This window comes from Syngnathus leptorhynchus, chromosome 9, assembly GCF_054491065.1.
Source record: "Syngnathus leptorhynchus isolate UIUO chromosome 9, UIUO_Slep, whole genome shotgun sequence".
Taxonomy (NCBI): domain Eukaryota; kingdom Metazoa; phylum Chordata; class Actinopteri; order Syngnathiformes; family Syngnathidae; genus Syngnathus; species Syngnathus leptorhynchus.
In genome coordinates this window covers 12,344,569-12,801,331 of record NC_141203.1, presented here as the reverse complement: position 1 = coordinate 12,801,331, position 456,763 = coordinate 12,344,569, and the positions used below count along the sequence as shown (strand labels likewise).

The 456,763-nt window shown below is 46.6% G+C and overlaps 47 protein-coding genes and 3 long non-coding RNA genes across 91 annotated transcripts in view; 25 read left to right on the top strand and 25 right to left on the bottom strand.

Annotated features, from left to right (window-relative positions):
* Positions 1–27,741: 27,741 nt before the first annotated feature.
* On the top strand, positions 27,742–54,351 carry myo1b (myosin IB). Of its 3 annotated transcripts, XM_085920417.1 has the most exons (32): positions 27,742–28,013; positions 31,310–31,454; positions 33,354–33,469; positions 37,978–38,072; positions 38,729–38,833; positions 39,835–39,881; positions 40,587–40,650; positions 42,234–42,332; positions 43,298–43,401; positions 43,536–43,683; positions 44,008–44,126; positions 44,426–44,512; positions 44,668–44,733; positions 46,308–46,412; positions 47,004–47,066; positions 47,137–47,337; positions 47,411–47,637; positions 47,710–47,910; positions 48,653–48,746; positions 49,365–49,514; positions 49,591–49,659; positions 49,732–49,818; positions 49,979–50,065; positions 50,443–50,529; positions 51,027–51,113; positions 51,786–51,860; positions 51,930–52,064; positions 52,173–52,279; positions 52,369–52,501; positions 52,575–52,727; positions 52,800–52,933; positions 53,014–54,351. In XM_085920417.1, the coding sequence occupies exons 2-32, from the start codon at positions 31,329–31,331 to the stop codon at positions 53,147–53,149; spliced, it is 3,507 nt and encodes a 1,168-aa protein (XP_085776543.1). In that variant the 5' UTR covers positions 27,742–28,013; positions 31,310–31,328; the 3' UTR covers positions 53,150–54,351. The 3 variants fall into 3 exon arrangements, with proteins under 3 accessions (XP_085776543.1, XP_085776541.1, XP_085776542.1); XM_085920415.1 differs by lacking the exons at positions 49,979–50,065; positions 50,443–50,529; XM_085920416.1 differs by lacking the exons at positions 49,979–50,065; positions 50,443–50,529; positions 51,027–51,113.
* A 5,453-nt stretch (positions 54,352–59,804) lies between these two features.
* LOC147051338 (motor neuron and pancreas homeobox protein 1-like) lies at positions 59,805–61,231 on the top strand. Its single transcript, XM_085921089.1, has 3 exons — positions 59,805–60,192; positions 60,601–60,764; positions 60,838–61,231. Exons 1-3 carry the CDS (start codon positions 59,805–59,807, stop codon positions 61,144–61,146), a joined length of 861 nt encoding a protein of 286 aa, XP_085777215.1. The 3' UTR covers positions 61,147–61,231.
* Positions 61,232–61,691: 460 nt separating this feature from the next.
* cfap65 (cilia and flagella associated protein 65) lies at positions 61,692–71,046 on the top strand. Of its 2 annotated transcripts, XM_085921088.1 has the most exons (34): positions 61,692–61,814; positions 62,330–62,422; positions 62,489–62,661; positions 62,735–62,837; positions 62,909–63,075; positions 63,146–63,354; positions 63,438–63,574; positions 63,643–63,868; positions 63,943–64,211; positions 64,286–64,462; positions 64,539–64,759; positions 64,835–64,988; positions 65,069–65,188; positions 65,270–65,527; positions 65,596–65,735; positions 65,802–65,886; positions 65,954–66,100; positions 66,161–66,326; positions 66,402–66,530; positions 66,614–66,827; positions 66,894–67,022; positions 67,130–67,220; positions 67,310–67,389; positions 67,458–67,524; positions 67,603–67,713; positions 67,778–67,969; positions 68,038–68,181; positions 68,261–68,386; positions 68,482–68,598; positions 68,702–68,869; positions 68,949–69,133; positions 69,206–69,334; positions 69,581–69,919; positions 70,001–71,046. In XM_085921088.1, the coding sequence occupies exons 2-34, from the start codon at positions 62,342–62,344 to the stop codon at positions 70,116–70,118; spliced, it is 5,172 nt and encodes a 1,723-aa protein (XP_085777214.1). In that variant the 5' UTR covers positions 61,692–61,814; positions 62,330–62,341; the 3' UTR covers positions 70,119–71,046. The 2 variants fall into 2 exon arrangements, with proteins under 2 accessions (XP_085777214.1, XP_085777213.1); XM_085921087.1 differs by having other exon boundaries at positions 67,603–68,181.
* Positions 71,047–72,785: 1,739 nt separating this feature from the next.
* On the top strand, positions 72,786–83,076 carry wnt6b (wingless-type MMTV integration site family, member 6b). Its single transcript, XM_085920667.1, has 4 exons — positions 72,786–73,517; positions 76,256–76,476; positions 80,658–80,953; positions 82,321–83,076. The coding sequence occupies exons 1-4, from the start codon at positions 73,438–73,440 to the stop codon at positions 82,780–82,782; spliced, it is 1,059 nt and encodes a 352-aa protein (XP_085776793.1). The 5' UTR covers positions 72,786–73,437; the 3' UTR covers positions 82,783–83,076.
* Positions 83,077–91,346: 8,270 nt separating this feature from the next.
* Positions 91,347–104,936, top strand: wnt10a (wingless-type MMTV integration site family, member 10a). Of its 2 annotated transcripts, none has more exons than XM_085920319.1 (4): positions 91,347–91,796; positions 93,102–93,362; positions 95,023–95,396; positions 103,576–104,936. In XM_085920319.1, exons 2-4 carry the CDS (start codon positions 93,212–93,214, stop codon positions 104,110–104,112), a joined length of 1,062 nt encoding a protein of 353 aa, XP_085776445.1. In that variant the 5' UTR covers positions 91,347–91,796; positions 93,102–93,211; the 3' UTR covers positions 104,113–104,936. The 2 variants fall into 2 exon arrangements, with proteins under 2 accessions (XP_085776445.1, XP_085776444.1); XM_085920318.1 differs by having other exon boundaries at positions 91,348–91,796; positions 93,097–93,362.
* LOC147051333 (uncharacterized) lies at positions 93,061–126,344 on the bottom strand. The gene is made up of 5 exons (XR_015067261.1): positions 126,286–126,344; positions 101,997–102,193; positions 98,712–98,829; positions 94,100–94,248; positions 93,061–93,890 (listed from the first exon to the last, which is right to left on the bottom strand). It is a non-coding gene; the product is annotated as an uncharacterized LOC147051333 (long non-coding RNA).
* On the top strand, positions 121,994–123,633 carry cdk5r2b (cyclin dependent kinase 5, regulatory subunit 2b (p39)). The gene has a single exon (XM_085920689.1). It carries the CDS (start codon positions 122,202–122,204, stop codon positions 123,069–123,071), a length of 870 nt encoding a protein of 289 aa, XP_085776815.1. The 5' UTR covers positions 121,994–122,201; the 3' UTR covers positions 123,072–123,633.
* Positions 126,345–127,600: 1,256 nt separating the features above from the next.
* On the bottom strand, positions 127,601–130,473 carry fev (FEV transcription factor, ETS family member). The gene is made up of 3 exons (XM_085920717.1): positions 130,295–130,473; positions 129,780–129,851; positions 127,601–128,779 (listed from the first exon to the last, which is right to left on the bottom strand). The coding sequence occupies exons 1-3, from the start codon at positions 130,377–130,379 to the stop codon at positions 128,205–128,207; spliced, it is 732 nt and encodes a 243-aa protein (XP_085776843.1). The 5' UTR covers positions 130,380–130,473; the 3' UTR covers positions 127,601–128,204.
* Positions 130,474–132,962: 2,489 nt separating this feature from the next.
* Positions 132,963–134,391, bottom strand: cryba2b (crystallin, beta A2b). Its single transcript, XM_085920277.1, has 4 exons — positions 134,234–134,391; positions 133,572–133,713; positions 133,343–133,485; positions 132,963–133,269 (listed from the first exon to the last, which is right to left on the bottom strand). Exons 1-4 carry the CDS (start codon positions 134,389–134,391, stop codon positions 133,122–133,124), a joined length of 591 nt encoding a protein of 196 aa, XP_085776403.1. The 3' UTR covers positions 132,963–133,121.
* A 5,860-nt stretch (positions 134,392–140,251) lies between these two features.
* On the bottom strand, positions 140,252–143,049 carry umps (uridine monophosphate synthetase). The gene is made up of 10 exons (XM_085920558.1): positions 142,833–143,049; positions 142,378–142,531; positions 142,189–142,313; positions 141,934–142,121; positions 141,764–141,861; positions 141,527–141,687; positions 141,337–141,454; positions 141,079–141,254; positions 140,860–140,974; positions 140,252–140,720 (listed from the first exon to the last, which is right to left on the bottom strand). The coding sequence occupies exons 1-10, from the start codon at positions 142,980–142,982 to the stop codon at positions 140,542–140,544; spliced, it is 1,464 nt and encodes a 487-aa protein (XP_085776684.1). The 5' UTR covers positions 142,983–143,049; the 3' UTR covers positions 140,252–140,541.
* Positions 143,050–143,257: 208 nt separating this feature from the next.
* Positions 143,258–163,372, bottom strand: fn1a (fibronectin 1a). 2 transcript variants are annotated; one of them, XM_085921167.1, is made up of 50 exons: positions 163,267–163,372; positions 162,745–162,894; positions 162,049–162,174; positions 161,790–161,927; positions 161,364–161,495; positions 161,107–161,244; positions 160,420–160,578; positions 159,893–160,084; positions 159,572–159,754; positions 159,324–159,500; positions 157,299–157,454; positions 156,860–156,988; positions 156,612–156,755; positions 154,457–154,578; positions 154,211–154,379; positions 153,926–154,111; positions 153,717–153,845; positions 153,548–153,637; positions 153,282–153,476; positions 152,346–152,624; positions 151,997–152,260; positions 151,820–151,914; positions 151,415–151,583; positions 151,254–151,340; positions 150,979–151,170; positions 150,267–150,539; positions 150,069–150,183; positions 149,856–149,932; positions 149,684–149,773; positions 149,328–149,594; positions 149,132–149,248; positions 148,886–149,050; positions 148,666–148,821; positions 148,484–148,597; positions 148,141–148,410; positions 147,806–148,017; positions 147,630–147,717; positions 147,316–147,498; positions 147,131–147,220; positions 146,857–147,048; positions 146,678–146,767; positions 146,309–146,417; positions 145,986–146,205; positions 145,745–145,915; positions 145,518–145,656; positions 145,265–145,432; positions 144,518–144,643; positions 144,332–144,438; positions 144,135–144,254; positions 143,258–144,056 (listed from the first exon to the last, which is right to left on the bottom strand). In XM_085921167.1, the coding sequence occupies exons 1-50, from the start codon at positions 163,301–163,303 to the stop codon at positions 143,988–143,990; spliced, it is 7,566 nt and encodes a 2,521-aa protein (XP_085777293.1). In that variant the 5' UTR covers positions 163,304–163,372; the 3' UTR covers positions 143,258–143,987. The 2 variants fall into 2 exon arrangements, with proteins under 2 accessions (XP_085777293.1, XP_085777294.1); XM_085921168.1 differs by lacking the exon at positions 163,267–163,372 and having other exon boundaries at positions 162,745–163,157.
* Positions 162,979–175,385, top strand: hao2 (hydroxyacid oxidase 2 (long chain)). 7 transcript variants are annotated; one of them, XM_085921177.1, is made up of 12 exons: positions 162,979–163,100; positions 164,322–164,460; positions 169,118–169,239; positions 172,138–172,304; positions 173,126–173,186; positions 173,269–173,421; positions 173,489–173,640; positions 173,886–174,175; positions 174,472–174,690; positions 174,799–174,957; positions 175,032–175,101; positions 175,183–175,385. In XM_085921177.1, exons 5-12 carry the CDS (start codon positions 173,170–173,172, stop codon positions 175,236–175,238), a joined length of 1,116 nt encoding a protein of 371 aa, XP_085777303.1. In that variant the 5' UTR covers positions 162,979–163,100; positions 164,322–164,460; positions 169,118–169,239; positions 172,138–172,304; positions 173,126–173,169; the 3' UTR covers positions 175,239–175,385. The 7 variants fall into 7 exon arrangements, 6 of the variants coding, with proteins under 6 accessions (XP_085777303.1, XP_085777305.1, XP_085777300.1 ...); XM_085921179.1 differs by having other exon boundaries at positions 169,114–169,239; positions 173,886–174,169; XM_085921174.1 differs by having other exon boundaries at positions 169,114–169,239.
* Positions 175,386–175,430: 45 nt separating this feature from the next.
* Positions 175,431–180,294, top strand: LOC147051327 (kelch-like protein 9). Of its 2 annotated transcripts, XM_085921169.1 has the most exons (11): positions 175,431–175,752; positions 176,203–176,241; positions 176,314–176,444; positions 176,530–176,711; positions 176,789–176,921; positions 177,001–177,197; positions 177,280–177,355; positions 177,442–178,008; positions 178,086–178,265; positions 178,435–178,548; positions 179,795–180,294. In XM_085921169.1, exons 2-11 carry the CDS (start codon positions 176,237–176,239, stop codon positions 180,289–180,291), a joined length of 2,082 nt encoding a protein of 693 aa, XP_085777295.1. In that variant the 5' UTR covers positions 175,431–175,752; positions 176,203–176,236; the 3' UTR covers positions 180,292–180,294. The 2 variants fall into 2 exon arrangements, with proteins under 2 accessions (XP_085777295.1, XP_085777296.1); XM_085921170.1 differs by lacking the exon at positions 175,431–175,752 and having other exon boundaries at positions 176,097–176,241.
* Positions 180,295–180,867: 573 nt separating this feature from the next.
* hsd3b1 (hydroxy-delta-5-steroid dehydrogenase, 3 beta- and steroid delta-isomerase 1) lies at positions 180,868–182,592 on the top strand. Its single transcript, XM_085921173.1, has 3 exons — positions 180,868–181,164; positions 181,264–181,428; positions 181,640–182,592. The coding sequence occupies exons 1-3, from the start codon at positions 181,011–181,013 to the stop codon at positions 182,446–182,448; spliced, it is 1,128 nt and encodes a 375-aa protein (XP_085777299.1). The 5' UTR covers positions 180,868–181,010; the 3' UTR covers positions 182,449–182,592.
* A 147-nt stretch (positions 182,593–182,739) lies between these two features.
* pla1a (phospholipase A1 member A) lies at positions 182,740–187,010 on the top strand. 2 transcript variants are annotated; one of them, XM_085921172.1, is made up of 11 exons: positions 182,740–183,591; positions 183,845–184,052; positions 184,143–184,320; positions 184,396–184,504; positions 184,575–184,676; positions 184,759–184,851; positions 185,140–185,304; positions 185,383–185,472; positions 185,830–185,935; positions 186,217–186,372; positions 186,704–187,010. In XM_085921172.1, exons 1-11 carry the CDS (start codon positions 183,528–183,530, stop codon positions 186,786–186,788), a joined length of 1,356 nt encoding a protein of 451 aa, XP_085777298.1. In that variant the 5' UTR covers positions 182,740–183,527; the 3' UTR covers positions 186,789–187,010. The 2 variants fall into 2 exon arrangements, with proteins under 2 accessions (XP_085777298.1, XP_085777297.1); XM_085921171.1 differs by having other exon boundaries at positions 185,122–185,304.
* Positions 187,011–187,012: 2 nt separating this feature from the next.
* popdc2 (popeye domain cAMP effector 2) lies at positions 187,013–190,230 on the bottom strand. 2 transcript variants are annotated; one of them, XM_085921182.1, is made up of 4 exons: positions 189,600–190,230; positions 188,434–188,542; positions 187,988–188,342; positions 187,013–187,477 (listed from the first exon to the last, which is right to left on the bottom strand). In XM_085921182.1, exons 1-4 carry the CDS (start codon positions 190,091–190,093, stop codon positions 187,398–187,400), a joined length of 1,038 nt encoding a protein of 345 aa, XP_085777308.1. In that variant the 5' UTR covers positions 190,094–190,230; the 3' UTR covers positions 187,013–187,397. The 2 variants fall into 2 exon arrangements, 1 of the variants encoding a protein (XP_085777308.1); XR_015067317.1 differs by having other exon boundaries at positions 187,330–187,477; positions 187,840–188,342.
* A 987-nt stretch (positions 190,231–191,217) lies between these two features.
* On the bottom strand, positions 191,218–192,540 carry cox17 (cytochrome c oxidase copper chaperone COX17). Its single transcript, XM_085920557.1, has 4 exons — positions 192,410–192,540; positions 191,776–191,895; positions 191,601–191,706; positions 191,218–191,372 (listed from the first exon to the last, which is right to left on the bottom strand). The coding sequence occupies exons 2-3, from the start codon at positions 191,886–191,888 to the stop codon at positions 191,622–191,624; spliced, it is 198 nt and encodes a 65-aa protein (XP_085776683.1). The 5' UTR covers positions 191,889–191,895; positions 192,410–192,540; the 3' UTR covers positions 191,218–191,372; positions 191,601–191,621.
* Positions 192,541–194,000: 1,460 nt separating this feature from the next.
* On the top strand, positions 194,001–198,881 carry hcn5 (hyperpolarization activated cyclic nucleotide-gated potassium channel 5). The gene is made up of 10 exons (XM_085920682.1): positions 194,001–194,648; positions 195,158–195,344; positions 195,771–195,875; positions 195,940–196,077; positions 196,165–196,326; positions 196,397–196,490; positions 196,579–196,706; positions 196,771–196,917; positions 196,996–197,233; positions 197,953–198,881. Exons 1-10 carry the CDS (start codon positions 194,416–194,418, stop codon positions 198,117–198,119), a joined length of 1,599 nt encoding a protein of 532 aa, XP_085776808.1. The 5' UTR covers positions 194,001–194,415; the 3' UTR covers positions 198,120–198,881.
* A 432-nt stretch (positions 198,882–199,313) lies between these two features.
* Positions 199,314–205,333, top strand: ska3 (spindle and kinetochore associated complex subunit 3). The gene is made up of 11 exons (XM_085920100.1): positions 199,314–199,562; positions 199,682–199,743; positions 200,033–200,204; positions 200,381–200,729; positions 200,821–200,879; positions 200,988–201,187; positions 201,254–201,379; positions 201,491–201,619; positions 201,706–201,755; positions 202,095–202,216; positions 202,396–205,333. The coding sequence occupies exons 1-11, from the start codon at positions 199,448–199,450 to the stop codon at positions 202,554–202,556; spliced, it is 1,545 nt and encodes a 514-aa protein (XP_085776226.1). The 5' UTR covers positions 199,314–199,447; the 3' UTR covers positions 202,557–205,333.
* Positions 205,334–205,458: 125 nt separating this feature from the next.
* LOC147051320 (uncharacterized) lies at positions 205,459–208,924 on the top strand. Of its 3 annotated transcripts, none has more exons than XM_085920104.1 (4): positions 205,459–205,602; positions 205,964–206,028; positions 206,384–206,536; positions 206,979–208,924. In XM_085920104.1, exons 2-4 carry the CDS (start codon positions 206,010–206,012, stop codon positions 208,232–208,234), a joined length of 1,428 nt encoding a protein of 475 aa, XP_085776230.1. In that variant the 5' UTR covers positions 205,459–205,602; positions 205,964–206,009; the 3' UTR covers positions 208,235–208,924. The 3 variants fall into 3 exon arrangements, with proteins under 3 accessions (XP_085776230.1, XP_085776228.1, XP_085776229.1); XM_085920102.1 differs by having other exon boundaries at positions 205,482–205,602; positions 206,186–206,536; XM_085920103.1 differs by lacking the exons at positions 205,459–205,602; positions 205,964–206,028 and having other exon boundaries at positions 206,144–206,536.
* A 1,185-nt stretch (positions 208,925–210,109) lies between these two features.
* Positions 210,110–219,476, top strand: lats2 (large tumor suppressor kinase 2). Its single transcript, XM_085920099.1, has 9 exons — positions 210,110–210,492; positions 211,701–212,302; positions 214,818–214,950; positions 215,057–216,609; positions 217,260–217,487; positions 217,580–217,934; positions 218,096–218,278; positions 218,348–218,454; positions 218,530–219,476. The coding sequence occupies exons 2-9, from the start codon at positions 211,946–211,948 to the stop codon at positions 219,031–219,033; spliced, it is 3,420 nt and encodes a 1,139-aa protein (XP_085776225.1). The 5' UTR covers positions 210,110–210,492; positions 211,701–211,945; the 3' UTR covers positions 219,034–219,476.
* Positions 219,477–221,485: 2,009 nt separating this feature from the next.
* Positions 221,486–237,338, top strand: xpo4 (exportin 4). Its single transcript, XM_085920858.1, has 24 exons — positions 221,486–221,574; positions 222,596–222,701; positions 222,779–222,920; positions 222,987–223,125; positions 223,209–223,325; positions 223,440–223,593; positions 227,579–227,691; positions 230,991–231,148; positions 232,176–232,350; positions 232,427–232,603; positions 232,677–232,819; positions 232,989–233,134; positions 233,258–233,435; positions 233,515–233,674; positions 233,745–233,914; positions 233,992–234,166; positions 234,270–234,476; positions 234,551–234,637; positions 234,713–234,893; positions 234,983–235,104; positions 235,179–235,309; positions 235,411–235,528; positions 235,597–235,689; positions 235,913–237,338. The coding sequence occupies exons 1-24, from the start codon at positions 221,509–221,511 to the stop codon at positions 236,108–236,110; spliced, it is 3,456 nt and encodes a 1,151-aa protein (XP_085776984.1). The 5' UTR covers positions 221,486–221,508; the 3' UTR covers positions 236,111–237,338.
* A 4,817-nt stretch (positions 237,339–242,155) lies between these two features.
* Positions 242,156–244,038, top strand: eef1akmt1 (EEF1A lysine methyltransferase 1). The gene is made up of 4 exons (XM_085919980.1): positions 242,156–242,416; positions 242,521–242,603; positions 242,717–243,009; positions 243,441–244,038. Exons 1-4 carry the CDS (start codon positions 242,264–242,266, stop codon positions 243,572–243,574), a joined length of 663 nt encoding a protein of 220 aa, XP_085776106.1. The 5' UTR covers positions 242,156–242,263; the 3' UTR covers positions 243,575–244,038.
* Positions 243,147–248,824, bottom strand: LOC147051316 (intraflagellar transport protein 88 homolog). Of its 3 annotated transcripts, XM_085919971.1 has the most exons (25): positions 248,499–248,596; positions 248,344–248,415; positions 248,192–248,251; positions 248,051–248,104; positions 247,848–247,914; positions 247,704–247,773; positions 247,547–247,637; positions 247,353–247,457; positions 247,174–247,276; positions 246,687–247,033; positions 246,529–246,599; positions 246,342–246,428; positions 246,133–246,232; positions 245,976–246,062; positions 245,610–245,796; positions 245,434–245,542; positions 245,185–245,335; positions 245,010–245,125; positions 244,688–244,740; positions 244,546–244,611; positions 244,362–244,468; positions 244,191–244,260; positions 243,982–244,077; positions 243,736–243,897; positions 243,147–243,599 (listed from the first exon to the last, which is right to left on the bottom strand). In XM_085919971.1, exons 1-24 carry the CDS (start codon positions 248,577–248,579, stop codon positions 243,773–243,775), a joined length of 2,475 nt encoding a protein of 824 aa, XP_085776097.1. In that variant the 5' UTR covers positions 248,580–248,596; the 3' UTR covers positions 243,147–243,599; positions 243,736–243,772. The 3 variants fall into 3 exon arrangements, with proteins under 3 accessions (XP_085776097.1, XP_085776096.1, XP_085776098.1); XM_085919970.1 differs by having other exon boundaries at positions 243,147–243,897; positions 248,499–248,815; XM_085919972.1 differs by lacking the exons at positions 243,147–243,599; positions 243,736–243,897 and having other exon boundaries at positions 243,992–244,468; positions 248,499–248,824.
* A 160-nt stretch (positions 248,825–248,984) lies between these two features.
* On the bottom strand, positions 248,985–249,804 carry il17d (interleukin 17d). The gene is made up of 2 exons (XM_085919981.1): positions 249,472–249,804; positions 248,985–249,386 (listed from the first exon to the last, which is right to left on the bottom strand). The coding sequence occupies exons 1-2, from the start codon at positions 249,792–249,794 to the stop codon at positions 249,071–249,073; spliced, it is 639 nt and encodes a 212-aa protein (XP_085776107.1). The 5' UTR covers positions 249,795–249,804; the 3' UTR covers positions 248,985–249,070.
* A 528-nt stretch (positions 249,805–250,332) lies between these two features.
* On the bottom strand, positions 250,333–258,986 carry ift88 (intraflagellar transport 88 homolog). The gene is made up of 26 exons (XM_085919973.1): positions 258,973–258,986; positions 258,270–258,377; positions 256,764–256,868; positions 256,596–256,658; positions 256,355–256,414; positions 256,081–256,134; positions 255,924–255,987; positions 255,761–255,830; positions 255,597–255,687; positions 255,408–255,512; positions 255,142–255,244; positions 254,633–254,979; positions 254,441–254,511; positions 254,282–254,368; positions 254,061–254,160; positions 253,649–253,735; positions 253,378–253,564; positions 253,191–253,299; positions 252,905–253,055; positions 252,730–252,845; positions 252,605–252,657; positions 252,431–252,496; positions 252,242–252,351; positions 251,245–251,308; positions 250,543–250,653; positions 250,333–250,481 (listed from the first exon to the last, which is right to left on the bottom strand). Exons 3-26 carry the CDS (start codon positions 256,842–256,844, stop codon positions 250,360–250,362), a joined length of 2,472 nt encoding a protein of 823 aa, XP_085776099.1. The 5' UTR covers positions 256,845–256,868; positions 258,270–258,377; positions 258,973–258,986; the 3' UTR covers positions 250,333–250,359.
* cryl1 (crystallin, lambda 1) lies at positions 257,025–264,060 on the top strand. Of its 2 annotated transcripts, XM_085919976.1 has the most exons (10): positions 257,025–257,317; positions 257,442–257,566; positions 257,682–257,789; positions 258,530–258,656; positions 258,937–259,098; positions 259,210–259,305; positions 259,392–259,490; positions 262,155–262,263; positions 263,415–263,521; positions 263,824–264,060. In XM_085919976.1, exons 2-10 carry the CDS (start codon positions 257,541–257,543, stop codon positions 263,926–263,928), a joined length of 939 nt encoding a protein of 312 aa, XP_085776102.1. In that variant the 5' UTR covers positions 257,025–257,317; positions 257,442–257,540; the 3' UTR covers positions 263,929–264,060. The 2 variants fall into 2 exon arrangements, with proteins under 2 accessions (XP_085776102.1, XP_085776103.1); XM_085919977.1 differs by having other exon boundaries at positions 257,025–257,566.
* zmym2 (zinc finger, MYM-type 2) lies at positions 263,351–288,098 on the bottom strand. 5 transcript variants are annotated; one of them, XR_015067244.1, is made up of 28 exons: positions 287,523–288,098; positions 283,561–284,166; positions 283,202–283,355; positions 282,908–283,056; positions 282,578–282,726; positions 282,317–282,479; positions 281,997–282,209; positions 281,448–281,598; positions 280,917–281,032; positions 280,683–280,811; positions 280,417–280,567; positions 280,143–280,315; positions 279,836–280,001; positions 279,635–279,663; positions 279,414–279,555; positions 279,222–279,343; positions 278,821–278,977; positions 278,475–278,660; positions 278,235–278,308; positions 277,788–278,078; positions 277,484–277,598; positions 277,173–277,403; positions 276,923–277,043; positions 276,491–276,672; positions 274,023–274,069; positions 273,906–273,943; positions 273,787–273,836; positions 263,351–263,495 (listed from the first exon to the last, which is right to left on the bottom strand). XR_015067244.1 is itself a non-coding variant. In XM_085919967.1 (25 exons), the coding sequence occupies exons 2-25, from the start codon at positions 284,149–284,151 to the stop codon at positions 274,047–274,049; spliced, it is 4,008 nt and encodes a 1,335-aa protein (XP_085776093.1). In that variant the 5' UTR covers positions 284,152–284,166; positions 287,523–288,097; the 3' UTR covers positions 273,492–274,046. The 5 variants fall into 5 exon arrangements, 3 of the variants coding, with proteins under 3 accessions (XP_085776093.1, XP_085776095.1, XP_085776094.1); XR_015067243.1 differs by lacking the exon at positions 263,351–263,495 and having other exon boundaries at positions 273,492–273,836; positions 282,908–283,086; positions 287,523–288,097; XM_085919967.1 differs by lacking the exon at positions 263,351–263,495 and having other exon boundaries at positions 273,492–274,069; positions 282,908–283,086; positions 287,523–288,097.
* Positions 265,148–267,161, top strand: gjb8 (gap junction protein beta 8). Its single transcript, XM_085919979.1, has one exon. It carries the CDS (start codon positions 265,404–265,406, stop codon positions 266,214–266,216), a length of 813 nt encoding a protein of 270 aa, XP_085776105.1. The 5' UTR covers positions 265,148–265,403; the 3' UTR covers positions 266,217–267,161.
* On the top strand, positions 269,968–271,548 carry gja3 (gap junction protein, alpha 3). Of its 2 annotated transcripts, none has more exons than XM_085919975.1 (2): positions 269,968–270,312; positions 270,407–271,548. In XM_085919975.1, exons 1-2 carry the CDS (start codon positions 269,968–269,970, stop codon positions 271,382–271,384), a joined length of 1,323 nt encoding a protein of 440 aa, XP_085776101.1. In that variant the 3' UTR covers positions 271,385–271,548. The 2 variants fall into 2 exon arrangements, with proteins under 2 accessions (XP_085776101.1, XP_085776100.1); XM_085919974.1 differs by having other exon boundaries at positions 269,968–270,333; positions 270,440–271,548.
* A 661-nt stretch (positions 288,099–288,759) lies between the features above and the next one.
* Positions 288,760–299,356, bottom strand: mphosph8 (M-phase phosphoprotein 8). Of its 3 annotated transcripts, XM_085920264.1 has the most exons (14): positions 299,093–299,348; positions 298,496–298,654; positions 297,503–298,357; positions 297,327–297,417; positions 297,013–297,249; positions 296,803–296,925; positions 296,256–296,344; positions 290,475–290,615; positions 290,332–290,418; positions 290,103–290,257; positions 289,872–290,023; positions 289,668–289,792; positions 289,503–289,586; positions 288,760–289,232 (listed from the first exon to the last, which is right to left on the bottom strand). In XM_085920264.1, exons 1-14 carry the CDS (start codon positions 299,192–299,194, stop codon positions 289,191–289,193), a joined length of 2,442 nt encoding a protein of 813 aa, XP_085776390.1. In that variant the 5' UTR covers positions 299,195–299,348; the 3' UTR covers positions 288,760–289,190. The 3 variants fall into 3 exon arrangements, with proteins under 3 accessions (XP_085776390.1, XP_085776389.1, XP_085776388.1); XM_085920262.1 differs by lacking the exons at positions 288,760–289,232; positions 289,503–289,586; positions 289,668–289,792; ... (2 more) ...; positions 290,332–290,418; positions 290,475–290,615 and adding exons at positions 290,630–292,710; positions 292,827–294,930 and having other exon boundaries at positions 299,093–299,356; XM_085920263.1 differs by lacking the exons at positions 288,760–289,232; positions 289,503–289,586; positions 289,668–289,792; ... (9 more) ...; positions 298,496–298,654; positions 299,093–299,348 and adding exons at positions 290,624–292,710; positions 292,827–294,930; positions 295,389–295,435; positions 295,760–295,854.
* Positions 299,357–299,477: 121 nt separating this feature from the next.
* Positions 299,478–305,374, bottom strand: LOC147051308 (transcription termination factor 2-like). Its single transcript, XM_085920270.1, has 18 exons — positions 305,224–305,374; positions 304,006–304,806; positions 303,366–303,501; positions 302,981–303,211; positions 302,769–302,918; positions 302,549–302,687; positions 302,378–302,480; positions 302,067–302,254; positions 301,797–301,950; positions 301,639–301,730; positions 301,452–301,537; positions 301,249–301,391; positions 301,009–301,176; positions 300,671–300,729; positions 300,438–300,591; positions 300,216–300,298; positions 300,016–300,090; positions 299,478–299,951 (listed from the first exon to the last, which is right to left on the bottom strand). The coding sequence occupies exons 1-18, from the start codon at positions 305,302–305,304 to the stop codon at positions 299,807–299,809; spliced, it is 2,988 nt and encodes a 995-aa protein (XP_085776396.1). The 5' UTR covers positions 305,305–305,374; the 3' UTR covers positions 299,478–299,806.
* An 8,217-nt stretch (positions 305,375–313,591) lies between these two features.
* LOC147051307 (transcription termination factor 2-like) lies at positions 313,592–320,396 on the bottom strand. 2 transcript variants are annotated; one of them, XM_085920267.1, is made up of 21 exons: positions 320,244–320,396; positions 320,060–320,165; positions 319,775–319,861; positions 319,353–319,422; positions 318,566–319,258; positions 318,256–318,484; positions 317,909–318,139; positions 317,703–317,846; positions 317,475–317,625; positions 317,304–317,406; positions 316,993–317,180; positions 316,714–316,867; positions 316,556–316,647; positions 316,369–316,454; positions 316,166–316,308; positions 315,864–316,091; positions 315,586–315,644; positions 315,353–315,506; positions 315,158–315,240; positions 314,956–315,030; positions 313,592–314,884 (listed from the first exon to the last, which is right to left on the bottom strand). In XM_085920267.1, the coding sequence occupies exons 1-21, from the start codon at positions 320,269–320,271 to the stop codon at positions 314,740–314,742; spliced, it is 3,249 nt and encodes a 1,082-aa protein (XP_085776393.1). In that variant the 5' UTR covers positions 320,272–320,396; the 3' UTR covers positions 313,592–314,739. The 2 variants fall into 2 exon arrangements, with proteins under 2 accessions (XP_085776393.1, XP_085776394.1); XM_085920268.1 differs by having other exon boundaries at positions 315,924–316,091; positions 320,244–320,360.
* Positions 320,397–320,797: 401 nt separating this feature from the next.
* Positions 320,798–326,395, top strand: cpap (centrosome assembly and centriole elongation protein). The gene is made up of 18 exons (XM_085920269.1): positions 320,798–320,936; positions 321,009–321,526; positions 321,731–321,959; positions 322,030–322,123; positions 322,185–322,278; positions 322,371–322,907; positions 322,988–323,633; positions 323,711–323,843; positions 323,915–324,080; positions 324,183–324,314; positions 324,400–324,504; positions 324,584–324,674; positions 324,755–324,885; positions 324,962–325,054; positions 325,146–325,286; positions 325,363–325,447; positions 325,520–325,640; positions 325,916–326,395. The coding sequence occupies exons 2-18, from the start codon at positions 321,272–321,274 to the stop codon at positions 326,106–326,108; spliced, it is 3,246 nt and encodes a 1,081-aa protein (XP_085776395.1). The 5' UTR covers positions 320,798–320,936; positions 321,009–321,271; the 3' UTR covers positions 326,109–326,395.
* rnf17 (ring finger protein 17) lies at positions 321,322–335,799 on the bottom strand. 4 transcript variants are annotated; one of them, XR_015067260.1, is made up of 38 exons: positions 335,585–335,799; positions 335,078–335,190; positions 334,908–335,005; positions 334,538–334,616; positions 334,156–334,245; positions 333,932–334,035; positions 333,560–333,728; positions 333,277–333,353; positions 333,091–333,165; positions 332,594–332,805; positions 332,414–332,512; positions 332,130–332,288; positions 331,882–332,053; positions 331,670–331,790; positions 331,404–331,591; positions 331,204–331,333; positions 330,935–331,091; positions 330,710–330,825; positions 330,510–330,627; positions 330,289–330,406; positions 329,970–330,194; positions 329,753–329,900; positions 329,559–329,671; positions 329,392–329,482; positions 329,204–329,325; positions 328,956–329,121; positions 328,769–328,880; positions 328,532–328,695; positions 328,312–328,431; positions 328,162–328,242; positions 327,986–328,102; positions 327,722–327,775; positions 327,445–327,555; positions 327,058–327,374; positions 326,806–326,992; positions 326,471–326,588; positions 324,177–324,218; positions 321,322–321,467 (listed from the first exon to the last, which is right to left on the bottom strand). XR_015067260.1 is itself a non-coding variant. In XM_085920266.1 (37 exons), exons 1-37 carry the CDS (start codon positions 335,640–335,642, stop codon positions 326,490–326,492), a joined length of 4,620 nt encoding a protein of 1,539 aa, XP_085776392.1. In that variant the 5' UTR covers positions 335,643–335,799; the 3' UTR covers positions 326,444–326,489. The 4 variants fall into 4 exon arrangements, 2 of the variants coding, with proteins under 2 accessions (XP_085776392.1, XP_085776391.1); XR_015067259.1 differs by lacking the exon at positions 321,322–321,467 and adding an exon at positions 322,206–322,301; XM_085920266.1 differs by lacking the exons at positions 321,322–321,467; positions 324,177–324,218 and having other exon boundaries at positions 326,444–326,588; positions 327,058–327,193; positions 327,254–327,374.
* Positions 335,800–350,334: 14,535 nt separating this feature from the next.
* LOC147051304 (rho GTPase-activating protein 20-like) lies at positions 350,335–362,621 on the top strand. Its single transcript, XM_085919846.1, has 15 exons — positions 350,335–350,613; positions 352,317–352,402; positions 353,868–354,044; positions 354,865–355,014; positions 355,377–355,418; positions 355,528–355,612; positions 355,705–355,782; positions 355,986–356,052; positions 356,261–356,449; positions 357,139–357,335; positions 357,569–357,733; positions 357,849–357,958; positions 358,042–358,231; positions 360,374–360,491; positions 360,581–362,621. Exons 1-15 carry the CDS (start codon positions 350,476–350,478, stop codon positions 361,894–361,896), a joined length of 3,108 nt encoding a protein of 1,035 aa, XP_085775972.1. The 5' UTR covers positions 350,335–350,475; the 3' UTR covers positions 361,897–362,621.
* A 1,741-nt stretch (positions 362,622–364,362) lies between these two features.
* On the top strand, positions 364,363–372,771 carry LOC147051303 (radixin-like). Of its 2 annotated transcripts, none has more exons than XM_085919848.1 (14): positions 364,363–364,593; positions 366,632–366,707; positions 368,516–368,599; positions 369,651–369,746; positions 369,823–369,945; positions 370,150–370,301; positions 370,376–370,459; positions 370,544–370,690; positions 370,939–371,035; positions 371,108–371,271; positions 371,349–371,640; positions 371,715–371,843; positions 371,999–372,214; positions 372,308–372,771. In XM_085919848.1, exons 2-14 carry the CDS (start codon positions 366,690–366,692, stop codon positions 372,470–372,472), a joined length of 1,767 nt encoding a protein of 588 aa, XP_085775974.1. In that variant the 5' UTR covers positions 364,363–364,593; positions 366,632–366,689; the 3' UTR covers positions 372,473–372,771. The 2 variants fall into 2 exon arrangements, with proteins under 2 accessions (XP_085775974.1, XP_085775976.1); XM_085919850.1 differs by having other exon boundaries at positions 364,365–364,593; positions 371,715–371,807.
* Positions 365,687–373,346, bottom strand: LOC147051302 (uncharacterized). Of its 2 annotated transcripts, none has more exons than XR_015067237.1 (4): positions 373,165–373,346; positions 369,640–369,692; positions 369,474–369,566; positions 365,687–369,393 (listed from the first exon to the last, which is right to left on the bottom strand). It is a non-coding gene; the product is annotated as an uncharacterized LOC147051302 (long non-coding RNA). The 2 variants fall into 2 exon arrangements; XR_015067238.1 differs by having other exon boundaries at positions 365,687–367,156.
* A 166-nt stretch (positions 373,347–373,512) lies between these two features.
* Positions 373,513–377,100, bottom strand: LOC147051301 (putative ribonuclease ZC3H12C). The gene is made up of 4 exons (XM_085919847.1): positions 376,520–377,100; positions 376,084–376,458; positions 375,886–375,992; positions 373,513–375,802 (listed from the first exon to the last, which is right to left on the bottom strand). Exons 1-4 carry the CDS (start codon positions 377,098–377,100, stop codon positions 374,637–374,639), a joined length of 2,229 nt encoding a protein of 742 aa, XP_085775973.1. The 3' UTR covers positions 373,513–374,636.
* A 2,612-nt stretch (positions 377,101–379,712) lies between these two features.
* il1rl1 (interleukin 1 receptor-like 1) lies at positions 379,713–383,232 on the bottom strand. The gene is made up of 11 exons (XM_085920967.1): positions 383,061–383,232; positions 382,704–382,956; positions 382,447–382,633; positions 382,152–382,302; positions 381,969–382,028; positions 381,521–381,644; positions 381,271–381,419; positions 381,066–381,203; positions 380,790–380,993; positions 380,575–380,708; positions 379,713–380,505 (listed from the first exon to the last, which is right to left on the bottom strand). Exons 1-11 carry the CDS (start codon positions 383,107–383,109, stop codon positions 380,218–380,220), a joined length of 1,737 nt encoding a protein of 578 aa, XP_085777093.1. The 5' UTR covers positions 383,110–383,232; the 3' UTR covers positions 379,713–380,217.
* Positions 383,233–383,431: 199 nt separating this feature from the next.
* Positions 383,432–387,370, bottom strand: il1rl2 (interleukin 1 receptor-like 2). 2 transcript variants are annotated; one of them, XM_085920970.1, is made up of 11 exons: positions 386,882–387,370; positions 386,255–386,468; positions 386,009–386,177; positions 385,771–385,942; positions 385,632–385,703; positions 385,437–385,563; positions 385,226–385,365; positions 384,970–385,116; positions 384,445–384,606; positions 384,184–384,378; positions 383,445–384,079 (listed from the first exon to the last, which is right to left on the bottom strand). In XM_085920970.1, the coding sequence occupies exons 1-11, from the start codon at positions 386,931–386,933 to the stop codon at positions 383,907–383,909; spliced, it is 1,623 nt and encodes a 540-aa protein (XP_085777096.1). In that variant the 5' UTR covers positions 386,934–387,370; the 3' UTR covers positions 383,445–383,906. The 2 variants fall into 2 exon arrangements, with proteins under 2 accessions (XP_085777095.1, XP_085777096.1); XM_085920969.1 differs by having other exon boundaries at positions 383,432–384,079; positions 384,184–384,606.
* Positions 387,371–387,530: 160 nt separating this feature from the next.
* On the bottom strand, positions 387,531–392,406 carry LOC147051298 (interleukin-1 receptor-like 2). The gene is made up of 12 exons (XM_085920966.1): positions 392,281–392,406; positions 390,920–391,006; positions 390,289–390,541; positions 389,978–390,173; positions 389,712–389,883; positions 389,536–389,598; positions 389,322–389,466; positions 388,854–389,008; positions 388,640–388,783; positions 388,403–388,576; positions 388,073–388,305; positions 387,531–388,005 (listed from the first exon to the last, which is right to left on the bottom strand). Exons 2-12 carry the CDS (start codon positions 391,002–391,004, stop codon positions 387,685–387,687), a joined length of 1,941 nt encoding a protein of 646 aa, XP_085777092.1. The 5' UTR covers positions 391,005–391,006; positions 392,281–392,406; the 3' UTR covers positions 387,531–387,684.
* On the bottom strand, positions 392,291–396,634 carry LOC147051296 (interleukin-1 receptor type 2-like). 2 transcript variants are annotated; one of them, XM_085920972.1, is made up of 9 exons: positions 395,479–396,634; positions 395,033–395,276; positions 394,601–394,769; positions 394,276–394,447; positions 394,062–394,139; positions 393,753–393,888; positions 393,527–393,672; positions 393,240–393,414; positions 392,291–392,408 (listed from the first exon to the last, which is right to left on the bottom strand). In XM_085920972.1, the coding sequence occupies exons 1-8, from the start codon at positions 395,561–395,563 to the stop codon at positions 393,254–393,256; spliced, it is 1,191 nt and encodes a 396-aa protein (XP_085777098.1). In that variant the 5' UTR covers positions 395,564–396,634; the 3' UTR covers positions 392,291–392,408; positions 393,240–393,253. The 2 variants fall into 2 exon arrangements, with proteins under 2 accessions (XP_085777098.1, XP_085777097.1); XM_085920971.1 differs by lacking the exon at positions 392,291–392,408 and having other exon boundaries at positions 392,568–393,414.
* LOC147051297 (uncharacterized) lies at positions 393,828–396,475 on the top strand. Its single transcript, XR_015067298.1, has 3 exons — positions 393,828–394,805; positions 395,039–395,300; positions 395,431–396,475. It is a non-coding gene; the product is annotated as an uncharacterized LOC147051297 (long non-coding RNA).
* Positions 396,635–396,839: 205 nt separating the features above from the next.
* On the bottom strand, positions 396,840–417,318 carry LOC147051295 (mitogen-activated protein kinase kinase kinase kinase 4-like). Of its 8 annotated transcripts, XM_085920958.1 has the most exons (32): positions 417,005–417,316; positions 416,694–416,759; positions 409,348–409,404; positions 408,074–408,199; positions 407,634–407,744; positions 407,469–407,559; positions 407,097–407,227; positions 406,952–407,006; positions 406,787–406,865; positions 406,543–406,718; positions 406,343–406,415; positions 405,622–405,832; positions 405,383–405,544; positions 405,222–405,308; positions 404,517–404,717; positions 404,044–404,187; positions 403,525–403,755; positions 402,948–403,057; positions 402,650–402,831; positions 402,453–402,541; positions 401,652–401,833; positions 401,458–401,575; positions 400,524–400,841; positions 399,855–399,969; positions 399,564–399,731; positions 399,233–399,376; positions 398,622–398,756; positions 398,445–398,545; positions 398,214–398,363; positions 397,988–398,147; positions 397,787–397,926; positions 396,842–397,609 (listed from the first exon to the last, which is right to left on the bottom strand). In XM_085920958.1, the coding sequence occupies exons 1-32, from the start codon at positions 417,059–417,061 to the stop codon at positions 397,526–397,528; spliced, it is 4,254 nt and encodes a 1,417-aa protein (XP_085777084.1). In that variant the 5' UTR covers positions 417,062–417,316; the 3' UTR covers positions 396,842–397,525. The 8 variants fall into 8 exon arrangements, with proteins under 8 accessions (XP_085777083.1, XP_085777089.1, XP_085777086.1 ...); XM_085920957.1 differs by having other exon boundaries at positions 396,840–397,609; positions 397,988–398,363; positions 401,652–401,830; positions 417,005–417,318; XM_085920963.1 differs by having other exon boundaries at positions 396,840–397,609; positions 397,988–398,363; positions 417,005–417,189.
* A 411-nt stretch (positions 417,319–417,729) lies between these two features.
* lonrf2 (LON peptidase N-terminal domain and ring finger 2) lies at positions 417,730–424,417 on the bottom strand. Its single transcript, XM_085920965.1, has 12 exons — positions 423,058–424,417; positions 421,223–421,341; positions 420,979–421,101; positions 420,743–420,898; positions 420,370–420,583; positions 420,186–420,285; positions 419,986–420,100; positions 419,738–419,859; positions 419,478–419,664; positions 419,266–419,400; positions 419,018–419,167; positions 417,730–418,918 (listed from the first exon to the last, which is right to left on the bottom strand). Exons 1-12 carry the CDS (start codon positions 423,761–423,763, stop codon positions 418,760–418,762), a joined length of 2,286 nt encoding a protein of 761 aa, XP_085777091.1. The 5' UTR covers positions 423,764–424,417; the 3' UTR covers positions 417,730–418,759.
* Positions 424,418–428,215: 3,798 nt separating this feature from the next.
* nms (neuromedin S) lies at positions 428,216–429,272 on the top strand. The gene is made up of 7 exons (XM_085920772.1): positions 428,216–428,276; positions 428,409–428,455; positions 428,538–428,585; positions 428,657–428,686; positions 428,788–428,841; positions 428,926–429,000; positions 429,240–429,272. Exons 1-7 carry the CDS (start codon positions 428,216–428,218, stop codon positions 429,270–429,272), a joined length of 348 nt encoding a protein of 115 aa, XP_085776898.1.
* Positions 429,264–436,072, bottom strand: pdcl3 (phosducin-like 3). Its single transcript, XM_085920463.1, has 9 exons — positions 435,972–436,072; positions 433,374–433,597; positions 432,920–433,107; positions 431,029–431,092; positions 430,710–430,830; positions 430,437–430,527; positions 430,170–430,313; positions 429,836–430,044; positions 429,264–429,752 (listed from the first exon to the last, which is right to left on the bottom strand). The coding sequence occupies exons 4-9, from the start codon at positions 431,032–431,034 to the stop codon at positions 429,607–429,609; spliced, it is 717 nt and encodes a 238-aa protein (XP_085776589.1). The 5' UTR covers positions 431,035–431,092; positions 432,920–433,107; positions 433,374–433,597; positions 435,972–436,072; the 3' UTR covers positions 429,264–429,606.
* On the top strand, positions 431,650–438,802 carry tbc1d8 (TBC1 domain family member 8). The gene is made up of 20 exons (XM_085920454.1): positions 431,650–432,182; positions 433,003–433,113; positions 433,196–433,314; positions 433,385–433,613; positions 433,694–433,934; positions 434,025–434,232; positions 434,302–434,499; positions 434,576–434,725; positions 434,808–434,958; positions 435,099–435,313; positions 435,387–435,504; positions 435,581–435,866; positions 435,981–436,122; positions 436,921–437,019; positions 437,082–437,150; positions 437,273–437,531; positions 437,724–437,789; positions 437,859–437,945; positions 438,026–438,150; positions 438,231–438,802. Exons 1-20 carry the CDS (start codon positions 432,056–432,058, stop codon positions 438,567–438,569), a joined length of 3,339 nt encoding a protein of 1,112 aa, XP_085776580.1. The 5' UTR covers positions 431,650–432,055; the 3' UTR covers positions 438,570–438,802.
* Positions 438,803–438,963: 161 nt separating this feature from the next.
* Positions 438,964–456,763, bottom strand: part of neb (nebulin) — a 42,566-nt gene continuing 24,766 nt past the window's right edge. The window contains exons 85-141 of the mRNA XM_085920453.1: positions 456,611–456,763; positions 456,416–456,520; positions 456,238–456,342; positions 456,068–456,172; positions 455,884–455,991; positions 455,661–455,774; positions 455,386–455,583; positions 455,210–455,314; positions 455,029–455,133; positions 454,845–454,952; positions 454,658–454,765; positions 454,477–454,584; positions 454,309–454,413; positions 454,112–454,216; positions 453,873–453,971; positions 453,687–453,791; positions 453,302–453,406; positions 453,112–453,216; positions 452,929–453,033; positions 452,618–452,722; positions 452,431–452,535; positions 452,249–452,353; positions 452,046–452,150; positions 451,400–451,504; positions 450,711–450,812; positions 450,529–450,636; positions 450,357–450,461; positions 450,168–450,272; positions 449,981–450,085; positions 449,741–449,845; positions 449,561–449,671; positions 449,378–449,488; positions 449,188–449,292; positions 449,004–449,108; positions 448,219–448,332; positions 448,035–448,139; positions 447,495–447,599; positions 447,262–447,366; positions 446,830–446,940; positions 446,168–446,278; positions 445,800–445,913; positions 445,622–445,726; positions 445,461–445,565; positions 445,169–445,273; positions 444,451–444,543; positions 443,806–443,898; positions 443,182–443,274; positions 442,592–442,684; positions 441,992–442,084; positions 441,476–441,568; positions 441,071–441,163; positions 440,606–440,713; positions 440,348–440,534; positions 440,160–440,252; positions 439,804–439,968; positions 439,635–439,738; positions 438,964–439,564 (exon numbers count right to left, since the gene is read on the bottom strand). The exon at positions 456,611–456,763 is cut by the window's right edge and continues 45 nt beyond it. Of these exons, the coding sequence (XP_085776579.1) occupies positions 439,391–439,564; positions 439,635–439,738; positions 439,804–439,968; positions 440,160–440,252; positions 440,348–440,534; positions 440,606–440,713; positions 441,071–441,163; positions 441,476–441,568; positions 441,992–442,084; positions 442,592–442,684; positions 443,182–443,274; positions 443,806–443,898; positions 444,451–444,543; positions 445,169–445,273; positions 445,461–445,565; positions 445,622–445,726; positions 445,800–445,913; positions 446,168–446,278; positions 446,830–446,940; positions 447,262–447,366; positions 447,495–447,599; positions 448,035–448,139; positions 448,219–448,332; positions 449,004–449,108; positions 449,188–449,292; positions 449,378–449,488; positions 449,561–449,671; positions 449,741–449,845; positions 449,981–450,085; positions 450,168–450,272; positions 450,357–450,461; positions 450,529–450,636; positions 450,711–450,812; positions 451,400–451,504; positions 452,046–452,150; positions 452,249–452,353; positions 452,431–452,535; positions 452,618–452,722; positions 452,929–453,033; positions 453,112–453,216; positions 453,302–453,406; positions 453,687–453,791; positions 453,873–453,971; positions 454,112–454,216; positions 454,309–454,413; positions 454,477–454,584; positions 454,658–454,765; positions 454,845–454,952; positions 455,029–455,133; positions 455,210–455,314; positions 455,386–455,583; positions 455,661–455,774; positions 455,884–455,991; positions 456,068–456,172; positions 456,238–456,342; positions 456,416–456,520; positions 456,611–456,763 (6,300 nt within the window). The 3' untranslated portion in view covers positions 438,964–439,390. The remainder of the gene's footprint in view (positions 439,565–439,634; positions 439,739–439,803; positions 439,969–440,159; positions 440,253–440,347; positions 440,535–440,605; positions 440,714–441,070; positions 441,164–441,475; positions 441,569–441,991; positions 442,085–442,591; positions 442,685–443,181; positions 443,275–443,805; positions 443,899–444,450; positions 444,544–445,168; positions 445,274–445,460; positions 445,566–445,621; positions 445,727–445,799; positions 445,914–446,167; positions 446,279–446,829; positions 446,941–447,261; positions 447,367–447,494; positions 447,600–448,034; positions 448,140–448,218; positions 448,333–449,003; positions 449,109–449,187; positions 449,293–449,377; positions 449,489–449,560; positions 449,672–449,740; positions 449,846–449,980; positions 450,086–450,167; positions 450,273–450,356; positions 450,462–450,528; positions 450,637–450,710; positions 450,813–451,399; positions 451,505–452,045; positions 452,151–452,248; positions 452,354–452,430; positions 452,536–452,617; positions 452,723–452,928; positions 453,034–453,111; positions 453,217–453,301; positions 453,407–453,686; positions 453,792–453,872; positions 453,972–454,111; positions 454,217–454,308; positions 454,414–454,476; positions 454,585–454,657; positions 454,766–454,844; positions 454,953–455,028; positions 455,134–455,209; positions 455,315–455,385; positions 455,584–455,660; positions 455,775–455,883; positions 455,992–456,067; positions 456,173–456,237; positions 456,343–456,415; positions 456,521–456,610) is intronic.

The window sequence follows — 456,763 nt, the reverse complement described above, 5'->3', positions numbered from 1 at the left end:
TCCACATCTTTCAAATACCGGCGCGCTGACGTGTAATAGCGTTTCCTGGGCTCGTATTAAACTGTGAGGAGCAATTTCAACAAAGCAATTTCAAGTTAATTTCCTCTGAAAGAGAGCAAGAAAGAGAATCCCGTATTTACGGCTATAGGGAAGCTGTGTCACAATGACATCTCGCCTTCACATCTCTTTTTCCTCTGCAGTATTTCCTGTAAATTTATTTGGCAAATTTGTCTCATCACAGGTACACTAAACAAAATGGCATATTCCATTTCCGTGCATCAGATACATTCTCATGTTTAACTCACTACTGCCATCTAGGGATGCATTCAAGTCTCTGAATGTGGACAAATCAGACTAGTTTGATGGCAAGGAGGGAAAACAAAGTCGCTAGACCCTCAGTGAAGCCTGCATGAGATTTTTGAAAGGTGTTTCTGAATGGACACAAATGGTGGCGATGCCAAGAACAAAAAACAAGCAGGTGGGGAATAAATGAGGGGAAGGCTCCTTCTTGTCACTGATTGAGATTTAAGAGGTGCGCTTCGCTCGAGTTGAAAGGAGCGAACCGGGCTGGTGCGTCAGCGGACCTTTCTGAAAGCCTTTCAACTCGCCCGCTTCCGTGAAAAGCCCATTAACGGCTTTCGATTAGATCCACGATAATTACTAAAAGCATTAATAATAATTTGGACTCTCCTGGGAGTAGATTTTGCAGAAAAAAAAATCATGATACCAAAAGTCTTTGAGTTTGCAGAGCAGTTGGAGTCAGAGGGACATAAAAGATTTTCCACGTTTTTTGTGGATTTTTACGATTCGTCACCGATCCAACAAAAGACGTATCTCACGCACGGCTGTAACCGAACTGTACTATCGTTTCCATCGACCGCAGGTGTCAAAGTCAAGGCCTGGGGGTCAGATACGGGCCGCCACATTATTTTAGGTGTCCCGCGAACACAAATTGTGCATCAAATTCATATGTCATAATTGGTTTGACTTTAAAAAAATATTGTGAGCATTTTTTATGACCATTCATTTTTCAAAATATTTTTTTAAATATTTGATTTGATTTCAATGTTTTATTTTTAAATATTTGAAGAGTTTTTGCAAACTCGTTCTACATCGGTTAACAATTTGAATGGGCCTTTGAAGCAAACGATGACCATGAAATAAATTTGACGCCCCTGCCATAGACTGACAGCGGCCTCTCTAATCTGGCCGACCTTTTTGCGGTGCAGAAGTGTACATTAATAACCATTAGATCCTGACACATCCTGACGACATATCAAGAGATTTAAATAATCAATGAGGAGACGCGGCTCTCATGCGCAAAGGAGCGTAGCCGCTGCATGAGATTTGTGCAGCCACCCGTGTTGGCACAACTACTGTGTAAATAATGAGACCTTTAAGAAGCAGGACAAACATACTGCTGCATTTACTGGAGAGCCGAGGTTTTTTTTTGTTTTTTTCTTGGTTAATGGAGCAACCAATCTGTGTTGAAGCACGACCGCAATATGTAAATAATGGCCGTAAAATGACTGCAGCGCTGACTTGGAAGATGATTTTTAATTGGCTCGCGGCATATATGACAAACAATATTGAACGGAGAACGGCTTTTATAATATGAACCCTGTACTTGTTTGGACCTTGTTATTGTTTTGACAGGACTTGTGACTTGAGATACGAGCGACTCGCTTTATTTGACAAGCTGATAGTTTTGAGGGTTTTTTTTTTTTTTTAGAAGTGAGGATTGCACGTCGCTTAGACTTTTCTTCTGCTGGCTTAATGCTTGCTTCAACGTGTAGGCGGACAATAACAGCATTATATTTTCTTTATCTTCTGCTTGGAATGAGCTGAGCTGAGAAATGAGACGCCTCATGATCAGTACACTTTTGTCTGCAGTGATATTTTTTTTCTCCTTCTCATTGAAAATATATCGCTGCGATATGAAATATTCAGCACCTGGATCAAATCTATAATCCAAAACAAGTTGAAGGTATGGGAAGATATTTGATGATTAATGGTGGCCCACACGTGTTTGTTAAAGGTTACAAACCTGGCTGCTTTTTACCACTTCTCACGCTTCACTTGAACAGCAATGAAGAGTAAGTGCGCAGATTGTTTACGGGAGAAGAGTGATGGCCTGTTGCTCGTCCATCACGCCGACCGTACGGAAACCGTTGCGAGAAACAAGCGCTAATTTCAACCGTGATTGATGTGAAGGATGTGGCCATTGATTTGTGTGCCGTGCAGCTTCTTGCCAATATCGGAACATTTGCGTTATTTGGCTGAGAGAAAATAGCTATATTATTCCAAAGTCCAGTCCATTTGGTAAGCTATCAACCGTGATTATCGTTCTTCTACTGCTGCAATCTAGATAGATAGATAGATAGATAGATAGATAGATAGATAGATAGATAGATAGATAGATAGATAGATAGATAGATAGATAGATAGATAGATAGATAGATAGATAGATAGATAGATAGATAGATAGATAGATAGATAGATAGATAGATAGATAGATAGATAGATAGATAGATAGATAGATAGATAGATAGATAGATAGATAGATAGATAGATAGATAGATAGATAGATAGATAGATAGATAGATAGATAGATAGATAGATAGATAGATAGATAGATAGATAGATAGATAGATAGATAGATAGATAGATAGATAGATAGATAGATAGATAGATAGATAGATAGATAGATAGATAGATAGATAGATAGATAGATAGATAGATAGATAGATAGATAGATAGATAGATAGATAGATAGATGTGTGTTGTTGATCCCCGGGAAATTCAGGTCTGAATAAGAAAAATAAGAAGGGAAAGAAGAATAACAACAACGGTAGCCAGGGCAACGAGCTTAAACGTCGGCAACGAGGACTCACAGCGTCAGGATTTTACATGAAGCGACAATACGACCTGGGATTTCACGGTCATGTTGGAAAATGCGTCACCACGTCCAGAAGGACATGACGGAGAAGTCGCAGCGATGCCTGCAAAATTGCAAAGCAAGCTGGGAAAAATCAATTCCAAAGACATTTGTAGATAGATGAAAAAGCACGGGGGTTAAGAGATAATCAGAAATGTACTAATTACAGTTAAATTGTGTTCTCCTCCAAATCAACCATCTGCTCGCACAATAACATAGCAGCATGGAACGCGGTCGACAACAAACCGGCTCGATGGGAGACATCCTTGAGTGGAGACAAATACATCAAATAAATGAGCACGCTGGGCAAAGAGGCGGTGGGTGGGCGCTTGGGTTTGGCCAACATATAATTACAATCATTTTGCTCCTAATTAAAATATGCTCTCTTTATTGCTCTTCCGATCCAAACGTACATTATAGTAAAAGAGCAGATGCTCAATGTATCACGAGGGAGGGATTTCACGTTCCGCACTGTGACAAATTGGTCACATTTCCGCACGGTGACCATACACGCTGCCGCCATATCTGCCGTTTTTGACCCAGTCGTGTTTCTATTTGCGGAGCCTCATTGATATGCGCCGGGGTTTGCATTGATAATTACCTGCTGAGCTCCAGATCGGTTCTGCAATTCAACATCTAATTCCACGGTGTCTGGCGTGTGCGCAGACTTCTAAAACCTGCATAGGTATAATATTCATAAAAGTAAGAAAAGACAGCCAAAGTGAACGCTTGACTAACAAGGGAAATGAAGCTTTTCTTTCATCTGCGCCGTCTTTATTTTGATTTTACACAATGTCTCCGGAGATACGGTTCATTTATAAAAAAATGCCCTAACCCGTGTCTGACCTCACGCAAACGACGGTAGTGTTGTGTGTATATTTCTTGACTTCCCGCTGAAAGCATTTTTACTTGCTCCTGAATCTGCTAGCCAATTCAGAAGAGAGTAGCTCAACCATTCTGGATGAGTTTTAAAACAGGTTTGGGGTCATGTTCACGCCAAAGTATATATCTGGGTGATGTTTTATCGAGGGGAAAAAAAAAAAATCCCTTCAGTGACATACTTCGATTCGCTCGCACGGTTGTAACGGAATGGAGCGCAAAGCATTCCCAGAAGACCCCATGCTATTTTGGCACTAAGTGTCCGTGGTTAAACAAGCACATGTTCAGACAGGTGCAATGGCCGCCAGTCTCTTTACCTTAATTACATCAGAACGACGTGATCTGTCTGAAACGTCGATTGTTGAAACGTTGATCTTCGGTTTACCGAAGATGAACCCCCAGTCGCCAAGCAAGCGGCTGAAAACGTAACTGGGCAATTACGCAAATTGAGGGAGTGCGAGAAAACCGAGTCTGTCTTTGTAAAATTAGAGCCGACAAATTGAAAAGTATTTTCTTGTCAATGACTATAATTAGATGCTTTCTTGTACACATGCAAAAAAGTATCTCAGATAATTAAAAAAGTTCTCCAAACTGACAAAAGTGCTGCCTTGGGAATACTCTGATTTTTTTTCCCCCGTTATAGGCGTTGTACACAGAAAGACGATTTCATAAAATCAATCCGAAGGCAGTCTTGACTGTCAATCATCATTTGTGTTGGAATAAAAACACCGTGCGGGAGACTAAGCTCTTATACGTAAAGCTGCTTTGCAAAGGGTTATTCAAATTTTCACCAACAAAGTTAAGTAGCTACAAGGACAGTCCATGTTTACTTGCCTCCCCGATGTGAGACTGAACAGGAATGCGGTGAAAGAGACAAAATGCCAAGAGAGAATGTCGTGCGTGGCTTGTTGGAGGACAAATGACTGGAGAGGAAATCATCCATTCTCAAACAGCTTTTTATCACAGCCGTATGAAAGGTCAGAAATTGATTCCGTCTGATCTGTGAGGGGAATCTAATTCATAGTGATCTGTAAAATTCTCCCTCCCAGGTAAGCGGCTTTGGAATTACATCTTGAAAGAAGCGGTTTCGCCTCCATGCTCATTTTGCTCGCGGACATACGTTCGACGCAAAGGTGCTACCGACGATACCGACTTGATTCTGTAGTCAAACAGCATTTTTTTTGTTTTTATGGACATATCTAGAATTCAAGCTCAAATCCAATCAAATCACTCTGCATCGGATTGTCGATACAAAGACTACTAGAAAAAAAAAACGGCGTTCCAGAGTAGCAGCCAGAGAAAGCAACCGAGAAACTTTCGGGGCCAGAGTCGTGAAACGCTTTGCATAACTGCAAGATGCTAAATGAGCCACTTAAAAGCCTTTTGTAAATGAAGTTCAACTCCCAACGTTTGGATGTTTTAACCTCCGCAGGAGTTGTGCCTCCCGGATATATTTGCACATCTGAAACGGAGAGTCGGAATTCTTGCCATGGGCTCGGATGCGTCTACAAACGGGCCATCTGTTTCTGGATAGCGAGGAAATGCAGCAAAAGATGAAGACAGGGACCGTGATCTCAGTGTTGCATCAGCTATTGCATATTCAAGGAGTCCATAGAAGTAGCTGCTTGCTCTCTGTCACATCCAGCTCGCTCGTTGTTTACTCTACTCCCCCCCCCTCCCCTCCTCCTCCTACCTTCTGGCTTTGCTGTTTATCTCCTATGAACTATGTGCACAGTATTTACGCAAGCTGACAGTTTGTGTTTGCGGCCCGACTCGTCGCCTAATGGCCTACTGTGATTGACGGATAGATGAGACGTCGGTTAACAATGTGGGAATATTTCTCTCACGCCTTACCTGCTCCGTTATGTTCTGGCAATATATATTGGTCTTCTGACAAGGACGGATGGGAGAGGAATTGAAATTTTGCAAAGCGGAACTATAAAAGTCAACATTTGGAGATGAATTACAATTGTGTCACAAACATTTCATTCTGATTAAAAATTTGGAGTTGATTAGATGACCGAGCAATGTTGAAGACTCTCCAAAGTGTTGAATATTTGTTATCATTTTGATGATCTTCGTATGATTATCATTGCGAGTGGTTGTAATTTCTCGAGTTGTAATTTTGCGTCAAAGTTGTTTACGCGAGCGATTCGATCCTGCGACCTCTGCTTGTTCAAATGAGATGTCAATCGCTCAAAGTGAGCACCAAGTGAAGATAAAGATTTCTAAGAATCAATACGACAGATGGCAGTAAATGACTTTAAGTGCTGTGATTTCTGTTTTACCTGGGAAAAGAAAAAAAATCAAAACAGATGGCAATTGTGAGTGTGCTCTGCCAGGATAACTTTTCAACTATTAACTGCTCTGTTACACATGATTTGTTCTTCTAAACCTTTGGAACCTTTTAATTAAATCAAATGAATTCGTCATAGCTGAAAATGAAAATAATACCCCAAAGTTGCTGATGATGACATAAAATATAAACATTTTAAAAAAAAAAATTCAGGTTGTTGCTTTTGTTGTCCTGCTTAAGGGATTGTCCTAAATAAAATGCAACATGAGGAGAATAAGAAATCCAACTTCCCTTTGTTTTTCCCGCCGTGAACACAAAACACAAATCTATCAAATAAAATTACTTTGAAATTTGGTTGCCCAGAGCCTGAGGACTTGCTCCAGAGACCCATTAACCCTAAAATTGGGATTAAAGAGATGCCTGATTGCCTTTGTGAGCATTTCCCGGGTGCCCAGAGATGGTTTTGCGCGTGAGCAGCCCACCACATTCAGTGTTGCGCGTAAAAGCCAGAGTCAAATATAATCTACCCTGAGGGATACCATAAAGGTTCCTATCGTCTTTCAAAAAATGTCATCTCAAACAAACATAAAAACAAATCAATATTTAGGAGTTTCCCCAAATCTAATTTCATAGTCATTAAAAAAGGATATATGTCCAGGTGAGACGGTCATGGATGGAAATCAATTTTAGATGCACGGATGTGGGCGGGGTCAGCCACCAAAGGCTAGCAGACCCTCGCTTATACTAAAAGTGAAATAATCAGCTCAGACAACTGCAAGCTGCCAAGGAGTGTTGCTCAATTCAAAAGCATCTTCTTTCGAAACGGTCACTTGGACGGAGGAGAAAAGTCCAAATAGCCACTTGAGCTCGGCTGCTGCCAAAATGATTGAAGGCCAACACGTTAGCCCAGACCTTCCAACCTTGGGGAATCGGTTTTATTTATTTATTTATTTATTTTCCTTACAGTGCTGCGATCTTCCTCGCTCATTTGTGATTCCAGGTAAGGCCGCAACAACAATCCCGAGTCCTTGGACGAATTGTGTTTACAAATCGGAGGCATTTAGTTCACATTACTTCACGGGATAATAGACGAGGTTTTCTCAAGACTAGAAGGTGTGCGGTCACAATGAACAGGTCGACTTTAGGACATTTCCATGTAGAGCTAAGTTGCATTATTTTTATGATATTTATGATTCATTATATTTCGTTATTATTATATTTGTATTATTTATAATATCATATATTTCTATCATTTTTATTTATTATTATCTTTTATGATTAGATTGGATCAACTCATGCACTGACAACCTAGTTAATATCTTTGACGGTCTATGGCACTGAATGAGTTAAGCGAAACAAACCAGTTCTGCAAATGAGTCACCTTTTAATCAAATTCTATCAATCTATCAATAAGGCGCAATGTCAGTTTTGAATCAAATGAAGTTTTAAGGCGCCATATAGTCAGAAAAGTCCGTCGTAACACGGTTTGGTCTAATTAATGATTCCCATTTCTTATACGGCCAAGCTATGGTTTTCAAAGATTAATGAGACGCGAGAAAGTACACACAGAAATAGTTTAACGGAAGTACATAATCGAGTATATATCCTGCTTAAAAATGTAATGTAATATTCATAAGCACGGTGCAGCGTGACGCGTGATATTACTCTTGCGCAGGTGAGATAAAAGAGCTCACATCAGCTGACTCAATGGAGTGTAGGCCAGAATGAGAATGCTCTGCCTTGTCTCCTCTTCTTAGACAAAGAGTTCACCTGGAAATGGGACTTCAGGGACCGCTAGAGATAGACTTTTGGAAGCTAAGCCTCATTAACATGGACATGCTTTGATAAGAAGAATGTGACCCGGGTATCCCTACTCACACTCGACGCAACCTAAGCTTCATAGAAAGAAAGTCACGCCTAGACAGACAAAACAAGTAGCCAGATATTTAGTCATACTTCGGACACGATAACCTTGACAGACTGATGCTATGACATCATAGAACTCCGCCCACCCGGTTAGAGGATTTTTATTTTAGCTTCATGTTTGGTCTATGTTGCTTTAGTCTTTCCCAGGGTTTGTATATCTGCTTTTGTCAGCAGAAATGCCCGGACTACGTTCTCTTTTTACCATTGGCTTCAAGGGAATTGGAAAAACGTTGACAAGGTACTGGAGAAAATTTTACGACTATTCAAAGCTTCATTAAAAGCCGCGCGTCACGTTGACATATGATAAGGAACCTTTCTCGGGCTGCTGCGCGCGTGTGAAAGGAAGAAAAAAGGCTTAAACATGGCCCGCTCTCCCATGACTCACCTGAGCACCGCTTCATAATTAATCAGCCCATAAAAAGTCTGAACAAAAGAAAAAGGAAGTGAATCCACCAAGGTAATTAGCATCTCGTTTTTAACCAGCGAGATCACAGCTTTCTCCAAATAATTGCCTGTAACCCCCCCGGAGGAAGGCTGGTGATCTCGTGTTTGTCTGTTTAGACACGGAAAGGTAAGTTGGCATCGACTATATTTAGATGAGAGCTTGATTTCAAAGACTCGGCTGTATGTTGGGAAGAAAGGTGAACTAGTTTGTGCAAACGGCCCAATATTTGCCTGTCACTTTAATAATTACACTCATTAATTCTAGACTTTTAGCATCTATGTAAGTTCAGTTCAATGCGGGAAAAAAAAAAATTGGAAGCCTGAACTAACAAAAGAGATTTTTTTTTTTTTAGTCCAGTGTGAATGGGACTATCTAGCTGCTTAAAAGTTGCGTTTGTCAGCAGTCCATGAGGTGTCAAAATGAAATGGCTTGATGCATCCCTCGTGCTTTGTTGAAAATAGCAGCAGCATTAGCACCCCCGGATTGAGGCAGGAATCCAGGGACTTGGCCACTTCTCATCTCGTGCATTTCAAGTCACGTGGTGGCCGCACCGCCCCATTTGGATCTAAAAATATGAGCTCGGAGGGCAAATTTCATGTGGCCATATTAAACATTGATTGCTGATTGAGAAAGCTGTGCTTGTTATATTTAATAGATGAATTCACACAGAGTGTGTTGCACCCCCCCGCTGAGCTACGGTACACAACAACAAAAAAACAAATAAAAGCCACAGAGTATATCTTTATTTTTACGCTTCTGGAACATTAATAAGGGGGGGGTCCCTGAGTGCAAGTGTCTGCACTTCAAAAAATACGATCCAAACAGTAAGCACTCCTCTCGCATGAAATAATTTTTTTTTTTTTTAGACAAATACTGGTGTGAAGCGAGTAGCATAATAGTTGCAGAATTTGTGATGGTGTCATTTTTTTTTTTTAGATAAATACTGGTGGGAAGCAAGTAAATAGCATAATATTTGCAGAATTTGTGATAGCTTCTTTTTTTTTTTAGATAAATACTGCTGGGATGCAAGTAAGTAGTATAATAGTTGCATAATTTGTGATAGCTTCATCCTGCTTAGCATGTCAAAAGAGGAGAACGACGCCAACAGGCTAGAAAGTGGGTCCAAGAGCTCCTCTGAAGCGCTAATGACTTAGCATCTCGCCTTCCAACCGCACAACGTATTGTCACGTTGTTGTATTTGACTCCCAAAAAAAGCTCAAATGCTGTTCCTCAAAGTGTCAAGAGCTTGTTAACCGCTTTTATTATCTCTGTCAAGGAAAGTATATAAAGAGCGACACTTTCAGAATATGATTTTCAAAGGGTTGTGCTAAAAGTCCTTTCATACTATTGATAATCCTGATTTGGTCTGCCGCCGTGAGAGAGGGTGGAAATCAAGGTCGACAGCCAATAAGTTTGTCGACCCGATAGTGACCTCATGGCAGCTTGTTTCACTCGAGGGACCTCGCTGCGTTGAAGGCAATTTTTCATGTTTGGAACGTGCTCGCCAATTACCCGCCTTCCGTAAAGCATCGTGTTTTATTGACTTTTCGGCAAATCTCTCTGGACCTCAAAAAAAAAAAACAATCCCAAATGATCCAAAGTGGCCAAACATACACACATTTGTGATTGACCTCAGTCTAAATGGAAACGTAGTATTTTTACCAAGTATTATTCTGATACTGAAAGCAAATCTCTTTCATTTTTCAATAATGTGTGTCAAATCATCAGCAATAAAATATTTCCGTCATTAAATCGGCACCTTTTCTGTGTGTTATAAACTTCATTTGCATAGAGTGGCATAGTAAGTGTTCACTTTTCAATCCTTTTGTTTTTATTTCCTCTTAGTTGTTTCAGAAGCTTTACTTCCCACGCTTGAGTCTCCTCATTATGCCGATTTTAAGTTGACACTTTTTACCCATCATTGCTGTGATTTTTCCCCCCCCCTCTAAATATATCGATTGTTTACCCTGTGAATTTAGTTTAAATGGTACTCCGATGATTGGTGTTTCTTCAATAAATTGCAAATTGTGCTTTTTAGTTCTTTGGAGTTCTTTTTGAGCATGAGCTCAAGGCGGTTCAACTGGGTTTTGACAATCACAAAAATAATCAGCAAGTATGGATATTGAACCGAAAAGTCAGTCAACGACGAGTCTGATCGTTGCTGGATTAGCAGCTAACCGCTAATCGCCATAGTGTCGTGTAAAAAATATCAATGGCATCATCAACGTTAACTTCGATGCAAAAGAATGCTAGTTGCTAACTCAAACAAGGCTAACGTGCCGAGCATCAGTACGGAACCGTTCACACCTCATTACACAAGAGGACATTTAAAAAGCAAAAAGTTTCCTCTCACTCGCCCCAAATGATTTAATATAACCCCTTCGTCCGTCGAGAATTGCGACAGAAAAGCACCACAGTCACCAAATGATATCAAACTTCCGAGTCCCTTAACTGCCACGTGTCACCGAAAGCAAGCATTCGCACGTGGCGCACGTCCAATTGATGCAATCGCATAGCAATGGGCCTTCATTGGCATGCGGGGCGGGCTTCCGTCATTGGCTCTGACACTCGGAGCTGATTTCTGTGACAGATGAAATCATGCGACGCTGATGATTCAATAGCCTAAGCGAGGGGATTTCACAATGCCAAGACATTAGCCAATAGGGACGGTTAGTCGCGCTGTCAACAAATGTTTTAGTACAATGTCTTTATGGACTCTTACGATCACCAAAACGTCATATCCGTAAATGAAATAGGATCGTTTGAATGATTTACTTTGTCATCTGTGCGGCGTTATTGTCATTCACAAAAAAATAGGAGAGAAGTTTCTGGTGAAAGCTGATATTTTTGAACATCAACTGACATTTCTTCTACTCGGTTATTTTCCTTGGCGTGAAGTGATGACTTCAAAATGAAAAAGCAAGGACGATTTTTTTTCCACGTCAAAACATGTCATCTTTGACAGTGTTGCATTTGAAATACAGAAGCCCATTTTCAAGCTAGTACTGCACATGAAGCATGAATAGAAACTTTATCGTGTCGAACGTTCTGTCCGCCCGTAACGAACGAAAAATATTTTGGACTATAGTGGCCGTTAATCGTCCTAAAAAGGTCCAATTTGTCTCATTTTGAATATGGTTCGCCCAGTCGACGGTTATCCAAATTGTGTATTTAAAAAAAAATAAAGAGCAACCTCATTATGTCTCTCTGAGGGAGACAACAAGAGACATCACAAGGGAAAACGCACTTGTCCAGTTTGATCAGAGTGGAAGCTGCCTGGCTGGGATGGAATCGCGGGGGGGGGCAGCAGGAACCCGAAGGCCGCTTAAGTCACCAAATGCGCAACTCGCGAATGGACGACACGCTTCTTGTGTAAGAAAAATCCCAGATTTCGGTTTTCAATTCACTTCTACCAAACGTTCACTTCCGAAACACGTTCAAAACGCTAAATGGATTTCATTTGTAAACTGCACTTCTTGTAATCAAGGTAGCAATGTATAAGTAGATACTTCAAAGCAATTACAATCAATTTTTATAACTGAGTCATGCTGTCAATTGTCTTTTGTACAAGAAAATAATCAAGTGGTCGAAAGTGTTTCATAGAAGTGATCCAAAAGGAATTTAATCAACCTCTGGCCGATGAAGTTCATGTTCAATCCATGCTGAGAATGTCGTTAACAAGTGACCAAAAGAAAGGCAAACAGATTCGCGTGGTCCGCCGACAACAGAAGTGACCGAGGCGATTGTTGTCAGCGCCGACCGCGGCTCCAGACGGTGGCCAGCAATCTCCCTCCGACGAATCCCCGCGGCGCCGTTCAATCCAAGCGCGCCGCGGGCTATCGGCGACTCCCGGCGATCTGACAAGCATGAAAGGTTGGCGAGGCGGGCGTGAGGTATGGCTTTCAAGTCTGCCACATGAAGGCAAAGAGATTGATTGCCACGGCGACAACAGTGATTGACTGCAAAAGCCACCAAGCCATGTCATCGGCGCCACGTCGCGCAAAGGGCGCCGGGTTGGCTTCCGGGTCACTCGGAGATTTAATGGGGGGACGATTTTTACGAGATGCGGTTGGTGATATATGAAATGGCCAGATGGAGACATGATAGGAATTGTTGCTTTTGCCTTGTGGATGACAACCTTTGTCAGTTTTCGAGACTCGACGTCGCCGTTGTGATAAAATCTGAAACTTGTAAACGTTTCACAAGAGCAAACAAGTACTTTGGCTCGACATGATGAATTTTTTTTTCCCCAGCTCTGTTTTATTGGTCCAAAATCAAGTTCAACTCTTCTAATAGGCCTTTCCTGATATTTTTCGGAACTCTTGTGCCGCAAATTTGACTGTTCGCGAGATATTGCGTCATATGTTTGCGCAACTCCACGCTGACCACGCAAGCGAGAAGCGCAACTATGGAGAATTTTTTCAAAATGGCCGCATTGCGTTTGATATTATTCTCCCGCATTGTGGTCGGGCCACGGCCGGTGTCACTTGAGTCGCTCGTCTCCGTCGTAATGACCTCCTCGGGGAGTCCGAACCGCCGTCTCGGCTTTTGCGAAGGACCTCACCACTTCATGTGACATAACGGAGAATAGCGAAGGCGAGCGCGGTGCCCTATGGATAAATAAACGATGGGGAGGAAAAAGAAAAGTAAGTGAGAAGCCTACAGGCCAAGATGAAATGGTCAAGCCCTCTCTCCGGGCAATGATGAAACAGAGTGGCGAAGAAAAGTGCCTTTGATTGTATTTTTCTTTTCCTCTCTTTCCCAGAAATAAATGTCCTCCCAAAAGAAACAGTGAGTATCCGAAGAAAGAGACGACAGCGGGGAAAGAAATTCTCCAGTATTCCAAATGTTAGTAGTTTTGAATCTCACGAGCCCGTCGCCGATTCCTGTGACAACAAGAGAGCGATTCATTTCAAAATGTTGGCTGGATACCCAGAAAAAAAAAAGAAAGGCTGACGATTGTTGCCTGCTGTTTGGTAAACTACCAAGTGTCATCTAATATGAGCTTAGAAGTGCTTTGTGAATATTAACAGCAAGCTCGAGGACTTTCATTTCCAAATTATTGATGTGCTGCAAAGTTTGTGATCTGAAAAGAAAAAAAAAGGAAAAAAAATTCCTCCCAGAATTTGAATGCAGAATAAAAAAATAAATAGTAAAAGTCACTTGAAGCCGGATGCTTCAGTTTTAGCATCGCATCCGAGTCAACGGCTCCGCTTTGCCGTTGCGGCGTCTCTTGGAAAAACAAGGCGCATTTGTTACCGTTTGCTGATGCGCTTGGCAGAACACAATCGTTGAACTCAATTAGAATCACGTCGAGGCTGTCGTCAAGCTGACGTGCGGCAACAGCCTCCGGATTCGGCGCCGCATCGACCCGTATCTATTATGCGAATAAAAGCTTCTATTTTTGGCCAAGGTTGTGACAGAGGCCTCATTTGACATCAGGCTGTTGGATTAACATTTATCCGTTTGGAGAAGAGCAGGGCCTTCCTGGCACAAATTTATAATACCGTACTTTGACGATGTACGTTAACTCATTCGCTGCCATTGACTCAAATAGACGTCAACATCTTTGACGCCTATATGCGTCAATGGCAGTGAATGAGTTAAAATAGACGACCATATTTTGCCATTGGGAGGCGTACCAGGGTCGAAGGCACACGACTCCTTAGCGGCAAGTCAACTTGATTCAACTTCCTGATATAAGGCGCACCTGATTATAAGGCGCGCTACCGGGAAAATTCAAGTGTGCCTTATATTCTGCAAAACACAGGAATATATTAAACCTATTTGCCCTCCCTTTGTAAAAAAATGGCAAACAGTCTATTTACAAGGACGACGACATTTCTGTAAACAGAGGATCAATTCGGAGCCTGCCAGGGCTTTGCAAACAGAAACAAACTCGACATGGATTTTCATAACCGCTGAGCGCCGCACGCACGCCATGTCTGTTTGTACAAAGGCCGCCGCCAACGCCGCCCCGGATGCCGACAGCGCCAGCCGCCTGTGCCTCGCTTTTCGAATGCCGTCTCAAAGTGGATGACGAGGAGTCGACGCCGCCAAATCACGATAACGGGACAAAATCCGAGTCAGAGTGAGAGGAATGACAAATTAATCATATGGGAATGTATAAATAAGGTCATCAAAGTGAAATGTTTTCTTTGCCGCTCCGAACGGAACAAAGATCCCAGCGATGCCGTCTGAAGGTTTTCCCCTCGTCGAAGAAGAATGTGGGGCAAGAAAACTCGTGCTTCTGGTTGTTTTCTCATGTTAAGTGTACAAGATGCTAATTAGCAGAGCACAATGCTGTCTATTTTTTCTTTTGCTTCAAGGAAGCGCTCTGTCATACATCGCATGGCAACTTTAAAGGACAAGATGTTTGAAATGAAGTCGTACGTGATTCCATTAGCGCCGCGGGTTAGCCGTTCGCCTGACAGACTACAACGGAAAACATGTGGCAATAAATATTTTGTATCCACGCCGCCCGCGGTGCAAAGAAAATCCGCTTCTGTGGGTTTTGTTGATTTTATTTTTTTCCTTGACGTAATTTGATTTAATTAAAGCGGAGGGTCTCGCCTCACACTATTTTTCAAAGCGATTCATCCAATCAAAAGCACACCAAAAAATCTCCAGCTGACTTGACATGCAAAATTCTTTGAAAACAACAAAGACAAAAAAAAAAACCTTTTCATTTTAGATGACATCAAGAGACCATTACACCCACTTTAGATCTCAAATAATGACATTTTTATGTTCCGAAGCACAACACGACATTTTAGAATAAGAAGAAAAAAGATTTTGCCCTTAAAGATGATATTCTCCATTGAATAAATATCACGATTAAAACTCCTTCAAATTGAGCAGGCTGTAAAGTAAATAAAATAAAAGCGAAAAACGGATACATTACAATATTTCAAAAACAAAGGCCGGTTTAAAACGGCAACCTTTTGGCCAAAAATGAATTTGCAAGTTTATCTTGAGCTTATTCCTCCTCTTCACTTTCTTTCCCTCCCCGCCCGGCGAGCGAAGATGGGATTTCAAACGACTCCCAGTGCTAATTATCAAAGAGGAGTTTTATCTTGAGGTGGATTTCTTTTACAAGTCAAATTAGAAATTCGCACTTAGAGTAGGTATACGTCGCTGCGCAACCAGGTTTCCCACCTAATTAGGGCAAAATAATGACTTTGAAAAGTTATTTACTTTTGCCGCCAATCTTGTTTACTGTTCTCGCACTTCATTATAAACTGCGAACAAGCAACGAAAGGAAACAAAAACAACCGTCGATACTCTGGTGCTTTTAAAAATATCTTTTTTGTACCCTCACTTGTTATCGTTATATCGTACTTATTGACGTCAATGTTGGCGATGTGTGTTTTATTGATTTATTTTATATAAGCTGTAGACGTGCGCACACACACACAACACATTGCAGTCATTGTTTTGGTAAGAATGGCTGTTTTTTTTATTTTATTTTAAATAAGTGAAAGAGCACTTGCGAACCTCTGTGGAATATTAGTATGCTAATATAACCGTACCCCCCCCCCCCTTGCCGTGGTACAGAGGTGGTACATAAATATGAAATGATTTTCGCCTCCCGAGATGGCAGAATATGATCTCTGAAATCCCATTTATTTTTTATTTCATCCTCCTGAATTATCTACAAAGCGAACGACATTGCGCACCGTAATGGTGCACTAACCTTGACGCCTTTGAGTTAAAGCTTCAGTGGCTGCAAAGCCGTCGCAGCTTAAATGTCACCGAGTTGGTCATTGTTCCGCTGTTGTTTTTATTTTTATTTTTTTTTATAACGTTAGCCCCTTTGGGAAGCCTTCGCTGACCGGAGCTTCCCCGACAAGCACTCACGACTTGAAAGGCGACGCGGCGCGTCCTTCAGCAACACATGACAGGGTTGCGTCCCGCAGTCTCGCTGTCATTTTTGGCCTTGCTAACGCTGACATGAAAGCGCAGCGAGTGTCCCCGCTTGACCAAAGCCTGCAGTCAAGGACTGCGTGAGCACCACTCAACTGGAGAGATTTTCTCAGAATAGACTTGAGTGATACAACTCTCAATACCGCCTGATGGGGTTGGCCCACTCTGAAAATAAATACCGTATTTTCCGGACTATAAGGCGCACCTAAAAACCTCAAATTTTCTCAAAAGCCGACAGTGCGCCTTATAGTCCGCTGCGCCTTATATAAGGACCAAGTTTTAAAATGGGCCATTCATTGAAGGTGCGCCTTCTAGTCCGGTGCGCCTTATAGTCCAGAAAATACAGTACATAATAATATATAATCATCAAATAATAAAATAATAATAAAAAACGGTTTAAATTCAGTGATACTTTCTTCCACCACTAGATGGTGCTGGCGTTCCACACATTGAACAGCACTGTTTAAATCAAGTGATACTTTCTCATGCCGCTAGATGGTGCGAGCGTTGAACATCACTGGCAAATTTAAATACAAAAAGCCTCCAGTCCATGAATCGTCCGACACGTTTTAAAATGATGGTCGTGTGCTGTCACCGTGCCATCGACCCTCACAATTGTTTTTTGTTTTTTTTTGCCAGTCCTCATCAAATCTAATCACCTGACTCTGCAGGTTTCTTTCGTCTCCACTCCTCCAAATTAATGAGTACCCCTCACGTATAATGACATGCAGCTCTATCTAGCCGAATATGACCTCTGAAATGCCAATTATCATTTATACATATCATAAGCGCCGGTATTGCCACTTACGACATGAATACGCAATTTACACGTAGGCAGGATTCATTGCAGCCCGCAGCGAGTCCAGTCGCGTTGAATTCAACTTTTCAAATTAAGAAGGAAGACTGAGCGGTTCCACAGGCACAAGGCTCACGTTAATGCAACTCAGGAGGTGCTCACCTGGCTTTTACAATGGTTTACTTCTTCATAAAAAGACCCACACGGGATCTTTCTTTCAGTCAGAGTGGAATTAAAGGGGTCAGGTTTATTTTCTACAGATATGTGTCAGAAGATCATTTAAATGTGACATGATGGATAAATCATATAAGCTGTTGTTAAGAGACTCAGAAGTTTGGCCACCGAAGCAGGTAGGTGTATTTAGAAATATCGATTTGTTCCATAATACACGACAAAATTGATTTTAATTTAATTGAATCTAATTTAATCTCATTACATTTTGCTTAAATTCACCGCACATTGTGCTGCTCCTTCCGATGTGTGAGCCTTGGCCAAGTTACTTAAAAAAAGCCAAGATTATCAAAACAAAGTCAACAAAAAAACAGATCATGACACATCTATTTTTTTTTCTCTTTTCAGGGGTTAAATGAAGCCCCTGTTTGAATCGTTGAAGGACCCAAAGCCTTTCATGAGCAAATGAGGGCAATATTGGAGCACAACGAAGAAGTGCGCCGCATGCTAAAGAGCCAATCGGGAGCACAGTGACTCAGTGTTCCAGGTGGTCTGCTCTCTTCCTTCCTCGCCGCTTCATTTGCATTCCGCTCGACGCGCATTCCTGGAGCCGCTCAAAGGTCGGGCTATGTCTTGCTCATGTCGTCACACTTCCCGGGTCCAGACCTCTCACAGATGGGACCGGCCCACAAGCGCCGTGTAAGCTACATCGTTAGCGTGCGTGTAACGGATGCGTTGAAAATCATGTTAGCCAAAAGTTGATAAGCTTGTGATGGAAACTTCCCAGTGACCTTTACAGAAAAGCATTACACGCTACACGCTGGAACGCGGGCATATAAACGGCCCGATAAAGAGTGAATTAACGTCTCGAGCTGTTTTGAATGTCACATTTGCTTCTCGCCGACCTTGCGTGAAGCGTTCGCCTCACATCTCCCGTCGATGATCGACGGCTGGGTTTTTGCTTTACGAGCCTTCGGCGCTCGCCTCGGCCCCTCCCTCGTATGTCATAGCAGGTGGCCAGCTGACAACCCGACGATTCTATCGGCACAAAACGTCTTCCTTTGTCTGCTATGAAATGGAAATCTTTGGCTCGCCTTTGCGCGACAATCATCTCGGGCAATGTATAAAGGTACGCTCGGATATAGGGCGTTTGCAACTTTAGCGTCGGCACGTGTCGTCTATTTGGAACGAAATGAGCGGGTAAGCCAGATGACGACGGTACAAACGGAGCCGCCAAGGCTGGGACGCATCTCATTGTGGAGGCAATGTGCCTCTCGCGCGCCTGTCGTGCCATCTGGATTTGTTTGGAGGAGCGCTGCGAGGCACATATTTTCCAAAGTGAAAATGTGTTTGCGCCGCATCTCTTTTGCACTTGTTCTCCACATTGCTCATAATGGCCCGCAGCATCCGACTTGCTTTTCGTGGCCTTCTGCGCGTTGTGATGTAAACAATCGTCACTGTATGTTATGATAGAGTGCAAGTTTTATTATGAAAACAAATTTACACGTTGCAAAATGTGTTTTTGTTTTTTTTAAAAGAGGCTGGAACGGTTTAAGGACATTTCCATTCATTTCAATAGGGAAAGATGATTTGAGACGTGCGTTTTGAGTAACAAACGTGGCCGTGGAAGGGATTCAACTCGAGGCACACCGTTATTTGTCAAAATTGGATGTGATCTTAATTGAACTGACAACAGTTTTCGATGTTTCCCTCCTCCGACATATTTGATTCAATCAGGCTCGCGCCACGGAATGCATTTTGAGTCAAGTTTTTGAAACACTTAGTCAAGAAGTAGCGTGAAATACCAGGGCACAGAACAAAGATCCATCCGCCTTCTATGAACTAGCATTCCCGTGCAAATGTCTTTCTTCTCCGATGGAGAGACACTAAATGAAACTGAACAATTGATAACAACCGTCTCAGTGGATCAAAGCGGAGATTTGCTCCAGGAAGTTTCCAGCAAATTTCCCTGCTGTAGCTCACTCAGCGTCTCCCGTGACAGCCAGAAGAGGAATTTCGGGACTAATTAACATGTCAGAGCTGGCTGCTGCCTTACGACACTGATTGGCAGTTGATCTCGGCTCGGGAGAGAAATGCCAATACGTTGGCGTTTAGGCACCATTATTTGAAAATGGCCGCCACTAGTTGAGTTAACCTTGAGGTAACCTTCAGCCTCGTAAATGAAGTCAAACCTCCCCGACCGATGTCACCAAAACTGGGAACATCAAACAACTGCATTCGTACTGCATTGCTTTCGACATCGTTGGCGTGAAAATACCCCGTGCGCTAATAATCAACACCAAAACAAATCAGCCCATCTGCTCTCATAAAAGTAATTTGCAATCAATAGCGAGCATATGTCGACCTATAAATCCAGCGACATTATGGAGCAGATTTAGCAGGAGCACTTTTTAGGCATGGGGTACGGCGATAAAACCGCCACGATTCATGTGCATAATAAATTGAATCTTTTGCTGCACGGTGGCAATGGCAGCGGAGACATTAGCACCTCCCCACCACCACCTCGCCCCCACCCTTGCAAAAAATAAAAAAACACTGTGTACTGTTTGCAAGCAAAAGCAGATTGATGGAAGACAACATTAAGACTGCATAAGTGCTCAAGTAGGAGATTTACTTCCAGTGAATTAGTCTGCAATTGTTCCACCCAAATGATTCCGACGTGACTAGTCGACAATCATATGACAAAAACACATGGCACAAATAAATGACATTTTGCCATGACCCATTTGTTCCCGTAACCTTGTCTGAAACGATATTTATATACTTTTCACACGCAATGACGTCATCGTCCGAGAACCACCGGCGATTGCGAAGGACAAGTGGAGCATACTAATGGAACACAAGCGGTGCTAATGGAGCCGGAGTAATACATATTGACGCTTTGGAATCGTTAGAGTGAAGCCCGGGTCTCGGCGTGGCGCGGGACACGGTCAAGTTCATTTTTCCACATCTGCGTTTGCTCTTCATCTCGGCTTTCATACTCCATTACGGCAACACCTGTGATGGCGGATCGATGTCGATACAGTCTTTGTCCGTGCGCTATTCTTACCCTTATCCTTCACCCCCCCCCTAATTAATCAGTGATGGATATAAGGTATCCACAGTATCAATAGGACGTTTGTCAGAATAATGGTGACCTTTTTTTCGTTCCAGGCTAATTCACATTACTGTGCACGGAATAACTTTTTGTGATACTGAACAAATGTTTTTCTTTTCAACCCTAATCATTCGACATCATTATCAAGCTTCTGTGCGCAATTATTTGAAAAGTTTCTTTTTAACAGAGAATCAGAATCAGCTTTATTGTTCCAGTACATATTACGGAATTTGAGAACAGGAGGAGGACAAGGACGGAACCTTGTGGAACGCCTTGGTTAAACATTGCTGAAGTGAATTTAGATTAAGTTTTCGGCGGGGGGGAGTCGGTTGTATTAAATGCTACGCAGCATAAATATAAAGACATTTTGAGATTTAATGTTTTCACTGGATTTGAGAACAAGAGGGGGACAAGGACGGAGCCTTGTGGAACGCCTCGGTTAAACATTGCTGAAGTGAATTCAGATTCCGTTTTCATTTTTCTTTTTCGGTTGTATTAAATGCTACGCAGCATAAATATAAAGACACATTTTGAGATTTCGTGTTTTTATAAAAGCACATGGCACCAATTTGGTGGAATAGCCCAGATAGATTGCGTAACTATTTACAAGCTTTCTAATGAGGAAAGAATACAAATACGATATGGTGCTTGGATTAATGGTCTGAGTAGTCTCTATGTGGCTGACCTATATACTATCCCAACATTTATAGCTCACGCCGGAGTAGGGACTTCTTTGATTGAGCACGGATAATGGTCAGGACAGAAATGCATTGTAAAGCACTATCGCGACCGCCTCGTAATTGCCTAATGACTTTAATTAAACTTCAGTCTCTTGTTCCTGACAAATCGCAGTGCCCCACAGGTCTCGGCCGGCTTTTCCTATAAATGGCGGCCCGTGCGGCTCGGTGCTGTCGTCAGCAGCGGTCTATTCAAAGGATTCAAATTGTCTCTCTTATTGGGAATCCAAACACACACACACACACAATTTGTCACCGCCTTTGCTAAATTGTCGGCAAGTTATCACAACAAATAAATCAGTACTCTCCCAAATAGCCTCCAAAGGCAAAGCATCGCCCAAATTAATTATCTGTTTATTGCACGTTGTCACTTCATAATTGCCTCCCGGTAACGTTTTTCTGCAGCCGTTGTGTTTCTTTCATTGTTACTCCGACAATGACCCACTAAAGGCGGTGTACGTTTTATAACCGCCGTAAAGAACAATCATGTGTATCGTGTGTATTTTTCATACCTAATTTGGATTAAACATGTTCTTTGCAGCGGCCAAATAATAAGGCGCAAAGGTATCAAATAAACGTTAAGGGCAAGAGCAGCTGAAAAGTGGAAACAGCGGCCTCTGCTGGTTCGTTTTATACTTACAAGGAGCAAATATAAAGAATGCGTTTTAAATGTGTTTTTAATTATTTAATTAGGAAACATTATTGAATTATTGAACTAATGCCAGTGATTATTCATGTAACCCATATATAGCAGTTTTTATGAATGCGTGGTTTCGCCATGTGATGGCTTTTGTTTTTTTTTGCATTCAAAATGCAGCTCTTTGACATTTTGCTGCAAGTGAGTGCTGCATCATTTATAAACAAATACTTAATTACATGCTGGAAAGGTCATCTGGGTTCATTTCCACTGATGAATTTATGGATATCAAGGCAAAAAGCAATAATGGCGAGATTTTCATGAGGAGACATGCTACGGGATTTGATTTTTTTTGTTTTTTCTATTGGGAATAAAAACACAACAGATTCAAGCAAAAAGTGAGAGATAATGGATCGTCCCAGTTGGGAATACAAAGTGGATTTGCGCTTTGCGGGCTACTCCTCGCTATACAATCTCCAGATCAATATCCGCCAGCTGTTTGTTTTCACGACCGGAGGCTTTCTCCGTGATAACGTATGGGTGTTTGGATAGATACGGCGTGACACGCTGAGACGACGCAGCCAGAACGTGGAAAATATTGGAATTCTAAATCCCTGCCGCCGCCGCCGCCGCCACCCTCACAGGCAATGCAACAGCCATGCTGTAATTGCAGAAGCTCAGCAACAGATCCGCGGTGAAATTATTCAATTTTGGTAATCTCCACACAAGTGCGGCGGGACACTGGAAGAAAAAGATTGCTTCCCGCTGATTTTGTGACAGGAGTGTTTGAGATAGCGAGGGCGGAGCGTCACGGTGGCTTATCTCGGCCAGGGGTGGAAAATGCAATACAAGATTTATTTGAGGGCAACTTCTTCATCTGCCCCGCCCGTGTTTACTTTGTGCTAGCAATGTCTACATTTAATGGAGTGAATTGGAGAAAGCTGGAACGTGCTACTGGACTTGTTTGGCTTCAAAAATATAATGTGGCAGTCAAGCCCGGTCTTGGTCGTATTAAAGGTCTTGGACTTTTGTGTGTTTTCCATTTTTTCTGGAAATGACTTTCCCTATTTCCTTCAATCCCAGAGAATGTCCAACGAATGTTTATCAGTGTTTTTTGAAGAATTTGTTTGGGGGGGGGGGGGGGGGGGGAGTCCATGCCCCCCCAAGCAAAAAGATTCTAGCTCCGCCAATGCATTTGGTAAAACAAGCACTATCTTCTTTTTCCAAGCACCCAAGTACATTTGTCAAGGCGTCGACCTAAACACAGTTAAGCTAACGTGAACTATAAAAATGTCAAATATATCAAAAATATAAAAAACAATAAAAATAATTGAGTTAAGACCGTCGCACGTCGTGCTTTGGAAGAATTGCATGCTTGTGACCGTCAAAATCCATTTAGAAGAAAAATTAAAGCGAGTCTGCTCTTTAACCATCTCAACCTTGTCATGTTTTTTAAATTTCATTTTTCTGATCTCGGTCTGGACTCCCAAAAGTCTTTCGCTGGCAAATAGTGGAAATGTTAAGACTCGGCTTTGAAAACATAATGCGCCATCTTTCATCTCAGCTCTGTTGAAGGATTTTTTTTTTTTTACGGGACCCCAGAAGCTCACGATCCAACGGCTATTGAAGGTTTAAATGAGTGTTTTACATCCGTCTCGTGGTAAAGGCAAGCTCGTCGTGGCTGGAGCCTCGAGAAGAACGTCCACTGAACATCTCGCCGCCCGCCACGTGACCTAACAAGGACTTTTGCACTCGCCCTCACATTTGATATGTGAAGCCGTCCATCATCCTTAATCTGACAAAGGGTTCAACTTATTGATTTGAAGAAGGACCAAAGAAGCCCACAGCTCAACATTTTGCAGAATGGCTCAGCGAACCTTCCCACGGTTCATCTTTGTTCGCAATGTGCTCCAAAAAAAAAGTACTAAAAAGTCTCATTGAAGAATGAAAACTTCTTCATGACTTTTGGAGTGTTGAACCGGTGAACAACTATACAGGCAATAAAAATAAATAAACAAAATGACTTTTCTCTCGACACCCACGAGACTGTTTTGAACCGGTGGCCTATATTTTGAAAAGAAGGAAACTTCAACTCGCCAGCGCAAGCAATTAGCGGCAGAAAATGTATTTTGGAGTACATACCTTCCTCTCACCAGAGAGCAAACTAAGATGCTAGTGCTCATACTAAAAAAAAAATCCAGAAATGAAACATTGAACAGTGTTGCTCTGCTCGTGTGTGGTGGAGTGGAATGACGATGGTGTCCGGGGATGTGTTGCGAAGGACACTGGTTGCCGCTACCAACTTAATGGGGGGGCGGGGGGGTCATTTTGGTGTACAACGTATCCTGATGTAACCTCTTCCCATCACATCCATATTTTATATTGCATGAAGCTTGAGAAGTGGAGAAGCAACTGGAAAGAGTAGGAAGAACCTCCAGTTGCCGCAGAGGATCAAGAATCTATGCCTGATTATTGGATCGTCTGTTCAAAAAGGCGCAGCTCCAACATTTGAGTTCAAATATCGGTTGCATGAAGGGCTTTTTATACAATTCTTCTCCTAAGGCTTCCACCGCATGTTCTATTCTACGCCTGCTCGCATTTTGATTGCGAGTCCCACCTTCTCGCCGCGTTTCTCAGCGGGTCTGCCTACGCGGGCAGCAAATCCAACCTGAGCTTCCTTTTGAAGTCCTTTCCTCATCGTGACGGGGGGTGTCGGGGCGCTCCGCCGCCCGTTGTGAAGCAAATAACCCGACCCGCGGCTTTATAATACGTCACGAGATGTGTTCGGCCTCAGACGTCATAACACGAGCAATGTCGCCGCTGAGATGGCAGCTTGCCACAATTCAATTGAAAAGCCAGTCGGCGGGCGATTTGAGGCGAGAGGCGTGGTACTCCCCGGCCCGAGATTGATCCTAAGTCAATGATGGGTCTCAAACAAAGCAGCTATTCACAGTAATTGTGGTCCTCAATTAAGACAGGGTACATTTTGTTCTATCGTGGGAGGAAAGTGGAGCACCTGAGGCAACAATGGAAACAGGAAGTTCCCAATCCTGTTCCAATGCTAATATTCGGCGCTCTTGAAATTGAGCACGGCAACACACGTAAGACAATCTGTGCGCCCTCTCCTATAAACTTGCCCACATGCTTCAAATGGTTTGATGTTTCTCGAGTGACCTAACAAAAGCGGAACGCCAGCAAATCCTTTGGGGTTGTTTGGCCAAGAAAATATGAGTGCCAAATACATTGGAACGCCTTGTGCCCATGTTTCAGACTTTCCAGTCTGGGCTCTTGAAAATTGCTTCTTCTTTTTTTTTTTTTTTTATTGAGTTTGGAAGGCTTTTAGACGAGGAAGAAAATGTCTTTATACTGCCATCTGCTGGAACTGAGGGAGAGTGATTTCATTTATTTGCAATCCAGCTAAACATTAAAAGTAAATCATGTAAAAATATCATTATTATTGGAACTGCTTGTTATTTGTCATTTTTTTCCAAAAGTGAAGCAAATCTTTGTTGAAGCTGAAATGTTTAATCTGATATTGTGGCAGATTAGCGAATAATGTTTCAGCATGCAATCCCATCGAGGAAGAAAACAAATATTTGTAATATGTAGTTCGTATTGCACTATTTCTGAAATCCTCTTGAACATTTTGATAGACTGACGACGTAACAAAGAAGAGAGAACCATTCAACAAATGTTTTCATCGCCCACGGAAAACGTTCCCCTTAGCAACATGGACTTCTTGTACGGACGCATCAAACCTGCTCCGTCCTCGAAAGAAAAATACACACAAAGGGGAAAAAAAAACAAAAAAATGTCTTCATCTTGCCGTCAAGCGAACAGATGTGTCCTCAGGTGCTCGAAAAACAAATGTCGCCGGTTGGGCAGGTTGACGACATCAATCAAAACAAAGTTTGAGCTGTAATCGCAAGCCATCTGGCATCTCAGCGCTTCCCGCTATGAAATAAACTTTTCTCCCAAACGCGAGGATGGAAAGAAATCCCCCTTATGGGCATAAATAACTGAGCTTTTCAAAGAGGAGCTAATTTTTGTTGGAAGGCCATCGTGAAGTGGATGTTTTTGGAGCGGTGCTCTTGGATCTTTAGAAGGGGACAGAGTTCAGACAAACTGTGGGATGCCAAAGCTGAGAATGTTCAACAGGGGAAATTAGAGTTGGAGTTAAAGGAAACTCAAGTTCCTTCTGGTGCTCGGCTCGGGTTGTTAATCGATTAATCGCCAAACTGCATTTATGGTGTTTTTTGTAAGCTAGTTCAAATGACCTATAAAAGTTGGCAAACACTAATTTAGACATACGCAGTGCTTTGCCGCTATCTTGTGGTATGGATATTTTTTGAAAATGCCCTCATATTGATGATCTGCAATTTCTATTTTGAAATATTATGGAGATGGCCCAAGTCTCCAACAATGAGCCCCAGTTTCCATAATGTGTTCCCTCTGACTTGAGTTGGCCAACTTCTGGTTTCCACGTTCTCCAAGATTTATGTTTCAGGTTGGCTTGTTAAATATTTTACAGCAGAATGCCGTTTTTATTATGCGTCGCTTGTCCATGCCAACCTTGAGAGGTTGGCAAAAAAAAAAAACTTTTTTCCAGGGAACTTGGATTTATAGAGTTTGACATTGCAGCATGGTGTGTTGAATTAAGGCTGCTGATAACAGGGGCAAAAGAAAAAAAAAAGCATGTCCACTAGATAATCTTTTTTGCGTTCTATCTGTTCAATCATTCTGATGGTGAGTAAAAAAAAATTAAGTTGGGTGAAGCAGAGGAGCTGCAAGAGAGGCAGCGTGCTTCGCACCCCACGGGAGAGAGAGGAGCATCTATAAGCACGGCGTGATGAGGTGTCTTCTCCAACGCAATCACTCAGACTGAGTGATTTCATTAGACTGAGGCAAGATGTATTGATTTCTGATTCGGAGCAAAGATAGTCGTACTACGACATTATTCACGTTCACGGACAGTTTGTACTGAAGCAAGATGTGTGCTTGTTGGACAGAACACATACAAATGAAGAACTCATTCCATTTTAGTTTGCAGGATAAAGATAAAAGTTTGGATCCAGAACTTTTTTTTGGGCTATATTATTGGAACAGTCCATCAATGTTCAGTCTCATATAGGTTGTAAAATCTGAATCATACTTACATCAACTCTCGGGCCTACCTTCTTTGTCAAAGTGGTTGTTGATTGTGAATGAAAGCAGACGTTGCATTTTGCCAATTGCAGTCAACATGGCCATCAAGAAGCCTTAGCAGCTGTCAAACCACAACACGCATAAAAACTGAGTGAGACATATGGATGACGCAAATGAAAGTTTGGAGTTGCGTTTGTACAATGAGAAATGTTTGATATTGGACATGCATGTAGCATGTTTGCGCCATAGTTGTCAAGTGTGCACATCTATGTCACAGGTACGTTTGTCATTTCTTTAAAACACAAAACTTCATTGAGATAAATAGAATAGGCTTACCTGGAGGTTGCATTTGATCTGATATCGATTACACAATAAACAAGCTTGCGTGCTATCTAGAAATAAGACACATGAGGGGAGTGTTGGGCAATGGTGACTACACGAAGGGGATGATGGATCATTAAAACGGTGCGTTCAATGTACCTCTGGAATTGTACAACTTCTACCGTGAACTTTCTTTTTATTCTTCTGTTTTCTCGTAAAGGTTCTGTTAAAGTGTTGACTTTGGAATAGCTGACTATATTTTTGAATGCTTGATTTCAGGTTATTCCCTTCTATCTGACAGACTGTTCTTGTCCGTGACATCCCCAAAAGCAATCCTTGACGAACACAAAGGAGAAATAGTAAATATCCTATAGCACCCGAACGCACCACTCCCCTCCGACTCCGGAGGTGATGAAGGGACGCTGAACTATCCCGGCGACGCCGCTTTGGACACTCCCCGTGGCCGGAGGACGCCGAGCTCTCGAGTCCATCCGGAGCTCCATTCAAAAGTGCCGAGAGCCACGTTCAAGCTCCCAGACAAGCTCCAAGAACCGAGTTTCCACTTCCAGGCAAACCCGGGGCCGCTCCGGATTTGGACCGCAATCATCTCCGCGGTACTACTTTTCTCCAGAAAATTGGATCTTGGAAGGGAGGAAGCGACTTTTGGAGAGTTAACCGGTAAGTTCGGCATCGAGCTCTGATTTCTGTACGGCGCCTACCAACTCTTTGCTTTGTTGAGTTGCTGCAACTTTTTGGACACTTTTCCAAGTCGTCTTGCTTGACGACTCATTCATTCCTCTCCACTTCGCCGTTGAAGGAGCGGGGGATGCATTCATGTTTCTTTGTGCTTCATATTAATAGATCGGAATGTTGGAGTAAAATAAGGGAAGAGATTGCAGTATTTTGCAGTTTTGCTTCTTGTTTTTCTGTGTCTCGACTTAATTGATTTCATCTGTCGTCTTTGTGTGTCCCACTGAGGAGATGCATATGCAACTTCAATCTTTTGCAACGTGGGCCCATTTGTTGACCTTGCGACTATTTCTGGCATGACGGAACTCCAAGCATGTGCGACTTTGTGCAAAAGAGAATCTTCTGGTGAACCCTGGAGGGTAAACATCCTTTTAGTTTGTGGATAAACCAGGAGAAGAGGCTCAATGATATATATCTTAATCACAACAAGGTCACTGACCCAAGTTTTAAGAGGTCTTTTTAATGTACTGGAATAAAATCGATACTTGTCGTGGAACGCCGGATTACATCACACATCCGTTTGCCCTGTGTGTATGATTTGAAGTAACCAAAGTGCATAAAATCTGCTCAGACTATACACTGATATCAAATCTATACAGTTGTGTGTATGCCAGAAACATCAATATTGTATATTGATCACTAATGGAAAGCAGACAAAAGTATTTTGATTGAATTCGGCCTAAATGAGGCATAACATGTTGAAACCGCAACTGCTCCATTGTAAATGTTTTCCATCTGAAGTCAACTTGAATTTTACAAAATTGTGTCGTGAATATCTCTGTTGACTCGGAGGTCCCCCCCCCCCAGCAAATCAAATATGAACTTTTTACCTGTCAAACAAAGCTGTCAAAGGTTTTTGCAGTTCATTATCTTTAACTTGACCAATCATTTATGACTTCTGGTGGCTTTGTGCGTTTGTTTTCAATCGATGTTGCTGAAGGGTTTTTCGACGGCTCGCTCACGGCACGCTCTGCGTATTTAAAGTCCCTCAGCCTGTTTGTCATGTTTGTAACTTGCCTTGCCAACGCGGCCATGCAGGTTGGTGTTGTGAGTGAGTGAGGCGAGGCGTGTCTCTTGTGAGCGCCGTTGCATCAACAAAACAAGAGCAAGAAAAATCTGTGCACTGACTTTATCAAAAGGCTGAATTTACATCCGCAAGTCTATTTTTTATATTTTAGGGGGGAGAAAATCTTTTAAGTGACACATGATAACAAGATGGCCAAACTGATCGGAAAATAAGAATAATAAACAACACAAGCTGTGACAACCATGAAGCAAACGCTAATCTCGGGTACAATTAATTCAAATATTGAAACATTTCTTCCATTTAAATGATGTCAACGTTCTGGCATGTTCCAACTGACTCTTTACTTTGAGTTGTTTCATTATTTTCGTAAGCTGTCTGAAGTTTTTAGATGGAGTAAACCCGATCTCATGATGAGGTGTTTGTGGTTGAATCATATTAACGGTGGACAGTTGTTTAATTATTTTCGTAAGCTGTCTGAAGTTTTTAGATAGAGTAAACCTGATCTCATGATGAGGTGTTTGTGGTTGAATCATATTAACGGTGGACAGAACAAAAACCAGCTTTGGCTTTTTTTTTTTTTTCCCGAGTGACATTTTCACAGGGCTTCGGGCAGCAAAACAAAGAGGGACAGTCACAATGGCCCGGCTCCTTTTAGCTTCTTTTATGTCATGGGACAAATCAAACAATAATTGTCTGCTCTCTCCTTTATTATTCTTATTATTAATATCAGCAGCAGTTATGAACGAGAAGCTTTTGTTGTCGACGTTGTTTGTAGAATCTGCTGTGCGAACAAAGTCATATTTGCGCACCTTAAACACTCCAATTGATCAATCACGCAATGGAACTAAAGCCACCAAAGAATGGCAGTCTGTCTGTCTGTCTGTCTGTCTGCCTGTCTGTCTACAAAAAAAGAGGCAGCAGTTGTCTTTTTGTAAATAATAAATGCACTTTTAATGGCCTTTCGCCAGGTTGCCCTCGCAGATTTGATTTGCCGGCGCTATCTGGGTCACCGAGCATGTCTCGTATGATGACGATGGTGCTAATCCGTCGCTAGCAGATTTCCACTGATTTAAATCTCGTTATTTTTTTGAGAGACTGTACGTTGGGCAAAAATTGTAAGGAAAGCACTTGGATCATGAAAAGGTTGATTTTTAAAAAGTCACGTCATGAAAGACAACATTGCGTTTTGCCACATTGGACATCCCAATTCATCGGAAGTCCAAGATTTATTCTTCGTAAACGATGCCATTTTGTATCTTTGCTATCATCTCTCCGAGGCCTGCTGCAGCCATGCGGCTAGCTATTTTGTAGCTTAATAACATTAGGCCCCTGAGGGGAACAGAAGCCAGAGAAAAAAAGTCAAGAGGAAGTCTACACACAGCCTTTTTTTCTTTTCTTCCAAGAACTGCTTGTTTGACAGTCCGAGCAGAGTTATGTGTCAGAAACCATTGAGGGTTTTTCCTCCAAAGCCTCGTAATCTCCTCCGCGTCATTTCATTACCTGATGCCTTTGTCTGGCGAGTTAGCATCCACACGCCTCCTGAGTGTCATTTTGAATTTGAAGGCCCGCCTTTTAGATCACAGCACCGCTGCTACCGAGACGCATACGGAAAACATTAGGCTTTCCATTTCCGCGTTTGTATGATGCCGGTCAACGTGGAGCAAAGCCCCCGCATCAATGTACGCTAGGCCCCTCTTTTTTGCTCTCCTATAGCAACGGGATTACTGGCCCAAAGGCATTTGAGGGCAACGCGGCGGCGAAAAGTGCCAGCCCCAGCATTGTCTTTGTCCGGGTCGCTTTGTAGCCGCGTGTTGCGGCCAGCGAGCGGACGGGTGATAAAATTGGGAATCCCGCGCTATTTTCTTGATTTATCAAACCCACTGACTGCAATGTGAGCATTTCCCATCTGAGTAAGCAGCCAGAGGTCAAACGTAGAAGTCATTCTCACACGCAAGAAAGACCAAGTCTTCCTTCTGCACGCAAACTATTGTTGACTGAACGATGTGCCCGATCCAGTGTTTGCTTTTCCAGCTAGGACTGTTTATTTACCTTGTTCAGAATTTAGACTGAAGTTTTGCCACATAGAAAAGGCAAAAGACAATGGCCACTCACCTGACACGGCCACCTCCTTCCAGATTGGCATGTTAGCATGTTTAGCATGTTTTGTTTATTTGATTTGTTGTGTTTATTTTCTCAGGGAGACAACACCAGACAAAATGGAGGTGAAAACGTCCCTTTTGGACAACATGATTGGGGTGGGGGACATGGTCCTCCTGGAACCCTTATCTGAAGACTCTTTCCTTGAGAATCTGAAAAAGCGCTTTGACCACAATGAGATCTACGTAAGTATGGAGTTTGTATTTTAATAAGTTCCCTTTTTGAGATTTCCAGTGTCATCATTTTCTGAACAAAGACTGGCGAAATCTATGCAGCCCAGTCAGTCGGTGTCCAGCAGCTTTTGTTTCTATAAGCAAAGCATTTCCTCAACTATTTTTATGCCTCATAATAGGGGCCGAGCTTCATGCTCAGACTGTCTGGCTGCTGGAGACATCAGCTGTGATGATTACACCTCCGCTCCGGTTGCCGTCGGCCCACGTTGCTTCCCGAGGGAGAACCAACGTCAACTCGCGCGCCAATGATAGCCGTCGCGGCGCACCAGATACTCGCTCGGTGTTTTTATCTTCCTGATGATCACGCTAACGATAATCTCAGAGCTTCTGAGTTTCTAAATAAAGACTTAAGTCTTTTTGGCATAACTGTGTTTTGATTTAAATAGCGTATGAAAATAAAGATTTGCAAGTCACGGCAACATTGGGTCAATAATGAAACAATTGAAGTGCGTATTGAAAAAGATGATAGCAATCTTGCTTTGACTGCAGGGCAAAAGCAGCCAAGTGGCTTATTTTTTGAATGCCATGATTGGAGAACAGATAAAGGAGCTGGCTTTGGCGTTTGACTTCATTTGGAAATAATAAAGAGGGCTGCAGATGTTCACTTCACAAAAACACTTTATTTTTTGATATTTTAATCAAACTGATGAATAACTCTTTTTGAAAGGGTTAGGGTTAGTAAAGTTAGTAACCCTAACCCAAATTAGTAAAAACTGTTCAAATATTTTAAAAGGACGAATGGTAATAAAAATTGCACGCAATATCTTTATTTTATTTTATTTTTAAAGTAAAGACAATTTCTAATTTTATTAATGACACACAGTTGATGCAAAATGTGTCTTTGCGGGCCACATAAAATGATGTGGCAGGCCGTATCTGGCCCCCGGGCCTTGATTTTGACACCGATGCCTTCGATTTAATTTGTTCTTTTTTTGCATTTATTCAAGTCCTTCCTTTAAAAGGCTAACATGTCTATTTTTGTTGACATCTTCAGTGGTGACTGATATTTGATGTCCCGTTTTAGAGCATCAAATGACGGCCAACACGCTTTGTACTCTGTGGCCATCGAAAAGCCTTGGCACCAGCACATGTCCATGTTTAGATTGCAGTCAATTATAGAGCTTTGTAGCGCTTGAAACGGCCTCCAGCTTCCTCCTGTGTGCTGTTGAATGAGAGGGAGGGAGGGAGGGAGGCTGTGGGAGGTTGTTGCTGCAGGCGGGGCCGCGCCGCACCACGCCGCGCTCCTCTCCGTTTGGAGTGGATTACGCAACAAACCATTAGAGAAAATGTTCAGGTTGATGTGTGAAAGTTGCCATCCAGACTCTGTTGCGAGCGTAGGCGTAGATAGCTCGCTGCTCGTGCTCTCGCCGAGCTCAAGTGTTCCATTTTGCTCAGACGTGGTGTCAATGTTACGTAAAGATTGATTTTGTGTTTGTGTGATGGAAAACAGAGGAAAGATGTGCTTTTTACAGTATGATTCTGTTTTATGTAAGTCGGCCGTTAAATACTAGAATAAAGTGTAATTGCTCATCCATTTCAGTAGGTGGCACCGGCACCGTCATTGTTGTCATGTAAATGAAAGTGATGCAGAAGAAAAGTTAACTTGAGGTATCCTAACTGGTTTAGCATCAGATACCTCTGGCTTGTGAGCTTTGGCTCCGCCCTAAATTCCTGTTTATCCAAAGTTTCACTTCAGGCATTGCAAGCCTCAACAATGTATTAGCAATCCCCAGCTGTGAAAAGCTGAGGCCAGCAGAATTCCTGCCATTGTTGTTCAACAATCAGGGTTTCTTTTTTTTTTTTTTTAGGTTCAGTCTACCGTCAATTAACCATCTGATTTCTTCCCCGCAGACTTACATTGGCAGTGTGGTGATCTCCATGAACCCTTACAGGTCACTGCCCATCTACAGCCCAGAGAAAGTGGAAGAGTATCGCAACAGAAACTTCTACGAACTTAGTCCACACATGTGAGTCCAAGCTACCCTGATTTTTCTCTTCTTTTTTTTCTCCCCCATCCTTTAACCCTGAAAAGGATGCTCAGCTGTATCTACTGGCAAAAGCCAAAAGATTAGCAAAGTGCACCAATGTGAGGTGGGGGTGGTATCAAAAGGGCAAGTCTTGAGTCAGACTGGACGGAGCTCCCCTGGCCATTGAGCTCTTTGGCCGACCATCTGTCCAATGGCAACCTTACGTCAGCGTTGCTGCGAGGCTGCCAAGACCAAACAAAGGCCAAGCGCTCGTCAATTAGCCGGCTGGGTCTCGCCTCTGAAGCCCCCGAGAGACAGATTGCAAGAAGGGGAATTACCAATGTCCCTGATAAATAGACAGAAGCCAGATTTGGTTGATTTGTAAGTTGGGAAGGAAACAAAACTGCTTCAAGCTGTTTTTTTCCTCTTCTTTGTATTTTGTGTGTGACATTTCATAAACAATACACACACACACACAAAAAATAAGAATAATGAAAAAATAGATATAATAATAAATATAATAATGATAATAGCAATAATAATAATGCAGCACTGGCACTTTTCCATTCCATTTTTTTAATGTTAGTCAAATCATTAGTCAAATTTGCTCATTTTCATTCAAATCGGTGGTGCCGTGCCATGTTGACAAAACCAGTGTAGCCGTGTTAAGCAAGTAAAGTACATGCAAATATCTTGCCGGCTCTTTTCCAGGACCGTCCTAACACCCGCTCGTCCAGATGATGCCCACTTTTTACCACTCACATATTGAACCATCTCAGGCTTCCAGATAGCTTATCAGATAACACCAGTAATTGTTGACGTATTGACTCGCTCGCATTTGACACCTCGGTGACAGCCCGGGAAACTTCAGTGAACAAATAAGAAGTAACAAATAACTTTGACTTTCTTTTCAAATAATACACCCGCACTCGAAAAGTCAATCACACTTACGCGTCAACCCGATCGCAGCTATTTCACAATCACTTGGAATTTCCTGGCAAAAGGTAATTAAAACTAGCCGAGTTGCATTAACCAGATGCGCCACCCGTCGGTTAACAAGCGCTCCCGAGAGACGCGGACCTTCTTTCCTCTTCTCCATGAAGGTCAACTAATTAGCCCGTGCACAAAATCTTGCAAAGCAGCTGTCCGTTGTTGCCAAGGCGAGACGGAAGGACGGCTTTGGAGCCTCGGGGGTTGGGATCCTGTGCTTGTTTACATTCGGGGGATTTCCGCCCCTATACGTCAGTTTTTTGCAGATTCGCAACCTCCCAAAATAAAAAGAATTTGATCATAAAAAAAAAATCACAGGAAGAATATTTAGAGCTAGCAAAACTGATATCTGGTATCTGGCCACCCTTTACGGCCTCTTGCCCAGACCTGAAGAGAAACTAAGCTCCAAAAAGTTCATAACGTGCTGCTGATGATGCAGTTTTGTTCTGAATCATAAGTCATTTCCTTGGCTGTAAATTTATGGCTGGGGTGAACTTTAGTCATTTACTGATTAATGGCACCACACCTCGCTTTGTCTTTAACCGCTCGTCATAGTTAAAGGTTAGAAATATATATACGGCCTTTGTTTCCTCATTACTCCTGGACTTTGTACCCAGCTTTTCCTGCGAAAATATTTGAGAGGAAATTGTTGTGTTCTTGCATTTGAATGTGCATCAGAAGGGAAATCAACCTGACCGCAACTAATTGACGGGCGATCATCGACCCGCATGAGAATGAATGCTTCGAATTCTACAAACCTTTCATAACACGGGGCTCTGTCGTGATGAAGGCTTATGTAATCACCGCGGCAACAGCCAACCTGTTTGTCGGTAGCTTGAAGTGAGCACTTTGCGAAATGGCATTTTGACTCCGGTGGGCGGACTGCGTCGGCGTGATAGCGATCATCAGCGAGCCCACTCGGGAATGATTGGCAAAGAGTACGCTTTGTTCCTTTTCTGACCGCAGATGAAAGTTCGAGACTTTCTGCGAGCCAGGTGATATGAATTCGACCTGAGAGAAACAGCCGGAATGGACGAGTCGTGTTCGGCTAGCTTGTGATTGGTCACGTGAAGTTAAACAAGCTGGATTTGGGAGTGATTGGTGTGAAGTTGATTCAATAGCCTGTGGAAATTTGCCCATGCCATTTTGTTCAAAGAGGGCCAATTGAGAGACACAACAGGGAGGCCGCCGCTAAACGGGCCATTACTTTGCGCCTTTGTCTCGCCGTTCAGCCAATGCCAACTACCCCATTTGGCACTAGAGAATGTTATCTGGACAAAATGTATCTTACCACTTTGCATGATGAAGTCCATGATACGTCTCTTTCGATCGTCCTCGCTATATCTCGTGGTGTTATCACCGCTGACCAAAGACTTTTGCTTTAGCGGCAGAATAAGACATTAAGAGCAGCACCAATGGAAGAATTTCCCCAATCTGACAAGCCTGCTGCTTTTGGGATCATAAAATGAAGTCTCCATCCTTTGTTTCCATTTCCTTGCCTGTGGCCCCCTCCCGTCCCCCAAGTATATCGCCCAGCCAGGACGTTAGGATTCAACCATGTGCTGCGCCATTTATGACTCGATGAAATCTCTCGACTCAGGCGTTCAGTCACATTCGGTATACTCGCTACTCAACTTTTTAAGGCTTGTCTGTTTCGAGTCAATTCTCAGTTCCGGCACACACACAAGTTTGAACATATGGAGCGCGTAGTAGCGCCGCGCAATAAAAATCCGAGGCAGTAGCCTCACTTTGCTTGACTCTTAATTAAAAATCCAGTCGAGGTATCGTGGATTCGTGTCGCCTGTTTTACAACGACACAAGCATCTGGGCCACATGTGTTCCGTTCCAACGCCACATCGTTCTTTGCACGTGTATCGCCCGGCCACCCACGCCGGCCGCTTTGCCCACGCTCGCTTTCATGCCTGCCCTGGGATCGGCCTCTTCGTCCACCTGGTGTTTAGGAAGGAGTCGTTTCCTCGGCTCTTGCGGCAGAACCGGGGCGGATTTCCTGCCTCGCGGGGAAGCGCCATCACTCGGAGATCACAGGCCGCTCTCATGATAGCGCCTGAAAATAGAAAAGGCCCGATGGTAGCCAACATCCTGTGCAGCCGTTGTCAATTTTGGAGATACGCTACTAAAAAGTCCAAATCCGATGAAATGGCATCTCTGCGCTCGTCCGGCTAGCGTCTATTGGAAGGATCGTGACCAAAGTCTGCAAAAGGAGACATTTATCCCCCGTATCCCGGTTACAGGAGTGGATTTGAGAACTGACTCAACTATTTTCTCCCGCTGATGTCATGCCGCTGTGGTTTTTGTTCACCGCTGCCACGTGTAAATCCAAATTATAGCCCGCGGCCGCGGCGTGACGTGCAGGGGGAAGCGCCAAGCACAACTTACGGGCCCGTATTGCCAAATTCACACACTTTTGGAGGTGTCTCTGATGATTGAATGTCATTTAGGTTTTTCGCAATCCTTCGCGGGTACGCTGGGACAAAGCAATTAGTCGAATTTGAGCTGTGATGGCGGTCCAACAAAACTGTGCTGGCTGTGACTCACGTTGGAAAAGTCCCTGGCAATAGACCCTCCCACCCTTTTTTTGTTTCTGTCCCGGTACCCTCACCCCTTTTGGCCCACACCACAGTTCTCCCCTTGGGCGGGATAATTTTTGCTCATTGTCGGGATCAAGTCAGGCGACAGAAGGCTTTTGACAAAGAAGACATCTGCCGCACTGTGCTGCCCTTTTCAGTTTTTTGAAAAGTGCAAAGTGATGAGCTGAGAATGGGAAAGATGTGAAGTTTGTCTAACCCAAATGCCACAAATGAAACGTCACTTTTGCCAAGTTGCTTAACGGTGACTTGAGGCGGGCTATGTCGGGATTACGGCCAAAGCTAGTTAGGGCCTGCTTTAGTAGAAGCTGGAGCCCCATTAGACGCAACTTTGTACCGTTGCCTGGAATGCTAACTGCCATCTACTTCTGGCTACTACCTTGGCACGACTTCTTAGAAGCAATTATTTGCTTTCCCTCCGGCTACCTCGCCTTGCTCACACAGACCAAAAACACGCCACGGTGCTTTGTCTGTCTGTTGAAAGGCTACTCTGCGGTTTCTCGTATGACCAGGATGGAGATGACCTCTAACCCCGATGCCAGCCAGCAAATTGCCAAAGCAAATTCTGCTAAATTCTAGTCTAGGATTTAAAACCAGTCGAGACTTATTCTCATCACGTCAGTCAGTTAGTTCGGACTCCTAAGCGGTTTCGCCGACAATGTGGCGAAATAACGTGACGCTCTGTTTTACAGATGCGACCTAATTCCGCAATATGCTCATATGCTACTAATTAGCTTCGACGCCATTCGGCCTGAGACAGCACTGTGACATTTCACTGAACCTCTTTCACGCGTCACCTTGCCAGAAATTTTGGAGACATTTCAAGATTTTACTGTGTGATCAAATAATTAACCATTTGTATTTGCAAATGATCAATTTGACTCTAACGAGTTGTTCCTTTGCGTCCCCCAGTTACGCTTTGGCGGATGAGGCCTACAGGTCACTCCGAGACCAGGACAAGGACCAATGTATTCTCATTACAGGCGAGAGCGGGTCGGGGAAAACCGGTAAGAAGCATTTGATATTCCTTTTCACTTCATGTTACACGAACGCTCCTGAGGGGGAATCTTGATTTCTCATGACTCCAAGAATAAACGAAGAGAGTGTCTCGGATCGGAGTGGGCCGGTAATTGGTTTAGTACATGCCCAGTGGGTGAAAATGTGCCTGCTCAGCTCGTCACGTTTGGGATGCGCCGCAAAGTTCCTGTAGTCAAAAGCATGCTTCCTATGCGGGGGGGCCTACTTAGATCAAATCTACAACTTGATGGCGGCGATGAAATGCGTGTTAGTACATGAATTGCATAAAACACTTCCTGTGAGGAAAATAGCCAATATGTAGATGTTGGCTGAAATCATAGAGGCAGACAAAATACACTTTTATCTTTGTGAATGTAAAACGCATTTTCAAGCCAGTTGCTTCCATTGCTCCAAATGGTTGTTAGACGCTGCCGTCATCTTCCTATATGATGCAATCATAGTCCTGTGAGAAGAAAGTCTCGTGTTTTGTGTGGATTTGCACTACATTCTGCCTGATTGATCCCCACCCATCCCTCAATTTTTTTTTTTCTTCCCCCCGTCGCAGGGAGATTGAAGGATAAGTCACGTCTGGCGACAGAGCGGACTTGATATATATCTGTGTGTGTGTGTGTGTGTGTCGTTCCAGAGGCCAGTAAGCTGGTGATGTCATACGTGGCAGCGGTGTGTGGGAAGGGCCAAGAGGTGAATAAGGTCAAGGAACAGCTCCTGCAGTCCAATCCCGTATTGGAAGGTGAGTCGTCTGGGCCGAGCAGCTCCGTCATGGACTGTCTGTGTCAAATCAAGTGCAGCTCAAACAACGCCGCAACTGTTTTTGGGACCTAATTGCTAACATGTGTAAATTTCGTGGAAGGATATTTCCAGTGTTGACTAGTATCCAGCGCCATGCATCCATTTTGGGAATGTGGAATGCTTGTTAAAAGGGATTGACTGATACGTGCTTCTGTTATGCGTGCCGTGGCCGCAAGGGGGCAGTGTGGCGCCCACCTGCCGATTATTCGCACATGATAAAAAAAGAAAGTTGTGACAAAGCTGCAATATTACTATTAATCTTTCAAAAAGTGGAAAGAATCGGTTTCAATGTGCGTGTTATTGTTTCTGCATATTTTGCTGCTCAATATGATTTGAAAGCATTTTGTGTGTACGTTTCCTTTAAGCTAGCTGACTTGCCACGCATTTGCATAAATATGTCATTTGGAGTAACTTAGCTTTACTTTGCGTTTAATTAACTCATTTGTACTTTGTACAAGTCAAGCTGGAAGGTGGACGGCTGTATTTTCCGTGGGGGGCAGTGGACAGGAAATGCCCGTGAAGGATGAGGCTGTATGCGAGTGTTTTTTTTTTGTCGCTGCACATCTGCAAGAGTTTAGCTGCCGCTTAATGCTTCAGAGGGGGAGGGGGGGAGTACAGTTAGCCGGCTTCACACAATGTGTGCCGTGCGCCTTTTCAGAATATTCCCCACTTTTTATTTGATGTTGTAATGTCTTGAATATAGTATAGGAATTGTTATTAGATTTTTATTTCACAAAAATACACAGATTGACATGAATATGGCGTGACAACAAGGTTCGGCTTTATCAAAGCCAGGAAAATCCAAGTACTTTACTTAATCCATACAGAATTATGAGGCGGATGCGTAGTCCTCGACTGATTGACGTGTAGGAGGTCGAAAGGTCAAAGTATCGGAAATATGATTGTCTAAAAATCACTCTGAACAATTTTCCTATGTTTCAGCTTTCGGAAATGCCAAGACGGTGAGGAACGACAACTCATCCAGATTCGTAAGTTTTCTTTAACGACCAATCTTGGAATTTGGGTTTGCAAGCCGTCTGTCTCCACGGTGACAAACATTAGTCCCGTTCCCTGTACAGTTATGTTTTTGGCAAAACAGGCTCCCCTATGCTTCTCACTAGCAGCAGGCTCAAAGTCTGTCAGGTTGAATATTTTCAAGTGACACACAAGAGTTTTGACTTCTTTCTTAACTCATTCACAAACAACCCAGTTGACATCTTTAACCGTCAGTGAGAAAAGTCATGAAATTCCCTTGCTGCACTCAAAACTCCATTTTACATGTTATTTTTTTTGAATGAATTGTTTTACTCAATTACAATATGAAATAACTAATCTCCATCGCCGCAATGAAATAGTGCCAGTGCTTAGCCTCAGAGCAGAGTTGCACCCATGCACAAGTATTATGACGGATTACGGCCCTGATCTGTTTATATTTAGGTAACCTTGGCATAAACCTTTAGATAAGGTCGGGATGACATCTCACCGGAGACCGGGTTATCTGACACAAAACGGTCTTTTTTAAATTTTGGGGATTTGGGTCGGAGGCATCATTAAGGTAAACTGTGTAACTTCTGAGACCTGGAGTAGCTTTTTTTGCATTAGCATGTAGCATTTTGTAACGCTGCAATTGAAAAGCTAAAATGGTGCGTGGATAAGATTGCGTCATGTCGTAACTGGTGCTCTGTGACCTACAGGGGAAGTACATGGACATTGAGTTTGACTTTAAAGGAGATCCTCTCGGTGGAGTCATCAGCAACTGTAAGTAAGCCAACTCGGTGACGTCGTTCAACCTACCGTCGTCGCATTCTTTCACCAAACATTGCATTTCATAGCCGCTGATGCTTCCCCCCCCCCATCACGGAAGTCAATTTCATACCCAGAGTGAACCCGGCACTGAACTATTCGGTTCATGCCTCTGTTTTGCTTTTATCTCGCCTCTGTTCACTTTTTGTTTTGTCTGCGACAAATTCCCCGCCAGAGGTCTCGGAAAAAAACAACGAGAGGAGGCACAAGCGACTCTCTGTTTGCAGGCCCGAGTTAATTCCGGCAAGAGGGAGCGAGTGTGAGCACGAGCCACCGCACGAGCATCCGACAACTTCAGACAGAGCAAGCTTATGGGCCGGCCACACGGGTCAATGTGGACTTTCCTTTTCAAAGCAAATTAGGGCCCTCTAATTTTGTCTCCTCGCATCAGCCACATCTATGTTCTCACCATCGCTCCGAATGGAGAGGACACTTTAGCTCATGGGTGTCAAACCCAAGGCCCGGGGGCCAGATATGGCCGGCCACATCATTTTATATGGCCCGCAAATGTATTTAATGTGTCAATTGTCTTCACGTTTAATCCAATAGAGAAATTGCTAACAATCTTTATGACTTTTCATCTTTTTATTGTTTTTTTATTCGTTTTGACTATCTGTGATTTCATAACTTATGTAATAAAAAGCGTTAATAGTCATAATGGCCCTCCGAAGACTACGATGCTTTAGCTCCATTTTGCTAAATGTGGAGTTGTTTACACTTGTGGATCACTCCTGCCAAGCGCTTCACAAGGCGGGGGTGGCCGACCTGATCCCCCGGGCTCTTCACTTGCATTGCGGCTGCCCACCTACTGGATGAGTCAGCGTAGGTCCTCTGAATGACAAGAGTCCATTGTAACTCCTAAAACAGTGAATATTTGTCAGCGCGCTTGAAAAGTTTAGCTCACAACAAAATTGAGCGACGTGTCGAGCTTGACCACCTACCTGCACTGTGCACCGGCACGTTTGCTCGCGAGGCCCCCAAAAGAGTATCTTTGTATTCACAACGGAATATATGCCTCATCTAATAATAAATAGGTTGGAGCAGAAGCTCCCATCCCGGCAGCGGAAAAAGACTCCAACCTCATACACGTTTTGGATCATGCCGGTCCGTTAAAAGAAGACTCCGTCATCATCTTTGCGGGTCAGCTGCCCGTCTGTGTGCGGAGAGTCTTTAATTAAATGGAACGCGGTGAGCACACGAGGGCTTCCCTTTTAATCAAAGTGGCAAGTGAGCTTCCAATGCAGATGCCGGACATCTTAATGCGCTTCCTTACACGTATGCGGTTGCAGATAAACAAATATTGCCTTGGTTGCCATAGCAACTCGACGACACGGTTTTGTCATTGAGAAGTTCAACCCGATTGTCCTTCCATAAATTTGCAACCTTCCAAGCATCTTTTATCTCATTCAGCTTCATTTTTATCACAAAGCAAATGTGGTGGACCAAATTGTTGGAGTCAGGCCAGGGGAAAAAAAAAATGTCAGATACTGTGCACTTTTGTTTTTTCTCAAACCAGCATTGTTTGCTTTTGTTTTTAGATCTACTGGAGAAGTCCCGCGTGGTGAAACAACCTCGAGGAGAGAGGAACTTCCACATCTTTTATCAGCTCTTGTCCGGAGCCTCTGATGACACACTCAGTAGGTTTCAAGCACACTGCACATTCAATTGGAGTCATGTGAAATTCATTTTTCTATTTTCCGTTTTATACATTTCTGAAGCACTTTTTTCCCTAAAGGATATCTCAGGCGGTCCGCAAAACAAACAATCTTTTTTTACAACTCACCCCCTCAAATTGTTCAGAAAACACAGCTAAGGATTCACAAAACATTTCCTAGAGGGGACGAGTAGAAATGTTGAAATAAATTCCATAAAAATTGGACTAGCACGGTAGAGGGGGGTGGTCCAAACATTTTTCGAGGAGGAAGTGCCCCAGGGGCCCCCCCTCTAGCACCGCCAGTGTTTTTTAAAAGACCTCACATCAATAGCAGGAAATAATTACTACAACTTAAAGGAAGCCTCAGGTAGCCAGATGTTCTTTTCAGAGTCTCAAATTTCAGCTTCCTCTTTTCATTCATTCAATTGAGTTGTCAGACAGTGATGGCGTACCCTCATTACTAACCTTTGAATTTCTTTCATTCATTTTTTGTGTACATAAAAGTCATGTAAATTTCCCGAAATATGGTGTGAGCATTTGCAAGCGCAGTACAGCTGGACAAACACCCGACGGACGGACGGACGGACGGACGCGTAAATGGCACACACCGTCTTCCGCAAAGAACAAAGGGAGGCCGTGAAAGTCGTATTTGCTTTTCATTGTTTGGAATGTCGTGCACAGGATAAGAACATAATGGCCATTGACTCCCGAGCGCGCACACATGAGAGGCGGATTGATTTGGTTAATTAGCGCAAATCCATTCTTGCGTCGTGCCGGTTCCAAGATGGCTATTTTTGAAAAATGTTCCGTGTGCCAACATGGCGTCTGCAGTTTTTGACGTACATTATCTATCGGGTTACTTTTGTCGGCGATTCTTATCTTAGCACGGCAAACTAAATGTATGTTTCGAAGCTGACCTCATTTCCACCTCGCTTTTGTGTGTAACAGAGAAACTGAAACTGGAGCGGGACTTCAGCAAGTACAACTACTTGAGCCTCGATTCGGCCGTGGTGAACGGCCTGGACGACGCCACCACGTTCAGGACGGTCAAAGTGAGCACAATGTTTCGCTCGCATAGAAAACTTCACAAACTATATATATATTTTTTTATTCTAGCTCGCTTGCTGTTGTGTTTACAGTATTGAAAACCTCTCTAATCAGACCGCATTTGATTTCCCATCCCCAGAACGCAATGCAGATCGTGGGCTTCATGGAGGACGAGATCCGGTCGGTGCTGGAGTTAGTAGCGGCCGTCCTGAAGCTCGGCAACATCGAGTTCAAGCCCGAGTCGCGGTGCAACGGCACGGACGAGAGCCGCGTCAGAGATAAAAACGGTACGCAAATTTGGACGTTGCGCCGCCGTTAAGCCGCCGCCCCCTATTGGCTTGATTTGAACGCCTCAATATTCCTACTATACGTTCAAACATTGTGGAAGCATTATAATGAGCAACTAAGGGAGATGCTGAGAATGGAAAACACAAATGATCGCTATCTGCCGAAATGTATCAAAGGTTGGAATCGGCGGCTGATGAACAAGCGGACATTCTTTCTTACCAATGCGGCTTCTTGCCCGGGAGCAAATTGAATTCTTTGCTTTGAAAGTTTCCTTCAAATGCTTGCAGCTGCTGCAATTGTTTTGTTTTTTGTCTGCCGGGCAGATTTGAAAGAGATGTGCGAGCTGCTGGGGATCGAGCAGACGGTGCTGGAACGGGCCTTCAGTTACCGGACGGTGGAGGCCAAATTGGAGAAGGTGTCGACCACCTTGAACGTGGCCCAGGTGAGAGAGAAGCCAGCGTCTGAGGGAAAGACGTTTGTGTGATCAGCGCTGGCTGACTCACGCAGGAGCTGTCACCTCGCATCAGCGTGACATGCAAAGCTCTCAATTATAGATGAGGAGTAGGCCTCTTGAAAATTCATTTGTGGGACAGATTTCAGAAGTTAGTGGGTTCATTCAAGTTGGACGCAAAAAAAAAAACATGTTGCTAACACAATCCACCCGGGACTTTCTTGTTAGCAAGTTTGTTTATGTTTTTATATTGTCCTAACATATTGATTTTTTTTTTTTTTTTCTTGCAGGCCTACTATGCCCGAGATGCCCTTGCCAAAAATCTCTACACCCGTTTGTTTAGCTGGCTTGTTACACGGATCAATGAAAGCATAAAAGTAAGAGATGCTAATGTGGGTTATTTTTTTTGTTTGTTTTCTTTTTGTTCTTCTTCAAAGTAGCCATTTTGCCGATGCAAGTGACAATGTGTTCAATATTGCATAAGCCGCTTGCCCTGTAAAATTCTCCTATTGAGTAAATTGTCCGCCCGCAGGCACAAACTAAAAGCCGCCACAAGGTCATGGGGGTGCTGGATATCTACGGCTTCGAGATATTCGAGGTAGGAAAACTAAAAGCCTTCTGTCTGTCTGTCTGTCCTTCCACCTGTGTCTCTTGAGGACAGAATGTGACCACGCATCCATTTGATCAGCTTTAAAAGGATTTTGCCGGGCCGGGGCTGTCCGTGTGGCTGGCGACATACCTGCGCGGAGCTTATCACCACAACCGTGGGCTGATAAAAGCATATTCATATTGGATTAGTTCAGCTTTACTGCTCTCAGGAGTTAAATCCTCTCTGGCCGCTTGTTGATTTCAACGCTAATATCTGCCCAGCACAATAAAACAAACTGACCTCGAAGACGCCGATCGATACATCATTTCGCACATGTAATAGTCTCGATTCGGGCCGACGCGACTTATGACATTTCGTTACGGTGAACAATTTCCAACTTGCGTACAAATTCTTGGAAACATTTTTTTGTCATATTTGTGTCTTTATTATTTCATTTTTTCCATTGTTCATAATGTTAGCATGTACAGTCAGTGTGTACAAATGTTTGGCTCCCTCTAGTGGTATGCGAAAGGATTACTGAATTGTTTCTTAGTTTTTAGTAGTGTCAAATTAATCGATCAACATAAAATTGCTCGACAACTATTTTAATCATTGAATCATCGTTGGATTTTTTGGGAATGTAGTGATGGAATTCATTTGAAAAGGGTTGGTGAGTGCAATATTCCTTCAAATGTGACACATATTCATGAAGTTGATGTCTTTGTCACGCCACTGCTCATTCACTCGACTCACTCTCTTGTCCGTTGTCTGCCGTCTTGGTGAACAGAAAGCCGTAAGTAACCCCAGCCCGCTGTTTGCTGTGCTTGACGCATGCTCCTCCTAATTCAACGACAATTCGGGGGGAGTGGGGGGGGCAGAGATGCAAAGGCAACTTTTGCATCGGCCGAGACGCGGCATCCACTCAGAATGAGGCTGGAGGTTGAGGCTGTTTTTGCTTTTCCTCATTTCTTTTCGCTGGGTTATCTTACCTGAACAGGTTAATCAAATGATGTCATCAAGCGGAGAACGTGACAAAGGAGGATGTTGTGAGAGAAATTTGGGGTTTTGGGCAATTCCCTTTATGACCTGCTGCCACTTGCCTTGCTTTGCTATCGAGTGACCTTTTGTTTTTTAGCTGCGAAGGCGACGGCGGTTTCTCTGTCATGGGAAATGGCTCGGCACGTTGCCATTCTTTTTTGTCAAACCTTGCCGTGTCCTTCACTCCATGAGCTGCTCTACTAAATGCGCCTCTAACCACCTTGTTGCTGTCGCTAATAATGTCTAACCCAACACGTGGCGGCGCAATTAGGGCCATCTGCTAGGAAGCGTGACGCTCCCCGCAATGGGTCGTAATTGACAACAGTCGGAAATGTTTCACAAGCGAATCGGGGCGCTTGCGTACGTGGATTTATCGTAAGGGCCTCCCGTCTGCTTGTGCTAGAATTTTTCACGGTAGTTCAAACTGCGTAGCATTAGCTAAGGATAGCAAAGTAGCCTGCTTTGTAATCAAATGTTGTACTGATATTTTCAGAAAGACTTTGAGATTTTTAAGAGGCTCCTTGTTTCTGTGGCTCCTCCCACAGGACAACAGCTTCGAGCAGTTCATTATCAACTATTGCAACGAGAAGCTGCAGCAGATCTTCATCGAGCTGACCCTGCGCGAGGAACAGGAGGAGTACATCCGAGAGGCAAGTTTTCAGATCCGCGTCGTCGCAAACGAGGGGAGGGGGGCGGGGCATTGAGGCCATCTCTCCATGCAGAAAGCGTAAAAGCCCCGCCCGTCAAGATCTGCTTGTTTTCAAAGCTAAGCGTCTGCGAGCGGCGACCCTGCAACTCGTCTGGCCACTTTCCAGCCGACAGCATGGGAAAATACCACAAAGCCTGTCGACAGGAGGGAAGTTGCACCAATCAGGAATGCGGCTGATGGGCCATCAGTGGAAGCCACGCCTTCTTTGCACCCCCCCCCAACTGAAGTCGTGTTCTCAGCCCATTAGTTGCTGTAATTTAGAGGTCGGCATAGAGGGGTTTTATTTTGAGCACTTTTTTTCTTTCAAAGCGGCTTGCGTGATGCCAAATATGCAATGTTGTCCCCATCGTAAAAAAACGCCAGCACGAGAACCCCCCCCCCTCCTTATTTGTTTACAGACGTAATGGAAACCGAGTGCAGGAAGGTTATGCTGAGGAATTTTTTTTTGTGACTGCAATCAAACCATCCGACTTTTTTTTTTTTTTCTTGTCCAGCCATGGTAACTCTGACCTTCATCTCACTTTTGTTGCAGGGCATCGAGTGGACCAACATTGAATATTTCAACAATGCCGTTATCTGTGACCTCATTGAGAACGTAAGTCCCGCTGTTGGAAAACAAATGGCAAAGAGCTGTTGGAGGTCATCTTGTGTTTTTGCTCCACCAGAACCAAAACGGCATCATGGCCATGTTGGACGAGGAGTGCCTGCGTCCGGGGACGGTGACGGACGAGACCTTCCTGGACAAGCTGAACACGGTGTGCGCTGAGCACCAGCACTTTGAGAGCCGCCTGAGCAAGAATTCAAAGTTCCTCAACGACCACAGCTTGCCGCACAGTTGCTTCCGCATCCAGCACTACGCCGGCAAGGTACGATCTCCCCCCCCGCACGGAATGGCTGAGCCCGATCAGACCCGTTGAGTCGTTTCCCTCTGCGGTGAAGGTGCTGTACTGCGTGGAAGGCTTCGTGGACAAGAACAACGACCTCCTGTATCGAGACTTGTCCCAAGCCATGTTCAAGGCCAACCATAGCCTGATTAAGGAGCTTTTCCCCGAGGGCAACCCGAGCAAAGTCAACCTGAAGAGGCCGCCCACCGCCGGCTCCCAATTTAAAGCGTCGGTGGGCACCCTCATGAAGAACCTCCAGACCAAGAACCCCAACTACATCCGGTGAGGTGATATCGACGACCGTTAAAATCCGATCGGGGCCCCCTGAAGTTGGGTCTCTCGTATTTGTTCCAGGTGCATCAAGCCCAACGACAAGAAGGCGGCGCACATTTTCACCCCGTCGCTGGTTTGCCATCAAGTGCGCTACTTGGGCCTGATGGAGAACGTCCGCGTGAGAAGAGCCGGCTACGCTTTCCGCCAGCCGTACGGGCCCTGCTTGGAGCGCTACAAAATGCTCTGCAAGCGGACATGGCCGCATTGGAGAGGTCCCGCCAGGTAATGGGCATGTTTATTCACAGTCGGCGGGTGGGGGAGCGGGAGGGGGCATTACCGGGCTTTTTGCCAGAACTTCCCTGGAGGCTTTGAGTGAAAATGTGCAGCCGTGGACTTGACATAGTCTGAGCTTGGGGCTACTCCCAGTGGAAAGAGTTTGTGAGCTGCGCTAATAGGGCGCCGCCGGAGCGCCGGGCTCCCACCTGGGAGTTGTCGGCGCAATCTGGTTGTGCTCTTAGAAGGGGCCTGAAATGAAAATGGATTCACAATGGCATGCGCATTATTTGCCTGCTGGTTATGCGGCATTTCATTTGGGATTTTCATGGCCTTGTGTTTATTGGTGGATCTCAAAGTGACACGGGCTCCCTCTCGCGGAGCCCAAATGAGGAATTGGCCGATTTTGAAAATCACCAAAAATCTGCCTTTTAAAAAAAAATATATATATTATTAATATTTATCTATTTATTTATTCTAAAAAAAACTAGCCATTTTTCACCACACAGTTAAATAAATACTAAATGACAAATGAATGTAAAATAATCAAATGTTCTGCTTCTAAGTCATATCAACATTTTGAACGATGAATAAAGTTGTCAATAATCACACAAAATGTATTTTTAGTGTGTCAAGTTAATTTTAAAAGCAGAAATGTTTCTAATATTGTGGCTCGTCGGTGTTTGAAATGTCGCCTGGCCTGTGATTGTTTTTTTTGTTTGTTTGTTTTGTTTTTTCCCTCTCCCCTTAGGGAGGGAGTAGAAGTCCTCATGGCAGATCTTCAAGTTCCCACTGAAGAATTCTCCTACGGCCGCTCGAAAATCTTCATCAGGAATCCACGGACGGTAAAACGAGCAAGCGTGAAGCGCCTCGCAAGACTTTGTGTTTTAACGTAGGAAAAGCCCGTTGTGGCAGAAGGTGGACAGAACGTACTGCCTGGGAGCGAACACGTGCTTCCGTTTAGCCTTACACGGGAAAGCGGCATCTCGAGTCAACTCTTGAGCTTGCTCGTGCGTGCGGCGCAAAAGTGTCATTTTATTGTAATCGCTTATACGAGCTCCTCCATCTCGAGGGCGGGTCAAAAAGAAAAATCAAACAAACAAGCCTTGCCAGATGAATGAATAGCACGTCCATATCAGCAAAGGACAATAAATGTATTTGTATAGCAGCTGAAGAAGATAAGGGATTTTTTTTTTCTTTTTATAATTTAGCTGCGGGCCAAGCTGTAAAGCGTCATTTTGTTCCCTTCAGGTGGCGCTTGGACTTTGTTCTTGATATCTCCGAATCAATATTTGCTCCGAGATAAACGTCGCTTTCCGCATCACCAAGACCGTAAAAGACGGGGCACTTTGCGACCTGCGTGTCAATGCCTCAAAATGATTTCAACAGCAATCTTCACAATTTCCTGCAAACACGGAGAATGTCTTGTTCTGATCCAATTTCCCCCTTCTCTTTGCCCCCAGTTGTTCTTTTTAGAGGAAAGGCGGCGGCAGTGCCTGCAGGACCTGGCCACGCTCATTCAGAAAATCTACCGCGGCTGGAAGTGCCGCACTCATTTCTTGTTGCTGAAAAAGAGTCAAGTTGTGGTCGCGGCGTGGTACCGGCGTTACGCGGTGAGAAACAAAAAACAAAATCTCTCCCGAACGGCGCCCAGACATGATTACCGAGCGCTCCGTTTCCATCTGACAGCAACAAAAGAAATACCAGCGGATCAAGAGCGCCACCACCGTGGTGCAGTCGTACGCTCGCGGATGGCAGGTGTGCGCGCAACTTTGCTTCCAATCAAACCAAGGAAGGATGACGCAACATGCTAAGGCCTCCTCCTTTCAGGCTCGCAAGCTGTTGAGGGAACTGAAGCATCAGAAGAGGTGCGAGGAGGCGGCGACCACCATTGCGGCTTACTGGCACGGCACTCAGGTAGCCCCTTCGCTCACCAAAACACCAAACGGGCGTGCCTTCTCCTGCGCAATTCCATTCCACTTTTTCCCGCCGGCGCCGCACTTTGGCTTTTTCTCGAGTCTGCTCTTTTCTCACGCTCTGCTCTTTGTCGCCAAAACGACCCCCGGCGTCCCTCCAGGCTCGAACGGAGCTGCGCCGCCTCAAACAAGAAGTGCGGAATAAACAGGCTGTGACAGTAATTTGGGCATACTGGCAGGGAACGCAGGTATTTCCACCCGGACGTCGTGTGTAGCCGTCCGTTATCGCAGACCCCGTCGCTGGTCTCCGTTTCTTAGTTTGTCCCTGTCGTCTGTGGAAGCTTGTCGGCGATGTTTGTTGGCATCACCTCGTGCAGTTCCAATATTCTGCCAGCAGAGGCGACGATGCCCATCAATTACATGTTGGTCCTTTAAAAAAGAAAAAACATTGTCATATCGGTCACGTGGCTTCCAAAGCGGCCGATAAGATCACGGACGCCGTCTTCCGAAGTCTTTGGCCAGATGATTTGGTCAGCCGACTCGGCTGGCCCCATTTGAATATGCTTTGAAAAGCTTGATTGAGGGATTGAAATGAGCTTTTGCCGCGCCGTTGGTTTCCTGTCAGGCTCGGAGAGAGTTGCGGCGGCTGAAGGAAGAGGCCAGGAACAAACGCGCCGTGTCGGTCATTTGGGCCGGCTGGCAGGGCACCAAGGTATTTGGGAAGCCTGTTGGATTGACTTGTCGTGATTTTTGTCACTGGCCGCCTCCATCCACCAAAAAAAAAAAAAATACTTCATGTCCGTAAGCCTTCTAAGCTCCACATCCATTTTTTTTTTTTTTCCTTCCCTCATTTATCCAACCCTAGTGACTGACGGCTTGCTCAGCTTCGCATGCCTCATCTGCATGACTGCGCCATGCACGTTTTCTCTCCGTCCTCCTTTTTTCTCCACAGGAGCCATTTGGAGGCCTTCAGGTGAAGTCACATTGTCACAAAGTTGAATATTTATTTATTTCCAGAAAGTCCTGGAAAAAAAAAAAAACCATTGTGCTCAATGCGTTCAGATGTTCAAATGTTGCGTGTGTGAGTGAGTGATGCAGTGTTTGATGTGTTCCCACCTCGGGCAAGGCGGCGTAACGTGGCGTGCTCCTTCTTCCGCTCATCTTCTCTGGCTTGGTTTTGTTGTGTGTCCTCGCCCGTCCCTTGCTTAGGCTCGCAGGGAGCTGAGGAAGCTGAAGGAAGAGGCCAGGCGTAAACACGCCGTCGCCGTCATTTGGGCCTGCTGGCAGGGACTCAAGGTACCTCGCAGCCCTCAGGCCGAGCCATCGTCCAACCTAGCGACCGCTACTAACCACCTCTCCTCACGTCTCCTTCCGCTGCGTGTGTCCTCGTTCAGGAAGCCAGACATCACGTTTTATTCATTTCGCCATCCGTGCTAGCTTCAACGCAATCAAACCCCATCGAGATCCGAGACTTTCTTTTTATGACTGTTCTTTTCTTCAATCGACTCGACTCACTTCGAGCGTACTATGAAATTGAACTTCAACGGAAAAGAATTGCCTTTTAGTTTAGTTCACTTAATGCTAGTGCAAACACTTTTTTTCAAAGGAGAATATTTGGACACCGAGTGCCGAGGCTGTCTTCTGTTGCCGTCTGTCATGCGTTCAACTAACCCCTCATGTCGAGCGACATTGTTTTTGTGTTTAACCTGCCATCTCTCTCTTCATCTAGGTGTGCGTTTTGTGTGTGTGTGTGTGTGATTGTCGCGAATGCCTCAAATGGTCCACGTGGACATTGTTGCGGTGTTAATCTTCCATCATCCTAATTGTTCACCATCCACGCTGCACCTGTTCACAACACACGTTGGCCAGGAAGGATTTTGTGTCTTCCTTTGTGTCCGTTTCACCCTGACATCAAAAAAGGAGCGGCGGATGATTGTTTTGTTTTTTCTTTGCGCTCGTCTTTGATAGGTCCGCAGGGAATACCGAAAATTCTTCAGGGCAAACGCGGGGAAAAAGATCTACAACTTCACCATTCAGAGAATCGTAAGTTTGATGCAATTACCTTCACAAAAGCCAATTCCGGCCCCGACGTGCTTTTTTTTCCTCTCGCAGATGCAGAAATATTTCCTGGGCGTGAAGAGCGGCTTGCCTTCCATGTCCCCCGTGGACAAGAAGTGGCCTGCGCGGCCTTACCGCTTCCTGGATGCGGCGCACGCGCAACTGCGCTCCATCTTCCACCTTTGGAGGGTCGGTCATAAATTGAGCAACGGCTGTCACAGCTTAGCTATACTTAGCATGCGATGCTAAATTAGCCGAAGTTTGCTGAAAGAAATGATCCCGTTATTTTGCGCTCAGTGCAAGAAATACCGAAGCCAGTTCAGCGAGGAGAGGAAGGCCGTGTACCAGGAGAAGCTGGAGGCCAGCGAGCTGTTCAAGGATAAAAAGTCTCTTTACCCGAGCAGGTACGGAAGATTCGCTCTTTGCTTTTCATGTTGAGGCGTGACAAGTCTCAATTCTGCGTTGATTGTTTTTTTTTTTTTTTTTGTCTCAGCGTAAGCCAGCCCTTCAAGGGGGACTACTTGGAGATCAGCAAGAACCCCAAATATCTAAAGCTCAATAATTGCGTCGAAGAAAAGGTTCTGCTGGCCGATGTGGTCAACAAGATTAACAGGGCCAATGGCAAAGTAAGAAACCTTCCAAAATGGCCGCCGCCCTCTTCTATTTGCGTCGTGTAAACCGCGTGTGCGTTTCCTTCAGGGCGCAAGTCGCATCCTCCTCCTGACAAAGAAGAACGTGGTGCTGGCCGACCAGAAGACGGGCCAAGTGAAGGCCAGCGTGGCTCTGCCCGACCTCATCAGCGTTTCCGTCAGCACGCAGAACGACGGATTCTTTGCGCTCAAACTCAAAGAGGTGGAAATTTGCGCCGCTGTGATGTCACAATTTGCAAACCTCCCGTCTAAAAATTGCGTGACTCCTCCGCAGGGCTCGGCCTCGGCCGTCAAAGGCGACTACCTACTCAGCAGCGAGCACTTGATCGAGACCATCACCAAACTGCACCACATCGGCTCCACCGCCTCCGACGACGGCGAGCAGCTCGACATCGACATCTCGGACGAGTAAGCCAGATGACGACTTTTGGCTTCGGGCTGCTTGACGTCTTCCCGGTTGTGTGACCTTGGTCCTTCCTCTCTGGCAGGTTTCTGGTTCAGTTCAAGCAAGACAAAGTGTGCGTGAAGTTCATCCAGGCGGCCCCCAAGAACGGCAACAGCGCTTCTTGTAAGCGGAAGAACAACCGTCTGCTGGAGGTGTCGGTGCCCGCCGCCACCGCATAGCCCCGAAATCGCCAGCACCGTCGCCGATGACGCCGCACTTATTTGGCTTTTTTTTTTTTTTTTTTTCCTTATTGTGAAAGCCCGTGATCGTGCCACAAAAAAAATTTGGTTCCATCTGCGTCTGGAAAAGAATTTGTCACGAGCGGCGGCGGCGCTCGCTCTGACCGATAACGAGGTTCCGAGCCCCGACCGGCCTCGACTTTGAGACGCTTTAAAGACGTCATGAGGGTTCTGGAGCTGTCGGGTCCGCAACTTGAAGTACTGCACTTGCTTTTGTACTTTGGTAGAACCAAAAAAAAACACCAACAAGAGAATTGTATTTTCTGGTTAGTTCCTAAAAAAAAAAGCACAGTGAATTATGAGATGATTGTTAAAAAAAAATTCATTCCTAATTCCAGTGTGCCGTTGACTTGTTGCTTAGAAATGCAGATTCGGATCATCATTGCCAAAAAAAGTTTGCAGATGTGCAGCGTATCGACTTTAGGACACTACACACGTGATCAATTCCCGCTTTATCATTATTATTATTATTTTTTTTTACCTTAGCCAGTGTGATCCATGCCAAGCTTTATTTAATCCACAACAACGCGACGACGAGAAACACGAAACGTTGCGAGCTGTTTCTCCTGTGCAATATATTTTTTTTCTTTTTTTGCTAAGCGGTAGTGCGCGGCCTTCCGCGGCGTGGCCTTTGCGTGGACTCGGTCTCCTCGTTAGTGAAATTGCAGCGTTTTTAACGATAGCTTGAGCAGATTTCTATTTTTCTTCTTTGCCTCCAATAAGCAAACGCTAAGCACGCACGTGGTGGTGTGTTTGATGAATTGCAGCAATTTTGATGAGGTTTTGTTTTTTTTCCAGCTTTTCAGGGGATCTTGGTTATTAATATTTACAATATGGCGTCACGGAGAATGTGTGGCTAAGTGGAGTCTTATTTCTTGGTACCTTGGTTTGTAGTGTGTACTTTTGAATGTCACCTATGATGCTGAGACTACTGTGTGTTGCTTTTTTGGGGGCACGCACCTTTTTTGCTTCACTCGCATTTTCTTCCCTGGTGTCTTGTGGCTACAGCTGCTTTTGTGCCTAAAAAGAAAAAAAAGATTTGTGTCCTGAGACAGAACGCAGAAATGTTCCAATGTAACATATACAAGCAATCTTTTTTTTTTTTTTTTAATGAAATAAAGATCAGTAATAAATGAAGGTTAGCATGAGGACGTTGTTCTCTTTCTGCGCCGTTATTTATGGCAGCGCCATTTGTGGGTTTCTCACTGCACATGAGGGAATTTAAATTATTGCTGAATGATGGATGGCTGTTCTGGATTATTTGGCAGCATTTGCTCCTGGCAAAAGTTGTTTCAAACGCATTCAAAAAGGATAAATAAAAAGGCTCTTCTTTTTCCCCTAATGGTTTTTGAGGAAGTCTATTTTTCTAGAAGTGTTTTATTTTATTTTCAAAGTTTAAGTAGTTAATATTTAACTGTTTTATTTTATGTGTCCTATTTATTTTTATGTTTTTTTCCTAAACATCTGTTTTTTTTATCCCTTTGATTTTAGTTGTCATTTTTTTGAGACTACAATCTAATTTTTTTTTTTTTTTTCCACTCGTTGAAAGGCAGAAATCTTACAAGACCATTTTCTATAGCGTAAAGAAAAGGCCTAATCTTTTTTCTTGATTCTCACCTGAATGTTTACATCTAGTACATGCAGTTGGAAATCATCTTCGTCCGTTTGTTGCCTTGGGGCGTTTCTGTGAAGCCGCCTCGGTTATTATTTATCAGCCTTGTGTCAACAAGAGGTTCTGCCGGCCGGTCTTGAGAAAAAAAAAAAAAAAAAAAACTCCTTCTCCTGGTGAACAAGACGAGGGGCCTTGTAGTCCGGCGGCCATCCAGATGTTTTCCATCACATCTGGGGACGCCTTGTCCTGGGTTACATTCCGTGGCTTGCTGAGCCCTGACTGCAAAGGGTCTCCAGGGAGCGGCCCTTTGGACTGGCCTAAAAATAGCTCGTCCACCATGTTGGGCTGCCCGAAGAACTGGTTCCCACCGTTTGTGGAGGTCTGGGAAAGGAAGGAGGGGGGCCCGGCTGGCCTTCCATCACACGTCTAAGCGGAGTGGGAGCTCACGGGGAGAGTCCTGCTACGATTCAAATATGCAAGACATTTATAAGGGGGACCGTTTCTTGTGGGGGTTCTAGAACAGGTCATGGGTTCAAATGGAACTACCAAAAAGGAGCCTGGGTGGTAGCTAATTTGTTTTAGGTCTTTTTTTGGGGGGGGGGGGGGGGGGGGGGGTCTTTGGCGTCACCTTGTGGAGCTTAAGTGAAATTACTTTTTAAAAAGACTGCAAAGTGAGATTATTGCACTGGGATACTCTGTTAGATTTTTAAACGACGACCTGAATTTGTAAATACCTGTCGGTAACACCATGACCAAGTCGTGATGACGGTAAAATGTCTGAATGGATGAAAACGTCAAGGAACACAGACTGCCTGCCTGCCTGCCTGCCTGCACAGCAGAGGTTTTTGTAACAGTACACTATGACCGCTAGAGGGCGTCCTTTGTTTTAGAAAAAAAGAAACCCGGGATGAATTTTCTACCCCATCGTTTTGTAGCTCTTTTTTTTTTTAAATGCTTTTGAAAAAAATAGACCGTCTTTTCAAACTTGTAGACTTGCTTTTTTAACAAATATAACAATTTATAGATTCAGCCTTAAGATTAAGATCAAGGCCTGGGCCTTGAGACTCTCAAGTTCTACTTCTTACCAAAGGTTTTGAGGTCAGGGTTCTTCCATCTACACCAGTCAATCATGCTTTTTTTTTTTTCTTTGGGATCGCACTTGGTCATGGCATTGTGCATGCGGCTCTGGAGGGAGGGCCATGTTGCCTGCAAGGACGTTGATTAATGGCAGCAAGTGGGTGGCGGAGAGTTTGTGTCCCCACTCGCCCTCGTGTCGTCAGCACACTCAATGGCTTCATCAATTTGTAGCCATTATCACATCAATATAGGCCAGCGTAGAGGAAGGAGGGGAAGTCGGGGTTAAGGGGGTGGTTAAACAAGAAAAAAAAAAAAAAAGACCCTTGCTGCACCATCTGTGGATTGCTGAACATGCTTCAACCAAGCATCTTCAATTGGATTGGTTTATAAAGTGATGTGGGGTAGTTGGAACCTTTTATTATTTTTTTAATCAAAATCTGAACATCTTGTTCGCTGTAATCTTAGCTGATCCGTTTGCAGTTTTAAGGATGGGGGGGGGTCACACTCTAAGATGCCAAAGGGAATTGTCAGCTGTTCAGGAAGAGCCTACTAGAACATCTCAACTTTATTCGGTGTAAATCCACATTTCAATCACGCTTAACGTGAGTTTGGATACAATTGGCTAATTCTGAGCACAGCCAAAATAATTCTAAGAGGGTGTGCAGACTTTTACAAATGTCCTAAAATACGAGCGGCGTCCATTTTTACAAGCAACCTGATATGTGCACCTTTGTGTGTGTGTGTGTGTGTGTGAGATCCCAAGCAGCTGCGATGCCAACAGCGAGCAGCAAATCGTTTCTCACAGCTCATTAGGAGCTTATCTGCCAACATTAGGGCCTTGCAAAGGCAGCGTTTGCAAACGCTCTGAGAACTTAGCCAAAAAGTGATAAGAGTGAGAGCGAGCTAATCATTTGTCACCGGCGACTTGCCAAATCAGCTCCTGCAAAGTCGCGGGGAGAGCCAGACTGCGTGAACAGAAGGCCGGGAGAAAGCCGACCGAAGGAAGGTGGCATTTAAGGGGCTCAATTAGGGCGATTGAAATCCGCCTCCTTCCAGCAGTGGGACAACATATATCAGACGGGGAGGGCCCCTCCTCCAAAGCTCGCCCTCTGTTCTATTGCTATTTACAATATCTGCCAAAAGTGTGCCGCACGATCACACAAGTCCAAATCTCGTCGATATTTTTTCGTGTTTGTGCACCCCGTCGTAATTGAGTCTAAAATCTGATGGGATGGAAGAGATGTTGTTCATGTAGCCGCGGTTAGCGCCGAACCTTCAGGCCGCACGGGGATCGTAAAGAGGTTATTAAGATGAGAGGCGCATCATTTGAGGCGGCCGTGCTTCACCACGTTTGATTAAAGCCAGCAGGCGAGAATTGGTGGGCGTGTCGGCGCGGCGTGCGGCTAATTGGACCGCCCCCGCTGTGACAGGTTGGACAGAACGATGAGGGAGAAATGTAAATAGCAGGAGGGACATCAAGGAGAATAATGAGCTCAAATGATGGAAATGTACAAATGGACACGACCTTGATTCTCGTTCTCTTTGAGACACGGAAAACTAGAAGGTCCAACTCCATGTTTGATAACTTCTGTATGTTTTATATTTTTGGACAGAAATTGGTGCTTTTTCACACCCTCCAAGATATGATCAAAAACCTCTTAGAACATCTCCCTGGAAATACTTGTAAAATGTCCGTCTAAGTTCACATCACAAAATCTGGCATTTGAACAGGGGTGTGTAGACTTTTGATATCCAGCATCCGAGGCCTCACGTTCCGATGTAGGACGAACACGCAAAATAATCAAAATAATCTATATCTGACATTTGAACAGGGGTGTGTAGACTTTTGCTAGCCATCTTCCGAGGCCTCAGGTTCCGGCGTAGGATGAAAATGCAAAGTAATTACGAGATGTTTCTGTCCCAAAGAGCAACAGATGTTGAAGGACTCTCCGTCGGCCCGTTTGGGTGCGCTAAGTAGCCCCGCGTGTGTCCGAGCCCTCCCCTCATTCACGCCACCCCGTTTAGGACTAATTAGCCGGGCGCTCACCCCATCCTCCTCCCGCTAACCTTTGCAGGTCTTACTTATCTCATTGTCCTCCGTCTCATTGTTTCCCGCGCTAAGTAATAATCATCCAAGCTCAGCTCCTCGGCCCGGGCTCCTCCTCCGCCCCTCCCTCCCGGTTGTGGTCATTGTGTGGACGAGAAACACGGTGACAAACGTCATCAATCAAGCGGTGGCGAAGCACGATGAACCTTGCAACCCGTAACACCCACCCGCTACCCGCCCACTGGCTTTTGCTCGTACAGGAAATATTCTGTCGAAAGAAAATCGGAGCCAGACAATAGATGTCACAATGGCAACTCAAAGAAGTTATCGGAACGACACTTTGCATTTTTCTCATCTCTTAATGTCTCTAGGGAGATGAATTAAATTTGTAGCTCACCATTTTGAACAATGGACTTTTATTTTTATTGCATTTGGCCTGGCCGACGTTGACCTCTTTCAATTTGCCTATGACAGGTCACAAACATTTTGGTGGGATTTTCTTATCACAAAAACCTGGCATTTGACCAGGGGTGTGTAGACTTTTGATGCCCACCGTGGGAATCTGCGATGGAAAATATTGAACAGGCTAAATATTTCGGACTATTGGCCCTGAGCATTTTTGGAGTAAATCGAAAAGAAAACTTCACATGAACGGAAAATCACTTTGGTTCATCTTTTAGCAGTATCTGATCATCGATTATCAGCGCGTGTGTAATACGATTCCGCTGGAGTTTATTACGAGGAAATTACTCGTCAGAAAATCGTCATGAGATGATACGGCGATAATGAAACTTGGTGGTGCAAGCACACACACACACACACACACACACACACACACACACACACACACACACACACACACAAACACACGCACCCACGAGAAGTCATCCAGCAGGTGTTGGCGTGTTTGTTCTTTGGAGCGGTTTTGTTTTCTCAGGCTTCTTATCAGTCCGCCATGAACTGCGAGGAAATCACCAGCGGTGAAAAGCCAGCCAGCGCGGCTTTTCAGGGAACCATCGATGGCAGAATTTGACAAAATGTGGTTTTGAAAGGAGTGTAGAAGTCGTGTATACTTGAATGCAACAAGTGGTGGCAAACCTTGCTCTGTTTTTTTTTTTTTTTTAGTCCTAACGTTGGCGCCTCGCTGAGGAGAAAACGAGTTTCCGGCCTTTTATGACGTGTTTGTAATCTGCTTGTTTGCATGTGTAGCCTCCAAGTTTGCTGATAAAAGGTAATGAAGTCAATTGAGGGCCTTCCGCAGACTCTAATTACGGCAAAATGGACACCATAGCAGTAAACGTGTGTTGACCCAAGAGAAACATGGACAGTGCTGTTAGAATAGAACCTTGCATCACCTTTCAAACACTTGCCATTTATTTCAATGATTTTTTGATTGATATATTTTTGTATTTCTTTCTTTATCCATTTACGTTGCATGACGTTTCAAACACTTACCATATATTTCAATGATTTATTTATTGATGTATTTTTGTATTTATTCATTTCTTTATCCATTTCTTTATTGTTTGTTTATTTAGGACTCCGCCAGTCAGTGACCTGAATTATTGCTTGATTCAAACTTGTCAAACTTATCAAACTTACAAATATTGCTCTCTGTAAAACTTTTTTTTTTTTTTCTTTTTCTCCTTCTTCCTTGGTACTTGCACTGAGCGTGTGTGCGCGGGTGCTTTTGTCACCTCTGCTCGGAGCGCCCGAGGGTGCTGGCCAATCACAATGGAGCAGACTTGATAGCTCCTGCTGCCTCTGAGGAGATGGGTGCGCATTTTTGGAGAGGTCCTCAGCAAGGTCAGACATCTCCTCACAGTAGACATTGAGTTGAAAGAGCATTCTTCGACAGGATGACCTCTCACCTGGAGAAATCCAAAAGCTTTCGCATCGAGGCGCTCCTGGCTCACCACGCGGACGGCGATGGCGCGTCCCCGGAGGTGGCCTACAGCGGCAGCCCGCGGTCTCAGACGCCCTCCCCGAACGCCAGCCAGGCCCGGGCGGGGATGACGCCCAACGCCGCTGTCTACAACTTTCCGCAGGCGGGATTCGACGGGGGGTTCCTGGGAAGGTCCGGGTACCCTTTGGCAGCTGTCGGCGTCCAGCCGCCCGCATTGGTATATCCGGGCTTCCCGCAGCTGGTCCAGCCGTACCCGGGTCAATTCAAAGCGGGCAGCGTGCACCCGCTGGAGCCCTGGATCAGAGCCGGGATGATGTTCCCCAGACTCGGAGACTATGGAGGTCAGTGCGTCCGCAATATTAGAATATTCGAACCCCCGCCCGCCTCTCATTTGAGTTTGACTAGATTTATTTGTTTTATTGATGAGATATATGAAATTGCGGTACAGTACATTTAAAAAAATAAGCAGCTGTTGGCTCAAATTCAAAATGCATACAAGACTTTCTACGACTTTAAACATTTTTTTTGCAGAATTATCAGAAAACGGTTTGATTGAATTGAATTATATATTAATATTTTATTGATATCATTTATATTATTGATATGTTGTATGGTATCCATTACAGTAGATTCAGTATTTAATCATCCAATGGAAAAAAAATGGAGTATATTTACAGCCATTGCAAAATACAAATATGATTTACGAGATATTTTAAAAATGATAAATCCACGCCGTGTCTCTCATATAGCAGCACCAGGCCAAGCCGCTTTGTTGGGGAAATGCCGCAAGCCCAGGACAGCGTTTACCAGCCAGCAGCTGTTGGAGCTGGAAAACCAGTTCAAGCTCAACAAGTACCTGTCCCGACCCAAACGTTTTGAGGTGGCCACCTCCCTCATGCTGACAGAGACCCAGGTATTGAAGGAGCATCCCTCATTGGAAAGTGTCACGCTGCTTGCAATCTTCAAAGCTCTTCTGTTGTCCCCAGGTTAAAATTTGGTTCCAGAACAGGCGAATGAAGTGGAAGCGAAGCCGTAAGAGCAAGGAGCAAGCCAATCCGGCGTCCCCACCGAGCGATGGCGAAAGAGCCGACAGTGTGCAACTCCAGGCGGACTCTCCCAGGTCCAGCCTGGAGGATGATGATGAGCTGGAAGGCCAGGAAGAAGACGAGGATGCAAGTGCGCTGCCCGCTTCTCTGGGCTCCCTCTTGAAGCGTGCCGGAGGAGTCACGGAGAACTACGGCTCCTATTTGGAAGAGGAGGAGGGAAGTTCAACAAGAAACAGGGTTTTCCCATAGTTCTGACTTCACTTTTGAGCGCTTGTGTGGGTATCTTGCTCTGGAGAGGACAATGAGCAGATTTCATTTTTCACAAGTCAGTCATTGGTGCTTCCTGGTTTGCTTCACAGGCCAGCCATGCTAAGATATCAAACATGAAGTATTTTGGGAAACCTTAACATATTTACAGAAACCTAAAATATTCATTTGTTTTAAATGGATTTGCATTTCAGGAAAATGTAAAGATACATTTGACACATATTTGATTGAATTCTACTCTTATGTGCTTCTGTTTGTTCTTTAAACTATTCTCAATGAATTTGTCTAAATAATTTAAGAGCCATATAGTTTAATATATTTTGACCTCGACTTTGCAACCATGCTTTTTATGTTTTCCTGTATGCCATTGTTTCAGAAATAAAGTTCATTTGAAGAACAAGAAACGAAGAATTCTATGGCATGCACGCACATTAATGCCAAGAAAACAACTTGTTGTTATTGTTTTGCGAATAGAAGCTGCGCTATTTTGTCCTTCTTGAGTTTCCGTAGTTTCTATGGCAACCGACAACGAGTTGTCAAGGACTCACCGTGGACTACAAATTCCTCTAGATAAAAGTTTCTATATATGTACATTATATTCAACACAAATGGAATAAGTTGTTGCTGTCGGAAACTTTTCATACTTGCAGGTAAGCGCGTGTCTGTGTCACTTAAACATATTACAGGTTTAACCTGTTTTTTTTTTAAAATTATGTTAGAATCCGCACAGTAAAATTTAAGTTTCGATGACTTGACTATTAGTTAATGCAAGGCAACGTCCGCTAAGTTAAGGACACAGATGTACAAGAAATAAAACATTTTGCGTGTAAAGATCAGAGCTAGCGTAAATGCTTCACTGGCTACTTAGCTAGCACTTCGGACGCCATTTTTTCTTGCCCCACCTTTCCTAATTGATCTGTTGGCGTTTTTCTCAAATATTTGCTTATTACGTTATTTTCAACGCTGGCGTGTTGTCGAGTTTACCGTGCCATCTTGCCTCAAAACATGCCGTTCATTTCTAAAAAGAATCGATCGTTGTTTTGCTTGCAACAGTTTTTACTGTTGTTGTTTACAATCACGTCACGCAAAGCGTGAATTTAACGAGGCCGATGACGCACATTATTCGGATTATTATGAAAATATCAACTATAACCTCTCATTTTAGTTGTCTGCAGTCATGTTGGCTGAGTCTGAGGGTCCAAAGACAAATGGGTCAGAAGGACTGTGGACGTCCTCCATCATTATCAGCAATACCAAAGTAAGCATGAGCCTTTCTTCATGCAGGGCTTCTCATTTGAATCCAATCTTTTTCCTGCCCTGGCAGCAAGCAGGGACTCAGCACAAGCGCCAGCGGCGAGTGCCCGTTCAGAGAAGCTGCTTCCTGGGCCTGGAAACCAAGCCCGAGCTGCTTTGGGAGGACTGGGATCAGGGCAGAGAATACACCAAGTCGCTAACGTTAAAGAACATTAGCCTCAAGCTTCAGAAACTTCACTTGAGGTCAGCCGCCGCTTTCTGAAGTAACAATTGAACCTATCCACAAGAGTATTATTTTTTTTTGGTTCCCTCTCAGACCTCCATTGACCAAATTCTTCAGCATCTCCAGTTCCTGCAACATCGCTGTGAGCCCAGGGACGTCTCTGACCATACTGATCACTTTTAAACCTGCAGAAAAGGTCATATATTGTGTAAGAGTGACAATCACAATGCGGCTCCCCCCGTGAAACGTCTTGTGTGTGTCTGTCAGTGTAAGTACGAAGACAGCCTTGAGTTTGAGGGCAAAGACGGTAGCTTCGAAGTGTCGCTTCGGGCCGTGGTCCCGTATCCGGCTTTGGAAGTGCCCCGAGCTGTTCTCCTTCCACTCTGTGCGGTGCATCAGTCCGTCACTGCTACTTTTCTGCTGAAGAACCTCAGGTGATGTCACGGTCTCTGAGGTCGACTTGAAAAATGGGATTCTGACTTGTGTGGAAATTGTGTCACCCAGCAAGCTCCGCACGTACTTCAGCTGGGAGTGTCCCGAACCATTTCAAGTGAGTCCCGAGGAAGGCGTGCTGAAGGCCAGCCAGGAGATTTCGCTCCTGGTCCTGTTCCAGCCGCAGGAGGCGCTGTTGTACAACAAACACGCCTTTTGTCGTTTTGGGGAGGAAGGAGATAAAACCGAGTGCTGCGCCACGCTGCGACTTCAGGGAGTGGGTACTGACAGCGCTCGAGTGTGCCAAGGGCTGAGCTGATTCGGAATGATTCACCCATCGCCTCGTGTCTGCTCTTGTCCAAAGCCAAGTACCCGTGTCTTCAGTTGAGAGGCCCGAGTTCCAGAGCCGATCAACAATACGGCGGTCCCGTGCTTAACTTTGGCTCTGTCCCCGTCGGGCAAAGTTTGCAGAAATGTTTTGACATCTGGAATCCCTCGCACGTGAGTAAGGACCGAATTGTGATTCCATGCTCATTTTTGACATTTTCAAAAAATGATGTCATTTTCAGGTGACTGCTTCTTTTTCCCTCACCCGCCTTTCGGGAGGGGTGCCCCTGTTGGGGTCCGACTTTGTCTGTGATGTCACCAGCGGTCGAGTGGCCCCGGGCACAAGCGTGACGGCCAAAGTCGCCTTTGCGCCGACTGTCGCCGGTTCTGTCTCTGTTGACTATTTGACTGCGGAATGCAAAGGGGCTCTCAACCAAACGGTGCTCAAGCTCATCGGGCACTGCGCAGGTACGATGACGCACAAATGGAACCAAATGCTCCAAGTTGTGATCTGCCTGCATTTTTTTTTTTTGGGTCACCAGGTCCCAAGTTGTCTTTTTCTTCACCGGTGGTTGACTTTGGCTGCGTCCAAGCGGGAGCCGCCGCGTCGCAGACGACGGAGCTGATCAATTCTTCGTGCGTCCAGGCGACCTTCCAGTGGGACCTGGACTTGGCCGGGCACAGCGTGTTCAGCATCCAACCGCAGTGCGGCACCTTAAACCCCAAGAGCCGTGCGGCGCTGACGGTCACCTACCTGCCCACCGTGCCTTTTGCCCATCGCAGAAGCGTGCCCTGTTTCATACTGCACGGAGTAAGGAGCACATTTGATTTGGATTTCCACAGATTGCAACAACCCCATTTTTGTTTTGTGTTTTTTTTAAATAGGAGCCGTTGTTCCTGGACCTGATTGGTACGTGTCACTCAGATCTCCAGAAACCGGCCGTACTTAAACCGGAACATTTAGCGAGCGGTCCAGATGATCGGTCGGACGTCATTAGCACCCTACTGCCGAGCAACAGCACGCAGTTGGATCCGCAAGCATTCTGCTTATCTGGGACCGAGGTGACGCGCCGAGCCAAAATCACGTCGGGATCGTTTCATTACGCCTTTCGCTCAGCTGGCCATTTTCATTTTCCAGAACTCAAGCCGCCTATCCAATATCTCGACGGCGCGGTCGATGACTCCCAGGGAAGACGGTGACGAAACGAGTTTGCTGTCTTCGTCGTCACCGTCCACACGCGTGTCGGTGGCGCCCAGCGAGCTGCTGTTTAATCAGGTCACCTCCTCCGTGCCCGTGTCGACGTCCTTGACCCTTTCTCAGGGCGTGGCCGTCACCAATAACTCCACTTCCAAAGTCACGTAAGATTCCCTCCGTCTTTCAAACTGGATTTGATTCCATTCTAAACGGACAAAATGGATTTGTTTGCCTTCCAGCCTGGTGTGGACCAACGCCCGCGACTCTCCGTTTTCAATCTCTCCGTGGACGTGTGACCTATCCCCGCTCAAGTCCACCTCGTTCAGAGTGACTTACAACCCGAAGGAACGCAACGCGCTGCACGCAGCTCAACTCGAGTGCTTCGCTTTCCAGGTATAGAAGAACTTCTCGAAATGTTTTGTTGAACTTTCCTCCAGCAGTGTCTCATTATTTGGTTAATTGCGACTAACTAGCTAGCTAGCGGGGGGCAGATGAGTCCACCCTCTTGCGTCATCGTCCGAGTCATCGGACACTCCTTTGAGCGTGGCAAAGAGCACTTCTACCCACAATGCTCTCTCGAGCCAAGTACAGTGGTAAGCGTGACACTCCGGGGGGGGGTGTAGACTTTTTACATCTCCTGTACTTACCATTGTGGTCTGCCTGGTTTGTCGCAGATGTTCGTGGGCCTTAACGTTCGAACCTATAAGACATTGCTCCTGCGCAATTGCGGCGAGCATCCGCTCACCTTCTGCCGGAGCCTCAACGAAAGCGTGGACCCCGTGACGGAAGCGTCGGTGTCCATCGTGCCGAGGTGCGGCTTGCTCCTGCCCGGGGCTCACCAAATCCTCACCGTCATCACCACTCCTAAGGAAGACTCGCCCGCCGAGGGAGTCAAGCTGCGCCTGCAGCTCAATTCCAGCAAATGCACAAAGGTATCGCGCAGATGTCGATATTTGCCGACAAAGCTTTTTTTTTTGGACGCATTTATGTCGCGCTTTAGGAAATTACGGTTATCAGTATACTGGAGAACATCAGCATGTCGCTCGGGGGAAGCGGCATCATATATTTCCAAGATACGTCGGTGGGCTCGCCCAGCAAGCAGACGCACCTCATCAGAAACCTCTGCCGGATTCCTCTGGGGTCAGTTTCTTTGCCTTCCCGTCTCACCTTCCTCGCTCTCGCTACTTGAAAATCTTCTCGTCACAGCTTCCGATGGAACATCCGCTACTCGGACCAGCATCTCATCTCCGTTCAACCGGACGCCGGCGAACTGCAAGTCAACGAGAGCGTGGTAAGAGACGCGGTCGCAGATGAAATCGTCAGATGTTTTTGTTCACCGCTCTATTTTGACGTTACAGCAGCAGAAATGGTCTTTTAATCCAAAGGAAGAGAAAACGTATGTCCTTCAACCCGCGCTAAGCTTCTGGCCACTGGAAAACCCCGGCTATAAAAACTGCATCGTCACCCTCAAAGTCATGGGCAAAGGCGCCAAAGGTTCCATCCAGGTGAGGCCGAGCGTTCAAAGCGAGCGCAAATGTCCGTTTGTTTGATTTCCGCTTTCTCAGGCGCTGACGGAAATCTTTGAGATGGGAGAGACGCTGGTGGGACGTGCTCAGTCGCTTGACATTCCCCTGGTGAACAACAGCACCTGCTCCATCTCCTTCCGAATTTGCGTCGAGCAGACGCTGCAAGACGAGCAACTTGATCAGGACTTTCAACCTGCCGCGACCGGTAAATTGCGATCGCTCCCACAACGGCGCAGCGAGGCACGTGAATGCATCCCCAGTTGGGTTTGATCTTTTCCAGCATTGCAACTGGACTGCACGGGGGGAACCGTGGCCTCGCACTCCACCTTTATGCTGCGAGCCACATTTCGGCCCGATCGCCAAGCCCACTACCGCTGGACCATCAGCTACCAGACACTGAGCTGCAGCGGTACGTCCAGAAACCACCCAAAAAAAACAGAAACAAAAAACCACACACGTTGCTCCCGTCTCATTTCATGTCTCTCGTCCAAGGTGTGCTGCTGTCCCCTCCGCAAGAGGTGTGCGAGGTGCGCGCCAACGGCGTGTTCCCCATCGCCCAGGTGAGCGACGTGGGCAGCGGCGGCGTGGCGGCGTATCTCAACAAATCCTACGTGTGGAAGCTGCTCTCGGTGGACAACCTCAACGCCCAGCTGCTCTCCATGCCCTCCCCCGTGGAGCACACCTACAGGAACCCCAGACGGCACAGGTGAAGCGCACCGCCAAGTCGGCCCGTCTTCCCGCCAAGTGTCAATTTGCCGGCTTGTGTCGTCAGTATGCGCACGTACCCGTCCATCCTGATCAAAGCCATGCTGGATTTCAACTTTGGCGCGGCGCCGCTGAATTCCGAGCCGTCGACTTTCGCCATGGTGTTTCACAACCCCGGTAGCATCCCAGTAGAGTGGTAAGTTGCAAAAGACTCGGAACGGCGGTCGGGTTCTGAAAATACGACCGGCGCGTGCGAGGGATGGCGTACCCGTTGACCCATTTGCTTCCTCTTTTGAAATCTAGGACCTTTTTGTTCCCAGACGACCAACAGGTGGACTTCAAGCACTGGAGCCGGGGCCAGGAGTTAGGTCGCAATGAGCTCGAGCTGATGCAGGCACGGCACGGCACAAATCTTCTGACCCGCGTGACGACGTCAACGGATTTGCACGACCGACGGTGTTTCATGTCAACGTCTATTTACAGATCGGGGAACTTTTCAGCGTTTCGCCCCTTTCGGCCACTCTGCTGTCCGGAGAGCAGAAATCAGTCCAGTTCAGCTACAGGTCGGTTTGGGTAGGGGAGGGGCTCTGCAATTTGGGACGGACCCATTCCAATGATTTTGCTTTGACAGCAACGTCGTTGCCGGGACGCATCAGCTACCGGTCATATTGAAAATCTCACACGGCCGAGAGATCTTGGTAAGAAATGCCTTCGCTCGCCCCTTTTTTTCCGTCTCGCTGCGGCTTGCGAGTTTTGAACGCTTTTGTTCCCGACAGCTGAACCTGCAAGGCGTGACGGTGGAGCAAGAGAGACCATATCTGTACTTTTTATCCCGCCATCACGTTTTCACTCCCATCATGATGGGGGGGTTGACGCCTCCGTTGCAGGTGGGAGAGAGACGTGAAATGCGGCTCGCTACCAAACGAGACCGACGCGCGTTTGTCCCGGCAGACGTACGAGCTTTACAACGGCGGCGACGTTCCCGTCCATTACGAAGTGGACGGCGACGTGCTGTCGCAGCTGCAAGAGAGCAACTTCAATCAGCCGCTGCTGACTTGCCTCAACCCGGCGGGAGTCGTCCTTCCCGGGAAGACGGCCAAGCTGGAATTCATTTTCTCTCCGCTGGAGGCCAAGATGCACAGCGTACGCCGCCGGGCGCCGACACCGAGACTCGGTGCGCTTTCAATCATTTTGTTCGCCGCCGCCGCCAGATGGACGTTCCCATTCACATCCGACACGGCGAAACGGCCGCCGTGAGGTTCGAGGGCCTCGGCTTCCACGCTCACGAGGACGTGTGGCCGAGCGGTGAGAGCACAGCCGCGGCCCGAGTGCGCAGGATCCCCCTCCCCGGGCAGGTGAGGATGAAGACAATTCATTTATTTGACATTCTCCACGCTGGCTCTTATTGAAAACCACAGCGTGTGCGCGCCGCAGCGTGCGTTCCTTTCTGCAGACAATATCGCTCTGGGGGAGCTCCCGGTGTCCTCGCAATCTTCCAGAATCTTCTTCCTCACAAACGTGTCCTCTGAAGAAATCTTCTTTAAATGGTGCTTGACTCAGGTGGGCGGGCTGCAGAAAGAAGCAATTGTTTTGAAGGAGCCAGGTGTCTTACCGGTTGCTTGCTTGGTTCTGTTGTTGTCTTTGGGCATCATAAGGTGATCCGGATCCAGCCTAAACAAGGCCTGCTGCGTCCGGGAGAGTGCATCATTTGTGTGCTGACCTTCATGGCCACCGACTTCCCGACCATTCATTATCTGGACATCATCTGTCAGGTTAGGATTCTTCTCAACATATTCAAGTAGATGATGATGGTTATCCAATTGTATTTGATTGTTATGATGACTTAAGTTCTGTTTCTTCTCCCGTGCCTTCCAGCTGACCGAGCAGGCGTCGCTGGTGCAATATTCGGACTCGCTGCAGCTTTGGGAGCAGGAACGAGAGCAGCGGCAACACGAGTTCACCATCACCGAGCGGGACCTGGCGGAAAGCCGGAAAGTTCCGAGCGACAAGGTCTCGCCGCAGACGCAGCTGGGCAAATACAAGGTGAGCGATGGAGCCCGGCGACATTTCCTTTCCCCCGAAAAGGGCGCCTGTTGAAGATCCGTGTGTCTTTTTCCTCCAGACGCTTCCGCCAATTTGTAGCCGGGTAGCGCGAGCGGAGCAGCGGGCTCAGGCCGAAGCCGACAAAGCGGCCAAACGCCCGACGCTGCCTCAGCCTTCCTTGCTGCATCTGGAGGTGACGGCGCGCACCTACCGCTGGCAGGAATACCTCCGATACTTCCCCGAGCGATTTAATAATCGCTTCAGGTAAGCAGTCCAACCTACAAAGTGTCTTTTTCTTTTCCGCAACATGATGTCGGCGGCGGCTTCTGCCGACAGGTGTTTCCAAACCATCAAGCCTCTGAGGCCTAAACTATTGTGCAACACACTACTTCAAGAAGGGCGCCCGTTGCAGAAGCTGGGCCCCGAGCGACACTTCCTCGAGCACATTCTCACTTCTCTCATCAGGTAACGTTGTAGGTCAAAGAAGAAAAAAATGTACTCAAAGAAACTATTTGAAATCAAACCGTTATAAAATATTCAAATCAAATTCTAGTCTAGTGTATTGGACTTAAAAGATAAATACAATCAGAGTACGGTAAAAAAAAACAAGTCACCGTAACATTTCATTCAGTGTTTCATTTTTCTACCACTAGAGGGAGCCCACGTATCAGTTTGGTCAGGAGCTGACAAGTTGCGTTTCATTCTCCATAGGAGCATACTGGATAACGAGGCCTTTTCCCAGTCTCTGCTCACTTTGGCATCCAAGCCGCTTTTCTACAAGCCCAAAGTCATCTTCTCCGCTCCGTCGTCAATCCCGCAACCCTTGATCGGGTTGGAGGAGACGAATCCCGAAGTGCACTTTTGCGCCGACGGCCCGGCAACGGCGGGAGGCTCCGGCGCCAAGCTGAGAACGGGGCTGCGCGCTGAGCGCATACCGGTGGACGTCTTCAACGATATCTTACTCAACACCCTCCAGAATGTGATGATGGAGGCCGTCAGAGGAGAGCTGGACCTCATCGAGCAGCGGTCTTCGCCAAACGTCTCTATCAGGTAAAGACACGGAGCGAGTGTAGAAAACAAATCAGACAGAAGGACAAATGGTTCAACCAAGACCCCTTTCCTTCCTTTTAGATCCAGGAGGCACGCCAGTGGCAAAGTCAAGAAGGACGACAAGGAGACAAGCCCAAAGACAGCAACGCCGGCTGATAAAAGCTCGTCGTCAACAGAGCATCACACGGACACCAGTTAAATCATTTGCCGTCTGACTTTGTTCATCTAACCTTTGGTGGACATGACTCTTTACTGCGGTTCTGCTCAGTAGGCCTAACCTCCCACGGGGTAAGCATGTCAGTAAGAACAAGTAAGTTCATCTCAACTCTTTTTGCAACGTCTATCACATTATTCAGGCAAAGAGTGTTTTCAAACGGGAAAGCAACAACATGCACATTTCAGGATCTGATCACTGTTAACGGCCGCGTTTTTAGATTTTCATCCACGTGTTTGGGGTTATGGAGGGCAATGCGGATGTGCTGCCACCTAGTGGTCACTTTGGAGAACCTCAGTCCTATTGACCACACAGGGCAGTAGTTGTGTCGTCGCTTTACGATGGTTTTTCATCATTGACTCGTTTTCGCCCAGTTAGTTACTCTTCATCATTTGATTGTGTTATATTAAAATGTATTTGTCATATAAAAAGTAAAAGGCTTGACTACGAGTAAGGTCGCTGCACCGTCATAACCGCACAAACAGAAAACTCAGATGACATTTTATACCTGTTAGTATTATGACACCCTTTAAAATATTTTATCCAAGTACTCATTCATAATGTGGCAAAATATAAATTGAACCTTATAACCCTGCATGTGAAATTGAATGGGAATGACCAGGACAGGTCTCAATTTGACATGTTCATTTCAATCCACTAGATGGCGTTCAATGCAAACAATTTTGGGATTACCTTGTCATGTCAAGTACAGTATTTTATTCCGGTTACCTTGGCCCATTCCCCTTGCATTACTAAAACTTTCCTAACTTTGTGGATACTTTCTATTTATTCTGTTTCTTTCTGTTGTGCAAAGGTGGCAGTTTTTTTTTTCCATAAATGAAAAGCAAGGAAGAATCATATTACAGTCATTCGATGGAAAAAAAAAAATCTCAAGTACAGGACAGATTTTGTCTTTTGGAGTCAAGCGGACAAAGAAGCAAGTCATTCAGATTTGCTTGGTTTGCAACATTTGTATCTGCACCTGCCTCGTAATCTAGTAGAGCGCTGTTTTGCAACTTTTATCACCAGACAGACATTTGACATTAGAGAAAAATCTCAAACAACAACGATGACCTTCAAGCTATTTTTTTTTTTTATTGCGTCACAAAATGTAACCACGCCAAAAAAAAAAACTGCGGCAATTCTGAAGGAAATGTTAGATATTTGAAAATGACTTTCGATCCTGCGCGTGACATCCCGTGGCACTTTTTGGGCTTCCCACCAATCATGTCGCTGACGGAAGAATTTCATCAGTCTGGCTTTTGCGCGGCGTTCCCAGGGACAGACCGCGTCTCCTTTCAAATCTTTTCGGGCCGTCATGTGTTTCTGCTTCAGATCTAATTGGGGCTGTCACATAAAATATCAGCTCGGATGGGATTCTTAATCATTTGTGATCATAATCGCCTGGGAATTTGTTTTGCGGATTTGGCACTGAAGACTTCCCCCCCTTCGCATTTTGTGCAGAGCAAAGGGGCACATGTGCAGTACAGAGGAAAAAGAGGGAGAAAAGTCTAGCTGGTGTATTCTGCTTGACGGTAGGGATCCATTTCACGCCCAAATGAAAGCAAAGCCAGGGGGGGAATGTGTGTCAAGCATGTGTGTGTGATAGGTGTGGTAGGACACGGGTTCGGCCTGTTAGCATTTGGGAGGGAGGGAGGGGACCCCCTTCATCACCCGGCCTGACGTTCCCCCGGTTCAGTCCGAGCACGCAGATCAGACGAGTCGGCGCATTATTGCACGTCATTATTTACCCTGATGACTCGCGTCCAGACATATCGGGCCGGTTGTTTGTATAGCTCGATATTAGAAATCGTACATTTCCAACATGTACTTGACCTCTGACCCTTGCGCCTTTTGTCATATTTGGTGTGAGGAATGAGAGGGAAAAACCTGGAGAGGAATGAAAGAGGATGACGCCCTCCTCGGAGAATAACAGACACGCAAGATGTGCGACTTTGTGTCGTCATGACAGCAAACAAGAAGACAGCCAGCCAGCCCGCGTTTGACTTTTTCAAGATACGCCTCGTCGTTTGCTTTACACTTTCTCCAAGTAGGAGCGTTTTCGAACCTTCCGTTTCCAACCTGTTCCGAGGCATCTCCAATTTGTTAACAAGGACGAGCGCCGAGGTGAAATACCACGTTTGACGCCTGTGTATAAGAATTCCATCCATGTATCTGGCGTATGTACGCTGATGATGGCCATCTGGTCAGAACTTGTGGAGTGTCTCCTCCCAGCAGGCAACTGGAGCTGTGAGCCAAGACCCCAGGCCCAACACCCTGCTGGACTTTGAAATCAGATCTTTATTGTCCATAAAGCCTCGGCCAAGTATGAAAAATCAGCCCTTCCTTACAAACACGCTGGTCCAGCAGCGAAGTGGGGGGGGTGGGGGGTGGAAGAGACATCGAGAGACAACTACATGTTTTGGAGATGTGCTAGCACGCCAGGGAATTGAACGCAGAACTCGTCGACACGAGGCGGACCACCCCTACGTCCAGGTGAAAGCAGTTTTTTTTTGCCGTCCTTCCATATCAAAGGTATGCCACACACCTGTGATGACGTCAGCCCCATTCCAGCAGCCTCCACCATAAACATGGAGTCACATTCTAGCCGTGTTTACACACACTCGTGTGTGTTTTGGCCTCCTGGTGGCCTTTTTTAGCCGGATCTCGGCGCGGCTAATTGCAGTGTCTCAACTCTCTTCTGCTCTTCCCTCTCCCCTCCCGCCCCCTTCGCGCTCCACCACCACCACGCCTGGAGCGACGTCACACCAAGGTGCGAGAAGAAGAAGAGCGCATTTTTCCTCCCTTCATCATCCAAAGAAAACACACTGACACACACCGTGGTCCTCCTCCTCTTCCTCCTCTTCCTCCTCTGCGCCCGCAAGACCCTCCGAGACTGAGTCATTTCCAAAACGCTAAAGACAACCGAACGGAACCGCAAATCCACGCTCTCTCTCTGCCTCATCCTCTAAGGACGTATTCTTTTTTGGATTGGGTTTATTATTTTTTATTTTTTTTTGGTATGTTCGGACAGAGCCACTTTTGGGTCGCGTTTTGCGCTCGGCGCGTCGGGGAACTCGTAACGTGACAGACAGAACCGGAGCGACAATGAAGCCTTTGGACCTGGGCTCAGTCACCTCTTGAGCGACTTTGCTGCGCATTAAGATGCGCCCGACGGGAGGGGAGCTGGATGATGAACATTGATTGACTTGACGTTTCCTGAAGACAAAAACAAGAGGAGGATTCTCTTTTGTTTCCTTTTGACATCTGAAAAGTAACCTGCAAAGTTCTCAAGCGCTCAAACATGACGGTTCGCCTGTCCCGGATCCAACTGGCTCTGTTCTTTATCTTGCTTTGCCCGGTCAATATCATCGGATTGTGGTGGTAAGTGCTCATGTCGAGTGATGATTATTGATTATTATTTTTTTTAAATATTTTTTTTATGGCTGCAACGCGACGACCTTGATTGGTATTTTGCGCGCACTTGCGTGGCGCACTTTTATGCGCAACTAGTTGTACAAAATATAAGCGAAAACGTCTAAATTTAATATGTTTTTTATCTATCTATCTATCTATCTATCTATCTATCTATCTATCTATCTATCTATCTATCTATCTATCTATCTATCTATCTGTCTAGCTGTCTAGCTGTCTGTCTGTCTGTCTGTCTGTCTGTCTGTCTGTCTGCATTGGTTTCATAAATGTACTTTTCATAGTGAGCTTAAGTATTTGGAGGATAGGAAATCAGAAAGAAAGAAGGGCGGTGATAGCTGTCTTCTCAGTGCCTGCAGTTGTGTTCTTGTGTGTGTGTGTGTGTGTTTTGGGGGTCAGAGTCAGGAATGTCAGGTGGCCCTTCAGGGCGCCGTGGATATGTCATCATAAAACAATCCGTGCAGGTTCAGCACGGCGCGGTGTGTGACAGACAGACAGACAGATAGACAGATGAGATCTTTTCAGTCTTTGTCGTTTGTCTCCATTCACACCGAGAGACGGACAAACGGACGAACGGACGTGCAATCTTTTGGGGATTGGTTCCCAGCGAATCCTCCCACTTGACCAATTTGATTCAAGGTCAGCGTGGGCTGTGCTGTTCAAGGAGACCCGTGCGCTCTTCCGTCCTGTCACGGGTGAGAGCCAAGTCGCACTCCTTTTGGCACGGGCCTATTGCAAAGTGATGAGAAGGCCTTGTAATCAACTCGCCGGGAAGTCACAACAATGTCGACCAGAGCGCAAATGGAATCTCTTACATGTGCTGATGCGGCAAAACTGGCCAGTTAGTGGACACAGGAAATTCAATTTGTCTGTCTTCAATAGAATCTGTTGTTGTTTGGAATATATCATGGATTTTTTTTTTTAATTGGATGAGTGCTCGACAAATTTTCGACATTTTAGCTTTGATAGTCAAACCTGAGTGGTGAAACTTTCGAGCAGGCCGTTGGGACTACTCATGAGGTCCTTGTTGCTGACCACGGGCCGCATGTTGGTGAGCGGCGATAGCATCTGTTTCCTTTTCATCCCCACTGACATAAATTGTCATCTTCTTTCAGCGCTAGACGGCGGAGCGAGTGAGCGAGCGAAGGAGAAAGCACACCTGCGCATCTGGCGGGGGGACAATGATGTGCTCTGTTTGAAAAGCACCGGGCGACCCGTCGTTTCTCGCTCGCCCCTCTCTAAAGTCTCTCTTTGTCTCACCCGGCCGGCTGAGGAAAAAAAAAAAAAAAACCCGTGACGTCCGTCCGTCCTTTCAGAGCCTCTTTGCTGATTAGGCCGCTCTAATCATTTGGCCCGAGCAAGGAGGAATGCCTTTGCTTTGCCCAGCCGCGCCAACTTTTTAAGAGGCTGCACGCAAAGTGAAGATTTGCCTGGATGAAACCTGAGGTGGGGTCGCACGCAATCTTTGATCCAGCGACCAATCGGGCTTTCTGACTTTTGCACTTGCTGCACGATACGAGTGGATCAAATGGCTTCAATATGAGCCAGCGGCGTAAATCATAAAACATATCAAAGGACATTCCAAAAAGCTTGCATGAGAAATCCCACTGTCGAGGCTCGACTTGTGTGGGTTGCTTTTTTTTTTTTTCATGATGTCACACTGACGAGGCATTCATGTGAGACAGATTTGACTTTGAAGCTCTTTCGGCCCCTAATTTCAGCTCCTGTAAATACCTTTGGGTTGTTTCATTGTCTGCGTAGGAGGGTTGTCAGAAATGACACTCGGCGGAACACTGACACTTTGTATCCTGACCATTGTGTGTGTGTGGTTAGCTGGTTGCAAATAGGCTTAAATGGTAGAAGGTGTCTGGTAGCTCCCATTTGATGTGATTAGGGTGTGCATACTTATGCAACTGCATTATTTTTGAGCTAACCTCTGGGAGAAAAAAAATGTACTCATCAAATGGTCAAGGTGATATGTCAAATGAATGGTTGAAAAAGTTTTTTTGAATCACATAAAGCTGTTTTTTGAACAGGGGTGTGTGGACATTTTCAACGATGTCCTCATTCTAAAGAGCTGTCTGTACTAATTGGATATTTGCTCACTCTTACACCATCCACATTTGTTTGAATTGAAGAATCCCTTTAGTTCTTGTTTATTATTTTTTTCCTTCTCACCTTGCTCACCCGTCATCTCCAAACAAGGGCAAGAATGCTTGGCCCCCCCATTTTTGGATATATCTCCCCTCCGCCAATGAACTCTTTCACCTTTCTTGGCTTCGTTTTCAGATTTGCTCTCGTGTGTCTGATTTGCCCGTCACAAAAAAAAAAAAAAAGATATTACCTTCTGGCTCTTTGAGGGATTGACTGGGCTCACATGATGGTGCGCACACGCACACGTGCGTCGTGATGACAGTGTGTAGATAATAAGTGGTTGTTGAGTGGCGCTTTGTGGAGCTAAGTAGCGTTCCAGCACCTGCTAATTTACACGTACGCTTGTGTTGATACATCTGTTCACACACATTGGACAACTTTTGGGAGATAGCGAGGTCTGGTGGGATGTGCGCATCCGGCGGGATTGTTTGTTGAACTTTCTGCAAACAAACGAATGATTTGAGGTGTCGGCGATGAAGCGAGACAAGACTTTCGGTTCCTTTTTTTGGCTGATGATGTTCTTTGTTGTGATTCAGGGCGGTGGGCAGTCCGCTGCTGATGGACCCCAACAGCATTTGCAGGAAGGCAAAGCGGCTGGCGGGGAAGCAGGCCGAGCTGTGTCAAACTCAGCCGGAGATTGTCAGCGAAGTGGCCAAAGGGGCCCGGCTGGGCATCAGGGAGTGCCAGTACCAGTTCAAGTACCGGCGGTGGAACTGCACCAGTCACAACAAGTACTTTGGAAAAATACTACAACAAGGTGAGTCAGCGTTTTTTCCATTTTCTGACAATCACACCATGGTTTTGCGGTTCATTCAAAAAAAAAAAAAAAAAGATAATAAAGCCATCTCCAGTTTTCCACTGGAGGGTTTGCAACCTTTGACCTCAGCAGACAGTCTTGCGCCAACAGGAGGTCAGATGTCTTGTCTAATGTGGCTCGGCAAGACAAGGGCGGCTTTTGTCGCTTGGACTCCGGGCTAGATCGGGCACGCTTGAAATGATCGGCTAATATCTGCTGCGAACGTCCCTCGGCATCTTCTCGCTGCTCTTTGATGTCTGACATGATTGCGTTCGAAAGAAATCTATTCAATCATAATAATATTACACCATTAAGGTTTTGAATCTTGGCTGCGATAAATAATAATACTAATTAAAAAATATATATAATAATAATAAGAAAAAGAAGAATCATAGGAATAATAAGAATAATAAGAATACACAATTAAGGTTTTCAATCTTGGCTGTGATGAAAAAAAGAAATTAAATAGATAAGACGGGAAGAGAGGGCAAGAATGTACCGGCAGAAGACAGAAGGGCAATTAATCACACATTCCTGGCTGTCTATAAGAAAAGGCAAATTGCTCTTTTGTTTTGCAACACTCGTTGACCTGCATCTACTTGTAAGGCTTTTGTTGATACGCATTCAAACAAGTCTCGCTCGCTCCTCTCCTTCAAATAGTTTGTCGAGACTTCAGAAAAGTTGCAAATGGTGAGCTTACGCTGGATTGTTCTGCTTTGGTGAAATTGGAGCAAATTGGACGCCCCAATCAAGAGATCTTATACTAACTGATATTTCCTGGTAAAAAATTGCCCTCCGCTTGTTTGTTGACGTTTCCCTCTGTTCCCCTTTTGTGCTCTTCCACTTGAGTTTTGTAGCTGCTCCAATAACTGCCGCTTCGCCACACTCGAGTCAAAACAAACACTCGCGCTGTGTTTTCGCTTTGTCTTCCCTGGTGTTTTGTTTTTTTCCCCATGAATATTATTGCGACGTTGAACAATTTGGTCCCGTGCAAAATATTTGTCATGATGCATGTGGTCTTTTGCTTTTTTTTTGCCCTTTTGAAGGGCTTACACGGTGATTGAAACATCACTGTAATCTCTTTCTGCAAAAATATCTGCGGGCTATCTTATAAACCTCGGCTAGCGTTAAGCATTTTGACCGCATGCCAACAAGTTGTGTGGATGTGGGCGTGTGTGTGTAAGGCGTGGATTCGCAATAACACATTTAATTGATTTCACAACATTATTTTCAGTCAATGTTGTCTTTCCCGATCATAAACCTTGACAAACTTTTTACAGCTTCCGCCAAGATTTATTTTATATGAACTATCTTTAAATCCCATCTACTCTTAGGCTGGAAAAAAAAAAAAAAACTTCTACTTTTCTACTAAACTAATTATAACCAAATTTTCAGTTTGAATGGTAAAAATATTAATAATAATAATTATTATTTTTTATTATTATCATTATTATATCATCTAAAACCAAAATTTAGACACAAATGGAACTTAGTGATGGGGAAAAGATCCTCGTGTCTCTCACGCACAGACATTCCACTTCCATCATGCTACGCAACACAATGAGCAAATAGGATTCAGTCGATATATCACGTTAGAAAAGCATCTGCAATGGCTTTCCCATGCTGATATGATTTGAATTTGGCCTGATTGAGATGCGCGTGGTAGGTATGGCCGTGCGCATTTCCACTCTCATTTGTCATCAGCGCAAATAGATCACACGCAGCTGTTTGGGGGAAATAAATCAAGCAGGCTTGGAAAAGCAAAGCCAAATATTAGGAACAATAAATAGACTACCTGAGGCTAGCCGCCGCAATTTCCACACGCTATTAACCCAAATCCCCATCCAATAAAAGTGTCTTTGCGAAAAGTTGTTTTCTCGGATGCCGAAAATACATTTAACACATTTGTATTATGTCAGCCCGGGTAATTCATGTTTTGACATCCCAGACCTCCCGGTACCGTTGCCCAAAAAGTCAGAGGATTGAAAGAATATGCATGCGCTAATTCCCGCAGAAGGGCCCTGTGGAATTAGAAGCAGACGTCGACAGGCCCAGACACCCGCTGTGGCGGAGAATTTGTTTGGAATTTATGTCTCCAAGGAAAATATGAAACAAGGCGCTTTGTATCTTGCCATTTTTTGATAGCTTCCACTCAGCGCAACAAGCTCCGACAACCCGGCGCTTTATTGCCGCTCGGAGACAAAAGAAGCCGTAAGAATAGAAAAGGTGGCAAAAGTAGTTGGAACTTAAAATAATAGTCGTTGCCATTTTTGTCCAGAACTGCTATGAGAATGCTTCGAGAACTTACCAATAGCTGAACAAAAACCTTTCTTTATGACACAGATGATTTGCTGATGTGTCAAACCGCCTCAGTATAGCACCAACTCGTGCAGAGGACGACTTACTCCACGCCATATCAATTAAGTATCGGTGACTGGTATCGGCAGCCTCCGCGAGTACACGATACCTTAAAAATAACACCAGGTACCAAATCTGTTAAAGATGAAACAGGAAAAACAATGTGGAAAAAAGAAAAGTAAATGAATATTAAATCTTTTTTGGCCCAGAGATTTCTTATTTTGGACAAATCATGAAGCCCTCACCACACATCCATCCCATAGTGGTCACCTCACCCTGTCCAGTATGTAAGCACACGTGATAGTTCTTTGCAAATGTATACACCGAGGCACTCTCCGCATGCGGCGGCTGTATCGCGCCGCCGCCGCCGCCGCCTTGCACAGCTGGTCTTGATATCGCAACGTTTTGCTCCGCGCCCGGCCGGTCTCATCGCACGCCACCCATTGTGTGTGTGCGTGTGTTACCATCCCTAATGAATCCCATTCTCCGAATGATGAGATATGGAGTTGGCAGGGGAGACGCTGGTGACTGCACGCTCGCCCCCTTCCAGCTTTTAGACATAAAAGTCACTTTGTTTAACTGCGGTCTTGCACACACGCACGTCCGTATTCTTAAAATGACGTTTTTGTTTTTTTTCTTAGCTGTAAAGTGTCGTTTCTGTTTGCAAATTCACACTCGCAGAAGCGGAGCAGCAGTGTTGTGGACGTTCACGTTTCGAGTTGTTTCGCTGACTGAGCAAGAAAATGCCAAGCGCAAAGTAAAAGCGCGAGGCGTGTATTTGGCCCGCTGCCGGCTCATGGGTCGGAATGGAGGACATGCTATTTTAACCTCCTCTTAGAGGAGCAAAGACGAAAGGGCCGTCCGTCTCCAACTCGGGGCCAGTTCTTCCATCACTTATCTGAACAACTTAAGGGGAATGATAACAAAATGACGGGATGAGGGTTTGATATGAGGCACAATGTTGGGTGAGCAAGTGTTGACATGATCAAGGAGGAATCTGAGTAACCGGAGGAATGATGTTCATTTGGCATTCTGGCCCTTCTCAGACAAGGAGGGAAGGAAGCACGCGGAAATTGGAACGCAGTAGAAAATTGGCGCGAGAAAAATAACGTGTTGAAATCGAGAGGTTGAAAATGTTCACACAATTGCACATAATCCATTTATTTGAGTGAGATGGTGCCAGGCATTATCCCTGTTTAAAGGTGGGTGTGTATACATATGCAACCATGTCATCTAAGTGGTTATCCGCTCTCATTTTTTTTTTTTTTTTTGTCAAATGAGTTTTACAGATTAACTTATAGTGTTAGTGAAGACAATTTGCATTCTAGTAATGACGCACGAATTTGATGCACACTTTGTCTAAAAGGATGTGGCGGGCCGTATCTGGCCCCCGGGCCTTGACTTTGACACCTGTGGCCTAGACGTTGGCTGTCAGTCAGGCAAAACCAAAACATTCCACCCATTGCGCAATGGAACTTTTAATTGAAATCACATCGAGCCAGTTGTCGGATTCTTTCCCAGCTCTCCACGTCAAGACAAATGAGCGGAGATAGCGCTGTGCTAATGATGCCAATGGGGCTGAGGACAGACGGCCATTTGACTTGACTTTAGCCCAGACAGGACAGCTCCCAACCAGAAATAAACCGGCAGCAGCTGTGTTCCGTAAATTGTGCGTCTTTAATCCTCTCGGCACTGCCAGTCCAAATGATGTTGAAGAATGGAGTCAGAATTGTGCCAAAGGGTCTTTGGAACTAAGGCGCCCCTCTGCCGCTTTCCCTTTCCAGATATCCGGGAGACGGCGTTTGTGTACGCCATCACGGCGGCCGGCGTGAGCCACGCGGTGACCCAGGCCTGCAGCATGGGGGACCTGCTGCAGTGCGGTTGCGAGGCCACCAGGAACAGAGCCCCCCCGAAACCTCTGTCGTCCGGCGACGGGGTCAAATGGGAGTGGGGAGGCTGCGGAGACGACGTGGAGTTTGGCTACGACAAGTCCAAGCAGTTCATGGATGCCAAGAGGAGACGCGGCAAAAGCGACATCAGGACGCTCGTTGACCTGCACAACAACGAAGCCGGACGACTGGTAAAAACGCATCGAATATATCAGCTGTTCTTCGCGGAGGATAAAGAACATACGCGTATGGTTATGACACTAAACGGTTTGCGGGAAATGCTTACGAGTTAGACCGGCACATAAATGCTACTTGTTAGCCTGTCCATAATGTGCTAGCGCTAAGCTAATGCAATGTCGTTTGAAAAGTATTCCCGAATATTCATTTGGATGCTAGCGCTGCCGCCCAGGTTCCACCTTTCGTTCCAAGAACTTCACTCCCAGGGCTCGCTTGTCCTGTGGAATGTTCCTTCATCCCGCCAACAAGAAACACATCGCCCCCGGCCGTGTTGGTGTAGCGCCGTAAAACGATATTCTGACGAGAATCGGGTTTCTGAAAGACAAAAGCAAGAACGTGCCACACTTTTTTGTTTTGGAGCCTCCGAGGCAGGTGTCCTCCACGGCTCAGCCAGACGCCCCAAAGTTCCTGTTTGTCGCCCGTACCGAGACCGTGTGAATTATGGACCTAATGGGTCTTAAATGCCGGGTTTGGAGCTTTTACATTGGATCGCCGTCTTGATTTAAAGTGCAGCTTTGAACATCTCCAAAGTGACATCACCTCTTTAGTCGTCAGCGTTGGCGATACCGGCAAAGGACGTAATTACGTTTGACTGCAGCCGAGGTCACAGACAGGTAGGGAAGAACGGGCGTGGATTTTGGGATATTTTCCAACTGTAGCATTAGCGAAGAAGAAAGCATTTTGAAATAAGCTGTTTTTGTGCATTCGTGCGTGTTTGTGTGTGTCGCCGTGTGTGATGGGTTAATTATGTGCAGTATAAGTGAATGATCTGTTGTCAAGGCTTGTTGGATGTAGGAAGGCCAGAGGCAAAATGGGGGGGTTAGAGAGGTAAATTCCTTGGGAGAAGCATCTGCTTTTATCTTACCCATCGAGCCAGCCAGCTAGTTTTTGTTGTTGTTTCAAAACCGTGCTCAGGGCTCACCGACTTTTCAGGTCCAAGGAGAGAGACGTGTTCAAAAAACGGCATTTCAAAAAACATCTACAAAGGCACACATAAAGTCTACATGCCAGAAGGTTTTTTTTTTCCATTTATTTTTTACATTTCAATCTGAATATTTAATGGAGAGGATGACATGAAAGTGTGTTGAATGTGAATGTTGATCCATCTGCTTTGTCAACTCCTCTTCAAAGCAGCAACTCAAGTTTGTCGGTTTTCGAAAAACTCCAGTTGTCTGCTTTCATTTGAACCACGGTCCAGAAATCAACACAGTTCTCTGTTCTGGATTATTTCAGAAATGCTCTTCAAACATCATTTGAAAGCAAATTTTGGAATTGTTTCTTTCATAGTGGATTGTTGTTGTTTTTTTGTGCCCCTCCCAAGGCAGTGAAGCTCTACATGCGGACAGAGTGCAAGTGCCACGGACTGTCCAGCTCGTGCACGTTACGCACCTGCTGGAAAAAGATGCCTCATTTCCGCGAGGTGGGCGAGCGGCTTCTGGAGCGCTTCAACGGCGCTTCCAAAGTGATGGGAGGCAACGACGGCAAGACGCTGATCCCCGTAGGGCAGAACATCAAACCCCCGGACAGGCAGGATCTCATCTACTCGGACGAGTCGCCCGATTTCTGTCTGGCCAACCGTAAAACGGGTTCGCTGGGGACGCGGGGGCGAGTGTGCAACAGCACGGCCATGGACATCAGCGGCTGCGACCTGCTCTGCTGCCAGCGGGGCTACCGCGAGGAAACGCTGGTGTTTGAGGAGAACTGTCTGTGTCGTTTTCACTGGTGCTGTGTGGTCCAGTGCAAGAAGTGCACCATCCAAAAGAACCTAAGTCTCTGTCACTGATGAACTGGAACGGATTCCCGTAACTTTTTGTAATGACTTTTTTTTTTTTTTTTAATATATTGAGATTTCTGTGGGTTTGTTGTTGTTGTTTTTTTTTTTTTGGGCCATTGTAAAGTAAGATCCAGACTGTGTGGTTCTCCGTATTGCACCTATCCTGCTTACAGCATTCCTTAAGATATTTGCATTTTCCTGGTCCTAAAAATGATTTCTGATGAAAGCTGATTAGAACATCTCAATAGAAGCTTGACAATAAAACATGTAGTGTGCAGCTCAAATTGGGATTCCTTCCTCACCTCTCATAGAACAAATATTTTTGCAACAAGATTTTTCATCCTAATTTGAAAAAAAAAAGCATCTTCTTTCCTCCAAAACACAGTCATGTCATCATCAAATAAAATGTAAAGATGTGAGGCAAAGACCTGCAGACTCAAATGAGTCTGCAAGTTGACACAAGTTGTGATTTTTCAGGAATTTGTTGCAGCGTTCGAATGCTTTAATCTAGTCGACAAAAATGAGGCCGGGTCCTCTTTTCCGATTCTGCTCCTCATCTCTGTTCTAAAATTGTCTGCGGGTCAAATGCCAACCTCCTTCATTTTGCTTTTGCGGTCATTAATTGTTGATTTTGATGCGTGGATGTCCGAGATGAGGATGGGAATGTTTACTTTATGACAAACAAACATCCACAAATGGATTGAATTGTGTCTTTGTGCACAAAACATCACTTAAAAAAAAAGAAGAAAAGGGCTGGTAGATCACGTGATTGTTTCCAGACATCGTGTTTTTTTCCCCCTAGGTGGCGCATCGACTTAGCAAGAGTAAAGAGGAGCAGAGCATAGGCAGAAGACATTGCGTGATATAAAAAATGACAAATGAGGGAGGTTGTTGGAACTAAATGAATGGCGGCTACAAAGATAACGAGAGAGTGAGCGAGACGCAAAGAGGACCCTGAAGAGGTAGGTAATGTGACACCAGCACTGGTGTTGGCTCGTAAGTGAACGATTTGGCCAAAAGAACGGATCTATTCAGTGAACGAGAGTGAGCGAATCACTTTCTTAAGAGATTCGTTCTTTTTTCACTTCATATGACTTCAACCAGTAGGTGTCGGTAATGCGCATTGAAGGTGGTGCCACCTCGCCGTAAAACAAAACGAAGAAGAAAATGCATTCACCTCCCGTTCACGAACGAGTCGTAAATTGCATTTCCCGTTCACCAACTGAACGGATATGTGAGCGAACGAATCAGTGAATGAGTCATTTGCATTTCCAGTTCATCGCGAGAACGGACGGATCAGTGACGGAACGAATCCAGACTAGTCAATGGAGACTATGCACTGACGTCACAGATCGGGGCGGCCATTATTGTTTGGGTGGCAAAAATCCTCGTCCGCTGCCACTAGACTCGTGAGGATGGCGACCTGGGAATTTCACATTAGATTGCTGGTTTGAAATTATTGTTATTATTGTTATTATTATTATTTTAATAAACATTTATGTTCAAACTTGTCTGGTGTTTTATTCCTTGTTTTTATATTCGCCAATTAAATTATAAAAATCAAACGTTTGGTTGACTGCTTTATATAACAATACGTATGTGTTTTATGTTGAGTCTGTGTCCCCCAACAACAAATGTCGGCATAATGGATTTTTTTTAACCTTTTATTCAAACACATTCGGTATAATAACGCCATCAACTACAATCCAACAAATACAAAATTAAAACATCAATGTCGGCATAACGTGTGTCGGCTGGCATAGCAGCAACGCTGTCTGTCACTCGTGAATCTTCGCGAACAAAGCTGAAAATGGTGTTGATTGAAAAAATGATTTTTCCCTAATAAAGTGGCCTGTTATTAGGTACACCCAAAAATGGCGGTGTACCTAATGGAGTGTCCGAGTGACGTCACGGATCCAACAGCCAATCAGAAAGTGGGGGGTTGTTTGGGTGTGGCACTTTTCACTTTCATTTAAATTTTGACCATGATTTTTCCCTAATGAAGTGGCCTGTGATTAGGTACACCTGAAAATGGCGGTGTACCTAATGGAGTGTCCTTGTGACGTCACAGATCAAACAGCCAATCAGAAAGTGGGGGGTTGTTTGGGTGTGGCACTTTTCACTTTCAGTTAAATTTTGACCATGATTTTTCCCTAATGAAGTGGCCTGTTATTAGGAACACCTGAAAATGGCGGTGTACCTAATGGAGTGTCCGAGTGACGTCACGGATCCAACAGCCAATCAGAAAGTGGGGGGTTGTTTGGGTGTGGCACTTTTCACTTTCATTTAAATTTTGACCATGATTTTTCCCTAATGAAATGGCCTGTGATTAGGTACACCCGAAAATGGCGGTGTACCTAATGGAGTGTCCGAGTGACGTCACGGATCCAACAGCCAATCAGAAAGTGGGGGGTTGTTTGGGTGTGGCACTTTTCACTTTCATTTAAATGTTGACCATGATTTTTCCCTAATAAAGTGGCCTGTTATTAGGTACACCCAAAAATGGCGGTGTACCTAATGGAGTGTCCGAGTGACGTCACGGATCCAACAGCCAATCAGAAAGTGGGGGGTTGTTTGGGTGTGGCACTTTTCACTTTCATTTAAATTTTGACCATGATTTTTCCCTAATAAAGTGGCCTGTTATTAGGTACACCCAAAAATGGCGGTGTACCTAATGGAGTGTCCGAGTGACGTCACGGATCCAACAGCCAATCAGAAAGTGGGGGGTTGTTTGGGTGTGGCACTTTTCACTTTCATTTAAATTTTGACCATGATTTTTCCCTAATAAAGTGGCCTGTTATTAGGTACACCCAAAAATGGCGGTGTACCTAATGGAGTGTCCGAGTGACGTCACGGATCCAACAGCCAATCAGAAAGTGGGGGGTTGTTTGGGTGTGGCACTTTTCACTTTCATTTAAATTTTGACCATGATTTTTCCCTAATGAAGTGGCCTGTTATTAGGAACACCAGAAAATGGCGGTGTACCTAATAGAGTGTCCGAGTGACGTCACGGATCCAACAGCCAATCAGAAAGTGGGGGGTTGTTTGGGTGTGGCACTTTTCACTTTCATTTAAATTTTGACCATGATTTTTCCCTAATGAAGTGGCCTGTTATTAGGTACACCCAAAAATGGCGGTGTACCTAATGGAGTGTCCGAGTGACGTCACGGATCCAACAGCCAATCAGAAAGTGGGGGGTTGTTTGGGTGTGGCACTTTTCACTTTCATTTAAATTTTGACCATGATTTTTCCCTAATAAAGTGGCCTGTTATTAGGTACACCCAAAAATGGCGGTGTACCTAATGGAGTGTCCGAGTGACGTCACGGATCCAACAGCCAATCAGAAAGTGGGGGGTTGTTTGGGTGTGGCACTTTTCACTTTCATTTAAATTTTGACCATGATTTTTCCCTAATGAAGTGGCCTGTTATTAGGAACACCAGAAAATGGCGGTGTACCTAATGGAGTGTCCGAGTGACGTCACGGATCCAACAGCCAATCAGAAAGTGGGGGGTTGTTTGGGTGTGGCACTTTTCACTTTCATTTAAATTTTGACCATGATTTTTCCCTAATGAAGTGGCCTGTTATTAGGTACACCCAAAAATGGCGGTGTACCTAATGGAGTGTCCGAGTGACGTCACGGATCCAACAGCCAATCAGAAAGTGGGGGGTTGTTTGGGTGTGGCACTTTTCACTTTCATTTAAATTTTGACCATGATTTTTCCCTAATAAAGTGGCCTGTTATTAGGTACACCCAAAAATGGCGGTGTACCTAATGGAGTGTCCGAGTGACGTCACGGATCCAACAGCCAATCAGAAAGTGGGGGGTTGTTTGGGTGTGGCACTTTTCACTTTCATTTAAATTTTGACCATGATTTTTCCCTAATGAAGTGGCCTGTTATTAGGAACACCAGAAAATGGCGGTGTACCTAATAGAGTGTCCGAGTGACGTCACGGATCCAACAGCCAATCAGAAAGTGGGGGTGAGGGCGGGTGTGGCACTTTTCACTTTGACAAGCTTTGACCATGATTTTTGATAATTTGATTTATTAAAAAAAAAAAAAAAAAAAGGATCAGTGTGTTTGTGTGGAGAGGACGATTTGTTGAACGATTTGTTTGAACAAATCTTCTGAGTGAACTTATTCTAAAGATTCTGTTCACTTAAAAGAACTGGAATGCACATCACTAACCAGCTCGATCCAACCGTGTGGCGCTCGTTCCCCTTATAAGGATTATTACACAAGTGAGAATGCAGTACATGGGCTCCCTCTAGCGGTGGCGGAGAGAATCCTTCAGTTGTAATGACTTTTTAAAGAGCCTCTAAAAAGGATTCGTTTCTAAATGATTGAAAAATGGATGAAGATAAACGCTGAAAATATGTGTAAAGATGGACGGAGAACATTTTAGAAAGAGAACCGTGCACGTCTCTAATGTAACTTTTAAGACTGAGAGGCGCACGCGAGGGTGTTGCTTCTTTTCGGGGTGAGCTCAGTGCTAAAACAGATTAATTGCCATCCAGATAAAGCCAAGGTTCAATTCAAGTGAGGTGAGGAGAGCCTGCATATTGCAGCTCCTTTTTGTCATCTCAGTCAGCTTTCTAGTCACACGTAGGGTTCGAACACAAATCAAATCATCCTGGACGCTCGCGCTCCCCTTCCTTCTTTTTTTTTTTTTCAGAGGCCAAGCGAGGGTTGTGCGACGGCTGCTTCGGCTCAAGGTCACGTCTTGGGTTTGGATTCCAGGCGTGGACACAAAGCAAAACAAGTTGAGCGCGTGTGAGCACATGTGTTCAACACAATTTGACTTTGGAGTCCTTACGATGGCTAACAATCGTCAGATATTGTTCAATTAATATTCTGACTTTCTGCTGTTTGCACACTTGCTCCATTTTTGCTCCATTGTTTGTTTGATTGATTGTTTATTTATTTATTTATTTATTCATTCATTCATTCATTCATTCATTCATTCATTGTATGTGCCTTCTTGTTTTTACTTTTTGTGTTATGTTATTGTTCTGTTTGTCCGTGATGTAAAATGTCTTGTCACCGTGGGTGAGTTGGAAACGAAATTTCGATCTCTTTGTGTGTCTTGGCATGTGAAGAAATTGACAATGAAGCAGACTTTGACTTGGATATCAGTTTGAAGTCGAGCGTCAAAGTTGAGAAGCAGCCGCTGAGTCTCTCTCGCTCAACGTTGTTCAGGTTGTTCCGGTGAGTGAACACAAGGGGGCGTCCTCTGCAAAGAAAAGTCAGCCTGGAGGACCAGCCGCTCGCTCGTGAAGATGACGAAGACGAGCTGGAGACCATGACGATGATGATGATGATGCTTATGTTATTCATAGGAAAGTAGAATAATGACAATTAAAAAATATATATCATGATTATCTCCAGGAGAACACAAAAAAGAAAGAAAGAAAGAAAGAAAGAAAGAAAGAAAGAAAGAAAGAAAGAAAGAAAGAAAGAAAGAAAGAACGAAAGAAAGAAAGAAAGAAAGAAAGAAAGAAAGAAAGAAAGAAAAGAAATTGAGATTGATTACACACACAAAACAAAAAAGTGAACAATTCTTATTCATGTGTGTGTCTGAAAAAAAAAAACATTTATCACAGCAAATCTGTCTTCTCCGTTCTTTCTCCATCTGAAAAGTAATCAAGAGCTTTCAACAAGGCAGTCAGTTCTCAGCACTCCGCAAACTTTCTTTCCCAGCAAAGACGTTTCAATCGATTTCAAGCAGACTGTGTGAGTTTTTCTGGGCCTGGGAACTCGCAAAACTGCCGCCATGAATTAGAATTTTTCAAAAAACAAGTGTGAGGCCGTTGTAGAAACTTGCATGCGTAACAAGCCAACAAATGCGTGCTGTGAATTGTGAGCAGGCACAGCTGCATAATATCGCAAGCATACGTTTCAATTTGCTGGATTGAGCCCCAGGGAGAAAGGACAAGTAGTTGGAAGGAGAGAACGGGAACATTTGCTTCTCTAGCTTTCTGTTTTCCAAAGCAAGGCAGGCCTGCTTGCTTGCTTTGCCGCTCGTCTCGTTCCGCACACGCCGTAACGCCAACAGCGACAAAGAATGTTCCTTAGCAGCGAGTCCGTCCGATGGCGCTCGTGTCTGCTTTGTCGAGAAAATTGAACTTTGCTTGAACTCCTTTTTTTGGGGAGCCACATCGAGCGAGGGTGGGACTGCGCTACATGCACAAGGTCGCTAGCCCCCGTGTAAGCAAAGGTCAGGAGCGGGGGCGGAGATGCGGGGGGGCGTTTGAGTCATCTGATATTCCCCTAAAAGTCGAAGGGAAAGTTTGGAATTGTGCTGAGTCATTCGATGGCCGGATGTAGTCACGATGCTCAATAAAGGCCAAAAAAATAATATTAGAATATAAAAAAAGAAAAGAAAAAGCACAAATAAAATTCTAAACAAAATAAGAAATAAATATATCAAATAAAACAGAACAGAATTGTCTGTTGACCAATGTAAAACTTTGTCACTTTGCTTTGTAATGACTTAGCAGGACACTTGATGACTGAGGTAACTGAGGTCAAAGGTCCAATCCATACATGTCCTCCCAGTCACAGCTATCAAGGGATTTTCCAGGGATGATTTTTCTTTGTCAGAGCGAAGGCCCCTCTGGTTCGAAGGATATCCCATTGCAGATGTTCAAGGTAGCCGAGGTTAAAGGTCACTATTGGCGTCATACAATAAAAAAATCACAGGTTGATAAATACACCGTCCCTAAAGAGGGCTACGCCGATTAAAAATCGGTCGTGAGTGTCTAAACTTGATACCCAGTTTTCACTTTTGGCGCCGGGTGGCCCTTGAAACCAAGTCAGTCCAAGAAATCTAAAAGCAAGTACGAGCAAATAAAAAAAAGATCGGGGCTCGCTTTGCGTAAGACTATAAACGATCTGCTCACGACCCCGAATGTTTACATGGCACTCGCAACCAGACTGGGAAAACGTAACTCGGCCGTGTCCCTCCCTGCAGGACAATTCGATTCATATTCAACCAAATTTGTCCATTCGAAAAAAAGCACTCCCGGGAATAGGCCTGTGTTTTCCTTTATTATTAAATGAAAAGTCGAGAGGCTTCACGTTTCACCGAGAGTGAGCGGCGTGAGATTAAACACGCATGTTTTCAATGGCTGCATGAAAAATAAATATGCTTCCAGCCCGTAATGACAAAGTATGATGTTAACCTGGCCGGCTCAAAGGTTTTTATGTCTCCAGACGCAGCGGTCCAGTTCAGCTCAGACTCGGACTGACAATTTTCCCACATTTCAACGTGTGCGTAAGAAATGGCAGCAAAACGTTATGCGACGAGAAGATGGCAACAAGAAGGAGGGCTCGCTCACTCACTCAAGCAACATCATCCACATCTAATGAAAGCCGCTGGTCAGAATTTGGATGAGCTGGATATATATTTGGGATGGAAATTTTCCAAAGCACCAAATGTGCCAGCGGGCTTTGCTTTGCTTTGCTTTGCTGACACGCAATCGCAGTCATTGGACACAACAATCTCTCAGCTCAATCCACAAAAGGCCATCACAGAGTACATTTCAACTGTTTGGTAAAGGAACAAGGAGTTGATTTGAGGGACTTTGGTGATTCTTCTGCGGATTTGTTGCTGAGGTGGCGGTGAGGTGTGTCTTTTATACTTGTGCTCCCTGGAACTGAGATAAGTGTTGAATAAAAGACAAAAACACACACAAGGCAGCTCTCTTTAAAATATGCTGTTGAGCAGTGGGATCACCTCACAGTTATTGCCAAGGGACCTGCTTAAGGGAGGCAGTGCCGAACTGCTGCCCTCTAGTGTTCTTTCCTTTCTCCTGCATGTGAATATTAAAAAATAAAAAATAAACATAAATAAATACATAACTAAATAAACACCCGAGTAAAGAAATAAACAAACAGATAAATAAATAACACCCGAGCATATAAATTAAATAAATAAATTAAAATAATAATAATAAATAAATAAATAAATAAATAAATAAATGCTGGTTATTAGGCTACATTCAATTTGGTACAATTTATTTTTTTTCAGTCATATTATTTCTACAACTTGATCATTAAATAGCTAAATTGGCACATTTTGCAACTCATATGGTAAGAATGAAGCAAAAAGTGGCCAAAATGGGCTCTAAAATTCCACTGGATTATTGAAGAGAAAGTGTCAGATAGTATAGCGCTATCAAAATCAGCTGACTTCATTTCAATCCCACCTCAAAGAGTGTTCACAGATCTCGCTTTTTTTTTTTGTCGACCCTCTGAAGTCATCCTCGCCTGGCAGAAAATATGAAGAATATGCTTCTCGAGTTACACAAAGCTTTCGGGATCTTTAAGCGCTGTCACGAATGACTAATTTAAAAAAATAAACTGTGCCATGTGTTGGTTGATGTAGTCGGACTTTTTGCACCATCCTCGAAATTGTAAGGAGAGCGCTGAATTGTTGCGCTGCAAGCTCTTATCTAATTTGGGATCTCTATCCTTTGCGAACAAGACATTTGACCTTCCTCGACAATCGCCTTCTTCAAGTGTGACGTAAAAAAAAAAAAAAAAAAAGAAGAAGTGGGCTGGCGGAGCGCGAAGTGCATGCAGCAGTTTGGAGGAAACATCTCAAGTATATCGTTGCTGTCAATTTTGCCGGTGCGGTGCGGTGCGGTGCTGTCTGTCTCTCCTTGCTCCTTTTGGGATGTTACGTGAGGGACTTTTTGGGGGACTCGCGCATGTGCACGCAGGTGTGTGACAAGTAGCGACTTTTTTTTTTTTCTTTCTTCTTCTTCCCACTTCTTTTTCACACGTCAGAGAATTGATGAGTTTCCCGCCGCTGGTGGCCACATGTGGACCGCAGGACCTCTCTCGTCTTTGACTCGACTCAACTTTGTGCTCGAAATATATTGGACTACCTCTTGTCAACATCCTTGTTTCTCTCTCTTCTTTTATTTTTGAAAACTTTTTTTTTTTTGGTCAACAATGGAACACTCATTGATCCGAGTCACGTGCGTCTTGGTGGTTTTCTGTCTGCTTGACAAAAGGTGAGTTCAAGTCTTTGAAAAGACACTTTGACGTGGTCCTCAAACTTTTTTGCAACCACAATTTAGCTCTCCCGGTTCCACCATCATGACAGCAGACAGTAACGTAGTAGGTCTAAGGGTTGATTAACAAAACGGGACTTGATAGGTGGAAAATAAAAAACTTATGACTCAATGAAAATACAACTGAAGTGGACTTGTAAAGTTTTCCTGGACATAAAAACTGATTTATTCTTATTTTTCACTTATTTCCTTTCTTATTGTTTGTACCACACTTGATGTTATTTACGCTCTAAACTGCGTCAGCAGAATGATTCAAGGTAATTTTGTGGGTAAAGTGGTTCAGATAATGGATGATTATATAACCATAAAACTGTTAGGTCAAAATTGATTTGGGAAGCTGCTTGGGTCACTTTGACCCCACCATTTTCAAAGTTTTGATCAAAACAACATAGAAAGTTGAGTCAAATTGTTGTTTTTAATTTTGGACCCCGCTTGGCTTATTTTTGTATAAAAGTACAATACTGGATGAAAACAGGTTTAAATAATCAAATGTTGATTATTAATTTTTTAAATGATTTTAAATGTCATTAAAGCCCGGAAATATGTCCATGCCATCATGAAAGGTAATTATGGTACTATTAATTAGATGATACCATTTTGTCAAAGTGCAAAACAAGCAACATTTTGAGACTGAGGTGTGCACCCCTGCTGAAAATTGATCATAGCAAAAATAATCATTAGGTCTGGGGTGGCTTTATTATCCACGGCCAATTACGTGGTCGGCCGTGCACCCCTCCTTCTCAAACAATGTTTCTCTTAATTAGACGTTACGCTGGGGAAAGAGCTGTCGAAACAAGCCTCGGCTCCGAGCAGGAAACGCAACAGGTAGTAACAGACGCCCAAATGGAATTACAGCTGAGGGCGCGCGATCAAAAAAGCAAACGCCACCATCACAGATGATCAACATCTAACGCGCTTTGATATCTGGCCAAGGTTCCTGTTTTTTTTTTTAATTCCGTAGCAAACACAAAAGCCGTTTGTTCTCTAATTGGCTTCCAGCACACACGTACGTACGCACGCGCCGATGAAATATGGGAGTGTGCAAAACTTCCAGCTGCATGTCAAGTCACAGTCAAGCATGTGCAGATGTGCGTGTGCGCCTGCAGCCACGCTCCGGGTCGTGTGTCCGGGCCCGCGCCGACACACACACACACACACACACTTGAGCATTTTGCCTGACATGATCCGCAGCTGATGTCGTTGACCCAAATGTGATCACATGACCCGGTTTCCCACGCAGGGTAGACTCCAACGAAATCTTAGGCCTGAAGCTGCCCAACACCGACCCCATCCTCAACGCCAACACGGTGTGCCTGACTCTACCGGGCTTGACCCGGCGCCAGCTCGGGGTGTGCATGCGCAACCCGGACGTGACGGCCTCAGCCATCCAGGGGATCCAGATCGCCATCCACGAGTGCCAGCACCAGTTCCGAGGGCACCGCTGGAACTGCTCCAGCCTGGAGACCAGGAACAAAATACCCTACGACAGCATCGTTTTCAAGAGAGGTCAGACGCGTGCGCTCGCTCCGAGGTTTCACACTCAACTTCACACGGATGTGATTCCTCCACGCCTGGGTGAAGATACTTTATGTTAGTGTCATCTATTTGTCCACAGTCAAAGAAGATCATGTTTCCTCTTGTTTGAGAGCGCCAGCGAGGTAGAGCCAATCACACACACACGTGGCTGGCGATTACCTCCGCTGACTCCCTTCCTACTTTGGAACCGCCGCCCCACGCTGCTTTGCTGTCAGCGGTTCGCACAAAAGATGAGCGGAGTTCAAAAGTTGGTCACCTGCAGATTACCAAACTTGGTGCAGATCAGTTTCCTCAGGCGTCGTTTGAAGTCTTTACAAGTTGGCTACAAAAGGATGAAAGCGGATCTCCGCCCCAGACTGGAAAGGGCATCCGCTCGCTTCCTTTTGGGGGTTGGGAGGGGGGCAAGATTGACGAGCGGCGCATTTTGCACACTTTTGGACGTCGAGTGCCTTGAAACCGACGCGTCCTGGCGTCCACGCCGCTCGGGAGAAATCATTTCTGAAGGGTTGATCATTTTCGTTAAGCGAGATTTGATGACAGCTTAGACGCTCCGTAATCAGATTTACAAGGCCATATCAGCTGACAAATTTCATAAGTGTTACAAATGATTCTATTTTTTTCACGATGATTTCCAAATATGATATGATGCTAAATATCTTGCATTAAAAGCCGCCTGGAGACAGGAAGAGACCGAAATAGGGGAATACCTCTTGCTTCTGCGACTTTGCCGTCTTCCCGCGGGCAGGGCAGGGCGAGCCTGCTTCTAATGCTTTTTACTTCCCTCGCCAGTGCGAAATTTCCTCTCAGCACTTTGCCAACTCTCGGCGGCAAAGGCCTAAAGCAGTTCCGTTGGTTTCTGTAACACAAAGTGACAGTTTCCCTTGAATCTTTCATTCATTTTGCCACTTCCTCAGCCATCAGTTCAGCCGGGCATGCCGCAGTCGGTGAATTATTTCTTAGATTGATTTGTTCCCTCGTTCCAGGCCGGCTCAGTGCCTGAAACGGGCTTTCTATGTATGAGGCAGAGCCTAAGTGCTATCCAAATCTCATGAGGTGGCGTGTGGAGGTGTGTGTGCCGGTGTGTGTGTTACAGTGGGAATCACTGATTAAGACCATTTAGCAAATACTGTCTTGTAAACCTTAAACGTCGACTCAATTAACACACTTTTTGCTCACCGTTTGGATTCACGATGGAGAATAGTCATAAGAATGTCTAAAAAAGCTCCGGCGGATCTATGCGAAGATAAAGAATCTATTTGGTGCTCGGTCGTCAGGACAGGCTCCATGTGAGAGCACAGCTGGCCGCTGACTGAATATCCTGCGATAGGCGGACGGAACAATGGCCGCTTCTTGTGCGTGTCCTCTGATGGAGGTCTGTTTAAGCTCAGCTGCTCCTCAGGGACAAAGCAAGGCTTAATTGTGGCTGTCCCACACGTTTTCCTGTTTTCCCGCTGCTGCTGCTATGTTGATTTTAGACCCAAATCAAATCATCTGCGTCTCCTTAGCCAAAGAGAGGAAAGTCCGTTTGTTTTGCAATATCGTGTCGTTAGTGTCTCGGGTTCAAGCGAATGGCCTCGATGACCTTTATGAGGCTGACAAAAGATTTGTTTGGGCGCTCTCGTCCCGACAGGTTTCCGAGAGAGCGCCTTCGCTTACGCCATCGCGGCGGCGGGTGTGGTGCACGCGGTGGCCAACGCCTGCTCCATGGGCAAGCTGAAGGCCTGCAGCTGCGACGAGAAGCGGCGCGGCGACGAGGAGGCCTTCCGCATCAAACTGCAACGCTTGCAGCTGGAGGCCATCAATCGAGGCAAGGGGATGGTACACGGCGTCATGGAGCACTTCCCCGCCGAGCTGCCGGGACCTCAGGACTCCTGGGAGTGGGGCGGCTGCAGTCCCGACGTGGAGTTTGGGGAAAAATTCTCCCGGGACTTCCTGGACGCCCGCGAGACCAACCGGGACATCCACGCTCGGATGAGGCTTCATAACAATCGAGTCGGCAGACAGGTGAGTCCACGGGAATGACAGTCCATAACCAGTATCGCTATCAATTTCAAGGACTCCGATACCAGCCGCTGATCACATTTTCGGTATCCGCACTTGGTATCAAAACGTTTCGGTATCTGTCTTAAAAAAAAGTGGCACCGTCCCTGCTCTTTGCTATTTTCTGTTTGGAATTGCAGTCAACCATAGTTTCATCCAACCCCAGCACGTGTGGAAAAATTGCATTTCAACAGGGGTGTGTAGACTTTTTATATGCGCTGTAGATGCACCCAAAATCCTTTCTTTGCTTTGCACAAACATGTCTTTGGTTCCTGTTAAGGTGCAAAACACCTGAAGCGCATCATTCCAAGATAAATGAAGGCTATAAACTATCACACGCGCACACACACACACACACACACACGCGCACACACGCACACACGCACACAATGAAGCGGCCGCCATTGGGAAAACAAGAAGTGGAGCCGCCACCTGTTTCTGCCGCTTGACGATTTCCAAATTATTATTTATCATTTGTCTTCCGAAAACAGGATTGCGCGATGTAGTTGGGCAAAAATAAAGATTGAAGCCACATTACAATCAAGGGAGTTCCCCTGAGGACGGGGAGCCACGGGAAGCATCAAGTGGTTCGACAGCTTCTCTTCTGACGGCTTTGATATCAAGCTCCTTCTCGTGCTGTCATTTGATCATTTGGATTTCAAGTTCCTGAAACATAGCAAAGCGTTTCCCTTACCTACGGTGGCTATTTAGCTTCAGGCCTGGTTTTGACGATCACATTTAGGTGGAACTTTTGTCATTTCCCCATTTGTCAGATAAAGTGATCAACTTTCGAAGTTGTCCGGGTTTTATTTCTGCCTGGTTTGCGGGCGTGCGCCGATGGTCACGTTCCGTCACCTCGGTTAGCGTGTCAAGACAAAGTGAAAGCAGTCGGCAGGGCGAAAACACATCTATACTTGACTTTTATAGTTGCACTTAAAGACTCTGTAAAGTGGACTGAGAGATTTGTTTTGAAATCGCACGTTTGAAGAGAAATGCTGAGACATGCTGTGTACTATGTGGCGGCGCTCATATGGGATGAAAAACCTCTAGCTAGCTAAATGGTGACTGCTCTAGTTAGCCAGCTCTATGGTGGCCGCCCTAGCTAGCTAGCTATACGGTGGCTGCTCTAGTTAGGTATAGCTAGCTAGTTAGTTAGTTAGCTATGACTACTCCCAGAAAATGCATCTTCACTTTCGTGAGTTCACTGGCGTTTAGTAATTCAATTTTGAGGCACCTTGACAAAATGTCTTTGATCAAACTAATCCCTCACTGCATTATATTTTGAACAATTTAAAACAATTAAGAGGCTGCTAATACTTTTTTCCCTAACTTAAATAAACATGATTGTTGGCTTTCTTTTCTGGTCTACTGCAATTTGAAAAAGAAATGTCAACCCGTATATTCCCCGTCTTTAGCCGTTGTAATTGAAGTATATCTTGACTAAGCTAACTTTGATAATTGGTTTGGTGCCCCAGGGCGCCGCAATTGGCGGAGATAAGCCGTGACGACGCAACAGAGCAAAGGAGCGGCTGTTTATGGCACATTGTTTCCGACTTCCTCCCGAGTCATTTGAGTCTGAATCTTTCCATCAGTTGACTTCTGGTCCTCTTGATTATGCAGACAAAACACAAGATCGCAAAAGAACAACATCGGACTGTAAAAGTAGAACTGTTGCCATTTCTGAGAAGGTGACTTCAAGTTTCAAGCAGCCCTGTGGACTGGGTGTCAGTCTTGTGTGGGGGCTCATGTAACATGTAGTCATGTCCTCACGAGCCAAGGAAAGGAATCATTTGTCTTGCGATGTGTAATGTTCTGAGACTCGCAGGTCAGTAGGGCTCATGTCTGCTGGGCCGCCCAAGGCTAATGAGGCGTCTGAACAATTCACTCCTTAGCGTGCTCTGTTCTGGTTTCAGAGATTTGATCGGAGTGCGCAGTTGGAATCGGCTCCAAAATATCCAAATGGTTATGACCTTAAGTTTGCATACGAGATGGGGGGGAAAGAAAAAAAAAATCCATTCCTGGAGGCTGTTGAATTATTTGAAACATTTCGACATCCTCAACTGCCAGCAAGTCAAAAGAAAGCGGTAACTAGGTTGTGATTTAGCGATTAAAGAAAGTCGAGTCGAAGGCATTTTTATCGATGACGTCATGCTTGCAATTAGAGGGAGTGATGTCCAATAACAGCTTCACATGCGCCAATTATTAGTTGAACCCTAATAAACAACAAATTATCATTTGTTTTTGTTTTTTTAAATCTGTTATCTGCCTACAGCAACACAAGAGCTCGTCATTAGCACTACAAGCTAACTAGCTAAAGCACCGGCAAGAATCCCTTCAGACGTTGATGCGACGCCGTTTCAATGCTAATACTGCTAATGCTATGCTAACTTATTCTTTGATAGTCATCAGTGTACAGGATATCAATCCTGCATTAACATACTATATGATCCGTATCAGTGACATCACGTCCAATGGGTCAAGATTTTAAAGACACATTGGACCAAGATTGACTTTTTGCTACGTCCACTTTTTGCTTTTGGTGAAGAACATTGGAAGAAATACCTCTGAGACCTCATACACGCACGCAGGCACTCAGCTTCTTGATTTCGAGTAAAATAGTCCCAGGTGAGTAAATAAAAAGAATGCCCCCGGTATGTCTTTCCCCCTCGACCCGCGACTACCACCTTGCTCCCTCCAGCCGCTCGCTCGCTGGCTCGCCCGCCCGACTCCCAAGCGGAGGAATGCGGCGGTTCTCTCAGCGGGGGTGTGCATGTCCCCTCATGCCCACCCCAGGGTTCTCACGACGTCCCGTCTTGTTTTTAGTCCTAATTAGTGGCTGCTTGCAGTTTGGAGACAGATGTTTAGAATCCTGCAAAAAACATTTTGGACTTCAAACAGCAAGGTTGGAAAGTGGAAAGCCTTTTGGGCCGGCTGGCCGAACGTTGCGTGCTTCTGATGCTTCTCATATGTTGAGAAATGAATAATGCCAGGAGCAGATGATTTTTTTTTTTCAAACAGGATGTCAGAATGTTATTAACGTACTTTACAGTAAAAACATACATATATATATATTAAATGCCACTCGGCTGAAATAATGGCTCCAGCCACTGAGCGCAATATTAGGTACACCTGCAGGATCTAATAGGATCCAGCTGTACGCACAATTCTGCCTTTGCAAAGATAATACGGCTGTTTATGTTGAGTTATTGAAATAAAAATGTGTTGAGAATTCTAAGGAGGGTTGTGTAACTGCACTTGAGCTTTATGGAAGTGACTTACATAACGTGGCGTGGTTTGAAGATGCAGGTCAAGTGTTTTGCCTTCATGGCCATGCACATTGGAGTCAACAGGATCTGAACGGGATCATTGACAGACAGCTCAGCTGCAACCATAATGCCTGAAAGAAAGCGGAAGGGGAAATATTTTTTATATTCATAGTTAAGTGTAGATATATGCATTGAAAATTGGGACTTGTTTGGAAATGACCATTCGTTCCAGCAGCCGCAAAACATCATCAATTTTGTGATTCAAAGGAAATTAGCACACTGTAAAATAATCTTTTATACAACTCAAACAATGACGATAAAGAATTGGGCATCACGCCTGCTGGAGTGCAACTCGGCCACTAGTGGGCAGTATAATCAATGCACTCACGTAAACAAAGAAGACTTTCACAACTACTGCCCGTGAGTATTGTCATATTGTCGGTCTATATGTTGCTGCACCGTTTGTGTTCGAATCACGGTCGTTATGCCTGTGAGAATTCAATTTGCAATGATGCGAAACAAACTTCACCTCCGAAGTGAGTAGGAATGGCTTTTTCATAACCGGATGATATACATCTGCGCATAGCAAGGTAGCACTTCACCGCGGCTATAAACTTCACAGCCAAGTGAAATAGTTTCAATTTTCACGGGCCCACCTCAATCATTCCGCAACACGCCTCCAAACAAAATGCTTGCTAAGCTCGTACGTAACGTGGGGGAGCTCTGCCCGGCCCGGCGTTTTGTTGAGTCCTGTATCTTCATTAGGCAGGTGGTGACAGTGCAACCGTGTACTTTGTTACTGGCAAACATTTTGTGGTAATTACCATTCATCATCAACGCTTGACTGGAGGCCAAGAGCCAGAGACGTTACGGCTTTTTTTACGGGAAGGAACCACGCGCTTCTTGTGTAAAGTGTCTGCTATTGACGATGCAAATGGATAAAGTCCTTTTGGCGCACTTCTCAATTAATCCGGTCATCAATTTCTTCTACTCAAATCATAATGTGACATCGTCACAAGGCGGCCGGATTCCACTGTTAGTTGATGAGAGAATTTGTTCTGGTCTCGGTTATAGGGGTTTGACCCATTAGTTGACTAGCTGACTTTGTACTGTGGATGAGAATATAGCTAAGCATCATTAGCTTTAGGTGTCCGATCGGCTGTCTCAAAATATTTATAACTAGTGGCGAGAAATCTTGCACTTCACAAATATTTTTATATAAAAATTCTAAATAATAAAACTAAACTAAATAAAAGAATTCCAAAATGATTACAATGAAACTAAACAGATTAAAAATTAAAAAATGAAAGTGATCATCAGCATGATTCATTGGGGCTGAGCTGTGATTAGTTGCGTTCATGAATTGACTCATGAATCGACTCAGCTGCCACCCAAGAGCCATTCAAAAGAAAAGACTGTGTGGTCGACTCCCTTGGCCTTATCACTGGAGCGGTTGATGTGTTTCAAACACACACACACACACACACACACACACACACACACACTCCACCTTTCGGACTGCACTTTCTCACTCACACTCGTGCATTGACACGAGCGCTTCATGGTAAACTCGCAACAGGTGGAAGCGCTTATGCTGGTAATAACATTTTATTACAGTCTCTAAATGAGAGTGGTGGACACTGAGTGGGCACACACACACACACACACACACACACTCGAACCCGCTGCACTCCCGGCCGTGCAGTCGAATGTGCGTGACTGCATTGGCTCCATATGCCGTTGAGCTCGCGTGAACAGCTCGTGCTTGTTTTTGAAGCAAAGCGTTTGCTTGGTTTCAAGTGATGTTCACGCACCGCTGCGGGATTGTTTGTGTGCTTTGCTATCGGCACGGCTCTCTGCCGGGCTTTAAAGCCAGCCAGAAGTTGTTCAGCGGGCGCTTTGGGGACAGCGGACACAGATTTTCTCTCAACTACTTAGTCACCATGACGCAGGGATTGACTGGCGATTCCGTTCCAAACACGCTACTGTGCAAGTGGAGATCTTTTTAACATATCTTCCCATGATTGACTTCTGCCATGTAGAGAGTAGGCATCTCCTGCGCTCACTTTAAAAGAAATATAACAAGATTGGCTGAGAATCAAGTTGGCAGTGTTCACTCCAACAACGGCGCAAACGCCCATTGGTGCCCACGGCTGTCTAGAAAAACAACAAAACAAAGAAGACTCCACCCAAAAGTGGAATCGAGGCGATCGGACTCTGAATCTGTTGCGGTGGCTGTTCTAAAATGACGCTGACAATATCGGTCTTTATCACGGGAATAAAAGATTCAACCTGGGCACGGTAACAATGCTTCCTCCCTCATTGTAGCAAGGTGAGGCCCCAGGTTAACAGGAATGTGGCAAGATTTCACCTTGGGCGTGCTGCCGTCACGCAAACGACGCAGAACGCCAACAGGCACCCGCATGCTGAAAACCGCCTCCTTGCGTTTTGCTTGTTGGACAAATAATCGCTGCAATTACTCAACGGCGCCAACGGGCATATCTCGTCGACGAGAGAGCAAATGCGCAACTCGGATCAATTCTTGTCAAATCAAAAGTATCAAGTACGCTTGAGCAGATTAGCAGTAGAGGTTTTGGAGTGATGTCATGAAACAAATGCTTACAATAACAACACTAAGTGAGGAAGCGTTACTTCTGAGTTCATTCGGTGATCGGCGCACAGTAGCGGGCCTCGGAGCCTCGCAGCCGGCCGCCAGCCCGACCGACCGAAGCATCCTGCATCCTGCAGTGGCAATCTGCTCCCAGCATGTGGCCTTTCATCTCCGTCTGGGCTTATTTTATAGACGCCTCTGTCTCACTCTGCAAGCCAATTAAAAGTCGCCAGATGTTTGTCTCCAACCGCGGTCCGCCAGGAGAAGCATCGTTTCGGTCGACGAGCATTGTGAAGCCATGCGTCAGAGTACTATCTCAAGTTAGGAACTTCATCCCATCGGTGACCCCGTTTGTAACTCCAAACGTTCAGAAATCAAATTAAGTTTACCGTTTAAATGCATGGAAAAGTCATTCATCCGTTCCACCCTCCTAATTATTTTCGATTTATATTTTTATATATATATATATATATATATATATATATATATATATATATATATATATATATATATATATATATATATATATATATATATATATATATAATTTTTTGGGGTATATTCATATATATATTTTTTGGGGGGGGTGAAAATAAATGCAGTTCAATCCAAAACTAATCAAAAAGATACATAAGCTATCAGAAAGTTTATTTTGCATGCAATGTCACCTTTAAAATAGCATCTCACCTTCACTAAGATGCATAACTTGACTTGAGATGTTTTGACTTGAAGAAAATGCCCCCAGCAAGCTTTTGCAGAGTGGATGAGCACCTCGCATGACATTCTGACACAAGGCTTGTGGAGCAAGCGCGGGCGGCGTTCTCATTTTGGACTACCTGTTGTACATCAAATGCCTTTCCTTTCAACTTCTTGCCAAGCCACATCTAAAAAAAAAAAAAAAAAAAACAATTAATAAATGTGTCCTAAACTAAACTCCAGTTTTCATGGAGATGTTGTAATCTCCTTTCTCAAAGCCAAAGGCAGAAGTTTGAATCTTGTTTGCTTTAAACCTCCAACAACAATGCTTGAGTTTTTTTTGTTTTTTTTTTTCTTCCCCACTGCGAGCGTACCATCAAACGGTAGCAATGTGGATGCAATTACGACTGCGACAGTAGGTCAGTCGGACTCTTTCAAGTCAAAGTGGGCTGGTGACTTTTTATGATTACAGACTTTGCCGTGTGTTTAAGTCCGCCGTGTTTGTGATTCTGGGGTTGAATCTGCCCTGAAAAACTCCAGCAAATACTGCAATCGGAACCCTGTGCCAACACTGCTAAAGTCATTACACTGATGTTTACCAAAAAAAAAAAAAAACCCTCACAGACGTACTACGTGCCCATCACAATGTCTTTTCAACACTCGAGATGTTTATTCCCAAAGCCGTACTGGTTAGTCTGGGTTATCCTGCGACGCATTTGTGGGCATCTTCCATTCCGTTTGTTTATTGGCTTGAACCAAAAGATTGCTCATTCTTTCCCATGCCTGACATTTCTGGCCAGTTTGATGAGTGATAGCGACAAAAATACATCCAAGGTCACGCTTACCATCAAGAATCATCCCATTGAAAAATATATACTGTGTATATATATATTTTTTTTAGTTTTGGAAAAGTTGCTTGCACATTGCCAGCACCACTTTGACTGAGCTAAATATTATTCAGTGACACAAATTAAATCTACCAAAAGAAAGAGTCAGCTCTTTCGCCAGAAAAAAAAAGCTTATTTTCTTCCTATTTTCAATGTAGTAGTCATTGGCAAAATAACGGTTTCAGACAAAAAAGCGGAGAAAACAAGCTTTTTTTGTGTAAAAATAAAAACTTGTCAAGTGAGTTGGTCGCTAAAATTGTCTTGCTTTACTGACATCCCAAAGTAAAAAAAATAAATATATATATATTATTTTTTCCTCTGCTCACCCACCGCCGTCTCGACAGGTGGTCTGCTAGCTTCTCATTCTTAGGCTGAGGCTCGTTTTCGCACTGACGTGACAAAACATTATTGACCTTGGCGCTGTAGCTCACGTGGGCGTTTTCCTTCCCTTTCATTTTTTTAAACGCTCATGTCAAACAGATAAATCAAACCCTTTCCCGTAACTGTTTCAGTCTTTCACCTGCTGTTCATTCATTCATCCAGGTGAGGAAATATGCAGCCTCTGCCTGGGGGCAACTTTTTTTCGTTTTGTTATATTTGACCTCGCAAACATCTCGAAGACATTTCCTCTCCAAACAACAATGTGAAATGTGACAAGGTCTTTTGCTCTCTCTCCTGTCCAGGTGGTGCTGGATCACATGAGGAGGAAATGCAAGTGCCACGGGACGTCAGGAAGCTGCCAGCTGAAGACTTGCTGGCAGGTGACTCCCGAGTTCCGGGTGGTGGGTTCCATCCTCAAAGAGCGCTTCCACATCGCCACCCTCATCAAGGCCCACAACCGCAACACCGGCCAGCTGGATCACTCGCACCACAACAACTACAACCATCACAGCAACCACCATCATCACCACCACCATCATCATCATCATCACCACCACCACGCGCACCGCAGGAGGCCCGGCATTAATGACCTGGTCTACTTTGAAAAGTCCCCCGATTTCTGCGAACGGGACCTTGGCTCGGACTCGGCGGGAACTCAGGGTCGCATCTGCAACAAGACCAGTCCGGGCATGGACAACTGCGAGAGTTTGTGCTGCGGGCGAGGCCACAACATCTTGCAGCAGACGCGGAGCGAACGCTGCAACTGCAAGTTTCACTGGTGCTGCTACGTGGTGTGCGAAGAGTGCCGGATCACAGAGTGGGTCAGCGTGTGCAAATGAGGAGGGGGATGGCGGGGCACCCGAAAGAAAACAATGGGGAGATGAGAAAAAAATTAAAAAAAAAACAACACTTTCAAAGACCCCCGTTTGGTTACGAGAAAGAGGCCAAGACTGTCTTTTACGCACCCTCGAGCGGAAATGCGTGAGGAGTGCCGAGAGCTTCCGTCGGAAGAACAAAATCCATTTGCAAGTGCGCACACGCACGACCTGCCCAACGCGGACGTGTTTTTCCATTTCTTAAGATACAATCAGGTTTTGGAAAGCAATAAATGCAAATTAAAAAAAAAATGATGCACCACACTCGAGATAAAAATAACACCACAAAAGGTTTGCTTCACAGCCACTACCATTTACAAGAATCTTACGTCATATTTCTGAATTTGTTGGAGCACAAAGACGTCGGGGTGTCAGTGTCGCCATCGTTTTGGCGTCTTTACGGATTAGACTTGCGTTTGTTCATTCTAGCGAGAAAGGAAAAGCAAAAAAGAGACCAAAGCAGAATGTACGACTTGTAGAGGCAGGGCTGGAAAGAGGAGTTTTAATAATACAAGATGACAAGCTACAATTTCAAGGCCCTGTAACGTGACAAGAAGAGTGCTAATAGTCATGAAATCATTTGAATGATTCAAGAAAAATACCAAATATAGAAAGTGAGGCTCCCTTCACTCCATTTCAAGTCTTTCTCACATTCCCCTGCGTGCACTCACAGCGCACAACGAGGCACTCTAAAGTGGAAGCACTTATCCCAATGTCAATTTGTTCTTGGCTTTTTATTTGGATTTAATTGTCTGTCTGGTTGACGTGCGTGCACTCACGGCCAACTCTGAAAAAAAAAAAAAAGCCGGAAAACAGTTTAGCGCTCATTGTCAGTCTTCAAGCGTGTTTGCAAGAAAATGTCCGAATTCCCTCGACAAGGTCTTTAAGACAGTTGCGGGCCAGATCTGATAATCTGATTGCCGCTGCTATCAGGGCCAAACAACTGGAACCTGCATTTCCTGCTCTTTTAATTGAGTATGGCGAAATCAAAGCGGGGCGCTTTGCCGTTTTGTCATGCCACGTTAGATCCGGGAATGGTTTCCAAAAGCGGGGTTGTAAATAAAGGCTCGTCACCGCATTGACACGCTAAAAGTAGCCTCGTAAACGCACCTGTGGATATTTCGTGTTTCCCCAGTCACGCTTTGTGCCCGTGTCCAAAACAAATCAGGAATCTTTCTTACTTTTGTTGGCTTTTGCACAAGCACGGCTCGATCCGAGAGGACTCTGGGAGAACTATTTGTGTTGTCCGAAATGTACAGTTTGTGTGTGTTACCTAAGTTATTAAGTTAATATTTGTAAAACAATAAAGATTGTCCTGGTAAAAAAAAAAAAAAAATGAGGATGGAATGACGCCAAAAGGATGCAAGAGATTTCTTGGTCACATTCACAAATATCCCGTTCACGTCACAAAAAGTTCACTTGTGTTTGGTAGCTTTCACTATACGCATTCTATTCCGATCCGGCCGTTATCCATCTCACTTTTTTTTCCTACTGTGACCCCAAAGCGTCCACAAAACTTCCTTCCTATGTATGCTATGTAAAGTTTTGTCCATGAAGTATTTAAGATAGAAATATTTTTATTTTCCTACTTTTTTCATTTGAGTGTGTACATAGAAATATGAAATGGTTTCTTTTTGACACAGGTTCATCCTTGCTTGTTTCCCTCCTGCTCCGGGAACGTCCTTTTTGTGTATCTACGTAGTGCCTCTCTGACTTAATAAATGTCAAATCTGCTGTCGACAAATCTCACTTCGATTCTTTCTTCGTCAACTCGCCGCTCATTTACTTTTGAAAGTAAAAAAAATGATATTCCAATGCGACATACATTTTTCTTTTCAGTCCGGGGTCCAGCTAGCATCACGTGGTCATGCTAGCTTGTACTAGTTGCTGCTTGCGTGCAGAGAGGAATCCTGTTGAGCCTCCCTGACTCATTTCTATCTCCCGCGCGCCTCCAGGGAAGCCACGAAGTCACCGAATCAAGTGTAACAATTCTCCAGATACGCTTTCAAAGCAAACAGCTAAAAAAAAAAAAAAAAGCGTTCAAGTCAGGCGATTCTATTCTTATCCAAAAATGGTGTGTGGAGAGTCAGCTTTCCCATTTTTGCCATCTGTACATCGAGTGTAGCATGTGTCGTGCATCTTTCAGTGCCATCAAAGTTTGATCACGCGCTCCTCATCTCATCTTGTTAAATAGTTGATGTGAGTGCCAAGGTGTGCGTGATTGTTTGTAAAACAACCCGTCTTTCCTTTTACGATCATTTGGAACAGGATCGGATTATTTGAAACTCTCGACTTGAGCTAAAACAACAATATGACGGTGAATGAGATGTCGTAATCCCTCGGTATGAACTCGCCTGTCTGCGTGGAAGAAAAAAAAAAAAGTTTTCTTTCTTTACTTTAGCGGAAATATGTGATTTTGCCAAAAATAACTTTGCGTGCCGTCAAACAGGTTGTCAGCGAGTGGATTCTTAAATTGCAAGCTCGCGTGCAACTCGTCTCCAAGCGCTTTCCATTTTCCACAGCTTGTCCGCCGACGACTTTTTGAAGGTGGCGAGTCGTGTATTTGAAACATTGTCGCGGCTTGTCGAAAATCGCCGCTGAGACTCGCGTCTAAAGATAGTCGGCGTGCGCCCTTGACTAATTCATCGGTGTTGTCGAGTCGCTTCATTAAAATTGGAAGAGCGCGAACACGCCACGCAGGTCCGCATGATCTCAGCGGGCCGCTCTCGTAGCGCTTTCAGCTTCTTTACAAATACTTGATCTGCGCTAACGCTACAGTTTGATCTGCGTTACTAATTCATGGCCTCTCCCGCCTGGGAAGGATCGAAAAGGAAACGGGGATCGTTTTCTTTTTTTTTGTGCGAGTTCTCTTATTCATTATTGAGCGAGGGAGGCCAACAAGAACATGCTTTTAACACCATTTGCAACATGTTCTGCTTGACCCAAGACGACATTTGCTCCACCGGATCCGAGTTCTACTTTTACCGAGCCTGCCGGCGGGGGCGGCGGTGTCGAGAAAATGCTTTTGTAAAATATTGATCGATGTAGGTCAAAGCTATAAATGGAAGAGGGCTAAGAAATCCCTGGCCGGCTGGCCGGCCGGCCGCACGCTGTCCGAGAAGTGTTGCTTGTCCACGGAACGTAAAGGACGTGACGAATTTGGGCATTGGAACTGCTTTTTCTAAATACATTAAAGTCTCATCCACCAGTTGGAACATCACAATGTCACTTACTTTAGAACGAATAAGGTTTTGGGGGGGATGGGTTGAAAAATGTCACTCACGTTAGAACGTATAAAGTTTTTTGGAGGGAATTGAAAAATGTCACTTTAGAACGAATAAAGTTTTGAGGGCTGGTTGAAAAATGTCACTCAATTTAAAACTAATAAAGTTTTGGGGGGTGAAAAATGTCAGTCAATTTAGAATGAATAAAATTTAGGGGGGGATTGAAAGATGTTACTCCCTTCAGAACGAATAAAGTTTTGGGGGGGAATTGAAAAACTGTCACTTAATTTAGAACGAATAAAGTTTTGGGGGGATGGGTCAATTCAAGCACAAAATCCTTCAAATTGCCACAAATGAGGCCAAGGTTGAGTTTTGTGAGGCTTTGCAAAACGCATTTCAGGCCCGATTCGGGCACATTTGTTGGGAACTACTTTTTCTGGCGCGTAACACGCAACGCCGTTCAGTCGGTTATTCCATCTCTGTCTGGCTCACTGATGTCACGGCAGCTCGTCACATGATGTTTGTGGAAACAGAATAAGAAGTTGTGCCAACACAACCAGGTTCGTGAAACACCTCGGGCCTTACCGCAAGCCAGACTTTTATGTCGAGGTGCTGTGAGGTGAACGTCGCCATCGGAGGTGTCAAAATTGAAATATGGCCACAAAGAAATGAACAACAACTTGTTGGAGTTCAGCTCAGTGTAATAATCACCGGCGGCCATGATTTGGCGATGAAAAGAGGTTTTTGAAGGAGAAACACAAAATGCCTCATTATTTATTCACCATTGCACAAAGTATCGAAAATGATTCGGTGTCGCCGATACCGGCTTGAATTTTACTCGGACGGAGAATCGTTTCATCGAACTCCATTTAACCTTGTCCATGAAAGCAATGTTAGGATTATTACACTACTCCCAAAAAATGTATCCCAAGGCGTACTGTACGTACATGCATGCAAATTTCTTTGGTATGTGATGCTGTCTGCACACACACACACACACACACACACACACACACACACACACACACATTTCCCTAAGCAACAATAGTAAGGTTGCCCTCATTTTCCTCGCCCTCTGTCAGCAAAATCACGGAGTCATGAAACAATATTTGTCAGCTGATACTTGACAGTTCATTAAATTTCCATCACGGGATCATAAATTGGACGGGGCGGCCGTGATTTGTACTGTTATCTTTCTTTCAGCGGCTTTCCGGAGTCATCCAAACGCCTGTCATTATGATAATTACGGCCATTATTGTTTTGTACTATTACAATTTTGTTTCTTCTTTGTCAGTCTCGACCGATGGAAGCAAAAGGCCGCACACGTTGCTAATGTTGTCACTTTTTTTTATTTTTTTTATTTTAGTTGATCTTGGGGGTGAGTTGTTAGACGAGGATATGGCCTGGACGTTTTATGATTTGGACCACTCCATTAACTTGGCTTGACTAGAGAAGAGGAATTGTTCCATATAAGTGCAACATGAAAGAATGATGACGTCATGTTGCCCACCAGAGAATGTGTTCCTTCGCAGGTGCGATGACTAAATTCTGCCGAGTCACGAAGCGCAACATCGAGACGTGGCGGAATTTGATTTTCGGCACAAAGCGTTTGAAATGAGCGATTTTGAGATGATTTTTGCTGACAGGAGCAAAAAAGCGCGACCGAGCATCTTGGGTGTGCGAACGAGCGAGTCGATTAGCTTCAATTTATTCAGTAGCGAGTTCTTTGAGCAGAAGCGGAGGGAGACGTTGTGCAGATATGCCTCCGGGCCAGTTCATTGCTGACGCTGTCCCTGCACAGACCTGCCATCCCGAGCTTACGCTTCATTCCTGGCATACTTGCCTCCTTTCCTTTCCTTTCCTCCTCTCCCGCGAAGCCGCGGGGCCTACAGCGGGGGCGGACGATTTTTTTTCCCCCGAAAGGGGCCACGAAAGTATCGGAACGGTCGACGAAGGGCCACGCCGACGTACTAACGTCATGTTGAGTCAATGTGGAAGTCGAGTCCATCTTTTTTTTTGCCTCTTCAGCCGAAAACGAAAGTGATGACGATGTCGTGCGACCAGGTCGTCGGGTTCCATCGAGCGGCCTGCATTCCCGGACGAGGGAGGTCGATGACATCATCGTCCCTGCATTTAACTGATGTCCAATGACAAAAATGCTTTCATTCATTCTAATAATGACTCGTTGTCAATAAATTACATGTTCTATTTTTTGGGGGGGGTGAAACATTTGGTACCTCTAACCGAAAACACAAACGCGATGACAGGCAGTTCCCGTCCTCGGCATCAACATCTTGCCGACATGGCAAGCGAGTCTCACTTGAATGTGGTTTGAGCGCATCCGAGAGCAACTTGGCTTCCTTTAACCGCACCGTGATTTTACTAAATAAGTCACGAGTAGGGCTTCTGAAAGACAAAAGAAGTTGAATAGTCCCTAGGTGGGAAAAGTCGTCTGTTTGAACAAATGCCAAGGAGCGTAATTACCCCCACCAGGATCATTTCCAAGTCTGACTTTCACAGTTTTGGTGATGGACAGTAATTACAGTTTGTGCGCTTGAGTGGAAAAGTGACGAGTAATCATACCTTGTCACCCGTGCTGCCGAAAAGTGCTTTGAAATAAAAATAACATATGTTAATGGCTCCGAAATGACTCTCCAGCTCTGCTGTGAAATGACGGCCATGAGATGGCATCATAGCAGTCATTCCTAAGCGTGACGCCTTCCAAGAAAAACCTTGTTCGGGTCTGAGGCCGAACGTTTGGACGGACGGACGAACGGACTGATTGTGTGAATGATGTCCGATCAAACTTTGTGTTCTTCCGCAACTTGGCAGGTGTGTTGAAATGTTGGACATCAAGGGCCCAGAGTGGTCCATCTCTCCTCTCCATCCATCCATCCATCCATCCATCCATCCATCCATCTAACCGCTCGCTCGGGCCATCCAGCGCAGCGCAAGCCTGTAATCTCCGCGCCCGTGCAGCTGCCGCTTTGCGGCTCCCAGGCAGCAGGGCACTTATTATTGTGCATACACACACACACACAAGTGAGCACACATTGGGGGGGGGAAAAAGTCCTCTCATGTGGTCGGCCAGCTGCCAGTAGCGTGCCTTCCCCTCACCAGTGTGACCCAAACACTGCCGAGGCTCCCGGTGCTGCTCCTTCGCTTTGGGGACTTTCCAGCCGAGGCGTGAGAAAGAGCCCGGCGAGGTAGCGACAGTGGCGGACGGACGGACGGACGGACGGCAGGGGAAGCAAACAACGTCAAGGGGAACGTGACAGAGCTTGATGACCGAAATGCTTTTAAATCAGTGCCAACATTGCACCAAATTGATTTTGTATCGAATTTCTTGAACCCGACTATTTGTAAATAATATTGAAGATAAAATGTCAACGTGTTACATGATCCATTTATAAACATGTCAGTCATGACTGGCAGTCAGGTGAGGCACAATATTCTAAGCCTCACCTTCTGTTTTTTTCCCCTAACTATTTGATTTTTTTTCTTTCTACTTGAGTCATTGTATTCTAAAGTAACTTTTGACTACTCTCCCCACCTCTGGAAAATTTTATAATTATCTAAAAAAAATATATGTTTTTTTTTTTTTATTTTATTTCGGCAAGTACATAAACAATACAATTTTTACAGCTACATTTCACCTTATGTTTTACACGACTTGTCACCGTCGCACTTGTCCACCATGCTCGGACGGACGAGAAATGAAAGTCAGGATTGCAAATGTGCGACGACGGGAGGCCGGCAGGCACATCTGCCGCTGAGGTCAGAAATCTCTTCCCATCGCAGTAACGCGAGGATGATGGATGCGGCACCCGCAGAGGTTTGCCTTGTGGTTCCCACCTCTAGAACTAAAATCCAGACTAAGTCCCTCTGATGTCTCTCTGGCAGCAGCGGGTCGTTAGCCCAGCAATATTTGCCTTTGCCGGGAATCGCAACAAAAATTGGAGGAAAAAAACCTCAATTAATTCTCTGCGTGGGGGAAGAGAGCTAAAAATGACAAGTTGTAAGTCAAAAAAGTCCGATTGGAGTGAAAGGCATGGAATAATAAAAAAAGAAAGATTACCTAAAGGTGATGTCAGTCCACACCTTTCTTTTAAAAAAGCAAAACTGAGCCGAGCCAACTGAACTGGACGCGTCGGTCATTTCTCAGCAAAAGTTCAACGTGTGCCAGCGTGTTTTTTATTTAGTGGCCCTTCAAGATGCTCTTAATGTGCTCGGCGCATCAACTTTGATGAAGAAACGCCCGCCTGACGCTAAATGATAGGGTGAGGCCTACTGCCATCAAATCAATGTGGACTTTGAGGACTCCCGGCAAATTATTAGTTCAATGGCCAAGACCGTCTTCGTAACTTATCCACTCAGATTTAAAAAATAAATAAATAAAAGTAGAAAGATCTCGTCAACATATCCGGACTGAAAATTATTTTGAAACCGGCGGTGGAACGGAACCCAAAATTGCTCAACTTCTGATTCACTCGAGGTGTTAGGTATCACAATTTGTTATTTATAAAAGTTATTTATAATCCATTCCAGGTTGTTTTGTCTTTTTTTTTAAGTCTTTCTTGGAAACTCCCCGCAGCTGTTGATGTTTGCAAAGCCTTTCACTCGATATCAAAGTTTACTGGAACGAGCGCCTGGACTTACGGTAAAAGTCTGCGGGGTGTTTGCGTTGAGTCATCCTTGTTGGGCTAAAGGGAGGTCAAAGGTCAAACGAGGGCCTACTTCCGGTCGTCCAAAGGGAAGATGACCGTTCCAGGTTCGGAGAAGTTCTTTTGGACTATTTAGCAGGCGGGACCAAGACTTAATGACACAATTGTATCCAGATGGAAGGGGGGGGTGGATTTCTCACAGGAAAGTTGACACGCTGAGCCACAGAGATGACAAATTGACCTGAAGATGTTGTTTGAGATCTTGACTCAATATTGCCCTTTTTTTTGTTAAGGTAACAAATGGCTGCAATGTTATCTGGGTGGCCAACGGGTTCTCAACAACGTTCCTCAACGTTTCGTTTTAAGCAATCGGGGGCTGAAAAATATCAAAAGGCCTACGCAGAAAAGTATATCAAATAATATTTAAAAAAATCATATGAATGAAAATATTCCTTAGTATTGAAAATAGTTTATTTTCTTTTATTTTGTATTTGTGTGGTTGCACGGTTACTCAGCTGGATGTTATTGGCCACATGACACGCCAATTAACACCCTCTCACAATCATGGGCTGGTTTATTGCTTAAATTACCGAGCGGCTCAGAGTTTAGGAGCGCTCAAGTAGGTTTGACCCCTTGTGAGGTCAAAGAGGGTCATCATCATTCTTTAGAAAATAACTCCAGGCTTTGGGAATCTCAAGTGGCTCAAACACCCACTAGATTTCATCAAATTGTCTCAAAAGTGATCCATAAAGTTTTTATCCATTTCAAGGAATTATTATTGTTATCTCAATGAAAATCTAAAATTCTCAATCCATCATGATGGTTGAGTGCTCTCCCCTTCTGCATGTGCAGACCTGATTTAGCAAAACCAACGTCGGAGGACTTCAAGCACGTTATCTAGCTTCAGAAAGGAGAAAATATTCTCCAATGTGCTCATATCATGGAGCTCGATACAAAGTTCACACGGCTCCCGAAAGATATTTTGGGTCAGATGTATGTGACATTCTTTCTGCATTTTTTTAACATTGCATATGTTGCGAAGATGAACCACAACCACGAGAACATCGACCAAGATCAAGCAACCAAATGTCGTCGTTAAAAAAGCATTACTGGGTTGATTGCATATGCTTATGGTCAGCCCAAGTATGCGACTCTTTGCATACCGAGCCAAGCATATTTGATTTTGTTCATCCCGCTTGCCTTTGCGTGTTAACGGGCGGGGTGGGGTGGGAGACCCCGATGTGCCCGTGTTGACGGAAGCAGCGGGCTCCAGGCATCATCAACAATGTGGCTCTGAGCTGCTATCGCCATCATTATGAAGTCGGGATGTTATGGGAAACGTTTGCTTCAGATACGAGAAGCAGCTCTTAGCTGTACCGCTATCACTTGTGGGAACGCTGACTATTTGTTTCTTGCCAACTGAGGTCAGGAATTCCCGTAGAATGGTAAAAACACAAACTGATTTTTTTTTTAATGTCGCCAAATAGTAGACACGCCTGAGGTAGTTGGACTGACAGATGTTAGCTCATGACGGCGTTATGCTATGCTATGCTAGCAGATTTTAGTGACATGAAACTAGATGGTTAGGGTTTGTTTCTTAACTTTAACCTGAACCCTTGAGATGAGGAATATTGAAGTACATTTGTTTCAAAAGCAGCGCTTTGCTTTTGCATTTCAATTTTTTTTTTTTACGAGATGCTACGCAAGGGCATGTGCAAGAGTTTTACAGGCACTTCATGACTTAACCGGTCCTGGCTCTGGAAGAGTTCACACCCTGCATGTACTGTTTCCAAAATAACTTACTATCTGATATCGATTTCACAACACGCAGCTCTGTAAATTGTGGCCAGAGCACATGTCGCGGTTCTCCACGCAGTTCCGCGGCCGTCCCCCCCACCCCCGGCCATGCCTGGAGCGGCTCTCGCGGCGGTTCGCTCCGGAGCAGCTGCGCGCGGCGGCCGCCAAACTTCTGGCCGCTCGATTGTTCGGCTTCCAAAAGTCAACCGACCTCGGCAAATAGTGCGCAGCTTTTCCAGGGATCCCAGGCTACCGGGATCAAACAGCGTCACTCGTAGACGGCCCCAGCCTTCAGGCAGGCAGGCAGGCAGGCAAGTCAGGCTTCGGCGGTCACCGCAGCTCTGGCCTCGAGGCCAGAGGAAACACCCTCCCTGCGGCTTCCCTCTGCTGACAAATATTAAAGACCTGCCTTTTCCCCTTTAGTTGTTTCTCCTCAGCATTTGCAAAGCACTTTGTAGCCATGCTAATGAAAAGAAAAGTCTTCCGGCTCAAATGGTTTTGTATTGCCCGTCTTTGCCTGGCCACGCATCCATCCATCCATCCATCCATCCATCCATCCATCCATCCATCCATCCGCCTGGCCCTCCGTTTCCCTGGCAGGCTTACGGGATTAGTGGACGTGTCTTCAAAAGGCAAGGCCGCATGCTTATTACAAACACGGGGATAATTGCACCGAGGGCAAAGGACGAAGACCTCACAACCTAAAATCACAGGACACTGGGCCGAGCGACGGATCACTTCTTTGTTACCTTTAGCCAAAGCCTTTAGTTTTCTCTCTCCCAGCCATTACACGGCCCATAAAACACTTGTGCCTAGGCACTCCCACCTTTTCTTCTCTCTGCGGCAAAAACATACAAATTATATATCGGAGTTACGGAACACTTTGGTGAGGAAGTGTATAAACACATTTAAGGGGGGGGAAATTGCCTTTTGGTCAATAGTCTGTCATGAACGTGAAGGAGAGGAGGCGACGGGTGACGTAAGGAGGTTCCTTCATGCTTAAGTACCATTTAGAGCAGAGAAAAAGGTCAATCCTTTCGGAGGTCAAGTTAGGAGAGCTGACAATATTCCGTTTACGACTTTCCGAAATCACAATAACAATAAAGCCCTTTGTGGATTTTTGTCCTCCCACCTTTGGCCGCTAGGTGGCGGCACACTATTGTGCTTCAATTGAACGGAGAAGAAAAAGCAGAGTATTTCTTATTCTCGTTATTCGCTTTGCATTCGTTTACGTTTCTGTATGGTTGTGGGAAATAGGATGGTATTTTTCTGATTCCAAAATATTTGTTTGTGGATTTGTGACGTCCATTTGATGCAACAAGTGTCACTTTCAAAAAGGCGTGATATAAACAAGCCGCAGTTAGATTGGAATGCAGACGGCTTACTGCCGTGGCAAGCGGTTGAGTCAAATTGCGCAACTCAAAAGGATGACATTGCACAAGTGTGTTATTAAAGTGTTATCCCATCACTTTAGAGTAATTGTGGTTTCTCAGGAGCGCCGCTTAATAAAAATTCTGACTTCACAGCAGCATGTCACTCAAGCAGAACATTTGGACAGGATTTGGGGAATGTGTCGGGGGCACTTTTGATGGTCATTGGGTCATCCCAAACCTTTTTGACGGGGTCCAACTCTTTCTGGCTTGTGCTACCGAGGCCGATGCAGGCTAAAATGTCCCGTAGTCATCTTGTACATGTACTCACTAGGGTCAAAGGTGACCTGGATCTAAAAAAAAAAATAATGACTACTGAAAAAAAAAAAAGACTGAAATGATCAATCAGGAGAAAGTTTCAATAAATAATCAAATACGTGCAGCCAAAAGTTTGTGTTGCTGCATGGGGCTTTAAATGATCACAGTGAACTACGGTTAGCTGCCTAAACACACTGTACAAACTCATCCCGTAGTATTTACTTTTACTAGAAATGAGCTGAGGAGGAAGGAGAGAGAGTGAATGTGACAGAAAGAGAGAGAGAGACTGAAAGGGACACCGCAAAGTTTGAAAATTCAGCTCAAGTTCTCCTCTTGTGGGAGAACACATCTGGAGAGCAGGTGTTGAAGCCAGTCGGGCTTTCAAAAAAAAAAAAGACGTGTAGGAAATAGCGCTCTCTGTTGGCGAGAGGTGCGCATCAATTTGGGAAAGAACCTTTGGATTAGAATTCCGTCAAATCCATTCTTTTGACGAGGAAAGCAAGAATGCACATCGGCGTGTTAACCCGCGCGCGACCTCGCCGCTAGCTCGTGAGCGCGCGTGCTTCGACGGAGGCTATTTGATGCCCTAAAAAGGCCTTGAAACTTACTCTTTTCATTGAACATCATCTCAGGGATTATCCTCCAATGGCATCATTTCAGCGCCAATGATTTCAATCTACTCTCCAATGTTTGGACTGCTTGTTTGATCACAAGAACCTGGACGATTGCTTTTCTTTGGTTGGTTAAGGTCGTGCATGCTGTAAAGGTCAAAGACTTCAAGAGGAACAAAATGTCAACCGCTCACATGACTAGTTTGTATCTCATCTCAAGAGATCAACGATAAAACTATGTAGATAAGCAAAATAATCAAAAAGCAACAGGTCTTTAAGTGTGCTAGCCTAATGCTAACACATAATGGGAAATGCCAAAGACAGGCTAACAAGTAGCATCCGTCCGGCGGTGTGGGTAATTGTAGTACGTAACCACACCGACAGGCATATATTCTTTATCCTCTGTGAAGAATGAATCGTATTACTGAGGATTAGATCATTTTTGTCACTGTTGTTTGTTGTCGAGTCATTTGCAACCACACACAGTGGGCAGCTTTTTAGAAGCTGCCGCTGATGATGACAATGTTACCGTAAATCCAGTGTGTTAGGAGCCAAGCCTCGCTCGGCCTGGCCTTGCGGTTCATGTTGCAAAACTTTGGAAATTTCATCAAAGGGTGCCACACAAACGCCATACCTGTTTTCAATGTGCTTTCATTTTGGGTCAAAAACGACACGAGGGACAAAGACTTTGTGAGAAGAAAGTCACAAGAAAGAAGACAAAATGAAAATAAACAAGCCCAAAATTAGAAGGCAAACGCTTGAAATGTAGAAGAGATTGTTGGTGTTGCGTTACAAATGACAAAGAACACCAAAGACGCAAATACGCCAATCGGACTGAAGCTATCAATTTGCCGCCTTCGCTTACGTTTCAAGCTTATCTGATGTTGAGGCTTGACTTTCTTTTTTTTTTTTTTCCTCAAATCGATGATCTCATCAAATAACTGGATGGATTTGCGGCTAGCCATGCTAGGCTAACAGTACGGCCGGCATGATCATTAGCCTTGACGTGGGCCGATATTATCATGTCGGTGGTTCCTTTGCTCATTTAGACGACAAGATCAGAAACAATAACAACTGGAAAAAAAAAAAAAGGTTTGGGGTCACCGGAGGACAAACGTGACCCGCAAAAGCCGAGGGTCATGGGAAGTTACAGCTCTTGTCTTGAGCCAACGTCAAGGGTTTTTTGTGAAATAGCCTGGACCGCTCAGACCACAGCAAAGCGCGCCACTCGGGCACCGCGCCACTCGGGCACCGCGCCGGGCGTCCGGGCCCCGCCGTTCCTTTGTGTGTGCGTGCGTTTAGGAGGCAAGAGAGAGAAGCAAAAGAACATACAAGCGTCCTCATGTCCTGCCTTGATTTGGTTTGATTAGATTTGAAGAAGGAAGTCAACTCGCTTGACTTTGAAGTGTGGCCAAGAGGGACACCAGAGGGAGCAGCACAATGCCCACGCATAAAGTGTTTCACTTCAATTTCAATTGTATTTTATTCAGTTGGTCAAAGGAAATACATTGAAATAATAGTGGGAAGGCTATGAAACACTCCAAATCAATTTCAGTTCAAGTATTTGTCCTTGGCTAGGCCCACGGGCTGCTTTCTTGACGTCCTATTTGTTTGGTTAGCTCTCATTTAGGTGGCGAGAAAACATGTGGAAGTGCTCGGTCAAGCTGGGAAAGCAGCGCAGCAGCGACTGCGAGCGATTGCGGCGCCCGACCGCAAGTCGCACACATGGCGCAGGGACACGCATGCAAATGTTTGACTCGATACCGTGGAAACAGCCCGTGTTTGGTCGTGATCGTTTTTTCCAGCTCTTTAATTGTGGCACGATGGTTTTCAGATGTTCCCGCGCGACTGATCACTCGGGGGCCCCGCTCGGCTCAGTCATGTCCTCCCAAACCACATCAAGCTGGGGGGGGGGGGGGGGGGAACGATAGCGGCCGGCCTCCGCCGCGGGCTTGAAGTCCACCTCGGGGGTGGCGCTGCAAACACAACAGCCGCATGAGCAGCCGCTTGTTGTGGAAGACTCCAAATGAGATGTTTTGGATTGTGACGTCACGCTTAGCGTAGGCCGCCTTTCACACATTTGCTTTGGGTTGCAACGCGCTAGCTGAGAGCAGATGACAACGGGCATGGAAACGGATATTTCACTTCATTTGAGGTGGTTAAGTCATGCTTACATTATGATTACACATTTGTATTATAGGTCAATATTTTAACAATAGTAGTAATGACCATGACGATGTCCTATTTTTCATTTATTTATTGATTGATTTAGTGGATTTTATTTTGTATGTATTTCTTTATAACATCTTGAATTTTTTTTTTTTTGTTTCCTTTTCTGTTTTGGAGGATCCTTTGAAGGCTTCACCAAACGGTAGCGTTTTCCGGAGCTACGTTTTCCTTTTCCCTGCCATGTTCCAATTTGTGCTGGGACTTGGGAAAGAGCTCCTAATCTCCCTAATGAAAAGTGTCCAGCACATATTCTCTGCACCTGTTGAAGCCCAGTGTGGGCGTAGCAAAGCCGCATTCCAGTAATAGAGCCTTTTGGTTGCTTTGATTTGTTTTCCTTGGCTGCCTCCTCGGGAGCTGGGTGAGCACTGTGCTGGGGCACATGCGAGCGTGCTGGCTTTGCTGTCATGTCTTCCGGCTTGGAGACACATCGTGGTTGGTGGGGCGGGGGGGGGGACCAGGCCCAAGGCAGACGCTTGGAGATACAATACTGGCCAAAGCAAGTTTCATTTGATCACATTAATATTGGATTGAATTGAAACTATATTTGTCTGTAATAACAAATAATGGGTTTCAAGCCACTTTGAAATGTAGATGGGATTATTTTGGGGAAAAATAGGCTCCCATCATAAGACGAGATGAAAACATGAAACATCTGCTGTGCATATTGCATGATCCTAGCGTGGAGCCGCTTAGCGTCATGATTTGAATCTTTTCTCTCGGTAGCTCCTACGGCGCATCAAAGACTTGACGCTCCAGTTCCTGTGGAGCAGGAAACTCCCGACAGTGTAAACACATTGCGTTGTGAACTTTGCCATTATCTACTGTGGCCTTTATGTTGGGGAAATGGAGATGTTGAAAGAACGTTTCAGTCAAAAGCGAGATGTGTTCCTTTTCGATCCCATTGGGGTATTATTTGCCCATTTTCTCAGAAATTGGCAGACTCTATCAAATTCTCCCCAAAGCCAATACTTTCAACTCGAAGTATTTAGAAACTTGTAGGTTTTAAAACTCAACCTACTTGAATATTTTGTGCTGCTCGGGACCTACAGCACTTCAAATTGACTGAGTAGAAGTCACAGGCCAGTATTTTCAGTATGAATGGAAAGGCGTGAGCGCTTCAATATGAAGACAACAGCGCCCTCTTGTGGTAGTAACAGGAAATACTGTTCATTTATATATTATAAGATGAAAATTACAGGGGTATGAGACAAAGTCAGAGCGGAAGCGCTGTGTTTTGAGGCATAAATTTAATTTAAATGAATCCATTTAATGATGTGATACAAGTACACGTACTTAAGATGATATGGCTTCGGGTGGCTGCAGATAAGCGCACCAAAGCTTTTCAACGCTTATCGCCACTTGTTCTAATTTTAACAGTGAAGCTGGAAAAAGACACGACTGCCACAATCGAGCACGAAGGAAGGACTATGACGCGTGTCTTGCAACACAAAGCCAAAGCTTGATCTGTAAATCAGTGGCGATGAATCGCCACCGAGGCAGACTTGCTGCATGAAAAGTCCAACTGCTCCAAAGCCTCCAGGATGTCATGCGGAGCGGATATGTGCTCACCACAGCTAAAAAGATCTTCTTCCCATTTCTATTCAGCTCAGTCAGCAGTGCGTGTAGATAATGCAGACATTATCATGGTGATGAGAAGACTGGCTCGTCAGCATGTGCTGGAATGACGTTATTTTAATGGCGTTGGGGTTGAAAATGATTTTGTGCTTTACTTGTCAATTGGGTTGTGCTTTATGGCTGGGCAATTACATTTGCGATCAATGTTTAGTTTTGTTTTCTCAGCAAAGTACACACAAACGTTGGTTTGTGTCGCCCTTTTTGCATAAATCTTCTTTGAATACGCTCATAAAGCAGCAAACACTGACCTCTGTTGGTTTCAGTGAGACATTACACCCAGTTACACCAACATGATTATTTTCCCCTTTTCATTATGCTATGATATATTTCTCTACATATGTTGTTTTATCCTGCCCAAAGCTTCCTGAATTGTTTGTTACAGCCGCCTGTTGTTTGAAAAGGCCACCTTGATGCTTCATCTCAGTGGCACATTGAAAACATCCCACTGTGGTCTTTTGTCTGAGCGCGATGAAAGCGTGGTCGGGCCTCTGTTCCCGGGTTTGGTGTGTTTGTGTGTTTGATGTTGGAACATGTGCATCCCAATCAAACGCCAGAGTGAAACAGGAAACACGGTGTGGCTGGCCATCTTTTGCTTTTGACATTTTGATTGCAGCTAGTGTCCACCAAAATCGAATAGTTTGTGAATTGCACCTCAATCGGTTCATGTGGAGTAAGAGTTTAGTATATGAGCTAGAAATGATGTCACCAACTGGTCAGATGATGTCACTGACTAGCCCAAACACGCTGAGCTTTGACAAAAAGGCCCTGAAACCTCGGTTCAACAATTACAACAATTAAATGAGCTTCTGAATCCCAATCCAAGGCATTTGCATGAAGACCCAAAGCGCTGGGAGCTGGCTTCAACGTGCAATTGGATGAATCTCGCTTCAATGTCCAGCCTGTGGGAGGCATTCAACCCGAGGCAGTTTGCCTCAAACGTCAAGACCAAAGTCAACAACCTATCGGCCGTGTCCAAAGTCAAGCAGATCCAATTCATAGATGACCCAAAGCAGTTTACGGCAAACGTGAAGTCAAAGGTGAAGAAAGTCACGCTGTTTTCCTATCTGTCTTCAAACTTACCAAAATGGAGGACTACTTAAAGAACACAAACAAATGGACAAATTCCTGATCTGACTTTATTGGACAGTTTGGGAGCAAAATGTCAGAATGAAATCAAATGTATCCGATGGCTAGATTGTATAAACACAATATGATTCATGTGGCAAGCTGACTGCAAACTGTTTCTGAAATATATTTCCAATTTCTGAAACGTTTTTTACATGACAGATGTACTTCAAATCCATTTCACCACTAGGCTTTAGATGTTGTTTGTCTGACTGGAAAGCCAGCGTGTTCTTCCCCAACTAATTGGATTGGCCCTGGAATTCCCTGACGCACGCATCCACTCCTGTAATTAGCTCGTCAGATTAATGACGTACTACTACACGGAACGCTAATTGGAGAAAGCCATTCAAGAGTTTGACTTGAAAGGCATGTCAAGATTATGTAAGAGACTTACTACTTGCATATTTTCTTCCAACAATATGATCATTGAATTTTTAATGACGTGACTGGACAATGTTTACTCTAAAAAGGCTGCAATTCAGTATTTCCATCCAGTTGTACTATGCAGCATCAAATAAGAATCAAATGATTCTCAAATTACAACTAATGTAATTTATAAAGACTCCAAATGCGCCTTTGAGTTTTAGAATGTCGGCATCTCAACCACAGTTTTGTATTATTAACTACAGACTATAAACCAATTTATGTTTGTATGCATCATGACCGTTGATTATCCCATTATGGGAAAGAGGGATCCAAATAGTCAGGTAATGAGTCTCAGGGCAAAGATAGAACGGGAGCTAAAAGAGTGCAGGTCACGTCTATATAGGCCATCAATGGTACTTGAGAGTCCACTGGGTGATTGGATCAGTCTGCAGCGTTCTGATTGGCTGCCCGACACGTCAATCAAGAGGCTGCGCCAGCCGCTTCGTGCAAAGCCACACTGATCGTATCGAATGCAGTCTTCCTCCAACCTTCTCAAGTGGACTAGACATCGCTTCGGAACAGACATCGAACATATTCATGGATTCCATAACGTCGTCGTGACTCTTCCACGCGTTTGTGTCCCCCCCCCACACACACACACACGCAGCACACCGCAGCAGAAGAACCACCTCCGCGGCGCTCTCCTCCGCAGTCATGGGCACCGTGCTCTCCATCTCTCCCGCCACCAAGAAGGTGATCGACGTAGACGACAAGGGCGACAAGAGCCTCAAGCGGCCTTCCATGTTCGTGTCGCTGTCGTGGAAGAAGCTGGTGGCCAGCTCGGCTAAGAAGAGCGCCAAGAAAGTCACCCCAACCCCCAACCCCAACCTGCCGTGCGCTCAGGTGGCCCAGCGCAACAGCGACAACCTACGGAAAAGCCTTCAAAGCGAGGAACGCAAGCAGAGAGCCCCCATCCCGGTGCCGGTCCCGACGGTGCCTGCGCACAATAACGGCGGCAGCAGCAAGCCACCACCACCGGCACCGGCGGCGGTGCAGAAGCAAGACAGCAGCCCGGCTGTTGTGGTGTCCCCGAGGCGGATAGTGATCCAGGCTTCCACCGGGGAGCTGTTGCGCTGCTTGGGGGACTTTGTGTGCCGCCGTTGCTTCAAGCTGAAGGAGTTAAATAGCGGCGAGGTGATCCTGTGGTTCCGCAACATCGACCGGACTCTGCTGCTGCAAGGCTGGCAGGACCAAGGTTTCATCACGCCGGCGAACGTGGTGTTCGTCTACCTCCTGTGCGAGGATACCCTGGACGAGAGCGTGGCCAGCGCGACCGAGCTGCAAGGCGCCTTCCAGACCTGCTTGTATCTAGCCTACTCCTACATGGGGAACGAGATCTCCTACCCGCTCAAGCCCTTCATGATCGAGGCCAACAAGGACGTGTTCTGGGAAACCTCGCTGAGCATCATCGAGCGGCTCAGCGGCAAAATGCTGCAGCTCAACGCGGACCCGCACTTTTTCACCGAGGTTTTCCAACAGCTCAAAAGCCAGCGGGACTGCAGCGAGGCCAACCTGGACCGCTGACGCTCCAAAAAAAAAAAAATGACAGAAGAGCGGCTTTGAATGTAAAGGGCCAATTCTAAAAGGCTGGATGGATATCGCTCAAGATAGCAATGCGGCATTAGTGTGTTTAGACAACAGGCAACTCGCGCATGCCATCAATGGTGTTGTCCTTCCTTTGTTTTCTTCCAAACGATTTTTTTTTTCCTTCATCAATAGCCTGCTTTCTAGCGCAGAGAGCGCTGGAGGAGCAGAAGAGATGATTGCGTTAAGCGCTCATGCAGGCTGAGCTGTCCAGGGTGCTGACCTCCACACACACCCACACACACAAGGGTGGGTGTCTTGAGATACGACGGTGTCTGAATGTTGAGACTGAAATCTGATACAGGCAGATTTTTGCTTGAATTGCAACAACAAAAACTCGTAAGTCAAGGCAGTCGTATCTCAAGGCACCGCTGTATTGAGATGAATGTATTTTGGTTGTTTTCCAAGAAAATCTCATACGTGCCAATCGTTGCATTGTCTTTTGCCTGCTACGATATTGTTTACATTGTTCATACGTTACGTGATTTCATTTGTGGGCCAAGCGTATCAAAAAAAAAAAAAAAAAACCCCACAGCAGAATGTTATTTTTCTGTAAATAGTGAATGTGAGTCTTGACTCTTGTGTCATTTGCACATTTCTACGTGATCAATGATGAAAGCAAGTTTACACGAAGAAAAACAAAGTGTAGCTCGGTAACATTAATTCTCCACATGGTTTGTATAATGTCGTGTTGTGAAGACATTGAGAAGAGCGGAAAGTCATGCTGCTATTTATTTATTTATTTATTTATTTATTCCTGATTTATTTTGCACAACGGTGAACAAAATGTGGACGTTTTGCACACAATTTATGGTCATCTACCAAAAAATGTCCCCCCCAGGCGCCAGATTACTTGCCGTTCATTTGTTACACTCGCAGCTATGAATGAATTTCGTACAGTTGGTTTTCCAAGGCGACTGGAAAGTGTTCATTTGTTCATTCCGTTCATTTGTAGTGAGCTGCTGCTAGTGATCCATCCGTAAAACAATTCAATCTCGCTACATGTTTATACAGTGCAGTTATTGTTTATGGTGAGCAGGGTGAAATAAAATCTTTTATTGATGGTCTCTCGCACATTCTTTTGTGGCGGTGTACACCCTGGACTGGTCGCCAGTCCACACACATTTACATCTATCTTGTCGTGAGAGCATTTTCTGAAGTTGCCTATGTGAATGGATTTGTGTGAATGAGGATGTCTGGTCCATGTGGGCTGGCGGCTTCCTTCATTTGATTGGCTACATTCTGCTGCAGTCTCAAAACTCCCCCCCCCCCCTTGCACACACTTTTTCACAGGGAGCCAGGGTTTCTATTTACAGGGCAAAATGGAAACTGCGACAACTAAAAATAAAATAAAATTAAAAAATGCATGAGTAAGTAGAACAAGGACACGGCAAGAACAAAAAAATGACAAAAACACCGGTTTGCCTTCCATAGAAATTCTGCACCGTGTAATTTTTGAATCTGAGATGTAAATTAGTGTCGAATACATCCCTTGCGAGACTTGTCTTGTTTTTTTGTTTTTTTTTCAACGCGCTGTGACTTCATTGCAGATTCTGCAGCAGTCTTATGTAAGAGGCTGCCTTCACTATTAGCATTCAGCCCAGGTCCCTGTCTGACGGTCCGTCTGTCTGTCTGTCTGTCTGCTCGCTCACTGCATTCTTCCTCTGCTGCGTCTCCATAGCGACGGCGACAAGTGAATGAGAGCCGGACAAAGTGTAAGCGCCTCAGAGCCCAAAGCAAGTTGATCTAGTGCACAACCTGTGCTTCAATAAACAACTCTGGAGATTCTCCAGATGAATCAAAAACGATTTGAAAAATCAACCAATAAAATCACTGGGATGATGGAATGGATCAACTGCACCACCACTACTGCTTATTCTATCACGATTCATCGTTTCGGGATTGGAACTGCGATGTGGTTTCGATTTCGTATGTATGTTTAACAAACGTAAACAAAGTAGGCGGACACTCGTTGGGATTATTTCTATTTTGCTAGCGTGCCCGCTAATCTCTTCAACACGATTACTGCAGTGTGAACGCACAGAGGTGACCTGAGGCTTCCCTCGTCAACTTTATTTTTTATTCCACTTTACAATTCTTTTCCTGGTTTTTGCAAACGTGACATAACTTATAGGTCAGCTGAGATTTGTTTCTCCTAGGCACACAGCACATTGGTGTGTTTTTGCCTCGATTTGCCAATGAATCATCAATCTGCGTCCCGATTCATTCATTCATTGCTTGTTGTCTTGCGTAACAGCTGAAATCCAGTCCAGCATTTTGTTAAAGCAAGAGGAGCGCTTCCATATTCCGCCCATTTGGGCTTTCATATTGCACCAAAGTGTGTCTTCTGTAGCCTGGAGCCTGCCCCAGATGTACAAATTTGCTTTTTTTTTTTTTGTCCCGTCTATTTCGGTGCTGTTCTAGTTAATTAACACAATCTCCAGATGGGCGACGGAGTGACTCACTGACTGCAGTGTTGACTTGACACACAGCATCCGACCGACACCGTTGCCTTCTAGAAATGGCGCTCGCGCACACAGACACACACGCAGACCTCGTTTTCCTTTCACGTAATATAAAATGAAAAATACCGTATGAATGCAAAAAGACAATTTTAGCCTCAAGGTCAACAGTGAGTCATTGTGCGTCCATGCGGCAGTGGCACAAAAGTCAAAGTGATTATTTGGTCAGTCAATCCATTATTTTTTTTGTATTATATTAAATATGTGTAATCACACAAACTAAAGACAATGGCAAAAATAATGCTCAGATTTTTTTGTTAGCATCCCAGACAAATCTGTTGTAGTACCGGGTCTGACCTATGAGGGGCAGCATGGTGCCACTGCATGGCATCCAAACTGACAGAAAACATAATAGAGTGTAGTTATAGAAGAAGAAATAGAAGCAGCTAGGCTAACTGTTTGCTTGTTTGGTAACTACACCATGGCTTTAAAAAGCTTCTCTTTGTACTGTGGCCAATCACCCAATAAAGCAGGACTCTGTGCTAATGTGCAAGCTAAGCTAGGCTAGGTTAGCCCTGCTAAAAGCTTCTGTTTCTTCATTCTACACCAGCAATGACTTTTTCCCGCATACAATCACGTCAAGACACCGTTTGTAGGAAGCAATGTACAAATAATGGCTACGTAGAACTTACCAGCCCAACAATGGAATCCGATTTTGGACTCTTTCAAACCAAAGCCATCTATTTTCTTGGTCCCCCTTGAGGGTCACGGGCCAAACCAAAGCCTTTTATAGAAAATATAACCTGGGTTGTACCATGTTTGAGCAAAGTGGAGGGATGATTTGCTCAGCTTTTCTTTAAAATGCTGGTTTATAGGCCACAATAGAATCAATTCTATTCAGGTTTTGATCAAGTCTGGCTTAATTATAGCCAAGCATGTTGCACAGATTTATTGTTTATTTTTTTTACCAATTTATAGGGCAACCTGACTTTGAACAAACCACATGAAGACAATTCTTTTTCAGACATTCATTGATCCAAATCACTAATTGCTCATGAGAAGAAAAAAAAACATGCAAAAATAACACAAAAAGTACAATTCATAACGTAATGATGATCTTGTCTCAATTGACAATGTTACATACGTCATGTGAAATAATAAATAATAATCGATTTTGATGGAACCGTTGTGCTTGTCACTAAACGTCGCTGGCATAGAACAATTGCGTTCTTATTAATGAGCATTTTAACATGGCTGAAAGGTGGGAAAAGCCCAAATTTACTCCAGCATTGTAGAGACTTTCTCCCATTCTCATTTTTTTTTTTTTTTTTTTTTCCGTCTTGGAAGCTGACAATGTTCTCCTTCCTGCACACCCACCAAGTGTTACGCAAGGGTGCTGATGAGCAGAGTTGCTTAGCAGCAACAGTTGAGGTGAGATTAGCGGCATGCGTGCAATAAGGATCACTTTGCTATTATTACCTCAAGATCAGGCAAGTCCTCCACCATGGACTTGGTCTCTTTGTTTGGCAGGACCAGGCAAAAGTTGGACATTTGAGACATTTCACATTGTTTGTGTGTGCGTTGGTTGAGTTGAGTGCAAGTGTCATTTGTGCGTGCACTGCGGGCATTTCGAGGTTAATCCGTCATTTGCAAATGCGTCGCTGCTCTATATCTGCTCTGTGGACACCTTGTTACGTAAAAGAACCTCCGGTGGTGAAGCGACAGCGCCACCACCTGGTTGCAGGGCGGTCATTGAAATTGCTACTCAAAGATGCTTTGCCAGTAGTTAAAAAAAAAGGATTAGGAAAAAGGAAAACTCAAAATAGACATTTGGATATGTCTTAAGTTTTTGGGAGAAAAAAATCTGGCGCAAAAGAAATGGTTTTGAAATGACAGAAATTGTATTAAAATAAGAAAACAAAGGAAAAATCAAAATACATTTTCACAAATAAGACACAAAATGCAATGAGGAATAAAAATGTAGCAATCACACTAAAGACACTAATAAAGACTTTTCTTTTTTTATATAAAGACACGACGATTTTCAAACCGCGGACCCCTGTAGGATCAAATAGGTAAGGCGTTTATTGTCAAGTATTTGCCGCAAGATGGCGCCAGTCGCCCGCTAATTCAGCACAGTCATTCGTTGACGTTTCATTGTCACTGAATCACATTCGGATACATCGTGTACGTACGTTCAAGTCATACAACAACAAAAATAACATTTTATCAAAGTATATTTGAAACAAACAATCTCCATTGGTGCTGTGCTCACTTCCAACATGAGTCCCTCATAAGTTATCTCCAACCCATTCACAGCTTCTTTTTTTTTTTTAAGTACTAAAAGGGCCTGATGTCAAGAGTGTACAGTGCTTAACAAAAAATGGATTGGAATTTTCAGCGCAACATGAAGTGCGTTCATGTAGACTTTCAAATTGAATTTTGGAACCACACCAAAATGAATCAAGCATATTCAAACAGGAAAGCCCCGTCAAAAAGTTTTTTTTTTTTTTTTTTTTTAGATTGTGCTTAAACACGGGTCCGCTGCACGGGTCACGTTTCCCCCCAGGAAGCCAGCCACTGCAAGGTGCGATCCTTTACCTGCGTGACGTCAGTTGTAATGGTTATTAATGTTGCTGAGCGTGTTGATGCCGTTGACGCAGCCGATGTGGCTCGGCGACACGGTGGCGAACGGCCCGGGGGGCTGCAGGTTGGTTCCGGGCGGGTGGTGGTGGTGATGATGGTGATGGTGGTAGAGGGCGGCCGACGGAGAGCCGGCCCAGTAGGAGAAGCCCGACGGGCCGACGGCGGGCGCCACGTGCAGGTTGAGTTTGGAGATGCCCGAGAAGGGGATGGGCGAGAAGTTGCCCTGGAACTTGTAGAGGGCCTGCTCGGTGGAGGTGGGCTGGCACACCTGAGCCAGGCCGTGGAAGTCGAACTTGTAGGCGTAGCGCTTGCCGTGCACTTTGGTCATGATGTTCTTGTCGTAGTAGTAGCGCAGGGCCCGGCTCAGCTTGTCGTAGTTCATGTTGGGCTTGCTCTTGCGCTCGCCCCAGCGGCGCGCCACTTCGTCCGGGTCGATCAGCTTGAACTCGCCGTTGGTGCCCTCCCACGCGATGCACGACACGTTGGTGCTATCCGACAGCAGCTCCAGCAGGAACTGCCACAGCTGGATCTGACCGCTGCCTGCCACGTCGGGAAGGGAAGGGAAAGAATAAAGCAACTCCGTTGTAATTCATGATGAATAGGAATTGTGACACATAGAAATAATGATGATGACTGGAAGTAATTAGCATGATAAAATAAGAAATATTTCTATTACTATTATAATGATGATGACGACAATAACAATTTGACTGTTGTTGGAAATAATGTTAAAGTTGAAGATGATAATGGTGGTGAGAATAATAATCCTATAAAACCCGTAAAATGTATGATACAATAATATGATGATGACGATGCATGATGACAAATAACATTGAAGATGAGGAGGAAATAAAAGTAGTAGTAATTGCATATTTTTTATGATTTTTTACCAATTCAAGAATGATGTGCCGAATTGTATTTTATCTGGAATGTCTCACTTTTTATTCTTTTCTTTTATCGTTTTCTGTTTTTGACCATAACAGTTTCAAATTATTTCACTGATCAAATTGATCTTTGTATTTGATTTGATTTTACGTTCAATGTATAAAATGACTTTCTATTCGCAGAATGCCATTTGGATAGTTTTTTGTTTTTATTTTATTTTCTTCCAAAGGGAAATATGATCCAAATGAAATAGCCAATCAATTATTTTCACTCATCTTAACATTTTGCACACATTGCACCGTATCTGTGAAACATTATTATTTTAAAAAATATACAATTGTTCGTATCGTATAGTTTTTTATGACTGCTTTTCCAAAAGCACGTTATTTTTCGCCGTCTTATAAAATGGCAAGAACCGTAACCTGAATTTAAACGCGTCAATTCTTGCCTCCCTTCTGCGTGATCTTTGATCATTATTTTCTGAGACATTTTCTTAAAATCTGGAGGAAATTAAATATGTTTTTTCTTTAGCCGTAAATATAAAGAAATTGTAGCCAAAACGAAATATAAGACAAACACAGAAATCCACAACATGGAAAAATAGACGAAAACAAACGTTAGATTCCTAAATATATTTTAAGTATTTCTACCTCACCTTTTTGTGCTCCAGTATTGATCGGACCCCACGATGCTCCTTTGTTGTCTTTCAACAGATTTTCTGTCGGATCTGAAATTAGAAACGGGGAGAAAATTAAATCACTTCGAATAATCAACAGATTTTCCCTTTTACGCGCGCGACAATCAAATCTTCAAAAAGCTCCGAAATGTCAAGGAAAAGCCCAAAGTGGCTACTGAAGGCCTGCGAAATGCGAAAAGAGTGAGCGCTTCGTCAAATGCTGCTGCAGCAGCAACTGCTGACTGAGGTCTCGCATTGCAGGTCCGGGCGGGTTCGGCTCGCTCGTAGGAGCCAGGAAACGCGTCCAGGAAGACGGATTTCCGATTTCCGACAAAGCTCGCAGATTGAAAAAAAGGAGGCGAGCGACGCTTTCTGGAAGCGCAACGCCGCACAATGGATGGGAAAAAAAAAAAAAACGTCGTCGCACACGAACGCTTTTGTAGTTGGGCAAGAAAAAAAAAAGAAAATTCATTTGGGTGTCCAAAACGACGCACCTGAGAGATACATGTTGAACATGAGCTTTCCTCCGCACTCTCTTCTCATTGTGCTCACTTGGGCACAAAAAGCCTTGGCTTTCATTTGCTTGCTGCAGGCGGAGGGAAAACGGGGGATTTTTATTAATCTTTATCTCATAACTGTGATCTGGAATAAACCCGAGTGGACAGATTGAAGTTTCCAGGCAACTGTCAGCGGTCCCCCCCATCTCGGAGACAATATTCAGACAGCAATTTCCTCTGCTGCATTGCTTTAATTAAAAGAGCAATTTACCTCTGTCAGCCCGCCTTGGTGCACACAATAAAAAAGAAAAAAAGAAAAAAGGCACAGCAGCCGATAGAAATTGGGCCCTTATCAATTCGCCATCGCAGTTTAATAAAGTCGCCGCGTTAAGATCTGAGTTTCTATGGTGAATTGAAGTGTTTGACATGGAAACCAGTTCACGTCTTGCTTGATTTTCCGCCTATTTTGCTGTGTGCAAACACACGAGGTTGCACTTTGGACAGGATTTACCTTCCAAAACACGCTCGGATGGATGGATGGATGGACGTCAGACAACAAAGATGCTGAGTGGAAAAAGGGCAAAGACTGAAAAGGGAGGGGCATTTCACATCATTTGCTTTATTGGATGGCTTAAAGAAAATTCCGATTTTCCTGAAATACTGATGAGCATCATACAGTCTTAGTGTTCAATGACAAGTCCATAAAAACATTCAATTACAAATATTGACAAATATTTGATTCCCAAAAACCACAAGTCTGGTTCTAAAATGTACCTGTATAATTTAGAAACAATTATAAAACGTATTGCAACCAGTAAAATACAACTTAAATATCATTCGACATGTATGAGTGATTCTTTTGTCTGTCGCTAGAGGGAGCCCATACATCACTAGTGGTTCAGTTCAGTTGTATTTACCTTTTATACATTTTAAGAACAGTTTACTAAAATGTCACTGTATTACATGTAGTAGCGTTCAAAACACAAAATGAGACTTCCTTTTCCAAAAATACAAATGCAACTTATCCGCCACAAAACTCGTACACTCAAGTAATTGCTTTTTGAAAGTTCACGAAATTAACTGTTCACGTGATCACGATTTTTAGCCGGAATTATATCACGGATTAAATTAAAAAATGATAACGTTTTGATTCAATAATTTACCACGAACTGGAGTCAAAACGTTTGAGAATCATTTTCAAAAATCGCAAAACTTTAGGGGCTTTAACTCGACCTGAAACTAAAATCGTTATGAGATGACATCACATTAAAATTGAAAACAACCTGATATTTCAATTGGGCTTTTTTTTTCCTACTGTGGAAGCAAAACACGCACATAAGCAAAAGTCTCATCGTCCATTTCTCCGTAATCAATCGGTGTGTTCTGCAAATCATTCATCCAGTAATAAATAGTGAGCAAACACATTTATTCTACATCAACATCGTCCAAACATCTCTTATGTATTATTTTTTTCCTTCTTCTTCAAACCCGCTCACACATGCGCTGAAGGCCCCTCACGAGTGGGGGCGGGGGGGTGGGGGTGAGTCGCCCTCCTCCCCCAGTTCGGACCTTCTCTCTCTTGGGCTGACGGGTGTCTCGCGCATCCCAGACTTGCTTTAGCTGCCTGCGCCCAAATACACGTCGCAGGCAACTTAAAACAAGCCTCGAAGGCTGGACCATTGTGCTCCACTGCAGAGAAGCAACTGTTGAGCATGAGAGCGCCTTGTCCCGTCCCTCGGCCTTAAGGCTGCAGTTCCTTCCGTTGACTTTTGGAAGCGAGCCTTCCTGCCGAACTTACCTTTGCGGTACCACCGCGCGCACCTGCAAGCAGCGTCAATCCTCGTCGAGTGACAGCACAGCGGCTTTAATCCCATTGCATGCGGAGGAATGCCTATTTGACAAAGGTGTGCGCTATGCACACAGTTACACGTTTATTCAAATATCCTGGTGTTTTTTTTTGTGGGTTTTTTTGGGTGTGGGGCTGGGAGTTGATGCAGGCTTGTGGGTGTGGAACGCGGACGCGCACGTCCTGGACCGGTGCGTGCGCGTGCGCGTGGAGGCAAACACACTCCAGGATCCAAGTGTGTGACTGTAAAATAAATATATTCTGTCACATTAGAATAGACAAACAAAGGTTAATCATTCCAGTTCGGTTTTAAACTTGAAGAATTAAAACCATAAGTCGATGTCATGAAAAATGAAACCGGATAGCCAAAACTCATATAGCTGTGGCATTAGCATGTCAATTAAAAGAGTTGGAACACAAACCAAAAAAATAGAATTCATTCGTGAAATATAATTTCCTTTGGAGTTCACAGTAAGTCGAAATGTTGCCATAGCGCCACTAAACTATGCTAGCGAGTTAAATACAAATCGTGAACACACACTGCATTGACGCAAAGTGACTCAAGAAGTCAAAAAACTTCAATTTCCCTTATTGGTACGTGAGCTCCCCCTAGTGGCACATGAAAGAATCACCACTTGAGCACAGTTTAGTTGTATTTAGCTTTTTGGTCATCAGTAAGAATCACATCTAAGGTGTTTTTGATTGAATGTGTTTATTCATTTTTCAACTGTATGAAGAGTCTACAAATTGATCAAATGTTTTTCAAAGCAAAAGAAAACATGCAGCCCCATTTTAAAGAAAAGTCTTTATTTCCTTTATTTTCCATTTCCATAAACACGCTCGAGCACGGTGAACGCTCCGATTCCCGCACGCGGGAAGCCACGCTGAGACACAAAGACCGAGTCCATCGACCGTTGCGCTCGGTCCGGGTCGCGGGCGGGCGAGGAGATCAATCAGTTTTTGGGCATTAGGTGGAGCCTAGTGCTGGATCCTGCGGATGGACTGCACCTGGTTGGTGTGAGCCTGGGTGCTGTACTCGTTGTAGTTTCTGTACTCGCCTTGGTGTCTGTCTCTCTCCAGGATGTACTGGTAACCGCGGTAACCGGGGAACTGGTAGGCCACCCAGCTGTCACAGCCGACACAAGCGTTGGGTAAGTACGACAGAGACGTCTCGTCGGGATGGCTGCTCGACAACTTACGCTCCGGAGTTGACTTTGAGAGAAGGCACCTCTTTGGTGCACCAGCCCATGGCCTGAAGGGAGGGGTAGTCGTCGCACATCTCAAACTTGCGGCCTTGGAAGTCCTCGCACTCGTACAGCGTCACCTTGCTGTCGCTGTGGTTCTGCGGGAGAACTCACAGTAAGACACCGCGGCGCCTGTTTGAAAAGTCCAACGTGGAAAAAAAAAAAAAAAAACACCAGCACTCACGGCACACTTGATGGGCCTGAAGGAAAGGATGTGCTCGGTCCTGTAGCCGCTGTTTCCGCTCCAGGCCTCGTAGCGGGGGTAGTCGCCCTTCTCCAGGATGAACTGCTGCCCCTGGAACTCGGGGTACTCGAAGCCCACCCAGCTACGAGAGATGAGGGACGAGGCGGGGCGTTAGGCTCGGACAACGGCGCTAATGAACGCGGCACGCAGCTGCTTTTCTTTTTTTTTTTTTTTTTTTGCTGAAAGGCGTCGCAAAGCAAACATTTCATTCTGCTGCAGCTGAAGGCGCTCTTCTTATCTGATGGGCAAGTCAGTCAGCTATTGCCGGCCGGCCAGATCGCACTAGATGCATGCTAAGCAGAAATGCAATAACGGCATCCAGCCTTAATCATGCAAATGATATTTTTAGGCTATTTTGGAGTTTCCCCTTTTGAATTGGACATTAGTCACAGTGGATCAAAAGTCTACACACCCCTGTTGAAATGGTCAAATGATTTTCTCCAACCAATGTTATTTTTTTTAGGCTTTTTACTTTGTCCTTTTGCTTTCTAGGACAATCCTGAATATTTCCGCTAAAAAAACGAAAGTAATGTTGAACTCCAGGGGTGTGTAGACTTTTGTATCGCAAGTATGGCAGCCTCGGAAGGCGGCGTTGTACTTACGGTCCGTTCTCGACCTTGATGGAGCGAATCTTATTGAAGCCTCGCTCCATGATGTTCTGGCACTCCAGCATGAACTCGCAGCGCTTGCCCTGGAAGTTCTCCTCCTCCCAGACGGTGATCTTGAACTGACCCATCTGCTCCAACTGCTGAGTATTCATGGCGGCTCCTGTTGCTGCTGCTTTACTCTCTGAACCAAGAATTCAATGATTAACAATTGGATGCATTCCAAATGGATATGACCAACTGTAGGTTTAATTATTAAAACATTTTTAAAAAATCTAACAAATCCAACCCAAATTTTTGTCACAGATAATTGTAGCGCCTGCTCTATGATATGCAAATACTAAAGTGAACAAGTCATAGAAAATTCCAGTGCATCATATAGCACACGAATGCACCCACTTTTATTTTGGAATGATCAGAAAGCTTATTTTTCTTGCCATTGGCTAAACACACGATTAGCATTTTGGCCTGGATTGTTAGTCGAATATACTGACATACTTACAGACGGTAATGAAGTGGGGCAGATCCTGCAAAATCAATGACGGGGTAGAGACCCTCGCTTGCGCTTTTATAGAGCCGGGCCCCCCTGGCCCGCCGACCCGGCGGCCTTGCACACTCAGCAGCCCGGCCGGCCTGGCTGAAAGGGCGGCATTAGCCGCCTGCTTTGTGGAGGCTTCGCGGCGCCATTGTCCTCAGAGCCCACCAGCCACTTAGTCATCACTATGCCAAAGGGATAATAGACGCATTCTGGGAGCTGATCCATTCTGGGGTTTTCGCTCTCTCGCTCACACACACACACACACAAAGAGAGGCGGGATGCCGGAGATAGATGAGAAGAGGAGCTTTTTTGAGGGGGGAATTGAAGGGTGCGTCACCAAGTCACAAACAGAGGATGCACAAGTTGATTCTGCACCTTCTGCCATCTAGTGGAAGAGTATTTCATTGTTCTGGCATGCAGAGTTGAACCAAAATTTTCAAGCAATGCTTCTTGGACTTTTTAAGTACCACCTAAAAATGACACTGCTCTTGATATTGGGGAATTTAAGTGATGAATCAACTAAAATTGCACAGTAGTGCACAAATGGGGGGGGCGTGGCCTCTGGGAACACACACACACACACACAGTCGAGGGGAAAAATTCAGCAATTGTTCTTCGTCACATTTTTCGTCGCTGGCATAGGTAAATAAACAAAGATAATGTAACGTTGTCCGTGATGCCGTAAGAAAACATATTTTGTGACATTAGAACCAGACAGGGTCAATCAGGTCAGCATTATTTTCTTTTTCAAGGCAAACTATTCAACACAAATCACCAAAAGTTTTTTTTTTTGACCGTTGGAGACCACTACAAAGAAAAAACTGACGTTGTTCAGATTATAGGTATTGAAAAAAAAAAAAAGTTCATCAGAGACTTCCCACAAAATAACGGAGATCGCATCATTAAAAACTCCAAAGAGAAAGAAATGCAACTAGCCTAGGCTGAGCGTGACATCTAGTGGTCAGCTGTATATTGCAGTCATGGTCGACACAAGGCCTTGCAAGGCAAAGTGTGTTCACGATTGAGCGGAGCAGCTTTGTAAGCCGTCCATTGTTGTCGGACGTGTTTGTGCGTGTGGAGCAGGTGAAGGTGAGGCAGGTGAAGCTTACGTGGACGCAGATGTCACACCAATAAAGCTGGGAAAGCCTTTGTGCTCGCTCGCTCGCCTCTCCGTAGATTACAAACACAACGTGCACACAATGGCTACCGATTTGCGCCGCTAATCCATCATCATTGAAAAATAGTCAACATTTTCACAATTTTAGCCTGGACCACAAATGAAGACTTTTGCAATATTGCTCTTCTATCTTGACATGGAAAAAAAAATTCCTCTCACATCGAATGTTATGATTCCAAAATGTTTGTGTGTTCACTCAGCGAGCGAGCTCTTGTTTCCCCAATCACTATGAACGCAACTATTTGAATAGTCAGTGAATGCACCTGCACACACACACACACACACACACTCCGGTAGTGTTTGCATACACACGTGACATTGTGTCGCCGCACCGAATGCCCTTCTTCAGGTGGGGAAGGTTACCACGGCAACTAATCCAGGTCAAGATGATGCAAGAAGGACATCTGCCCCTATGACATCCGAGCGTGGACGTCCCTGCAAAACGGCCGGAGGACAATTTGTCACCTTTTCTGTGCCTCCATTATTCCCGAGTTGACGTCCAACGCGATATGGATTATTATGGGATGCGTATTATTGAATTGCGTTGACAGGCACATACAGTACACACACAAGATGTAAATGTCAGGGCAGTGTGCAAACCCAGACATACTCAATGAGCCACCCGGTGGCGTTATTCATCGTCTCTTTGCCGCTGGAACAAACAATCTTTTGGAAGGTTATCAAGTTAGGAATTGATCATTTAAGTCACATGGATGAGTAGAAATGGGTGATTTTCATAGGCAATGACAGAAAGATACAAAAACCTCATAGGTTGAAATTTAGCAGCTGCTGCCGACAACAAGAAAAAAAACTACTAGTTGGCCACATCAGAGAGGGAACAAGCCTGGGGCATTTGCATGACTCTTGATTATCAGTAACTGTCAGAGGAAACAACAAGCACGCACGCACACATAGCCTCTGGGAGCGACTCAAACCAACCATTTGGAGATAGTGGAGCGCAGCGGCGGCAGTTAGGCAGGCTCCGCAAATGTAATCATGTCGACGGTGTCCAGAAACAGACAGTGGAGTCTTAATGGCGCTGAGACAAAAGGCCCACTCAATGTGGAGCAGAGTTCACGAGGTGACTTGTCCATCCACGAGACATGTGTTTCTTAATTCACTCTCTTTATGATGTGAATGATTGAACTGCGTGAATGTCCCGAAAATGAAGGGAGAAGGTTCGGGAAAATAAGCCTCTCAAAACACACGATGACAACAAAGAAGAACTTTAACAGGTGGACTGGACGAAGGAACAGGAACTAAATACGAGCGCACCGACGAGACGAATGAGACTCACCCGGACAGGACGCCGAGCAGGTACGACCTGATTGGTCGACGCGGGCGACATGGCTGACGAGCAAAACGAGACGTGAACACGGAACACAAGAACACGTGAAACCAAACCAAATGGAAACTAAACAACAAAAACAAAGATCAGCAAAATGGCCTTGTTAAAAAAAAAAAGGCCTACTATAAAAAATACACAAAAATAAATAAAAATATCAAAATAATATGCACTTTTAAAACGTTTAATATATACTTTGAAATAACATTTTTTTTATAAAAAATAAAAACAAATAAAAACATCTAAATAATGTGACATTTTAAAATGTTTAACATATACTTTTAAATAATATCTTTTTTTAATTAAAAAAAAAACATATACTTTTAAATAATATATTTTTTAATAAAAAAAAAAAAAAAAGAATTTCTTCATTCAACAGTTAATAAAAGTGTCAAGTGGGTGATGGGAAGCTAGTATAGTGGCGCTAAAAGTCTACACACCCCTCCCTGTACAAATGGCAGGTTGAAAAATGGACACTTGTGCGCACGTGCCGACATGGAAGGTGATGCGCTCTTATCATAAGGCCGCGCTCTTGTCCAATATGACCATTCTTTTGACTTTGCTGCTGGGAGTGGCCAGACATGGACATGGAGACAAAATTGCTGCAAGCTACTCTGGCTGTTGGGAGAGATGCACCAGTACCAGCACCAGCACCAGCACCAGACCAGTTAGGACTGTGGGTTGCGAGTCGGCAAGGTAACCAACCGCGCCACGTAACCAGGACGCTGATGAGTGTCACTCTCTGTTTAAACAAATATTGACTTGCAGAGGCAAATAAGCTCTCAGGCAAAGAACCGAGACGGGCTTCCTGATGACAAGCCAGTTAGAAATGATCTTTCGGGAGGGAGTTGGAGGTCCAAGGAAAGGCTCCCTCCGTCGTCGCTGCTGCTGTTTGTAATTTACTGAACTGTGGATGAGATTCAGACAGTAAATGTTGAAAAAGCTGCCACTTGGTTCTTCTTCTTCTCTGGCCTCCTTCCATTTTGAGAGCAATGGCTCCATTCTGCATCGGTCCAAATGACAGATGGCCTAGGCAGGTGTGTGTGTGTGTGTGTGTGTGTGTGTGTGTGTATGTGTGCGTGTGCATAATGTTTAGTTAACCATTGACATAAGCATTAAGTCCATCTCCCGAGTTGTAGCCTCGGGTGATGACGTACCAAGTGGACGACGATGGAAAAAACAGCCACCCTGAACGCACCACCTGGAAAATGATTATCCAAAAGGCATAAAGAGTGGATGAGATTATACAGATTAGCATCCATGCTTTTGGAAATGTCAACTTTTTCAGATTGGGTTTCCACATACAAGATTGTTTTCTATTCATGTCATGTTCACTTAGCATCAATTAGATTTTTCATGTTTTAACATTTTCTAGATTGGGGCGGGGGGGGGCTTTTTAGTGATACTGTCACAACAAGAATCTAAATTGTGGTGCAATATTTTTATTTTTTATTTTTTTTATCTTTATCCTCATGAGGGTCTCAGGTGTGCTACCGTTTTTTGCGAGTGGCGGTGTGCACCCTACCCTGGACTGCTTGCAAAATCATCATGGAGAACATCCAAATGAGATTCAAACTTAACAACCCGCCAGTGAGGCAGACGTGCCAACCACTAGGGTCACCAACGTGCTGCTTTTATGAGCGTCACCCCTACAAAAATAAAGAACCAGACACCTTTGGTCAAATCAATCATATTTCTAGTTTATTTCAAAGTATACACTGGGTTGTGTACAAATTGGGTGGCATGAACACTCAAGAAAACAGCTTTCATTCAAAATTACCATCAACTTGTCCCCGAGGTTACAGTAGCAACTTGTTGGGCAGCTTGTGGATTCAAAGTGTTTATTCTAATGGAGGGGAGGGGGGGGCTAAGCAACCGTCAAGCAAACTTTGCGTCTCTCTCCAGAAGCCGACCCGTACCTGCGTAACGCGAGCCGAACGAACAAAACGTCACCTTCAGGTATTGTACGTGGGGCTCAACGTGAAGCAAATACGGACGCGCGTGGAAAAGTCCCGAGTGGGACTGCAGATGTGCTTGGCCTCCAAATTGCGCATTCATTGCGCACGGTGTTTCCTAACAGCTGGTGACTCTTTTGCGCCACGTCGGACCTTTTGGAGGACACGTTGAGTCAAGTTAGAACCAGAAGAAACAAAAGTCAGGAATTGGGCGTCACGAGTTGAACTTACCTTGAAAAAAGCAGAAGCGGAAGAAGAACGGGATGGAGCGCCCAACGTTTGGCTTCATTCACCTTTTGTGCGCACTGAACTCGAATCAGGATCAGGTATGAGCTTTTATACTTCTACTCTCTCTCTCTCTCTCTCTCTCTCTCTCTCTCTCTCTCTCTCTCTCTCTCTCTCTCTCTCTCTCCTCCCCTCACGATGGATGGATGGATGAAAAGCAGAGAAGCTCCTCGGGGCGCGCAGACACCTGTCGCACGGTGCGTTGCTCTGATCCAATATTGACACAAAGGGAGGGGGAGGGGTGGAGTGAACACACACACACACACACACACACACACACACACACACACACACACTCGCACACTAATAGAGTCATCCCTCTCTTCTGTGCCAGGCAACGTGTGTGACCTTTGAGCCGACCCGAGCATCGAAACAAAACGGTCAACCAGCACTAATGGAGAAATGTATTTCCATTGATATTTGGTTTTCTGCGTAACGACGTGAAACTTTTGCACTCTTTGTTTGGGTTTCGATTCATCATTGGGTCATTTTCAACGGACTCGCTTTTTGATCTGGCAAATAAGATTCATTCAGAAGGTCAACTTTTCATTGAGGTACATTCCAATCAACTTTGTTTTTATTCATGGTTGTGAAAGACAAACGAGACACAAACAACATTCACGTTTATATGAGTTGAATTTATATTTGGACTGGTCAATGAATGTAGCTGGTATAAAAAAAAAAAAAAAACACAACTCACATGAGTTATGATTAAAAAAAAAAAAAAAGACATTATTCGTGCAGATGGATAGTGTTTGTTCTGAAGACTGTAAACTAGTCCAGACGTCTTAGTAAGCAAGACCAGCAGAATGGATGAAACTACTGATAAAGCAAAGGAATAAAAAAAAAAAAAAAGAAAAAAAGTGCAGCATGGTCCCAAAAAGTTCCCGCAGTGTCAGAGCACGCAAAACAAAGAGATCATGTGACATGTAAGGAACGGGTGTCTCTATTTTAAGCTTTGGCTTGATCTGCAAAAAAAAAAATATCTTCTTTGCGTTTTTGCTCCTATTGGTGAGCGGTCCCCATCCTGCGCGTGTACGCCTCCCAGCCCGACTTCCTGTAAGCCTCGGCGGCGTGCAGCCTATCGGGGGCCTCCAGGATTCCGCGTCCAACGATGATGACATCAGAGCTCTTGTTGTATATCACCTCCTCTGGCGTGGTGTACTCTTGGCCCAAGACATCTCCTGTGTGCAGCAAGAAGAAGAAAGATAAGTCAGCTGGCAACCGGATGTCAAATGGAAACATTTTAGAACCACAGCGCCACCTTCTGTTGACGTGTAATTACTACATGGGCTCCAGTGAAGCATACATGGAATTACACACCTCCAGCCTGCATCCGCACGCCAGGGCTCATGTGGATGAACTCGGGCCGCTTTGTGAGCTTGGAAGTGCAGATGAAGCCTATGACAAAGTCGGAATGCTCCTCGGCCATTTTCACCTATCAAGACGCACATCGGAGTGATACTCGCACAATCGTGTGTGCCACTCCAAAACGAGACAACAAGTTTCAAGTGTTGTCGACATTTTTTTTGGGGCATTTACCGCGGCTTCGGTGTAGTCGCCAGTGGCCAGCGAACCCCGCGAGCTCATCTGCGCGATGAGAAGACATCCTCGGCCCAGAGGCCGTCCCACAGAGGCCAGGCCGCTCACCACGCCCGATCCGGGCACCGCGTGAGCGTTCACCATGTGGGACCACGACGAGATCCGATACAAGCCACCTGACAAATCCAGAATGATTATAAAGAGGATTTCTTGTTCGGGATTTGAAAAATAAATCTCAGCAGCTTTGCCCCTTCTCACCTTCATATTGATGCTTGACCGTATTCCCGATATCGGCGAATTTGCGATCTTCGAAGATGAAGAAGTTGTGCTTGTCGGCGACGGCCTGGAGCTTCTGGGTGAAAGTCTCGGTGTAGTCCTGTTCCAAAACACCACAAATGTCTCGTTAGCTACCTCTGTACAAATTCTTCTTGGAAGTTTTGATGACCACCTTCAAGATATCCACGTGGGTCTTCAGTAAGCAGATCTTGGGACCCAGAGTTTCCGCAATCTGGAGCAGCTCCTCACCGTTGGTGACATCCGCAGACACGCAAAGGTTGGATCGCTTCTCCGCCATGATGGTCAGAAGCTTTGACGCCAGAGGGTGAACGTCTGCGGCCGGCACAAAAACAATGTTTTGAATGCTCGTGCCGGATCTGGGCAGGATGCGCTGCCCCCGGTGGCCTACTTTGAAGTTTGGCTCTGGCTTCATAGCTCAGCTCCAAGTTGTGCTCCACACGCTGCTTTTTTTCGGCCGGGTCATCGTTTCCATTCTCCTCCTTGCGTCTGACAAACATAGTAAAATGAGATGGATTGGGAGAAATTTCCAGATGGACGGACATTTTGATTTGGTCGTACTTGAAGGTGTTATTGTCCAAGATGAACTTGCGTACGCTCTGGGCCGTGCGCGCGTCGATGCGTTCGGCGGCTTTGAGCACGTCCAGCAGCTTGAACATGGAGATGATGGGGTGGAGCCGGATGCCCTTGGACGCTAGCGTGTCCACCGCGCCTTGTTCGCGGTCCATCAGCACGATGGCATCTGTCACCTGTAGCATGGTTCGGCTTGCGGTTTTTTTTTTCCCTACCGCACCTTCAGTTTTTGTCCTACCGCACCTTCAGCCCTTCTTTGTGCAGCACTTCAGCCGTTTCCAAGATGCTACTGCCACTGGTCACCGTGTCTTCAATGATGAGGCACGTATCTCCCTCTTTAAACGAGCCCTCCACCATACGCTTGGTTCCTAACGGGGACGAAACATTTGGATTTGATTTTCGTCCGCGAGTATGAACATCGGGCCGCCCTACCATAGTCCTTGGCCTCCTTGCGCCTGATGAGCATGGGTAGCTCATGCGTGGAGCAGATAATGGTCGCCATTGGCAAGGCCGTGTAGGGAACCCCGCATATCGAATCGAACTGGAGTTTCTCATCTTGAGCTCTTTGGTACATGACCTTTGACACCTGCAAATGCAAACAGGAGATCTTCTTTTTTTTTTGTATTAAAGCTAGTTGGAACAAGTTGGAAGTGAGCAAAACTGCATAGGATCTTGTCTAAAATGTTTTACTTTGAAAGTGATCGATTTTCCGCCCGATTTTGAATAGCACATGCCAAAAGTAAACAAGGACATGGTGACTAAAGTGAGAGAGGGGGAAAAAAACGACAACGTGGACAAAATAACTGGAAAGCTGTTATTATGATCATCTGAATAATCCGAGATATGATCAAGAAACGAGCATTGAGAGGAGTAGCACACGTGTTTACCTGGTTTAAGAGAGCCGGGTGGGATACCAACACCCTCAGATCGATGTAGATAGGCGTCATCAAGCCACTCTTGAGTTTATACTCGCCAAATTTGACCGCGTTCACATCTTGCAGCTTCAGGATAAACGCGTCCATGCAAGTATCGGCCATGTGTGCGTGCTTGAGAAGTTGAGACGCTCCAGCTAACTCCAGACAACAATACAACTTCCGCAAAGTTAGTGCTGGGAAGCCAACTACTTCCGATTTCGCCCTTTCAACGTAAGAGTAGTAAGCGCGGGTAAACGTAACTTATTTTTAAAAGTTTGTGCTGTATTAGTCAATTATAGTCAACTATTTAGTCGTGATACCAAGACTGACCAGTGAGAGGCAGCCTGGTCGCACTGAACTCTATTTGTCTCCCATAAGACAAGAAAAAACAACAGAAATTGTATTTGTCAGTTTATTAAAAAGGTCCACAGTAGTTCAGTTCGGCACCAACCATTTTTAAAAAAAAGTGTACAACCCTGAAATAGCATTGAACAAAATGCCTGAATAAAAAAGGGATAAATAAAAGAAACAAAATAGACAAGAAAAGCAAACCATTCCGAAAAATAAAATCCACCTCACCTCCAAATAAGCGTGACATTTTCCAAGGAACGGTTAAACATTTACCAACTTTGGCTTTTTTTTACGGGAAATGAAGTGTGCTGCATTTAATAGCATCTCACAAGTAGCGGTGCTCATCTTTTGCTTTTATATTTATCACAGTTAAGATAGCCTCATTGCAAAATTAACGTTTTGCAATACACTCAGAGTCAAGTGAACATAATGATATTGTGACATTTTGGAACATTATTGTGACATTAACACATGAACGCAAATATAGGAGAAAAAGACCTGGTGCCACAGTACTGTGTGGTGTGTGTGTGTGTGTGTGTGTTTGTGTGTCTATGTACAGCATGTTTGAATGCATTTCAACTTTGTCTGTGTGTTGACAGGATTCCAATACAAAAATGTCTGCTTGGACGGAAGAACCAGCAGCAAAATGTTGTCTGGAAGGCACAGATGCAGTTTACTGGGAAGTCATCTTAAGGCACTAATGTGGTGAAGGCACACGTGTGGTAGAAAGGTCTTGCTTTCGTGACAAGAGGAGATGTCCTCACATTTTCTGATTCTCTACTTTGAGGGGCTTTGGGCATCAGCAAGCAGTTCGGGACTCAAACATTCAATTGGACAATGGATGTTCTGGAACGAGAGAAAAAAAAAAAACGGGTTGGCTTTTCGACATTAGCTAGCGGGAGCCTGTTTTGTTGAAATACGAACCAGTTTGCGTTGAGCATTTTCTCTGTAGCGGTCAAAGACATCGGGATGGACGGGCTGGAACAAGTCAGCCTCCACGTGGGTTTGCCCGCCTGGCCTTCGGCAGTTTTCGCAACGCCAGCCCTGAAATTGTGAACACGAAACAAGATGGAGCTTCAGTTTCCACACGGAGACAAGACTACGCTTTACATTGAACGTACCTGTTGTCCGCCGTAGCAGGTGCAGGTGCAAATGGCTCCCAGGTATTCTTTCTGCCACTGGTTTCCAACATGGTACATTTTGCCGTCATCGTAACACGTGGAGTCGTCTGGTGGGGAAAGTACAGATTGTAAATTGTTTGAGCTAATCTTCCAACTTGAGGTCTGTCTGCGTGTGACCATACTTACGCGGTTCACATTTGAATTCTCCTTTGCCGTTGCCCAGGCAGGTGCAGCTCATCATGTGACCGTTGTCGGCGTGGCGATCCCACTTCTCGCCGATGCGGTAGTTGTTGCCGCCGTCGTGGCACCACTCTGAAGGAGAGCGAGGTTACGGGGAAAGATGGAGCGAGAGGGTTTCGAGTTTAAGGGGTGTGTTAAAAAATTGGGGGTATGAATTTTCCCCGTGACACGTTTCCCTGGTTTACAGCTCGTGATGAGGAGCTCAAGTTTTGTGATATTGTTATGCGAGCTGTTTGTAGCTGGATTAGCCTAGCTTCTCTTTCTGCGCTGTTTCATAAAAATAATTATTTTTACACGCAGAGCAGACACATCAACATGGGCAGACAAACAGAAGTGTGCAAAAGGACCTTTTTCAGAATTCACCACTGCTTGAATTATCTATCGTAATGCTCATCACGGTATCTGATCTATGAATTATTTTGTCCATACTGCCCATGCTGAGAGCTCATAGAATTGTACAATTTTATGGCTTCATTTAAACATAGCTTTTCAGGAATTTATGTTGGAGGAACAATTTGTGACGTTGCTTCCGTAAGAAAAAAGATTCTGTATCATATTTTCAATGAGCTCCATCATTTTCATAAATTCCTCATCAGTTAAATCACATAGAATGTTTTGGGGGTTTTTTTTTCATTCCATGGAGTGCTGCCTGTTAGCAAAGCACGCTAGGATGTTGGTTAATAAGCCACTCACTGGATGAATCACACCTAAAATGGCCGCTGCCCAGACCCAAACAGCGGCACCACAGCTTGAAGCCCGTCTCGGACATGCGCTCCCATTCTGAGCCCACCTCGTGGTACGTGTGCGTGAACGTGTCATAGCACACGTCGCGGTTGGTGGAAATGGGGACGTCTCCTGGAACTAAGAGGAAGAACACAAGATGTGATATTCCTACACTGATAGCATCATGATCTTCTGCGCAATCGCAACATATTTCGGGACATACCCGCATTGCCAACGGTTACAACTTCCTCCAGAACTTTTTCCTTAGCCCCGCCCCTCATGGCTTCCACAACCACATTGTAAGAGGCTCCGGATGTGAGTCCAATCAGAGTGGCGCTGTTAGAAGTGCCGGGAAGACGCATCTGAAGGGGGGAAAAAAAAAAAATGCAATCGGTCACCATTGACATCTCCGCTTTCATCCAAAATGTTGCCTTCCGGAAGTATTGTTACCTGAAAACCTCTTTCCTCCATGTGCGTGATGGGGTTACATGACACCTCGTACTCGGAGGTGTGCGGGATGGGCTGCCAAGAGATGGTCGTGATGGTCTGCGCTTCTTGGGGCAACTCCGTCTCGTTGTCGGGGAAACCGAAGGCGAGGCCCGGCAGAGGCGTTTCGCTCACCTGCCCCCCACGCATCCGACACACCGAATGAGTTCGCAGGTCGCGGATGGAAGCGTTGAAAGTAACACACCTTAACCAGGGGCACTCTGTTCCCGTCGGGGCCCGCCACGGGAATGTAGACGAGAGGTTCCCGGAGAATGGGTCTCTGGCCTTCTTTGGGTCCACCGTGGGGGACGTGAAGTCCGTTGTTAGGACCGAGGCTCTGATATTCGGTGTAGATGTGCTGGCCCTGCTGACCCGGTCGGCTCTGGCCGCTCGTACCGGCCAAGTGGACATGGTTGGAGTTAAAGCTAAGCGCGTTAAAAAAAAAAAAATATCGGTTTGAGAAAGTTAATCAACAATACTTCATTTCTTTTTGTCATCATGTTCTTATGTGCTTCTACACAAGCTCACATTTTGTCATTGAAGGACTCCGGAACGTCCAAGATGTCAGTGGTGGGTCGGTGAGAAACAGGAAGTTGAGGCAGCTCGGGGACCAGTAAAGAATGACTTGGAGCCGGCTCTGCTTGAGCACAATAAAATGTCCGGTCAAAAATGTGCAGTATGTTGCATCCAACTTCGTTTTATGGCAGGCGAGGCAAACGACGGGAAATCCAACACTTCCTAGTTGTGTGAACTCCAGTGAGCAGCAACGTGTTTTGTCGTCGTACAAGCAGTTAACCATCATATAGTTTTAATATGGATATAAAAAGCAACAAAGTGATTTGGAACCGGGGCTTCAGCCGTTCGACTGAATTATTTGTGTAAGCGGAGTGTACTTACGGGTTCTGGCTTTGCCCATGAGCGGTTTGCTTCTCAAAGTATTTTGCAGGGCGACAATCTTAATGACATATTCTGTTCCTGGTTTCAGACCTGTGAGCAGATATTTCACATAAAATGTCTCTTCCATTTTCTGATCTTTCCATTTGTTTGTGGGTGTGGATTGAAATGGAGTGGCTCACCGGTGATAATGGCGTAGTTCTGGCCGGAGTGGGGTCTGGGAATGACTTCTTGAGGCACAGCCCCGGGCTGCTCGTAGGTTACGTAATAGCCGGTCACGCCCGGGCTGCGAGAACGCTCCCATGAGAAGGAAATGCTGCTGGGGGTCAGCGAAGTAAACTGGATATTGGTGGGAGGGCTGACCACCGGATTGGCTGAAGACGAGAGAAAGAGTTTTCAACTTGCTCCGATCTTATTTTGGTTGGTGTTGAACGCTACTACTTGACTGAAGCTTACTTGTGGAGGCAGTGAGGGTAAAAGGTACGCTGCGGCCGTTTCCTTTCAGTGTATAGATGTTGATCTTATACGTGGTACCGGGTTCCAGTCCTGTCGTGAATTGAAAGGCAAAGTCACGTTAATTTGTCAAAACAAATCATAGATGAAGATTGGTGTACAAATCTAGCGCGTAACAACGGCCGTACCCGTGATGGTATACGAGCGCGAGTCACCGCCGATGGTTCTCTGAATGGGAACGAAGCTCGTAGAGGAAGTGGGCGTGGCCTCCACCAGGAAGCCCGAGATTACATCCGTCTTGGAGCGCCAAGTCAGCGTAATGGAGGAGTCGTTGACGTCAGTGAGGCGCACGCGACGAGGGGGACTGATATCTTGGAAAAATAAGGTGGGAGAAACACAGAGAGCTTTGGATAAACACGAGAATGCTTTGATTTGACATAACAATTGGAAAAAAAGCCTTGATTTGTATTTGTAGTTGAAATAATGTTTGAAGAAAACTCACTCTCCAGTGTGATAACCTCTCCTTGGACCGGTCGACTGGTCAAGGAGTTTTTCAAAGCGTACACGTGAACATCATAAGTAGTTGCAACCTAGAAGAAAAAAGAAAAGTAGTCATTTACAGCGAGGTCAAATGAACTCACATCTATCAACAGAATGATGAATATTGGAGACATTCACCATGAGTCCGGTGACGTGGGCCGTTGTCGTGTCCGGGGCCAGATTCATCTCCTTGGTGGGTCCGCTCTTGTTTTTAGGGTTCACAACGACACGATAGCCCGTGAGGCCAGTTTGGCCAGTTATTCTGTTTTCTTGACCCGGCACGGCCCAGTGCATGGTGAAGGACGTGGGGCCGACTTGCGAGAACTGGAGGTTGGTGGGGGGGGAGATCCCTGTGAGGAAAACAGTGTCAGGGAGAGCCATCAAAGGCATTTTCAATTTCATTCGAATGTGGCTCGACAAGAAACAGCAGATTAATCATCCAAAACGAGGGCAAATAATGAAAATTGTCCCACCTGTAGCTTGAGTTCCAACCAGTGCTGTGCTGGCCGTGTCGTCGTGCAGGGCGATGACCTTCACCGTGTACTCGGTGCCCGGCTGCAGGCCGTAGATAACGGCCGACTCGGCGTCTTCTCTCGGAGAAGGCCGCAGCTCTCGTTCGCCCTCCTCAGAGCTAGAGTACAAGACCCGGTAAGCCGTAACGATTCCGTCGGGACTGTCCCAGCTGATCCGCAAAGAAGTGGAGTCGATGTCCGAGAAGGCCAGGTCCTTGGGACGATCTACATCTAAAAACGAGGGAAAGTGTTCAAATTGAGTGGCAAATTACTGGGAAAATGGTGCGACAAACAGAAGACTCACTTGTTAGCGCGTTCACCACCAGTGGAGAACTCTCGCCATCTTGTCCCAGAGCATAAACGCTAAAAGTGTACTCCGCCGTTGGCATCAGGCCGGAGAAAGTCATCTCTGTCTGGTCTGGAAGAGCAAAGAAAAGACTTTAGAGTGAGGCCAAGTTCGCCCAAAAAGAAAAAATGTGACATTACCTGGTGCCACCACTTCAGTGAAAGACGAGCCCTGTCCATTTCTGGGGACCCCGGTCACCCGGTACCCCTTGATTGGACCTTGAGCGGGGCTCCACCTCACCGTGACGCTGTTGTCGTTGACGTCCATCACCTCCATGTCAGAAGGAGAGTCCACCCCTGAAATGACAGATGAGGAACGTTAGAAGTGTGCGTTTTCGATGGTGTTTGCGTGCTGGCGTACCGGTTCTGTGCGTGACGTAGATGGGAGTGCTGGATGCCGGGCTGTCTCCTCTGCCGGTTACGGCGTAGACGGTGATGGTGTAGTCGGTACCGGGCTGCAGGTTGGAGATTGTGGTGGTGGACTGAGAGCCAGGCACGGTGAACTCCTTGGGATTGCTGTGGCCTCCTGAATAAAAGAGCCGCAAAAACGCTGAGGAGAAGAACTAAATGTGTCGCCAAGATCATCTTTAGGAGGACATTGCTCCACCTGACTCGCCATGCGTGATCCTGTAGTAGCGCACGGTGACGGGAGGCGAATCCCATCGGATGGTGATGCTGGTGGGGGTGGAGTCGAGAACTTCCAGGTCTGTAGGAGCGTCAGATACTGGAGGCAAAGCATAAAAAAGCGCACGCTGAGAAGGACGAGATTCCAAGATGATGACGAGAAGGACGTGATTGCTTACTCGTCTTCTGATTGCCACTCAGCGGCAGGCTCTCCTGTGTCCCGCTAACCGCGTAGACGTTCACCAGGTAATCGGTATCCGGGGCCAATCCTGTCAGGGTAAAGTGGTTTCTGGAAGGTGGGAGTCTCTCGTCTTTGGTTCTTCCTCCGCTGCTCATCTGGTAACGAATGCGGTAGCCTGTGATTTTACTCTGGGGAGCTAGCCAGTGAATGGTGAAGGAGGTGGTGAAGATCTCGGAGAAACGGAGAGCGACCGGTGAATCCAGAGCTGAGGAAGGTTGGGAGAGACGCGCTACAGTCAAATTCAAATTCAATCGAGACTTTGACGACAAGAAAATGCGCGTCGCATCAACTCACTCGTTTTATGTGTGCCGACAAGGGGCGAGCTCTCTCTCTGCTCATAAACGCACACCACGCTCACCAGATACTCTGTGTTTGGCAGCAAATCTGTTCACGGGGGGAAAACAATGTTGGAAAATAAAAAACCTTTCCAACATGTTGTATAATTCTTGCTTTTGTTCCAACTCACTTTTCAACACAACACTGTTCATGGTGCCATCGACACTGGTTTCCGTGAGGTCGTCGTCGTTGTCGATGGGATGGTACCTGGAGACAAAACATAATTTGCAGTTCGGCCTAAACTGTGAAAGATAAGCCATGTTTTGATTCGTGCAATCTCCGAATTAACTTTTTAGTCTTTCCAAAAAACTCTCAATGCATTACAAGCATTTAATGTTCCAACCTAATGAGGAAGTTGTTGATGTCAGCCCTGTTGGGGACACGTGGCGCGACCCATGTGACCTCCAGAAGGTCTGGGCCAACCTGGCCGAAGCCCAGATCAGTAGGAGCCGGCACAGCTATAAAAAAAACAGAGCAAACGCAGATCCTCAATTGACATCACGTTCAAGCCATCAAAAGTATTGTGAATGCTTTTGCTTACAAGTCTGCTGCGTGAACACGGTGGGCTCACTCTCGCCGTCCTCCGTCACGGTGATCACGCTAATGTCATAGTCGATACCGGGTTCCAAGCCGTAAACCGTATAATGCCCGGTGGTCGGCATAATCGTATCTTGAAAGATGGGCACGCTCTCGCCCGCCGCCATCACCGTGATTCTGTAACCAGTGACGGCTGTGGTGTTGAGCGGAGACCAGCGAAGGCTGATGGTGGTGTCGCTAACGTCGTCGAAGCTGAGGTCGGTTAACTGCGGGACCTCTGTGAGAGGACGGTTCCGCCGAACACGGGAGAGAACAAGAAAGCACAAAAACAACACCAGACAAACAGAAGAAAGAGTGCAGAAAAAGGGGAAGTAGTTGGCCAAAAAGTGGATGAGTAAAAAGACGGAGAGAAAAAAAAAAAAAAAGAGGCAAAGGTGAGTCAACTTCCAGTATAGTGAGATACGGTATACTGTAAATCCCCCATATCACACTAATGGAAGATATTTGTTATTGCTCTTTGTATAACCCGCACAACGATAGCATTCTAGCTAGCATGTGTTATTTGTTGAAAGGTAAATGCGAAACACATTCACTTTCAAATTGAGAGTAAAAAAAAAAAGCTTTGCTCAGCAGGAGGGGATTATAAGATAACACAATGCTGACTCTCAAATGTGTCAAATGTGGTTCCCATTCAATTCTATTCCCCGCCAGCTCACCTGGAGTGATGGTTGTTGATATGGGAGCGCTCTCCATGTCATCCTTGACGGTAAAAACGCTGATGTTGTACTCCACCCCTGGACGGAGGTTCTCGAGGGTGCAAGAGTTCTCTCCGGCCTGCACAAACTCCTCCACGCTGTTTCCTTGCTGCCCATTGGTGGGAGCGCACGTCACTCTATAGCCGGTGATGTCTTGGGGAGAAAAGAATGAACAATGATTTTTTTTTTCCATGCACGTTTTTTTTTTTTTTTTTTTTCTTCCCCCATGTGTGTACCTGGCGTATTTGCTCCATTCCACTGGACTGTAATATCGCCATTGCCCGAGTTGGAGTCCAGGTGGAGCTCAGTGGGAGGTGACAGAGCTGGAGAGAAAAGTCAAATAAACCTTGGAGTCAAGACGGAAGAGGGAACCTCATATTTAGTGGCTTCCACTCACGTGTGACCACACGACGCGTGATGGGGGTTCCTTGTTCTTGTCCGTGGATGACTGGTTGCACACTGTAGGTATATTCCACGCCGGGAGTCAGACCGGATACGTAAATGCTTCCTGAATCTGAGGTCACGTCTCGAGGGGCTTCTCCGCCCTGACTGGGACGCACTGTCAACTGAGATAAATGAACGCGTGGTCAGCACGGCGCGGAAAAGCGGTAGTACGCAGGAGGCAAAGGTCAGCCAGGGGTTAAAGTTTTCCCAAGTGCTGCGCATTCTCATCGCTCGTGTGACATATTTGGACTCAACCCGATCGTTCCCAGAGGTCTGTAGTTCGAAAGGGATGGCAGCTCTCTTTAAGCTTCTGTCGTGGAAATATTTGAATCGACAATTTGAATTTGTTCCAGCAAACCTTGTAGCTGACGTGCGGCACGGGAGTCCAAGAGATGATGATAGACGTGTCGGTAACGTCAGTGCTGAAGTGGGGAGCGTTGCCCATCGGTGGGTCTACAAGCACAAAAAGCAAGTTTGGCTCATTTTTATCGCGTCACGGGGACATTTGGTCGCCAACAGCGATCTCGGAACTCACTAGTGTTGAAGACGGCTGTCTCCCCTTCACTCAGCGTGTTGTCTTGCTCCGAGTGGAGCGTCACCGTGTACATCGTATCGGGCTTCAGGTTGAGGAGGGTGTACTGGGTGAGCCGAGCCGGCAGGCGAAGCTGCTTCGGGTTGGAGCCTTCGACGATCAGGAAGAGACGGTATCCGCTAATTTGGGCTCGTGGGGCGAACCAATGAACCACCGCGCTGTCCTCTGTCACGTTGGAAAAGTGGATATCTGTTGGAGCGTCGGGCTCTGCGGAGTAAAAGTTGTTTGGGCATTTGTTAGTAAATTGTTTTCATGACACAGACGTGCGTTTTGCTAAACGTGTCATCCTCACTTGTGGTGTGCTCCCCGATAAGCGGAATGCTCTCCTCTCCGTTGTGAATGGTGTAGACGTTGAAGCGGTAAAGCGTTCCAGGCTGGAGGTGGGTCACCTCAATGTAGGAGTTTTGGCTGACGGGTAGCGTCATCTCTCTCTGAGGAGAGCCAGACGCGTCCACCGGGATCACCGTGACCCGGTAACCCGAGACGTCGCCGGCTGGCCCGGTCCAAGTCAGAACGATTTTCTTATCTGATACCTCGTAAAACTGCAGGTCTGTCGGGGAGACAACTTCCTCTGTGGACAAACGAAAGACACCCGGTGTTAGGCTTTAACAAGACAGAATAAAAACATTTCAAAAAAAAAAAAGTAAAATGAACAAGATAGCCTTCCAATCCAAAAACTATGTTGAAATCAAATCAGGTAATGGTTTCTGACAGTCGACAATTTGTCCACTTGCCATTTGTGCATCTGTGATAACAGATTAGGATTCCAAAAACAGCAGTGCTCTCTCAACCAGGTCCCACATCTTTATTCCATCACACAGGTTATGCAAACACATTCACACATTCGCATTTGGAGCATCTGCTCGACCACATGTTGGGCTTGGCAGCAGAGTGGAAAATGTTACGTACTTGCAGTCGATCAGAACAAAAGCGCAGCAGCTGCTTCAATTTCAATTTTTAATTTACTCCATTAGGTCAAGGAAATATAAATTATAAAGGAGGCTGGGAGGTTTCCAAACTCAGACATAAATAGGTCATAAGATTCAACGGAGTGATGGATGATTTGAAGTAAGGCGAACCTCAAGTATCTCTAAAGTGAAAATAAATATTAGCATGAATATCGAAATATTATGACACTAAAATAACAGCGTCAAATTCATGATGAGGATACGCTGACAAGGAAAATAATCATTTTAAGACTTTTAATGAATTTTTTGTGATTGCACACCTGGCAGAGGATCCCCGGCAGTGTTGACCTGTACAAAAATGGGCTCGCTCTCCAAGCTGTCCTCCACGGCGTAGATGCTAATGTTGTACAATTTGCCCGGCCGCAGATCACTCAGAGTCACAGACGTTGCCGTGTCAGGCAGAGTCAGCTCGGTGCTTTCGCCTTCGATCGATGGCGTGTAGACCACCCGATAGCCTGCGTAGAAAAACAAAATTGTTGAAGGGTTGCTCGTCGGCTAGGCGTGACCATCGCGCCAGTCGTCGTACCGGTGATGGGAGCTAGCGGTTTATCCCAGCTAATCACAATCGAGGTTTCTCCAATATCCTCCACTTCGTGCTCAGCGGGGGCGTCGGGAGCTGCCACGTGGAAAAAATGTCGTGTTCGATCTTTTCTTGGCTTTTGAGGTGTCTTCAAAGCAATTCTGTATGCACTCACCGGTAGTTTGTGAAGTGGAAAGAATGAGGTTGTCCTCGCCGCCATCCGTCACCTCGTAGACGTTAACCGTGTACTTCCTTCCTGGTAGCAGGTCGTTGATGTTCACTGATGTAGTTGTGCGGGGCAGGTCTGACCAGGACGTACACAAACACGTTCAATATTTGGTCAAAAAATAAATAAATATATCAAATGAGAGTTGCTGCCTTTACCGAGAACCATCGGCTCCCTCGTGCTCTGTCCCCGCTCGTTGAGTTCGTACTCGACTCGAAAACCAGACACCGTGTCGGAGGCCGACACCCAAGAGATGACGAAGCTACTGGAGGTGATTTCTGTCACCGATTCGGAGGTGTCCACCACGGGTGGCAGTTGGGTGGTCTCGCCTTGTGTCGTGGCCACTGAAAAAGAAAAGAGCACAAAAAAAACGTCCATATTTTGAAATCGTTTGTCTTGGTATTCGTTACTTCACGCAGCGGACGTGGACGCTCTCAACTCACATGATCCATAATGTGTGGTGAAGTCAAAGCGTGTGATCTCCTGCTGTCCAAAGCGCAGCACGCTGATCAGCTGACCTTCGTAGGTGATGCCCGGTTTAAGTCCGGAGATGGTGTAGGAGTGAAGATGACCGGGGATCATCACCTCCTTCCACGCGTTGTGGCTATTTTTCTTCCAAAAGGAAAACAATGTTGTGCTCTCAATGTTTGCTCGAGCACTGCGACAACAAAGTTTGGATCAAAACTCACCACTCGCCATTTGAGGATGTATTGGCTGATGTGAGCGGAGGGTGGGGCGTTCCATTGAATGGGGTGCGAGTTGGGTTGGTTGGCGGATTCGGTGATGATCACCTGCACGGGACGCTGACCGCCTAGGAAAGATTTGCACCAACGCAAACGTAAAGACAACTGCCCTGTCGAAATGTGATAACATGACAGGAATTCAAAGGTCGCGATCGTCCAACTTTAATAGCAGACGATCAAATATAAAGAAGAACTCACCTGCAAAAAGTTATGCGGGAAGGATTCTTCCAGGAAAAAAAAAAAATCGCATGGAACTGTTAGATTCCAGCCTGGACCTCAGCAGGCATATGGGAGAAAACTCGACTATCTCTCTACCAGCAACTCAATGACCAGAGAATAGAAAAAAAAAAACAATCTGCGGAGCTCACATTTGGACTATTGTCTAAATCTGTCTCATTCAAATTAAAGACCATACGGCCAGAAAAACATTTTCAGTTCACGATTCCTGCGATTGTGTAGCGACCGGCCCAGAGTGTTCCCGGCCTGTCGACACTCCAGGACAAGCACAATAGAAAATGGGCTCTTCAACGAGTGATTATTTGATCTCCCGGGTGTTAAAAGGCCACACCCATCATAAGTATGTCCGAGTGCGCTAATACGAAACCATTTCAAACCGCTGAGGTTTGTTGCATTCTGCCGAAAACCATTCAGCATCTGCCCCACATCTGTGCAAACAACTTCCCCGATGGCCTCAAGTACTCGAATGTCGTTTTTTTTTTTTTTTTTTTTTTTGCCGGCTGACTGGAGTTCCCGCTTAAAAGTTTATGATGTCATCGCTACCAAAACGGTACATTCCGGTAGTAGAAAAAGTAAGTCTATAAAAAGTGTACCATAGATGACACCTAACATGTTTCCTGTTCAGGAAACAAACAAAAAAAAAGGCTTACAACAAAAGCGGAGTGTAAAGCAGACCCCACATAAGCTTTGTTGATAGAAACCGGTAGCTTCTGTAAAGAACTGAAGCCGCTGACCGCTTTTCCAAACAGCAGAGCTGTAATCAAGGTTTCCCGGCAAGTGGCTCGGTTAACCAGACGTGCTCGCAGATACGCGGACCTCAAAAACAATCTGGGAGCCATTAAAGAACGTTGCGGAGCCACAGGCCACTGACGGGTAGAGGGCGGATTCCGCCGAATCCCGTGTGGCACACATCATCGATGTTAGCATCACGTATAGTGCGTATAAGCGTGACTGTATGTTCTGTATATTTTTCAAATACGTGAAGCTTTATTTTACGACTAAAAATAAGTGAGAGAGTTCCATCAGAGTCAGAAGAGCAATTACGGCAAAAAGGCTTTTAAAAGGATCTTATCTTAACGAAGTTCAGTGAGCATTCCCACCGGGGCTTTCCTTTTTTTTTTTACCTTTTATGGTCGTGCCCTGACTTGGAGCCCAGACTTCACTCTCACTTTTAAAATCTCACCGTTGTATGGCACACACACACGCACGAACCACAGCTGGTTGCTATTATGGCCAGTTACAGCTGAAACGTCCCCTGCATTTTTTTTTTCTTTCAATCTCTCGTCAACCTGCTTAACCAAGAGTAAACGCTCTATGAAGTAGAAGTCACCCAATTTATTTTGGCTAACGTTCATAAATTAGCGGTTTAGCTTCACGGCAAACGGTGTGCAACGATGCACATGCTTCACCACATCTCTGACATGTTTGCTGCAATTAGAAAAATCAGTCAATGTGAGATTGTAAAGATGTAAATTGGGTTGTGTGCGTGACACGCTTGCACGCTAGCGTTTTGTACAGCTGTGTTAAAGGCGAAGGGGAAATGCCACATGCTGGCCGGAACAAAGGCTCCGAATGTGCCTGTGCGTGTGTTTGGGGGTGGGAGGGGGGGGGGGGGGGGGGAGTTTGGGGGTTGCAGGGGAGTAACTCACACCCCACCAATCTCATTCTGTCACACATCAAAGTCAAGACTTTTAGACGTGATTTATGACACTTTCAATGTTTGCATTGTAGAAATAATACCTTTAAAAAGAGAGTAACCTTACCTTTAAAAAGAGAGTAACCAAAGTGATTGTTTTTTTTTTAATTTAGCATCACTCAGATAGAGTCAATCGAGAATGAGAAGTTTGTCACGCGGGCGTCTTACCAGGATAGGACTGCTGAGGCTCGCAGCTGAGTTCTCCAATGCCGTTACCATAGCAGTAGCATTTGTACATGATTCCATGGATGACCTTGTCCCAAGACTCGCCGATCTGGTAGAAGGCTCGTGTTTCTGGCTCCTGGCACTGGTCTGTGGGCATGCACAATATTTTTCTTTGTATACATGGATGACCTCCATATTTGCTCTGCTCCGTTTTGCATTGCTGAAACTTTTACAAGACCACTTCAACCCACCGATAGCGTCGCACTTCCAGCGGCCTCGCCCCTGTCCAAAACAGGTGCAGTTCATCGTGTAGCCTTCTTCATGTTGCTTGGTGAAGGTCTGGTTCACCTCATAGGTCAGAGTATCCACAATACACTGGTCTGGAAAAAAAAAACAAAGGTCTGCTGTCAAAAAAGACATGCAAGGACATGAGCAACGACCAAATGAAATGTCTTTCATGGCCGGTGAACATCTGGTGTGTGTGTGTGTGTGTGTGTGTGTGTGGTGCAGGTGCAACTGGAAACCCGTAAAGCACAGGTGTGAGTACTCAGCTTTGACCTTCTGACATGCAGCTCATTAAACGTCACCCGCGACCTTTCAACTTGTCACTCATGCGTGATCAATATTACTCTTCAGTGTGACGACACGCAGAGAAGGTCCAATTGAGTGGTCGGCCGGCGCAGCGCATACCTTTAAGCTGGGAGTAGGCAACGCAGCTCCATTCCCCTCGGCCGTTGCCCACACAGGTACAGCGCATCATGTGATCCAATACGTCGTGGCGTTTGTCCCACTGGTCCCCCACGCGGTACATGACCCCCTCGCTGGAGGTACAAACTTCTTCATGGGCTGGAATACACGAGTGAAAAAAGCAGAATGCTGATTAGCCGGCTAAGGGCCAGAAAACATCTGCGTTGTAATGACCGAAAAGCGGAAACATGTGCCTGTTTGGGAAGGATGTTGTGTGTTCCATGTGGTCTACATTAAAAGGGAGATAGTTAAAGAGTACGTTTGCGTTGACGACACACATCTTAATAGCCATGTGTGAATATGATCAAGCTGTCTTACAAGTTTCACGCTATTTTTACGATTGGACTGTTTTTCAACGTCACCAGGTAGGAAAATCATTTGGTCATTTAAAATGGCTGCAGAACCCCGAATGTGCGACGCTGCGATCGTGCTTAAGTGCAGGATGCTGGCGTGCTATCTAAAAATCATAGCGTGGAAGGCATCCCGCCAGAATTGTTTGCTTCAGTCTAAACAACCCAGGCTATAGCATTGCGTCAGCGGGCGGAGATACGTTGATAGTCGTCCATCTGCTGTGTTGGAATGCAGACGTGAGATAGACCTGCGCCGTGTCAGTCCAGACCACCTGGCCTCCACAAAAGGGGGCGTTGATGTGAGTCTTTTAAAGGAAAAATGATTGATGGGGAGGGGTTTGGTTTGTTTTTCTTTCAAATGCTTCTCCAGGAAAGTGTGCACCACCACAGCACTTTGGTTTGAAATTCAATTGCGCAAGGCATGTCAAGCTACACCTTTCCCCGTGTGCTAAAAATGTGACTGGAAGGCGATTCTTAAATATATGGAAAGATTCCGATGATCCCGTTTTTCCAGTGTATTGAGTAAATATGGGCGAGTACTTGATGCAAATTGTATCTGATGGCGACAAAGTGTTTCCAAAAGAACACATGGCTGACACAACGTTAACCTTTACAACACAGCAAAAAAAAAAAAGAGGAGGGGGTGTTGAGACTCTTTTTAGCATTCCCCATTAACATCTCAATTACAATGTTTATTTTGACAGTCTTTGTTAAGTCATTAAATTGGGAATCAAAGGCCCCCTGGTGCGCAGAGGCAACCACTCACCCCCCCTCTTAAATCCTTGACAGGCTGTTTTCTTAACAACGGGGTGTTGGCCAAACTTGGGCCCCGAGATTTATAGAAAAGCTTCACAGGAAAATAAAACACTAAATTGAGTTATCGTATTAGCCACTTGAGATGCACTCGTAGGGTGCGTCTTTTTAAAACGAGAAGATTACAAAAGTGAAGTTATCCACAACCTTGCAGATGTTTCCAGCGTCTTTACGGTCCCGCTGCCAAACTATTTTATCTCCCATCTGCCAACTTTGAAGTTCAGGGAGCTTTTGATGTCGGCTAGGATGATATCGCTCAAAAAGATTTGTTTGGGATTCGCTCTCCTTGTTCTCAGTGGATATAGTTTCATCGAGACGCTACGTCCGAGTCGAGGGAACTCGCGGTTGGGAACTTTCGTTTTTTTGCCGTGGCTCGCATCGTTGGTACTTCACAGACGTCAGTAACCCCCCCCCCGGTGTTTGATTGCCTTCAGCGCCTTTTGTTGCCTGCCGAGCTCTAACTGACACCAATTCAACAAAACAACACTTCCCTTACACGCCAAATGACTTCAATTTGCCTCGGGCAAGGCGTCAAAGCCGAAAACAAGATTCACTCAAGTCTTTTTACCGCCACGCTGTTACGAGCTTACATGCTAATTGAGTTAGCCGTCACCTTTTTCAGACAGTGTTTACCGTCTGGGAGCACGATAGGAATTAGATCTGGCTCGCAGACTTCGCAAAGCGTTTGGATTTACGATGGAGGCGCATTTCAACGTGTCTTTGATTGCCTCTCCTTCGCGGCGATGAAACCGTTCCAGCCCGAGCAGCTGCGTTTGCTTCTCGTCCACTCGACACTCCCACTTACCAGCCATGGGGCAGAATCCGAAGCGCTGCTCGCCGTCGTAGTTTGTCGTGGTGCCGCACCACTTCATGCCGTCTCTGCGTCCGTCTGCGGTGCAGTCGGTGTAGTTCCGTCCGTTGTACAGGTAGGGGAACTGGCACAGAGCGCCGTTTGAATTGCCGCCCCTCGTCGCCACGATGACTAGGAAGGGAGACGACCACGTTTGTTTCCGGCTCATCGGTGGCTCCAAATGACTGCGAATGTTGGCTCACCGTTCTTTTCCGTGCAGAAAGAATACTTTTGCTCCGTCTCAAAGTCAGACGAAATGGAACACCAAAGCTGGCCATCAGCGCGTCCATCCGAGGTGCAAGCGTGGTAGGTCTTGCCCTTGTAGACAAAGGGGAACACGCAAGGCTGACCTCCCGAGTTGCCCCCGTACACCGGAGCCGGGCCATCTGGATGAAAACACAAACGTGTGACAATGTCGGAGACCCCGTGAAGTGACCTTGTGAACTTATTGTGACATAAACATTTTTTGATTTCACTTTGGAGCGACTCCCACTTATGAAGGAGAGTGAGACAGCAAAACGTACCCCACTGTTCACAGCTGACGCCATTGGCCAAACAGGTACACATCATCTGTTTGGTTCCTTGACTCCTCAGCCAGCGCTGACCGACAAAATAGGACAGTCCGGAGTCGGTGCGACAGGGTCCCTCTTGCGGAAGCTCGGGAGCGGGCTGGTAGACGGCCGGCTGGATATTCGTGACCACGCGAGAGCCGGTGCCTGAAATAGAACGTGGGAATTAGGTCAGGGGGCAAGAAACCATGTGACTGTCCTTTATTAACTTAGATTTTGGGGAGAGAGCATTTCTTTCAACATCTTGAAGCATTTCTCTGCTGAGTGCTGCTCTTCTGTCTTCAATTTTTTTTTTTCACGTCTGTGTTCCTCATGAGGTCATGATGGTGAGTTACATATCTTTCCCACGTCAACACTTGGCTCTTCCCCTGCTTCGACACGTCTGTCTCTGTTAAACATTATTCTCTCGGCACCGTGAGCAGGAGTGGGGTGCAAAAAAAAAAAAGGAAAAAGAAAAGCACGAGGATATCGTCAGTTCTCACCCAAGCCAGTCGTGTGAAGTGAGGCATGTCTCTCGCACTTCCATTCGCCGCGGCCGTTCCCGGTGCACAGACATTGGAGAAGGTTGCCTCTGGTGTCCGTCTTTGTCCACGTGTCGCCAATCCGGTAGGAGCTCAGAGTATCTTGGTCGTTACAACGATCTAGAAAAAAAAAATGCAAATATTTCATGATGATCTTGTATTCGTTGTTCATTGTTAAACCTGGCTTTACTTTAGATTGGCCGCAGGATGGAGGCCTGTTTGTCATTTTTGAAATATTCCATTCATGTCATGATATCATATATACAAAATTGTACAAAATCTTGAATCCGATGAGTGTAAACGCCCAGCAGAAACCGTTGTTATGCCATTTGAAAGGCACCATGTGCTTAGATGCATGTGACAAGCTCCAAAATAACGAGCGGTAATGACATTTTTCAATTCGTGTGACGCACATTTGGGCCTTCGCAGCTTGTTCCTAATGAAAGTGGCAAATGTAACATGACACTACAAAAGCGCCTATGTACACTCTTACAAAACAAAAGGACAAAAGACAAAGACCAGCTTGATCGCACAGAATCAAAACGGGTCCCGGTTATTAGGAAAGAGTTCTCGGAATGTCACAAGCAACTCATCAAAAGTTAATACTGAAAAATGTCAGTCTTTAAGTGCCAGTTGAGGATCTCTTACTTCTGGAGGTGCATGTTATGCGGCCACTTCCTTCTCCCAGGCAGGTGCAGTCCACAACCATCCATCCTTGGTAGGGCTTCTCCCACGTTTCCCCAACAACATAGGATGTCCCCGCCGTGTTGTCATAGCAACGCTCAGCTGCAGTGGGCATCATAAAATAACAATATTATTGTTTACGCCAGAACACAACAGTGATCTAACGCATCATCCTCCATGTTATCATACAGTTAGTCAGCCAGTGTGTGTGTATGACTCACCAACAGGCTTGCAGGTCCATTCTCCTTTGCCGTTCCCCAGACAGACGCACTCCAGCATGTAGCCTCCTGTCTCGTGAGGTCTCCTCCAGGTGTCTCCGATTTTATACGAAGCGCCGTCTTCATGACAACGATCTAGTCAGACGGACGGGGGGGGGGGGATGTGTGTCACTTGCACCAAAAAAAGAAAGACTCGACACTTGCGCCATTTCTTAACCGCACGGCTGAGTGGAAGCAGCTGTATGTCAGCGTAACTTCACCACACACTATAAAAAATGATAGTAAAACACGTGATTTTTTTTTTTGCTTCATCCCGTGTGAGGTCTCCAATCATTTAAAAATCGGTCGAGTTGTTAAAAACCGCTGAGCCGGAACATGGTGGTGTGAATAATTAATGGCGGCACTTCCTGTGGAAGTTTTCCAACTCACTGGCAATGGTGCAGCTGATTTTGCCCCTGCCAGATCCGATGCAGGTACAATCCCAAATCATGCCGTCCTTGGGTCTCTCATAGGTTTCTCCCACAGTGTAGTACTGCTGGTTGATCTTATCATGACATCTTTCTTCAACTGAAGGGGTGGGGGGGCACACAAGAGGAGAAGGTGTGTTTGTTTTGTCTCAGACAGCGAGATAAATAAAGACAAGACTTGCTGATAAAATAACAGAGCAGGCACACACATGCTAACTCACCTTCAGGCTTGCTTACACACTTAATTCCGGCGACTCCGTTGCAAGTGCACACCAAAGTGCTGCCCAAGTACTGCCGCTCCCACTGGTCGTTAATGTTGTAGAAATGACCGTTCTCTGTGCAGCCATCTGGAAGGGGCACGAGAAGAAAGCAGGTAAAACAATGCTGGGAGGCTGCTACAAGCTGGAAGCAATAAGCGGACGTTGGAAAAAAAAAAAAAAAGGGAAAAGTCCATCTGTCTGCAATGTGAGTGGAAAAAACACTCGAGCCATACGCAATGACAAACACCATACCTGGTGCTGTGGAAACAACTTCTAATACACCGTTAATTAGGTGAAAAACATTTTCAACCAGATAATACCCAAAAGGATCCCTGACAGTAATAAATCATTTGGAACTGGGACAATACTTCTCCAATTTATCTGGAAAAAAGTCATTTTATTGTGAGATAAGACTCCATTGTCTGCGGAGATATCTCAAAATGAGTTAACTTGAATTCAAAAGGACCCCCAGTAACAAATCATTTTGCACTATTGCTTTTCCACTTTTGCTCCAATGCCACCCACCACCAGTTGGCTTTGTTCACAATCTCCATCTCCCATTAACACCACAGTTGTTCATCTCCCTTGTGAAATCGTTACATGGATGCAAATGACTCAATTAATATGTGAGCAGAGTGGGAAAAAGCCTAAACTTACCCTGGGACACCGAGGGGACGTGATGCTGCTGCGCCTGTCTTCGGTTCTTGTGGTTCCCCTTGGGCATGCAGTGCACCGCGGTCCCGATGCACAATGCAAGCAGCACCCTGGCGGGTATGCTTCTACCGGACATGCTTGGCAAATGTTGTCCTGAAAAGTCACCAGAGACGGAGAAGAAAGTGGACTCCCAGTACAGTAGAATACGGCGAGCACGGTCTGCCCCTCTGCGGTGCGCGGCCCCAGTGTGCAGGTTATCGGAGAGTGGGAGTGATTTATCTCACTGGGCATGGCTGAGTCGCAACCGGACGCAGGAGGGAGGAGGTTCGAACAAGAGACCGACAACCCACGCACACGCAGTGAGGGGGGGGGAACATTTCCATAGTGACTTACGCAAAATGCGTATTACGGAGACCCGTTTTTGCTTTCAGGCGGAGGGAAAAAGTTAAACAGAGCGATAATTAACGTTCGAGTTCAACAAATTCGTAGCCAAAAAGCTTCTTAGAAATGAAAATGTTCTCCCACCATCAATTCTCAAGTTGTAGAATCGGCACAAACGCATTTGTCAGGAAAACTTAACGGCGAAGACTTTGATGATGAAAAGCTAGCTTGCTAGCTAGGGCATTTAATTGATTTATTTCTGGTCACATGACAACTTAAGCGGGAAACTTGTTGCTAGGTAGAAATTCTAAAGCTACTCAAATTCAATTAATAAAAAAAACAGTAGCATATGTATGTGTGCATATATGAATGTCAAACTGGAGGGAATGTAAACATGGACACACTCAATTATTAAAAAAAAAAAAAAAGATTACCAGAAATAACCACAGGTAACTTCACTGAAGTTCATGATGAGTCGTGTTATTTAATCAAATCTGACCACCGTAGAGCCCCCCTGAATGGATGGATGGATGCATTTTGACTTATATAACTTTAGACAGCACAATGTTACATGATAGGCTATAAAAAAAAAGAATCCCTCACTGAAGGACACTGATGCTTTGCAGATTGTTGCCTTATAGGTTTTACAATTAGGTTATGTCATCTGCAGGAATTGGGTCACATGGTGTCACTGTCTGGAAGGACTCCAGTAGTAACCCAATGTTTGATTATCTGGAAAGCATTTACTCTTCCTGATCCAATTTCTTGGGAAGTCCGAGACTGTACAGGCTGGCTTTAGCTGGACAGTTTGGCCTTCGCGGTGGGAATTCTGTGAATTTCATGCAAGGTTCCAAGTCATCATTAATACTGTTGCGTTTGGACCAATTTCAATTGTTGACTGTTAGTGGGGAGCAACCAAAGAAGGATTGGCATCTCAAAGTATAACGGAATTCCTCAGCAGCTTTTTTTTAAAACTCATTGCATTTGAACTGTATGAATATTACAGTATATTAATGATGTTGTGAAAAATGTTAGTGCATGTATTACACCACTGAAGTCTCGCATTTGTAAAAACAAAAATACAATTGGAGTAATTTCTAAAAAGGTCATTTATTTTCTTCATTTGTACTGCTACCCACATTTAATACAATGCGAAAATTATTAAGAATATTTCTTAGTAATTAATTTTTTTTTATCAGAAAACGTTGATAGAATTGTTCCGGGTCGTGACCCGTAAGGAGGCGGGAATTGGTTGGCGTGACGTCACTCACCGCAACCTGGCAATGGCGTCCACGAGCAGCGTACTTAATTGGTTCGACTTTCTACCTGCTTATCCAGGTCAGTGGACTCTTGTTAAAGTACAATTACCTCTGTTCTGAAGTTATACTTAAATATGTGAATATCTATGAAGTGTTGAAGTTGTAATTTTCATGGAAAGTGCCTGTGTCGGGCTGAAAATCAATTTTAAGACTTGGACAAGACACCTTTAATCTTTGTCATCACTTGCCCATGAGAGGCCAAAACGTTAAACACAATACACTTTTGTCATTCGAAGTCATCCAGCTAGAAATCCCAGTTTGAAGCAATTCTCTGGGAATTGAGCGTTGTGGCTTGACATGGAGATGAAAACACATTTTTCTGTTTCAAATGGGCCTTTTTTTTTTTTTTTTTAACCAGCGAGGTAATTTTCCAACAGATTGAATCACACAGGATGGTGTTGTCTAGAACAATAGTGGAAATCACAGCCAGGGAAAAATGCTTTGGAAGAGCTTCTGACTATGTCAACATCGAATGCCACAATTGTTGCCCTATTTTTCATGTCTTTTGTCCTCCCTAAAGCACTGCGGTTGGATTTCACTACGGCAACAAAATCCAGAAAACATAACTTGTTTTGTTTCTTGTTTTTGAATGTTTGGTCACAGAAAAAAAAAAATTATATATATATATATATTTGTGTCCCCTCGTACAGATTTCCGTGTCATTTGCTATATTTTCACAGTGACCTGACAAACAATAGTTAATAAGGTTACACTCAATTATTAATGACAAGTTATGTTGCAACCATAATAGAATTGTCAGAGGTTGAGTCATTTCTGTCCTTTTTAACTGAGAATGGGAAATCTTGAGAAATTTGGGCAGAGCCAGTTATATTTTATGCTGACGTGGAGAAATCACAAAATACGTGCATTACACAACGCGCTTAAAAAAAATCATCCTGAGAAAGTTTAGACGTGGGACGAAAGAGGTCACAGCTGCAAAAATCTCTCGACATTTGCAACACTTATTCATCCAAAACGAGGCTCGCTATCTCAGGGCCTCTGTAAATCTCAGTGTTCTTCACATATGATGCACATTCATGAACTACTTGCACTGTTTAATTGCCCAAACTTGACACATTATTGTGGCTTCTCAGGGGGTTCATTTCTGGCTTGCAAAATACAACTTTGCAGTCTTGCATTATAGACAGAAAACAGGGAGGGGGTGTATGTAAGTAATGTTGCCAAGTTAAGACATATTTTGACCGGAAGTACAGAAAATGACTCCCCGTGTTCTTGGTTTCAAGATGACACAGTCTTCTCATTTGGCAACTTTTTTCCTTTTCCTCAAATTGTTATTGCCATGGTAACTGCCACTGTTTATCTCCGTGTAAAAGTGTAGTAGTCAGCATTTAAAAATGCTCCTCTGTATTATTCTTTGAACTATTTTGATATTATTATTTTTTTGCTTCAAAGTGACTGCCCCTTTATCAATGACAAAAATGTCCGAACCCAAAACCATATGAGGCCTTTTGCAGAGCAAACAAACGAAACCATATGTGCATATCTAGAGCTTCAAAGAATAATACACAGATGTAAGCCGCGTTTAATTGAAAAAGCCCTTCAGTAGACTAAGCAGCGTCGTTCTCCAAGCAAACTACTTTTCGATTCTTGAAAGCACACTCTGGTCCTAAAAAAAACAAAAAAAATATATGACTCCAATTTGGTTACTTGAAAATGCATTTGCACTTTACTCATTTGCTCCCAATTCCCATCGCTCACCCTGACACTACCAGAAACAAACCGACCGATGATGTCATCGTCGCCACATTCTGGTTTATGCTCTGATGACAGGTCACGAATCTATTCGGATGTTGAGCTCCGCGGTGTTCCAAAGATGTGGGGGGTGGCTTTCCGTCACCAACAGAACCTTGTGTCCAATAGCGGGAATGAATCAATGGAATGTGTTGTTTGTGCCACATCTTTCCTGCAGTTACATTGTGCACTTGAGTTTGGGACATTGGATTTTATGGCAAAATGTTTTGCTGTTGGCAACTGCAATCATGCTGATTAAACACGGGTGTCAAACTCAAGGACCCCGGGCCAGATTTGGCCCACTATATTTCGGGAGCTCATGTTCATTTCTTACTATCTGTAGCAAAAATTGCAAATTAGCTTCATATTTAATAACGCTGAAAGCCATTTCAAGGTCACGTGCATGAATTTACGAATTCAGCGAATCTGTTCGCAGACTGTGTGAAATACATTTTTTTTTCCTGCTCATTGTAGCAAATGAAGGGATTTAGGATGCCACATTTTGGCAGCTTGAGTAATGCGTGTTGACGGCTCAATAGACAAACGTGGTCTTGGGCTTACAAAGAGACGCACGGGCTAGACAATGTCCTGTCCTCTGTCTGACTCGCAAGTATTCATCGTGCTCATTTGCACTTGTATGTGTGCCCAAGGGAACAACATCACAAAAATAGCTGAGCCATCTTCTGTCTAGCCCTGTAAAAACTGAGCCAAATTTTTTTAAAATTTATTTCTTGAGATAGCTATTTGTTTCCAAAAGATTAAAAATAATCATCATTCAGATGTGAGGCTAATATTTGGATTTATGACATCTTAATAGTCAATTAGATTCTGTATATCGCCAATCTTTCACTGCAATAGAGTATCAATCTTTTACTTGCTTGTTTTGATTCAAATTGGGGTTTCCATGGTTACCCCATTACACATCTAAGGAACTCTGGAGTCATGATTTAAAATGACAGAGCAAAGGCTCGGGGGGAGAAAGACGGCAGACCTTTTTCCACATCACGCGCACAACTATTCAGTTGGCTCCTTTTCACGTCAAAATAGGAACATGTTGGAGAGGGCGGAGCTTCTATCTTCGTACAAGACATTCATCCAATCACAGATGCCCAAAACAGCCGCTTTGGTATGAATGAAGGCCAAAGTAGGTCCCCATGTCAACACTTTCAACTTTTCCCAAACAAGTAAACAAAGTGCTAAAGAGTCAGAATGGTTGAGAGAGAAAAAAAGGAAAACCGCTGCAGGGAGTGTAAGGAAACGCTTCTCGGAAAAATCTTCTCAAATTGTGCAAGCGGACTCCGTGCGCGTAAGCAAGAGACGCACCACGACTCCATCGTAATCGTCTTCCTCTTTATTAGACGTCAATGCGTGAGCAAAAAAATAAATACAAATCAGAATCGTAGGAAATCTGGCCTTCATAAAAATGGAGGTTCCTCTGTAATTAAATCATTTCAGAAATACACAAGAGTTTAATAGGGGAAAAGCAGCTTTGACTTTGGTGCACACTTGCAGTGTGGATGGAGAAGAACCTCTCTGTTGGTTACGTCAGAACCTGGAAACAGGAGAACGACACACACGCAAACACATTCAAACAGCTGTATGGAGTCACTTCGGTAGCCAGCGTTGGGAACTGGATCTAATTTATTTTGTGAATTTTTTTTCCTCGTACCTTCACTGACCCCATTTTGAGCCCGTGCGTTCCGTTTACATCATACATGATGGAGGGGAGAAATGAAGGCAAAGGATTGTATTTCATCCGCCATCATTGAATGCACGGTGGCAGGTGTCTGAGGAGAGAAGATGTCCGATGAAAGAATGGAAGTGCATCCAAAGGTTGAGGAAACGAGGGAAATTCGTCATTGGTTGTCCTTGAACACGACCGAGCGGTCGGGATTCCAATGCGCTTAAGTCTTTGTCGGGGGTTGCGTTTCCTGCCCCGTGACAGCGATGACGCCACTGTGTGTGTGTGGGTCAACAAAGGGTCTTTCATATATTTGGGGGGGAGGAGGTTACAAGATTAGAAGCTACCTGGCCAGTGACCCAACACTGATAAATCAGGTCAGGTCTTTTGATGCAGTGCAGCGACCTGCCTTCAAATATCTTCTTTTTTTCTTTTCTTTTTTTTTTCAGAGCGGACTGTTCCACTTAAATCATCCAGCCGGCTCATTGCAAAGCCACCCGATTAAAATTTTGATGGAAAAAAACGTGAATGCGTCAGTGAAAAGAAATTCAAAGTTTGAAGTGCTGATGTTAACAATTCTACCAAAATGGATTAAAAAAAAAAAGTAATTAAAATGAACATAAAATGATCCCTTAAGGAGCCCAGGATAAACACAAGCCATGACTCAGCAAAACAAATCAAGGAGTTGTGTGTCAAATTATCAAAGTCCTAATGATTAAAAGAGTGATTCACCACTTTACAACCCGTTCCGTTCGACTGGTCCGCTTTCCCCACCATAGATGGATATCGTCCTCAGCACTTGGCCGGGCCGTCTGCCTGCCTGCCTGCCCCCCGGCCTCTCCAACATTATCAAATTGTTTTGTGAAACAACACGTATCCGCTGTAAAATGAGCCTTTTTCCAAACAAACTCTTGCTCGCAGCAACGGTTTATCACACACACACACATTTGCCGTCCAGCGCGCTAATCAAAATATTATTTTCTCGATAACAATTGCATATGCTTTAAATAGCCTTACAGGCCCGTCATGACGACGCAGAAAATATCCAACATCCGTTGTGTAACTAATTGGAAATTGTAAACGCCGGTCCCGGCTTCCAACGAAATCAAATAAATGTCCGGACGAGCCGCTGAGATCATCTCGTTATACCGAATCGACTCGAGAGTGGAAACACGAGCATCTGTTGAGTGCATTGCTGGTTGCTCCATTTTGTCACATCCGCTTTGTTTTTTTTTCCAGGTAGGTGCGGGAACCACGAGAGGACGAAACATATGGCAAAAATATTGCGCAAAATGGATCAACTGAACCGGAGAGCGGGAGCCATCTTGTTTTATATTTTGCTCATGAAGATGACCAAGTTAATAGGTCAGTCAATTTAATTGGAGGGCTTGCAAAGAAACTCGTGGTTTTCTCAATAAAGGGCCTAAAAGTAGCGGCCGGACTCATTTGTCTTTCCTTATCTGGCTTTTTCAATCTCCCCCATCCTCCAAGCTCCCCTTTGCCCTCTCTCGCTCTCTATCTCTCGTGTAAACAAACAAAATGGAACGTTTCCGCAGCCCAGAAATGATGTCCGCTGAAAGTGATTCATGGGCCACAATTAATAACTGGTTGGAGTATTAACAGTTTGCTAAGTTAAAATGAAAAAGATGAATAAATGTGTGTTTATATAGCGGTGAGAGATGTGCACTGGTTTACATGAAGAAGAAGCAGCAAATTTGCTGTAATTGCACTAAATGAGGATAATTGACCTGAAATCCTCACAGGAGTCCATCTTCAGATAGAAACGGGCAGATAATTTAAAAAAAAAAATCTAATCAATAAACATATAATCATGCACTGTATAATCTCAAATGTTTGTTTTTAAAGTGCAAAACAACTCGTGCTTGTAAAAAGCCGCCCCTTTTTTTTTTTGTAAATCCGGTTTTACAAACTCGTATTGTCATAAAGCAACGTTTGTGTATTACTAAAGTAAAAAAAAAATAAAAAATCCCCATTTTGACCATACAGGAAGTTTGCCAGACACTCGGTATCACACACTCTCACATAAACACACACTTATCCATCTTATCCTGTGCCACATCATCTTCTGCTCTCACCTTCTACATCACTTTTCTCATTTCACATCATATTCTCATATTCTAATTTTATTTTAGCAATAAAGCAAATATCTCTAGTCATGTCAGCGTAGTCCAACTAGAAGTCCGAATGTGGGAGTTAGCTCGAGCCAAGTCATGGTTCATTTGTGACGTGAAATCTTTTATGAATCACGGGCCAGCAATAACAAACCAAAGACTGCGGTGCCTTAAACACTCCGATCCCAGTGTGGGTCATCACGGGGTGTGTGTGTTCTGTAACACGAACTTGAGTTCTTATTTGGCGAGCCAGAGAAAATGGCTTTTATTCAAAAAGTACTTCCTGTGTTCGAAGAGGGAATTAAAGACAAATCAGTCCCATGTCTGTGATTATGATACATTTTGCTCGAGAGGGCTAAAAATACAAAATTGGTAGGATGCTCCCGATTTTCAGCTGAGGGAGGATTTGAATTCAAAGCAGGGAAATGAGAAGTACTGCTCGAGCTCTCTGTCATTAGCACACGCCAAACCTTCTTCGGTAGATCTTTCATGGTTAGTCAGTTCCGCGCGGTTAAGTTGTTTATTTCAAACAAATATTGACTGGCAATATGACATTTTGACGATTAGAATAGTTTTGGATTCGTCGTTTTTAGTTTTTATTTTGGTTTGACTTTTTTATTTTCAATTTACTTGGGTTTAATTAGCTTTGAGAGCAATATTGTTAGTGTTAATTTTGGGGAAATGTGTCATTTAAGATAAGAATTTACTAGCTTTTGTATCAGTTTTAGTTTTTTGATATTAGGAGTATCAGTCGAGTGTAATATTAAAAGAAAAATGTGTTTGGTATTGTTCAGCATTCAAAACAGTAATGATTTGGCGCCATCTGGTGGCAATCTGGTGTCAAAGTGTGTTGGAGTGAATTGAGGAGATTTATTTGGACATGTTGCTGTTGCTGCCATCCTGTGACTTTTCTAGGCAATTCCAAATCATTTGGGGGCATGTCAGTTACTCACAGATTTTCTATAACCCACCACGACTTTTTTTTTTCCCTACACCAATATTTTCTATAATTGTCTTTTCTGCTACGTTAGTATCAAACTGCAACATGTTACAAGTTGCATAAAGGTTCGCTATAGGAACAGATCCCCGTAAACCGAGGACTTCCTCTCCATAAAGCACATAAAGGCAAAACAAACACATTTTCCCAAATCACCGCGTAGCAATGAATAGATCAGCGCGACGCATCAAACTGCAAGTCAGATAAGGAGCCCTGCAGGAAGTTGGGCAAACAAATCATTCCCCCCCCGCCCCCAACCCCCTCATTTGACCTTGCGAGGGACTAGCAGCTGTTTTACGATGACTTCATAACCGTGGAAAGCCTCTATTTGTCATGTCTGCATGTGTTCTACCCACCAGAGTGGATTTCTGGCTGGTGAGTCACAGAAAACGGAGACTGCAAAGTCAGTCAGATATAAAACCCCCAGAGTCCCCAACTCCAAAATCCGCCCCCTTGATCGACTCAATCACACATGCAGACATGTAGTGGGAACGACCTCGTATTAAAAAGGTCTGATAAAGTGCGTGTGACTCTCAGTGGGCAATTTAATATTCTCATTTCCAGCATTTGTTTTAAGCTGTATCTTACTCCTTTTGATGTCAGTCTGCTTACAAATCAAATGACTCATTTAAAAATTGAAATGCAGATGAGGTGGACTTGCCGTAGCATCCACGGCATGTTCTTTGACATTCTTTTTCTCAAAGTCGCTGTGTCAGAACGTGCGAAGGGTTGCCTGTGGGACAGCCTAGTGGTTGTTGTGGCAACAGGTTATTAAATGACGTCAACCAAAAGCCAGTCGGGTGATTAGAAGCGCCACTGAATCATCACGTCTGACTGGGAAAAGTAGAGAGGAAGCGGGACCAGATGAAGAGCGCAACGACCGGGGCGCTCTCACCAAAAATTCCGACATTGTTCATGTCCCATCAGAGCACCATGGAAACTACACACGCAAACATTCAGGTCAAGGGTGACTAGTTGACCGCATGGCCTGCCAACCATCAAATAAGAAACCAAATGTATTTTACGTTTAAAAAAAAAAATCCGATTTGAGATGACTCATATTTTTATTGTCCATCCAAAAGTGCAGTCCAGTCATACTCCAACAGTGATACATGTGCTCTTGCTGTTTTCCAGGATGAAAAAAAGGAGGCCCACGCATGGCTGATGAGGGGTTGAGGGGCGGAGCTTCCCACTGTGATGAAGCGGGGGACCGAGGGGGGTTGGGGGGCTCTGCCCTCTGACACGACCTGGTCACATGAGAGCGGAAGCGCCGAAGGCCGCCGACAACACAACAGGCTAAGGTAAGACTTTCTCATTTTTGGAATTTCATTCACCTCAATGCTGACAGCGGCCAGGTTGACTTTGACACTATATTTATCTTGTCACGGGAAAAACACCATTATACGGTGAAAAGGGAAAAGAAAAAACGGCAGCTTGTTTGTAACACACTGAAGTATTCTAGAAGTTGACCTGGACAATGTGCTGTCACCAAGCGGCCATTCAGCACCTGACTGACACCTTTTACGGCCCTCTGGCTCTCTCTCTCACACACACACACACACACACACACACACACACACACACACACACACACACATATGCGTGTGTGTGCTGCCACAGGAAGACTGGATTTACTAAACATTAGCTGGGTTCAAGTAAGTCAGGTATGTTTAACAGGAACAAATACATTGGGAACTTTTTTCAATTAATCAAAGAAGAGAAGGCGAACGCCATTGTCGTAGGAAGACGCTCGCGCGCCGTCGGGAGGACTATTTGTGACGGTAACGTGCGGTGTTGTGCTTCTTACTTCTGCCATGACAAATGCACCATTTTGCAAACATCGAATGAAAACTAAACTAAAACAAAAGATTTTCCCCTAAAACCAATAAAAATGAATCAATGTATTCTAAATATGAATTCAAACTAATTAGGGAAAACGATTTCAAAATATCAACCATGACAAATCCCAAACTATAACTCTGTTCATAATATTGGGTTATTTTATTTGTATTTTTTTTATAAATAGAGTTACAAAGAGGTGATGAGACTTGTACTGTGTGTTAAGACAGGATGATGCTCAGTTGTATTTTTTTTTTTTTTTTTTTTTGTCTCTTGTTGACAGGTTATGACCCTGTCAGGCGGGTTGAAGTTGTGCCAAAAGAGAGAATGAGCATTTGCAATCGGTGAGTGAACAACTTCCATTTTTTCAAATCATCTCTCATCGCGCAATTTCACGGAGAGGGGGTCCTTGCTAATGTCCCACAGAGAGGGGGGTCAGTGTGCCGAGATGGCCATGGTATGCCTGACAGACTTTGAGGAATATGCTAAGGAGCACCTGTCCAAGGCCACGTGGGACTACTATGCCGCCGGAGCCGACGAGTGCTGCACCCGAGACGACAACCTGCTGGCCTACAAGCGGTACCAAGTTCTTGAGCTACATCCTGTCAAGTGGCTTTCTTCTTCACGTTCTCTCCACGATGTCCAGGATCCGCCTGAGACCTCGCATCCTACGCGACGTGTCTGTAAGTGACACCAAGACTACAGTGCAGGGTACGGAGATCAGCTTCCCGGTGGGCATCGCCCCAACCGCCTTCCACTGTCTGGCGTGGCACGAGGGTGAGATGGCCACAGCAAGAGGTGGGTTGTTGCGCAACACGACCGCGGCCTTGCATTTTAGGGAATATGCCTATGGACTTTCGATTCCCACCGCTAGATGGCAGCATTTCATTGCATTCGTTTCCTATGTCAAGTGGCCTCTCCTATGAATGCATTTTGAAGCAATACATCAACTCTTGAGAGCCTAAATTAGGGTTGCTTAGTAGGAGCTAGTTTGGTTAGTAAAGAGTAATGAACATTGTTTCCCCCCTTCCCTCACTACACAGCCACCGAGGCGCTAAACACATGTTACATCACCAGCACGTACTCCACTTGCTCGGTGGAGGAGATCGTAGCGGCGGCGCCCAACGGCTACCGCTGGTTCCAGCTCTACGTGTACCGCGACCGCAAGCTGTCGGAGCAGATCGTGCACCGAGTAGAGGCGCTGGGCTTCAAGGCCCTGGTGCTGACCGTCGACGTGCCCTACACGGGCAAGCGCCGCAACGACATCCGCAACCAGTTCAAGCTGCCGCCGCATCTCAAGGTCAAGAACTTTGACGGTGTCTTTCAGGTAAATGTACGTTTCAGCCATATTTTCTCAGCAACACAAACAATCTCACATTGGTAATCGAAGTCAAACAAACTTTCATTTTCTCAGCATTGGCAGCTGAGAATTTTGTAGCTTCGCTTGTTATTTTGGCACAGGCTAACGAGGAACACAATAAATGCTAACTAGTACAAATTAGCCAGTCTAGCCTATTACTGCATCTAATAAGGATAAATGCGTATGCACATCACGTCACAACAAACAACAGCACCCAAAAAAGTCCATTTGACAAATGTTGGCCTAAAAACGGAATCCACACCCATCAGGAGATGGCGGGACCGGAGGAGTACGGGATCCCGGCCAACACTTTGGACCCGTCTATTAGCTGGAAGGACATCTACTGGCTGCAGTCCATCACGCGGCTGCCAATCATCATCAAGGGCATCCTGACCAAGGAGGACGCCGAGCTGGCGGTGGAACATGGCGTCCAGGGAATCATCGTGTCCAACCACGGCGGGAGACAACTGGACGGCGGCCCGGCCTCGGTAAATTTCATTCATCGTTGTCTGTCTGCTATGATGATTCATTCGTCTCGTCTCACCTGGTTTCGCATCATAAATTGCGCCAACAAGCGTCTCTGTTGTCATCGACAGATAGACGCCCTATCTGAGATCGTGGACACGGTGCAGGGCCGCATCGAGATCTACCTGGACGGCGGCATCCGCACGGGCAGCGATGTGCTGAAAGCGCTGGCCTTGGGCGCCAAGTGCGTGTTCATCGGACGCCCGGCGGTGTGGGGCCTCGCGTACAAGGTACGCTCGCTCAGCGCGTGTCCGTCCGTCAAATTCCTTTCCGCCGAAGACAGATTTTGATTTTCTTTCTTCAGGGGGAGGAAGGAGTGAGGGAGGTGCTGCAGATTCTAAACGACGAGTTCCGCCTGTCGATGGCTCTATCGGGTGAGCGAGCGCCACCGGTCGGCGTGACGGCGGCGAAGGTGTTTCTTCCCTTGTGAAATGCCCTTCATTTTGTCATCGCAGGTTGTCGCAATGTGGCGGAAATCAACCGGAACCTCATCCAATTCTCCAAACTGTGAGCGACCTGCCAAAGGCAGGGAGACATTTTTAACCAAGCCAAAACTTGTTTTTACTGTTTCCAACACCAAAGGGAGGGAAATCAAAGTGTACACCGAAGCTTTGCACACAAAACATGCTCTTTGTGTTTTAATAAATGATGACAAAGTGATGACATTCCATTTCTTAGTCGTGGTCCATCCAGAGTGAGAAACCATGCTCGTTTGTTGACAACCTAACTGAGGAGAAGATCTTTTTTTTTTTTTTATACTTGTCACTTATTTGTTTCAGTCTCACTGGCAGCCGGTGAAATGCAAGTTTAGACGACAGCGTAGAGCGTGGCCTCAAAAGAGAAGTAGCACAGGAAGTGATTCGAATCTCGTCGGGTTTGCGTCGAAAGGCTCTTTGACGAGATACGTGCCACGCTCGCTACCACCGAGCGGCTGACATTTTGTCGTCGGCAGCGCTTTTTCCCCACAGCATCAGGCTGGAGGGAGGAGGTCTAGGCTCGGCTCTCCTCAGAAGGATTTCGACCAGGTAAGCCAAAGCAAATTTTCTCGTGATGAAATCAAGAGTTGGGTGATGCTTCCTCCCTGCTCGCAATGAAGAAAGAGGAAGCGCGATTGCTCAAATTTACAGGATGAGGTTTTGCACTCAACACGATGAAAATGGAAAAAGGCAACATAATAAGCTCTCTTGTTAAAATTCAAATATTTGCTGGTGCAATAGATTTGACGAGGCAAATTTAGAATTGGTGGAATTTGGCCTGAAACCAACCTTTCAAACCACAACGGCCATGTTACACTCCATTTTGTCAAAGTGCAGTCCCAAGTGGATTCTTACAGGAATTCACAACTAAAATTGCTTCTTCGAAACCAAAATGAAATTTCGTCCACAAGTCCTTTCGACTTTTTTCGACTGGAAGACCTGATATCATTTCATGCATGGGTGATGAAAGTGACTGTGGTCTTCCCTGCGTCTATTTAGGAAGCCTCAGCAGTCCAGTAACGACGCCAACAACATGCGGTAAGGGTGAAATTTAATTTGGAACATTTTTGGAGAGCACCAGAACATCAAAACGTGTCTCTTCCGCGGCAGAGTCGGCGACGACAGCGGACCAGGGAGGCTGAGTCGGCACTTTTCCCGCTTGAGCGGGAGGCGTCTTTCCAGGGCGGCAGGTCAACACGACCGATCTCCCGCGCCGGTACCGGAGCATCCGGCCCGACACAGTGAGCGCTCACCACCGAGGTCGTGGAAGAGCAATAAAGAAAAGATTTCCATTGAGTGATGTTCTTCTCTGTTTGGTTGTACTAGATGACAGAGTTCCTCCACCGAACCCTGTCCAGCCTCCAGTTCCGGCTCCGGTTCCGGTTCCTCTTGCCCCGGTCAAGAAAACCCCTCCCAAACTACCAGATAAAGCGACCAAACCCAAACTGCCCCCTCGGCCGCTTTCCAAGGTGTTCAGTAGTGCCGAACACGGCTCGGCTGTGTTACAGGTACGAGCCGAGATTCCAGTTTTGAGCCTCGACTGGACATCTATCATTGCCCGTTTTTTTTTTTTTTTTCTCCACAGGGTTTGAATGTTTTCCGCTCAAGTGACACTCTGTGCGATGTGTTACTGGTTCCCGGAGACAGTGAGGAAACTTTTCCGGCACACAGAGTCATCATGGCCTCATCCAGCGACTACTTCAAGGCCATGTTCACGGGTACGTACGTCGTGCGATTCTCTTAAAAGGGTCCACGATGGATGAAGACCCCGCTTACGTTGTCTTGTATCCCCTTCAGGAGGTATGCGCGAGATGGATATGCGCGAGATCAAGCTGCATGGCGTTACCAAGTTGGGCTTGAAGAACATTTTAGATTTCATCTACACATCCAAAGTCAGCCTAGACATGGGCAACCTCCAAGACACCCTAGAGGCTGCTAATTTCTTGCAGGTCATGCCGGTGCTGACCTTCTGCAACCAGCTTCTGAGCAGAGAGGTGAGCTTGGAGCCAATCCGTCAAATTCGGTGAGGTGATGATTGGAGAATCAACCGCTCACCCGTGGTTCCTAATGATTCAGATCACGGTTGATAATTGCTTGGAGGTGGAGAGCATCGCATCAGGCTTGCACCTGGAGGATCTCCAGAAGAACATCGGTAAGTAAAGAGTTGTTATGCTCCGAGGGTTTGGCTTGATGCTGTGAAAGCCAAACGTGGACAAAAACGCTTTTTTGTCCCGGTAGCTGGGTTTGTGAGCCACAACCTGTCGGCCCTGGTGCAGTGCGGTCACTACCTGCAACTCTCCGAGAAAACCATCACGAGAGCCCTGGCCAGCAACTCGCTGAACGGCTTCTCGGAAATGGAGCTCTACCACATCGCCAAGGCCTGGTTGGCCCACGACTTTGCCGAGCGCCGTCATTCCATCTACGCCTTGATGCGCCACGTCCGCTTCCCCCTGATGACCCCCTCCGAGCTGATCCTGATCTCGCACCAAGACGGCGACGGGGCCGACGACGGCGACTCCCTGATGCGCTCCGAGCCCTCCTGCGTCAACCTCCTGCTGGAGGCCAGCAACTACCAGATGATGCCCTTCATGCAGCCGGCCCTCCAGAGCGAGCGCACCCGGATCCGCTCGGACGCCACCCACATCGTGGCGCTGGGCGGCGTCATGCGGCAGCAGCTGGTGGTCAGTCGGGAGTTGCGAATGTACGACGACAAGGCGGCTCGTTGGAGAGCTCTCAAGCCAATGGAGGTGCCTTGCTACCAGCACGGCGTGGCCCTTCTGGGCGGTTTCCTCTTCATCGTCGGAGGTGGGAACATCCAAATATCTCTTAAAATACACCCGGGAGCATTTTTGCTAGCTCACGCCGTCCGTTTGTCTTCTCAGGTCAGAGTACTTACGACACCAAGGGGAAGACGGCCATCGATAGCGCCTACCGCTACGACCCTCGCTTCAACGTGTGGCTTCAGATCGCGTCGCTCAACGAGAAGAGAACCTTCTTCCACCTCAGCGCGCTGAAGGGGAAACTCTACGCCATTGGTGGCAGGAATGCGGCGGGGGAGATCGGTGAGAACTTACATTTTGCTCCAGGGTAGTGGCAAAGCGTTACGAGGAATTAACCCTTGACGCGACCAAATTGAAGTAAGACTTGCTACGATTTCCTTGAATTCTTAAATGAAGTTTGTTAACTCCAGCTAACTTCCAGCAGCTAAAAAATGTTCTACTGAAATTTCAGACTCGGTGGAGTGCTACAACCTGAAGACAAACGAGTGGACCTTTGTGAGCAGCATGGCCGAGTCTCACTACGGCCACGCCGGGACGGTCCATGGCGACATGTTGTACATCTCAGGTGTGTAACGCCGATGAAATATTACCTTGCAAAAAAAATGGAGCCTAGCAGACAAGACTAGGCAGGAAATGAGTCAAATGTGTCGGATGTGCGTTCAACAAAGCATCTGCACGCATAGCAAACATTTTTTTATACACAAGCTGTATCACAAAAACACAGCTTGGCTAATCATTTTATATTTAATTAGGTCATTTGGCTGAAATGAAATTTTGATCAAGCTAACCCTGATAAATTGAGATTTAAGATGTTTCTGGAAATCACCATAGTCCCTTGAATTTGCCTAAAATCAACAGGCATGCTAAATTAGCATAACGTAGGATGTTACGCACATTAGCATTCTATTCAATAAGCTAACTTGTTTTAGTAGCTTGTTTTAGAATGATCTAATGCCACATGAGCTAAAATTACTTTTGCTGCTCAAGTGTGCGTTTATTTTTCTCATATGCCGAATACACGGTGGAAAGAAATGTAACTTGCACTCAAGTGACTCTTGATCACAGACATTGCGCTGGCCTTGGCTACTCGTCCTCACTCAAAAAAAGGCCTTCTTGTCTGCAAATAAACAAACGGGACATTCAAGGCTGAGGGTGGGAGGTTGGGCGGCTGAATCAAAGCAGAACGAGCCCACGTAAAAAAAAAAAAAAAAAAACTTTTAGCTGAAGGGAATTTCTTTGAAACCCTCCGGTTGTGTGACCGATCACATTGACCTACTTTCCAGTTGAAAAGGCTACAATCCTTTCATATTCATAGAATTTGTTTGAATAAAAAGTCAAATCTACATGTATATTTTGGAAGAATAAAAAGCGATTTGGATTGATCTTGCAACATTGAGTCGTCTCAAAGACGGCAAACATTGTGATCATAAGTAAGTTCCTCCTTGGAGAAGTCACATAAAGGCACTGGAATTGACCTTTTCTCAACAACCGCTTCCTGTCGCGGTGGTAACTTGTCACGGCGGAGGCACCTGGCCTCGGCCCGCCACAGGAAGCGGGTGTCTTGTGATAGCGCTCAACACTGACGTGGCCACGTGACATGCTTGTTCCACGCACTAAGTGCAAGCAATTAAAATTGCACCGTGGGAAATGTACAAAAGTCAAACTGGATTTTCACAATACTGATCACTTGGCACAATAAAACGGAGCCAATCGAAAACTTACAACAGCACGAGCCAAACAAAGCGTCGGAAATGATCATCTGACAAGGTCGAGGTGCAAATTAGGATTGAGCTCCTGTGATCTCACCCAAGGCGGCATCACCCACGACACCTTCCAGAAGGAGCTGTGGCGCTACGACCCAGCGACGGACGCGTGGAGCCGGCGGGCTGACATGACCGAGCTGAGGGGCCTCCACTGCATGTGCACGGTGGGCGACCGGCTCTTCGTCATGGGCGGCAACCACTTCCGGGGCACCGCCGACTACGACGACGTGTTGGGCTGCGAGTACTACAGCCCCGCCGACAACTGCTGGACGGTGGTGGCGCCCATGGCGCGGGGCCAGAGCGACGTGGGCGTCACCGTCCTCCACGGCCGCATCTACGTGGTGGGCGGCTACTCGTGGAACAGCCGCTGCATGGTGGACATCGTGCAGCGCTACGACCCCGAGACCGACGCCTGGGACCGCGTCTTCGACATCTTGGAGCCTCTGGGCGGCATTCGAGCCTGCACCATGACCGTCCATCTGCCTGAGGGCTCGGTGGATGAAGCTCACATCCAGGAAGGACCCTTGCCCGCGGGCGACAACTGAAATTCGCTAACAATCGGGCAAAATCTCTCTGACCTCTTTTAAAGACCCCAGAAATGGCCACTTTAAAACAAAATGGCAGGCCCCCGCTCATTTTGTGATTTCTATTTTTAGATATAAAACATTTTTTAAATATTTACATTTTAAGATTTTTTTTTTAATGGAGCTAGGTATTTTTTTTCCACAACTTACACACACACACACACACACACACACACACACACACACACACACACACACACACACACACACACACAGAAATTCCATGAGATGAGTGTTCGTCCTTCAGCTTAAGATAAGAGCGCAGACATCTGACATGGCCAAGGACTACTTTTATTATTTTTACTTAAAAAAAGAGACAGAAAGCATTTTAGAGGACACAGCATCTGAATTACTGTCCAGATAAAGAAAAGAAAAAAAAAAGCGTTTTCTTTTTTATTTTTTGTGCTAATGCCGCGGAAGTTGTCCACTGACTGTAAAGTGCAATAAAAAAAAAAATACAACCAGAAAGATTTTGGATTTCAAAGTATAGGTTCAAAATAATAGTTGCACAGCTGAGTGTCATCAATTGATTTTTTTTTCTCCACAGATTCCTGTCTGCCAATCTGAGCTCGGCCCCTCCCCTCCTTGTCCGCCCTCCACGTTGTTGGCCTTATAAAAAGCAGTCTCACCCCTGTCCTGCTGCTCCTTCTTTTATTTTGTCTTTCTGCGAAGGATCTGCGATGTCCCTGGACGGTGACGTGTGCGTGGTGACGGGAGCGTGTGGCTTTCTAGGCAAGACGCTGATCAGGATGCTTTTGGAGCAGGAGAAAAACCTCAGCGAGATACGACTCCTTGACATCAACGTCAAACAGGAGCTGCTGCAAAGTCTGGAAGGTAAGAAAAAAAATGATTAATTTGACACTAGTTTCTTTTCTATTGTCTTTTGTTGGGTCGGGAAATAAGCCTACTCTGCCTTCATATTCTGATTTTCAGAAAGTCGAGGCAACGTCAAGCTGAGCGCATATGAAGGCGACATAAGAGATGCCGAATTTGTGAGGAAAGCTTGTCGGGGAGCCACGCTGGTCTTCCACATCGCCGCAATCATCGACGTCATCGAGGCCGTCGAGCCCAGCGAGATATACGGCATTAATGTCAAAGGTGCGCTCGCAAATGCTACAATTTAGCTCAGACCTTTTTTTCCTTACTGAAATGTTTCATTAAAACGCTGATATAAAACTTTGGCCCGATTGGGAATGCCAATGGCAGTGGAACCAAAACAGGGAATCCAAATCGGGCAACGCGCGGGGTGTTCCAAATCTCTTTCCATCCGGTCCTTCCATCTGTCGTTAGCGCGTGATTGTCATTCCAGGCACTCAGAACCTGCTGGAGGCCTGCGTCCAGGAGAACGTGGCCTCCTTCATCTACACCAGCACGGTGGAGGTGATGGGCCCCAACAAGGAAGGCGAGCCGGTGGTGAATGGCCACGAGGACATGGCCTACCGCAGCTCCCTCAAGACGGCATATAGCAAGACCAAGAAGGAGGGCGAGGACCTGACCCTGGGCTACGACGGCAAGTCCTTGCCCAACGGCGGACGGCTGGCTGCCTGCGCCCTGAGGCCCATGTACATCTTCGGCGAAGATTGCCGCTTCCTGCTCATCCACATGGCGGACGGGGTGCGCAACGGCGACGTGCTCTACCGGATGTCCCTGCCGGAGGCCAAGGTCAACCCGGTCTACGTGGGCAATGTGGCCACGGCCCACCTGCAGGCCGCCCGCAGCCTGCAGGACCCCAAGCGGCGGGCGCGCGTGGCCGGCAAGTTCTACTTTGTATCCGACGACACGCCGCACGTAAGCTACTCTGACTTCAACTACGAGGTCATGTCGCCGTTGGGCTTCAGCATCCAGGACAAGATGATCCTGCCGCTGCGCCTGTTCTACGTGTTCTGCTTCCTGTGGGAGATGGCGTGCCTGATGCTGAGGCCTTTCCGCCGGGTGGTGCCCTCCGTCAACCGGCAGCTGCTGACCATGCTCAACACGCCCTTCAGCTTCTCCTACGACAAGGCCAAGCGCGAGCTGGGCTACACGCCCAAGTACACCTGGCAGCAGGCGCGCAGCAATACCACTCGCTGGCTGGCACAGCAGCTGCCCAAACAACGAGAGAAAGTATGGACCAAGTGAAATGCTGCAGCTGCAGTTTCAACCTGACTGCCTTGGCGCTCTGACTTCAAATAGAAAAGCGAGTAAGTTCCATGACAGAATCTCAAAGAACGAAATGGAAAAATATTGACTTCAAACATTAAAAGAATGCAACGCAGAAAATGATACTCGACTCCCTAAACTGAGTTTTAAAACTTAAGCTGAGATGGAAAAGCCTTAGCTAGTACACTAAGTGGAAACAGGAAGGAAAAAAAGTCACACAACTCACTTGGTAGAATGAGTTTAGACAAAGAACAAGAGTCAGATGAGTTGAAAAACACCCCCAAAATATAAAGTCAAAAAAGAAAACATCCATTTTCTGGGGAAAAAAAGATTGATGAATTTTATTGACGAAAATACTTGACTTGACTTTCATTTGAACTTAGTCATTTACAACATAGAACCCCACCCACACAGATTTGTGTGAAGCCAGGCCAGAGTCCATTGATCTCAAAACGGCTGCTCGACAGGAAAACACTTTCATTTGCATGCAGCTTGAGGAAGAACAACAAATCTACACTTGGCAATCCCTGGTAATAGTGAACATTTTCCACAAATTTGGGCAAACCAAACCTGTAACTATACCTAGGCCAGAAGTATCACAAAAAATGACTAAGTGAAAGTAAATTGACCAACTCTGAAGCTTTTTTTTAATATTGTAAAATTATTATTTCATTCTACATCCTAATTTTCTTTAGTTGATCAAGTTTTTACACTGTTCGTTTAGTTTACGCAAGCTGTCACTTGCGTGGGTCGACATCTTGTTTGTTTACCGAGTGACGTATCCTTAAACGACCTATCCGGCGCTACTTTCTCCCAAAGCCAACAACCAATCGCGTTCGTGCCCACTTGCCCTCGGACGTGCTTATGATGCATTCAAAGTCGCACATAGTGTGGTAAAACGCCAAACTTGACGTGTTAGTGTCGTTCTTTATGGGGCGTTTCGTAGTTCATGAGTGCCCGTGGCCGGCTGTTGCGTGACGCCTAAGCCGATCACCCTGGGCTGGAAACTGACTTCTCTGAGCAGCTGAGCACCGCTAAGCTCCCGTTAACTCCCGGAAATGTGCCCCCCGGCCAAAAGCGTCCTGCTGTTCTTGGGTCTTCTGCTGGTCCAAACGGTCCAAGGTAGGTGATATCACTTTATTTCTATCATATACAAAAGTCAATATCAACAGGAAGGCTAAGGTGTTAAAAGGAAAATCAATGAGTCAATAAACATAATCCCTCAAATAAATCTAGTCTACTAGTAAACCATATATTATGAGACATATTAGCCAAATTGAGGAGGAATCCCTTCTTAGCTGGGAAGCCATTCCGATATGTATTAGAGTATTTGTTTCACTGCAATAATACCAAATGACCTGGCATCATCATGGAGGATCGGAGTCCTGGGCGGACGAGTGCGCCGACGTGAGCAACACCACATGGCAGCAGTACCGCCAGCAGAGGCAGCAGCGAGCGCAGCCGTGGGTTCGCTTCCTGCTTATGACCAGAGAGCGCCCGGGCTGCGCGCGCATCTTCCGCCAGATGTCAGGAAGCGCCTTTAACATCACGCGGCCCACCAAAGTGGTCGTGCACGGATACAGGTGAGAAGCCACGCCCTGCCCTGCCTTGCATCTGCGCCTCGGTCACACGCAAACCAGAAATCACTGCATCTCTCTCTGTTGTACGCCCAGAGCGCTGGGCAGCAAACCCACGTGGGTTTTGGATCTGGCCGAGGCGCTGCTTGCCGTGGAGGACGTCAACGTGCTGATGGTGGACTGGGTGCGCTCCGCCTCGTTCGCCTACAACCTGGTGGTGGACAACTACAAGGAGGTGGCCCTGCAGATTTCCGTCCTCATCAACGGGCTGCAGGTTACCAATAACTCCACATCACAATGATTTTCTTGCTTGGCATAGCATTTTATGATTGCTGACTATCCCAAACAGAAAGTCGGATGCAAGCTGGAGTCGTTCCACTTCATCGGCGTCAGTTTAGGTGCACACGTGGCCGGATTTGTGGGAACGCTCTTCGACGGCAGGATTGGACGAATCACGGGTAAACCCTCGACGAGTATTCATTTTGATTTGGATTGCGATCCGGAACATTGGCTGTTGTTTCTCTCCAGCTTTGGACCCTGCCGGTCCCATGTTTAAGGGCGCCGACATCTTTGACCGTCTGGACCCGTCCGACGCGCAGTTTGTGGATGCCATCCACACCGACTCAGACTGTAAGGTCATATTTGCACCAATATACATACAAATGAGTTTTAAGCCTTCATTTTCTTGTTGTTTTTTATTTTGACCTATCAGACTTTGGTATCTCCATCCCGGTCGGCCACGTGGACTTTTTCCTGAACGGCGGAAACGACCAGACGGGATGCGCACGATCCCGGTTTGCCACTGGTGAGTTCCGCCCTGTTCTAAATATAGACAATGTGATTTTTAATCTGATCTGGCTCATGATAACTATAATGGATAAAGAGTTTTTTTTTTTTTGTCAAATCTTGTGAAAGGTACAAAAGAAATTCTATCGGAAGCACCAAGGCTGCTTTATTGGCATTGAACTGGAAGCGTAGCAATTTTTGCATCCTTCTGAAGTAAAGCACGCCATTTTTTTTGGCACTCTCAATAGCACCTGTTAAAATCCTACCACGTTTCGTGTGGATTTGTCAGTTTTGGGCTTCCTTCCAGTGTACGGCTATGTGATTTGTGACCACATGAGGGCGCTGCACGTGTACATGAGCTCTCTGAATGCTTCGTGCCGGCTCAGCGGCATCCCCTGTGACAGCTACCAAAACTTCCTGCAGGGTCGATGCCTCCACTGCAACGCCTTCCGGGGAACGTGCCCCACCATCGGTCAGTGATCAAATCTTGAAGTTTTATTTGAATGTCAGCAATTTCGTCATCACCGGCAGCTTATTGTGTGTCTCTCAGGTTTGTCGGAAAAGTGCGGCATCACCTCATCTCCCCTCCCCAGCGAGCAGAAGTTGTTCCTGCTCACCACGTCTCTGCCGCCTTTCTGCGGTGAGAATGCATCAATTTTGTGTACATTGCAAATGTCGAGCCTTCCCGATGAGCGTCCTCATGTGGATAGAAAAGAAAAGCCGACGTAGGAACGCTCTCCTAATTGCGCCGCAAACATCAAAGACAAAGCCAGCGGGGAAACGTCGTTAGTCAGCACAAGCCAGCTAATGAGCTCCTTTGCTGCGTGTGAGTGACCCTGCAAAGGAAAAGTCAATCACGTGCTTTCCAACAAGAACATTTCAAAGTCAGTAAAGCCAACCCCAAAACAAAGAGCAATGTGGAAAATAGGACTTTTTTTTTCTCGCAATGAATTTTTAGCAATGATGACTGATGTCATCTGTCACGCGTGCGTTGCAGCTCATCACATCCTTCTCATGTTGGAAGCGTCTCCTCTCGCTAAAAGCGCAGAAGTGGAAGTGACGCTGACCACCGGAGAACTGGAGACACGACGACGACTCCGGCTGTGGGTACCGCCGCCGAATCCTGTCCATCGTTCTATAGTTTGATTTCATTCAAGAGAAAAGTCACGTTTTCCTATCATGTGAGCTGGGTGTGCCAGTATTTCCACTTGTACGAACCTTGAACTCGACTGGAACCGCCATCACCTCGTAAAATATCTGAATCAAGGTCCATGGCATGTTTTTCTTAGCCTGACACTCATCACGATTGGCCATCTGCAATGGTGACATCCTTGGAGGAGGTAATAACTGTCGGCAGTGATGAATGAATGTGTTTGCCTTTTAGTCAAACGGACGCCACCGTGTACCGGATGATGTTGCCTCACCCGGTGGCGCTGTGTGAGATCCACTCCGTCACCCTGAAAAACACGGGCGCTCGCTTCTACCGCCAGAACGACATCCACCTCAAGTCCATCTGTTTGTCTCACATTGCCGCGCCCAAGTACGTCTAGAAAGAAATGCATTATAAACACCATTCTTTAGTTTTAGGCTTTACTGTAATGTGCATGCCAGGCCACAAGGTGAAGATGTTTTCCAAAGCTTTTGTTTCAGCTAGCAAGTGATGGTGCAAAATTGGTTCAGATCATGTTTTTTTTAAAGTGTTCCAAGGCAACAATTCAAATCATTTGTTGCTGGGCAGAATTCAGAACTGTTTGTGAAGAAGAAATATTTTGCCAGGCAGAATGACATTTTTTAATCCATTTCAAATCTACTGTCACTTGTTGCTAGGCCGAATTTAAAGAGCAATCTTTTTTTTCTTTTTTTGTCATCAGGCGCGAGGACCCAGTGTGCGTGAACAACATCAACATCCGACGAGGACCTCCGTGGTCACATGAATTTGTGCAGGTGTGCGGCTAGCTCTGACACCAACCGACACGAGGCCGAACGAGGAAAAATGGGAGAGGGACAATGGAGCGTGGCGGCAAAATGGAGACTGTGGAGTAGGCACACATTAGCATGTTTTTTTTTTTTTTTAAATTGTCATTTCTAAATTCCAGCTCTGACTCTCTGTTGATTGTTGAGAGGAGACTGAGAGTAGTAACTAAACCAAAGCCAAATCGACACAGCGAAGTAAGCCAAGTTAGCAAGTGTGTTTATTGATGTCATTCTACACACATGTAAAATAGGCTTAAAGATAGCAGCTAAGAATAGCCTGTACATGAATCATTCCAGAAAGTAGACAGTCCCAAAACATTTTCACTGCACTCTGCACAGAAGCTTTATGGAGAAATATTGGCCCCCTGTGGTAATAAATCAACTGCAATTGGACAATTTCACATTAGAATGGTGATCGTTCAATATTAAGAACAACAACAAATGCTAATGCATTTTATGTACAGAGCAATTTCTTTAGTGTTTTTCAGCAAAATAACATGAAATGAGCACAAGTGATGTGTGACTCAAAACAAAAACAAAATAACTGTGGTCCAAATAGTGAAAGGTCAAAAGAAAAAAAAAATGGCGTGGTCAGAGTTTGGGAGTGTCGGTTGGAGCAAGAGGCGCTCGGCTCCTCTGGAAGCGAGCTGCTCCTCCGGCCACGTCCCCCTCTGTGGACACAAATACAATTACACTGAATGCCACAAACGAGAACAAAATAGCTGAACGCAAAGCAAATTGCATCCACAGGTAACAATCACGTCACATTTATCTATTAGCACACACTTGTTTATTAATGGATTAATTTGTTAATAATGGATTGTTACTAATAGGACCCTTCCCGATGCTATTGTAGTTTCCGAGAAAAGTTGCAATTCCCAGAGAATTTAGTTCTGAATTTCTGACAGAAAAATTCTATCCTATGTACATTATTCAGAAAGTTGAGAAAACCAACAAAAAAAAAATTCTGATTGTTAATCTGGTGTTATTGTGAAAGGTGGCATTCGTGCACACATAGTTGCCGTCTACTTACATGTATCTTAAGCGGGTGAGCCAGTGTGTTAACTCCGGACCCCCTCGCGACCCCCTCTACCTCAAATAATCCCTCTCACTGCCATAGTCGGTTAAGGAGCCCGCCAAGTCAGCAAAGTCCTCCAGGACCAGGCTGGTGGAGTCCTCACCAGAGGGCAGCTCCGGATCGGACAGCCACGACCGCCCCAAGGGGTTCTCGGCCAGGCGTCCCCGGTCGGGATCCGACTCCCGGCGGGGGTGCCGGTCGGCCCGCTCGGGGGGCTCGCCCTCGCTGCTCTGCGACGAGGGGGCCAGGACGTGGTAGAGGCTGGGAAGGCGGATGTCCAGCAGGACGCCGCTCTTGATGTACAGCTTGTTGTTGAGGTTGTACAGCTTCTCGGCAATGTCGTAGCCCAGCATGACGGCGAACAGGCGGCACACGTAACGCTCCTTGGACATGAGGGAGAACAGGCGGCGGCGGCGCCAAGACACGTAGCGGCAGTCCTCCTCCGCCGTCAGAGTCACCTGAAATTCAACAAACGCCTTTAGAAATCGAAAATTTGGGCTAGCTAATGACTTTGAAAGTAGCTTAAGTAAAGATGCAATTGTAGGATACCTGAAACTTTCCGTCCTCGTTGGGCCTCAGGGACTCCCACTCGGGCGAGTCGAGGAACTGGTGCGGGTGGATGTAGTGCAGGAACTGACCCTCCAGAGATACGTTAATCCTGACGTCAGGCGTGACAAGGTTAAAAAGGGAAAGCCAGATTAGAGCGCTGAAGGTCACCCGTTAAATTGAGGTGACTTTTCCCGAACATTGGCGTCACGAACTCCGCGGGGAACCGAGAAATACCGCGAATATTTGCTGCGTCAAGCTCCGTTTGTTGCTGTGCCAGAGACGATGGATAAAGTCATCAGGACGTTCCTCGGTCGGGGGGGAGGATAGACGGCTTTAAGATAATCCATCGACTCAAACGGGATCGCATTAAAGATTCCCTTTTCTCCTCTACGGCTGAATGTTGCGCCATCTGATCTTGGTCACTTTTACCTGAGACAACCTCGGCAGAATTTGAGGCCGTTAAAGAAAGTCTAGAAACAATTGAAGAAATACTCTGCCAACGACTTTTCCGTGTCAAACATCTTTGATTTTGTGACTTGGGAAATGACCCGATGCTCTGCAGCAAATGGGGCTGAACAGGAAGCAGAGGCAGAAGCAAAATAACCCTGCGGCGAGCGAGCGAGCACGTTGCTCCTAACATCTGCTGGGGAAAGCTGACGCCGTAACAGCAGATTAGCGCTTTTTGGAATGAGCTGACCCCCGTCGTTGTGCATTCGCTCGTCTGCCTCCCTTATGATCTCCGTATGGGCTTTGTTTCCAACGTACGAGAGGGACGCGTTACCCAAGGCCTTGAACTTAATCAAAGGAATAGAAAACTCATGGTTTATGACCGCCTTGGGTCATAAATCGACTCCTTCATCTCCGGTACCGCTCATCCTGTTCAGGGTTGCAGCCGGCCCGATTACGTCACAGAGACCAGCGAGGTACTTGGTGTCATCGTTTCTGGGGGGGGGGCCTTGAAAAGAACTGCGGTGAGCTGTTAGCGTGGTGCTAACAGCGAGTAGCCAACTGTCCAAACAAATCAAGGAGAGGTGTTTTCGCTATCTAAAAGTAGCAAAAACAACAAGATCCATCTGGACTGTTAAAGTCCTGGAACTGCAGATCACCAGTGGCCCTGCTTGGGAACTCAACCTGCTCTGCAAAGTTGAACCAGAGCAAGCACTCACCTGCCAGACAGCAGAAAGGAGAGCCTCTCGATGGCCGTCTTGCCCTCCACCGCGTACGTCTGGCCCGCTTTCATTTCCAGCACCTTGTTCTCAAAGGCTCCTGCGATCTCCTTGAAGACCTGGACGGGCACCCCCAACGGGACGTAGACCACCCGGTAGAGGGCGGCCAGCTCCTCGTTGGGCAGGCCCTCCTGGTGGAGGCGGTACAGTAGGTGGCAGATCTGGAGCAGGCAGGCCAGAAGCAGCAAAAGGTTCCAGGTGACCGCGTCGGGGCCGCATATGGTCAACCAGCCCCACACGGTCAGGCACAGGAAGGACGGGGCCAGGAGGCCGAAGATGAAGAGGCACCCGTAGGCCCCGCTGCCACCCATGTAGCCCAGGAACAGGACGGTGTTGCCCAGATGGTAGAGGGCCCCCTCGGTGTTGTTGCTCCAGCCATGGCAAACCGGGGCGGCAAACAGGTCATCTAGGAGACTGGCGTTCTCCGCACTCATGTCAGGAGAGGACGGGAAAGTCAACAATCCAAATTCCGATTCCCCTCGGCAAGTTCTTCAGGGTCTTCTCACGGTTCTACAAGAATCTCATGATGCGACCACTTTTCCATCTCGGGGTGGCCACTCTTTCAGTTCAACCGTCGGCCTGCACTGTGGAGACGACAGCCGGAGGGAGGCGGTTAAGCCGGGAGGAGGAGGAGGAGTAGCGGGAGTAGTGGGAGTGGGGTGTCGTCGATATGGAGTCCCCACAAGGATCACCATGTTTGGAATTGAAATCCTAGGAGGACGCGAGTGGCCGACAGAAAGCAGGCCCGCTACTTAACATATCAGGCAGGAAGTGGGAAGGACTCTGCGCCACCGTCAGCTCTCCAGAGGTTCGGACGGGCCCAAAAGCTTTTTGTCTTCCTGTGTCGCTTCTGTCTCCGACAGGGCCGAGCGGATTAGGACCCGCGTCAAAACAAGATGGATGACACGGCGGGTCCGATTTCACTTAAAAATATCCACCGCTGCTCCCTGGCGTACAGTTAATACGATTGACAAAAAGCAAGAGCAGTCGGAAGAGGAGACCTCTGCCAAGGCTGGTGAAATCGTGATGTCATCCATTGTTGTTAATGGAGTCAAAAAAATAATAATACTGATCAATTGGGTTGTTATTTATTTGGAAATGCTTTTTTCCAATCTCCAGTTTTGAGAATTATTCCAATGCAAACATAAATTCTAACTAGAAAAGAATCTCAAATATTTATTTTCATTATTGCTATAGTTTGAAATTTGCATTTTTTTTTAAACTTGGAAAAATTTAAATAAAACAAAAATTAAAATGAAAGCTATGAAATAATCTTGAGCCCTGAGGAACTTTAAAATTAAGCAGTACATTCAATTCACTTTGTTCAATCCGCCTTTACAACTTTGTTAATCCTTGCATTAGCTCTGTAAAGGACAAAATGGTGTATGGTCCACTACAGAGAAGAATGCAGATATGTCAAGTATTGACATGAAGCTATTTATAAACGCCTGAGTGCATACCCGGGACACCAACCATTCGGGGAAGGTAGCAGTGAGGTTAGGAAGACGTCACACCATTAATAATTCACCTTCCACTCTTACATTTAGGAGCATACAGATGATTGCATAGAACTTTTATTTCAATTTCAACTGCAGCGATCATCACAAATAAGAAAAAAATAAATAAAAGGAGAAGTTTTGTTCTTCCAAAAACTTTGCGGGTTGTCGTCGTCCATTTTGATGAGGGAGGAACGGATGAAAAGGTTGCACACGTCTAAAGAGTGAAAAAAAAAAAAAAAAAAGGGTCATGTTTAGGTGGCAGCAAGGTTATACAGTCAAGTGCAACAAGCTAAAATTAGCATTTCACCCGGGACATTTGACTCTCCGCATATCACTGACAACATTTTCATCAGAATTGGCATTTGAAAGTCCTTTTGTCTGGCTCAAAGTGGAAGAACCATAGAGGTGGATCATCTTGATGTGTCATTTTGACTTGACTTACCACGCACGCAGATCAAAACCATTAAATCTTGAATCCCAGTTGCCTCATGCAGTCTTTGTGGGCCTCGATGAGTTCCGTGCAGTTCTCTTCGCCCTTTTCAATGATGCTGTGGAGAAGAGAAATACAATATCAGGATTGAAAAATGTCGGACCTTGATCATGCAACATTTTTATACCATGCGTCTCGGACTTTCTTGGTTTCAGGACAAGCGCAGCACGGCTTGAGCGGCTTCTTCTGCTCGTCGGCGATGGCGGCGGGCTCCGCAGCGGCGGCAGACACGGTGGACATCTCAAACCTACAAGGGAACATGAAAGAGATTCTGTCCTGCTCTCTTACATCACTCATCATGAAAGTTTCTTAGTCAAAGTGAAAGTGAAACTTGTGGTGCCTGAGACAATGCAGCAAAAGACAGTCAGGTCCTCATTTTATACATGAGACAGACTTGATATGGTGAAAATGAAAATAAAACACTTGACACGTTGAACGTAACACAAGATTCGTTACAAATCAGGCGTCATCAAAAAAGCCATTGATAACTGATCGTGTGCAAACATTAACATGTGGGAGGTCAGTTTACTGATCACGTGTCAATAGACGCCGAAAAAACACAAAGATATTTAAAAAAATCTATTTTGCCCTACATTGCATAACGCACGTGAGGGGCTAACGCATCTGCTAGCGCAGTCAATGTCGTGACGTCACAGACTAAACTGCTCGAAAAGCGCTCTATTTTGGCATCTGCACTCAGGAATGAGGTCGCGCAAGCGAAATGTGGACAAAAATGCACCACCGAAAAATGGAAGACTCACTTCTCGGGGTCTCTGACGTTACTTGGCGGTGCGTAGTTTGCTTCGCGCTGTCACCTTCACACAAGAGCAGGAAGGAACCCGCGCGTCGTCACGTGACCACACCAGCCGAAAGCAAAGCCTTCTGGGATATGTAGTTTTTCCCAAGATATACATAATACGATGCATTGATTGATGAATCAAATGACCTATATTTACATGAATGTAAAAAAGACGTTTGAATCCCAACAGATCATTTTTTATTTTGGTTCAATAAAAAAAAAAGAACCCCAGGGGTAGCGCACAAGACAAGTGTGAAAAGCAAGACCTTTAAATGAACCTGACCAAGTTTCCAATTAAAATGACTCCCTGTGAAGCGAAGCAGACAATGCAAGATGTGACTCTGCTTTAGCTATGCATGTCTGTGCCTTCAAATTGTTTGCCGTTGCTGCTGGACGGAAAAATATAGAACAGGAGCCAGACTCTGGAGTATTGAAATATGAAAAATGCATTTGTGAGTGCGTCAGCGAAAGAAGAAAATTCAGGCGTAAGCAAGCAGAAGCCCTGAGTCATTATCCCCGCCAGCTGTGGCCTGTATAAACAAAACAAAAAAAGTAAGCAAAGCATATTATTGGCAAATATTCCCCCTTTTCTTTTTTTTTCTAGCAGCTCTACTGCAGACATTGCAAAGTCCTCATGTTGCCTTCCATGACTTTGTACCCAATCAGCAGTTGCTCTCATGTCTCTCCAAGCGTGCTGATTAGCGTTTACAGCCAACAAATTGCCTCCCGTGACGATAAAGCTTGACGAAATGAAGCCAAACTCGGACTGAAGGACCCAAATCTGTAAATGTGGCTGACATAAAAAGATTGCTTACTCTGGTCTGACGTGCTCGCTTTCAGCCTGCTTTGAAGCGCAGCGTTCATTTACCTTTTAGAACTGACATGACCTCAAAAGATAATCCTCCCTTCTCCACAGCTGCATTAAATCCGTCCAAGCAAAAACAAATGTGAAATAACTCCCCAGTGTGTATCCATGCACACGTGTTCATGTGTTGTTGTTTTTTTTGTCGTGTTGTTGATAAAGTGTAAAGAAGCCACACAGAGCTGCTGCAGAGTGCTCAGGTAACGAAAAAGGATTTCATTACATCCTAGACGGAGGGAACGTAATGTCCCAGACTGAACTCGCTGCTCCACAAGCAAGGTTCACGCATGCAAAATACAGACTTGTACAAACAAAAACATCATTTTAATTCAATATGGTTTGTAGTCGCACAAACATGGAAAAACAAGAACACATCCATCCATCCATCCATCCATCCATCCATCCATCCATCCATCCATCCATCCATCCATCCATCCATCCATCCATCCATGGTGTCTTATCCTCACCAGACACTCGAGGATAAGTGAGAACTGGACTTTAGCCTCTCGGGATGATTCATAGAGGACGAAAGTCACATCTTGAATAGTTGATGAGTGCAGCGAGAAAGGGAAGAAGAGTCGGAGGGGAGGAGCAGGAATAGAGAGAGAGAGAGAGAGAGAGAGAGAGAGAGAGAGATGAGGAAGAGGGATGGATGAGAGAGGCCAAGAGGGAGGGATGAGGGTGGCTATCATCCTGCCTCCACGCCGCTTCATTAAGGTTGAGCTCTTCGTCGGAAAAGTCGCAGGCAGGGAAAAAGAAGAACGGGAAGAATACAAAGAAGATATTTGAAAACACACTTTTTAAAACATAGACATTGCCTCCAAAGAACTGGAATACAAAGAACTAGAACAAGAAAGGGAATAAGAATATAAAGTAGAGGAACAACGAAGAGTAAGAACAAGAGGAACCGAGGAGAATACCGACAAGAAGTAAAAGAAGACAAATAAATAGAAGAAAAGAACAGGAAGAAAAAGTACAACAACTTCAGGAGGAGGAATCAAAAGAAGACAAGAACTTGAAGAACAACCAGAACCAGAAGAATAAAATCAAGTCACACAAGAAGAACAAGTCTGGAAGAATAACGGGAGTCAGGTCGGGATGGTCCGATGAGGCGAGCGTTTCGTGCCACGGCGGCCATGCAGAGACTGAGGGCTCGGGGAACGGCGGCGGCGGCGGCGGCGGGATGCGAGCGGGCGCCCTGCGGGTGGCGGGCGCTGCTCTTGCCTCAGCAGAACCGTCAATCTCTCTACATGTACGGAAGCGAGGTGGCCGTGGAGAAGGAGTGCATCCGCCAGCTGCAGAGCGGTGTCTTCGTCATCCATCCCTTCAGCCTCATGAGGTAGAGACCTTTCTTCACATTTTCATCTCTATATGTTGTTGTGAAAAGAACTTAGTGGCACCTTCAAAAATTCAAACATTGGCACCTCCATTCTCGACATTGCGTCACGCAAGTGGAAAAAGAAGTCAACCTGGGCCGACTCATTTTCACCTGCCGCAATTCCCATTTGGAGCAAAAAAATGTGCTGACTGAGCAGGCAGAGATTTTCAGCTATTAATAAATACGAGGTGTTAATAATAGCTCGGTTGGTACGAGGGGGGGACATTCCGGGAAGAAAGCGTCGGACGAACATGATTCCGCCGCAGAATCTCTTTTAATCAAGTAAGGTGATCACACGCAGTCATCTGAGCCTTGTAACGGAGACACGCACAGTGTTTGTGTGTGCGTGTGTGTTTGTGTTAAACTCCTTCCCTGCCGACCCAATTAAAATCTTTGACGTCTATAACCGCCAACGGTATTGAATGAGTTAACACAGCCTGTCAAGTTTGATGACGCTCCGCCTCCCACAGGAGCTACTACATCATGGGCATGATGGCCATCACCTTCCTCAACTTGATCGGCATCCCCATGGAGATCGCCTTCCTGGACGGCACCAGCGGGCTGGCCTGGGAAGGCTTTAACGTCTTCTCAGACACGCTCTTCCTCATCGACGTGGCGCTCAACTTCCGCATGGGCATCATCAGCGAGAACGGAGAGGTGGACCATCTTGATCATGTGTCTCATTCATAAGATCCATTAGCTTGAGTTGGCGTTCGTGAGAAGGCGGCAGAGCGCAGATGGGCCTCCGGTGATTGGCCGGCCGGATGTGACAAAAGGTGAAAACCCCGGATTAGCGGCTTTCACGTCACCGTGGCCGATGATCTCAATGAGCGGGCTTGTTAATCTGTGTTACCGAGTCAGGTGACAGATGAGAAGGCCGGGACAAACGTGGGGGATTACAGATGCTCCGCAGAAGCCATTCTCAACCGCTGGGTTAGCGAGCAAATGAAAACAAAGTTCCTCGCGGCTAATAATGATCTATCCATTTATCCAAAGCACGATTGAATTATTATGACTGATTGCCAGAAGTGAGGTCTATCGTGAAGCTTCAATGCGTAACTTTCTCCATCCGCCTATCCTTAGGAAGCCATCTTAGACATCAAGCGGATCCGAGTGTGCTACCTGAGGACGTGGTTCATCCCCGACGTCATCGCCGCCTTTCCCATCGGATACATCCTCCTCTTTGCGGTGATCACAAGCACCTTTCTAACCACCGAGACATCAGAAGATAAGAGCGTGCCATTGTGTTTAGGATTTACATTACCACAGTGACGACAACCCCTCCAAGACCACCAGGATGATGAGGATCCTCATGTTTGTGCGGATCCTCAGCCTCATACGACTGGCACGGGTGTCCAGGCTGGTGCGCTTCTTCAACGAGGTGGAGAAAGTGAGTAGACTTTGTGAGGAAATCGAATTTAAAATAATCCTCCAAAGGTTCTTCGATGTTGGTTAACGTTCCTGACCCGTTCTTCAGGTTTCCAACGCAAACTTAGAGGTGGTCCGCCTGTTCTTCCGCATCCTCTCCCTGTTCATGATGATCTTCTTGCTGTGCCACTGGAACGGTTGCATCCAGTACTTTGTGCCCATGCTGGAGGAGTTCCCCACCGACTGCTGGGTCCGTAAGGAGAACCTGATGGTACGTTCCATCTCACGCGGAACATCCAAAGCGTTTGTTACACCTCAGGCTTTCAAATCATGCGTTCTAGAATGCCACAGTCATCGTGAAGTACTCTTGGGGGGTCTTCCGAGCTCTCTCGCAGATGATTGCGCTGTCTTATGGATCCATGGATGCTCCCACCAGTGCGTGGTTGTAAAGCTCACCAAAATAACACTCAGTGGTCCTCCAAAGGTTTTTGGTATTTGTAGGAACTTGTTGGTGATGTTGTAGATTACGTGGAGATGTGGATCGTGATGGTGAGCATGGTGTCCGGGTGCCTGATGTACACGGTGCTGGTGGCCAACGCCACCGCCATGATCGCCAACGTCGATCCCGCCGCCAAGGAGTACAAGAACAAGGTACGTAACCTCGAGACCGCTAAAGATGGAGACAAAAAGTACTCGTCTGCATCTGTCTTCCCAGATGAGCCGCTTGGAGCACTACATGGCCTTCATGAAACTCCCGCCGGAGCTGCAGTTGCGCATCACCAACTACTACCAGGCGCGCTACGGAGGGAAATGGTTTGACGAGAAGGAGGTCATGCACACCGTGTCGTCTGCCTTGAGGGAGGTAATAGCGAAAATGACACTTCCCAGCCACGATTACATGATGGTGATGATTTTCCCTTTGGAATTGTTTTTGCCTTAGCAAATCCTGACAGTGATGTGCAGCCGCCTGCTCAGGAACATGCCGTTGTTCCGGGACAAAGACGAGAACGTGCTCATCAGCATGGTCCACAGGCTGGACTACGAGGTGTTCCAGGAGGGCGACGTTATCATTCGGGAGAACGCGCCGGGTGACCGCATGTTTTTCATAGACCACGGTCAGGTGCTGGAGGAGAAGGACGACTTTCACAGGGAGCTCTGCGATGGAGACTTCTTTGGAGGTAGGCTTGGATCTCAGGAACAGAGACAAGAAATACCTAGTTAGTAGAAAGACGCAGAAACAGCTACAGATAAGAACAAATTTAAAAAAAGCTCCTTCCTGCTTTAGCACACAATAATCCAGATGGTTAGATCATGTTTTTTTTTTTTTCTGCAAGAGGTGAATTTGTGTGTCATGTCATGTGAAACAAATCTTTTCGGCAGCATCTGCCCCCCTCTTCAAATTGTTTCCAGTCAAATTCTGGAATAATCCTCAAACACAACTATAATTTAAAAAAGTCAACAGCAGGTTTTCATGGATTATCATCCCCAGTGCCATGTTTGCCATCCATCCATCCATCCATCCATCCATCCATCCATCCATCCATCCATCCATCCATCCATCCATCCATCCATCCATCCATCCATCCATCCATCCATCCATCCATCCATCCATCCAGAGATTGTACTCTGAAATTTGTCACATGCAAGCAAGCGGCAATGATGTGAGCATCTTTTGAAGGCAAAATAAACACTGCAAGCTCTCCAGTTAGGGGGATTTTTTTTAATTCTCAGCCTTTAAGTCCATCTCATAGCTTAGCAGGCTTTCCACGTTGGAGGGGGGGGGCTGTTTTTTTAATTCCTCTAACTTGGAATTAATTGTCAGTTCTGCTTGCCTGTAAATCTTTGTTCATCCACCGTGACTGTGCCTCTTCCATGTGTGCTTGTGCGTGTTGAGCAGAGGCTTGCGTGCTGACCAGAGGCAAACATCTGGCCACGGTGAAGGCGCTGACCGACTGCCAGTGTTTCAGTCTGTCCTGGGACGACTTTCAGGAGGTGCTGCAGGCCTACCCGGACCTACGCAAGGATTTGGACAAGCTGGTGGAGCTGGATGCGGGATTTGCGTGAGGAAATGGACATTTCACATTTGGGGTGGGAAAACCTTTGTGCTCAAGGGCTGCATTTTTTTTTTTTTTTAAACCGGCAGGTGGGACAGCTCATTCATAGATGAATCTTGAATTCTATAAATATTTATATATTTGATCATTCTCATGCTATACGGAATTTGCACATCATTTAATCCCCATTTTTTTGGGAGTTGTCATATTAAAGAAGACAGCGGGCCATCCGTATTTTGCTCAGCCCTATTTTGGAGGCATCCCTCCTTTTAGTCATCACAGCAATAATAATCAATAAAGAGCATCAAACGATCTCTGTTGTTCCTATGTGAATATTGCCGTCTCTGTGAAATCTGCACAGATGGCACAAGCTATTTTTGGTGGAAGCAATTAAATAAAGAAAAGTAAGTACAAAAACAGTCTGGACACTGTCCGCATTTCAAGGTGCTGTTGTGTAGTTATCCAATGAAATGCTTAGTAACACGTGGCATGGACTCTTGAGAAATGTAGAGTAATCTGGGTTATATTCATATTATTGTCAATGTCCGGACATCTTTTTGAGTGATTGAATTTTATACTTATTGATTATTCAGGGCACTAAGGCAACCCCCCCCCAAGAAATCAATCCCTACATTTGGTGATAATTTCTACACATTTGTCTTTTACCTTTGTAATAAATCTTTTAAATTGGAAAAGGACTTTCTATACAACTATAATATTGTACTGATTAATTGCTTTGCACATATAATTCTCATTGTCCATACAAGATGAAGACTATACATACAATTTACTTTTTTAACTTAATTTACTCTTATAATTATTATATGAATATGTTATACGTTTTTGAGTTTGAGAAAAAAAGTATATTTCTGCTAAAATGAAATTGTAATGTTTCAATAAAAAAAGAATATGATTTAAATACACAAAGGCGTTTATTTTCTATAATGTCAAACATTTTGGAGAAATGACTAAGAGTTTTTGAAGTAGGAAGCATTTTAAATTAATTCCACCAAAATTGTTACTATTATTCATTATAGCATTTTTAGCTTCCACCAAAATTATGTGGATAGTATATTATTCACATGTATTATTCATGATAGCATTTTAGCATACATTTTTAGACTACGTTGGTTCCAACATGAGCGTTCGCACATGTAGGAATCTGTCGCTAGAGGGCGCTATCGCAAAATAAAACAATTTAAAGAAGCAAGGAAGAAGTCAAAGTTCCGGCACGGAGGCAACGGCGCCAAAAGTGAAACAACATCCCCTTTACCAACGCTAGAATTGAGCGCTTGGAGTCGTTTGTCTCTCATTTATGTGATTGTTAGCGCTTTGAAAATGGACCTCGAGTCGGAGTTTTTCGCCAAGTTGAAGAAGTTGTGCCGAACATTGGAAACGGAGACGGCCCGTCTCCAGAAAACTTTCGAAAATCGTCACGACAGCCCAGACAACGGTTAGTCAGTTTGACAGCAACATTCCCGACGCATCTTTATATTTGACCCAATGAAGTCAACAGCATAAATAGTCTTTTATTTGATTTTTTGTTGTTGATATTTCTCCTACTCACCCTAGAAACGGCAGCGAAAGCCACGAGAGCCTATCACGACTTCAACTGTGAGGCGTTGGGCATGAAGGTGAGGAGCATAACAAACAAAAGTACTCCACAAATGACGGCTTTTTAGTCATACTATATTTTACCTTACATTCTTCTTTAAAAATAAAGTAGCACTTATTTTCCAACGACTTGCTGAATACAAATAAAAACACCTAAACATAGCAACAGGTGGCGCACAGGCAGTGAATGCAGTGCAGTGAATTAAATTACATTGGTTGTGTTTAAAAAAATGATAAATGAAAGAGGTGACCTTCCTTGACTCTTTTTTTAAATGGCACAAGGGAGTACAAAGTGTTTGTGGGTTGCAGGGTCAGCTGCAGGATGAGCTGAGAAAGCAGAATGCGCGCAAGACAAACGTGGACACCTTCATCCACGCCTGCAGAGCGCTGCAGAGCAACATTGCCCACGACGTGTGTGCTCTCACTGCACACTTTGAAAAGTACGGATACCGAGCTCCCACAGATGCTCGCGTGCCTTATGGTAAGTCGTAGTGACAGATTCAACATTGATATCTGTTTTTACACGTATGTTCAAATGAACTCATTTCATTATAATGTATTGAACAAAAAAAGTGCAAAGAAATCATCCTTATACTTAACACATATTAATCCAGACTTTCTTGAATTGTTGTTCACCTCTACCATTGGGGGACAAAGAGCCTGAAAAAGATGATGTGGAGGATGAGGTGGCAGAGGAATGCAGCGGGCCGCTAATGTCGCCTCAGGCAGCGGCGCCTCCCAGCCACGACAGCCCCATGCGAACCCCCAAGTTGTCTGACTTCGGCCTGAGCAAGCTGGATCTCCGCCGGACCTTTTTCAAGAACGCTGAGCAGCCCGCCATGCCTGAGCTGAGCTTCCCCTACCTGGACGTTTCCGCGCTGCCTCCATCCACGCCCACGTGCGTGCTGCGCATGGATGAGGATGAGCTGTGCATGCCGCAAATGGAAGACTTTGGCTTCTCTGAAATCACCATGGATCTCTTCAAGAAGAGGAGTGATGACATAAGGTACAAAAAAATCTTAACATGGACAGGACATGTGTCTCTACAATCTCTAACCCTTTTAAAAATATATATTTTTTTACGTGTTCCTCTGCAGCCCAGCGCAGGACCTCGTAAAACCGCCAGTCCCCACGGTGTGTGAAAGTTTGCAAGAAGGTAAGCTAAAGTTAGCAAAGTCCGTCTCTAGCCTTGCTGCTGTTACTTTGGCCAAAACATTTATAGACTATTTTAAAATAATTCGGCTTGTCTGGCTGTCACTCGTAGAAAGTTTGAAGATGCCTGAGCCACCTGCGTTCTCCATGCTGGAGTTCAAGATCCCAGAAACAAACGGCTGTCGTTCAGCGTCACCTCCGCGATTCGTGTGTGACGCCCAATCTCCGAGCGACGCCGTCCATCTGCCCGACACCCCCGAAGTGCCGGTCTTCAAAACTCCCGCTTTCAAAGGTCTACTCAGCAGCAGAAAGGTAGCGCAAATTGAAGGCGACGCCGTCACTCCGGTGCCGTTCGTTTCAGATCCGTTTATCTTGCAGCTCGAGCCCACGGTCGCCCAAAGGCTGGACTCCATACCGTTTCTCGAGACGCCTCGCGGCGCTTCCGTCCTGGACGGAAAGGCGTGGGAATACGACGTGCCCGAATTGCCCATCCCGGGCATGCAGGTGCTTTGAGGCAAAATGATGGAGATGAGAAATACGGACCAAGTCATTTTTTAGGACTGTCTGTGCGTTTTGTCAAATAGCTCGGAATCATTTGGGTCTTTCCTTCTACAGGAGTGCGCGGACTTGGACGGAGTCACGGAGGACTTCCACCTCAGCCCCCCTCGAGCTACGAGGGACAGCTATGAGATCAACACCCCCGAGTTTCCCCATCTCAGCTCCGTCACGCAGGACATCTGCAAAGTACGCCGTCGTCTGAGTAGCGCCTCGCTCGTACTGTCAGCTTTCGGCGCGTCTGGCCTTTTCAAGCGGGCCCTTTGTTTTTGTAGCTCGTGTTGGAGTCTCAGAAGCCGCAGATGAAGCCACAACACAATCGCAGGTAATGTCGAGTTTCAAACCGGCTGTCGTGAAGAGCATGCCAACATTTTCTTCTTTTGACAGGGTTTCTATGCTTGTTTCATTTTTAAGGTGAAGATGCATTTTGTGACAGACATTTTCTATGTTTTCTCTCAGGGAATAAAGTTTCGCCATTTGGTACAGTTGCTCGATGTTAATGCCACTTGAGTGATAATGCTAATGACGATATTCTTGTTTTCCCATTTTGGTTCCCCAACGATCGACATTTACGTCCGTTCGACTTTTGCGATCGACAGTTAACCCTTTGGGATTTTTCTTTTCATTCCATGATGATGAGCAGTGCGCGCTTGCATTTTCACAGATGTTTGAATGCCGTATCCGAGCAAGAGTTTCAAAGCTTGCCGGCGTTTTTGAAGCAGATTACATTGAATGACCTCAACCAGGCGGTCCATCACATCAATGAGTACTTGGTCCAGCGTCCAGGTCAGTTTACACTCAGTGTTTACAGAAAATGATTACCAATTTGGATGTTAGCCATCTTCTTGAAAAAGAGGGATATGACAAAAGTGGGGGGAAAAAAGTCATTTGAATCGTCACGTTGCCCTGGTGAGTCTTGAAAAATGATTAATTCCAGGCCTTAAGTATGACATTTGCGCTTCCAGGGGAGGACACGCGGGAGTTTAGGATGGAGGAGCTGAAGAGGATCACGAAAATGGGCATCAAGGCGCCCGTCTACATGCTGTGCTTGAGTGAGCTGAGGAGGCTCCAGCACGTGAAAGGAGCGCGGAACGACGCCATCTACACGCTCAACTTAAGCAGCTGAGTCTTCTTTTGGCCGCAAGTGACACTTAATACACACACATCTTTTTCATCCACCAGATCCGCGTGATCATTTGGACTTTGGCTCCACTTGCCACTTTTGGTTCAAATTTGGAAATTGACCTTGTTATCCCTTATTCATTTTGATTTGGAATTTGAAACAATTCCAACTGGATTCAGGGCAGGCAGAGCTGTCTGAACCTCCCGCTAGTACAGATTGATATACGGACGCAGAGTTGGCGCAACTTCCCTTCATTAAAAAACATGCACGACAAAACAGCTGGTCTCTCGACGGAAGCTACGTGAATACAAGAACCCTCATGAAGCTTTAGTTTAATTCAAAATAGTGCATACATCACGAGCCCTCGTTGGGAATAATGGTGAATATGGAAGAGAGAACATTGATCCGGATTTCCCCCAAATGGAGGCAAACTGGGAAATGTCATCTGGCCCGTCCTGCTGGCCGTTTTTTTTTTTTTTTTGGGTCATTTGAGCAGAATTGGGCGGATTTTAAAAATCCGCCGCTATTGGCCTGAAGCGTCTGGCAGGCACCGTCCTATTCCATGAATGCTGACATTGAAGGCTGCTCCCCATCTTGCTTTGCGTTGTCCGTCTCATCCTCTTCCTGGCCCCAAGCAAAATTTGCGTTCTCACTTTTCATGTTAACTGGCAAAGGTAGGCCCATTTTGGTGTCTTTGTAGCTATCAAGATGAGTAATCAAAGCATCCAGTAGCGTGTTGGAGAATTTCTTCATGGCAGCGTTGAAGTACTCCTCCAGGATCAGTGGGGCTTTTTTTTGCTGAGTCTCATCCCCCGAATCTTTGTGCAGAACCATATCCTCGAATGAACTCAAAGATGATTCTCTGCTTAGTTCCTCTTGGGATGACTGGCTCGGTAATTTTGAGGTTGTGCCGCCGCCGCCACCGCCTTCTGTCACGAGATCGTCTTCCGCACAATCCTGATCAAGGAGGTTCTTGTCCGGTGTGGCGGAAGCTTGGCGGTCGGGAATGCTCCCGGGTTCTTCGAGCGTTTCTTCTCGGTATAAGGAGCCATCAGCGCCGTTTTGATCTTCAGTCAAGTCGTCCCTACAAGGGGAAATCAGTGCAGGTGACATAGCGGCTTCTTGTGGTCCCGATGACAGCGGGCTCATGGAGTCGTCACTCTCGCTTCTAACTCCTTCACAGTCTAACTCCTCACCAGTGACCATCAAGACCGGTGTGGCATCTCTGTCCTGCTCTGTTGAACTCAAAGATTTGGGTGTAGTTACCTTCTGTTCAATGTCTTCCAACCGCTCCTGTTCGGGGGATTTGGATAGCCTGTCTTTATCTTCCACAAGGTCCGTGGCCTGCTCAGCCAGGATGGGGACCGTCGTCTCATCTTTGTCCTGCTGCTCTGCTTGCGGCGATCCGGAGGAATTGAATTGTGTGTCTTGCACGGCATCTAAATCTCCACATATTGGTGACGAGACTGCGGTCCCATTTGGATCGTCCTCTTCCTGCCGTGACGGGCTCTCTCCACGTATCGGTGACGAGACTGCGGTCCCATTTGGATCGTCTTCTTCCTGCCGTGACGGGCTCAAGGGTTTGTACCCCGAGTCCTCCTCGTCTTGAAGATAGAAGGCCTCGCAAGCGTCTGCCTTCTCATCCGCATTCTGCTCCTTCAGCAGTGACGGACTCAATTTTGACTCCGCGTCCAGACAGGGTGAGCTGGGGGGAAACGTGTCCTGTTCTGATGGCTCTTGGGTGCAATCAAAACCCAATCCTTGGGTGCAATCAAAACCCAATCCTTGGGTGCAATCAAAACCCAATCCGGATTCCTGGATGGCAAAACCAGACTCGAGCACAGGGCTTAAACTCTTGCACAAATCGGAAGCAGGCTCAACTTCTGGGTCTATGTCTTTGTGTAAAAAAAAGGTGTCCTGGCAAGGAGAGGAGCTCAATTCTGCTGGTGTGCCTCCAGACCTCTGTGGGGAGGCATTTAAGGAATCGGATTGCTCACCTTGTTCATCTTCAAGCACCGCAAGCTCCAGATTTTCTCCAGGGGACATGAGTGGTGACCCAGCGCCCTCGGCATCACTCCACACGGAAGTGTCCTCGGAAACTTTGACACTCGAGTCATTCTGCGGTGGCTTTCCGGTGGGATCGACGCACAAAACAATGTTACCGTCTTTTGAATCACTGAAGCGGTCCACGTGACGGACTAATCCCTGGTAGATGGTAATGGAGGCTTTTCTAATCGCCTCCTGGATGTCTGCATTTAAGTGAATCGCGTTGGGGGAGGACATTGGAGAATCAGCGTCATTTTCCATCGAGGGCTTTCGAGAGGACTCCCGGCGGCTGGATAGTTTTTGTCCCTCAGATGATCTGGAATAGTTTGACCCCAGTCGTTCCAGTACAATACCGCCGTTGTCCTCTTGGCACAGTTCTTGACCGGCCGAGCTCCAGTTGGCCCCGATGGTAGCACCGATGTCGTCGTCCGAGCTCATCGTGCTGGGACTGACGGCGTCGGAGCAGCTCCCGGTCCTCGAAGCTCCGGACATCCGATCTGTTTGTAAGGTCTCCCTAGCGATGGGAGACTTTTCTCCACTCTCTGCCCCCTCGTCACTAAAGTTCAGCCCGTCCAGGAGCCCGGAGAGGAGCATGTTGGTAAAGTCGGTGGCGTCAGAAAAAAATGGATTGGAATTCGGATCCATTGGCCTCTTTCACTCAAGATCTTATCTCAAAGTTTCGTATACTCGTAGAGTAAAACAGAAACAAATGCAAATAAATCTGCTGGCGGCGACCCCGACGGGAGGTTTTGGTTTTCCCAAACATCGCAATTCAACTGTAGAACTTTATGACTCCAGACATCTATCCTTCGATGACGTGACGTCCACCTTTATGATTTGCCTCATGTAACCTTAGATGACCGCAGTTCAGTCGACATGACTCCGACAATAGGTTGACATCCAGTGAACCAAGGCCTTATGACTTGAAACATCAGCATTGGAGGAATAGCATCATGCTGACATCACTCCCACAATCGCGTGACCGAGAATTTGGTGACAGCAGGTACAGTTAAGTCATTTACTATTTTGGGTGATGTGAAAATGAAAACGTGAACAGAACAGAGTGGCTGATCTCTGCAGTGGAAGTTGCACAAAAAAAATCGACCACAAATTGTCCTTGCAGATAAACTCAAATGGAATTGAAATTGATTCTTTGCATAGGAACGGGATGAGTTTGTTCGGGTTCATCTGGGTTCAACACTGCATACTGATGCAACAATAAAAATAACCACATACTCAACTGAGCTGTGATTTTTTTTTTTTTTGACACAGCTGTTGAATCTTTTCTGTTAAAAATTGATGGATGCACACATGGTGGTCTTTTCTAACTATGTTGATATGATTTTACTCTTTTGCAAACCCAGTTTACAGAATTTGATATCGACCCATGCCAAGTCTGGATGATGAAAGATGGGGAAGGAAATTGAAGGTACATTAGGTGCACCTTGTGATTTATGATCGTTTTATTTTATTAATTGACACAAATATTGCCATTTAGAGCATTTATTTGCTGAAAATGAAAAAGGTCAGGGTGCAGCAGGTATTTTATTTGTATTTCCTTTGCCCTATTGGTCGGTGATCAAAAGTTGTGACGTCAGATGACGTCATGGCGTCAGGAGTAACGTCGCTCCTCCCCCTCCCTCGCTCCCGCTGGTTGGCCACCATTTTGGGAGTCAAAACAGTACCAGCAGCAGCTAGCGCGTTAGGCTCGGCTAGACCACGATAGCCGAGCTCTGCGCTCTTCTCTGGTGGCCTGGCTATGGTTCACACGTGTGTGGTAGCAGGCTGTAGGAACCGCAGGACGCCGGGCACCGGCCTGTCCTTCTATCGCTTCCCGCGGGACCCCGAGAGGAAGCAGCGGTGGATCGCGGCCGTCAACCGCCAGGGTTGGGCGCCCAACGACGGCAGCCGCTTGTGCAGCACTCACTTCATATCCGGTATTACTTTCATTTTAATTGCCAGTGTTTTTATTTTTTTTATTTTTATCGGCTGTATATTTCCATCTTTTTTGCAATGTTTGACCTCTTATCAACTGTGTTCATTGACTTTGGTCAACTGTCCCAATCACGGTCACGCCACCCAAGAAGGCATACTTCATAATTTGATGTGTAGAAGTGCTTTTCTATACAAAAACGAATCTTACACATGTCAGCATTTAGAAATTGTCCACCTCACTTTTTGGGGGCTCATTGCACCTTGCACGATTAACCAAACAGGTCACCCACCGTAAATACGATGATAATAATATTTGGGAGAAATTTTCAGATAGTACAATTTCCATTACTACAGTACTAGAACACATTTTTTCGCTCTCTGTTTAAATAGCAACTGATAAAACGTTATCCAAGTTTTTCCTGTATCTGTTCTCATCACATGCAGGTAAACAAGTGAAGAACCCTCGTTCGCCGGACTATGTTCCTTCCGTGTTCACGCCCGTTTCCCCTGAGATGAAGGAGCCCGGTCCACCCGAAGTCCCAGACAAGCATGAAGCCCGTGTGGAGGCGGCCAATGCTCTGCTCTTCCTGCAGCGCCAGGGCGGGTCCGGAGCAGATGAGCCCGGTTCAATCGAGGCCAAAGTCGAGGGCAGCGTGTTGTCTTTCACGGATGACGACGACGACGAGTCTCTGAGTGACGACAATGACAACACGTTTGCACACACGTCCGTGAACTTTGACGATGTAGTCAAAGCACTCAGGCGGGAGAATCGAGCGCTGCGCGAGTCTGTGGAGAAGATGTCCCTGTCGGAGAACTCCCTTCGGAACGACGCGGAAAAAGTCAAATTCTACACGGGCCTGCCTAACTTCTTTGTGCTGGAGACGGTCATGCTCCTGCTGGCACCGCACATGGATGCTATCCGGAACGCCAAGTTGTCCAAATTCCAGCAGCTTTTGCTAACGCTCATGCGTCTGCGCCTAGACCTGCGCAACCAGGACTTGGCCTATCGCTTCGGCGTCAAAGTGGGCACGGTGGTCCGGACTGTGCATCACGTGGTCAACATCATGTCTTCCACCCTGGTGCCCACCGCCGTCTTCTGGCCCTCTCGAGCCGAGCTGCGCAAGAACCTTCCCGCGGCCCTGCGCTCTTCCTGCCCGGACTGCGCCGTCATCGTGGACTGCTTCACAGTGCCTTGCGAGGGTCCGCTCGCCCGGGGCAACGAGCAAGGCGCGGCGGTGCTGCCCGGCGACGTCTTGAACTATTTGATCGGCGTGGCACCGCAGGGCGTGGTCACCTTTGTTTCCAAGGGAGTCCTGGGAAACTTCAGCCCTCGGACCTTGGCGGAGAGTTCGGGATTTCTCTGCAAGCTGCTCCCGGGCGACGTGGTTTTGGCCAGCCGGGATCTAGACATCGGTGACGCCGTGGCCGCTCGCGGCGCTCGCTTTGCCATCGCCGCTCGCTTTCAAGACGACCAGAGTCAGGGAGCGAAGGTCACGCCTCTCGACACCGTAGGTGCGCAAGCTCACGTGGAGAAGGTGGTGTCCATAGTGAGGCGTAGGTACGCCATGCTCACCGGGCCTGTGGAGAAGCCGTTCGCCGCGGCTGCGGAGCGCACCTCCAACCTTTCTACCTTTGACAAGATTGTGCAAGTAGCTTGTGCCTTAAATAACTTGTGCATCTCTGCTGCACCTCTGGAGTGACCCTGTTCCTTTTTCCATGGACTTGTTGAAACTTTGTTGGGCACACTTTTGGGACCCTTTAGTCCGTCGCAATTGAAGTCTGCGGTTTTCTCAGAACGGGAGCAACTCGTCATTTACAAACTGACAATCTGATGGATAAGCTCACCTCCTGGCTGACGAGGTTCTTGCAATTGTGATCTGGTTCTAGTTAGAATCCCGCGAGATATAGCCTGGGGCCGCCGGCTGCAAAAGAAAATACTATTCAGGATGTGTGGACTAGAGACGGCGGGCCCGTTCCCCAAGTTGCTTGTGCCTTCAACAGCTTAAGTTTTCTGTGCTGCGCCTTTCAAGTACCTTGTAACACCTCAGCATGATTCATTTGAATCGGACTCTGGTGTGGAACCCGTCAATGGTCTCGGCCTAGTTCGATGGTGGCCCGAAACCCGTCTGACCTTGACCCGATCTAATATGTTGATTTGTTTGTCTTACCAAACGTGTCTTCTGTTTAGCTTTAGTGTTGCTGTTTCACTCGTCAGTCGGTATAGCGAACCGTCCTGTTTACATTCTCATGAGAGAAGAGGGTGATGTCACCCTGCTTGCTTTGCAACCATAGTAAGCAAACTTGCTATGGTTCTCAGTACCACAGTGAAGAACTCTAGCAAACTCGGTAGCATCCCGAATGTAGCAAAGTGGTACAAGAAGCTTTTTTTTGGGGGGGGGGGGGGGGGTCATAATTCTCACCCGTTTAAAGGGGAACTAAACCCAAGATGTCAGCTGTCGCGTACCAAAATCTACTCAATATTTATTTTGAAAACTATATCGTACTTGCATATGGGGCTGCCATTTTTTTTATTATTTTTTTACACAAGTGAGAACTTGTGAACTTGCTGCCTCAGCTAGTATGATGTACCATACACAGCATCGAATGATTAAATCCATCGCTCTCAACAATCTGTCAGTTCAATATTATGATGCCGCTGCAGTTTTCAATATTACTTCCGGTCTGCAGCTGATAAATTCTATGTTGGATGATTCCCCAAATGCAATATTAATCGGAGTACCAGGTCAAGTGCTGCCACATAGAATCGATTCTTGCTTTAAGTTGGGGTTGAAGGGTTAGTTCCCCTTTAAAACTGTCTTTTCTTGTTGTGTTGTGCACATTTATGTAAGTAGACTACTGTTTTTCAGGTCAAGTCTCAGCTCCAGTGTTGGACCTGTACCGGATTAATGTAGTTTCTAAAGTCCAGTGTGCCTTGAATGTCTGTAGGATGCTTGAAACGTGAAGTTATCATTTTGTAAACTTGTAAGCCAGCTGTGGCCCTCAATGAGGCCCCCGAATAACTGCACGCATTCATGGGACAGTTTTTGAGACGGGGCTTTGGCGTCACCTAGTGGTTCATATTAATATTGCAGAGGGCGTTTGCTCTGTTTTTGACATGATTGTTTTCTGGATGTATCTAAGCAATCAGGTTTCTGTTTAGATTTTTGTGTTTCATTTGTTGTCGTTTATTGAGTGAATTCCTACACATTGAACCTCTTCAGTCGACATCAACGTTTGTGTGTATTGTTTAGTCTTCCTCGGGGCACATTAGATGCTAAACTTTCTGTGTTAAGTCTCCTTTTCACAATGAAGTCTTTGAATTAAACACACTAATAGCCATGTCGTAAAGCTATATATTTTCTTATATATTGACTGATGTGTTGAATGCTGGAAATACTTGCATGTTCATGTATTTACATTGTTCTCTTGTATGCGTCCCTTCCCTACGAACAGTAATATCTACTACTTGGTGGCTTAAAATTTGGCATCTCTTTTGCGTACTTAATTGTGAAGGAATCTGCGAATAGCTGAATGCGAGTATGCGGGCGTCCGTTATACCATAAACATGGATGGAAGTACAGCGACAGAAAGAAGTGAAATGTCACTTTTTGTCAGAGCTCTCACTTTGTACTGAAATCTTTGTGCTCGAATGTTTTCCATTTCCATTTATCCAGAGGTATTTTAGTGGAGCATCTTGCCTTGCACAGACGATCTTCGCACAGTCCCGCTGTGACGCGCGTCGGTGTGGTCACGTGACCTGTGGAATGTTAACAATGCAGCGAGTGTCCAACTTTTTTTTTTCTTTTGACTTTCAGCCTGTTGAAGAAAATGGAGGCTGCTACCATCACTTCTTGTCCTCCTTCCCCCCTTTGTCCCTTCTGAGCCCGATCAAGAGCTCCTAAAAGCCCGTCGAGGACTTCTCAACAAGCAGATTTAATCGCTCCTTTTCCATCACATGGTAGGTGGACTGTACTTTTTGGGGAGGGGGTGGGGGGGTACTGGCGTTGCCAGTGGTGGTCTTCTCTACCAAAGAATTTTACAAAATGGCGATTTCGCACAGTTTAGAAGATTTTTTTTTCTCTTAATTTTGCTTTTAAGAGGCAAATAGAGCGACGTGAAAGTGAATCGAACTGGAGTTTCCACATTTTCCACCGTCCTGGGTGAAGGGGCCGGGGGTGGGGGGCTGCTAGTTAGCAACCTAGCTTACCCTGTTGTTTTTAGACTCTCTTGGAAAAAATGGTAATTGTGAACTTGTAATTACTTTGCGTCGTTGTTGCGAACTTTCCCTTGTTGGTGGGGCTAAAATACTGGTTTGTGTTTAGAATGTATATTTGTGGGGGCCTTCAGGGGTACACTGTGTTGTCAGTGTCACTTTTGTACCCTGACACATGCACGTTCCCCTTTTTAGACGTGGGAAGGTCCATTTTTCTTTATTACAGTCCATTATTGTAATATGAATTGATCATCTTGTACTCTTATTTTTAAGAGTGTTTTTAAGTGTACTGTCATTTTTTTTAACCCCTTGCCTTTGGTACAGTATATATATATATATATATATATATATATATATATATATATATATATATATATATATATATATATATATATATATATATATTTCTAATAGGTTTGCACACGGTCTGTAGTTGAGGGGTTGGTATGTATTGCAGACTATTTCAGATCAGTGTGTTAATATTTTGAGCGGCAATGTTCAGCTGCTCATCATTCCTATTTCCATAGCAGACAAATTTTGGGGGGTTTATTTCAGGGTGGACAAAGAATAGATGTTCCCAGTGATTAAATGCGGTGGGAACAGATGTGAGAAAGTCCCCTGAGACGGAAGGACCCGGTACTTGGGCTCATTGAAAACTGTAAATGCCATTGGTAATGGTTGTCAATTATACTTGAACACAAACATGAAATAAACACACATACATTTGTTCCATAAAGGGGGTGGGTGTCATTCTTCAAAATGGCCCAAAGCAATAGAGGCAACCAAGGAGGATATGGGTGAGGCTTTTAGTAGTTCAAGGCACTCTGGTGTGTTTCGATTGACCCCCTCGGTTAGGCTGAGATCACCTCTGGCTGACTCCCCCCATGTTACGGAAATAATTGTCAATTGTCGGACCAGGCGCTAACTCCTTACCGTCCTGCTTCCTTCCACAGGAGCAAATTGGCAGCGGCATGATTTGGCTCAGCTGCACCCTTGCGAGCGGCTGCCATTCCTGGAATAAGATGGAACCCGAGCCTTGAAAGCCACACCATGGCGCGCCTGTAGAACCCCCGCCGCTACCTCAAGTCCTCAGACAAACAAACAAGGGAGACCAATCTCGGATCCACGACAGGAGAGCCTTTATTATCTCTTTAGGTCAGCCACCAAGGGCGGGAAGACTGCCGCCTCATCCGCGGCCATGAGGCCCAAGACGTTCCCGGCGGCGCCCTACGTGGGAAACACACGCCAAAGGCTCCAGGAGATCAAGGAGGGCCTGAAGCAGCCGGCCAAGCTGGTGAGCCAGGCCCTGCACGGGGGCGGCCAGCGAGCCGAGGGCGCCGGCCGCCCCGCCGACTGCAAGGGCGGCAAGGACGCGTCCGGTCGGCAGCAGCCCGTGCGGCCGCAGCAGAAGTTTAACAATTACCAGAGCGCCTTGCGCGAGATTCGCAAGTCGCTCATGCCCTTCGCCAATGAATCGGGACCCGGGTCTGGCCACCCCGCCGGCGAGGTCAACCGGCAGATGCTGCACGAGCTCGTCAACGCCGGTTGTGACCAGGTGAGACGCCCGCTACCATGTCGTTACTTTCATTTAAATGTAAAAGTGCTAGCTGCTAGTTTATGAGAAGGTATTGGAGAGCCACTTCATTATTATGATTATACAATGGAGGCCATTTCCTGGCCCGGCGTGCGCTGCTGTCGCCATTGTCAAAGCAGGAAGTCGACATTCAATGGCAGCAGGGCGGATCAGTTCCTCGTCGTCGTCGCCGCCGCCAGCGCCGAAGCCCTCCCCTCCCCCTGACCCGTACTCGTGACTCCCTTCTCTATGCAACAACCACGATGCTTCGTATAGAACCGTTTATATAGAGTAGAACAAAATATCAACAGAACCGAGTACACACTGCCACCTTGTGACAGACAGCGTTGTTGAAACGGGACATTTGTCGTGTGTGGTTTGTAGTATGTGTTTTGTGTGTTTGTGTTGTGTCGGGTAACTTTTCTTTCCCTGCGTGTGGTTCTTTTGTGTCTTTTTAGTTCAATGTGTGTAGTTTTGCAATGCGTGTGCATTGCTGTAAAGTGTGCATCTTATCATCTCTTGTCGTCTTTTCCTCGCCGGACTTCTCCAGCTGCAAATTAGCCCGCAATGTGGATGGTTGCATAACCACTGAGGAGGAAATGTTTTAGAGGGGGAGCGAGGGGGGAGGACGGTGGGAGCGGTATGCCACGCATTGACAGCACATGAAAAACTCGCTGCGTGCGTCTTTTGCGTAATGACTGGCTTCGGAACTTGGAACTGTAAACAAAAAAAGTGTGTCTTCTAAAGAGCAATTTGATTTAGGTGTGTGGCGGGGGTCCTGCATATGGAATCCTCGTCGCTGGTGTTTATGCAACAAGCACAGGATGTGACTTATTGCTGTTTGTTTATTGTTTGCATGCACATAGTATACGCTGGAAGGGGACGACCTCTTTAACCAGTAGGGAGGAAAAAATGTCAACTTGACGTGTTTTGGTGGGGATGTGACTTATGTGACATTCACGTCGGGACTGCGCAGATCACAAATATGTGGAATTCCTGCTCCTTAGTCAGGAGAACACGGGGAAGTCTTTCGATAGCATAATTTCACGCCTCTTTGAGCATCTTCACATCGTCGTCCTGGTAATTGTTGCTCATATTTTGGCAATTGAGGGTTAAATAGCAAACACTGTGCGTGTTGTACCAGCAGTCAATACAAACACAGTCACATCAGCTGATCCCCAACGAGTACGTTGCCAGGGTAACAGTGTTTACCAAACTGTACGCATCTAAAATGAAGTTGAATTTGTTGATTCTCCGAAATTTGAATCGTGTGCGTGGAGCATTACAAGGAGATGACACAAGCACAAATATCTCACTTTCAATTCTGTGACCAGGTGGGAAATTCCTTGGAAGTTGAAAGCAAGTGACAGAAATAGTTGCAATTGTTTCATAAAACAACACAAATTTAGTTTTTTCCCCGTTTACCAGGACTTGTCAGATTCTTGGAAAAATGGTCCCGACAGCTGACAAAGTCAACATTTCTAACATTTTCCCCTTGGATGACTAAATACCGTCACGCTTCTGCTGGAGTGAGAAAGTCATTGTGGGATGGATGGGGGAGCAAAATTCCAGGAAACCTTCAAGTTGAGAACTTCATGGAAATCTCTCCATCCATCTATTGAGAGCACACTCGGGTTTATTCCCATGAACTCCCCACAGAAACGTTTCCAATTGTAAATATCCCCTGAATTTCCCATCTCATTGAAATGGAGGTTCTAGCAAGATCTTTTTCGAAGAGGAAAGCAGTCATGAATATTTTGGGTGGTGCATTTAATAGCAGGAAAGTCCCGTTAGTGCAGCCTCACCGGAATCTGTTGGGTGGCTGTGCGGGCTTCCTTTTTTTCGCCCCTTCTCCTTGGACTGATCAGATCTGCAATGTGGCATAAAGCTTGAGTTCGCATTATGGCCATGTCATCCAGGAATGACGGTCAAATCCAGACGTAATCGAGGCCGAGCGTAATCCGGTTAAAGGGCGATGTTTTTCCCGCCCCGGTGATGGACCTCGCCCCTCGGCGCCGCACAGCTGTGACGACCGTTGCACATGTGCCATAACAAAGCTTATCGCCAATGATCATTGTGTACATTCCGCTTTTTGCCTTTTCCTGAGACAGACAGACAGACAGACAGACAGATCAGCGCTTGACCTACATTAAGAGAAGAAAAATGACTCCCAAACCACAAATGACGTGTCTCGGCTTGAGCCGTTTGACCCACTTGCGGTGTTTGTGTGTATCCTGGACCATCTGTTGCTGTTACATGCTGATTTAGGGAGTTCTCGCATTCAGACAGGAATGTTTTTATCTGTTCCAAAACAATCCAGAACCTTCTGTGCTCTGGAAGTTGTATTGAACGGCGACTATGATGTAAATATGCAAGTGTGTGCACGGAAGTGAATCGATCAAAATATGTACAAGTGTAAAAAGTGTTGAGGATGGATGGATGGATGGATGCGAAGGGTCGCGGTGGAGGCGCTCACGTTCTAGTTTGTGCTCCACAGGAAATGGCCGTCCGGGCACTGAAGCAAACGGGAAGCAGGAACATCGAAGCGGCTCTGGAGTACATTAGTAAGATGGGCTACCTGGACCCTCGCAACGAGCTCATTGTGCGCGTGATCAAGCAGACTTCACCAGGTACGCGCTTGTGATTTTGGGGGTCGCGTTCTACATCGGAACCGCTCCCATTCCTCATGTTGCAATTGCGAGCGCAAAGTGTAAAACATGCCTTTGTGATTGTTAGGAAAAGCTGGCATGCCTCCCTCAATGGACCACCGCCCGCCAATGGAAGCCTCGGGCGAGGCCGCGGGTGCCATGCCCCCATACCACCCCATGTACGAGGGTGTGGCCGGGTATGGTCCGGAAGGCGAGATGCCCAGACCCTACATGAGCGCTCCCCCCGTCATGAACTACATGATGCCGCCCACCGGAGCAGCACAGGGTCCCCCCATGGGGAACCCAATGGGTCGACCGCCCAGCATGGGTAACTATCCGCCAGTGATGGCCCCTCAGACTAACCCGGCTAACACCATGTACGCCCCGGGGGCCCAGCAGAAAGGCTATCCCGCTAGTATGGAGCAGCACGGGCCCATGATGAGCTACAACGGTCAACCGCTGCCTCCCGGGGCCCCGGTGCCAGGCCCCCACTATGACTACGGCCACCCCAGGCCTCATTTGATGGAGCCCGCAGGCTATGGAGTCAAGAGAACTGCCTCCTTTCAAAACAAGATGGCGCCACCCCCCATGGCGCCCGCAGACAATTACGTCAACATGCAAGCTAAAGGGCCCCTGGGCCAGAACGTGCCAGGAGGAGGTGCGGGGGGCTACCCTGCCAATCTGTACTTGGCCTCCCACACCCACCCACGTCAGGCGAGCCCCACCTCCCATCAGGTCCACATGATGTCCCGTTCCCCGGGCGGGGTGCCACCTCTGGGCCCGGACTTTTCCGATCTGCCCCAGAGCTTGATGACGCCTTCCAGGGCGAGCCTCAACATGGACTTGTACGAGCACCACTGGGCTGGGCCGCCGGGTCCCGAAGGGGCCCCCCAAGCCAGACAGCCCCAACCTCAAGGGCCATTCAGGGGCGAGGTCCGTGTGCCCAGCAGGGCCAACTCCTTCAACAGCCGCTCGGCTGTCTCCAACGGCGTTCGGCCGACCATGAGCGCGCCTCCGGATCCTTCCTTAGGTCCTCCCAACACCATCACGGCCGTCACATCTCCACCCATCCAGCAGCCGGTCAAGAGCATCAGGGTGATGAGACCGGAACCCAAGACGGCAGTGGGACCTTGCCATCCCAGCTGGATGGCGGCCCAAGCCCAGGAAATGACAGAACCGCTGGCCTACATGCCCGAGGAGACCTACACCCTGGAGCACCCCCAGGAACCCCGCTGCCCACCGCCACCTTACCCCAAGAATCTCATCATGTCACCGGGCGAGACCGCCGCCCTGGAGGTGGCGGGAGCCATGGGTGGGGCTCAGGATCACAGTAGCCCCGCTTCGAGAAGCACGCACAGCGGCAGCGGCGGTAGCGGAACCGCGGACGACGGATCGCAGCAGATGAAGGAGAAGACAAAAGTCGGCAAGGCCGAGAAAACGGTCAAAGACAAGAAGCAGATCCAGACGTCGCCCGTGCCGGTGAGGAAAAACGGCCGTGATGAGGAGAAGCGCGAGTCCCGGATCAAGGCCTACTCACCCTTCGCCTTCAAGTTCTACATGGAGCAGCACATCGAGAACGTCATGAAGACGTACCAGCAGAAGCTCAACCGTAGGCTGCAGCTGGAACAGGAAATGTCCAAGGTAAAGGGAAAATGTCTTTCCAATCTGACCTAAAGTACTTGAAATGGAATGAATCATCAACACACTTGCCTTAGTGTACGGCTTGCTGTAAACGTTTCATCTGTAAGGGCCCCAGGCGGAATGTACCAAAGATGCCAAATCGGAAGTTTATGAGTGGCTGGAGGCCGACCATGTGCGACTGAGAAAAGGGGAGCTTTTATCATATTAAAAGTCACACAAACGCTTTGACATCACACATAGCAGACATTCTGAACGTCCATATCCACCGGGGACGTTTTTGACAAGACAAACACTCGGATGGTTTTCTTGCCCAAAGTAGGATTTGGTAATAACAGTCGGCAGCAAAGTCCTTAGCAGATAATCTACGGCTTGAAATCTGGAGAATTCTCCCCCGGGGAGTTTGTTTTAGACAACCAGATCTTTATCGCAATAGTGAGCATACCATGACTTCGACCTCTGCCCTTTTAAACTCCTCCTGAGGCGTTTTTTTTTTTTTTTAGGGTCAGACAGAGTGTTGTCACCAAACCAAAACTAGAATCTTTTGTTTATTCTTAAACGATTCCATCACAGCGTAGTGGTGGACGGAGCGGCTCATTTTTTTTTTTTCGACTTCTGAGCATTTCTCCACGCTTCCTCTTCCTGTTTGCCAGGCCGGCCTGTCCGAGGCGGAGCAGGGCCAGATGAGGAAGATGCTCAACCAGAAGGAATCCAACTACAACCGGCTGCGGCGGGCCAAGATGGACAAGTCCATGTTTGTCAAAATCAAGACGCTGGGCATCGGCGCCTTTGGTGAGGTGTGCCTGACGCGCAAAGTGGACACGTGCGCCTTGTACGCCATGAAGACTCTGCGCAAGAAAGATGTCCTCAACAGGAACCAGGTGACCTCTCATACTGTTGATCAATTGTTTGCCGTCGTGTTGGTCTCGTGTCAAAATGTGATGAAGACAACTGCTTGGGTCTCAATTCTAAGGTGGCCCACGTGAAGGCCGAGCGCGACATCCTGGCCGAGGCGGACAACGAGTGGGTGGTGCGCCTCTACTACTCCTTCCAAGACCGCGACAGTCTGTACTTTGTCATGGACTACATCCCCGGCGGCGACATGATGAGCCTGCTGATCCGCATGGGCGTCTTCCCCGAGCCGCTGGCGTGCTTCTACGTGGCCGAGCTGACGCTGGCCATCGAGAGCGTCCACAAGATGGGCTTCATCCACCGCGACATCAAGCCCGACAACATCCTCATCGACCTGGACGGGCATATCAAGCTGACGGACTTTGGCTTGTGCACGGGCTTCCGCTGGACCCACAACTCCAAGTACTACCAGAAAGGTGAGGTCCTCCCAAATGAAGTTTGCAAATGATCCAAAGCAAATCAGTCTGTTGTGTTTGTTAATAACTGTGGGACTCGCTGGAAAGGTGAAACCGTTTTGACTTATATGCAGTCAAGTATGTTTACTTACTTAACCCCCCCCCTGACCCCATTCCACCAGGGAGCCACGCGAGACAGGACAGCATGGAGCCCAGCGACTTCTGGGACGACGTGTCCAACTGCCGCTGCGGCGACCGGCTGATGACGCTGGAGCAGCGGGCCAATCGGCAACACCAGCGCTGCCTGGCTCACTCTCTGGTGGGCACGCCCAACTACATCGCCCCTGAGGTGCTGCTGCGTAAAGGTGGGACCGCCGGAACCCAAGTACCCGTCTCGTCGGCGCCGATTGACAGATTCTTCCGCGTGTCTTCAGGTTACACCCAACTGTGTGACTGGTGGAGCGTCGGCGTGATCTTGTTTGAGATGTTGGTGGGGCAGCCGCCCTTCCTGGCACCCACTCCCACAGAGACTCAAATTAAGGTTTCAGATAACATGAAGATTCAGACATAGCCAAGGTCAGGATCGTCTCTCAATTATCATCTGCTTGATGTGCAGGTCATCAACTGGGAGAGTACGCTACAGGTGCCCGCCCAAGTCAAGCTGAGTCCCGAAGCCGTGGACATCATCGGGCGCCTCTGCTGCTCGGCTGAGGACCGCCTGGGCGCCAACGGCGCCGGAGAGATCAAGACGCACCCCTTCTTCAGCAAGGTGGACTTCTCCAGCAACCTCCGCCAACAGCCCGCCCCCTACAGACCCAAGATCGCACACCCCATGGACACATCCAACTTTGACCCGGTGGAGGAGGAGGGCGGCCCCGGGGCCTGGAACGACAGCGGGGACAGCACCCGGGCCCTGGACGCCCTGTGCTCGCCACACGGCAAGCACCCTGAGCACGCCTTCTACGAGTTCACCTTCCGCAGGTTCTTCGACGACAACGGCTGCCCCTTTCGCTACCCCAAGCCTTTGGAGGGCGCAGAGGGGCCGCCCGGCCCCGAGGAAGAGGACGAGGACGAAGACGACGAGGAAGCTGGGGAAGGATGCGAGCCGGTCTACGTTTAGATCACCCGTCACTGATGGACTAGCCTGGGACTGACGCCCTCCTCGCAAGGGACCAAGAAAGTTCTGCCGCTTGACGAATGTCCGGTAAGAATGTCAAAATGTCGGGAGTCCCTTTCTTCCATTCCTTCCTTTTGTCTTACATGACTGAATCACTCCAAAGTGTCTTTTTACAAAGTGTTTTTTTTTTAAACACTGAAATATCACATGTGAAGAGGGAGTGGGCCAAGTTCAACAGGAAGGTTGTGCGCCAAAGCTGGACTGAACCAAAGCGACTCCAAAAGGGGGCGACTCAGTTTTCTGACTTTGAAATCTCACTTTACTGTATTGTCATTTTATCCATTTTTGCCTGCATTGAAATTTCACAGAAAGAGTCCATTTTGATTTTTTTTTTTTTTAAGAAACAAAAAAAAAAAACCCCACAATTGTACAAGATTTTTTTTAAACACACGGAAAATCGTAAAACATACAACGTTGACATTTTCAGGCCTCTTGAGAATTCCCCGCAGGAACAAAATGCAGCCAAACACATGCGTATGACTTAAGTGCAATACAATGTGTGTCCCTTAAACACTTAATATTCATTTGAAAGTATTACAAAGTGCCATGTACAAACATATCGCTTTATCTACAATGTATACACTTGCAGTATATACGTTATACTGTATGTGTGTGTGTGTGTGTGTGTGTGTGTGTGTGTGTTTCACTTACAACATGCTGCTTATTCGTATTATTTACCTGTTTTAATCATGACCTGTTTTATCACGGCTTAAAAGTGATGATGATGATGAATGTGGAACGTCGATGGCCAGGCCTTCCCCGTCCTACGTCGGGGCGGGTCCCTGAACGCAGCACGGCCAAGCTCTAGGAGAGGTGGATTTACGGCAAGTTTGAGGAGAATGAAATGCTTTTTCTTTTTTGGGGGATGTGGCACAAAAGTTTGTTCTTGCGATTGAACACACCTTGTGAGGTGTGATAGCCCAAAATGATCAAGGAGTCTAAAAGCCACACTATCGAGGAAAAAAAAGATAATTAGGAGAATCTACAAATTCTCCAATAAAGTCACAAATGATGTGAATTCTGGTCAGGCGTCATTTTACAAACATTACTAATCATTACAACTTTACTGTCATAGTACTGCGACTATCTTTGTAATACCTCAACTGAATTCTTGACTTTCTGGAACTTAACGACTTTGTCGAAAGATTACAACTTTATTTGTGTAACAGTACAACTTTTCCAACAAATTTCTGGTTATTCTACACGTTTTATCCTAACTGAACGTTTCAAGAATGATGGTTGACAATCTGCAGAAGCAATCGAACTTCCTCATCAGTATTCCATTGTCTTCACTAATCCCTCACTTAGGACTGGCAAGATGATGTGGTGTGTCCTCGTTACTTATTTTATAAAAATATCATGTACTTGTGAAAACATTTTTTTTTTTCTTGTTTTCTGCAAACTATCAAATGTGGCTTAGGCAATCCTGACACCTCCGATTTCAGTTTGGTTTTTGTTTTGAGTGCCCCTTTTTGTGGCCTTTCATATTTGTTGTTACTGCACTTGTTCTTGTGTTTCTTTTTTTGGCTGTTGGAGGAGCAGAAGGCAAAAATATAAATCTTTGTTTAAAAACAAAAAACATACACACGTTTTTCCTTATCGCGGTCCCCAAGAAACATTTGGGGTTACAAAGTTTGATGTTCTGACCCTTTAAAAGGACAACAAAAAGCTTTAAACAAGTGTGAGTATTTTCTTTAGGGTTACAAAGTGATGACTGACAATCGTTGACTGTTTTTTTCTTTTCTTAAATGTATGTAATGTATGTATTTGTACAACTCCCCCAAAGAGCATATGTAATGTATATTAATCGTGAATTTATATTTATACAGATATACATATTTTTTGTATCTTTCCCACCTCCCTACTTCACCTTTCTTTCTTTCCCACTGTGCTAATGTCCAAAATTCTATGCAGTATTATTATTATTATTACTATCAAGGTGACTTTTTTTCTTTTCTACATTTATGTATGAAGTGAGATTTGGCAATGCCGTTGTCTGTTTTGTTTGTGTCCAATGTAATGTATAAATTAAATTAACCCATGTGGACTCCTGTCTGCTTCTTGTTATGCACACACTCATCAATACATCCAATATTTTATATTAAAATTGGATATTATGTAAAAAAACAATCTTAATAAAACCATAATAGCTATTAGGGATAATTCATAATCACATAATAGACGTACTACAAAAAAATGGTGATTTATACATAACCTAAAAATGATAAAGAAGTGTATACTGTATATTTACTTGACAGTTGTTTGTCAATAAGTGGCGTTTTGGTAGAGTTGCAGTTTTATGAGATTTTAAAAAGTAATAATTGTTTCTATGGGACAGTTTTGAGAATTGTTATTTTGATGTGTATGTTTACCCACAATGCCTCGCGCGGGTGCGTCATCTTCGAGGGCCCGGCATCCATGATGGCGGCGCTCGGTGCGGCAGAAGTCATCACCCAGCTGGAAAGCGCTGCCAAAGTTTTAATGGTGAGACGTGACAAGCCTTTCCGGTGGCCGTTGAGATGCTATCTTAATACGAACGCGCTGAGGCGAGGCGAGTGTCTGTAGGCTTCGCCATTGCCGCTTTTTCATGGCGAGACTTTGGACCTGAGCGGGAACGGCAACGATGCGTGGCCAAGCCGCTTCTTCTCTCATCCCATCCCGAAATTTATGGCCTCAATATTCGGCATTTGGCCACCTTATGCTGCTTTAGAAACTGCCAGTTTTTTTTTCTCTGTGTCTGTCCTATATAAGTGTCCAAGTTGCCAAAAGCAGCTTGGTCCACCCTCAGACCAAATAACGAAGTCGCCTCCCTCCCAAGCCGTGTAAAGTCACTTAATTGGTGGGATACGCGTGTAGCAGCTCCCCCGAGTTTTCAGGAGCTCCCCTAGCTTAACCGCTCATCTTTCCAGTCTTCCACGGAGCATCCTAAAGCTAACCGGAGCCAGAATCTTCCCCAAGTAGCCATCACTATCGAGTAGCTCCCCAACTTAGCATTGTAGAGGCCCCCTAGCCAGTCATGTAGACCCCAATCCTAACATAACTGTCGTAACACCGAGCCAAATCGGTATGTCACCTATAACAACCACTGAAGCAATCCATTTTAGGAGAATACTTGATTTGTTGGCTTTTATTTGTGACTTCAGTTGGTTGTTGTTTGAAAATGTCTAATAATAATAAAAAATAAAAATAAAAGATAATAATACAAATGATAGAAACATTGATGAATGCAGTCTAATTTTAAGCAAAAAAAGTGATATTATTGTGAATTTTGAATCTACATGTCTAGTATTATCGTAACCTCGGCAGGACGTATTTATTAGTCATCTTTATTTTTGATTTGATAGTTGTAATTTTTGCTGGAATTAAGTCTCAGTGATTTTCCTCATCCCCCTTCCTTATTTCTCCCCTATCCCTTGTTATGATAATTTTATTTTCACGTCGCAATAATCTTATGATTTATGTTCTCGTCATTTAAGACAGTAATCATCTTTCTTGTGTTTTTCAGGCACCGCCTTCCATGGTGAGCACAGAGCAGCGGCAGCATGCCGAGCACGTCTTCCTCTCCTTCAGGAAGTCAAAGTCGCCCTTTGCCATTTGTAAACACATCTTAGGTGAGTGCTCGCCATCTCGGGCCTTTTTGCGTGAGTGATGAGAAACAGTCCGAGCGAGTGTGCCGCTTGTGTTTCAGAGAGCAGCAAAGTGGATTACGTGCTGTTCCAGGCTGCCACCGCTATCATGGAGGCGGTGGTGAGAGAGTGGATCCTCCTGGAGAAGAGCAGCATCGAGTCCCTCCGAGCCTTCCTGCTCACATACGTGCTGCACAGACCCAAGTAAGGACACGCTGGCAATGAACTTGCCAAGTGTGGTGGAACTAAAAGTGTGTGTGTCTATTTTAGCTTGCAGAAGTACGTGCGCGAGCAGATTCTGTTGGCCGTGGCCGTCATCGTCAAGCGCGGCACCCTCGACAAAACCGTGAGCTGCAAAAGTATCTTCCTGGAGGTCGGACAGCTCATCGGCAGCGGGAACCCCAGCGTGGTAAAGACACACACACGCACACGGTGGAGCCAAGTTTGCGGCCAGCAGGTGGCAGCACATTAGCGTGTGCCTGTGTTTTGCAGCAAACGTTGGCGTGCTCCATCCTAACGGCGCTGCTCAGCGAGTTCTCCAGCTCCAGCAAGACCAGCAGCATCGGGCTGAGCATGGAGTTCCATGGAAGTTGCAAGCGCCTCTTTCAGGTGCGTCCATCGCCTTCATTTAAAATTTGAAAAAAAATACTGTAAAGCAGTCCAATACTGTACTGGTAAGAAATCATAATAAAAAAACAACTGATGAACACAATCACGTTTCAGGAGGACGGCCTTCGGCAGATCTTTGCCATGACCATGGAGGTCCTGCAGGAGTTCAGCCGGCGCGAGAACCTCAGCGCTCAGATGTCGTGCGTCTTCCAACGCTACCTGGCCTTGGCTAATCAGGTGCTCAGCTGGAACTTCTTGCCGCCCAATCATATCCTTTCCTTCACATCACTCACTTTAAAGGTCATCAGTTAGACCAGAGTAGTCGATTAAGGCAGAGGGGACTCGTCATGTCCATACTGAGGGGCACAAATCCATACAGGAAACAAAAATCCCCCCAAAAAATTTAATTGGTGTGATCATGTAAAAAAAAACATGTTTGTGTAGTTTATATCTGGATGAACAAAAATTTACTGGCAAAAATATAATGAAATACATGAGTTGATAAAAAATAGTATTAAATTAAAAATAATTTAATACATAAATTAATTTAAGGAATTACCGCAAAATCAGTTTAAGATAATTAAAGCTGTTTTTCCACCCAAACCTATGCTGCAAAAAATTTAAAAATGAATCATTTAATAATGATTGATGGTTTGGATTTAATTGAATTAAAATGTATGTTTTTATTGTTTATTCCAAACTATGAACAGAAAATACGCATTTTTTTATATAAATAACAAAAATAACTTACCAATATTATTTTTAAAAAAAATTATATCAAAAGATAAGAACAATTAAATGCACATTCATTGTCTCTTTAAGAAAAAGAAAATCTATGTTTTCCAAACCATCTAAACTGCTTACATTCTATTTGGCTATGTGCGCTGGCCAGCAATGAACGCATGCGGGTGACTTTGCGGCGCATCTCCAGCATGCACATGTGTTGTCTGTGCAGCTGGCCTCATGTTGAGAGCACAAATCCTAAATCCTAACCAGCCTGGCATCTGAGGGGATCTGGATCACTTTCAAAGAAGTGTCCACTCGTGTGTGTGTGTGTGTGTGTGTGTGTGTGTGTGTGTGTGTGTGTGTGTGTGTGTGTGTGCGCGCGCACATCATTCCTTAGACCCTGCCCCCCTTTTTCCAGGCTCCCCTCGGTATGCGCGGCGCGCATTTGTGTGTGTCTTCTTAAAGACAAACTTTGAAAGTCATCCGCATGTGTGTTTGCATCCGCAGTTATGTTTTTTTAGGCAACAGTTGAAAGAGATTGTGGTTACTCAATAATCCACAAAGTGAAAAAAACCAAAACAAAAACCCACCAATCTTAGTCACTGCAGTTTATTGCGGCATGCTCACTTAAGTACGCGCATTAGAGTTCTTCAAGCGGGCCGCGTGTCCGTCCACGCTCCCTGAAGTGGCATCACTCGGGCTCGAGGGGGGTGTCGCGTGTCCTCTCGAGCGTCTGCGCCACACCGTGTCACTCGCCAGTGAGCGGCCTTCTAATAAGGCGGCGGCGGTCAGATGAGATGGTAGAGCCGTCGCGCCGTCCCTCCGTCGCGCGGTCTCCATGTTTGCTCTCGGTCGGCCTACCATCTGCTTTGTAGCAGACAGGAATGCGCGCTTGTTTGGGTCTGAAAGCGTGACGACGCTCCCACTTTAGAACTCTTCCACTTACCAGGTAGTGAAGAAGCCCCTTGAGTGTTGAGCTGGGACCCCCCACAGCCACCAATCGGGCCTCACAAGGAGTCATTCATCTGCTTTAGCCCAAACAAAGGCCTACTATATTTGACAGACAACTTGAAACTCGAATGAAATAACAAAAGAAGAGTTTTTTTGCGGCGATTCAATCGACGCTAATAAATGCCATCATCTACATGAGAGATAAACAGAACAAAGCAACTCAAATCCGCCGTCACCATTTTGTTCCCCCGCATCCGAAATTGCCGAGCGCTCGTTAATACGGTAATTCTATCGCTCCTGTCAAGACATTGTCCTTCGTCCCCCGCTGACAGCTGTATGATTGGAGACAAAGCTTTAGGGCAGCCAACGACAACGGGAGACGGGTGCTGGGCTGTTATTCCACATGGCGGGATTTAGGGAGGGATGCGGCCCTTAAACCCCAACACGCGCCTTAGCATAGCGCCGCGAGGCGGCCGCCGGGATCAAGCGTAATGAATAGAGGATACAGTAGAAGCTTGCTAATCCGTTAGCTGCACACGCGCGCACAGCAGCAAGGCCGCCTGGAGATTAGCCGGCTAATCTGTTTGTTGGCTATTTGCAGAGGCAATGAGGACACAATGAAGAAGTCCAGCTGCTCGCCGTTTAGCTCCTTTTCATATTCAAGGCGGATAGAGTGTCTCAGAGCCGTTAGCGCCTTGCTAAATGTTAGCTCTTGTTTGTTTGGTCGGTCACCGTGGTTACACGACTACGAGCTTGGAAAGAAAGCTTTTTGTATGAACGCAATGGCTCCTTTTGGCACTTTTTTCATGATAAGCGCCACCTTGCGCAGTAGAAATAAACACAATGACTGGAACCAATCCACCAAACCAAGAGAAGAAACCAACACATGCGCATACCCGGTGTGCTAGCGTGTAATTAATGCAGTCGCCGCTTCCACAAATTGCCCCAACTTTGCATCGGAAATTGAAACGATGACTATAAATAATCCCAAGAGGGCAAAAAAAAAAGCCCACACTGACACACACGTGTAGAGTTGCGTGTACCTGAGCTGAAAAGTTCACTGTACTGTTATTGCAGTTGTGTTTATGTGCGAAGGCGCTCGTAACATGTTAACGGCGTGTGTCTTTGGCCCTCTTCACTGGTTGACCCGCATTTAGTTGCGTGCGTACGTGTGTACTTTAGAAAGCGAGGCGGCACCGCAGCTATTAGGAGCCAGCGGGCTTGAAACGGCAGCAGGTGATGCCTTTTAAAAAGCCAGCAAAGGGCCGCCACATGTCCTCGTCACTCCTCTCACGCACATTCGTCATCTGGCAAACATGCGCGTGACACACGTCGGCACCTACGCGCACACACACACGCTCCGTTTTGCGTGTTGTTTGTCAAGAAGCGGGAAGTATGCGGTTGTTTTCTTGAAAGTGATGCTTATCCTTCCAGCACACACACAAGCACAAGGAATGTGTTTGTATCGCCACACATACATGGGTTATTTTTAAAAATAGTATTTAGAACTGTGGAATTTCCCCCCAAAATGTAAGAACCACATAAAAACAAATTTGCAGCGGGTCAAGTGTATATCAAAGCGACAGGTGATGTCAGGCCCGTTCAGTCTCCCGCCAAAGCCGCTAAATTGCGGAGCCCACTTTATTTAACACGTGGCCCCGACTGAATAATGTGCACTTATCGTTCCCGAGCTCTCCCGAGGCCTTGTCGGACCCCTGTTGCCACCGCGCTAGCTCCCCGGGGACAGGACCGGAGCAAATAGCATTCTTGCGTCTTCTCCTGGACGGCGCTTCTTTCCATCACCCTCATTCCGTCCCTCCTTGCCAAAGTTCACTGCGAGGTCCTCCACCGTGGCTATTTTTACCGCCGCGCTCTGCGTTTGACAGGTGCCAACTCGTAGGCCCAAAGTGCATTGCGGCGTGCGGTGCGGCGCGGGGCGTGGGCGGCGGCGGCGGCTGGAATGCGCCGGCGACCCGGCCGCCCTCTGCCGCCCGCCGCCCGGCTTTGATGACACATTCCTCCGTTAGCTAGTTTGTCAAACGATGCGCGCGGAATCTCAGCATAGACGAGCGCTGACAAAATGGCTTGGGAGCCCTCCTGGCACTTTGAGTGACAGGAGATTGACACTTTATTTTTATTTGGAGCAACTGTGACTTTCATCTCCACTTCAAAAATCCTCAAAATGTTTTGCTTTGTTAGAAATGATTTTGAAAGTATTCTCTGGATGTATTTAAAAAAAGTCAACAAAATTATTTCATCCAACTTTTCAAATCTATCTTATGTACATTTAAATGTTGACTTTGTGAAGGCAGCTTAAGAAGCTCGAGCTTGCAGCAAAAGAAGGAACATAAAGTGGACACAGACACATGTTAAGACGCACGCTGTGTGCCAGCCGATTGGCTGAGGAGCGAGGTGGGGGCGTGTCCCGGTGTTGAATGCGTCTGAAGGCTGATCCTTCCTGCACATTTGCGCCGGGCTCGTCTCCCGAGGAGGCAGAGGAGGGGTCGGGTGAACTTGAAAGCGGAAGCGTCCACGCCACACTATGCTGTTGTTGGCCTTAACGGGCAGCGGGTCACTGGGGCGCCACTACATCGCCATGTTCGAGGCGGCGCAGAACGTCATGCTCAAGCCCACCGAGACCTGGAGGGAGGCGCTGCTGGACACCAGAGTCATGGACCTCTTCTTCACGGTGAGTATATCACTTCCTCTTATTCGTCCCAACCACTTGTGCTGGCAAACTCAAACTTTGGCACACCAATGACAAGTTTTGACCCAGGTTTGAAATTTGCTGCCAGCTGTCATAAACAGGATGTAACTTGGAGCAGAAATCCAAAAGTGGGTTGTTGCCCCCATAGTGGTATTCTTTTTTTTTTTTTTTTTTTTAAACTAAATATCATGAGGAGCACCCGCATCCATTCAGACCCAACTTGTTTCCTGCCTAAATCAGTAGGGTTGATTTGATCATTTGTTTGGGTGGATTGATTCAGACCAGTTTGCTGCCTAAATGGGCTGTGGCATCTTGTTTGCTTTTTGGGACCTACATCGTGACTTCGCTGCTTTCCGTTTCCTTGGATACCGTGCCTTGCGATGCTGCTAATCAAGCCAAAATATTGAATGTCCAGAATGCTTGCAACCTGTGTCAGGTTTCCGTCTCGTCTGCCGCTCTGGTATTTCTAGTAGCTCCAATGTTTGTTGTTGTAGATGCCCTCAGCTGTCCAACTGTGAGTGTTTGGTTGGGGGGGGGGGTCATGTCGGCCCTTGGGAGACTATGTCAACTTTGGCGTGTGCGGCGTCTCCACGTTGTGCCTGTCTTTAATTTAATGGACTCTGCTGTTGTCTCTTGCATACACACAGGCAGCAGGTGTGTATGTGTGTGTGTGTGAGGGGGGGGGGGGGAACACACAAGACATGCCTCAGGGATGTGTGAGGCTTGCCCACTACCCTACTCCGCCGTCTAAATGTGGCAGCGCTCACAGGAAATCAAATGAATTTTCCCGGCTTGAGGGTCTTAGGAGGGGGCCGATGAGGAGTTTGGCCAGAGAAGGGAAGAAAATCCTTCAACCGCACCGGAGAATGCGGTGTAATTTCCCAGAATACATTTTGAGCCCCTCTTTGACTTATTGAAAACCACGTGACTTCCCAATGCCTTTGTGCGCATAGTCAACAATCAATTATCAATTTATCGTGACAGTTGACATCACGCAAAAGAGGGCGTATGTCACTAGTATCCAATCTTGATTCATTTCCAAGATTGTCTGTCACACGTCTGAAATGTGGATGCAATCTTTGAAGTTTATCTGAAAAAGACTCCCGGGTATTGGACTAAACGGCTCCAAAAATGCTTGGCGTCTTGAATTTTTTTGTGGGTAAACACCAAATTCCCTTTTGTTTACTGAAAGCAGACTGTTTTTTTTTCCAAAGCGCGCATGCCGAGCAAATGTCACGTTGCCAAGTGAAAGTGGCCGCGGGGCCTGCTGAGTGAGATTGGCCGCAAGATCAATGAATCAGGCATCTTCCCCCCCCCCCCAGTACATTTGAGAAATGTTCCTCACATCTTCCAAGGTCAAACGAGAGCGTGTCACTCAGCATGTGTTGCGATGGAAAGACAATAGGCGACGTGTTGATGCCAGACAAACGATGGGAAAGATGAGCCTCAGGGGGGAACGCACACCAGCCAGGCTTTGTCTCCTTCTATAAATAGCATCCTCATCTCCACTCTCTCAGCCTCCCTTTTGTTATCCCCCGTCGTAAAAGCCGCCCTCAAATGTTGTTGATATTAAACACTCGCCACCCCAAAATGGAATCATTTTTCAATCATTCTTCCTCCAGGCCAGTTTTACTTAGCAAAATGAAAATGGGCCGTCGTGTTTATCACGGGCGGCCCCGTGAAAAAGTCTTAAGAAGACATGGCCACAAATGCTCAGTGAGGCTGCCATTTTGGGTTCCAATTACAACTTTGATCTTGACATTTTTGTCTCCGGAGATCACCAAGTTAGCTTTTCACACTCGGCCTCGTATGACTGCTAATCACGGTGAAACATTTTAACATTGAGGCCCGTGTAGTAAATAAAATCATCGCCTCAAGATCAAGGAGGGAATTTCCTACAGTCAGCGAAGGCAGCGTTAGCACGGAATTAGTTACCTTGACAACGACACAAACAGCCCTTCCGGGGATTTGCTGTTCATTGATTAATTAGTGTGCATTAATACCATTGTTAGGTTTCTTGCAGAGGTATCTCAGGTTCTCTCTCACCCCTTCTCTCCCTCACTCACACACGTATACACGCTAACAATAGTCAGACATGAGCGGTATGGCACACATCATTTGCTAGCGCAGCTGCCTTGTACCCTCCCTCCTGCCTCCCTCCCTCCCTCCCTCCCTCCAGCCGATGACTTCACATCGTGGAAGCAGCAGCAGCAGCGTCGGGAGTGTAGCGGCGCCACAGCTGCGACGCCGCGTTAGCATCTTAGCCATAAAGGGAAGACGGGAGGGAAGTTGGAGCCATGCGCCGGCAGAACGGACATTAAGGCTGGGGAGGCGGCGGAGCTCCAGATGTGCCTTTGCGTAGTGACAATGGAAACACATGTTGCCGAGGTGGTCGTGACCGAGAGCTCATCGGGATGTTTTTCCACTCTTGAGTTTGATTGAGGCTTTAAAGACCTGTTCGTGCTCGTGTCTGGTTGAGGGAGAGACAGAGCAGTTAAAGCACCTCATGTCATCTAAGGGTAGGCAGGAAGTTTTACACTTGTGCTTGAGCATGCGCTTGCACGGAAAACTCACCTTTTGACCACTCTTGACCCTTAAAGCGACATTCACCTCTTTGCCTTTCAATCCTCGTTGCTGCTTGTTTTGATTGCATTTGCCAGATTCACGTTTTTCGAAGAATCCTCACCCGTTTGTCGAATTCGACTAAAATGGCAATGTCGCAAAGCCAGCAAAAGCAATTGAAAAAGCATGCAGCAACTACTGAAATGATAAACGATTGTTGTCTTTCTTGTCTTTATGTCAAAAGTACAAAATAGCAATCGTGCACAAAAGAAGGACATTTATTCTTAGTGGTCAAAAGATAAATCACTACAAATATGATTTTTCTCATTTGACGCATACTGCACCATGCCTCATGTTGCTACTGTTATTAGATAATGGGTGTGTGTTCCAGCTCCAATATTGTGTGTGTGTGTGTGTGTGTGTGTGTGTGTGTGTGTGTGTGTGTGTGTGTGTGTGTGTGTGTGTGTGTGTGTGTTATTCACTTACAGTCATCTGAGGATGAGGCAGGAAATTTGTTTCCCGTTTGTGCTTGAGAGTTCTACATTTGAAATCGAATGCTCGGAGACTAGTAAGACCCGGACTGGAAACCCCACTCTCTCACTTTGGAGAGCTATGAAAAGCTTTTTGTGCCCTTCACATCTTACGTTTTTAAGCATATTTTATTTCCAAAATGTGAGCCTTATCCTTGATGAAATCCAAATTTTTTTTCTTCCCCCCAGGTCCACAGGAAGATCCGCGAGGACACAGACATGGCCCAGGACTCCCTGCAGTGTCTGGCCCAGCTGGCCTCCATGCACGGACCCGTCTTCCCGGACGAGAGCGCCCAGATCTCCTACCTGGCCCACCTGGTGGAGGGCCTGCTCAGCATGATCAACGGGTCAGTGCACGTCAAACAAAAAATCATGTGGAGTGTTATGTATATCGTATTGAAAGCATGCAATGTTTTCAAAGAAATCGGCTCTCTCGCGTGGCCGTCTGTCATCACCTATTCTTGGAGCTTTTTTTTTTTCCCCTTTCCAATTGCCTCATCGGAAAACCACACGTAGCGTAGCTGGACGGCCGATGGGCGCCGAATGAGCATTTTTGCTCACACTTTGGCCTCAATGTTTTCCACACCACGTGTGACCCGGAATGTCGCTTTTAATGGAGCAGGGAAGTCCAAGTTGTTGTTGTTGGAAGTTACTTTTTGCGCTTCACAGATTTGTTCATGTTTCACACGGCTGCTGTTTTTTTATGAAGTACAAAAAAAGAGGACCCATGGAAAGTAGCGTCTTGATTCAGCTCCTTGTATTTTTTGTATTTTTAATCTACTTAAGCTCAGAGGAGTAACATTTTTTTGGTCATTTTTCAAAATAATGGTGCTTTCCACTACGCACGCTGAGGCCAAACCGAGGTCAGCTTTCCACGTGAGCCCCAAACGTCCACGCAAATTGCTCCTCAGACTCGAGCGCGAGGATGACGCGACCTGCGGCAATTTTCCACAGCTGCGCGGTGGTCCCAGTTTCACGCAGTTTCCCCTCGCGGCGACGCTTCCAATGGAGGGATCGCACGCCGATCCACAACATTGTGTTGACTCACAGCGTATTTATAGTTTTAATCGGCCATTTTAAGGCGGCCTGGCGTATTTCCATGTTGCCTTTTAGGCGAGGTGACGAGGACAAAGCTTAGTATTGTGTAGCGGCGAGTAGCTAAAAACAGCACTTCGAGGTGCTAAGTGCTTTTTTTTCTTTTCTTACACAGACCATTAACACTGATAAACGATCAGCGTAAAAAAAAATAAAAAATAAGTAAAAGGGAAGTTAACTGCCACAGAAATATCCAATTTTATTGACATAATTGCATCATAAAAATGGCTTTAGGAAACAATAGAATGAATGAATAAACATTTTTTTGTTTTCTTCCAGCATCGAGATCGAGGACTCTGAGGCGGTGGGCATCTCCAACATCATTTTCAACCTGATCACCATGTTCCCCAGGAGCGTGTTGACGGCGCTGCCCAGCGACCTCTTCACATCCTTCATCAACTGCCTCACGCTGCTCACCTGCTCCTTCGGGCGCAGCGCCGCCCTAGAGGAAGTGGTGAGTCGCTGCCGGCCGTTTCCCTGAACAATGTCTGTCGTGAAGACATTCAAGACCAGCGTTTGTGTCCTTCTAGCTGGACAAGGACGACATGGTGTACATGGAGGCCTACGACAGGCTGCTGGAGTCGTGGCTGACGCTGGTGCAGGACGAGGAGCATTTCCCTCGCGGGTGCTTCATCCAGCCCGCCGTGCAGGTCTTCAACGCCTACATCCAGTGTCACCTGGCCGCGCCCGACGGCACCCGCAACCTGGTCAGATTCGGAATAGCTTAAATCGCTAGATGGACTCCCGTTCGGACTGACCCCCCCCCCCTCCCCCCCTCAGTCGGTGAACGGCGTGTCGTCCCACGAGGAGGAAGAGATCAACGAGCTCCAAGAAGACGACAGAGAGCTGTTCTCGGATCAGCTGTCCAGCATTGGCACGCTGGGCCGGGTGGCTTCAGACCACTGCATCCCCCTCCTCACCAGGTAAACGCACTTGAGCTTTGGGACAGTAGAGAAATGACATACTGAGAGATTTTTTTGTGGGATGCACCAATGAGCGCCAAGTCTCCAATATCCAATTTCTTTTTATGCCTGCTTGTCTCCCTCCTCATCCTCCTTTTGAAAACACCTTTTGTTGTGTCGTTGCCGGCAGCCTCCTGGAGGACCGCGTGACTCGACTCCACGGTCAGCTCCAAAGGACTCAGCAGCACTTGATGTCCTCATCGGACCTGACGTCAGCGGACCGCAAAGTACTGGACGACCTCTACGAGGACATCCACTGGCTCATCCTGGTCTCAGGTCGGCGAGACGTGTATCAGCTGCAGAAATAAACGCACGTCCTGACGTTAGCTTCCGACGTGCTTAGCTTTGAATGCTACAGCGCTGTCCTTGTTTTTGAAACAAGTCGTTTGCGGCGTCCAGGCTATCTCCTAGCGGACGACCCCCAGGGCGAGACCCCGCTGATCCCTTCCGAGGTTATGGAGTTCTCGGTCAAGCGCTCGACAGAAGTGGACATGAACACCACGCTGCAGATCCTGGGCTCGCCGGGCGAAAGAGCCTCGTCCATCCCAGGCTTCGATCGCACCGACCCGGTCATCAGGTACTCCCGCCGGGGCGGGGTCTTCTCTTATCTTCTTTACTCCTACGGTCGACTTTATGAATGTCTTTGCACTTGTGAGGTTGCTGTCGGCCGTGCTCAGGACGTCCGAGGTGGAATCCAGGGCCAGCAGAGCCAGTTTGACGCAGCTGTTGAGTCCTCAGATGGGCAAAGACATCGTTTGGTTCCTGAGGCGCTGGGCCAAGACCTACCTGCTCGTGGACGAGAAGCTCTACCAACAGGTGATGGATGCACCTGTTGCCTGTACTCATGAAACCAACTTTGTTTTGTCCCTCCACCTGTTCCCTTCAGGTCAGCGTCCCCTTCAGCATGGCCTTCGGCTCAGACACGGAGGGCGCCCAGTGGATCGTGGGCTACCTGCTGGAGAAAGTCATCACCAACCTGTCGGTGTGGAGCTCAGAGGCCGAGCTGGCCAACGACACGGTGGAACTGCTGGTGACGCTGGTGGAGCGGCGGGAGAGGTGAGGCCCGCTCAGGTCCGGTCGGCGCTGAAGACGCCGTCGTCGCGACTCTAACCCTCTTCCCGTCGTCGGAGCAGGGCCAACATGGCGGTGCAGTGCGAGAGCTGGTGGAACCTGGCCAAGCAGTTTGCCGGCCGGAGCCCGCCGCTGCACTTGCTGTCCAGCTCGGTGCAGAGAAGCCTCATGAAGGCTCTGGTCCTGGGGGGCTTCGCCCAAATGGACTCGGACACCAAGCAGCAGTACTGGGCAGAGGTAACGCACCTGCGACCTTTCTTTTTATCAATGAATTTGTCGATTTATCAAAAACAGAAAAAACATTTTTCATGATTTTGTCATTGCCTCTGCTTGGGCTCAGGTGCTGCACCCGTTACAGCAGCGCTTCCTCAACCTCATCAACCAGGAGAACTTTGCCCAGATCAGCCAAGAGGAGGCGGTCAAGCAGGAGATCGTGGCCACGCTGGAGGCCCTGTGTGGCATCGCAGAGGCCACGCAGATCGACAACGTGGCCTCACTCTTCTCCTTCCTCATGGACTTTCTGTCCAGCTGCATCGGACTCATGGAGGTCAGGACGCTGACCCGCAGAAGGGCGCATGTTTGGTCTGTGTCATTTATCACACACACACGTGTTGCTCTCAGGTGTACAGCAACACGCCGGAGACCATCAACCTGATCATTGAGGTCTTTGTGGAGGTGGCTCACAAGCAGATCTGCTACCTGGGCGAGGTTGGTAACCGCCGCCCTTGCACAACGGAAATGTAGAAGTAAGTAAGCCAGAATGGCGTGCGTGCGTGCGTGCAGAACAAGTCGATGAAGCTGTACGAGGCGTGCCTGACGCTGCTGCAAGTTTACTCCAAGAACAACCAGAGCAGGAAGCGAAGCGACTCGGCCGCCGAGGAGGACCAGTACCAAGACCTGCTTCTTATCATGGAGCTGCTCACCAACCTGCTGTCCAAAGAGTTCATCGACTTCAGTGACACGGGTGCGCCGCGCATTCTGGCTTTTGTAACCATCTGCTGAAGGTCAAAGGTTGAAATTGGTTGCGTTTATACCCGTGCCTCTATCCTCCAGACGAGGTGTTCCGTAGCCAAGACCAGGGCACGCCGGCATCCAGTCGTCCGGTGTCCGCCGCAGACGTGGTTCTGTACGGTGTCAACATCGTTCTCCCTCTCATGTCGCAAGACCTTCTCAAGGTTAGATCCGATTTTGACGGGAGCTGCCGTGGAAAGAAAACTGACCGACGTCTTTGCTTTCCGGTGTCCCGCAGTTTCCTTCTCTGTGCAACCAGTACTACAAGCTCATCACCTTCATCTGCGAGATCTTCCCAGAGAAGATCCCGCAGCTGCCCGAGGATCTCTTCAAGAGCCTCATGTTCTCGCTGGAGCTCGGGATGACCTCGTATCCTCGTCGTGACCCGTCGCGTGGATTTGTGTCAAGACAGCTGGTCAAAGTAGCAATGTTTTTTTGTCCAAGCGTACGACCTTAACACAAGTGTTCAGGATGGGATCCGAAATCAGTCAGCTGTGTTTGGAAGCTTTGTCGCCATTGGCCGAGCAGTGCGCCAAAAACCAGGAGAAGGACACGCCCCTTTTCATGGCCACTCGACACTTCCTCAAGGCACGCACGCACGCACGCACACACGGCATGTTCCTGTGGCGTTGGTTAACGTGCGCTCTGTGTTGCAGCTGGTCTTCGACATGTTGGTGCTGCAGAAACACAACACAGAGATGACGGTGGCGGCCGGAGAAGCGCTTTACACTCTAGTCTGTCTGCACCAGGTCAGATGACACCCATTCAAAGTTGGCTTGAGATCAGTGAAGATGCCCGCCCAGTTATTGTGTGTATCTATTGTTGTATTTTCAAACCTTTTGCTCAAGAAGATTTGGCTTACTGATGATGTCGCTCAAGTATGATGATCATAGTATCGCGATACAATCAAATCACATTGGTCAACAAATGATATGGCACGTGACAAGAGGTTCTTGTGATGTCACGCTCCAGGCGGAGTACTCCGATTTGGTGGAGTCGCTGCTGTCATCGCAGCGCGACGCCGTCATCTATGGCCGCCTGGTGGCCGCCTTCAACACGCTGACGGCCAGCAGCACGCCGCCGGCCATGGAGCGCAAACAGAAGATGGCCTTCCTCAAAAGCCTCGACGACTTTGTGGCCAACGTGGGCGGCCTGCTCTGCGTCAAGTAGCCGCCACGGAGGAAATGCGTGCACGCCGTGCCGATTCACGCCCGCAATGAACTATGGGTACGTGGGAAGGACGCTCGCTCACCACAGCGACCCACTGGACTGCAGTGCAGTGCAGACAGACAGACAGACAGACAGACAGACAGACAGACAGACAGACTGGCAAGCCACACGACAGCCAGGGAAAGCGCCTGGAGACACACACGCACCCATGCTGGCCGGCCGACCGATACAATGTTATTGGAAGGTGACAAAGATTTTTAATATTATTTTTTTCCCCCCCAGGGTGAAGTTTTTGAACTTGTTGAAGGACCATTATGTTGAGAGAATGGTCATATGCACTCAGGCAAGGCATGTACATCAACCCCCTCATATACACACACAAATATATGTGCAGAGATGGCTAATTGACAAAGGCAAAATGCAGTGGAGACTATAGGCGTCCGTCACTGAAGGAATGGCCACCACTTTCATTGAATGACGGACCAGCAAAATGTGGCTCATTTGAAATCCTAATTTAAAACCTTAACTCTTGTTTAACACTGACAACACAAGAACTTGAATACGCTGTCTAGTTTGCTTTCTTACCTCAAAGCTCATTATTTGCTGATTGCGTTAATACAGGAGTCTACCGCATACTCTATAATAGTCTCTTTGATGAATACCGCCACCTACTGTACAAAAGTAGTCAATGCAGTCTGCCTTCAAGTTTTACCAAGTCAGTCATTTTGTCAGTCATTTTGTCAGAGTACTGTCTCTGAGTGAGTGAGTGAGTGAGTGAGTGAGTGAGTGAGTGAGTGAGTGAGTGAGTGAGTGAGTGAGTGAGTGAGTGAGTGAGTGAGTGAGTGAGTGAGTGAGTGAGTGAGTGAGTGAGTGAGTGAGTGAGTGAGTGAGTGAGTGAGTGAGTGCGTGCGTGCGTGCGTGCGTGCGTGCGTGCGTGCGTGACCATACGCATGCCGGCGTCTGCCTGCAAGCCTTTTACATTTGTTGTTCTGTTTGAGGAACATCATGACACACCGAAGCTGAAATGTTTTTATACCCCAGCAGGTGCAGCAGTGAACCTTTGTGCTTAAATTCAAATAAAAAAAAAAGGAACAGCTTTGCCAATAGAAATGTTTAATGGCTGGGTTTGGAGCAGTATTTTTCTAAAAGCAGCACACCCTCCATGAATAAAGACCAGAGACGCTTGTCCCCCCCCACTGTGTGTGTTGACCACATTTGAAAGTTTACATAAAAGTATTGTAATAATAATCGTCTGGTCTTTTCATTCGTGTTTACCTTTGACAAAACTATAAATTCCATGCCAAATATGGGATTCAGTACGTATTTGTGTACCTAATGTTGTGTCCATAAGTGACGTCACGGAACAAATAGCCAAAATGTACACCTGAAAATGGCGGTGTACCTAATAGTGTTAGAGTGACGTCACAGATCCACAGCCAATCAGAAAGTGCGGGTGTGGCACGTTTCACGTTCACTTAAGTTTTGACCATAATCTTTCCCTAATAAAGTGGGCTGTGATTAGGTACACCTGAAAATGGCGGTGTACCTAATGGAGTGTCCGAGTGACGTCACAGATCGACCAGCCAATCAGAAAGTGGGGGTGAGGGCGGGTGTGGCACTTTTCACTTAAACTTTTTCCCTAATGAAGTGATTAGGTACACCTGTGTCCGTGTGACGTCACAGATCAACCAGCCAATCAGAAAGTGGGGGGTTGTTTGGGTGTGGCACTTTTCACTTTCATTTAAATTTTGACCATAATTTTTCCCTAATAAAGTGGCCTGTGATTAGGTACACCTGAAAATGGCGGTGTACCTAATGGAGTGTCCGAGTGACGTCACGGATCCAACAGCCAATCAGAAAGTGGGGGTGAGGGCGGGTGTGGCACTTTTCACTTAAACTTTTTCCCTAATGAAGTGATTAGGTACACCTGTGTCCGTGTGACGTCACAGATCAACCAGCCAATCAGAAAGTGGGGGGTTGTTTGGGTGTGGCACTTTTCACTTTCATTTAAATTTTGACCATAATTTTTCCCTAATGAAGTGGCCTGTGATTAGGTACACCTGAAAATGGCGGTGTACCTAATGGAGTGTCCGAGTGACGTCACGGATCCAACAGCCAATCAGAAAGTGGGGGGTTGTTTGGGTGTGGCACTTTTCACTTTCATTTAAATTTTGACCATGATTTTTCCCTAATGAAGTGGCCTGTGATTAGGTACACCTGAAAATGGCGGTGTACCTAATAGAGTGTCCGAGTGACGTCACGGATCCAACAGCCAATCAGAAAGTGGGGGGTTGTTTGGGTGTGGCACTTTTCACTTTCATTTAAATTTTGACCATGATTTTTCCCTAATAAAGTGGCCTGTTATTAGGTACACCCAAAAATGGCGGTGTACCTAATGGAGTGTCCAAGTGACGTCACGGATCCAACAGCCAATCAGAAAGTGGGGGGTTGTTTGGGTGTGGCACTTTTCACTTTCATTTAAATTTTGACCATGATTTTTCCCTAATGAAGTGGCCTGTGATTAGGTACACCTGAAAATGGCGGTGTACCTAATAGAGTGTCCGAGTGACGTCACGGATCCAACAGCCAATCAGAAAGTAGGGGTGAGGGCGGGTGTGGCACTTTTCACTTAAACTTTTTCCCTAATGAAGTGATTAGGTACAGCTGTGTCCGTGTGACGTCACAGATCAACCAGCCAATCAGAAAGTGGGGGGTTGTTTGGGTGTGGCACTTTTCACTTTCATTAAAATTTTGACCATGATTTTTCCCTAATGAAGTGGCCTGTTATTAGGTACACCCAAAAATGGCGGTGTACCTAATGGAGTGTCCGAGTGACGTCACGGATCCAACAGCCAATCAGAAAGTAGGGGTGAGGGCGGGTGTGGCACTTTTCACTTAAACTTTTTCCCTAATGAAGTGATTAGGTACACCTGTGTCCGTGTGACGTCACAGATCAACCAGCCAATCAGAAAGTGGGGGGTTGTTTGGGTGTGGCACTTTTCACTTTCATTTAAGTTTTGACCATGATTTTTCCCTAATGAAGTGGCCTGTTATTAGGTACACACCCACCCTCACCCCCACTTTCTGATTGGCTGTTGGATCCGTGACGTCACACGGACACTCTATTAGGTACACCGCCATTTTCAGGTGTACCTAATCACAGGCCACTTCATTAGGGAAAAATCATGGTCAAAATTTAAATGAAAGTGAAAAGTGCCACACCCAAACAACCCCCCACTTTCTGATTGGCTGTTGGATCCGTGACGTCACTCGGACACTCCATTAGGTACACCGCCATTTTTGGGTGTACCTAATAACAGGCCACTTTATTAGGGAAAAATCATGGTCAAAATTTAAATGAAAGTGAAAAGTGCCACACCCAAACAACCCCCCACTTTCTGATTGGCTGTTGGATCCGTGACGTCACTCGGACACTCCATTAGGTACACCGCCATTTTTGGGTGTACCTAATAACAGGCCACTTTATTAGGGAAAAATCATGGTCAAAATTTAAATGAAAGTGAAAAGTGCCACACCCAAACAACCCCCCACTTTCTGATTGGCTGTTGGATCCGTGACGTCACTCGGACACTCCATTAGGTACACCGCCATTTTTGGGTGTACCTAATAACAGGCCACTTTATTAGGGAAAAATCATGGTCAAAATTTAAATGAAAGTGAAAAGTGCCACACCCAAACAACCCCCCACTTTCTGATTGGCTGTTGGATCCGTGACGTCACTCGGACACTCTATTAGGTACACCGCCATTTTCAGGTGTACCTAATCACAGGCCACTTCATTAGGGAAAAATCATGGTCAAAATTTAAATGAAAGTGAAAAGTGCCACACCCAAACAACCCCCCACTTTCTGATTGGCTGTTGGATCCGTGACGTCACTCGGACACTCCATTAGGTACACCACCATTTTTGGGTGTACCTAATAACAGGCCACTTTATTAGGGAAAAATCATGGTCAAAATTTAAATGAAAGTGAAAAGTGCCACACCCAAACAACCCCCCACTTTCTGATTGGCTGTTGGATCCGTGACGTCACTCGGACACTCTATTAGGTACACCGCCATTTTCAGGTGTACCTAATCACAGGCCACTTCATTAGGGAAAAATCATGGTCAAAATTTAAATGAAAGTGAAAAGTGCCACACCCAAACAACCCCCCACTTTCTGATTGGCTGTTGGATCCGTGACGTCACTTGGACACTCCATTAGGTACACCGCCATTTTTGGGTGTACCTAATAACAGGCCACTTTATTAGGGAAAAATCATGGTCAAAATTTAAATGAAAGTGAAAAGTGCCACACCCAAACAACCCCCCACTTTCTGATTGGCTGTTGGATCCGTGACGTCACTCGGACACTCTATTAGGTACACCGCCATTTTCAGGTGTACCTAATCACAGGCCACTTCATTAGGGAAAAATCATGGTCAAAATTTAAATGAAAGTGAAAAGTGCCACACCCAAACAACCCCCCACTTTCTGATTGGCTGGTTGATCTGTGACGTCACACGGACACAGGTGTACCTAATCACTTCATTAGGGAAAAAGTTTAAGTGAAAAGTGCCACACCCGCCCTCACCCCCACTTTCTGATTGGCTGTTGGATCCGTGACGTCACTTGGACACTCCATTAGGTACACCGCCATTTTCAGGTGTACCTAATCACAGGCCACTTCATTAGGGAAAAATTATGGTCAAAATTTAAATGAAAGTGAAAAGTGCCACACCCAAACAACCCCCCACTTTCTGATTGGCTGTTGGATCCGTGACGTCACTCGGACACTCCATTAGGTACACCGCCATTTTTGGGTGTACCTAATAACAGGCCACTTTATTAGGGAAAAATCATGGTCAAAATTTAAATGAAAGTGAAAAGTGCCACACCCAAACAACCCCCCACTTTCTGATTGGCTGGTTGATCTGTGACGTCACACGGACACAGGTGTACCTAATCACTTCATTAGGGAAAAAGTTTAAGTGAAAAGTGCCACACCCGCCCTCACCCCTACTTTCTGATTGGCTGTTGGATTCGTGACGTCACTCGGACACTCTATTAGGTACACCGCCATTTTCAGGTGTACCTAATCACAGGCCACTTCATTAGGGAAATATCATGGTCAAAATTTAAATGAAAGTGAAAAGTGCCACACCCAAACAACCCCCCACTTTCTGATTGGCTGGTTGATCTGTGACGTCACACGGACACAGGTGTACCTAATCACTTCATTAGGGAAAAAGTTTAAGTGAAAAGTGCCACACCCGCCCTCACCCCCACTTTCTGATTGGCTGGTTGATCTGTGACGTCACTCGGACACTCCATTAGGTACACCGCCATTTTCAGATGTACCTCATAATTACCTAATAAAGTGGCCTGTTATTAGGTACACCTCATGGACCCTTAACACTACACGAGGTAAAACAAATAAATGAATAAATAGATAAGTGAAAGTAAGAAAGTGTCGTCAAGTTCCAGCTCTGTGAAGATTTATTTACATTTTACACAAAGCCATGTGTGAGATTCGAACTCGGTTCTCCTGCACTCAAGGCAAAAGTTATAACTACAAGATCATCTCTGGATCTTAATGCACCACTGCAGTTTTCTTTCAAGAACAGTTGACCCATATACATTTTTTAATTCTAAATTTTCATGACTGTGGCCGAATGGTATAAGGACTGGTACTCAGTCGACTAGGGTGACCGACCAAGATTCGAACCCGAGTTTCCTGAACTCAAGGCAAAAGCGTGTGCCAGTCGGCCACTTCAGGCACAGTTTTGCAAACTCACTTTGTACTTTGGTGTCAATTGACTTTTGCCAAAGTGGATACAATAACATTCATCTCAGAACAGGCTCGGGTCGAGTGGTTAACGCCATTGCTTCTGATCATTTGGAAACATGGTTCGCGACCACCCGACCTTATCTGCGGCTTGCGCTTTGCCATTTTTCTCGCTTTCGCTTAAGCTTTTTTGCTTGTTAATGACGTCATCAACAAATATATTTAAGACGTCACAAACGCGGAAGAAGATCGGATGGGGCGGGCCGACACCCCCACGCGCTCGCACACTCGATGGGAACGTGCGAGGGAGGCTAGCATATGCCAGTTCCAAAACAGCCGGGCTTCCTTCTCACTCTTTTAAAATGAGCGACAGCGACGATGACATTCCCACGCTGTCGGCTCATACTCTGGCGGCTCTGCGGGAGTTTTACGAAGAGTCCCGAAGCGAGAACTCCCGCGACGATCCTTCCACAGCTGCGGACCACTTTAGCGTGGGAGCCTTAAGCGAAGACTGGGTAAGTACCTTGCAACAAAACACCTGATTGCGTTACGTACAGATTCTGGTTACGCGGTCATCGTAATAGGCAAAGGGTGAATGCTACCTTTGTTGTGTTTGTAGAGGATGAGTCAATTCTGGTACACTGACGACACAGCTACACGATTAGCTGAGGAGCTTCTACTCCAAGCTGGAGGAGGAGGAAGGTAAACAAAATCAATGCACGCGCATTTGATGCAAGCACGACGTTAACATTTCTCATGTTCAAATACAGTAGAGTGCTTGCAATGTTTCAGTACACCTCTGAATTGTTCGGCAGGATCGCGTGCGTGAGCGCCCCCAGCGTTTACCAGAAGCTCAAGCAGCTATGCGGCCCCGACGGTGGTCCCGCGGCCATGGCGGTCCTGGAGTACGATCGCCGCTTTGCCATCTATGGCGACGACTTCATCTTCTACGACTACAATCATCCGCTGGCATTTGCAGAGCGCGGCGTGGCGCCTGGTAGCTTCGACGTAGTCTTGGCCGACCCGCCCTACCTCTCGGAGGAGTGTCTCACCAAAGTTGCTCAGACTGTCAAGTACCTCACGAAAGGAAAAGTGCTGCTTTGCACAGGTCAGAGACACATTTAAAAAAAAAAAAAAAAAAAAAAAAAAAAACAAACAAAAAAACCATGTATAGCACAACTTTGATTTATTTGAAAATTGTAACCCTAACCCGAAATTTGTTGTTAAATTAATTGAAAGAAAGAATACAGGAACACATCATTTATTAAATACAAAAGAATATTTGACATAAAAGAAGTTGGACTCATGTTGACTCAGGCAGGAATCAAACCAGTGAGGGCCTCCCAAGTAGTTGATTTGTGCATTAAACATTGCGCCTTGCTGAAAATGGAATGTGTTACCATTGGAAATTAAAGGGGATTTTCTTTGAATGTAAAATCATGTGGAAGGAGGAAAAAGAACAGCCCAGGTGGCATAAATGTGTGGAGTATGTTGACGTTGGAATGGTGTAAAACAGATGTATAAATGTTTGTTGTTCAGGAGCCATCATGGAGAATCTGGCCAAGGATCTTCTGGACGTGAAAGTGTGTCACTTCCTACCTCAGCACGAGCGCAACTTGTCCAACGACTTCCGGTGTTTCGTCAACTACCCGTCGCCGCTGCTGTCCCGCTGATTGGCGGGAAGGGCCCACCCAGTAGCTGAATGGACAGAGTGAAGTGTTCAAATCACATGACCACACGTCAAATGGAGACAAGGACACTCGTGGCAAAAATGTCAGAACGTTTCTACGGGTTAGTGTTTATCAACACTGGATGTATACTATGTATTACATACCATTTTGAAAGCCCAACAAACATAATGATGTGGTTTTCTAATCTGGGAGTAGCTCGTCTCCCACGTCTTCTCCGGCAAAGACGTCGTCTTCCACCCGCTTCTTGACTCCTCCGGTCCTGGGCTGGTTGGCAAGGGGGCCCAATGGGTCCGCATAGGACACATCTATGCAAACACAAAATGGCCCCTGTGTTTAGGACATGCTAGCGGTCAGCATTGATGGTATTCGATTGGCCCTCCGTCACACACCCAATTCTTTGGGGCTGCCGCTAGTCTCAAAAGGCTCGCCGGAAGCGGGAAGTGACATCACAGGTGCAACCCCACGTTCGCCTTTGGGAACACTATCTGAAACAAATGTGGGAGAAAGGGGCAAAACGTTGATTTAAATCTGCCGGCCAGTTAATTGGCTAGTGGTGATATTCTTAAAGTTTGCGAGTATTGTCGTAGCGATGACTGACCAGTAGTCGTGGCATCTGTACCGTCTGTTCTTCTAGTTCTTGTACTTCCTTCTCGGTCCGCTTTGGCCCTCTGGGGAAAGATGGCCGGCCGGCCGTCAGACAGTGCGGACAATTGTGATCAAAATGTGTTAGGTGACGTTCTCTGGCTAAAATGGACAATTGTGTGCAAACCTGCTCTCTGAGCTCCCTCATTTTCTCCACCTTCTTGAGTTTGCTGGTGTAATCGTGGACTTCCTTGAGGCCCATGTCCTGGCACAGCCGCACCAGGAAGCGGAGACCTCCGTGCGAAAACCAAAATTCAAATAAATTATTCGTTGTACTCGTGGGTGGTTGAAATTAGCAAAAGTCAGCTTACATTGCAAATCTTCGGAGAACTTGCGGTGTATTTCCTTGCAGGTTTCGAGAGCTTTCTGACTGTTTCCTGCAAGCAAAAGCCAATGTTGAGTGTTGGTGTGATGCAAAAGTGATGTTGAGATGCTGTAGGTTTCCTTTCTGACCGCTTCTCCTCTGACAGCTGGCCACCATCAGCTGCCACCGCACCTCACTTGGTCTGGAGGAACACAGCAATTTCTTTCATTTCTTCTTTCAAAAAAGATTAAAATTGGATTTAAAATGATCTGTTTATTTTTATAATACTGTAATTAACAAGGAAAGAGCATGCAATTCCTTCAGGTATTTCATACTTTAAATGCAGGGTTTGATTTTTTATTTTTTCCCAAATCAATTTTTTTATTTTACACTTTCACTTGGTTTTGGGCTTTAATGATCAACATTTTACATTTCTATGTTCAAGATTTTTTACTTCAGAATTGGACTTACTGCATGAGGATGGCTCTTTCAAAGTAGTGAATGGCCTTCTCGTAGAGCTGCGTCTGCACGTAGTAGGCCGCCAGCCACTCGATCACCTCCATGTTGCAGGGGAACAGCCTGAAGGACTGCCAAAGAAGTGACATCATCATCTTGGTCGTCAGCATAATGAAGATGCCGTCAGTACCTCGCAGTAGTAATGCAAGGCCTGCGACTTGTCCCCCTCCTGGTCGTGTAGATCGCCCAGCTTGGCCAGAGCCTTGGGGTCGTTGGGGACCACGCTGATCACCTGCATCAGCCACTCCACCGCCTGGTGGGGGTCCTCCAGGAGCTCATAGCTGATGCAGTTAAAGAGGGAACCAAAAAAAAGCCCACACGGACCAAAACCAAGGCCAAAAAATCCCAATGTTTTTTTATTTCCTGCATTGGAGGATACGTGTCAGCCAGCTGATACATGACCTCAGCGCTGTCCCTGAGGATGGCGTGAAGCTTCAAGAAGCAGTCCAGCGCATCCTCCAGACGATTCAGCTTCTTGTACGTGAGACCTTGGGAAAGGAGACAAAAAAATGCCTTTTGCTCTGAAACAAGGAGGTGTTCCTTTTCGGAGGTTACCCAGGTTCCGGAGGGCCTCGGTGCAGGAGGAGTCGTTCCTCAGCGCCTCTTTGAAGAACTCTGCCGCCTTGGCGTAGTCCTGCTTGACAAACTCCGTGTTGCCTTTGCATACGAAGGCTCCCGGGTTGTAGCGATCCGCATTTATAGCCAGGTCGGCGTAGTGCTCGGCCTGCTTGTAGTCCTTCTCCTGCCATGACCGTACGCAACACCACTTTTGGAACGTTTGACTTTGTGAAACGACAGATACATTGCTAACATGTATTTCTAAATGTAGCATCTCCGTACTCGTACTTTGCATGACATACTGCGTGTGACAGTAATCTGGATACGATCTGGACTGTAATCTCAGCTCCAGAGAAGCCGTACCAGGATGAAGAGGCTGGAGAGGTTGTTGGCTGCGGCGCTTTTGACTCTGCTGTCCTGCTTGGCAACTTCCTTCAGGATTTTCATAGCCTACAACAAAAGCCCCACGTCAGGCTGCGTGGCTTTTCTAAATGTAGCGTGCCTTCAAGGTGCGCCTGACCTGGTCAAATTGCATCTGTCTGAAGAAGGTCATGGCCTTTTTCAACTGGAGGTCATTGGCTAGCTCCGCATAAGGGGAGTTCTTCACCGAGTCGACGCACCTTTCACACAAAAAGACCATCAAATAGCCTCAAGGCATATGTGGATCGGACTTTAACAGAAAAAAACAAAAAAAAAACACTGTGCCAAATATCAAAAAGAAAAACAAACCAGTCAAATCCAGCTGCAAAAGAAGCCTCGATGGCCGGAGCGATGAGCTTGGCGGAGGTCATCACGTAGTTGTCGGCGCGAGCTTTCCTGTGGGAGGGATGGAAAATATTCATACGCAATTTATGGTTTGCATTTAAAGGCAATGTGGTCAAATATAACGTGTTGGAAAGTGTGAAGACATTATTACAAGTCTCTCTCCATTTCGTGCAGCTTGTCGTTCTTGATGACTTCCAACAACATGTTGGATTTGATGTCGTCCTGAAACACATCACAGTGTTTACGCGCATCTTGAAACCTGTTTCATGTTCTCAGTCAAAGAATGACACTCGAGAGCATTTTCCTCACTGTAGCAGCGATGTACTTGTCTTCGTGCTGCACGCAGAGTGGGACGGCGAGGAGCTTATGGAAGGCGTTCCTCATGCCTTCGGCATCACGGATGGCATAGTAGCAGAGGACCAGGTTGTAGGCGGTCCTGACGTTGGCGCTCTTGCTCATGATATGCTCGAAGGACGCCACGGCGTCCGAGTACTTGCCCAGCAGCACGAAGACGGTGCCGATGTTCTGCATGATCTTGATCCTCATCTCTTTGTAGTCATCCGAGATGTGGTCCAGCGCCATGCGGTACAGCTTGATGGCCTTGGGGTAGTTCTTCTGCTTCACCCAGATGTTGGCCATGTTCACTTTCAAACGCCCTGAGTGCGCAACAGAGGCAAAACAAGAACGTGAAAAGAGTCAAGTATGGTCTCTCTTGGAATTTAACAGGAAGTCAGCCATTTCTATCTTAAGCAGACATATTGGGCCACAATTCTAACAGTGATAACGTTTGGCTCACCTGCGTTAGCAAACATTTTGTCCTTAATGATGACTTGGTAGCTGTTCAGGGCCTCTGGGTACATCTCATTATTTTCATACTGGTTAGCCAGGTTGAGCAGAACCTGAGAGACGAGAGAGACAACAACACGCGTCAACAGGCAACCATGACACACGGGGCCCGATTGTTGCCGCACTCACAGCGTAGGTGAGATCCACATTGATTTCTTCTGCGTTTCCAGACTGTTCCCTTTGTCTCCCCAGCGCTCTCTCCTTCCTCCCGGCCTCTCTGGCCTTCTCCAGAGCCTGTCCACGTGCGACACACAAAATAATTCTCGAGAAGTTAACCATCGGTCACTACGGTGACTGCTGGGCCCCTTGGAGAAGAATCCAACCAGTTGCGAGTTGCCCATGCTTTGCGCCATGCAGCTCTCTGTAATCAAGTCGTTCACGTTCTTCTCCAAGAGCTTGATCTTCTCCTCCGGCCTAAGACCACAACAATGATGACACAAGTCAGACCATCACGGCTAACACAGTAGCTAGTCCACTCACGTGTCATCTTTCTTTTCTTCCAGTGGGGGTGCAGGGCCTCTACACTGGCCCAGAGGATCAAAGTTTGAACCTAAAACGACAAACTGGCTACTTACATCTCTATTTGATCGCACAGTACTATCGAATCATTATTCGTTAACTCACATGATCGTGTAGGAGAGGATGAATAACCTGCAGCACTTATTGCAGACATGGGGCGAGCTGCTCCACTCTGTGGATATCAAAGATAAGGTTCAATGGTTTGAAGAAGCGATATCTGCATTTTCCACCATGGCGTGCCTCTAGACTCTGTTTTGAGTCCCAGCTGTGAGTGTGTGTGTGTGTTTTGTATAAAGAACATGACTTACCTGCACGGCTGCCGTCATTGGTCGACTTACTGATGACGGCATGGGAGTACGACACTATCGAGAAAAACAAGTACTCATTATTATAGCAACATGGTCTGTCACAAATCACGACATAATTAACGACACAAACATTGTACTTACTCCTGAGGAAGACGTTAAAGGGCGCCCCACTGTGGTGGAGTCAGCAAGTTGTCCGTTGATCTGAATGGAAATTAGGTGGAGAGTGCTTCACTACACATCAAGTAAAACTACTACTAACCATAATAATAATAACAATAATAAATAATACAGACTGGTTGTAAATGTATTCTTTTGCCCTGATTGCTCTTGATTGAGTCTTGGAAGCTGGCATCGTTTTCCAACTCCTGTAAAAATGAAAAATAGTCCATCAGGTACACTTATTATTAGAGTCATTATGAAAAAAATGAATAAATAAAAATGATCTCACCTTGCAGTCAAAAAGTGGATTATAGTCGTTGTATCCCGAATAGAGGTCGTCCTCCTTGACACTCAAATGCCGATTGTTCATTTGTCTCTCTTTTAGGTGATTTGAATGAAGCCGACAACGGTGTTCTGAGCCATTAACACTAATATAATAATGGTCAATCAGAGGAAGCATGTCCGTCTTTATGATGTCATCAGTTTGCAGTTCCTGTGATGTCACATGAGCCTCAGTGATGCAAGCGGCCACCGTATGTGTACTGCGTGTCTCATCAAATCAGGAGGCAAGTGAACACGTGAATGCCAAAGTGAAAATATGCGCCGTCCGGTAATGTGGATAGTACAGCTTGTCCACATGGAGGTGCTACAGGACTATTTGAGATTGACATTAAAGTGGAGGATGAACCCTACCAAAACTACAGCTTAAAACCTTCTTAATAAATTATTGAGTTCATGAATTCAGAATGGACAAATCTTTAGAAACTGACTCATTTAATTGGCTCCTTTGTTAAGACATACAGAACATTTGATTATTTACATAAAATCTACCTAATGTAACAAGTAGAAGATGACTTATCTTCATCCCCATGAGCGTGCAGCTTTGGTCTTTGCCGTCTTCAAAGAGTCCAGAGTTCGGGTGGCGTTCTGGAGGGCCCGGTCCTTCTCCAGCAGGGGGACGCAGGTGCATCCCACCGCGATGGACACGTACACCTCAGAGTACGAGTGACGGCCTCCGACGCAAGAACCAGACCTCCTGAGGATCACGGAGGGCGCGTAGACAGGAGTGCTCCGATAGTGCCGGCTCTCCTGACGCTGAGGTCCGGTCAAGCAACCTTTACACAGGCAGTACGCTTCCGGAATGTGACGGGGGTATCGGCTCGGGTCATACGAGATCCTCAAAAGTTATCGCACATTGAAAGCAACAGTCACACATCATCACACGTACATAATATTAAGATAACAAGTGTAGCAATAGTCACCTGTAGGCCCAGGGAGACACGCTGAGCAGGTTGACCGGGAGTTTGCTCTTGCTCTCCGCCGACCACGAACGCGCGGAGGCGGCGTTGGGGCAGCTCAGGTTGACCCTGTCTCGGGGCTCCAGTTGCAGGGCGTGGTGGAATGCGCTCAGCACGCCGACCGAGAGCCGGCCGAACATCTGCTCCAGGATCTCCTCCGGTAGGTCCAGACACGAGCGAGTCCGAGTTGCCTTCTTCTTCACACGGCCGCCCGCGGCGGCGGCGGCGACCGCAAAGAGCAGCAGAGCGACCGCCGAAAGGAGCAGGACACGGAGTCCGGGGGTCATGACGACGAGCTTTGCGGTGTCTCGACTCCAACGACTTAAGTAGGAACAGATGGTCTCATCGCACCCTCGGTGCCTAAACTTGGCTCTCTGAATTCAATGAGGGCTTCTGTCTTCTGTCCACGCAGCAGAGCGCCGTTAGTTCAACAAACATTTCGCGTGGAGTGGGAGGGGCAGCAGTTGTGCGCGGCTCCCAGCCAATAACTGTGCCTACACACATAATGACTTAAAAGCACTATGGTGATTGTGGATGATCGTATTTCATGCGATTTTACACCCACATACCACGTCATTGGGTACACCATGTGCTGGGTGGGTTCCAATAAGAATTGTTTTAGAACATAAGCCTTTGCACACAATATTGGGAAATATTGCTAATCTATTCCGTGGTTCCTTGCATGCCTTAAATAATCAAATAAAAATGAAATGCCCCCCCCCTCCCAATAAATAAAACTGTTTTCAATAAGAAAATAATCTATATTATTTATATCATCAACTATAATAATAGATTTATCAATTAATTATTGATTATGAGCTGAAAGTGGAGTATTTAAAATATGTGACAAAGCTACTCAGGGAGCAACTCATCTTCAAGGTCGTCATCAGCAAAGTCGTCATCATCCGGCCGCAGCTTGGCCCCCGTCTTGGGTCGCTCCATCGGGGGCCCTAGCGGGTCCACATAGGAGGCATCTACGCATGGACAGTTTATCATTAGCCACGTGGTCTTAGGTCATAGGTGGCGTCTCCTCACCGAGTTGTTTGGGGCTGCTGCTCTCGTAAGGGTCGCCGGAAGCAGGGAGTGACATCACCTGGGCGCCCAGACGCTCGCCTTTGTTGCCGTTGCTGCTGCTGCGGCCGCTGTCTGCAATGCGTGCGCAGAATTACGGCCAACGGGAGCAAATAAAGTGTTTTCATGGCAAACTATGACTTTTTGATGGCCTCAAAGTTTCAAACTGATGACACAAAGCCTCAGAATGAGAACTCCTACTTGGCAGAAGAAAAAAGCTATTTCTCAAGTGAAACTTGAGAACGGTGATAAGGAAGTTAGACTGTGTACTATTAAAGTTATTTCCGTACTTCTTAAACAGGAGGCGAACTTTGTAAAAAGTCAAATTACTTTAAAAGGCAAGAGGGAGAATGAAGAGTGCATTTTTTTTCTTCTCACGGAATTCTTAGCACATATCTACTCCAAGTGCTGCAGACTTTGCAGAAAAGAGGGAAAACTCACATATACATTCAAGGTTTCTCACATTTGGATTTCTGTCCAGAAAGTCAACAAAAAAGCAGCGTTCACATGTGATCAAGGTGTGTTCGGGTGCATGGGAAAAGTCAGCCATGGGGCGTATTAATCCGAGATGAGCCGTCATGGCATCCATTGTCGGGAGGTTTGACTTGATGTTGACTTTGTGAGATGGATAGTGTTTAAAAAAAAAAAAAAAAAAACGGGACTCACCAGCACTTCCGCCACTTCCGTCTTTCCGACCTCGGGCACTCCCCTCTCGCGCCGACTTCACCCTCTGAAGGAAGAAGAGACGACAAATTTGCGTCAACGCTTGGAGTATTACATCTATGGAAGGCTTAAATTGTCCAAATTGTTACGTTCAAGGTTAAAGACAAAATATAATTTTGAGTTTTCAACAAAGCCCAACTCTCTTCGGTGCGCACGCAGCCCGAAAAGTTAAGCTGCAAAATCAAGTTTCATCACATTGATCAGGCCAAGCCAACACGATAAGTCATTGGAGCCATGACGACACTTTTGGAACACAACGCAGCGCACTCATTCAAAGCTTTACTGACAATGTTGGAAGGCCACTCGATTTGTTTTGAATGCCAAACGCTTTGCTGGACCGGTCTCAAACGGTGGATACGCAGGGGAATTTGGGGATGGGTGAGGTAGCTTTCTGGCTCCTCCGCAGTTGTCGTGCAGACCATTGAGTGAGCTCATTGGAGAGCAGCTGGTTGTGATTTGACAGTCCCTCAAGTCGTACCCGCCGCTCGCTGCTGGCTGCGCACATGTGCTCAGGGCTGCAACGTGTGCTTCTGTGAGACCCTTGCAGAGGTCCTTAAAAGGACTTTGGTCCTCATAGCCTTTCTCGACAGACCCAGACCTATTGTTAGATTATTTCTAACCTGAGCAACTTGCGTTAGCCAAGGGACATGTCTTGGGAAATGTTTTAAGGAGGAGCCTGTTGGATGTTTAGTGTCATGAAACTTCTGCTCTCCAAAGAATGACGAAAAAGAAACAGCCAGATGTTCCTGATCTCCATTGTGGAGCCGCACTGAACGTCTTACTTGGCCATCAGACACACAAAAGAAGGACATGTGTTTTGAATCAGGAAGGGCGGGAACGGGTACAGTATGATATATAGATAACATTCTTGTATCTAATATTTTGTCTATAACGGCTCAAGAGACGCGCTTCGCTGACTCTTGCCCTCCGTTTTAAATACCTGCTCTCTGAGCTCTTTCATCTTCTCGGCTTTCTTCAGCTTGCTGGTGTAGTCGTCGACCTCCTGCAGCAGGCCCATGTCCTGACTCAGCCTCAGCAGGAAGCGCAGACCTGGACACACACGCATACAGGTCGTTCTTCTCCATATTGAGTAGCAGCCATGTTTGAAAATAGCAGGATGTTGAATTACATTCCACGTTTTCAGGGAACTTGCGATGGATTTCTTTGTATGTGTCCAGAGCTCTCTGGTAATTTCCTGGAAACAAAAACAACAACAAAGGTGTTATTCGAACGTCATTGAATACACGCAACAGCTTTAGGGACAAAATGAGTAAATGATGATGACAAGGCGGGCAGCCCTCACCACTTCTCCTGTAGCAGCTGGCCACCATGAGTTGCCACCTCACTTCGGTCGGCCTGAGGAACACAACAACGTTGAAATTGTGCGGAACGGAGGCAGGCGTACGTCCCGCCGCCTTGTTGACTCACTGCACAAGGATAGCTCGGTCAAAGTAGTGAATGGCCTTCTCGTAGAGCTGCGTCTGCACGTAGTAGGCCGCCAGCCACTCGATCACCTCCATGTTGCAGGGGAACAGCCTGAAGGACTGCCAAAGAAGTGACATCATCATCTTGGTCGTCAGCATAATGAAGATGCCGTCAGTACCTCGCAGTAGTAATGCAAGGCCTGCGACTTGTCTCCTTCCAGGTCGTGTAGATCGCCCAGCTTAGCCAGAGCCTTGGGGTCGTTGGGGACCACGCTTATCACCTGCATCAGCCACTCCACCGCCTGGTGGGGGTCCTCCAGGAGCTCGTAGCTGATGCAGTTAAAGAGGAAACAAAAAAAAAAGCCCACACGAACCAAAACCAAGGCGATGTTTGTCTGTAATGTGTTAATGTCTAAAAAAAAAAGATGCCAATGCTTTTTTTTTTTTTCCTGCGCTGGAGGATACGTGTCAGCCAGCTGATACATGACCTCGGCGCTGTCCCTGAGGATGGCGTGAAGCTTCAAGAAGCAGTCCAGCGCGTCCTCCAGACGATTCAGCTTCTTGTATGTGAGACCTTGTGAAAAGAGACAAAAAATGCATTTTGCTCTGCTCTTTGCAGAGGAACAAGGAGGTGTTCCTTTTCGGAGGTTACCCAGGTTCCGGAGGGCCTCGGTGCAGGAGGAGTCGTTCCTCAGCGCCTCTTTGAAGAACTCTGCCGCCTTGGCGTAGTCCTGCTTGACAAACTCCGTGTTGCCTTTGTTGACCAGAGCGCCGGGGTTGTAGCGGTCAGCAATCATGGCCAGGTCGGCGTAGCGCTCGGCCTGTTCGTAGTCTTTCTCCTGCAACGTAACCCCACGCAGATTTATTTTTCCTCAATATTGAAAAACTCCTCTGACAAGTCTAAAAAAACAAAACAGACGTACCAAAAAGAAGAGAGCAGACAGGTTGGTGGAGGCAGCGCTTTTCACTCTGCTGTCCTTCTTCTCAAACGTCTTTAGTATGGCCACTGCCTGTTGAACGCAGCCAAAAGATGTCAGGGTGCAAAAAGTCAAGCTCGTTTTGACGTGAATTGTACATATTTCGTAGTCAGCATTACATTCGGGCAAAACGACAGAATCCAAGTGCAATGAAGGAAGCAGAAGGCACACGTACCTCGGCCTTAGGCATGCAGATGAGCGTGGGGAGGAGCAGGGGGCCAAAAGACAGAAAGAATGGAGTCAGTGAGAATGAGCAGGAAGCTGTTGCAAAGATGAAAACAGAAGCAAAACCAGGGAGACAAACATGGATTGCCTCACACGGCACAGGAGTGGCCAACTTGCTGTTTTTCCCTCTCACCTGGTTGAAGTCCTTCTGCCTGAGGTAGGTGATGGCTTTGTTGATCTCCAAGTCGTTGGCCAGCTCCACGTACTGAGAGCTCTTCACCATCTCCACACACCTCCACATTAACAGGAAAGTTTACTAGTCTAACGCTGAACTTGATGCAATCATCTTTATGCAAGCCACAAAATAAACGTAATTGAACATTTTGGCTTGAAGTAAATAGACACAAGACAAACCAGTCAAATCCAGCGGCAAAGGAGGACTCGATGGCCGGAGCGATGAGCTTGGCGGCCGTCATCACGTACTTCTCAGCACGAGCTTTCCTGTGCCGGACGATCAATGTGTGATTCATAAATACCAACCCGCTTAATCAATGTGCCGCTTGCTTTTCTTACAGGTCTCTCTCCATTTGGTGTAGCTTGTCATTCTTGATGGCCTCCATCAACATGTTAGAGCTGATGTCATCCTGAAAGGCAGGACAGAAATGAACACAGCGAATTAAATCTTTTTGGGGTATTTAGCGACAACAATTAGGACTCATTGGTGGGCAATCAAACACACACACACATGCATAGTGTTTCCCTCACCGTAGCTGCGATGTACTTGTCTTCGTGCTGCACGCGGAGGGGGACGGCGAGGAGCTTGTGGAAGGCGTTCCTCATGCCGTCGGCGTCGCGGATGGCGTAGTAGCAGAGGACCAGGTTGTAGGCGGTCCTGACGTTGGCGCTCTTGCTCATGATATGCTCGAAGGACGCCACGGCGTCCGAGTACTGGCCCAGCAGCACGAAGACGGTGCCGATGTTCTGCATGATCTTGATCCTCATCTCTTTGTAGTCATCCGAGATGTGGTCCAGCGCCATGCGGTACAGCTTGATGGCCTTGGGGTAGTTCTTCTGCTTCACCCAGATGTTGGCCATGTTCACTTTCAGACGCCCTGAGCGCGCAACAGAGGCAAAACGAGAACGTGAAAAGAGTTAGGTACGGCTAGCCTACAAAGTCTCTCTTGGAATTTAACAGGAAGTCAGCCATTTTGATCTCAAGCAGACATATTGGTCCACAATTCTAACAATGATAGAAACCATAAAATTCGGCTCACCTGCGTTAGCGAACATCTTGTTCTTGACAATGACTTGGTAGCTGCTCAGGGCTTCTGGGTACATGTCATTGTTTTCATACTGGTTAGCCAGGTTGAGCAGAACCTGACAACAAAGATGTCAACATGTTCACATCTCTTTGCTGACACTAACTTGCCCAATTTGAAAATATGCACTTGGAGGACACTTGAGCTAAAGCACGTTAGGGCATGAATAAAGTAGGAAATGTGTAGCATTGAAATTATTGGCATCAAGTAGCGACACTCACAGCGTAGGTGAGATCGATGTTGATTTGTTCTGCACTGTCAGACTGCTCCCTCTGTCTCACTAAAACTCGCTCCTTCCTCTCGGCCTCTTTGGCCTTCTCAAGAGCCTGTAAAACACACACGATGATAACTAAGAGCTCGGCCGAATGAATGCGACATTTATTTATTTTTTAATGAAAGGGTATCCTGACCAGTTGCGAGTTGCCCATGCTTTGGGCCATGCAGCTCTCAGTGATCAATTCATTCACTTTCTTCTCCAAGAGTTTAATTTTCTCCTCGGGCCTAAGAAAACAATAACAACAAAAAACAAATCGCACGTAGGTTGTTTTTAATAACAGTTAAACGTTCGACTCACAAATCCTCTTTCTTTTCCTCCAGTGCGGGCGCAGAGCCTCTAGATTGGCCAAGCGGGTCAAAAGCTGACCCTGAGCATGAAAATGGAATACAGAAATCATTTTTTTCTGTATCAATACAAAGTTATTGGTCAATATTAGACAATATTCACTAAATAAACTCACCACGTGTTTGTGATGAGGTGAAACCAGCTGCTCTGACCGCTGACATGGGCCGAGATGCTCCATCCTGAAAGACGTGTACAATTTTTTTTAATGTAGTTGTTGATTCCATAAGAATATTTGCTGTAAAAAATGTATCAGTAAATAAAGTGAAAACTACCAGCACAGTTCCAGTCATGGGTCGACCGATTGAGGAGGTCATGGCCATCCGAGCCTTCAAAACAAAAATGACATCATACGATATCATCGGGATAATGACAGAAATAGCAATAAAAACAGGACTTTCTAGGAGATATTCAAAACACCTCAGATTTCTTGATTTCAAGTCAACAGGGATTTTCAGATATTGGCAATGATTTATGTGACTGCTTAGTTTCATACTTTAAAACACTCGTTAAAATCATGATCACTCAAATGTCTTCAGGTCTACTTACCCCAAAGGTTGAAGGTAAAGGGCGCCCTCCTGTGGCAGTACCAGGAACTTTAGCCGTCATCTGCACAGCAGAAGACAGTAAAAGAGCTTCGTGAGTAGGCTGACCGTAGAAAAAAACTTACACGTAGATAAAACATACATATTGAGATGGCCTTTTCCCGCTCAACTTACGTTGAACTGTGTGAAGTGGCACTTTTGCATAATAATGGCACAAACAATGTCGTTTACAGTATTGTACTCACCGGGGGTCGTCTTCCATGACTGGTTCTAACCGCCTCTTGGAAGCCCGCGTCATTATCCAGCTCCTTTAATGGTTAAAGTCATCGTTATTAAAATGAATTTACATTTTCGGGGATTCAATTCTTTAGCTAACTAGCCTACAAGCTAACAGGCTACGTCATGGCTCCAACCTCAGTGTCAAATGTTGGGTTGTAGTCGTTGTATCCCGAATAAATATCGTCTTCTTCGCCCGCCAGATGCACATTTTCCATTTTGGCCTCCAAAAGTTTGAAATGCTAGACGGTATGGGGAAAATTAAATCTAATTGACAAAAGGGGGTTTGTTGTCTATCCCAGAGTTCAACGGGGCACGAGTGGGGCTAATTTTTGTTTTACGAGACATGATTTGTCCTTCGAGCGTCAATCAGCTCAAACCTTCACGCTCATTGGTCGAGCTTCATTTGGCGTTGTTGCTATGATACAAGCGTGAGTGGCAAGACCACGCCAGACTTTTTAAGGATTATTTTCAGTCTTAAAGTAAAATTAAAAAACGTATGCGTGAAAATACTTATAAAGTCAGTGTGTAAAATACGAATATACTTAACAGCATTTTGCTGTCAATGCTCCCGGGTTTACATGCGCTGTGGATGGGACACTTTGGTTTGACCCAATTGGTCACTTTCGCAGTAAACATCACCGAGCCAATCATTGCCTAGCTTCACGCTTATTGGTCGGAAGAGTGATAGGTTTGTGCTTCATCGTTAAGTGTCAATTAATGTTGAAAATTTGAAAGTAATTCTTCTTGTGGTTTGAAATGATTTATTTTGTTCTAAAAAGTGGTGTTTTGAGCCTTTTGATTTGCCATAGCAGACATGTGTACAACGTGACATCAGAGTGGGCGGAGTGATAGATTTCACAAGGAGTCCTGCACATCTCTTTAAAAACATTAAATAAACAAGCGCTTCAGACATGAAGACAATTACCATCATTGGCAGGTAAGTGAAACTTCATCTTTCTGTAGTGCACAATGGTGGTCCTATGCATGAACTTATTTTTGGTCGCATAACTTGGATCCAATTTGAGTGTAGATTGTTTATGTGTATGTTACAGTGGACTGATCGGTCGGTCGTGGGCAATGGTGTTCGCGAGTGGAGGCTACAGTGTGAAAATCTACGACAACCAACCGGGACAGGCAGCCATCGCTCTGACTGAGATTAAGTTAGTAAGCAAAATACATTGCACGGTTTTGCCAACCTATGCAATATACGTCTCGCGAAACTTTAACTCAGTGACAATCTATACATATACAACACTGTAAAATCTTCCTTATTAACAACATAATCCAATCTATCCTAGCATATGATGAAAAGAAGTCTACAATGTTTTAATTTCGTGGTTTTTTTTTTTTAGGGGTTTTGTTTTCCCCCCTCTTAAGTGCAGAGGATGAATCAGTATTTTAACCAGTCTTTTCCCCCCTTTAGTGGTACAGGCACTTGTGTGAAAATTAAAAGTAAATTTCAACTTTTAACAACTGGGGGAAAATACAGCTTCTATTTGTTAGTCTGAATAGATGAATAATTAATGGATGCCAGAGGCTGGTGTTTTTTTTTTTCCCCCCAGGCGATACAATGCTTTCGTCACAATTTCTGTTTCCAACCCAAATGTAGGGAGCAAAAGTTAAAACAATGAGCCACCTACCCAACGACAGATACAAAGATCTTGTACTTTGTTGCTTGCAACCACTGCTTCTACTGAAGTACATTCTCCTCTCTGCTGCTGGTGGGATGAGTTAGTTTACCAAAGGTGCTGGAAAAACAGGAGTGGAACATTAACAAAACACACAGCCTGTGCAAAAACACACAGCGGCAGGCTGGCCTCACGTGATGGGCCGTTATGTTACTTTGTGGGGAAAAACAACGTGGCTGTACTAGTGGTGACTGGTGGGTTCAACTTGACAGGAAGCAGATGATGGAGCTACAGGAAGTGGGAATGCTGAGAGGGCAGCTGAGCGCCGCACAGCAGTTGGCCTTGCTCAGCAGTCATGACGACTTGCAGCAGGCTCTGCAGGGGGCCTTTTTTGTGCAGGTATTTGCCCATCATCTACTAGTTACTTATTCATAAACTGTCCTTCGAGCCGTGTGCCGACCACAGGCTTGTTCACGAGACAGACTCGAGCTGCAACTACTCAGTTACCAAATGAATCAATAACAATTACGATAACCTACCTTGTTTAATTTAATATTGCTCAAATTCTCAGAATTACTTTTGCGTTGAACTAAAATAAAATATTTGGAAAAATCAGCTTTAAATTTAAAAACCAATATTTTCTGACAGGTTAGAGATGTTTTGGTTTTGTTTTCCCTAGGAGTGCGTGTTTGAGAATCTGGAGGTGAAGCAGAACCTCTTCCGGGACTTGGAGCGTCTGGTGGGCGAAGACGTGATCCTGAGCAGCTCCACTTCCTATTTGGTGCCCAGCTCCGTCTTCTCGTCGGTGCAAAACCGAAGCCGCTGCCTCGTCTCTCATCCGGTTCGTAGCGCCAGACCAACAAAATAACAATTAGCATTTCTCCAGTTTAAGACCCATTGCGTAAGGTTTTCCTTGATACACAGTATTTACCTCCTAATTCAATGCGACAAGGTCAACCCGCCCTACTACGTCAAACTTGTGGAGTTGGTACCTCACCCGGACACGTTGGCAGCCACGGTGGACAAAACCCACGCCATGCTGACCGAGGTAAAAAGAGTTAAAAAAAATGGGAAAAGCATTTTTTAAAATTTCTTGTGACAGCATATCATACTCACTTGTTGTTTTGCAATCAGGTGGGTCAGGTGCCCGTCCGCCTGCGGAAAGAAATTGATGGCTTTGCCCTCAACAGAGTCCAGGCTGCCATCATTGTGGAGTCTTGGAGGCTTGTACAGGTCAGTCTGGTAAATTCTTAGCTGGATTTAGAAAAACATCTAGTCCGGGTGAAGAATTTATTAATTTATACATGGATGATGCATTAACAAATTAATAACAATAAATGGATTGTTAAAATGGCTCAATGGAACGGATGAGTGGGTCCTGTAATGACAGTTAAATTCGCAAGGGGGTGCCATTGAGTCATCTTAAAGCTTTTGATTGAATGTACGGGAGAGAAATGTGGTCCTCATGATGCACTTGCGAGTGAAGAAGCACTCCTGCATGAATGTGTGCGTGCCCAATCCCAATAAATGACGAGGCTCAAGAGTGTAATCTTTTTCCCAGTTGTTGAAAGTTTTTGTAACAGAGACCGCAAGTAGGAAGCATGTTGTCAGCGAGGAGACGTCAGCTTTAGCGGCCGATGACACTGGCCTTCATTTCAACACATTCCATGACAGTAATGCATTTCACACATGTTGCTCTCTTGACACTTCATGGTGCCTGACAACCACCAAAATACAGAACGAAAGGTCAGGGCGGCCTACTTTATCAAAAAAAAAAGAAAGTCCCACATGCATCGCAAAATGGTTCCTCGTGAGACATCACAAAGGATTCTCTCCAGTATTCAAAAGCAAGACATGCGTGAAGGGACATTTGTTCTCCACGTTTGTTACGGGTGCGTGGAAGAACAAGTCTGGAAAAAGTTTTGACGTTTCTTTCAATCACATGTCAGGAAAAGAAGCGCATAAGTGAAACGAAATGAAAATGAATCTGAAAGTGGATGACAGTTGTTAACTTTCTGAACACTGGAGTTGCAATCTTGTTTGTTTCCCTCAAGTGGATTTTTTTGCGTAAAGTGTTTTGTTGAGTCAAGTACGCTTTTCGGTCCTTTAAGATCTTAACGAGCGTGAAAAGAACACACTCCAGAGACTGGTAGCGGCGTCCACGATACCACGTACATAATACTAATGCTGATGGGTTGTTTTTTTTTTTAAATAATTGAGGTGGATGTATCATTAAATTGATCAATGGCACACAATTCACTTGGAAATTGATCACATTTTTTTTTTTTTTTTTTAATGAAGTGTTGCCAGCCAATAGCACGGTGTGAATAATTCATCGTCCAATAGCTCCTGACTCCCGGGTCACGATGGCCTCACTTCCAAGAAGTGAAGCCAGCGCTCGAGGAATGGCGGTCCGAACCTCTCACCTGACCTTAAACTGGCTCCAATATTGTTGTGTTCCTGAACTGGAATTTTGCACAGGTTCATTTTAGCGCACATTTCTTTTTGATCCAGCCGGCGTGAGGATGGCGTCCGCTCTGCACGCTATTGCGGAATTCCCGTGTAGGATCGCATGTGAGGGGCGTCTTCGCACGGGGCTGTGGAAGTTCAGGTTCCCTGCGAGGCTCCTGTTATGGGACTTAAGCCTCAGGCTTGCATTAAGTGGCAGCTGTTAAAAACGCCACTCTGATGTTAAAAGTGGACCACGTTGCCCGGGATGCACTCCGGCATCAGCTCCTCGTTTTTAAAAGTCTCCTTGTTGAAAAAATGGCTCATTTCCATGATTATTAAAACAAAGGCCAAACTTGCCTGACTGGAATGATCTTGTCTTCTTTGGTTATGGTGGTTGGGGTGGACCAACATGTTCACCTGGATTGTTAGGCCGCAGTCACCCTTGCAAAATGTAGGACAGAGGTTTAGTCGCTTGCCTGATTTGTGTGCGAGATGAAGACCGAATGGCTGCCGCGGGACAACCGTGTTAGGTGCACAATGTGTCAATCGACAAAATGCATGCAACAAAATGATCAAGCGTGCAATATAAGTGGAGAGAGAGCCCCTGGCTGACCTCTTGAGCATTTTGATGAATATGCGTGGCAGACTTCATGTCATTTGGCCTCACTGGTGGCAAGTGCAAATATTTTGAAAGTGTTTTTTTGGGCACCGGCAGCGTTTTGATGTGGCCGTCACTAAGGAACAAGTAACCCAAAACGAAAAGATCAAATGTGTGTCCTTGTTACACAACAGAGCCCCCCCCCAGTGAGAGCGACCCTATGCCCATCCGATTACACGGAGAGAGAGAGAAGGGGTCCTTGAGTCAAAGCCAGAGTTGGAAAGCAGAGCAGCTGAGAAAGCGGATGGTGATCATTGTGGAGGAAAAGGTTCCGCCCACCTGGCCACTTAGCTAAGATAACAGGCTCGTTGTTGAACCGTAGACTGGAACAAAGAGCGGCCTGTGAGGCCCCCCCGCCGACCCTCGCGCTCCCCCCCTACCCCACCCCGTCGACCCGATTTGCTCTCAGCTTTGATTTCCTACATCGTGACAAGCTCACCTGAACTGATCCGCACACCGGACGCCGCTTCATCCTTGCATGGCCGCTCTTGAAACCCTCAAACGCTCTTGACTTGATTCACCCTGAACACACAGATGGCATTAATGATTTCAACACTCTTTCTGTAAATCCTTGTCTCATGACGACAACATTCCTAGAAAATCACAATGTCCTTTAAATGGCTATTTTAGTTTTTAGAATAGGCCCTCTGGCTACTTGTGTGGTCCTTGGTGACCCCTGTCCTAAACCCTCATCCCACCACCCTGGATCATCATCTTGACATCAGTATTTTCAACATTGTGTACATTGGTGTGGTGCACAAGACTTAGTTGTCCATCTCCTTCCTCAGGATGGCATCATCTCCGTCCAGGACATCGACCTGGTGATGTCAGAGGGACTGGGAATGCGCTACGCCTTCATCGGGCCCATGGAAACCATTCACCTCAACGCACCTGAAGGTCAACCTGCACCCATTGACTTATTTTTATACAATTGATCTTTTACGATGAGTTCACCGTCACGAGATGACAAAAAAAATAAATCGTCGGATGGGCAAGTCAAACCCGAAAGCGTTACTTTTTTGACGCTCTTGCGGACTGGCGGTCACATGACGCTGCAGCCGTACCGAATGACCCGTCTACTAAGCGTCAAATGATAACATATAACACGTCGCTGCATACGTTACACGCTATGCGGCTTTGCCCAGAGTGAAACGGCAGGTAGATGGAGAATGTCAGCTGTAGGTGTGAAAGCCACACAGTCGCTGGGCCTGCGAGCGGGAACACTTTGGGGCCCCGACAAAGGTGTCTTTTGATGGCCGACCCCCCCCTCGACCACCTCACACCAGTCATCCAAAACTCACATGGCGTCCCGAGCAGACAACCTTGTAAAACTCCTCAAATAGTTCCACAATCAGAAGGCAAAGACAAGAATGTGGATTTCCGACACAATCACACGGCACGGGTACGATTAATTCTGTTGCTAACCTAAACAGAAGCACCCACCGAGAAAATCTGAATCAACGAGTCAACTCGACTGTTACGACTCACTCTTCCACATTCCAACTTGGTTTTACGGCTCAGAGGGTGGCGCCTTTGTCTCGATCAATAACAAAAGAACAAATCTTTACGATGTCGCGTCTAATCATTTTCCGCTCTCCAAGGAGACGTTCGTCCTAACTGGAATATTAAGCTTCAGGTCATTGAATGTCATATTTCCTGGTGTGTTAATGGTCAACAGATTTATTGGAGCGTGGCATTAATCATTCACCCAACAAAATGCCTTTGTCACGAGGAAATGATTAAAGAGTGATCAATAATGGCCGTGACTCGAAGGAAGCATGTGAAAGAGAGTTTTCTGGTTTACGTTATCCTAATTGTCGTTTCATGCGAGCGGAGTTCCATTTTTTTCAGTCGTCATTTCTAGAAACCAAAGCAAATTGACATGTTTTGGGCAAAAAGACAAGTTTGAAACCGAACACGCGTTTCTGTCAAGGTCACACACAAACATCTCTGAATACCATTTCATGACCAGTATGTGCTGACCTCATCATTTCAAGCGTTGCTCCGCCATGTTTGTAGTCCTTCTCTGATCCTCTCCCCTTCCACAGGTCTGGCAGACTACATGAGGCGTTACGGTGACGGCGTCCGACGAGTTGCGAGTTCCTTTGGGCCCGTGCCGGACTTCTTTGCTGAAGATGCCCAAAATGTTGTTAAAGTATGTATCCAGAAAGATCAGCTTGTTTTCAAAACTCGTATCGTAGCTCTTGTAATTCTATTTAAAATAGAACTCACGATATTTCACCTCTTAGCGTGCGTGTTTTGGCCACTAGGGGGCAGTATAAATCAGAGACAGCAACACAAAAAGAAGTGTTTCACAGTTGATTTTTTGCCCATTTTGAAAGACCTCATATTGGCTGGTGACTAGTAAGTCAGGCACAGAATATTTTATAGCGACTAACGTTTGCATTTTCAAACGACAATTTGAATGTCCATGTTTTTGAATTCTTTCTGTTTTAGGAGATGTGCCAGCTGATCCCCAATGACGAGCGGCATCTGTCGGCCCGGCGGGAGCGGCGAGACCAGCTCCTTATGGGCCTGGCCCGCCTCAAGAAAGACCACTGAAGACAAGGATCGGCACTACCTCAACATGCCACTGGAATTTATTTCACTCCTTGCAGTACTTTTTTTTTCCTGATTTAAACCAACAGTCAGGAATAGCTGTCTGTTTTGTGGCATAAACATTGTCCGATGGTTTCCTTGTGTGGTACTGTTCTTACACATCTATGTGGTTTTCAGGCCCTTATTTAAAGGTCCATTTATTGACACATTGTGTTTTACTGACTGGACATCTGCAATTGATTGTTTAATTGATTTCAAGGCGGGTGAGTCCGTCACACAGTGGTAGTAGCTGATCAAATTGCTTCCTGAATGCCAGGTCATGAGTCTCGCACTTATTTGCTGTGACCTCATGCGTCCGTTCCATTCACACACTTTTACAGTTTTTGAAATGAACATACTTTTTTGGGAAACAGGAAAGGCAATTTAGAGGTATGTTTGGATGAGCAAAATGTAGCCTTCCAAAAAGCTCATGTAATGTAACATCAATAACAATGTAGAAACAAAGACAAAACTACATTCCTGGGAATGATTGATTTCATTCAACTTTCATTTAGGAAAATCTAACTTCAAAGAACTGTGGGGTTTTTTTTCCCAGCCTTTTGACTGTTTTAAAACACGACCCTGTTGTAGTATTTAACTTAGTACAGAGAAGAAGAATGAAAGCTCTGCAAATATTGTGTGTGCGTATGTGTACGTAGCTCCACCCCTCCCCTATGCACATTGATGAGCATGAGAAGTTTCGTGCGCCTTTGCTTAAAGTTGCTCATCCCGGCAGCACATCTCTTACTTGCGCAAGCATTATCTTTTCATTTACTTTGACTTGTTTATAACACACATTGAATCAAAGGACAACTTTTTATGGAAGATTAATTTCTTTTTACTGGACTCTTTCTGCACAGACAGGTGAGATAACAGTTATGCATCTGACATCTGCTCATCAGATATGCCATGACATTATTCACGTTTTTCTTTCTTTTTTTTTAAATTTCTAACAATTTACTGTATTATTTAATTTCTTGCGCAACTCACTTGATTGTTCTGGCGGTTTGACGGCACTGCCAAGTGGCAATTTGTAGAATGAATCTGTCTTATTTTTGTGAACTCAATGAACTTATCATTGTTTTTAGAATTTTGGCCTCAAATATCTACTTAAAAAAAAAAAAATCATTTTAGGGTACGGTTTTCTTTTTGTGGGTCATTTGTCTACCAAGTTTCATTTTACAGTGTGAAACAATCCGATTTTTAATAATAATTCAGTTTTATAGTTTGGGCCTAACAAGTCTTTTTAGGCATAACTTCCTAGCAAACTTTTTTGTGGGCCATGACGGACATGTTTAGCAAGATTCATACTCCAAAGTAAAACTGTGTTCAGGAGGTTGATTCTCAAAACAATCCAATTTTATTTTCTTGGACAAAATGTCTCCAAATTTCCAAAGCGAGAGTTTCTCAAGGCTGTCTTGGTGCCCCTACAGGCCATCATGTCGTGGGGTGCCCTGTACGCCCAGCTGGGCGGCGTCAACAAGCACTCCACCAGCCTGGGCAAGATCTGGCTGTCGGTGCTCTTCATCTTCCGCATCACCATCCTGGTGCTGGCCGCCGAGAGCGTGTGGGGCGACGAGCAGTCCGACTTCACGTGCAACACGCAGCAGCCCGGCTGCAAGAACGTGTGCTACGACTACTTCTTTCCCGTGTCGCACATCCGCTTGTGGTGCCTCCAGCTCATCTTTGTGTCTACGCCGGCGTTGCTGGTGGCCATGCACGTAACCTACCGCAAGCGTGGCGACAAGCGCTCCATACTGGCTTCCAACGGCACCGAGAAGCCCAGCGACGTGGACCTGGAGACGCTCAAGCGACGCCGGCTTCCCATCACCGGCACCCTTTGGTGGACGTACACCTGCAGCCTCTTCTTTCGCCTGGTCTTCGAGGGCGGCTTCATGTACGCGCTCTACTTTGTCTACGACGGCTTCCGGATGCCGCGGCTGGTCAAATGCGAGCAGTGGCCCTGCCCCAATAAAGTGGACTGTTTCATCTCGCGGCCCACCGAGAAGACCATCTTCACTATCTTCATGGTGGCCTCCTCCAGCATCTGCATGGTGCTGAACGTGGCCGAGCTGGGCTACCTGGTGGGCAAGGCGCTGATGCGCTGCTCCGGCCGCCGTCGAAACAGTCGTTTGTCGTACAACCACAAGGAATCGGTGACGCGGGACAACACCGCCTTGCAGAACAAGAAGAACGAGCTGCTGCTCTCTACCCCCACCTCGGACTCCTCCATACGAAAGACTGTGTGCTAAGGGGACCGCCGGAACACAACGCCACACCAGAAGGGTCGTGGCTGCTCCTAACGTGAGCCTACGTCTGGCCTAAGATGCTTCCAGAACGGGAACGATCCGGATCCTAGATGGATCAATTGGTCTCAGATTAATCATTTCACTTTGCAAGCTTTTCGCGATTTAAGCTCTGAAAGCAGTTGGATATAAAAATAACTCCTGTTTCCCAAAACACTTTGTTCCCGGTCCTGAAAAGAAATGTCGCTGTATTAAGCAATAGTAGTATGCAACAGTTAACCACGAAATATAACCTAAAAAAAAAACGATATATTGTCACAAAAGGGATATCCAAAGGAAATGCAACATTTTACAATACACTGACATTTTTGACAAAGTATGTAACAGGTTGAGCCGCCAGGTCCGAGAACCACCAAAATGCAGAATCGTATTGTATCTATGGCAATGGCCCAAAGGAACAACTGAATGATGTTCCTCAGGGAAGCGTTTGAAATCTCCTCGTTTTCTGCCCAGAACAAACAAATGTGTCCTAATACTTTTAACCACATTGTCTAACAATCGTTTTGGGTCATTGAACACCTGTTTTGTACATGCATTTTATTTAATTTAGTTAAAAGTGAGTTCCAAAGATATTTGCTTGAAAAGAAAACCCAATAACTGGAAAAGTGACTGAGTGTCATGTGACTTTTGGCTTGTTTTATAATTTATTTATTAACTCCAGTGTGACATTGATGTTTATTTTGTCGCAGCTGAGTGTTTTCCTTCATTTTCACCGAGTCGCTACACTGACATCTAGTTTGTTTTTTGACACTGTGTTGCTTTCTTACTCACTTTAAACTTGTTTTTTGCTGTATTTTTGTGATATGTAATCCAAGTGTGATTGACCATGTCTAATTTTAATGCTAACTAGTAGCTTAAAATGAAATAAATAGGACCAAGACTAACATTAAAGCTTGTATTTGTCTGTTCCTGGGGCAAAACGTGACAGTCAAAAACATCAGCCAGATGAGACACGTTTTAAGTCACATAAAAAGGAAATTAAATGAAGTAATATACATCTAAAATAAGGTCAATCTACTCACCCTCTGAAGACGCCATGTAACGGGGCAGGCGAGGAAAGATGTCAATGAAGAGCGACACTGCCCTCCAGTGGCCGTTTTAGGCACTGTAGAATTTCAAAGGTTTTGCGATACTGCCCTCCAGTGGCCGTTTTAGGCACTGTAGAATTTCAAAAGTTTTGCGTACACTTGTCTAAATAAAACCAAGTAAAATGACCCCAAGCATTTCAATTGTTTTTGTCGACGTTAAATTGCTTGGTAATGCCAGCAACATCTTTAAGGTTTGTGTTACTTGTGTGTTGCGTTGTATCAACTTTCAACGCTTGTCTTATTCTAGCAGCTGGCGGCGCGCTAATCGTAGCCATCCAACTTGGCAACCTCCCTCCCCCCTCAATAACAAGACGAACCTTGTCTTTGTCCTCCCTGCTCCCAAAATAAACCCCCCTTGCCCCCACCGAGGGAAAAAAAAAAAACTTTGCTGATTGGAAGGGTGTGATCACTAATTACACGAATTATGTAACGTGATGACGTAACGCGCTTAACTTGAACTTTTATAGACAATTACATTCGATAGATTGAATGTCATTTTTGAATATTGTTGCTCTATTTGACCATTTCCTACCTGAGAGATTATTTTTTAAAATTGTTTTCCCCTTTAATGTTAATGTAAAGCTGCCATGTTGTTATATGTATTAGTCTGACAGTTTCAACATTACATTTCAAAATATATGACTTATTCATTTGTGTTTCATGCATCATTCTGTGTTTGCATATTTTCCACTGATGTCATCTGTGTGCAAACGACTTATTTTCATGACGCCTTTTGAACTTTTTTAAGTTGGTGGGGGGGTCAGGGGCTGTGCACAGGGTGGTGGTGGTGGTGGTGGTGGTGGGCGTGGGGCAGCTTCACTCAGGCACGTATTGACTGGTAGTGCAGGCAAGGCATAAGTGGCGACAGCCGGCTGACCCCTGAACACACCATGTAACAAAACAAGTTTGGTTCTCTTCTTTATTTTTTTGGTTCCTGGGCACCCAGAGGAGGTCACACCCAAGTACGGGCAGGGCCACACATAGATGGAAGAGGGCGTGCTGATTTTTTTTTTTTTACTCCGCGGGGGGCGAGAGGGGGGGACTGGGACTTCTGCCCCAGGGGCACCCCCAAAGGATGTGAGCTTTTGCCGTGCACTTTAAAGAGCGTCCTTTCTGCTGTGTCAAGGTATGAGCACATCTATGCTTATTTGATTGACACACAAGAAACACTGAGATGATGATCACGATATTTCAAGATGAATTATGGGCATTTTAATTTGTCTTCCGAGTGCAAACAAAGCCAACAATGGTGCCTGCTCTAGTGGCCTCTGCTTTGTCACTTTTTGTGTGTGTGTGGGTTAGTTACCTTTACATTTTTGCTACTTTTTAAAGAGCGTGTCCACCTTTTTAAGGGAATTTAAGAGCTACACTGGAAATTTACAGGATTTAATTAAAGTTATTTAATTTGGAGGGGAAAGGCATGACCAGGCCAAGGAAATGGCGTGAAATATTTTATTATTTACATTAGTTTAGGTTGGATCATGTTAATTTTCATCATTTGTGCTTCTTGCAGGTGTGGAGAATATCGAGAACGTCAGTCCATGGATTTATTAGCTTTAAAACAGCGACATTATTGTAAGTTTTTCCTCCTTTTAATTTTATCATTAACATGCTACTAAAGATGACATTGTTGAAAAAAAAAAAAAAAAAAAAAGACCCTCATGATTTGTTGGTGATCTTTAAAGCTATGTAAGGGACATTCAACATTTTAAGAATTATTAAAGGTATTTTCCTGTCATTTTCCTCCATTTCTGTTATGAGTTGACATTTTAATCATTTCAATATTCGGATGAATTTGCTTTTACTTTTTACAAGTCATCATTTGTATTAGTTTTAACACGTGTTTGCTTTGCAATTTGAAAAATGTACTATTTTTGACTATTTAGTTGGCATTTTTCTTTGGTGCAACTTAACTTTTTCATAACATATTAGGATCAAACACGTTTTGTCCTTATTTTGGAATACTTTCTGTAAATATATTTTATGGAGTCCACCCCAACGTGCTCAAAATATCTGATCATGCAAACTACAATTGGATCACAAGTATAATTTCTTTTCTGATTGGTGCTTTTTTCATAGGGGTTCTTTCATTAGTATTAGGCATGTACAGTGGGTAGCCAGTTGAAAGGAGGGTGGTGTCGCTATTTGTTCCCGTGTGTGTGTGTGTGTGTGTGTGTTTTGCAGCGTGATAATGTCGATCTCAGCACATGCCTGCTGGCCACTGGAGCGAACAGGTGAGCAGGCGAGCAAGCATTGCCTGCCGTACAGAAAGAGAGCGAGCGAGCGAGAGAGGACAGTTTAGTACAGTAGACGAAATGTGTTGATGAGGTTTACCGTAAGTCGCGTCTTTGAGAACTGTCCATCCATTTTGTAAAGCGCTGCTCCTCACGAGTGTCGTGGGCACCCTGAACTGGTCGCCAGCCAATGGCAGGGCACACAATTTGGGAGTGCTGAAATTGGCCCACCGTGCATGTTTTGTAATATTGAAAAAGTTTGCATGTTTCCAATTCCAACAAATGAAATTTGAGGATGTTATTTTACCAGAGCGCTGCATGTGGTCCGCCCCTCTTCCAGACCCGACGTTGTCCACAGGCTGGCAGTCTTGAAGCATGGGTGACTGGAGTTTTCTGGGGCGTCTGTTGGAGAACGCCCAGGAGCACTCGACGGTGATCGGCAAGGTGTGGCTGACAGTTTTGTTCATCTTCCGGATCTTGGTGCTGGGCGCCGCCGCCGAGGAGGTGTGGGGGGACGAGCAGTCCGACTTCACCTGCAACACGCAGCAACCCGGTTGCGAGAACGTGTGCTACGATCAGGCCTTCCCCATCTCGCACATTCGCTTCTGGGTCCTGCAGATCATCTTTGTGTCCACACCCACGCTCATCTACCTGGGACACGTGCTGCACATTGTGCGCATGGAGGAGAAGCGCAAGGAAAAGGAGGACGAACTGCAAAAAGTCAACAGATTCCAGGAAGAGGTGAGGGGAACTTTAATTGGGTTGCCAATTTGAAGACTTTGGGACAAAAATCCACATGTTTAACGCTTACGAGATGAGGTGTGAAGATCTGTCCCTCTGCTTCCAGGAGGAGAAGGAGCTGCTGTACAGGAGTGGCGATAGCAGTGGGGCGCGTCGAAGCAAAAAGGCCAAGCCCCCCATCCGGGACGAGCACGGCAAAATCCGCATCCGGGGAGCTCTGCTGCGCACCTACGTCTTCAACATCATCTTCAAGACTCTCTTTGAGGTGGGCTTCATCCTGGGCCAGTATTTCTTGTACGGGTTCCAGCTGCAGCCCTTGTACAAGTGCGCCCGCTGGCCCTGTCCCAACAAGGTGGACTGCTTCATCTCGCGGCCCACGGAGAAGACCATCTTCATCATCTTCATGCTGGTGGTGGCTTGCGTTTCGCTTTTCCTCAACCTGCTGGAGATCTACCACCTGGGTTGGAAGAAGCTCAAGCAGGGCATGACCAACACTATCACGCAGGAGCAAGAGTCCGCGCGACGCTCCGCCCGTACAGACGCCCGCGAGCCGCAGTCCTCGACCCCCGGGACCGGGGGCAAGTACACGGACGTGACGGCCGGGAGCGGGGCCTTCCTGCCCCGGCCGGAATTTAAGATGGACAACTTGCAGCAGGAGGAGGCCCTCCGTCAACAGGCGCCCGTCGCCCACTACTACATCAGCAACAACAACAACCACCGGTTGGCCGCCCAGCAGAACTGGGTCAACCTGGCCACGGAGCAGCAAACGAGGGAGTTGAAAGCAACGTCCCCCACCCTCACTTCTTCCTCCTCCTCTTCTTCATCATCATCCAACCAGCCACCCGTGGTGGACGCTGCCCACAGTGCCACCCCGAGTACCCGCAGCAACCCGGGCTCCGAGATCAACGAATCTGATAAGTGCCACTTTGCCACTACCACCACGGTGGAGATGCACAAGCCCCCCGTGACGGCCACACCGGACCCTCGGCGATTAAGTAGGGCCAGCAAGAGTAGCAGCGTCCGGGCCAGAGCCGACGACTTGGCGGTATGAGCCCCCCGCCACACTTCCTGACGGCAAAATGATAGCAAAAAGGTTTCCGTTTCGCACGTAACCCACCTAGGAGGGACATTCGTGTGGCTTTGATACTACTAAGTTCGACTTTGAGCCTGTGCCTTTTACGCAGAGCCCAGTGAAGCGTTGACAAGTTAGTGAGCTTTCACACCAACTAAGTTTCAGGTGTTAAACGTTACACCTCGGTCCCCCCCCCCCCCCCGACCCCTTTGCGCACCGCTGCTGTTTCACTTGTGATACTACTTTCTAAACGCTCCGAGACAGTGACGACCTGGGAAAAGCCAGCTCTGACGCCAAGCTGAGGACTTTTTCGGGGAAGATCTAGTTTTGTTTTGTTTTCTTCTTCTAGCTGCACTGAATAGACTCCTGTGGGTGCCCGGTTTTAAATCGGTACCCACAATGCACTGCAGCAGACGGCCCCTGAACAGAGCAATGGGCTGGCCCTGAGGGAGTCTCAAACTGCTAACATGGCACTTGACACCAAATGAAACATAGTGTTGACAGACTTGTCATTTTCTAAGTGAAATGCTAAGTTGGCTTCACTCACAAAGTGCAACAAAAACCAAAGATGTCATTCAAACACTTTCACCAAATGGCTATCTTCAGGGCCTTTTTAGCAAAAAGATGCAATTTCTTATTTTGACATGGCAAAAGTAAGAAAAACATTCTGACAGTATTTTGCATTTTTTTCCCCCTTCCAGTTTACATTTGAGTAGTTGATTTGCACATGTAGGAAACAAAATCTAACATTGCTAGAACGAGAGAGAGCGTCCTCTAAGGAACATAAAATCTTTTTCAAAAATGTCTTAACATCTGCTCACAGCAGAGGCAGAGTTTTAAAGAAATTTGAAAAAAACAAAAAGTTATTCATTTTATGACGACAAAAGTAGAATGTCAGTTTGTGCGTGTTCACGTGTGCGCGCGTGTGTGTGTGTGTGTGTGAATGATCCTTTTGTAAAGTTGATGTAAATGTTTATTTACCTCAAATGTTTACAAAAACTGTTACTAAATAAAACTTTTTTGTACTAGAGTATTGTGTATCAAGAATTAATTTGCTATTGTTATCATTACATTTGACTCTTGACATTGCTAATTTTGGGGGGGAATCATTTCTTGGGTTGGACATTCGTCCGATGACGCCGGAGGCTAACCGGGTAGAGACACGTGACGAGCGGCACCATAACCCTCAGGCGGGTCTGATACACGAGTGGTCAGTGGCTGCGGAGTGACAGGAGACCAGCTCATCAGCCGTCACTCGCCTCGCACACGTCAACGCTTCGCACGCCACACGGACCTTCGCATTGAACACGGTGACGAGCGTTCACATGAGCCTCGCGGCCTGTTGAGCTTTTCAAGTTGGAAAAGTTTGTCACTCAAGTGGTCAGAGCAGAGTTATTTTTAGCCTTTAATCACCTGACAAATTCACACTCTGCCCGCTGGACAAATACCTTACACCCCCTTTGCCCTCCCCCACACACTTTCTGTATTTCAGGGGTGTGATGACTTTGTTCCTCTTGCTGTCTGTACTCTTACAGATGTCTGGCCAGCATTCGTTTTTAAAATCATGACTAATGATGAAATTAAGATCACAGATTATTAACATTAGAACTATTACAATGTCCACTGACACAATATTGCAGTCATGTGGTTTGCTTTGACCGATACAATCCGAAAAAGAGGGTGAGGGGGGTGTAATAGGGACTGGGACTTGCATAAGCTCTGCGGGGACACCTACAGGTCAGGCTGGGATTTGTTCCTATCATGTTCAGCATCAATATTTGCAAAACGTCGTTTACGTGTGACTTACAAATAAAATACAAGATAAATATTGCGTCTGCACTGTATTCATGTTTGAATGGCTCTTGAAGGGGCGTGACCTAGTAAGTAACCAGTAGGCCCTATTGTCTTAAGTCACTGGAGCATTTTTTCCATTTCTATTTATGAATAGTGCAATAAACAACTGAAAGGGCCACTAACATTTACCCTCATCCATCCCCAAGTCGTGTCTCATTGCATCATGTGATGGGTGGGTGGGCCGCCTATAGTCTGCCTACCCCCCTGCACCTGACCCGCGCTTCCCCCACACCGCCCCTGCTGAGCGCAGCACTTTCTTTGTGGCCCCTGAAAGGCTTGGGATTGAGGCCGAACAATAAAAAAAATGGTCCGCGGGGGTGACCAAAAATGTTTTTGACACTCGCCGGCAGCACTTGAATAGGGCAAGTTACTGGAGTCTGGCCAACAATGACAAAATAAGGCTTAAGTCACCCTTTCTGCTACGAGCAGCCATCCACATTTTTGGAGGGTGGGGGCAAGGCATAAACACACACACACTCAACCCAGTAGTATTTCTACAGTCCACTTAGCCAGATGCTACAACTCACCTCCACGGTGGGACCGAAAACTGGAGTTGAAAGTGTCATCACTTTGCCCTCTAGTGGAGAGAGGTTGAATAATTCACTCATCTGTTACCCCCTCAAATCAATTGAGACGGATGACACACCTAAATTCCGGATTAGCATCAGATACCTGTGCAGTCATCTAACAAAAAACAAGTACGAATGACCGACATATGTTTGAAAGTGAGACAATAAGACACCTTTATAAAAACAGATATTACCTCATTCTGCTCATCCAAGTCGATTCAACACTTCAGCTGAGCTCTTTCTGTGGTTGATATGCAAAGAAAAATTGTGTAACAATGGAATGATAAACAGAATGACAATGACGTAGAAGAACGAGGACAACATTTACAGCATAAAAATCTCCGATGGTCGCATTTTGAATAAAAACAAGAGAGCCGTGTGATTAGCAAAAAAAGAAAAAGAAAAGATCATTTATTGAAGACGAGCACACACCACACGCGTTCATATTTACACACTGAGGCACATTCACACCCGAGTCAGCGGCGACACCCAGGTTGGCATCGACGCCGCCCCGACGGGTTCGCTTAAAGGTTTTCCGATTCAACTCCGGTAATCAGGCGCAAACCCGACCGGCCTCCCTGTAGGCGGACTAAAGAGCGCCGATCTCCGAAAAAGATGCTCTCCATTGGTCACCGCGATTCATCCAAATTAAGCTTGCCGCCCGACATTTCAACCAAGCAAATATAGCAAGTAGCAAAATCATTTTGACGACAAATCCTCTCAACGCAAACCTGAGTTTAGTCTTTTTCTTGGGAGGAACCAGATGAATAAAATAAAAACGGGACCATGGAAAAACCAAAACAAGCTGCTCGCCTTTCATGGTTTCCTGTGGAGAATCTCCTTTTTTTTTTTCTTTTCTTTTTTTTAAAGGAGCTTTATGGAAAAAAAAAAAAAAAGAAAAGTACAAAAAGAGGACACAGAAACAAGGAGAAATAAATATGTTTTTTAAAAAAATATGGTGAGTGTTTCTTCGTTGTCCCTTTCGTGACTAGCCCAGTTCATACCGCCCCTCTTTGTTGACAAAATCCCACCAAAACAGTCCAGCAGCCCAAGTGAATGTGCGACCCTCCGTTGCCTGTTGGTGATGTCGTTTGAGGAGACCCTTATCTTTGCTTTCTACTCGGCCCTCTAGCGGCTGCTTGCAAACAAATTGCCCTAACTTTAGTCGCTACGAATAGCAGTAAGCTCATTTGAAGCGGGAGTGCTATTTGCTCAACTCATACATTTTCAGGTTTGTATAATTAGCAGAAATCTAATGGCTCAACATTTTAACGTCATGTAATGACAAAGAAAAATTTTAAAAAATCATTGAGATACTCCTGAAAAGTGTAATAACTGTCGTTTGTTAACAGGTAGGACTTAAAATGACAATGTGCGACAAAAATACAATAAGTGCATTGTTAATCTTGTCGTTCTTCTTCATTTTCCAACAGACGCAAAGAAGACAAAATGTACGTGGAGCTCGCAATGGATGAAGTATTACTTTTCTCAACGTAAATATGTGGGTCGTCCAAGACACTGGACTTTTTCCTGAGAACAAATTAAACGGCAAAAGCGTATACAACCCGTGTTAATTCCATTCCTCAGTCAATGTGTGGCTAGTTTGGAACAAGTGCGCCATTACTTTTCTCAGCCCAAATTCTTAACAGCCACACTGCAAAAATCATACATCAAAAAAAAAAAAAAAAGTGAACGTCGACTAAAAGTAACGACATTTCTCAACAGATGTGGAAGGAAAAATTGTTTGGGGCGGGTGCGCTTTTACTCTTCTCTGCCCAAATATTTGCACTTTTCAAGCTACTGTGCAAATACGGCATCGTTGGAAAAGCACGGAAATAGCAGCGTCCTTTTTTTTTTTCCAAACGGAAGGCTAAATGTATATCGAGTGTGGTAATAGCTAATATTTGCGTGCTCCAAGCTTTTGGGCAAACATTGCATTACTGGATAAAGCATGTTGCGCTGAAAGGTAACCGCGGGACATGTGACAAAGGATAAAAAGAGTGGTGGAATGGGAATGCTGCGCTAGAACCTGGCTCAGGCCAAATTCTTTCATTTTCCAAATATTGGACTTCTACAAACAAAAACAAAAGCATAGCTTTTGCATTTGTGAAGGTTTTCATAGGTGACTTAATGGACAAAAGGTTTGTCTATTTTCAAACGTGCGTTATTACTTTTCTGGGCCCGAACACGCGCCCCTACCGCCGTATTGGAATGCAAAGCATGTACTTCCCAAATTTCCTGCATTTCACAGTAACACTTGTGACGGAAATACTGCATGTCCTGCTCTACTAAAGAATGGGATGCTAAGGCAACAGCTAAAAGGCTTGTAGTTGTTGTGCTGATTGTCTTTTTCAAATGTGAATCAATTCTCCAAAACGACATCACCAGCATTTCAATCGGGCTTGGCGGCGGCACATCGTTAGCTGGCTAAAACATTCCGTAACTGTCTGGATGCATCCCCCCCGAGGAAAAAAAAAAAAAACGGAAACGTGACACCACTCCCATCCAGTTTTTCCTCACCGTGGGCGGCGTGTCGTGGAGCTCAGCGGTAGGAATGAAGGAGGTTTACATAAGAAAATGTTGGAAGAGCTACTCACTATGGCCTTCCTGTGGATTTACTAACAATCTACGTGTCCAAAGCAGACGTGCTACTCGGCGTCACCTTCCTCCTCCGCTTGCTCCTGCGAGTCCGTGTAAATGTCCCGCACCAGCAGGACTCTGGCGAGGAGGCTCTCCAGCGTGTGGACCTCTAGCGGCGTGGAGGAGAACCAATCGCCGTCCCCGTCCCAGGCGGGATCGGGCTGGGCGTAGAAGAAGTCCGTGCGTTCCAGCAACGAGGCCGGGCTGAGGCGAGGGGAAAGCAGAAGACGCTCGTTACAAAAGCGATTCACAAAAGTGATTCACCGACATCGCGGCTAAGCGGGACAGGAAGTCCTCATCATCCAAATGTCATCACTGATGATTCAGGATGTGAACAGCATGGGGTAATAATCATAGGACACCAAGTTCCAACATTTCAGAGACATACAGCGAAGCCTCCATTTTACATCAAAGCAAATCGCTCGATGAATCAGCCACGAGGTACGCGACGTACCACTTGGAGCGGTAGAGCTGGAAAAGTTGTCGCTCTTGCTCCGTGACGGGACCAGGTGATCCCGTGTCGTCTTCTTCACAGTCCTGATGGTCCAGCTTCCTCTTGCGGGACTCCTTTTCAACTACAATGCAAACGAAGCGGAAGAGAGTATTTTGTCTATCGTGAGTTTGAATAACTTCATTATTGTCCAATCAAGTGCATTTAGCTTCCTTCTTGCTGTCCAAGGAAAACAAGCGCTTCTTTCACTCACCCTGAGAGACGGGAGAAGGCACGCGGACGCACTCGCCGGTGGTGACGGGGTGCGTGGCGTCCGGGCCGTAGACGCTGGCGAAGGACAGGCCCAGGTGCTGCTGGGCACTGCGCAAGCGCATGCGCTTGGCGTTCAGGTAGACCAGTGAGCGCAGTAGGACGGCGGGCGTGGTGCCGCCCAGATGGCCGCATGCCCACAGGCAGCGCTCGTCCACGCGGCTCCAAGCGGAACCTGTGGGGAGGCCGACCATGATGTCAAAGGAATGATTTCGTGTCGTGGTTTTAAGAATCGAGTGGAATTTTAAGGCTAACCATCGGGAAGCGGGCAGGGCTTCCAGTCCTTCAGAACCTTGTTGAGCTCATCTCCAAACTCCTGATAGCAGGGCTCACTGAAGATGTCCCTCTGTTGGCCATTGGTGTGAAGATGCTAAAAAGACCAACAGAAACCACGATATTCATTTTACAATTGGTCAAATCGACGGATGAATCAATGTTTATGTGATATTAATGTCCTCATATTTAAATGATCATCACAATAATCAGGATGTGAACAGCAAAAGGTTTAAATCACAGGACACACAAAAAAGCGGTCACGGCTCAGTGAAAGGACGCCAACCTTCTGGATGCCGAGGCAGAGGTAGTAGATGCTGTCCGGGGCGTATCGCTCCCCGTTGGGTCGGCGCGCCTCCCTTACGAAGCCGCTCAGCTTGTCGTTCAGCTCGCCGCCGGACATTTTCAGCACGTCGGTCTCGGTGGGATTGACCTGAGCCGGTTCGGCGGTTTGGGGGTCCGCTGCGGAGCTCATCCAGCGCCTGAAGGCGTCGAGGCCGTAGCGAGCTTTCAGGGGCGGCGAGCGAACCGACCAGGTTCTGACCAAGTTGCGTTCCACCGCCAGCTTCTTGCTCCCCTGGGACAAAAATAGACTGCTTTCAAACATGGGTGTTAATGGGAATAAACCAGGAACTTGCTCAATTGAAAGTCTGGTCTTTAGGTGGATATTTCGCAGAATCCCGACTAAATGTCCGTGTGGCATTGTGATTGCTAAACACATTAAAGCGCATACTCGTGTCCTTGGCTGAGGTCGCGAAGCCCGCTCGTCTTCCTGCTTTTCCGCATCCTCCTGGACCGCCGCCGAAGCTGAGGAAGGAAACGTCAATTAGAAAATGACACAGCATTTGGACACCAACAATGAGTCAGCAGTTGCTTCCAAGCCCAGGATGACAAACCACAAGCGCGCCTCAGCGCCCCCTACGGACGAGTGGACTGGCGTAATCCAGCCCAATATCCGTCACAAATATGTTACCTAGAGGGAAGTCCTCCTCCAGGTCCATGTCGCTTGCCTCCTCTTCCTCCTCTTCTTCTTCTTCTTCTTTCTTTAGGTCCACATTTCCTTCTGTCTTCACCTCCTCCTCCTCCTCCTCCTGCTTTGGGCTGCTGGTGATCATCTCCTCAACTCCACGCTCACTTGTCTCTTTCTCAAGCTTCACATCTGAAATATATGAGCATTTTTTTCCCTCCTTAAGATCATCTACAAATCATCAGACATCTATGAAAGAGTATCCCGAGTGATTGTCAAGCGGTGCGGGCTGCGTTACGTGATTCTTCCATGTTGAGGTGACGGAGGCCCATTTTGGGCTTGCCACTGCTACCTTCATTCTGATCGTCCGATGTCCCTTCCGTCAGGGATGACGAGTCCTCCTTGGCGGCGACGGGCTCTGAGGGAATCTTGCTTCTCAGTTCCCGGATGGTTTGGACAATCTGCTCTGTGCTTTGCAAGGTGGTGGGCAGGAAGACTGGCACGGGGAGCTGGCAGAGGTGGGGGGCGACACGCAGAGATAGTTAAGCAAACGGCAAATGTCAATATTAGCACCAAATCTAGCTGAGGTGATTTCTGTACTTTCTGTTCTTCTGAATTTTTGTCAACAATTCAACGCGGGCAGGAGGTGGCTCAATGTTTGGTACGTTATTGATCAGAATGACGGTAAGATTGCTGGAACTCTGGAAAGCATTACCCACCACTACTAGTAATACTTGTCAGCTCATGTCTTACTGGTAGAGGCATTGAGAGCGGCGTGGGCGTCAGCTGCGAGTACATGTTCATGGGCACGGGGATGAAGACGGGCACGGGGATGGGGACGGGAATGTACTCCCGCTTCACGCCGTCATCCACATCTGCGTTCACGCGAGAAAGTCCATTTTTGTTGAGCCGGGAAAGCGACGGCTGTGGTCAATAAATGCTCACCCGTTTGTATGGGCTTGCTCTGCATGTGTGGCTTGCAGTAGGTGGCCTTGGTGAGAGAGAGCGGCTTGCAGAGGACCGCCTTGTTTTTGACGTCCCTCATCAGGCCGCCGCCCGCGTACGCCGCCGTGCCCTGGCTCACCAGCTGCGTCGGGGAAGACGAGATTTAGGGGAGTGACATCAAGAAGAATCAAACTGTAAACGTCACTAAAAATGACACTTACCCCGAGTTTGGAAGCTTGCGATTCAATACCTGAAAGGGAACACATAGTAGTTTGTGACACAAAAACAAACAAAATGGCGGACACGGTCAACATTTTTGGTGTTACGTGAAACAGATCGTTAGGACCATTGGCCCCCAAAAAGTCCACTACAAAACAACTTCACCAGTGGAGAATCAGTCTGCATGCGGTGTTGCCGTGTACCCGTGCAGCTGTTTTCGGGGCCTTTCTGCGTGGCCATGATGGGCTCGTTCTGCTGGCAGTAGAACCTGAGCAGACACTGCTGGTCGCAGAATTGCTTAATCTCCGAGCGCCACATCACGGACTCCGTCAGCTGTCCTTGAACCTTGCAGCAGTCGCAGCGCGCCGCCTAGTGGACACGCAGAGGCACTGTCAGTTTACAGACTTGTTTTCTTTTTCATTTCTTTTTTCTATTCTCATAAGGTTGCAATTTAATTCCCATTATTTTCCTTTCAACGTGGTTGTTTATAGTGCTTTTTCCAAAGCGGACCTTGTGGTACCAGTCGTGGAACTTCTTAGCACAGGCCTCGCTGCAGAAGTCCCGCGTCATGCCGCCGAGCTGGCGCGTGACGCTTCTCTTGCACATCTGGCTGCAGTGGTTGCAGCTGACACATTTAAGGCCCAGACGTTTGATAAAGTCCTGCTTGAACAGCAGCTTGCAGCCTGGAACACAAAATGCAGACAAAATGGAGCGTGGTTTATCATGAATCATGATATGGAAAAAAAAAAAAAAAAAAACACGAGGTGGCGTCTGTTCACGTTACCTTCGCTGCAGAAGGGCTTTTTCTCGCCCGAAAAGTTGGCGGTGGTGTGCAGCGTCTTCTCCTCCTGGCAGAACTCGCACATGGTAACGATGCAATGCAGCTTTTTGTAGTCGTCGCAGCAAACCTTGCTGCAGAAGTGGTACATTTTGTCCTGAGGGACACACAGACAGATGTCAGGCGCAGAACTCACCCTCGCATAACACTCGGTGGGGCTCCACCTTTACAATTTTTTTTCAAATATTTCTTTAGAAAGCGCCTCATCTGACCTCCCACTCCAGCGTCTCCGGCTTGACGCTGAAGGCTCCTCTGCAGTAGTTACACTTGAGCTGCAGCGCACCGTTGTTGCTGGTGGACAGCGTCGTCTGTCCGTTGGTGGTCGTCTGGAGTGTGGCGTTCTGTAATCATGACCACCAGACTTAGAAAAAAAAAAAAAAAACACCCCCCAAAAAATCATGACCATCATCATAATGATAACTAAAGACAACCAAGTGAGTGTGCACCTGGAACTTGGTAACGCACTGCGAGCTGCAGAAGTTAAGGACGTTTCCCTCGGGCAGTGTGGCCTGGTACTGAGGTAAAGCGTTCCTCTTGCAGAAGTGACACGAGGGCTCCGCGTCTGAACAAAAACACACGTCGTTAAAGTACGGGGTCGCTTTCTGGGAACAAAAAAAAAAAAAAAATCACATTTATTAAAATTGTGGATTTGAATTCACGTTGTGGTTATTCTTATTTCCACAACAGGAATCTCAGCCTCAGATTTGGATCTTGTGTGACAAGGTGTGGCACATTAGAGTCTTTTATTTCAGTAGCTTGCCATGTCCCGATTTGATTTGCATTCTCACGAAAAGAAGCTAGATTTGGATCTCGTGTGACAAACATTTGAGTCGACGCGGCGTCCTATTAGCACTGAAACAGTTTCATTTGGATAAGTTGCCGTTGTGCTGCATTCGAGTGCCCCTCTGTCCTGTTTTGCTACTTTATCGTCTCTTGCTAACCTGCACATTTAGTCACAGTCACTTGCGTTTACTCACGGTGGAAGGTGGTGGCGGCCATCTTGGCCTTGTTCATGCAATTGCTGGAGCAGTAGGAGCCCATGGCGCCGTCGGCGGATAGGCCCAGGACCACCTCGCCCGTCTTGATCAGGGTCTTGCATGTCAGGCAGCTCGCCAGCTTGCTGTGAGCCTAAAGACGCACACCAAAGACCAGAAAGAAGAGCGCACTTAAAGCAGGCTCTGAAATTTGAAATTTCATTTTGGAAGTGTCCCAATACTTGTGGCTGAGCTGCCAAGAAACAAGTACGGTTGGTTTAATGAGCGGTGGTTGCCAGGCAACAACGACTACACTTCAGCCTTCAACTTGTGGCAACTACCAAATTGTTCAGCTGAGAGCTTGTTCAGGGGAAAAACTGAAGGAGGAAATGATCGAGTCATTACTGCGCATGAATGATTGAACAAGAATCGACGGTGAAAGCCCTTGACTGCAACGTTGAAAACGTTTAACCGTGAACAAAAAAAAAAAACCGATGCGCTCGAAATGATGAATACAACACAACGTCTTGCGATAAGCCATGGCCAGTGTACCTGCTTGAAATCCCTGATGCATTTCTGACAGCAGAAGCGCTTCTGCTGTCCGTCCACCAGCAGGAAGTGGTTAGCGGAGGCCCTGCTGGGCAGGTAGTCCCCACACTGCTCGCAGCAGTTCATGATGAGCCCGTTGGCTCGGCGGTACACAATGAAGCACATGTCGCTGCAGATCTTGTGCGTCACCGTCTTGAAGCTCACCTCGTGGCGGATCTGCGCGCAACAAAGTCTGTCAATTGGCCATCCTGCATGCCGCAAAATGTGCACGCCCAGACTTGCCATCTTTCATACAGGATCGGAATCCTTGGTTACAAACTGACCTCGGTGAGCTTTCCGCAGACGGTGCATTTGGTTTTGAGGCTGGACTTGGGCGGGTTCTGCTTGTTCTCATAGGCGCCCAGGCAGCCGGTGCTGCAGAACTCCTGGAAGGACTCGCTCGAGTCCACCTGGGCCACGATGGTACCTTTCATGTTGGTGATGTCCCTGCAGGGTGGGCGAGGGCCATGGTGATGGTGATGTTAGCGGTCGCCGCTCCCAAACCAAATAGCACACTCCCACAAGAACGGCAAGCCCAAACTGACTTTTTACACATGGTACAGCTTTTCTTGGGTGCGGGTTTGTGCGAGAAGGCGGAGAGGCAGGTGGTGGAGCAGAAGAGGTGCGTCGATCCTTTGCGCTGGTATGCCGTCTGACCTTTCTTTAGAGGCTTCTTACAGTTTGCACATGTCACCTGCGATAAATTGCATAGGAATATGGTTTATGTTGATATTTGGCATGGAGAAAAAAAAAAAAAATTCAGATGATTTCAAATAAATATTTACATAAAACAAACAACTTGTTTGGAATCTCTTAACGCTTACAACGACAGAGTGTAAAAAGGACAAAGGCAAGTATGGTTCATGCAACGTTACCTTCACAGTCCTGGGTTGCGGCTGGGTGCCCGGTGAGAAAGAGGAAGACTGTCCCGGAGGTTTGGGCAGGGAAGTGGCGGTGGACGAAGAGTCCACCCCCGTCTGCTTTTGGTTGCGGGGCACCGATGCCGACTGGGAGATCCACGAGTCTGAGGGGGAACAAGAGAAGTCCGTGTCATCTATTTAAAAAAAAGAATAAACAAATGATATTAAAGTTGATGGACAGTATGAAACAGGCTTGATCCTACTGGCGAATCTTTGAGGCTTGTGTGTGCGGTGAGGGTCTGGCGCTACCTGTTCTGCTATGCGTCCCCGCGTCGCCGTTTTGCACCGCCGAGCCCCGCCCGGGGTTGAAGGAAGCGCTCGGTCTTTTGGACGTGCTGTCGGGGGTCAGGCTGAAGGCGTTGCTGATCTGCAGACCATTTTCCTCTGCCGGGCCGTCGACCGACTGCGGGAAAGGAGGCTTGTGTTACACAATGTTCACGTTTGCCACTACGGCGCTGTAACGCGCTGAACGTGGATTTTGCTATCCTCGCATTCAGCTGCAAATGTTCCCCCTCGGTGGGAAAGCGGCATCCGTGTAAAAATGAAAAGAAAGTCAGGTAGCAAAATCTGCCCCAAAATGTGAGCACCATGTAGAAGTGCCACCTTACCGGTTGTTCTCCCTGCAGGGATGTCACAGAGGTGATCATCAAGTCAGCTTGAGCGTCCCCCGGAAGGGCGCCGGCGCCCCTTTTCTGGCCCAGCGTCGTGACGTTGGCGATGCGGATATCCGAACGTGGTTCCGTGCTGCCGAGGGCGGCGGGCGACGAGCCGCCCCGCTTCTCTTCAGCCTCCTCCTCGTCGTCGATGACGATGGGTTCGGCCGCTGAGGCGGGGTTGGAGGGCTCGGACGCATCTGGCGTCGCGGCGGCGGGCGGGGTCACGGCCTCGGCTGCGGGTGTTGCCTCAGCGGGCGACGCGTCTTGCGTCTCCATGTCAGCGGGGCCCTCCTGACACTCCTGTGAAGGTGGCGGCAGCTCGGAGGCCTGCTCTTCTACCAAAACCACGTCGTCATCATCCTCGCCGCCGCCCTTCTTTGGTGCCTCTTCGTCATCTGTTGCCGCGGCAACCGACTCTGGGGCCTCCACGGTGGGCGCCGCCGCCGTGGCCTCCGCGTGGTCCCCCTCTGCCGCTGCCCCCGGCGTCGCCGCCACCTCCTCCTCCTCCGGAACAGCAGGATTGGGTTCCGACTCCCCGTCCATCGCTAAGGCAACCACCTGGAACACCACCGGCACAAAAAAGGCAATTAGGTAGAATCCCGTTTCCCCCTGAGACACCTTCTTCCCGAGACCAGCTGCTGCAGGTACAGATACACCCATTATGAGGAAAGTGTGGGAAAAAGGCTCGTCAAGCACCAATGAATTAATAGAACATGAAATGGATTTTGGATTTTTGCGAGTCCACTTCAATTCATCAATTAGTATCTTACATGCAGAATAGTGAGGTGTGAAAAGGTTGTCTTGGATGGCCAGTGTGCATGATTGTGCAAGCTGCATCACAGGCTAATAAATCCCTGCCCGACTATTCTGCACAAATGATTTTGAGGCACATGCACGAAAGGCGCTTGTGTCGTGCCGATAAGTTCTTTCGCCATCTCCAAATACGTTGCTTGATATCAAATCTCCATTTGCTGTGGGTGAAAACGCGCTTTGCTGGCCAAATGAGCGGCTCATTTATGTGACTGAGGGAAGTGGATCCAGATTCGCCAATTCCAAGCAAGGTCTGCATTAAGGGGGTTTGTGTAATTCATCAAAGAACGCCTGTGTAAACCTGCAACAGTCCGGCGGAAGCCGCCAAACGATTTTCCAAATAAAACAGACAAAATAGGGCTTTGTGCTAACCGCCGCCAACGTCGCCAATCCTGCTCCCCTCTTCTCACTGGCCCAGTCCCCCCCCCCCTTCCCTTGTTGCCGCAGCAACCTGTGAAGCTACACCTTGGTTGCCATGGCAATAGCAAGGCCCACCACTGGGGACACGCTCTCTTAGCTCTACATCTGGCGTGTCGTTTCCCTACGCGTCAGGGGGCCGGGTAACGGCCAGTGAGGGAGGGGAAAAGGGAGGGGCTGTCGTGGACGGGAGGAGAGGGGGATTGCCTTTCATGTCACGTGCTCACGAGGGCGACGGCGGCAAACGCTGCTGCATCAAAAGCTGACCCTTGACGCATCACAGGCATGATTAATCGATTGCATCGCTTGTACGTTTGGATGCGCCGCCTAGACGGGCTGCAGGTTTAGCGTGTGGCCATTTTGAAGTGAAAAACAATCCTTCGTGGAGTTGGGGGGGCAGCCATGTGACAGGAAGTGCGGGCCGACATGCTTGGGAGCAGGAAGCCCATGTTTTTGCAAACTGACCTCACATCCAGGCAACAAATAAAAGCCCGTCGTTTCCTAAGTGATACACTGTTACAAAAATTGACATCAATGACTGACAGTTTCACACAGACAGTCCACAAAATGGTCGCCACAGCCTGTGCCTTTTGCACAAAACCCAGTCAAAGTGTACCTGTGACTGTGGCCTGGTGGTGGCAGCTTTTGAAAAGGTCAATATCATGCATCTGTAAAGCTGATGTTTAATAGCATTTGTTCAATTACAGTGAACATCTTATCCTCAAGTGCAGTTCAGTGTACCATTTGTATAAAAAAAAAAATCGAATAATACAATCAAATTTCCTCCTAGCAAACATCTTACTCGAAAATGACAGACAGTGCTGGCTGCAGCTGGGTAAATAACACCAAAGTACGAGATGAGAAAATATGCTATATACGTTAAGCATTATTGTAAAAATGCTTCTGTACAAAGAAAGGCCTTCCCGTCCCTACCAGACGCGGGCACACTCTGCAGTTGGGTAGACTGCAATGCAGAGCTGTCAATACATTTGCATGCAAATGAAGAAAACAAAATTAAGACTTCTAATACACCCCCAACCCAAATCCTCAAAATACCATAGCATAATCATTTCCACATCTGGGGCTAAAATAAAGCCCAGTAAACACCTCACATCAAATAACGCTACAGTTGAGTTAACGATTGCACAATATATAAAAAGGCATGCAACAAAACCCAGTACCAAAAATCTAAATGAGATTTGCAAGACATTGGTCAAAATAAAAGCATCTCGCCTGTAAATGTATCAAGCTAGATGCTAGGCAAGCTACAGTTCAGAAGTATGCACATCTGGACAATATAAACAAGAAATGCAACAATACATAATGTAAAAGTTTACAATGACATTTGCAAGACATTGGTAAAAATATAGGAGTCATTCCATGTAAATATTGAAAATGGAAGGTAGGCACTTTCTGATGTGCTACATCATCACAACCAGTCACCCCGAGTAAATTGTATTCATTATTATTGAAAAAACACATTTGGACCAAAAAAAAGCCTACTCTTGAAAATACCACTTGTCCCTACCAGGTGCCTGACCTCTGCAGTTTAGTAGCTAAACGACTGCAATGCAGACGACATGAATGAAAAATAAATTAAGACCACAAAAAAAAACCTACCTCCCCAAAGCCTTATGACGTAATCACCAGCTTGTCAAGAGGAGGGGGGGGAGGGAGTCTTTGTGAACATCGTCATGTTGCCCCAGTGACGTCATTTGCACAACTGGGGCTAAACAAAAACATAGGAGAGGCAAAGGAGACGGGCGTCGAAAGTATGCCTACATTGCAAATGGCGTCCGTTCCGGTTGTTTTTATGGAGCGTTCGTGTGTGTGGGTGGGTGGATGTGAGGAACCCGGCACGAGTGGCGCCACGTTCAACTATCCGTGGCCGAGCACCCCCGCCCGGGACCAACTTGGCTGGTCCACAAACTTTCAAACCCCATGCGTGATGAGCGGGAGGGGGGGGTCGCTCCTAAATTGTGAGGGGGGGGGGGGTGTTCTACAGAGAAACGTGGTCCAACTGCGCCATTGTGGACCAACGCGCACATGTAAACGTCTTTTGAAACGTCACAAGCCGCACATCCACCCGAGTGAAAACGACTCAAATGGACTAAACCCGAATCCGGACTTGAGGTTCAATGGCCATTTCGGGGCTTACCTGCTTTAATTGAAAAGTTCGCCGCCAACCGTGGCGCAATCAGGCTGCAATGGCAAAGATCCATCGATAGGGGCGCCCTTCCCCACCACCCCCGCCGGCGTTACGTATCACATGAACCGGGCTTCGATTGTGTCATGCGGCTGTAAACAAGCAACGCCAGCCGTTGTGGAGTTCGTGGTTTAAAAAAATAAAGGGGTATAAAAAGCGAAGACAATATCCATAAAGATATGAGGAACCCCCTCCCCCTCCTTACACCATTACCACCGTCGCCACCCAGCGGGAAACCAGTGCCTAGCGTCCGCCATTAGGGCTCCAAATGAACAATACTGGGACACACATCGTTCACATTCAACTCTTAAACGTGTCTCCTCGCCGCCCGTGTCAAGACACGCGGGCGGCCGGAGGTAAGGGAGGCCCGGCGAAGCTAAGCAACGGCCAAAAAGTTGCCCAAACTTTACACTTTGAGGGCTTTTAGAAGACAGGTACAAAAAGTGAGAGGAAATTTGGAGGAGACAAGGTTGATTCTTACCGGAGTAGAGCTCGACACGGTGAAGCGCCACTTTTGTGCCTTGACATTAATCCCGGAAGGCGCATGCGCACAACCCAACACCAGCCAATTCAACGTTCGAAGATCGCCGGTGATACAGACAGCTCACTCTCACTACATTTACGGGCTGAGGGGAGATGTCACGTGACGTGCAAACGCGCGAATCTCCAACGCGTTAAATATCAAATTAATGCGATCAAACTGCTTCTACTCTCCTCTTGAAAACTACCACGAAACTATTTTGTCGGAAAACGCAATGAAATAAATCGAATTCAGTATTCATTCGTCCATCACCTTCTCAACAACAACAAAAGCACGGCAGCCATTTTGAACGCACACAGAAAATTGAAGCCTTTAAATTTCCAAAGCAAAATCACATTCCAGAACTACACAGCTTAAAATTCTTGGCAATATGAAGTCATTGTAAAAGGGAAATCGCTGCTTAAAAGGCGAAATTGCGAAAAAAAAAACATAGAACCCGGAAGTTGCCTGAATTTTTGTGGGGAAATAGGCAGAGTGAGATTCTTGCTTTCCTTGCCCACGCCACACTAATTTCATCCAACCCCCCACCCCTTCCCTCCGTTCCTCCTTCAGATCCTGCGCATGCGTACAGCGTGTCATCGAGCTGGCAATTAAATTGCCCTCATTAGGAAGATTTAACCTTGGCCATACCGAGCACATCTGCCGTTTGACCTCACATTTGGACGCTATCAGCGTGGACGCTATCGACGCATGGGTCGAACCGACCCAAAGAGCTCAGACTTCGTGTCCAATCAGGATCGAGAATCTAGGGTGACAGAGTTTACCCTCCATTCTGGGAATTAAAAAAAGGACTTAATGGAGGCTGAAATAAGTGTCTTTTTTTGTGAGCCGACATTTAAGTACACACGTAAATTAATCACGAGGGTTGCGTTCATGTAAAAAAAAAAAAAACATGGCCGAACCAGGTGCGTTCAAGTGACCGCGTCTGAAGAGTGTCGGTCGTGTGCACATTTCCATGGCGTCATCGAAGGCAGCAGGGAGGGCAGACTTTCCTCAAGGAGGCTTTTGTGCTCCCACCTCGCATGATTTTTAGCGAGCGCTCAAACATTCTGTTCAACACAACAAATCAAGACTGAGCGTATGATGATGATGCTTTTGGGTAATAAATGAATTATGCCACCGCTGCAAGTAAGGGAATTAACAGAGATTAAATAAATCAAATCATGAGTTTAATTTGTTTTTCTTTTCACCCATCTTGTCCAAAAACAAATTAATATTTTCAAAATCAAAACAGACAAAAACTTAAATTGAAGACGCCCAAACACACACACACACAGCTATTATATGACATTGTTAAAGGCAGAACTGATGAGCCAACACATTTATTTACATGATGTAAATATGTACAAAACCTAACTAGAAAACAAACACACAAACACTACAACATGTCGGTCATTCATAAAGTGGAGTAACACCATCTCATTGTAAAAAATAGAGCAGGAGAGGCACCATTTTATTTTGTATCGTTTATGAAAAAATATGATGATGCAACATTTTGATTGTTAAAAAATAATGAGCATTTGCTTTTAGACTTGAATGATGAGCTGCAACTCATCAGGATAAAAAACAAAAAAAAACATCCCCTTGGGGGACGTAATACATAATGCATCACTGGAGTTGGACTCTGAAGGCGCATATGAGGAGTTTCACCTGGGAAAAGGCAAACAGACACAATCACAAGGTATGAAAATCTTACGGAGAAAGGTACAACACCAAGAAATCCTTCAGTGCAAGGTGGCATGCTCGAATGCTAACAATATGTGAACAGGACGGACGCTATTGCGCTAACTGAGCTAGGTCGCAGGTTAACAGTTCAAATGAAAGCAAAAGGTCAATTCCTGAACATTTGAAATCTCAGTGGCTCATAGTGCTAAAGCCTTCTGAGCTAGGTTGAAAGCCAACATGCGAACATCCAGTCACCTTAGCTGAGGGCGCCTCGGCCAGTCTGATGAAAAGTTTGTTGTTTCCCGCCACAGGACTGAAGGAGTAGATGAAATGACTGTCCTGTTTCAACACAACAAAAAATGGCCTCAAGTCAACGGCAAGACACCAAATGTCTGACTGCGACACCAGCGCGAAACAGACCAGGAAGACGGGCAGCTGGAACTTGTCGTTGAGCACCACGGCCTGGACGCCGCACGGGCCGCCTAGACGGGCCGTAATCTCGTTGCGGAAGTTGGCATGGAAGATGAAGAGGAGGGTGCCCGTACCTGGAGAGGAAGGACACAATGCTACAGTTAGCACGTCTCAATTTCTGAACAACAAGTGAGCAATGATATGATTTTTCACCTTCTGCTGGCGGCTGAGGCTTGTAGGTGAACTCGGTGGAAAATTCCGGCCATTCGCACAGGCGGTGGCAAGCCAGCGGGAACACGGGCTCCAATAGAATTAGCCGGTTCTCGAAGTACACTCGTGCCGTGTCCTCGGCCACGCTGGCCAGCCTGTTAAGAGTTGTCTTGTTTAGTACGCCACGCCACGCCACATGCCGGCTTGCTTCACTCGATCCAGAAACAGACTGACATGCTGGTGTGGCTGTTGATGAGGTCGCACACGGCCAGGTAGTTGTTCTGCTTGGCCAGGTACAAGGCGGTGGTCTTGTGCTTGGACTGGATGTTGCAGTCGGCGCCTTTCTCCAGCAAGAGGCGCACGATGTCTGCGTTGCCTCGCTTGCAAGCCTGGTGGGGGTGGGCAGGCAAGGTCAAGAAAGACATTGGTCCAAAACATCCATTGCGATCAAACGGATCTTCACCTTCATCAACGCCGTCTCTCCGATTTTCGTTTGCGCGTTGACGTACGAGCCCGCCTCCAGTAGGATGGCGACGGTTGTGACGAAATTCTGAAAAAGCAGAAAAGGCTTAGCAGTGTCCTGAAGGGATGGTTTGAAACGGTCACCTTTTCTGCGGCGTGCATCAAGGCGGTGGTGCCGTTGTGCTGTCGACCGTTCACTCGGACGCCCTTCCTGATCAGCAAACGAAGGATGTCGTCTTGACCGCCCGCCGCCGCCAGCATGCTTAGTGACATTCCGCTGACGTCCTGGGATCACAATACCATATCGTGACAAAACAATCGGCAGTTTGAAAAAAAATAATAATTCTAAAACAGTTCAATGGCAAATTCTAATCGGAGACCAGCACCAGAAAAGATGAAATACTACGCAAAATGTTGGATTAGTACGACGTGAACTGCGCCGTCACCAAATGTGATGGCAAACCAAAAATGTGGGGGACTGTTAAGACAACAAACGTTTTATTGTACAAGCACAGAGTCTAAGTTCTTCATATCATAAAAGGCATGAACTGGGGGGGGGGGGGGGGGGGGCAATGTGGCAACTTAGATCAAAATAATTGAAACAGTTACAAGTTTTTTTTTTGGATACTACCATCAACGCTGGAAGAACATTAAAAATGCGAGGATCACGCTGGAAGCTAATAAGTGATTTTTTTTTTTTTTTTTCCCAACACAATTGCTGTACGCTTCATACACAGACCAAATTCTAAATAAGATCATTGACCTGAACATGGAAACACAGTGCTAATCTTACTGGGTGGGGGGCTACGACATAGAGAAAAGTGTCCAACTGAACATTTATCAGATCAAACGCAACAAACGCGGAGAATCATGACAAACACACTCAAAGTAACGATAGTAATAATGCTTTAGGTTGGAGCCATTTTCTTGGTATTGATGCACCAAGGTCCGGTCGACTGAATGAGTTGTCACCATCCGCCAGATCCGTTAAGAGCTAGGAAGAACAAAAGGAAAAAAAAAGTCCTGATTGTGAGCTTTTTGATTTCCCTTTGCGGCTGCATCTATTGCACCGTTTCTAAATGCTTGCTGTCACATATTTAAAGGGACAGATACACCGGAGCGTCCCACTCCGCGTTGGACGCCGGAGTCTCCGGTGCCTGTTTGGGTTCTTCGGTTAGTTTGGGCAGAGCCGCCACTAGGCCCCGTCTCTTCATGGACTGAATGTTATTGTGGACAAAATACTTGACTTCCCGCCAGGTACGGCTAATCAAAGCCGGCTCGGCGGCCAGGCACGCGTCGCAGTCCTTTTTGCCCGGCACCTTAACCAGTTTGCAAAAGTCTCCAAACTGGCGCCGGACGGCCGCCTGCTCCTCCGTGCTCCATAACCTTTTGTGCCTCTTTTGGGGTTTAGCGGTAGACGGCGTTTGTTTTTTTGGATGAACCGGAGACGTCGGGGCAGCCTCCTTGTGAACGCCGCTGCCTCGGTGGACCGTCGGGACCACCTGCGCGCTCGTGGGTGTCCTCGGCTGACTGGCCGGGTAGGAAAGCCCGCCGGAGTGATTGAGGGCAGTGAAGGAAGACACCATGATCCCGCTTCGGTCGCTAAAGGCAGAGGAAAAGGCCGGGACCACGGGCGGACTGGGGGTGTTGAGCGGCGTGAATATGGGAAGCATGGAGGTGCTGGGAACACTGAAACTGGGAAGCATGGGGGAGTTCAGAGGCTCAGTGTAGACTGGAGGAGGCATATTGGAGTTATTTGGCGGATAAGGAGGAGCCAGCGGATGGAGACTGTCGGTGTCCGACGCGTAAACGGGCGACATGAGCGCACTGGTTGTGCTGAGCGGAGTGAACGTGGGGACAACTTGAGTATCGGTGGAGTTCAGCGGCGCCAACGTGGACATCAGAGACTGACTGCCGTGGATGGGGTTTGCGTTAGGAGAACACAAGGACATGTAGCTCAAAGGGATCTCTGGGGTGTACGGACTCGGGTCTTGCGGCGGCGGCACGGCCACGCAACAGTTTGTACTCGGTCTCGGGTGGTCCGGAGGAGCCGACGGAAAGCTAGCGCCCGTCGGCGCGTGATCCAAATGCGTCCTTTGGACAGCGCCTAGCGGTTTCTTTGGCTTCACAGCTCTGCCGGTCCCGTGCTCCTTTTGCTGGTTACTACGTCTACGCACCGTCTGGATGCTGTTGTGCACGTAATTCTTGACGTCGGTCCAAGATCTGCCAGCCAGATCTGGTTCGGCGGCGATGCAGGCGTTACAGTCCTTCTTGCCGGGAACTTTCATTCTCCTTATAAAATCACTCATGTGATGTTTGACGGCGGCCTGCTCACGTTCGCTCCACGGGCGCCTCTTCAAGACGGCTTTGGACGACACTCCTAAAAAAAAAAAACAAGACACCGGTTTGTTGAAGTAGAAAAATCAGAATCTCTGGAATAGAAACTCCCTAAGGCTGTTTGGTCTACCTTGTTTAAATTAAATTAAAGACGCTCACCATTGCTGGCCGCGATTGAGGCTCGCGTGCGGTCCAAGCGGAGCAAGTGTTTACTGGCCTCCTCCAACTGCGTTGCGTTTTTGAACGAGGCGTAGCACTCCTGGCCGCTCTTCCCCAGCAGCTGGGCCACCCGATCCAGCTCGCCTTGGCCCAGGCTCATGAGTTGCCAGCAGCAGGCGATCTGTTCCCTGAGCACGGGCGACAAGAGCGCTTCGGGGTTCTTCACGCCGCATTCCACCGCCGCCCTGCGGAAGCAGTCCAGTCCTCGGATGAAGGAGCGGCCTTCGGTTCGGGCAAAGAGGTAGGGGTTGTTTTTGGACACGCCTGCGTTTTGCCGATTTTCCACCAGCGAGTCCAGTGCCAAAGTCATCTTTTTGGTGAGCAGCACCAGCGTGTTCCTGCCAAACTGACCTTCCAGTTCCACACGGGTGAAGTGGCCGCATATCTCCAGCTCCAGTTTGCTGCATTTCTTGATTTGATCGGCCAAGGGCACAAAGGCCCCCCAGAGTTTTTTGCCGGCGTACGTTTGCAAGAGGAGCCGCCCGATGTTGCCCACGCGCGTTCTGTTGAAAAGGCAAACGTCGGCTAGCGTGGCCTCGCTTAGCTTCTTCCAGTGCGCGGCGCTGGGATCGTGCCTCAGCTCCCGCATCGCTTCGTTTCCCTCGTCGGCAATGAAGCGGTGGAGTTTGATGAGGTCGTCCATCGCGCCCGACACGTCTACCTCGGCCACCGGAACCTCCTCCGCTTTGGAGGACGAGGAGGTTGAGGATCTGCGAGAAAAGCGCTCGCTCCATTTGGTATCTACCAAGTGTATGAAGGCCCTCACCTCGCCCTCCGTCAGCCGGTCTTCGCTCATGCGACTTTCGCCAAAGACGATCTCGGCGGCCCGTTTCAAGGAGTAGCCGATTTTGGACACCAGGGAAAAGGTTTTGAAGCGACTGCAGCTGGGATCGAAGCCGCTGGCTTTTTTGGCGCCCTCCACGGCCAGTTCGAACCTGGACGGAAGGCACATTTGGTGCAGGTAGCGCACGCAGCCGTCCAGCTGCTGAACGGCGATCATGAAGCGGCCCAGTTGTCGCATCTTCTGTCCGATGTAGGCAAACTGAGACTTGTCGTGGCCATACTTGGCCAACAAGGCGCCGCCGTATTTGCAAATGAGCGGGTCGTGCGTAATGTGCCGAGCGATGTCGTCCTGGTGCATGGTGCGGATGATCTCCCGACAGCCGTCCGACAAAAACTCCGAGCGGGGCGGCGGCTGCGAGGTGGCGCTCTCTCCTACGCTTTGGGCGCTTGGGATTTCAAAAGATTTGTCGTCGCCCTTCCTGGCTTTGCAGGAGCGCTCGTGACGCCACAGGTCGCTTTTGCGGTAAAAGGTGAAGCAGTGCTGGCAAGGGAGAAAGTCCCGGACGCATATTTTGGGACTCTGCGCCTCGGTCTGCGTGGCCACTTCCTTGTCTTCCCATTTCCGCAGAGCTTTGGCTCGTTGCTGGTAATCGCCGTTGTCACGGATTTGGTCCAGCATGGTTTTTCTGACTTTGGAACCTCTCGGGAAGTGAATGGCGTGGGCCACGTCGGTTTCCTCGGCGTGTTTCTTCTCCAAGTGCTTCTCCAGGTGACTGAACGGCATTTGGCAGTAGAAGCAAAAATGCTTTTGACACGGTTCCTTTTCCTCTTCCGTGCTGGATTCCGTACGGAGCACCTTCCTGCACGTCCGTTGACTGGACCGGGTGGGCACTTTGGCTTGGGCGCTTTTCCTCCGGCGGCATCTTGTCGCTCTGCCGTTGTCTTTGGTCATCTCCTCGGATGAAACGGAGGCTAAATTGTTTGTCTGGGCTTGGACGTTTGCTTCCGCTCGGTCCCTTCCATCTGCCTTTTGGTTTACAACGTCGACGCTCACATTGTTGACTTTTGGGTCTTCAGACTTTTCTGCACTTTCTGTTCCTTGACCCGAACCGTGCTCTGATTCCAATGCGCCGTTTGGGGGCTTTTCATCAGCGGCGGCAGCGGTGCTCTCTTGCGGCCCGTTTAAAAAGTGCGACATCAAAATCCCATCCCTCGGACTCCTCTCATCAAATGACTTCTTCTCGCCTGTTGTGGTGCAAGCCTGCAAGAGAGCAAGTAGACGTATAAGAGCAGTCTCCAAAATCAGGAGCTCCCTTTGAAGCGCTCGCTACGGACGGACGTCAAGAATCATATGCACATGTCCCCGCGGCCGCACCGGCACCTTGGCAATGCCCCGCCCGTAAACACCCAAAGCTCATTCAACCAGGCTCTCTGCTCAAGGTGAGCAAAAAAAAAAACCAGTCTCAAAGACAAAGCAACAACACAGGTCTAAGAATTGCCAGTACAAAGACCACGTCACCCATTCAAAGGACAAGTTAATGGCTTTATTGGATCAAGCAGTGCGTTGACACGATTCAACGGATAAATAAGCTTGTCAATGGCGTGATGGCATGTTGACCGTGAAATGGACAGAATAAAACATTTGGGTGTTTGATGAAGGGTGATTGGCGCATGGCACATGTGCTACATGATTATGATGTGTTCTTGTCTGGTGTGTACCTGCTTCTTGTCCACTTTCTTGAGTCTTCCTTGGACATCTTGGTCACCTGAAAACACAGGACAACGTCAAGAGCTCCTAGAGACAACCAGAGGATGTAATAATGAGAGGAAGAAGGAGCATTAGCAGCTAGAAATATGCTTAAAAGCTGACCGTTGAAGTAGATTTTGATTTTTTTTTTTTTAATCGGTCATACACTCCAAAAATATTCCATACAGTTGTCTACTGGGTCATAGCAGGATTATTATTATTTATTTTTTTAGAAAACGTGTTGAAGCGTTACACCCTTTTTTGCTATTATTCTGAAAACAACTATACATGTATTGCATTACTACGTTATCACAAAAAGGAAAAAAAAGAAAAAGGCTCTTACCTGAAACTTTCACATCAAGAAGGTCCGCGGATGACGTCGGCAGATAAGTGACAAATTTACCCTAAGCCTGTAGGAATTGCCGTTTTGCCCTTAGAAGTCACAATCGGACCCGATCTTGACAAGTCCCCAGTGCCAAAAAAAAGAAATAAGAAAATACACCCCAGAGGTCCCTTTGCAATCAAAGCGCAATGAACCTTGTTGACAGGCACGGACGGACACACTCATACACACACGGCAGGGCAACCAAGGTGCAAAGTGCTGACTGGTGTTCCACTGATGCAGGAAAACGCTCGCGGCTGGCGGTTTGCTCAAACGTAATGTTCAACCCATTGATCTCATTTATTTTAGCCAGTTTTAGTTCATGGGTTGATCGACCAATATAAGGGCGAAATGATCAGCAGAAATACACAAATGTGAGGCAAATACAAAACATTCTAGAATCGTAAAGCAATGCTCATCAAATGTGCTTGTTTGTGACTTTGTGGATAGACCTTACCTCCTGATCCAAGTTGTACTCCTCTTTGGAATTGAGCGCCAATTTCACCGCCACGTAGTCACCGCTTTTCACGGCATCCCGCAACTCGCCTGCGAGGGAAGAGATATTGAAAAAGATTTTCACAATGCTAACATGCTGTTTGCTGCTTCTACAGGGTCGGGCAAAGTGATCGCACACATTTTGGGGTTAAAAAAAAACAAAAAACACCCACAAATAAAGTAAAGAAACAAAAAAAAAATTTTATTTTATAAAAGTACATGTAATGGCATTTTGGTTCATTTGGTTTTCAAAATGAAATCAGTCAAATGAGAGCCGTTATTGTCCACACACTGTCGAAGGCGTTCATGAAAGTTGTCCATAACTATGTGCTATCGTGCTGCAGGGAGAGCTAGAATGCTAACATCCTAATGTACGGCTAGACATAGTACCGACAGGAGGAATTGCATTCTGTAGTCTGGTGCGATTCAAAATAAGAATTGATCAAATGCTAATATGCTAAAAGCAGGCGAGTGCGGGTAGAAAAAAAACAACAACAACAAAAACTCACTCTGTGATAACGGAGGGCCAGACAGGATCTCGTCATCTCCGTTTAGATGTTTCTGGAAATCGTCCAGAGTCATCCAGTCAAGGTTGATATCCATCCCCAAACTCAACGTGGCCGGGCCTTTGTCTGTTTGTAGGAGTGGGAAAAGACACTTCAACCCATTTCATCTTCCGCACAACAATCTTATTCTTGGTTTCTGATTGGTCAACTCACCAGATTTGTCAAGGCCCTCCGTTGATTGCTGGTCCACGTGGTCATCAGACACATTGAAATGTCTGGGCTCGCTGTCCTCCCGTTTCCTTTTCTTATCTTCGGCCGGTCCCTTCCTGTCCCAGCCGGGCCGAGTCTGGTTGTCCTCTGGCTTTCCGTCTCCGGTTCTCGTCTTGTTCTCTCCTTCCAGCTCGTCGCTGTCCAGGCTGAAGCCGTAGCCCTGGCCTGGTCTGGGGGCGGCTGGGCGTACGGAAGACCGGGCTTGACGTTATTTGAGAGAAACTTGGGATGAAAAAAAAAACACTCAGGGACTCTACCTTCAGGCTGCTTGGACTTTTCCGACCTTTCGGCTTCTTTCAGTGTAGGAGACTCTTTGAGAGCTTTGATTTTCTCAATCTTTCCAAGGATCTGAAAGGGAACTTTCTATTCATTGCGGAACACATTTACACACCTTTGAACTCGGAAATACATGAAAAAATGAAAGTGGAAATACCTTGGATGGCTTACTGGCGGTCTTTTCCGCCGGTGTCCTGCGGGGGGCTCGGTCCTTGGCCTCGCAGTTGAGCAGGAAGGTCTCAAAAAGGTTGGTGGAGCCTTTGGGGTCTTCCTTGGCCGCCTCGTCCTCCCGAGGCTTGGCGGGGGTAGCCTTGGCGGCCGGGACGGCCTCCTGGCTTTTGCTCTTGCCCTTGCGGTGCAGACTGGAACTATCGCTGGAGTCGGATGAGGGCGGCCCGGCATCCTCGCGGACTCTGGAGGCTGTCAGCGTCTTGAGCTTGAGGAGGCTGCTCTCCTTCAGCTTGCTCTTCTTGTCCTGCGTCAGGTCTTTATTCCCTTTAAGTTTGACGTCAGGCTTCTGTTTGGGCTTGGAGCGGTGTTCGTCCAGGCGAAGCCTGTCCTTCTTGGCAGACGAGTCTGACAGGCCTTCACTGAGATCCTCGTCCGAAGACATGACGCTGTACTCCTTCCTGTTTTTTTTCTTCTTGGACTCCTCGCCACCTCTGTCCTTCCTGTGCTTGCCATCTTTGCTCTTCTCCTTCTTGGCCTTCTTGGCCAGCGCCTCATCTTCATTGTCTGACTCAATCAGACGTTTCTTCACCTCGGTTGTTGTCTTCTCCTCTTCCTCGTCTGTCTCCGGGGCGGGCAGAGGCTTGACCTCATCTCGCCACTTGTCCTTCTTTTTCTTCTTCTTCTTGCGACGCAGTTCCTCCTCCTCCTCCTCCAGCTGCTGCTCCCGAGTCTTCTTCTTCTTCTTTTTCTTCTTGACGACAAGCGTGTCGTTAGGAGGCCGGTCCTTGTCGCTCTCACTCTCAGAGTCGGCATCGAACACGTCACTCTTGGTGGGCAGCGTCTTGGGGGGAAAGAAGGGCTTCAATTTTTTGCACATGTATGACAGTTAACGTGTTTTTATAAAAACGTAGAAAATGTGAGAGGAAAATATGAAGAGAAAATACATATCTCAAAAGAAAAAAACGTGAGATGGGCTCACCAGTATGGGCTTCCTGTCTTCGGATTCCTGCTTGTCTTCAGTGGCAGCCTTCTTGTACGCCAGCAGGACCTCTCGACAGTCCTCCAGGTGGCCTTCCGGCTCCCAGGTGTCGTCATCAGAGCAGTAACCTTTCCAGCGTACACGGTACAGCACCTCACCCTGGAAAAAAAACAAAAACATATTTATCGCACCACTTACATGCTGCATAGCCTAAGACATTTTCAGGATTGAGTATTGTTTAGATAATAAACACTATAAACACTATTGTAAAAACAAATTACGACTACAAACACTAAAGAAAAGTCTTCACAAATAATATAATGTACTGTGGTTCTGACTCCTTATTGACATGATAGGATTGAAACAACGCTCGGTAATAACGCATTATCATCATTTTAACAATTCATGTCCATTGGTGAGACATCTAATGGAACAAAAATGGACAGCGCGTTGTTGCTAGCATGGCTCCACAAAGCCGCCTTCGTGAACATCATCAGCAAACAGACGTGAGACAAGCCGCTAAGTCAGCACCACTAAACATCAAGGCTATGGGTTAGCCTGTTAGCCTTAAACGCTAGGCTAGCCTGTTAGCCTTACCTCCTCCACACGCATATCGATGATTCTCTCCACTTCGTACACGTTCTCCTCTTCGTCTTGCTCGCTGTCCACCGGCTCCATTTTCACAACTTGGCCCTCCATCGTCACGCTCGCTCAAGTTTTCTTTTGGTGGAATCCGACCTCAATGAGGCGAGGCGATGGAGAAGGAAGACGCGATGGACCTGACAGCGGAAAATGGCTAGTGGCTACTGCTAGCCAAGAGGAGCTCAAGCACACCCCCTCAACTGGTGATGCCTTCATGGACCGTCCGGTTCACATGTAGCGACCTTCGAAAATGACCGCGTGCAAAAATTCTTAAGGCTTAAAACTCGTATATTCAAACGCGAGGTGTCTTGGTCAGAGGTATTCAAATACAAATCTTGAATAAGGAACATTTTCTTTTTAATGACTCAAAGGCAATACAACAACGGGCGCCCCCACCAAGATGCGATGTGAACATATCGCCAATGTCATTTACTTCGATACTGAATAATAGCCCAGGATTGTAACGTATAAACTCAAAACATAAAAGCGTATGTTAAGATTTTTTTTGTTTTAAATTGCAACAAAACCACAAAAACAAAATCAACACAAATTGGGTCCTTTGCAAGCAGAAATACCTTGGCTCTGTTAATATTGTGAAACACTGAACGGCCACACATAAAACATTTATAGCCAAATAAAGAAATGGTGTTCTTTTTTTTTTGTAAGACTTCAAATGCCAAATATAATCTTGAGATCTGCGAGGGAAAGCTTGGTGACAGCGTTGCCTGTCCCGGACAGCACGCTCTGGGCCAGTTGCTTCTTTTTGTCCTGCAGCGTGGCGATCTTCTGCTCCACTGTGCCCTTGCACTGGAACCTACAAAAAAAACAGTTGTGTAGAAGCTAAAGGCTTGAGTTTCAAGAGTCAGTGTCCAGTTTACCTGTGGATGGAAACGTCTCTCTTCTGTCCCACGCGGTAGATTCGGTCGCAGGCTTGGTCCTCTAGGGCTGGGTTCCTATCAAACACCACAAAAAGACTTTTCAGCAAAACATACCAAAGGATCAGGGGGGGGGGGGATCCTCAAATTTACTCCAAGAAAATATTTCTGGAAATGTCCCGCCCACTTTGCAGATCGCTCACCAGTGCATGTCCATAAGGAAGAGGTGATTCCCGCCCACCAGGTTGAGGCCGACTCCTCCGGCACAGAGAGACACCAGCATCACCTTCCAGAAGAAGACAGAAAGAAAGACACGTTTGGAAAATGAATGACTGAAGTTGCAAGCGGCCGAGGTCCAGAAAGTAAAAAAAAAAAAAGCCCGCCACGGTTCGGCTTTAGCCGCAGGTGCTTCTGCGAAAAGTCACCTGAGGTCTCTTGGGGTTAGTGTTAAATTCCTCCACCAGGTCCATCCGGCGTTTAGGGTTGACGGCTCCGTTGATGACGCCGTAGCGCAGGCCCATCTGCTGCAGGTGGACGGCCACGATTTGGAGCATACTGGTCCACTGGGACACGATCACACTGTCGTAGCAGCAGAGCGTTTTGTAGGTCATACAGAGGACAACGCAAAGCTTGTGCTTGGGCTTTCATTCCGGCTTACCTTTTTTGGTTGTCACCTTTAGCTCGAATGGCCTCCAACTCTGAGACAATGGCAGAAATCTGCAAGAATAAATGTTTGGAATCATTGTTTGTTTGGAAATAAAATTCAACGCGAGACTTTTTTTTTTGTTCGTCTCGTTACGATAGACACGTCTATCCTATTTCAGGTCATTCCGTGACACTCCTCAAACTTTCTCACAAAAATAGAAGCCAAAATGGATGCTTAGAATCAAAATGGCCGCCGTCTAGTTTGTTTCTTGCCGCCTAATTTGGTGTCACCTTTCTTGGGTACAAAATGACTGTGGCGTCTGTTGCAGCGGTGCCATCCTTCGTGCCCACCTTGGTGCTCCTGCTGCGCTCCTCAAAGAGCCGTGCAGGGAAACGTGTCCCGTTCAGGCCCACCGTGTCCTCGCCGGCATCTGACGTGGACGTCAGGGACAGAGCGTTGAGCTGCTCCTCCAGAGACAGGACCACATCGTCGCCTTGTAGCTCAGATGCGTCCAGAGTCTGAGTCAGATGGAAGGAAGTGAAGATGGGCAGCGTGTGTGTGTTTGTGTGTGTGTGTGTGTGTGTGTGTACCTTTTGGAGCAGCGAAAGGTGGCAGCAGCACTGTCGCAAACGCAGCAGCAGGGATAAGATGTGGGCGGTGCTGGCCGCCTGCGGAGGTTGTTGGGACGAGGACACGGGCGGGTCGGTCGGGGACGAGGCAAAGTCCTGTGACACTGAAGGGGAGCAATTGGGAGGTGTCTTCATCTTATTTTTCAACTCGGTGGACGCCTTACCCTTGTCAAAGGGATTGGAAGCAGAGACGCGCTTTCCCTTCATCTCGCTCCCTTCGTGCCTCTTCAAGTAGTTCTGCAGAGTAGATCTAGAAGCAAAAGAGCACCTCCAGTACGCTAGAAGTGGACAAACGTTGTTCTCCTCAAAGCAAAATGCTGCTTCCTGAAACAGACGTATTTATTTTGTCACCTGGACTGGGCAAAGACCACGTCGTAGACGGCTTGCTCGTTCTCCGACAGTTCAAGGTGATGAACCTGACAGGTCCGGTCGGGAAGCGCCACCTGTTGGACAAATAGTCACGTTGTTTTAGTCACAGGCCTGTGTGACAATCCATCAAGATTGTCTACCAGCGGTTCTCCAGAAGAATCCCGCAGGTCTTTGGTGCGTCGCAGCAGCAGAGTCCTGGTCAGGATGTTGAGTCGCTTCCTGCCTCGCTTGGAGCCGTTATCCACCTGGGCCTTCCACAGTTTGAACTCGTCAAACGGAGAACAGCGCAGGAACCTTGGTAAGCATTTCAAAAGATGGAATTTCACAGGGTACCCCCGAGCCAGTAAAAACATGGCAAGTCAACAAATCGATTGTTGAATGGATCCAGCTGAAAGATGACAACTTCTTACTTGAGCAGCGAGTACATGTCCAGCAGGTTGTTCTGGATGGGCCTTCCCGTCATGGCCCAGCGGGCGGCCGCCGTCAGCTGGCACACGGCCATGGACTGCTGTGCCTTGTGGTTCTTGATTTTGTGCGCCTCGTCCAAGATCACCCGCGCCCACGCCACACGTATGAGGGGGCCGCCGTTCGCCGCCGCCTGAGGAAGCACACGGAAGACGGACACAAACTTCTCAAAGAGACTTCTTCGACTTGTGCATTGCACAGATTTAAAAGTATTTCGCATAAATAGTTAGCTTGCTCAACTGTACTTTCTACCCACCGCATTGTTGGCCTCCTGGTTGGGTTTGTCCGCCTCCTTCTGGGTGGGCGTTTCTCGGGACACCAAGGCGTACGTGGTCACCACCACGTCGTGTTGGGCCAGCCTGATGGACGGCACCATTTGTGAGTCGAACTGCTTAGCGTTAGCGAGCGTGCGCTTGAGCTCACTCACAGTCGGGCGTTCTTCTTGCGGTCGGCCCCGTGGTACAAGTACACGCTTAGCCGGCTCGCCTCAATCTCCTTCTTCCAGTGGTGGACCAGCGAGGCCGGGCAGATGACCAGGGTGCTTTTGGACGGCACCGCTCGGCAATCTGGATGAAGTCCGATTTATGATGATGATTTTTTTTTTTTTTTTTGAATTCCAGTTCCAGGCTATTTATTGCAAATGTTACCAGTTTTTGACAGCCGGCTCTCCTCCTCGTCCTCGTCCTCCTCCTCCTCCTCCTTTTTCTTGTCTTCTCCGTCTTTAGCCTTTGCGTTGATCTTCTGCGCCAATACGAGCGCGATCATGGTGAGCGTTTTCCCCAGGCCCATGTCGTCGGCTGAGGCGTGTCAAAAACTCATTTCAGTTGATGATGAAAAGCTTTAGCCTGGCGCACCTTACCCAAAATGCCTCCACAAGGATTTTGCGCTTCCCTCCAGAGCAGCCAGGCCAAAGCTCTCCTCTGGTGGGCCAGCAGCGAAACCTCGAGCCCCTCGGGGTCCGGAGCCTCGGCGTCGGGGGCCGGGCAGGACTCTAACGACCTGTGCAGATGGTCAATGTCCTGGCTTGTGGCGTTCTTCACCGCCAGCAGACGGTTGTCCGTCATACGGCCGCCGTAGAAGGGGTGGTGGGCTACGACGACCACATGAATGAATATTGAGAATATTTTTGTGGGTATCGTCATGCTTTAAAAAAAATAATAATAATAACATTCAAAGTTGCTGTCTTTGGGCGGGAAGTGCTGGAATGAGGATGGTGGCGCCCGGGCGGCTGGGAGCGTTCTTACCCTGGCTGCTGGTTGGCATCTCGTCCGCGGGACTGAGATTGAGAGACTCCAGCGGCGCTTGCAGCTCTTGAACCTGAGTCCTCAGAGGCTCGCCTTTGTCGGGCAGCGCCGCCACATTCACCGCTGCCAGGGTGGCCTTGAGCGCATGGCAACGGAGAAAGGTACAACACTAAGAAATCCTTCAGTGCAAGGTGGCATGCTCGAATGCTAACAATATGTGAACAGGACGGACGCTATTGTGCTAACTGAGCTAGGTCGCACGTTAACAGTTCAAATGAAAGCAAAAGGTCAATTCCTGAACATTTGAAATCTCAGTGGCTGTCCTGTTTCAACACAACAAAAAGGGCCTCAAGTCAACGGCAAGACACCAAATGTCTGACTGCGACACCAGCGCGAAACAGACCAGGAAGACGGGCAGCTGGAACTTGTCATTGAGCACCACGGCCTGGACGCCGCACGGGCCGCCTAGACGGGCTGTAATCTCGTTGCGGAAGTTGGTGAACTCTGTGAAAAATTCCGGCCATTCGCACAGTCGGTGGCAAGCCAGAAGGAACACGGGCTCCAATAGAATTGGAGGCTGTCAGCATCATTTACACACCTTTGAACTCGAAAATACATGAAAAAATGAAAGTGGAAATACCTTGGATGGCTTACTGGCGGTCTTTTCCGCCGGTGTCCTGCGGGCGGCTCTGTCCTTGGCCTCGCAGTTGAGCGGGAAGGTCTCAAAAAGGTTGGTGGAGCCTTTGGGGTCTTCCTTGGCCGCCTCGTCCTCCCGAGGCTTGGCGGGGGTAGCCTTGGCGGCCGGGACGGCCTCCTGGCTTTTGCTCTTGCCCTTGCGGTGCAGACTGGAACTATCGCTGGAGTCGGATGAGGGCGGCCCGGCATCCTCGCGGACTCTGGAGGCTGTCAGCGTCTTGAGCTTGAGGAGGCTGCTCTCCTTCAGCTTGCCCTTCTTGTCCCGCGTCAGGTCTGGGCTTGGAGCGGTGTCCTTCTTGGCAGACGAGTCTGACAGGCCTTCACTGAGATCCTCGTCCGAAGACATGACGCTGTACTCCTTCCTGTTTTTTTTCTTCTTGGACTCCTCGCCACCTCTGTCCTTCCTGTGCTTGCCATCTTTGCTCTTCTCCTTCTTGGCCTTCTTGTCCAGCGCCTCATCTTCATTGTCTGACTCAATCAGACGTTCCTTCACCTCGGTTGTTGTCTTCTCCTCTTCCTCGTCTGTCTCCGGGGCGGGCAGAGGCTTGACCTCATCTCGCCACTTGTCCTTCTTTTTCTTCTTCTTCTTGCGACGCAGTTCCTCCTCCTCCTCCTCCAGCTGCTGCTCCCGAGTCTTCTTCTTCTTCTTTTTCTTCTTGACGACAAGCGTGTCGTTAGGAGGCCGGTCCTTGTCGCTCTCACTCTCAGAGTCGGCATCGAACACGTCACTCTTGGTGGGCAGCGTCTTGGGGGGAAAGAAAGGCGTATTGCTTCAATTTTTCGCACATGTATGACAGTTAACGTGTTTTTATAAAAACATAGAAAATGTGAGAGGAAAATATGAAGAGAAACCACCTGGAGCAGCATTTTGGAGAGGTGAAGGGACAGCAGAGGGCGTGACTCATCTGTCAAATCTGACAGGTGAGTCACGCCTTCATTGTTCGATCAGCTGATAAAGACGCGTCACGATTACAACAGTGACACTCTGATAAAGGCGGAAGTTCATGCCGAAACATGTCAGGTAATGTAACCAAAATACCCTGTTTGTGATAAAAGAACCAAAAAGTGATTGAAAAAAGGAAACAGAATGAACTTAGTACAACTATCAAGGCTATGGGTTAGCCTGTTAGCCTTAAACGCTAGGCTAGCAAGTTAGCCTTACCTCCTCCACACGCATACCGATGATTCTCTCCACTTTGTTCACGTTCTCCTCTTCGTCTTGCTCGCTGTCCACCGGCTCCATTTTCACAACTTGGCCCTTCGTCGTGTTAGGATACGGATTTTAGCTATTGATCTGACTCCAAATTGCGATCAACACTTAACACAAGTTTCTATGTCCTAATCCACACACTGGCGCACCTAACAATTTTGCGAGTTCGTTCTGTCAAAGAGAAGACCAGTAGATCAATCAGACCAAATTTACCAATTGTTTATTCCTAACAAAGCGCACTAATACAGGCCTGGGTCCCGGGTCCCTCACACTAAAACTAAAACCAAAAGACGACTCATTCTTCCGGGTTGCCCAGTTTTAAAGAAACACTATATGAATATTAAAGCATGCAAAATATTGTGTGATGATTGGTCGATGATTATCTCCTCCCCGTCGAGGTGTCATCACTGTAGTCAGGAGTTGGGGATTTTCCTCTCGAAGCCCAACCACCTGGACGTGGTATTGTTCTTTGTTCTCGTTCCTCACCGACCTTCAGGTGTTATCGTCCAGTACTCCCTTCGTCCCGTGCCATCCCGTACTCCCTGTCTGGTACTCTCTTCCTGGGCCTCCCTGTTCCATAACTCTTAGAAGAAAACAAGTTCATGCAGTGTGCCTGCACATTCCTCACCCCCCACCAATCCACACAAGCACTCCAATACTAGATATTATATTGATATGATTATATGTTTCACACAACCCTAAAAATGTGTTTGCAAACTGCTAAAAGCACATTTCCCTTTATTCCCTCTCATGACCTCATTTATGAGGTCATCACCCGCAACATGTCGTTGGACATTGTAATGAACGTAATTAATACGGTCTACATTCTTATTGGGGGTGATCCATAGGAAGATACTTTCGAATCCCGAGGCCACTTGATTAACGAGTTTATACTCATCTGGTACACCTCGGGGCACTCCTATAGCGTCAATATATGTTGGATCGTCGTCACTCAACCACGGGGGCAAAACGTCTCTTTTGGCTCGCTTCAGGAGCTCCGCCAATGGGGACTCCAGGTCCCAATTGAGATTCTGTATTTCAATGGGGACAACCACCACAGGCATTATCAAAGACACAAGGGCACAGATACCTGATGCATTCTTTGGCAAGCGATCATATAATTTGTCATCACCACACCACAACCAGATGTCTGCACGAGAGAGAGGAGAGGTTACAGTCAGTGACAAATTTAATTTCCACCATGTGGAATCTATGGTCCCAATACTTATGCCGGTTCCCTTTAACTTTAAACATGTCGTATTTTGTTGAGTCACATGGTTGTCAAAAACGGGCTTTCTTTTTTAGTGAATAATTGTATGCCGTGACTCTCCAATGCCCTCTCAACCGAGGACAAACCAAACTCATTCCCTAAGCATTGAAAAACCATAAATAAAATAAAACAACCACATTTTTCCATATTGTTAACTTCTTTTGTCCATGATATGAAGCAACTACAAACCGTCCATCCTTTTTACATTGGTGAATACATGTCCCTTCTCTGTCTGGTGGGGCTAAATCCAATACTTCCCTTACCTGTTCAATTTGCTTCCTCCACACCCTTCTCTGGTACTTTTCCAATTTTTCCTGTAACGTTTGGTTTGTCTCTGTCCAATTAAACAACGTGACATGCATTTGCCAATTTCCGCTGTCACATCTCTGTCTCAAACCTCCCTGTTCCTCTCGTGAGAGCTCTTCTGTTGTGTTCACCATAGCTTCAAAAACTACTTCTCCTTTGCATCGGTATTGTTTATAAGTGGGTAAAATTTGAATCTGGGACGTTTTCTGCTGGATAGTCTCATCAATTGTCATCAATGTCCACACAAAAAGACAACTTACTAAAAATAGCACTACTAAAATTAATTCTGAAAAATCCGAAAAACCTTTCGAGCCCTCCCCTTTACTTTTCCGTATTGCTGCTCCTTCTCCTTCTGTCTCCCCCCTTTTGGCCGGGTCCGGGACACGGCCAAACAAGAATACCTTCATCCTGACGGAACAAACTCTGGGGCCGGACGTAGGTGTGAGTAGTGATACCACCGGCGTCCTTTGAAGTCGAGCTGGGCCGCGTGAGACGTCCTGGCCAAGACACGAAAGGGGCCCTTCCACCTGGGCTCCGTCCACTTTCTAGAGACGACTCGGACGTACACGTACGGTGCGAGCTGTTTATCCACCGACACGCCTTCCTCCGCCACAGCTGCAGCGGTTTTCTCTCCAATCTGTGCAGAAACATTGGACACCAAAGCAGACAAATAGGACCAGTATGCTGCATGAGACAAATTTGGTACCGTAACATCCTCCGGCGGGACGAGCGTTGTCGCTGGTCCCGGCATTAGACGACCTGTCATCAATTCAAAGGGTGCGAATCCAGTGTGCCTGTTAACGGATTGGCGCACAGACAACAAGGCAAGCGGAAGCGCTTGGAGCCAATTCATTTTCGTTTGAGCCATAATTTTGGCCAGTTTTTCCTTCAACGTCCGGTTCATTCGTTCAACTTTGCCCTGGCTCTGAGGATGGTAGACACAGCCGAATCGATGCTTCAAACCCAAAATTGATTCCACCTTGGCCAAGGCTTTGTTGTTAAAGTGTGTACCATTGTCAGAGCGGATCAGGGCGGGAAAACCATGCGTGGGGATGTAATGGGTGATCAAAGCCTTGATCACAGCAGTAGAATCTTCCTTCGAGCACGGATATGCCTCAGGCCAGCCTGAGTAAGCGTCAACCAACACAAGCAAAAAGCGTTTACCATTCACTCTTGTATTCATGTCGGTGAAATCAATGATCACCTCGGCCCCCGGCCACGGGGCCGGCTGAAACAGGCCGGGCTTAGGCTTCAACGTAGGACGTGCATTAAATTTCTGGCAGGACTCACAATCCGCAACGAATCTCCAGACCACGTCCGAAAGTCTGGGATGCCACCAACTTCGGAGATGGACCGTCATGGCATGGGGACCCACATGGGACGGTGTGTGTGCCTGTGATAGGACCTCTGCCATTAGCCTTCCTTCCGGAAGAGCGGGCTGGCCTTTGGGTCCTACCCACAAGCCATCCGATCGTTTGACAGCCTTTGCTGCCAGCCAGACTGATTTTTGTTCCAGGGACGTGGCATCCTGGGCGGCACACAGATCAGCATGTGAGAGCGACAGAGGCAAACAGGAGTCGGGGTGTTCCCCGTCCAGGATTACTGGACCGCGGGACACCATCATGTCCGCTGCCCCGCCATACCCGGCTGTCTGTTTGGCCAATTCATCAGCTGCTTGGTTTCCCCTGGCCACTAAGGTGTCAGCTTTAGAGTGACCAGGCACTTTGACAACGGCTACCTCGCTCGGGTATTTCAACGTCTCGAACAGCTGCAACATCAAGTCCTTGTGTGCAATCTCTGAGCCTCTGGCCGTTGTGAACCCATTCTGTAGCCACCCTACCAGATCGATTAAGGCCGCCGACACCGCATAGGCGGAGTCAGAGTAGATGGTCACGGCCTCCCCCTTACACTGCTCTAAGGCTAATACCAATGCAAAAACTTCCGCCGCCTGGGCCGATGGGCGGGTGGTGAGCTTCATCACTTTAAGGGGCTGGAAGGAACCATCCCTCCACTCGACCGCAGCCGCATGGAGGGAGCCTTCTTTGTCTCTCCAACAGCAGCCATCTGTGAAAACCACCCGACCGTGCCCGAGCGGAGTGGAATAGAGGTCAGGTCGGACTTTCGCCACTGTCTGGACCTTTAATGCACACTCATGTGGACCCACCAACAATTGATCGGCCATGTTCACTCCGGAATGGACATAGTTGACATTTGGAGCAGTCAATATTTTCAACAACCGTGTTTGTCGCAGCGGAGTCAACGTGAATGCTGCTGACGCGACAAATGAGGATACCGCATGATCAGTCAACACATAAATGGGATGGCCCATAACTGTGTGGGCTGTTTTGAGTAAGATCTTTGCCAGGCCAGCAGCATATCTGGAACAGTCGGGTTGTCGTTGCTCAATGTTGTCCAAGGGGACGCTGCAATACATCAGCACTGCACGTCCATGCTGCATTTTCTGGTACAGAGCTCCATTCACAACTTTTCCTGAAATGGAGACATCTAAATGGAAGGGCAGAGTGTAATCAGGAGTGGCCAAAGCTGCAGCAGAGGCCAGCTCCTGCACCAGCGATACAAAGACCTCGGCAGCCTCCGGTGTCCAGACCTGGCAAGCCTTGAGATTCCTGGCTCCCTGTTCACGGATCAGGGTTCGGAGGACACCGGTTTTGTCGGCAAAGCAGGGTATGTAGTGTCTGCTATAGCCGTACAACCCCAGGAATGAAAGCATCTCCTGCACAGTGGCGGGCCGTGGATGGCGGAGGATGGAGTTTCTATGCTCAGGCGACATGGCGAGGCCACTAGGGGTCAGCACTCGACCCAGAAAAGTGACCTGTTGGCGACAGCATTGCAGTTTCTTCCTTGACACCTTGAATCCTTTCTCTCCTAACCACAACAACACTTTCTTTGTTCCTGCAAGACACGCCTGCTCATCCTTTGCTGCAATCAACAAATCATCAACATACTGCAACAACAAAGTTTCATCCGGCATTTGGCATGGTTCGAGGAGTCCCTTGAGAACCTGATTGAACAAACCTGGCGAGTTTTTGAATCCCTGCGGCATGCGAGTGTATTGCAATTTTATCCCATTGTAGGTGAATGCAAACACGTGCCGCACTGAGGGGGAAAGCGGAAGACAAAAGAAAGCATTGGCCAAATCAATCACTGTGAACCACTGGTAGGCAGGATTCAATGACGCTAGGATCCGGTGCGGGTCCGGCACAGGAAGAACAGGAGTGATAGTGACATCATTTACTGCTCTCAGATCATGTGCCATGCGCCATGTTCTTCCATCTGCTTTCCGCACTGGCCTCAGCAGGGTGTTCCATTCGGAACACGACACTTCCAACACCCCTGCGTCCCAGAGGCCACACAGAGTGTCTTCCATGCCTTGGTCCGCTTCTTCCGGCCAACGATATTGAGGCCGTTTGATAAGCTGCGTCTCATCCATTTGGAGATCAATAGGGGCCACCGAGTGACAAAATCCGACATCAAATGGACCCTGGGACAAAAGTGTGTCGGGCAAGGCCGCCAGCATTACTTCAGCGTCCTCATGGTCAGTTAATTCCCTACCGTGTGTGCGGGACACTATCGTCATCTCCAGCAATCCTGTATCCGACATGGGTTGTTTAATTTGGTATGCATGCTGAGACCTAGACCAGTACAAATTAGGAATGTGAGTTTCCCGCCAATCGGTCTGTTGCAACAACCGCTTGACCATTGAACCCAATTGTCTGGCCTCGTGTCCTGGGGCAAGAGCTAGGGAAATGTGTGGCACCCCTTTTTCTGTCATTTTGAACCACTGCATTTGTTCATGCAAGCATGAACATCACTACTAGTTCAGTTGCCGCTGCAACTCCCTCTTTACCAATCAAAATGCATGATGAAGTTAAATCCCACATGTGCCCTTCAATTTCTTCAAACAAATCCCGATATACATCATCACTTTTTCGGTCATAATATAGAGTGCAATGCAAAGGATCAACAGGTGGGTGGTATTGCGTCAGTGAGCAGATCCAGGGTTTCCACAGTAGGTAGGTCGAGACCACACCACCACCAGCAGGGGTCTCTGGCTCCAGCCTGGCCCAGTAGATGGTTGCAGTTTCTGCTTCTGTCGGTAGGGGCGCCATCAGCCACTGACCATGTTGTTGTATTTGTTGTGAGCACTGGATGCTGATGCCATCTGGAAATTGGATAATCACTCCCTCTGGCCCACACAGAATTCTGGCTTCAACGGCTGACAACAAGTCCCTCCCCATCAAATTGATCGGAGTGTCTGTGGAATGGATGTATTTGTGCCAGAGTCTACACCCCGTCCGGGTGATCACAGTCTCAAGTGGTTTGGTAAAAGGCAGAGTTTGTGGTTTTCCCGAGAAGCCGACTAAAGTTGTTGTTTTCTTTGACAGTGAGGATACAGGAAGGGCAGTGTTTATTGATGAATATGTTGCTCTTGTGTCCACCAGCATCTGCACAGGTTTTCCCTCCACTGTCACATGAAGCACTGGCCCCGCCGGGCCGCTGCTTCTCTGGCTCCCCGGGCATCCCTATTCGAATTGTCCACACCAGAGATCATCATGTTGATAGTACTGACCTCCGTGTGCTTGTGGCTGTTGCCAGGGCCGTCCACCAGACGGAGCTGTTCCTGCTTGTTGCATCTGCGCCTCGGGTTGATGTGGCGGGCCTCCAGCTGGGCGGACGGCTCCGTGCGGTCGATACTGCGGGCATTGTCTTGCCCAGTGATCGGTTTCGCCGCAGATGAAGCATGCGTTGGGCGAATGGTTTTTGTGTGTCGCCCTCCCCGGGTAAGCAGGTGCACTCCCTCCCCGGCCTCTGTATCCGCCCCGGAACTGGCTCCTTCCGCGTCCCACCACCTGAGGAGCCTGTGACATTTGCATTTCCTTTTTCTGTGATTTAGACTGTCTAGCTTCACCATGCATTTTTGCCAACTGTAATTTCAACAACTGTTTGGATAATGCGTCTGTCTCGTTATCAACTTTAGCTTGTGACTCAGTAAACATTCTGCAGTGATGCAAAAGATGACGTTTAAATCGTTCCTCGGCACAAACCAGAATGTCAGGGTGTGACATTAGCTGCTTCTTCACATCTGGCGGAAGTCCATCCACCAGCGCCGTCCGGAAGAGCACCTCTGCCTCGTGCGTGAGAGTCGGATGGCGACCTGTGGTTTCAATCCAACTCTCCACACGTTACATAATGTTGGGCAGGTGACATTTTCACATCATAAGGAAACATAGTGGGGGCCAGATCGGTGGGTTGTGGGAAAGTCATTTTAATGTTTTCAAACTACTACTGCTACTGCTACTTGTGGCAAGGGCACCTCCCTCCCCAGTCTCGCTGTGAACGTTCTTTCTGTCTCCACTTGCTCTCCACGTCTTGTCTCACTTTTCCGTTACCCATTTTAACATCTGCGCTTCCTGTCTACGCTGCTCATCAACTTGATCAACTTTCTTCTTTAGCTCCTCGTTCTCGGCACTAAGTCTATGCCAGCTTTCTCTACCTCCTCTGCTTTTCTCACATTAACAACACTTTCTACGGGCAGTTTCTTCTGAGTGGCAAACAAAGCTGTTGCAGCTGTTGCCATATTGTGCAAAGAGCGTCGCTCTTCCTCTCTCTCCCTAATGTGCTTCTCGAGCACCTTGCGCTTACGCCAGCCGGCCCCTTTCTGCTCGTCTTCTAAGGAGAGCTTTCTTTTCAGCACCTGACCCTCTTTTTGCTGCAATTGCTGTGAGAGACGTTCCATGTCCCAAGTTGTTGAAAAACCCTGAAACAATTTGTCAGCTTCCAATTTCACGAAGACTTTTCGGTGTCTCACACACTCCTTTGCCACTTTCTTTCTGTCAATGCCACTCACAATTTGCGCTACCACATTGCATACATTCTTTCAATCTCACTCCATTCATTCCTCTCAGCGCACACACACACCTCTCATCACACACACTATCTCACTCCATACACGCACTCCTCTCATCACACACACACACACACACACACACACACACACACACACACACACACACACACACACACACACACACACACACACTCCCCCCAATTTGATTCATTTTGGATATTTTAGCGGTCTGATCTCTCACAGAAGGAACTGTTACCACCGGATGTTTTCGGGAGCGCTTCACTTCTCCCAGGATCTCAAAAAAAAAAAAAACAGGCTATTTGAATACGCTCGTCAACGTACCCTTGTCCGCCACGACTAAGCTAGGTCCCGGACCTATTCGTAATACGCGTAAATCCCTGACTTTACCGTACACGTCACACACGTAAGTTCCAAACTTATTCGCCGTATGTATCTCTTGGACACTTTATTTGATCTGAACAACAGTCTCCTCTTAAATTTCCTCTTTCAATTTGCAGAATTTCGACTTTTAGTAACAGGCATTCTGCTTACCTTATCAGTGATGAGCTCAGGGTTGAGGAGACGTTGTACCAGCTCAACGTTGTGCACTTATTCCAAACGGTTCGCCGACCGAGAGACAGCGTCCCAGACGCTGTCCGGTGTCCTGGATACAGACCACGAGTTGTCAATTACCCTTCTCTTGACATCACGTCGGGGTCACCAAGAAATTGTTAGGATACGGATTTTAGCTATTGATCTGACTCCAAATTGCGATCAACACTTAACACAAGTTTCTATGTCCTAATCCACACACTGGCGCACCTAACAATTTTGCGAGTTCGTTCTGTCAAAGAGAAGACCAGTAGATCAATCAGACCAAATTTACCAATTGTTTATTCCTAACAAAGCGCACTAATACAGGCCTGGGTCCCGGGTCCCTCACACTAAAACTAAAACCAAAAGACGACTCATTCTTCCGGGTTGCCCAGTTTTAAAGAAACACTATATGAATATTAAAGCATGCAAAATATTGTGTGATGATTGGTCGATGATTATCTCCTCCCCGTCGAGGTGTCATCACTGTAGTCAGGAGTTGGGGATTTTCCTCTCGAAGCCCAACCACCTGGACGTGGTATTGTTCTTTGTTCTCGTTCCTCACCGACCTTCAGGTGTTATCGTCCAGTACTCCCTTCGTCCCGTGCCATCCCGTACTCCCTGTCTGGTACTCTCTTCCTGGGCCTCCCTGTTCCATAACTCTTAGAAGAAAACAAGTTCATGCAGTGTGCCTGCACATTCCTCACCCCCCACCAATCCACACAAGCACTCCAATACTAGATATTATATTGATATGATTATATGTTTCACACAACCCTAAAAATGTGTTTGCAAACTGCTAAAAGCACATTTCCCTTTAATCATCACGCTCGTTTTCTTTTGGTGGAATCCGACCTCAATGAGGCGAGGCGATGGAGAAAGAAGACGCGATGGACCTGACAGCGGAAAATGGCTAGTGGCTACTGCTAGCCAAGAGGAGCTCAAGCACACCCCCTCAACTGGTGATGCCTTCATGGACCGTCCGGTTCACATGTAGCGACCTTCGAAAATGACCGCGTGCAAAAATTCTTAAGGCTTAAAACTCGTATATTCAAACGCGAGGTGTCTTGGTCAGAGGTATTCAAATACAAATCTTGAATAAGGAACATTTTCTTTTTAATGACTCAAAGGCAATACAACAACGGGCGCCCCCACCAAGATGCGATGTGAACATATCGCCAATGTCATTTACTTCGATACTGAATAATAGCCCAGGATTGTAACGTATAAACTCAAAACATAAAAGCGTATGTTAAGATTTTTTTTTTTTTAAATTGCAACAAAACCACAAAAAACAAAATCAACACAAATTGGGTCCTCTGCAAGCAGAAGTACCTTGGCTCTGTTAATATTGTGAAACACTGAACGGCCACACATAAAACATTCATAGCCAAATAAAGAAATGGTGTTATATTTTTTTTGTAAGACTTCAAATGCCAAATATAATCTTGAGATCTGCGAGGGAAAGCTTGGTGACAGCGTTGCCTGTCCCGGACAGCACGCTCTGGGCCAGTTGCTTCTTTTTGTCCTGCAGCTTGGCGATCTTCTGCTCCACTGTGCCCTTGCACTGGAACCTACACGGCAAAAAAAAACCTGTCGTGTAGAAGCTAAAGGCTTGAGTTTCAAGAGTCAGTGTCCAGTTTACCTGTGGATGGTGACGTCTCTCTTCTGTCCCACACGGTAGATTCGGTCGCAGGCTTGGTCCTCTAGGGCTGGGTTCCTATCAAACACCACAAAAAGACTTTTCAGCAAAACATACCAAAGGATCAGGGGGGGGGGGGGGATCCTCAAATTTACTCCAAGAAAATATTTCTGGAAATGTCCCGCCCACTTTGCAGATCGCTCACCAGTGCATGTCCATAAGGAAGAGGTGATTCCCGCCCACCAGGTTGAGGCCGACTCCTCCGGCACAGAGAGACACCAGCATCACCTTCCAGAAGAAGACAGAAAGAAAGACACGTTTGGAAAATGAATGACTGAAGTTGCAAGCAGCCGAGGTCCAGAGAGTAAAAAAAAAAAAGCCCGCCACTGCGAAAAGTCACCTGAGGTCCCTTGGGGTTAGTGTTGAATTCCTCTACCAGGTCCATCCGGCGTTTAGGGTTGACGGCTCCGTTGATGACGTCGTAGCGCAGGTCCATCTGGTGCAGGTGGACGGCCACGATTTTGAGCATACTGGTCCACTGGGACACAATCACACTGTCGCAGCAGCAGAGCGTTTTGTAGGTCATACAGAGGACAACACAAAGGTTGTGCTTGGGCTTTCATTCCTGCTTACCTTTTTTGGTTGTCACCTTTAGCTCGAATGGCCTCCAACTCTGAGACAATGGCAGAAATCTGCAAGAATAAATGTTTGGAATCATTGTTTGTTTGGAAATAAAATTCAACGCGAGACTTTTTTTTTTGTTCGTCTCGTTACGATAGACACGTCTATCCTATTTCAGGTCATTCCGTGACACTCCTCAAACTTTCTCACAAAAATAGAAGCCAAAATGGATGCTTAGAATCAAAATGGCCGCCGTCTAGTTTGTTTCTTGCCGCCTAATTTGGTGTCACCTTTCTTGGGTACAAAATGACTGTGGCGTCTGTTGCAGCGGTGCCATCCTTCGTGCCCACCTTGGTGCTCCTGCTGCGCTCCTCAAAGAGCCGTGCAGGGAAACGTGTCCCGTTCAGGCCCACCGTGTCCTCGCCGGCATCTGACGTGGACGTCAGGGACAGAGCGTTGAGCTGCTCCTCCAGAGACAGGACCACATCGTCGCCTTGTAGCTCCGATGCGTCCAGAGTCTGAGTCAGATGGAAGGAAGTGAAGATGGGCAGCGTGTGTGTGTTTGTGTGTGTGTGTGTGTGTGTGTGTGTACCTTTTGGAGCAGCGAAAGGTGGCAGCAGCACTGTCGCAAACGCAGCAGCAGGGATAAGATGTGGGCGGTGCTGGCCGCCTGCGGAGGTTGTTGGGACGAGGACACGGGCGGGTCGGTCGGGGACGAGGCAAAGTCCTGTGACACTGAAGGGGAGCAATGGGGAGGTGTCTTCATCTTATTTTTCAACTCGGTGGACGCCTTACCCTTGTCAAAGGGATTGGAAGCAGAGACGCGCTTTCCCTTCATCTCGCTCCCTTCGTGCCTCTTCAAGTAGTTCTGCAGAGTAGATCTAGAAGCAAAAGAGCACCTCAAGTACGCTAGAAGTGGACAAACGTTGTTCTCCTCAAAGCAAAATGCTGCTTCCGGAAACAGAAGTATTTATTTTGTCACCTGGACTGGGCAAAGACCACGTCGTAGACGGCTTGCTCGTCCTCCGACAGTTCAAGTTGATGAACCTTACAGGTCCGGTCGGGAAGCGCCACCTGTTGGCCGAATAGTCACGTTGTTTTAGTCACAGGCCTACGTGAGAATCCATCAAGATTGTCTACCAGCGGTTCTCCAGAAGAATCCCGCTGGTCTTTGGTGCGTCGCAGCAGCAGAGTCCTGGTCAGGATGTTGAGTCGCTCCCTGCCTCGCTTGGAGCCGTTATCCACCTGGGCCTTCCACAGTTTGAACTCGTCAAACGGAGAACAGCGCAGGAACCTTGGTAAGGTAGCGAAAGCATTTCAAAAGATGGAATTTCACAGGGTACCCCGAGCCAGTAAAAACATGGCAAGTCAACAAATCGATTGTTGAATGGATCCAGCTGAAACATGACAACTTCTTACTTGAGCAGCGAGTACATGTCCAGCAGGTTGTTCTGGATGGGCGTTCCGGTCATGGCCCAGCGGGCGGCCGCCGTCAGCTGGCACACGGCCATGGACTGCTGTACCTTGGGGTTCTTGATGTTGTGCGCCTCGTCCAAGATCACCCGCGCCCACGCCACACGTATGAGGGGGCCGCCGTTCGCCGCCGCCTGAGGAAGCGCACGGAAGACGGACACAAACTTCTCAAAGAGACTTCTTCGACTTGTGTATTGCACAGATTTAAGAGTATTTCACATAAATAGTTTGCTTGCTCAACTGTACTTTCTACCCACCGCATTGTTGGCCTCCTGGTTGGGTTTGTCCGCCTCCTTCTGGGTGGGCGTTTCTCGGGACACCAAGGCGTACGTGGTCACCACCACGTCGTGTTGGGCCAGCCTGATGGACGGCACCATTTGTGAGTCGAACTGCTTAGCGTTAGCGAGCGTGCGCTTGAGCTCACTCACAGTCGGGCGTTCTTCTTGCGGTCGGCCCCGTGGTACAAGTACACGCTTAGCCGGCTCGCCTTTACGTGCCGCTCAATCTCCTTCTTCCAGTGGTGGACCAGCGAGGCCGGGCAGATGACCAGGGTGCTTTTGGACGGCACCGCTCGGCAATCTGGATGAAGTCCGATTTATGATGATGATTTTTTTTTTTTTGAATTCCAGTTCCAGGCTATTTGCTGCAAATGTTACCAGTTTTTGACAGCCAGCTCTCCTCCTCGTCCTCCTCCTCCTCCTCCTTTTTCTTGTCTTCTCCGTCTTTAGCCTTTGCGTTGATCTTCTGCGCCAATACGAGCGCGATCATGGTGAGCGTTTTCCCCAGGCCCATGTCGTCGGCTGAGGGGTGTCAAAAACTCATTTCAGTTGATGATGAAAAGCTTTAGCCTGGCGCACCTTACCCAAAATGCCTCCACAAGGATTTTGCGCTTCCCTCCAGAGCAGCCAGGCCAAAGCTCTCCTCTGGTGGGCCAGCAGCGAAACCTTGAGCCCCTTGGGGTCCGGAGCCTCGGCGTCGGGGGCCGGGCAGGACTCTAACGACCTGTGCAGATGGTCAATGGCCTGGCTTGTGGCGTTCTTCACCGCCAGCAGACGGTTGTCCGTCATACGGCCGCCGTAGAAGGGGTGGTGGGCTACGACGACCACATGAATGAATATTGAGAATATTTTTGTGGGTATCGTCATGCTTTAAAATAATAATAATAATAATAACATTCAAATTGCTAACATCCTCGGCGAAGCTATTTACCTTCAGACATCTGCCTTGGCTGAAGTTGCTGTCTTTGGGCGGGAAGTGCTGGAATGAGGATGGTGGCGCCCGGGCGGTTGGGAGCGTTCTCACCCTGGCTGCTGGTTGGCATCTCGTCCGCGGGACTGAGGTTGAGAGACTCCAGCGCCGCTTCAAGCTCTTGAACCTGAGTCCTCAGACGCTCGCCTTTGTCGGGCAGCGCCGCCACGTTCACCGCTGCCAGGGTGGCCTTGAGCGCATGGCAAGATAGTTAGTGCCATTACACAACAGTTAGAAAAGCAATGAAGTTACTTTTTCTGTTCTGGCTCACCTTTTTCTGCTGGAGCTGAGTGGACAGCATCCTGTGCATCCCCCGGGGGTCCCTCAGTGGAGCTTTCACATTGGAGGCCGACTGAAAGCCAGAGTAGGAAGTCAGTGGCTTCTGGATGGCGGTGGCGGTCTTCTGAGGGGGCTTTACGGACACCAGCACCACGTCTTCGTCCTCTTCGTCGTCTTCTTGGAACTGGTTGCTTTGACGGGGTCTCCATTGTGCGTCGTCAGACCCTCCTGGAGCGACTGTTTTGTTTTTTGCCGCAGGCACGGAGGCAGATTTGGAGGCACTTGACTCCGGTATGGAACTTACGGAGGCGGCCATTTTGCTTTTGATATCACTTTTGGGCACAGAAGTAGAGATTTCTGTTGTTGTTGTTGTACAACCTCCAGAAGCGGCCGTGTTGCTTTTGGGCTTCGAAGCGCTCGGAGGAGATGTTTTATCGATGGATTTTTTCTTCACCTTCATCCCTACCGGAAGATGTTTGGCCCCGTATGTATCGTCATCTGTGATTGGCCTATCCTGCCCTTCGTCTACTGGACTTTTCTTTGCCATTTTGTCTTTGCTCTTACTTTCTATTTGCGTCCACTTCAAATCTTGGCCCACTTTTTCTGGAGCTTTAAAGGGGTTTCGCACAGGTGGCGGAGAAGAAGCTTGTGCCGTTTTTTCACACTTATTCCCTTCGTTCTCCGGCTGTAAAATGATGATGGAAATTGACAACATTATCTGTAGTAGTTTTTTCTTAACCTATTCTGCACATTGGAGTAAATGTCAAATAGGGTCTCACCACAGTCCAAGGTACATGTCCACACCATTGCTGCCCGGATTTTCTACCTTCCACGCACCTGTAGAACAACCTGAGGCATAAAGAAAATACAATACAATGTCTGCAAAAACTCATAGGTACACATATTTGTGTAGGAAATAAGATTTATATACATAGGCTACTTTGGTTAAAGAAGAAAAAGTTCAGACTCTGAAATGTCCTTTTGAGGCTGGCCCAAGACAATACATTCATGGTTTTACAATATCAGCAAAGGGGGAAATATTTTCTTTCTCAGAATCTACTGCTGTTGATGCTCCCTGATTGGGTTCATGTTTGTACAAGTCCATTTTTATTTCCTTTTGCGGCGCTTTGCCTCTTAGCAATGGCTCCACCGTGTAGCCGCACATACTGCACTAATAGCAACTTGTTCGATAATCACCCACCTGCACTGCTGCTGCTGCTGGCGATAAGACAACATTTGCAGCTCGACCATGGAGTCCTCGTGCAGGAGGCAGTGAGAGGCCGGGATACTAAAGAGGAGGGAGGAGGACGGGTGGATGATGATGATGATGATGATGATGATGATGATGATGATGATAACAACTTGTACTATGTTCATCTTGTTTTCAATTGTCAATATTTGACTGGTTCTTTATTTGTTTGTGATAAAAAGAACCAGTCAAATAAGAATACAACTTCAACTCGTTGTCCAAACTGTCGAGACAGACCTGGCCACTTTGACGAAGTCACAGCCACGCTTGTCCAGACACACGTAGAAGCTTTTGCCTTGACTCGGTCCATTTTTCACCCCTGTCTTTAGCAAACACACGCCACCTGAAAGACAACACGAGAGGAATTGTGGCTTCAATAAGAACGGAACAAGAAGCTAAAACCGTTCAATGTGTAATTTACCGTGGACATCACACGTAACTTTCTCCATAATTGACTAACTGTCTCAACACGGTTCGAAACCGAAAGGAGGTTCTCAATTTTTTTATTATTTTTTTTTTGTATCGACCAATCAGTGTTCGCCAAAAGGGAGTTTCAATGTACGCGTTTCAGTATAAAAGTGATCCTCTTCATTTCAGCTACATGTGTCGTTACATTTACAGGATTAGAAAATCCCAGTTTTAAATGAATGTTAATGTGATTTCAAATATATTCCATGATTTTCTTTCGTTGAATAAACATATTTCTAGCACCTCTTGCTCTTATTGTGAAAAAGGGAGTGTACAGAGGCGCTGACAGATTACAAGATTTTTTTAAAGGCATAAGAACTCTTATGTCTGGTTATCTTATCAAAGTGCTGTATATGACCTCATTAGCTACACCCCAAACGATACAATATACCCGACATTATGTAAAATAAATGATTTTTAATACAGTCATTCCTTAATGGTGCGCTTCCCCTTTGAGCCAGCTGGTGGCGCTCGCGACTTTGCATTAGTACTGAAGACATCTGCCGCTCTTCGCTCTTACCGTCTACGTCACTCTCGCGGTCTTTGTTTTGACATGGCGGCAAGTTCGTAAAGTTTCCGTATTCAGTAGTGAATTTTTTAAAAGCTCAATTATTTCACGCCGGCGCCTCACTCGTCTACGTTGAAGGTAACGCTCACCCGTGTACGTGTGTGTTTTGATCCACTTTCAAGTGTTCGATCGCCTTTTTTTTTTTTACAGTGCGAGGCACCGCTGGCTGTTCCCTTTTGTTTTTGCTATTCTCCTAATAGCGATTAGGATTCACGTTGAGTTGGGTCGGTGTCAATCTAATCCGCCCAGGACCTGCACAATCGGTACCATTAATACGGTCCTCTCGACATGGACGTGATGTGAAAACAAAGTGCGATTAGCCCCAGTCTTTTTTTTTTTTTTTTTTTACCTGTCATCAACAACTGTTGCTCGAATCCTGAATTAAGGAGATCCAAGAACAGGCTGGCGACATCATGTCCTCTCCCGTCGCTGGGCTTCCGCACTCGTCCTCAGACTTTTTGGCCCGCTGGATACCGAGCAGCACCAAGGCTGGTGTGATTCTGGACCCCGGGTCTCTACGATATGACTCCCCAGGAAGTGCAATGTCCTCAGAGCCGGAAGACTTCGCCCCAATGAGCGCCTCGGTGGACAGCAGCTGCCTGGGCGTACCTGGGGGAGACATGGAGGCTGACGGCTCGGAGGTTTCCGTTATGATGAAGCTGGACCAGGTAGTCATGATATGAATTGCACAATTCAATGAAGGTTGTTGTTTTTTTTTTAATCTGTGCATACACATACATACAAATTGTCAGAATGGTACTACCCGTGGCTAAAACTTTGGATTGACCTGTTTCAAGATTGCTCAAAACTTAAATGAAGTCTGACAGAGTTGCCAAATCAACCTTTCATCAGATCTGCATTTACTCCTGCAGCTGAGGAGATGGCAGCAGCACTTGCAGGAGCAGCTCAAAGTGGACCAGCTGGACCAGCTCCTTCGCCTCCAAGAGGAGCAGCAGCAGAGAGCTCTGGGAGTCTCAGGCTCCAGTCCTGAGCACAACTCTAGTCAACATCGGGGACTCCAAAAGAACCACCGCCAAGAGGGGGAAGCACACGCGTGGCTCCAAAGTGATCAAAATGGCACCGAAAGGGGCGATGAGGAAGGTGAGAGCTTTTTCCTATTCATTCTGTTTGCAACCTTTGGAGATGTGTTCTGAGATTGTCTGCCCCACAGTGACGGGGCTTCACTGTACAAAAAGTGACGGACGGAAACCAGAGTGTAGTTTGGTGTCCAGCAGATCCAAAGATGATCACATGCCACTCGACAGGTAAGTTCTTTTGTTCCTTTTTCAGAACGTGCGTCTGCTTGACTATTTTGTCTGTCTCCAGGCCCATCCAGACAGGCAAGCAGACGTTTGAGGAGTTGTTGGAGGAGCAGCTGAAGTTGGAGGAGCAGAGGTTGAATTGTGCCCAGCAACCGCAGGTCAGACAACCTCACAAGTCTTCCTATTGAGACAAACATCATCCGTGAGAACATTGTGAGGGAAGCGGAAATACGTCTCGTTATTTTGACAGAATCCAGAAGGAGGCCAGTCGGCGGCGCCCCCTAAAAGGACTTTTCTGAGGCGAGGCGAGGGCTTGTCTCGATTTACCAACAAGGGCTCTCTTCCCAAAAAGAACTCAAACAAGGCTCGCAAACAGTCAAGCCAGGCCAGGGTCGTTGCCCACAGCAACTGTGAGAAAGCCACGGTCCAGCGGCTTCCCGTCCAACGCAAAACCGCCACTTTGAACCGCCCGAGAGAAGAAAGGGACCCAAGGGTCGAGATGAAAGAAACGTGCACCAAATTGTCGGGGTGCCACCGGAGACAAAAAACAGGCGGGGAGGTGAGAAGAAACAAAGTGGCGGAGGACAGTCGCCCCGCAACAAAGCAGGCTGGCGTGCAGGCGGAGTCGCCTGACGTTCCGCGAGAATCACCCGAGATGTCATTGATGGAAAAACACCGTTGGGAGTGCCAGCGCAATCTGGAGAGCATGGAGCTGGGAGAGTTTGAGCTACTGGAGCAAGCTGCAGAAGAGTTCTCCTTCTCATCTAACTCCTCCTTCGTCAGCAAGGTGACAATTGGTGTCCATTTGGACCTTCTGGGTTCGACTCGTCTAATTGCCATGTTTTTTTTTTTTTTGGGGACCTGTAGATTCTGGAGATGGACCGCGAGAAGCGGAAGCTTCTCGGCGTGGCTGGGCTTCACCACAGACGACTCTCATCCACACCCATCAAGTCGCCAGCGGCCAGAGAGCAAAAGCACAGCCCCGAAATGAACGGCGGCGGCGTGACGAGCCAGGACAACGATGAAACGGAGGTGGAGGACTCTTCATCGAAGGCCAACACCGACCTTAAAGAGTCCGAAAGGGCCGTCACGCCGACCGGTTCCTCCGGCAGCGATGACTTCCCCGCCCCGTCTGCGCTGCCGTACGACAAGCGCTCTTACCAGGATGACGACGACGACGACGAGAGCCAAGACACGCTCAGCAGTATCGGCAACAACGATGACGACGAAAGCGACTCCTCCACGCTGGAGGACGACAAAGACGGGTCAGCGGGCCAAGTGGTTTTTGATGACGACAACACGTGGAACGAAATGGACGACACGGCGGTGGGCGCGGAACCCGTTCCCACCGAAGCGACCCATCCGGAGTCACAAGCAGCCGCTACTCTGCCTCCTCCTCCAAAACTCACGATGAAACCGTTCCCTGCGCTCAAGCCAAAGACCCAAAACGCATCGCTTCCTCCGCCTGAAGTTAACTCGCCTTCCCCACCCGAAAAGGCAGACGACAAGGAAGGTGAGCATCTGGCGCGTTGAGAAGAAGCACAACAGAAAATGGACAATAAAAGTGCGTGTGTGTCTTTGCTATCAAAGGGCCGCAGATACAATCCACACAGTTGAGGGAGAGACTGGTGGAGCTGGAGATCGAAATTGAGCGCTTCAAGAAGGAGAACGCGGCGCTGGCCAAACTCCGGCAGGAGAACGAGAGGAACCGGGACGACCTCAGGTTGTGGGATCCTAAGCCATGACCACGCCTCCTTATCTTTGTGGCTCTATTAACACTTTGGGTTTTCCCAGGAAGGAGCGGCTGGCGTGGGAGCGCCAGCGAGCCGAGCAGTTGGCTCAATTTGAGGAGTACAAGAGGGAAGAAAGCGGCAAGCTCCTGCGAGAACGCAAACTTTTTGAGAAACACGCTTCAGCCGCTCGAGCAGTGCCCGACAAAAAGGAACGTGAGGAGATACAGGTACACGTGCATTGAATGTAAAAGCGAGCCAATCATAAACGAGTCAACCGGTCGGTGCCGAAAAAAAATGGAATTGAACGTAATGTCATTTTGTACCTTGAGGCTCTGAAGCAGCAGCTCAGTTCCCTCCAGGAGGATCTGAAGAAGAAGGAGAGTCGCTGGTCAGCCACTCATCATCGCCTTCGACAACAGATCGAATCGCTCCGCCAGGAGAACAACGAGCTGAAAGATGAAGTTAATGCCAGACCACCCACCCCCCCAAAAAAAGCATTTACAAATCTTAGGCTTTTTAAAGTACTTCTCAATCTTATTTCTTGAGGTGCGCATGCTGGAAAAACTTCGTCTGAGCGCCTTGAAGAACTCCGTAGACGCTGGAAAAAACCTCAAACGTGCGCCTTCTGTTAGCAAAGGAGTCACATTTGCCGTGAGTACTATGTCCACGAGTAAAAGTTACTATGAAGCACCTGAATCGTGCAAAATAGGTTTGATTTCCCCTCCTTCAGGATCCTCTGGACTGTCGGAGCGTCAGCCCTTCTTCACATGGCAGCACTGCAGCGCCCCCCAGAGGCAACGCCACTGAACATGCGGGTAAAGGTGAAGGAGGTGCCTTGAAAGGACTCGAATGTTCTGACAATAATTGTGGGAAGCGTAATGGTGGCCCTGTCTCCCAACAGGAATGAAGAGCAGCTTGAAAAAGTCAGCCGAACCCTCCGCCTCCTCATCACGTAAAGAAATGTCGGAGGAAAAGCAAATGTCTGCCAAAGAGAAATCTCCAAACGAACAACATTCTGAGAGCTCCTCGCCCGTAAGACTCTGACAGTTTGGCTTTCTTTGATTCGTAAAGTTCGAGCTAATAACGATAATGATTGATTTTGTGATAGATTCAGATTGTAAGCGAGTCAAATGAAGAAGAGGGAAGTGAGAATCTGTTCTGTGAATCCGTTCAGGAAGTTATCACTCATCCGGACGGCAAGGTAAGAAAACCTGACTGACGCGCTCGTCTTTACAACAAAGAGAAAAAGCAGCAGTAATTGTCTGACTACTTTATGACCGGCTGTCTTCCAGGTGGAGAAGGTCCTAGCCGGTGGCGATCGCATCATCGTGTACCCCAACGGGACCACCAAGGAGGTGTCGTGCGACGGCGTGACATTCAAAGTGACTTTCTTCAACGGTGACACCAAAGAAGTGACGGCCGACCACAGAGTGGTGAGTGCAGCCCACTCGGGACACCTGACCGCTGTCTAGTTTGAGCTCCTGAACAAGTTGTCCTCTGGTCCCACAGTTGTACTACTACGCTAACACCGGGACGACACACGTCACATATCCCGACGGCATGGAGGTCCTGCACTTCCCCAATAACCAGACAGGTCAGAAAATAATACTGGAAATGCTTTTCTAGCTGGATTATGTTCAAGGCGGCATCCGTTTTGGCTTTGCAGAGAAACACTTCCCAGACGGCCGTAAGGAAATCACATTTGCGGACCAGACGGTGAAAATTCTCTTCCCGGACGGCAGTGAGGAGAGCGTCATGATGGACGGAACGGTCGTACAACTCAAAACGTACGACAAAATTACTGATTGATCAGAAAAGATGTCAAAATGACAACATTAGACGCCGTAAAACTTGGACTTCACCTATGCATGTTCAATTATCATTCCTTTTAAAATAGTTGATGATTGTGGAAGTGATACTTTATTTCCATCAAATTGTATTTGAAGAAAAAAATTCTTTCTAATTGCTACCGTTCCCGTAAAATTCCACATATATTTCGATCCAAGTAAAAACGAGGCAATGCGTGCACTTTGGCCACTTGTGACGTCTCGGTGGTCAACAGGGACGGCACCAAGGAGATCCATTTCAACACGGGACAGAAGGAGGTGCACACGGCCGACTACAAAAGGCGAGAGTACCCCGACGGCACGGTCAAGACCGTCTACGCCGACGGACGGCAGGAGACGCGATATCCCGGAGGACGACTACGCGTCAAAGACAAGCACGGAAACGTGTTGACGGACGAGCGGCGCTAAACCCGCCGCTCGTCTCGATCTCGATCAAAACCGGTCGCGAGGAAGCTTTCTATTTATTACTTCCGCTTTGGAAATCCACCTTGGAGCGTTACAGCTATGCTGATAAGAAAAAAATGTTCCCTCAACACTATGCTGACTTGTAAAATTGTCATTATTTTTCTATTTGTACATTTATATTTGTCTTTGTTTGAAACAATTAGCATAAATGAATCCTGCTTGAACAACAACAACACACTTTAATGACTTTGAAAAGGCTTTGTCCTTTCAATAAACAAAGTGGCAACTTAAAAAGGACTCTTGAGAAGGTCAAACTACTTTTTCCCCCTCGGCGGTACAGCTTGAAGGTAAAACATAAACCAAACCATTTGTGCGGGTGGACCTTCAGTCAAGTTGTGCCAAGCCGCTGGCCAGTAGAGGCAAGAAGATGGCGTGTCCCTCCTGGTTGTACAGCAACACAGACGGCTCGGCGGACGCGTCGTACTAGATGGATGGATAGACACGGCGCTTTCTTTTACGACACTCAAGCGGATGAAAATAAAACAACCTACCTCCATTGAACACTTTCATCACCTTATTCCACACTAATGATAATAACAGATTGACAAATGGCCACTTTATTCTATTCAATCGGAGCCTCTGATGAAGTCGAGTGGGCTAACTCAAATTGTGACTGACAAATTGTGACAAAATGCCCTACCTGGAACTCTGCTATGATGTCTCCGTGCAGCAGGTCGATCATGGCCTGCGTGGCCTTGACACTCCACTCCGGGCAGTAGGGCAGCACCCGGCCCTCCGTTTGTACGCAGGGAGCCTTGAAGCCCGCCACGTGCACCTTCAACGCCTGCGCCGGGAAGCGCATGAGCTCGGCCGGCATCTGCCGCAACCTGGAGTGGAAAAGGCAAATGGGCTGAGGCCACCGTGGGTGGAGGGTGTCGCGATGCCACCGTACATGTCGCCGGGCACGGTGTCGTCGGAGCCAAAATCCACGTGATGGATGAGGATCCGGACGGGTTCGGCGCTGATGATTTCCAGCATCTTGGCTCGGTAGTAGTTGCCGTCGCTGTACTCCGCCAGGCACGGGCCGCCTGATAAGGGTTGCAATTTATAACAGGCTTTCAAAGTTTGCTGAGCCTTTTCGACGTTACCAAGACGGAAGCTGGTGAGCGGCAGAAGACTGACGACGTCGGCATTAATCCGTGTAATGCACTCTTGCAGTGTTTCCCCGTCCACCGTTTCGTGGGCCATGTCCTCCCAAAACAGAAAGACCTGCACGTGTGACGTGATGAATACGTTTATGGATATGTACCGGTAGGTTCCATCGTTTCATGGCGATTACCTCGTTGGGAGTCTGCAGGTGCTTCACGCGGACGTTCAAACGCTCACCCTCCTCGGGCAAATCGGGCTCCGTGAAGGGGCCCAACATCGCTTCCCCCGGGCCAAGGAGACCCTAAGACAAAGTAACACAATTTGAAATCTGAGTCCATATCAGTGGCTCTCAAACGATTGATACCATGTACCCAAAAAAAAAAAATAATAATAAATCCAATGACAACTGGTGGTATTCTAGGCACACTTTTGAGAATCACGGATCGACCAAGAACCAGTCAGAGTACCTCTGTGTCGATGTCCCAGATGTCCAAAATGGGCACAGGAGGCAGAGGAGGTGCCTGCAGAAAACAATACAAATAAAACTAGCATGACTTGTACATGGCTAAACACCGAGATAAATGAAGTTTCTTCAAACTGAGACAGGGTTGTAAATGATGATCAAACAAGAAATGAAAAAGTAATACCATAGCATATGAAAACAAGGCTACAAAAGCGCCATTTGACATCAACATAGCAGTTTCCATGGAAACACAATCATTTGGCCATACCGGTGGTGTGGTCTGGTCAAACAGAGCGTGTTTGTGGTGGCACAAGATGGTGCTGAGGCTCAATCCATCCAAGAAGATTTCAACCGTGATGGCTTGCCTGGGGTCAGTCGGCAGCATCTAACATACGCACATTTACATGGCTTTGTTTGTCTGGGCGTGTATGCGTGCGTGTGTACCAAGACGTTGACGTCCACACGGCGATCCAAGAGCATCTCGTTGAGAATTTCTACGGCATCCCGATGCCAAATACCGCCCACCTGAGGACAAGAACACCACCGCTCTGTCCTCAGCAGTACTGCATGGACATACCCAATGTTTGGTCTCACAGGCTTGGTGGCGTGGAGCTGACAGGCCACGCAGAGTTGCGGCACGTCTTCGCACAGTAGGCGCGGGTACACGTGGACCACCGGAATGTTCTCCACCAGGCCGTAGTCCACGTATTGGACCTGCGACCGCAATAATCATTCAAGATGTAACTGAGTCCGTCAGTTTGGTTTGTATTCCGGAGTGTTTCAGGACCAGCAGGGGGAGACAAAGAAAACCCACCTTGACGTGTCCCCCCAAGACTTCCAGCAGCTGGCCCCGGTACCACAGCATGTCGGGTCCAATGACGGCGCATCCCTTTACGGTCTTCCAGGTGTACTGCTTCTGATTGGGCAGCGTCTTCATTCTCTGCTGGATCTTCTTCCTTAGATTCTCCAAATGACACTCTGAAGAGAAGCAACCTCCAGTGAATCCAATGTCCTTCCTTCAAGTTCTCACCAGATCAATTGTTTGCGTTACCTGCGGTGTCAGTTCTGGCATAGATGAGCCCGTCCTCTCTGATGGCAGAAATGGTCATGTGGTTGGGGCCCAGTTGTGGAAGCTCTGGTGTTTTATACGGGTCTGTTTGAACCTACTCACAAAAAAAAAAAAAAAAACCAGCATTCACTTCCACGTTAATTTTGGATGCCTGATTGGGGTCGAGCACCTTCTCGACGGGCCTGGTTGTGCGGGGGGCGGGTCTGGGGAAATGAAGTTTTGAAATGTACGCCGGCAAAGGAGGAGATGCCTGTGTAGGAGTCTCGGCTTGATTGTTGGTGTCACGAGAATGAGCATGGGTTTCATTTGGCTTTTCGGGAGGAACAGCCAGCTCACTGCAAAACAAAAACAGAGTAATATTCAACACCTGGAAAAGTCTCGAAACGCTCCTGTGCTTATGATGGAACAACGACTCACACGGGCTTGCTCTCCCTGAGGGCGAGACCCTCGTAGGTCAGATAGTCGGAGACATTGACGAACTCTCCGGTCTTGTTGGTACACATCAATGTGACGGCTACAGGACGCTCATCCGTCAGCTCCTGGGAACACGGGAATACATTAGAGCAAAGCATACAGGTGTCAGAGCAAGAAGGTGATCTTCACACCTGGATGGTGATGAGACCTGAGGCTCCTGACAGGTTCCAGTGCATGAAATCACAGGCAGTGGCGGTCCAGGTGGGTTGACCCCCTGCTGGCCTTTTACAAAAAAACAAAAAACATTTCATTTTGGTCCCTATATAAAGGGGAGAATGACTAAAATTGTACGTGTTACTTGATGTCCGCCAAGGAGCACTCCAGAGCAAAAGAACCCTCCAATGAAGCCGGCAGTGGCTGCAAGTTGCTGACGTGCAGCTTCACCTTGTTGCCGTGGTCACAGCGCATCACCTTTTGCCGGCCGACAGGCGGCAGACCGAGTCACTGAAAGTAGCGCGAGCGGCAGGCAAGTTTCAAGATAAGATGGCGCACCTCTGCTATGTCATCGGACGACACGTCGGAGCAGATCAGTCCTCTTTCCCAAATGCGGTTGACGCGAGCAGCGCAGAACACGTTTGACTTCCACACCACGTCCTGAAGCTTTGCGAGTTCACACTCCTTCTTCAGAAGCTCATTGAGCCTGGAATATGTTTAATACAGACTCAAGAGCAGGAATTCATCTGGCGGATCAGAAGAGCGTTCGGCCCACCTTTTAAGTCGAGAGTCGTCGTTGACAAACTGGACGTAGAAGCTGCTGGGTGAGTTGATGTGGCTCACTCGCACTTTGGCGTCCTTCAAGCTGCCGGGGAGGTTGAGCCGAGGCTGGAACTCCACCACTGCGTCAGCGTCTAGCTTTAAAGGCCCGAGACCATTCAGCTCAAGCGGCGAGTCCCATACGGCGTCGTCGGAGACCTCTGCCATGTTGCTTTTAAACCTTAGACAAGTGGGATTGATAAAAGTCAATTCATAGTCACCGTTTGCAAATCTATTTTGTAACAAAACATCATTATTATTATTAATAACCATACCCAGTTTTGGAGCACGCCAACTGCTCTTGAATTAGCACTTCAGCTATGTTGGTGGGCGAGTCAGTTGGGCTGCTCTCAAGCAGCTTGACCGGTAGGGGTGTTTTCTTTGACCATTTTTCTGTATGGCGGACAAGGAAATGAGTTCAGCAACATACATGTGCACTTCAGTGATTTTTTTTTCTTCTTATAAGTCTTGTAAGATTGATTGAAAATGACTTGACCTGGAACCGCAACGGTCAATAATTTGCCATAGGTCAGGCCGGTGAAGCGTTTCACACTGGCGTCGCTCCACGTCTCTCCCGGCAGAGGAAGCGCATCCGACAAGCAGCACCGGATGGCCTACGTAAGACGGGCACAGCCACACAAAACTGGTTTAGGGACACCGCACGGATGAGATCGAAATCAACGTAAGCGCTATCACCAATGCCGGCAGGGAGAAGAACTCATCCTTTATCTTCCTCAAGTCGCTGACCAAGACCGTTATCGTAGATCCCAAGTCAATGTAGAACACGTCCACCTTTCTGTACCCCGCATTACCTGAAACGTGCGCAGATAGCACATCGTGAAGAGATTATTTTTTTTTTTCATCAAATATGTGGCGACCGTTGTCGATGAATCGGTTCATTTGACCACCTCCGGTCCTTACCTATGACCTCGGCTCTGTACCACATGTTTTCGTCAAAGCGGGCAACGCAGGCCTGTCCGATGACGGGACAGTAAAGCAGCAGGCTCTCTTCTGCATTCTTGTCGTTGTAGCACTCCTGAAGCTTGTCTTTTAGCAACGAGGACTCCATGTTATCACTCTGCCGGCCGCAAGCATGGATGAAGAAAAGAGATGAGGTACGGTTTCGTTTTCTTATTTGATCAATTGAATTTCAGGTACATGGGCAGAGTGCTGATGTTTGTGTTGGGTACCAGCTGAATGTAGAAGTCATCAGGGCTGTTGACGTGCGTCACCACCGCGTTGTGCTCCACGTTGATTTTGGGTACGACAGCCGAGTAGTACTTCAGCGGCCTCCTGCTCGGGTTTACCGGATAGTAAAACCTGACGGCGGCGATGACATGAAGGCAGTGTTTACAAACTACGTGCACGCTAGTACGTACGCGTGTAGTACCTGGCCACTTCAATGAACACCAGATAGTCCCGGATGGAGATGGGAATGTCGTTGAATGGTCCCACGGGATCTTTGCTGAGGTCTACCAGCAAGGAGTCTCTGTCTTGACTAAAGGAACTCATTTCCATCACGGCAGAACCAACCACTTCACAGAAGGCCTTCTGAGCCCGGTCGCTCCAGCCCTTTGACTAAACACACACCAAGTTGAGGATATCAAGGATGATATTCATATTATCCTGCAATATTAGCGGGATAGATGGTCTGACCAGGTCGTAGGGGACCAGGCCCTTGAGGGAACATCGGACGGCCTGTGGGGGAAACCGAACCAGGTCTGGGTTTATCTTCCTCAGGTGGTTGTTCACCGAGGACACTGTGTTTGAGACGTCTCTGCGAAAATGAAGAGGAGAGTTGATGAAAACGAGCCGATTGTCCGGCTCATTTTCTCCTCTGTTCTACAAACGTATACGGACAAGCTAACCTCTCGATGGCCAGGCTCTCGGTGTAGCCGTAGTCGATGAAGAAGATGCAGACGTGGCCGAGTTGGTGGATTGGACAGATTTCCACGCTGCTGTCGTGGCCATTTTGGAAGACCGACAGCACTCTGGTGCGGCACCACAGACCCTCTTTTCCTTTCGCCAAGAGCATGGAGCCTTCGAGGAAAGTGACACGTTTCTTTGCGACAATCGACAACCAACAGCCGTCGTCGAATTTGAAAAACCAACGCACAGTTTCGCACGTTGTCGGCAGCGGAGAAGCGACTGGCGTCCAGTGTGCAGAAGACATTGATCTCCTCGGACAGGATGTCGCTCTCTTGCTTCTTGGCCTCATGGCGCACGTAGAAGTGAGTGGGGTTGACCACGTGAGTCACCACCACCTTTTGAGCAACTGAGGACAATGCGGACAAGTCCAGATTTATTTTCAAGTTTCAAACACTCGTCTCTGTTCTGGCAAAACAGCCAAATGCTTGTCCTCGTCATTCTGATGACTCAGACCCTGTAGACGTTTCATACCATTTTTCATCTGTACGGACAAATGCGAGCTTCCTCTCCTGCGTGACCTTCGCTTATTTTTGGCCAATTCTGGACCAGTGGGAGGGGCACCTGCAGCAACTTGAGATTCAAAAAATTTGATGAATTCCCTACAGAGAAATTAAGGACACGTGACAACAACTCGGGGTCTCGGGGACATACCATCTTGATTCAGCGTCTCTATGAACTCCTCAACGATGACGTCAGGGTTGCCGTCAACTCGTGAGGATGCCTGGGAGTTGTAGAAGCCGCTGCCACAAGTCGGCGTCGGAAAGCGGCAGCGGGAAGCCGGGCACCTGCTCGGGCTCATCCACTGATTCTGTTGTGCCAGCTCACTGCTCTGTTGCAGGAGGCGGGGTGGCACCACAGACAGGCTAGATGATCGGGGATAAGACAAATGCAGCAACGAAATGAGAAGCAACAATAGCGTTTCCTAACCTGTGACTCTGTTCGAGCCTAAACTAGCCAATGCAAACCAAAATGGGATCTTTCTAGCGGTTCTCATTCTAGAATATTCCATTGACATGCTTTCTTGCATTCTGTCAAGTGAGAGGAAAACTGATTTGATATACAGTTGAGTAGCTTGACAAGCTTGGTTGCTGCAGTTGATTAAACGATGGCTTCTGGTCACTTCACGAGGATATTTTGGAAGAACTCACTTGTTTGGCTTGCCTGTGTCCATCCTCAGAAACAGTTCCACACTCCTGTTTCCCCACTTGGACTTGAACATAACACTAAACCAAATACATGAGAGTTATCATTGGCCAACGTCTTATTGCCTCGCCTTGTAAATTTTTTCTGGCGAACAATGAGCACAGATAATTAATCATCGCGTGATTACAAACCTCATTCCACAGCCCATGGTGATGCACTTCATGTTGAAGGACTCATTGTCTATGGGGGCATGCAGAGTCTCCAAAATCTGTCACACAAATAGAATCATTTAGCATTAACTAGCAAATATCAGGAATATGTTTCCTGATATCTATTTCAAAGCATTCCGGTGATTCAGTGTGCTGCATTTAGCTTCCAAACACGGAGGAGCATGTTACTGGCTGTATTTGAATGCCGCAATGATGGTGGTTCTTGAACCTACAAGGTTTGAGGAAAAAATATGGCATCACACACCTTGTCCAAGTCGCTGTAATCTTTTAGGAGAGGCACGCTTAGGACATTCTTGGCTTTCTGCACGGCGTTGTCCAGAACGCCCATCCTCGCTTTGACTTTGCAAAGTTCGGCATGCGTGCTGGTGAAGTGAGCATCCAGTCCGCTGAGCTTACTCAGCTCCATGTTTCGCCTTTTGGACCCACAAAACAGCATCAGTGATGGACGTCAAGGCTTTATTCAAAGTTTTGTAGCGTTACGGCCTGATTCCATTCGTTTATTTGATGAAAATGGACTTTTGAGAGAGAGCATTCCAGAATAAGGCAAATGGAACAAAATGCGGAAAAAACTAAGTGCTGTGAATACTTTCCGACGCCATGCCTTGCACGTTCGTACCACTTCTGGGTGGCGCGCATCGCCCTGTCAGCGGCCTGGGAGATCTCCATCTTTAGTCGGGCTTGCTCTGTCTTCACTTGCTCTGCCAAGCCTGCATTTAAAGTCTGCACAGATGCGCCAAAAAACACACATCAAGCACTTCCACATGTCGAGAGTATTCTGGAGAACTACGCGTGCGTGTGTGTGTGTGTGTGTGTGTGTGTGTGTGTGTGTGTGTGTTCCACCTGGTGTAAGCACTCCAGCATGGCCAGATGTTCTGCAGCAGTGGCCAACGCCTCATCCACAGCCTTCGCGCTCTTCTCAAGGTTCACCGGCTGAGGAAAACATTTAGTGACTACATCCAGTCTTAAAGGCTACCTCGCTTTTTTGATGTACAGTGAAGCCTAATCAATGTAGGACACTACTCACTGACATGAGGTATATATTTGTTATTCTTCACGAAAAACAACTAATATTATTGGAGTTATGAAGATGAGGATGTCTTTAGAAGTTCTGTATGTACAAGCTACAGTTCATATGACGTGTGACGCACGGTACGGTCGAAAAATGTACCAAAAAAAAAAAAAAAAGCGGACAACTGAGAAGTTGACAGCACATAACTTGTACCTGCATGGCATCCACGGTGTTGTCGCTAATGTCAGAGGATTGCGCTCGTTTTTTCCGATGATTGTTGGATTTGTCCGACCTGGAAAACACAAAACCAAGTTCCATTAACTTGGGTCAACTTTCAAAATAATGGAATAGAACTTAAATATTTTCCTTGATGGATAATGTAAAAAAAAATTGTCAAAATATGGATGCAATTTAAGTTTCAACAATTCCACATGAAACGAGCCAATCAAACTGCATGGCTTGGCGGCTCCAAACATGACCGCCCGGCCCTCCCAAAATATATATTTTTCCCCCAATAACAACAACAAAATCCTATATCTTCAACAACAGATAACGAGATCTGCCCTAGAAGGCCCAGACCTGCCTTTTCATCTTATTCATTGTGGTGGTGTAGACGAGGCCGATGATGCGGCTGTCCTCATGCAGCCCAAACACGCCGTCTTGAGGCAGGACCGAATCCACCTGCACAAAAAGGGCCTTCATTAGCATACAGAGAGCACGAGAACTTTAAGGGCCCCATTAATGTCGTTTCACCTCACACTCGGGACACTTGACCACATTGTCACATTTCAGGGACTCTAGGCAGGACGTGCAGAAGATGTGACCGCATACGAGCGTACGAGGCAGATTGCCCTCAGATTGATTCTCTGAATGGGGGGGAAAAAAGAAACTCAGTTCGGTCAGAATGCAACCCAAAAAACTTTGAGGTGTTCATTAGGTGATAATCGAAATAAATAATAATAAAATCAAAACGTCGGCGTGTGACGTCATCTACCCCAATTAGTGCCATTAAACAGCACAATTTAATACAAACTTTTTTTGTCGTTAGCCGGGCCTTAAACAAATTAATCCGCTTTCAGTAACAAACGAAACGAACTTCAACAGCGAACCAGTGACACTTAGGACTACCTACACGATCATTTTGAGCATATTTCGACACCGCCACGTTAGCTTAATCGTAGCTCGCGATGCTAGTTGTTCGTACTCTAACACCGCTACTTGTTCAAACTTTGTTTTAAAAATACAAATCAATTTATATACCTGGCAAAGTATAGGCGTCCCCGCAGAATTGGCAAATGATGGAGTTGGGTTGCTCCATTGTATTCTCTTTCTTTTGTGCTTTCTTTCTTTCTTTCTTTCTTTCTTTCTTTCTTTCTTTCTCTTTCTTTCGTTCGTTTCGTTAATGGCGACAAGAAGCCCGCGTTTTTTCTCCCGAGAGTTCAGTTTACAATGCAAGTCGCACGAGATCACGTGACTCAATTGACACGACTGACGCAATATGCGTGCTGTACCTGCATGTAAAAATCTTGTTATAAATTATTTTATTTGGGAAAAATTCCATACAATATACAAACTTTGCCGATCGACATAAAGCAGAGTTTTGGACGAAAACGTGAATTCAGGGCCCACGTAACGTAATACAATTGGTAACGATTCAAAGCAAAGCATGAATTACTCATATATTGTAATAATAATTTCATTCATATATGAAAACAATTTAAGACTGAAAACAATTATTTGAAATCTTATCCAATTGCCTGACGAGAAACAAACTGACGCCAGATCAAATCCGACTCTGAACACTTTCATTTATGACCACTAAGAGGCGCTAAACACCACATAAATGTTTTCAGGCATAAAATGAAGCCCTCTATAAATGAATCAATACAATATATTATTCGGGAAATTGTGGGTACAGTAAAAATGGCTTCCCAAATCACCTTTTACGGCTTCCTAGTCAAATTTATCTCACTTTTTAAATCCCTAGCCTTCCAAGATCCATTTGCAAATGTTGTTGGGGAGTTTCAGCATATTTTAAGAATGTTAAACGAATACAAATCTGAAAAAAATACTGGAAGATTTATTTATATTTGATTTTATTCCAACATCCAAATAACTAAAAAATAATTAGAAAAATAACTTTTTTTTGCTTATTTATTTATATTTATTTCATAAAAGTAAAAGTGTAAAGTGTATTCTGGATTTTTGACTATCAATTTTCACTCATGCACAGTATGTTGTACACTAAATGGTCAGTTTAACATGACCACTTCTGGCCCATTAGCAATGCCTACACAACTGTAAGGTTCTGTTAAGTCCTCATGCTCTTTGTTCTCCACATATTTTCTTTGTTCCCCAGCTTCTTTTTTTTTTTTAGTCCTCGTGAGAGCAGCTGCCATCCTCGCCTCCGCCCCAGGACAGCATCCGCGCGCAACGTTTCATCCGCTGCGACATCTACCGAAGAGCAGGGCGGGGGAGGCCGACATTAAAGGTAAATGAAAGCGTCTGGCTAAACGTCATCCTTGCGGGAGGGTGACACAATTGCACGCTACCCCCACCTTCAAACCTGCTCCATGAATGTTGATGGAAAGTCAAAGGTCTGACAAGTGTTGGAAACATCATTGTAGAGTGGAGTTCAAATTGCGCGTGAAGGCAGCAAATCTTGCTGAAGGTAACGATGACAGAGGGGAAAGTCAGACCATAACCATAAAATAAGAAACGGAATTGAATGATAAGGAAGGAAGAGTCTGTCTCTCTCGATCACTGAAGTCATTTTATAGTCAGATAAAAAAAAAATATTGATCTTGCTCTCATTTTAAAGTCACAAAAAACTGGAATTTGAGCAAGGGTGTGTAAACTTTTGATATCCATTGTATGTCTTAATACCAACACAGAAGTGGGGGTGGTCAAATTTGTCAGCTTTGCACTTTTCAGCTTTCACAGGTAGGATGAGAGCCATAACGGATGAAAAATGAATGATTCACGAGATGAAGTATCAACTCTAGTAAATCTCTCTTCCTGCATTCCAGCAGACGCATTTATCTTCAGTGGAGCATGATGATCATATTCAAAATGAGTTTAAAAAAAAAAAAAAATGTGTGTGTGTGTCTGTGTGTACCATGATGGAGGGTGGGTGGGCACATGTGTTTACTATGTGTAATGAACCAATGAGCAGGCCACCCCCAGAGGGGCTCTGAGGGGGTGTCAGTTGGGCTTGCCCCCTCCCCTCATCTTCCAAATGTGGGTCACTGCCCATCCTCTGGTCATTTCCATCCTTTTTTCACCCGAGCATAATTCCCCGTATTGGAGCACTTTAATCGCTCATTAATGACGGCCTTAATTAGGCGGCGGCTTCTCGTTAGCCGGTTCTTTTAGTCCCGACATGGCCGCATTGTTGTGATCCAGCTATTTCCTGGCTTCTCATCTCGATGAGGTCTTATTAAACCCCCTCGACTCCCTTCCGTGCCTTTGTCTCTCCAGCCCGCACACATCCCCCTCCACAGGTCGAAAGAATGAATTGATCTCGAGTGACAGCGGGATTTCCAGTTAAATGTCAACCTTCCAGCGCACCGCCGCTAAATGTGGCCACGATAAAACATCAACAACAACCTCTGACGTCGGGAAATCTCCAGGTCGGACTTCATTTCTCCGTTCAGTGGCAATCAGAGGCCGAGGGAGATTTCCTTCAGCGGGTGGGACAGTCGATCGATCGCAGCAGGGATGGCCAAAATTGTGGCAAATCTAACAATGGTGTTAACGTGTTGCCATTAAATCCAGGTCATCTGACACAAACAGCCGTGCTGCTCCTTTTTTTTTTCCACCCTATGTCAAGTCAATGTAAAGTACAGTACTCCATTACGCCATGCACAAATGCTAAAAGCTGTATGGCATGGGGTTGATGCATCTCCCATTCAATGGTCCTAAAATGGAGCCATTAGCTGGGATCTAGCTCGGCGTGCACATTTGGCAGCCTGCATTGCTTGTTTCCATGTGGCGTGCCACTTTCAGGTCACTGAGGCTATTCTTAAAAGCACATCAGGAAGCTGTCGAGTGTGCACATAAGCAACCAGTGGCGCTAGAAGCAGCGACTGGATGTCAAGCATGAAAAGATCAACAACACCCGCAACACCCGAGTCATCGCTGTCAGGTCAAACCCGCAGGTATGACGCAAAGAACTTGTTCTTGGACGCAGTATCAACAAAGTGAGACAGAAGGTGACATTTAAATCATTTGTCAAAAAGCTCTGTCGGCATTCGCTATTGCTAGCTCGGTGTTACCTAAAACACACGTACGGTAAATCTAGCGTAAGGCTCCCTAAATTTAAAATATTCACAAATACACTCCATGTGTTACCTAAATATTGTTGATTTGACTGAATTGACCATGAGCCAGGCAACAAGTGAGCCTCGAGGGTCATTAACGGAGCCTTGAGGCATTTTCAGTCGACAGAATACAAAATGGCCGCTGCCTGAAAGCAGGTAGATGTTCTGCTTCATGGATATTCCATCAACGCAATCTTCATCAGAATACCTATGTGTCTTTGTCCTTGATCCTTTTCAACGCTGCTTGCTGTTTGTTATCAACAATGGCCGGGAGCCAAAGTCAATTCCTCCATCGTACAACAATCGCTCACCCGCACATGACAAATTCAAACAATGGTGGGTGGAAGAAGAATTCGCATAGACTTTGGTCTGTGTTTGATAAAAAAAAGTATCCGCGAGTGAATTACAATCGGTGGTTTTATTGTTATTTTGGGCTCGGAACGAGCCGATTGCTGGCACGTGAGGGGGGTCGCTGGAAAGCGCCGAGTGTTTACATTACTGGCTGACCTACATCACGCCAGCATATCTGAAGAATTAGCCGCGCTTTGCTGGCGTATTTACACAGTGATTCACATTGGGCTGCTTTTCTTTCACTCCTTAAAAACAAATCAAAGCCAGTGTCGCAATGTTCCTTCGTGGAGCTCATAACGCTTCTGGCCGGAGGCCCGCTAACGGAGCTGAGACAAAGGCGGCGCACGTGCGCTCGCTGATGTCATCGGCTTCTCCTGACACCTCGGTAACGGATTGTTTTCCTCGATCTTTTCCACCTGCTGTCACGTAGATAAGTGGAGACCAATGAGTTGCACATGTGGATTACAGACAGACCAGCGTAGCGCTAAGCTAAGCTGAGCTGAAAGATGAAGCTCTCCGTTTAGCAAGCCCATCTGTGTTGTAATGTTTTCAGAAGCGTAAACTCCACCCCAAAGTTTCCCGGAGCGCTATAAAGTCCGCTAGCAGAGCCGTCCTTTGGCTGTGATAAATAAACTGCAGAGGCATTTGAGTTCCTTGGATATACGCGCCTAAAACGACGGGCTATGCTATTTGTCGCTCTTTTTTTGGGGGAAACGCAGACCCCCGTTCCGCCGCCGTTCCGTCTCCATCCGAGGTCAACCGCAAAACCACCGGCGCAGATTTTTGGCAGAGAGCCAAAGGCCCCAAAGCTTCCACAAGGCTGCATTTACTACTTTACGGCATGCCTGGCTTTCCGCTAAGCTTTCAAGCCCAACTTGTAACTTTTGGAGGATCAGTTTGTGTCAGAAATGTACTTCCGGGGTCTTTTATGAAGACTGAAAATGTGCAAATATTTGGCTTTGACTGTTGAGGAGTATTTGGGGAAAATATATGTTTGGGGAGTATTTTGAGCGCCTTAAGAGACAGGTGCTCAACCTCCAGGGTTGTGCTTCCCTCCCCCGGTCTCAACTTAGCGTAAGATCCTATCACTCATCAAAACAAGGCCCGGCCCGAGTGCGGCGTGTTGGCGGATGAGCTCACGCCGCTGGGATGCGCCTCAGCTGCGTGCCGTCCTTCATCCTCAGCGACTTTGGGGAATATTTGGAGTATTTAGACAACTTGCGAGTATTTGGTGGCTTTTAGGGAGCGTATCGGTTGACTTACGTGTAAGAGACTATTTACTGTCCGCTTTTCTGCTGACTCAGAAAAGATGTGATTTTACTTCTTGATATGTGTAGCTGTCACAAAGTGCAAGTTTTCCTGCTTGGATAGCAGCAGTAGAGGAAATACCACAAGTAGTTGTCAAGGTGCATTCTTTGGCTTAAGCTACGAGCAGACACTTTGTACTCGGCTCGAGATGGCGCGGGACGTGCGAGGTGAGCATTTTACGAGACGGACATCATTCCCAGGCCAAACGTGATGGTTTTTTTTTGGGGGGGGGGGAATTGGTGCTTCCGAAGAGCTACGAAAGCATTTTTTCACTTTGCGCTAAACACAAAGCAGACGGTTTTTGGTGGCGTCAAAAAGCAGTGTGACGTCTGGAAAATGCCAGAGGTTTCATTCAAAGAGAAAAAAAAAAAAGTCCGGCTTCAAGGAAGCACGCGGGGCCCAATCCAAAACCTCAATCCTCTGTCCCACGTTCCAGCTCGGGACCGCACAGTTCCCACCGCGTTGGATTTATCAGGCTGGAAGCACTTCTGAACTCTAATAGACAACAAACGCCTCCAAAAGCCGCACTGTCGTCATTTTTTTTTTTTTTATTATATTCATTGTCAAGTTTGTGTGAACCGCAATGTGTGATTGAGAGGGTTCAAATTCAAACGCCTACGGATACAAAGAGTCAATCAAACACCATGGAGGTTTTGTTTGGTTGCGTTAGTTTAACAAAAGCCTCGAAAACCTCGGAAAAAATGTTTCCAAAATTGTATTCAAAATCAATGTAAAAAAAAAAAAAAATGGTCGATTTAAATTTGAGCTTTCTCTCTTCAAGTCTGACGTACAGGTGAGCCAGTCATTGCGTAACAAACGTGATTATTTTTTTGCTTTACAGAAACATTTACGGCACGCCGTCAACTTTCCGGCCTGGCTTTTCTTGACCGCATCGTATGTGTGTGTGTGTGTGTGTGTCCATATAGTATATGAAAAGCGATATAAATAGCTGCATAAATCTCCCCAGCCACTAATCAGCATCACCGCAGAGGAAAACCGTCATCATGCGGTCAGAGAGGCGGAACCTTACAGGACAAACAAAAGTATCGGAACACCAACGGCTTCGTGCGAGCTTCTTTCTGGCAACGTGCGTGATTCTATTTTTTCTGGCCTAAATTAGATCTTTTGTAAAAAAAAAAAAAAAAAAAAAAGAGAAATGTACAACACAAAGTTTCCTTCATGCATGTCCTTGTTTGGTTGCCAGTGATTCGAACTTTCTGACATACACACACACGAATAAATTCAAGTGTTTTCCTCTCACGATTATGTTTAACTGCATTGAAAAAAAGAACAGGGCCAAGATAGCCACACTCATCCCTCTGCCTGCTTTCTTCTTCTTCTCCTCTTTTCTTCTTCCAAGCGTTACGTAAACGCCGTGTCCCCCGGAGGACCCCGCCATAGTTGGCTGGGCATGGACAGCCCCTGATTGGCAGCAGTAAAAAGCGCACACACACACACACACACACACACACACACACACACATACACACACAGACACACACACACACACACACACAAACAAACAGACAGAAGCGCTTAATGAAATCTGAAGGCCTCGGCTCAACCAGCAAAGCCGGCCCCAAGGGGGAGCAGCGTTTGACCCCCGCCCGCCGCCTGACTTCTCACCATCTTCTCCACATCACGTCATCTTTCTGGTTATGAAGACGCCGAAAGGACACCAATTGCCGCTTCAAAGCAGAATGGCAAACTTCCTGTATCTTCAGGGGAAGAAAAAATTCTAAGGATGTTTAATAATGGCCGTGAAATGGATGACTTCAAAGATTTTGGAGATTTTTTGGGGGGGTAGGTCTACTCCCGATTGCCGTGGCTGCCAAATTTCACGCTGCTAAATGTGACAGACCGCAGGGACTGAATTTTCCAAAGGATTTATTACTACGCTTCAATATTCAAGTTAAAATGTCTGCTTGAAACAATAAAGATGGTCTCCTTGTGTCTTTTCAGGCATCTGTGGAATATTTGGTGGTTCTACTCATCTACCAAATTTCAGGTTGTTCTGTGAAACCGGCTTCACGGGATTAAAAGAGAAGTTATCGTGATTGACGTCTTTGTTTGACGATTCCAGCAAGTCATCAAATTTTACCGCCACGTTCTCTTCACGCACAATTCCGAAAAAAATAGATGTTTCGCAATTTGTTGTCGTTGCATACGAGGTTTCAATTTGGTCGAAATTGTCCAAAATGACTCAGAGGAGGTCTTTCTTGAAGAACCCCTGGAAGCCATTCAGGCAGTGTTGTAACAAAGATGAGAAAACAGCTGTTATAAAAGTCTTCTTGCTAGCTAGCCAAAATAATATCTTCTATTAGTCCTACTAAAGAAAAGGCTTGTGTGTCTCGCATTCCTGCGAAAGTGATCTGGCCCGAGACCCCGATGATTTTCTACAGGCTAACGCTCGTTTTCTTCAAGATGTGAGCCTCAGCGATACGACTTAGCTGGAGAACAGATTTCCATTCCAGTTCCCAGATGGAGCTAGAAAGCCAAAGACTGATGCACTTGTCCATCATTTCAAAATGAAAGCACGGGACTTCCCTCAACCCGCTCAAAGAGTTGAATGAGCCGACACGTTGATGGCGTGATTTCAAGTGTTTGTCCAGCCGTCAGCGGCGTGACGGACGACGGCGGCTCTGGGCGGGATGATGTCTTTAGGACCATATTTGGACGTCAATAAAGCACATCGGCGTATTCCGGGCCGAGCCGTATCCACGGGAACCCCTTGTGTGTTTAGCAGCTGTTACGCAGCCATTTTTTTTTTTCTCCGTAGCTCATCCAGTGAATATGACGCAAATGCAAAATAATCATGTAAATAATGACGTAGATAATGTCAATAATGGAGCAGCGGCAGTCGTGACACGATTCATTGCAATAACAAAATGAAAAAGAAAAAAAACTCAATTTACAATTCGTGTCAATTCCAATACGATACAGTCCACTCTAAGTGCAATAAAATTTACGTGGGGGCGAGCTTTTCTTTTGACACATCTAGTACAACGACGACTTTGACCTTGGAGTCATCAGAGTGAAAAATGAGTTTGCAGCGCCATTGCCAGGAAGGTGTCGCTAATAAATGCTGCCAAATCATCATTTGTCTTCATTTTCCATGCGCGTGAACTTTTCGTTGACGTTTTGGTCGCCTTCACGCGCTAACCTCGACACATTTTGAGAGAGAGCGGAGTTCTATATCCGTCAGTCAAGAATTCGATAAGATCTTTGGGAAGTATCGCCTTTCGCAGAAATATACTTTCAGCACAGGGGAGTATGATCTATGATGTTGCCTGTCAAAAATTTTCATGTGTGCGTGTGTGTGTGTGTGGGGGGGCAGTAACCTTAGCTTTGTTTTTAAAAGTTTCGTCATCCCAAAATGTGTTGCAGGTACCAACAGGGCTAACACTAAGATGCACGGAAACAAAAATGATACGAAAACAGTCAAGTGTACGAAGACGTAACCTTTGGCTATAGTTATGCAGCTATGTCGCTAGCCAAAGCTGTCCTGTTGTTCGCTCATTAGCCAATATTTAACACTATTAAGTTTCAAGCTAACCAGGCTCGCCAGTGGCCCCGCAAATTTACAAAATGAATTCGTCTTCGTGTAATGCTGGACACGAAACCCGTTTCATGGGCGTCGAAGGAGCTCACAAAATGTTTTTGAACTGAGGGAGTTATGAAGAAGATATTTTGGACTTGCTGGGAGTCCTGTGATGTTCGTTGACGCTAATTAGCCGTTTTGTGTCTCGCTCTGGTGACTGTCTGATTTTTTGGCCTTTTGAAGGCTCCGCCGCGGGATGATCCAATTAGTCGAATCCGGCACGGGGATCAGAGGTTGGCCGGCCACTCGGCCGGACCTGCGTGAGGCCGACCACACCGGGCGAATTCGCTGATGATTCCAAAAATGAAATCACTCAGATCCAGAGAAGTACTGTACCGAAGAAAATTTGACTTCGTTTTGGTTTAGTTCCGTTACTTTTTGCGAATGTTAGCATATTGCCGTGACTGACGGATCAAAGTCTGGAGCGTGTCAGCGAGCAGTCGTAATCCTCTCAGCTCGCCCGCCTCATTCCCAGACTTGTAATGCTTGGTCATGATGTTTACGTGGCCTTTTGTCCTTTTTGTCACCCCCCCCCTTGCAAGCCTGCACCCATCCTAATCGGCCTCCTATTTGATCAGTCTAATCATGATAGACACATTTAGCAAATTTCAGGTACCTAATTAAAAACTGGCTTTGAGGGCAGAATTTTCAAGTCAAATTCATGAGCTAAGTTTGGTCTTCAAACGTTGCTGCCGTGCTCTGACCATTTTTCGAGCATCGATTTTGCTAGCGAGGTCATTAAGATAGCTTGTAACGCAGCTAAATGAATCAGACGATCAGCCCTTCCCTTTGCAGGAAGGCTTTTGCGTCATCAGCCCACATTTCTGAGTCAAAGCGTGTTTGTAATGTATCGCCAGTTAACGTCCTTGAAAGCGTACTTGACTTCTGAAATCCAAACACAAAGAGTTTGTTATCATTCCTGTCGGACCACTGACGATGGTTTAAGTTTGGCGTGGAAGAGCCGTGAAATGGACAAAAGTGGACGTTTACTGACGAGAAAATGTCAAGATATGAACCGCTTTAATCGGACAGCTGGTTTAGTCTGCGTGCGAGCCTTTGAGTGTGAGCTGTGGCGTACAGCAGCGACTGCCGACCGTTCCGTTTGCATCCATTTTATTTTGCGTCCTTTTTGCAACTCTCCACAACCCGGTTTTCATGTGACATAAGCTAAATATCTTGCAAATGTTTTCCAACATTATTCTGGCCTACACATATAAAGCATATCAATCGCCCCCCCCCCACCCCTTGTTTATGCCCTCTCTGTACCCCCCCCCCCTTGGAGCCCACCCGCATTCATTCCTTCTCCACCTGACTAGCCAATAGGACCAGGCAGGCTGGTCTGGGTGTGGGCTGAGCCAGGGGGAGGAGGTTGCAAGGTAGGGGGAACTGACCGGACGGGACCAAACGCCCCGACCAATCGGCCAGCCAGACGGCCAAGCAGGCAGCGAAGGGAAACATTTCACACCCTGGTGAATATTCCGCCTTCTTCTTCCAATGGATCTACACGACTTCAGGTTCCGCCACACCTGAGAAGAAAAGCCGGGAGACCCATCCCGGGGGAAATGTTTCAGGAGAACTTTCCTGACATGGACAAGCAAGAAGAGATGGCGAGGGGCCGCGCTGGAAGCTGCGTGGAGTTTGACAGCCTCAGGGTGAGTGACGTGATGATGACCACGGGTCGCATGTGGGAAGTGATGGAGGTGGGAATCTCACAGAGTTGCAGGAACACACTCAAGTGTGATGAAATGAAGCGCTTACAAAATGGCGCCGCTTTCCACTGAAAAAGTGGAACTGGAAGAAATGGGGAGCTTTTTGGACTTGGAGAATTTGAATGGCCCAAAGTACGGATCAATTTGGGATATGTTGAAGTCTTATCGCCGTGTTTACTAAACATAAACACGCTGGTGTAAATCTGAGGAAAGCCGATTGATGATCTTCATCCAAATTGGAAACTGCTCTGTAATCCCGTTTGAAGCGCGGCGATGAAAATGTCTTCTTTTTCTTTTTTTCATCCGTCACATTCAAGGATATTTATGATGGAATGAATCCAGAGCAGGGATTACCTCCAAGGAGGATGAATCTCATGAAGGCTTTTTTTTTTTTTTTTTCTTCCTCCTCTTTGCGTTGTGACCTACTTCTTGCCTGTGGCCGACTTTTGGGCTGGGAAACAAGTAAGGAAAGAGTCAGGTGGCACCACGTGAGGTCACCGCCAGACTCAAAGGAATGTGTGAAGCGACTTCCACCGCACCCGCTGCGAGTAATCTGGCCTTTTATGTTTTGACAGACAATTTGGCTGGCATCCATCCATCCATCCATTTCTCCTCTTGTGACCTCGCTATATCAATATTAGCTAGGATTGTGCTCATAGCTAATAACGCCCACATCTTAGTTGGACTCTCATCGTGTTTACTTTGAAATCTCCGACCGACGCGGCACGTTTCCGTATCTTGCCGAGCGGTGGTCGTGCGTGTTGCGCGTGGTTAAGCATCGAGGAGGTCAGTGAGGTCATCGGCCTCGATTATGGAAGCACGCACATACATGTGCGCGCATGTGCGGTGGTGATTATATGAAGCCGGGGAGCTTTCATTAAGTTTGCTGGACTGCTTCTGGTGTATCATTACCGCTCCTAAGTCATAACATGCCAGACAATAGTGATCATGTAGCGTGTATACACTTAGGCATGTATGCACAGCCGTGTGTGTGTGTGTGTGTGTGTGTGTGTGTGTGTGTGTGTGTGTGTGTGTGTGTGTGTGTGTGTGTGTGTATCGGACAGTTGTGATGTATTCAGGCATGCATTTGATCTCGCATGACTGATTTAAGCACTTTTGATATTATGAGGATGATTTTCTTTCTTCCCCAAACGTTGATGTAGTTACAATCATTATGGCGAGTTAGCCTGGTGACTTTCGAAAGCATTGGCGTCCCAGCTGATGACGCCACGATGCTATTTCACGTGTTTCAGGAAAGATGTGTGACTTCACTCGGACTTAATTGACTCCAGACCTCGACTGGACTATGAACCTGTCCCGGTAGTCAACAGACCGCTTGTTCCTGGAAATAACAAAAAGAGTTTCTCTGACCTATATTATCCGGTGCTAGGTGGGCTCTGACTCGAGGCTTCGACTTGAGCCCCGTTAGACCTTCAGACGGGATGCGGTGACTCGGCGGGTTGTGAAGTCTGAGACTTCAGGGTGGCGGCGGGAGGTATTAGGTCAGCTGTAAGAGGCCGGGGGATTAAGTCCGACTGACCCCTGTACAAGCGGACTAGGGGAGGGGCTTCGGGTGGAAGTGAAGCACGTAAGGAAGCGATGCAGCGTTTGATGAGACGCCCCTTGGCACTTGTTGGAGTGGTGGTGGTGAGAGAAGTATCTCCCCCTGCTGCTCAGACCGAAGCCATGAAAGCGGCATTTTTTATGCTAACATGAACATTTCTGGACTTTCTTCGGCCAACAATCACATCCCCGCAGGTTGGGTATTCTCCGAGCTCGTGGAACTGTTGGAACGGCCCCGGTTGGACTGCTTGCTTTGGCAGCTTAATGACATTTACGCGTGTTTATCGAGACGAATCGCAGGAAAAAAAAAAAAAAAGATGTGCTGGCTAAAGTCAATTTATGCTGCCAAATATTTGGCGCATTTGTCGAGTTGGACAAAAATATTAGGCACGGTTCTCTAATCTGATGTTTGTGGCCACTGGGATTCACGTCAGGACTTTGTTGTGATGAACACACACACACACACACACACACACACACATCCAGATGTGTGGGAGTGCAGGCAATGGCACCACGCCAGGGCTGTTATTCTCCTTACTTGGCTTTGCGCCGTATGTTTTCATTTCATGTCATGACGGCGCACTTGACCCCCTGCGGTGCTCTGTCACACTTTGCAAACACCTTTGAAAATAGCAACACTTAAGCATGTGAGCGTATTCCAAGTGCGCAACCTCATAAAGACAATTACGGAGGAGCTTTATGATGACGTCGTCATCTTTAGGTCAAATTAAATCGGTTTTCACTCATCAAAACTATTTCCCACAATTTGACATAAACATATATTCATTCTACATTAACAGGTTAATTGATTTATTGTCGATCAAGTTAAAAAATAATCAAACGTAGTCCTTGAGCCCAAACGTTTGTCCCCCCCCCGCCCAAGATCTGCCAGCTCAATCCGACATGTGTGCCAGTGAAATGAAGAAGCCATGTTGTGTTTGCTTCAAAATATTAGGGAGCCCCCCTGCCTCCGTCCCAAATCCCAAGATCAGCATGCAAAGCTTCCTCGATGCGACCTCTGAACTTTTTGTTTATTATCTGACATGAATTTGGTGGGAACAAGTCGAGACGTCCTAACCTTAGGTCGCCGTGCAGGTTTCACCTGGTGGTCCCGGACCCCCCTCCCCCCCCTCCCAAGGTGGAATGCGGGCTTTAGACCTCTTGGCTCCTGACCTCTCGGATGCGATACGAGACCGATGCTGAGAACGTGACGGCTGACTGACACTCGCGCGGAAGTAGACTAACAAACTTATCTCGCGTTGATTAGCTTTGCTGGCTCCGCGTCTGGATCCTCCAGCTGAGAGCTTGAGAGCCCCGTCGAGCTTTCAATTTGGGTTCTTAATGGACCAGTCCAAACACAATATTACATTTGTGAAATAAGAATAAATCAATTTCAAGTGGCTAGCATTTGATCTCGATAGCGCCCTCTGCTGTGGACTTAAATTGACGTAAAACTGCCGTCGGGCTCACACCCGAGTTGGAGCACTACTTACGTTTGTGAGAAAGTTGGGTCAAATTGATGCAACGTGCACTCATATCTGAGAGATAGAAATTCCAACCTGAGAAGGCTCAAATCATTTGTCCACTGTTTTCTCAACCATAGCGTGACATCACAACAACAACAGTAGTAGTAGTTGTAGGAGAGCACATGGCGGCACGTCAGCAGCATGTCAACTCTGCAGGCACACCGCACTAATCTGATTAGTCAGGTCACAGGGTGTGTGTGGGTGTGTGTGTGTGTGTGTGTGTGTGTGTGTGTGTGTGTGTGTGTGTGTGTGTAAGAGGACAGTGGCCAGGCTCAGACGTCTGCTTTTCTGTCTTGTGTCTCCTCCCTATCATGGCATGTCTGTCTGATTCTCCAGAAGGGTCTGAAACCAAAACATCTATTTTGTTCAGGCACTTGTGGGAGGCTCCCTAAGTAGCAGTAATGTTGTTTTGGGCGTGCTTGCCTGGTTCTTGCTATTTAATTTTTGTTGTATATCAGGGATAGGCAAATGGCGGCCCACAACCATCCCCAGAGTGATTCCTCAGTGTTTACTTCAACTTCTCAGATTAGCTTCTAATACTTTTGATACTGGAACTTCCTCTAGTCATGGCGTCCTACCGATACTACTTCTGTTAATAGCGCCATCAATTTAGCATGATGTTTTTTCTTAAAGCAGGCTGTAAAATTCGTGTCTGACGTCACCTTACGGACAGGACACGGAAAAGAAAGGAAAAGTCTGGAAAGTTATTATTGTTGTCATCTTCTGGCCAGCAGAAACAGTTCAAACTACATAGGCAGGCAGGCAACGCACGCGGCGTTTCCAACCACAACGCCGACACACCCTGGGCCCAGTCTGGCGCTCCGCTCCGGATCCTCCAGACGGACCAGACTGCTGCTATCCAGAATAACATCAGGAAACAGACGGGTCGCCTCGAAAAGCCTCTGCAGCGGTTCTAACTTTAGCTGGACCGTCATTTAACACGCTGACAACTGCTTTGAGTATTACAGTTAGCGTTGCGGCTTGTTACTGAAGGGTCACGGAACACTCAAGGCGGGATATCGCCGGGAAATTCACTCATCAACTTGAATACATATCAACTTCAGTGCCTTGTCCCGGACTCAACTCTACAGCGTGTTAATGATTTCAAAATAAACAAGAAACTATTGCAATGAACAATACCAATAGCTTGGAATTAATACATCACATTGAATACAATATTTTTTAAATGTATGTATACAACACAGTCATAAATTGAAATTAATCAATCATTAAGGGAAAACGATTCATTTTTTATTTATTTGAATGTAATTATATGTTGAACAGTCAGAAGAATGATATATTAGTGAAATAAATGAAATATTAATTAGAAATTAATTATTAATAAATACATTTCATTCATTTCATACTTGTAATTTGTTCTTTAAGCGTCATATTATTGAGACCTGATAGTCAAGCTGACATTTCTACTTCCGGTGACTTATTTGTTCGCAACTACTGGCCTATCAAAGTAAAGCATACCATATAAAACGGCCCCGACAGTTATAATGTGCGGAGTTAATACATTTTATTTTGTTAATAAAACGGAAGTAAATAGTTTAACACCATCTACCTTGATTATCATCGGAGTCCTCGAGTGGAGAGGCGCTCAGACCAAATTGCGTCCGCTTGGAGTAAGCAGCTTCCCTCCGCCACCGCCGTCATGGATCATCCACGGGCTTGCGTCCAGCTGTCTGCCGGATAAAACAACAACTGAATCGGACATGGGAATACTGTTTGCACGGGGCGACCGGCCCGGTGGATCCGTTTTTTGATGGAAAGCATGTCACCGCAGCAGCAGCAGCAGGCGCAGCAACAGGCGCAGCAGCAGCAGCAACAGGGCACCGCCACGGGTCGGAGCGACTCCGACTCTGTGGCCGGGAAAAACGCGCCGCTCCCGGATAATAAAAAGGTAGCTAGACAAATCATGTATTTACCTACTGTATCATGTTTTTGACAGATTAGAATTGTTTTTGTGGCAAAAAAAAATCACGTTTCTTTTTTGACAATTGCATCCTTTGCTGATTGCGCTTTTGTGTGGAATTTGGAACTTTTGTGTTTAAATGGGAAACAGAAACTAACCAACCAACAAATATAAATTCTATGGGAAAACTATAGACTGTGCGTGCAAGACAATGTCCTATTGTCACCTTTTTAATGTCTAATGTCGCAATTCTATGGGGAACTATATTGATTTCCTGGCCAAATTTGTTACAATCCTGATATCATTTGTTTTGGACAAACATGTAACATTATAGTGCAAAAAAAATATGTTTCTTATAAATGTGATTATTCAGCACGGTCAACATGAGGCTTTATCTGAGACACACGCACACACAGACAATAGATTGCTTAAATGATTAATGCATTAATCATCCTTAAAAAATGGCCCATATTGATTACTTTTGGCTTCGTTACATCGACAAACGCACGCACAATATAGTGATGTCAACAAATTCTGCTATACAGCGCTCCGTGCGGTCCTTGTTAGAACTGCAGTTTCAATTGTGAGTCGAAAAACTACGCCTTAATTGATTTTTGAGTTAGAATTTTAACGCATTTGTACTGTTAAATTATATATACAAATAATAATTATAGTTTATTGTAAATAATGAAAAAAACTGATTCTTGCACTTCCTCGGGAGTGGGGGGGGGGGCAGAATAGTTTGACCCTGGTGAGCTTTTTGCAGTCGTTAATAGTTTGTGCTCGGGGTCACCAAAGTGCTCACGAATGTCGAGTTTCCACATGCCGTCATTTATCTGCATTTTTGGTCTCAATGACGGATAGGCTGCACGCTAGCATAAGTGCTAGCTGACACAAAAATAAATATCAATGCTGTGTTTTGATTGACATGAACCAAGAAGGTACTAATTTTATAATGTTGATGATCATTGTGGCTGTTGTGAAGTCAGTGTAATATTTTGGTGACAGGAGGCAGCCAAAGTATTCAAACCATGTCCCGTCGTGATGCAATGCGACGAGGCGATGTGCCAACTTTGGACTTGTTCCTCTTGTTATGTCAGAAGTGTGCAGCATGCTTGACAAATGTTACCGTTGCCTTCAGCAAGCACCATCATGGCAACACGTTCAAGACAAAATGTTGGAACATAGACAATAGCGTTCCGTGACCAGACTTTAAGCGAAGGCGCAAAAAACGAAATGACTCATTAGTCACAGGCATATTTTCATAATCCTCTGGGGGAAATTATTCCTGCAGCTCACTGAGAAGCCGTGAGCGTCTCCACGTTGATCCGTTCCTATCCTCCACTTGCGTGAATATCGATTGTGCGCGTTGTAAACTTTGCACAGAATCACACAATAAGATCAACCAGTCAAGTCTAGCAACAAAAATGGTGTTTCAATACTTATGTCCACAGACAACTTGTGCTTGCTACTTTCCAACCGAAGCTCAATTCCTCTTTTTTCCTTCTCCCTCCGTTGCGGCCACTTCTCTTTTCCTTCCAGCCGCCACACTTCCCCTCAAAAGTCTCTCTTCTGCCACACACACCCACACACACACACACATGGATGGATGGATAAAATTTGGCTTCCTGGTGGTATTTCCTGTGAGGACCAAACTGATCACATGTGTTTGTGTCTGTCTGTGTGTGTAGAAGATGAAGACTTTGGCTCAAAGAAGACAATCTGCTCCCTCATTGGTCATCAGCAAAGCACTGACCAGGTCCAGAAGCACATCAAGGTATGCAAAACACAAACACACTGACCAGCCTAACGTATGTGCACATATACACAAATACACAAATGACGACCAGCGTGCAGAAAAGTTCACGCCGCTTTAGCTGTGTTGTCACACCGTGACGTCATACCTGTTACGTTGCCGAGACAGTTAGCGTCCTGCGCTAACACTTGACATGTGTTATGGCGCAACCGTTTTTTTTTTTTTTTTTTAATATTATATTGACTCCCAGGACAAAACGTTCCGTGAGAGGGTTGACAAGCAATGTTGAACGCCCAGGGAGAAGGCGGGGGTCACGTGACCCATCCGTGGCTCCGTAGGGGATGCTGATTGACATGTTTATGTGATACAAGACTCTTTGTGGCACACGTGTCCAAATCCCTTCAACTTCCTCCTGATAAGCGGAGCCAAACGCACCGGGGGGAACTTTAATTAGCCATGCCTGCACCAGCCCACTTTCATACACTGCCAGCTTTGAGAGGGAGGGAGGGAGGGAGAAAGAAAGAAAGAGGAGGATCGCTATGTGTGTGTGTGTGTGTATGTTGGTATGTTTATGATTCATTTCTGTCTATACTGTGCGCATATTTCTCAGTCTATGTGCGTGCATGTGTAAAACACCTCAAGTTAATGAGCTTTTTGGGTTTGTTGTTATGCAAGAGAGCCTCACGCTTTCATCCAATCACATAAGCTCATGCTGGCTGGCTGGCTGCTCTTTCACCACTCCAAGGAAAGTACCGGAGCGTGCACATCTGTGAGTGTGTGTGCGTTGTAACCTAGCAACGTGTTTTCCAAAAGGCAACACCACATTCTGACATCGTTAAAAGTGAAATTCAATAATACAGTGAGGTCACTTCCTGTCGGCCTGGCTTTCCCATCCTCAAATACACAGACCCCTGGATTTGAAGTTAGTGGGTGACATCACACAAACTCAATCACACACACACATATGCGTTTCATCTACCTTTTCGTAAGGCCATCATGCAGGACAATTTGGCCGCCTTTTTTAATGCCTGTAGCAGGAAAAAAAAGTTTCACCCCAGACGTGGGCGGATGTGAGTCAAGCGGGTGGGAAGACTGGAGAAAGTGTGAGTGGTCAACTTTCTGTGGTCGCCTGTCAATCAAGGGCTGTGAAGCAATTAAAAAAAAAAAAGGTATAAAGTCAAATTTCGCCACCATGCTTGGCTCACACAAGAATATCAAAACTGAAATGTAAACTTCCAGAAATGTTCACCAGACAAATGTGATGATGCTAAATGGGCTTGAGGTGCGTCCGGCACACACGTTCGTGCGAGGCACCGGCGTGCCTTTTGTAAACACGGAGGAGATGCAGATAAGCTGACATTATTTGTCCAAACAGGAAAGGACGCTGCTCTGTGAGCACTTCCTGACTCGGTTGTCACGACAACCAACCCATCGGAGCATTAGTGGCTCGAGGACGAGACGCGTGACGGTGGTGGTCTGCTTTCAGGGAGAGCTGCCTGACTCCGGTGAGTCCAGAGTCCTGCGGTCTGGTCCAGAGCTTCCTGAGCCAGAGTCCGGGCCAAGCCTTCCTGGGCCACGTTCAAGTCCAGATGAAGACGGGCCTGCAGACCCAGGACAGACATCTCTTCCTTTTCACTGACACGCTCATCGTCACCAAGACCAAGTCAGTCCACATGACGTCGTCGCTCGCCTGACTTCCTACATTCTTTCCACCCCAGTTTTCTTCCCTCACTCCAGTCTCCCTTCTTCTCACTCCCTCTTTACCTCCTCGACTTCCCCGTTCCCTTTTCACCTCCCACCCTTTTAACTCTGGTCTCTCTTTTTGGCCATTCCGTGGTCTCTCCCCCCCCCCTCTCTCCCTCTTGAACTCCTCTAACCTCGTCAACTCTTCGCTATGCCTCCCTCTGCTAAACGTGTAATTATTTTTCGGCCAATTAAATCCATATGAAGCCCGGCGGCGATCAAAGCTCAGCGCGAGGGCTCCCCACCCAGAACAGTGCACCGAAATAGAAACTTAAAGAGCACGTCCATATTTAACACACACACACACACACACACACGCACACAGCGTGAGGACACAGCAGGACCTTTGTGGTCGGTTCCATCCGGAGCTGACCCCTCGGCTATAATTGTCTTTATTACACGGTGGCTGGAGTGAACCCGGGCCAACTCGGCAGGATTGCTTGACAAAATGGCCGCCGCGCATTGACGTCGGAGTGTCCTCTGTAATCACGGCAGCAGCAAAAAAATGTTCATAAATAGCCCGCAATCATTCATTAGCGTCGGGCTCTTTTAAGGCTTTGAGTCTGCTCGCTGTGATTTCTCCATTGAAATGTCTTCATCGAAATATCGTAGTTTGATTCCGTCTCATTTGGTCACTCTAAATTGTCCTCGGTTCACCGATGCGATTGGCTGGTGCACCACAGAGGAAGAAAAGCCGTTTTGGGGAACGATAAGATGTTACGACTTCCTCCCTCCCGCAGGTCTCCGTCTCACTTCAAGGTGAAAGCCAGAGTGCGCTCGTGCGAGATGTGGACGGCGGGCTGCGTGGACGAGGTGTGCGAGGGCAGCATCAGCCCGGAGAGAAGCTTCGTTCTGGGATGGCCTACGTGTAACAGCGTGGCCACCTTCAGGTAGGCGCCAAATGGCTTTTTTTGGTTTCCGTTCCATAGCTTGAAGAGCTCCAAATTGATGGAACAGACCCCGAAGCCCCTGAAGGGTGGCGCACCATTCCGAACAATCCTCAGCTAAACCGCAGCGCGACAGGCTAACATCAGGCGCGCACACACACACACGTGTGTGTTTACACCATTTACACTCTCCGGCCTCATGGCAGGCAGGCAGCCAGCCAGCCGTGCCGTGACGTAACATTCTCACATTCCGCCTCAGCGGGAATCTGCTCGTAGCTTCAGTAACACAACGGCGTCTTTTGCACAGACGCGTCTCGTCGTCATTATTGGTATCGATGGAATTTTTTTTCTTCTCTCCTACGCAGCTCCGAGGAGCAGAAGGAGAAGTGGCTGGCGCTCATCAAAAGGTAGAAATAGATTTTTGGATTCACTTCTCACATCAATGTATAAAATGAGTCCATTTTTGGCAATCTGAGAATGAAATCTTTTTTTTTTTTCTTTGACTTTGCTTGTCAGTCGTATCACCGAAGGAAAAGAGAAGGACGACCCCAAGACGGTCCCGCTCAAGATATTTGCCAAGGATATGGGAAACTGCGCTTATGTAAGATCGGTCTTCTGCTTATGATTAAAATAATTGTGATGAGTACTCGGGGCGGGGATGTGAAAAAGCAACCATGTGTTGCGTTTGTTTAGGCCAAGACGCTGGCGGTCAACAACACAGACAACACCAACGAGGTCATCAGCATGGCACTGGCGCAGTTTGGGATAGCTGTGAGTCGTGCTTTGTTTAAAACTTAAAATCCAAAGACCACGACTTGAAACCTTAACCTTTGTTTGAAACCCTAAACTTGTCTTAAAACCCCAACCCAGGCTTGAGTTCCTGATGGAAACCCTAACCCTGTCTTGAGACCCAACCATCAATCTTGTCATATCAACAAAAACATGCGTCTTGAAATCTGTATTTTGTTTTGTAGGGTCACATGAAGGATCACCGCTTGTGGGTGAGCTCCAGTAAGGACGAGCCTCCGTACCCGCTGATAGGTGAGAACTAAATGCCGCCTTCTCACTTTAAAGGCTTTCATGTCCGCGTTTCAACTCGCCCATCTGGAAGCACAGTGTGCCTTTGTTTTTTTGTTTTTTTGAACATTTCCAGGACATTTGTTCCTTTCAAGCTTTGATGTGGATTTCCAAAACATCCAGTCGTTAGGGGCGCGGCATTCATTTCTTGCAAATCATTCCCCCCGTCCAGGCCACGAGTTCCCGTTCAGCATCAAGATGAGTCACGTTCGAGACGGCGGGAGCGCTAGCGGAGATGCGAGCGGCGGTCCCTGCGATTGTCCCGAGGTTCAGCTCCTGGACCGATGTCTGCCTCCGGAAACCCAGTGTCACTTTATACTCAGACCCAGCAAAGTCACGCACGGCACGGACGCCTTCGCAGGTCAGCGACAAAAAAAACACTGCAGCATCAATGGCGTGCGTTGCTTTCATCCGCATAAAGTGTCCGCCTTGACATACAAGTTTGTTACCTCGCTCCCTGCCGTTTGAGTCCGTAAAATGATATTTAAAAAAACAACAACAACTCAAAGTCTTTGCAAAATAGGGGAGAAAAGCAAACTCATGAACTTGACTGCGGCGATATCGCAACCTCCTCTGCGGGGGAACACCCGAGAGAGAAAGTCATGTGTGTGCAAAGTTGCCTCACAGCCGAAATGTTTTCACTCGGACTTTAAACCCCCAGAAAAAAAAAAGGGAGTAAGAAAGAATGTGGGAAAAGGGAAAATGGAAACGTGAGCAAAGATAACACTCTTGAAGGTCAGCGAGCAGGCGGGAAAAAGCAACAGCCGACGGCGGGTAAGCGATAGGGCAGGAAACGGGACGGGACGCGAGAAAGACAAACAAGATGGACGCTGACGGCAGGGAAACACGCACACGCACAAAAAGTCCTGCTAGTGTCACTGAGGTTTGGCAAATTATGATGTAATCATGAGAACCTTTCAAAAGATTGGATCATTTTAATATTTAGAAATCTAATTTGAGTTTTCAATTCAAGCTTGGATTGGGGTTCCGGTTTCAAGCTAGGATTAAAGTTGTAAATGAAGGTTGTCCTGACATCAACTTCTTCCGCAGACGCCGCCCCGCCAAAGTCGTTCAAGCGTAAACGCTCTCTGATCAACTGGCCCTTCTGGAGGGGCTCCAGCAACCAGCTGGACGCCGCCGCGCCCCCACACAGTCCTACCTCGCCCGGCCCCGTCCCGGGTCGCCTCTTCGGGCGGCCGCTCGCCTCCGTCTGCTCGGCGGACAGCGGCCTGCCCAAACCAGTAATGGTGAGCGCAGTCCGAGCAGCTATCAACTAGCGTTGCTAACAGCTAGCATGCTTTGCGCCTCCATTTACAGCGGCTATCCCCTCCTACCCCGAGAGAAAAGTAGTTTGCTAACAAAGACATTTAATCGGAGTCGTCAGGAACCATTTTGAAATGAATCCGATTCAAAATGCTGTTAGCGCAAAGTGCTAACCTGGCTCCATTGCTAACGATAGAAATCAAATGTCTCGATTCAGGACATGCTGGTGTTCCTGCACGTAGAGGGTCCGTATACCCGTGGCGTGTTTCGGCGTTCGGCGGCAGCCAAGGCGTGCCGGGAGCTGCGTGAGCGACTGGACGCCGGGACGGACAACGGCGAGATTACACGCCAGTCCGTGTTTGTCGTGGCCGGCGTCCTCAAGGTAAACGGGCTTCCTGAAGTGACGTCGATATAGTTCCCATTGAGCCTCACCAACTACCTACCATCCTACAAAGTTGAAATCAGCCTCCAAAACCAAAAACGTGTTTTTATCGCAGGACTTCCTCCGCAGCATCCCCGGCAGCCTGCTTTGTTGCGACCTTTACGACCAGTGGACGGCGGCTATGGAGAGTGAGGGAAGCCACGACGTGAGCGACAAAGTCTACAGGTAACAGCCATAAATTAGCCGCGAGCTAGTCCCGTTTTTTTTCTTTGATCGATAGAAATGACGTTGACGGGCTGTTTTTGTAGATTACTGCGCCTGCTGCCCGCTGAGAATTTTCTGCTGCTGCGCCACGTGGTTGCCGTGCTGCACCGCATCCAAGGCTTGGCTCACGACAACCAGATGAATGCTTTCAACTTATCCGTCTGCATTGCTCCCAGTATGCTTTGGGCCTCCATGCCCGGAACCCCCGAGATGGAGGGGGAAGGCGCCAAGAGGGTAAGAAAAGCTTTTTAAAAAGGTAGCAATCGTGGAAGCTAAATGCTAAACTGACATTAGCTGTGATACAGACATGTTCTTCCATCCAGCAGATTAGATGTTAGGTGTTGTATGCTAAAAACTAAGCTAACATTTCACTTTGGTTAAACCACAAGGCTAATCTGATGAACATTTCAGGATGCTACAAGATAAAACAGCTCTCGACGCCTAACAGCATGGCTTCTTAAAGTACTTGGACGTACAGAGATCTAACATTTGACGTACGGAGGGAATGCTAAAGCACTAAAGTTAGCACGCAATGTCAACAAGTCTCTTACTACACTATGTTATTATTTTGGAATTACACTCGTTTGCTTTTCCAGTGTATGCGTGTGGACGGCCATCCGAGAGATGGAAAAAAAAAAAAAAATAGCCACATGTCAGCAAAAATAACCTCAGCGGCCACAAATATCTCTTTGGCAAATACTCTGCTTTCGACATTTTCCCTCACGGGGTCCGAGACCTGAGCCAAGTCTTACTGAGGCGCACCTCCACAGAGTCCTGGCTCGTCTCCAAACTGAACGGGAGTCATGTGACCGCTCCGACTATCTTTGAACAGCCTCAAATCGTAAGCGCAAAGACGCTTGTGACGCTTGATCTCGTCAATATGTACTGTGAAAATAAGAAATCCAAAGTACAAGGGGCATATTCTGACAATGAAGGGGGCAAAATGAAAGGTAAATGAGATCATAGGTCACATGATGGGACTCGAGTGTCAGCGTTTGTGTTCTTGAGTGTTTTGTCGACTGCCGCAAATTTGTCGCTGCCGCAAAGGACCAAAACGAATTTGTTGTGATCGCATATGAGGATGTTTTGGCTTCATGTTTTTTGAACAAAAATCATGATAATCTACACTCCGCTCAGCAGCGGCAGCATATTGGAGCCACATTTGCAAAGAACACAGTGGACGTCATCCAAAAGCGCAGAATGTGGATTCCTGGATCTGGTTCCTTCTAATCTGAAACCAGGCGACGGGATTTTTTTTGTTTTTCTTTGTAAAAACCGGACAAAACGGTGACATCAGAGAGCAGGCTGGCTGTTTACGCACAGCGGCAAACAGCATCCAGACGCACTAAGCCGCAACATCTGGAGTCAAACAAACAAAAAAAAGTCACTTGCGTTTCCATGGCGTCAGCGAGGCCGACTTGCTTGTGTAAACACACGCGAGCCTCCTCTCCAATTTGATTTTAAATTGAAGCCATTTCTCAATTATCAAGAACAGTCTCGTCTGCTGATCTTACACCAAATCACTTTCACAGTCTCGGACTAAAAACTGAAAGAAAAAAAGGATGTAGAATTAGGGAAGACCTTGGTTGAACAACTCTTTTCTTTGTTCAGTCCTGTTTCATGAGTTTGAAAAAGCAATGCACGATTTTTGAATGAATTTATTCCGTTTTGGATGGAGGCTATAATAACTGTGTGTGGAAAAAGCGAAGCACTGTGAATACTTTCCAGATGCACTAACTACTGCAACTATCATCCCATTTATGTCTGAAAAGGATTTGGTGGTGAAATTAAAAACATGTAAACTGGTCAAAGTGAAGAAAATATGCAATTCCTGCCCAGATTCTTAGCCAAAATGATGAGGTACCATAAGGGGGAGGGGGGGGGGGTTGTGTTTACGCGGTTGGCTTGGAATGAGCGCGTGGGTGTTGAAAAGGTGGAAATTGTCAGAATGAAAATATGTGAGGAAACGTTTGGACAGCTGCGCCGATATTGGCGGGGAGAAAAAAAAAAAAAAAAGTTATTTAGGTCAGGAAGTCCTCCAATAAACATGCTTCGTGAGCAAACACAGCACTAGTGTTGTCTGATGACTACGAGGTGTGTGTGTGGGTGTGTGTGTGTGTGGAGGAAGAAAACACTCTTTTGCGCACTGGCCAAATCGCTGTGGAACAGCCAAAGGTTGCTGCATTGTCAAAGAAATAGGCAACATGAAAAATGATCATTCAAGACAAATGTAGCATATTTGCTAAGGACATAGCATTAAATCTTGGCATAGCATAAGATCCACCACTTCCTCTGCCTGTTACCACAAAATGGACTTTTACTTGCTGATTCAGCACTTTGCCATCCAATTTTTCAAATGTGTTTCTCCCGCCTTAGGTGTGCGAGCTGGTGCGCTTCCTCATCGAGAATTGCGCCGCCATGCTGGGTGATGATGTCACTTCCCTGTTTTCTGCATTCAGCCCAAAGGGCGGCGGCGGCAGCGAGCACAGCTCCGGTGAGAGATCGATTGTTGCGTTATGCTACGACGACACAAATCTGGAAGGTTGACGCATTCATTTACACATCACGCGTGGCTCGTTCCAGACGCCTCGTCGTTCCAAATGAACGACTCGTCCTACGACAGCCTGGAGAACGAGTTGAACGACGAACCCGAGTCTCCGTGCCAGGACCAACTGCCTCTGCGCGACAAACCCGATAGCCGCAGCCGCGATTCGGTCCTCACGCTCAGCGACTGCGAACCGGACGCCGAGGGCCCCTCCGCCGACCTTCTGCAGTTGCCTCCCTTGGCCAGGCCCCGTCGTTTCAGCCCCGCCACGCGCCAGCCTCGCGCCCGCCACGCCAACGGAGCATCCTCGCAGAGCGCCGGCCGGAGGCTGAGGCGTAGCTCGGAGCCCGCCTTAGCCGTCCTCGCCGGGGGGCGCCAGCCGCTACGCAAGGCCAGCTATGATGCCGCCATGGAGGGAGAGGAGGAAGAGGAGGAGTTCCTGGAGAAGGAGCTCAACGGGCTCCACCTGAACTCGGAGCGCCAGCAGAACGGCGGGCGGAGGAAGAATAAGCCCGTGCCCCCGCTGCGTCTAGACGCCAGCTGCTCGAGCCTCTCCTCGCCGGCCACGTCCCCTACCGGTTCCTCGCTCAGCTCCTTAGACTCTGCTTTCTCGCAGTACTCCACCGATTACGGCGTCGTCCCGACGGGAGACGGCCCCCTCCGGTCTCCGCGCTGCTCCCCGCCGCAGAAGGATCCCCGCCCCGGCCACGGCGCCCACCCCAATATGTGGCTCAAGAAGGACCGTCGCCTCTCTTTGAAGCAGCCTCTCAACGGACATGCTAGTGAGGAATCGCCGCCCGCCGGGACCCAAAGCGGGACGCCCAACCGGCGGCCCGGTAGTCCTCCGTCCTACCAGCAGGCGCTCCTTCAACTACAGTGCACCTCGCCCTTCTACAAGGGAGCGGACAAGCCTCTCACGGTGCGAGAGCTCCGCCTCCTCCACAACACAGGAACTGACGCCAGCCAGCCCCCCATGGGCGTTTTCTACGGACAAAGTGCCACCACTCTCATACTAAAACGCCAGAAGTCTCACTCTCTGACGCCGCCTACCCAGAGTCGGACTCTGCCCCGCCGCCGGTCTGAGCCCACCTGCCATCCCTCCAAAACCGCAACCCTGGACAGACCCCGGGCCCGCCTGAGGGTGTCGGACATTGAGCCCCTGTCGCCCTCCGCCGACCGTACCGTGCAGGACTACTTTTCGGCAAGTGGGGACGCGCCGGGGTCTGCGCGGAGGAGCCAGGAGGTGGCGCTAGCCATCGCCCAGGCCAAGAAGGAGTGGCGGAGTCGGCAGTGTAGCGAGCCGAGATTGGACGATTTCGACCAACTCTTCTTTGCCGAAGAGTCGTACGTGTAACTACCAACTTTGTACATAGCCACTTTTTACCAGCTTTGTATTACTCACCGTTGTCTCAATAGCATTTACGGTACCAGGGTGGGAGATTTCATCTATTTGTAAAATGGTACACATGCACTTCCTGCTTAGCGCCAAAATAAGATGCGGTTTTGGTTTTGCTACAATGAAAGATATGACACATATCTGACGTTCCATTTGCATTTTCCTTGACATACTGACAAATTAAGATTTAATTTAAAAATGACAAAAAAGGTTTTGGGGTTAAACTTTGTCTGGTCTTCCACAAATTGAAGTGCACTTCCTGGTGTCATAATAAGAGCAAGCAGTTTCCAAATTGTGCTTTGAAATGGATCAGATTTATCCTCAGCACGCAAACAATTTAGAAGATTTTTTTTTTCATGATTAAATCAAGCCGACAAATATGTATTTATTAGGAGAAATCAATGTCCCTGCTTCTGGGTATTTTAATGTACTAATTAGGGAATTTTCCATTGTATTATCTTGTATAAAAAAAAAAAAATCATTTTGTAATTGTACGATTAGTTCCCCCCACATTGTAAAATTGTATTTATAATACAGAAATATATATGATAAATATAAGTATGATCTTTGCTTTGTAATTAAAAATCAAATTGTATTTTTGTACATGTTCTGCTGCTGTTGCCATAGAAACTATATTTGCTACATATTTCTATTGTGTACAACATTTGAATAAAATGCTCTCTTCCAAGATTCCTCTTGATTTTAGCTGTACTGTTAGCTTTTGATAGAATAATCCAATCGAAAAATATTTGATAATGACCCTAGTTTCAAGTCAGGGTTATCAGTTCTTTGTGTGCAGCGGTAGGGGGGGGGAAGCATAAAAATGCAACAAGTGTATGAGGCAGCTATGCCTTCAGGCACATTCATAATGGCGCCATTTATGACGGAAACAAAGTGTGCTTGCCGTCAGATATACAGCATCCCTGGCGATTGGCTGACTTCTTTAAAAACTGTTGAATTCTTTACCATCTGTTTAATGATCTGTTTTGATCAAATCTAGCATCATTATTAAAAATACATTTCAACGCCTCTGTGCCGGCTGGGAAGCTGCCTCCTATATCTGTGTGGAGTTGCTGTCCATCATAATTCCAGCTTGTAGCTCTGCTGGTTTGTTATGTAAGGTCCACAAGAATGTCTGCGGACAAGACCCGGCAGCGTCTCCTAATTACGGCGCTCGGCACAGGAGCGAGCAGGGCCGTATTTGTGATCTAAATACGGCCTTTGACACCGAAGGGAAAACGAAGCAGATGGCAAATTGTCTTTTGGCGCTGGTACCGATACCCCGTGTCGATACTCGTCCAAATGTAAAGATGTTATATTACGTCATCTGCGTTTTGATTTTGATTGTTTTCTTTCTTTTAGAGTGGATACAAATGGTTGCAACACAGGCCACACCTACCTGTCAGTCAGTCAGTCAGACTATGAAGGAATGTGACCTCTGCCAAGGTAAACACTCAGCGTTAGCCACATATTGAACGTACACTTAAAAGGCAGAAAATAACGGCCCCAAAAAAAAAAAAAAGATCAACTGTAACTCGGTGTTCTTATTTCACAAGACAGAGTACAAATTTGTACAATGGTCACACATTTACCATGTAATAATCACTGTGGACACTGCATTAGGTACTCCTGACTACAGTATTTAACAAGTCAAGTATGGGTTTTAAACTTTTACAAACAACATCGTCGGTTTGGGGTTTGGAACTAGGATCGGCAATGGCCTAGTGACGTCATCCATCATGACAGGTCAAACAAAGCAATCGTCGACACACCAAAGTCAAGACGTATTCAAAATGAGTTTGTTCATAGGCAATTTCTGAGGATAAATGAGCGGATGGTGGGTTTGGAACGCCAAACCCTGGTGGTCTTCTACTGACACCGTGTGGACTAAGTTGGAAAGGTGGCGGAGGATTTGATGAGTCTGGGTTGCCTTGGCGACGACGACGTGTGGAGAAAACAAAACGACCGCACGGTAGCAGTGTTTCACAATGGAAAGATGAAGCTGAATGCCACAAATGCAAAAGGTTGGATTTCAAATACTGTCACATCAATCTTGGAAAAATAGGACATTTTCCAAGACAATGTTTTTGCCCATAAAAAGTCTACTTAAGGCTATAAAAGCAATATTGTACCTTATAAAGGTTACATGTTGTTGTTACACTTAAAAAGGTTCATAGACAAATTTTAACCGTAAAAAACTCATGATAGCTTCTCTGTAATATTTCAATAGGTTAACTCCAATCTACCAACTTTCTCCTGCTCATAGTTGAACTTTCTTATGCAATATTAGGAAATAATATACAAGTTGAGCTTGCTGCAGAGGGGAGGGGGAGTGCAAGGCGAGGCGGGCGAGAAGCGAGGAAGGCTGAGGGGGAGCCTGCTCACCGCCACCACCGCGCCTCGCTACCAACTTAGTCAGCCATATTGACTACGTACGTACATACGTGACTTTGTGACGAGTCTTACCCCGTGTCAGTGAGCTCCGTGTCCGGTCATCGCCGTCGAGCCAGCGGGCTATTTTTATCCTTGTGTGGATATATAAAGCAACGGCGCCCGGTTCAGGAGGGAGGAGGAGGCGCAGAGTGGACCGCTGGTAGCGGGGTGACAACACTCCATCGTAGGCATCCTTTACCTTGACGCGGCGCGGCCGTGCTGGTGAGTTCCAACCGGGGCTGATTGCTTTTGTCGACTTTGGATATTCACTGCTTCTTCGGCGTTTTCCGGCACCGACTTGAAAGTCATTTTGGAGGTGTGTGGAAATCGGTAAGGTGTCACAGTCGCCGCCGAGGAGAGGTGCGTCATATAGCGGCCAGGCTAATTAGTTGACTCTCCTGTACACTGGGGACATCTCCGAGGAACCTTGAAGGACTTGAAGTCGCATTGTAGCGCTGACTCACGCTTTGAGATCCGATTTAAACGTGTGGCTCATTCATTGTACATTGAAGTGGGCTTTGAGCAACTTTTTTTTAGTCTACCTGGACGGACACTTGACAGCTAAGAGTCCCTGTCCGGTGGTGGTGGCCGTGGTAACAATCCCTCACAGGCATCCTTCACAGTGAGGTCGGGCTGGGAGTTTATCTATCCCTTTATCTTGGGACATTTTCGTTTTCCGGCGCTGACTTTGCGCACATTTTCGAGACGAACGGATACTAGGCAAGGTGTCGCTCTTGTCGCCGAGGTGAGGTGCGTCATTATCGGTGAAGCTAATTGGTTACCCCCGCACTCAGGAGGCACTACCTTGGCACGTTTAATGACTTGCAGCCGTGGTTCATGTCCGAGATCTTATTAGAAGGCTCATTTAAGCTGCTTTTGGGTCTGGGGACCTTACCTGGGCTATCAACTGGATTAGCCGACTGCCATTGACATGTTTAAAGCACATTAAGGTAGCCCGAATACATTTGTTCCAGTGAGTCATCTTCACTTCCCTTTTTTCAAAGCCGCTCTGAATCACAAGCCATCATCCGCTATTTTGGCCCGTTTAGCACGTCACCAGCTGTCATTTAAACGCGGCAGTTAACTAGGCGGCACCGCCGTTAACCAGCCAAGATTTCTGTTGCCTCAAATCCAAGCGGTGAGTTTAAAGCACACCGATTGGCCAATTGAGCGCGGAAGGACATTGTGATTGGCTACGTTGCTTGTCTGTTACGACCCTTCGGTGTCAAAACGAAGCAGTGAGTTTTAAAGCCCCGTTGATTGGACAACAGGGAGCGAGGCAGTGTTTTGATTGGCTGCCTTTTTTTTTTTTTTTTTTTGCCGTTCACGCCTCTTGTTCAGTTGCTTGTTCAGTCCTTGTAGTATGGAATTAGCAAATATTAAAGTAAAATTGCATAATTATCCATTTTAATATTTCTAAATTTGTGTAATAGTCCTAAAATTGACATTTTTCTGTCAGAGGTCAACTTTATTCAGGTACAGTTTTGACTGTTCTCTAAATTAAAAACAGAATGTAAAGAGTAAACGGCAAGTTTTGTTCATGTAAAAAAAATACGACTACAGTATTTAATTTTGCACACAATTTTTTTCCCTTATTTATTTATTTATTTATTTATGTATGTATTTGTTTATTTATTTAACATAGACTCTGTGTGTAACAATAAAGACATACACTGGCACACTGTGTTCCACCTTAGGTGTATTGCCATAAAGCCCCGGACATTAAAATGATTAAATTGAGGCGGAACAAAGCCGATTGGCTACGTCGTTCCTGCCAAATGTGATTACAAAGCAAGTCGGCGCTACAAAATTACACAGGGTTATATATCTAGTCTGTTGAGTGGACTGATTTTTGTAAAAAGTCATGAAAATCCACGTTTTAAATGTATAATAGAAGCAATTTTTCAAAGTACAAGAAAACACAGATATTTCAGTGATATTTCAGCTCAAAAATGAAAATACTGTCGGCTGTAACACGGAACAGAAAGAGACTGTGGTTTCCTGTTCTAGGCCACATTTACCTTAAGGACTTGTCCTAAAAGGAAGGTGTCAAATTGAAGTCACTCTCCTTTCTTACTAAAGCCTGGATGGGATTATACAACTGACAAGATCAATTTGAATATGTAAATCCCTCTTGCAATAAAAATGCAGGAAAGTTGGAGAAGAAAGTGTGACCTACTTTAGCTGTACGACTCTTTGGTCAAGTTCCAAACTTTTTTTGTTCCATTATTGACACCGTTGTGCGTTTTGTCGTTGGCAGGAAGACGAAAGAGGACTTCTTTCTCTTTTTTCAGAAGCAGAAGACAGCCTGAGAGAGGATGAAGATGCCCAAGCCGGTGAGTTTCTCCACCGCGTAGTGCACAAACGAGGGTTCCGGCAAATCATGACAAGTTAAAATGGGCAATTAAAAAAAAAAACATTTTTCTTTATTTATGTCATCATTCATTATTCACAGGAGTATGACGATATGCTAAAAATATATATATTTTTTTTACCACAAAGAGCCAGAAAGGCTGTTAGAATGGTGTGAAGGGAAAGCGAGTGAGAGTGTGAGAGAGGGAGGCACTTTTTTTTTTTTTTTGTTCACCTGCCATATCCAATGGCGCCCTGAGGGAAAACTGCCAGTCTGGTTACATTATCCCCTGGTGACCCCTACGCAAACACACAGGACCTTTTCACCCGGTCGGTGGCCTGCTCTGTGCGCTTTGGTGTCTTGCAGCAGTTTCAAAACACGTCTTCGTCCTTAGCTTTGTTAGCTGCGTGTCAGGCCATTAAAACGGCGCCCCTAATAGAACAGGAAAATTAATGACTTCATCACTTTTTGGATGTTTTCCATGTTTTATTGGCATTTCATTTTTAAAGTAATATAATCATTTTTTTCTTTTTTTTTTTTTTTTTGCAGTGAAGTCCTTTGTGTGTTCACTTACTCGAATTTAATGACCATCATCTCGTCCCCCTTTTATCTTAATCTCATGTTTCATTTATTATAAAGCCTGCGAGCGTCCCACAATGCAATGCTTCACACACACACACACACACACACACACACACACAACACACACCACACACCAAGAGCAACTTGATCGTTTCCTCTTGCTTACGTGATGCGGCCGACAGATGATGTAACCCAGTGGCATTTGCTTGCAAGGTGTGTTGCGACATCTCATAAATTTAAAAAAAAAAAAAAAAAGGTGGTGTTTTTTTTTTTTTGGGGTCAAACGTGTGTGAAAACTACAAAAGGAAACACAAATGTGCCAGTAATACTGTAATGGTACTTTTCAGTGAATAAAAAGCAAAAAAAGCTCATTTTTAAAAGATGTATTTTACATTTGAAAAAACATGAGGGGGAAAAAAAAATCACTTGGAAAAGTATAGTCATTTTATGCACACTTGGTATAAAATGACAAGAAATAAAGATTGAAATTTTCACTTAAAAAAAATACCCTGAAGTCAAATGCATAACACAATGTGTGTGTGTGCGTCCGTGCGTGCGTGTGAGGATGAGGTGAATAAGTTTGCCGCTGCTGCCCTCGCAAGCCTGCTAACCAGCTTAGCTTTTAATTATGGCTGTCTGAGTCTGGACACGGACACACACAAACAATGTCGCCAGGCGGTCCTGCCGCACTTCAACACAAAACGCACGCATTGTTACGAGGCAGGAAGACACAAAATGCAGACTTGTCTTCAATATTCCTCAGTGTGTTTCCACAATCTGGAGGTGGAGGTTACCCCGAAAGGCAATCTGGTTAATCCGGCCTGACCGCCTGCCTGGCAACGTCTGTCCTCTGACATCTTGCACTGTGATCCAGATTAGCCGCCACGGAGCATTCGAAGAAATGATGCACTGGAGAGACTCAAAATGGCTTCAAGCGCTCACTGACCCACCCGTCTGGTGACGCAATATTACAAATTGATCGGGGTGGTGTTGATGCAAAAGAAAAGAGTCGGGGCTTAAATTCATTCAATGATTCCTCCCCTAGTAGCCAACGACGCTTCACGTATGGCTTTGTTTGCATATGGTGGAAACCTTATCAACAAGCTGCAGCCTTGCACACAAAATAACCTCAAAGGCAGCACATGGCCCCGTTCTCCCGCTCTCACACACTTGTGCCAAACTTTTGACGATGTCATCTTTGTCCTGCAGACCAACGTCCGTGTTACCACCATGGATGCTGAGTTGGAGTTTGCTATCCAGCCCAACACAACAGGCAAGCAGCTCTTTGACCAGGTGAGCACGCCAACACACACACACACACACGGAGTGAAATTTGTCGATACGAGATCATCAGAATCATTTGCCTTTACACGTTAACGCAAGCACGTGGACAACATGCAAATTCCAACCAGGAATCCCAGAATTGAAATGTAATATATTAATATATAAAATGACGTTCCCCTTTGTCATAATATTACATATCGTACGCGACAAAAAAAATAAGACCCAATCCTTCGGACTCATCTTTTGTTGTTCCATCAAAGCAAACGCGACACCGGCAATGTGTGCCAGTAGGTGCTTGGGTAGCTTTTGGTTCTATTACGAGACTGACAAAGATCTCTTTGTGCCTGTCTGTATATTTGTGTGTGTGTGTGTGTGCACCCACACACACGAGTTAAAGGGCGGCTTTCAGCATTGTTCCGGGGCCTGAAAGGTTTCAGTGATGTAGAGGAAGGAAAACAAATGAAAGGGGAGGCTTTCGTTTTTTGTTTTTTTTTACGGGTTCTGCTTTTCACAAGAACGTCACACAGCCGTGCCTGTGACAATACATGTCATCTTAAATCAGTCATTAGCTGATCTTGTCCCGTTAGATAATCAAATTGTGCAGGATAAAAATACGCCACGTGCTATACGACAATGCTGGTGGAAAATGCGCTTCAATCTCCATTTTGTAATCTCTGGGCCCTGTTGAATTGAGGGCATCAGATTCTCAGCTTCAGAGTGACTCGGAATTGATCATCTATGCAGGTACTCTGGTTCCCGGTGCAGCCGAGGAAGCCGATGCGGAGGTGCCCTGAGCTAAATTTCTCCCCAAATAGCAAAAGTTGTTGTAACCCCGTCAGCAAGCGAAAACAATCCAACTTGCTGACAGATTAATTTGACTAACCTGGAAGAAGCTCACTCCAATCACTTTGGAAGTCTCCTTGACTGATGAGTTGGAAAATCTGTGATCCATAATTACTAATACATCTTGGTGCCCCTGTGAATTCAAGATTCTCAAATCTCATACTACATTTAAGATTGGGGAAACTAAAAATCAAACAAACACCCACTTGTTGTCCAGGTGGTGAAGACTGTTGGCCTGAGGGAGGTTTGGTTCTTCGGCCTTCAGTACATTGACAGCAAAGGCTACGTCACATGGCTGAAGCTCAACAAAAAGGTGAGCCACATGGAAAATTCCAACCTGAATGCATCAATGTGTCATTTGGGGGTTTTTTTTTTCATCTTCTACCCAGGTTACGCAGCAGGACGTGAAAAAGGAGAACCCTCTGCAGTTCAAGTTTAGGGCAAAGTTCTTTCCAGAGGACGTCTCAGAAGAGCTCATCCAAGAGATCACGCAGAGGCTCTACTTTCTTCAGGTACCTCCTTGTACCCGTCTAAACGTGCTGTCGGCGGTTTGAATTTTGGGCTCCTGGCTTCTTTCCCCAACTTGTCAATTGCTTCCTGTGTTTATTCTTTCAAATTGACACATGCAGTCACTTAATGGTCAACAGCAGAATTACACCCAAATCAAACGGGAGGCAGAACACCGACGTGTTGTATTTTCCTTTTGCTCCACACAGGTGAAGGAAGCCGTCTTAAACGACGAGAACTACTGCCCCCCCGAAACCGCCGTGCTCTTGGCCTCCTACGCCGTCCAGGCCAAGTACAGCGACCACAACAAGGACGTGCACAAGTCTGGTTACCTGGCGGCCGACCGCCTGCTGCCACAGAGGTACAAACGTGCGACGAGGGGCCGGCCGGCCTTTTGACGTCACGGTGACGTCTTGTCTCGTTTCTGGCCGGCAGAGTTCTGGAGCAACACAAGCTGACAAAGGAGCAGTGGGAGGACAGAATACAGACCTGGCACGAGGAACACCGGAGCATGCTCAGGTGGCTGCTACCTACCGTTCAATATTTCATCAATAAATGCATCGGAGGTGTCCCAAATGAAATAAGATATGTCTGTGTGTGTAGGGAGGACGCCATGATGGAGTACCTGAAGATCGCTCAGGACTTGGAGATGTACGGCGTCAACTACTTTGAGATCAAGAACAAGAAGGGCACCGAGCTGTGGCTGGGCGTCGACGCCCTCGGGCTCAACATCTACGAGCACGAGGACAAGTAAGATGAAATGAGTGCAAATCTGAGAGGTACTGATTTGCGGATCTTATTACATCAAAGGCGGTCATTTTTCAATTTTCAACACGCACAAACTGGGTCATTTTGACCCAAACGGAAATACCTCCTGACAAGAATGGCATTTATGTGGCTACATTGCCCCCTTGTGGTGACAATGGAAGGTGACGATTGGCTGAGCTTTTTTTTTTGTCTATTCTAAAGACACTAATAATTTGCAATATTTTCATCAGGTTATCGCCCAAGATTGGCTTCCCGTGGAGCGAGATCCGAAACATCTCCTTCAATGACAAGAAGTTTGTCATCAAGCCCATTGACAAGAAAGCACCGGTAAATAGCGAGCTTACTTTTCAAACGATTCAAGTTTGGATGATTATCGACCTCTAACTTGGTGCACTGCAGGACTTTGTGTTCTACGCGCCTCGCCTGCGCATCAACAAGCGCATCCTGGCGCTGTGCATGGGCAACCACGAGCTGTACATGCGCCGCAGGAAGCCCGACACCATCGAGGTCCAGCAGATGAAGGCTCAGGCCCGGGAGGAAAAACATCACAAGCAGATGGAGAGGTACAACAATGTCGCGCCAGCCTTTCCCGTCTACCGGCTTCTCGACGCGGTGTCCTCCATCCCCCCCCTCGGTCCAGAGCGCAGCTGGAGAATGAGAAGAAGAAGCGCGAGCACGCCGAGAAGGAGAAGCAGCGCATGGAGCGCGAGAAGGATGAGCTGATGGAGCGCCTGCGCAACATCGAGGAGCAGACGCAACGGGCGCAGAAAGAACTGGAGGAGCAGACCCGCAAGGCCCTGGAGCTGGAACAGGAGAGGAAGCGGGCCAAGGAAGAAGCCCAGCGTCTGGACCAGGAGCGGAGGGCCGCCGAGGAAGCCAAAGCCGCCCTGGCGCAGCAGGCGGCCGACCAGATGACCACCCAGGAACAACTGGTATATTCCTACTTCTTCTTCTTCATCCTTTCCTGATGACGATGATGATGATGATAACGCGCTGTGATTGACAGGCTGCCGAATTAGCCGAGTTCACCGCCAAAATCTCGCTCTTGGAAGAAGCCAAGAGGAAAAAGGAGGAAGACGCCACTGAATGGCAGCACAAAGTACAACTTGACAACACTAACGTCTTTACTTCAAAGGTCCCATGTAAAAAATAGTTACTTTATTTGCTTTGTAAAAGGTAATCGTTGTTTTGCATAAAACGGTGAGGGAGTGAGTGGATTTGGATGGCATGGGACCTTCAGCGTTTCAAAAATGTTTACAATGACAGCCACGCTTCCTCTCTCTCGCTCAGGCCATGGCGGCGCAGGATGATTTGGAGAGGACGCGAGAGGAACTGCGAATGGCCATGACATCGCCCACTACGGCGCCGCACGAGAACGACGAGCACGACGAGAGCAACGAAGAGGCCAGCGCCGAGCTCTTAAGCTACGGAATCAGCAGCCAGCGCAGCGAAGAGCACAGAGTTACCGAGGCCCACAAGAACCAGCGTGTCAAGAAGCAGCTGCAGGTCAGGCACAAAATAGGGGGGGGGAGTATTTTGGAGAGTTAGCCTAAAGATTTTCAATGGGATGCCAGTATTTGACTTCTATTTCTCGGTCAGGCGCTGAGCTCTGAGCTAGCGGAGGCTCGTGACGACACCAAGAACACGGCCAACGACGTCCTTCACGCCGAGAACGTGCGAGCGGGCCGAGACAAGTACAAAACGCTGCGGCAGATCCGACAGGGCAACACCAAGCAGCGTGTCGACGAGTTCGAGTCCATGTGAGGGAGGGCGCCGCACTACAAAAACCTCAAACAGGGACTCTCGCTTGCGCCTCGCCAAAGATCCGCCAACCCCCCCTCCAAAAAACAAACAAACGTCTTTTTACCGGCCAACAAAAAATTGGCCGATTTGCGCGGATGACTCTAGCTTTCGATGTCGCTCGCTCACTTTGATTTCCAAGATTTTCTTTCTGGCTAGCATTGTTTTAAACCATTCTGTGTCCTGTGTAGGGTCCTCATGCATTTTACTTTGATTCCTGTTCATGTGGCTCATCAGCTGACCCAGTAAAGACGCAAACCAAACTCGAGCGTCTTTTTGTGACCCTGCTTTAATTTAAAAATTCTCCTTGGTTTGTTATTAGGTTTGAATTATGATAGTAAATAGAGAGGAAAGGGAAATGGGTCAGCCACGAAGACTACATTTTCTTTCGACCTTTGATTTGTTTTGAGGCTATGGAGGGAATGTGAACATATTTGAATTGCTCCAACATGACAGAAGTCAACTTGCAGCGATACAATATTGACTTTTTTCCTACTTGTCAAAGTTTTACATCTGCACTTTCACCAAGTTCAGTCACTTTGAAGTTGGCGTTCTGCCTCTTCGGTCATTATGGCCATGAAAAGTAAATTGGATTTGCAATGAAGCCCGCAAGTACACATAAAACAACAACAACAACAGTGGTGATCAAAACATACCCCAAGTTGGCCAGCATTGATGATTCTCTCCAGGTGTGTCGACCCTGGTATTGGGCTTGCCTATCTTCGGCAACCGCAAAGGTTTGCCCTCCTCACATCCTCAATAATTCTGACCGAAAACACCGGTCGGTAATTGTTTGTAGGCATTGACACATTCAAAAAGTATTGACTTCCTGTCAACCTAAATTCACCATGGGTTTAATATGCTGCTTCCCAGTACAATGCACTAGAGTCCCTCTAGCGGCATGGAGGAAAATTACATCAACGCAAAAAAAATAATGCAAAAGAACAAAAATGGCTCATAAATGTTTATTTTTGAAATTCTTTGTTCAAACCACACTACACCATCTTGTCTTTCAACCTTGGTCCCCATTTCTTAATGTTTCAGTTTGATGTTTCAAACATTTTACAATCATTTTACTGCGTATAATAAGTCACCGAGCTGAACATCATAGAAAAAGTAGTGATTCGGAATATTGACTGGAAAAAGAAACACAATTGTTTGTCAGAAATACACAAAGACGTCTTATATATTCTCATATAAATACAGTTACCGGATACAATTTGTATCAACAAAGAGGTAGGAACCAGAATTGTTACCAATTTCACGTGAGACAGCTAGAAGTGCTTCAAGAAGAAAGAAGGCCCATTTGAAATACTGACAAGCTCATGAAAAGACTACATTTCAGGTAAATCTGACCTACCAACCACAAAATAGCAAAAGAATTTCTTCGGAACTAGCGACTTCACCCCAGAATAAAAAACTTTGCTTCTGAACTCTAAACTTTTTATTAAACCATTTAAGGGAAGTAGCAAAAACTAAAGAATTCCAGGAAGTGTAACCATTGAGAAAAGTCAATCAATTTCTTTCAAGGACATCCACAGCATGATTTTTAAATAAAGCCAAAGTTTCTGCTGAAAAAAGACAAATTCTAATAAAAATGCCATGAGCCAATCAGGTGTGGGAGTTTTGAGGAATTTCTTATTTTTCTTGGTGTTCTGAGTTTCACTTCCCTTTTCCGAGAGAAAGTCTACACTGATGAAAAATAACCTGACAGTCACACACAAATAGTCCGAGGTAGGCTGTGTTATAAAATACCCTGATATGATTGCCTGGAAAAAAAAAAAAAAGCAAGACCACAACAACCAAAAGTGCCCAAATCATAATACCGATAATATAAATAACTTAAAATATTTGAAATAAATAACTTAGGAATGCACTGTTACCCTTAAAAGCCTCGACTCACAAACCATAAAAAATGTAAACGGCAGAAATTCCCATCTTAAGTGCTAGTATAGCATATTTATGTATTGGTGGGTGTTTTCACAGTCCTGGAACTGGAAACTCAGAAAGCTTGCCATGGACCAAGAAACTTTCCCACAGAATTCCACATTTTTCCTCGAAACTGCCCCCAAGCGAGATATTTGCCCTAAAACGTATTCTTTGATCAAGCCTAGACAACAAGAACTGGTCAAGAACTCCCCTGAGTTTTCTCCAACAATATGGCAGCAGCCAGCTCCTGCGCATCAATCACCCCGGGGTTCCGACTCATCACCACCCTTACCAAATCCGTGGGGAAGATACCACAGAGGTTCAGGAACACCCTCTCCCGCCGCACAGAAGAAGACTCTGACTGCACCAGAGGCTCAAGAAAGGACGTCTGTGGCGACGGAGAGGACCAGATGTTCTCTGAAGCTGGATTCTGGATTGGGAAGAGATCGTAACGTGGTCTGGCGGGCTGTTGGTAGCGCCGCTCCCAGTTCATTTGATGTCGCTCAGAAGGATTCCCATCGACGGCAAACTGTGAAGCTCGGCGATAGCTTCTCGAATCCTGGAGTCGCTCCTCTTGCCAAAGGGAACTCGGCAGAATGGAGCGCTGAGAGAAGGTGGATGTTTGGAAGGGATGAAGCGTACCAGCGTGACATTCTCCTGGGTATCTTCTCAGAAGTGGCAGATGAGTGGAGCGCGACTGGAAAGGACTTTCTTGCGCATGAAAATCCACTTGTGAAGTGTTCTGGCTCAGACCGGGTGGAGTTGGGTTCAGGGGTCTGTTGTACTGATTTTGGCAGGGGTGATGGTGGAAATGGTGGCACATTGGCCTGTCATCCAAAATCAGGTCTGGGAAGAACGTCTTGGAGCCGCAGTCGGATCGTTGATGCCCGGCTTGAAAATCTTCCAGATAGAAGTGCGCGGGAGTCTCCGGAGTAGGAAGACTCGGGATGGGTGAGGTCTTGTAGCCCAGCACCGGAGACTCGGATCGGTAATAACTTGGACTCATTCCTTTGGATCTTGGATAATCCCATCCGTCTTGATTTCCTGAGAAAGGCAATGTCCCTGCTACGGAAGAATGCCCAAGGACATTGATACGGCTTCCCCTGCGTTCATCTACTTTGGATTGCACTCTGAGATGGTCCTCCAGGAGCTCTGTGAGGGACCTGGATCCTTTCTTTGGAGTTCCCCGTCCGGACTCGGATGATGTCTGGTTCTGGTCTGTGAAGGTGTCTTCCTTCTGGCCTTTGGATGAGGCAGAGGACATTTTGGCGCTGGCCCGGAGCTCGTCAGCTACGGAACGCTGCGGCTGACTGCCTCGTTCTGGGTGGTAGAACTTGCACTTGTGACCATACGTACACTTCTTACCTAAGAAAGAAAAGTGTGGATTTCAAGCAAGAAATGAAATCAACATCTGACTTTGTCTGCCTAAGATGAAAATCATTTTGTACCGTAAGGACACGGCTGCTTTCTGTGTTCTGGAATGACAGCTCGCTTCCTCAGGAAGTTCTCCAAGCTCGGTCCGTGGCGTCCGAGAGGGTCGTCCGGTGGCATGAATCTAACGAAAGTAGATGCGAGATTAAAAAAATTAAAAAACCAACAATCTCCGAGATGTGACAGTGCACACAAAAAAAAAAAAAAGCATTTACTTGTCGTTGACAAAGGAGTACATCAGAAGACGCTCGTCGATGAACTTCTTCCATTCCGGCTTCTCGTTGGCCAGGTCGCGGTAGTTGTCGTTGGAGACGATGATGCCGTCGGACTCGTAGGCCAATTTGAGGATGAAGCGGTCGTCGTAGCAGACCACCCGCCGTCCCTGCACGCGACGGGATGGCGTGAAAACCAGAATCTTGTCTTTCTCCAGTTGCCTCAGGACATCCTGGTCCGTGATGAGAGCATCCGGACGGGATTGCTCCTTCCTCCAGGCGGGGACAAAAACCGTGATGTCACTGTGTCCTCGCTCTAAGAACCAATCAACCGCCAGCTGGATTCCTTGGCAGGAGAACACCTCCTTGTTGCCGTGACTGAAGGAGGACATGGAGGTCAATGATTTCAAAAGGACCTCGTGATCAAAGCCGATCTCACCTCATGGCCACGTTACTCCCGTCCACCACGACAGGCCGAAAGTTGTCTTTGTCCTCCAGGAGTTTGTTGGAACGCAGCAACCTGCAAGAATCGATCGAGGAGGAAGACGAGTACTCGGAAGAGGACGAAAGAGATCCGCCTCTCGGCGGCCCCGCCGGATCCATCTTGGTTCCCAGTTTGACCAGTTCCCCTAGGATGTCGTTGATAAGTGCAGCCGGGCCCAGTTTCTTCAGCACCAGCAACACCAGTTCTTCTGAGTAGCCCAGCTTTAGAGCAAAGTCCACTTTGGTGCGACAGTGGTTCTCCGCCTGGGTTTCCGCCCGGGTGCAAGCGTTGTGGTGGCGCTCATCTTCGCTATCCCCGCTCTCTTCAGAGAAGAAACTACTGAAGCTAGCACCGCTGCTATCCAAACTATTGGTGCTGTCGCTAAGGCCAGAGTCTGCGGAAGCCGACGCGGCTGCGGACGAAACCGTCCCGCCGTCTTTCGAGCCGCCGGGGCCGTCCACATGGAGGTAGTCCAGATCCAGCCCCGGGCTGAGGATGTGGCCTGTCCCATCCTCCACATGGTCCCTCAGGCCCATGAAGCCACCTCACACATCCAGACCCGGGCGTTGGCGAGCCGACTCGATTAAGCGGGAGCTTTTTGTCGAAAGTCTTCAAAAAAACAAGTAAAAGTTCATTCAGATGTAACTTGAAACCCGAATTCCATTTGGAAAAACGGACTCTTTGAAAATACTCTTTTTGAAACCCTAACCCTAGTTTAAAACCTGAATTTGCAACCCTATTTGAAACCTTAATCCTTGTTGAATTTCAAAACCTGTTTGTATCCACTTAAGTTGTTGTAACATTTATGACTCATTGTGTGTGTGTGTGTGTTTTAAGTATGTCTGGCTTGCACCTTTTGAGCAAAGCAGCTGCCAGACAATCTGTCCTTCTGCGACACAAACTATTGTTCTGGACCATCCCCACAGACGGAGACTTTTTTTTTTTTTTTTTTTAAACCTCCCCCACTGTTTGTGTCACACACACACACACACACACACACGATTGTCAGCTGCAAGATGGAATGAAATCTTGCAAGTTCCATCTCCATCTGAGGCACACTGTTGATATGCAAAAGTTTTTTTTTTTTTTTGAATGTATGCAAAAGAACTCATCTGCTGAGCAATATGTCGTCTCTGTCTCTGCACCTCATGCCTCCACAGTGAGCAGATGCCTCCTCAAGCACTGACCTCCCTCGGGGGCGTTTGCCCCCCATCCTCCCCCGAGGCCTGGAAAAGTCTCCACACGGCGCTCGGGTGCCTGCTGGGCAGCTGCCAGGGACCGGCTGGAGGGGAGGTGGGGGGTGCTGTGGGTCCAGTCGGATGTGTGTGTGTGTGTGGGGGGGGGGGGGGATGATGGTACAAAGGCGATGCAGAGCGGGAGGGGGGGGGGGGCAACAGATGCCTACTGAGGACACACTTTGAAAGCATGCCGCAACTGGTGGTGCCCCCCCCCCCCCCCCAACCCACATAGATGGAGGTCACCAGTGTGTGCACTCACTTTCACCTCTGGTTGCCGAAATCTTCTCGTGAGTAACGTACCCAGAGCTGTTCCTAATATTTTGACAAGTGAAAATTCTGATGTTGTCTGACAGCTTATTCATATTTTTCATCAAGTTAAGCAGATCATTCATGAACTGGCTTGAAAAATGTTCAATACGTGTCAATGAAAGGTTTTATTTTATTCATAGATGCTTAATTCAATATAGATGCCATAGATTTTTGATGACATGTACACGTTTTAGAAACATTCATTTATTTCGTCCCAAACGTGTGCAAATACTTTTAACAATGCCAATTCCTGCCAAATTTCTAGCAAACCTTTTTATTTGATGATTATAATATTTTTTTGAATTTATTTGATTATTATCATTTTTAACAATTATTGTCCTCCTTTCTTGATTTGTTGAATTTTGTTTCGTCGCACGTTACACAGAAAATACTGTGCTCTGATTGTACATGACACACAAAAGAAACTATACAAGACTTTTGCCATACTTGTGATCATTTCCCCCAAAAAAAAGAACAAGAGCCTCACCTCACAGAAGGACCTCCCAAAACCTTGTTCTCCAGAAGTACAATTTCCCACAATGACAAAAGTCCACTGGAGCAAGAGTAGGAATGTCCTTCCTTAGCGGCAGACCACCTTGATGTGTGCCCTCTACTCTGTGGACCATCTCCACTAACATCACCCCCCCCCCGCCTCTATTTTTTGTCTCCTCCCCCATTTAATACACTCCCAAAGGGGGGGGAGGCATGCACAAAGAGGGTCTTTGGTGGGCAGCTGGATACACACACACATGTGTATATATAATATGTGTGTGTATATTTGTAAAAGGCTCCCTTTGTAGAGTGTTGTTTTGCTTTTACCATATTGAAGTGGGCAGCCAAGTCAAGGAGACTTCAAAAGTTAACCTGCACACAGAAAGATGCATAAACAGCATTTTTTTTATGCACACACCTGCACCCCCCCCCCCCCCCCCCCTCCCTGCCCCTCCATCTTGGAGCGACCCTTTAATTGGGGCTCAGCTGACAGGTTCTCTCCTCAGGGAGCGTGCGGCGTGCGGACCATCTGCTTGCTGAACAGGTGTCCCGCTCGCCGGAACCTTCTGCGACGACCCCCAAAATGCACTGTCACTGCTTTTAGAATTTTTTTTATGATTGTATCACACACGTTATTAGAACCCCCCCCCCCCATGCAAATTCAAAATCAGGGACCTCGTATGTTAGTGTGTGTGTGTGTGTGTGTGTGTGTGTGTGTGTGTGTGTGTGTGTGTGTGTGTGTGTGTGTTCTGCCGCCATCCTTAAATGACCCTGAAGGGCAGCGCAGGCCAAAGGCCAGCCTTTTGTGTCTTCAGAAGTCCTCAATGACCCCTCCCAACCCCCCAAAACACACACACACTAATTAAGTCCTGATAGATGTTCCCCACTGAGCCTGATGGCGCATGCGAGCAAAAGTGTACACGTGTAAACGTGCGTGTGCGCGCACAAGTGCGTGTGTGCACGGAGTGAGTGTCAGGTCACAAAGGTCAACGGGGACAAAAGCAAGGAGCAGATCCCAGCTGCCGAGCTAAACATACTAAGCTAACCCCCACACACATAGACACACACTCCTTCCCTTTTAATGGGAGTGTGCCACCGTCACGCACGCACACACACACACACACACACACACACACACACACACACACAGCGCCCGGGTGAGTAGGGGTAAAGGTCACATGGGGACACACACACACAGACGTACAGCATGTATGGACAGACAAATCTTTCTCATCCTTTTTTTGACTCGGCTTGAAAATGCAAGGCTTTCTATTTTGAAATGAGCATGTATAGTAAAGAGTTTACTTGAAAAAGTCGAAAATGTCCAATTTCTGCCGAAACTGCGTGTGTAACGATGAGTGAGAAATCAACGAAATGAATTGAAAGAAGGAAGAGGCCACACACGGCTTTGCATGTCCGCCTCACGGTTCACAAATGATTACTGCTTCGGCTTTCTTCTCCCCGTGATTGTGTAGGTTTCCTCCGGATATTTCGCTGGGTGGGACTGCTTGTTTAATCAAACGTTATGGTGTCAACATAGGATTTGAAATAAAAGGGACGCCTCAAACATATCACAAAGTAAACTTTGTCTCCCTCTTGTGGGGAAAATGGAAACTACGGCGCTAACTTCCCCCCATCATTTTCCTTTGTAGCCTTTACCTCCTTTAGGCCAAATTGTGGTGGACGAGTGACGGGCGTGACGGGCATGAGGTAGCGAACATTCTTCCAGAAGCGCGAGCGGCGCGTGGCGGTGCCGTGTGACTCGGGCGACCACTTGAGGGGGGCGTTCTTGGCAATCAGATAGCGCAGGGTCGGGGGAAGGTGGGCGTAATCCCCCGCTCGGCCCACCTGAATGAGGATGACGGCCATATTGGGTTGGGTGAGAACGTGGTGTAGAGCCACCTGACAAGACAAATTGGAAGTGAAGGGTTGTTTTTTTTTCTGAAGACATGGCTCGGGTCAATGTCGCACCTGCCAATCGAAGCCTGCCGTGCTGAGGCGAGGGGAGGAATCGATCTGCTGATCGGATGATTCCGAACATGGGGCGAGAACCAATATCAGCCTGCGACTCTGCTCGATGCTCTCCTGAACCTGCGCGATGTGGGCTGATACAACGTGGGTATGGTTTGAAGTTAGGGTTTGTCATGGGTTATGACGGTTTGCCATTTTTTTTTCTTTCTATCCACCTCCTCCTGGCAAGTTGTCTCTGTGCTGCACGAAGAGGCGATATCGACAAGAGTTTTCCAGGACCGACACCAGCTGCTCCACAAAAGCCAACATGTGCTTGTTGGCGTCCTCTAGTGGCCTCTCGGGGTACTGTACTCCTTCATTCTGTCGTCGCCGAGCCGGCGGCGTTTCCAACACGACATACGCGTCGTACTTCTTGGAATCTACAAAAAAAAAAAAAAAAAAAGTGTGCACATAGGTCTGGCATTTTATTAATTTTTTTAAAATAAGTTTACCTTTGTTGCAGCCAGCCACGGGCAAGTAAGGTCTTAAGAGCAGCGTGATGTCCACAGTGAAGACTTTGACCAGGATGACAGCAGACACACACAATAACACAACACACACTCCAGCGAGCCACACTGGAGTGAATGTATCTGAAGCACAATTGGACTTTTTAAGTGAGGGCTGAGCTTTCAATGAAGCGCCGATGCCTTCACTGACCTCTAGAGCTCAGTGTGAAGAAGCGCTCCCTGGTCAAGAAGCCGTCGCTGCCGATGCATTTGAAATTTGTTCGGAAATCTTTGGAAGATACTTTGGCGATGGTAAGGATCGCCGTGGCAACCGTGCTCTGGGAAGGCGAGGAGATGCGGCTGAGGGAAACACACAGCGAGTCAATTCTTCGCTGGCATGGTCGGGGACCCTCAAAGCAACATGAAATGTGGCCGTCACCCAAAAAAAATAAAGAACGTACACGTTCATGCTGTGAATGTAGCCGTCGCGCTCGTCATTGTTCTCGCCGACTTGCCATCGAGCCGAGCATTTCGGATTTATGTTGGTTCCGCAGAACACAGAACAGTTGAGCCGCAGTTCTACGCCTGGACCACCACAAGCCAGTTAAAAACAGTCCATGTTTATTGGAACAATTCAAGTAGATACGTTGTACAAGTTTCCACATTTGAAATCACTTGGTGTCATGAAGTAAAAGCAGCTCGACAGGAAACAGGAAGCTGTTTAAGATCACACCGTGATACAAAACATAAGAAAGTAGAAGCCATCAGTTTGATGGATTTATCACATCCTCTGCAAAATAGATACACCAAAAAAAAAAAAAAACGGTCAGGAATGTAAAATATTGTCTCCTTGAGTTTCTTTGGTGTTTTTCTTGGAATATTTGATGATTTTGATTCGATTTTTTTTACCTTCATGGGTGCTGATGTTCTTTGTGGGCGCCAAGATGAACAAATTGGAGGAGAACGAATCTGTGAGTCCAAAAAAGTCTTTTCAGAGCTCACGCAAACACAAAACATTGCGCTGGATTTTTTTCAAGAGGTAAGCAATTCGAGGGTTTGATATGATTTGCGCCATTGTGGGTGTGAACTCACTTTTGGTTGCGACCTCCCTGGAGCCTGACGAGGTGTACTGGTGGTTCTCGTGAGTCCACGTGCACACGCACGTGTACACGCCTTGGTCTTCCACCGTGAAGTTGTGTAGCCACATGGCATTTGATCGCCGACCAGTAAGCAGAGTGTCGTTCTGGAGAAAATCACAAGCGCAAAATTTCAAATTTCTTCTATTCAGAGACTGCAAAAGTCCATTTAAAAAAAAAAAAAAAAGGAAATGAATAAAAACAATAAATAAATCAAAAGTGAATTCATATTTTAAAGAGCAAATGGTCACCTTGTACCAGCTAAAGGCTCCGCCCAGCCTCGTGCAGATTTGGGCCACCGGGTCAGGACACACCACATGTTTGTTCCTTCCGGAACCAAACACAGCTCCGTAGAAGTGCTCCTTGCCAGCTCGACCCTCTTCCAAGACGGTGATATTCACGTAATAGTTCTCGCACGCCTCGCCGGTGATGTTTTGGCTGAAAGGAGAAACGAGGCCTCAAAGTAACGGAAAGCAGAACGAGTGGACCGGAATCTTCCCTCCCTCACCGAGCCGTGTAGAAACCCGAGTCCTCCGCGGTGACGTTCAAGAGGAAGAGCGCGCCGGCGTGGTGGTGAATCCTCTCCTTCTCACCAGACGGGACCACGACACGCTCTCGGGCTGAAGAATTTCGGAACCACGTGAACTTTTCCAAGGGCACCTCGGAGTCCTCCAGGATGTACGGAACAAAATGGAAGGATTGGCCTTCTATGAGGACGTAGTCCTCCACGTCAAAGTCTCTGCACGAGAGCTCACGTGTGGCTGAAGAAAGCGTACAAAGAATGTGCTCAAGCTTATGGTGACGCTCTTTGACCTCTGTCGAATGAATGCAATGTCATTTCTAAATATTTGCACAGTATACTTACCAGAAGAGTCAAGTGCGGTCACCATCAGGAGGAGCGGGAAGAAATCCATCTCCAACTAAAAGAGAAGAAATCTTTTGAGCCACAAATGGTAGGGTAGAACATGCGAGAAAGACCATCGGCTCACAGCAACAGGATGTCTTAACTCACTTTTGTTGCTTCCGCTCTGATTGATAAGGATTAAAGACAAACTCAAATGGAATGAGGCCAAATGAACATTTGAAATGACCTCAAATGCCTTCAAAATGAAAATGCAAAAGGGACATTTAAAATTTAAAATGGCTCAAAACATATCATAAAAAAAATGGTAGTAAAAGTGAATTGTTTTCTAAATGCCATCATTGTAACAAGTGAAATCCAAAAATGGATTCAAACCTGACCCGAAAACAGCATTAAAACATGAATATCATTTTTGAAAACTTTATTGAATAAATATGGGCACAAAATTCCAATGATCCTAAAAAGAAACATGTATTTCCCAAAAAGTCAAATACAGTCAAATATGTCTCTTACCGCTTGGAGGAATGTTCACACAGTGACTTTGCTCTTCTTCTAAAAGATCTTTTATAGCCATCTTCTCGCACACGCACACACCCACATCCAGTCCAAGTGGTCACATGACTACAATGCACTCAGCCCATTTCAATGGTTTTTCAATTGCTTCCATTCAATAGTTGGGTCTCTGGGGTGTGGAATTATAACTAAAAACGATTTCTTTTTTTTTTTATCGGAATTTACGAGCAGTGTATGGTTAAAGTGCCCCCCCCCCCTGTCTCAAGTGCTACGTGATGTCACGAGATGATGGGAAATGCTGCGGTGGAATCATTTGGCTCCACCCTAACGACAGAATCACAAGATGTGATCTTGATACGCTCTCCTGCCGGCTGGCACTTCCGACATGAGCAACCTGAGCTTTTTCCAGAAGCGTCTGTTGTGTCGGTTTGAATTCCACGCTAGTGCTCCCTGCCTCCTCTTGATGTAGCCTAGAGACTGCGGCAAGCGCCCATAGTCCGGCGGACCATCTGGGAGAAGAACCGTATGAGAAAAAAAAAAAAGAAGGCTTGTTTGGTAATATACCGGCCGGGTGGGACACTTAGCATAGTTAGTTCGCCGGTCAATCCGTTACCAATTTCCAACAGGATGACCGGGGACGTATCGTGCATCAAAGCGTCGTGCAGGCCCAGCTTCTGCTCATAGCTCAGCTGCCGCTCCCCAAGGCCGAAGGGCCGCCATTCCTGTTGTTCTTCCTCCTTCGCCGACACCACCACGATGATCAGCCGGCGGCATCTCCGCAAAGTGGCCGCCACGGCATCGTGTTTTGCTGCCGCGTGAAGAACATTTGAAAAGAAACACCATTTACGTACTGGTGGGTTGGACGGACTTATACCTTCTCCCGGGATGTCATCCCGGCCTGTGATGAAGAGGCGGAAGCCGTGGCGTTCCTCCAGCCGGCCGGGCAGCGTACGGAGGGCGAAGTCAGACGCCACGCTTGAGCTGGTATCGGCGGGGACCACACTCACCAAGGCGTCGTACGGGACCCGCTCGGTATCTGCACACCCCAGCGTGAGTCAATTCGCCACTTAGCTAACTATGTTGGTGATTTTGTCCATGTGTGGTCTTATTGATGCTCATTTTGTTTGGCGGTAGGCTACAACAGCATATTTATTTTGTTATTTTAAAAAAGGCCACGATTAAAATAGCGAGCAAGCTACCTGCCATTTATCAGCAAGTCCAATAATTCAAACAGTTCATTTTGCTCCTTGTCTGTTATTGAGTTGATCTACGACGTAAACAGTTAGTTAGTAACTAACTAACTAACTAACTAACTAACTAACTAACTAACTAACTAACTAACTAACTAACTAACTAACTAACTAACTAACTAACTAACTAACATGTGACTGCGTGTCACCTCGAGGAGTAAGAAAATATCCGTGCAGCCTCCTGTATGCCAACACGACGTCCATCCTGAAAAGGAGCAACAGGAAGACCACAAGTAGAAGAAGAAGCGGGGTGGCCACGCCCACTGCCACGCCAGTGTAGAACCGGCTGTGATTGGCTGGTGGGAGACATGAAGTAAGACATATTTGGAGGTGTGGTACAGATGAAATATGTCAACAATATTGAAATAAATAGGATAAGATATGAAGAAATGGTTAGTGCATGACCTTCTCTGAGCTGCACTTGGGAATCTTTCACCATCACGGGGCTCTGGATACGACAGCGAATGACCACATTGAGGAAACGAGGAAGAACTCTGGAAATGGTCAGGGTGGACTCGCCAAACACGCGGCCTCGGTTTGACGTGCTGCGGGGGGGAGGGGAGCGGACTATTTACGTATGCGTGCAGATTTGAATGGTCAATAACCACAAACTCACAAGCGGAACGTCTCGTGGAGCTCCGGGTCCTCGTCGGCAAAAGTGCCGTTTACGATCCAGTACATCGTGGTCTCCTCATTTAGACTGTAGCCCAGCCAGGCCGAGCACTTCAGCTGCACACGCGCGCCTAACGACACATCGGCAAACTCATCGAGTTGATATTCTCGTGGAGCTGACGACGAATCGACAACTCACCCATCTCTACCGCGAGCACTTGCTCCTGTTGTTGGATCACCTCGGGCTCGCTGAGAACTGTCTGTGCCGACTCTGCATCCAAAACAAATGGAAGGTTTTGAAAGATGGATTCATTTCAAGAAGAATAACATTGGCCCACCGTTGTTCACGTCCAGCTGGACGCTTCGTGCCCACGTGTACTTCCTGCCACGGAGGCCGATGTCCACCAGGCAAGTGTACGTGGCGGCGTCCTCCTCCGTGGCCTTGCGCAGCCTCAAGCCGCCGTCGCGTCGGCTGATAGTTGCGCCCTCTCGCTCCAGCGGGCGGCAATCCTGCGCCATTTTGAACAAGCTAGTTAGTCATTTGGTGAGCAAGTGGAGCCCGGCGAGGCACCCTACCCTCAGCCACCGTATGTTACTCGTGCGGTTGCGTGGTAGGACCTGGTCCAGCTTGCAGGGGAGGCTCTGCGTGACCCCCACAGGGATGCGCCTCACTTCAGCCACAGGAGGACAAAGTCCATCGGACACCGACACGTAAAAGTCAATCTTGACGCTTCTGCTTTGGACCCTTCACAGCACAGCACACAAACACTCAAGCCAAGACGCCATCTCCAGACGTCTACCACACTCGGCGTGTTTCCTTACGTGCTCTCGCAACTGTAAGTGCCATTATGGGACATCTGCACGGGCAGAAAGTAGAGAAGGTCGTCGATGACTTCCACGCCAGGGGGCAGAGATGGCATCGTCCCCGCCATCGCCTCTTCTCGCGCCCATGTGACGTTTTCACCCACGATGGGACACTGGAGCAGAAGGAGGCGGCCTGCGCTGACATAGTAGGTGTCTGGCGACCCCTTGTGGCCTGTAAAGGAAGTACACACACATCCATAGTAATCTGAATTCAAAAGTAACTCTACATTTCAACACATAACCATGTAATGCGTCTTTTGCGGGTTTAAGAAGTAGGACCTGACTTGACCTCAATTAGGTGACACACTGACCTAAAAAAAAAAAAAAAAGGACACTTACCGTAAATATTTGACCTGGTTACCTCCACCAAATTGTGGCCTTGCCAAAACATCAGTTGGAATCCAATTGAAACTCTACCCATATGGTTAAGAGTGGTTGTACTAAATTCATTTTCTTTTCATTTGATTTCTTTCTTGTTTGTGATAAAAGGGTTAAGGATAAAAGTGGCTGATTTTCTTCAAAGTAAACAATTGAATTGTAAAACAAAGAATAAAAATACAACTGGAGGAATCTCGGCGTACTCACCGAGTGCGTTGGCCGCAGCGAGCAATACGGCTAGCGCAGGCAGACGAGCCATTACTGCTTTCCACACTATTCTTGAAGAAACACTACCAGCGAGGGAAGTGAAAAGTGTCGACACAAGTCAGAAGGCAAAACACGCACAAAATCACAGTCCGCAAAAGAATCTCGCTTTTGTTTGGTCAAATGCTGATGTTGATTCTTGAAGGCCACCCCGACTCCGGTTTCTTATTCAGTGCTACAAAAGAAACGGAATTGATGCGCTAAGTGTCAACTTACCAGTGAGTCGTTGCTGTGACTTCTACTCGCCTCTTACCTGCACATCCTGTTTTCACATGATGACACCCTGGGTTTTTCCTTCAACGGTCTTCCACCCTCAGAAAAAGAAACACACACACCACAAAAACAGGCCACCAAACCTCACTTGGTTTTTGTATCGATAGTGCAGAAAGAAAACCTCTTGGTATTTGAACTGCTGTACAGGTCTTTCGTTTCTCACTCAGTGTCGAAGTACAGATGTGTTCACTGAGCATCATCGAGAAACAATCGAGGATCATCTTTTGGCATTAAATGACCTGAAAAATACTGTTCAAATCCAAATGTCATCATAAGAATCCTCATCATAAAGTATCGGAAGAAAAGACCTATTCAAAGATTCGTGTTTTGACTTCATTTTATTCCATAGACTCCAGAAAACGAAATGAATTCTCCACAAGGGGGTACTATCGTTCTGCAAAGGCTTTCGGGTTCTGCTCCACTCGTGTTTGAGCATTGTGGTGTCCTAGTAGCAAAAAGTATCAATTGAGTGGCTACACCTTCAAGAGAGTGGTCCTTTCAGGGGCCGCTACTGTCTTGGCCCTCACGGGCATGTGATAGCGGATCTCCTTCCAGAACCTGGATGACGGAGAGAGCAAACCAGGCGAGTGTACTTCCTTGCGGTCCCACGTAGCGGTCCTGGATGGGGAGGACTTCCCGGTGGAGGTGGTCCAACACTTGAGTTTGGACTGCTGTTGCCGGCGGTGGTTCTTCCACCAGCGCACGGCGCCCTGTTTCCTCCGCAAGTGACGCAGCGACTCCGGGAAGAGAGCTAGCTGGGCTGAGCTGACCTCCTCCAGCTCCACCAGCACCACCTGCAAAACAAAACATAACAATAAAAAAGAAAACAAAAGTGCTTTGTGTGTGAATTGCGGAGCTGACCTTGAGGGTTCCCTCCATGAGCGCTTGATGCATGGCCACCGTACACTCGTGTTGACATCGCGGGTCCAAACGGAGCTCCTCGCCCAGGTTGTTGTTGTTGTTGTTGTTAGGGTTCTTGTAGTTGACGTTAGTGTGTTTGTGGTGACGATGAGTGCAGGTGAAGGGCGAGGCGCCGTAGAGTAGGAGGAGTCTGCGGCTGGCCAGGATGTTGTCGTGCACAGAGTCCACCATGGCTACGGGGGGAGCACAACAGAGCACGCTAGCTTACTCGCGCGCTCACTAAGACACGTGGAAGTGAATGAAGGAAAAATAGAAAAAAAGGAAATCAACCTTGTCCTGGCAGGGAGTCCCGTCCGGCTATGAAAAGTTTGTAGCCGCAAGCTTTTTCCAACACTTGCGGGAGAATGTCAAGCGCAAAGGTTAGCACTCCGTGGCTAACGTCCAGCTGGCAGCTGAGCGGGTAGTAGGCCATCACGTAAGCGTCATACCGCTTAGCGTCGTTTTCTGACCAAGGGCAACAAATCAAATCGTTTGGCGTGCTCGCATTCAAAAAGAGAACTTTCTTACCTTTGTTTGTATACAAGACTGGGAAGGAGCTGCGCAAAAACAGCACAATGTCAATCTTGAATCGGCAGTACACCGTCAAGGCGATGGCCGCCAGCGCCGCCACGCCGCCCAGCACGCAGCCGACAGCGACCGCGAAGTCCGCTTCTGTAACCCGCAGGAAGTCAAAACACGGGAAGGAACAAGACGGCGGCCGTCAGAGCGTGACGAGATTTACCTCGAGGCATCACGACAAAGTGGGCCTGAGGAAAACCTCGTGCGCTGTACACTCGACACGTGTAGTTGACCAGGAAGTCGGCCTCCTCCAGGGAGGAAATGGTCAGCACGCTCTCCAGCCAAACACCTTTGCGGGGGATACTCGCACGCCACACGCTGGAACACGGGAAATTAAAACAGGAAGTTGAAACGGACAAAAGAGACAACCCATCAAAACAAAAACAAAGAAGGATGCATGGTACAAGTCAGCATTTTTGATTATTCCGGTACTTTTGGTACTGTAGACATCCTCCTGAAAAAAAAAATCTGTATGGTTAAAAAAAAAAAAAAAGCACTTTAGGGCTTGACAACTGTGCTGTGTACAGATGATTATTTATATTTGGAACCTCCCAAAATAATAAAGCAGTTCCAAAAGAGATCTAAAAGTAGAACCTCCGATTCATCTTCTAAAAGAAATGAATGTCGTCACCGTGCTTCCGAAGCGAAGATCCTTTCTGAGTTGTTGCTGGAAATGAAGTCGACGTCGTCCAACCAAAAAACGTCCATCATAGGGTCGTCGGGAACGGTGCCAATGCACGGCACAAATACTTGACATTTTCGCGTCAAACGAGACCCTGAATACAAAACGCTTGGCCGCGTTAGCAGCTGACCTGTTTGCTCAATTTCCATTCTGGACTGCTCACCTGCGGCCGCCGTGACAAGATCATTGGCCGGCTCTAGCACTTGAGGCTGGAAGCAGTAATCCTCTGCAACACAACACCAGACATCTCCAATAGTTTGGCGGGAGGCAACGAGTGCTGCTTCATCACGTGTGCTACTCTCTGTCGCCCCCTTGTGACGATGCGAGGGACTCGCCCACCTTGTACCCAAGCCTCGATGGTCTCCGACATGGATGCCGCCACGCCGCCCAGGTTAAAGTTCAGCGTGCACGTGTACAGCTGGTTGTTGCGGCCGTCCACGCCTTTAATTTTCAGCCGCGCTTGGTCGCGGTAAACGTGTCCGTCAAAGCCGTCCTCGATCAAGTCGCAGCCCTGATACGCACCATGACACGCATTAGGACACAGAAACTGCAAGAGAAATATGAGCACGCGGTTTCCATGACAACAAGACCAAGGCGAGACTCACTCTGTACCATGTGACGGAGGCGGCGATGCCGTAGCTTTGAAGCGCTTTGAGGACGTCTCTGATTGGACAGGAGAGCGTGTCGGTCACGCCGACGGTGAGGACCTGAGAGGCTTTGCGCGGACGGCCGCATTCGCCTCGAAGCCGATGCTCCACCACCAACCTGGTGGACTGCTTGAAGCAGCCCGACGCGCTCGTCCTGGAAGAAGGAGCGGACCATTGAATTCATCGTCACGGAAAATCGATGGCCAATGAATTCAATCGATCCAAATCAATTGAGATTTGTGTCGAATCCAAATAAATTCCACAATTACCTGAGCACACACTGGTAATGTCCGTCATGCTCCATGGTGACATTGAGCAACCACAAGGTCTCCCCCCGGATGAGGACGCGACGGCCGACGTCGCGGAGCGCTCGTCCCGTCTCCAGGCGGTACCATTGGACCCGGTAAGACGCCGCCGACAAATTGAAGACGTCGGGAGACGCCAGCGTGCAGTTGATCATGGCCACGTCTCCCGGCACTGAGAACACGCGCTCAAACTGAACCTTGTAGTCCTTGCACTCGTCTGACAAAAACAAAATGTCCGCAGTTAGCTTTTTTCACAAATGTCGCTTGCTTAGTTTGTTAAGCGAGAAGGAGCTAGGCTCGTGTTATTTCTCGGCTGTCCGTCCTCGTGAGACATTCTGAGCTGTATTTGTTGGGATTTTAGCCAAGAGGATATGAGCCAAATTCCACCCAAAACTTTTTCCACACTTGACTCAGTCTCACCGCAGCAAACGAGTACTTTTCCTCTTAACTAACTCATTTTAGTGACACAAAAATCAATCTTTTCCAGGATATTCCAGAACAAACATGAAGGTTTAGTAGATAAACACTTTGACCCATTTCGGACTTTCCCACCGGGTAATCTCAAGACAGCCAGCGTTCCGGCACCGCTACTCACCCGAAACTGCGTGAGTCCCGGAGACGCTTGGCACCGTCAACAGCAGCAGCAGCAGCAGCAGCAGGCTCCACACATGGACGCACATGACTGAAACAACATGAAGGACGGACAGCTACAGCACAATGTTGGCAAACAGCAGCGGAGGAGAGGACAACGTGTCTCGTCCTGAAGCGGCCGGCGCCGCCACCCACATGAGCAATCGGCAAAGAAGCTTCAGACACGGATTTGATGCAACGACCGCCCAAAAGGATTACGCAAGGCTTCTGTTTAACCGCATGGAAGCAGGCCAGATCGTGCGGATGTGTGGGAGAGAGAGAGAAAAGCGGGGCCGTCGTAAAAAGACCTTCATCAAACAAGCGTTTACGCGTTCGTGAGTTAAGTTCGGTCTGTTTTGTTTCATTTGTTCATCCCTCCATCAGAACCATCATTTTTGAAATTAGAATGATTTAGTCACCCAGTCGATCAGGTCAACAGGGTTTGTTGGACCATTTGTTCGTTTGCTAACCAGCCAAAGGTGAACCAGTTTGACCAGTTTTCGGCCTTTTTGATTTGTTTTGTTGGTTTAATGTTGTTTTTTCTACTTTGCTCGTTAGTTCTTCAGGCCTCGGTCAAAGAGGAGGAAATTTTGAACAACTCGAAGTAGCAGTCAATGTTAGCACAAGTAACTTTGTGGAAGCTTCATTGGTCATTTGTCTGTTAGCGTTTTATAAAAGTATGAGTCAGTCATTTGTCCACACAAGTCAAATATGACTCACTTGCTTGAACAACAATTCTTGTCATTAATTTTAATTACTCCCATGATCAGGCCTCACCTACTTGTGGTTTTTCCTTTCAAGTCATAAAGCAATAAAAGAGGCCGAGTTAGCTAAATGAGCACGTGGCATAGTGGGAAATCAACAATTACGTTTTGGATGGCTTTTTCTGAAATTCAACAGGACACTACTTTGAATACAACTTGTAACTTTTTTTTTTTCAGGTGTCATTTTTCAATCCAAAGCAACTTGTCAATAATTAGCATTTGGGGTGACTTTTATTTTGAAAAAACACATCCTATTACTATTAGCACTACTTCCTGTGTGAACACATTCACCAGAAAAAGTCATTCTTTTTCACGTACGATTCAAATGACTGAGTTTTATTTAAAAATCAAACCATATCTTTTTTTTTTTTTTTTTTTTAAATCCTACAACAGAATACAGCAACACTTCCAGTTTAGACTTGTCATTGTCTAGTGTAGAAACATGCAGTATATCTAAATAAAATAAGAAGTGAAAGCCCTGGCAACATGCGTTGACCCTTCAACTCCCCGGGTGACATCTGGGCCGCCCAGGAAGTTGAACAGACGGCGGGATAAAACTCACCCGTGTGGTGGTGGTAATGATTTGGTGGTGGTCGGCCTCCTTTGGTCACATGACAGAGGCCTCATGTCATTCATCTGGTGGCAGAGGAATCGAATGCGCGTCTTCTTTGTCGAGAGCCCTTTCACGTTCTGAATAAAGACAAATGTTGCAACTTCTCGTAAGTTGAGCAATTGCTTCTGGCTCACACACACACACACACACACACACACACACACACACACACACACACACACACACACACACACACACACACACACACACACACACACACACACACACACACACACAATTCAGGTCCTGGCAAGTGAATACATTCCACAGGCGTGCTTTATTTTATGCAGGCCTCTTCCTCTGGCGCCATCTTGTGGCCACAGTACTTCCGTTCTATTTTTATTTAACTGGTGAATTTTTAAAATATTTTTTGATTTTCTGACATCTTGGAGTGCAGATTTTGTGATTTAAATTTCTTTCATTCTGTCCAGACTGCTAACTTTATATGTAGCTTTTAAAAATATACAGATTTTTTTTAATGGTTTACTCTTTCTTTTTAGTTATTTTTTTGCTGATTCATTCTTTTATTTATATTTTGCGGATCATACTTTAGTTCACGTACTTGTTCTTGATTATGTATTTGATTATTGCTGATTGAATCTGGTTTTCATTTATTTATTGCTGAATTACATTTTATTAGGTTAGTGTTCAAATATTTTTTACCTTTTAAAATATTTGGATTACAATATTCTGTTTGTGTTTTTCTTATTTTCATTCTAAACATCCACCATACATCCACATTTCCATGTCTTCGATGTTATATTCATAACAAATAAATCTGACTTTGCATTTGTTGGTTTTATTTAGCCTGAAAAGGTGAAAAATGAGAGGAAATCAGTCATAAATGTGTGCACGTGTGAGCCAACTTTCAAGTCTGGTGCGTTGCCGCCTGCCATGCCATCTGTTACCCAAAGAAAATCCACTAGCAGACGCTGTCCTGGCGCGCTAGAAAGTAATCGGCGTTCTTCTTGGTCTTCTTCTTGAGTTTGGGCTTGATGAGCAAAGCGTAGAGGAAGACAGAGAGCACCACCAGGAAACAGGAAGTGGACACACAGGCCACCACCAGCCACGTCATGCTTGAATCTGTTTGGGGTTGGGGACAAACCTTGGGTCAAACTTTCATCTCAAATTAAAAGCCTGGCTCTGACTTCAAAGAATACATTGAAACCAGATTCTCGCGTGTGATGTGACTCACCTTCCACATGGAGCGTGACAGTCACTTCCCGTCTCCCGTCCTGATTTTGAGTGATACACGTTAGCGGGACCCCTTCCTCTTCTTCTGTCATTGACATGATGAGAAGCCCCACTTCCACCAGGCAACCCGGAGCCACCCGGGTTTCCCTGCACGGACGGCGACAGCCATTTTGTGACCAAAAGCACATTTCGCAAGACAAGGTTGAGGTGAGGAAACGAGCGGCTACCTTCTCCCGGTCTGCAGAGCTCGTCCGTGGAGGCGTGACGCGTCTACCTGGACGCCGTCCGCAGACCACCACACAGCTGTCCAGGGACTGGACTGACACGTCGTCAGCACCGTGCACTTGATCTCCAGACCTGAACCTGCAACATTCAATAACTTGTGGAATGCTGAGGATAACAATGACTCCATTATGCTTACTTATTTTATTTCTATTTACATAGTATTGCTTGCTTGTGAACATTTTCAGCCTTTTATTATTTTTTTTCCCCTTTATTAACATTTGGTGATCTTCTAGACAAAGTCAATGAGTCACCGTGTGAGGCCAGGTGGACACTCCCGTTAGATGGCGAGATGATCAGTGGCGGCATTGATGGTGTGGCTAACTGGGGTTCTGAAAGATGGACAAAGGACAGACTTATGGCAAGGGTTCTGAAAATGTGCAGTTGTTTTTTGGAGGATTTTTTCCTTTTGCTAAGATTTTGAAGACAACTTTGCAAGTTGTTTACGTCCGTACGACATGAAGGCACCTTTGACGAGGAGTCGGATGGTGCGAGTGATTGGGAACTCGCTGCTCTCCACCTGCATGCTCAGTCGGCACGTGTACAAACCGCCGTCAGAATGCCGCACCTCTGGGATCCGCAGTTTTCCCGCATCTCTTTGGGAGGAGCGCCACCTGTGGGCCTGGAGGCTGACAGCACCCTGTCAAAAAATTGCAAACCTAGTCAAGTCTTTTTGTTTTAATTGTTTACATGAAATATTGTTGACATATACCTTTATAGAAGGACATGACATTTGTTTGAAGCATTTTATTGAACCACAATCAGGCCTGTTGAGTTGAATAGCTACTCTCACCTTGAACCATTGGACATGCTTGTGGGAGGAATGTTTCCTAATGGGACATTTGAGGGTGACGTTTTCTCCAAGCGTGGCGTCGTACTCGAACGACAGGTTGTCCACGTCCACCGCCGACGTGTTGTACACTCGTAACGTCACGCTGCCGCGTATGCAGTATGTGGCGTTCCTTCGTGGCAACAACAGCAACAAAACAGAATGTGAAGTGGGTTGGAACAATTTGGAGTGATATTAAGATTTCAAGAGCGTTTTCAACATGATTCTAACATACATTTTTATTCTGGTAGTATTTGTGACATTCGGTAATTTTTGATTCCGTGTTTTTCCCCAAATGTGATGATTTTAATTTTTTTCCATTTAGTGGGATTTTGAACATTTTTGTTGTGACTTGACAAAACAATATTTGGACAATATTTACTTTTGATTTGTTACCTGAAGGTGCACGTGTACTCGCCCGAGTCAGACGGCTGAGCTGGAAAGAGCCATAAATCCAAGCCGAGGCGTCGGCCTCTGTCGCCGTCGTGGGTAAGGTTGCCCTTGGCAATGCGGAAGGCGGCGGCCGGCGGTGTGATGTGGCGAACATCGAGGGCCCTCAGGAAGATGGGAAAAGACACGCTTACCGCCTCTCCCTCCCTACGAAAGAGCTCCAACTCGGGTGCCACCGTCAGGCAGCCATCTGGTAGAAAGAACAACAATCAAGGTCAGACAGACATTACGCAATGTCGAGTCAAAACAATACTTATTCATGCTAATGACGATAAAAAGCACAGATAGTTAATGTACTTTATTTTTTTTCCAGTTGAACAGACGAATTGCATTTTTTTTTTCAGATTCAAAATAAGGCAAAAAGTGACATTTTCATTTGGGAGGCAGCTCACCCTTCATAGGCAACGACGGAAGCGCAAATCTTCGTCCGTGAGCTAACTCTACGGCTAGCATCATCAAGGCCAAGATGGTTGACATGGCTACGGGTTGGAGAAGCTTCTGACACCGTGGGACAGCGTACGGCTTTCAAGCCACCATGGCGACCGCTTCAAAATAGCCCGAGTGAGGGTCCCAGTCCCAAATCGGACTCTTAAGTAGAAGCCGATGGCCTCATCAATCGTCACGGAAACCGTGTAACCGCACGATGGACCAACACTGGTCTGACTCACATGCATTTGGAAAAAAAGAGAAGAATTCTATAAACTGATGGGTTTTTTTTTTAAAAAAAAAGCACATTCATTCAAATATTATCCGAATTACAAAAAATATTTATAATAATTATCATTTGACATGATGTGAACTTTAAATAGTCATTTTCCTTAAAAGCCGGACAAAGTTGACTTCTGCTTCCATTTCCTCAGGAGATTACACAAACGCACGCATTTAATACATATGCACACACGCATAGAAAAAAACAAAGTCGCAGCCTTTTGTTTACATCTAGTTGCTTAAAATTTGGCATTGTTTAAACATTGATTTTCAACATTTTCAAAGATTAGGTTGATAATATTCTGTAGTAGTGCGTTTTACTTTTATACACGTCGTAGTATTCTTCACATTTTCTCTTATATTGCTTTTTTTTTTTTTTAACACGGCCAGGCATCAACATTTGACTTGGACTTCTATCGTTGTCAATGGCAGCGAATGAGTTGATATTTAGTTGCGCAACATTCCGACATTCAGCATTATTTGAAAATAGTCTTCAAAGCAGGAAAGAAACACACGCACACAAATAAGTGACGTGTTTTTGTCATTGAGGAAGAGCCCATCCATGAAATGAGCATCATTCCAAATGAGTCAAAAAAAACAAACATGATGAAAGAAAAACTGCAACCAAGCAATATTCCTGTTATTAAGATTTGTCAAACTATTAGCCAACAGAGCTACATTCAAAATAAAGCACAATTTTTTCAAGAACAATTTGTACTTACATTCCACAGGTATGTGCTCAGTCTTTCCCGTCAGCGTTTGGCTTTAAAGGGCCGACTAGAAGGTAAACTCCGAGGTTTCCCAACCAAACACTTTGTACTCCACAATGCAAGGTAGGAGGGAGGGGTGGGTGGGGTTGCATGGCGGGTCATTTCTAGGAGGACACATTTGACAAACAATGACAAAGTTACCAAAATAAGTCACAATGTTGAGAAAGAAGATTGTCATGTGTTTGTCATCTGGCTCCAACTGCAAAGATGTGGAACAAAAGGTTATCATCATCATCATCATCTCATGCTTTATAAACACATCCTCCACAAATATTCATAATATATGTTTTGTACATACACCACTTTATTGACTTCTTTTTTGGTATGCACACATTCTGCGCAGATAGCATGTCGCCCTCTGTGGGTGGAAGCAAGCAAGACGGTGGGGTAAGGGGGTCAATGTGCATTGGAAAATAATCATATTAATATTATTAATCATAAAAACAAATAAGGTAACACAAAGATTCACGCTCGTGTGTGTGTGTGAGGATGAAGAAAAATACTTTGTTTTGTCCTTTCTTGACCTTTGTCCCTGCCTACTTTGCGTATCACGATGACATACGACTTCATCATCATCATCATGATCATCATGATCATCATCACCTTCCTCACCATCCATCATCCCAGTCACACGAGAACACTGACACACATTCACGGACTGGTTAAAACTTTTCCGGCGGTTAGAAGACGTTCAAAGTCCAGGAGAAACCACGAGGACGACGATGACGAGCACCAGGAAATGTTTTTTTTGGGGGGGGAGATTTCCTTCTTCCAGAATTCACATTTGACTCCTTCCTCCTGTCACGGAAGGGTATGTGGGTGGAGTCCTCGTCCGCGTGTCCGGTTGCGGTCCAGTGGGGGTTTGCGGTTGTCGAGGTGGTCGGCTTCTGAGATCCAGTGTTAGCGAAGGCCAGGCGGAGGAGCAGGAGGAATTAGAGGAGGAAGAAGAGGGAAGACCTCTCTACCAGCTGAGCAGGTTGCTTCGGCCCAGCGTCATGAAGTAGACCTGACTGGAGCCTCCGGACCGCACCGAGGCGAAGAACACCTGAGGCCAAACACGCGTGACTTATTAACACAACATGAAAGTACATTTTGGACGGTATGGTGACTGGACATTCTTGATGGAGGGAGCCGGGGGCTCTCATGAATTGTTCTTCTCGGTCCCAGTTTAATGCAGGCGGATGTGGGTGTGGGGCGATTGAAGGACTTTTGCCCGTCTCACCTTGTCATTCCTCTCGCAAAGGAACTTGAGTCTCTGGGCCCTCTTGTGCATGAAGACGCCGTCTAGGTGGCCCGTTTCCACCGAGCGGATCTCGATGGCTTTCTCGCCCCAGCCCATAATCTGGTTGGAGCGGATGTAGGCTGCGAAAAAAATACATCTGCATCAAGTCGTTTGGAGAACGCAGAAATTCAAAAGTCTCACCGACGGAGGTGGGCATCTCCCCCCACTGCAGCACCACGTCCTTGGTGATGCGTCCGTAGGTGTTGACGTAGACGCCCTCGTCCTCGTAGCAAACCAGCAGCTCAATGCCGTCCGTGTTGGGCAGGATGATGATGGCGTGAGATTGGATGTGCGTTTGGATCTGCGCAGAGCAAAGCATCCGTGTCACTCCGCCTCCTTTATCAAGAGGGAGAACCTTTTTTCTCACGTGAGTCGGCAGGTAGATGTCGTAGACCGCCCCGGAGTCCACGTCCACGGCGTGGAAACCTGAGCACGAGCCGTAGATCACCTTTAACCTCTGCCCCTCCTCCACTGTCAAGTCCACCAACAGAGGCTTGTGGACCAGCTCGCCAAAAGACTGGAGCGCACCACAATCAATAAATGAAGGTTTTGAAGAATGACTTCCAAAAAGTTGAAAAGTTCTGGATCTACTTCTCACCTTGAAGGCCATGAACTTGTGGTAAGGTTTAGGCGCCCACGCGTACACTTCCACAGAGTTCTTCAAGGCCAGAACCAAGAACTTGATCCTCTCGTATTTGACTGCGGGTCACAGTGAAAAGTCAAGAACGAAAAAAAAGCGTGGCCCTGACACTTGGCTGAGGCTTGCGGGACTGACCGACTTTGTAGTGGACGCAACCTTCCAAGTCGCCCACGGTGGTCCAGCCTTGTTTTTTCTCCACCTCGGGGTCGTTGTGTAGAATCTTGTTCCGCAGCCACGACAAGTAGTAAACGCGCAGCTTGTTCTTCTTACCTGAACGACGTTCACAAAAAGGCAGATATATCATTTTATGGGAGGGGGGGGATAAAATTGAATTTGTCATTTTGGGAGGAAACGTTATAATTTTACCTTTACATTTTCAGACTTTTTTTTTTTAACTTACAAAAAAAACTGCTAGATGGCGAGATTTGTCACACAACGACATCGACAGCTGCAGCTTCGGACACATTTCGACAAAATGTGGCCTACGCCACTCCATTACAACAACAACATGACTGGCGACATTCATCACTGGCGACGGTGATGAAAGCTTCCTTGACGTGCGCACTTCTCTACCACCGAGCATTTAGGTTTCTTCCATGATGGAAACCCAAGTTACGTGACGCCATCACCGCCCGACGATTATTGACCCAACATCCGAAGTGTGTTGTCACACCGGGCTAAATGTGCACTCAAAGGATGCCAACGAAACATGCGTGTTGTTTGTGCGCGACTGCGTGTGCGTGTACCTGATATGGTGACGAGGACGTTGAGTCCCTCCAGCACGTCCATTTGCTGGAAACGCCTTCGGTTGATGAGCGGGTAAACTTTGCCCTGACCGCTGCGGTCCAAAAGCATCAGCCCGCTCTCGGTGCCCACCAGCAAGTTCACCCCTGAAATGTTACAAAATAGCATGACCCAAATGAAATACGATACAAGGCAACATTGCCACAGAGAGAAAAAAAATTCACAAGTTGCCAAATATTTTACTATTACCAGAATGAATAGTAAGAGAAAATTTTTTTTTTTTTTTTTTTATCTTTGCGTAATATGACAAAGAGTTCCAAGTCATCTTCTCACCCCAGAGCGCCGCGCACAAGATCTCCGAGTTGAACCTCTTCTTGTACTTGCGGATCTCGGGCGTGTCGCTCTGCGGGCGCGTGTTGACCGGGTTCACGTTGACTACGGAACCTTTGCGCGACGCGTCCGCCCGCAGCGCCTCCGCCAGACGAGCGTCGTTGCCGTAGCCTAAAAAAAAAAAAAGACAAATGATGTGGAAGACGTTTGAAGCATGAAAATAAGGCAGAATGGAATGGCAATGTGGGAGAACGACGACAAAAATCATCTTAATTCTGCTGTTTCCAAACTTACCGACGTTGTTGAGGGCGCTGCCCGCCGAGGGCGACACCTGCAGCAGACGCGGGTCGATGAACGGCGTGAACGACGACGACGACTTGTGTTTCTGCATGTTGTTGCTCGATTGACTCTGCAGGGGGCGCGCACGCACAACCACAAAAGATAAAAAAAACAAATCATTTCATGACAACTTATTAAGACAACAATAAAGAAAAAAAAAAAAAAGTAAAATGATCAGGCTGCCGGCGCATGCATACACAACACAACAGTTCATTCCAAGGAGTACGAACAAAATGGTGGATTTGGACAAAATGGTGGACACATATTACTTAATCCTCTTCCTTCTGTAGACTGTGACAATATTTGGACATCAATTAAATATTGATTGAAACTCACCACAAATCTGCCCCCCTGTGCCTCATATTGATGGCTATGAGGGATATTGTACATGAGTCAGTTTATGAAGTACACTTTTGTCCTAGGAATTTCTGTCGAATTTTAATCAAATAAAATGATTGAACAAAGAAGTACTATTTTAAGACTAAATATGAATCATTACTGGCGAAAGTTGCACATGAACCTTTTCCATGACAATTTGGTTAGCATGACTAAATGCATGTTGCTGAGGTCACGGCGCAAACACAATCTTATCTGCCCCAACAGTTGGCTAAAGCGGTTCCGTACCTCGATGAGGAGGGCCAGCTTGTCCAGGGGGCTTTGGGGAGAAGCGATGGGACTGGCCAGACCGGAGGAGGTGGAGGAGGAGGACGGGGAGGACGGGGAGGAGGAAGGGGAGGAATGATGGCTCTGCTGGATCAGGTCGGGAAGGAGGTGGATGCGGCCGGCAAAGCCGTTTCGTTCGGCCTGCTGCTGCTGCTGATGATGGTGGTGGGGATGATGGTGGTGTTGGAAGTGATTGTGTTGGTGATGAAGTGGGGTGGGGGTGTGCTGGGCGAGGCCGGGGCTGGACGCTGAGCCGGCGGGCCTTTTTTTGTGCTCGCTCTGGAAGTAGAAAGAGGGGTACACCACTTTGCCGCTACACGTGTTACGGAGCAGCTCGGGGGGAGGGAAGGTGTTAGCTATGCTATGGTGGCTACCCTACAGGTAGGTGGGACAAAAGGCCAAGTTCATGTTAAAAAAAACAAAATAACAATGCAGATTACATTAAATGGTTAGTAACATCCGTTCTGGTGAGAAGTCGGTCGGCACTTTTTTTGATTTGATTTTTATTTCAACGGGTAAGGTCATTGAGAACAGTTTCTCATTGTGATTGCTAAACTAGAGGCAATTTAGGGTTCAGCGTCTTGCCCGAGGACAGTGACGGAGCCACAGCTGCTTTTTAAAAGGTCTGAAATTCTAATTTTACAAAAACAATATGTGAGAATTGTAATTTGACGGGAATAAAATAATCCCAACACTGCAACAATAAAGCGTGAATAAAAGCTTTTGAATGTAACGTAGGTTTTAAAGTAGACCAAGACAATCCACACAAGCATGCAAACATGAAGCAGGACAGACACCGGGGGGAGGATGCAATGAACAAATGTGTACATAAAAAAAAAAAAAAGATCACTATGCAAACATGAAGCATGCGCCGAACGGTTTTGGGCGTGGTTACCTGTCGGACTACCAAGGTACTGTTTTTGCACGGCGTGGAGCCCGCGTCGCTTTCGCCCTCATCATGAACGATCATCGTCTTCACCGACTCTGTCTCGCCGTTACTCAGCCGGGACGACCTGCCGGGGAGAAAACAATAAATAGTAGCGATTCGAAATCCTCTCAATGCTGGTCTAAAATACGTGGCACACATACACAGCTCGGGAGTCCTCCGGGCCCGAGGTGGACTCCTCGCCGCCCTCCTGGTCCACCTCCTCGTCGTCATCATCATCCGTGGTATCCGAATCGTCGCTGGAAGACGAGTAGTCCGTCACCTTGTTGGGGGGGCGGACGTCGTCCACCGCACGGAGTTCCTTGGCGAGCGCGGTCAGGTCCTGCTGGGTTAAAAAAAAAACACAAAAACATAGGTTGAAGTTTTAGATTCAATGAGCAGGAAACAGAAGTTGTTAGAACAGGAAGCGGGGTTACTCCAAGGCAGGAAGCCAGAAGATGAAGCGGCAGAGCTGTGAAAAGCAAAGTTAACAAGTGATTCCCCGACAATGAGAAGAGCGTTAGAAGTTGACACATGGTTAAACAACAATGCAGCAAGTTGACGGACACAAGAAAAACACTTCAAAGTGTCAGGTGGGAGAAGGACATTTTTCAAAGTTGACGCATGGTAAAATATCTACTAGCTGACTTATGGTGATAAAAAATAATAATAAATAAATTACAAAAAATTGGGACTGTAGGAATTTGATAAATTGCGATAACTTCCCTAAAATGCTAGAATAGCGATTTCTACCATATGTCAACTTTGAACAAAGCCCAAAGAGCACTAGAAGTTGAAAAATGGCTAGGAATTGACACATGGTTAAAAAAGTTACAGAAGACCAGAGCCAAGCACAGGACAGGACAGTCCAACGGGTTTCTCGTTATTAGTGGGGAGGAAAAGAGCGCCGCTCGATCTACGTGCTCTAGGATCTACGTCAGCTCGTTGGCTAGCCCCTCGCTCACCGCTGGTCTTCCGGGCCTCGGCCTCTCCTCTGTTTTTTTCCCTGCGTTCTCCGGCCTCTGGAGGGGCGAGCCCTCAGATTTGGAGGAGGCTGGTGTGACGGAACGAGGTGCGGACGGGAGGGGGAAAGAAAAAGTCCATGTTGACTTTTTTGGGTCATTTTGTAGCATCGGCACACACGTGTGTTGTTAGCACTCACAGCGGGCCCTGAACCTTTCTCCAGAGCCAGCCTGCGAGCTGGAGTTGCTGGACGAGCTGCTGGAGGAACCGGAGCCTGCGCTGGAGCCTGCGCTGGAGCCTCCGCTGCTGCCACTCCCGCTTCCCGAAGACCTGGGAAGCATCTTCTCCACGCGTTCCCACAACAGCCGAGGCTCGGCCGCACTGTACGGCCGGGAGACAAGGCACGGTCACGGTTGCTGGTGCATGGTGGAGCACCCTGTGGATAATTTCTAGTCCCTCTGTTGATTTCAGAGTTTTCACAAAGACCTGTTCGTTACCTGCCGGCGTTGCGGTTGACAGCGGGGCCGGCGTGCGGCGCGTTGCTGTGGCGATGAGGCGAAGCTCGCCTCGGCAACACCGGCGAGCGGGACGTCGTCCTGACGGGTACCTTTTTTGTGACGAAAGCATTCACCGTTTCATCCTCACATAAATGCCCGAGGAAGCAACAAGATATTCCGCTTTCCCTCGTCAAAGCGCCCGGCCGTGTTTGTAGTCCGCAAATTATGCAAGAGAAGCCGTGCATGAGAAAAATTCAGGCCGGTTAGTGGAGCTGCTGCCAACCAGGACAAGTCGAGGAATTTTTGGGATCAGTTTTCCATACATACCCTTTTTAAATGAATGCTTGCCTCCTGATGGAATGATTATTTCTTGATTTTAATCCATTATTATTTGTAACAAAATGTAATTATGCATTATCATCCATTGATTAAATGTGATTTTTTTAATGCGCCATTTTGGGTGCTTTTTATTCATTTCTTTTTCGTTTGTAGTATTTATTTCCCTAAAGCAATGTGGAATGCAATTATTAGCCATTCCACGAGCGCGCTTTTTCCACTACATCTGTCCTGTGCTTACCCTGGGTGGTACTTCTGCAGAAGGAGGGGTTACCGCTTGATGGGGTCTACTCTGAGGGTGGGCTTGCGCGTCAGCGCGTGCGTGGTGTGACGCCAATGATGAGGAGGGTGACGATGAGGATGATGAAGATGGAGGGTGACGGTGAGGCTCGCTGAAGGAGTGCGAGCGACACACGGCGCTAGCGGGCGGCTGCGGCGCGACACCGCCGCCGCCGCTTTTTAGGGCCCGCACCTTGACACAAACAAAACATTTGGTGGGAAGGGTAAGCATGCAGAAGCTTCCAGAAAGGTTGTCCTTGGATCTTGTGGGGGGCGGGGGGAAGAAGAAGTTTAGAAAAGCAGTAAATAGGTTAGAAGGAATCCGCAAGCATCCAGAACATCAAGAAGAGGAGCTGAAGCTGAAAGAGCAAAGGTGAGGTTGACGGTTTCAAGTGACAAAAAGCTAAACAAAGGACACAAACTCGACCACATAGATATTCCAGTGAAGTTGTGTTTTTTTTTTTTGTTTTTGTTTTTTTACCTGTGCCTCCACAGGTCGCTGCATGGCCTCGGCGTTCCCGTTGGGGTAAGACGACTCGGACCGTGGCGGCACAGGTGGCACAGGCGCTTTGGTCTGCGCCGACTGAGGAGAACCTTGAATGTTCTTCCGGTAGCGCTCGTCAGCCTGGAGAAGACGCAAATAGGAAGCATCAATTTGAAGGCATTAGAAATCATTTGTTAGTCAACCCTCGTTCCAAGAGCAGAGATGGTTTGTTCCAGCACACCATTAGGATCCAATTTAGAAAGGAGTTTGACTGTAAATACGTGCGAGACTTTCTACTACTGTCTAGCACAAAAAGAAAAAACAAACACACAATTAGATAAGTCATTAATTAGCCTTGTTAATAGTTAGCATTAGCTCCCACACCAGCAGCAGCGCCAGCACCAGCAGCACAACCCAAGCAAAAAAAAAAAAGGAAAGCTTCATCCTGACGTCGCTTTGAGCATTTTCACCTCTGCGAGCGACTCGGATTCAGTCACCCTTATGTTTTCCGCTTGCGTGTTGTGCTCTGGGTTTTTAAGGTCGCATTTAGGGCTACTGGGGTCCAGGTTCTGTTGGTGCTGCAGGGACAGCAGGTAGGCCTGCTGCTGCTGAAGCTGCTTCTGGAGCTTTTGGGCTTGCCGTTGCTCCTCCAACTCTCGCCATTTGTACTCCTGAGTGGCAACATCGAGCCAAAGAATGTTCCGCAACGTTACAGAGCGGCATGATGGGAAACTAACTTTCGCTTCCTACCCAACCTCCGCGTCACGTAATGACTACATCACGAGCGAGCTCCTCTTAAGTCAACCTACTACGACTAAGACGACTTAAGCTCAGCCACATCTGGAATGAAAAGACGGAGAAGCCTTTCCTGCGGGATGACTGACTTCCTGGTGACATCATCGCCGAGGGGCTCTCAACCGAGTCTGGGAATGCCCTTGCCGACCCCCACCGGCAACGACTCCCCTGACGTCTCCAAAAATATCAAAGCTGACTCGAGAGGAAGTAACTCGTCGTTTTTTTTTTTTCTTGTTTCATTGACACGCTTAAAAGTTGTCAAATAGTAAGCATGAATGTTTGAAATGATCCCGAAGACAGTAAAATGGTGAAATGAAGTCATCATTTTTCATAAAGTGGACATCAATCAGAATACATGGTTTTGAAAATGTGTGACTCACCAGCAGCATGGCCTGCTCGTGTAGCAGCTGCTGCTGCAGGATCTCCAGGTGCCTCTGCTCCTCCTCCAGCTGCCGTCTGATGTACTCCTGCCCACCCGTAGGAGGCGCTAGCGTGAGTACGGCGTGGTTAACCTTTGGCCATTTTGCACGAGTCTTCGTACCTGCTCCCTGTCGGCCCGCCGCTTTTCCTCCTCGGCCCGCCGCCGCTCGTCCTCCTCCTTGCGGCGACGTTCCAACTCGTCGGCCCGCCGTTTGTCGTCCTGCTCGCGCCGCCTTTGCTCGCGCTCCTGCTGACGACGCAACTCGCGCTCGCGACGTTGTTGCTGTGGGAAATTGAAATGTGTCAAAAAAAAGTTTTTGGTCATTTTAAGTTCAAACAAAATGCCGTGCGTCGGCTAACCTCTTCCAGCCGCCGCCGCTGCTCCTTCTGCTGTTCGATGCGCTTCTGCCTCTCGGCCAGCAGCTGGCGCTTGTACTCCTCCTGCTCTCGCATCTGCTGCTCCTGCAGGAGCTGCTGGCGGCGCATGGCCTCCGAGCGCTCCTTGTTCTCCTGCTGCAGACGGATAAAATCCCGACGCAGCGTCGACTCTCCCGGCACGTTGACGATGGAGCTGCCAAGCCACCGAAATGAAGAGAAAACATTTCCCAATTCACCGCCAGTTCTAAAACTTTGTCATTGTCAGTAAATTAGGCAAAATCTCCAGGCCAAGTTCATCTGGAATTGGTCGCTTTGTGAAGAATTTTCAAAATATTCATTGGACCTCCTGGAAATCACCAAGGCCACAGAAAGTGGATTGACTTATGATGGTCATAAAGTTTTTAAGTAGAGCTGATATATTTTTTTTTCATTCAAAGAACCCCTAAAAATTGTAAAAATGAACTAAAATACCAAATGATAGCCACGTCTACTGAAGTTCACGTTGCTAGGTGAAACTGGCTTCATTCAGGGGCTGCATATTGAAAACATGATTTGAGTTTCGTATTTTATGAGAAGTCATCAAATTTGGCCGCCACTCTCTGGCCTAGACGCTATGACTAAAAAGGCAAACGTTTTGCACCGTCCATCTCGCTCAGACAAAAGGTCTAGCAGTAGTTTCAGAGTCAGAGTCAGATCCTCTTACCTCGGCTCTCCTTCTTGCTCTGACGCTTCTTCCTCCTCTTCTTCACTGCCACTATATTCATACTCGGTCTCATCTGCGAAGAACAATATTAACACGTCTTTAGACAATGCATTTGTCTTTCAAAATGTCTCTTGGGACAACGAACTTTGAACAAAGTGTCTTAGGCTGTGTAATTTTTTTTTTTTTCCAATTCTCCTCACCCTTCTCCCCTCTTTTCTTTTTGGTGCGGTCGATGTGGTCCTTGAGCTGGATGCGCACTTGGCGCTCGTTGGGCTGGTCCCTGATAAAGGGGTGTTTGAGCAGCTGCTCGGTGGGGGGCCGCTGCGTGTAGTTCTTCACCAGGCAGCCCTCGATGAAACTGAAGAACTTCTTGGACCTGTGAGCAGAGTCGTCCGGTCACCATTTCGGTTCATTTTCAGTTCAAAGAATGAAAAGAAGGGCCACCATTTTTTCGACTTGAGTCTTGGAGGAGGGTTTCTGGGGATGAGGAAGAGCGCCCTCATGGGATGCATGTCGCACAACGCTGTGGAAAAACACAAGAGAAAATGAGTCCAACTGTTGTGCATCTTGAACGAGCTTTTTCCAAAGAGAAAGCCTTTTATGACTTACGTGGAGCCCCTTCCGCCATCTCGATGGCTGTGATGCCGCAAGACCACAAATCGCTCTGGAGGAAAGAACAAACAAAAAAAAGAAATCTAGGAAAAATCTGGCAAATTGAAGTTTAGGGCAGCGTGTCTACGGCGGGGATGCGTACCCGGTAGTCGTACGTGGCGTCCGGGTTTTCGTCACAAGCAATGACTTCTGGAGCCATCCAATACGGCGTTCCGATGAAGGTATTCCGACGGCCGACCGTTCGGTCCAGCTGAGCGCTAACGCCAAAATCCACTGCGGCGGCGGCAAAGTCAGGATTTGTTAACACGTTAGCATTTGGATAGCATAATTGGTCTTGATATAGAAGACTGTAGAAACCACAACGTCGACTCATGTTGCTACTATATGTTAGCATAGCAACAGGTGGCGTGTTAGCATGGAACCATCTCAGTTGACACATTGATCACATTAACGTTGGGGTTCACTTGGATTGTCGGAAAGCTAGCTGATCATGTAACAAGCCGTTTTTCCATACCCAGCTTGACTTCAGCATTCTCCGTCAGCAGCACATTTTGTCCCTTGATGTCCCGATGGATGACGTGATGGGCGTGAAGGTGAGCTAAGCCCTGGAAAAGAACAAATGCCTAAGAAAACCAACAAAAGGAGAGGTTTGTGAGAAGGACAGGAAATGTTTCCTGACCCTGAGGATCTCCCTGGAGATGTAAGCGATCCAGTCCTCCTTCAGCGTGTTGCCTTTGGTGTTCTTCACCAGGTCCGTGATGGACCCGGCCCCGCAAAACTCCATCACCAGCTGGAACAGACACGAGGGAAGCCTCGTGAGATGGAGAACACCGGGAGTGCCGAAAGACTGAGAGCCGTGTGGCGTGTGACAGGGCCGCTTTGATCCCTCAGCTCTGGCATGTTCCGTCCGATTGCGAAAGACGCGCATTGACAGTTTAGTGGGAGCCTCGTAAACGAGGTCGCCACTACGACAGCTGGAGAAAGGCAACAAAACATGACGCTACATTTCTAAGTGAGAGTGAGACCGCTCCAGGAAGTCTGAAAATAAAGCCGTCAATGTCGATAAAGAAATCTAACGTGTTCTGGTGGTTTGATTTTGTCGTATGATTAGAAATGTACCCATAGCTGGTCATCGTGTCCAGGCGGACTTTTCTTGATGAAGGCGCCGTAGTAAGTGGCGATGTTGCGGTGGTGCGAGTATTTCTTCAGCATGTTGATCTCCAGCTTGATTTCTTCCTCTTCGTCCTGAGTTTCAGGAAAATATTGGGATCAAGTATTGCAAGGAGAAAGACAGGTGCTAAATTCTGTTTTGTAAATATATTGGTAAAAATCTAAAGTCAAAATAACAATAATAACTCAACTGAAATGAACAAACCCTCCTTAAAAATGAAAAATGGATGTTTATTTACAAATCATTCATCATCAGAGCTTGGCTACGTCGCCAACTAGTGAGCGGGCATGCAATCTGCACTCTGTCATTTTGGGGGAGAAAAGTGTCTATTTCTATCCTGTCTGTTGTCATGTGAATGACTAAAGTGCATGTTTTGGTGTGTGGGAAGAAGCCGCAGCATTCCCCAGCGGGCCAACATTCCGCTTATGTCGTTCATTCTCGTCCGAGGAGTCCTCGACGCCCGACATTCGAGGTCGTCCTTTTATTTTTTGACATCTATTAACCTCGGTCGGCCTCCATTTATGTGGTGCGAAGACGCCACGTGACTCGGTCGGTTGAATGAACGACTAACGTCCAAGGACACCAGACACATTGGAGTCAAGTCGTGATGATGTCATCTAGTGTGTGTGTGTGTGTGTGTGTGCACATGCACATCCCACACTCAATCATGCCAATGAATGTGGCCTCCATTTGGTTCCCTTTGACTTGAGTGCTCTTCTTCGCCACAGAGCAGAGGTGAAGAATGTTTTTTTTTTATTTCTATTTACTGCGGAAAAAAATAATGGATTGTGATTTCGTGACGCTTCTAATCAACCTTTCCAAGGAGGTAAAAAAAAAAAATGGACAAGATAAGCACTACTGTCTTGATGTTGTGTTTTACCCCTTATGACGACAAAAACAAACGCACCACAGCTGGAAAGTGCATACCACCACAAGTGTGTTTTATTCTGACTCTGCGTGCATGTGTGTGTGTGTGTGTGTGTCTTCCCGTCCCGTTATAGAAGAGGAAGTGGAATGTGGGTCAGAGCATGCCGACGTGCTCAAAACACACAGCAAAATGAAACTCAGTCAAGTTCAAAAGACAAACACAACCGCACGATCTCCCGGGCGCCTTTAGTATGTTCCTAATTCTGACGTTCAACATTTTAGCATAACATTTCTGTCGAATCAAAAGCATCCGTGGACAATTTCTAAATGAATCAAAATCAAATATGTGACTCACCTCTGTGACGTCCATGACCTTAATGGCCGCCAGCTGTCCTGTTTTGACATGTCGGCCCTGTGAACAGCAAGAGCAGAAAAAATGTCAACAAATAAACAAACCATTAAAAATCATGATAATGAACTTAAAAAAAAAAATAAAATAAAGATTTGTCTTTCGATTTGGTTTTGAGGACACCAGAAAAAATATTTGTGAAGGCGGATCAATAAGCTTTTCTTTATTTTGTGATCACAAGTTTATTATCAGGAATCACAAGACAACACAACGCGGCAGAGTTAGCAAAGCGCTGAAAAACGCCAAACAGAAGCAGGCCGAAAAGGCATTGAAGTTTCGACAGCAAAAAGAAAACAGCAGAAATAACAAATAGAGCAAACTGCCGCTACGTCATGTGCACATACACACGAGGACACGTAAAAACACACGCGCCCTTTCCCTGGCTTACTGCCTATTCGGAATAAAGTTCAAGCCAAAATAAATGCAGCGATGCCAATCCTAACTCTTGCAATGGGGGAAAAGAAAAACATTGCTCGTTTGAAATGAACGGGCGGGAGGGCGGGCGCTCGTGTGGCCGTGCGGTGACTTCACAGGCTGTAATAATTCGAAAACACTCAGACTCTTGAGGCGTGACATCATCCCCTCTTCGTTCTTTGTTCGCTGGAAACGAGGACGTTCGTTAGGACACGTGCTGGGATGGATGCTCAAGAATCGGCCAGGACGCAAATTAGGACAGATGCTAAATGTGTTCAGCTGAATGCTAGGCCATGTTATGGACCTTTTGTTGTTAGGACGGGCGTCGAACGGACGGAAGGACGGACACGTGGATACGGATGTCAGGCTGAATGCATAAACGAATGAACGGTGAAATACGTGCTAAATGTTGCTATGCTAAGATGGCAAAATGGGTACAAAAAAGCGCTAATAGGATTTTCCACCGTGCTCTGTATTTCAAATAAGAAAACAAACGAGGGCGAAAACAAGAACAAACTTGGACGTTACTTCCAGTCATAAAAAGGACAGACAGACAGACCGAGTCTGTGTGTAAGCGTTGTCGCCAGGCGGAGAACAAAAAGCGCTCAGTCAGCAGCGTGGCGGCTTGAAAGGGTCACATGGGCAGCTGTCCATGAATTGATTTACTCACAGTGCTTGGCTTCACTTTGCGCTTGCTCAACCGACCGCAACCGACTTGAAACAACCCCGACCGTCACTTTACGCGGAGTCGTCAACGCGCTAACGGCTAAGAATCCACGGTGTTTACTTCGTGCTAAACGCAGGAAGAAGCGAGAAGACCATGAAAGTGTTTTTTTTTGTTTTTGTTTTGTTCTTAAACGCTAGTCCTAGCATTTTCCTGATGTCACGCTATGGCTAAATTGATGAGCGCAAATGAAGGCAACTGTTTGTGTACTAGATTTAATGCAGATAGGATGAAGACCAGGAAGTGGGGCTGGATGCCAAAGGAAATGCCAGGGCAGTGGTGTCATTTTTTTTTTTTAAAACACACACACACATACACACACTGGCATCTGAGAGAGTGTGCGACGGAGTGATTTTAGAAGGGACAAGGTCTTCTTTATTGAGCCCCCTTTGGGCTTTGAATCATAGACAAGAGGCCAGGTGCAAGCGGCCATGTAAACACAAACACACACACACAAATACAAACACAAGGCCTCACTTTCAGAAAGCTATTGGGTTGGCAAAATAAGAAGAATAAAAAAAGATCTCCCTTAAAGAAACAAAACGAGCCTTTCCTCGGCTGAGGTAATGCAAGAGAAGACAACACGCACAGCAGGGATGAGGGATTTACTTGGTGTCATAGGATCCCGTCGTAGTACGGCGACGACATTCTGGCCGCGGGTGCAACTTTCCAGAACGTAGCGAGCTAGCGGACTAATTTTAGCGTCGCTGGGTTCTTCTCTCGACCGGAAACTTGTCGTTCGTTGCCTGGCTGAGGCTCATTAGCGATGATGTTGAGGAGATACGAATCAGAGATAGCGCACTATTAAATCCTGCTAGCCAGTCACAATCGGTGGCCTGGGACAAGGATACATGGAGGCTAATAACAGCCAGCTAATTGAATGCAACACAAAAGGGGAAGCCAAAGGAGATGCTATCACAGCGGTCAGTCCCAACCCAGTTTAATTTAGCAACATTGACGTAGCGAGAGCGACAAAAAAAAAAAAAAAAAGTCTCAAAAAGCCACGTCAGAACTATTGCTTTGTCAAAACTGCAGAAATTAGAGTAAGATTGGATTTATTGTGACAGCTGGATTTTACCACTGCTGTCTTCCACAAGGGGGGGGGGGCTTGTGTGGGCTAATATGTTTCAATGTAGTTTTGGAGATTTGCCCCCCCACCCTGAGTCTCAGAATCCCCCTCCCCCATGCAGCAGAAAGAAGCAAGCGACATTTGACTAATCCACGGATGGCCGAAGCTGCTTAAAGTCAACAGTGCCAATCTCAATTAAGAGGGGAGGTGCGATATCAAGCTAGGCGGCTAACTCAATTAGATCGTTAGCATCTGTGAATGAAGTGAGTCGGCCTCAAGACCTTCATTGAATCTTTTCTAAATGATGTTTATTGAAGATTGCCTTGGATGTTTCCAAAAATATTAGATTCAACCAAGCGCCATATGACATTTTCCTCCATCCCGCTAATGCTAACAGATGATTATCCGCCCGCGTGTGTGCCGCTGGTGCAGTGAGCCATGTCGTCATGTCAGACGTCTCTAGTTTGGATGGCACGTGTGAGCAGTGGAGCGAGTCGGTGCGTCCACGTGGTCAGGCGTGTCTGCGTTGTGTCGGGGAGGCCGCCGGCCTACTTTGGGCAGCTGTATTTTTCAAACTAGCTTCTCCAAGATGCCGTCACAACATTTTTGCTCAAACGTATATACTTCCTGTTAGCATCAAAAGTCCAAGAGAAGCTTTTGTCGACATCAAAGACGATTCGGTCTTGAATCAACTTCATTCAAAACTCTTAGGTCATAGTTTGAAGGGCTCGGTCGGCAAAGGTGTTTGTCTCTCTGCTTGAATGTCGCCCGTAAATATCAATGACGCCAGCTTTGTGGTCAGTGTTGTTGCTACGGTAACGCTTGGTTTCACACAGCCAAAGGTTTGGCTTTGAATAACAAAAAAAGGACTTTTGTTTGGCCTGAACAAAAAAAAAAAACACACATATTTGGCAGTAAGGCCTAAGTTTGGGGTGATTGAGGACATTTGACTTTATGTTGAGTGTCTTTGGTTGCTGTTTAACATTTTTCGACGGGAAGCAGCTGGCAGACAGATGCCAACACACACAGGAAGTTGGCGGTCGACGACCGTCGTTTACATTGAGGCTAAATACATCCTATATTCACTCGGCGTCGCGGGCGGGGCCAGAGGCAGACCGCCCGGAACGTTCCACGAGAGCACTTTCATCGCATTCCTTCAAAAAGGCCCGCGGGGGTAATAAGGGGGTTCGAGGGGGGGGGGGGGTAAATACAGGGTCAAGTGACGGCGAGAAAGGAAGGGTGAGGCGCGTGTAATTAACATGGTGGAAATACTAAAAAGCTGGCGAGGATCGGATAACGGGGGGCCTCAACACTGAAAAGATCTACTAATAGTTTTTTTGTTCGCTGTTGCTTGTCCCAAAATTGTGACAGTCAGTGTCGCTTTTATACAGCGTTAGCTACTTTGCAGAATATTAGCACAACAGTGCGCTTTGGCAACACGTCCACATTCTGTCCGTGAATTTCTTCCGGCCTTGGCGGCGATGACAGCGTGTGCATTTGACGGTGTCGCCGCCCCTCCCGCAACATACTGACCCACAATTCCGCCGTGCCACCCTATGCTAAAAATAGACAAGGTTTTAACCTACAGCGAGAGGGGAAGGGGGGGGACGAGGCTAAATGCTGAAAGCTTAAAAGTAAACACGAGCATGGAGGTTGGTGGGAATTTTTTCCACCGCGATAAAAGCACTCGGCAAAAAGAACGATTTAGGGAATTGAGAATAATGAATGATCAAAATGTTACGCTATTTGCATGAAAAAGGTCTTGCATCACAATTCCAATCTAACAAACATCATTTTGCAGTGTATTTGTGTGAAAGGGCCTCATCACACATAAATATAAACAATGGCTCAATTTTGCGTTCTCGGTGGGCGTTCGGAGGAGTCGGGCGACGCGTTGCCACGGCAACCAAAAGACTCTCGCCTGAAGTTTCTTCAGCATGACAGCACAGACCTGGCGGGAAGCCGGCAGAGTCTGCCCGGTGACAGGAGGAGGGCTTGCGCTCTCACAATCTCTGCTCCAATGGAAGGACCGCATCCCGGTCAGCTGCTCTAGGGGGCTGAGCGCCGGGGGCCAATAGCGTAGCAGGATTGGCGGTCATGTGACTGACCAGAACCAGCCCAGTCAAAGTGGATGAAAACAAACGCGAACAATAATGAGGTCGCCGGTTACACAACACACACGAGCCATACGGTACTATAGTGGCACTGTACGTTGCCATGGCAACCAGGAAAAAAATAAAGGCCCTATGTTATAATCTATATATAGCTGTGAACGCACCTAGCCTTACTAAAATTAGCACTCCGGCGATTGTCAAAGTGCTCGTATTTATACTGCTAGTTCATCTTGCATCGCTCACGTTAAAACCCAAGATACATATTCAGCTTCACGAAAAAGACATCCATCAATCATATTAACAAAATGGCTGGCTATAGTTGCTAACGACTGGCAAGGCTAGCTTGTTTGCCACTTGGCGTATTGGCGAATCTCAATAGCTATTGGAGAGTAGGCTAGTTCACATCTGGCATAAAACGATATCTCGCGGTTTCTAACGTTAACACAGATGTATCTGCTTTCTGCCTATATAAACAGTGCATTATGATTATGCATGGTGATGACAATGCCTGAATTTGTGGCTGCCTCTATAGCTAACATGCTAGCTGTACACGGACCCTTCAAAACATTTGGAGACTAGCCTAAGCATAGGCATAATCAATGTGTTGCTAGCATTAGCCTAGCTTTCATAAACAATCTATGGTAAACAGCCCCATGAAATGACGAGCGGCAGATGGCCTCCGTACAGTAATACACACGCACACGCACACGCACACACACACACACACACACACACACACACACACACACACACACACACACACACACACACACACACACACACACCAGCTCAGACAGATGAACAACCGTCACTAAGGAGTTGGACTAGACGTAGCATGAGGCCTTGGGGTTGGGTGGGGGTCTGTAATAAGCCCTGATGGGTGTTATTCGTAGAGTGTGTGTGTGTGTGTGTGGGGGGGGGGGGGGGGCGTGGTTAAGCGCCCATTTATTAACAGTCACACTTACAGCTCAGACAGGATCCTACTCTTCCAGTCGTCTTAACAACGCACAAAAAGCTAACCTTTACACAACTCACACCATTAGCCGTTACTGAGGTGAAAATTTGGCCAAAAGAAATTCGGCCGCTGTTTGGTCGCCAAGTAGCAAACCTGCAAAAATGTTTTGGAAAGACAGGCGGGGGCGTTGACGAGAGCTAATGGCTAAGCTAATATTTATCCACTCGGTCGGCGAAAACATTTGCCGTGCCGATTCTATGCAGAGTCCACTTCCTGTGTGATGCTATACAGTTGAAAGGTCACGGAAGATAAGAGCAGAGAAAGGTCCCGGCTCACGGTTGTTGTGGTGGTGGCGGCTTCACTTCCTTTGTGAGAAAAGGTCACAACAGACGCCAACGACGGCCCCACTTTGAATAGCCGGAACGTCTGAGAGCAAGCCTGGCGTGAGTCCAGGTAACTCCACTGTTTTGTAGATTTTCCCACACAACTAATAACTATTATTATACTGTCCGGTAGGTATCTACTGTATCTACTGCACACGCAGCATGCTTCACATTTTCCAAAACGTCCTAAGAAAATTGAATATGGGACACCGTGTCACCACGCCATATCCGGTCTTTGCTGGATTATGTGTGAAAGGGGCAGATGGCCCTTCAATTTTACGGCTGTGATGTTATTTCTTACATTTCTTTTTTGTATCTTAAATCCGTTTTGTTAAAATTCATAGCAGGAAGCTGTGCTGCTGGGTGAAAGCTTACAATATCCCTGCCATTGCTGGATTCTGTGTGAAAGACAATTTGGCTCCGTGTGGAAGGAGTAACATTCTTATAAATAGTTTGAGTATTAAGTTGCCATGAGTTGCCAATACATTGCTGAAGTTAGCATTAGCATTCTTTCATTTGCTTTTTTGTTTGTCATTAAACAGCAGCGTGTTGACAACTTTCTCAGTTTTGCTACTTCTTGGCAAGCATGTAATAAAAAAATTACCTTTTCTATTTAGTGTGGGATTAAAGTCATAAACTAGGTTAGACGGGTTCCTCTGCGAGTTACGGGGGGGATTCCCAGACCACCCGCCGGGTGTGCATTAAAAACTACCCAATGGTTCTCTGGAAAGAAGACGGCATTTTTTTTAGACTGGTGTTATTACTTTGATGACGTGTAACTTTTCCGTATAATTTCCACTTCTGCTTCCCCTGATATTTATTTTTCCAATATTTTCCCCATCCTGTCACGTTTCTCAGTTTCTGGGTCAGATGAGTGCAAAGAGGCGAGAAAAAGAAAGGAAAAAGAAAAAACATTGCGTGACTCACGGAATCCTGAGGAGCTCAACTCAAAACATCCAAGATTTGTTTTTCGTCCATTTTGTCAATTAAATGTTCAAGAACAAATTTCAATTGAGGAAGGTTTTATGTCATTCTCACTGCAATGACTCATTTTAGTATTTTGAAGTGAGTTGAGAAACTTATTTTGACAAGGGCAGTGCTTTGTCACCAGCTTGCGGCACCAAAGACACTAAGACGAAGTGAGTTGAGGAATTCCACTTAGACAAAAGTAGTTCTTTGCTGCCATCTGTCTGGGGAACTAGGATGAAATGAGTTGAGCAACTTCACAAAAGTAAAGTGGCATAAACTTTTTTTTTGGGGGGGGGCTCAATCAGTCGCTACAGGCCACTATCAAGATATTGATTTACATATTAAGTGTGAAAACAACTACGATACATCACGATATCAAAGTCCAGAGAAAAAAAAAGGGGGGGGGGGGCGTCCTACACCAGTGTATCGACACTGTATCGCAATGACCGTAGGCGCACCGACAAAGGGGCGGGTCTACATCCATCACGGAGCACTGAGCATGCATACAGGGGCACCAAGGCGAGGACAAATGCACAAACACCGCCCATGCAAATGGCGCTGTGAAGCCTGTCAAGGGGATGGAATCTCTTAAATCACTGCAAATGGAGGTCGTGCACACCATATCCAACTGGGGCGTGGATGAGACACACACACACACACTAACCTTGTATACTTGTCCATAGGTGCCATTTCCTACGACTTCCACCAGCTCAAAAATCCCAGCAGGATCCTATGGGACGAAACAAGCGCGCCCAATGCTGAGTTAACGGAGCTGTAATTGAGCAAAGGGTGTGTTTGATGCCAAGGCCGGCGGCGCCCGTTCGGACTTGGCCTCACACACAAACACATATATAGCGGCGGGGATTAGACAAAGAAGAGGAGGCTAGCTACAAACCTCGCCAACAAACATCGTTGAATTATTTTGATTGAAATTGTATTCACGGGATTAAAGGTGTTCTTAATCCTCCCACTTACCCGCAGGGATGCCAGGTCGATATCCACCAGGCTTTTGGCCGGAGAGTCGTTCGCCATTTTTAAAACGAGGAAAAAAAACAGGCGAATATGGGCGAAATGGCGGTTTTTTTTTTTAGTGTCCTTCAAGCCGACGGAGAATGTTTCATCGCCAGTTGTTGTTCTCGTGGCGTTAAATCCTCGCCATACGCGGCTCTCTCAATGGCTTCGTTCTGTCCCCGCTACATACCGACTGAGAGTCCAGAGCGGAATCGGCGCTGAACATCTCTCTCTCCGGCCGCATCCCCTTGATTAGCCCGCCCCCCCTTGCTTCCCTCATCCAGAAAGAACCCGGATGTTGGATAACAGACAGACAGATAGATAGAAAAAAATTGGAACCTCGCACATCAATCTTATCACCTTATGTGAGACAACACTGACCTCATGTGGCCATTTAATGTAAGTGTTCTGTGTGAAGAAAAGTTTTCGTGACGCCACCAAATGTAGTATTTCTGAGGAAGGGACCCACAAAAGAATTAGAGTAACCCAACCCCTTTTTTTTTCTTTCTTTTTTTTAGTATCTTTGATGACATGTCTGGAAAAACAGAAAGTCAGCCATTTTTGTTCATTTGCAGGAATCCTTTAAAGACCAACTACCAAATTTGTATACTGTCAGCTATTTGCAAAGTTGATGAACAAAGAATCACTTAAAAATGAGACTTTGAAAAAAAAACAAAAAAAAACATGAATCATGATTTGGTTTCATTTATTGGCAATAAAAAATAAGTACAAGATCTCCCTTTACAAATAATTGCAGGGTAATGCAGCATGTTGAGAATCTCGCCCATGAAAGAGACGGAGGAGATCACAAACATTTGGAAGGACAGAAGAAAAAGCACATCTACGGTACATTTAGCCTTTTTCACCGGAACATTCTCTCTAGTCATTTAAAACCACACTCGCCTGTATTTTATTTTTTTATATTTTTTTTTAGCTTCAAATAACCAACCATTTTTTTATCTCCAGGCATCAATCAAACAGCAAAGCGAGTGCAAAGTGACACGTTTTTAAGTGTTCTGGAGTTTAAAAAATAATCATGAATAAATGCTGCTACCAACACATTCAGGAAGTCTTTCGCAAACGCTTCAGCCACACTCACGCACACGCAAAGATGTGGAAAAAGGCCTCCGTGTTACATGAACACTGACAACTCACATTCAAGCGTCAACAGTAGAACTGCAACACCAGAGAAGAGAGGAAGGGGGTGCCAAAACGCATTACCCGCCGCCGCCGCCGCCGTTGGGAGAAAAACAAGAGCTAGCGCTGATATGTGATGTGCCGAGCAAATACGATTATGTACATTCCGAGTTTTTTTCTTTGTCTGTACAGTTGAAATAAAAGAGTGCTTATCTCATATAGCGATAGATAGTTACACCTAATCGGGCAGTGGCGAGGGTTCAACCAAATCGAAAGAGGAGTTTCGAAACTAAAAGTTCATACCGAGTATTGCCTTAGCTACAACACAAAGTAGCCTTGAGCTTGGGCTGCGGAAGATATCGTGTGCTAGCTAGTTCCCTAGGCTAAACGGCCAGTAGCAGAAGACAAAGCCAACGGTGACATGAAACAGAAGAAGCTGCTGCGGCGGCGGCGGCACATTGGCAAACGGAAATTTGGACGACAATAACACGCAAATGACATTAGGAAAAAAAAAAGAAAAAGAAAAAAAAGTGACTCGATTGACTGGGTTGTGCAGAAGTATTGCGTTACGGCCGCCCGTCCTCACCGCGGCCTCTTGCGCATGACGAAGATGAGGACTTTTCGGATGGCCAGCAGCCGGTCCTTCAAGACGCTCATGGACAGGATGGTGAGCTGGGCCCGGTTTTCCAGCGGAAGCACGGCCAGAAGCCACCAGCACCACGCCGGGCCGCTGCCGCTCGACTAAGCAAAAGACACGACGCCAAAAAATTCAAACCGCGACCAAAAAAAACAGGAGCCTCTTAAAGTAAGACAAAAATTTCGGGTAGCCGGCGTTCTCACCTGGGGGTCCGGGACTTTGCCGGGCAGGTGTCCAAAGTGACTGACGATTTGCGTTTTCATATCGTCTTTGAGCGACGTGAACCAGCTGTTGGCCAGCTCGTAGACGGCGTCGTGCAGCTTCAGCAGTTCGCCCAGCTCCTCACCTTCCACCTGCGATGAACCACGCCACATTATGATTCCAATCAAACTTTTTTTTTTTATTTTGGCAGGAAGGGGGGGGGGAATTGTTGAGACGCAGCCCCACCCACCTTTTTGTCTTCAAGGTACTCAATTTTGGCAGTGTGGTAGCCGTCTCTCTGGCCGTGACTTAAGACTTTGAAGCGAGACACCCCGATGGTCTCCACCACCGAGCGTCCGTCGGGGAAAAACTTCACATCTTGGACCTGGAGAGACAAACAAACTTTGTTGAGATTGCTTCGGAACACTAGGAGGAATCAATATGAGCGGAGGTCCCACCCACCTCCAGCATGCATCCGTAGTCGGCGAAGCCTTTGAGCTCGTCGGCGATGCACATGCCAAACTGCTTGGTGCCCGTCTCCATGGAGCGGCGGATCATCAGGCGGTAGCGGGGCTCAAACACGTGCAGCGGGCACGGGATGGTGGGGAAGGCCATGGTGCACACGAAGATGGGCACTTCCTGGTTCAGGCTAGAGCGAGAGCAATTTGCGTAAATCGAGCGCTCGTAGCGAGAGGCTCGCATCTCCGCTGGGTGAAACTCACTTGGAGAGCTCCTTCATCTCCTCTTCGTGGATCTTCTTCCTCTCCGCTAACTCGCTGGCCAGGTAGCGCTGCAGCACCTCTTCCATCAGCAGCGTCTTGTTGTAGCCTCGGGTGGACAAAAACTGCCGGGGGGGGGGGGGGGGGCAAGGTGAGACAATGTTTTCGATAAGGCGTGCGGACATAAAGCACTCGCGATTGTTAGCTCTTGTAGATTTAGTGCGGCTAAGCTGAAAAGGACGGCTCGTCACCTCGGATAGGTTCTCTTTGCACAAAGGGCAGTTGGGGTTGTGGTCCAGGCAGCGCTCCAGACACTTGAGGCAGAAGGTGTGTCCGCAGGGCGTGGCCACCGGCTCGTAGAACAGCCTGGGAGACGACCGCCGTGACGTTTAGCCAAGTGCGCCGAGTGTCAATTTTCTCCCGTGCGGCACCAAGCTGCCGAGTCCCTCACCTCATACAGAGTGAACACTCCATGTCGCCGCTGTCCAACAGGTCGGCGGGAACCACTCTGCCCCCGAGTACCGGCGCCGGCTTGACGTCGCTGGACTCGCCTGCATAAGTGGGCGGACCTTTTAAAACCCGGAGAGCTCCCCTTCCAGACATCTCAATGCATTTTTTTTGGGTGATGTCCTTACCACGCTTGAGCAGCTTGGAAGGAGGGCTGAAGAAGCCGTCGTCACTAGGCTTCCTCTTAAGGCCGGCGGTTGGCGTGGGTACGGAGGCCAGGATGTCAGCCAGGCTCTTGTTGCCGGCGCCGCTGCTATCGGCTGCCGGCGCTGCGCACGGCTCCCGCGGTCTGGAAGACGACTCGTCCGCCAAGGTGCTTTTTGTCACACTCAAGTCAGAGTCCTAGACAGAAAAAGAAAGAATCAGTAACGAGGATGGATGAGCAGTTTGGAATCAAGAACAGAGAAATGTGGATTTGGGTCAACAATTTGTTGAGTTACAAGCAACACTCAAAACTTGTAAATTGTGGGGAATTATTTTCATTTTCTGCTTTTTTTTCACCTTTGATGATGAAGCGGGCTTCTGTGCAAGGGGCCTGAGGGTTCTCAGCAGCGCGGGGGGCTTGATGGGGCGTGAGGCCACCCCACCTTGGAGGGGGTGCAGGGGCGTGGGCATATCTTGCTTCTCAAACACGGAGGAGAAAAGCTCAGCCAGGACCTGCATTTGAAAAAAAAAAAAAAAGAACATTTTTAGTACGGCCGCCGGTGGTCAAAAAGATGGTGTGACAAAGGGATTACCTTCTGAGCCTCCAGTCTGACTTTGGTCCATTTAGGTTTGAGCGCCACACACAGGAAGTACTCCTGCAGGGCCTCGTCGTTGCGCGATGCTTTGCTGAGTGCGGTGGCCTTCAGGTAGTGAGCCTACACGCAAACCAATCAGATAGTAAGGTCCTGTTGTGTTGCATATGAAAATGAGCTCCACTCCGATAAAAAATATGTCACGCTCTCGTGTCCGGAACGGCACGACTGGATTTTGTCTCACCTTTGGCCAGAGAGGTTTGATCCGGCACAGGCTGCTGGCGTCCTGCACCGCCTGACTGGCGTTGTTCATCTCCAGGTGCAGTTCAGCCCGCTGGCACAGTAGGCGGCCTGAAGATGGCACTGCATACACAAACACGCGAGTCGGGTCAAGTGGGAAGGCAAGAAGTAGGCCAGTTGGAGCGTGTAACGTGACATGAGGAGGCCTCACGTGGATGGCCAGTAGGGAAAAAAATAAAAATAAATAAAAAATCAGAATAAATGCAACCATCTTGCCACAACTTGAAGTCTGGTGTATCTGTGGGGGTTTCAAATCTTGTTGGGTATCAAGAGAAATAAAGCAAATTTGAGGGCCAACAAACTAAAGTTAAACTTGTTTGGAATCATGTCATTGGGATTTACAATGAGATGAAATCAAATGAGGTTTGTGCGAAATCCTCCAAAATGGAGCCTGCCCTTTGGTGAATGAGCAGTGACGTGCGTGCGAGCGGCGCGAGTAAAACGACAGGAGGTGTCTCATATGTTGCTGCAATCATCGCCCGCCAAGGCCAGCCTGACTGCTTCCTTCCCAGCCACCACCGTGGAGCGAGGCCAGGCAAACAAACAGTCGATCCGTGTCGTAAACAGACGCTTGGCCATTTGGCCGCGTCGTACGCCTTCAGTCATTTTGGGAAGTCCGGCGCGATGTGAACGGCTGGCGCACGCACTGCTTGTACCGTTTGAAATCAAACATTTCTAGCGATGGAACATGTCTATGATGAACTCGCTGAAGGTGATGTTTTGTTTTGAAATCTGAAAACGTTCTTCTGTGGCGCCGACGAGAACGAAAAGTCCAAAGAAAAAGCAGGACACCACAATTGTGTTTTTGTGTATTTTTGAAGATGACGTCAAGTTTGACGAGCAGACTGTCTCATGGTCCAAATCGCATCCGTCCAGTGGGACCAGAAGAGCCAGTGTGTTTTCTGTTCCGCCTGGACAAAGGGAACTGGAGCCAGCCCACGTGTGACTCATGCCGTGCATCATGGATTGGTTATATATCATCTTCAGATGCGTGACCTGAATGTTACCCAACGTGCCGGCACTTATGAAACATTTACATATGAGGGCTCCGATTACGCAGAAACGAGGCAATCTTATTGTCTGGCTGTGCCACAGCATATCATTACGATGCAAGTTAATGTGTCACTTTTAGAAAAGCATTTTTTTTTATACAGACATCCTTTTGGCTTGTATTTACTGTCAAATGTTGGCCAGTTGCTATTTTGGCCATCACGTCATCTCTTTGAGAAATGCTGATTTTAACCTCGTTAAGTGCTATCTATCCAGAAATTCCCATTCATCGATTTGAGAATACATTACACTTCATTTGTAAGGCTGCAAAAAAAAAATAATGTCACGTAACAGGAGTTTGTTTTTAACATGTGCATAACATGATATTGTAATGAAAGAATCGCTCATAAAACCCATTATTTAGAGAAATTTTTTTCATCACTAATAAGGTAAATATGAAATAAAACTGGCATTTAAAAAAATAGACAAAAGGGATCAGTCTGTTATGGAATTCAAGCAACATTTCACCATTTAACAATGTTTTTAGTGATTTTTTAAAATATTAATTGAGGTGTATTTTATGAATGAGAACCACTTGATAAACTATCAATAAAGTCGATTTAATGTGCGCTTGTTAGGTAATGATGGGGGGGCAGTCATATAACACGTCCCGTGTGGACACAGCTCACACTAGCGCCACCAGCTGGTGACACCTTGAATTGAGCTGGGTGAAAGTAGGTCACTTGTTGCAAATAATGAAAGATTTCAAAAGTTTGCCTTTTTCCTTACCTAATGCCACCGCCTCGTCGTATTTCTGCAGGGCCTCCGTCAGATTCCGGCTTTGCCAGTGCACCTCGCCGTCGATCCACAGCCCGCGTGCTCGGCTCTCGGTGGCGAAAAGTTTCTCCAGCAGGCCGCCGAGCACCACGTCCAGCCGGCGGCCGTTTGGCAGGCCGTCCTTGCGGGCCAGGGCTCGCTTGCAGAGCATACAGTCCGTCACGGAGTCGGACTCCAGGCAGCGCCTGCAGAAGGTGTGCCCGCACTCCACCGTGGAAGGTTCGTGGAGCAGGCATCGGCACAAACCGCACGAGAACAAGTCCAGTGGGTCGTCCTCAACGCTTCCCCCATCGGAGTCTTCGTCCTCATCGCCGCCAACAGTGCTCCGGAGGCCCGGCTCCTTCTCTCGGAGGCTCCGAGCAATGCTCTCCACCAGAAGTGGCAGCTCCTCCGGCCGTAGCTTTCCCAAGCTGGCTGCCACGCAGTACGAGTCCAGCGCCTCGGAAATTCGCCCGGCGCGCACCAACGAATCGGCCTTGCGTAGGCACAAGCCCCGGTCGGGTTGTTGGAGATCGGCCAGCTGCGAGCTGTAGATCTCGGCGGCCAAGTTGAAATCTCCGGCGCGAATGGCCTCCCCTGCCACTTCGAGCATCTCGGGGCAGATGCCCAAGGCGGACGGGTGGGTGAGCGGGTGGAGCGGCATTTCGATCTCCATCATTAATATAAAAAAATAAAATAAAAAAAATACTATTTACCTATTTGAAATTCTAAAAAAAAAACCTACGCGTTATAGGACTAATCGCATCCTCACGATGTCCAACCGAACACTCGAATCTGGTCGTGTACTTGCCATTGGAAGTGAATTTGGATTTATGCTGGATTCAACACACCAAATTCTTACGTCCCCATTTCTTTCAACGAGTAAAAGAAGCCGGGGGAAGGTTTAGCGAATAAGAAGCTTAAAATAATATCCACCGAACCCAGCAGCAGCGTAAGAAGAAAAAAAAAAAAACGAAGTCAAGTTTGACAATAACTTCTCGTGGGGTACCGTTAAAGATATTTACATTGAAAAATCACCCCGGTTGTTGTTGTTAATACAAGAGCCATCTTAGCAACATGCTAACAAGCGAGCAAATGTCAACCGAGCAGCTCCAATCCCACTCGCACGCGACGTCCACGAACAAATCCCAAGTCTCGAACGACAACACGACTCGAAAGTTATCAAGACGTCCTCCTCAATTGGAAAAGCAAATTTAAACAAAATAGGAAAAAGTCGCTGTTTTGCCTTGCCCACAGAGAAGTTAGCCCAGACTGCTTTCGACGTCGACCCAGACGTGAAGGAGCTCACTGCTTGTTTGCTTCTCGCAGCAATTTGCCATGGTCCCATTCGCCTAAATGCACCACGTGACGCAAAAGTAGCTCCCCGATTGGCCGGCCGCACGTCCCACTTATATAACGTGCTTGTGTTATTGTATAACCTAACTCTCGCCACTGTATGAATATCACGCATACGTGCATACATATTTATAGATATGTATCACACATCATATTCACGCGAGGGCATTAACGCTTCATCATAGAAAATAGTAGTGTTATGATCATCCCAAATGACGACACTCTCAATGCTGCATTGTTTTAAGTAACGCTTTTATATAAGCTGCGTTACAAGTGCGGTTACTTTTCTGGACCATGTTATGTACGCTAAGTTATATGACAAAGCATTTTTTTTCTAACTTCGTATGTCATTGAGCAACTAAAAAAAAAAAAACATGTTACGTGAACGTTAACTAACGCTGACCCCGAGCCCACTATAACCGCCCCCTTTCAACAAGATAACCGCCTCCTTGCACAATTTTCAAAAAAACAACAACAAAAGCCTACAAAATTTTAAAACCATTAAAAAAACAAAAGTCCACGGAACGTTTAATCAACACGCAACGTGCAGTGGATATTAAAACTGTGTGTAAAATAAAGTTGTGGGCAGTAGATATAAAAAATAAATAAAAAAAACATAAAAATGAAGTCTTTTGGACTTGCACAAGTCTGCACACCCTATGTCTGGGACTGTTTGCACGTTTGAATTTGTGCTAAATGGGGGTCAATTGGGGTCAACACGCAGAAGATGGGAGACTGTGGTTGCTTGTACTCAGTACTTACCGGAGATTGGTGCCGATCAGTCATTGTTTGGGTTGGCAGCCTCACTACCCCCCCCCCCCCTGTCTTTTCATCAATTTTGGAGGGACATCCAGTTCTTAGTAATGTACCATTTTCTCTCCACCTGATGAAAGCTGTCCTCAATGTGTGCCGCGCTATTTTCAATGCTTCAGAAAATCTTTTTCTGTGATGCTGCAATTGATTCCCCCAAAATTCCCACTAGAATATCTGAACTCTGTTTGGGGTTAACCAGGGGCACTTTAAATGGCAACAGATCCGCGCCGACTCTCATTTACCACGAAATTTGTCTTTTTTTCTTTACATCTTCCACTATGAAACTTAATAGCTTTGTGTGTGTGTGTGTGTGTGTGTGTGTGTGTGTGTGTGTATTCACGTGTTGACTGCACTCTCATGACTCAACTCCCCATGGAGATAGTTGATAAGTGTGTGTGTGTGTGTGTGCGTGTGTATCTCTGTGTGTGTGTGTGTGTGTGTGTGTGTGTGTGTGTGTGTGTGTGTGTGTGTGAAAAGCTGGTGCATGTGTTTTCACTGAATGGATTCACAGTCACGTGTTGCTGTGGATTATTTCAGTCGAATCAAACATATTGATGTTGATTAAAAATTGTTCACCTTCCAGAATTTTGTGCTTTTCAAAATGCTTTGCCTCACAACACCTTCACTCTTCTATCTCTCTCAAAGTTTTACAAATCTAAAATTTGGTGCATCCTCATATTTTGTGGCCCTGGAAACATTTGAACTTTCAATACTTTCAGTACTTTATCTTTCCCCAAACTTTCCACATTTTTGCACATTTCAAAATTGAACACTTGAAATGTTATTTATGGGCCTGAAAAATGTTTTTACAGTTAACACAACCACCGCTAGATGGTAGTGTGAGCTCCCGCTTCTACTTTTGTCCTCCATTTTTGTTTTCCAGATGACATTACTGCTCCTTTTATACTTGCACATTCACAAACATTCACTAACTATACTAACGTAGCATTGTCATTCACTTACTTAAGAGCTTTGGGTTATTTTTGGTTTCCAATTTCTTCCATAAAGACAGACAGACTACTGCAATGGCCCGTACAATTACAAAATGAAGGATTGAGTTGTGCTCTCGACCTTTGAGGCGTGTGAAAGGTCTTCACATCCAGCCATGCAATCTCCCACATGTCACCCGGCCGTTCACGCCGCCTGTCATGCGGTGAGGACGTCTGTTCCCGGCAAAATTCTTTAATTGGCCGGCGTGTTGCACAGGACCTTTACAACAGCCGAGAGAAAAATGAATCATTCGGTCCGAGTCGTTCGTGACCATTTCGTTTCTGGATTTCCGGCGTGCCTAATGAATATTTCCATAAGTGAGCAATATTTCGTTTAGTGCCGAGAAAAGTTTGTTGGTGTCATAAAAAAGTGTTTTTGTGATCAAAACAAAACGTTATGAGAAGACCCTAATGCAATTAGCTTTGATCCAGGACTTCATATAATTGCATAGTAAACTGGCAAAAGTATCAACACTTACCATTTGGAGCAAGAAGTTAACACAAGTGATATCAAAACTTCAAATCGGAATAAAAAAAAAAGAAACGCGAGCTATGTGGGAAAATGAGACAAGCCAAGAGAAGCTACGTATGTATTAAAAATGAGACGCATGTCCAAAAAATTTTAATAAAGCATTCAAACCCAACCTCAAAAAATTTTTTTGACCAACAAAAACGCAGCCTGCATATTAAAAATGAAACACAAGCAATAAAAGACATCCAAATTACATAAAGCTAATTCTCAATTTGATGGTTGACGCGAGGGCCCCTTTATCGAAGCTTTTGTGGCAAAGGGTCAGCGAGCATTTTTTACGACGTCCATCAAGCTCTGATGTTGGCCGCACGTCGATGCCCTCTGGCTTATTAAGACCATAAGTCAGCGCACTTGGTCGCCTTTCCGTCACGCGGGAGCACTTAAGAACCCAAAAAAACGCAGTCATCGATCCGTATTTTTCCCGGCCGCCGTTTTCGGTTATCAACGCCATGTTTGAGCAACTTTAACAGAACACGCCGCCATTAATAAGTTAGCGTCCCCGTTGTATTGGAATTTAGCATTTGAATGTCAAGCGGGCGACATCTTGAATCTTGTACAGAGAGGAAGGAAGCAGGTAGAATAATTACGAGGTTGTTCAAACATGATTACATTTTCCCGCCATAAAAATATGGCGCTATTGATTGCCATTTGTAATAAGAACACATTGTAAAATATTCGATGACACGTACACGTGACGGACGACCTGGCTGGGCTTCGCTAATCCCGTTTTTTTGCCACCCGGGCTGTCGTCGTTTTCCTCGTTCTCGATTCACGCGGCGGCGCTTTATTGCTTACGCGTCAACAAAGGTGTCTCCGTATATGTTTTGGCGTGGTGAAGCGGAGACAAAGGCGTACTTAGCCAGATGGAACGCTAGCATTAAGGCGCTTAATTGGGTTTGTCCTGACAATGATGACAAAATTACGACCTTTCCGCCAGGACCCTTGTTGGTAATTGCCAAGTTTGTTCAAGGTCACTTGGAGTGTTAGGAAATCACAGCATCCAGAACCACAGTGCTGCTCATTGACACCGGATCTGACCTGCACCCGGGGGGTTGTCGGCCATTTTGGTTTTCTGGGATTTTGTAGAGACATTGTGAACGTTATGTTTACGAGAGCGACGTGAATTTCTCGCGTGTGTGATTTGTGCGATCGCCATGGGTGACGCGCACACTTTTTTTTACCTGTTGTGACGTCAATCCGGATCAAATGTCGTCAGTGGATCATCTTAATTTCCCAGAAAGAGGCGTGGCCGCTCATCTCGTCATCATAGAGGGAAGATCACGGAGTATCTAAAGGGAGGAGGAGGAGGAGGACACACACACACGCACACACACACACACATTCGAGAGCGAGAGAACCCAGAGGAGATCGCAGCCATCAGACGGAGAAGTTTGGAAAAGCAAAAGGAAGGGACGGAAAGAAGGACTTTTCGCTTGGCGACATGAATGTTCCACACGTGACACTTTTTTGTTTGTTTTGTTGCGGATGCTGGCAATCCACAGGTAAGTTTCTATTTTGGGGCTTTGAAGAAGAAGAAGAGTCAGCTGCTCAAAGTTGGCTTTCATTTTGCAGTCAAGATTCCAATTTTGGTTTGAATGTGGTAACGTGTGTTTTTTTTTTTTTTTTTTATTCAGACGCTAGTCGTTTCCAGAGATTGGAAGATGGACTTCTGTTCAGAACGGTGATAATTGGACGATATATTGACCTTGTCTTATTTTTGCTTTGTGGTTCTGACATGAAATTGACTTGCGGTTGGGTTGTAGGTTCGAGAAGACGAACCCCCTCAACTATCGTGGCGAGACGACAACGAGGTTGGTCGGACGCGTTGGCTAATGTGTGTTTGCAACTTCAACAAAATAATATGAATGGCTTTTGTTCACAGCAACAGCAAGCGCAGAATCTTTTCAAAAGGGTAGGTTCTTCCATTTTGATACCCTGCTGTGTTTTTTTTGCTGAGACTAACTGGCTGTAGGCACTGAATAAAAAAAATAATAAAAATCTTCTCTTCCCCAGTTCCTGTTTCATTATTCAAAAGCAAGAACCTCTGCTGACTCGGAGGAGAACATGGTGAGTGGACCGGACTGGTCCCCAAAATTAGAATGTGCGATGATTGTAATTATCGATGGTAATCGGTGGCATTTTCTCCCGCAGTCCGACTCTGTTCACCCTCTGATGCGACTTTCGCCCAAACTATCTCAGCGGAGGAAGAAGACGGTGGTGCTTCTGGTAAGACCAAATGTCTACTTAGCACTTTGGTTTACAAACTAACCTTGTCGTTCTCTTGCTTTTACCTTACGCAGAATATTTGAGAGCGGTCGGCGCGACATTATGTTTGACAAAACAAAGGCCAAAAAAAAAAACAAAGGTGAACGGTCATCTGCGGATGTCAGAGTGCGGACGCGGTGTTCCGGGTGAAATGACAGCACGCTTGATGCTTGTGAACGTGACTCAGACGTGTTGTTCAGGTGTTGCACATTAAATACTCGCACTATGATTGACTTTGGCTTTTATTTCAACGCAAAGGCTTATTACATGCAGGATTGTTTCCCTGGCTCATTTCAAATTGATGACAAGTTGAACAACCTGCCAATGTCTTTTCTTTAATTACACGAGACTTATCGCTGCCTGGAAAGGCTACTTAAAAATATTGGCACTATTGAAATGTATTGATAAAAAAAAAAAAGTTTCTGTTAAGTCAATATAGGTAAAAAGATAGAGTTGTTCAACGTCGATTTGACTGAGCACATGATCGTTAAAGCGGCCGGCAAGACGATTTAAATAATGGTATGAAATGTGTTAATTTAAAAAAAAAAAGGGTGGGCAGCGGAGGTGTCAATCTTCGTCCGAGTCGTCGCTGTGGTTACGCGTGGGGAGCGAGCACCTGATGGAGGACATCATCTCATCGCGGATCTGCTTGTGGGGGTTCTCCTCCAGATCCGTCTTGACGGCGCCGCATTCGGACAGCCTCCACTCGAGCTCTGAAAGCAAACGCACAGCAAGCGATGCAACGATGAACTATAAGAAATAGAAGAAGGAACAAAAGGTGCCTCCGCATACTGACCTTCTACCGTGAGGTTCATGCCGCCGAAGACTAGTGGCCCTATAAACTGTGCCTTCATGTTGCCCTCGCAGTAGACAAAGATGGTGGGCAGGTTTCTGTCGGGGTAGTTGGCGATGCAGGTGGTGGAGATGGACTTGAGGAATTTTGTCTGAGGGAACTTGCGGGCCAGCACGTTCAGGTGCTGGTTGATCAGGGCGCATAGGGGGATGCTGGGCAAAAACAAACAACTATGCGATTAGCATTTCGTGTTGGACAGTGTCGACATTTTTCTTTTGAAATTAAAAACGAATTAAGTGGGGATACAAAAAGACTTGACGACTCCAGCCCAACTTACCCCTGCTTGTAAAGATGCAGCACCACCCAGATGCCTTCTCCCGCCTTATTCACCTCTTCGACATAATCCTGACCAGAGATTTCTGTCAGTTCCCCAAATATGTTCTTCATCTGTGAGGACTTCCACTCAGCCAGACGCTTTTGTCTATACGCACGCGCACACATACACAAAACAACATAATAATCTAATAACATTGGTAAATAGACTTTGAATTGATGCATTGTGACTCGTTCGCATTGACATTGTAAGAATTTGGGATGGCCTCACCTGTACATTTCAATGGCGGCTTCATCGTCCTCTTCAAATTCGTCTTCATTCTCCTCCAGCTCCTCCAGCGTCATGTTTTCGTATGTTTTCACTGCGCACACCAGAAGACAGGTCAAATCATCATCAAAATAAAAATTCCAAAAATGATATATTTGTAACCTGCCGCCACCTGCAGGCTGCAATAAGTAGTGCAGATTTAAATCATGTCTACCCTCAAGTATTTTCTCCTCTAAAATGAGTTGATACGGGATTCTTCCGAACCAAATTCTTTACCGACAGACTGCTGCTGGAGAGCCAACTCTTCTTCCTCCTCGTCATCCTTCGGGACTTCTTTCGGTGGAAGTATCCCTTTCTTCCTCAAAATGTCATTCCACTCGGTGTCCTCGTTGGGGTCCTGTGAGACGAACAATTACTACATTTCGACCCCATAAGTGCCAAAGGACGCCGATGGAGTTGTTGACAAGAAAACACACAGTATTGCTCAAGCAACACGTGAAACTAAACTTGAGAAAACGCTCCACGTGACAACTACTACTAGTTCACTCGTTCAATTTACAACAACGCCTTAAAGAGCAAACTTAAATGTTCTAACCTGCATTTTGGCACACTGAAGTTTTCTTAAATAGTCACACCACTCCTCTTGGCATGACCGGAAACTGAAAGAGACGATAAAAAATTCCGGTCAGAAACAAAACACGCAATTTTTTCTTAGAGTGTCAACATTCCTTATCATACGACTTAAATGAAACCTAAATAATACGTGTTTTTCCCGAACACACTTTTCATCTGTTTACCATTGGTTGGAAAGTTTAAATAAGTGTTCACATTTGTAGTTAAATAAAATAAACCTTCAGGGGACAATAATAAACGTGGTACCAATTTCCGCTTTAGCCTAAACACGTCCATATAAGGAATGGCAGCCTGCCATTCCATTTGTGGCTGCTGAAAACGTCATTGAACATGTGCCACAAGCTTCATCCTATATATATATACACAGTACACTTAATATTATATATGTCACAAGATAAACACAATGACGCTTTATGCTGAATTATTAAGAATGTTATTTACATATAATATTAAAATAAGAATCTTTTAATCCCCCCAAAACAAACACAGTGAACATTGTAATGATGCGTTTGTGCGCTTGGGCATGTGACACTCGAAAATCCAATCAGAGGACAGCAAATATTCCTTTGCGGAAGTACAGTGAGAGCGGCTCAAATGGGGAAGTAGGGAAAGTACAATCACAAGCGCTCAACCTCACCCTCTTTCGACAAGCTATATTGTCCTGACTATCCCTGACGTGGATACAATTTGAAATGCTGTAAACGCAAGGGTACGGATTGTTTTTTTTAAATAACGTCATTCATAAATTATTCAGACGACGGCGCTTTTTGATGAGGGAGGACGGAGTGACACATCTTGCCCGAGAACATAAGAAACAATCTTGGATCGGCGTGTCCAGCTGTTGAGTCCCGACTTGAGTCAGTCTGACGTCAGTGTCCGAAGTTCGAACCCCGCGTGGCAAGCAATGAAGCAAGCCGCTTATTCGCCGCTGTAGTCCGGCGGGGTGGACTTCCCAGTCCTCCCCTCCGGTGATCCCACCCTGCTGAGAAATGTGGCTGAACCCGGAGGAAGTGGCTCTGAAAAACGTGCTGAAGCTGTGGCTCACCGAACGGAGCAACGACTTCTTCCTGCTGCAGAGAAGGAGAGGCCGCGGGGAACCCGCCGGGAAAATCAGCGGTCGGTAGAAGCCGAGATACCGGGGCGAGGAGGTTGAGCGAGGAGGGAGTTTGGGTTCGACGCGCTCTTCAAAACAAAAATCCTGCACTTGAAAATTTCCCCCCCAAAAAAATATGAAGAAGTCGAATTGAATCAAATTTCAATGCTTCTTTTAAAGGGCTGCAAACTTGGCGTATGAGTGACCCGATGAGTCAAATTTCAACCGTGCTTCTCGTAATTATTGCCCGACTGTCACTTCAAGACGATAATTAACCATTTGCGCATTTCCCTCAACTCACTTTTATCGATCAAGCACCTTAAATCATGCTCACTCACATTGGCTGCTTATTAGAAGCGACCTCATGCTCACCTGTGTTAACACTGCAGCTCTGCTTATCCTAAGACTTTAACGTCAAAGTTTTTCTCACTGTTGTAAATCTTGGACAGTTGGTCATATTTTGACATCACAATAGAGAAGAGCTCACTCACTTGTTTTTTTTTTTTTTTTCTCTCCATGATTTACACTTGATGGGTGGCCACTGGCTGGGTCAGGGAAAACATTCTGGAATGTTTCCCTTCCCTCAGAAGCCCTTTTGTGCATGTTGCCAGGCTACGGCGTCACGCCTTCAAGCGGCTCAACTTGGACAGTTAAAATGACTGCAGAGTCTAAAACAACAAGATCACATTTTTTTTCTCCATGCGAGTGCTTTAAAGATGAACAAAATTTAGCACAACAAAAAAAAAGTGAAAGCACTTACCGCTTGTATACACCCGACGAACATTAGTAACACCGTGGAATCTTAAGCGTACGTATGGTCAAAAGGTGTTGTGTTGTATGCAGGCCTCCTGGTGGGGGCGCTAGACACGGTGCTGGACTCCAATGCCAGGGTGACACCCTTCCGAATCCTCCTCCAGATCCCGGGCTCGCAGATTAGTTGGATCATCGCTAGTGGTAAATCCAAAAAACACATATTGATGATTTGGTTGTGTCCGCGTCTTATGTTTTTTTTTTTTGTTCGTTGCCGTCTTTGCAGGAGCCACCATGGAGGAAGTGAACAAGCACTGGGATTGGCTGGCACACAACCTGCTGCACTCGCTGTCCGTCTTTGAGAACAAAGAGGACGGAGCCAGTTTCGTCAGAGGAAAAGTCAAGGTGGGAGACACAACGCAGGTCAACCACTAATCTAGAGTCCAAAGAAAAAAGTCACATACGTGTGTCACAGGGCCTGATCGCTGAGGAGTCGCGCGGTCGCCAAGCTGCCCAGGAGGACGACCCGGAGAAGTTTCGCGAGGCTCTGCTGAAGTTCGAGCGCCACTTTAGACTGCCGTCGTCGGAGAAACTGGTCACCTTCTACTCGTGCTGCACGTGGAAGGGGCGGGTGCCGCGCCAGGGCCTGCTCTACCTCAGCATCAACCACTTGGCCTTCTACTCATTCCTGCTAGGAAAAGAAGGTACCCATGATCTGATTTTTTTTTTTTTTTATATAATCAAAGCCATCTTATGTTTTGTTTCCCGTGGCCTCCTTTCTCAGTCAAGTTTGTCATTCCCTGGGCGGAGGTGATTCGGCTGGAGCGGGTCTCCGGCGGATTCATGACAGAGGGCATCCGGGTGAGCACCAGGCAACGGCAGCGGGACTTCTCCATGTTCCTCAACCTGGACGAGGCTTTCGGGGTGGTGGGGCAGCTGGCCGACATCGCCCTGCGTCGTTTGCTGGACAGCGAAGGCCTGGAGCTGGACCGGGTGCTGCAGCAGCCGGCTCGCATCACCAAAAGGTCAGACTTTGCTCATTTGATCAATTCTTCTTCAAGCTGCTCCACATGACATGGCTTCTTGAGACTTTTCTCACGTCGACCCCCATTCAGGGTTCTGGAGGAGCAGGCGTTGCGAGAGTACGTTCTGGCCCTGTTCCGCCTCCCCCGCAGCGAGAGGCTCCACGAGGTGGCGTCGTGCGCCGTGTGGACGCCGCACGCCCGCTGCCACACGCCCGGCACGCTCTACACCACCGACAACTACTTGGGCTTCTCCAGCCGAGAGGAGGGCCAATGCATCCTCCTCATACCCCTCACGGAGGTGAAGATTTCAGATGGCCCGTCATGGGAATGGATAGCCGGCCGCTAAGTCACGCTGACGTGCCGCCAGGTGATGTCGGTGGAGAAGGCGGAGAGCACGTGCACGCTTCCCAACCCGGTGATTGTGAGCGTGCGCTCCAAGAAGGCCTTCCAACTCATCGAGCTGCAGGAACGCGACGACCTGGTGGAGAGCTTGGACTGCAGGCTGCGCTCGCTGCACCTCGAGCAGTCGGCCTTTCGCACCAGCCGGCGCGCCAAGAGGACCTCGGTACACTCTTTCAATCATTATTTGGCAACATTTCGAGTTGAGGCAGGGAAACTTATGTTGGTTGTTCCTGCATCAGAGCTGCCACAATCCTTATTACACCTTCTACTACGACACGGCGTGCTCGGATGAAGAGGAGATGGAGGAGCAGGTGCTTCGGAATACCGTCAATAGCGAAGCTCTCATGACTGCCTTCCATCACAACACTCCAGGAAGTAACAACAACGAGGTAAGCGAAAGCAGCACAAATGTCGCCATCGCAACACGTCTTCTAGCCAATTGATGTCGTACCTTTTCACGGGTTGGCTCAGCACGCGGAGGTGCTGAAAGAGAAGATGTGGGAGGAACACTTTGCCGAGTTTGGCCGCGGCGTCCACATGTTTCGCACCGACAAGCTCCAGCGGCTGATTGCTCTGGGCATACCCGAGTCGCTACGAGGCGAGCTCTGGATGACGCTGTCGGGTAAGAGGCGCAACGACAGATGCTAAAATGCTAGCGATGCTAACGCATCGCATGAAAAGTGCTCAGGCAGATTGGTGAGGCTTTCACATCTCGCCAATTTCAAATGTTAACATGCCAATGCGTTTATTTTGAACCCGCAGACACCACCTCCGATCTGGATTCGGACCCGGGCTACTACGCGGCTTTGGTGCAGACATCCATGGGTCAGAGCAGCCTGACCACCGACGAGATCGAGCGGGATCTCCACCGCTCCCTACCGGATCATCCGGCCTTCCAGAACCCCACCGGCATCGCGGCGCTCCGCCGCGTACTCACCGCCTACGCCCACCGTAACCCGAAGATCGGCTACTGTCAAGTATGACGTGTTACTTTCTGTCCGTAATTGTTGTCAGCAGTTGCTTTGCTAACATATAGCCTTCTGATGCTAGTCAATGAACATCCTGGCATCCGTGCTGCTCCTCTACGCCAAAGAAGAAGAAGCTTTCTGGCTGTTGGTGGCCGTTTGTGAGCGGATGCTTCCCGACTACTTCAACAGGCGGGTCATCGGTAAGCGACTTTGGATGTAACATTAGCATTAGCGCTGGAAAATGACTGCATTGTTGGCCCATTTTCCACTGCGCAGGTGCTCAGGTGGACCAGTCGGTGTTCGAGCAGCTCATCAGCGAGCGTCTCCCTGATCTGGCTGATCATTTTCCGGACCTTTCCACATTGTCGTCGGTGTCTCTGTCCTGGTTCCTGACCATCTTTGTTAGCGTGCTGCCCTTCCAAAGCGCTGTGTGCGTAGTGGACTGGTTCTTCTTCCACGGGATCAAGGCCATCTTTCAGCTGGCTCTGGCCGTGTTGGAGGCCAACGCTGCCAGCCTCTGCGGCCGTGTGGATGATGGACAAGCACTTATGGTCCTTGCAAGGTACTTCCGAGGATTGATACTTTGTAGGTCAAACCGTACGAATCGTGACCATGATGGACGTCATCATCTTAGCATCAATGGGTTACATTAATGTCACCTACTGACCTGTTGCAGTTTTCTGGAGCACGTTGGAAGTGACCAGTCGTCCCCTGGTGAGTTCTCTCAACCCCCTGCAAATGGTAGCGGCAACAACATGACGGATGCTCCCGCTGTGGGCCAAGTTAACATAACACAGCTCATCACTGACGCCTATGAAGTGAGTCACCAGCAGCTAACGAGGGAGCGAGAATACAGATACAATTATGTTGTCATACATTTCGCCAGAAGTTATATAAAATGACTGTGCATCATGTATGCTGTTCTCTTTTTGGGGTTTGCTAATATATTGCACCAACAATGTTGACAACCTGCTCAAGAAGCCCAGTCCACTTGAAACAGATTAAAAAAATATTTTATGCATCTGGTGTAGTTTTTAAAACGCATTTTTAAATAAGTTAGTGTGTTACCTAGCATCTGGGCAGCGGTTTTTTTTAATTAACATTTTTAATGTAGTCAAATTTGGTCTCATCTCACCCGAGTGCACGCACAAAATTCGTGAACTGCGAAGGACTCGCGAGATCTCGTGGAAGTCATCAAAAAGCATGGGCGCTAATTTGTGTTAGCAACTTTAGCTCAGTCCGTCGAGGGACAACGGGGCCCCAAAATGTCACCGAGCGACAACACACGCCTCCCCCAAATCACCTAACAAAGTATTCATAAACATAACGCGACCCATTTGCTGTAATATTGAATTGTATTACTTTAATCGTTGCGACTATTGGGAGAGAGAACGGCGTAGTTGTCTTACCTTGGGCAAATGCAGAGCGAGCGGAGCGCACCCGCGCACGTAGTGACGTCACAGAGGCACGCGCACTAACGCGCGTCACAAATGGCCAGGTATAGTCATTTAAAAAAAAAAAAAAATATGGATGGAGCTTTCATCCACCTAATATCTGAATAGTTTTTTTTTTTTTCCTCTCAAAATAAAATTCTATAAATGTGTGTTCTGGGTCAGAGGTTCGGGGATTTGACGGTGAGGAAGATCGAGAGACTTCGCTGTCGACACCGAATTCAAGTTCTGCAGGCACACGAGGACACAACCAAAGAAAACGCTGTGAGGAATGATGAAAATCTTCACGCTAATGGGAATACACATTCACACGCGTGTTTTCCCAGTTAAGAGTGGTGACGCCAGATGTTTCCATCTCTGCGGAAAACCTGGCTGACATTTATGACCTCTTCAAGGTAAATTCTTTAAAAGTGTTTTTTTCATGCAAAAAAAAAGTACCATTCTTATAATTGGACTATTTATTTTTCTACCTAAGAAAGAAATGATTAAAGATTGAATCGATATTGTTTCTACCCAGACGGAACATTTCATCAGCCTATACTGGGGCGACATCAGCGCGGTGGCTGCGGCCGAGGCGGCTTCGTGGCGGCGCGGGGTCTCGTACCTGGAGCGTCAGTACCGACTGGACCTGCCCCAGTTCAAGAGCCTGTACGGGCTGCTGGCCCCTTGGCCGGCGGGGGGTTGCCACGCCGACACTCTGGCCCACCGCACCTTCACTTTATTGGACTCGGACAGACAAAATCTGCTCTCGTTCAGGGACTTTGCCCTCTGGCTTGGTGAGTAGGGTGTGAGGACTTTTGCTTGATCGACTCTTATCTCAACTCATTCAATCCCAGGTTGTCAAAATAGTTCTTTTTTCTCAGCCACATTTTTCTGGAAAATATTTCGATTAAAAATGAAATATTTCATCTAAAATATGAACATTTGATATGTATAACAGAATCTCCCGTTCCTATTTGTTGTGTCAGACACTTTGTACTTGGGCGAACTGAGCGACAAGGTGAAGCTACTTTACCGTCTTCACTTACCACCCGGTGAGTCTCGACCGCGGCGTTGAAATTCAACGCCATAGTCGTCGTTGACGTCACTTTTGCCTTCCCCAGCTCTGACGGACAGCGAGGAGCGCTCGTCCGAGATGAAGATTCCTTCTGTGTCGTCCGATAGACCTCTCCGCGTGGGCGTGGCTTCCGGTAGGGACGGAGCTGCAGATGAGGACTTGATTTTTTTTTTCACTCGCTTTACCGAGTTGTTTTTCTTTTGGCTGCTAAAGAAAAGGATGATGGGAAAGAGGAGGCCAAGGACTACCAGGAGCAGCTGAAGAAGATGCTGCGGGATTTAGTCATGGCCAAAGAGAAGGAGAAGGATGTCCAGCAACCGCTCCCCCTCATGAAGCAGGTACACTTTCATATTTCATTCTTCTGGATAGAAGAAAAGGATGGCAAACAATATGATGGATCTGCATCTTGTCTTGTCAGCACGAGTTCATCCAGTTTTGTAAGACGCTGTGCAGCCTCTTCCACGGTGACCCCGAGGAGAACGAGCTCTTCCAGGCCATCGCCAAAGTGACGAGCCTGGTCTTGCAAATTGGCGAGGCCACCGCCAGGCCCCCGGGACCCAACCGGGACCTTTCGGGGCCGCCAGACAGTGAGTGGACCATCAGCCTGGCCCAGATTCTGGCATCTCTGCTGACTGAGCAAACGCTGGTCAACTTCTTGGAGAGGGCCTGCGATCTGACGAGCCGCATCGCCTCCGCCAAGGAGAAGCAGTACCAGCAGAGGGCGCCGCTGCTCGCCCTGCAGCACGCCCAACGCTAAGATCGTTCTGGTCCGAACTAGTAGACTGAGTGCAACTAACCGGACACGCCTTCCGTTTATTTCACTGTGAGTTAATTCCGATGTTTTTCTACACAAATATTTTCTAACTTGCGTTTAATGCATGCACTTTTTCACTTTTTTTTTTCAATCTAGAGCCAAAATGTGCAAAACCTTTTATCATGAAAGCAAAACACTGGATTTGTCTTTTGAAATAAAATTTAATCTGCAGACAACTAGGAGTCTCTTTTTTTTTTATCTTGTTAAATACTTTTGTAATCTTCTCTTGTAACATTTTTTTCAAATGCTCTAAATAAACCTGCAGTACTTTATTCTCGAGAAATATTTTTTTTGATCTTCAAAAATGACCCTGGAATGAAAAGAAACCAAGACAGGGTGAGTACTGCAGGAACTTGGTTTTAATAGCTACTGGTGAAGGATTACACTTTGCCATCAAAAACAAAAACACACACTGAACTAGTACTTGTACTTTTCTCCTAGTACTTAGTGTACTAGTTAGTGGTCAGGGTTCAGTTAATGGAGGGAGTCATTTCTCTTACAACTCAAGAGTGCTTTCATTAGGTGCGCGAGTGACATCGTTAAACATATAGGAAGTAGTCTTAGCCGATTGTTTCGCTCACTCCGCACATCACCGACAAGATATATTATTTGTTTGTTTTTGATTTATACACAGTAATGTGTCAGGCTGTACGGGAGAGAGAAGGTAGGTCATTTCGAAACGAGTCCGATCGAATTTTAGGATTCACAGGCAACGCAAACTGACAAACGGGCGACAAACTCCACAAACATACATTTTTTTCCGTTTAAATGGCCTCCACGTAGTTGGCAGGCAGCATACCGGTCTTGCCGGTGCGCTGCACGGTACCGTACATCCAGCCCTCGTCGATGGACTGCACGTTGACGATGACGTCGCTGTCCTTGAAGGAAACCTCGTCGCTGTCGGCCGCCAGGTAGTCGTACATGGCGCGCACCGTTTTCTGCAAACGGGTAAACGTGTTAGAGATGGCCTTTTCGGAAGATGTAAAGGCAAAGTCGAGTGTCGGGTACCCCGGTGGTCGAGGGGTGTGAGGGGACGGAAGAGACGGTGGTCTGCTGGGTGGCCACGGACGAAGATCTCTGCTGCAGTTCCACGGTCTTGGTTTGGTGGTAACCTGCAAAGAAACAAGATAAATTCCCCCGAATCACCGGGCAAACGTTTTTTTCATTGAAGCTTCACCCATAGAAGTGACGTATCCAGGGGTGGTGACATATCCGTTGCTGTAGAGGGACAAGTGATGCTCGGGGTCGTGGGAAATCTCGGATTTCTCGTCAACCACGCCGCTCATGGCGCTCAGGGCGCTGGTGGAGCGGGAGTGCTCCTTACTGCGGCGATGGGCTTGGACTAAGGAGGAAGGATAGAATTAGAGACACCGAAGAGGTACATTCCTTATCGGCCACTAGTTCAAAAAGGTATCTGATCGGAAAATGCTTTTATTATCAGGAAGGTCCTCTATGCCAACCATTTGGTTTATTCCATTCCACAGCCACTGGAGTTAACATGCGGTGAATCTAGATCTCCGTTCCACAATTTACCAGACATCAGGTGCAGACTCCTGGATTGGATGTTGTCCTCAGCCGGATCATAGTCAAACACGGAACCAGGATTGGTACGCCACACTCGCAGATCTGAAGAGGTAGCGAAATCAAGGGCCGACTTTCGAGTAACCAAGTTGGAAAATCATTTGAACAAACTAAACCCGTAAGTCACGGGTAATTCTTACCCGTGGTGGTCTCCTGGTCGTGCTCCACGGCGCGTCTCCTTTCCATCTCGACCACGCGCCTTTGGATGCCACGGTAGGTGATGTCGCTAAAGTCCTGGGTGTTCTTCTTCACACGCTCCGTTATCAGGTCGGTGATGGTAGGCGTGAAGCTGCCCTTGGTCTTCTCAAAGGCCTCGTGGTAGCGCACCTGAAGCGCAGATCAGGTTCAGATCTAGGTTCTCAAGTCACGACTCCACTCAGACTTAGTTTTGGACTTACTCCAGATATGATGCGCTGGGTTTCCCTGACACGTCTCATCTCCGGGGTGTCCAGAACGAAGGCGGCCTTGCCCTGGACCTGCTTGCGGAAGCTGTCGGAATACAGCACCTGTCGGGGGGGGAAAAAAAAAGCAGGGACACCCGGTGAGGCCAATTTTGATTAGCATAGCCACTAGCACAGTCGACCAGAGATGTTAGGAGGGGTATGAGACAAAAGAATCAACACATTTAAAGGGGCCATGATACAACCCAGAAAGTTCAGCTGCTGGACATTAGCTTTAGCTATGTTGGTCAGAAAAGTTGTCAAACAATTGTGGGTTTACTGCAATTGACAACAAAGAAGCAAATCCTACACACTGGACCTGGATTTGACCAGGACGACGTTTGTTAGACAAAAGGGGTTAGAGTTGCGTAGCCAACAGAGAAGAAGAACAACACAGAAGTCGGCTGTGATTCTCAAAAGTACCGAGCTAATGTTCTCTTGGTTCCGTTTGACTCGCTCCATCTCCGGCGTGAACACCACGGGGGTTCCCTTGGCCGAGCTGTCCTTATACAACACCTGAAATGTGGCAAAAGAGGGGGGGGGGGGGATGGTGGTCAGACAGAAAACAAAACAAAACAAGACAACAGAAAAGCTTCCAGACAATTTGGATGGTTCGCCAAACAGCAGAAAGCAGAAAACTGATCCGATAGAGCAGGGGTGAGCAAATGATTGCCCATATTCAAGCTACAATGAAATAGCTCTTGCTCACCCCTTTTATGGATTAGCGAGTTCAAGAGGTGAATACGGTTCAGGTAGTTCAAGCAAGGGTGTGATTAGATTGGCACTAATGTCTACTCTTGTTAGGAGGAAACACGCTTTTTCCACTACCGAGCTGATGTGCCTCTGGGTCTGTTTGACCCGCTTCACTTCTGGCAGGTCGGAAATGGCCGTGCCGCGATCCAGGGAGTCCCTGTATTTGATCTAATCCAAGAAGGTAGAGAAGAGGAATCAGTCAAAAAGACAAACAAGGTTATGAAAAAAAAAGACAACAATCACAGCCCAAAAAAAAAAAAAAGAACTACACAACAATAAATAAATAAAATCACCCCGTAAGGAGTCTTTTCATTTAATATACCCAAGAAGATAAAGAGCAAGCAAGAAAATACTTTTCTAGAAAAGACAGCAAAGCACAGCACCAATAAGACGTTAAGCTTCTTTTTTTTTTTTTTTTTTAAATCCTGTGAAATGAAGACGCTTGTTAGCCCACTGGGGTTATAATGTCAGGTAACACTTTAGGTCAGACTGGAGAGAGAGAGAGAGTTGTTACGATGGTTTTTAAGAGGAGTGAAATGAGCCAGGGAGGTGGGGGGGGGGGGGAAGGAAGGTTCACGCTTTCCCGGGTACCGTGCTAATATTTTGCTGATTGCGTCTAACGCGCTCCATCTCTGGCGTCTCCGACACAGATGTGCCTCGTCCCACGTCTTCCTTGTATTGCAGCTTTGGAACGAGACAAAAAAAGTCAAACGTGATGATGGTGAGACTCCAGGTAGTCTAGAAGGGTTAGAACCCGACCGACACCGGGATTTCAGGGTACAAACCCGCCTTGGTCATCTCTTAATTTAAAGTTAAAGTTGCGTGGTGGGTGTCGAAGTTTCTGACTGGAAAGTTAGAGAGTTAAAAAAAAGATTAGCTTGTGACATCGGTTTTACACGTCAGCCCATATCTCTGATGACCAGACAGGTATTTTATTTATAGTATCGGTCGGGATCTTGCTGAAAAACTTCAAGCAGGCGGATTATTTGTGGGATTATGAAAGGGATTATATTTTGGAGAAGACAGATGCAAATAACAGACAACATCAGTCAAGGGTGGATGATGACGGAAGACTTTTAGTTAGGATGGAAAATGTGAAGTGCTGCACTTTTGAGTTGGGAAAGGTCAGAAGATTGTAGGGGGGGGTGAAGGAAGGAAGAGGAGGGGGACTGAAGGAGAGCTTTCCTCTACCGAGCTGATATTCTTCTGGGTTTCTCGGACCCTCTTCACCTCGGGGAGGTCCGGTATGGCCGTGGCTTGACTCAGAGAATCCTTGTACTGAATCTGCCCGTTGCAAAATGTTACACATAGTCAAAGACAGATCTCACAAACATGTCCAACCATTAGTGTCAACTTCAATACAGGAAGCTGGAATTTGTCAGGTTGATGATTTCATGTTTAGATCTGATGGATCGGAAAAACATGATTTCAATTGTTATGCGAAAAAAAATAAAAAAATCTGCCAAAACTGTGAAACATGGACAGAAATATTGGGTAAGACCCAATCTCTGGTAGACTCCAATACTGCCATTCATCTTCTTGGTATTATAAGTAGTTAGGACTTCAGAAGGACTGATACTGAGATTTGGGCCAGTGTAGCCACACAATATCAGCAAATGTTAAGTCCATTCCAAACAGCAGTCAAGAGAAAGGAGTGATGGGACAAGAATCACGGTTAGGATGGAAGATGTGAAGTATTGGACTTCGGAGTTGGGAAAGTAAGAGGATTGCGAGGGATTGTGAAGGAGGGGGGGGGGGGGTCATAAGACGGAATCCTCTACCGAGCTGATATTCTTCTGGGTTTCTCGGACCCGCTTCACCTCGGGAAGATCTGGTATGGCCGTACCTTGACTCAGAGAATCCTTGTATTGTATCTGCCCGTTGCAAAAATGTTACACAAAGTCAGTCAGACAGAGCTCACAAACATGTCCAACCATTAACTCGCTAAATTAGTGTTAACGGCAAGGCAATACTGGAAAGCTGGAATTTGTCAGGTTGATGATTTCATGTTTAGATCTGATCAATTGGGAAAACAGGACTTCAATTGTTATGCAAAAAAAAAAAAAAATTCTGCCAAAACTGTGAAACATGGACAGAAATATTGGGTCCATAAAGACCCAATCTCCGGTAGGCTTCATCTTCTTGGTATTACATTTTAGGATGAGACAAAACATCAACTCAAAGTAGTTAGGACTTCAGAAGGACTGATGCGGAGATTTGGGCCAGTAAATGTTAAGTCAAACAGCAGTTAAGAGAAGAGTGATGAGACCAGAATCGGAGTTAGAATGGAAGATGTGAAGTATTGGACTTCGGAGTTGGGAAGGTAAAAGGATTGTGAGGGATCGTGATGATTGGACGGCAGGGAAAGGGGACGGGGGTCATAAAAAGACGGGGTCATCCACTACCGAGCTGATATTCTTCTGGGTTTCTCGGACCCGCTTCACCTCGGGAAGATCTGGTATGGCCGTACCTTGACTCAGAGAATCCTTGTACTGTATCTGCCCGGTACAAAAGTCAAAGAGAACCCTCACCAAGATGTCACTCACGACGTTAGGGTTCGTTTTCAACACAAGGAGTTGATTATTCCGGATTTAGATTGGATTAATCGTTACCACAGGGGAAAGTCTTGGAAGCGATTGACTTGTGTGAACCAGTTTGGAATCATTTCATCCGGAAAAATGCGTATCTTCTCCGACCAGGATCCACCGGCACACTCATCTAGTATCTGCTCTCAATGTCTCGTTTTCGTTTAAACCACTAAAGTCTTAGACCTTAGATCTTCAACCAAGTCCTCTTCGAACCCGAACGAACAACTGGTTTCCACAAGTTAACCAAAGTATTTGGGGAATGGGGGACAGGATGCGGTTCCAGGAACCAATTAAGGGAATTCCAGGGACCAATGACCAAACAGTTAATGGAAGACAACCAAGTTTAGGAAATCCCGAGTTTAGGGGGTTCTGGATTAAGATGAAAGTTAAGGGAATCATAACGTTGTTTATTTGGAGGGAAAGATGGAGGGATGGCTCAATGGAGAACTGGAGGTGGAATACCGTGCTAATGTTCTTCTGGTTTTGTTTAACTCTCTCCATCTCTGGGGTTTCGGACAAAGCCGTTCCGCCTCCCACATCCTCTTTGTACTGAATCTTTTTGGGTGGATGGATGAGAAGCCAAAGAAGCAGCAATAAATGGTCTGCTCCTTTTGTTCGGAGCAGAATACAACAGCAGATTTGACAGCTCCAAGCATGTGTTGCCAGTTTCGTAGGACTTACCTTACAGATGCTTCTGTAAAAAACAACAAATACATGTGCAGAGGTCCCTTGACTTACGGATTTTTCAAGTTAAGAGCTGTGGCTTGGTGGATTTTTTTTTTTTTTTTAGCTTTGTGTTGCAAAATTTCAGTTATGAGCATTTCTAATTTATATTCTCAAACATGTTTCTTCAGGTCAATGCAATATTATTCAGTCTTAGTTGCATTTCGAGCTTGCATTTTAGCTCATTTCAAAGAAAAACAAAGGATTTGAGTTCCAAGCTTGGACAAATGAAACTTGTAAGTCGAGGTACCACCGTATAAACACCATCACCACACGTCAACAATAGCTAAGGGTTAGCGGCGTTGCAATGGCTAACACAATGATGTCATTATTTTTGAAAAAAAGAAAACGATATGGATGGATGAATGACAGATTAAGGTCTGGTTAAAGATGATGAACCAAGAAGAAAAAAAGGTGTTAAGAGTCGGTGTTAAATGATATATCGTGGAGTAGATACCAAGCTGAAATTCTTTGTATTTTCTTTAACGCGAAGAATTTCAGGGGTGATTACAGCAGACCCTTTGCCCTTTATGATGTGTTTTAGGTCAGTCTGGTACTGAAGCTACGGGAAGAAAACACACAATTAAAAGGAAAAAAAGAAAAGACTTAACATTCAAACTCTTACGTCTCATATAAATAACAAGTATTTATATCGATTAGATAGAAAATGCGGCCATAGCTCGCAGACCCTCGAGGGTCCCCCGCCCCACAGTTTGAGAACCGTGACGACAAAGCGCCGTTGTACTTACAGTGCTGAAGTTCTTCTGGTTCTCACGGACTCTCTGCATCTCAGGGGTGTCCAGAACTGGGACATAGTGGGACATGGTCTTCTCCGCCTCTTCTTTGTACTTGATCTGTCGGGACAAACGCGTTCAGGGACCTGAGACCGGGATCTGGCGGACCATCCCACCTGGCTGATGATGTTCTTCATCTGCTGAGCGTGGATAATGTCCGGAGTGTCGATGACGGTGGTGTAGCTGGCTCGGTCCATCTCGGCCGTGTGCTTGTACTTGACCTGACGGACGCAAAAGTCGAAGCAACCGTTCGCACGAACCCGTCCGCGTTCATCTCGATTGAGCGATTCTGACCTGACTGAGGATGTCGGTGGCGTTCCTGGCCCGCATGAAGTCCGGGGTGTCGGTGGCCAAGGCCAGCAATCCCTTGCCCTTGATCTCTTGCTCCAGCGACTTCCTGTATTCTTTCTGCAAAGTAGAACAAATGCGCCTTGCTCAAAGCTAGCCAGAGAGTTTCTCGACACACTGAGCGTGGGGGGCGACAAAAGCAGAATTTATCTCTCAAGCTGAAATTTCAAAAGCGTGGACTACAGAGAAGGTAAGAGAAGAGGATGGCTCAAATGTTAGTGATGTCATCGAGCAGGACTTTGCCTCTTATTTTTAGTGCTGCAGTCAAAGCGTTGTTAAGACGCCGGCCGGCCGGTCAGTCAGTCGGGTCGTACCTCGCACAGGATATGAGTGGCATTCCTTGCTCGCAAAAGCTCGGGAGTTTCCTCCAGTACAGTTAGCCCTTTACCCTTCACGCCCTCCTCTAGATCCCTCCTGTACTCTTTCTACAGGACGGAAGAAGAACAGAGAGACTGCAGAAGGCAGGCCAGGCAAAACAAAAAAAAAGACAAGTCCAGCGCAAAGTCAGCGGGCATCCCCCCCCCCACACACACTCTTCGCCCGTGATGATTAGCCAAAACATTCGATTTGGAAGGGGGACACCGGTGACTTTGGCAAAATTCCTGAAAAGCAACAATGGATCAGACAGCAATGGAAAAACAAAAAACAACAACTTCAATCCACCGTGCATGCGGCTGCAAAGTGAAAGTGGTTGCGGTGGAGATTGTGATGTCACATGCAAGTGGAACCGACACGGACACACCAACCAAAACATTTGACAGCGCGCCGCTGACACTTCAAATATCTTTACGTTGAAATGACCCAAGCAAGGAAACACCTTTAGTGCTAAGTCATTAGCATTTTGTGTTTAGTGTGAAGAATGTAGGTTCATTCACAAAATGGTGATGAGAGGAAAAACGGGGTGAGGGGTGTGGTCATGAGCTAGTACGATTACAGGGGAAGGGTGGGGGTCGAGGGTCACGGGTCCTTTGGTTACCTCACTGGCTATTTTGGTAGCATGTCTGACATGTATCATGGCGGGCGTGACTTCCATGCCCGAGAGGTTCTTGCCCCTCATGGTCTCCTCAAAATCCTTCCTATAGTCTTTCTAGTGGCCGCAAACATAAAACAGGAACACACATACACACGTCACACACAAGACGGCTTGTGCGTGTGTGCGGGTACCATCCGATTACGGGGAAATCGAATGTCGTGTTTGGTCAAATTAACCGGTAGAGCACTGCCGGTTCTTTCGGACAATTAATGAAAAAAAAATAATCGACTGATTAAATTACAAAATAAAAAAGAATATTGACTAAATTTCGGATGATCTATTGATTGAAAAACTCGATGTTTATGTCGATTAGATTGAAATTTATACTGTGGAATAGAAAGACAGATGACATAAAAGACCTTCAAGCACGCTTACCTGGCTCTGCATGTGCTGCGCCTCCTTGGCCGTCACGTATGTTGGCGTCTCAAAGTCCAGCATGGCCTTGCCCCTCTCCTTCTCGTACTTCTCCTTGTACTTCACCTGCTCACACCGATATTTCTATCACTTTACTTGGAGAAGGAAACTTTATGTGACATTGGGAGGAAGTCACTGAGTACAAATATTTTTACCAGCTGAGGTTTTTGGGTTTTTCACTTGGTGGGACTTACGATGCTCTGCAGTTCCGAAGCCTCCTTGTGATGGAGCTGCTCGAGTGTGTCGGGAATCACGTGGTAGTGACCCCTACTCTTCTCAAACTTCCTCTTGTAGCAGTACTATGACGCAACGCCCGGTCAATAAGCAGCAAGAACAGGAATTCTACGACTACGGACCGTTCGGTCGAAGCGTGAGCGGGTTCTTAGTGGTGTCAAATGAAAGTGCTCACACCAATTAAAATGGATTATTATTTTTTTGAAATTTACATGATTTGAGTTAAATTACATTATTGCCCCAAAATATCAATAAATAAATTAATATTCTTTTTTTTCTGTTAATTAGATGGGTAAAAATGCTGGTTAAAAAAATAATAATCTGATGTTTTGAGTTAGATTTTGATTTTTAAAAATGCAGGTTAAAAAAAAAAGCGAGGTGGAGGATGAGAGGAATATGGATCACTACCAGATGAAGTCATAGACTTAAAAGCATGGATGGATGGAGCTGCTACAGAGAGCTTCCCATCAGCGCGATCTAATGGCTTAGCCATGTCTTACGTCACTGGAGAGCCTGCTGGTGCTCAGGCCGTGCTGCATGGACAGAGACTCGGCCATGTCGGTCACAGGCTTGTGGAGCTTCTTCAGGTCCTTTTTGTACTTCACCTGCAACAAAAAGTCACACGGTTTCCCACCACCGAAAGGCTCCCCCATCTCGGAATGTGGTTGCCACGGCGACGCCGACCTCGCTAGCCAGCGTGTGGGCGTCCTTGTAGGTCTTGTAGACCGTACTCTCCTTCAGGTCATACTTTGGTCTCATTCCCTTCATTTCCTTGTCAAACTTCTCCTTGTACTTCAGCTAGTGAGGGAGGTCAAAACAGAAAACCAAATGTCAACATTATGGCCGATAAAGTCACATTCTTTGACTTTAAGGACGAAACGTGAACACAAATGAATCTCATATATAAGAAATGCTGCATATATATGGAAGCGAAATATGAGACCATAAAGTAAACACGCAGTCCTCAAACACGCCATTATGGTCTTTATTGGACACGTCTCTGGAGGAAACGATTTTCCAATAAATTGTGATTAAAGATTTCCTTTTCCTTTCGTATTCAACGTCAGCTGTTGATCTTTGACACACGTTAGGGGCGTTAGCAGCTAGCGCGGCGTTAACCTCCTTACATCGCTGGTCACCACACTCATTTTCTTAATGTGGCGCATCTGCGGGGTGTCGTAGGAGGCCATCCCGTGGGGGGAAGGCTTGGCCTAAGCCCGAGCGTAGCCGGATGGTTTGCGGTATGAGGCGACAAGGACGATGAAGAAACAGGAAGACAACATGGAGGGTGGAGACAACATGAACATCTGCTCTGATGGATACAATGACAATGAAGCGTGGACGGAGAAGGACACAAGCTCCCAGAGTTGGCAGTATGGATTGAAAGACGTACGAGTAAAATGTTTGACTGGCCGAACGGTGAAGGACTGTGGGCGAGCAGGCCCTCCGTCAGTTTGGGTTCTTCCTACCTGGCTGTTGAGCTTGCAGACTTCTGTGGCCAGCTTGATATCCGGCCGGTAGTTGAGAGAACCTCCGCGGCTGGCCTCTTCACGGGCCTTGTTGCGGTAGCCGATCTGACGAGACAGTGAACCGTTGGAGGTGTCAGATAAAATAATCAAATGAATAATCATGAGATGGATGTCGGCCCATTACATCGCTGACGAGTTTGGCCGTCTGTGTGGCCTTCTTGATGTCTGGTCGATCCGCCACAGATTTAGTGTAGTGAAGGTTGGCTTTGGCGGTCTTCTTGTAGTCCAGCTAAAACAGCGACATTTGTGCCGAGAGAGCGAGTCAGTGAACCGCTCTTAAGAAGCACAAAGCAAATCTAAAAAAAATGTCTCACATTGCTCTGTTTCTTGGCGACGTCCATGGCGTGCTGGATGTCGGGCGGTACGCACATGTTGTTGTATATGGACTTGCCTTTCTCCTTCTCGAACTTGGCTTTGTACACGTTCTGTAAAACAGAAGTCAAGTTGAGCCGAGGCTTTGAGAGGTGGCAAAAAAAAAAACTGAGAGGAGATGATACCTTGCTGACGAGTTGGTTGATCTGTTTGCTGTGGGTGGTTTCGCGGGTCTGGGGCATGATGGTGAAGGAACCGGACTGCATTAGCTTTTTGCTGGCCGCCTTGTACTTGCTCTGCGGAAAGACAGGCGTGAAGGACCGGACCATCCGCCGCTAGAGTTGAGGGGGGGGCGGGGGACTTACCACGGACGACAGGTTGCGCACCGCCTGGGAGTGGAGGATCTGGGGTGTGTCCGCCACGGGCAGATAGTGGCCCCTTGCCTTCTCATACTTCATTTTGTATTTGAGCTGCAAAAAAAGAAAATGTCCTCCAATTGCAGTGGTGCAAAAGATGTTCACTTGAAACTGAAGACTTGGAAAACAGGATTGGATCTTCCGCATGCCACATTTGAAGGTTGTGACAGTTGGATGGACGTCCCTCACCTCACTGGTGATTTGCGTGTTCTTCTGTGCCAGGAGGGTAAGCTTGTCGTCCACCACGGGTATGACGCATCCCTTCATGTTCTCCCTGTCGTACTTGTACTCGTACTGTTAAAAAACAAGGCGGGTTAGCTTCGCGGCGTAGGGCGAGGGTTCCAAAATATGTCGGCAAAAATAAAAAAAAACTCACGTCGCTCTGCTGCACTGAATTCTTGGCGGCGTTGACAAAGTCTGGCCTCTCCGGGGTCCACATCCACTTGAACTTGGTGGCTTCGTATTTCTTCTTGTAATCCAACTAGAACAGGAAAAAATATATATCATTTGCTGGATTTTAGTGGTGGAGCCAAAAAGTTGATCCATCCCTGGAACCAGCACTCACATTGGTAATGTTCCTGTAAGCCTCCTTAGCGGCTCGGATGGAGTGAGCTTCGGGGTCGATGTTGATATGGGCCTTGTTCCTCTCGTAGAGCTCTTTGTACTTCATCTGTAAACGAATGGCGGCGTTTTATTTCTGACATTTCTTCCTATTTGAAGCGCTCTGGGCCACTCACGACGCTGGTCATGTCCTTGACTTTCTTCATGAGGTTTTGGTGCGGCGTGTCGTAAGGTAGCGTGTAGCCCTTGGCCTTGTTCTTATTGTACTCCATCTTGTAAACGATCTGCGGCCAAGCAGGTGGAAACATTTCAGAAAGAATAAACAATCAAACGTTGAGTACCTATAAGTAGAACTCACGTCACCAATCTTCTTGCCGCGTTGGCTCGTTTCATACTCTGGAGTTTCCAGGATGGAGGTGAACCTGTCCTTGACACGCTCGTATTGTTCCCTGTAACGCCACTGAAGAAGCGCGAGACGGAACGAGTCACCACAGTGGAGCACATGGACCGGCAGTCAAGCGTGCCACGTGCAAAGTCAAGACAAACAGTGCTTTACATCTAGTAATGATAGCAAACGTCGTACGTGAAGTTAGTTGGTGCTTTTTAGAAAACATGCATGGGGTGTTATTTAGCATTGATGACCGCTTGCAATGTCTTCAGATTCTTCCCATGTTTTTTTTTAAGGAAGGCTGAGAAGCTGCTGGAACCAGAGGTGGGGGACCCGGGTCACATGACTTGACTCGAGTCTTTAGGACTTTTATACGTTGTGACTGAGCAAGATGGGATGAGTTGATGGATGCCTTGCTCGACACAACATTGACTTATGACTTGCACCTATTTTCCCACCTCCGGCTGTAACTACATATCAGAAGCACGGCATGAAGATGAATGGTAGATGGTAAGATAAGCATGTGATGCGCTACACAGCTGATGGGATGAAGCGGCAGGAATGAATGAGCTTGAGATTCCGTCCGTTGGATGGACAGGGATGAGCGGTTTATGGCGCAGCTACTCGCTAAGTAGCTAGCTAGCTAGCTAGCCGTTTACCTTACTGCCCATATAAGACTGGTCAAGGGCAAGGAGGATGTCTGGTCGGTGAAGCTCATTGCAGCCGCTCTTGTGGAGTTCCTTTGCTTTGTATTTATACTTTTTCTGTCAGTAAACACACATCATGCAACAGTTACAAAACACATCGAGGTGGTAGTGACACCGAGGGAGGGGTCAGAATCTCACGACCTGATCTGGGAATACAAGTAAGTTTGTAAGAACGACTCAAGACCCGTTACGGACAAAAAAGGTGGACCGTCAGATCCATGCGGGAACAACCACCAGCAGGTCTACGGACGACCTCATGCCCTCTGGAGGTTTTTTTGGTAGTGGACGATGCAGGCTGGTCTCAATGGTCCAAGACCATTACCTGGCTCATGTTCTTGCTCTCTTTGGCCAGCTGGAAACTAGGATCATCTGTGGTTATGGTGAACTGATTCCTGGATGTCTCGTAAGTAATTTTGTAGGCCCGCTGCTCAGAACGTCAGAAGGAAGTTAAAGACAAGTGTCCGGGAAACCAAACGGTGCGACCGAAACAACCGAGGTTTGAAAGAGCGCTTGTAAAAACATCGGATACGATCATACCTTCGAGATGAAGGTACAGTTACATTGGATAGAGGAACCAGAAAGCCTAGAGACCACTTACTTCATTGACAAGGCTGGTGGCGTGCCTGGCCGTGTGGAAGAAGGGCGAGTCCGAGGTGTACGTGAAATCATCTCTGATCTTCTTGAAGGAGCCCTTGTATTGTATCTGGATCACAAGTAGAAACAACACAAGATTATTATGAACGATGAATTATTTCAGGTATCACTTGAGGAGCAGTAAGCTAAGAAGTTCAAACAACTCACCTCACTGTACAAGGTCTTGTTCTTCTCAGCCCGCAACAGCTCGGGCGTGTCCCACACAAAGCAGCCGATTCCCCTCAACCAGTCCAGGTCCTCCTTGTATTTGACCTAAAAATCCCAACGCGCCAGTTTACAGCCAGTATGGTCGCTTCCGTTTCATCGGAAAAATCTCGAGAGGCTCTCACCGTGCTGACGTTGTCGTTGACGATCCTGTTGAAGAAGAACTCGGGACGATCCGGGATGGACTTCCACGTTCCTCTTGAACTAAGGTAATTCTCTCTGTACTTGACCTGAAGCACAAATGGCATTGATTTAACATCACAAAAGACATTTTGTGAACATTGTGATGAAAGGTCACGAGGAGGGGCTGACGTTGCTGATGTCGTCCGTGACTCTGCGGTGGTAGACGATGTCCAGAGCGTCCTTGACGGTGTGGTAGTGGCCTTTAGTGAGCTCGTACGTCTCTTTGTAGCGTAGCTGAAGAAACCAAAAAAAAAAGATTACAATTTCATCTTCAGAATACGAATTGAAGCACTAGTGGAAAGTAATCATGTCCATTTATCACTGTGCTTCATTCGATTTTTCAGACACCTTGAGCGAAGGCCATTGATATTTTCAATTCTTATTGGGTGAGGGAATTAAATAATACAAATGGGTACTAAAGGTACTTTTGCTCAACTCACATCGCTGGATTGGAGATAGGCTTTCTTGGAGCAGATCAGAAGGGGTGTGTCACCAATGGTGGTGTATTTGTGCTTCAGCCTCTGATATTGTTCTTTGTATTTGTTCTAAAAGAGAAAGAGAGAGTGTTGGCATTTTTCAGAAGCTGAGGGCGATAACGGGCAAAGCGGTAGGTAGGGACTTACGTCGCTGGACATGACTTTCATCTTCCGGCTGTGGTCCATATGCGGGGTTTCTACTTCCAGGGTGTACTTTGGTCGCTGTCTAGCGGCCACATTGGTGTACAAGTACTGCAGAGCAAAAAAACAAGTTTAATCATCCAGTTCTGACTTGCAAAATGAAAAAGTGCTGGGGGGGGGAAACTTGAAAACTCACGTTATCGGTCAGCTGTTGGGCCCCTTTGGCTCTCTTGAGTTCCACAGCGTCGGCTGTGGTGGAGACTTTGGCCATGGCTTGTTTGCTGCTAGCTTTGTAGGTCAGCTGAAAGCAGAAAATCTCGACTTGGGTCCAAACTTAAAACTTCACACTTGCTTTTAAAACTAAACGATGCCAATGTTGCACTCTTTTTTTTTCATTTTATTTACAGTCAACCCTAACAAATTTCTTCTGAAACGCACCAAACGATATCGTAAGCTCATTTGTTAGAAAACGTCGAGCAACTTTTAAAAAGTTGCCCAACTGCTAAAACGTACACTTTTACCTTGTACTTGTGACAAGCTCAGACGTTCCTCACATTTGTGTGACTTAGTCAATGACTCACCATGCTCAAGTGGCTCTTGAGCTCCGTCACTCGCTTGTACTCTGGCGTGTCCAGGACCACCGAGTAGTGAGGCAGATTATTCTTGGCCTCCACTGGGTAGTCCATCTAAAAAAAATAAAAAATAGACAATTGATGGCAACTATTGACCAATGTGCAAAGAAAAATACGCTATAGGAGGATACCTACTCTGTACTTATTGAGTTTGCGGATGCGGATCATCTCTGGGGTGTTGTACAGGAAACAACCGATGCCCCTCAGCCAGCTCAGATCCTCTTTGTATTTCAGCTGAAGATGTTAAAGATTTGTCTTAACTTCAACAAATGCCAAACCATGGTAAGCCTTATTTATTCATTATAGTATATTTTCAAATGAAGCGGTGCTCTGGCAAATATCCTAATTGGCATCCGACTAAAGTTTGTTTGTACCTCGCTGCTGATATGATTGACGTTGAAGCAATGAATCAGCTCCGGTGTAGTGGGCATGGAGATCAGCTGGCCTTTACAGCTGTTGTACTTCTCCTTGTACCACAACTACAAAAAAGACCAAAATGTAAATAGGTCACTTTCAAAAGAGACATTTAGTAGTTGCTATAAAAAAAAAAAAAAAAAAAAAGTCACTGTACGTCGCTGATATGATCCTGGTTCATCTTGACTTGTTTGATTTCGGGGGTGTCGTAGGTAGTGTGGATCTTGTCCTTATGCTTGTGGTAATTTTCACGATACAGGCGCTATACGGGAGATAAGAATGCAACGTTAAATTGCGCTACAAGTCACGCTGGGGCTGGTCTCACCTCATTGATGATCTTGTTGGCCTTCTTGTAGTTGACGAAGTTGACGCCCTCCGGATGAATGGTGTAGCCCTTGGCCTTTGTCATCTCGTAGGCTTCCTTGTACTTCACCTAGACAAACCGTAAGAGAAGCTCGAACGGGGTGTCGCTATGGTTTTTCAGACGGTTGTTTTTTGCTACTTACAATGCTACTAATGAAGGTGTTGTGCTTGGCCTGCTTGATGAGAGGTATGTCGTGGGGCAGAGTGTATCCGGTGGGCATGTAGTTCTTGTTAGCCTCCTTGTACCAGTTCTGAGAGGACAGAAGACATTTGACAGTCAGTCCTGCCCTCTTCCCTTTCCTGAACTACAAAAAGTCAAGGTTATCTTACATCACTTTGAATATGGTGGGCCAGGCGAGCCCTCTCCCCTTCCACAGTAACGGCAGGAGCTGTGTTGGTTCCCCTGATGTTGGTTTGATAGTCGGATCGATAGTGCAGCTGGGGAAGGACGACGCAGGCGGTAAGCGGTGAAATGTATCATGATGTTCTAACTAATTGAGAAGAAGTGGCTTACGTCACTCCGGTTGACGGTGTTCTGCTTGGCTGTCTCGTAAAGCGGGGTTTCCATCACTACCGAGTAGTCCTTGAACGCCTCCACACCTTGGGCTTTGTACTTGTTCTGGAACGGAAAAGAAAGGAGCGAATGATATTTCAGAGCTGACGCAAGCGGCAAAACGGTAGGAATGATAACCAACGCTGCTCTGAAGGTCGCCTGCACGCTTGACACGCAGGATTTCCGGGGTATCCCAGGCATAGCAGCCGATGCCCTTCAGCCAGTTCAGATCATCCTTGTAGAACATCTGCAGAAGACAGCGATTTGATGATTAAGCACATTTCACATTTAAACATGAATGTTCTCTTTTTGACTCACGTCACTCAGCTGCTCGTTGACTTTGCGCGCCTGGACGTACATCTGCATGTCGGGAAGGCAGGTCCACTCGTGCAGATATTTGCGATAGTCGATTTCGCTGACTTTCGTCTGGGTTTTGTGAGCCGTCATGATCTCCAGCATGTCTGGCGGGATGTGGTTCCTTGCCTTGGATTTCTCATAGTCTTCTTTGTACAGACGCTACAAAGAACGGACCATTCTTTTGTCATGTCAAATCTTGAGCTGCACTTCAGTGTCAACTAAAATCACAAACTTACGTCCAGGACCAGTCTTCCGGCCTTGAGGCAGCGGAGGGTGCCGGGATCATCCTCGAGAGACTTGGGCAGACTGTAGAGGGACTTGAACTTCTCGTAGTCCTCCTTGTACTTCACCTGAAAAGCAGATCAGATCGTAATATACTTTACTGTAAGGTTTCTCTGAAAATCATGGTCTGGGGAGCACACTTAAGTTTGAGCAGTGAAAGACGGATACGATACTTACACTGCTGACGATGGTCTTCTGGTTTTTGGCATGTTGCATGGAGGTTGAGTCGTGGGGGATCTGGTAGCCCTTGGCTTTGAATTTGTCCCAGGCGTCAGTGTAGATTTTCTGAAAAATCCACATGACTTATTACGATCACCCTGGGTTTTCTCTTAATGGATTTTGCCGGGGTGTCTCGGCCTACATTGCTGAAGAACTGCTTGAAGTTGTGGCATCTGGCGTAGTCGTAGGTGTGCAGAACGGTAGTGTACAGGTGCTTCTCCTTATGGTAACTCTCCCGATAGTTCAGCTGTCGGTAAAGGCCGTACTTCAGTTCAAGTATGAATGCTCGCATTTTAGCATACGGACACTTACGTCGCTGGCCCAAGTGTTGCCCAGCACCGCGGTCACGTAGGCGGGTGTGTCGGTCACGATGGAGTAATTGTTAAATTCCTTCTTGGCCTCGTCTCTATATTGCAGCTGAAAGGCAAAGCGAGGAAGATGAATTTCTCTTCTGGCTTGACGTGATGTTTGATTGCCTGAGGTCACGCACTTCACTTTGCATGTCATAGGCCTTCTTGGCGCGAAGGATCTCTGGCGTGTCCCATACGTAGCAGCCGATACCCTTCATCCAGGTCAGATCATCTTTGTAATAAACCTAGTCGATGATGACAAAGAAGGATGTTCTTGATCCGGAAAATACAATGTGAGTAGAAACTGAACAAAACGTCACGACGAGGAAACTTACATCGCTGAGAATCTCGTTGGTCTTGCGAGCTCGGATAACGTCTTCCTGATCGGGGTGGCAGGTCCACTGGTGGAGGTATGTCCGGTAGATGACGTCGCTCAGCATGTCCTGAGAACGCTTGGCCACCTTGTTGGCGATGACGTCGGATGGGAT

Bases quoted from the DNA above. Each gene is read 5' to 3' on its own strand.
- myo1b (XM_085920417.1), top strand. From the start codon at position 31,329: ATGGAGGTGAAAACGTCCCTTTTGGACAACATGATTGGGGTGGGGGAC. The intron at 44,127-44,425 runs GTGAGAGAGAAG...TTTTTCTTGCAG, and splicing joins CCACCTTGAACGTGGCCCAG to GCCTACTATGCCCGAGATGC. The intron at 44,734-46,307 runs GTAGGAAAACTA...CTCCTCCCACAG, and splicing joins ACGGCTTCGAGATATTCGAG to GACAACAGCTTCGAGCAGTT.
- LOC147051338 (XM_085921089.1), top strand. From the start codon at position 59,805: ATGACCTCTCACCTGGAGAAATCCAAAAGCTTTCGCATCGAGGCGCTC. The intron at 60,193-60,600 runs GTCAGTGCGTCC...TCTCTCATATAG, and splicing joins CAGACTCGGAGACTATGGAG to CAGCACCAGGCCAAGCCGCT. The intron at 60,765-60,837 runs GTATTGAAGGAG...TGTTGTCCCCAG, and splicing joins TCATGCTGACAGAGACCCAG to GTTAAAATTTGGTTCCAGAA.
- cfap65 (XM_085921087.1), top strand. From the start codon at position 62,342: ATGTTGGCTGAGTCTGAGGGTCCAAAGACAAATGGGTCAGAAGGACTG. The intron at 67,221-67,309 runs GCACGGCACGGC...GTCTATTTACAG, and splicing joins ATGAGCTCGAGCTGATGCAG to ATCGGGGAACTTTTCAGCGT. The intron at 69,134-69,205 runs GTAAGCAGTCCA...TTCTGCCGACAG, and splicing joins CGATTTAATAATCGCTTCAG to GTGTTTCCAAACCATCAAGC.
- wnt6b (XM_085920667.1), top strand. From the start codon at position 73,438: ATGACGGTTCGCCTGTCCCGGATCCAACTGGCTCTGTTCTTTATCTTG. The intron at 76,477-80,657 runs GTGAGTCAGCGT...TTCCCTTTCCAG, and splicing joins TGGAAAAATACTACAACAAG to ATATCCGGGAGACGGCGTTT. The intron at 80,954-82,320 runs GTAAAAACGCAT...GCCCCTCCCAAG, and splicing joins ACAACGAAGCCGGACGACTG to GCAGTGAAGCTCTACATGCG.
- wnt10a (XM_085920318.1), top strand. From the start codon at position 91,735: ATGGAACACTCATTGATCCGAGTCACGTGCGTCTTGGTGGTTTTCTGT. The intron at 93,363-95,022 runs GTCAGACGCGTG...TCGTCCCGACAG, and splicing joins CAGCATCGTTTTCAAGAGAG to GTTTCCGAGAGAGCGCCTTC. The intron at 95,397-103,575 runs GTGAGTCCACGG...TCTCCTGTCCAG, and splicing joins ACAATCGAGTCGGCAGACAG to GTGGTGCTGGATCACATGAG.
- cdk5r2b (XM_085920689.1), top strand. From the start codon at position 122,202: ATGGGCACCGTGCTCTCCATCTCTCCCGCCACCAAGAAGGTGATCGAC.
- fev (XM_085920717.1), bottom strand. From the start codon at position 130,379: ATGAAAGCCAAGGCTTTTTGTGCCCAAGTGAGCACAATGAGAAGAGAG. The intron at 129,852-130,294 runs GTGCGTCGTTTT...TTCTAATTTCAG, and splicing joins GTTCAACATGTATCTCTCAG to ATCCGACAGAAAATCTGTTG. The intron at 128,780-129,779 runs GTGAGGTAGAAA...CCGACGTGGCAG, and splicing joins CAATACTGGAGCACAAAAAG to GCAGCGGTCAGATCCAGCTG.
- cryba2b (XM_085920277.1), bottom strand. From the start codon at position 134,391: ATGAATACTCAGCAGTTGGAGCAGATGGGTCAGTTCAAGATCACCGTC. The intron at 133,486-133,571 runs GTGAGTGCTGGT...GTTCTCCCGCAG, and splicing joins TCAGGCCCATCAAGTGTGCC to AACCACAGCGACAGCAAGGT. The intron at 133,270-133,342 runs GTAAGTTGTCGA...CGGCTGTGACAG, and splicing joins CTCAAAGTCAACTCCGGAGC to CTGGGTGGCCTACCAGTTCC.
- umps (XM_085920558.1), bottom strand. From the start codon at position 142,982: ATGGCCGATACTTGCATGGACGCGTTTATCCTGAAGCTGCAAGATGTG. The intron at 142,314-142,377 runs GTAGGGCGGCCC...CGTCCCCGTTAG, and splicing joins CAAGGAGGCCAAGGACTATG to GAACCAAGCGTATGGTGGAG. The intron at 140,975-141,078 runs GTAAATGCCCCA...GCGTCTTGATAG, and splicing joins GCGACTACACCGAAGCCGCG to GTGAAAATGGCCGAGGAGCA.
- fn1a (XM_085921167.1), bottom strand. From the start codon at position 163,303: ATGCGTTTGTGCCGATTCTACAACTTGAGAATTGATG. The intron at 148,411-148,483 runs GTGAGTCTTCTG...CCTCGTTTTTAG, and splicing joins GGTGGTGAACGCGCTAACAA to ATGTAGATCGTCCCAAGGAC. The intron at 147,718-147,805 runs GTGAATGTCTCC...TTTTTCTTCTAG, and splicing joins CCCACGTCACCGGACTCATG to GTTGCAACTACTTATGATGT.
- hao2 (XM_085921178.1), top strand. The intron at 174,958-175,031 runs GTACGCTCGCTC...TTCTTTCTTCAG, and splicing joins TGTGGGGCCTCGCGTACAAG to GGGGAGGAAGGAGTGAGGGA. The intron at 175,102-175,182 runs GTGAGCGAGCGC...TTGTCATCGCAG, and splicing joins CCTGTCGATGGCTCTATCGG to GTTGTCGCAATGTGGCGGAA.
- LOC147051327 (XM_085921169.1), top strand. The intron at 176,445-176,529 runs GTGAGCGCTCAC...TGGTTGTACTAG, and splicing joins GGAGCATCCGGCCCGACACA to ATGACAGAGTTCCTCCACCG. The intron at 178,009-178,085 runs GTGGGAACATCC...TTGTCTTCTCAG, and splicing joins TTTCCTCTTCATCGTCGGAG to GTCAGAGTACTTACGACACC.
- hsd3b1 (XM_085921173.1), top strand. From the start codon at position 181,011: ATGTCCCTGGACGGTGACGTGTGCGTGGTGACGGGAGCGTGTGGCTTT. The intron at 181,165-181,263 runs GTAAGAAAAAAA...TCTGATTTTCAG, and splicing joins GCTGCTGCAAAGTCTGGAAG to AAAGTCGAGGCAACGTCAAG. The intron at 181,429-181,639 runs GTGCGCTCGCAA...TTGTCATTCCAG, and splicing joins ATACGGCATTAATGTCAAAG to GCACTCAGAACCTGCTGGAG.
- pla1a (XM_085921171.1), top strand. From the start codon at position 183,528: ATGTGCCCCCCGGCCAAAAGCGTCCTGCTGTTCTTGGGTCTTCTGCTG. The intron at 184,053-184,142 runs GTGAGAAGCCAC...TTGTACGCCCAG, and splicing joins GTGGTCGTGCACGGATACAG to AGCGCTGGGCAGCAAACCCA. The intron at 184,677-184,758 runs GTAAGGTCATAT...TTGACCTATCAG, and splicing joins CATCCACACCGACTCAGACT to ACTTTGGTATCTCCATCCCG.
- popdc2 (XM_085921182.1), bottom strand. From the start codon at position 190,093: ATGAGTGCGGAGAACGCCAGTCTCCTAGATGACCTGTTTGCCGCCCCG. The intron at 188,543-189,599 runs GTGAGTGCTTGC...GCCTGACGTCAG, and splicing joins TCCTTTCTGCTGTCTGGCAG to GATTAACGTATCTCTGGAGG. The intron at 187,478-187,987 runs GTGAGGACTCCA...TTGTGTCCACAG, and splicing joins CGATCCGGAGCTGCCCTCTG to AGGGGGACGTGGCCGGAGGA.
- cox17 (XM_085920557.1), bottom strand. From the start codon at position 191,888: ATGTCCACCGTGTCTGCCGCCGCTGCGGAGCCCGCCGCCATCGCCGAC. The intron at 191,707-191,775 runs GTATAAAAATGT...TCTTCTCCACAG, and splicing joins AAGAAAGTCCGAGACGCATG to CATCATTGAAAAGGGCGAAG.
- hcn5 (XM_085920682.1), top strand. From the start codon at position 194,416: ATGAGGCGAGCGTTTCGTGCCACGGCGGCCATGCAGAGACTGAGGGCT. The intron at 194,649-195,157 runs GTAGAGACCTTT...CGCCTCCCACAG, and splicing joins CATCCCTTCAGCCTCATGAG to GAGCTACTACATCATGGGCA. The intron at 195,345-195,770 runs GTGGACCATCTT...GCCTATCCTTAG, and splicing joins TCATCAGCGAGAACGGAGAG to GAAGCCATCTTAGACATCAA.
- ska3 (XM_085920100.1), top strand. From the start codon at position 199,448: ATGGACCTCGAGTCGGAGTTTTTCGCCAAGTTGAAGAAGTTGTGCCGA. The intron at 200,880-200,987 runs GTAAGCTAAAGT...TGTCACTCGTAG, and splicing joins GTGTGAAAGTTTGCAAGAAG to AAAGTTTGAAGATGCCTGAG. The intron at 201,188-201,253 runs GTAGCGCAAATT...TTTATCTTGCAG, and splicing joins GTCTACTCAGCAGCAGAAAG to CTCGAGCCCACGGTCGCCCA.
- LOC147051320 (XM_085920102.1), top strand. From the start codon at position 206,359: ATGGTTCACACGTGTGTGGTAGCAGGCTGTAGGAACCGCAGGACGCCG. The intron at 206,537-206,978 runs GTATTACTTTCA...CATCACATGCAG, and splicing joins CAGCACTCACTTCATATCCG to GTAAACAAGTGAAGAACCCT.
- lats2 (XM_085920099.1), top strand. From the start codon at position 211,946: ATGAGGCCCAAGACGTTCCCGGCGGCGCCCTACGTGGGAAACACACGC. The intron at 212,303-214,817 runs GTGAGACGCCCG...TGTGCTCCACAG, and splicing joins TCAACGCCGGTTGTGACCAG to GAAATGGCCGTCCGGGCACT. The intron at 216,610-217,259 runs GTAAAGGGAAAA...CCTGTTTGCCAG, and splicing joins TGGAACAGGAAATGTCCAAG to GCCGGCCTGTCCGAGGCGGA.
- xpo4 (XM_085920858.1), top strand. From the start codon at position 221,509: ATGATGGCGGCGCTCGGTGCGGCAGAAGTCATCACCCAGCTGGAAAGC. The intron at 232,351-232,426 runs GTGAGTCGCTGC...GTGTCCTTCTAG, and splicing joins GCGCCGCCCTAGAGGAAGTG to CTGGACAAGGACGACATGGT. The intron at 232,820-232,988 runs GTAAACGCACTT...CGTTGCCGGCAG, and splicing joins TGCATCCCCCTCCTCACCAG to CCTCCTGGAGGACCGCGTGA.
- eef1akmt1 (XM_085919980.1), top strand. From the start codon at position 242,264: ATGAGCGACAGCGACGATGACATTCCCACGCTGTCGGCTCATACTCTG. The intron at 242,604-242,716 runs GTAAACAAAATC...ATTGTTCGGCAG, and splicing joins CAAGCTGGAGGAGGAGGAAG to GATCGCGTGCGTGAGCGCCC. The intron at 243,010-243,440 runs GTCAGAGACACA...TTTGTTGTTCAG, and splicing joins AAAAGTGCTGCTTTGCACAG to GAGCCATCATGGAGAATCTG.
- LOC147051316 (XM_085919970.1), bottom strand. From the start codon at position 248,669: ATGCTTCCTCTGATTGACCATTATTATATTAGTGTTAATGGCTCAGAA. The intron at 246,429-246,528 runs GTAATAATGTCT...TCCCTCCCACAG, and splicing joins CACGAAATGGAGAGAGACTT to GAAAGCTCGCGCCGACAACT. The intron at 246,063-246,132 runs GTCAGGCGCACC...CTTTTGTTGTAG, and splicing joins GACAGATGCAATTTGACCAG to GCTATGAAAATCCTGAAGGA.
- il17d (XM_085919981.1), bottom strand. From the start codon at position 249,794: ATGACCCCCGGACTCCGTGTCCTGCTCCTTTCGGCGGTCGCTCTGCTG. The intron at 249,387-249,471 runs GTGACTATTGCT...ATAACTTTTGAG, and splicing joins GTGTCTCCCTGGGCCTACAG to GATCTCGTATGACCCGAGCC.
- ift88 (XM_085919973.1), bottom strand. From the start codon at position 256,844: ATGGAAAATGTGCATCTGGCGGGCGAAGAAGACGATATTTATTCGGGA. The intron at 255,988-256,080 runs GTAGTTTTCACT...CACGTCTTTCAG, and splicing joins CCATGACTGGAACTGTGCTG to GATGGAGCATCTCGGCCCAT. The intron at 252,846-252,904 runs GTACTGACGGCA...CTTCTTTGGCAG, and splicing joins CCTTGCATTACTACTGCGAG to TCCTTCAGGCTGTTCCCCTG.
- cryl1 (XM_085919976.1), top strand. From the start codon at position 257,541: ATGAAGACAATTACCATCATTGGCAG. The intron at 257,790-258,529 runs GTTAGTAAGCAA...TCAACTTGACAG, and splicing joins ATCGCTCTGACTGAGATTAA to GAAGCAGATGATGGAGCTAC. The intron at 259,491-262,154 runs GTCAGTCTGGTA...CTCCTTCCTCAG, and splicing joins AGTCTTGGAGGCTTGTACAG to GATGGCATCATCTCCGTCCA.
- gjb8 (XM_085919979.1), top strand. From the start codon at position 265,404: ATGTCGTGGGGTGCCCTGTACGCCCAGCTGGGCGGCGTCAACAAGCAC.
- gja3 (XM_085919975.1), top strand. From the start codon at position 269,968: ATGGGTGACTGGAGTTTTCTGGGGCGTCTGTTGGAGAACGCCCAGGAG. The intron at 270,313-270,406 runs GTCAACAGATTC...AACGCTTACGAG, and splicing joins AGGAGGACGAACTGCAAAAA to ATGAGGTGTGAAGATCTGTC.
- zmym2 (XM_085919967.1), bottom strand. From the start codon at position 284,151: ATGGACGGGGAGTCGGAACCCAATCCTGCTGTTCCGGAGGAGGAGGAG. The intron at 276,673-276,922 runs GTACGTCGCGTA...CCCTCGCCTCAG, and splicing joins CAGCTCTACCGCTCCAAGTG to CCCGGCCTCGTTGCTGGAAC. The intron at 274,070-276,490 runs GTGACGCCGAGT...TATCAACCACAG, and splicing joins GGAGCAAGCGGAGGAGGAAG to AAAGAGCTCAGCTGAAGTGT.
- mphosph8 (XM_085920262.1), bottom strand. From the start codon at position 299,194: ATGGAGGGCCAAGTTGTGAAAATGGAGCCGGTGGACAGCGAGCAAGAC. The intron at 297,250-297,326 runs GTAGAGTCCCTG...CCGTACGCCCAG, and splicing joins AAAGTCCAAGCAGCCTGAAG to CCGCCCCCAGACCAGGCCAG. The intron at 294,931-296,255 runs GTAAGGTCTATC...GCTCTCTTGCAG, and splicing joins AGTACAACTTGGATCAGGAG to GCTTGCACCACAACAGGCGA.
- LOC147051308 (XM_085920270.1), bottom strand. From the start codon at position 305,304: ATGGAGCCGGTGGACAGCGAGCAAGACGAAGAGGAGAACGTGAACAAA. The intron at 304,807-305,223 runs GTAAGGCTAACT...TTTCCCCCCAAG, and splicing joins TCGGTATGCGTGTGGAGGAG to ACGCTGCCCACCAAGAGTGA. The intron at 303,502-304,005 runs GTATTTCCACTT...CATGCGCTCAAG, and splicing joins CCGCCAGTAAGCCATCCAAG to GCCACCCTGGCAGCGGTGAA.
- LOC147051307 (XM_085920267.1), bottom strand. From the start codon at position 320,271: ATGGAGAAAGTTACGTGTGATGTCCACG. The intron at 320,166-320,243 runs GTAAATTACACA...GTTGTCTTTCAG, and splicing joins AGTTACGTGTGATGTCCACG to GTGGCGTGTGTTTGCTAAAG. The intron at 315,241-315,352 runs GTGACTTTTCGC...TTCTTCTGGAAG, and splicing joins CTAACCCCAAGGGACCTCAG to GTGATGCTGGTGTCTCTCTG.
- cpap (XM_085920269.1), top strand. From the start codon at position 321,272: ATGTCCTCTCCCGTCGCTGGGCTTCCGCACTCGTCCTCAGACTTTTTG. The intron at 324,675-324,754 runs GTGAAGGAGGTG...GTCTCCCAACAG, and splicing joins CACTGAACATGCGGGTAAAG to GAATGAAGAGCAGCTTGAAA. The intron at 325,055-325,145 runs GTAAGAAAACCT...GCTGTCTTCCAG, and splicing joins TCACTCATCCGGACGGCAAG to GTGGAGAAGGTCCTAGCCGG.
- rnf17 (XM_085920265.1), bottom strand. From the start codon at position 335,642: ATGGAGCAACCCAACTCCATCATTTGCCAATTCTGCGGGGACGCCTAT. The intron at 332,806-333,090 runs GTGAGTTCTTCC...CCGATCATCTAG, and splicing joins GACACAGGCAAGCCAAACAA to CCTGTCTGTGGTGCCACCCC. The intron at 329,122-329,203 runs GTGAGTCGTTGT...TTTGTTTTGCAG, and splicing joins CTCAGGGAGAGCAAGCCCGT to TGAGCTGGCTGTTCCTCCCG.
- LOC147051304 (XM_085919846.1), top strand. From the start codon at position 350,476: ATGGAAAGCATGTCACCGCAGCAGCAGCAGCAGGCGCAGCAACAGGCG. The intron at 355,015-355,376 runs GTAGGCGCCAAA...TCTCCTACGCAG, and splicing joins AACAGCGTGGCCACCTTCAG to CTCCGAGGAGCAGAAGGAGA. The intron at 356,053-356,260 runs GTGAGAACTAAA...CCCCCCGTCCAG, and splicing joins GCCTCCGTACCCGCTGATAG to GCCACGAGTTCCCGTTCAGC.
- LOC147051303 (XM_085919848.1), top strand. The intron at 371,844-371,998 runs GTCCCATGTAAA...TCTCTCGCTCAG, and splicing joins CTAACGTCTTTACTTCAAAG to GCCATGGCGGCGCAGGATGA. The intron at 372,215-372,307 runs GTCAGGCACAAA...TTTCTCGGTCAG, and splicing joins GTGTCAAGAAGCAGCTGCAG to GCGCTGAGCTCTGAGCTAGC.
- LOC147051301 (XM_085919847.1), bottom strand. From the start codon at position 377,100: ATGGGCCTGAGGGACCATGTGGAGGATGGGACAGGCCACATCCTCAGC. The intron at 376,459-376,519 runs GTGAGATCGGCT...GTCCTCCTTCAG, and splicing joins GGGAGTAACGTGGCCATGAG to TCACGGCAACAAGGAGGTGT. The intron at 375,803-375,885 runs GTACAAAATGAT...TTTCTTTCTTAG, and splicing joins AAAGCAGCCGTGTCCTTACG to GTAAGAAGTGTACGTATGGT.
- il1rl1 (XM_085920967.1), bottom strand. From the start codon at position 383,109: ATGGATTTCTTCCCGCTCCTCCTGATGGTGACCGCACTTGACTCTTCT. The intron at 382,029-382,151 runs GTGAGTTCACAC...TTGGACTCACAG, and splicing joins CAGGGAGGTCGCAACCAAAA to ATTCGTTCTCCTCCAATTTG. The intron at 380,709-380,789 runs GTGGATAGAAAG...ACGTTGTATCAG, and splicing joins AGACAACTTGCCAGGAGGAG to CCCACATCGCGCAGGTTCAG.
- il1rl2 (XM_085920969.1), bottom strand. From the start codon at position 386,933: ATGGCTCGTCTGCCTGCGCTAGCCGTATTGCTCGCTGCGGCCAACGCA. The intron at 385,704-385,770 runs GTGGGCCAATGT...TTTTGGATGCAG, and splicing joins CCAGCTGGACGTGAACAACG to AGTCGGCACAGACAGTTCTC. The intron at 384,080-384,183 runs GTAACGGATTGA...TTCTTCTCCCAG, and splicing joins GGTCATCCTGTTGGAAATTG to ATGGTCCGCCGGACTATGGG.
- LOC147051298 (XM_085920966.1), bottom strand. From the start codon at position 391,004: ATGTGCGTCCATGTGTGGAGCCTGCTGCTGCTGCTGCTGCTGCTGTTG. The intron at 389,884-389,977 runs GTGAGTCTCGCC...GGTGCGTATCAG, and splicing joins CCTCCGTCACATGGTACAGA to GGCTGCGACTTGATCGAGGA. The intron at 388,784-388,853 runs GTAAATCTCGTC...TGCGGGTTACAG, and splicing joins CTTTGTCGTGATGCCTCGAG to AAGCGGACTTCGCGGTCGCT.
- LOC147051296 (XM_085920972.1), bottom strand. From the start codon at position 395,563: ATGTCAACCATCTTGGCCTTGATGATGCTAGCCGTAGAGTTAGCTCAC. The intron at 395,277-395,478 runs GTGAGCTGCCTC...TCTTTCTACCAG, and splicing joins TCCGTCGTTGCCTATGAAGG to ATGGCTGCCTGACGGTGGCA. The intron at 394,448-394,600 runs GTGAGAGTAGCT...ATTTTTTGACAG, and splicing joins AGCATGTCCAATGGTTCAAG to GGTGCTGTCAGCCTCCAGGC.
- LOC147051295 (XM_085920963.1), bottom strand. From the start codon at position 417,061: ATGGCGAACGACTCTCCGGCCAAAAGCCTGGTGGATATCGACCTGGCA. The intron at 403,756-404,043 runs GTAAAAAAACAA...GTTTGTGTCAAG, and splicing joins AGCGACCTGTGGAGGCACAG to GTGCGGGCCCTAAAAAGCGG. The intron at 397,610-397,786 runs GTGAGACGGGCA...GTTTGGCCTCAG, and splicing joins TTTGCGAGAGGAATGACAAG to GTGTTCTTCGCCTCGGTGCG.
- lonrf2 (XM_085920965.1), bottom strand. From the start codon at position 423,763: ATGATGGAGATCGAAATGCCGCTCCACCCGCTCACCCACCCGTCCGCC. The intron at 419,665-419,737 runs GTGAGTTTCACC...CTCTCGCTCTAG, and splicing joins GAGATGAAGGAGCTCTCCAA to CCTGAACCAGGAAGTGCCCA. The intron at 419,168-419,265 runs GTGGGTGGGGCT...GGTTCATCGCAG, and splicing joins AGTACCTTGAAGACAAAAAG to GTGGAAGGTGAGGAGCTGGG.
- nms (XM_085920772.1), top strand. From the start codon at position 428,216: ATGAATGTTCCACACGTGACACTTTTTTGTTTGTTTTGTTGCGGATGC. The intron at 428,277-428,408 runs GTAAGTTTCTAT...TTTTTTATTCAG, and splicing joins CGGATGCTGGCAATCCACAG to ACGCTAGTCGTTTCCAGAGA. The intron at 429,001-429,239 runs GTAAGACCAAAT...CGTGTTGTTCAG, and splicing joins AGAAGACGGTGGTGCTTCTG to GTGTTGCACATTAAATACTC.
- pdcl3 (XM_085920463.1), bottom strand. The intron at 430,528-430,709 runs GTAAAGAATTTG...TGGTGTGCGCAG, and splicing joins TCTCCAGCAGCAGTCTGTCG to TGAAAACATACGAAAACATG. The intron at 430,314-430,436 runs GTGAGGCCATCC...GCGTGCGTATAG, and splicing joins GCCGCCATTGAAATGTACAG to ACAAAAGCGTCTGGCTGAGT.
- tbc1d8 (XM_085920454.1), top strand. From the start codon at position 432,056: ATGTGGCTGAACCCGGAGGAAGTGGCTCTGAAAAACGTGCTGAAGCTG. The intron at 433,935-434,024 runs GTCAGACTTTGC...ACCCCCATTCAG, and splicing joins CCGGCTCGCATCACCAAAAG to GGTTCTGGAGGAGCAGGCGT. The intron at 434,959-435,098 runs GTAAGAGGCGCA...TTGAACCCGCAG, and splicing joins GCTCTGGATGACGCTGTCGG to ACACCACCTCCGATCTGGAT.